Source organism: Sciurus carolinensis, chromosome 1, assembly GCF_902686445.1.
Source record: "Sciurus carolinensis chromosome 1, mSciCar1.2, whole genome shotgun sequence".
NCBI classification, from domain to species: Eukaryota; Metazoa; Chordata; class Mammalia; order Rodentia; family Sciuridae; genus Sciurus; species Sciurus carolinensis.
Window position 1 is genome coordinate 86,398,660 of NC_062213.1, and position 576,716 is coordinate 86,975,375.

At 37.3% G+C, this 576,716-nt stretch overlaps 3 protein-coding genes, 1 long non-coding RNA gene and 3 pseudogenes across 12 annotated transcripts; 4 read left to right on the forward strand and 3 right to left on the reverse strand.

The window, feature by feature from the left end:
* Positions 1-12,574: 12,574 nt before the first annotated feature.
* On the reverse strand, positions 12,575-16,790 carry LOC124978913 (uncharacterized). The gene is made up of 3 exons (XR_007107579.1): positions 16,681-16,790; positions 13,527-13,692; positions 12,575-12,792 (listed from the first exon to the last, which is right to left on the reverse strand). It is a non-coding gene; the product is annotated as an uncharacterized LOC124978913 (long non-coding RNA).
* A 10,199-nt stretch (positions 16,791-26,989) lies between these two features.
* Positions 26,990-28,316, forward strand: Cebpd (CCAAT enhancer binding protein delta). The gene has a single exon (XM_047547048.1). The coding sequence runs from the start codon at positions 27,125-27,127 to the stop codon at positions 27,941-27,943; it is 819 nt and encodes a 272-aa protein (XP_047403004.1). The 5' UTR covers positions 26,990-27,124; the 3' UTR covers positions 27,944-28,316.
* A 1,087-nt stretch (positions 28,317-29,403) lies between these two features.
* Spidr (scaffold protein involved in DNA repair) lies at positions 29,404-463,640 on the reverse strand. 9 transcript variants are annotated; one of them, XM_047546929.1, is made up of 20 exons: positions 463,547-463,640; positions 432,646-432,798; positions 431,322-431,388; positions 423,552-423,665; positions 411,984-412,138; positions 323,569-323,819; positions 307,886-307,986; positions 279,397-279,616; positions 168,993-169,188; positions 166,617-166,867; positions 92,595-92,735; positions 58,952-59,039; positions 57,643-57,786; positions 57,490-57,549; positions 48,436-48,646; positions 47,543-47,695; positions 36,588-36,681; positions 35,562-35,676; positions 35,161-35,214; positions 29,406-29,990 (listed from the first exon to the last, which is right to left on the reverse strand). In XM_047546929.1, exons 1-20 carry the CDS (start codon positions 463,577-463,579, stop codon positions 29,826-29,828), a joined length of 2,766 nt encoding a protein of 921 aa, XP_047402885.1. In that variant the 5' UTR covers positions 463,580-463,640; the 3' UTR covers positions 29,406-29,825. The 9 variants fall into 9 exon arrangements, with proteins under 9 accessions (XP_047402411.1, XP_047402885.1, XP_047402241.1 ...); XM_047546285.1 differs by lacking the exon at positions 411,984-412,138 and having other exon boundaries at positions 47,543-47,698; positions 423,487-423,665; XM_047546761.1 differs by lacking the exon at positions 411,984-412,138 and having other exon boundaries at positions 47,543-47,698; positions 423,487-423,665; positions 463,540-463,577.
* Positions 339,375-339,814, forward strand: LOC124980994 (ubiquitin-conjugating enzyme E2 D3-like; annotated as a pseudogene).
* A 7,837-nt stretch (positions 463,641-471,477) lies between the features above and the next one.
* Positions 471,478-490,402, reverse strand: LOC124985164 (ubiquitin thioesterase ZRANB1-like; annotated as a pseudogene).
* An 8,247-nt stretch (positions 490,403-498,649) lies between these two features.
* LOC124964774 (ubiquitin-fold modifier 1-like) lies at positions 498,650-498,871 on the forward strand. The gene has a single exon (XM_047525440.1). The coding sequence runs from the start codon at positions 498,650-498,652 to the stop codon at positions 498,869-498,871; it is 222 nt and encodes a 73-aa protein (XP_047381396.1).
* Positions 498,872-567,460: 68,589 nt separating this feature from the next.
* The window catches only part of LOC124985270 (NADH dehydrogenase [ubiquinone] 1 alpha subcomplex assembly factor 2-like), a 21,173-nt pseudogene continuing 11,917 nt past the window's right edge, over positions 567,461-576,716 (forward strand).

The window sequence follows — 576,716 nt, forward strand, 5'->3', positions numbered from 1 at the left end:
ATTTCTTGTGCTTTGGGAGTCTTACTAAGAAAGTCTGCTTCCAAGCTGACATGATGAAGATTTCATCCTACTTTTTCTTCTATTTGGTGCAGGATCTCTGCTTTAAAGGCAGCATACTACAGTGTCACAGTCACATCCATGTTCATAGCAGCTCAGTTCACAATAGCTAGATTGTGGAACCAACCTTGATGCCCTTCAATAGATGAATGGATAAAGAAACTATGGTATATATACACCGTGGAATATTACTCAACCATAAAGAAGAATGAAATTGTGGCATTTGCAGGTAAATGGATGGAGCTGAAAAATATCATGCTAAGTGAATAAGCCAGTCCCCAAAATTCAAAGGCCAAATGTTTTCTCTGATAAGTGGATGATGATACATAACAGGGGGAGGACATAAGGGAAGAATGGAGGAACATTGGTTTGAGTAGAGGGAAATGAGGGGTGGGGAGGGGGCAAAGGGAGAAAAGATAATGCAGTGAGACAAACATCATTACCCTATGTACATGTATGATTACACAAATGGTATGAGTCTGCACCATGTACAGCCAGAGAAATGAAAAGTTGTATGCCATTTTTTTACAATGAATCAAAAAAAATAAAATAAAAAACTCTTAAAAATAAAATAAAATATATAGTGAAGTTTCCCCCTCCAAAGGGAGTGCATGATCCTTTAGGCAATTTTAAAAGAAAAATATTCATCTTAGGAAATTATTCATTATATTACTTACTAAGCTTATTCTGATAGTACATGTTGAAAAATAAAATGTTTATGTTCTTAATAAATGGCATCTCTTCAGCCAATGGAATTCCATCTTTAAGAATGGAAAAATGGATTATACATGTGAAAATTCAGTGCACATAACTGAGGAAATATGTTTTGCTACAGCACAAAAGTGATTAACACAAGCCTACTTTGGAGCCAAGATGATTATCCTGTGTTTTCCTACCTACTCCCGCAACAACTAATTAATTGTAATTTGTACTTGAGACCTGATAATAGGAGCTGCATTCATTAATATAGCTCAAGAATATTTTGTATGTATGTAATCTATTTTATTTTTTAGTGTCTGCTTTTCATAGCAATAAAAGTTGGATCCAGTCTCAAAGCCATCTTCTGAAATGTTCATTATAGCTCAGAAAAGCAAATAAAAAGAAACTTATTGCACACAGCATTTAAAAGACATTTGTTCAATTAAATCTAACTCAGTTGCCCTCATTATACACTGATGGACCACACATCTGACCTATAACTGGTACCCAAACTTTACCTGTGATTCTTGCCAAATAAGGATATTTGGTTTAGAAACCAAAAGTAAAAGACTTCTACAGATTAAGAGGAAAAATGAATGATATTAAAAACGTATTTTATTAAGTATTTCACTAAATTTTAAGTATGTTAATTTTTTTGAAGGTAGAAGCCACATTCATTTTTCAAATTGTTCAAAAACAAGCAGAGTATTTGTTTCCAAAAACAGGGCAGATTGAGCCATTTCCTTCACCTGCACAGTGTGGGAGGCACAGCAGTGGCTCCAGCTTGTGCCCATCACACCTGCGTAAGGAAGGCAGGAATCAGGGTGAGGCTTAGTGAGACATGTGTCAGTTCAGATCACACTAGGTACTGTGGGACGTGTGTATATTTGTACTTACTTTTAAAATTTAGTAAACCCGTTTTCTTAAGTTTTGTAAATATATGAATGGTATTTTTAAAAATTTTTTCATACATGTATATAGGGTGATAATGCCTATCTCAGTCATCCCCGCACCCCATGCTTCCTTTCACTCCCTTCTGTACAATCCAGAATTCCTTCAATGAATGTTATTTTTTGTAAATGGATTCTGGCATTGTTCTCAGGTTGCATATGAGAAAGACAATTCTTTCAATCTCAATTCTTCCAGTTTCATCTCATTGAAAAAGACTAGAATGAATCAGATCCGTGCTCATGAATATTAATTTGAGTATTTTAACTGGAAAATAAGCATATTATGGGCTCATTTAGAGCAAGCACTGCATCTTCCTTACCACATCTCATGGGAACAACTGTTAAGACTTAAGCCTTTAAAAATTGTTCTTAAAAGAAAATCAACCTACAAAAAATTTAAAGGACTCTTTATAAGCTAATGATCAGTCACTTTAGCCAAAATATGTTTTTTGAGCTTCAGAACATTGTTAAAATAAAAACACAGCTGGTTGCTGTGGTGCACGCCTGTAATGCCAGTGGCTCAGGGGACTGAGGCAGGAGGATGGGAAATTCTAGGCCAGCTTCAGCAACTTAGCAAGGTCCCCAAGCAATTTATTGAATATTATTATTATTATTATTATTATTAAAATAATATTTATTGAGACCATGTCTCAATAAAATAAAAAAAGGACTGGGATTGTCACTCAGTGGTAAAGTGCCCCTGGGTTAAATCCCTAGTACCCCAAGGATAACAAATTACAGCAATAGAGGGTTGCACTTACTCCCTTTTGAATGTTAAGAAGTTTAAGAATTAAATGATTGACTTTTCAAAAAAACAAAAGGCCTTCGGACTTTTGATAGGGATTTCATTGGATCTATAAATTTCTATGGATACGATTGTCATCTTAAGAATCCAGGAGTCATCTTTAAATCCAGGAGTGTAGAATGTCTTTCCATTTATTTAGGTGTTAATGTTTCCTTAATCAACGTGTTATAATGTTCAGTGTTTCTAATTTTTCACATTTCCTGGATTAAATTTATTTCTAAGTATTTTATTCTTTTGGATAGTAGATGGAAGTGGTTTTCCCAATTTCCTTTTTTACTTGTTGGCTACTGTAAAACACAACTGACCATTTGTGTTATCTTTCCTCTTACATTCTGCACAATGTGGCAGTGTTCATATGTTGAACAGTCCCTTGGACATAGTGAATGATCCTTTTAATATGTTGTTGATTTCAGATTGTGGTATTTGTGGATGTGTATCAATATTTGGAGAAGATGTTAGTACCTAGTTTTCTTTCCTGATAGTGGCTTTGGCTTGCCTTGGTACAAAGGTAATGTGGCCCTTGAATGAATATGCGATAATATCCCTCCTAATATTTTATGGAAGAGTTTGAGAAGAATTGATGTTAATTATTTTAAATGTTTTCTAGAATTCATTAGTGAATCCATCTGGAATAGGCATTTCTTGTGGGAGTTTTGCTTACTGATTCAGTCTCTGTTTATTACAGATCTACACAGATTGATTCTTCTAGTTGGTTTTGGAAATTTGCATTTTTTAAAATTTTTTATTTTATTGCAGATTACAAGCTAATGTTTGGGCTTTTTTTTCACTAGAAGTTTTCTTTTATTAAAAAGGAATATTTTCAATTTTTTTAAATATTATACTATTCTCCAGGGATTATGCCAAGTTTGTACTTCAATGCCTGTTTCTCTTTGATGTAGCAGGAGGCAACTCATAATCTAATTGTCAAGACTTCTTGGAATTCATCCCCAACTTTTTCAATAATCCACTAAAAACATTTATTAAATGACTACTATGAACCAGGCACAGTGGTTGTGATATTATAATGAAAAAATGTATCCCTCTCTCATTCTCCACATCTAAGGCTTTCTCCTTGAACACTGGAGCACTGAATCTCCACCATCCTTCACTCTTTTTTTAAATTTTTTAAATTTGTTCTAATTAGTTATACATGATAGTTGAATGTATTTTGACATGTTATACATATATGGAATATAACTTCTTATTCTTCTGGTTTTACATGATGTAGAATTACATTGGTTGTGTAATCATATGCACATAGGCTAGTAATGTCCAATTCATTCTACTATCTTTCCTATTCCTGTTCCTTCTCCCTTCCCTTCATTCCCCTTTGTCTAATCCACAGTACTTCTATTCTTCCCTAACCTCACCCATTATTGTGAATTACCATCTGCATATCAGAGAAAACATTTGGCCTTTGGTATTTTGGGATTGGCTTATTCCACTTAGCATAATGTTCTCTAGTTCCATCCATTTACCAGCAAATGCCATAATTTCATTCTTTATGGCTGAGTAATATTCCATTGTGTATATGCACCACATTTTCTTTATCCATTCATCTGTCGAAGGGCACCTAGGTTGGTTCCACTGTTTAGCTATTGTGAATTGAGCTGCTATAAACACTGATGCGATTGGGTCACTGTAGTATGCTGATTTTGGGTCTTTGGGTTATAAATCGAGGTGTGGCATAGCTGGGTCAAATGGTGGGTCCATTCCAAGTTTTCTAAGGAATCTCCACACTGCTTTCCATAGTAGTTCCACCAGTTTGCAGTCCTACCAGCAATGTATGTGTACCTTTTTCCCCACATCCTCACCATTTATTGTTGCTTGTGTTTTTGATAAATTGCCAATTGATTGGGTTATTTGGTTTTTTTGGTATTAAGTTTTGTGAGTTCTTTATATATCATGGAGATTAATGCTCTATCTGAGGTGCATGTGGTAAAGGTTTGCTCCCATTCTGTAGGCTTTGTCTTCACATTCTTAGATTGTTTCTTTTGCTATGAAAAAGCTTTTTAGTTTGATGCCATCTGATTTATTGATTCTCGATTTTACTACTTATGCTTTAGGAGTCTTGTTAAGGACGTTGATATCTAAGCTGACATGATATAGTTTTGGGCCTACTTTTTCTTCTATTAGATTCAGGGTCTCTGTTGTAATGCCTAAGTCCTTGATCCACTTTGGCGTTTTTATTTCTCAAGTTTGGCAGTAATGTCCCCACACTGTCATTTCTAATGTTATTTGTATTTCCTACCCTCCACCCCACCTTAACCTGGTGTAAGCTTTTTTTCACTTAATCTAGTTAAAGCTGTGTCCATTTTTTTACTTCATCAGAGAACCAAATTTGATATAATTTATTCTCTCTGTGATTTTTCTATACTCCATTTCATGTGTGCCATAATCTTTTTTATTTCCTTAGTTTGTTTCCCCTAGCTTGTCTGGACTTTATTTCCTTAAGGTGTAAAGTTAGCTTATTCACTTGAAGTCTTTTTTTTAAAAATTGGTTCCTTTTAGTTATATGTGACAACAGAATTCCTTTAATATAATTATAAAAGTATGGCTGTTTCAGTCCCCAATACTTCCCTTTGCCCTCCCTTTCTTCCTCCCTGTTCCCTGTCCCCTTCCCTCTGATTACTGATCTTTCTGAGATTTACTTAAAGTTTTGTTTTTTAAATCAGTGTCTTTTTTTTAAAATCAATGGTGGTGAGATCCCCTGTGGTATATTCATATATGTGCCTAGGAAAGTTATATCAGCTTATTCCAATGTCTCACCCTATCACATTCCTCCTCCCTTTTCTTTATTCCCTTATGTCTACTCCACTGAACTTTATTCTTTTTTTTTTTAACCCCCCTCCTTATTTTGGATTAGGTTCTGCATATCAGAGAAAATATTTGACCTTTAACTTTTGGGGAGTGACATTTCACTTAGCATCATTGTCCTTAGTTCAAATACAAATGCCATTATATCAGTCAGGGTTCTCTAGAGGATTAGAATCAACAGGATATATGATTATAAAAAGGGGATTTATTAGATTGGCTTACATGACCAGAAGCTGGCTAGTCCACAATGGCTATCTGCAGACTGGAGAGCTAGAGGAACCAGTAGCTGCGCAGTCCAAGAGGCTGAAGCCTCAGAACAAGAGGGATCAATGGTGCCACCCTACTTCAAGACCAAAGCCTTGTAGAAACTCCCTGAATAATCACTAGCAGAGTTCACTTTGGAAGAGCGAAGCAGTAAGTCTGATATCCTCAGGCAATCATAGCAGCAATCAAGAACATGTTCAAGAAGAATCGAGCTTACATCTGCTGCTGCTTCCTTGTTATTCTTTTATTCCATCCAAGCCACCATCCTATTGGTTGGTGATACCCATGCTTAGGGAGGGTCTCCATTTCAGTTCACTATCACACATGCCAGTCATTCCTAGACACACCCTTATTGACACACCCAAAAACTTCTTAATCATCATCTCTTAATCAAATCAAGTTGACAATTCAAATTAACTATTACAACCATATGGTCATTTTTCTTTATGACTGAATAATACTCCATTAAGTATATATCCACATTTTCTTTATCCATCTGTTGAAGGGCACCTAGGTTGGCTCCATAACTTAGCTATTGTGAATTCTGCTGCTATAAACATTGATGTGACTGTAGTATGCTGATTTTTAAATCTTTTTGGTATATGCTGAGGAGTGGGATAGCTGGATCAAAGGGTGGTTCCATTCCTCTATTCCTAGCAATCTCCATACTGCTTTCGAGAGTGGCTGCACCAGTATGCAGTCCCAGCAACAGAGTATGAGTGTACCCTTTTTCCCACATCCTCACCAACAATTATAGTTACTTGTATTCTCCATAATTGCCATTCTGACCAGAGTGAGGTGAAATCTCAGTGTTGTGTTAATTTGCATTTCTCTAATTGCTAGAGATGTTGAACATTTTTTCATGTATTTGTTGACCATATTTCTTTTAAGAAGTGTCTCAAAAGGAGATTTTGTTTGTTTGCCCATTTATTGTTGGGTTTTGTTTTTGGTTTTGGGGTGTGTGAAGTTGTTGAGTTCTTTGTATACCTTGAAAATTAATGCCCTGAGAGCAGGTGGCAATGATTTTCTCCCATTCTGTAGGCTCTCTCTTTATGCTCTTGATTGTTTCCTTTGCTCTAAATAAACTCTGTAACTTGATGCCATCCCATTTATTGTTTTTTTTATTTTACTGCTTGGGCTTTAGGAGTCTTGTTAAGAGAGTCTGTTCCTGGGCCATCATGTTGGAGTATTGGTCCTACTTTTCATTTGGCAGGTGTAGGGTTTCTTTGATCCACTTTGAGTTGAATTTTGTGCAGATAGGGGTTAAATTTCATTCTACATATGGATTTCCACTTTTTCCAGCACCATTTGTTAAAAAGACTCTTTTCTCCAATATATGTTTTTGGCACCTTTGTCTACTATGAGATAACTGTATTTATGTGAGTTTGTCTCTGTGTCTTCTATTCCATTGGCTTCTTGTCTTTTTTGGTGCCAATACCATGCTGTTTTTGTTGCTGTAGCTCTGTAGTATAATTTGAGATCCAGTATTATAATGCCTTCTGCTTTGCTTTTCTCACCAAGGACTGCTTTGGCTATTCTTGGACTCTTATTTTTCCAAATGAATTTCATGACTCCTTTTTTTGTGATTTCTATGAAGAATGTCATTGGAATTTTGATGGGAATTACATGGAATCTGTATAGCCCTTTTAGTAGCCCTTTAGTAGTATGGCCATTTTGACAATGTTAATTCTGCCCATCCAAGAGCATGGGAAGTCTTTACATCTTCTAAAGTCTTCTTCAATTTCTTTAGCATTCTGTAGATTTCATTCTAGAGGTCCTTCACCTCTTTGTTATATTGATTCCCAAGTATTTTATATATTTTTGAGGCTATTGTAATTGTTTGAGGCTAATTTCTCTTTGAGCTGATTCATCATTGGAGTACAGGAATGCAATTGATTTATGGGTATTGATTTTTTTTTTTTTTTTTTTTTTGCGGTACCGGGGATCAAACTCAGGGCCTTGTGCTTGCGAGACAAGCACTCTACCAGCTGAGCTATCTCCCCAGCCCTGGGTATTGATTTTCTATCCTGCTACTTTACTGAATTCATTTATGAGTTCTAGAAGTTTTCTGGTGGATTTTTTTCTGGTCTTCTAAAAGTAGGATCATATTTTAGCAAATAGATAATTTTAGTACTTCTTTTCCTATTCGTATACCTTTAATTTCTTTCTCTTGCCTAATTGCTCTGGCTAGAGTTTCAAGAACTGTGTTCAATAGGAGTGGTAAGAGTGAGCATCCTTGTCCTCTTCCTGTTTTTAGAGGAATGCTTTCAGTTTTTCTCCAGTTAAAGCGATGTTGGCCTTGAGTTTGTAATATATAGCTTTTACAATGTTGAGGTATGTTCCTTTTATCCCTGTTTTTTTTTTTTAGTGTTTTAAACATGAATGAATGTGGGATTTTTTTTAGATACTTTTTCTGCATCTATTGAGATAATCATGTGATTATTATCATTAAATCTATTTATGTGATGAATTACAGTTATTGATTTCTGTATGTTTTTTATAATTAACACTTTAATATTTTCTTAAATTTTTATTTTTACAGACTGCATTTTGATTCATTGTACACAAATGGGGTACAACTTTTCATTTCTATGGTTGTACACAATGTAGATCCACACCATTCATGTAATCATACATATTCAAAAAGTAATACTGTCTCAGTCTACTATCTTTCCTTCCTCCACCCCCTCCTGCCTCATTTTCCTCTATACCATCCAAAATTCCTCCATTCTTCTCTTGCCCCCCCACCCGTCACCTCCCCTCCCATTATGTATCATCATCCACTTATCAGCAAAAACAAATGGCATTTGGTTTTGAGGACTTGACTTATTTCACTTAGCATGATATTCTCCAATTCCATCTATTTACCAGCAAATGTCATAACTTTATTCTTCTTTATGGCTCAGTAATATTTCATTGTGTATATATACCACAGTTTCTTTATCCATTTATCAATTGAAGGGCATTGGTTCCACAATCTAGCTATTGTGAATTGAGCAGCTATGAACATCGATGTGGCCACATCACTTTAGTATGCTGATTTTAAGTCCTTTGGGTATCAACTGGGTCAAATGGTGGGTCCATTCCAAGTGTTTTGAGGAATCTCCATACTTCTTTCCAGAGTGGCTGCACCAATTTACAACTCCACCAGCAATGTACAAGTGTGCCTTTTTCCCCACATCCACATCAACACTTATTATTGCTTGTGTTCTTGATAATAGCCATTCTAATTGGAGTTAGATGAAATCTTAGGGTGGTTTTAATTTGCATTTCTCTAATTACTAGGGATGATGAGCACTTTTTCATATATTTGTTGATCACCTGTATATCTTCTTCTGTGAAGTGTCTGCCCATTTCCTTAGCCCATTTATTGATTGGGTTCTTTGTATTTTGGGTGTAAAGTTTTAAAAATTCTTTATAAATTTCAGAGATTTAGTGCTCTGTCTGAAGTGTGTGTGGAAAAGATTTTCTCCCACTCTATAGGCTCTCTTTTCACATTATTGATTATCTACTTTGCTGAGAAAAAGCTTTTTAGTTTGAATTCATCCCATTTATTGATTCTTGCTTTTTCTTCTTGCTCTCTGGGAGTCTTGTTAAGGACATCTGGTCCTAAGCCAACATGATGAAGATTTGGGCCTACTTTTTCTTCTATTTGGTGAAGGGTCTCAGATCTAATTCCTAGATCCTTGATCCATTTTGAGTAGAGTTTTGTACAGAGTGAGAGATAGGGGTTTAATTTCATTTTACTGCATATGAATTTCCAGTTTTGCCAGTACCATTTGTTGAAGAGGCTATCTTTTCTCCATTGTAAGTTTTTGGCACCATTGTCTAGTATGAGATAACTGTACTTATGTGGGGATGCCCCTGTGTCCCTCCTACCCTCTTTTTCTCCCTCTCTCTCCCTCCCTTCCTCCATCCCACTCTATCTCTCTTATTTATTTATTTATAGAATAATTATATGTAATTTATACTTTGGATTATACTCTACTACTAGGTTGTTAATTTTATTGCTCAAATTCACTGTCTTACTTTCCAAGACTTTCCTGACTGCATTTAGTATTTTCACAATACATTTTCTATGCCCAAGCTCTAGAATCAGCAGTAAATCCAAGATCACAGAATGGTATTTAGAAGCCAAGATCTGGATAATGGGTGTGCTTGCTATTAACTGGTTGGCACTGGGAAACACTAATTTTAATTGGACGTGGAATCAAACCAGTGTTTTCCAGCAGCATGTGTAATGTGAGGAAACATCCCTAAAGTGGTTTGGGCACAGGATTCCCTGACCTCCTTCCTAGAGGAGATTTGGGTAAGAGGCAGAGCTGAAGGTAGAGAACTCCTGACTGTGATATACAGCTGGACCTGAGTGCTCTACCTCCGGACTTCTTTTACATGAGAAAGGGAAAGCATTTAAGAATTGTTAAGTCAGTTATGATGGACTTCCTGTTGCCTGTGACCAAAATGAAACTGAATACACAGCACAGGGCATGACTTCTTAGCAGGGCCATATCCCAATAAACCACAATCCCACAGCAACCGCATCAGAAACTATAATAGAACAAAATACAATCAGTAAATGAGATACTACATTTTACCTCATTTAAAAGCAACTAAGGTACTTGGCATTGACGGCTAAGCTGGTCTGTGTTGAGTGCCCGAGCAGCTGCTTGAATAAACTGGCTCTTTCTGCAGTTGCATACGGCTTGGTCTCCCTCGTGATCTCTTTGGTGGTGGTTCGGGGCTTGAGCACAACACCTACCCAGAGGTCCGGGCACAACATTTGGGGGCTTGTCCTGGATGACCTCCCAATTGTCCCCAAAGAGACCCCAGGAACCCCAACCATGGACCATGAACACTGATCAGTAAGTCGAAAGGATCCTGACTTTGTGTGACCGGTCAATTTGTAGGAGGGCCCAATTTGTGTGCCTGTGTGATCTAGGTGGACTCACCGAAGGATCCTAGGCTGGGGAGGTAAGAGAGATGTCTCTGCCCCGTCTGGTTGCGGAAAGCGGCATCTGGGACGCTTGGAGCATCATTTGGTCGCCAGTATTTGGTTGTGTGAGCGTGAGTCTGAATGTCTGCGCAATGGTTAACATGTGGATTGTGAAAGTCTTAGTCTGTCTGTTGGTATTGTGTTCACTGTAGGTCTGTATAGTGTGTACCCTGAGCATCCTTGTGTGGAACGTTTTATTGTCTCTCTGTTGTACTGTTTTGTGTGTGAATTATTCTTCTCCATTTACTTTTCTGAGCATGCTTTGAATTTCAACCATGGGTCACTATGATGATTTTAAGAGTCCTGCTCACCATCTAGATGTAGAAGCAAGAAAAACTAAGTTGGTTACCTGCTGCCAGAGTGAATGGACAGCCTTTGACCTGGGCTGGCCAGCAGAAGGAACCTTTGATCTTAAAATAATTAAGCAGGTAAAGGACTGAGTTTTTAAGCAACTGGGAAGCCACCCTGATGAGGCACTTTATATTTAACTTAGAAGGACCCCAATTAGAATGGCGATTATCAAGAGTACTAGCAACAGTAGGTGTTGGCGAGGATGTGGGGAAAAAGGTACACTCATACATTGCTGGTGGGGCTGCAAATTAGAGCAGCCACTCTGGAAAGCAGTGTGGAGATTCCTTAGAAAACTTAGAATGGATCCACCATTTGACCCAGCTATCCCACTCCTTGGCCTATACCCAAAGGACTTAAAATCAGCATACTACAGAGATACAGCCACATCAATGTTCATAGCTGCTCAATTCACAAGAGCCAGATTGTGGAACCAACCTAGATGCCCTTCGCCCTTCAATGGATGAGTGGATAAAGAAACTGTGATAAATACACACACACACACACACACACAATAGAATATTACTCAGCCATAAAGAATAATAAAATTATGGCATTTGGAGGCAACTGGATGAAATTGGAGAATATCATGCTAAGTGAGATAAGCCAATCTCAAAAAAGTAAAGGACAAATGATCTCGCTGATAAGCAGATGATGGCACATAATGGGGAGTGGGAGGGGGCAAGAATGGAGGAAGGAGGGATAAGAGGGGTGGGAGGGGTGGGGGGGGAGAAAAAAATAACAGAATGAATCAAAAACTATTACCCTAGGTAAATGTATGATTACAAAAACAGTATGCCTCTACTTCATGTACAGAGAAACAAGATGTATCCCATTTGTTTACAATAAAAATGAATCCAAAAAATTTTAAATAAGAAGGAGTAGAATTAAAGGTAAACATCTATATATAAAAAAAAAAAAAGCAGCTAAGGGCTAGGGCTGTGTAGTTCAGTGGTAGAGCACTCTACCTAGCAGCCTCCTCCCGCTTCCTTCTCGTTTCTTCTTGGGTGCCGTGAGCTGAAGAGCTTTCCACTACTGGGTCCCTCTGCCATAATGTTCCTCCTCACCTTGGGCCCAGGAGCAATGATGTCTGTTGACCATAGACTAAATGTCTGAAAATGTGAACCAGAATAAGCTTTGCCCCTCCTCTAAGTTGTTTTTGTCAGTTATTTTGATCAGAACAATGCGAAAGTTGATTAAAACAAACCAGTAGAGGAATTTGTGGGTTATATGGTAATTCCATGTTTAATTTTTTTCTTTTGAGAGTGGGTCTTGCTCTAGTGCCCAAGGAGCTGGGGTTACAGGTGTGTGACACCAGGCTTGGCTCTTCAATGTTTTGAGAAACTTCCAATTTTTATTTATTTATTTATTTATTTTTTGTACCAGGGACAGAAGTGAGGTGCACTTACCCACTCAACCACATTCTCAGTCCTTTTCTTTTTTCTTTTTAGATAGTGGCTTGCTAAGTTGCTGAGGTTGGCTTTGAACTTGTGATCCTCCTGCCTCAGCCTCCCGAGCCACTGGGATTACAGCAGTGTACCAACAAGCCTGGCTGAGAAACTTCTAAATTTTTTCCCTTTTGGCAGAGCAGCAAGGACTATATTCAAAGCATAAAGTGGACCTCTGTTACATTTCCCCACTGTCAATTTCTACATCCCATTTCTATGGAATAAGGGGTGATGACATCTCCAAACTTTTTCCTGCTGAAAGGGGGCAAAGTTGGGGGAAATAACCCAAAGTCCTTGTTCTCTATCAGGTGGGGCCTGGACAGTGAATGGTGTTCAGCATCCGAGCAGGCCAGAGGTCCACAGTGGCAGAGGCAGGTGACTGGACAAGGCACACATGGGGCAGGGATCATGCTAAGACAACAATCAACAAGACAGCAAAGCATTACTTTTTTGTAAACAATTAGTACGAAAGCAATTAGTATTTCAGCCAGTCTCTGAAAATGATGAGGACAATAACTCAATCTTATCAGTGAAAAACAGATCAAGTTTATCAATGTAGGAGGTTAGAAGATCTGTAGATCTATGAGATCAGACTCAAATTAACCCAGGACAAATCTGAGACTCTAGAGTTCTTTGTGATCATTACACATAAGAACACTTCTGTTAGAGCCTCTAACTTGACTTACTTTTGGTAGGGCTGACACAACTGTACATCTTTTTTTTTTTTTTTTTTTTTTTTTTTTTTTTACAACTGTACATCTTAAGATTCACTTAAGTAAACCATCTTTATTCCTTTTAAATGTCCCTGTAGGACTGTGCTCAGGCTATACTCTCCTGCCAAGTGTTTAAGACCAAGTTGGTCAAAACTGACCTTGTTCCTATCTATTCTTAAGAGTCTGCTGAGATTCCTCAGAGATCACTCTTGGGGACATGTGCAGAGCCTCCTGGCTCCCTTAGCCTTCCCCTACCAGTGGTGACGCCTGCAATAATGGATCAGGATCTAATTGACCATATGTGGCTTCTCTTGGAAGCATCAGGGACATTTCCAACTCTAATGACCATCCTTTTTGCAGAACGTGCACTGGTTGACTTTCTATTTTCTAGGGTCATCTTGATCTCCCTGATCAGCAGATCCAGTGACTCACCAGAGTTGCAGGATGCAGAGAGGGGTCCCATCATTCTCTGGGTTGTGGCTGAACTTAGGGGGCAAGGGCCAAAATGTTGGCTGCTTTTTCCTTGAACACTTTACTCCCTTGACTTTGATCTCCCATGTTTTTGGTTTTAAACACCCAGTAAGCAGTTTCACTAGTCCTAAAGAGGGAGTAACAGGTTATAACTTCAATATCTATAATTTTACAGCTACTTCTTTCATTAATTGGGGTTAGGATTAGTACTGGAAGTCAGCATTATATACTATCTGTCCTGTGGGTGATGGCTTATTATCTCAAATTAACCCATTTTTTTTTAAGCAGTGCCTCTGCAAAACACTAACAGGCAACAGTTATAAAGTTTACAAGGAAAATACAAAATGAAATTACTGAGCAAAAACATTCTGTTTGTGTAATAGCTGTGAACCAAGAAAAATGATTTTTATAATCTTGAACCTTTACTTAGTTATATTATATTATATTCCCTGTTTGAGATCACAGTAATCTTTTCAAAAAAAATCAATCTTCTGAACAGCCCTTTAATGGATGAGTGGATAAAGAAACTGTGATAAATACACACACACACACACACACACACACACACACACACACACAATGGAATATTACTCAGCCATAAAGAATAATAAAATTATGGCATTTGGAGGCAACTGGATGAAATTGGAGAATATCATGCTAAGTGAGATAAGCCAATCTCAAAAAACTAAAGCATGAATGATCTCGCTGATAAGCGGATGATGACACATAATGGGGGATGGGAGGGGGGCAAGAATGGAGGAAGGCGGGAGTGCATAGAGGGATAAGAGGGATGGGAGGGGTGGGGGGAAGAAAAAAAATAACAGAATGAATCAAAAACCTTCTGCAAACCTTCTGTGACTTAGACACAACTTTACATCCTTAGTTTTGTCCTCTTTTTTCTTAGACTTTAGCCCAAGAATATTGTTTCACCAGACAAAATACATTCTCATCTGAAAACATTTCTTTTACCTTCTAATTTTCTGTACAAAAATATTTCCATACTTATAACTTCTCCTATCTTTTCTAGTTTTGGATGCTTTCTTAAATTTATATTTTGAAACAGTCCTTATGAATGCTATCTGTGCATTTTATTTACACAACAAATTTCATCCCAAGAAAGGATGAACATATAAAAAACTGTGCCTTAATCTTTTTTCTCCCAGGTTGCATTCAAAGGGTTGGAACACAGGATATTTTTGAGCCTGACCTATCTCCATTATCATTATCACAATGCCATCAACTTTAAGTGAGATCCCCACTGTCAATTGTACTCAAAGGCCCCTTTGGGTTTTTTGTTTTGTTTTGTTGTAGTAGGCAAATTGATATGGATGGAAGCCCTTTCCATCCTTTTCTTTAGGCTTCCTTGAAGATCCCTTTGCTGAGGCTGCCTACAAAATGCAGGTTGGCCTTAGCTTCTGTCTTTTTCTTTCCTGGCTACACTTATTTATTTTGCCAGTCTCCCTAGGCATTTAGTTTTTTTTTTTTTTTTTTTTTTTTGCGGTGCTAGGGATCGAACCCAGAACTTTGTGCTTGCAAGGCAAGCGCTCTACTGACTGAGCTATCTCCCCAGCCCTCCCCAGGCATTTAGTTTGATGGGATACTGTTATAGCAAGAACTTCTTTGCCCCAGTGATAGATATCCCCTGGCCAAATGGGGTGTCCTGTCAGATCTTAAAAGGGGAGACTATTCCTATCCCCAAGTCATAAACTAACAGTGCTGGAACCTACTGCCACATCCTTTGTGGCCAGCAGCATCCACCCCCCAGGGACAAAATGGGCTGGAAGGCAGGGCAGAGCCAGGTTCACTTTGGCCATTTTTTTACAACCCAGGTAGTTTTTCTGGGATTCCCACCCACCCCCATCCCAGTTTAGGGCTGGTGACCTTGACCCAGTCAGATGACTAGTGGCTGCCTGGGGCCAGGCCAAGAAACAGTGCTGGGACTATCCACACTGAGTTTAAAAGAGTTAAATCTTTAACCCTTTCTTCTGGTGTCCTGCTAAACTTGCACACCAGAGACAGTGCCTTTTGACACCTTCAACTTACTTCCTGATGGTTCAGACCCCTTATCAAGCAATTGCATAAATGCCTATACATACAAATCTTTCATGTACTTTATCTCTGAGTGACCGACTTCAATGTCAAGATTGTATAATAATCCAGAAAAACTATTCAAGGCTAGATTTTTACAGTAAACTGTCTTTCCCTTAGACAGGCTTATACCTAGAGTTGGCCCATTCAGCCAAGATCTCTCTGCTCAAGAGACTACTGGTAAGATCAATGCAGCATGGTCCATGTCTTAAAGTGCCAATAACAGATACAAAAAAACAGATGAGAGAGGATTACTGAAACCACAGTTGACGGATGGGAACCTTTAAAACAGACCCACGCATACAAACTTCTTTCACTTACTTTACATTTGACAGACCGACTCCAACTGTAAGATTGTACAATAATTCAGAAAGCTATTTAAAAGTCATATCATTGCAGTAAATCATTGTCTTAGACTTATACCTATAGGTGGCTCGCTCTTTAACTTACGTTACCTCTGACAGACAAACTCCAATTCTGAGATTGTACAATAAAGAAACACAGAGAGACAACCAGCTAGGAGCCCCAAAACCATGGCTGACAGACAGGAACCTTTAAATTGACAAATAAAGATCTTTCCCAAGAGACTACCTATAGCATCAGTGTAGTACTGGCCATGTCTTAAAAGGGGCAGTGAGAGATACAAACAGGACAACCAGAGGGAATTCCCAAGCCCAAGACCAGCAAACAAATGAGAACACAGAACAGATACAAAGGGAATACATATCCCTTGGTTCTTGAGTCCCACTTAACTGTGACTCCTACAGCAGTGGCACCACAGATGTCCCCAGAAAAGAGGGACCAGAAATACCCCCAAAGAGGATCCAGATGTGTGAAATTAAGAGTCTCGGCCTGCACACCAGGGGACTTACCAAATGGCCAAAGTTGTCATGACTTTCCTGAGTTCAGGTTCCTTTTTTTTCAAAGTTGACCAAAATGGAACAACCTGTACCGCTCAGGAAGAGAAGGTGGGAGTTCCCTGAAGCAAAAGGAGGTTCGGCAACTGCTAGTCCTTCCCTTTACTTACAGGAATAGCTCTTCTGGTTCAACCTGAGGCAAATCCACCCATCTCCTGACTCTCCAGAAGTTGGTTCTCAACATATTTGCCAGCACCATGAATCCTCAGCATAGAAGTGGGGTTCCTTGGAATGCAGGAGGAGGGCTGATCTTGGGTCCCATCTGGGTTGCCAAATTTATTGCTGAGATGAAATAGAAGACACCATCAAAAGTCTACCAAACAAGAAAAGCCCAGGACCAGACTAATTCTCAAATTCTATAAGACCTTCAAAGACGAATAACACCAATACTCCTCAAATTATTCCATGAATTAGAAAAGGAGAGAACCCTTCCAAGCCCTTTCTATGAGGTTAGTATCACTCTGATACCAAAACCAGACAAAGACACATCAAGGAAAGAAAACTTTAAACCAATATCCCTGATGAACATAGATGCAAAAATTCTCAATAAAATTCTGGCAAATCCAAACAAAAACATTAAAAAGATAGTACAAAATGATCAAGTGGGGTTTATTCCTGGGATGCAAGTTTGGTTCAACATACGGAAATCAATAAATGTAATATATCACATCAATAGACTTAAAGACAAGAATCTTATGATTATCTCAATAGATGCAGAAAAAAATACAGCACCTCTTCATGTTCAGAACACTAGAAAAACTAGGGATAGTAGGAACATACCTCAATATTGAAAAAACTATCTATGTTAAGCCCAAGACCAACATCATTCTAAATGGAGAAAAATTGAAAGCATTCTCCCTAAAAACTGGAACAAGCAGGGATGCCCTCTTTCACCATTTCCATTCAACATTGTACTTGAACTCTAGCCAGAGCAATCAGACATATGAAAGAAATTAAAGGGATACAAATAGGAAAAGAAGAACTCAAACTATCACTATTTGCCCACAACATGATTCTATATTTAGAAGATCCAAAAAAAATTCCACCAGAAAACTTCTAGAACTCATAAGTAAATTCAGCGAAATAGCAGGATATAAGATCAACACCCATAAATCAAATGTGTTCCTATACATAAGTGATGAATACACTGCAAGAGAAATTAGGAAAACCACCCCATACACAATTGCCTCAAAAAATAAAACAAAATACTTGGGAATCAATCTAGCAAAAGAGGTAAAAGACCTCTACAATGAAAACTAAAGAAAGAAGTTGAAGAAGACCTTAGAAGATGAAAGGATCCTGTTCTTGGATAGGCAGAATTAATATTGTCAAAATGATCATATGCAACACCAAAAGTGTTGTACAGATTTAATGCAATTCCTATTAAAATCTCAATGACATTCTTCATAGAACTAGAAAAAGCAACCATGAAAATCATTTGGAAAAATAAGCCAAAGCAATCCTTAGCAAGAAAAGTGAAGCAGGAGGCATCACAATACCAGAGCTTAAACTATACTACAGAGCAATAGTAACAAAAATGGCATGGTACTGGCACCAAAATAGACATGAAGACCAATGGTACAAAATAGAAGACACAGAGGAAAACCCACATAAATATGGTTATCTCATACTAGACAAAGGCTCCAAAAACATACATTGGAGAAAAGATAGCCTATTCAACAAATGGTGCTGGGAAAACTGGAAATCTATATGTAACAAAATGGAATTAAACCTCTGTCTTTCACCCTGCACAAAAATCAACTCAAAGTGGATCAAAGACTTAGGCACTAGAATAGACACCCTGTGCCTAATAGAAGAAAAAAGAGGCCCAAATCTTCATCTTAGGACCTGACTTCCTTAACAAGACTCCTAAAACACAAGAAGTAAAATCAAGAATCAACAAATGGAATGGATTCAAACTAAAAAGCTTCTTCTCGGCAAAGGAAACAATCAATAATGTGAAGAGAGAGCCTACAGATTGGGAGAAAATTTTTATCACACATACCTCAGAGTACTAATCTCCAGGATATGTACAGAACTCAAAAAACTTAACACCAAAAAAAAAATCAATAAATGGGTTAAGGAATTGAACAGACACTTCACAGAAGAAATACAATCAATCAACAAACATATGAAAAAATGTTCATCATATCTTGCAATTAGAGAGATGCAAATAAAAACTACTCTAAGATTTCATCTCACTCCAGTCAGAATGACAATTATCAAGAATACAAGCAACAATAAGTGTTGGTGAGGATGTGGGGAAAAAGGTACACTCATACATTGCTGGTGGGACTGCAGATTGATATAATCACTATGGAAAGAAGTATGGAGATTCTTTGGAAAACTTGGAATGGAACCACTGTTTGACCCAGTGATCCTACTCTTTGGTTTATACCCAGAGGACTTAAAGTCAGTATACTACAGTGACACAGCCACATCAATGCTTACTAAAGCAGCTAAACTCACAGCAGATAAGCTATTTAACCAACCTAGGTGTCCTTCAACAGATGAATAGATAAAGAAAATATGGTACATATACACATTTGGAATATTACTCAGCCTTAAAGAAGAAAGAAATTATGGCATTTGCCAGTAAGTGGATAGAACTAGAGCATATCATGCTAGTGAAATAAGCAAATCTCCAAAAAACCAAAGGCCAGATGTTTTCTCTAATAAGTGGATGCTGATCCAAAGTGGGGGGTGGATAGGGAAAAATGAAGGAATTCTGGATTATGCAGAGGGGAGTGAGGGGAGGGATGGGGTGGCGGGGTAGGGAAAAATAAATTAATTAATTAAAAAAAGGAAATGGTAAGTTAAAACTATAGTGAAGGCTGGGAGTATAGCTCAGTGACAGACAACTTACCTAGTACACTTGAGTCTCTGATTTTGATCACCAGCACTGGAGAAAAATAAAAACAAAATATACAAAGCAAATAAAGTATAGAACATATTTTAAAGAATGCAATAATTAGATACCGCTACATACCTTCTAGGATGACCAAAATCCAAAGCATCCAGTGTTAATGAGGATGTGGAGAAGCAGTACTGCCTGTTCGTTTCTGACAGAAATGGAAAATGGTGCAAACACTTTGCAAGACAGTTTCACAAAACTACAAATATTCTTGTCACATGAACCAGCAACCATACTCCTTGATTTGTACCCAAATAAATTAAAACTTATGCCCATGAAAAAAAAAAGAAAGGAAAAAGAAGCATGAATATTTGTGGCAATTTTATTCACAAACTTAGAAGCAACCAAAATGTACTTCAGTAGGTAAGTGGATAAATAAGCCATGATACATCTAGACAAAGGAATACTATTCGGCACTAAAAAAAGAAAAGAGCCGTTATCTCCTGCAAAGACATGGAGGAATCTTAAATGTTTATTGCTAGGTGAAAAAAGCCAATCTTGAGGAACTACATACTGTACCACCCCACTATATGACATTTTGGAAAAGGTGAAACTGTGGAAACAGTAAAAGGATTAGTGGTTGCCAGGGATCAGGGAAGGAGACATGAACCGGCAGAACACAGGATTTTAGGGCAGTGAAACTATTCTGCATGATACTGAAATGGTATGTTACATGTTAGCATGTGTTTATTAAAACCCATAGAATGAGACTGAGCATGGTGGCACACTCCTGAAATCCCAGCATCTCGAGAAGCAGGAGGATTGCAAGTTCAAAGCCAGCCTCAGAAATTTAGTGAGGACCTAAGCAACTTAGCAAGACCCTGTCTTCCACAAAAAAACTCTAAAAAGGTCTAGGGATATGATTGAGTGGTGAATTGTTTCTGGGTTCAATCCCTGGTACAAAAAAAAAAAAAAAAAAGAAAAAGAAAAAGAAAGAAAGAAAGAAAGAAAGAAAGAAAGAAAGAAAGAAAGAAAGAAAGAAAGAAAGAAAGAAAGAAAGAAAGAAAGAAAGAAAGAAAGAAAGAAAGAAAGAAAGAAAGAAAGAAAGAAAGAAAGAAAGAAAGAAAAGAAAGAAAGAAAGAAAGAAAGAAAGAAAGGAAAGAAAGAAAGAAAGAAAGAAAGAAAGAAAGAAAGAAAGGAAAGAAAGAAAGAAAGAAAGAAAGAAAGAAAGAAAGAAAGAAAGAAAGAAAGAAAGAAAGAAAGAAAACAACTACAGAATTAGCAACAGCAAGAGTGACTCCTGACAAAAATTATAGACTTGGGTGATGACATGACCCCATCGATTTACCACTTAAGGTGCTGATGGGAATTTGTGTGCATGTGGTGAAAGGGCATTTGGGAACTCTATTTTCTGTTCAATGTGTCTATCAACCCAAAAGACCTGTATAAAATAATCTATTTGTTTAAAAAAAATTTCATTGCTGAAAGCTCAGTCCTTGTCCCTGATGCCAATGCAACAAAGTAGAACACAGTTTTGAGAAAAAGGAAAAAGAAGGTTTATTGCTTTGCTAGCAAAGGAGAAACATACCATTTTACATTCCTACCGGCAAGATGGACCACATCCAAGAAAATCATTTTCTTTTTCTTCCATTTTTAACAGTCTAAAGTTCTGTTTCATTGTGATTTTGCATTTCACCAATGACTACTGGTGTTGAACACCTTTTGATGTGAGTTTTGGCTGTTTACATATCCTTTTTGGAGAAATGTCTAGTCAAAACCTTTATCTTATAATTGAATTGTCTTTTTGTTGTTGAGTTCTGGGTATTTTTAAAATATATTCTTCATACTAGACCTTTATCAATAAAATATGATTTGTAAATACTTTCTCCCATTCAGTGGCTTCACTTTTTAGCAGCTCAATGGTGTCCTTTGCGCGCCTAAAAGTTTTAATTTTGATGATGTCCAACTTATTTTTTTCTTTTGCTGGTTATGATTTTGGTGTCATATCTAAGAATCTTTTCCCAAACTGAGGTTCATGAAGAATTCTTTTCCCTTGAGTTCAAATGTAAGTTTTAACTCTTACATTTATATCTTTGATCCATTTTGAATTAAATTTTTGTAGGTGGTGTGATTTAGGAGTGCAAATTAAATCTTTTGCAAGTGGATATTAGCTGACCCAGTTGCATTTGACAAAAAAGACTATTCTTTCCTTGTTAGAATATCAATCAGCCATTGAAGTATGGATTTATTTATTGAGCCTCAATTCTATAATTCTATCACATTGACCTGTATGTTTATCTTCATGTCGTTTACCAGGAAGTGTGGGTCCTCCAATTTTTCAATTATTTTTCAAGATTATTTCAATATTCAGGCCCATTATAATTATGCAAGTATTTGTGGATCAACTTTTCTACTTTTATAAGAAGGGTCATTGGGATTTTGAGAAGGATTGTACTGGCTCTGTAGATCACTTTTTGGGCAGTATTGTCATTTTTAAAATACTCAGCCTTCCAAACCTTGAACACTGAACTTCCTTTCAATTAATTAGAACCTCTTTATTACTTTCAGTCATATTTCCTGAACTTTTTTTTTTTTTTTAATAGTGCTGTGGATTGAACCCAGGGTTTCATGCATGCTAGGCAAGTGCTCTACCACTGAACTATACTCCCCAAGCTCCTGTTTTGTACTTTTTGGTGTACAAATCTTGAATGTCTTTGGATAAATTTGTCCCTAAATATTTTATTTTTCTTGATGGTTTTGTAAGTGAAATTTATTTTAAATTTCCCTTTCAAATGGTTTATTGCCTAGTGTACAGAAATACAAATGATTTCGTATGTTGAACTTTTTTCTATTCCTTTTTGCTGATTTAATTTACTTAGTTCAATAGATTTCTAATAATTTTTCCTATAATTTCCTCTGAAATAGATGTAATTTTACTTTTGTCTTTCCATTTGTTTGCCATTTCTTTTTCTTGCCTAATTGTTTTGGCTTGAATTTCTAGTGTACTTTCTGTAGGCATTTTTGTCTTTTTCCTGATCTTAGAGGAACCACTTTTCTTTTTCACCATTGAGTAATGATGTTAGTTGCTAGTTATAGATTTTTTTCTTTTATTTATTCATTTGTGTGTGTGTGTGTGTGTGTGTGTGTGTGTGTGTTAATGGGGATTAAACCCAGAGGGGTCTGTGTCAGTGACCTACATCCTCAGATTTTTATTTATTTATTTATTTATTTATTTTTTTTTTTTTTGAGACAGAGTATAGCTAAGTTGCTGAGGCTGGTCTTGAACTTGTGATCTTCCTGCCTCAACCTTCCAAACTGCTGATATTATAAGGATGCATCACCCTGTACCTGGCTAGTTATGGTTTTTTCATATGTGTTGATGAATAAGTTCCCTTCTATTGCTATTTTGTTGAGAGCTTCTTTTTTCAATCAAGAAAGTGTGTTAGATTTTGTCAAATTATTTTCTTTATCAATTGCGATAATACTCGTGTGGTTTTCCCCCTTCATTTTGTGAACGTGTTGTATTAATTTTTTTTCTAGTACTGGGGATTGAACCCAGGCATACTCTACCACTGAGTTACATCTCCATCCTTTTTGTTTTTTATTTTGAGACAGGGTCTTGCTAAGTTGCTGAGGCTGGCCTCAAATGTGTGATCCTCCTCAGCCTCAGCCTGAGTTGCTGGGATTACAGATGTGCTCCACTGTACCCAATAACTTGATTGATTTTTGCAGGCAGCACTACCCTTGCATTCCTAGGATAAATCCCACTTGGTCAATATGTATAATCTGTACAAAAGGTGGTTGGCCTTCCTTTCCTAGAGGTTTTAAAATTCCTGTCTCTATATTTATAAAGATATTAGTCTGAAAATTTTCCTTCTTATTGAATAGAATGTCCTGTAAACGTCTGTTTAGTTACTGTGTTCTTCCAGTTTTTTATTTTGTTATCTGGCTTTGGTATCAGGGTAATATTGGCTTCAAAGAGTGTGTTAGGAAGTGTACCCTCCTCTTCTTTTTGGAAAAAAAACAAATCTTTCTATTTTTTAAAATTTTGAGACAGGGTCACTAAGTTGCTTAGGGCTTCCCTAAATTGCTGAGGCTGGATTCAACTTGCTATCCTATTGCCATGGCCTCCTGAGTCGCTGGGATTACAAGTGTGCACCACCATGCCCAGTTTCATATAGTTTTTCTGTCCCTTCTCTCTCTTCTCTGTCTAGTGTCTAGTGTTTGTGGATTTTCCTGATGGTGTACACAGGTACTTTGGGGTCATTCCTTTCTTTTTGTGTCCCCTTGACTGCATGATTCTAATCATCTTACATTCAAGTTTGCTGATTCTTTCTCATTCTTTTTCAAACCTGTGGTTATAACACCTTAGTGAATTTTCCATCTTGTTTTAGCTCCAGAATTTCTACTTGCTTCTTTTGAGAATTAATTAATTAATCCCCGCCCCCCTTTTTTTTCTTTCCAGTACTGGGAATTGAACCCAGAGCCTTTCACATGCTAAGCAATTGCTCTACCATTGAACTAATCCCCAGTCCTTTACATTTTGAGACAGGGTCTCCCTAAGTTGCTCAGGCTGGACTCGAACTTTCTATCCTCCTACCTCAGGATCCTGAGTTGTTGGGATTACAGGCATGCATCACTGAACCTGGCCATCGCAGTAAGCTTTTAATAAAACACAGGCTTTAACAGCATGAGGGCGTGACCCCTTTTATTTTTCTGGCTCTTGTTCTCTCTTTTTCTAACTCAGATATTGGAAATAATATTTTCTTAAAAAATCCATGTTATGGGTATAAAAATTTAATATATATAAACCTCATATTGTGACACAAAACACAGGAGAGTAAACCACACAATTAAAATTAGCCCTAGTAGAGAAAGTAAACAAAAGTGTCTCATATGGTAGTTCAAAATAATCTGAAGAGGGCACTGAAGTCAACAAAGTTTCCCAACCTCTTGAAATTTCATTTCATATTTAAGTTCTGCTACATCTGCTCCAAAACATTTCACATTTTCTGTTTTAGTGGAGAGCTGTTTTTGTGTAGTGTGAAGAATTCAAACAGGATTCCCAAGAAGAGAGCTGGTCACTCTGTGTCATGAATGAGCAGGGAGACTGCACTTACTTTCTAATCCTGACAACCCTTAATGACACCAGAGTACATTCTCAGCATCTTCAGTCTTTTGAATATCTAAACAGAGGTGTGTAAAAAGTCCACAGGGAGTGGACTTCCTTGGAACAGCTCTACTGTATCTCTTGTGAGACTATTCTAGCAGACATGGGAGAAGAATGCTTCCTGACTGGATTCTTTTGACATGTGTACTGAGGTCACCAGAGACGTCGGAAGTCTCGGGAGATTGCTTGAAATGGATCCCTAGCAAGGAGAAATGACTAGAAAACTTTTCATTTATTTTGAATGCATTAAGAGTAGAATTAAGATGGGGCCTTGAGGTATAGGAAGTAAGTAGAGACAGTCTCAAAGGGACTGCAAATAATGATTACAAAAAAGAAGAAAAATCCTTAAATCTAAAAGTGATCATGAAGTACTGGTGAACAGGTTCCTAAAATGTAGAGCTTTATCCTTTCCAAGAAGAGCACCATCAGCCAAGAGCTGTGTAACCTCTTCCAAGGCATTACAATATACATCATTGTCTTGTAAACTCAACCGAGTTTTAATAAACATATTATTATATAGAGTCTCTGGTATCAGAATTAGTAGATCATACCAATGAAAAAGTTTACAAATTCTTTATGAGAATATGGTTATTCTGTATAAACATTTATTATGCATTCCCTAATAGATTACAGACAGGGTCTTAATGATGTTTCTATGTTCCCTAAATAAATAGAGCCACGAAATTTGTTCCAGCCTTTTTCTCAGGGTGCACGAGCCCACATTATATGCATCCTTACCCTAAATAGGTAATTAATAAAGTGTAACATAAACGTCAGGTACCCTCAGTACTTCTAAAGCAATATTTGTACTTTTTCAGAAAACTCATTAAACATCCCATAATACATTTTTAGGAATTAGCATTTAGTGTTCTGACACAAAACCTGGTGAAAAAAATTAAGCGAAAGGATGCAAAATGGAGGCCAGGTCTCCATCAGAACAATGATTTAATAAATAGGCTTGACCAGAATTATTTGCCCCAATTTGCAGGAAAAATAAGGTACAAAAATCCATCCTGTTTTTTGAGATGGTGTGTGTGTCTCACTAAGCTGCAGGTTATTTTAGGATTCCTGGGCTCAAGGAATCTTTTCACCTCAGCTTAAAGAGTAGTTGGGGGGTTGGGGTTGTGGCTCAGTGATAGAGCGCTCACCTAGCATGCATGAGGCCCTGGGTTCGATCCTCAGCACCACATAAAAATAAAATAAAGGTACTGTGTCTACCTACAACTAAAACAAAATATTTTTCTTAAAAAAAAAGGAGTAGTTGGGACTACAAGTGCATATCACCTCGCCCTGCTTTTCCTTCATCTTTTTCATGCATTCATGTTACAATATGAAGCGCTAACAACTTAATATCCCATTACAACTACTGGCATAGATTTTATCTTTCTCCTCAAAGGGACCCACTACTTCAGATTCAAGAGCACCTCTTGAATTTAATAGGGAGATGAATCTGGAACTGGAAGGAGGGCTAAAGCTAGAGACTAGCACAAGGTGGCACTGTTTTAGTAGACCAGCAAGAAATGACAGCGCGCAGGGAGCTCCTGGGGAGAGCTAGTGCTTTTGGGACTCCGGAACTGCGGCAGATACCCTGCTCCAAGAGAGGACTACACTTAGGATGGTCGGTGGTCTAGACGCAGCGTTGTGATTACACTCTTCCATTGCTATTATCAATGGTTTCGAGAAGGTCCTGTCGGCCCCTCCGCCAGGACGCATCGGTTGCACTGCCGAAACTCTATTCTCAGGGCCAGCTGGGCCCCAGGATCCCGAGAAAGGCGGCTAGGGCGGGCCCCCAATTCCCTGAAACATCCGAGACTGGCTGAGGACAAACGGGTGGGAAGAGAGGCAGGCTCCTTCCGCGCCCTGGCGGCCGGAACCCCACTACCAGGCTGTGGCTAAAAATAAGTTCCCGCGCCTCATTACCCAGGGCGGTTTTCTGCATTTGGGTCCTCCACGTAGGCGCCTGGGTGAGGGTCGCTTGGGTCAGTTGAACGCCCGAGGCCCTGGAGACCCTTGGTCGCCCGACTCCCGACTCCCCGATTCTCTCTTCGCTGGCGAGGAGAGGAGGCCCAGGACGAACATACTCCGGGGCCAAGTCCTGGTTTTAATTTTACTCCCAGTACCGAGGAACAAGGAGGCTCCAAACCCCACAAACAGGAAGGAGGGAAGGCCCTGGAGTGCGGGCAGAAGGAGGGTTATTCCCAGCAGCGCGACTCGGGATGGGCCAGGGGCGGGGACAGAAACGCGCACCCCTCCCCCATGCGCGGGTCTGAGGGTCGGGGGGACAGCGGCACGGTTGCTTGGAATAGCCTGGAGAGGGTCACGCCAGTGGAAAGTTTAGGGGCGGCATCGGGGGCAGGGGGCGGAGGCTCCCCAGGCGCCCCCGCCTACCGCCCCCGCGACCCCGGGGCGCCCCCACTGTGCCGTAGCCGGGGCGGGGCGTGCGCGTCAACCGGGGCTAGAAAAGGCGGCCGGGTCGGGACTTTGAGAGGTGACAGCAGCACTTGGACGCGAAGTCTGGCCCGACGCCGCCATGAGCGCCGCGCTCTTCAGCCTGGACGGCCCGGCGCGCGGCGCGCCCTGGCCTGCGGAATCCGCGCCCTTCTATGAGCCAGGCCGGGCCGGCAAGCCAGGACGTGGGGCCGAGCCAGGGAGCCTGGGGGAGCCGGGCGCCCCGGCCCCAGCCATGTACGACGACGAGAGCGCCATCGACTTCAGTGCCTACATCGACTCCATGGCCGCCGTGCCCACCTTGGAGCTGTGCCACGACGAGCTCTTCGCGGACCTCTTCAACAGCAACCATAAGGCGGGAGGTGCTGGCGGCGCGGGCGGCCTGGAGCTGCTGCCCGGCGGCCCCGCGCGGCCTCCCGGCCCAGGCCCCACTGTCCCGCGCCCACTCAAGCGGGAACCTGACTGGGGCGACAGCGACGCGCCGGGTTCGTTGCTGCCTGCGCAGGTGGCCGCGTGCGCGCAGACGGTAGTAAGCCTGGCGACTGCCACGCAACCCACACCGCCCACGTCTCCGGAGCCACTGCGAGGCAGCCCGGGTCCGAGCCCTGCTCCGGGCCCTGCCCGTGAGAAAGGCTCCGGCAAGAGGGGCCCTGACCGCGGCAGCCCAGAGTACCGGCAGCGACGTGAGCGCAACAACATCGCGGTGCGCAAGAGCCGAGACAAGGCCAAGCGGCGCAACCAGGAGATGCAGCAGAAGCTGGTGGAGTTGTCGGCGGAGAACGAGAAACTGCACCAGCGCGTGGAGCAGCTCACTCGGGACCTGGCTGGCCTCCGGCAGTTCTTCAAACAGCTGCCCAGCCCGCCCTTCCTGCCGCCCGCCGGGGCCGCCGACTGCCGGTAACGCGCGGCCCGGGCCGGGAGAGACTCACCAACGATCGATACCTCAGACCCGACGGGCCCGGGAGCCGCAAGAGTCGCCCGGCGCCTGCTGCAGTTTCTTTGGGACATGTGAGTGAAAGGAAGCTACAGCCTGGACTTACATTATTCACTGAACTGCGAGAGAAGCTATACGTGTTTATTTTCCCTTAAATTATTTTTATAATGGTAGCTTTTTCTACATCTTACTCCTATTGAAGCAGCTAAGGTACATTTGTATAAAAAAAACTTTTCAAACAAAACCTTTGTATTGTAGATAAGAGGAAGACTGAGCATGATCACTTTTTATATATTAATTTTTACAGCATTTGTAAGAATAAAGAAGCATTTAAAATCGCCCCTGCTTCGTATATTCGCAGTGATTACAGCACATCGGCGCGCCAGGACCGTAAAGGGTGCGTGCCAGGACCTAGCCTGTGGTGAGCACCTGGGAGCCAAGGGGGCCAGGTGTGTTTTCCTCTTGGGGGAACCGAGTTTAGGGTTAGCCTGCTTTTGAAACACGCCAGAGACTACTTCCACATGTTTTCTTTAGCTTGCCTAAAATACATAAGGCATGACTAAGCGCGCCTAAGGCTAGCAGCTTTCCAGTGGGAGATGCTACACCAAAGGACCCAGAGCGGGGTTGGGGCCAGCTGATTTGGGGGCCCTGCTGAGAATATCCCTAATTTTATATTGCGCAGGGGGTCGGGGGGGAAGGACAGAGTAGGTCTCTAGTGATCCAGAAAATTGTCTGGTTCATCCTCGGCTTTCATGGGACTTTGCTTTCACTTTTCCTTAGTCTTCGCGATCTCAGTGGAGTAGATTTTCAGTGTGCATAAGGACAAGATAGCCATGCAGTAGATAAAAAGGCAGTCCTCAAGCTATTTTGCTAGTAATTGTAATGTTTCAAGACTTAATCCAAACAAAGCCATCTGCTTTTTATCCTAAGAAAACTGGTTATTAGGCACCTTTTCTTGTCTAAGCGTATATTGTATAATTAATTAACCACGGCCTGTCATGTTGAGGAAGAAAACAAAATCTTCAGTATCCAAAGATAATTCATGGCTTTATGTATAATTAAATCTCTGTCTCTGAATAATGATAAGCGACTGCTCTAAATCTGCTTAAACTTTGCTTGTGTCACAGTGCAGTTACCCAGCTTGATCAAACAGGCATATGGTGGAGTGAGCTTCCCATATCTCTATTCAGCATAGCTAGCATCATACTGGTTAACTTACTTATTTTTATATTTTTTTAAATTATAGATGGATACCTTTATTTTATTTATTTGTTTTTATATGGTGCTGAGGATCGAACCCAGTGCCTCACACGTGCTAGGCATGGGCTCTACCACTAAGCCACAACCCCAGCCCCTTATTTATATTTCATGGACAACAGTTTAACTTCTGACATAATTTTGCAGAACTTTTTTTCCCAAAAATACTGAACTGCAGAATGCTTAGATTGGACATTTATTGTATCAGAACAGTAATACCACAATGTGGGACAAAGGTTTTAAGCTTTGCAGGGTATTTTTCTTTGGGGAAATGAAAATACACAAGGAAAAGATGATGGATCATGATAAAAATTTGAATACTGCAAAGCTATAATTGAACAAAATAATTATTTCCAATATTATTGCCTCACATAAACATAAAGCTTTAGAAACATATTCCTAAATTTGTGGAAAGGTAATAAAGCCATAGAAAAGATCTTTTTATTTATAGTTTACAAAAACATCTTACATTTGTCCCAGAAAAATGGAAGTTTCATTTTAAGATCATAAAATACATTCACTCTATCCATAGTTAACAAATAACTACCATACCCGGCCCCCCACCCTGACCCTTGCAGTCACATTGCAAAGTTCACAGATCCAGTTGCAATCGCTGGCCTTCAGCAGAGGTTCCTCCTGCACTCAGAATCTCAATTTCCTCCAATCCAATGAAGTTAGTCGGGTGGGTGGTTATGGAATGGACAAAACAACTTAACAACCCCACCTCCTTTCCGAGTACACTCTTCACTTCATAAGTCTGCAGTGATAAAGGCATGCTGGTTAGAGAAAATAGAGCCAGCCCTGCATGTTGTGTTCCCAGCAACACAGAACAGAACAGGCTCTTTCCCCAGTCCAGGACCTTCTGTCCTCAAATGGTGAGAAGGGTTTTGGGGGTGATGGTGCAGCTGCTGTAAAAGCCCCCTTTATTATGGCAAGTGAAGGAACTATTTTATTATGATAAGTGAATTGTTTTTACACCAGGAACATTTAACACATCTCACTGATGTTTTTAGTGTATGCCGTGATAAGCAGGCTTAGGGGAGGAACCAGGGACAAGACTTGTAGAGGATCTGCCTATGCTTTGGCTGGGCAGGCAGGCTGGGGCTGTGTGGTTCAGAATCCCACTTCCTTTGGGTCACGTCCCCATCTAGCAACACTTCCAGTCAAAGGATTTCCTGGAACTTTGTCCCAAGCTTCCCTTAATAGGATCCCATTTTTTTCTCAAGTTACACTGTACTAAACACCTCCCCCTATGTTCTAGTAATGAGACTAAGCTTTTTCCTTCACATGCTTAATAATCTCAGGCAAATGTCATTTTGACAAGAATTCTGCATGGGGTAACCAGGGTCCCCAACCCTGATAAGGCTAGGCCCTGGCGTGACCTTCAGAGATCAAACTGCAGATCATTTATGGTAGAGAGTGGAGCTGAAAATTAAAAGCCCCAAAGTCTTGGGATAAATGATGTCTCTGGACTTCTGGGAGACACTTGCACAGGAATGTCATGGGCAACTCCTTCCTCTCCAAGGCACCTGATAAATTTCCACAACTTTCTGTTTGGTATGTATTAACTCAGCTCTTCCTTCTTTAAGCAGTCACAACCAAGGAAAACAAGGCTGGAGAGGGCAGACAATGTAGCCAAAGCAGACTCTGTGGCTACTTGTGCCTTCCTATCAAAGGGGGTCTCACTACCCTCACTCTGAGGCTGAGTTGGCTTCACTAACTTCTGAACAGCATACAGTGGAGAGGACATTAAGTAACATTCCAACGGAAAAAGTACCCACCCTCTGCCTGTCTTTGTTAGGGCCCAGACACATGCTGTGAGAGAGTTTGGTCAGAACCCTGGCTGGAGACTGAAGGAGGCTCCAGCTACCCTAGCCCTGCTTGAGGTGGCTATTCAGTAGATATCCAGGTGATATTCAGTGGAGCAGAAAAAGTCTGTCCTATCTGAACTGCAAGTGTGTGTGCAAAATAAATGTTGAAGCCAGTAAGCTTGAACATTTAAGATGGTTTATTTTGTAGCAATAAGTATCAGGATCAGTCTGGGAAGTGAATACCACCATTGTGATTTTATCATTTTCCCACCTGTAAGACATGCTTGATGAAAAACACCTAGCCTACTACTTAAATGTGCTTCGTTCCTTTGCTTTTTGTTTTTTTGAGGGGAGGAGTACTGAGGTTTGAACCTAGGAGCACTCTACCACTGAGCTACATCCCCAACCCTTTTATTTTGTGACAGGGTCTCACCAAGTTGTTGGGGCTGGCTTTGAACTTAGAAACCTCCTGCCTCAGCTTCCTGAGTAGCTGAGATTTTAGGCATGCACCACTGTACCCAGTCTTAAAGTGCTTTGTAAAGAGTTTTGGCTTCTTTAGCAAAAAATGTTAGAATAAGTTCTCAACTGGTGGCTTTATTGGAGTGATGGGGAGAGTAAAAGTTGCCGGTCAAGGCTGGAAGAGAAGAAATTAATAATGGAGGTTCTGGCTTTCCCACAGACTCACCTGTAGCATGGACAGTAAGTTCATGACCCACTCATTCTTTCATTCATTTTGGTTTATTATGAGCCCATGAAGCCTCATGATAGTAAACAAGACAGAGCTTCAAAGTTTTTGGTCTCGAGGGTGGGCACCAACCAGTAGAGAAAGAGGGTCACCAAACAGCACTGGGAGGAGGGCAGCAGGACAGTTGGATACTTCTCTGGTATCTCTTATAATTTTAGCCTTGCTTGTTGGTGTGAGCGGGAAGGAGATAGCCTAGGCATTCCTATGCTCCTCTAGCGCAAATATACAAAATTTGACTTCAAAAAAGTCAACAAAAAATCCTTTCTATTTAAAGTGTTAGGTTTGTCTATATCACCCATAAATGAAGCTTAAATTATAAATCTTTTATATTTGGGGAAAGTTAACATGGTGAGGTTAAAATATCCATAACAGCCAACTCACTATTCATATGAGTGTGGATCCGTATATGTATCTATTTTTAAATGGCAAAATGCATGTGTTCCCTAAATTTTTCCTTTTCTGAAACTTAAGGGAATGAACTCCAAATTCCACATAAATATATATAATGTTACCTTTGAGAAATGACATGTACAGTGACAGCCAATCCTATCGTTTTCACATTTGTAACTTGACCACATTAAAGTGAAGGCATAAAATCTAACGCTCATGTAACCTAACCAGAAACAGTACATTTGCTCCAGGGAATGGAGTTATGGTTCTTATGGAAAGCCCTAATTTGATTCTTTGGATTTTGGTGAATGTGTATTCTCACCCAGGAAACTGACAGAATCCAGATTGGGTAATTTGCAGCTCCTGTCCTTGCACAGAACTTTTGATAGTCATCTTCAATTAGCTCCTTTCCAGGACAGATGTAATGGCCCAAATAGCCACTGAGAGCAAAGCTGGGGGTAGGGTGAAGAGCTTCCTAAAATGTGTACCTCCAGGCTTGGAATGTTCCCTTGCTCTGATGGTGTGAACTCTGAAGTCAGAGCATTCACAAAAGTAACACCTGGTGCTGTGACCACACTGTACCCCTTCACACACATATGCACACACATGCCCATAGCACTCAAGCAAACATGTACACAAGTACTTGTACATATATGCTCACATGTGCACGAATGCATGCCTGTCCCCTTGAACTCTTTTTAAGTAGGGTTTTAAGTACAGGAACATTTTAGTTAAGAAGTTAAATGTGTGGTAGGGTCAAGGTGCCTCAGCCAGTAGGAAATCAAGTGAAGGAGGGAGGAACTGCCAGGGCTTCCGGACCTTTTGGTCCCTAAAGAGGGGTAGCGATTACCAGGCAGCATAAAGTGCTGTACATTGCTGGAGACTTCCTGGAGGAAGCACCAAGCTGCTTCCTATGGAGCCCATGGAGGCCCAGTGGGTGACCAACCTGCAGCACCCAGTCAGGGAATGGGAGTTGTGGAGCCACAGGGCAAAACATTAGCTACCGGGCAGCATGGATCAGTGGGTGAGCTCTATGCCACACTCAGGTGTTAACCAGTTTCAGTTTTTTAGGTTGTGGGTTTATGCAGGAGCATTTTCAATGTTTTCCCCCATCATTCTCCATGGGTGGACATTCATTCTCTGAAACCCCTTATCTGCCATCTTTAGCACCTGCCAAACCCCCAGTCCCCCATCTTGGAAACCTCTAACCTATCAGCCTTGGGCAGACCCCTCTGACCCAGTACGGCCTCTTCTTTCTTCTTCCCTCTCCGAAAGACAGGAGACAAGGAATCAGCCAACGGGCCCTGCTAAATGCTGAAACTTCCATATGTTCCTGTCACATGCCCCCTATCTGAGCTGGCTACCAACACTGCTAGTTAGTCACTTCTTCAGGGATAACACTGACTAGATGTATCTGGGTGAGGTCGTACACTTCCTAGCAGTAAAAGGTGTATTCTGTCTTACTGGGATGATGAGGAGATTGGAGAGAACACATGTGACAATGGCAGTGAACTCAGTTCTTGGCCCATGGTGATTACTGACTTTTACACAATCAGGAAACACTTGCACATGTACCCTCTTACAGCCTTGTCTGATCATCAACCCCTATTTGGATCCCAGGAGCAGCAGCTCAGATGGAGGGTCTAAGCTGGAGCATGGGGTTGCCCACGAGCTTTGAAGCCAGTGGGCTTTATCTCAAGGGGAATAGATACTCTTCTCAGAACTCCATAGGAGATGCTCCTGTGAAAGCAGGTCTCAGAAGTTAAGGCTCAGACCAGTGATCTTAGGATATTCACAGATTTACCCACATGGCAATTTAATCCAAACTCTAATAGCCCTGGTTTAGCTGAAAGAGGATCAACTGCTCTCCACAGCATGTCCTGAATACTGGGCCAGGAGAGGAACTGGTGGGCTGAGGAAAGGGGTCTTTCCACACGGTGGATCAAGACAGCACACATTCTGGCTCAAATCAGAGCTGGAATTTGGTCACATGGACCAAGAGGAAAAGACCCCTGTTCAATGGGCCAAAGTTGATCTGGGAATGATCAGTCTTCTCTGTCCCTCCATCCCATGAGGCTGGCCCAAGTCAGCTCCTGAACCCTTCTCTAGGTTTGATAATTCCAAGAATCACTTGTGGTTCTTTTAAATGGGTTTGATAATACAAGTAGTAACTCAAGGACAGAATTCCCATTTATAAGGCCAAAATTTCATGATGTAGAAATTGTCTTTGGCCTATAAATTATATACTTTGGTGATACTTCTCTTAGAGGAGTACATTGTGCTCTACTAAACCTCACCTCAGTAATTTTCAAGGCAGGCAAATCAGTTTTGAGGAATAATGGTAACATTTTCAGCTACACAAAGTCTGGAATATCCATCACTAAAAAACTAAAGAGTATCTTAGGCAATTCTGTTTTACAGCTGTAAAGCTATGGCAGCAGGACACTAACCTCCAGCTCACGTTACTAAAATCGAAGCCAGTGGGACAGATTCCCACTGTATTTTCTTCATGGTTGATCTGGAAATAACCTCATTTCCAAAGAGGAAAGGATCTCATCAGCCTACATAGGCACTTGTTAGAGAATGACAGTGGCAGGATATATTCATTTTTCAATATGTAAACAGACAGGTTGTTTTTTTTTTTTTTTTCTTGCAGTTCTGGGAATAAAACCCAGGGTACTTTACCACTGGGCTACATCTCCAGCCCTTTTCATGTTTTAAAAATTTTGAGACAGGGTCTCATAAATTGCTGAGGTTGGCCTCGAACTTGTGATCCTCCTCCCTCAGCCTCCCCAGTAGCTGGAATTACAGGCATGCACCACTGTGGCTGGTTTGTTAGAGCACTTAATTCTCAAGGCGGGCAAATCAGTGGGATTTGTTGTAACTGAACAGACATGACAGAGGGCTCTTTCTCTGCAAATGATTGCTCACTCAGGATCAAGAGTGTTGGGCACACCTAGGCTGGGCCTCCCTGAACTTACCCCATCCTCACAGGCGGCAAACCTCAGCAGTGAAGAAATACTGCCCTGCAACAGCTGCAATGACAGGGGAACAGGGCTGGGTTAAAACTAGTAAGTACTCATGCAAAAATAACTCTTGTTCTCAAAATTAACAGGCTAAGGCTAAACTGCCTATCTCTTCTTCAAAGCTCCAGTGGGAGCCTAAGTCAAACATGACTTAAAGTTACAATATGGAGACTGTGAAGGGGTAATCTGAGGACTGGAGAGAGCTCTGGGTATAGTTCCCTCCCAGTCATGAGTCACATACATCAACATCACAAGGTGGACAAAAGAATATACAAGTGCCTCAGCTCCCTCCTGTACATGAGTTCCACAAGATAGATGTGGAGAATGAGCATGTGCTCTAGGTACTAGGCTCCTACCTTGACCTTCACGTTGCACTGGGGCCTTGAGGGGCAGTCCAGAAAGACCTGTAGGTGCCTCTTGAGAACAGGAGATGTGATCAACTTGGAACAGTCCCCACAGAAAAAGGTACCTCTGTTGTGTGAAAATGCACAGGAAAAACAAACAAGCAGAGAGGGCCCATCAGACAAGATCTAGCTATAGATACACATTTCTCTAAAAATAAATGTTTGCTGAGGGAGAAAAGAGGGGTATGCTATCAGACTCAACTTCCTGAGACTGGCCAGAGTCTGGTCCTATTCTGATGGATGAAGGTTGGCTTTGGTGACAGTGGCTGAATGCTGCTGAGGGGACCCTTGGACAGGCAGAGTTATCATTTACATGGAGCAGAGGGGAGGCACCACTATCTTTGCTCCCCTACTGGTTCCACTTGAATCCACGTTCTCTAGCCTCTTCCATGTGACCTGGAGATGTCTTGTATACACACAAGGCCACCAACCCAGCAGGTATCAAGGTCACATTTGCTCTTTGTTTCATTAAGAGAGGCCAAGTACTGAGCACACCCCTTTCTGCCTGTTACACTACAAAGTCCATTTGGGAGGCTGGGGAACTGACTCCAAAGGGACAAAATGCACAGACAACAAGTCCTCACCATGGCCCATGGGGAGGTGCAGAAAAGGTGAGCAGGGAAGGAATAACTGTTCAGTGCTGCTCACTGGTGTCTGGAAAAGTCTGAACCACTTGCATAGTCACCACATTTGTCTCACTTATTCATATTTATCTTGTCTTTCTTTTTTTTCCTGACTAACAATAAAGGAGCTAAGGACAAAAGCCAGCTCTTTTATGAGACAGGAGTATCTGCAAAGGCAACAGGAAAATACTAGTTAGAGAAACCCACAGGCATAGTGGCCTCTTTCTTGGAGCTCAGCAGAGTGGGTTCCCCTCAGAGCTCTCGGGGATGCTGCTGAAGGCAGCAAGGCTGTGTGACCTTGGGGATAAGTTGCTGTCATGCTCTTTGGGCCCTGGGGATTTCAGGTCAGGCTTACCCATCTTCTGGCCTTTGTTCCAATCTCCCATTGCCACACCAGTCACATGTAGGCCATGAGAAAGCAGTGTTCTCATCCACTCCAACCACAGTGCCTAGGCCCACGTGAGAGAAAAGTCAGACTTTCAGAGATGGTTTCTGCTCTGATCACCCAGAGATGGTTTTTGCTCTGATCACCTAGATGACATGTGAACACTCAGATTGTTTTCTCACTGATAAATTTATATAAATCTTTCTGGTTTTTTTTTTATTTATAATTTCCACTTATTACACATATGAAATTAAAACAATTTAAAACAACTTTTTAAACTTGCCTACAATATCACCACCTAACCAAACATCTTTGTTTTTGGCTTGATTTTTTTCCCCCCAGAAGCATACATATTTAAATTGTTAAGGTCAAACCACCCATGGATGTTGCCTGTGCTAATGGGTTTGCTACACAGCTGCTGGAAGAACTGTTATCTTACTGATGCCCAGTGAGCTGATAGATTCCATTCCACCCTTCCCCATGTTGGACATTAGGTCTCTAGAATAATTAATTAGTTAATTAATTTGTAGTACTGGGGATTGAACCCAGGGGCACTCTACTACTGAGCTTCCCCAGTCCCTTTTTAAAAATTGTTTTGAGACAGGGTCTTGTTAAGTTGCTAAGATTAGTCTCCAACTTGCGATCACCCTGCCTTAATTTTCTGAATTGCTGGGATCACAGGCTTCTTACTGGATTACTTTATGACAATGACTATGTCCGAAAATAGGCCTTTTCTATATCAAGGCCCTTACTGAAGACAGATTCCTGGAAGTAGAATTACTCCTTCCCAGAGTATGAGTAGTAGAGATATAGAAAAAAGCCTTTCAGAAAGTACTTCCTAAAAGGATTCTTTGACTTATATTGCCCCAATTCACAGAGTACCAATTTCACTATATTGCACATTCATCATCTTAAGAATTTGCCTTCTCAACAGGTACAATGGAATTGCTTATTTTAGTTCCACTTCTTCCATAAGAAAAGTTAAATATTCTTAGTGGTTTGTTAGTATCTTCTCAAATAAGATTTCTCTGGTTTCCTTATTGTTATTATGATTATGAATGCAGGCATTTCTTTTCTACTACAACATTTATGGTTTATTTATTCAACTAACAATTAAGCATATAATGTTAATTTTTGGGGGGTGTTGGGGATCTAACCCAGGACCTCATGCATGCCAAGTAAGCACTCTATCACTGAGCTACATTCCATCCCCCCATTTTATTGCAGTACTAGGGATTGAACCCACAGTCTTCCTACCACTGAGTTATATCCCCAGTCCTTTTTAATTTAATTTTGAGATAGAATCTTGCCAAGTTGCTGAGGTTAGCCTCAAATTTGTGATCCTTCTGTCTGAGCCTCCCAAATCACTGGAATTACAGGTGTGCACCACCACATACAACTACATGATGCTATTATATTTTTGACAGATGTGGGCCCTGAAACACAAGATAAATGGAACATTATCTACTTCCATGCAATCAGTCTTGCTGGGGAAGCAGATAAACAAATAATGAATAAAATTATCATGAAGTAAATGCTAAATAGAGAAATGGAAAAGTTCTCTGAAAAGTGCAGTAGAGATGCCTTGTGGTCCTGCCTGAGGGTCAGGGAAGTTCTCAGAGAAGTCAGTGAGGGGATTGGCGAAGTCAAACTTGTACCTCTGATAAACCTGCATAACCCAGTAGGGCTGTAGGCTGGGCCAGTATTGAGGGAGGGCAGGCAATACAGCTGTGGAGTTGGCAACACCACAGCTGGGATCAAGATGGTCAGATTTCCTTGGATGTGAAGCATGAAAGATAATATCAAGACATACTGGCAAATTGCAGGTCATCCTTGAAATGTGATGAATTAGATGCTTAAAGAAAAAGTAAGAGTGACCTGAGTTTCCAGATAAATAGATGAGTTTCCATTCTCATTACTGAAGCAAAATATTTCATTTCCCACTGTAACAAGCATTAGAAGAAAATATATCTACAGAGGCTAAAACAGAGTTATGGGAAATAGCAGGCTTGGTTTATTAAAATACATTCATGCAATGCAGACTTGAATGACTTCTTAAAAATGAGAATAATAGGTCTTGATTTTTTAAAAGGCTGTCCTAGCTAATGACATTTTCCTTGCAAATCTAATCAGAAGTATGTCGAAAGGATGAAAAGTAAAGTCAACAAATACAGCCAGAAAGGAATGTCAGCTCATCCATAATAGTTGGATGCACAGGAGGTCCAAAGGAGAGAAATGTATGGCTGTGTCCCCAAACACCAGACCACATCATGCACTGTGATCAGGTTCCCATTCGGGCCTGTGTGGCCAACACGGAGCTAGTTCACAGCAGTGCTTGGTAAACAACTGTTAAACTAATTAATTAAAGTAGGCTGCTAGTAAGTAAAGTTCCTTTTTACCCTAGGATATGCATGGTTGTTAACAGCATTTACATTTATATTGGATTAAGTAATTTCCTTCCAATTAGAAAATAAGGCAAGAGTTGATGAAATGTATTTCATCTACAAACCACTAGAAATCCTTTTGGGCAAACTTAAATGAATTTAAGGGTGGCTTGGAAGTATATTATTAAATAGTTAGTGTTTAGAACATTCACTTAAATGAGCACCAGAAGGAAAAAAATAAACAGTTTTTGTCAGCGTTAAGGGGTGTGATGCCACCTTCATTGGCTTGCCTGCAGTTTGCTACTAAAAGCTTCATCCTTTGCTTATCTTCTGTACAGAAATCTCTCATAATTAGGTTTGGGAAAGGCATACGTCACTTAGTTATTAAAACTTTTTAAAAAAAGGTCTTTCTAAGAGTGTTAAGGAAAGTGCCTCTACTACAAGCTATATGGGGTCCTTCTGAGCTGAGACTCAATGCCAGTTTGATGTACACATTTCTTCAATTACTCTGCGTTCTCCACTACACCCTTTTCCCTGCAATTTCCTGGAAGAAGGACATTTATTTCTTCTACCTAAAAGCTGAGAACTGGTTTGAGGATGGTCCTTTACCACCTCGGAGGCATGCTAGACCCATTCACAGACTGGTATGGAAGGTTCCTCAGCCTTGGTGAGCTATGAATAAAGAAGAATAAATGGTGCAAGGGAGAAAAAAAAATTGGTGCTGCAAGACTATTTCACCGCATAAAATAAAGTGGAAAGAAGTCTTTGCATACTCTGGGAACTGACATTCAGAGATGAGAAGGCCTGGTGTGCTCAGTGAGGAATGAGTGCCTGCCTCTCAGGGGGGCTCCATTTCCTATGAATGATAAACACCTTCACATGCATTCTGTTCTGGAATGTGTTCAGGGTTCTTTTAAGCCCTGCTCTGAGAAAATGCTCAATATTTAACTATCTGAGACACAGAAGCTCAGCTGGTTTAGCAGTTGCTGAGAGCTGCCCAATCCCCAGTACAGACTTCCTGCAGATGTAGAGTCAGGCTAGGGACAAGTCATCACTGAATCCTGGGCCACTGAATGCAGGATGAAGTAAGGATGAAAGCCTGAGAAGGGAGTACCTACTACTGTTGTAGAGAAGTGAAGACCCCAGCCCCACAGGGATTTGAGGGAGCTGGAGCTAGGCGGTTCAGGGCTGGCTAGTATACAGGGTGGGAACACCTGGTAGGAACAGTGCACCCATCTGTTGCTTTACTATGGGCACTCCTGGTGGAGTAAGTTTGCCAATCTTTCCTACTTTGCAGCTGGGCTTTGTTTTTCTCTTAATGCCCGGCTGATTGGTTCTTATCAGAGGATCTGGCAACACTAAGTGCTGCTGTGATAAGAGTCTATTTACACATCCCCCTTACCCACCCACAGGCCTGCAGGGCAGTTTCAGGGGAGGCCTGGAAGCAGAGGAGACCTGCAGGGAATGCAGATGAAAATGGGAAATGGGAAGAAGATATGTAAGAAACTTGGGTCAACATGAAAAAAGGAACAGCATTACAGAAGCAATATGAGAAAGTAAAATAAAACTTTTATATTTCTTCTAGTTGCATATCTATAGTCCCAGTTATTCTGGAGGCCTAGGCAGGAAGATCTCTTGAGACCTGAAGTCCATATCAAGATCCTGCCTTGTTTTCATTTTTTTAAAATCTTTTATACTTCTTAGTCTAAATTGAACAGTAAGTTATTATTGATCTAATAGTTCATTTAAATAATAACAATAATATATTCAGGGATTATACCTTACAGGCAAGTGACACGAATGACAATGATGTCATAAGAGATAGAGGAAGGAACTGGAAACACTCTAAGGTACCTGCTTTACCTGAGAAGTAGGAGAGTACTATTTGAAAGTGGATTCGAGTGGTTGTAAATGTACTTTTCAAACTCTTGGGCAACCACAAGAAAATATTTAAAAATAAGTATAATGGATATGCAGAGATTAAAGAAAAAAATGGATTCATAGAGGATGCCCAATTAAAATGAGAAAAGGTAGAAGTCAAATAAAAAGAATCAGTGACAATGGATAGAAAACAGTTGTAAATACGATTGGTATCAATTCAATTATAATGTTAATCACCGTGAATGTGAATAGTTCCAATACATAAGTTACAAGACAGAGACTAATTAAATATACAAATATACAAATTAAGAGACTTGTTCAAAATACAAGGGCCTACTACATGTTGTCTATAAGAAAGTTCCATTAAATATAAAGACACAGATTAAAAGTGAAGGTATAGAGAAAGATACAGGGTGCTAATGCTTGTAAGAGAAAGCTGGGGCAGTTATAGTAATTTCAGACAAAACAGGCTTGAAAACATGGAAAACTATTGGTCACTGAATAATAATGGTATCATTTCACTAGAATGACATAACAATCCTTAATGTGTATTTTCCTAACAACAGAGCTTCAAAATACATGCAGCAAACTCATGGAAGAGAGAGAAACAAATTCACTACTATAGTTGGAGACCTCAATACCCCTCTATTAATGATTGACAGATCTAGCAGGCAGAAAATCAGTAAGGGTAGAGTTGAATTGATAGTACCATCAATCAATAGGATTAATTGACATTACTGAACTCTTCATCCAACAACAGCAGAAACCATATTCTCAAACTTATGTGGAACACTCCAAGAAAGACCACACCCTTGGGCAAGAAACACACCTTAACAAATTAAAAAGTACATAAGTCATATCAACTATGTTCTTAGAACACAAAGGAATTAAACTAGAAATCAATAACAGAATGAGATGGCTGGAAAGCCCCAAAATATTTGGAGATTAAATGGCACACAAGTCGAAGAAAAAGTCGCACAAGAAATTAAAAAATATTTTGAATCAAGTGAAAATTAAAAAAATCAAATTTGTGAATGCAACAAAAGAAGTGTATGGGGGAACTTTATGCATGGAATGCACATATCAGAAAAGAAGATCTAAAGTTAATAATCTAAGCTTTCATTTAGGAAATAAGGAAAAGAGCAAATTAAAAGCAAGTAAGGAGGATAAAAATAACAAAGCAGAAATCAATGAAACTGAAAACAAAATCAATAGAAAAAATCAAAATCAAGACTCAAAATTTCTTTGAAAAGATTGATAAAAACAGATAAACTTCTAGGAAGGCTTACCCAAGAATGAAAAAAAGAAGCCATAAAGTAGTAATAGCAGAAATGAAAGGGGTCATGATTACTTATCCCACAGACATTAAAAGGATTTTAAAAAGGGATAATAATAGTATAAAAGCTCTGTGTCTCAAATTTGATAGGTGAAATGGATCAATTTCTTGAAGTATATAATCTACCAAAACTCCATATAAGAAATAGCATTAATAGGTCTGTATATATTAAATAAGTGAAATAAATAATTAAAAACCTTCCAAAACAGAAACCACTGGTTCATGGTTAAAGTCTACCAAACATTAAGGGAAGAAATTATATTAAACCTCTACATTCTCTTCCAGAAAAGAGAAGCAGAGGGAATACAGTACTTATTTGTATTTTATAAGGAAAGCATTACCCTAATATCAAAATCAGACAGAGAGATTACATAAAGGAAAAACTACAAACATCTTTTGTGAAATCGATGCAAACATCCTCAACAAAACAGTTGCAACTATATGTAAAAATGATTATATATCACAATCAATTGAGATTTATTCCAAGTATGCAAGGATGATTCAACCACTCAAAGATCAATGTAATCCATTATATCAACAGGCTAAAGAAGAAAAATTATACAATCAGATTAATAGACACAGAAAGGACATTTGAAAAAATCCAACATTTAATCATGATAACAACTCTCAGCAGGGCTGGGGATACAGCTCAGTTGGTAGAGTGCTTGCCTTGTAAGCACAAGGCCCTGGGTTAAATCCCCAGCACTGCAAAAACAAAAAACAAAACAAAACACAAAACTCTTAGCAAACTAGGAAAAAAGGAGTTTAGTTTCCTCAACTTGGTGAGGAACATCTACAGAAACCTATAGTTTGAACAAATCTAAAGTATTACTTCCTGGGGTACCAAGACAATATCTGAGAGTAGAGCAACCAGGCAAAGTTAGAACAGAGAGATATCAAGAAGGAGATTACAGAGGAAAAGGATAACTTCAGTGATTTAATATCATTTTTGAGAACTCATAAAGTCAGGTTGCAAATGAAGGTCAATTTAAAACTGGCCGGGGGAGTGCAGGGAAGTTCCTTCAGTGTGCCAACAGCTAAGCCCTACTGCTGCAGGTGTGAGAGTGGATGACCTGATTCTTTCTTGCATCTCTGTGGCACTTGCTGGATGCAGTTAGAAATGGATTAAGTTCTAAGTCCTCCTTTGGCCAACAGTGCTTTTGTTTTCTCATAAAACAGTGTGCTAGGTGGTGGTGATTCTTATGGTCACAGAATAAGAAGAGTTCAGTACAACAGAATTGGTTTGAAGCATTGTAGTGACTTTCTGATACAGGGCCAAGAATTACACAAAGGTGGGGGTGGAAGGGATATTCTGCCATCCTTTTCTCTCCTTAAGCCCTTGATCAATCCTGAGCTCTGGGAGAGGTGAGAGAGTAGAGTGGGAGGAGAATGTTACCAATGAGAAGGAAGGTGGAAGGAAGAAGTCCTCAGAGGTGACTGATTGGAGACCCCAAGTTTGGGAAATGGCTGTGGGCCATGAGTAACAGCACCTAAGGGAACCTGGGGGAGGGGAAAAGAAGAGGGGTGAGGGGGTGGGAGAGGGAGATGGGATGGGCACAGGTCTGCATTGTGGATTTCTCCTCATAGCTTGTCAGTTTAGGGAACCCAGGCTATGCCACTCTGTACAATGTGCTTGGTCTTCATAGTCTGTCCACTCATGGGACTCAATCTGTGCCCATCTTCATGGTGTACTCTGTCTCCATAGCCTGTTTGCTCAGGGGAATGAAGCAGTACTTGTGTACACTTTGTAATCTGTCCCCCACAGCCTGTTTGCTCAGGAGTGCTGAGCAGCTGGACATCAAGAAGCAGCTTTGTATTGGGGCTTCTGGATGCCACTGTAGTCTATTGGACCACCCAAACCCCTTGCCTTCCATACTTCTTCCTGTTGATACCCTTTCTTTGCTTTGCATCATCATTTGTATATGAGGCTCCAGAATAGCATCATTTAAAAATCTGATCAGTTATGGCCACGGAAAGCAGAACAAGACATAACCAATCCAATCCCACCCTGGTCTAGACTGGTTTCCCCTTTCTAAATCCTGCCTTTCCCCCAGGACTTGGGAGGGTTTACAATGGCACCTAGTACCTCCGTGGGTTTCCCATATACCCTTCTAACTGCCTGAGAAATCAAAATCCACTGGGATCTGATCACTGGTTTCAGTCAGCCATCCCCTCCCTTTGTGGTTCCTAGTAGCATTAAGTTGTCTATTATTTTCTGTACTAGACGGAGTGCTTCTTGCCTTCCACACATGATCTCATTTAATCCTCAACAATGCTTTGAGGCTAATTCTCATATCCCTATTTTATAGATGAGAAAATGTAGATCTTAAGGTGGAGTCTGTTGTCTGTAGGATCTGTGTTCCACTGTGCTCACATTACCCTTTCTATTCATAACCATAGTTGTGATCAAGCACTAGACATAAAAGGAGATTCACAGAAGAGAAAATCTCAAATGGCCTCTACTATGAACAAGTGCTCAATTTCGCAACTAACACATGATTTAAAGCAATACACACAGGGATCACAGGCTTTTCGCTGTTGTTCATAAAAATTATTAAAAGGATCAGAAACTAATGGTGGGTGAGGGTAGGGAAAAACACCTCTAGAAGGTTTCTTTTGGAAATCTGACTTTCTGTATACTTTCTTGAAAGTAGTTTAGCAATAACTGCATAAACACTGGGTGTGGTGGCCACATACCTGTAATCCCAGCTACTCAGGAGACTGAGACAGGAGGATAGCAAGTCCCAGGCCAGCTTGGGCAACTTAGTGAGGCCTTGTCCCAAAATAAAATAAAAAGAGCTGGGGGTATAGCAGTTCAGTGCTTGAGGTCCTGGGTTTAATTCCTACTACTTCAAAACAAAAAAATTAAAAGAACAAAAATATATATTAGCTGTCATTTTGGAAAATACCCTGGGATTCTTCAAAAAGGTTAAATGCAAGGCTACCTATATGACCCAACAATTCCATTCTTGGATACATATCTAAAATTTGGAAACAGATGTTCAAACAAACTTCTCCATGAATATTCACAGCAGTTCTATTCACAATAGTCAAAAAGTGGAAATAACTCAACTGTTCACCAACTAATGAAAGGATAAATAAAATGTGGCATAGATATACAATGAAATATTACTCTTCCATAAAAGGAAAAAAAATTCTGAAATGTTACATTGTGGATAAATCTTACAAACATGCTCAGTTAAAGATGCCAATCAAAGGCTGGAGTTGTGGCTCAGTGGAAGAGCACTTGCCTAGCATGTGTGAGGCCCTGGGTTTGATCTTTAGCACCACATAAAAATAAAATAAAGGTACTGTGTTCACCTACAACTAAAACAAAAATATTTTTAAAAATGCCAATCAAGAAAAACCACATATTGTATGATTCCATTTATATGAAAGGTTCAGAACAAGCAAACTCAGAGGAGCATAATGTACACTGGCGGTTTCCTAAGACTGGGGAGTGACTGATAATAGGTGCAGGGTTTCTTTTTGTTTCAAAGTTAGACTGTAGTAATGGTTGCACAATTTTGTGAATGTACTAAAACACCTAACAGATGTATTAATACAAGTATTTTTTGAGACAAGCTCTTGCTATATTGCTGAGGTTGGCCTCACACTTGTGATGCTCCTGCCTCAGTCTCCTGAGTTGCTGGGATTATAAGCATGCACCACTGCACCTGGCTAAAAACACGCTAAATGAATGAGTTGTAAATGTAAATTGAATTTATATCTCAAAAAAAAAAAAACTGTTTAAAAACATGTGAACCATTTGGGTGTGGCTGAAGTGGGAAGATTGCAAGTTCAAGCCAGCCTCAGCAACTTAGTGAGACATGGTCTCAAAATAAAAAATAAAAAGAGTTGGGGATATAGCTCAGTGGTGGAGCATCCCTGGGTTCACACTCTAGTACCAAAAAATACCTGAACTATAAATTCCTGAAATCCTCCTTTATAGTACGATAATATTATATAATAGTATATAATAGTAGGACAATAGTATACAGTCAGTAGGGAATGATGTCCAATAATGATTTTATCACAGCCTTGTTTATAATTTCAAAAGCACAGGAAGATTTTGGATGTCCATCACTGATGGAATAGTTTGTTCATAAGTGACTCCTATGTGACTGTGAAACTCTTACAATAGATCTCTATTTCCTTGTGCAGACATTCTGGATAGAATATTAAGTGAGGAAAGCAAGTGACAGAACAACATGTAGCAAACCAACCCAACCTGCACACACACACGTACTCCCTCTAAAGCAGGGAGTCATGTGCTTCATGTGACATTTGCAGCTCCAGACCCATATATCCAATCAGTTTTGAAACATCTTACATGTAATGAAAACACCCAAACTCTCCAGACAGAATGAGACAGTTCTGCCTTATTCAACATGTTCTGCTTTGACAAACAGCATTACCATCACTTCCTCGCTCAAGCCTGAAGCTTAGAGGTAGCTGCATAATCCTCTCCATCTATCTATGCCCTCCATTCAACCCAATTCATCAATTTCCCTCCTAATTAAACCTACTCCTGGATTTACTTTTATATGGCTGCTACAACTGCCATCCTTGTCCCTCCATCTGCTTTGCAGGGATGGATGGACCATGTACTTTCTCTGTGGATGACAGAGCATACTCTCTCTTTTTTTTTTTGGTACCAGGAATTGAACCCAGGGAACTTTACCACTGAGCCAGATCCCCAGAGCCCCAGAGCTTTCTTATATTTTATTTGGAGACAGGGTTTCACTGAGTTGCTTAGGGCCTCACTAAGTTGCTGAGGCTGGCTTTGAACTTCTGATTCTCCTGCCTCAGCCTCCGGAGCTGCTGGGATTACAGGTGTGTGCCACCATGCCTGGCCAGAGCATACTCTTAATTGGTTTTTCTGGTCTGCTCTTAGTCCCTCCATCTAGTTGCCTATCCTGCCTGCTCCAGGGCATCCCTGGCTTACCAGCTCTCTCCTGTCCGTTACCTTTATTTATAAGTCCTGTTTCTTGCTCCTATCCCTGCCATAATTTGTCCCACCCACTCTTCAGATCTCAGTTCAAGCTTTTTATCTTAAGGGAGCTTTCCCTGACCTCCCCAATAAGGCTAGTTACTGGAAAATGGAGCACTTGAAATGATGCAGTCCTATGTTTATTTAAGTGTGAGAGTTAAGAACCTCTTCTTATTTTGTTCCTTGTACATCCCAAGTAGACTCAACAAAAACTTATTAAATAAATGAGTAAATGAATACAAAAATTATACAATATTTAAGACAATATATGAATACAAAATGATACAACATTAAGACAATAAATACTATTTCTGATGAGATGGCTGCCCACCTTGAACACTGCAAATGGAATTAACAGGTGTGAGGGAGTCCAGTTCATCCAGTATCACTGGGCCAGTCAGCTCACAGGAGCCAGCACCAGAGGCCACACACCCAAAGGGTTTTTGAAGCAACAGGACAGTCCGTTCAACACAAACAATCTGACCTGCTAACAAAGAAACTTCAGATTATTGAAGTGTTGAAAAAAAAATGTGACTTCTCCTGCCAGTAAAGATAGTGTGATTTCCATCCTCCCAAAAGTGATGCAAGTGTAAGGGAGCAGTTGTGGGGACAGTCTGTACATAATGCCAGGTCACAGCTGGGAGGTCGATTATATACAAGAAACTGCATTAAGTAATATCGAGGAAAATGGACCCAGTTTTCTCTCTTTTGGAAAGGGATTTATACATATAGAAGTAGCCTCCAGTGAGAGAATCTGGAAATACTAATTTCAAATTTAATTTGGAAAGGGTAAATTGTGTGGTATATAAAATTTACTATGTAAAAAATACAGTTCAGGCAGGATTTTAGTTTGACCTCTAGGTAAAAATGGTTAAAAAGTATATACATTTCTAATGTTGTAGGTTTTGGTTTGTTTTAAAAAGTTATCATCCAAATCATGACTTCAAGTGGCTTCCATACCACTACAATCATGGAGTGACTAATGGGATCTCTACAGGCATACTAAAACCTTGGGAGTGTTGGTTGTCCAGGTAGTTACGACAGGGATCAGCAAAAGCCTAAACTGGCCTCTCCATGTTATCACAGGGCACAGGTCATGTCTGTTCTGGGCTATGTGATGGTGCCAGCAGTGCTGAGTAAAATGCATTTGGAAGCCATACGGAGATATCCTATGGGCACTGATCAGTCACCCCCGTCAAATCTGTGTAGAAGAGGCAAGCACACCCTGATCTCGGAGAGCATCCCTGAAGAGGATGCTATGAGGTGCAGCCACAGAGAGTGCTTCTAGAATTTCCAGGCCCAGGACACATGAGGGGGTCACACAAACTGGCAGAATTTTGGGGAGGTGGTGGTCATTCCCATCCTTTGTTTGCAGGGTGATGTCAGTCACCAACAGCCAAATCTCCCTTTGCGCCAAAAGAAGCAGACTCTTCAGCTACAAATTCAAAGTAAAGACTATTAATTATTCTTATATTCATAATTAATTTTTAAAAGCTATAATCTTAGGTGATCATTAATAGTAACAATTTGAGATATTATTTCAAAAACAATTTAAAAAATACAACAGGAGTTTGGGCATAGTAGCAAATGTCTATAATCACAGTGACTCAGGAGGCTGAGACAGGAAGATTCCAAGTTTGAGTTCAGCCCCAGCAACTTAGTGAGATCCTGTCTCAAAATAAATAAAATAAAATAAATAAATAAATAAATAAATAAATAAATAAATAAAGGACCGGGGACACAGCTTAGTGCTGAAGTGCCCTTTGGGTCAATCCCCAGTACAAAAACCAAACCAAACCAAACCCCCAAAACATACCACAGACTTAGCCCACTTTATCACTAGCCCCATTAACATACTGTATGCCCAACTGTGCACCTGTTTAATGGATTCCTTTGCTGGGATACAACCCACACTTTGCAGGTAGTGCTTTACTTATCCTCTGACCTCCTCAGGTAATTTATTGTTCTTTCTCTCTTATTCTAAGTTTGTATACCTAAAATATTATCTTCTATCAAGAGCATACACATTCTTCTCTTAGAGTAGCTGCCAAGTTTCCTGAGGGTTAGGAATAGAGCTCACTCACCATCGGCATTTCTGTACAGGACCTTGGTATAAAGTAGGGGTCATAATTTTTTTAAATCTGTAATAGCTTTTATTTTTTCTTCTTTTTGTCTTCTTTCCCTTTATTATAATTTTTTTCTTTTTCGTTTTTTTCTTTATCTGCAAAAGTTGTAAGATCCTTCCAAGTTCCATTGAACTGGCAGTCTTCACCTGCCTATTGGCCAGGGCCTAGGACCTAATAGATGCAAATGGACCAAAGATAGCCAATAGGGCTAGGGCCTGAGGGCATGGTTAGCTGGAAGTTCAGCTGGTTTTGCTGGTATAGACTATGTAGTGAGACTGAGAATTACACGTGGTTGGTTAACAGGACTTAACAAAGGTGAACCTCATGGTCTAGAGCTGTGGATTGGGGTGGAGAAGGTAGCCTATATGGTTGGAAGGTTGATTATATACAGGAAACGGCATTAAGTAATACTGAGGACAATGAAGCCAGTTTTCTCTCTGTTGGACAGGGATTTATACATATAGAAGTGGGGAAGACAGGAGTAAATTCTGTGGTAATGGTCGGTGATTAGAGGTGTTGGTGTGAAACTACAACTCTAAATAGATAGGAAATAAAGAAGTAGATATGGATATGAGCGTGCATGCATGCATCAATATACACAGATCTGTTTCCTTGCTTTATTCAATGAGAGGACCCACAAGCAATGACATCCCAATAGCAGCAAACCTACCTAGAACCTAAACATTGGCTTCTAAATACCATTTTCCATTGAAATCAAACAGGGCTCCTTGAAATGAGGGCTGGTTCTAAGGCATAAAAAGGCAAGATGACTCTGAAACATCTTATTGTGTCAGCAATAAGGAAGGACTCAAAGAATGATGGGAACATGTCTAAAGGGCATAGAAGCCAACCTAAATCTGGTAAAATTTGAGCATCAAAATGAACAATCGTAACGGATTATAACTTATTGAAAAACTAATCCATTGATCCGTACTGACATAAATGACTACAGAAATAAATCAGTGAAATGAAAAGCTCCTAATCACAGCAGAATGCCAGTTAATAAATGTAGAAGAAATTCTAGAATTAGAAATTAATATTTGACCAACATCAGATTATAATAATTAATTCAGGTAAGAATCGCATTGGATGTTAAAATAAGGATAAAATTTGATAAGACATTTACATAGTCTCAAAGTATCTCTCCACAAAATACTTATTAATTAATAAGTAAAATATTTATTTTTTAACTTGAAAGTGGAAAACCATGGAAAATACCATCTTGATCAATTGATAAAATATCACAGTTCTTTCTAGGACAAAACAACTAAATAGTCTCTTGATAGGAACACAGTATTTTTATATAGTATTTCTGTAAAGGATGTGTAATTCTGAATCTGTTCAAGAGACAGGATCAAAGACAGGATCAGCTTAAACTGCGAGACATTCTACTAAGAAACTAGTTTATTATATTTTTTAAAAAATGTCAAGGTTGGGCTGACAATGTGGCTCAGTGGTAGAGCACTTGCTTGCATGTGCAAGATCCCCAGCATCACTAAAACAAAAACAAAGAAGTCAAAACATAAACAAAGACAAAGAATTATTCCATTTAAGAAAGATGAAAGAGATATCACCTAAGCACACTGCATGACCCTATATCAGAATCTGGAGTTATAAATGTTATTTTTACAACAATTAGCAAAATCAAAATTTAAAAAATTGGAAGGTATCTCAGGAAGGGTAAAGATTTCTACAAAATTATTAAAGGATGGGAGTTCTGACACTCTTCAAGGATTTTAAATACTCTATAAATACTTGGGATTTGGCCTATGGTCTATCTTTCCAGATATTTATGTACCCAAACCTTCTAACTATCAAATTATCTCTATTATGGGAGTATGAACAAAGTCAGTAACAATAAATCTTTTTATCTTCTAAAAAAGATACTAATAGCCAATTATTTAAAGCAGAGCTATTACCAAATTCTTGCTAAAATTGCCAAAACTCAGAAGCAAACAAGATGTCCTTCAGTAGGTGAATGGGCAAATACACTTTGATATACCTAGACAATGGACTGTTATTCAGTATTAATAAGAAATAAGCTATCAAGTCATGAAAAGATACAGAAACTTAAGTGCCTACTATGAAGTGAAAAAAAGGTAGTCTAAGAAGGCTACACACTGTGATTTCAATAATATAACATTCTGGAATAGGCAAAACTATGGAAAGAGTGAAAAGTTTAGTAGTTGCCAAGGGTTTGGGGGAGGAAGAGATAAATAGAACACGGATGACTTTTAGGATAATGAAAATACCCTGTATGATATTATAATGGTGCATACAGGTCTTTATACACTTGTGCGGTGCAAACCCACAGAATGTACATTAAGAGTTAACCCTAGCAGGTGCAGTGGCACATGTGACTTGGGAGGTTGAGGCAGGAGTTTGCAAGTTCAAAGCCATCCTCAGCAACTGAGCAAGGTCCTAAGCAGCTTAGTGAGATCCTGTCTCTAAATAAAAATAAAAAGGTCTGGGAATGTTGGCTCAGTGGTTAAGCACCACAGGGTTCAATCCCTGGTACAAAAAAAAAAAAAAAAAAAAAAAAAAGTTAACCCTAATATAAACTATGTACAATTCTGGTGGGGAATAATGATAAGATGGGAGGCTATATTTCTGTAGGGTAGAGCATACAGGGAAATCTTTCTGTACTTTCCTTTTGATTTTGCTGTGAAATCAAAACTGCTCTAAAAAACAGTCCATTAAAAAATTCATGTAGACCTATGTAACCCAGAAAAATGTATACAGAAATCTATCATGTTAATAATTAGGTGAAAATATCATCAATGTTATACAGATTTATCAAAAAAAGAGATCTCTTCCACACAATTATACACAATTAATTTTTGAGAAAGGTGTAAAAGTAATTGAAAGCAGGAAGGACAGTTGCCATATTAGCAAATATGTTGAAACAACTGAACACCCTTAGGTGAGAAAAGGAACCTTGACCTAAACCACACATGTTGTAAAAAATCCAAATGAAAATGTATCATGGACTCAAAAGTAAAACAAACAATTAAGGGGTAGGGTTGTGGCTTAATAGCAAAGGACTTGCTTCACTTATGTGAAGTCCTGGGTTTGATCCCTAGGACCATGAATAGAATAGAAATAGAAATAGAAATAGAAATAGAATAGAATAGAATAGAATAAAATAATAAAATAAAATAAATGACTTTGAATCTTCTAGAAAAGAACACAAGAGACAAACTTCTGTACTTTTGCCTAGGCAAAGAGACTTGGCATCTCAGACTTGACAACAGAAGCCATTTTGGTAAATTTAATCATATTGAAATTAAAAACTCATGCTCTACAAAGGTTGTAGCTCAGTGGTAGAGTGCTTGCCTCATATGTGTGAGGTACTGGGTTTGATCCTCAGCACCACATAAATAAATAAAATAAAGGTACTGTGTCCATCTACAACTAAAAACAAAAATTAAAAAAAAAAAAAGCTGTTAAGAATGAAAAGACAATTTATAGTTCCTAAGAAAATATTTGCAAATCACATATCTGACAAAAGCTTTGTATTTAGAATACATGAAGAACTTTAAAATTCAACAGTATACTAAAAAGTAATCTAATTAGAAAATGGGCAAAAGATATGAAGAGATATTTCACCAAAGAGGATAGAATAAGAATGGCAAATAAACACATGAAAAGATAGAATGAATCTGACTTATTACCCTATGTACATATATGACTACACGACCAGTGTAATTTTATATCATGTACAACTAGAAGAATGAGAAATTATACTCCATATGTGTATGATATGTCAAAGTGCATTCTACTGTCATGTATAACTAATTACAACAACAACAACAGGGCTGGAGAGATAGCTCAGTCGGTAGAGTGCTTGCCTTGCAAACACAAAGCCCTGGGTTCGGTCCCTAGCACCGCAAAAAAACAACAACAACAACAACAACAAAACATGTTCAACATCATTAGTCCTCTGGATGAATCTCCAGAGAATTATGTTAATTGAAAAAAGTCAATCTCCAAAAGAATCTGTTATTGGTTGAACTGTGTCCACCAAAAAAGATTTGTTGAAGTCCTAAACCAAGTACCTCTAAATGTGACCAATTTAGAAATAGTTTTTGCAGATTTAACTAAGTTCAGATGAAGTCATTAGGGTGGATCTAATCTAACATGACTGGTGTTCTAAAATAGGAAATCTGGACAGAGACATGGAGAGGGAAGATAGCACAAAGACAAACAGGAAGAAGATGGCTGTGTGACTAGAGTGATGTGTCTATAATTCAGAAAATGCCTAGTACTTTCAGGAAGCAGCAGGAGCTAAAAGGGCAAGGAAGATCCTTCCCAGGACCGTCAAAAGGACCATGGTCCCGCTAACACCTTGATTTTAGATCTCTGTGTTGTTTTACGCTATCTGGTTTTTGGAACTTTATATGTCAGTCCCAGGAAACTAATATAGATACATAGTACACAGTTCTATTCATAAAATAATGACAATGATGGAGAACACAGTGGTTACCAAAGTTAGGGGTAGAGAAGGGAATGGGAGTGGCTATAAAGGGATCATAAGGAAATCTGTGATAATGGCACAGCATTTGTGGCTTGGGGATGATTATCTAAGGCAGTATAACAAAACTGCACAGAAGGGTATGTGCGTGCACACACACACACACACACACACACACACACACACTCTTATGTATGACTAGAAAAATCATTTTGAATCAGCTCTATGGATGTGTCAGTGTCAGTTTCTTGGCTTTGTATTGTGTTTATTGTGGGTGTGGAATATTGGTGGGGAGGGTACATGGGCCTTCCCCATACATTTCTTGCTATCTACTGTGAATCTACAATTACTTCAAAAGTAAAGAAATCTTCAACTTTCATGGTTTAGTCATTAGTATAATGGAAATATGACTGGACATTATTTAATGACTCAGGTTCTGCTAGTGACTCATGATGCCATTTAAGACATCAATTCTCACCATAGAGGGTATAAGGAATTGGTTTAACCATGGGCAGACCCAGGACAGCTTCTTTCAATTGCTCCCTGGGGAAGTTGGTTTCTGGTGATTCTCTGTACAATAAAACCAAAATATAGGAGCTATAAAGAATTTTAATATATTAAGGAATCTATTTTTTTGGGTTCTATGTTCTTGACTAGTTCTTGACCACAGTACCACCAATTCTGAGACACACACACTCATTGAAAGTCAAATCTGCCACACCTGCATAATAAAAGTCCATTTCTTTTTTTTTAATTTGTTCTTTTTAATTATACATGACAGTAAAATCTATTTTTATATATTTATACACACACAGAATATATCTTATTCTAATTAGAATATCAGTCTTGTGGATATACACAATGTTCAGATTCACTGTGGTGTGCTCACAGTCACACCAATGTTTATAGCAGCACAATTCACAATAGTTAATTTATGGAACCATCCTAGGTGTCATTCAAAAGATGAATGGATAAAGAAATTGTGGTATATATACACACTGGAATATTACTCACCCAAAAGGAAGAATGACTTCATGACATTCACTGGTAAATGGATGGGTCATGCTAAGTGAAATATAGGAGTCAATCAGTGTATCTTCTCCAGTCCCCTGAGGCAGGGCCCTTTTATCCAGCAGGATGGATGATGCATAGTTTGTCTTTATCTGCCCTTGCACTCCACCTGGCTTGAGTAAGCCTTCAATACTTATTTTCCTTACTTTCAGCCTCTGGTCTCATCTGGAGGGCCTCAGGCAGGAGAACATGCCATCACAGCCTCTGAATGCTGCTGATGCCTCTGAATACCATATTCAAACTCCAGTGTAAATGGTGCCTGCATAGTGAACCTCACCTAGCCTTATAGTCTGGAATGTGCTTTGGAATAACAGGAATGTGCCAAATGCTGGGCATGTCTTTACATACTGAGCATTCTGCAGACACATGGAGGACTATAAAATCTGCCTTCAGTTTGCTTCAGATTTGGAAAGAAAATGGTCAAATCATGTGGTCAAATGTCATCCCCATTCGCCCTTTACCCCTGCCTGCTGAGCTGGATGCTGGGACAGTTCTCAAGGAGCCCAATGTATAATTTGTAGAACTGGGGTCAGGAAACTATGCCTCTTGGGATAATTTGGCCTCTACTTGCTTATGTGGGGCCTGCAAGCAAAGTATGGTTTTTACATTTATTGAAGAGTTTTACACTTTTAAAATTGACAACAAATCATGAGAATATTTTGTGACCCATTAAAACTACATGAAATTCAAATTTCATTGTAAATAAATGTTTTTGGAACACAATACTGCTCATTCACTTACGAATGACAATATGGCTACTTTTGTACTGCAAGGTAGAGCTAATTGTTACAGAAACCACATGACCCAAGAAGCCTAAAATATTGATCTGACCCATTATAGGAGCAGTCTGCACACTCCTGAAGTAGAAGAGGAATAAACTGATATATCACACTTATGATAACCCAATTTTCATGATTTTTTATATATCCAACTCATCAATAACGCAATTAGAAGTTAAGAAGCATATTCTTTCAGTCATCATATAGCTCTTCCATTGCCTATTGCCTATAAATGATTAGAGACAAAAAAAAACATTGTTTAAAATAGATATCCCTCTGGGCACGTTGGTGCACACCTGTAATCCCAGCCACTCGGGAGGCTGAGACAGGAGGATTGCAAGTTTAAAGCCAGCCTCAGTAATGGCAAGGGGCTAAGCAACTCAGTGAGACCCTGTCTCTAAATAAAATACAAAATAGGGCTGGGGATGTGGCTCAGTGGTTGAGTGCCCCTGAGTTCAATCCCCAGCATATCCCCACAAAAAAAAAAAAAAAAAAAAAAAAAAAGAAAGATATCCCACAGAAAACATCTCCAGGTACCTTATTGTATAAAAGAAAGGTCCCAACCCAGGCAGCTGAGCTGCAGCCATTGTGGCCATATACAAAGCATGCATGATTCTTAGGGATTTTTTAATTTTTATTTTTCTGTGGTACTGGGAATTGATCCCAGGGGTGCTATACTACTGAGTTCATCCCCAGTACTTTTCATTTTTAAATTTTGATATAGGGTCTTGGGAAGTTGCTGAGGCTGGACTTCAACTTGAGATCATCCATCTCAGACTCCCAAAATGCTGTGATTATAGGCACGCACCACCACTCTTGGTTAGATTCATATAAAGAGTGCAGGATGCCATGAGATCTGGCATTTGCTTTGGAATACTTCCACAACAAAAAGAAAAGCCAGGGTGGTGAGTATCAAACCTTTATGACCAAGTATAGTTTTGTTAAAAGATAGTCCCTGGGGCCAGTTCTGCACTGTGCCACTTCTGTCCTGGGTGGTGTTGGGTGCCTGGCTGGTCCAGTTCAGACTATCTACCCAGGCTTCAGCTTCCTCCATAGGCAATTTCCTGGCATTCCAACCTGCCTGGTTACGGAGCAGTGGTCTTAGCCCCAGGGCCCTGTTGGCTTCCCTTGCACACCCTAGGAGCAGTTCTTAGGGTGTCTCTTATTCTCTCCCACAATGCAGCAGAGGCACTGGAGCATATAACTCATGAGTGGACAAGAGCTTAACAGATAGGATCATCTCTGTGTCCCTCAGACGAGTAGACTTATGGGAGTGTTCCTTTGTAATCCAAGGCCCAGGGTGATGTCTTGGAGAACTTAGTTCATATATTCAGATTGCAACTTTTTACCTTGTCCACTCCTAGCAAATTCTTCTAGGCTGCCATTTCCTAGAACTTCCCAAGGCCTTGAAGGGACCATAGGAAAGGGGACTCTTCCACCATAGAGGAGTCCCAGAAGTGTTCCCAGAAGTGGCTGAACACAATCTTAAGATTCCCAATTCTACCACATAATTGAGGTTTCAACTTCTCTTTCCTTTTTTCAACCTGCCTACATGTCAGAAAAGAACAAATAATATAGGGCTAAAAAGCTTCAGGGGCAGGATTACATCTGGGTTGTTTTATACTCTAGTACTTGGTATGATAGCTAGTAGTTCACATATCTGTGCTGGAATGAATGTACTACACTACTTCAGCTGGGTCATACTTACCTGGCTTTTAAATGTGCTTTTGTATTTTGACACTCCATTAGTTTCTAAAAGATTATTCTTTTAATAAATGTATAGCACCTTATGAGAGAGGGAGAGGGTTAGGGAGAATGAGAGAGTTACCTGTGGTCTTTGATAAATCACTCTGGCATAGAAACTGCAGCGGGCACCCAGATTGTCAGTCTGCAAAAGCATTGAGAAAGACCGGGTAACATTATCCAAAGCACATAACCATGGCAAAAGTACTAAAGAACTTGTTAGAAACAAAGATGTTACCTGGAGAATATCTCTTAGGCAAAGGAGAACTGGAGGCTGGTAAAGCTTAGAAATGGGGTCTCCTTCAATCATATCAATTTGTCCAAGATTGGGATGAGCTGAGAGGATGTAACAGAAGGAAGGAGGAGGCAGATGAGTTTTTACCTGTTTAAAATGAAGGCAAAAGCAGAACATGAATGTATGGTTAAAAGACTCAAATACATCATTCAAATATATTCGTATATATATATATATATATATGCTTATAAATGTGTACTCTCTCTGTAAGGTTGTACAAGAAGTGAGTTACATTCTTACTTTTGGGACCAAGCATAAGAACTTCTGTATTTCTTAATTTCTTACCAATTTAAGATTTCATTTTAGAAATCTATTCTTCAGAGTATACTGAAAATACCATTTGGAAATCACTTGCTGTTAAATGGGCTTTTTTGGGGGAGGGCGGGGACCGGCGACTGAACTCAGGGGCACTCAACAACTGAGCCACATCCCCAGCCCTATTTTGTATGTTATTAAGAGACCGGGTCTCACTGAGTTTCTTAGCGCCTCGAAATTGCTGAGGCTGATTTTGAACTTGAGATCCTCCTGTCTCAGCCTCCTGAGTGGCTGGGATTACAGGTGTAAACCACTGTGCCCTGCTTAAATGGGCATTTTTGACACCTACTATTAGACTGACAGGAGAGGTTCATCAATGTAGCACTCCACTAAAGTCAGCTACACAAAGATGGATTCCTTTTTTCAGCTTAGGGAGTTATGACCCAAAGCAACCACTGTCTAGACCACTGGGCAAGGCCCAGGAGGAAGAGAAGGAAGAACTTTTTAACCCATTTTCTGCCTTTCAGCTACTATCATAAATAATTTGATAGGGCAGGAAAATGGACATTCCCAGCTACCCTCATGGTTGCAGGAATATTTATAGATTCCATTGTATTCCTACTGTAAATTGGTAACTGAGTGCTGGTTTCATTAGTGATTACAAAGGGTGGGAAAATATTGCCTGGTTTAGTATGAGGCTAAGACCCTGACTGTTTTAATAGTGTGTGAGAACTACTGTTTAAAAATTCGTCATAATTTAACCCGAGAAGCATACTGTATAGCATGAAATGGAAAGCAGCCAGAGATTAGGCTCCAGAAAGAGATAAGAGAATCCCAATTCCAGTCCTAGCTTGTATTCATATGTCACCACAAAGGGCCTAGGTGCAAAGGGATCTTGTTGCCACTGTGGGGTCATGCAGGTATAGTGAGGGCACCTGGCTTGGTGGCTGGCAGGAGGCAGCCTGAGGATGGGGGAGCTCCCCCACGCTGTGCCTACCTCTTCACAGGGCTGGCCATGTCCAGGTGATTTCAGGGGTATTGCTGGACGCCATATGGTGTCAATCAAACTGAAGAGCCCTGGTGTCCTGAAACAAGAAAACGTTGTAAAAATTATTCATCATTAGCTGGAGTGCAATGACACAAGCCTATCATCTTTGCTGTTAGGGAGGCTGAGGCAGGAGGATCAAAAGTCTGAAGTTAGCTTAGGCAACTTAGAGAGATCAAATTTCAAAATAAAAAGGGCAGGGGATGTAGTTCAGTGGTAGGTAGAGTGCTTGCCCAGCATGTGTGAGGCCCTGAGTTCAACATCCAATACCACCACCACCAAACAAAAATACCAACAAAACAAAACAAAAACAAAAACAACAAAAAAGTATGACAGATGAATGCAAGAATATTCTTTTTTGTGTGTGTACAATAGAAAAAAATATTAACAGGGGGCTGGGGATATAGTCCCTAAGTTTGATTCCCACCTCTACAAAATGAAAACAAACAAACAAAAAACCTCAAGAAACGCCAAAGCAACAATTTCAAGATAGTGACAGATTGTTCATCAATCTCCCTAAATTTTTGTAGTTTCTCACAAAGTGCTCTGTGAAATTCACTCCACGAAAACAGGACTCTGCTCAGTGAGGGTTGCTGTGTGTAGTATGTTTGAGGCGTGACTGTGGGCTCTCATCCATTGTTGATGGAACTTTAAAATGCTATAGGTCCTGGGAAACTGAAAAAAAGACATCTGTGATGTCCTGTAAAAACAAAGATTCTTTAGGTTATAATCAAGAAACATTTTTTGGTATAATCACTAATAATATCTCTTGGAATTTGCTTTAAGAAATGCTGTTCTATGACAGTCTTAGAAGAGTTCGATTTGAATTCAAGGATGCTTATTTAGAAGATGCGAAGTGGCTAATTTTTTAAGGTTTGGACAGTTGACCCTTATTATTTTTTAAAATGCAGAGCCTAGATAAGAATGAGTATATGTTAAATAAAAATCTCTTAAAAATTAGTTTCTTTACTATTTTTTAAAAGTAGAGATGGTTCAGATGGCTGTTGTTGCTTTGTGAACTTGAGTCTTCAGCTTGGGTAGCTCAAACATTCATTCATGTACCTCTGCTGAGGACAAACTTGGTGCTGAAGTTAACTTTTGGCACAAAGTGTATGTTCTCCTCACTACATTTCATTCCTTATTATTCGTTTCTGCATAAGGTTTCATTTTGTTATAGAAGAAACATTCTTTTAAAAAGCCATTCCTTTATTTTTTTTTATTTGTTTGATTTTTGCAGTGCTGGGGATAGAACCCAGAGCCTCTCATATGCTAAGCAAGTGCTCTATCACTGAGCTATATCTCCAGGTCCCCTTTGACATATTTTTAGACAGCAAACAGGCTGTCTGATAGGGACAGTCCACCTTATCTTTTAAAAAGTTAATAGAAGTTTTAATTTAAAAAGTTAGTAAAATGAATGTTTAAACAGAGAAAAAGGACATACAAATGAAGTCCATATGACTACAAAATGATTAAAAAATTAGGTTGGAGGCTGGGGGTGTAGCTTAGTGGTGGAGTATGTGATTAGTATATGCAAGGATTTGGGTTCACTCCCTAGCTATGCAAGAAAAAAAGATGTAACAGCATTATGCCAGAATGAATTTCTTGGGATATACCTTTATTTGTAGACTGCATGATAAATCTGCAAGATTTGGAACTTTAAATTGTGACAAAAATAGTTTACAGGTATATGATAGAATTCTGTCATTCTTATCTCTGCATTTGAAAACTGAAGCAGACAGGATGAGAATCTGGTTCCCCAACTGCTCCCATTTACAGGCTTCGCAATGGTCGCAGCTCTCTGACAGCAGTTCCTGGGCAGATTCCCTTCCAGATGGCAAAGGTGGAATAGGTCAATATTGCTGATCATTATGCAGGGAAAAGCACCACAGGTTCGCCTCACCCTCTCGGCTGTCTCCTTAAAGTGAGTTGCATGTGATAAGCCAGAAAAAAAGAGGAGGACCTGGAAGCAGGTAGGACACATGGAGGAGGATGGCACAGGCATTTTGTACAGACTGGGAGCCTCATTCATGTCCTCACTTGAGGCTTGGGCAGAAGGCACAGGCTGAAGGAAGTGGCTGCTTCAGGAAGTAAGAGGCACAAGAAGGGGCAGGAGCAGGCTAAACCCACACAAGCTTCCCTAAGCACCAACTGGGAAAACCGAAAGCTTCTAAAGTCATAATTGTATTTATAGTAACCAATATACATTTTAAAGGGAAAGAAAAAACTATCTGAACACAGTAAAATTTTATTTACCAAATTATACACTTCAAATAGTTAAAATGGTAAATTTTATTGTGCTACAAAATTAAATTTACTGTGAAAAGTCAATGCCAAGTGTTTTGATTAGTTTTCTGTCTAGAGACTGCTGATAGTTCATTTATAAAGCACTTCTCCCTTCTGTGTGAAGTATGATGCAAAAGGAATATCCCAAGTTCTTTATTGTATCACAGGAATATATAGAAATATAACAAGTACAAATCTAATTTTGAAATCTGAGATAATTCACATATCAAAAATTTCACCTATTTAATCATACATTGCTGGTGGGAATGCAAAATGGTACAACCATTATGGAGAGCAGTATGGAGATTCATCAGAAGACTTGAGTGGAACCACCATTTGATCCAGTTATCCCACTCTTAAGTTTATACCCAAAGGACTTAAAATCAACATACTACAGAGACACAACCACATCAGTGTTTACAGCAGCTCAATTCACCATAGCTAAAGTATGGAACCAACCTAGATGCCCTACAACAAATAAATGAATAAAGAAAATGTTGTGTAACTATACACACACACACACACACACACACACGTGCGCGCACATACACACACACACATATATGAATATTATTCAAGTTTAAAGAAGAATAAAATTATGGCATTTGTTGGTAAATGGATAGAGTTAGAGAATATCATGCTAAGTGAAATAAGCCAAATTCAAAAAACCACAGGCTGAATGTTCTCTCTGATATGCAGATGCTAATTCATAATAAGGGGGGGGGTGGTAGGGAAGAATAGAATTACTTTATATTAGGTAGAGGGAAGTGAAGGGAGGGAGAAGGGGTATGGGGGTAGGAATGACAGTAGAGTGAAACAGACATTATTACCTCATGTACATATGTGACTGCATGACAGATGTTATCCTGCAATATGTACAATCTAAAAAATGAGAGATTACACTCCACTTAGGTGTGATCTATCAAAATGTATATATGCATTCTACTGTCATGTACAACAAAACATAACAAATAAAAATTTTTTTAAAAATTCACCCATTTAAAAAGTGTGTAGTAAACTGGTTATTAGTGTGGTCTTAGAGTTGTGCAACCATCATTATTAGTATCCATTAAGCAGTTACTCGTTCTTTTTTTTTTTTTTTTGATGCTAGGGATTGAATTTGGGGGCACTCAGTCACACTGAAACACATCCTCAGCCCTTTTTTGTATTTTATTTAGCAACAGGGTCTTTCCTTGAGTTACTTTGTGCTTTGCTAAATTGCTAATGCTGGCTTGTAAGCCTTAATCCTCCTGTCTCAGCCTCCTGAGCTGCTGGGATTAACAGGTGTGTGCCACTGTGCCCAGCTTGCTCTTTCTTTCCAGTTCCTGGCAATCACTACTTTACTTTCTGTCTTTATAAATTTGCCTACTCTGGACATTTTTTATGAATGGAATCATACCATACGTGGCTTTGTTTGTGTGTGTGTATGTGCATGTGTGTGTGAGAAAGATGGCCTCTTTCCTTTAGCATAGTTTTTGAGGTACATCTGTGCAGCAAGTAACAATACTTTGTTCCTTTTTTGCGGGGTACTGGGGATTAAACCGAAGGGCACTCTATTACTTAGCTACTTTTTACTTTTTTAAAATTGTTTTATTTTATTCCAAGACAGGGTCCTGCAAAGTTTCCCAGGCTGGCTTTGAACTTGTGATCCTCCTGCCTCAGCCTCCCATCACTGGATTACAGGAATGCACCATTATGCCTGGTTACTTTGTTGCTTTTAATGGCTGAATAACATTCCATGGTTTGGGTTAAAGGACATTTTATTCATACAGTCATCAGTTGGTGGACATTTGGGATGTTTTCATGTTTAGCTACTCTAAAAACTGGTGCCATGAACAAATTATATACATTTTTTTTTTTAAACTGGGAATTGAACTCAGGGAACCTTTATCACTAAGCTACATCTCCATACCCACCGCTCCTTTTTTTGTTCCTTTTAAATTTTGAGGCAGGGTCTCACTAAGTTGCTTAGGGCCTCCCTAAATTGCTGAGGTTGGCTCTAAACTGACGATTCTCCTGCCTCAGCCTCCCAAATTGCTAGGATATAGGTGTGTGCCAGCACGTCCGGTTGTACACAAATTTTTATTTGAGCATAAATCTTTATTTCTTTGGGTAAACACCCAAAAGTATAATTATTGGATTACTGGGTAATTGTGCATTTAATTCTTTTAAGAAACCACCAAAGTATTTTCCCATTTCACCATTTTATAGACAATCAGCAATATACAAAAGACCAAGTTTCTTTGCATTCTCACTAGAGTTTGGTGTTATCATATTTATACTTTAATAGTCTTAACAGAACTGTACAGACATCTTATCAAGGTATTGATTTGCTTTTTCCTAAAGGCACATTTTTGAGCTGGGGAGATAGCTCAGCTGGTAGAGTGCTTGCCTTGCAAGCACAAGGCCCTGAGTTCGATCCCCAGTACCGCAAAATAAATAAATAAATAAATAAATAAATAAATAAAGGTACATTTTTTACTTGCTTATCTGCCATTACGTATATCCTCTATGTTCTTTGCCTATTTTCTAATCGGATTCCTTGTTTCTGTGAATGTATTTATTGTTCAGTTTTGAGAATTCTTTACATATTCTGGATATAAAAATACTCAGTTCCATTTTGAGTTAATTTTTTTTTTATACTGGGAATTGAACCCAGGGGCTCTTTTTAAAAAAAAAAATTATTGTAAACAAATGGGATACATGTTGTTTTTGTATATACATGAAGTAAAGGCATACCATTTGTGTAATCATACGTCTACATAGGGTAATGGTGTTTGATTCATTCTGTTATCCCCCCCCCCTCCCCATTATGTGTCATCATCCACTTATCAGCGAGATCATTCGTCCTTTAGTTTTTTGAGATTGGCTTATCTCACTTAGCATATTTTCCAATTTCATCCATTTGCCTGCAAATGCCATAATTTTATTATTCTTTATAGCTGAGTAATATTCCATTGTATATATATACCACAGTTTCTTTATCCATTCATCAATTGAAGGGCATCTAGGTAGGTTCTACAATCTGGCTATTGTGAATTGAACAGCTATAAGTATTGATGTGGCTGTATCTCTGTAGTATGCTGATTTTAAGTCCTTTGGGTATAGGCCGAGGAGTGGGATAGCTGGGTCAAATGGTATTTCCATTTCAAGCTTTCTGAGGAATCTCCATACTGCTTTCCAGAGTGGCTGCACTAATTTGCAACCCCACCAGCAATGTATGAGTGTACCTTTTCCCTCACATCCTCTGCAACACCTGTTGTTGCTTGTATTCTTGATAATCGCCATTCTAATTGGGGTGAGATGGAATCTTAGTGTAGTTTTGATTTGCATTTCTCTTATTACTAGAGATGTTAAACATTTTTTCACATATCTGTTGATTGCTTGTACATCTTCTTTTGTGAAGTGTCTGTTCATTTCCTTAGCCCATTTGTTAATTGGGTTATTTGTATTCTTGGTGTAGAGTTTTTTGAGTTCTTTATATATTCTGGAAATTAGCGCTCTATCTGAAAGTATGAGTGGCAAAGATATTCTCCCACTCCGTAGGCTCTCTCTTCACATTACTGATAGTTTCCTTTGCTGAGACAAAGCTTTTTAGTTTGAATCTATCCCAGTTATTGATTCTTTCTTGTGCTATGGGAGTCCTGTTGAGGAAGTCTGATCTAACGCCAACATGTTGCAGACTTAGACCTACTTTTTCTTCTATAAGATGAAGGGTCTCTGGTCTGATTCCGAGGTCCTTGATCCATTTTGAGTTGATTTTTGTGCAGGGTGAAAGAGAGGTTTAGTTTCATTCTGCTGCATATGGATTTCCTGTTTTCCCAACACCATTTGTTGAAGAGGCTATCTTTTCTCCATTGCATATTTTTGGCACCTTTGTCTAGTATGAGAAAATTGTATTTATTTGGGTTTGTGTCCATGTGCTCTATTCTGTACCATTGATCTATCTGTCTATTTTGGTGCCAATACCATGTTGTTTTTGTTACTATTGCTTTGGAGTATAGTTGAAGTTCTGGTATTGTGATACCCCCTGCTTCACTCTTCCTGCTAAGGATTGCTTTATCTCTTCTGGGTTTCTTATTGTTCCAGATGAATTTCATGATTGCTTGCTCTATTTCTGTAAGGTACATCACTGGGATTTTAATTGGAAGTGCATTGAATCTTACAGAACTTTTGGTAGTATGGCCATTTTGACAATATTAATTCTGCCTATTCAAGAACATGGGACATCTTTCCATCTTCTAAGGTTTTCTTTAATTTCTTTCTTTAGTGTTCTGTAGTTCTCATTGTAGAGGTCTTTCACCTCTTTTGTGAGATTGATTCCCAAGTATTTTATTTTTCTCGGGGCTATTGTGAATGGGGTATTTTTCCTAACTTCTCTTGCTGAAGATTCATCACTTATGTATAAAAATGCATTAGATTTATGAGCATTGATCTTATATCCTGCTACTTTACTGAATTCACTTATGAGTTCTAAAAAATTTCTGGTGGAATTTCCTGGTTTCTCCAAATATGTAATCATGTCATCAGCAAAGAGGGATAGTTTGAGTTCATCTTTTCCTATTCGTATTCCATTAATTTCTTTGGTCTCTCTAATTGCTCTGGCTAGAGTTTCAAGGACAATGTTGAACAGAAGTGGTAAAAGTTCCAGGTTTTAGGGGGAATGCTTTCAGTTTTTCACCATTTAGAATGATATTGGTCATGGGTTTAGCATAGATGGCCTTTACAATGTTGAGGAATGTTCCCACTATCCCTTTTTTTTCTATTGTTTTGAGCATGAAGGGATGCTGTATTTTATCAAATGTTTTTTCTGTATCTTTTGAAATAATCGTGAGATTCTTGACTTTAAGTCTGTTGATATGGTGAATTACATTTATTGATTTCCAGATGTTGAACCAACCTTGCATCCCTGGGATAAAATCCACTTGATCGTGGTGCACTATCTTTTTAATATATTTTTGTACGTGATTTGCTAAAATTTTGTTGAGAATTTTTGCATCAAGGTTCATTAAGAATATTGGTCTGAAATTTTCTTTCCTCGATGTATTCTCTGTCTGGTTTAGGTATCAGGGTAATATTGGCCTCATAGTATGAGTTTGGGAGGGTTCCCTCATCTTCTATTTCATGGAATACTTTGAGTAGTACTGGAATGAGCTCTTCTTTAAAGGTTTTATAGAACTCGGCTGAGAACCCATCTGGTCCTGGACTTTTCTTTGTTAGTAGGCTTTTGATGACTTCTTCCACTTCATTACTTGAAATTGGTCTATTTAAATTGTGTATGTCCTCCTCATTCAGTTTAGGTAATTCATATGTCTCTAGAAACCTGTTGATATCTTTGAGATTTTCTATTTTGTTGGAGTATAGATTTTCAAAATAGCTTGTAATTATGTTTTGTATTTCACTCGTGTCTGTTGTGATATTTCCTTGTTCATTCCGAATTTTAGTAATTTGAGTTTTCTCTCTCCTTCTCTTTGTTAGTGTGACTAAGGGTTTATTAATTTTGTTTATTTTTTCAAAGACCAACTATTTATTTTGTCAATTTTTTCTATTGTCTCTTTTGTTTCAATTTCATTGATTTCAGCTCTGATTTTAACTGTTTCCTGTCTTCTACTGCTTTTGGTGTTGCTCTGTTCTTTTTTCTAGGGTTTTGAGTTGTAGTGTTAGGTTGTTTATTTGTTGATTTTTTCTTCTTTTATTGAATGTGCTCCATGAAATAAATTTTCCTCTAAGTACTGCTTTCATAGTGTCCCAGAGATTTTGATCTTTGTTCTCATTTACCTCTAAGAATTTTTTTATTTCCCTCCTGATGTCTTCTGTTATCCACTCATCACACAATAGTGTATTATTTAATCTCCAGGTGTTGGCGTATTTTCTGTTTTTTATTCTTTCATTTATTTCTAATTTCAATTCATTATGATCTGATAGAATACAAGGTAGTATCTTTATCTTCTTGTATTTGCTAACATTAGCTTTGTGGCATAGAATATGGTCTATTTAGAGAAGGATCCATGTGCTGCTGAGAAGAAAGTGTATTCGCTCTTTGTTGGATGGTATATTCTATAAATATCTGTTAAGTCTAAATTATTGATTGTGTTATTGAGATCTATGGTTTCTTTGTTCAGTTTTTGTTTGGAAGATCTGTCCAGTGGTGAGAGAGGTGTGTTAAAATCACCTAGTATTATTGTGTTGTGGTCTATTTGATTTCTAGAATTGAGAAGGATTTGTCTGACGTACATGGATGGGCCAATGTTTGGGGCGTAGATATTTATGATTGTTACGTCTTACTGGTTTATGCTTCCCTTAAGCAGTATGAAATGTCCTTCTTTATCCCTTCTAAGTTTGGCTTGAAGTTCACATTGTCTGATATGAGGATTGATACTCTGGATTGTTTTGCTGAGTCCATGTGCATGGTATGTTTTTTCCCATCTTTTCACCTTTAGTCTGTGTGTATCTCTTTCTATGAGATGAGTCTCTTACAGGCAGCATATTGCTGGATCTTTCTTTTTAATCCAATGTGCCAGTCTATGTCTTTTGAGTGATGAGTTCAGGCCATTAACATTCAGGGTTATTATTGAGATAAGATTTGTATTGCCAGTTATTTGGCTCACTTTTGTTTTTTGACAAAACTTGGTTTCTCCTTTATTTGACTATTCCTTTAGGCTAGTTCCTCCCCTTGCTGATTTTCATCGTTGTTTTTCATCTCTTCCTCATGAAATATTTTGCTGAGAATGTTCTGTAATGCCAGCTTTGTTTTTGTAAACTCTTTTAGCTTTTGTTTATCATGGAAGGATTTTATTTCGTCTTCAAATCTGAAGGTAAGTTTTGCTGGGTATAAGATTCTTGGTTGGCATCTGTTTTCTTTCAGGGCTTGGTAAATGTTGTTCCAGGCCCTTCTAGTTTTTAGGGTCTGGATTGAAAAATCTGCTGATTTTGGTTTTCCCCTAAATGTAATTTGATTCTTTTCTCTCGCAGCCTTTAAAATTCTGTCTTTAATTTGTATGTTAGGTATTTTCATTATAATGTGCCTTGGTGCGGGTCTGTTGTAATTTTTTGTATTTGGAGTCCTATAAGCCTCTTGTACTTGATTTTTCCATTTCATTCTTCAGATTTGGGAAATTTTCTGATATTATTTCATTGAATAGATTATTCATTCCTTTGGTTTGTTTTTCTAAGCCTTCCTCAATCCCAATAATTCTTAAATTTGGCCTTTTCATGATATCCCATAATTCTTATAGATTCTGTTCATCATTTCTTACCATCTTCTCTGTTTGGTCAACTTTGTTTTAAAGATTAAATATTTTGTCTTCAGTGTCTGAGTTTCTGTCTTCCAGGTGTTCTATCCTATTGGTTATGCTTTCTATGGAGTTTTTAATTTGGTTTATTGTTTCCTTCATTTCAAGAATTTCTGTTTGTTTTTTTTTTTTCAATATCTCTAACTCTTTATTGAAATTATCTTTTGCTTCCTGTATTTGCTCTTTTAGCTGTTGATTTGTGCAATCCTTCAATGCCTGCATTTGTTCTTTCATCTCATTGTTTGCTTCTGTGACCATTTTAATTATGTACATTCTGAACTCCCTTTCTGACATTTCTTCTGCCATGCTGTCATTGGATTTTATTGATGTAGCATCTAGGTTTGTTTGGGACATTTTTTCCCCTTGTTTTCTCATGTTGGTCAGGTATTGGTGGAATGCTGATATTGCAGATTTCCTCTATTGACTTATAGTGTCCCTGTAGATTTCCAATAACTCATCTCCTAGCCTTCAGTAGGCTGACGTCTTGGAGGAACTTGATAATGCAGTGCTCCACTAGGAAGCTGCCTCTCTAGGGGGGGGCCTTCAGGTGGGGTATATTTCCTACTGGTGGGCAGAGGCACCTCCACTTGTTGACCAATGGTCATCCAAAGGGGAACTATACTGTGGGTTGAGGCAAGACTTGTTTTGGCCTGTCTCTGGTTCTACTGCCCTTGTGGGAAAGCTTCGCCTGGCAGGGAAGTCTCACCCAGTGGAGACATCTTGCTGGTCAGCTCCCCTCTTAGAAGTTCCCCTTGATCCAGAACTACCGCCTGGGCTGTGCTGCCCTCCTCTGCAACGTTCCCAGGGGCCCCAACCTACCTCCTGGGCCCGGAAGCCTTGCCCTGCGCCAAAGCGTCTTGTTGGGCGGCCCCTCCTCAGAGAAGCTGCCCGCAGTCCTGGAACTTTTGCTTCTCCCCTAAGCATCTCTCTGTGCAGCTCCTCCTCCGAGAAGCCTCCTAGGGTCCTGGGATTGTGCTCAGTGCCTAATCATCTGGCTGTGTGGCCACTCCTCCGAGTAGCCACCTACGGTCCTGGGGCAGTCGCTCCGAGTCCAAGTGATGGGATTATAGGTGTGCACCGCAGTGCTCAGGTCTTTCCTTTTTTTTAAGTAGTGGTAGTTATTTATCCTAAGTTATGCCTTTCTGCAAAGGTAATGTTTTATATTAAGTATCCTTTCCTGAGCCACTCATCACCAAAAGAAACCTTTGCTGGCCATTTGGTATCACTGCAGTGTCACATCAGTCTCTGAATTTAAAGAACATCACTTTCATCTATATCATGTAGACTTCTTCCACCACTTCCCTTTTCTGTGACATGTGTTTCCATCTCTCATTTAGTTATATCAGCAATGAAAATTCAATAGAGTTTGAAGCTTTGATCTTATTTATTTGTTACCATTAAAAATTCTTATTTTTTACTAGACTCAGAGTAGAAGCTCTTAGAAAATACAATCTGAGTCTCTTAGCGATCTGTTCCTGGCATTTTTCTTTGGCCTCTTGCATTCTCTTGGCCAAAAGTTTGGCATATTTTGCAGTTTCTTCCTTATTCTTCTTAGTATACTGTTTCTTCAGAGCAATATGCTGGCACTTGTGCTGCGAGACATGTGGAGTAATGAGATGCTGAATCTTCGGTGCTTTGGTTCCGGGTTTTTTAACTTCCTTGTTTTCAATATATTGACGGATATCATCTTCCTTAGATTGAAAAGTTTGCAGATTCTACTAGCTCTTTTGGGTCCCATTTGATGAAGCACAGTAGTATCTGTTAAGTCCAGGAGTATACTTCTCTTCTTGTTTTACAATAACCAAGCTGAGAATGCTCAGAATGACATCCACAATGAAACCTCGAACAGATTTGTGTTTTCTCTCGCTAGTTTGCCTTGGTCTAGAACAGGAATGCCCCTTTCTCAGTAGGAGGCGAACATGGTCATGGGTCAAGGCACCCTGCTTCATGGGAAACCTTTGTCATTCTTGCCACTGATTTGGACCACATAATCCTTCCATTCTTCACCCAGAGTGTCAGCAGCAATTTCCATGGCTGATCATGTCTCATAAAAAGTACAAAGTTTGCATTCATTGTCCACATCAGTGAGTTTCTGGCAGACCATGGCTTGGAAGGAAATATTTAGCTTCATCTTGATGCCTCTTTCTTACTTTCTTTTTAAAGATTCCTTGAGACTTTTTACATAGATCATAATATCATCTGTAAAAAGATGTGTCTTTTGGTCTATATGTCTTTTCTTTCCTTATTGTGCCGTCTGGCCAATTTGCTTTAAAAGAACTGTCAGAACTTAACATTTGACTTTCACTGTAAGTCAGGTCTAATAAAGGAAACAAGCTCTAAGAGGTCATCAAGGCCAGTGAACATAATAGAGAGCATATAGAGGATACAATGGAAGTGATGATGAAAATAGGATATTGAAAAAGCAGGATGAAGAAAACAAGGATGACTTTTAAAGGTCAGTTTCAAATTGTAATCTCCCCTCAAATTCCTCCAAAATGATTTCTTTCATTTTTTTTCCTCTTATACACACACACATACACACACACACGCACACAAACACCCCTAATGATGAAACTATACTTAAGGAGAGGCTAAGTCACTACTGACAGAAACTATAAACTTATTTGGGCTTCTAGAGAAAAACAAAGAACTGATTTACCACTCATCATTCCATGTGTGTTTGCTTGAAATTAAAGACTGGTTTTAACAAGTGAACTGTTTTGGTGAATGAAAAAGGTGGTAAAACACTACTGAGAGATTCAGACTTTATTGTCTATTTGCTAAGACTAACTGTGAAATTTCAAATAGTTCAGTTTTTTTACATCATTTTGTGAATGAATAATGAAAAAAGATATCTTAATTTCCCTAAGAAATAGGATAGCTTATTGCTGCCATAATTTGTTAGCCAACAGGTCCCCTCATTAAATACTGGGCTGTTGGAGAGATTACTTAGAGATAAACTTTCCTAATGGGAAAGATGAATAAACTCGAAAATTACTTTTCCAAGGAAAAGTAAATAATAACCAGTAACCAGTCCGGGTAAAACAGAACAAACTGTGTATAGGTACTCAGGGGTGCAAAGTACTACTGTCATCAGGTATATACTCCTGTGGCCAGCAGCATCTGCAGGATGTGGGATAAGAGATCTTTTTTAAGATTGTACAAGTTGTCCACAGTCTCTATATGTAGTCTACTTCTACCTCATGTTATTATGGTGTAAAAGGCTCTTCTAAGAACACATTCTTATTACCAAAAAGCCTTTGAAGAGACTCCTTAGAAGAGATATAGTATGAGGGGGAAGTACCTATCACACAATTTGAATTTAAGTTTCGATGAGACGTAGGACTATAATAGATATGAGGGTCACTCAGAAGGAAATCCTAGGGAGTCATGTCCTTCAAAGTTTAGTGGGTACGTTCCCACCCTCACCAACTAGACATTTACTCTGAGGAGTGCAGGAGGGCATAATAGGGTGTAGAGAGAACACCTTTCATCTGTAATGTTAAAGTCTTGAGATCTTTCTTGGTCTTATTTTCCTCTTTTGTAGGATTCTCCAATTTATAATGCTATTGCCACCACTCACTGCCCAGTGTCGCTGCTTGAGGAGGAAATATGGTTTCAAAATCTCCAGTCTTGGTGAAGAATGGTGAAGCTTGCACCAGTTGAAGGAGAGGGGTGGCAAGGACATATATGGTTTTTCTCTGAGAGTGTAGTACCATGTAGTGCTACAAATAGCGAAGCATCTGTAATAAACACCTCTGCAGGCTTATCTATAAGCTGAGCTGATCAAAGGCTTTTAATGCTGCAGAGGCTTTTAAATATTTATTAAAACAGAACCAAAAGGGAATCTGAACATTTCCAATTCATTTGTAATAAAAATTAGAAACTATTTTGATTTTTTAATTAATTGCCAGATTTTCAAGAAAAAAAAATACTCCCAAGATTATAAAGGGTTAGGAATAAGCAAATAGGATGCATTTATATGTAGTAAAGTTAACTTCTTTCTTAGAATGAAAAAGTCCATTTTCTTGTTTGCAAGACATTCTGGAAATTCTCAAAATCTAAGCAGAAAATACAGAAAGGAGCCACACGGAGAGGACCAACTAAAGATCATTTCTGGAAAAAGTTTCACAAACTTAGTTTAGGAGTCTGAAATGATGTCAACACAACACAGGTTTCTTCTGGAATTAATGAGAGCCAAGGTTTCCCTTGTGACAAGAAAGGTGCATGGAACTGAAGGAAACCACAAGTGAGCAGAGAATCTCAACTGAGTACACCCACTGCCTGAATTTCCAACTTAGAAAAGCAGTTCTCCAGGTGCTATATATTGCCAGTGTGTTCCTCACTGGGACAGGCAGAGGGGGATGGGGCTAATCCTGGAAAGAAGAGTAGAATTCTGCTGGTGACTGAAGAGGAGACCACAAGAATGAATGTGACCAAGTACAAGAATGAAAGGAATTTTAGAAACATATTCAAATAAATGAGTAAATGGGGTTCCTGCTTCACTGCTACTTGAAACAATGCTAAATTTACAGACTTTAACACAAATTTTATAGTTTTTTTTTTTTTTTCTTCAGAGCAGCAATTATCTTCCATGGATTTCACAGTATCTGGTATTACTTATCTTGACTGGTAGATGACAAATGTCATTTGGAAAACCAACCACTCAAAGTAAGGGCAGCCATGATTTCCACAAATCCCAGCCCACTGGAAAAAAAGTAAATATGGAATGTGTCCCCCTTGGCATACTAGACCATTAGCTGATATCATCTGCTGGCTTGCCTATTGTCTTAGTTATTTTAGGGATCATTTTTCCATCTGATACTGCTTCATCTAACTACTCCCAAATCTTCTAAGTACTTTCTTTTGGGTGTGGATAGAGTGGAATTTGCCCTAGGAAATTTAAACCACAATGGTGACATCAACAACAGAAAGTAGGAAGATAAGCAAGGAAACCGCCTGGTCCCCTGACATAATTTATCCTCTGAGAGTTCAGATGTTTTGTTTTCTTAAAATGTCACGTAGTTGCTAATTTCTCTGTACCAAGTATTACGGTAGAACAGCTGAGTAGTCCACAAGGAGTGTAGATTCAGACCAGTGCTTCTCCAAGTGGGGTCTGAAGACCCTGGAGGTAATGGGAGGCTTTCAGGTGGCCTGTAAGGCCTGAACTATTTTCTACTAAGATCTTCTTTTTCCTCTCTTATTTTCATTCTCTCATGTATGTACAGTAGAGTCTTCTAGAGAACCATGATGCAATAATTACATAGCAATGAATTCAGAACCCAGTTAATCCATTATTTTCTATTAAACCAGACATTAAAAAGATTGGCAAAAACAATGCCAGTCCTCAAACCAAATGGTTTTTGTATTTTTCATTAACAATATTATTTATATTATCATGAAATGGGTTTACACTTGAGACTTTTAGATGAACTAACAAATTTGAAAATTTTTTCATTTGTTAATTTCTAATACGGTAAATAATGACCAATATAGTCCAATGCTAACAACAACAACAACACCCCCAAAAAACTCTTTGTGACCTAATAAACTTTTAAGAGCATACGGGCATCCTGAGTTGAGAAAGTTGAAAGTTTGGAAGTGTTCTTTAGTTGCTTATATTATCTCTCCTCTGTTCCTCTCTATTTCTTTCCCTCTCCTGCTAGTGAGGCTACATCCTACGCATCTTCTCTCACACAGCAATAGCTCTGTACCCAACTGCCACCCAGCCCTAGACTGTATTAATATGTAATCTCAATGTCATCTAAGAAATAATTTCCTCCTTATAGCTGAATTGCTATTAATGGTACCCAATAAACTTAGACTTGAATCCTATTTTTAGTTGCATAAATAACTTCCCATTCTTAGAAAAATTAGGTCAATGCATGTGGGTTATTTATAAATAATGTAATACTTCCTATAACTCCACTCTTTTCTATGGCTCAATACCCAACAAGAAAAAGTAATTTTAGGAGATGGTCAACTTGCTTTGTTGAGAAAGTTCTATGGAGGTTCTAAGGAGTCTTGTGGATGGGTAGGGAGTTCTTCAATACCTCGTATCTAGGCTACAAGGTCACATCCAGGTTAGGGTCAGGCAGTCTGCTCACCTGGCTCAAAGGTGGCTCCTGGCACTGCCTAGGATTCCACTGCAAATGCTGCATCAGTGCCAAATACAGCAACAAAGGCCAAGCAGTCTTGAGGAGACTAGGCCTATAAGAACCATTGTTAGCTTTTGTGTGAGGATACAGGTGAGAAGAGGCAGAGAGGACTTCTCTGACATTAGTATGTAGTAGTTAAGCCTTACCTCATCCTCTCTTCCTAGGACCAGCTGCAATATGAAATCCTCTTGCTTGACTAGTTCTTGTTTTTTCATGTCCTCCCAAGAACCTTATGTGACTTTCTGCATCCCACTGGCATGCAGGAGTGAAGACACCAGGACTGGTGGCTGTGCTGGAGGGACAGCAGTCATCTCCAAGCCCCACCTGTTACTATACACAGTGAAGACACATGGTACTTCAATGATGCTGTCGTACATTGCCATTTCAAGCATCCTCCAGTGCTTCTGTTTGATAACTTTTCATAAGTCCTGATTTCTCCTTTAAGAAACTCATAGCTTCTAATATATTTTATTTCACTTAATCTCACTTGTTCATTTAATTAATCTATTAATAAACAGTAGGATAGCTGCAGATACAGTTTAGATATAATTAAGAAGAAAGAATGCCTTCCAGAAGGTAGCATATCTCCTTTTTTGTTATATTTAAACAAACCAAAGACAAGCTTGAATGAACTACACAAACTTTTGCCTGAGATACTGAGATGCAGGGCAGACATGATCAAATAGTTAAGGAGATCATTAACAAGTTGGTAGGAGCTGTGGAAGCCTTGAGGCCCTAATGAGATTAGATTAGAAAGATTAACCTATGTTCCTTAGCTGCTGGGACAATGAAATGGGGTCAGCTTTGGGAACAATCTGTGACCTAGTAATCCAACTCTGCCCAGGAGCACTGAGAACTAATGCCTACACAGAGACTTGTATGTGAATGTTAATAGGGGGATTATTCATAAAAGGTATTACCCAAATGCCAATCAAAGAATGAATAGATAAATAAATCCAATATATCAACACAATGAAATATTATGCATCCATAAAAAGCTAAAACATATTATATCAAGAGTGAAAGTTGAAAATATTCTGCTAATGTGAAAGACACCAGACATATAAGGTTTGGTTATGTATGGTTCCAATCATATGAAATGTCCAGAATAGGCAAATCCATACAGAGGGACAGTAGGAAGTTGTTGCCAGGGCCTGGAAGAATGGGAAGTTACTGCTAATGGGTATAAAGTTTCTTTTGGTAATGATTAAAGTGTTCTGGAGTTAGGTAGTGGTGATGATTGCCTAACTTTGCGAATATGATAAAAATCAATGTTTTGTACACTTTAAGATGGTAAATTTTGTGGTATTTAAATGATATTTAAATGATTAAGGTATCGTTTAAGAAGTATCATTGGGTTGGGGATGCAGCTCAGTGGTAGAATGCTATCTGAGCATTTGGAAGGCCCTGAGTTTATTACCTTGTAGAGTCACAAAGAAAAAAAAATTAACTTCAGACAGATTTTTAGCAAGGAGACTTCCAACCTTGAATTGAAATACTTCCCACGGTTACTTCTTTAGCTCTGCTTAATGATTTTACTACAAACATATCTTTTTTCTCTTTCCTAACAGCCCCCCCTGCCTGAACTAATCTCAAATCTTCCATGACATGAAGGGTGGGGCTTCTGCAATAAAAGAGTAATGCTGCTATCTTCACTGGAAAGCTGACACAGGATCATAGGCAGTATGAGACCTGAGAGTATGAGAGAGGTCTGAGAACATCAAGATGATTACCAAGGCCTTTTGTTTGGAATGACTGCACTTTTTCTCAGTCAAAACAGGCATGTTCTGGGATACTGGTTCCATGTGACCCTCAGTGCATGACCACAAGGGACCCCTCTACAAGGATGCCCTGGTGAGCCATGCGTGTTGCTGCTGGCACCAGCTCCACACAGGATCCAGTCTTTGGTACTGGACAGGATGGCCCTGTACCAGGGTTCCTCAAAGGACAGAGATTGTACTTGTGTTCTCCCCAGTGCTCGCAGGTGCTAAGGACAACATGGTTTAGAATATGGATAATAAAACATCATATCACATTGCGTTTCCATGAACATCTATATAAAGATGTGACCAGCTTTCAGAATAGACTGTTATAATGGATGTGAATTTATTTAAACCTCCTACTTGCCACAGTGAATCCTTTATTCTGTATAATTAGTATGCACCAATTAAAAAAAAAGTAAAACAAACCTTCTATATAATAGTATATGAATTACAAAAGGTTGAGATGCACAATATAAACTAGTATTTTAATAATAATGCTGGGATGCCTGGCATAGTGGCATATGCCTGTAATCTCAGCAACTGGGGAAGGTGAGGCAGGAGGATTACAAGTTTGAGCTTAGTCTGAACAACTGAGTGAAACCCTGTCTCAAAAAAATAAAGAAAGAGATGGGGGTGAGCTTGGTGATAGAGCACTCCTCAGTTCAATCACTAGTACAGTGAAGAATAAAAAAACAAAACAAAAACAATTTGCACACCCACATAAAAAAAATGATGATGGTGATAGTGACAGTTAACAAATATATTTACTGAGAACACCATTGGCTGGTCCCTCACCTGAGCATCTGCATGTCTAGAGAAGAGCCCTCTGACCTCTTGCGGGGATTGTACCTTCTTTAAGAGGGAGCAGCTAATAAGGGCATCAGATCAGTGTTTTCATTCCAGAATATCTTACAAATATCATATAGATGTGGGGAATCACTATACGTATCCCAAAGCTAGTTCACTGAGTTTCAGGAAGATACTTTTCAAATTGAAATTAGTTGGAGAAATGGCAGGGGGCAGTGGGGAGGGAGGAAATTAAACCACATATCTGAAATTTTCCCTTTTGCACTGTTCCTTTCAATCAAGTGCTTATGTTGATACAGTTATGTAAGAAAAATTTGTAACTCTGGAATGCCTCACATTTTACAGGACATCTGCTTGTTATGTGAAAAAATGTTCTTTTGAGTATCAATTCTTGCCTTATCCAAACTTCCACATAAAATCTGTCAGCTCCTATCTCTGAAAAGATGTGTTTTTTTTTTAAATTAAACATTACTATAAATGTATTCTGATTCTTGGAAAAAATATTGCCTCCTTATAAGTCATATATTATCATGAATTCACATATCAATTAGCCCTCCTATCTTATATTCTTTCAAAGACTGAAATTGCAAGTCCTATTAATTTACACGGGTATGTCAAATAATGAACAGGAAAATAATGAAACACCCTTTACCAAGTGACGGGGCTCCAACTGATTTCTTTTCTTTTCTTTTCTTTTTTTTTGGGCTGGGGATTGAACTCATGGTCTCAAACATGCTGAACACATGCTCTATACCACTGAGCTACACTCCAGACCCAATCTATTTAACAACCAATCTGCATAGTTCTTTGCATGGCCTCAGGGAGATTGGAAGACACAGCCTAGGACCTTTGCCACCCACTATGTGAGTTCCCACCCTGAAATTGGTGTTTCTGAGCATCTTATCAGAGCTCTCATACCTCCCTCATCATAGAGAGTAACAGGAGGGAAGGGGTAATGGCTTATCTCACAGTCAGGCATTTTGCCTGCACTCCCTGACCCCTCATTCATCTGCAACCCCAATGTACTCCATGTAATCAAGCTGGACTATGCTTCAGGCAGCCATAATGAAAACAGAGTTTGCTTTGGTAGATTTTAACAAACGTCTCACTTTCCAGTTGTATATTATAGGGTGAAATATTTATTATTATTATTTTTGTGGTGGTGCTGGGGATTGAACTCAGGGCTTTGTATGCAAGGCAAGCATTCTACCAACTGAGTTACATCCCTAGCCCAAAATATTTATTCTTTTTTTTTTTTTTTTTTTTGGGTGTTGGGGATCGAACCCAGGGCCTTGTGCTTACAAGGCAAGCACTCTACCGACTGAGCTATCTCCCCAGCCCCCAAATATTTATTCTTGATAAGCTTTAAGGTCCTCATCTGTGAAAAGGATAAAATAATACCTGTTTGAGAGGTTATTTTAAGAATTATACATAAAACATACAGTATATGGTATGTCATGTTATTATAAACACCCACTTGACTTCCTGTGCACTTCAATGTTTCCCTGATGCTAGAGTGAACTCATCTGATCTGTAAGCAGATTTCTGGGTGTAGGGGAAAAAGATATAGCTTCCTCTCATGCTAGAAATGGCTTGGCTGAACATAAGGACAGGTAAGAGTCAGCAGTCATTTCTTTCTTCTTTTAAAAAAATAAAAATATAGTGGAATTCATCATGATATAGTTGTACATGAATATAAAATAATTTGGTCAATTTAGTTTCCCATACCTTAATTTCCTTCCTTATCTTCCACCCTCTGGTCCCCTTCCTGTACTCAACTAGTCACCCTTCTATTTTCATGAAATCCTTTAAAAATTTTTTTCCCTTTCCATTTTCCTCTAGCTTCTGCATGTGAGATAAAACATACAACCCTTGATTTTCTGAATCTGGCTTTTTTCACTTAACAGAATGTTCTCTAGTTTCATCCATTTTCCTGTAAATGACATAATTTCATTCTTCTTTATGTTCAGCCAGTCATTTCAAAAACATTCATGGAACTTTATGAGGCCCTGCCCGTGGGTCATGAAAACATGTCCAGTTATATCGATATAACCCTGGTCAAGCAGTCCCACTTTGGGAATGCTATCCCAAAGAAAAACACTATTCATGATCTCAGGGTATGCAAAGATTTCTTAAGCAAATATAAAAAGAAAGTACTAGGGCTGGGGATGTAGCTCAGTTGGTATAGTGCTTGCCTTGCAAGCACAGGGCCCTGGGTTCAATCCCCAGCACCACAAAAAAAAAAAAAAAAAGTACTAACCTTACAGGAAAAGATTGATGAATTTGATAAATCAGTACTTCTGCTAGTAGAAAGGACAAAAAGAAAAGCCCCTTATAACATATAAGCCATATACAAGAATTGAGGGATTCATATTCTGAATATGAAAAGCTTATTACCCCAAAAGAAAAAATGAGAAAAAGACTTGTATAGCACTTTATCAAAGAGGAAATATAGACGGTCAATACAGAGCAAAATGTTCTTGACCTCTGTAGTGATAAAGAGCTATAATTTATACCACAGTGAGATTCAACCAGAACCTATTTGGCTGGAAACACAAAACAAAAAACGAAGTCTGGAAAAATATAAAGAAAAAAAAAATCTAAACATACCAAAAAATGAAAGGAAAGTAGAGCAGTGGGAACACTCTGCAATGCCAATGGGCATAGCAACTTGATTCCCATTTTGAGAGGAGAGTTTAGCATTACTTTAGGAACCCTACCCACTGTATGCATACTTGTACCCTAGGGGAAACACAATGTGGGCTCATGTATTGCCAGTTATGGCCAGAAGTACCTAAAACAATTACATAGAAAAACAGACTGTGGTCAGTGCAGAAAATGGAAGGAAAATGAGCTAAAGCTACTACAATAAATGGATGAATTTCACAAAGTTTATACATTTAACAGACACATCCAAGGAGTGGCAAGACCCAATATCTGGGGTTCTCTTGTGTGCAGCCAGCCAAAAGTATTACTGGTGGTTGAAAGAAGAAAAACATGAAGACAGTAAAACCACGATGCCATCTCTATAAAGTTCAAAACCAGGCAAACTTAAACATATGTTTAAGGACATATACAAAGTAGTAAAACTGTACAGAAATATGTAGAAAAAAATACCAGGATTGCAAAGATTGTTAGGATGGTGTAGGGGGTGGGAGAAGTACTGGGAGGGACAGGCAGAGGGTGGCTTCTGGACACTGGTCAGGTTTTGTTTCTTGAATTTGGTGGTGGCTTAAAGAATATGCTTTACTCACTCATTACACACTATAATTACATATATATAATTACACACACATATATATTGTTACACATATATCATGTTTGCTATAGTTGATAGTGAAAAAGATTAAAATATAACCTAAATTAGTAAAGGAAACATAGACACATGAGATGTGTGCTGCAACATTGCTCTGGAATGGCAAAAGCTGTAAACAACCTAAATGCTTACTGGTAGAGGGACAACTCATGAGAGAAGGATATCCTCCTAAGATTAAGTGGAAAAAGCAAATCTTTTTGTTTATAGACAGGGTTACACTAATGGACAAAGGTATGGAAGATTACTTATTGTGGTGAATATCCAGTGGGTAAAGGGTGAAAGGGAGATTATTAAATTTCCTTTATAATTTTTGTTAATAATTTCAATAGCAATAATCGACAAAAGCAGTGGCTATGTTATTATCTCATTTGCAGATAATGTTGAAAGACCCAGTTTGAGGCTTTTTACAAATGTATGGCTCAGGTGCAAGGGCATCATGACAACCCACTGGGTGGTAGAAGTTCTGGGGAGAGACGTAAGTTCCTTCTTCCCCCTCTCCCCTCTCCTTTCTTTCTAATGGTAATAAAAGTTACATTTCTTAATTCATATTTTCATCAATAAGGGTCTAAGTGAACTGAAAAAAAAATCTTAATTAAACTCAAAGCATACAATGTAATTACTATGTAATTTACTATGAACCTGATCGTCTTCCTGGTAATTCAGGATAATTCTAGTACAGAGAGCTTTTTGCTGTTGGAAACAATGGAAAACACCAAGAGTCTAAATTAATATCAACACTGACAAGAAATAATCAAATTTCTGCTTTGAGGGCCAGGGATTATTACTATAAAACAAATTGGAAATTTACAGAAGTGAGTTCTCCTAAAATTGGAAGTAATTAAATGTCAGTTGTAGTACCAGAAATGCAGGCTTTGGAATTTGACGGATTTGGCTTGAGGCCCAGCTCACAAACATAGAGTCAAATTACTTAACCTCAGTGAGCTTCAGGGCTTTATCTAAAATATGAACACCATTACCCAATTTGCCAGCTAGTTTGAGGATTAAATGAAACAGTGACTAGTGACATTCAAACTCTTTTCTTTCCAATTTCAGCATCCCATTAACAGATATTTTGTCAGCAAATTATAAAAAGATTTGAGTATTCTATTTAAAAGTTAAAATCTATAACTTCTCCAAATTTGAGAACAGAGCTAATAAAATCATATTTAAAATAAGTATTTGGATTTCATACTTGAGATTAACAGAGGAATCTTTCAATGCTGCTTTGGAATCACATGGCTAGCCAGTGTTCCCATTATAATAACCTTAGGTTATTGACTAAGAGGAAAAACAAATCTACACTGAATATGTGAAATATTTATATAAGCAATTAAGTCTAAACAGTTACTTTCAAACTGTGATGCTGGAGTTCTAAGGACTGGGTGGGAAGGCTATAGTGGCCTAACCCATCTACCTCCCAGTTTCTAACAGAACAAACAACTCTATATGCTTTTACTTTAACAGTGAACTTCCTCTTTAGAGTTTTATTAAAAGAAAGGAAGTCTGAAAGTTTTACAACTATTGATCTCATACTGGTAGATAATTAGGATTTTTTTTGGTGAAGAGTAGATTTTTAAGAGAAAGAATGAATAAAAAAAATTAAAAAGCTGCCAATATACTGAATTTTAGATTTATTGTGCTACAAGGTGAATTAACTAGCTAAATTACTAATCTGGAGGGAAAAATGGCATTTATTTTTAATGTCTTGCATCAACTGATCTTCTTTCTGGTTTCTTTTATCCCTGTTTTAAGTGAATTACTCTGCACTTTTAATTCCATCAACTTCATTATCAGGTAAATTACAAGTCCTAATGATTTTCAACTGGATTTATTTTCTCCCTTGGAAAACAAGGTACCATTCCAGACTTCATTATTCTTCTAAATTATTATTTTTAATTTTTAATTAATTAATTAGTTAATTTATGAACTTTTTATGATACTAGAGATTAAACCCAGGGACACTCCATGTTTGAGCTATATCCTAGCATTTTTTTTTTTTTTTTTTTTTTGGTACCAGGGATTGAACTCAGGGTCACTCGACCACTGAGCCACATCCACAGTCCTATTTTTTATTTAGAGACAGGGTCTCACTGAGTTGCTTAGCACCTCACTTTTGCTGAGGCTGGTTTTGAACTTGTGATCCTTCTGCCTCAGCCTCCCGAGCCATTGGGATTACAGGCATGTACCACCATGCTCGGCACCCTAGTACTTCTTATTTTTATTTTGAGACTGGAGGGTCTATTAAGTTGCTGAGGCTGGCCTTGAACTTCCAATCCTCCTGCTTCAGCTTCCCAAGTATCTGGGGTCATAGGCAAGCTCTATCATGCCTGGATCTAAATTATTCATTTTTTAAAAAAATATTCATATATATATATTATTTTTAGTTGTGGATGAACCTTTATTTTAATTTATTTACTTATATGCAGTGTTGAGAATGGAACCCAGTTCCTCACGCGTGCCAGGCAAGTGCTCTGCCACTGAGTCACAACCACAGCCCCTAAATTATTCTTGATCATCTTTCTTTTTCCATTTTGTTTATAGTGAAGCACAGCTGCCTCCTTTCAGTAACCAGGAATATACTTTTTTTTTTTTTTTTTTTTGGTGCTGGGGATTGAACCAAGGCCTGCTCTACTACTGAACTATATTCCCACCCCTTTGTATATTTTGAGAAAGGGTCAGGGTTGTCCTGGATAGCCCTGAACTTGTGACCCTCTTGCCTCAGCTTCCTGAGTAGTTGGAATTATAGGTTTACACCACCATGCTGGGCTCCTGGAAGTTTTTGCTGTTTAACCAGTGAGTCTCCTTCATAAGCTTGGCCCACATATGCAAATAATTCAGAGATAACTAAGTTCCACTTTGTTCTTTGGTTATGTGAGTATAGGTAGAAGAGTGAGAGAGGAAGAGTAAAGCCATTTAGAATACAATAAGCCATAATAGAATACTATTAAGAAAATTTGTTCTTTATGCCTAGGAAAAAGATTCTTTTTTACAGTTTGTTTTGGTTTAGATTTCATCATTTATAAACTAGATTTATATTGAGCACTAGCTAACTGCTATAGAAGACGCATAGTAAAAACAACATTTGAGCCCTTCAATCTATTTTTCTTTTTTTTTGGCAGTGCTGGGGATTGAACCCAGGGTCTTGTGCTTGCAAGGCAGGCACTCTACCAACTGAGTTATCTCCCCATCCCTTCAATCTATTTTTGTTCAAAAGACATTGGGGAAATAAGCTGACTGGGAGAAAGAGTAAGCTTATTCTACCCTGATGCTCTTCCATGAGCCTCTGCCTAGAAACTCTAAGAACCCATGTGTCCCACCCAAAGGCCTCCTCCTTGGTAAAGCCTCTCCTACTGACGAAAGCAGATGAGGGGACACGCTCTCTCTCCCTGCAGCAAAAATCTAAAAAAACCTGCCACTCTCTAGAATAGGAATGCCTTGTGGACTAAAACTGACTTCATTCCAGTGTCCCTGATAAGTGAATGAACAAGTGAAATAGCAACAAATAAAAGACTGTAGTCAAAGCAGAACTTCTTTGTCTAATTGGCAATAATGTGAATTTATTTTTGTTGAATAGCATTAAGTATAGTTGAAAAGTTTTGAAAAAGTTACATATCAGTAGCTGAAGGGAAGGTGGTTGGCTCAGTACTGTTGGCAATGGTTACCCTACATTTTTCAAATAGTCTTTTAGGTGGTTTGTGGTTCTCATTCATCTTGCTTCCTGTGATCAACAGGGTGGGTATTCCAAGCCTTGTTGTAGTCTGTTGTTTTCCCTTTGTATATGGTTAATCAATGTTTTGATTTTTACTCTCACTGATAATGAAAGCAGATTAGATAGATGTAAAATCAGTTGTCTTATCTTAAAGAGCTTTCATTGAAAGATAAAGGTGATAGATTGCTTTAGAGGGTCCCTGCTTTAGTAAACAAATTCTTGTCTTTACTTTACCCAAATAGCCTTAATGGCTAATAATGATTGACATTTGCTTTTTGAGTTTCTACTTCCTACATTGTCTTTTTGAAATATGTGGTATACACCCAGAAGTTCCACTTAGAAACTATTCTCCAAATGTTTCTTATGAATCCTTGATAGTCATATTAATAATTCAGTGTAAGCACTTTCTAGACAATTAGTTCATTTTACTTCTTTTAAAAGTGTGGTAATATTCATATAACATGAAATTAACCACTTTAAAATGTACAATGCAATGTGTATATATCACATTGAATTTCAGAATACTGCCATTACTCCCAAAGTAATGACATCCACTTCCCCTCCCCACAGCTCCTGGCAACCACTGATCTGCTGGGGAGATCTTTGTAGATTTGCCTCTTCTGTACATTTATATAAATGGAATCAGACAATATGTGATCTTTTGTGTCTGGCTTCTTCCACTTCTTTTCAAGGTTCAACCACGTTCGTTTTTAGTTACTTCAATTTAGACTTAATAAAAATCTCTTTTATGGCTACTTCATGTCTTCTTTTGAGGATGCTGCCTTTCTTTTGATTCTATTTCTGTATTTGCTCAGGGGTGAGGTTTTGGGGACAATGACCAGTTTGATTTAATTTTATTCCTTTGAATTTTATTACCAGTAGTATATTCCCTATTTGTCTGGCCTGGGCATGTAAATTCCTCCTCCCTTTTTTCTTAATCCATTGAGAGTTCATTTAGCAGTTAATGAAAATGAAGAAATTAAAGCTTGGCTCTATACAGGTTACTGTATTTTGAGACATTTCTTTCTTATCCCAATGAGAAAAATAGATCTTTGCAAATTAAACTTTTCAACTTTTCCTGATTATCTTCATTGTTCTTATTGTAATATATACAGTATCAAAACTGTTTTAATCAGATTTTTATTAAGTTATATAAAGGCCTCTCTGTATCGGAATTAATTTATAGAAGTTAAGCAAAGAAACCAAATATATATATATTAAGGCAACAGATGGAGCTTTAAATAGAGGCTAACCATGATTTTTGTGACATGGGAATAGAAACTCGGAATAAAAAATATAAATTCTACAAAATAAAATAAAAGTCATGATCCCTATTAATTTTTGGTTAGAATCACTAATAAAAATAATTGTCAATTCATTTTAATGAGATTTGAAGTTATTAAGCAAACAGTTATTAGGAAAATAGACTTCATCTTCCCAAAATGTAGTTATTCCAAAGAAAATACATTACAGAGCTTAATTTACCCTTCAAAATATTCTACATTAAAAAAACACAGTCTAGATATCAGAAACTTGTATTTTAGTAGAAGATCTCCCAAAGAGATATTTCAATTACATTTTTATGCCTAACCTAAGACGCACCTGGCAACTAGAGTTAGTAAACTGGCCAGTTTATTTGTTTCATTTTGTTTTTTTGCGGTGCTGAGGATTGAACCCAGGGCCTTGTGCTTGCAAGGCAAGCACTTTAATGACTGAGCTATGTTCCCAGCCCTGGCCAGTTTATTTGTAAAACAAAACAAAACAAAAAAAACAAACAAACAAACAAACAAAAAACCCAAAGGTTCAATCTTTCCATTAAGGAAAAGATGGTTAAATGGAAAAAGGTATCTATTTGTACAAAGCTAAAAAGAAGTCCACTCTACTAGTCCTGAAAGGTAAAAGAACAGACTCAAACTCTACAGAGGCTTAAAGGTCATTTTGGTTAGTTCTTTCATTTTCAGACAAATTAGGAGCCACATCAAATTGGGAGCAGAGTCACAATCCAGGTCTCCTTATTGCAAGTTTAAAACCCTTTCTGCTGTACACAGTGTGTGTATGTCCCCATATCAGAGAACACCATGGCAGCAAAATAAGGGGTTTTAGATGGTACAAATACACAAAAAAGTCCATAAGAAATAAAAGAAGTATATCAGACCATGAAATAGCATATATACAATATTAACAGTCAAGAAAAGTGAATGCCCAAGTATTGATTATCAGAAGGGATACTTCTTGTAAACAACTGCTTATGTGACCTATTCCTATGTACTGTTTTAATGGTTTACTGCATAATTGTTGGTAATTTTTGGTAATGGGGACTGAACCTGGGATGCTTTCCCACTGAGCACATTCCCAGTCCTAAGTATTTTTTATTTTGAGATGGGATCTTGCTAAGTTGCTCAGGCTGGGCTTGAACTTGCAATCCTCCTACCTTAGCCTCCTGAGATGCTAGGATTACAGGGTGTGTCACTATGTCAGGCTCAAAATATCCAAATTCTAAAAGATAATAAAAAAATTTAATTTGACTTGAAATACTTACTGGTAGGCAACATTTGACAAAGAAAAAAAAATAAAACTCATAGGGAAAATTAAAAAACACACTTCTAAATTGATGATGGGTTTTGCATAGCAGAATGCTGCTTTGGGAGGAAGTACCTACTTTTGCTTCTTTGAGCACTAGGTCTCATGGTTTAGTTCTCTGTCTTATGTGACATTTTACCCTTCTTCCAAAAACTTGGGTGAACCCACCAGGGCATCATTTTAATTTCAAAATCATGAAAGAGTTCTTAAGAATGTGCTTTAAAGTAAGTTTTCTAAATAGGGCAATTAGGAAAGAGATTCTGGCCCTCAAATCCCAGGGGAAGTATGTGGCTTTTTAAACAGATGACTTTATTGAAGAGGGAAAAATCAAAAAAAGGAAATTACTACTGAAGTTTCTTATCCAAGCAGAGTTCTTACCACTACATAGTTCCTGAAAAGAGCATCTGAAACAATTCCCTGATTAGTATGCATCTCAGAAGATTTGCTGTGAATGAGTCCTAAGGACTTCCTCTGCAGCACTTTTGTGCATTCAGATCACACTCAGCTGGAGTGAAGGTGATGGGTTCCTCATCATCCTGAACACCTGGCACCCCTGTCCAGAGCCACTCAGGTTGACTGTGAGACCCAGGACAGTTACCCACTTTCTGTCTCAGGTCCTTCTTTATAAGATGGGTGAAGACACAGTGCCTCTTCCTACTTCACTGATTCTCGTATGACCAAAAGGGAAAAATAAACGAAAGTTCAATGCATGCAAACTATCTTTATGCAAACAACTAATAGTTCATACTTCCACTCCCACCATTCTTGATAAATAGCTTCAAAATGCATCCTCTGTCACTCCCCTTGGACCAAGTGAGGAGACTAGGCATCTGTGACCAGAGGTGAACAGCTGGCATGATTGACAACTGTGAGGGACACAGGTCTGGTGATTAACCTGATCTCTATTACTGTGGCTAAAACTGAGTTCCAACAACTATGCTTGTGAAGTATAAACATACATATTCAAATCTTGTTGAAGAAAATTCTCAGATGAACTGAAAATAAACCCTCATGTCTACCCCATCAATATTTATTATGTGCCAGATATTCTGCCACATACAGGAAACAAAAACAGTGAACAAGTTAGGGCCCTGTGGTATTCAGTTGATGCCATCTTTACTGATTCTCTAAATGTTAGGTATTGTGCAAGAAAGAGGGTGTGATAGTGACCAAGCTAGGGCCATTGACAGGCCATGAGATATACGGCCTGGCAGTCTGGAACATGGTATAGAACATGGTACAGAACAGCACTGGGGAACCATTCTATGATGTATCAGAAGGCTCCTCATAAGAATGTGGATGTGTGCGTATTAGTTAACTAAAAACCAGGTACATTCAGACCTATTTGTGATAGCACTCTCATTTACATTAAAATATGTCTCTTCGGTGGGACTCAGGTCAGTGGGTATCTCACACAGTTCTAGGTATAGGCACTGATACACTTCACTATGAACAGTGTGGCCCTGGTAGAGAAGAGGATGGGATAGCCCAGTAGTAACTACTGCAAGAGACCAAGGAGGCAGAGTCCAGGGAAGGAGCCAGAACATGAGATGAGGGAGTATGTAGGAGTGGTTGGTGAGGGGAAAAGGGGGATTAAACGAGGCCCAGAAAACAGGTGCAGAGGCCACAAGTAAAGTGCACTGGGATTGGACTGGAAGTTTGAGGGACTTTCATATCCTGCTCATGAGACTGGTTAGTTCTGTAGCATGCCGACTAATTTTGCTTTTTTGTTTAAGAATTATCAGCACTTACTGTGTTATATTAAAAGAAAAGCTGGTATTTACACAATAACTTATGAATTGGTTCATTCTTTGAGATATACCTTGTCCCCTCCAGAATGTATTGCCTCCCCATCCCTACCATTATAGTTGACCAAGGCAACAAACTCTCCCTATCTTCTGTGGCTCTAATGCAGGGTGGAAGGGATAAAATGGTTGTTTAGACTATGGAGCTGTCCTCTTTCCCTTCTTCGTTCTTTTTTTTTTTGCAGTGCTAGGAATTGAACCAAGGCCTTTGATGCTTACAAGGCAAGCACTCTACCAACTGAGTTATGTCCCTAGCCCACCCTTCTTCATTCTAATCCTTGGCTCCAAACCTTTCCAATTTTCTCCAGGGTTCCAAAGCCTTACTCCCTTTCTCTTGAGTTGCCCTTGGAGGTTGCCGCCCTCAGGCCCTGGCTCTCTTCTATACTTGCCAGTTGGTCCCTTGAGTCATCATCTCTCTCTGTGAGTCTCTTCCTGGTTTCATGTTACTCTGTGAGTGCCCTGAGGAAGTGGGCTGTTTTGGTGTCTGCCATAACTCCTAATGGACCTTTGTACACAATACCAAAAATTTAAAATCACTTAGTAACTGGTTCTTTGGTTTTCCCTTAGCAGTGGTTTCTGAACAAGTTCTAACTAACTGAAACTGCTCCTATCCCTCTATCTCTGATCTATTATAGTTATAATAGTAAGATAAAATCTTACTCCATTGTAATTTTTATCACCTCTTTCCTTCTCTTGAAGACACATAAAGACACTTTCTCCCGGTTAATGCAAAATTCCTAATATTCAGATTTAAAGCTTTATCTAACTAACTTAATACCTTAGTATATTCTGGTTTTGGGGGTAAATCCTCTAAATCTAGCATCATATGTAGCTCAGTGCCCCAGCAACTACCCAGGGGCACAGAACACAAACGTACTAAATGATATTTACTGAATGAGTGAATTACCTTTTCAAAAAATTCCTCTTACTTCTTTCACATATCTTTCTTAATCCTACTTTTATATGTTTGCAGACATCTCATAACATGTTACCAATTTAAAGAGGCTTTTCTTTCTGCCAGATCAAGATGTTTAAAGCATTTGTTCTCACTTCTACTATAAAATCTTCTGAGATAAGTTAGCTAAGACCTATTTAGTTACCTGAATCATCAACTGCTCTGGTACTTGTGTCTGTCCTGTTTTCCATTCAAAGGGATGCAATACAAGGTCAAACACTCTGTCAGTTGCCTCCTTTGTCACTCTCAGTTCTGAGGCAGAGCCTTCTGTATGTACTGAGTACTAACTAAAATCTCTCTAATAAAATCTTCTCCAGTACATTATTTTAAAAGGAACCATCAAGAGGTCTACAAAAAACAGTGCCTATAAATTAATAATATACATTATATTCAGAGACCAGTTGTCTTTGTTTTAACAGGTTGGGAAATAAATAAAATAAATCTATAGGATTTTTTTTCCCCTAGCACTAGGATTATGCATGTTAGACAACTGCTGTGCCACTCAGCTACACCTGCTTTCCCCACTTTTTTAAAATTTGAGACAAGTTCTTGTTAAATTGCCCAGCTGGCCTCGAATTTGCAATCCTCCTGCCTCAGCCTGCCCACTAGCTGGAATTATAGATGTGTACCACCATACATGGTAATTTGTAGGATTTTTTTTAAACTGAAAGAGGTCCTTTTACCCCTTTGTCAAATAATTGAATTTGCTAATATTGTTTCCATATCTATTTTAGGTTAATGTTATTTCATGAAAATTTTTCTTTTTCTCATTATTGTCCTGTCATTTAAAAATAAAACCATGTAATAACCAACAATAAGAAGGATAAAGTTCATACACATGACACCAAAACAATCCTATCTCTCAGCTTGTTTGACCTACTAAACTGCTGCACAGGCCACTGGGGAGAACAAAGGTCAGGGGTGCGCCTTGGATGAAGGGTACTAAATAAATAGCAGTGAGAGTTCTGTAGAGGAAGGACACATAGGCAGGACCTGCATTATGCCAGTGAGAATGAGTAGCCAGTGTTGCTTTGAAAATTTTATAGTTTTTAAACTTCAATTGGGGCTATTTTTCTGACTTTTACTAGGACCAATCAGTCAGTATAGACATCAAATCCAAAATATGTTAGAGAAGCCGTATTTGGGAGTGTACGCCTGAATCTAAGTGACTTTGGGGGACTGAGACAGGAAGATTACAAATTTGAGGCCAGCCTGGGCAGCCTGGGCAAATTACTGAGATTCTCAAAATTAAAAAGATAAAAAGGGCTGAGGATGTACCCCAGTGGTAGAGTACCCCTGGGTTTGATCCTCCAAGTGACAAAGAAAAACAGAGTCAGGCTGGCTATCTTTGAGCAAGACTTCTGGACTGGGGGAGGGAGCCTAGTGATGCTCCCTGCATAGTGCTCCAGCAGCACATCTGTCTTCCAGGACCATTCTGTGGCCTTCAGTCTCCACATGTACATCAAATAGCAAGTAGAGAAGAGTGATGTACCATCACCAGAAATATGAAACAGATGAAATCTGGTGGACTTTATGACTTAGCCCAAACATGCAACTATCTTTCAATTCTAAAAAAATGTTTTCTATTTCCTTTGGTTTTTTTGAGACAAGGTCTTTCAATGCTGCACAGGCTGGCCCTGAACTCCTGGGTTCAAGTGATCTCCCTTCTAAGTAGCAGAGATTATAAGCATATACAAAAAAGTTATTTTCTACATTAGGTATTATAATTATAAAATTCATCATTTAACTTGAATTTTTGAAAGCAAGCATATTTTATTAAGGTTTATAAAAATGTATTTTTAGTTTTTGAGAGTTGCTATGAAACACAATACTTTGGGAAAAAAAGAGAGACAATAATGTGTTTACTGGGCCATGGGTGGATGACTGACAATGGATGATGTCACTAATAGGCAATTATAACGTCCAGCATTCCAAAACTATTTAATAATTTGTTTTGAAGAAATATAACTTCCAAAAGAACAAAAGGACAATATAAATATGTATTTGGATGGCTACATATCAAAATAAAGTTAAATGTATAAAATAAAGAGAGTAATTCCACCCTAACAAAGCAGCAAATATTTTGTCAGCAATTTAAATATAGAAAGAGATTCAAAAGTTTACACAATGCTGGGGAGATAGCTCAGCTGGTAGAGTGCTTGCCTCACAAGCACAAGGCCCTGAGTTCGATGCCCAGTACTGCCAAAAAAAAAAAAAAAGTTTACACAACATTTTTTATCTTCTTATTTTCTTTTTCCCCTTGTCCTTTCATTATGAACTAAGTGTCAGAGGTCATCAGCTGGCTGCAGGATGCTAAGCATTCTGGTCAGCTCATGAGGTAGATGTAGAGGACCATTTGGAAAGGTACACAAAGGATGGTTGAGACTAGATAACTGATCACAGAATGTGACTGACAGGATCACTGAGTAAACAGATATGCCCGGGCATGTTGCTGTCCTCAAAACATTCTAATTTGAAACAATATTTGAAGAAGTATAAATAATACTATTGTCTCCTAAAGTATATTAATTTAGGAAAGAAGGAATTAAGAAAAATGGAAATAAGATCTAAATGATAGTACATTTTTGATGCAAATAAAATGCAAATAATAGCTAATGTGTTTTGTATCAACGACACTTCATTTCATTTAGTCATCATGAGTCTGGAAGATAGATTGTTTTTACATCCATTTTAATCTTCTTAATTTTAATAAAATTATGAACTACTAAACTGCATAATTATCTTTATTATTCAATTGTAGTTTGGTCCTAGAGGTATTTTATGGGTTCCACTCAATTCCTGGTCTTGTTTTATAGGCAAAATATAGGACAACCCTGGCTTATTGCTTTAAAAACAATATTAGAGATAAAAGACTAATGAAAGAACCACTCACTGTAGCAAACTGGATGACCTGTCATTGACCTTACCTTCCTCTGGTGGTCTTCTGTAGAACCTTCATTCCTGCCAACTGGCAGGACTTCCCTTCCAACTGTTTGCCCTTCAACATGGCAACCTCCAAGTACACTTCACCAAACATCCCGTAGGCATCTTGCACCAAAAGGCAGATTCTGTTAAAAAAGAACACATTTGTTCTTCAAAGAAACAGTTTGGATCCATATAGAGATCAAGATTTGGGCTAGGTATGTAGCTCAGTTGGTAGAGGCCCTGGGTTCAATCCCTGGAACAATGAGAGAAAAAAAAAAAAGATCAAGATTTGCCTTTCTTTCACTGGAAATCCACTGTACTCATCTTCCTAAATGGCTGAGTCACAGCAAATAAACTTAGAATCAAGGACATACTTTTTTTGGATTTGTTCAAGCAGGTGTTTAGATTTATAGCCACAAATATAGGAGACAGAATTTTTTCTTGGCAGAAAACAAAACCCTAAGTTAAATGTGGTTGAAAACATAAAGATGACCATCTTCTCAAACCAAATATATTACTGCGGCCTAGAAACAGTCCTCTTTTGCCATTTTTACCCTGTTCTCCACGAGAGGAGGCATTTCTATTTTACATGAGAACTTAATACTAAGAAAAGCTTTTGTAACATTATGATAAGAACAATAAAAAGAAGCATTTTTTGAGAAAGTACATATTTACAGACATGCATATCCCAGCAAGGTATAAACCAGTGTCCCAGCTGGCAGTTACTTGAACATGATAGATACTCAGTGACAAGAAAGAACTGCCTCAATTTTAAGCTCATATGTTGGTCTTCATCAAAGTCTATCTACGACTGAATTTCCTCACTTCAAAGTTCAGGTAAATGAAGTCTTATTTATTACAAAATGATACATTTCATGGAGCTTAATAATATTTATTCAGAAAATAGAATTACAAAATAGACTGTGGGACACTATTAAAAACTATTTTACACTTTAAAAACTATTTTAAAGATAAAAGTATAATGGAAGGGCTGGGGATATAGCTCAGCTGGTAGAGTGCTTGACTTGCAAGGCAAAAAAGAAAAGAAAAAAAAGGAAAAGAACAGATGACAAGCAAGCAATGAGCAAAAGAAAGCTAAATCTGAAGCCATGATTCTCAACTTCTGCCTTGGAAAAGGGACAAGAATTCTAGACTCCCTGATGAAGTCTCCCAGGTCCACAGAGCACCCTGGTTTGCAAGAGAAACAACGAAATCTTGCCTAAAAGAAAGCACCTTTAATTGGATCTCTAGTTTGCTATGGAGTGAGATTAAAAAAATGTGCTCTCATAAAAATTACCAAACAAGGAAATAAACCATTGTGTGGGAAGAGTCTGAAGAAATAGCAGATCTATAGAGGACTTACGATAATATAATTAACAGGAAATTCAGAATAATTTTTCCTCAGTATTGGGGATTGAACACAGCAGCAATCTACCTCTGAGCTACATCCCAGCCCCCCATTTTAAAATTCTTAAAACAGCATCTCACTAAATTGTTGAGGCTAGCCTTGAACTTCTGAGCCTCTTGCCTCAGCCTCCTGAGTAGCTGGGATTACAGGCACGTGCCACTGTAGTAACTCAGAATAACTACTTCTTCTTCTTCTTCTTCTTCTTTTTTTTTTTTTTCTTTTTGGTGGTATGGGGCACTCTAAGTGTAAGGTATATTCCCAGCAATTCTTTTAACTTTTTATTTTGAGTCAGAGTCTTACTAAGTTGCTTAGGCTGACTTCAAACTTCCAATTCTCCTCCTTCAGCCTCCCAAGCAGAATAACTATTTTAAAAAGGTAACTTTTTCCCCCAGAACACAGATGAAAATTATATTGTTGAAAATGGGCTAAGAGAATCCATTAAAAATAAAGATCTAATTACGAATGATCAAAAATTACAGGGCTGGGGATTTGGCTCAGTGGCATAGTGCTTACCTAGAAAGTGCTAAGGCCCTGGGTTCAGTTCCCAGCACCATACACATACACACACACACACACACACACACACACAACTACAAAAGTCAGAGGATCTTATTAAACTACAGCATAGTTATACAATAAGCTATATATATATATATATATATATATATATTTTTTTTTTTTTTTTTTTTGGCGGTACTGGGGATTGAACTCAGGGCCTTGCACTTGCGAGGCAAGCACTCTACCAGCTGAGCTATCTCCGAAGTCCAATCAGCTATATTTTAAAAAACTTTTTTACCTTTATTATTTTTTTATGTGGTGCTGAGAATTGAACCCAGTGCCTCACACGTGTGAGGCAAGGGCTCTGCCACTGAACTACAACCCAGTCCCAATCTCAATATCTTGACCATGGGTAACTACAGAAAAACATATCCGGTTTCTTGGATAGGTTGTAAGCTATAAAATTAAATAGATGGGAAGGAGAACACATAGATTGAAAGAAACAAAGTTAGTCTGTATGATGATAAATATTTAAAGAAAATTAAAATTGAGATTACTATGAGAACCACAGTATGATTGGGTGGGGGCTGGTGGATGGTATATGGGTAATTTTTAAAAATTTCTTGTTTTTACATATACATGACAGTAGAGTGTATTTTGACAAATTATATATACATAAGAGAATAACCCAAGATCCAAGATGGAGGACTAGAGGGAGGCTGCGTTCCTTGTCGCTCCATAACTCGGGTTTCAAGCAAAGGATATCTGTTTCTCAGTGAGGCAGTTTTTGCTGCTTATCGATCCCCTGCTGTTTACCCCATTTGTCTGCTGTGGTGACCTGCAGTCTGTCAGCATATCGACGTCTTTTTTGAGTGCAGAATGCTCACTGTCAGGTGTCTATCATCCGCCATTTGTCTGCCTCTCGCCTGTCCATCGCCTGACTTACACCTATCCATCACCCATCGCACGAGTTTCACCTCCCGATCATCCAACAACAGTCAGCAAACTGATCACCGACCGCCAGTGGAGCACCAGCTGCCTGGTGTCGCCTGGAAGTTCACTGTTACAGTACCTGCAGGTTTGATTCACGTGGCTGCCGCCATTTTGAGACAAGAGCCAGGCCCCGTAGGACCCCTGGCCGGACTGACTAAGCCCGGTCTCCAGGATCCCTCAGCCCAACCGATCACTCCCTGCCTCTGGGGCCCTCACATCGACTGACTGCTCCCTGCCACCAGGACCCCCAGACCAACTGACTGTACCCTATCACCGGGACCCCAGACCAACTGATTGCATCTGGCCTCCAGGATCCCATAACCACACCAAACACACCGGACCTCCAGGACCCTTGCTGGACCAACCGCATCCCGTCTCAGGACCTCCAGCTGACCACGTCCACACCTGAGCTGCAGCTCCCCATTTGCCAACACATTTGGAAGCCAGAGTGGTCATCTTGGATAATCCTGGAAGCTGGAGCTCTGATCTTTGGGTGGGGCAAATCCGCCTGCTAGAGGCTTGAAGCTCATTGTCAGGTACCTCTCATGCATCAGGCTACTGAACACTGGGAGGTTTCAATACTATATGACTGTTATAGAGTAGATTTTCTTTTTTCTCCTTTTTAAAAAATTTAAGTTTTTATTTCTTTACTTTTCTTGCTCTCTTCTCCTTTTGTTTACCTGTTCCCTCAGAGTCTCTTTCTCCCTTTTTTGCATGCTAACATCCAATTTCTTTTGATTACACTCTCACCCTTTCTATTACCTAGAACTTCTGTATATTCTTTTCTTATCCCATTAACAGCCACATTCTACATCCCTCTGCATCCTCTTTGTCCTCCATTAGAAACTGCAGACCATATTGCAAACCTGTTTGTTTTATTGAATATAATATTTGAACTCATTTTGTTTACTATGACAATTTTGTTATTGTCCCCATAGGGGCTATTTGGTCTAGGATTGCATAGAGTCTGAATTGGGCACTGCTAATATTGATCTCCCCTTAAAGAAAGGGATTTGGAAACCTATAGGGCCACTATAACCCTATAGGGGGAAATCTGCAATACCCCAGATCTGCACTGCCAGAGGGGAAGATACGTGAACAACATGAAAAAACAAGGGAAGAAAATGATCCAAACAAATCTAGATTCTATATTAATAGAATCCAATGACAGTATGTTAGAAGAAATGTCAGAAAAGGACTTCAGACTATATATGATTAAGATGATTCATGAAGCAAAGGATGAGATAAGAGAGCAAATGCAGGCAATGAATGATAATACCAATAAACTGAAAGAGCACCTGCAGGAAGCAAAAGATCATTTCAACAAAGAGATAGAGATTCTCAAGAAAAACCAAACAGAAATCCTTGAAATGAAGGAGATAATAAACCAAATAAAAAACTCAATGGAAAGCATCACCAAAAGACTAGACTACTTGGAAGACAGAACCTCAGACAATGAAGACAAAATATTTAATTTTGAAAATAAAGTGGCCCACACAGAGAAGATGGTAAGAAATCATGAACAGAATCTCCAAGAACTATGGGACATCATGAAAAGACCAAATTTAAGAATTATTGGAATTGAGGAAAGCACAGAGATACAAACCAAAGGAATGAACAACCTATTCAATGAAATGATAGCAGAAAATTTCCCAAAACTGAAGAATGAAATGGAAACTCAAATAGAAGAGGCTTACAGAACACCAAATGCACAGAATCACAACAGATCCACACTAAGGCACATTATAATGAAAATGCCTAACATTCAAAATAAAGATAGGATTTTGAAGGCCGCGAGAGAAAAGCATCAGATTACATATAGGGGGAGATCAATACGGATAACAGCCGACTTCTCAACCCAGACTCTAAAAGCTAGAAGGGCCTGGAACAACGCATTTCAAGTTCTGAAAGAACATGGTTGCCAACCAAGAATCCTATACCCAGCAAAACTTACCTTCAGATTTGAAGATGAAATAAAATCCTTCCATGATAAACAAAAGCTAAAAGAATTTACAAATAGAAACCCTGTGCTACAGAATGTTCTCAACAAAATATTCCATGAGGAGGAAATGAAAAACAACAATGTAGGTCAGCAAAGGGAGGAACTACCTTAGAGAAAAACCACTCAAAGGAAAAACCAAGCCAACTTAAAAACCAAAAATAAGCCAAATGACTGGGAATACAAATCATATCTTCAATAATAACCCTGAACATTAATGGCCTAAACTCATCAATCAAAAGACACAGACTGGCAGAATGGATTGAAAAGAAAGACCCAACAATATACCGCCTGCAAGAGACGCATCTCATAGAAAAACACATCCACAGACTAAAGGTGAAAGGATGGGAAAAAACCTACCACGCTCATGGACTCAGTAAAAAAGCGGGGGTTCCAACCTTATATCAGATAAAGAGGACTTCAAGCCAAAGTTAGTCAGAAGGGATAAAGAAGGACATTTCATACTGCTTAAGGGAACCATAAATCAGGAAGACATAACGATAGTAAATATTTATGCCCCAAACAATGGTGCATCCCTGTACATCAAACAAATCCTTCTCAATTTCAGGAATCACACAGACCACAACACAATAATTCTGGGTGACATTAATGCACCACTGTCACCACTAGATAGATCTTCCAAACAAAATCCAACCACAGAAACCATAGAACTCAATAACACAATCAATAACCTAGACTTAATAGACATATATAGAATATTCCATCCATCAACGAGTGGATTCACTTTCTTCTCAGCAGCACATGGAACCTTCTCAAAAATAGACCAAATGTTATGCCAAAAAGCAGCCCTTAGGAAATGCAAAAAAATAGAGATACTGCCTTGTGTTCTATCAGATCATAATGGACTGAGAGTAGAAATCAATGACAAAATAAAAAACAGAAATTACTCCAACACCTGGAGACTAAATAATATGCTATTGAATGAAACATGGATAACAGAAAACATAAGGGAGGAGATTAAAAAATTCTTAGAGGTCAATGAGAATGACGAAACAACATATCAAAATCTCTGGGACACTATGAAAGTGGTACTAAGAGGAAAATTCATTGCATAGAGCACATTCCAGAAAAGAATGAAAAGTCAACAACTAAATCACCTAACATTACAGCTCAAAGCCCTAGAAAAAGAAGAACAGAATAAGAGCAAAAGTAGTAGCAGACAGGAAATGATTAAAATCAGAGCTGAAATCAATGAAATTGAAACAAAAGAAACAATTCAAAAAATTGACAAACAAAAAGTTGGTTCTTTGAGAAAGTAAACAAAACAGACAAAACCTTAGCCACACTAACAAAGAGAAGGAGAGAGAAGACTCAAATTACTAAAATACATGATGCAAAAGGAAATATCACGACAGACACCACTGAGATACAGAACATAATGAGAAGCTACTTTGAAAATCTGTATTCCAACAAAATAGAAACTCCCGAAGACATTGACAAATTTCTAGAGACATATGCTCCTCCCAAACTGAACCAGGAGGACATACACAATTTAAACAGATCAATATCAAGCAATGAAATAGAAGAAGCCATTAAAAATCTACCATCCAAGAAAAGCCCAGGACCAGACAAATTCTCAGCCGAGTTCTACAAGACCTTCAAAGAAGAACGCATTTCAATATTTCTCAAAGTATTCCAGGAAATAGAAAAGGAGGGTACCCTACCAAACTCATTCTATGAAACTAATATCACCCTCATACCCAAACCAGGAAAAGACACATCAAGGAAAGAAAATTTTAGACCAATATCCTTGATGAATATAGATGCAAAGATCCTTAACAAAATATTGGCAAACCATATCCAAAAACATATTAAGAAAATTGTGCACCACAATCAAGTGGGGTTCATCCCTGGAATGCAAGGATGGTTCAACATTTGTAAATCAATAAACATAATCCATCATGTCAACAGACTTAAGGATAAGAATCATATGGTTATTTCAATTGACGCAGAAAAAGTGTTCGACATAATTCAACACCCCTTCATGCTCAAAACACTAGAAAAAATAGGGATAGTAGGAACATATCTGAACATTGTAAAGGCTATTTATGCTAAGCCCATGGCCAACATCATTCTTAATGGAGAAGAACTGAAATCATTCCCTTTAAAAACGGGAACAAGACAGGGATGTCCTCTTTCACCACTTCCATTCAACATTGTCCTCGAAACTCTAGCCAGAGCAATTAGGCAGACTAAAGAAATTAAAGGGATACGAATAGGAAAAGAGGCACTTAAGCTGTCACTATTTGCTGATGACATGATTCTATATTTAGAGGATCCAAAAACTTCCTCCAGAAAACTTCTAGACCTCATCAATGAATTCAGCAAAATAGCAGGCTATAAAATCAACACGAATAAATCTACAGCATTTTTATACACAAGCAATGAAACAGCTGAAAGGGAAATGAGGAAAACAACCCCATTTGCAATAACCTCAAAAAAATAAAATACTTGGGAATCAATCTCACAAAAGAGGTAAAAGATCTCTACAATGAAAACTACAAAACATTGAAGAAAGAAATTAAGGAAGAACTTAGAAGATGGAAAGATCTCCCATGTTCTTGGATAGGAAGAATTAATATTGTCAAAATGGCCATACTACCAAAAGTGCTATACAGATTCAATGCAATTCCAATTAAAATCCCAATGACGTACCTTACAGAAATAGAGCAAGCAATCATGAAATTCATCTTGAAGAATAAGAAACCCAGAATAGCTAAAGCAATCCTTAGCAGGAAGAATGAAACAGGGGGTATCGCAATATCAGAACTTCAACTATACTCCAAAGCAATAGTACCAAAAACAGCATGGTATTGGCACCAAAATAGACAGGTAGATCAGTGGTACAGAATAGAGCACATGGACACAAACCCAAATAAATACAATTTTCTCATACTAGACAAAGGGGCCAAAAATATGCAATGGAGAAAAGATAGCCTCTTCAACAAATGCTGCTGGGAAAACTGGAAATCCATACACAACAGAATGAAACTAAACCCCTATCTCTCACCCTGCACAAAACTCAACTCAAAATGGATCAAGGACCTTGGAATCAGACCAGAGACCCTGCATCTTATAGAAGAAAAAGTAGGTCCAAATCTTCAACTTGTTGGTTTAGGATCAGACTTCCTTAACAGGACTCCCATAGCACAAGAAATAAAAGCAAGAATCAATAACTGGGATAGATTCAAACTAAATAGTTTTCTCTCAGCAAAGGAAACTATCAGCAATGTGAAGAGAGAGCCTACAAAGTGGGAGAATATCTTTGCCACTCATACTTCAGATAGAGTACTAATTTCCAGAATATATAAAGAACTCAAAAAACTCTACACCAAGAATACAAATAACCCAATCAACAAATGGGCTAAAGAAATGAACAGACACTTTACAGAAGATCTACAAGCATTCAACAAACATATGAAAAAATGTTCACCATCTTTAGTAATAAGAGAAATGCAAATCAAAACTACACTAAGATTCCATCTCACCCCAATTAGAATGGCGATTATCAAGAATACAAGCAACAATAGGTGTTAGAGAGGATGTGGGGAAAAAGGTACACTCATACATTGCTGGTGGGGCTCCAAATTAGTGCAGCCACTCTGGAAAACAGTGTGGAGATTCCTTAGAAAACTTGGAATGGACCTACTATTTGACCCAGTTATCCCACTCCTTGGCCTATACCCAAAGGACTTAAAATCAGCATACTACAGAGATACAACCACATTGATGTTCATAGCTGCTCAATTCACAATAGCCAGACTGTGGAACCAACCTAGATGTCCTTCAATTGATGAATGGATAAAGAAACTGTGGTATATATATATACAATGGAATATTATTCCGCCATAAAGAATGATAAAATTATGGCATTTGCAGGTAAATGGATGAAATTGGAGAATATCATGTTAAGTGAGATAAGCCAATCTCAAAAATCCAAACGACGAATGATCTCTCTGATAAGCGGATGATGACACATAGTGGGGGTTGGGAGGGGGGCAAGAATGGAGGAAGGAGGGACTGTGCAGAGGGAAACGAAAGGTGGGAGGGGTGGGAGGGGCGGGGGGAAGGAAAAAATAATGGAATGAATCAAACATCATTACTCTATGTAAATGTATAAGAATACAAATGGTATGCTATTACTCCATGCACAAACAGAAACAACATGTATGCCATTTGTTTACAATAAAAATAAATTTAAAAAAAAAGAGTACAACCCATTCCAATTAGGATTCCATTCTTGTGGGTATATATAATGTTGAGCTATACTGGTTATGTATTTATACATGAACAAAGGATAGTTATGTCTCATTCATTCTACTGTCTTTTCTCTTCCCATTCCCTTCATTCCCCTTTGTCTAATCCAATTAACTTCTATTCTTCCCTTTCCTACTCTCCCTTGTTGTGGCTTAGCATCACATATCAGAGAGAACATTCAGCCTTTGGTTTTGGGGATTGGTTTGTTTCACTTAGCATGATATTCTCTAATTGCATCTATTTATCAGCAAATGCCATAATTTCATTCTTCTTCATGGCTGAATAATATTCCATTGTGTATATATACATTTTCTTCATCCATTCATCTGTTGAAGGGCACCAAGGTTGATTCCATAGCTTGGCTATTGTGAATTGAGCTGTTATAAATATTGATGTGGCTGTGTCACTGTCAAATATGCTGGTTTTAAGTCCTTTGGGTATAAACTGAGAAGGGAGATAACTGAGTTAAATGGTGGTTCCATTCCAAGTTCTCTGAGAAATCTCCATACTGCTTTCCATAGAGGTTGCACCAATTTTCAGTCCTGCCAGCAACGTATGAGAAGGTCTAATCTATGCCTACTAAGAACCAGAAGAAAAAAAAGAAGGAAGGAGAAGCAATAACTTAAAATCTACTGACTGCATTTTTCTGAACTAATGTAGCATATAGGAAGAAAAGCAAATATCAAACAGGACAGCCAAAAGGAAAACCATTCGAACACTAGAGAACACCAAAAACAAAGAGAAGATTTTAAAAGCAAGAAGCACACAAATAAGATTTGTTTATTTTTTTATTTACCTGAATTGGTTGGCATCTTTTAGCAAGATGTGCACAATGAGAAGATTTTCAAAAAAATCTTTAAAGAAATGAACATTTACTTTCCATCAACTTACTCAATAGCCATGAATAAAATCAGAAGCCAGTGTAATATTTTCAGAACTCTGAAAGGCTTCTCAGAACTGTGTATCAGCACAACTATAGTTCAAATATTATGATAAAAAAAGACATTTTCAGGTAAAGAAAAACTAGGAACATTTTCTACCTGGGACCTGAGATTTGCTAATTTTTAAGGCAATTACAAAAATCATTTTAATTATGTACTTTAGGAAAAGGAAATTATCATAGACAAAGGGTCTTAGATGTAAGAAGGACTAGTAATGAATAATATAAATAATTGAAAATGATAAGATAGAATTAGAGCACAATAAATAATATTAACTAATAAGGAGAGCTGAAAAATGGAATGGATAATAGCATGAAAGTCAAATTGGGTGGGGGGGTGATAAGTTTAAATGTTCCCACATTCTCATATTACTTTATGCCTAAAGATATTAAGTATAGTTGGTGGTAAAATTTCAAGGATAACCACTTAAAAGTAAGAGAAATAGGGAATATCACCAAATTACTGGGTGTGGGGAAAAGGAATGAGAATGGAAAATAAACGAAAATAAGAAAATGGGAAAAAAGCATAAAAAGGCAAGAAAAATTTAGGTAATAAATTAGATGTTAGGTATGTCTTTGTATATTAGAAATAAAATTAAGATGACAAACTTGACAGTTAAAAGAATTTATGATATTGTCTGAAGGAAGAAAATATGTTTTATAATAAACAATTGACAGAAATCTCCTAAAACACAAAGGTACAAAATATAAGGAACAACAACAACAAAAGAATTTCTAATAAATATTAAGCAAAAGAAAGCTCAGAAGACTTTTAAATAAGAAGTTTTAAGAGAAAAGGCATTATTAATAGCAGATAAGTCACTGTTGATAATAGTGATAATTGATAATAGCTTTATTTACCAAGAAGACATACCATGCTAAACCTTTATGCTCTAGTTTTTATATAGAATATAAAATCAAAAACCTACACAGAGAAATTAACTAATCTATCATCATTGTGGGAGATTTTAATATACATCAGTCAACTATTGATAAAGCAACAGAAGAAAAAGTAAAGATTTAGAAAACACACATATACCTAATGAGTTTGATTTTCTGGATAAACGTAAGAAAAATGTCTCCAATTAGAAAAACTGCACTTACCAGGCATGGTAGTACACTTACAATACCACTAACTCTGAAAGACTACAAGTTTGAGACCAGCCTCAGTAACTGGGGGAGATCCTGTCTCAAAATAAAAAATAAAAAAGACTGGGGATGTAGCTCAGTTTCCCTTGGTTCAACATCCAATACTAAAAGAAAAAAGAAAAGAAAAGAAAAGAAAAGAAAAGAAAAGAAAAGAAAAGGAAAGAAAGGAAGGAAGGAAGGAAGGGAGGGAGGGAGGGAGGGAAAGAAAGAAAGAAGGAAGGAAAAAGGAAGGAAGGAAGGAAGGAAGGAAGGAAGGAATAAATAAAGAAAGAAAAAAATAAAGAAAGAAAAGAAAGAAAGAAAGAAAAGAAAGAAAGAAAGAAAGAAAGAAAGAGAAAGAAAGGAAGGAAGGAAGAAAGGAAGGAAGGAAGGAAGAAAGGAAGGAAGGAAGAAAGGAAGGAAGGAAGGAAGGAAGAAAGAAAAGAAGTGCATTCTCAAGCATGCAGAACATATACAAAAGGTGGGCTTGGGTTTGCTCATAAAGTAAGTTTTAATGAATTCCAAAGAATTCATATTATATGACCCATTCTTTGTCCATAATAAAACTAAAAAAGAAATCAACCAAAAACATGTTAAAAAAATCCTCTTATATTTGGAAATTTTACAACATATTTTTCAACTCTTAGGTCAAATAGGAAATCACAATGGGAAAGAAACTATACTTTGAACTGTTGATAATAAAAATATGACATCAGAATTTATAGATCATGATATATTAGGAAACTATCTTCCATATAATAAAAAATACTTTTCCTATTTACATTTTAAAATTAGTTATCTACATACTACCAAGAATTCTACACCAAATCCCTGTTAATACCTTTCTCAGGATGCTGATCCTGCCAGATATTTGGTACTGAGGAGCTTCTGCTCTACCTCATTCTGGATGTGTTAGTATTCACACACGAGGCACAGAAATCCTGGGATTTGGAGGTGACCTTTGTTGCTCTGCTTTGCTGGTTTTCCTATTTCCTACACCTCATATCTTTCCTCCTTAATTGACTTTTCTGTTCAGTAGCTCAGTTTCTAGCTTCCTCAAAAGGGAAGAATGAAAGTAAAAAAATCTAAAACCATGCATCAAATCATTGATTCTTTATCCTCAAACATTATGGTCAGTCGAGCAGGTGGAGATTTTTAGATTGGAACTGATTTTTAATTCAAAGTCCAATCATACTTTGTTTCCCTTCCTTCTGACTGGCAGATGAGGTCTGTTTTAATTTCCAGAATGCTATGTGATGGCAGAAATCAAAGTATGTGTGTGTCTGTGAGTGTGTGTGGGCGTGATTGGGGATTGAATCCCTCGATGCTCTACCACTGACCTCCATTCCCAGTCCTTTTTATTTTTTATTTTAAGATAGTTTCTCGCAAGTTGCTAGGGCTAGTCTTGCCATACCCCTGCCTCAGCCTACTGAGTCACTGCGATTGCAGGTTTGTGCTACTGCGTCTGGCTGAAAGCATACACTTTTACGTTGAACTTTTATCTTTGTCTATAGATGCTTTGAAGGATTCATAATCCCCTAGCTACCTACTCAACTGCCTTACTTCTCTATTCCATGTCTGCATAAGGGAAGATGAGACAGAGCCTTGGGGACCAGGACACAGAGAGGAAACCAGGTTGCATTTCCTGAGGAGGAGGTCACAGGGTTTACTGTAGGAAGAACCAAAGTGGCCCTATGCCTGCCTCACACAGTTTTGAGTGAAGCCAGCATGTTCACTACTGATATACTCTAGACTTGGCTTTAAGTGATTACCATTTGTTAATATTTACTAAAGTTAAGATGAAAACAAAAATCCACACTGAACCAAATGCAAGATTCCTCTCTTTTTGTGCTAAGTGAGAGGTAGGGAATTGGCTATATTTTGCCTGAAGTTTGTAATTTGCCTTTATCTCAGATAAACCTAGGAAGAGTCCTTTTGTTTATTCTTTTGCCCTAGAGAAGAGTTATCACTTCTTCTCTTCCTTTTGTTCACTCCTAGTCACACATGATCTCCACCTGAGTTGTGGCTTAGGGACAGGCTGGCTCAGGCCAAAGGTGGAGTAATCATTCCCACTGGTTCAACTGGATTGAAACTGGCATTCAACAGACAGCCCAAACCAGAGTTAGCTTATCAGCAGCCACAAGGAATCCCACCCACTTGTCAATGGTTCCTGCTCAGTGAAATACTATCTCTTAAAATCAGTGCTGGTATGACACATCTGAGCAGAAATGGCTCCATGATTAACTTGTTTTTCCTGAACCACCAGAAATTTACCATTAATTGTATCATTCAATAGAACCCAAATAACTTTCCAGGGAGGCATCGTCATGTTGTAACGCTGGACCTTGCAAAAGTTACTTACCTGTCTGAGACTGAATTTACTCATTTTAACATGGGAATAAAAGAACCTAGCTTAGAGGGCTGTACCAAGCACTGAAGTGATTCATTATATAGGGTTAGGTACAGTGAATGGCACCAGTAGAAAATCTTCCCTTGGCAGGGTTAATTACTTTTCCCTTTTTAAAAAAAATTTTATAGACTGCATTTTGATTCGTTGTACACAAATGGGGTACAACTTTTCATTTCTATGGTTGTACACAATGTAGAATCACATCATTCATGTAATCATACATATACATAGGGTAATACTGTCTGTTTCATTCTACTGTCTTTCCATCCCTCATCCCCTCCCACCCCATTTTCCTCTACACCTTCCAAAGTTCCTTCATTCTTTCTTCTCCCCACCATCCCCCCTTGTTATATATTGTCATGCACTTACCAGAGAAAACATTTGGTCTTTGGTTTTTTGGGCTTCACCTATTTCATTTAGCATGATATTTTCCAACTTCATTCATTTACCAGCAAATGCCATAATTTTATGCTTTATGGCTGAGTAATATTCCATTCTGTGTATATATATCACAGTTTCTTTATCCATTTGTCAATTTAAGGGCATCTAGGTTGGTTCCACAATCTAGCTATTGTGAATTGAGCTGCTATGAACATTGATGTGGCTGCATCACTGTAGTATGCTGATTTTAAGTCCTTTGGGTATAGACCAAGGAGTGGGATAGCTGGGTCAAATGGTGGATCCATTCCAAGCTTTCTGAGGAATCTCCATACTGCTTTCCAGAGTGGCTGCACCAATTTGCAACTCTACCAGCAATGTATGAGTGTGCCTTTTCCCCCACATCCATGCCAACATTTAATTATTGCTTGTGTTCTTGATAATAACCATTCTAATTGGAGTTAGATGAAATCTTAGGGTGGTTTTAATTTGCATTTCTCTAATTACTAGGGATGATGAGCACTGTTTCATATATTTGTTGATCACCTGTATATCTTCTTCTGTGAAGTGTCTGCCCATTTCCTTAGCCCATTTATTTATTGGGTTCTTGGTATTTTGGGTGTAAAGTTTAAGTTCTTTATAAACTTTGGAGATAAGTGCTCTGTCTGAAGCATGTGTGGAAAAGATTTTCTCCCACTCTGTAGGCTCTCTTTCACATTATTGATTGTTTCCTTTGCTGAGAAAAAGCTTTTTAGTTTGAATCTATCCCATTTATTGAGTCTTGCTTTTATTTCTTGCATTAATGGGGGTCTAGTTCTTATTTATCTTTTGTTAGATATATGCATAGATTATGTTTTTTCTATTTTCTTTTTTTTTTAAATTTGTTCTAATTAATTATACATGACAGCAGAATGCATTTTGACACATTGTACACAAATGGAGCACAACTTCTCATTCCTCTGGCTGTACACAATGCAGAATCACTCTGGTCATGCAATGGTACATGTACAAAGGAAATAATGTCTGACTCATTCCACCATCCTTCCTTTTTTTCTATTTTAAATTGCAGTTGGGTTTGTTGTTGTATGCTGCTGGTGTACAGAATTACAATTGACTTGAATATTGAACTTTGGTAATCTATAAATTTTATTAAACTTCTTTATTTGTAATCCTTTCTATGTAGTTTTATTTAACCATTTCATAATGTTAGTTTTTGAAATCTTTTTTTTATTAGAGCACTATATTTATACATAGTATTTGGGTTCCTTTTGACATAATTATATATACAAGGAATTTGTAGCAATCCCTATCCCCCCATCACTTTCTTTCTCTTCTCCTTCCCTCTTTTCTCTTTCCTCTACTCTACGGATCTTCCTTTCACTCCTTTATTTATTTATTTATGATTGGTAATTTCTACATATACATAAAGGTGAGATTCCCTCTAGTATGTTTATATATGTACATAAATGATTTTGTTAGATATCCTTCCATTTCTTTTCCTTTCCCTTCCTTCTTTCCTTTCATTTTCCTTTTTTTTTTTTTTTTTTTTTGGTTCCAGGAATTGAACCCAGTGTGCTTAACTACTGAGCCATCTTCTCCGCCTTTTTTATGTGTTCTTTTGAGACAGCGTCTCCCTAAGTTGCTTAGGGCATTGCTAAGCTGTTGAGGCTGGCTTTGAACTTGTGATCCTCCTCTGAGTCTTTTGAATCACTGGGATTACAGGTGTATGCCACGGTGTCCGGCACATTCTCCTACTTCTATTCTACTGATCTTTCCTAAATCTTTATGATATCCAATCCTCTCCCCTACTGCCTTCTTTAGTTTCCACATGAAAGAAAATATTTGACCTTTGATTTTCTGAGTCTAGCTTATTTCATGCAGCATGATTTTCTACATTTCCATCCATTTACTAACAAATGCTATTATTTCATTCTTTGTGGATGAGTAAAAAACTCCATTGTGTATACATACCACATTTTCTTGATACATTCATCTACTGATAGGCATCTGGACTGATTTTGTAATTTGGCTATAGTGAATTGTGCCTCTATAAACACTGAAGTGGCTGTATTATTATAATTCACTGATTTTAGTTCTTTTGAATAAAAACTGAGGACTGGTATAGCTGGGTCATGTGGTGGTTCCATTTCTAGTCTTCTGAGGAATCTCTATACTGCTTTCTAGAGTGGCTGTAATAATTTGCAGATCCACCAACATTGTATGAGTGTAACTTTTGCCACATCCTCACTAGCATTTATCATTTGTGTCTTGATAATTCCTATTCTGATGAGCTGAAATCTTAGTATAGTTTTGATTTGCATTTTCCTGATTTCTAGAGATGTTGAACAGTTATTAACATATTTGTTGGTCCTTTGTGTTTCTTCTTTTTCAAAATGTTTGTTTAGTTCTTTTGCCCATTTATTGATTGGGTATTTGGATTTTGGACACTGAGTTTTTTTGAGTTCTGTATATATTCTCTCAATCATTTCATTTACTGTGCAGAAGCTTTTTAATTTGATGGCATTCCACTTATTGATTCCTCATTTTATTTATTGCACTCTGGGGATCTTGTTGAGGAAATCAGTGACTGCACCTATATGATGGAGTGTTGATCCTATGTTTTCTTCTAGCAGTTGCAAGATTTCAGGGCTAATTTCTAAGTCTTTGATTCATTTTGATTTGACTTTTGTGCAGGGTGAAGGATAGGGATTTAATTTCATTTTACATATAGATATTCAGTTTTTCTACTGCCATTTGTCAAAAAGGATTTCTTTTTTCCAACATATAATTTTGGCTCCGTTGTCAAGTATCAGATGGCTGTAAGTATGTGTCATAATGCTAATTTTGCTTCATTTTCAATCCTTTGCTTTTCTTTTTTCCTTTTTTTTTGAGGGATTGAACTCAGAGGTACTCAACCCCTAAGCCACATCCCCAGTCCTATTTTGTATTTTATTTAGAGACAGGGTCTCACTGAGTTGCTTAGCATCTTGCTTTTGCTGAGGTTGGCTTTGAACTTGTGAACCTCCTGTCTCAGTCTTCCGAGCTGCTGCAATTACAAGTACATGCTACCATGCTGTATATTTCCTTCTTAGTATTATTTTTTTCTTTTCTTTTTCTCAGTTTTACCCTAGGATTGTTACTAATCATTTTAAACAACCACCTTTTGGCTTTGTTTATGTCATTAATTTCTACTCATATTTCTAATTTCTTTCTAAGCCTTTCTTTTCTTTAAATTATGAGCTATTTAGACTATAAAATTTATTCTAAATATTAATGACACCATATAAATTTTGATAATTAGTATTTTATTACTTATCATCTGAATTAAAAATACATTCTTCTTCTTCTTCGATTGATGAGTTATTTGTAAGTATTTACATTTTTCCTTTTTAAATTTTTTTGGAAAATCCCAATGATGTACCTTACAGAAATAGAGCAAGCAATTATGAAATTCATCTGGAAGAATAAAAAACCCAGAATAGCTAAAGCAATCCTTGGCAGAAAGAGTGAAGCAGGGGGTATCGCAATACCAGATCTTCAACTCTACTACAAAGCAATAGTAACAAAAGCAGCATGGTATTGGTACCAAAATAGAAAGGTGGATCAATGGTACAGAATAGAGGACACAGACACAAACCCAAATAAATACAATTTTCTCATACTAGACAAAGGGGCCAAAAATATGCAATGGAGAAAAGATAGCCTCTTCAACAAATGGTGCTGGGAGAATTGGAAATCCATATGCAACAGAATGAAACTAAACCCATATCTCTCACCATGCACGAAACTAAACTCAAAATGGATTAAGGATCTCGGAATCAGACCAGAGACCTTGCATCTTATAGAAGAAAAAGTAGGTCCAGAGCTTCAACATGTCGGCTTAGGACCAGACTTCCTCAACAGGACTCCCATAGCACAAGAAATAAAAGCAAGAATTAATAACTGGGATAGATTCAAACTAAAAAGCTTTCTCTCAGCAAAGGAAACTATCAGCAATGCAAAGAAAGAGCCTACAGAGTGGGAGAAAATCTTTGCCAATCATACTTCAGATAGAGCGCTAATCTCCAGAATCTATAAAGAACTCAAAAAACTCTACACCAAGAATGTAAATAATCCAACTGACAAATGGGCTAAGGAAATGAATAGACACTTCACAGAAGAAGATATACAAGCAATCAACAAACATATGCAAAAATGTTCAACATCTCTAGTAATAAGAGAAATGCAAATCAAAACCACCCTAAGATTCCATCTCACCCCAATTAGAATGGCAATTATCAAGAATACAAGCAACAACAGGTGTTGGCGAGGATGTGGGGAGAAAGGTACACTCTTACATTGCTGGTGGGGCTGCAAATTAGTGCAGCCACTCTGGAAAGCAGTGTGGAGATTCCTTAGAAAACTTGGAATGGAACCACCATTTGACCCAGCTATCCCACTCCTTGGCCTATACCCAAAGGACTTAAAATCAGCATATTACAGAGATACAGCCACATCAATGTTCATAGCTGCTCAGTTCACAATAGCCAGATTGTGGAACCAACCTAGATGTCCTTCAATGATGAATGGATAAAGAAAATGTGGTATATATATACAATGGAATATTACTCAGCCATAAAGAACGATAAAATTATGGCATTTGCAGGCAAATGGATGAAACTGGAGAATATCATGCTAAGTGAGATAAGCCAATCTCAAAAAACCAAAGGAAGAATGATATCGCTAATAAGTGGATGATGACACATAATGGGGGGTGGGAAGGGTTAGTGTTGGGGTTGGAGTTGGGTTTAGGGAGGGGGGCAGGAATGGAGGAAGGAAGGACTGTATAGATGGAGCGGAAGGGTGGGAGGGGAGGGGGGGAAGGGAAAAAATGGCAGAATGAATCAAACAACATTACCCTATGTAAATTTATGATTACACAAATGGTATGCCTTTACGCCATGTACAAACAGAGAAACAACATGTATCCCATTTGTTTACAATAAAAAAAAAAAAATTTTTTTTGGTGCTGGAGATCCAACCTATGGCACTCAGTTAATAAGCCACATCCCCACCCCTTTTTAATACTTTATTTTGGGGCATGATTTGCTAAGTTGTTTTGGGCCTCACTAAGTTGCTGAAGATGACCTTGAATTTCTGATCCTACTGCCTCAGTCTCCCAAGTTGCTGTGATTACAGGCATGCACCACTGCACCTACCTGAATTTTTTTCTATAAGAACTTAAAACACATATACTTTTGTTATTCACTAATTGAATTGCACTAAGGTGAAATAATGTATTCTTTAATAATGATTCTTTTTAATTAAAATATTTTTATTTTTACAGACATTTTGATTCATTGTACACAAATGGGGTACAATTTTTCATTTCTTTGGTTGTACACAATGTAGATTCACACCATTCATGTAATCATACATATATATGGGGTAATACTGTCTGTTTCATTCTACTATTTTCCCATCCCCAACCCTCCCATCCCCTCCCACCCCTTTTTCCTTTACAACATCCAAAGTTCCTTCATTCTTCTCTTTCCCCCGCCACCCCCCCTAGTTATATATTGTCATGCACTTATCAGAGAAAACATTTGGTCTTTGGTTTTTTGGGCTTCACCTATTTCACTTAGCATGATATTTTCCAACTTCATCCATTTACCAGCAAATGCCATAATTTTATTCTTCTTTATGGCTGAGTAATAGTCCATTGTGTATGCATACCAGTTTCTTTATCCATTCATCAATTGAAGGGCATCTAGGTTGGTTCCACAATCTAGCTATTGTGAACTGAGCTGCTATGAACACTGATGTAGCTGCATCACTGTAGTTTGCTGATTTTAAGTCCTGAGGAGTGGGATAGCTGGGTCAAATGGTGGATCCATTCCAAGTTTTCTGAGGAATTTCCATACTGCTTCCAGAGTGGCTGCACCAATTTGCAACTCCACAAGCAATGTATGAGTGTGCCTTTTTCCCCACATCCACGCCAACACTTATTATTGCATGTGTTCTTGATAATAGCCATTCTAATTGGAGGTAGATGAAATCTTAGGTTTTAATTTGCATTTGACTCTTTAGTATTTATAGAGACTTGTTATGGCCTAGTATTTTTGTGAAAGTTTCATGTACCTTCGGTTTCTTCCCTCTCTCTCTCTCTCCTTCCCTTGGTGGTACTGTGGAATGAACCCAGGGCCTTGGGCATGCAAGATGAGTGCTACATTCCAATCTAATGGCCTTTGGTTTCTACAAAAATGAGGAAGTGAGTTGGCTAAGATGAAACAATTAATGTTCAATCCTACTGATCTAACCTTAGGAAATAAGGGCCAAAAATAAAGGTTGATGTAAGTAATTGGTTTCTTTATAGCATTTTGAATATGTTGTCCCACTGTCTTCTGGGCCTCACTGTTTCTGATGAGAAGTAGCCTTGTTTCTTGTTGGGATTGTTTGTCTAGGATGAGTCATTTTCCTCTCGCTGCTTTTAAGATTTTATCTTCATTTCTGGGTTTCAACATTTTGACTACAAGGTTCTGGGCATGAATTTCTTTGAATTTATCCTTCTTTGATTCCATTGAACTTCTTGGATCTGTAGATTAAAGTTTTTCATCAAATCTGAGAAGGTTTCAGTCATTATTTCTTCAAATATTTCATCTTAACCATTCTCCCTCCTCTGGCACTCCCATTACGTGTACTAACGCACTTAGTTGTGTCCCATGTTTCCACAAAGTTCTGTTTAATTTTCTTTGTTTTTTTTTCCCCCACTTTCTTCAGATTATATAACCTTTTTTTTTTCCCTACCCGTGTTACTAGGGATTGAACCTAGGGCATCATACATACTAGGCAAGTACTCTACCTCTGAGCTATATCCCTAAGCTTTAAAAAAAAAAAAAAAAATTATTTTATTTTATTTTTTTAAGACATAGTCTCTCTAAATTACCCAGTCTGGCCTTGAAATTGAAGATCCTTCTGCCATAATTCGACAGTAGCTGGGATTACTGGCTTGCTCTACCATACCTAGCTTGAATTACATAGTCTTGATTACCAGCTTCAAGTTCACTAATTCTTCCTTCTGCCATGTTGAGATCCTCTGCTGAATTTTCATTTTGATTACTGACCTTTTTAATTCCAGCATTTCCCTTATTGACAGTCTCTATTTTATTAGATATCATTAAATTATTCTTTAATTCTTTTTTAATATATTTTTTTAGTCATAGGTGGACACAATACCCTTATTTTTTATATATTTTTTTAGATGTTGGTGGACTTTTATTTTATTCCTTTATTTATATTCAGCGCCGAGAATCAAACCCAGTGCCTCACACGTGCTAGGCAAGGGCTTTACCACTGAGCCACAAGCCCAACCCCTATTTATTTATCTTTATTTGGTGCTGAGGATTGAACCCAAGGCCTCGCACATGTTAGGCAAGCACTCTACTACTGAGCTACAACCCCAGGCCTGTTCTTTAAATTCTTTAGATACGGTTTCCTTCAGTTCTTTAAACATAAACTTTTAATGGCTGCCTTAAAATCTTTGTCTACTAAGTCCAATACCTGGGCTTCTCCAAAAGCAGTTGCTTTCTTTCTGTCTCTGTCTCAGGCAGAGTTTCGCTACCTTGCCCAGGCTAGTCTTCAACTCCATCCTCCTGCCTTGGCTTCTTCAGTAACTGGAACTAAAGGCATGTGTTACTATGCTTGACTCTAAAAGAACGTTCTATTGTCGGCATTTTCCCCCCATCTACTACCTGGGTATGAATCACATGTTTCTATTTCTTTTTATGTCCTTTAATTTTTTTTGTTGTTGTTGTCGTTGTTATGACAACTGGGCATTTCTGATAAGATACTGTAGCAATGCTGGAACTGATTCCTCCCCTACCCTGGGGGTTGATGATATTGTTGTTTGCATGGTTGTGTAGTGACTTGTCTGAATTAACTCTGTAAAGTTTCTTTCCCCCACAGGGTACAGATTCTGATGTTCCTGCTTAGATTTCTTTTTTTGTTTTCATCTTCTTATAGGGTTACATAAGGGTTGCTCCAGTTCATCATGAGCCTTGAATGGGTAATGGGTGAAAGGTTGTGCTTCAGTCCCCTCAGCCAGTTTGATTTTGACTCTTTACCACTGAATGTGCAATCCCAGCTCAAGGACTATAGGTTTTGCCTTTCTCCTTCCTTTCAGCAGAGCTCCAATTTTCCTTCTTCAGTCATTCCTGTGAGGGTGAGGCCTAGGGTGTGCCAGGCTGCCAGGGATGTGTGTGGTTTTATTTTAAATGCTGGCTTCCTAGGGGGTGACTCTAAGTTGGAGTAGCCTATTGTTCCTCCAGTATGGTTAGAGGTGCCCTGAAGTCACAGAGCTAGGGGAGGCCTTTTTACCCAGTACTGACTGATCTCTTTCAACTACTCTCTGTGGGCTGTTCTGACTGCTCCTAAGTTGTGCAGTTGAGCCTTTGTGCAGTCTTCATGACCCCAAAGTTTGACTGTAACCCCAGAAGGGCTCTTTGTGTCTCTCTCTTTTCTCTGATTCTCTCTGAAAACTTATTTCTTTGCCACGTGCTGGTTGCTACAGTAATATGAAGCTACATGCATTTTCTGAGTACTTCCCACCAAGAATCCCATTATTTTCAACTGTACTCTTGAACATGGACTTCTTCCACCCAGTTCTAAATAAAGTCAGCTCCCTTAGGCGATGCTGTACTTCTTACAACCTGCTGTACTTGCTTAGCAAAAGCTATGGGATTTTAAAAATGTAACTTTGATTTTAAGTTAAGAACAATGCTTTGGAATTACCAAATAATAAATATTCTCCTTATCTCTGCTATCACCTATTGCTGTGGTCTGAGGGTTTATGTCCTCCGAAACTTTAATGTTGAAATCCTTACCACCAAAATGATGTTATAAGGGCAGAGACTTCATGAATAGGATTAGCACCCTTACAAGAGAGATGCCAGAGAAAATCTGCTGCTGTCTTGCTCTGGGACTTCTGATCCTCTAGAACTATGAGAAATAAATTTCAGTTGTTTATGAACTTCCTAGTCCATGGTATTTTTTTGCTTTAGTAGCTTGTTCCAACACTTATCTTCTTTTTCTCCCATTATCTTCTGGCCTTATTTCAATTTCTTAAACATGGAAAAGTTCTTTCCCATTCTAGGGTTTCACACACACTGTGATCTGTTGTGAATGCTCTTTTCTCATCCATTTGCAGAGCTGGCTGCTGCTTCAAGTTCAGCTTAGAGATCACTTCCTTTAAGAAGCCTTCCCTGACAACATTGGTAGAGTAGTTCACCCCATCCCCAGGTTCTATCTCTTGGCACTATGTTCAATTTCCTTCCTAACTCACAGAGTTTTTATTGCATACTTGTCTGTGCTTTAGGTCTCTCTTGCAGGGAGGCACAGAGGGTAGAGACTGCTTAGCTTCACAGAGGGCCTAGCCAAGAGGCAACTCTGCCATACATATGTACGCATGTCTGTATTGTGGTACTAGAGATTGAACTTGGGGGCTTTACCACTGAGTTATACCCCCAATTCTTTTTAAAAAAGTATTTATTTTGAGATGGGATATTGCTAAGGTGCCGAGCCTGGCTTTGAACTTGCAATCATCCTGTCTTAAAGCTTCCCAAGTCATTGGAATTATAGGCATATATCATCATGCCCAGCTAATCTTGCTGTATTTAGCATATAAATGGGTGGATACAGATTTATGAGACACCCCCAAAAGTCAGTGTACCTTTTGAGCCCAATGACAAACCCCTAAGTGCTTTAGTTATTAAGGATGATGTGACACTTGTTTCATGGCTCTACTGCTCTCTGTGCCTCACTCGATTTGTTGTACTTCCATTTTCTGACTTCATAGATTTGTACTTAGTTTATTGTGTTTAAGCAAATCAAGATGTCTCTTAGGAAAAAAAGTACAACTAACAATTAGGTGTACAAATTCAGAATACACGGTTTCTAACTTTTCTCAAAACTTATAAAACAAGGGCTAAACAGTCATTCTGTTTTCTCACTGACACATAACGAGAATCCAAAAGATCTTTATTTCCAGTGGAAGTAAATCAAAGAAACAAATAGAAGACCAACTTCCAGAAAGCAGGATGAAGATGCAGTGGTTTCTCTCTTCAGCAAACAAACATTTAACTGGAGAAAACAATAAAAAAACAATCATTTACAGTCTCTGGAAATTGCCCCAAGGTCATACAGCAAATAGAGAAACATTCCATCAATGGAATCAAGAAAATCTAACATTCTGTAAGAACACCAAGTCTGTGGCCCTAGAGTCATAACTTACCCCCCACCAACAAATTCATCTTGCAAGGTTATTCTGGGGCTCTACTACAGGGGGTGCAATTAAGATGATGACTCCCTCTGCCCAGCCCCTAGTCTAGGGAACACTTCACACCAGAAAGGATGGCCACCAGCATCTCTATCAAGCATGGCAGGCCAAGAATACTGACCCAATTGTTCCTCTACAGCTTATAGGTTAGAAGCAAGCTGAGAAGAGCAGTGTTCCCTGTGCCCCCGCCATAGTATCTAATATAGCTTGGGGGTGCCATGCATGCATGCAGAAGAGGTCAATGTCCCTATTCCCAGTTTCTATGAAGTGAAAATTTCTATTAGCGTCTGGAAAGAAGAAAGTAAATGGGGGGTGGTGAGGGAGATTACTGTGGTAGGAAGAGGTATGGGGAGGTACCATTTCCTGATTAAGCACAGCTGGCATCTAGCTATGCCAGGGTGCGAGTGGTGAAGGCCTGTGGAAGAAAGCTTAAAAGACATAGCCACTGGGGTGGTGAATAATGGGCACATGTGTCAGCTCCACCGTCCCCTACAATTCACTGTACAAATGTGGAGGCAGGCAAATGGTGGATGATAGGCACCTGACAGTGAGCGATCTGCACTCAAAAAGGTGTTGATATGCTGGCAGACTGCAGATGATTGCAGTAGACAAATGGGGTAAACATCAGGGGATCGATAAGCAGCAAAAACTGCCTCACCAAGAAACAGATATCCTCTGCTTGAAACCCGAGTTATGGAGCAAGAAGGAATGCAGCCTCCCTCTAGTCCGCCATCTTGGATCTCCCCTGAACAAATGTTGAGATGTCACTAAAAGGTGTCACGTAAAATAATATTCTAATAATAATTTTGTTTTGGAAATATAACTATTTGGGCAGGGTGGAGGATGGCTTGAATAGGGAACACTTGAAGAAAATCTTCTTGGTCCTGGTGGGCATTCACTGACCTAATCAAACTATAAAGTGGTGCTCATGGTTTATACAATGTTAAAATTTTAAAAAATTGGTAACATATTAAAAATTCAAATTTCCTGGTGGGAGGGGTGGGGGGAAGGAAAAAATAACAGAATGAATCAAACACCATTACCCTATGTAAATGTATGATTACACAAATAGTATGCCTTTATTCCATGTATAAATAGAGAAACAACATGTATCCCATTTGTTTACAATAAAAATAAATTTAAAAAAAATTCAAATTTCCTATTATCCTGAGAAACTTGCATCTCTGGTGCCACTGGGTCCACACCCTAGAAGCCTGAAGTGGCTGCCCCTCAGGTGAGGCCTGAACTTGTCAGTTTACCTTGTGCCCTTCCCTCTATGCTTGGTCTCCAATCCTCACATAACCACCATATTCTTTGCCTCCTTGGTCTCTGCCAGCACATGAGAACATTTGGAAAAACATTTCAAGATAGAAACAGGAAAGCATGGTTATGAAAGACAAGCAGAGCCTACACTAGATGAGGTATCTAAGGACGTAAATGGTTATGAAGAATAGAGCAGCTACAATTCACAATAGGTAGATTGTGGAACCAAACTTGATGCCCTTCAATTGATGAGTGGACAAAGAAACTGTGGTATATATACACAGCCATAAAGAAGAATACAATTATGGCATTTGCTGGTAAATGGATGGAGTTAGAGAATATCATGCTAAATGAAATAAGCCAATCCCAAAAAAACCAAAGGCCGAATGTTTTCTCTGATAAGTGGATGATGATACATAACGGGGCGGCGGGGGAGAGGGGTAGCAGGAGGCGGGCAAGAGAAGAATGGAGGAACTTTGGATTGTATAGAGGGAAATGGGGTGGGAGGGGGTGGGGGAAGGACAGATAGTGGACTGAGACAAACATTATTACCCTACATACATGTATAATTACGTGAATGGTGTGAATCTACATTGTGTACAACCATAGAAATGAAAAGTTGTACCCCATTTGTGTACAATGTATCAAAATGCAGTCTGTAAAAAAAAAAAGAAAAAAAAATAGAGCAGCTGAATGTGAGTTTCATTTTAAAGAATAGAGAAGATGCAAAATTAAGTGATTTTAGTGCAAGTGTAGGCAATGACTGAGCTGATTAACATAGTACCTAGAAGTCCTAAATGCCCGGTGAAGGATATAACTCAAAACTGGGTGACAGAGGGAACAGAGGCAAGAGGTGCTTGGGGTACTGACTCTGGGTTGACATTCCTTTCATAAGATAAGAGGTACATCTATGGAAACTTTTTCAATTATTTTAGTCTAAGTAAGATTAGATAGACATATATCTTTGCTAGAGGCTTCAGTTCAGGCATCAGAACTCAGTTGGGGAGGAGATGCTTAACAGTACGTGGCCATGCCCTGAAGGAAAACTAGCAAATATAAGCACCATCCTCAGTTTGCTCTGAACTACTGGGACCTAGTAGCTAACAATGGGGGTTGGAGAAGTTAGGTGATTTGACATTTTAAAGTTATGTGAAGGATTAGTGTTTATAAAATTGAGCTTCCCCTTTGGGAAGCTGATTGAGCACATCCTTCTCCTGACCTGCCACTGGGCAAGGCAAATATACACATTACTTACACCAAACTTTTCACTGCTTAGTGACAGATGAGCTTATGCCACAGGTGACTTTTTAAAAATAATTGTATTTGTTGATTTATTATATTGGGAATTGAACCCAGGGTCTTGTACAGACTAGGCAAGTGCTCCACCACTGAGTCACATATCCAGCCCAACAAGTGACTTTTCATGCCCTACCTGGCACTAAGCACTGTTGGTGGGTACCCTGAGAGGGACACTGCTATTTTTAGGAGTGATTAACTTAGATAAATACGTAAAAAGCAAAGAAAAGTATCTCACAGGGAGGTAAGTAAAATGTTATTGGCTAAAATAAAAGTCCCAGAAACACATTCATTCCATGACAGAGAGCTCCCCACTCAACAGTTCTTGGAATAATACTCTCATGAGTGATTTCCACTTATTTACTATTAAGATCAATGCTCCTCTCATGCCTAAAACAACGACACTCATCCAAACTCCCCCTATTCCTTTTTTATTTTTGGTACCAGGGATTGAACTAAGGGGCACTTGACCACTGAGCCACATCCCCAGCCCTATTTTGTATTTTATTTACTCAGGGTCTCACTGAGTTGCTTAATGCATTGCTGAGACTGGTTTTGAACTCGCCATCCTCCTGCTTCAGCCTCCTGAGCCGCTGGGATTACAGGCATGTGCCATTGGTGCCTGGAATCCTCACTCCATTTTCATGACTATAAACAGGTGGTACAGAGGATGCACAGTATGGAGACAGGATTCAATTCTGAGCGGAGAGCTGATGGACATGGGTCCCCAGCTGGCCTTTGTGTAATCCCAGTAATTTTCATTTGTTTCACATCTAGCTAAGTGCCTCAAAACCTTAGTTTCCTTCACCCATTAGGAAAATTTACATTGTCAGAAGAACATCATGTCTATGTCTTTATAAAAGGGCTATCCCTCAGTAAGCAAAGGGGTTCAGCAGGGGTAGAGTCTGAAAGCCAGGGATGTAAGGTCCCATTTAGATATTAGCTCCTTGCAGAGGACACCAGCTTGTGATGAGCCCTATGCCACTACCTCATAGTTCAGCTTTGCTTTGTAAGGTAAAGCTCCATCCTGAGTAAGCAATAAATAAGCATTAAAATGCCCAGTGTCTACAGCTTGCTCCTGTCCCCAGCCAGTCATCCCTCTCAGGAGAGAAGAAATTGCAGCAGCCGGAAAATGGATTCACGGAACAGCACCCCAATGATACAGCAGAGTTATGTTTTCAGAAGTCATTTGTAGGACTTTGATTCTGTGCATTTCTGAGCCATGAGGGTGAGGCCTGGACCATGTTGGAAGAACTGACTAAAATTAGTGCCAAATGAAACCACATTCCAAAGTGCATTCCCAGCAACATAAAATCATACAGATAAGAGGTTTTTTGTTCAGTAACAGCCATATCATTGGCAAGAAGTTTAAAAGTCCACTATGAAGGTAATGCTTGTCTTTGAGGAGTTTTTCTTCCTGTTCTTACCAGCTTAAAGTCACATTGTATACACTGGAGAATATTTCAAAACTTATAAAAATACATGTCTCATTCATCTGTAAAGGCAACAGACCAAATCACAAGGGTAACAAAACTGTAGATTTATAGAGGGAGATTCCTTTTTGAAAACCTCAGTGCCCTTCCCCCACTTTTCAAAATTACGCAACTTCCCTTTCTTTCATTCAATGGCTCAATTTCATAGTTATACAAGTGAGAAGGGACAGCGAGGGAAACAGCAGATGTGTGTGTCCGCGCATGCATGTGTGCTGAGCTAGAGATTAAGTGACCGTGTGGGATGTTTACGTGAGCGATGGCGGCAGTTCTTAGCAGTCCACCAAGAATTCCGGGAATCGGAGTCAGGCACGGCTGTTTTATTCTAGGTCACTGTCAACTGCGGCAGCCCCTAAAGATCAACAAGGATATTCCTCTCCAATTCATAATCTCTTACTAAGCCTCAACCCAAAGAAGAGAAAGACGAAACTGAAGGATGAAGTGAGAAAATAAACCGAGAGACAAAGGGAAAGGGAGCTGGGGAGCAAGGAATGGAGGAAAGAGAAGAGAGGAGAGGGTTTGTGCCCAAGTGGGAGGAGAGATCCCTGAAAAAAGGGGGTGCCAGCACCCAGGGTGGAAGGGGTGGAGGGCAACAGCTCCACAGTGTCTGCGAATGGAGGATGGACAGGAAACCAGAGACAGCAGGACATTGTGTTCTCCTCTTCAAAACAACCAGCTTCTGGTCCCAAAGTAAACAGTTAATCCTGTTGTTTATCTTTTTTAACATGAGATGTTAACAGCACGAGTTCTGTTGCGCTGAAATGTGTTTTGATTCATTTAAAAATTATATTTTCTCTGCTGAAATGTGACATGTAAACTTTCTAATATCAGTGACCAGGAAATAATAACAACATTCTTTCTTTACTGAATGTGACTTAAAAAAAGAAAGAGAAAAGGCGTCCCAGGCTTAGGCCTTTTCTATACTCAACACCTTCTTTATTTACTCAAAACCTTTATTTTGGAAAAATACTGCATTGCTGAAGTTAGAACCACTCACCTGCTGCAGCTTGGTCTTTAAGGAAGGCACAAGTAAAACCACTGACACAATGGGTGCCAGGCTGGACTGTGATTTTGGTTACTGCTTGAAGATAAAATGTTATATACTTTGTTGGAATTACTTTCAGAAAAAAATTCCAATGATACTCATCTTTTTTTTTTTTTTTTTTTGGTTCTGGGGATTGAACTCAGGGGTACTGGACCACTGAGCAACATCCCTAGTCCTGTTTTGTAATTTATTTAGAGACAGGGTCTCACTGAGTGGCTTAGCACCTTGATTTTGTTGAGGCTGGCTTTGAACTTGCCATCCTCCTGCCTCAGCTTCCAGAGCCGCTGGGACTACAGGTCTGCCACCAGGCCCAGTATCTCATGACTTTTTAATAACATAAATTTTAATTGGGATAATTATAGAATCACATGCAGTTAGTTGTAAGAACTACTACTGAGAGATCCCATGTAGTATCTGCCCAGTTGCCCTAGTAGTGTTCTATACATCAGTAAACAGTAGTACAATATAATAGCCAGGATACTTTCTTCACCAAGTTATCTGTATGCATGTATATTTAATTTGATGTGGTTTTATCATCTGTGTAGGATCCAGTCAAGATTCTAAACATTTTCATCATGATAAGTGTCCCTCAAGTTGTCCTTTTATAACCTCCCTTCTTCCACCCCATCCCTAACATCTGAAAACCACAAATCTGTTCTCCTCTCTAAAAGTTTACCCCTTGAAAAATGTTATAAAAATGGAATCATTCAGTATATATAGTCTTTGGAATTGAATTCCCCCTGCACCTCAGCACAATCCTCTGGTTAGAATATAAGCTATTATGCCTTTTATTTTTCTAACAGCTTTACTGAGAAGTTATATACCATAAAATTCACCCATTTTTATTGTGGCAAAATACACATAAAATCTACCATCCATTTTAATTGTTTTAAAGTGTTCCACAGTGACATTTAACACATTTGCAATATTCTGCAGCCATCAGCACCATTTCTAGAATATCTTAATTATCTTAAAAGGAAACCTCAATCCATTAAGCAGATATTCCCATTCTCTCCTCCCCTGAATTCCTGACAAAAATCTGTACTCCGTCTCTATGGATTTGCCTAGTCTGGATGTTTCACATAGATGGAATCATGTAACATGTGGCCTTTTGTGTCTGGCTTCTTTTCTCACTTACTATACTGCTTTTTGTGTTCATTCATATTGTATCATAGATCAATGTTTCATTCCTTTTAGTGACTGAATAATATTCAGTTACATGAATATAACACATTTATTTATCTCTTCATATGGTAGACACTGGGGTTGCACATACTCTTTCATTTATTTACTTAAACTTTTTACTTCCTCAATTTTTACTGGAGCATTACTTTTTCATTTATGAATAATGCTGCTATGAAGATCTGTGGAGTTATGTAGAAATATGTTTTTAATTTCTAATGGGTATATATACCTAGTAGTGGAATTGCTGTTATATTTTATGTGTTTAACTTTTTGAGGAACTGCCAGACTATTTTTCAAAGTGACTGCATTATTTTACTTTCCCACCAACAAGAGAAGGGTCTACCTTCTCCATGTCCTCATCAATACTTGGTATTCTTTTTATTATTACCTTTATAATGAGCATGAAGTAGTATTTCATTCTGGTTTTGATTTGCATTTCTCTAATGACAAATGATGTTGATCATTATGTGCTTATTGGTCATTTGTCCAACTTCTTTGGAGAAATACTGTTCAAATCTTTTGAACATTTTAAAATTAGGGCTATCTTTTTATTGTTGAGTTGTAACTATTCTTTATATATTCTGGATACGTTCTCTGTCAGATATATGATTTGATTTGTAAAAAAATTTTCCGTGGGTTGTCTTTTTACTCTCACATCAGTCTTTTTAGGCAATTAAAGTTTTTAGTTTGGACAAAATCCCATTTATGTATTTTTTCTTTTGTTGTTTATGCTTTTTATGTCACATCCAAGAAGGTGCTGCCTGTCATATAAGGTTATGGAAGATATTGTCCTGTTTTTTTTCCTGAGAATTTTAGTCCTTACATTAAGGTCTATGATCTGCTTTGGGTTAATTATTTTGTATGTTATGAGACAGGGGCCCAAATTTGTTAGAATGACTAGTCTTTCTCCATTAAATTATCTGGTACTCTTGTAAAAAAATCTACTGACAAAAAAAGGGAAGGTATTATGCTTTTTAAGGAATACATAAGCATGCATGAAATATTTAATGTGTTATGAGTACAGGTCTTTTAAAGAGTTTGAAGCCTCTAGAAAGTATTTAATCAGAGTTTTAGTTTATTACTGGCAAGGAGTTATATGAGTGTATCTATACTCCCTATAGTACACAAACTAAAACTGGCTAGTATTTAATTTTCTCTGATTTGTTACTTTACCATCATTATGCAGTGAACTCCAATGCTCTGTCTTCTGGTCTAAACACACACTTTCTCTTGCATGTTCCCTCTAAGTAAATGTGGCGCTACATCATTTTAGAATCTCTGAATCAAAATCTAAGAGTACTTTTTATTTCATTTTTTTCATGTCCAGTTGCCACTGCTGGACCATTTTACCTCATTATTATTATTATTACTTTTTTGTGTGTGTGTGTATGGTGCTGCGGAATGAAACCTGGGTCTTGTCCATGCTAAGTATGTACTTTACTAATAAGCTATAGCCATAGACCCATATTATCTTTTTAATATCCTCCCTCCTTTTCATTCCTATTCTCAGTACCTCATTTTGCATGAGGTCCATTTTGCCAACTACGTAGATTAGGTGTTTCCCAACTGGTCTCCTAACCTTTGTTCTTTACTTTCTTCCATCTCCTCCTGCAAGGTTACTGTGAAAGTACTCTCTCTAAAGAAATGGAGTTAATTATTAGTTACACACCTTACAGGATATTCCAATGACCCCTTCATGTTTCTACATCTATAAGTGCTCAAGTATCAGAAGATCAAGATGCTGCCTCTACCTTCTGTCTCAGCTTCCATCACTTCCTATAATAGAATCTGACAGTCTTAGCCATCTCCACTGACTTATGAACACTCACTTTTCAAAGTCAAATTCAAATGCCAAGTCTCTCACGAAGACTTCTCTGATTATCATGGTGTAAACAATTCACCCTTTTCCTTTGTATTCAAAGTGGGTTATTTTTTGTCTTTAGTTATAACATTCTACTCTGTATTATAACAATTTGAGCAGATCACTCTCCTTTTAGTCTGGAAGTTGCTTGACAGCAGAAAGCACATCACTTATTCTCTAAGTACCTATCAGAGTCCTTTGCTCAGAGACTTACACATTATAGATGATAATATATGCTTGTTTACTAAGTCAAATTAATCAAAGGCATTTACTCAGACTTTGTGGGGAAAGAAGGTAGAGAATATAGTTCCAGCTCCTGGAGACTAATAATAGGGATTAAAATGCTTTATGCAGGTAGTGCATAAAGAGAGACCCTATGTTGTTACACAGTACAGGAATAGGAAGGGAAGTATTAGTGTCTTAGTGACATTCTAAATTAGGACAAGAATAATGAAGGAAATGATGAAGGAGTGGAGGATGGGTCTACTCTAAGAAAGTTTATTGCTCAAAATATGTCAGTCAACTCAGTAGCCCTGGACAGGCTGTGTTCTTGTTTTTCTCTCATTTACTCCTCAATCATCTCTCAAATAAGGGATCATTTGGTATTAAAATTTCCCATGCCTACTCATCTTTAAAACCCCAAGGGACAACAAAGTGAGGAACAGGGCACCAACCATGGGGTTTACGTTTTGGTAGCATGATAAGCAAGTTATAGAGTCACGTGGTTCCCTCTGGACTACCAAATGGTATGCAGGCCAAAATGAGAATCATTAGACTTTCTCAATCAGAGTCCTGCAAAGGAATGAAGCCTGAAAATCTAAGGCCCCACTACTTGTAATGGACCAACAGGCCCCCTGTTATGAACATTCTTTTGTTTCAATTTCATTGATTTCAGCTCTGATTTTAATCATTTCCTGTCTCCTACTACTTTTGCTGTTATTCTGTTCTTCTTTTTCTAGGGCTTTGAGCTGTAATGTTAGGTGATTTAGTTGTTGACTTTTCATTCTTTTCTGGAATGCGCTCCATGCAATGACTTTTCCTCTTAGTACCGCTTTCATAGTGTCCCAGAGATTTTGATATGTTGTATCATTGTTCTCATTGACCTCTACGAATTTTTTTTATCTCCTCCCTTATGTTTTCTGTTATCCATGTTTCATTCAATAGCATATTATTTAGTCTCCATGTGTTGGAGTAATTTCTGTTTTTTATTTTGTCATTGATTTCTACTCTCAGTCCATTATGATCTGATAGAACACAAGGCAGTATCTCTATTTTTTTGCATTTCCTAAGGGCTGCTTTGTGGCATAACCTATGGTCTATTTTCGAGAAGGTTCCATGTGCTGCTGAGAAGAAAGTGAATCCACTCGTTGATGGATGGAATATTCTATATATGTCTATTAAGTCTAGGTTATTGATTGTGTTATTGAGTTCTATGGTTTCTGTGGTTGGATTTTGTTTGGAAGATCTATCTAGTGGTGACAGCGGTGCATTAAAGTCACCCAAAATTACTGTGTTGTGGTCTATGTGATTCCTGAAATTGAGAAGGATTTGTTTGATGTACAGAGGGATGCACCATTGTTTGGAGCATAAATATTTACTATCGTTATGTCTTCCTGATTTATGGTTCCCTTAAGCAGTATGAAATGTCCTTCTTTATCCCTTCTGACTAACTTTGGCTTGAAGTCCACTTTATCTGATATAAGGATGGAAACCCCTGCTTTTTTACTGAGTCCATGTGCATGGTAGGTTTTTTCCCATCCTTTCACCTTTAGTCTTCAGAGCTCTGTAGCTCCAATGGGGGAGGTGGATAACAGTCTATATGAACTGGGTGAGGTGGGGGTAAACTGCACTACTATAGAGGGAGGGCCTATTGGCACAACAGGGAACACTGTATTAAATCTGTCATAGGTGATCTGATTCTGAATCAGGGTCTCACACTCTAAGTGCCCTAGAAACCAGTCCTGTCTAATGTAATGGCTTATAAATCATCTTCACAAATATCTTTGTAAAGTAAAGTACAGATGCCAAGGCTTTTCTTCTTTTTTCCAGTATCAATGGTAATTTTATAAATTCTACAATCCTAAGAAAACCTGTTCTAGAAACAGCATCACTGAGAAATATTAAATTGTTTTAATATATTTTACAATGAAATAATTTCAGTTTCAAAGACTTAACCACATTCAGTTTACTGTGCTTAACAGAGCAGACAAGTAGTCACTTTCAGAAGACGGTTCTATTTGCCTCTCAGAGAGAAGGCAGGTTCTTAGGTATGGATTTGCTCTAGCCCACCACCTCAGTTTACACCATGCCTGCCAAAATTCATCCCAGCTTCCTACCCTGCTGGCCTGTGTGCTCAGGACACCCAGTGCCTCCAGGTCTGTTTTGCAATGATCACCATTTATCCTACAGTAGTTTGTTCTTCACATATGGGATCTTCTGTGTATGTGACTGGCATACCCTGCAAGCTCAGGGAAGTCTCCTCTCCCCTGTTGGTCTGTGTCATCCTCTTTCCTGCCAACCTTCTAGAAAGTGTAGGTCTTGCTTATTTCTATCTACTCACCTCCTAATCACTTTTGTGATAATTAAAAAAATTTTAAAAATAATTTCAAATTTATAAAAAGTTCTAAATATACTCTTTCCCCTAAATTATTTCAGAGTGTTTCTGACATGGTTGCCCTTCATTTCCAAGTACATTTGGGTATATTTCTTAAAAATAAGGATTCTCTTGTATAACCATTCTATAGTCTTCAAGGGGAGGAAATTTCAAACACTGATACTCCCTCCACCTAATCCTCACACTCCATTTGTGCTTCACCCATTATTCTAATAATGTCCTCTATAGCAGAAGGAGCTAATTTGGAATCCTGGGCTGCATTTAGTTGCCATATCCTTTTAATCCCTGCCATCTAGAGTGGTTCCTCAGTCTTTCCTTCACTTTCACGATCCTGGCATTTTTAAAGAATACAGGCTAGTTATTATGTAACTGGTCAGTGATTATTGAGTTTGTTTGATATAATCTCATTAGATTTAGCTGATGTATCATTGGTAGGAATAACACAGAATTGATGCTGAACACTTCTAATTACATTTTATGAGTTGGCATTCTAAATTGATATTTCCTATTACAGATGATATTATTATTGATTAATGTGATGTTTGCTAGGTTTCTCAACAGTAAGTTATTTTCCTTTCGAAATTAAAAGTATCATGTGAGAGATAGTGTGGTTTGTCCTACTAGGGGAATTAGATTCTTTTGCTGCTCACATAGACATTTACAACCAATTTCTCTAGTGTTCCAAAAGGTTTGATGGCTTTGTATCACCCGTAGAATAAAATCTAAAGTGTTTACCATGGTGTTCCAGACCTACTTGTGACCAGAATCTTAATCCTACCTACTCTTTCTACAGAACAGACACATTGGCCTCCTTGACATTCCACAGACACAGCAAGGACATCCCTGCCTCACAACCTCTCAGCTATGTTCTCTCTGCTGGGATGCTCTCCCTATACACCTGCATGGCTTGCTTTCTTATCTCATTTGGGATTTTTACTCAAATATTATCCTCTCAGCAAGGCTGTGTTTGATTCTCATGTAAACACAGCAACCCGCCACCTTCACTCTTTCATCCTGCTTTATTTATAGATTGTATCTATTTGTCTGTCCCCCCCCCCCCACCAAATAAGTCAAGTTCCAATGGAATAAGGATTTTTTTCTTAATTACTGCTGTATCCCTAGTACCTAGGACAAAACTTTGCATATTGGAGGCACATATAAAATAATTACTGTATCAAGGTTTCAGCAAATTAATTTTAAGTGCTTAACATTATATAATGTAGTATATCATAATCAATTAAATAATTCCCCTTATACTGATAGGTTTTTTCTACCTTTTTTCTCCTTATAGACATTACTGCCAGGAAGAGGAATGATATGCCTGTGCATGTGTGTGTTTGTCTCATAAATTAAATTTGTTGGGACCACTGACTCATAGAGTATATCTTCATTGCTGTATGTTATTGAGTGCTTTCCAAAATAGTTATAGTGTTTACAAATCCCAAGAGCACCAAATGTGTGCATAAAGTAATTTAATTTATCTGAGTTATATATAAAATTTAACATTTAAAGGTATGGAGGCATATGGTAAGATTTTCTTCCATCCCACTTCTGTCTCTCTTTCTCCTAGTTCCCACCTGTTAACAGATAATCACCATGACTTATTTACTGCATATCATTCTAGAGTTTCTTTATATATATATATATAAAGAATAATAATAATAAATATAATGTATAATAAATATACATGAATTTATATATGTACTATGTAATATAAATAAATATAAATATATTTATATAAATATGGGATATATAATATATACATGTCCAAGGAACATCCTTGCTCCTTGCTTTCTCTATTTTAATTCACAAAGTGCTTCTCCTTTTTTGCAGCTGCACAGAGGCTGCATAGTATTCCATTGCACACATTGCCATGATTTAATTTAATCTAATGCTGACCATATTCACTTATTGTCACAAATATTGGGGCACAGAATAACTTGTAAGCCATATGTATGCAAGTGTGTCTGTAGGATAAATTCCAAGAAGTGGAGATGCTAAAGAGTCAAAGAGTTAATGTGTTTACATTTTACACACACACACACATTTGTATGTACAGGGTACTGACAGGCTCTCTATCAGGTTGTGACAACTTATTTTCCCTCCACTGAAGTGTGTTTCCCCTCAGCTTGATTTCTGAAAAATTGATAGGGGAGAAATAAGTGTTACTTTCATTTTTGTTCATCATGAGACATTAAACATCTTTTCATATGTTTCTTTTTTCTATAGATTGTGTGTTCATACCCTTTGCTCATTTTTACACTGGGTGGTTGGTCTTTCCTTTATGATTTCTATGAGCTTTTCATGTATTAGAGGGTGGCTCTTGGTAATATGAATTAAAATACACATTCCCAATTTGCCATTTAACTTTTGACTTTACCATGCAAGTTTAATAGCATTTATCAATATTTTCTTTTGAAATTTATGGGTGTTGAATCACTTTAAAAATTTCCACCTCAAGGTATTTTTTTTTTTTTTTTTTTTTTTTTTGGCGGCGCTAAGGATATGAACCCAAGGGCTTGTGCTTGCAAGACAAGCACTCTACCAACTGAGCTATATCCCCAGTCCCTCAAGGTAATTTTTTTTCATGATTTCTTCTAGAACTTTCATGTTTTTTTTTTCAGGTTTAAATCTTTGATCCATTTGGAATTTATCCTGGTATATGAAGTATAGAGCCAATTTGTCTCTTTCCCAATGGCTATTTTACTTACACAATTTATTAAATGATTCACTTCTCCCATTGATTTGAAATGTATATATATACATATATATTTACATATATATATAAATAAATTCCTACATATATTTGGTAGTCTCTGTTCTACTAATCTACCCATTACATTTAAGGGTGTTGGGGGCTATGCCATACGGACTATGCCAAGATGGCACCTGGCAGCCAGCCAGAAGTTGTTTTGATCACATCGGCAGTGAGGAAGTCGGTTAACATAAGCACACCCGGGTGTTTTATCATTGGCTATACTCAATTAAGTCCACACACACAATGCATGCACATGTGTTCCAGAGCGCTCCTGCTTGTGCCTGCTCGTTTTTTGACCTTTACCGTGATTGGACAGCTAGCTCCTCACCTGATCTTCGCTTAACTAGCGTTGGCCCTACCCTTCGCCTCCTGGAGAGGATATAAGCCGGCTCTCCCTGAGCGCCGGTGTTTCTGGGTTTCTGAATCATCATAAAGGGAAATCATTTTAATCTAAAAATTAAAAAGTGGCTTTCATTAGTTTCTGCTTCCAATAGCTAGATGTTACCTATCTCCTGGTGTTTTTGTTTACAATAAAGAAGATAATTCAAGTCTTATGCCTAGGCACAGTGCCTGGCCTTCATATCTTGACCTTTGCTCCACTGAAGGCTCACATCCAATTTGGTTTCTTCAGCTAAGTATCTCATAGGTGCTTCCATCTCAACAGGGCCCTCCCTAGAACTCTGGTTCCCATGCTAGATCTCTCCTAGACTCCTCCCACAATAACCACAACTAGTAGTTCACCAATTTCAGTCATCCTTGAGTTTTGTTTTCCTGTCATCCCACATCTAACCTTCAGCAAGACCCTCCAAAATAGACCCCAAATCTCTTTTTTCCTTCCACTTCCCCATTAGCTTTCTGGTCTAGGTCACCAGTCTGATGGGTTCAAATTCCTGAAATAGCCTGCCTTGTTTCCTGGTCTCAGTCTTGTACTTCCACATTCCATTTGATCTGCAGCAGCCAGAGCAAACTTCTCAAAGCACAGATCATATGCCATCCATCTCATGATGAAAACTTTGAAGGCACCTCATCATCCTTGGAACATAGTTTAAACTCCCGGCCACCTGCCTCTTCTCCATCCCAGGCTCTGGGCCCACAAAGTCCCAGATGCACCAGCCTCCCTTAACTCCTTAAACACACCAACCTCATTTTTGTCTTTGCTGTTGTTAAGCCCTTTGCCTAGAAAGTGTGCCTTCCAGAGCTTCTCATGGCTGCCTCTATCTTGTCATTTTGGTCCTACCTCAAAAGTTTCTTTCCTTGGTTTTCCTGATTGCTCACTTAAGGTTATTCCAAATGTGGCACAGTATTATTGCTCATAATAACAGCAAAGGTTCTTTGAGTTCTTAACATTTACTACATGCCAGGTCCTCTTCTAAGGGTTTTGTGGGGTTTATCTCATCAATGTATCAGTCACATAATGGGGTGTCATCATAATCTCCACTTTATAGATGAGAAAACTGAGACACATAGATATAAACCACCTGAAATTATCTGTTTATTACATGTCTGTGCCTCACTGGAAAAAGAACTTCTTGAGAGCTGGCTCTCTTGTATTTTTTTCATTGCTCTATACCTCCCTAAGTCAAGAATACAATCTGTACAAAGGTGGCAATTTGTAATATTTTAGATGCCTACAAAGCTCACAGTAAGTGGAAGGTAATGTGATCATCTCCGTTATCATGGGAATGCTTTCTATGAAATACCTTGGGTGATGGTGGGCAATGTGAATGTTAAGAGACAGCCAACTTCAATGTCTTTTTGGATTTATGCAGTGTTCAGCAGGCCTACTTAAGCCTCCCTGCTAGGCATGTAAGTTAAGGGCATGGAGTCTGTAATCCCTAGGGCCTTTCTTCATTGCTAACCTTTACAGGACTAGCTTAGTGAAGTGGGTAAGTTTGGGTATGAGCTAGAGTCACTGCTAGGAACCAGCTACCAGTTCTCTGTCTTTATGGCAGCCAGGACAAAATGAGGGTGGTGTCTACAAGTTCCAGAAATGTGGACACCACACCTTAAGCCTCTGTTGATAATGCACTTACAAGTTTAAAACACTGTAATTTAAGTGTCTACATGTCACTAACTATAATGAATGCTCTAAAAATTTTATATAGTTGAACAAGATGTGTCATGGAAAATAAAAACAGTACAAGGAAAGGATGTGTTATGTACTGTCTTACAAGGTCAAGACAGTATATAGCTAATTTCTATTTCACCGGTATGGGAAGATATTTCTATTTTGGATAATATTATACATGTTAAAGCTTCTGAATACACAGTTCAAAGGTTTTTCATGGCAAATGTTTTCTTTAGGTATACTATATACATAGAAAATATCCAGTAATTATTGAATTGTGCCTTCCTCTAAAATACAAGTTCACAGTTATAGAAGTGTGGAGAAGAATACCACATAATGCAGAAAAGAAAAGAATCTTTTACCTATAAATCATCCCAACATTTGTATTTGCCATGATAAATAAGTAGTTACGGGCTGAGTTTGGCATCAAATACAGTCCATTTGTAAAGAGAGGCAACTTACAGTTGTGTATGTATTAGTCACATTTTTAGACCGATAAATGTCAGTTGTTACCTATATGTGAGATGTTGGCTATGAAGATTTAACACAGTAGCAATGGTTTTCAACACAGTAGAAAAATTAGAATATTCCAGATTTAGTTTACAAGATTCCACATGCTAAAATCCTTATGTAGGAAATAAAGATCCACTCTAGGACTTTCATACTTCCCAAATTTGAAAAAAAATTGCAGTATTCGTATCTGTTTTTCCTCTCCACAAAACTATACTTTGGTTGAGAGTCTTCCTACATAGACTCAGTATAAGTTGGAACTGCTTTTTTAACTCTTGCTAAAGCTTCCTTTCTTATTAATGATCTTTCTTGAATAAAAACAATGTTAACACTTTACAATAGCCACTATTCATGACAGGACACTATGGGGCTGCCTTGTCTTGTAAATGTTGAGATGTGGGGTGTGGGTTTACTTGCTGGTATCACACAGCAAGTGCAAGTCAAGTTCTTGCTCTGGTAAAGTTACTGCTGCCCACACATTATGTACACCTTCAGGGTCTTCTCAGTCAAGGCCATGAATATGAATCCTTGCATGCCAGGGCCACCGCAGATTATGTATGGAGAAAGCTCAGGCTGTAAGCCCACACCAGGCCTGTGGTTCCACATAGACCTGTTGTGCTGTCAGTCTCTAGCAGGCTGTGGTCAGGTTGGATCCTGTCTCCCATAGCAATGTCTTTCTGACCTCTACTCCTTCTGACAGGTATTCCATTTCTGTTCCCCTCTGGAGCAGCTCTTATGTGTCCTGGGCTGGGAATAACCGCAATAGTCAAGGGGGGGCTTGTACACTGGGCAGTCAGTGGTCAAGTGCCCAGACGTCATTCTCTGTTAAGGTTCCTTTTATTTCCCTTGGCATGTGAATGCCAGGTAGCAGTCCTGACACACATGGCATGCATCCATACTTTCATACCTCTGCCTTTTGAGTTTCAGGAACTAGCAGGCCCTTAGCACCATTATCCTTACTTCTTAATCCCAATGTCATTATGCAAGCTTATAATGGTCATACTCTTAAAAATGTCTCATCTATAGTAAATGCATGAGTAAATTTGTTGAATTCTGCTTTGGATATAAAGCAGAAATGAATATATGCCAAATTTTACAACATCTTAAAAGATGTTCATGAGTAGCAAGTAGCACAGAGTAAAATAAAAATGGATTAGTCTTATTTAATTTCTTAATCATTGGAATATCTGAAAAAATTTAGAAGGCACTCCAGATATGTATAACCACTTCCAACATCTGCTAATTAAAATTTCCTTTAAAATCACTTCTCCATGGTATAGTCCACAGCATAAAATTTTATAGTCTTAATATTATTACCAAACAACGCATGCAGAAAAGTTCAGACTTTGACTTTTTTAATAAGATAAAACATTAAGTAAAAGACTGGCTACAGTTAATGGCAAGTCTAATGGCATTTTAAAATGAAATTTTAGTACTGTGCTTTTTTTTTTGTTATCTGCTTCCTCTTTCATACATTTTTACATCTTCTCCTGGTAAAGTTCTTTCTATTTTGGTGAATATGAAGAAGTTCAGTTGGCTTCCATGGACCTTCCTAAGATCCAAAGGATGAGCAGCAAACTGTACTCATTTGGGGTTCCCTTGTGACTGGGGGGCAGATTGTGCTGCTTATGCTACCAAGCATAATGTTAACAAAGACCGCAGGGTCTAGCACTGTCAAAAGGCAGGAATGAGGCATCTAGTCTACAAATTCAGCTGGTATCCCACACCGAGTGGTTCTAAAGCCAGAGACAGCACCTGCTTCAGCTACCTGTTGTTAGCTCTGGCTCAGGGGGTGCTGGAAGAAACACTGCAGATTTATCATTGTGGTAGTGGCTCCCATAGTGGTCTGGTTCTTCAGTGTTGCTCAAAAGTTCAACCTAGATTCTGTTTCTTCAGTTTTCCTAATGATTTTATAAGTCATTTAAAATCTTTTTAAAAAAATTGAGAGCTGAAGAAATAGCTCGCGTTGGAGAGCACTCGCCTAGCATGCACAAGGACCCCGGTTCGAATCCCTGGCACCTCAGAGGGGAGGAAAAAAATTATTTATATATTTATATATATATCTAAATAAATATATTTATATATATATAAATAATATATTTATATATTATACATTTATTTATTTATTTTAGTTGTTGATGGACCTTTATTCGTTTACTTATAATGTGGTGCTGAGAATCGAATCCAGTGCCTCACGTTAGGCAAGCACTCTACCACTTAGCCACAACCCCAGCCCTGTTCATTTAAAATCTTTTAAATCTATTTCTATGTAAGTTGGATGGAGTAGACTTCTTTGTCACTGAGTCTAACTAATTCTTAAGTAGTCACTTAATGAAAAGTGGAGTTATAGGGTAAGGGAACTCTATATACACCTTAGTTGGATATATAAAAAACTACAATTAAAAGGAAAAAGCAAAATCATGAATAGATCAAACAATTTGGGGTCCACTTTTGTAGAAACAGTGTATCTTTCTAAGACACAGATGAAATAAGGAATGAAGCAGTTCACTCAAACAGCCTAGAAACCACTGGAGGTGGACCTAATTAATTTGTTGAACCAGGCCTTTTATTTAATAATAACCATTGTTATAAATTATAGTAAAGTTAGCAACAAAACATAATCTAAAAATGTCATTACAGAACTTCTACATGGGAATGACACACACAGCAAAGGAAGAGTACAGCCATTTACTCCCATTTACTGCTTAGTACAATTTCACCAAAGACAACTGTCGGGGTTCCCGGGACCCCCAGCCTTGGGCACGGTCATGATGGCGCCTGGCACTGAGCCAAAAGCGGCCAGCTATACAGTAAACAACCAGCGAATTCCAATGATTGGCTAGTTAACGATGTGATTAGAGCATGCCCCCCTCGTGTACCTATTCTATGCCTGCAGCTGTCCGCGCATTTACCTCGTGTGCTCTCCCCTGATTGGTTGAAGTGTATATAAGCTTGGTGGGTGGGGGAGTAAGGGGCGGAAGCTGGGAGTAAGAAGAAGCTGGGAAGCTGAGAGTAGGAGTAGAAGCGAGGAAGAAGAGTGCGAGCGAGGACGTGAGCCGAGCGGGAGAAGCGGAGCGGCCGAAGTAGGCGTGAGCCGAGCGGGAGAAGCGGAGCGGCTGAAGCAGGCGAGAGTTAAGCAGAGGGAAAGAGAGCGAGAGAAAGAAAAGAGAGAAAGGGATTAGAAAAGAGGGAAAGAAAGGAAGACTGTGCACAATAAACTTCCAAAGCTTCAGACGTTTGTCGTGTCTCTCTCTGCGGCCAGAGGGAACGCGATAGACAACTATGACTAAAATACTCCTGAGCAAGGATGCCAAATCTTTATAATACTAGACTTTTTCATGCTGAAAGAAAACCTCTACTATTTGACAACCAACAGTTAAAACACCTAGTTCCTATGTAGCTCAAAAATATTTTAAACAGTATTTGAGAATGCACATTTTCTTAAGACCTCCAACACAGATCATAGAAACCATGCATGTAAGCACCAGAGACTCACAAAAAGAATGGCCAATCATTCAAAGGAGGCTTACTTTGAATAGTGTCCTTACATGCAGATGATATCCTAAGATGATTTAGAGTATGAGATAATGCTGGCATGTAGTTAAGAAGCTCAGCAATGGAGATAAAGGACAGAGACGCAACCTGGGATCTGAAGCAGCAAGAGAATTACCAAGGCTGACAGACAGAAGTAGTTCTCATGATAGCCAGCTCCTCCACAAAAGTTTCTCCATGACACGGTAAACAATAAAAGTATTGTCTATATATAGAGTAAGGTTGCCAGTGACTGTGAAAACTATCTGAATGACAGGAAAGAAAAAGTATATGAGTTAACAACTAAAGAGCATTCTATCTATAGAACAGTTTAGAGAAAAGGACCTTTTCCTGGGGCTAGAAGATAATCTCCCCCACTGGTCAGAGCTACATATCAAACATTCCAAAACAGGGCATTTCTACGTCTCAAGTCTGTGAGTAAAGCATGCACTTTATTTAATTAAAAAATATATCTACATGCTTTCTAAAAGTGAAGATATATTTTGGTCTACACGGACAATGATAAATGTCATGCTGATTTCAGGACACTTTACCTCACAGCCGAGGCCCCTGGTTGCAATCTGGGGTGAATATGCTGGGAATATCCTTGCTAATTTCAGGGTACAGAAAGAAGGGAGGTTTTCCTCTGGAGGAAGGCAGTAGGTCAAAATATGAAGAGTTTTCTCTCTTACTTTGTAATGTTCCTTTTCTTTGTTTCTAGAGTTATATCTAGAATTCATCAGAAAATCAAGACAGGACTAGTTTATTTTTAACTGAAGTTCACTATGCTTTTTTTCAGGCCATAACACTGCCATGTACTCTTAATATGTCTTATAAATATTAATTTATGGCAATGAGGAATGAGATCAGTAGAAAGTATTCTTTACCCCTCAATTTTCTTCTATGCCAGACTCAACATCCTGGGCTATAGATGCAAACCTGAATGAAATAAATTTCTTATATTAATGAATTCTATAGTCCAGTGGTATCCACAGAAAGACACACACAGATGATTCTTAAAAGTAGCTCATGGTTGGGCATGGTGGCACTCACCTATAATCCCAGTAGCTCGGGGGGCTGAGGTAGGAGAATATGAGTTCAAAGCCAGCCTCAGCAAAAGTGAGATGCTAAGCAACTTGATGAGACTCTGTCTAATAAAATACAAAATAGGGCTGGGATGTGGTTCAGCGGCCGAGTGCCCCTGAATTCAATCCCTGGTACCCTCCAAAAAAGTAGCTCATGAAATATGTTCCAAAGTGGGAAAAGTAAAGATACTAAAAATCTAAAACTTTTACTTGAAAAAAATCAATGCATATACATCATTCAGAATAGCTAAATAAAAAATACTGAAGATAGCAAATGCTGGATGTGGGGCCACTGGGTCATTCATACAATGCTGGTAGGATTGTAGAATTATACAGTCACTCTGGAGAATAGCTTGGTAGTTTCTTATAAAAGTAAACATTACTTTAGTCATGGTAAGTATAATCCCACTAACTGTGCTCTTGGATATTTATCCAGAGAAATGAAAATTTATGTTCACACAAAAACCTATATACAAATGTTCACAGTAACTTCATTCATAATAGTTCAAAACTGGAATCAGCAGGTGAGTGGCAAAACAAACTGTATGGCCATACCAGGAATACTACTCAACAATAAAAAGGAAAAAACCGCAAAACACATACAGCAACTTGGATGAATCTATAGGGAATTATGTTGAAAACAAAAAGCCAAAAAGTTACATCCCGAGCCCTTTTTCATATTTTATTTAGAAACAGGGTCTTGCTGAGTTGCTAAGTGCCTTGATAAGTTGCTGAGGCTGGCTTTGAACTCTTGAACCTCATAACATTCTTGAAATGGGAAAACCAGAGAAATGGAAAACAGATTAAAGGATTGGAATTGGGGATGTGTTGAAAGGGAAGTGGGAAAGGGAGAAAGTGGGTGTAGCTAGAAAGGCAACAGGAGGAATCTTCGTGGGTATTGAAACTATTCAGTGTCTTCTATGAGGTGGTGCATGCATGAATATACATGTGTGATAAAACTACATGGAAATAAATATGCCCCCCTCCACGTACAAGTAAAATGGCAAATACGAATGAGATGCATCAATGTAATATCTTGGCTGTGATATTACAGTATTATTTTGTAAAATGTTACCCTTAGGGGGAATGGAGTAAAGGATACATGAACCATCTCCATTATTTTTTATAATTACATGTGAATCTATAGTTATTTTAATAAAATTTCTAATAAAAAAGACAAATTAAAAGGAAAAAATCCATCAAAACAACACCTGGCATTAAAACATTAGTGAGCACTATTATAGCATTCACTATCCAAATATTCCTATGAGCCCTGTATTGGAAAATAACTAAAATTATTTCTATTTCCACCATAAATTCACCTACCAACAGAACACAAGAAACTTTGGGATTCAGTATCTTTTAAATTAGCATCTTCTCATCACAACCTTGGCTTGCTGGTAGAGCTGGTTAAACTGATGGAGGTTCTTGCCAGGATGTGCTTGCTCACAAAGGACAGATGATGGGATATCCCAGGTCATGTCCCTCCAAAGACCTTGTGGGCTACTTGTACTCACTGCTCAGTAAAGAAAGAAGATGCTTCTACATGTCTGAGGTAGAAATGGACAGACACAATGGCCTCAACTCCAGGGCTGCTGCTTCTGGGTTTGGTCTAAGTGGTAACACCAACATGTATGAACAGAAGTTCTACATCTGGCAGGAAGTGATCCTTCTCCCTTATTTCATGTTGATATCTATTATTTACATATTTATATCTGCTTTTATTTTTTATCATTGCCATGTCTGATTTAAAAATGAAAAAAAAAAAAATCTTTCCACATCTTCTTATCTATACCAGGTAGCAGGCATGGAGACCAAACAGCAGCATGGAATAGCATTCTGCTTGTGTTCAAGCCCCTACAGTTCTGTTACTATTCCATTCAAAAGAAAAAGCACTGGAGTTCCTTCTTCACTGCCCAGATAGTCAAAAAATGAAGAGGCAACAACGAAATGCTCATACTGACTTCCTTATTTCATCAGAGTTGAAAATGTCAGAGTTGTCTCATAATATTAAAAAAAAATTTTATAGTTGTATGTGGACACAATACCTTCATTTTATTTATTTTTATGTGGTACTGAGGATCAAACCCAGAGCCTCATGCGTGCTAGGCAAGAGCTCTACCACTGGGCCACAATTGCAGCCCCTCATGTTTTTCACTCATCAAGAAACAATATACTGCCAGGCGTAGTGGCACATGACTATAATCCCAGGGGCTTGGGAGGCTGAGGCAGGAGGATCGGGAATTCAGGGTGAGGCACTTAACAACTCTGTGAGACTCTGTCTCTAAATACAAAATACAAAATTGGGCTAGAAATGTGGCTCTGGGGCTGAGTGCCCCTGAGTTCAATCCCTGTACACTGCCCCCCTCCCCAAAAGAAACAATATACTAACAATGTTAATTTGCCTACTTCTGATTATAGACACCTATTTTGACTGCTAGGTAGTTTCCAAGTAAAGCTAATAGATGACTGCTCAAGCCTCAAATTAAAACATTATTTATACTTAAAAAAAATTATCTGTACCAGTGTGATTCCCACTACAGTGAATGACTGAAAATAACTGCTTTTCTGCTATAACTGGTAGTTCTAATTGGCTGCTGTTCTCCTCAGCATAGAATGTGAAATAACTTGGCTGCTACATTTATAAAGGCAATTTGCCTCCTGCCCTTGTTGCCTTTAAAGCTGAGTCACACAGACCTGTTTCAAGTTTCAGCTCAGTTCTGGGACTGGTCTTGGGCATCTGGCCCCTTCACCGGATTCCTCTGGAAAATGGGGACATTGTATCTACTCTTCAGAAGGGCAGGCCTTTCCAGGACTTTTGTGCAGAGTGCCCCTGAAAGGCCAGGTCCTGCATGGGATATTTTGAGTGCTTTATTACATTAGTTTCAATAAACAAACAAAAGTAAGGGAAAACAAAAAACAAGCAGTTGGAATAACCTGGATTCTCTGCTAAGCTCCTTCTCTTCCGAGTAAATGGTCAAAGTGAAATATTACACAGTGGAAATAAATAGTATTATAGTTTGCTGAAATTCTTTGGGGTAAAAACAAAATGTTTCATAATTTAAATTTAAAATAAAGATAAAAAAGACTAGAAGATAACATAAAATAATTGTGCAAAAATAGAATTGGAATAGTTGTTCTAATTTTGCAAAATTTGAGGCCTATGTCACTATATTGCCTTTATCATTTAAAATTACAGTAAAAATTTAGGATCAGGCTTTCACTTCCATCGTTACATTTTTCTATGTACAAGATAAGATGAGCATAAATAGCCATGAACATAAAGAGTGTCATTTTGAACAATGCTGCTTGTGTTATGAGTTTTGTCAAGTCGAGCCCAGGCCTGGGTACCATGTGTTAACTCTCAAATTTTGGAAGAGGTAAAACTTTGTGCATTGTTTGAAAAAGAAGGGCTATTAGTTCAACTTGTTATTTTGCTATCAGTAGGGTAAATCACAGAACAGAATATGTCACAATTATTTTAAAATGTAAATATTTTTTAAAGTATGTAATAAAAAAGGTTGTGAAGAACATCCCCGCCCCCATTTCCAAAAAATAGTCCATTCCAAAAGGTTTTACTCAAAATATGTTCCATTTGGGTGCTGGGGAGGGGAATGTGTGTGCAGATTTCTTTTTTACATCTGTGGCTCCTACAAAAATATCTGGCAGTACATTCAGTTCTGTGTCTTGAAAATCTCACAGGGCCATTTCTAAAATAATATTATAAATGCTCATGGTTATCATCACCTAACTAATCTAAAGCAATAAAAACAGTTGGCTCTTCAGTCTCCTCAGATCATTTCAAGGTAACGTCTTTTCTGGACTCTGGTCTCATTAAAAAGACTTAGTCTGAGATGGAGTAAATTTCATTATAAATCAAAGAGTTGTATTTCATTGGCTTTCCAGAAAATAAACCATAATTATAAATGAGAAAATTGATTCTCTGAATTTTTTTCCTATTGTGTGTATTCAGTATGCATAAGGTTGGGTTCAATCTCCAGCTTGTATGTATGTAAATAAATACAAATAAAAAAGAATTATTTATCAACTCATTCCTTTTTTTTTTTTTTTTTTTTTTCCCTTTTTTCTTTTTGATGCCAGGGATTTAACCAGGAGTACTTCACCACTGGGTCATATCCCTGGCCCTTTTATTTTTTTTAAATTTCAGACTGGGTCTCACTAAGTTGTTTAGGGCTTTGCTAAATTGCTGAGGTTGGCTTTGAAATTGCAATCCTCCTGCCTCAGCTTCCTGAGTCACCGGGAATATAGGTGTGCACCACCATGCCCAGCTTTCATTCCTTTTATATATATCCCAAACAAATAAAATCTAAATTTTTTTTGAGACACAAATTTCCTTTTTTTCACCATCTTCCCTGAAAGGTTCCTTGTGATGATTCAAAACTCTGGTACTTTTCTGTTATTCCCCCCACTTTCCAAACACATCAATATTGAGGACTGAACCTACAGGTGCTCCACCACTGAGCTATATCACCAGTGCTTTTTGTATTTTATTTTGAGAAAGGGTCTTGCTAAGTTGCCAAGGCTGGCCTGGAACATGCCATGTCCTCTGCCTCAGTCTACCAAGAACAGGTCACAGTATAGGCATGTGTCCCTGAATATGGTACAATGTTAGTTTTTAGTTAAAAACATACAGTAATGCTAATGTAGTTTTTATAAACCTTTAATGCATGAAATATGCAACAATCAGGAAGTAAGAGTCTATGACTATAAAAAAGGGCTAAATTTTTATTTTCAAGAACTATTTGTAATTTGACAATACCAATTTTTCTTAAAATCTGCTGGGCAGGGGTTGGGGATATAGCTCAGTTGGAAGAATCCTTGCTTTGCATGCACAAGGTCCTGGGTTTAATCCTCAGCATCACACACACACACACACACACACACACACAAACACACACACATCTGCTGTGCACAGAGAATTCAAATCCATAATGCTATGAGTGGTGGTGCACATCTATATATATCCCAGTATACATCCCAGCTACCTGGGAGGCTGAGGCAAGAGGATCACAAGCTTGAGGCTAGCCTGCGTAAGTTGATGACACTTTGTTTCAAAATAAAATATAAAGGGTTAGAACTGCAGCTCAGAGGTAGAGTGCTTGCCTACCATGTGTGAGGCCCTGGGTTCAATCTCTAGTACCACAACTAAAGACTATGTTCTTTCTTCTTCCCATTGTTATAAGACCTTGGGGGCAGTCACATGTCAGGCTTCAGGAGCCCAATCAGTCTATGTCAGAATCCGTGAACCTGAGGGCTTCCCAGGGCAGGACAGAGACTTGGATAAGCAGGCATACATCCTATCTTTATTATCCTGTGTGATCTTTGGGAGTGGTTAGAAACGTGGGTACCCCACATTGGGGTACACCTCAGCCTCTTCACTGCTGTCTCCTCTTCTCTGAGTTCCTTAACCCTTCCTCTCCCTACTTCTTCCCCTTAGGGGCTTGGGACTGCTGGTTACCTTCTTGTTCTAATAATCTATAGATATGATAATATATATAATAATCTTGTTCTAATAATCTAATAATCTATGAGTCTCCCTGTATGAATTCAGTATAATGGTGGCACTGGGACTTGTGCCCCATGGATGTGGACTTTTTATTTTCTTAGTCAACAAAACAATAAATAATTTAATCTGCAGCTCATATGATAAAAAAATAGGTAAGTCAGATAAGCCACACAGGTGTACCTGAAATGCTTAGGGGGCTATAGGTTAGGTGACATTTGCTGAGTAATTAGTAATTTCTTTTCTACAACATTTAGCCCATATGTACCTGTAAAGGTTGGGTGTGACAGCTGAGATGAATGTGTGGGTAATTAAAGTCCTCTTGAGTCCTGTTGCTTTAGATTGGCTACACTCCTTAGAAGGCAGCTCCAGATTGCCCCAGACCAATGTAAGTATATCTGTCACAAGGACAGCCAATATTGGTGTTTATAACAAACTAAAGTTTGCAAAGAACTTCACACATCTTTTTAACACTATAAATTGATGTGTATTCTTTCTGCTTAATACTGAGGAAACTAAAGCCAAGAACAATTAAATAAGTTGCCCAAAGGTCACATGGAGAGCTGGCACTGGAATTTAGTCTTTGTTTATAAATCCTGAATTTCTTCTCATTCTCTTCTACTGCTTTTCTTAGAATTTACATTGAATGTTGCTTTCATCCATATTTTTATTTTTATGCTATTTATGTTTTCTTATTCTGGGTTTCTTCTCTTTTCCCCTATGTTCTTTCTCTCAAGTATGAATCATAAATCCTGGTGCAAAGTATTTCATTTTGATTTTACATTGGTTCAAAAATCTTATATGATACCTAATGATTCAACATATTTGAGAGACAACAAAGTATGAAGGGAAAATCTGACATTTCAAAATGTCACATCACTTTACCTTATATGATAGAAGCTATTTTATCTGAAAATTAATGTATTAATACATCCGGCATTATAATTTTACAGTTTTCTGCATATAGTTAAAAAATACATAAGCATCCACTTATACCTTCAAGTGGTATTTTGATGTGCAGTATGGGGGTTAAAACAATAGTGAAATATTGACTGAAAATTTCCTTTTATCATTTGTGAAAGTACAAGAGAAGTTCTACACATAAATAAATTTACCTGTTTATATAGATCAGAGTTAGCAAACTATGGTCTATGGGCCAAATTCTGCGTACCACCTGTTTTTGCAAAGAAAGTTCTATTGGTACACAGCCACCCATTTATTTATATATTATTGACTATTCCTTAAGCACTACTGAGTATAACAGAAACTGTGGTACTATCTGCCAAGCTAAAAATCTGTTTTTGCCAAACCTCACTATGTATAAATGAAAAGATTAAAAAAAAAAAAAAAAAAGTCAAGACCAACTATATGTGTCAGGCATCTCGTCTTTATTACCTCAATCTTCTCAATGTTCCTGTGAGGTGAATACCAACTGAGTCCCTACCAACATCTTAATACATTTAATTGCTAAACCTTTATACTACTATACCATTTTCTGATGGAAAACAAAGTATCAGGAAGAATCAAATAAAAATTTCCTTAAAGTGAGCCAGTTGAAATGGGATCCTATCAAAGATGCCTGCATCCTTTCACCTAGCTGCCGTGACTCTTAGAGGAAGAACTTTAGCCATTCTAATGAGTTAATTAAATGAATTAATCATTTAGTACTTTTCAAAGGCCTAAATTCATTTTTGCAAATAAGTTCAAAAAGAGATATTTTCTACTTTGCAATGAGACTGATTTAGGAAGTACCTGACTACTTGAGAATATTGGCTAAATTGGTTTTATCCTTTAATGTCGAAATAAGCCATACAAGAAACCAATGAATATTCTTCATTTAAAATGTTTTGCATTTCCCATTTTCATTTTGTTAGAAAGAGATGCATATAGGCATATTCATGACACATATGAATGTACCCTAAATTAATGATTCTTAAAAGTTAATTTTTGCTTTTAGGCAGAGTTTTCCCATGAAAAGATAAAACAACATGAACAGTTTACCTGTTTATCTGTTTAGCTTAGTCAGAACTGGTTGGGTAGATTACTTTCTGTTCCCTATAAGATGATTCCTTACTGTTGACTAGAGAGAGAAAAATGACTTTCTCCACCCAATTTTCAAAACACTGAGGGAAAACATCTTGGGTAGCCAAAGTCTAGCTCTTTTTTTAAAAGCATTCTCCAAGAATGGTTTAATAGGGAAGGCTATCTATATTTTTGATTTTCTGGTTTGTTTTTTAGGATCAATCTGAATAGCATCCAGGGAGTTCTTGTATTTTAACAGGGCATTCTAAATCACATCCCACTGTATGAGCGAGTTCATGTAAACAGTGGTATCATGAGTAACAAAATCTGTTTCCATCAGAAGTTCTTTATGCTTCGTAAGAGACTTGCACATTAACAGGCAGTTCAGGCTAGTGTTAACCAGCTACAGCTGGTTCACTGCTATAAAAAGAACTAATGAAAACACAAACGCGTACTTCTCCATTCCACTCTGGCCACTATGTCAAAGCTGCACAAAGACAGCCCTTTCCAAAAGCTCACTGAATGAACTGGCTGGGTCTGGTTCTCTGAAGTTGTTTACTGAACAGTGTGTGCAGGGGACTCGCTGGATGGGTGGGGGTGGGGTATCACATGATCTACTAGCTCACACAGCCAATTCTTCTGGATGATCTTGGATTTAGTTCTGTAACAAATAGGAGGCAGAGAAAAATTTCAAAAGGAGAGGTAAAGTACCATGAGCATTCTCTTACACATCTACACTCTGAGTACTTTGAAAATGTACCATTAAGTCTGAGATAATTAATGCCTTATCAAATATTCTAAACTCTTAAGTAAGGATAAATAATTTCTTATTTATTTTCCATGAGGAAACAGTTTTAGGATAAAGAGATAATCATTTTTAAAATTCTTTATATGGCTAAAAAACTCTAGTCTGTTAGTGCTAGGAGGAGTGTGGAGATTTTCTCCCATCTTTTCATCTCATGGATGAACTATATGGGGCTCAGAGGATCCCTACCTTGCTGCACATTACATTGTTTGGTGGCAAAACAGAATGTGGGTGTCCTGCCACTCATGACTGTTTCCATCTTGTGTTTGACGCAGCTATGTGAACATGGTCAAAAATCAAAGGAAGAGAGTGCCTGGATTATTTTGTATTATCATGGGGTCTGACCTAATTTAGTCTTTTGATATATAAGATTCCTTGCCATGTCAAATGAAAATTTAGGGAGTGGCCCTGGTATTTCTTCATTTTCTTAAATAGGCTGAAAGTGTTATTCTATGAGTTACTGTGCTGGTTGAAAGGATTTCTGCCTTTGTCTATGCAGGGCCGTCCCTTGGTGCCTGAGACATTAATCTGCAGTGCACATGCTAATTTATGAGTCATCGCCCCACCCCCCAGATTCCAGTCCCATACTTCAGTCTTCTGTGCAACATCCTACCAGGGCACCTTGTCATCACCACCATCTCCACCTTCTATGAACAGTCAGGGGGCTGTGAGGACATGGCAGGCAGAAGAATAGCACTGAGGGAGAGATGTGCCTGTCAGCGTTCAGTAGTTGCCGCCATTTGCTTCACCCGGGCACACGCTCATCTTAAAACAGCCTTCTGGTTTGTTACCTCTCACAGTTAGGAGTTCCAGCAGTTTGGTAAATTTCTCAGTGGCACCAAATGGCTGGTCTCTAACTTCAAATCTAATGTTTCTTTTACCCTCTCCCTAGGCCCTATATCTCAAAGTCATTTTCCAAGTTATTGAACTTAAAAACTCTGAAGTCATTTTTAGATCTTATTTGCCTTCCTTACTTCTTGAACCCAGACCATCACCAAAACCATGATTTTTAATTCATGTAAGAAATCCTTCTGCTGTTTGCCATTTCTTCCACTGTATGCTCCTGGCAGACCCTGAGTACCTCACACTTAACATTCAGGCTTTCAACTCTTGTTTTCTGCCTCACCACTAAGATACTGCTTTGACTATGTTGAATGTGGCCAGAAATTTTTGCTTGAATTGTAAACTCTAAGCCCTCTGCAACATAGTCTCAATTTACCTTTTCATCTCATTTTATAAGTCTTCAGTACTTGAACTTTTAAAGCGATTTATCTTATAAACATTTATGGAGGTCCTACCATTCACCTGGCTATTTAAGACAGTATGGCAAGGTCTGGGAGAAAGGGAGATGTGCATACACAGACAAAAAGGGAACAGTCCCTTTCCCTAACGATTGTCAAGTCACCATGGGAAGACAGACATAATTGAGTAAGACAAGGGCATGAAAAGAAATGAGAGAAAGAAACTTTAAAACAGGTCTTAGAGATCATGTAGCCCCAAATCTATAACTGACAGATGATAGTCAAGGCAGGGAGAGATGGTATGAGGTTCCCAGTTCATCCATTTGCTATTTTCTCCCACTATCACAATAAGTCATGTAAGGAATATTTTAAAACCCAATGATCCAGACATAAAAGGCAACATTTTATTTGAGTTCACTGACAGAAAATATGTAGAATAGGTAGATACCTAGAGACAGGAAGTATATTATTGGTAGGTGCTAGGGGTTGGGGGTGGAGGCAGGAGGGGAAAAGGGTGTAACTGCTAGTGGGTCTTTTATGGTTTGGATATGAGGTATCCCCCAAAGGCTCATGTGTGAGACAATGCAAGAACATTCACAGATGAAATGGATTGAATTCTGAGAGCCTTAACCAAATCAGTGAATTAATCCTCTGATAGGAATTAACTGAATGTTAACTGAAGATGGATAGGGTGTGGCTAGAAAACGTGGGTCACAAGGGGTGTGCCTTTGGGGTATATATTTGGTAAGCTGAGCTAAATCTCTCTCTCTCTCTCTGTTTCCTGCATCATGTGAGCTGATTGCATCTGCCACACTCTTTCACCATGGAGTTCTACCTCACCTTAAGCGCCGAGGAATAGAGCTGGCTGTCTATGAACTGAGATCTATGAAACTGTGAGTTCCTAATTAAACCATTCCTTCCCTAAAATTGTTCTTGTCAGGTCTTTTAGTCATAGCACCAAAAAAGCTGTCTAAAACGGAGTCCAGAGTCTCCTTCTGGGGTAATGAAGTCATTCTGGAATTAAATACTGGTGATGGTTGTACAACATGGTGAACAACAGTAAAAACTGGGCTGGGGTTGTGGCTCAGTGGTAGAGCACTTGCCTAATGTGTGAGGCACTACACACATAAAAATAAATCAATAACATAAAGGTATTGTGTTCATCTACAACTAAAAAAATAAAAATAAAAAAACAGTAAAAATCAAGGAATCATACTCTTTGAAATGAGTTAAATGGTCAAGTTTATCACACAACCAAAACAAAGCTGAAAGATGCCATGTTACCATTACACAGAGATCTACGATATCTTCCTCAAAACCTTGCTGCACTTTCTTCTTCAAAACATCTTCCCTGGGTTGAGGTTGTGGCTCAGTGGTAGAGTGCTTGCCTAGCATGTGTGAGGTGCTGAGTTCGATTCTCAGCACCACATAAAATAAAGGACCATCAACGTCTAAAAAGTATATTAAAAAAAAGTATTCCCTAGCTACTGTGGCAGTTGCTGTAATTCCTTACTTCTTATCCTACCACTGTACTTTCCAAGTTGTATTCTATTACAGTAGAGGCATGTCTCTGTGTGTGAAATATCCTCTCTCATATGAAATATCTGCACCTGCTCAGTTGGTTCAACCTCAAATCTAGGCAGAGGTGCTCATACCTGCCTACCCATGTGGACTTGTGGCACAGCAGTATCTCTTCCAGTTCTTCACTCCAGAGTAATGAATAAATTGGGAAGAGATGGTGACTGGATTCAATTTGCTTTGATAACAATTTATACAACACACAGCTTTTTAAATAATTTTAAATCAAAAGTACTGTCACAAGAGAAGAAATCTTGGTGTAAAATGTTAATAGTCATCCAAATTAACATTATTTTCATGAGTACTGAATATTGCACTAATGGTTTCACACACACCAAATCACTCCATGCTTCCAACATGACCATGGCAGACATCCCTTATCTTCCCATTTTACAAGTGGCAGAAACAACATTCAAATACCTTGCCCAAGGTCCAAAAGCAAGAGGAGGTAGAGCCAAAATGCAGACCTGAGTCCAGCTGTCCAGAGAGCCCAAGTGCCCCACTGAACTACTATCAAGGTAGTTCTGTAGCTGGAAAGGACAGAAGAAAGTACAGAGATAAAGGCAGGTCTGCCTGGAGATGAGAGGCATGGTGAAGGATGTGGCTGGAAATGCCACTGAAAGGATGGGACCACTCATGTCCAGGGTTGGGAGAGTACAGCCAATCTGAATCTGAAGATGGCAGGAAAACTACAGGGACTCTAGCTTCAGGTAGGGCAAATGAAGCAGAGCATAAGATCCTTTATTCCCCATCTTTCCATCACCATGGTAAGCTCAAGGGGGCAAAAGACCTAAAGAGAGCAGTCATCTGCTCCAGTTTCATTCAGCAAATATTTGCAGAGTAGAGTGCTTACCATGTACCAGGTATGGGACTTGGCCTTGGGAAATGCAAGAAGAGCAACAGCAAACATGATTACTACTAGCTTAGAGGTTAGGAAGAAGGACAGAGAAACAGAAGGAGATTCAAGGGCCACTTTGTGTATTAGAAACTGAGACACAGGAGCCACTTTGCATATTAGAAACTGATCTAGTTGAGTGACTGTACTTCTACCCTCTGACAGAAGCAAAGCAAAACAAAACAAAACAAAACAAAAAACCCCATAAATTTCTAAGTTAATTCTAGCTGTGGTGGGTTATTGCAGGGTTAATTTCCAGGGTTACTTTCCAGGGCTGGCAATCCTCCCCCTAGCACAGCACATGTAGGGTGGAGTTATGTCTGGACTGTGATGCAGCCCAAATAGGGACTGCTATATGGTATACCTTGAGCAAAGAGTGGCTGAATAAAAATCTTTAGATTTTAAAGAAAAGAGGGAATAAAATAATTTTTAGATGACAGAATGAATTTTAAAGTACTGATCAATGGGCTAAATCTACTAAAATGAAATTGAACAGGGAAACTATAAAGTGTTACATTTGGGTTCAAATAAAAATCAGCTCCACAAATAAGGATAGAGAAGATAGTTTACCAGGATGCAATCCCATGGTAAGTCAAGGAGTGAGTACCTGTAGCTCCATATCCTGATGACACAAAGAAATTATTTTAGTAATTTGGTTATAACCATTCTCTACTAAGAATTGTCACATATAAATAAAATTCTGATTCTTACATAGCGTATAAGACAAAAAAGTTTGATAACGCTTTCCAGAAAAAGGATTTGCAAAATTCAACTCTCTTATTATAAAAATATTCAACAAAGTAGGAAAAAAGGTAACTTCCTCAGCATAATACTGAGCATTTATGAAAAATCCATATGTAACATTGACAATGGAGGAAGATTGAAAGCTTTCCTCTTAATATCAGGAACAAAACGAGGATCTGCTTTTGCTACGTCCTCAATATTGTGGTGGAAATTTTAGGTAGAACAATTTGGTAAGTAAAAGAAATAAATGACAAATTGGAAAAGAAGAAGTAAACTGTGTACACAAATGGCATGATCTAATGTGTAGAAAATTCACAAAAATCTATTTCAGCTAATAAGAAATTCGGCAATGATCCCTGACTAGCCAGATTAACTAAAAATGTATCAAATACCTGAATATAAAGGCTAAAACTATAATACTCTTGAATAAAACCATAGGAGTAAATCTTCATGATCTTGAATTTGACAAAAGATTCTTAGAAAAGACATCAAAAATACAAGCAACAACAAAAAAAAAAAAGAAAGAAAAAGATAAAATAGATACCTTGAATGTCAACAGGATTAAAACTTTTGTGTATTAAAGGATACTTTCAAGAAGAACTTTAAAGAAGTTCAACATCATTAGGGAAATGAGAATCAAAATCATAGTGAGATACCACTTTACACTCATTAGGATAGTTTTTTTAAAATAAGGAAAAAGAAAAGAAAGTCGCAAGTTTTAGAGAGAATCGGGAGAAATTCAAACTTTTGTGTATTACTGGTGGAAATTTAAAATGGTGCTGCCACTGTGGAAAACAGTATGGTGGTTCCTCAAAAAGTTAAACATAGAATTACCATATGACTCAGCAATTCTATTTCTGAGAAATAAAAACATATGTCAGCAGAAAAATTTGTACAAAGTTGTTCATAACAGCATTATTCATTTGTAGATCCAAAATGGAAAAAACATAAATGTCTACAAACTGATAAATGGATAAACAAAATTTGGTACATCCATACAATGGAATATTATTCAGACATAAAAAGGATCAAAATATTGGAATATACTATGATGCGTATGAACCTTGAAAACATCATGTTAAATGAAAAATACATAAAAAATCATGTATTTTAGGGTTCTATTTTTATGAAACATATAGAATAGAGATAGGAAGCAGATTAGTGGTTACCATGCACTAGGGTAGAGGTTAATAAACACAGGATTTCCTTTGGTGTAAGAAGAATGTTTTAGACCTAAATAGAGTTGGAGATTGCACAACATTATGAATATACTACCACTAAATGAATTGTTAATTTTATGTTTTATAAATTTCACCTCAGTAAAACAAATGAACAATGAAATAAAAGGTAATGTGTGTGTACACACAAAATTGTTATGGGTTCTACCAGGTATTCAGGGAGACTGTCCCATAGTATGTAGCTTCCCCTCAGAGGTCATCACTGCAAACAGTCTCTTCTCAGATATACTTCCAGGTGGTCTATAAAGAGGGGACATATCTGCATGTATATATGTGTATATGAATATTTGGTGTTGCTTCTGCCAAAATGTTTGCTGAGTGTGCTCTCTCCAAGCAGAAGCAACAAATGAGACAGCTGCAAGGTTTGAAAGGCAAAGCACTTCCAAGTATGTGGCTTCATTGCTGTGTCTCACCTCATTAGGTTACATAACTTTGCATCTACCAATAAAACAGAGACCAGATATTCTTCATTAGAAAGCACCTGGGAAAAATTCAAAATTTTAACAGAAAGGAAAATTGCCACACAACACTCCCATAGACTGCCAAGATGAATATTTCTTGCCTCTGAGTATGCAGTAACCCTTATACAAAGTATATCACTTTAGGAAATCTCATTTTAGTCTTTTCTGGAGAAAGAATGATGTACCACTGAGCAGAATAAAAATTGGAATTGGTTACATTCAACATTTTTAAAGATTAGACTTCTTGGTATTCTTGTTGCCACTGTATTCTCCCATTTTTTGATTGCTCACGGAGGGATGGGCCCTCAGAAAACTTTAGCTTTTCCCTGTCCAAATGTCTGTGGGTTTCCTGAATAGAAGTGGTTCAATTATAACTTAGCCAGTGCAAAGACTTGGGATAAAGAGTTCAATAAGCTATTTCTGAAGTTTTCCAAAAGCCTATTGAAGTGACACACACATAACATGTCTAATTATGGACTTCTTCTCAGGTAATTTGATTTAATTCAGTGTTAAATGTTACATTTTAATACTTAAATCATTTACCTGTGGTTACTTAATTTTTTATTTGATCATTCTCAGTTCTATGTTAATTGTAATAAATGTCTTAAAACCCCTAAATCATTATCAGTTTAATTCTTTTTTATTTTTTTAAATTTTTTTTTATTATTGTAAACAAATGGGATACATGTTGTTTCTCTGTTTGTACATGGCATAAAGGCATACCATTTGTGTAATCATAAATTTACATAGGGTAATGTTGTTTGATTCATTCTGCCATTTTTTTCCCCTTCCCCCCCACCCCTCCCACCCCTCTTTTCCCTCTATACAGTCCTTCCTTCCTCCATTCTTGCCCCCCTCCCTAACCCTAACTCTAACCCTAACTCTAACCCCTCCCACCCCCCATTATGTGTCATCATCCACTTATTAGCGATATCATTCGTCCATTGGTTTTTTGAGATTGGCTTATCTCACTTAGCATGATATTCTCCAGTTTCATCCATTTGCCTGCAAATGCCATAATTTTATCATTCTTTATGGTAGAGTAATATTCCATTGTATATATATACCACATTTTCCTTATCCATTCATCAATTGAAGGACATCTAGGTTGGTTCCATAATCTAGCTATTGTGAACTGAGCAGCTATGAACATTGATGTGGCTGTATCTCTGTAATATGCTGATTTTAAGTCCTTTGGGTATAGGCCAAGGAGTGGGATAGCTGGGTCAAATGGTGGTTCCATTCCAAGTTTTCTAAGGAGTCTCCACACTGCTTTCCAGAGTGGCTATTCTTTTATAAACATCCTCACTCAAGATTAGATCCTTGGGATGTGGTTGTGGCTCAGCGGTAGAGCACTTGCCTCTGCATGTGTGAGGCACTGGATTTGATTCTTAGCACTGAATATAAATAAATGAATAAAAGGTCTGTCAATAAATAAAAAAAATTAAAAAAGATCAGATCCTTATCTTCCAACTCAAAATGGATCAGAGATCTAGGAATTACCAGAAACTATGAAACTCCTTGAAGAAAAGGTAGGGGCAACACTTTCACATAAAGGTACAGGCAATGACTTTCTCAATAGGAATTCCACCTGCCTAAAGTGTAGGAAATAATGCCAAGAATTAATAAATGGGATGACATTCAATTAAAAAAGCTTCTGTGCAGCAAAGGGAACAATTAAGAATGTGAAGAAAGAACCTTAAAGAATGGGATAAAATCATTGCTAGCTACTCTTCTGACAGGATTAAAATCCAGAGACTATAAAGAACTCAAAGACTTAACACTAAAAAAATTATTAACATCCAGTTAATAAATGGATAAATGAATTAAACATTCTTCTCAAAAGAAATACAAATGACTAACAAATATATGAAAAAGTGTTCAACATCTTTAGCAATTATGCATGTATATATGTAAATTATGCAATCAGGGAAATGAAAATCAAATCTACACTGAGATTTCATCTCACTCCAGTCAAAATGGCAACCAATGAGAATACAAACAATAATAAGAACTAGAGAGGATGTGGAGAAAGGAGCACTTTTATACTGTTGGTAGTAGTGCAAATTAGTACAACCACCTTGGGAGTATGGAGATTCCTCAAGACTAGGAATGGAAACACTATATGATCTAGCTATATGATTCCGTATTTATCCTAAAGAATTAAAGTCAGCATACTAAAGTGATACATGCATACCCATGATTACAGCAGCACAATTCACAATAGTCAAATCATGGAACCAGCCTAGGTATCCATCAGTGGATAAATGAATAAAGAAAATGTGGTATATATACACAATGTATTTGTATTAATCCATAAAGAGGAATGAAATTATATCATTTGCAGGAAAGTGGATGGAGTTTGAGGGCATTATGTTAAGCAAAACAAGCAAAACTCAGAAAGTCAAGGGTTGTATGCTTTCTTTCCTGCTAGAGAGGAAAAAGGAAAAGAAAGGTGGGGGAGCTCATGAAAATCAAAGGGAGATCAGTAACTGAGTAGAGGAAAAGGACCTAAGGGAGGGAGGAGGGGAAGGAAAGGGGAAATACTGAGGAATGATACTGGTCAAATTATATTGTTATATTGTGTGCATGTATGAATATATAATAACAAATCCCACTTTATGTATAATTATATTGCACCAATAAGATAATATGGAAAAAATTCTCCACTGAAGAGCTACCCTGTTCCTCCCCTGTCACTTATCTAAGGGTTCTTCCTTGTTGCTCCCTTCCCTACTCCTTTACATTGACTGAACACTCTTCAGGAACCCTGGTACCAAGGATTTCACTCACTGACTGGAGTGCACTAGACTTTACTTTGGTCTTAAAGCAGAGTATTCCTGGCAATTTCCACCTCATCGGCTTCCCTGATGACAGCATTTGTAGCACAACTCCATGGTGTGATTAGTTCCGAAGAAAGAAGGGAACACACACATACACACACACACACACACACACCACATTTCCTCAGCTGCTCATTCAGCCACTATTTATTTTTCCCATTGGCATGTACTTTTGTAAATGTCTACTGTCTTGTACCAAAACCAGATGAGTCATGGTCCCTGATCTCAGAGGGTTTATTTATTGTTAAATGGGAAAAGGGAAATAAAGAAGACTTACACAGGATTATTCTGAAGGCTCTCACAAGTTATCAGAACTATATACAATATCTGGTCATTAGTCTCACTCTAAAACTAAGCACCTATGTAGATGTCCTTGTATCTGTTACCTTCTTTTGTTATTTATTCAAATAAATGTGAAGATACAGAATATTTATAATATCACTGCCAGGCAAACAGATCAGGAAGAAACAAAAGTATGTCTTCATTTACCACTGTCTCTCTCAGGAAGAAGGGTGTTCATCTAAAGACTTGCTTGGGAGGATCTGCTTACTTCAGTTTTCTGTGGAGAAGAAGCTGATCTGACTCAAGCCACTTAGAACTGGAGAACCAAGAAATCAGTACAAGGGTGAGACTACCAAGACTACAAACTGGCTACATCAAGTGCTCTGGATCTAGCAGAAGCTGAGAGGCAGGGCAGAGTAGGTCACTTGATACGATGCAAACAGGGAAGAGAAGAATAGCAAGGTATAGCAGCTTAGTGGGTGGAGGGGGCAAGAAGTCAAGTTAGGTCAGACTTGATCTTCCCCTATCTGTGTTTCTTGGCCACAGAGGCATGTGTCACTGTGGGCTTGCATTTGGCCACCCCCACAAACTCTGCCAGGCTGTGTGCTGTCTCCCATGGCTCTTCTCCCTGCTGTCATCTCAGCAAAGCACATTCCAGAGCTGCAATCTGGTTCATAGGAAAGTTCTAATGTGACCACAATGCTGCTCCAGGGTGCAGCTGCAGGCTTAAGAGTAGGGACACAGACAGTTCCAGATCTGTAGCCTCTTTGAAGAGCAAAAGTTTCTAGGGAAAAAAGGGCAGGAACTGGGAGGGAAAAATTCCATGCCTTTATATAGGGTCACCTTGAAATCACTCTTGATCTTGACAGAGAACAGGTGCTGGAAAATCACCACGGCCAGGTTAAGATGCAACTTAGAATTATGGTTGCATACATTAGGTCTGGATATGATTCTGGAAAATTACTCTTGCCATCTTCATTCTATTATCAAAACTTAACTTTCATAACTGCCTATACGCATATTACTAAGCTGTTGCCATTCCTTTTCATTGTTTCATTCAAGTCTACCATTGGTATAATATATTGGAAAAGAATATGGAAAATTTCATTGCTGTTTTCATGTTATCCATAAGTTCATTCAGGATGTTATTCAAGGTATGTAGCTATAACTGAGAACATCATCAAATGATATAGGTTGGTATCATGAGAATTTAAAGAATGTGAACATACTGCTTTGAAATGATCTACACCTTTGATTCTGCTATGAAACACTTGAAATTTCAATCAGTTGTAACCTCACATTAGACTAATAAAATAATAAAAGTGGTAAAAAAGGTGTAAGGGGTAGATTAATGGGATCTATTTTCTGCCATCTAGAAGGAAACACATGACATGCACAAAAGGATATAATACAGTGCACATTGTAGTAAATGCCCAAAATGATACGTTTAACTGAGACATGTTTGGGAACATAGTATTTGCAGAAAATGCAGTAATGGATACACTTCTACTATTATTAAATATAATCCTCACCCATTGGTAGGGTCCAACCCACAATGTTGGGCCATACATACAAATTAATTCAAAATGTATCGCAGACCTAAATGTAGGGTACAGACTATAAAACTCAGAAGAAAAAACAGAATTTTTCATAACCTCGAATTAGGCAACATTCAATATCAAAAGCATAAGCAGCAATAACAACAATAGAGATGTTGGACATCATCAACTTTATAAATCTTTGTGTTTCAAAGGACACTATCAAAAGTGAAAAAAATACACTGTAGAAAAAATATTTACAAATCATATTTGATGAGCACCTTGTATTCAGAATATATAAAGGATTCTTACAACTCAGTAATAAAAAGACAAATAACCAAATTAAAAACAACAAAATAAAAAACAGGCAAAGGACTCGAAAGACTTTCCTTCAAAGAAGATATACAAATAGCCAATAAACAAGAAAAGATGTCTAACATCACTAATCATCAGGGAAATATAAATCAAAACCACGATGACATAGCACGTCAAACCCACTGGATGATTATAAATTTTATTGTGGACATGGAGAAACCGGAACACTCATACATTGCTAGCAGGAATGTAAAATGGTGCAGCCACCTTGGAAAATGGACAGTTTTTCAAAGGTTTAAACACTGAGTTACCATATGACCCAGCAATTCTACTCTTAATTATGTACCCAAGAGAGCTGAAAACATATGTCTACACAAAAAACTTGTATAAATGTTTACAATAGCACTATTCATATTAGTCAAAAAGTGGAAACAACCCATATGTACATCAACTAATAGAAAATGTATGGTATATTCATAAAATGTTGTTATTAGGCCCCAAATGATGTACTACTATATTTTACAATAGGAATAAACCTTGAAAACATGCTAAATCAAAGAAGTCAGTCATCAAAGAACACATACGATATGATTCTACTTAAATGCAATGCCCAGAATAGGCAAATCTGTAGGAATAAAAAACATTATATCAGTGGTGTCAGGAATTGAGAAGAATGGGGACTTGGTAGTGAATTGGTATGGGGTTTCTTTTTTTTGGGGGGGTGTCACAAAAATGTTCCCATATTAGATAATAGTTATGACTGTACAGTTCAGTAAATATAATAAAAACCATTAAGTTGCACACTTTCAATAGATCATATTTATGTGATAGGAGTTTTACATAAGTAAAGCTCTTTTAAAAACAGGGAAAGGGGGCTGGGGTTGTGGTTCTGTGGCAGAGTGCTTGCCTAGCATGTGTGAGGCACTGGATTCAATTCTCAGCACTGCATATAAATAAAGGTTCACTGACAACTAAAAAAGTAATTAAAAAATAAATAAATAAAAATAGGGAAGGGTAAGATAGTCTTAGCTTCCTTTTAGTCAATTTCTAGATATCTCTGTGTATACAGTAAAGAACAATAAGCATTAGCTATGTAATTCCATGGGCCCCGATAGTATCTTACTCTTCGCATTAAGTCAGAATGGGAACAGGAAGACTCAGAAAGAACATAAAAGGACAGGATGTCAATTAGAATTAGCAATAGAGAGAAGAGACTGAGAAGAAATTGAATCAAATGACCTTGGAGAGTATCAGGACCACCAAGAATTGTTTTACAGAAGAAATAAGAAAAGTTAAGAGGTGGACAACTAAGAACCACAACGTTTACTTAAAACCTATGAATATGGAGCTAATGATTTAGAAATGATTCAAATTTATTTAGTGAGCACAGATAAAAACCAACTGGGCTAGTATATCAATTATGAGGATATACATAAAAAGGGTACTCTATTTTACAATAGCTTTTGTATCACAATGAAAGTACTCAAATCATTGAAAAGGAGTATTCCTACCTTTTCTACAACATGAAGCACCAAAGAAACTTCGGAAATCAAGTATAAGTGACAACAACCACCTTATGAAAATGTGATGCTGAACGGATCAATCAATAAAATCATTCCACAGACACTGGAAGTTTGTGGGGACAAACAGAAGAGCAGGTGAGATGACCTATGTATTGTAAATGAGGGAGCGGTCTTCCCTCCTTGGTCTTTAACCATGGGCAGGAATGTGCTACTATTTCACAGAAGGAGTAATATGCCACCCTACCTAAATATACAGAAAAGAAGTTGCAAGTTCAGTATATCACTCAACTATTTAATAAAAAAGAAAGTAAGACTCATATGCAGGGAAAGAGCTGTGGCCACCCAGAGGACCTGGCTGTGAGCACACAGGGGGACTCAATGTCAACCACCTTCTCTTCGAAAGGAATCAAACAAGCTTGACACGTGATTTTTTTCTCCACAGTCAATGCACATACCAAGACCAATGCCTCAGCCATCACACCCACTTTCTATTACTTCATGTTCCTTATTCTGCTTTAATACTGGGCATTTTCACTATTAGGAATCTTGGATGTCTTTAGTTTTTAATGCTCTGAACAAAGACAAAAATATACCAACATAGTTACCAGCACCACCCAATACTAGACACAGCATTAGGAAAGTTTTCTATACTATGTTTACGACAAAAGTGGTCACATTTCACATATTTGCTCAAATGTTTGTTTTCTAAAGTAAATGGACATCGAATCCTCGTTGATGGGAGTGGTAGGGATAGGGCAGGAGTTGAGGTGAGCATGAGGTGACCAAAAGCATACAAGGAAAAACCAACTTCAAACAAGCTTCCCCAGCAGGTGAATAACAGATTCAATACTAACACTGAAGGCTGATTTATAATGTGATGTATGATTATTTTAGGTTTCTATTAGTGTAACAATAGTGTTTATCAGTGTTTTACAATTTTAAGTATGTGTGCTTACTTTTTTTAAAGAGTTACTGAGTTACTCTTTACTGAGCACTTATTACACGGAAGTATCATGTTAAATACTTTACATATACAACCCCAGTGATAAGCATTATAATTTTAGTGTTGCAAAGAAAGAAACATACTTTGTTCCAAGTTTCCCTGCTAAGTAAGTCAGCTCTATACTCAGACCAGTCTAATTCCAGAACTTCTGTTTTTACATGAAATAACCTGCCTCTGTTTCAGTGCTTTTTTTAAATAAAATGATACCAGATATTGAACAGGAGTGTTCTCCATACCCCCAGTACTTTTTATTTTTCATTATGAGACAGGGTCTTGCTAAACGGCCTAGGTTAGCCTTGAACTTGTGATTTTCCTGCCTCAGTCTCTCAAGCTAAAAGGTGTGTACCACTGTGCCAAGGTTAATGCATTTTTAAAGAAAAATGGTACCTACATATACCATTTGGAAGTGAGACAAAATGCCCTCATTGTGGTTCTGGATCCCCTTATGCATCAACAAAACATTCACTGTCAAAGCCTTTTTCTTACCTCTGTGTTGAGCTGGTTTCTACCTTCATTATCCCCTTCACCTCCTGTTCATAAAGTTGCTCAGGAATTCCTCACCAAGGGCATGACACAGGTTGTTAACGTTCACTTTATTAGGCTTTTTTGTAGCACTGTAGCTGTGTGCTTCCATACATTGAATGCCCATCCTGAGCATTCCATGGGCCTGGGGACGTTCTTCTTGCATCACTGGTCCTGCATCCTTAGTTTTTGTCACTGGACCCTTTTCTATCCATTCTCTGACATAAGAGGCCCTTAGAGCTTAAAGTTAGCATTTCTTCTTTTCTTCATCTGGTATTTCTCTAAAGTGATCTTTCTCCATTGCCCTGACTTTGGACACTAGTAATGACAGAATACCTCTGGAAGGATGTGCAGGCAGCAGGGGTGGGAGACATGGCCTGGGATGGTAAGGGTTGGATACTGGTCAAAGGGGTGCTCTGCCTTCCACCGCATGCCCACTAGTGCCACTGGAACTTGGCACCATGAATAAATAGAATCTGAAAACCAGCAAATAAATCAATATCCATACAAATATATATACTGACCAGTTATAGGCTAAGAACCCCCAAACATTTATCTCCAATCTAAAATCCTCTGAATATAAGATTCATATATACAACTTTCCCACTTGACATTTCTTCTTGGTTTCTTCTTGGTCTTACAGGATTCTTAAACTACACATGCCCCAAAGTGAATTCTCAATTTTCCCCCAAACCTATTCTCACTCCAGTATTTCTCATTTCAGTAAACATCCCACCATTCCTCCAAGGAACTAAAGCTGAGGATCATTCTTCTATTTCCTTCTACATAACTCCCTACACATAATCCAGACCATTACCAGGTAACCTCACACATCTAGAACATGAACCTTTGCTCCAACTCCAGTGGGGCCATCTGAGATTCAGGGCCCTGACAAGTCAACCTGCACTTGAACTGCTACAGTGGCTGCTTCCTAGGTCTCTGCTTCCAAAAGAAACCTGCTCCACTTGATTTTCTTCCATTTCCAACTGGCAACTGAAGTTATTTTTCAAACAGAAAAACCTTACTACTGGATCAGTGGGAAGTCACAATAAATGATGCAGCTCCTGCTTTTGGACTGTGAGGCTGTGGCTGGACTGTGTCTGGGCTCTCCTGCTGGCATAAGTGGGTGTCCTGGACACCCTGGTTCTTCCCTCCTATAGGACAATGTTTACAAGTAGTCTCTCTTCTGCATGTAATGTTCTTTCCTCTGCCTTTTATTTTTGTTGGTGGTACTGGAGATAGAACCCAAAGGTACTTTATCATTGAGCTACATCCCCAGCCCTTTTTATTTTATTTTGAAACACAGTCTTGCCCAGGCTGGCCTCCAACTTATGATTCTCCTGCCTGAGACTCCCAGGTTGCTGGAATTTCAGGAAAGCACCACCATGCTTGGCTTTCCTCTGCTCTCATCTTTAAATCCTCTATATTATATTGTGTTCCTGTGCCACTGAATCCATTTTTTTTTTTTTCTCACCAGAGTACTTACTGCAACTTGTAATTATAAGCATATTTGTTTATTATTATTTTGGGAGGAACTGCCCACAAGATAATGCTCCATGAACACAAGATTTTGTTAAGTACTGTGAGAACTGGCCTGGGACATGGTGGATTTCTTTTCTTTAGTGAAAAAAAGGAAGAAACATAGGAGGAGAATAAAGGAAGGCCAAAAGATTAAAAGTAAGAATAAAACAAGGAGAGTGAAAAATGAGCTTTTTTTCTGAATTCTGCTCCATGAACTTTCATAAAACTACAACGCAAGATGACTATTAAATGTTAGACAGGAAGGTACCTCTTCAACTTTTTATCTGAATACATAACTATTTAGCAACTTCTGTAAATTAAATGCTCCTGCAAGAGACTAACTCTCTTTCAAATATTTCTACAATGAGAGACAAGATAAGACTGGTTTCTAAGTTAAATATTTCAAGAAGAGAAAAGGACATTTTAGGGTGGGAGGATGGAAGGTGATGTCTAATGGAAATCACCTTTAGTTGTGAACAAGTTAGTATGTCTAGACCTGCTATGACATAGGGAGTAATTGGGGAATTATTCTTTTTTTTTTTGCCTCAGTTTCCACTAAAAATTAGGAGAAGAATACTAATTTCTAGTGTTCTTGGGAACATTCCAAGACCAGAATTCCCTTTCTGTTTAAAAAAAAAAAAAAAAAAAAAGAAGTGTCTTTGGTTAGGGATAGGGGTATAGCTCTGTGGTAGAATACTTTCCTACTATGCATAAAGCCCTGGGTTCCATTCTCAATAAAACAATAATGATGATGACGACAACATCACCACCACCTATGGTTTTATTAGTCATGCATTTATTTAATAATCATCCAATAAGCAGTGGATCCTAAAAAGCTTTGTTTGGGTTCTAAACAAATTGTCTAATTTGGTAGCTTTGGGAGTATACTCTACACTGGCTTTTTAATTTTAGTGATTTATAATACTTAAATTTGTGTTGGTTATTCTGACCTCCATACCTTGGGCAACCTCACAGAAATGCTTTCATGAATAACTTAAGTTAAATGCATTCATCCAGAAGAACAATGAATGGGAGGCTCTTACCCATTATATTTCTGAAATTCAATGTATATTTTTGATCATTTTTTACAGCCCAGAGGACATGAGCCTTTTGGCTGAAACTATCTGAACATGAACAGTACTGGTTTGCTTTAAATAAATTTCCTTTTATTTCAAAGTTGGCACCAATTGGGCTGATAGTCATTAAGAGACAAGCTCTTACTAATCTGAGAAAAGTAATACTGCCAGAGTGCTAGGAACAGATTGAGATGACATCTAAGCTCAAGGTGCTAAGTAAATGTAGATGGAACCTCCTGCAGAGTTCCATCAAGAACTAGCAGACCTGGTCTGGGTAAGGGATAATGGGAATGACTGTGGCAAGAGTAACCAGGACAAATAGTTGTTTTCTTTTCCACAGGCCTTAATTTCTTCTGATATAGCAATTTCTGGCACTTTATAGAAAAACATATAGTGATCAAGCTTGTCTTAGTTCACTCATTGAAGACATTTGGGGCCTGGTGTGGTGGTGTATGCCTGTAATCCCAGCGACTCAGGAGACTGAGGCAGGAGGATCACAACTTCAAGGGCAGCCTCAGCAACTTAGGAAGAACATGTCTGGGAACGAAAAAATGCTAAGGATGTAGCTCAGTGGTAGAGCATCTCTGCCCATGAGTGACATCATTTCCTGTGAACATCATGGGAGATCATGCCAGATCTCTACTTTTATAGAGATCCTGAAGAGATTGAAAAGGAAGAGCAGGCTGCTACTGAAAAAGCTGTGACTAAGGAGGAATTTCAGGGTGAATAGACTGATCCAGCTCCCAAGTTCACTGCTACTCAACCTCAGGTTGCAGACTAGTCTGAAGGTGTATAGGTGTCCTCTGCGCCTATCAGCAATTCCCTATTGAAGACTAGAGTGCCCAACCAGACACTGAAGACTAGTCTGCAGCTCCTACTGCTCAAGCCTCTGAGTGGACAGGAACAACCACTGAGTGGTCTTGAGTTGTTCTGCAGATACTTTAAGCAAGATGGAAATAAGGTTACAGAAAACAAACACCAGTTTCTTCAAAAAAAAGCTTTTTTAACATTACAAAGTATATCGCTGAATGGGTCTCCAAGGCAGATAAATTAATATGTTCATACGCATACAAACACACATGTATACACACACACATACGTATTAAGAATTAGTAGTGGGTAAAGCACGATTCTTCTTCTATATTAATATGATTTGTAAATTTCAGAGCCTGATCATTATCATTGCACATGAATCTAGAAAATATTAATGATCAGATCTCCTTGTACCCAAAAGACATCTTAGCAGCCCTGTCTTCAAACCAAAAGTTCACTTTCCTACACAGTCCAATCAAATCTTTTAGGGTGAAGCACTTTTACTTCTCCTATTGATCCAGGACCACTGACCAAATATATCCTGGTTCTAACTTAATTTTCTCCCTTTTCTTTTGACTTCCATATGACCTACCTGCCATTTTGGGACTTTGTATTCCATTACATTTTGTTTTTTGTCCATGTACATAACTGTCAGCAAGTGAAAACTTCTCAGGCTGTTTTCTCATCTTTGAAATGGGAATGATGTCCATTAGCTGCAATGCTATACAATATCACATATACTACAAGAAATGTACTGCATAGAATACATATTCATTACATTTAAATAACTGTTGGGCTTGGAATGTAGTTTGGTGGCAGAGATCTTGCCTAGCATGCATGAGGCTCACATTCACACACAGAGAATAAGTGAATGTTGTATTCTTGTTTTGAAATTTATGAGTGGTCTTCTTTCCATCCACCATAAATATATTTCCATTTGATGTGTCTCAGCCTGTGTTCCAAGGTACAAATTAAGGCATTAAAAATGCTTTAACCATTGGTAAAAATTCGCTAGACTTTAGCTTTGAACCTTCTCTGTTCAACAATAAAACAAGTATAACTGAGGAACCTGGAAGAACAGTCTTCAAGATGTGTGTTGTTTGTGATTACTTATCAAGAAGCAACTTCACTGTCAAGTTTGATTGTGCCTTCTCCTGGTGACTCAGCCCTGCTGTCTCCCTGTCCTGGAAACGTGTGGTTTGTCTGCTGGGCCAGGAAAGCTTTACCAGGATCCTCACAGCCAAGCTGACTACTATTCCCTTCTCTAAAGTCTAACATTAGATATGTGTCATAAAAAAGTCAAGAAAAGAAACAACAACAACACATAAACCTATATCTTCTCTATAATTGTCTTGAATATCTGTTTAAATTTACCACAAATTTAAGTACAAGGGTCTACAGCTATAAGCCATAGTACAGACCTTACCATAGTAAAGCTGATTGAATGTATTTCACAACATTCATATTCCAAACAAAAAATATTTTCCTATAATTACAAGAGAAATATTCTTTAACTCTAGACCTTAAATGGACTTTTTGAAATCATAGTGTTTTCAAATAAAGTACCATCCACTCGAAGACAATTCGTAATTTATACAAGTACTTCCTGTTGCTCTTTATTTTTGGTGGTACTGAGCATTGAACTCAGGGGCACTTAACAATAGAGCTATATCCCCAGTTCTTTATGTTTTATTTTGAGACAGGGTCTCACTAAGTTGATGACGACCTTGTTAAGTTTCTGAGGCTGGTTTGAACTTGTAATCCTCTTGCCTCTGCCTCCCTAGCCACTGGGATTACAGGTGTGAGCCACCATGCCTGGTTCCTGTTGCTCTTTTGACTAGCATTAGAAGTTACCATAAGAATAGGATAACTCAATATTGTTTCTTTAGAATGTGTCTTAAGAGTAGTTAGAAAATATGACTGCTCTGATAAAGTGGCATATGTACTTTTAATTTCTATTTTATCCATTTTATTATCTTGACACCACTAGAAAGATAGCTTCAAAAAGTTATGAGAAGGCTCTGACATAAATAAGCTCCTCAGTCAATGATATGTCTATGGCTATTTGGAAAAAGCACAAAACCTGGAAGGGCCTAAATCTGATTAGAGAGGAGATATACCTTTCATAGTTTAAGGAAAGTACTTCTTTGATCACGTAATATTTAGCTGTACCACCATCACAGAAGCCACAAGCCATGTTGGGTGGTGGTGGACGTGGTACTTCGAGTTAATTAAAATTAAATAAAATTTTAAATTTAGTTCTTTACTTTCAGTAGTCATGTTACATTTCTTTTCTTTTTATTTTTTTTTTTATGGTACTAGGGATTGAACCCAGAGGCATACTACCACTGAGCTACATCCCCAGTCCTTTTTATTTTTTATTTTGAGACAGGTTCTTGCTAAGTTACCTAGGCTGTCCTCAAACTTGTGACCCTCTTGCTTTAGCCTTCTGAGTAATTGGGATTGTAGGGCATGTACCATCACCTCCAGCCAGTAGCCACATTTCATGTGCACAATTCATGTGCATGACATATGGTAAGAGGCTCCTGCAAATCCAGTCAAAACAAAACATTTACATCATAGCAGAAAGTTCTATTAGGCATTGTTGGTGTTCACTGTTTGATATAGCAATCTCTGAAAGCCACAGATTTTTCTAACTGCCATCATTTACTCAAGTTTCAAGACTTATAAAACGATGTAGTTAAATGTTATTTTTAGGTATGGTGGCTATATGTCTTAGCTTTTCTAGAACAGTATCAATATATCTTATGTTTATATTATTTTCAATAATATGAGTCATTCAAAGTAAAATTAAAGGTAACAACCATGATTTTTAGTTTTTAACATAAATAAATAAGCAGATAAAATTCTTTATCATACCATGTGTCCCAAATTTTGATAATAGAAAAATATACACAAAAATAACCCATACAGCCTAGAAAGTGCTCCAGGCAGAGTCTCCAATTCTTGAACCCTTTGTCTGGTTGACTTTGCCCACCCATGCTTGTATTTTGCCACACAACTACTCACCTTGGCTCAGGTGGATCTGCATGCCCTGAGCTACTCTCCTGCTGGCTTCCAGTGCCATCTCTGCCAGGTAGTGAGTAAACTCTCTGCACCACGACTTGGACCCCCACTCCTGACCACGGGGAAGCTCCTTGGCTTTCTACCACATCCAGGAGAGAATCACTAAAGGGGGATTCAGCTGTGAAGTGCTGCTTTGCCTTTTTGGGCCCATTGGTCCAGTCTTTGCCTGTGGTAGCCAGGTCTCTATACACAACCTGGCCAAGACATACAAAGGGAGTTATTTCAGTTTACAACATCATTCTTCCCACCAAATAATGACATTGTTAAGCAATTTCCTAATGGATCTGCACTACAGGGAAGGAATGATGAAGATAAAAGAAACATGGTATGTGCCTCCACATCCTGTTGAGGAGGGGAAGGTGGACAAGAGCAGCGTGGATGATTGAGTGTTTCCTATCAACATGATCACAGCATGGATAGTTCTGCTACTGAACAACTCAAAGTCATTTTAAAAATTTGTCTTTTCAAAAGAAGTAATAAATTCAACACGACAAACTAAAATACAAAATAAGCGAATGACTAAGGTTTGAAAAAAAATGAACTATTTTGTTAAGTGCTTAATAAGGCTAAAAATTTTGCATGCCCACATATCCTCCAAAAAACTCTATGTGATAATATAAACTAGCATAAGATAATGATACTTCTAAAGTGCTTCCTATTTTCCAGGATCTGTTCTTTTCATATTAATATGCTTATCCTCACAATGATCCAATGTGGAAGACAATATCATTATCACCATTCTATAAGGAAAATTGAGACTACTCAAGGTCACCTAGCATAAAGTGGTTGGGGGAGGATTTGAATCAGAGCATCTGGTTACAAAGTCCATATTCTTAACCAATATGCTACATAGCCACCTCACTGACACTGTTATAAGTCTATCATGCTAAAAGAAATAAGACAGACCCAGAAAGTTAAAGATTGAATGTTTTCTCTGTTATGTGGAGGCTTGTCCAAAATAAGGAAGAATAAAAAAAGATAAGGAAAGGTAGAAAGAATTCCAACAAAATAGAAGAAAGATCAGTGGAGTTGAGGAAGGGAATTAAGGGGGAGGAAGGAGGGATGGAATAAGGGAAGAAAAGTAGGATGAATCTGATCTTTCACCACAGTGAATCTCACTTTTATGTATATACATAAGGCAGTAATTAAAAAAAATATGAGTAAATAGCAGAGAGATTAGTAGAGTAGCTAGAAGGGAGCAGGGGAAGAAAGGAGGGAAGGGACAGGAAATTATTGGGGACAGAATTAAAGCAATTATATTCTATGCTTTTATGATTATGCCAAAATGAATCCTAAGGTTAAATATAACTAAAATGAATTAATAAAAAAATGGAAGTACAAAAAATGTATTTCAAATCATATTTTAATGTAATGTACATCTATTTTGTTTATTTTATATATTTATTATTTGTAGTATCTATTTATAATATATATTTGTCAGAGTAAATATATGTAAAATATATTTATTTTATGTGTGTATATATATATTATCATTCTTCTTATTATTATTGTTTTTCTTTTTGTAGTGCTGGAGATAGAAGCCAGGGCCTTATGCATGCTAGCTAGACCCCAACCCCATTTAAGCCATATTTAAAATGTTATGATTAAATTGATTTGAGTGATCTTTTCACACAACCACCCCAGATACTTGTTTCAATAGTCAATGGGAGATTTTTGCTTGATTATATGGTACAAAACAGGCAGAAAGTTAGTCTACCTTTCTTTCTTATTTTCCTTTACTTGGTCAGTCTCAGCATTTTGTTCTGTGGTGCTTCCCTAATCCAGTGAGTTTGAGGCCAGGGCACTGGGAGCAACACTGACTCCCGGAGCTGAAAGAGTCCCTGGGGCACATATCATGCCCACTTTCAGTGAATTTTAGTGGTTCCCCAAATTCATCTTGGCAGAGGATCAGGGCTCAGGGCCAAAAAAATTCCCAAAATCAATTTCGAGCATATAATCTCAAACTTATACAGCTCTTTCTATCTTAAGGAACTCAAGGGATATGGCGCTTATGAAAAAAAAAAATTTAAATCAATAAATAAGGGCTTAAATAATATTTTTAATTATAAGATATGAACAGAGAAAATACTGTCATAAATTTTAATATACTAGAATAAAGGTTATAAATACATAATTAGAAAGATAAAAAAAAAAAAACTACTAAGTGCCGACCTGAACTATACTATCTTCATGCATAACAATAATATATTCTAACTTTATCTGTGTGGAAGAGGGTAAAAAGTGAACATCCTAAGTCCTTTCAAATCTAGTGATCAATGTTATTACAAGCATAAAACCTCTGGGCCAATGAGAGTTTACCTGGCTTTCAGGTGAATTATTGGATAGATCCTTAATTTTAAACATCTGGGCCAAAGTGATGTTTCTTCTTGGAAGGAGTACGTCATGACAGTACAGTTTGTGAGTTGTTTCTGAATCTTCTTTGGTAAAAACTTTCTGACAGAAATAAGTATTCAGAATAATAGGGCAACCTCCATTTGGGATAATAAGTTTTTGCCTGGAAAAGAGAAAGAAATTTCACAGTTTATTTGCAATGTTGAATTCTTACATTTTGCTAAATCAGAAATGCAACAATCAATGACATACCAGTTACTGATAACTAAAACCAGGCCAATCCATGGAGTACTAGCTGCCCCTAATGATAGGCAGCTACAACCAGGTCAGAGATGAAGTAACAGTCATCCCTAAAAACAGAGTTAGGACTAGGTCAGCCAGCAGAGTGAGTGTTGCCTCTATTCTTGAGGGTAACTATCAACGAATCTGGCTTTACTTTCACAGTGAATGCCCTGTGTCAGGAATGGAGAACAAACATTTAAGTCCTCAGGTTTGAGCTCCCTCAGGATAGGCCTCAAGATTCTTAGGGAAAAACAGAATGAGCAAAGACCATAAATAAACTCAAAAACTGCCAAACAAATTGCTATTTACAAATAAAGTCTTCAGACATTTCAAAATCTCCGATCTCAAAGAACATGGCATTAAATGCTGAAGGAACTTCTACTTTTTCTATCAAACTGATCATAGTCATTGAAATTGTTTACACTGAAGTCGAAAAGGAGTGTGGGAATGCTCCAGAGACAATTCTGTTTCTTCTCAGTCCTCTGAAGCAATGAAACATTTCAATGTAATGCCCATTCCTCAAAGTGGGAAGAACTGTTAATAAGAAAACTTTAGGACTGGAATCTGGAAGGAAGGAAGGAGTAGGTATATTTTTCCCTATTCTGCCTCACACTGTATATAAAGTAAACATAAGAAGACACTAAAAGGCTAGAACCTAGAGACCTCAGTACCTGAGAAACTACATAGCAAGAAGTTCCTGGAATTTCTTTGGGTCACTCTCTTATGTCCCCAACTTGATGTTGAAGAAGCTGACAACCTGGAAATAGCAATGGGGTGTGTATGTGTGGGGAAGCTCCAACAAAAACCTGTTTTCTCTAATTAAGGGTCAAAGGAAAGGCCAAGCTTAGCAAGGCAGAAAACTCTTTCATAATATTTTCTCCACTCTAGGCAAACACAAAAGAAAAACTATAACCTGTTCCCATGCATGCCAGCAAAGGCCAAGTGGGGAGCCTGGACTTCCATACTCATAATGAGGGGTTTCCAAAAGCTAGGTCAAGATGGTGTTTTCAGATACTAGCTGGACTTCACCCCCCAGTAATAACCTCTGGGATGGTGCCAGAGGAAGTCTTGAGAAAGGTTAGGACTACCACCACTGTCCAGTGATACTGACACTACCCTGTACCCTCCCACACTCACAGTGTTGTCAGTGGAAGCCACCTGAGGGATAGCAACCAGCCAGATTAGTGTTAGCAGAGGCCTAGGAGCTGGAATTCATACCCCTGTCCAGCAGGAATGAGTCTTTCTTTGTCTCAGGTGTCAAGTGACAGTAACAACCTTTGTCTTCTGCTACCACAGTAGCAGCAGATGAAGCCACTTAAAAAGGATAAATAAGGTCCAGAATCTCATAACACATTACCTCAAATATCCAGGTTTCTACCTAAAAATCACTTGCTTACTAAGAATGAAGAAAAATCTCTACTTGAATGAAAAAGCTAATAAATAGATGCCATTGATGAAATGACACATGATAGAATTATCTAAAAAGGTTCTAAAGCAGCCATTATAAAAATGTTTCAATGAGTAATTAAAATGCACTTGAGACAAATGAAAAGATAAAGGCCCAGCAAAGAAATAGAAACAAGTATAATACTTGTTAAAAACAAGTTTCAGAACTAAAACATAAAATGATAGAAATATATAATCCAAAGGATATCTTCAACAGCAGAATGGAGGAGAAAGAGAAAATAATCAGTGAATGTTCACATAAAATAACAGAAATTATACAATATGAACAAAAGGGAAAACTGGAAAATCAAAATAAGACAAAACCAACCAACAACACAGCCTCAGGAACTGTGGGAAGGAAGAAATAAAAATGGGACAATAAAGGTAAAATAGTATAAATAAATAGGATAGGTTTTCAGACTCTTCTTACATTTTCTAAATTATGATTCCAACAAAACTTATTACACTGTTTAATGTGGTTCTAAAAGTATGTAGAGGAAATATTGAAGAATCATTTTACAAAATGAATAAAAAATACAAAGGGAGGTATCATTTCACACTTCACTCCAACTGGCAAAATGTGGAGGCACTTGACTGTGACAAATTATGTATATATAATGTAATTTACAGAGCAATCATTAAAATAACTTTAAAAATTATAAGTAAGTGTGGCATGGTGGTACATTCCTGGAATCCCAGCTACTCAGGAGGCTGAGACAGGATTATTCCAAGTTCAAGGCCAGACTCAGAAACTTAGCAAGACTTTGTCTCAAAACAAAAATAAAAAGGACTATGGATGTGGATATATAGCTCAGTGGTAAAGTTCTCTCTGGGTTCAACCTTCTGTACAAAAAAATAATACAATTTATCTATATGCTACCTATAAGCAACTTACTTCAAATATAAAGAGGATGAAAGTAAAAGAATGGGAAATGATATATAAACATTAATCAGAAGATGAGGGGGCTGGGGATATAGCTCAGTTGGCAGAGTGCTTGCCTCACAAGCACAAGGTCCTGGGTTCTAATCCCCAGTACCAGAAAAAAAAAAGATGAGGGGGCAACACAAATATTAGATGAAGTAGGCTTCAGAGTAAAGAAAATGCCTCATTACACAGAGTAGTATAACATAATGATAAAAAGGTCAATCCACCAAGAACACATAGCAACCCTACATATGTATTTACCAACAACACAGATTCAAAATACATGAAGCAAAAACTATAAAACTGAAAGTAAAAATCATCAAATCCACAATTAGAGTTGGAGATTTTAACATCTCTGTCAACACCTGATATAGAACAACTAGAGAAAACAGGAGCAAGGATAAAGACCACCACAACACATCATTAATCAACAGGATCTAATTGACACTAGAGAACACTTTATCCAATGATAGTGAAAACACGTTCTTTCTAGGGGCCCACACAACATATGTGAAGAGAGAGCATATTATGCACTATAAAATACATCAACAAATTTTTTTTACTAAAATCTTTTTTATTTTTACAGACTGCATTTTGATTCATTGTACACAAATGGGGTATAACTTTTCATTTCTATGGCTATACACAATATAGATTCACACTATTCAGGTAATCAAACATATTCATAGGGTAATACTGTCTGTTGTCTCAGACTACTATCTTTCCTTCTTCCATCCCCTTCCACACCATTTTCCTCTATACCATCCAAAGTTCTTTCAATCTTCTCCTTCCCCTACCACCTTCCCTAGTTATATATTGTCATGCACTTATCAGAGAAAACATTCAGCCTTTGGTTTTTTGGGGCTTCACCTATTTCACTCAGCATATTTTCCAACTTCATCCGTTTACCAGCAAATGTCATAATTTTATTCTTCTTTATGGCTGAGTAATATTTCATTGTGTATATACACCACAGCTTCTTTATCCATTCATCAATTGAAGGGCATTTGGTTTGGTTCCACAATCTAGCTATTGTGAACTGAGCTGCTATGAACACTGATATTGTAGTATGCTATTTGATATTGAGCTGCAATATTGTAGTATGCTGATTTTAAGTCCTTTGGGTATAAACTGAGGAGTAGGATAGCTGGGTCAAATGGTGGGTCCATTCCAAGTTTTCTGAGGAATCTCCATACTGCTTTCCAGAGTGGCTGCACCAATTTGCAACTCCACCAGCAACGTACGAGTGTGCCTTTTTCCCCACATCCATGCCAACACTTATTATTGCTTGTGTTCTTGATAATAGCCATTCTAATTGGAGTTAGATGAAATCCTAGGGTGATATAATTTGCATTTCTCTAATTATCAGGGATAAAGAGCACTTTTTCATGTATTTGTTGATCAGCTGTATATCTTCTTCTGTGAAGTGTCTGCCCATTTCCTTAGCCCATTTATTGATTGGGTTCTTGGTATTTTGGGTGTAAAGTTTTTTAAGTTTTTTATAAATGTTGGAGATGAGTGCTCTTTGCTAGGATTTTGTTAAGGATTTTTGTGTCTATATTCATCAAGGATATTGGTCTAAAATTTTCTTTCCTTGATGTGTCTTTTTCTTGTTTGGGTATGAGAGTGATATTAGCTTCATAGAATGAGTTCGGTAGGGTACTCTCCTTTTCTATTGCCTGGAATACTTTGAGAAGTATTGCAATGATTTCTTCTTTGAAGGTCTTGTAGAACTCAGCTGAGAATCCGTCTGGTCTTGGGCTTTTCATGGTTGGTAGGCTTTTGATGGCTTCTTCTATTTCATTGAATGATATTGATCTGTTTAAATTGTGTTATGTCCTCCTGGTTAAGTTTGGGAGGAGGATATGTCTCTAGAAATTTGTTGATGTCTTCTGTATTTTCTATTTTGTTGGAATATAGATTTTCAAAGTATTTTCTCATTATGTTATGTATTTCAGTGGTGTCTGTCATGATATTTCCTTTATTCATCACAAATTTTAGTAATTTGAGTATTCTCTCTCCTCTTTGTTAGTGTGGCTAAGGGTTTGTCTATTTATTTTACTTTTTCAAAGAACCAACTTTTTGTTTTGTCAATTTTTTTAATTGTTTCTTTTGTTTCAATTTCATTGATTGCAGCTCTGATTTTAATTATTTCCTGCCTTTTACTACTTTTGGTGTTTTTCTAGTACTTTGAGCTGTAATGTTAGGTCATTTAGTTGTTGATTTTTTATTCTTTTCTTGAATGCTCTCCATGCAATGAATTTTCCTCTTCGTACTGCTTTTATAGTGTCCCAGAGATTTTGATAGGTTGTGTCATCATTCTCATTTACCTCCAAGAATTTTTTTTCTCCTCCCTAATGTTTTCTGTTATTCATGCTTCATTCAATAGCATATTACTTTGTCTGTTTTTTATTTTGTCATTGATTTCTAATTTTATTCCATTATGATCTGATAGAATACAAGGTAGTATCTCTATTTTTTTTGCATTTATTAAGGGCTGTTTTGTGGCATAACATAAGCTCTACTTTCAAGAAGGTTCCATGTGCTGCTGAGAAGAAAGTAAATTTACTCATTGATGAATGGAATATTCTATATATGTCTGTTAAGTCTAAGTTATTGATTGTGTTATTGAGTTCTATGGTTTCTTTGTTTAGTTTTTTTTTGGAAGATCTATCCAGTGCTAACAGTGGTGTGTTAAAGTCACCCAGCATTATTGTGTTGTAGTCTATTTGATTCCTGGAATTGAGGAGGATTTGTTTGGTGTACGTGGATGCACTGTTGTTTGGAGCATAAATATTTACTATTGTTATGTCTTCCTGGTTTATGTTTCCCGTAAGCAGTATGAAATGTGCTTCTTTATCCCTTCTGGCTAATTTTGGCTTAAAGTCCACTTTTTCTGAAATAAGGATGGAAACCCCCGCTTTTTTACTGAATCCGTGTGCATGGTAGGTTTTTTCCATCCTTTCACCTTTAGTCTGTGGATATCTATTTTTATGAGATGAATCTCGTGCAGGCAGCACATTGTTGGGTATTTCTTTTTAATCCAATCTGCCAGTCTGTGTATTTTGATTGATGAGTTTAGGCCATAAATGTTCAGGGTTATTATTGAGATATAATTTGTATTCCCAGTCCTTCGGGCTTATTTTTGTTTTTAAACTTGACTTGGTTTCTCCTTTAAATGGTTTTTCCTTTAAGGTAGTTCCTCCCTTTGCTGACCTACATTGTTGTTTTTCATTTCCTCCTCATGGAATACTTTGTTGAGAATATTCCGTAGCGCAGGCTTTCTATTTGTAAATTCTTTTAGCTTTTGTTTATAATGGAAGGCTTTTATGTCATCTTCAAATCTGAAGGTTAGTTTTGCTGGGTATAGGATTCTTGGTTGGCAACCATGTTCTTTTTTTTTTTTTTTTTTTTTTTTAAGGTGTACACTTTCATTGAACTGGTCTCAAGTCAGTGTACAGGTAAGCCCTGGCTGTCTCCACACCTCAGCCCTGTGAAATCTGCTGATATCCGTAGTGGTTTCCCCCCATATGTAATCTGCTGCTTCTCTCTCATAGCCTTCAAAATCCTATCTTTATTTTGAATGTTAGGTATTTTCACTGTAATGTGCCTTGGTGTGGATCTGTTGTGATTTTGTGCATTTGGTGTTCTGTAAGCCTCTTGTATTTGATTTTCCATTTCATTCTTCAGGTTTGGGAAGTTTTCTGCTATTATTTTATTGAATAGGTTGTTCATTCCTTTGGTTTGTATCTCTGTGCCTTCCTCAATCCCGATAATTCTTAAATTTGGTCTTTTCATGATGTCCCATAGTTCTTGGAGGTTCTGTTCATGATTTCTTATCATCTTCTCTGTTTGGGCAACTTTATTTTTAACATTAAATATTTTGTCTTCATTGTCTGAGGTTCTGTCTTCCAAGTGATCTACTGTATTGGTGATGCTTTCCATTGAGTTTTTTATTTAGTTTATAGTTTCCTTCAAGAATTTGTTTTTTTGTTTTTTTTTTTTTTGAGAATCTCTTTGTTGAAATGATCTTTTGCCTCCCAAATTGCTCTTTCAACTGCTTATTGGTGTACTCATTCATGGACTGCACTTGTTCTCTTATCTCATCCATTGCTTCACAAATCATTTTAATTATGTATAATCTGAACTTCTTCTTTTTCTTCTTCTACCATACTGTCACTGGATTCTATTAATATAGAATCTAGGTTTGTTTGGATCATTTTCTTCCCTTGTTTTTTCATGTTGTTCATGTATTTTCCCCTCTAGCAGTACAGAGCTGGGGTATTGCAATTTCCCCCCATAGGCTTACAGTGACCCTATAAGTTTGCAAAACCTTTTCTTTAAGGGGGAGATCAATATTAGCAGTGCCCAGTTCAGACAATATGCCACCCTAAACCAAACAGCCCCTATGAGTACATTAACAATATTGTCATAATAAACAGAATGAGTTCAATTTTTGTCTACAGTATAACAAATAGATTTGCAATAAGGACAAAGAGGATGGGGAGGGGTGTAGGATGTAGCTATTAATGGGATAAGAAAAGAGTGTACAGAAGTTCTAGATCATAGAAAGCTTGAGAGTAAAATCAAAAGAAGTTGGTTGTTAGCAAGCAAAAAGGTAGAAAGAGACTGAAGGAACAGGTAAACAAAAGGAAAAGACAGCAAGAAAAATAAAGAAATAAAATTTAAAATTTTTCAATAAGGAGGAAAAAGAAATCTACACTGTAACAGTCATATAGTTTTCAAACCTCCCAGTCTTCAGTAGCCTGGTGTTGAGAGGTACCTGACAATGAGCTTCAAGTCTCCAGCAGGCAGCTCAGGATGAGATGTGCCCCACCTAAAGATGGGAGATACAGCTTCCGGGATTATCCAGGATGGTTGCTCTGGCTTTCAAATGTGCTAGCAAATGAGGAGCTGCAGCACAGGGTGTGGGCATGGTCAGACAGGGGTCCTAGAAGCGGGGTGTGGTGGGTCTGCTTGCGGGATCCTGGAGGTGGAGCACAGTCTGTTGGTCTGGGGGTCCTGGTGGTAAGTGCATGCAACTGGTCAGGGAGTCCTTGCGGCGGGGAGCAGTCAGTCATTCTGAGGACCCTGGAGGCAGGGAATGGTCTGTTGAGTTGAGGTATCCTGGAGACGGGACTCAGTCAGTCTGACCAGGGGTCCTACAGGTCCTGGCTGTTGTCTCAAAACGCAGCAGCCACATGTAACCAAACCTGCAGGTACTGTGACAGTGAACTTCCAGGCAACAGCAGGCAGCTGGCACTCCATTGGCGGTCTGCAGTCAGTCTGCTGGCTGCTGTCGGACGACAGGCAGGTGAAACTCAGGCAGTGGGTGATGGATAGGTGAAAAGCAGGCGATGGGCAGGCAAGAGGCAGGCAAATGGCGGATGGTAGGCGCCGGACAGTGAGCAATCTGCACTCAAAAAGTATTTGATATGCTGGCAGACTGTAGGTGATTGCAGTAGACAAATTGGGTAAACAGCAGGGAACTGATAAGCAGCAAAAACTGCCTCACCAAGAAACAGATATCCTTTGCTTGAAACCCGAGCTATGGAGCAACAAGGAAAGCAGCCTCCCTCTAGTCCTATCTTGGATCTCACATCAACAGATTTAAAAGAATTAAATCATATACAATATTTTCTCTAGTCACAGTGGAATCAAGCTGGAAATCAATAGCACAAGATAATATGAAAATTTTCAAACACTTGGAAATAAGACAACACACTTCTAAGTAATCAATGGGTCAAAAAGGAAGTAAAATTTAAAAAATTGAAAGAAATGAGAATGAAAAATTAACATTAAAATTTGTGAAAAACATTTAACTTTAACATGATACCAACAGGGAATTTTATACCACTTAAAACTTACATTAGAAAAGAAGAAAAACCAAGTCAATAATCTAAGCTCTTAAATAAAAAAAAAATTTTTTTAAAAAACTAGAAAAAAGTAGAGCAAAGTAAACCCTGAGAAGGTGGAAGGAAATAAATAATAAAGAGCAAAAAAAAAAAAAAAAAAAAGTAACTGAAAACAGGAACACAGCAGAAGAAAAAAAATGTAATAAAGAGTTGATTCTTCAAAGTGATCAATGAATTGACTGACAAAGGAAAAAGAAATTTCCAATATCAAGAATGAAATATCAGTACAGACCCTGTAGACATCACAAGGTTAGTAATGGATTACTATGAACACTCTATACACAAATATTCTAAAAATTTAGATAAAGCAATAATTTCTTAAGAACAAACTACCACAACTTACCTAATACAGAATAGATTATTTGAATAGCCATGTGCTATATTTTGGATGGTGAATGTCCTTCAAAGGACCATGTGTTAAATACTTGAACCCATGGTGGTGCTACAGGAAGGTGATAAAACATTGAAGAGGTAGGGACTAGCAGGGGTCTTTAGGTACCTGGGGTGTCCCCTTGAAGGAGATTGTGAGAACCTGGTTTGTTCCACCTTGCTCTTTTTACTCTGCAACTCCTAATTTAAGTGGTTTTGCTTTACCAGATATTCCTACCATGATGTACTGCCCAAGCAACAGGTCCAAAACAATGGAGTCCATTTATTATTGACCAGAACCTCCAAATCTTCAAGTCAAAAGAAACCCTTTCTTTTTATAAATTTATTATTTCACATATTTCATTAAAGACATGAAAAATTAACAAATACATCTTATAACTCTCAAGGAAAATGAATTTGTAATCTTAAAACTCCCCAAAGGGGTATTATCCAAGTTCAGACACTTTCACTGGAGAATTATACCATATGTGAAAAGAAGAATTAAAAATAATTAGAAGTAGAGAGTAGAACAGGAGGAAATCACTTCCAAATTCATTTTATAATGCCAGTATTACTCTTATAATACCACCAAGGATAATGCACAAAAACCCCCAAACACTGCAGAACATAGCTCAAGAATAGATACACAAATATTTTACAAAATATTAGCAAACAGAATTTAGCAATATGTAAAAACAATATATTATATGTAAGGCATTATAAAATATGACCAAGTAGAAATATCAGTTCAGATCCAAGAATGCAAGTTATTTAATATTTGAAAAACATCTTTGCAGATCCAGGGTTAAAAAAGAAAAATCATATAATTTTATCAACTGATCCAAAAAAAAAAAAAATCTGACAAAATTCAACACCCATCTAGACTGAAAAACTCAGAACACTAGAAAGAGAAAAACACACTTTTCAACTTAATAAAGAAGAACTACAAAAATTTCACAGCTTAGGTGGAATGAATTCTTTCCACCTAAGATGGAAAAAGACAAGATTTTCTCTCTCCACTTTTACTCAGTACAGTAGTTTTACTTAGTATAGTTCTAGCCAGTACAGAAAGGAAAGAAAAGACATACAAATCAAAAAAGAGGAAATAAAATGACATAATTGCTTATGTAAAAAACAAAAAAACAAAACCAGAAAACCAAAACAAAAAACACTGAAGGAGTCTGCAAATAACTCTTAGAACTAATAAGTGAGTTCAGCAAGTTTTCAGGACACAACACATAATAAATCAGGTGTACTTCTATATATAATCAATGAACACATGGACACCAATATTTAAAATATAATACCATTTAAAATAAGAATAATAAAACTGGTGTGGGAAATGCAGGCCTATAACCCCAGTGACTCTGGAAACAGAGGTAGAAAGATCTCAAGTTAGAGGTAGGCCTGGGCAACTTAGTGAGGCCTTGTCTCAAAATAAAATACAATAAGCTCTGGGGATAAAATACTCAGAGGTAAAATACTCTGAGGTTCAATCTCAGAACCAAAACAAAACAAACAAATAGTTTAGTGTAAGTGAACAAGACTTACATTCTGAAACTATAAAACATTAAGGAAGTAAGTCAAAGAAGATCATAACAAATGGAAAGACATACCATATTACAGATTAAAAGAATCAATATCATAATGACACCAGTTTTCCCCAAATGAATATGCAGACTTAAAGCAATCCCAGAAAAAAAAAAAAAAAAAAAAGTAGATACACATTAGTGAAACCCCAAATATGTTCAAGCTGATTTCTGACAAAAGTGCCAAAGCAATTCACAAAGGAAAATAGACTTTGGACAACCATACAGAGAAAAACAAAAATGAGCTTCAACCTAATTCTCCCATCTCATGCAAAACTTAACTGAGAATGGATCATAATCATGAACATAAATTAAACAACAGTTAAAAAACAAAAAGGAAAAAATCTTTAGGACTCAAGACTAGATAAAGAGTACTTAAGTTTGAGAAAAAACAAAAACAAAAACAAAAAATCCCTTAATCCATAAAAGAAAAACCTGACAAACCAGAATTCATCAAAATTAAAAGTTTTGTTCTGAGAAAGACCCTGTTAGAAGGATGTAAAGACGACCTAGAAAGAGGAAAAATACTTTCAATTCACATATCCAAGAAAGGAACAGTATCTACAACATATAAAGAACTCTGAAAAGCTGATCTAAGTAGAAAAACACCTGTATTTCCAGCTACTTAGGGGGCGGAGGCAGGAGAATTGCAAGTTAGAGACTAAGGCAACTTAGAGCCTGCCTCAAAATAAAATGAATAAAAGAGCTGGGATGCAGTTTAGAGGCAGTGTACCACACTGGGGGCGGGGGTGGGAAGAACTCTGAAAACCAGAGTAAAATATGTGAGCAATCCAATTAGGACACAGGCAATAGGCATGAATAGACAATTCATTAAAGAGATTTACAAATGGCAAATTAGAGCATTAAAGATGTTCAGTATCATTGGCCTTTAAGAAAATACACATTTGGGTTGTGAAAAAAACTGACCCAAATGTGTATTTGCTTTCTTTTTTTTCAGTTGTTTTTTCTTATTCTATTTAATTTGTTCTAATTAGTTATACATGACAATAGAACACATTTTGTCATATCATACATATATGGAGTATAACTTCTCATTCTTACTGGTTGTATATGACGTAGAATCACACCAGTCTTGTAATCATATATGTATAAGGTAATGATATCAGATTCATTCTACTATCCTTCTTATCCCATATCCCTCCCCTATGTTCACTCCCTTCTGCCTAATCCAAAGTACCTCTATTCTTCCCTAGTGTCCCCCACCCCATTATGAATTAGCATCCGCTTTTCAGAGAAAACATTTCAGCCTTTGGTTTTTTGGGATTGGCTTATTTCACTTAGCATGCTATTCTTCAGTTCCACCTATTTACCTGCAAATACCATAATCTCATTCTTCTTTAAGGCTAGGTAATATTCCATTGTGTATATATAGCACATTTTCTTTATCCATTCATCTGTTAAAGGGCATCTAGGTTGGTTCCATGGTTTAGTTTTGTGAACTGAGCTCTTATAAAAGCAATGATGTGACTGTGTCACTCACTATAGTATGTTGGTTTTAAGTTCTTTGGGTATAAACCAAGGAGTGGGATAACTGGGTCAAACTGTGCTCCCATTCCATGTTTTCTGAGGAATCTTCATACTGCTTTCCATAATGGTTGCACCAATTTTGCAGTCCCACCCAACAATGTATGAGTGGACCTTTTTCTCCACATCCTCACGAACATTTTTTGTTGCTTATATTCTTGACAACTGCCATTCTGACCGGAGTGAAATGAAATCTTAGTTTTGATTTGTTTTTCTCTAATTGTTAGAGATGATGGAACATTTCTTCATATGTTTGTTGATCGATTGTATTTCTTCTTCTGTGAAGTGTCTGTTCAGTTCCTTAGCCCATTTACTGATTGTGTGTGTGTGTGTGTGTATGTGTGTATGTGTGTGTGTGTGTGTGTGTGTGTGTTACATGCTGTGAGTTCTTCATATATCCTCGAGTCCTGGAGATTAGTGCTCTGAGGGCGTGTGGTAAAGATTTTCTCCCATTCTGTAGGCACTCTTTTCAAGTTACTGATTGTTTGCTGAGAAGAAGCTTTTTAGTTTGAATCCATTCCATTTATTGATTCTTGATTTTATTTCTTGCACTTTAGGAGTCTGGTTAAGGAAGTCAGGTCCTACACCAACATGGTGAAGATTTTAGGCCTACTTTTTCCTTCTCTTTGGCACAGGGTCTCTGTCCTAGTGCCCAAGTCTTTGATACACTTTGAGTTTTGTGCATGGTGAGAGAGAGGGTTTTAACTTCATTTTGCTACATACGGATTTCCAATTTCCCCAGCACCATTTGAAGAGGCTACCTTTTCTCCACTGAATGTTTTTTGTGCCTTTGTCTAGTATGAGATAACAGTATTTTTGTGGGTTTGTCTCTGTGTCTTCTATTCTGTACCATTGGTTTACATGTCTGTTTTGGTGCCACTACCATGCCATCTTTGCTACTAAGACTCTGTAGTATAGTTTAATGTCTGATATTGTGATGCCTCCTGCTTAACTCTTCATGCTAAGGATAGCTTTGGCTATCCTGGGTCTCTTATTTTTCCAAATGAATTTTATGATTGCTTTTTCTAGTTCTATGAAGAATGTCATTAGGATTTTAATAGGAATTGCATTAAATCCTTTAACTTAATTGCATCAAATTAACACTTTTGGTAGTATGGCCATTTTGACAATGTTAATTCTGCCTATCCAAGAATAGGGGAGATCTTTTCATCTTCTAAGTTCTTCTTCAACTTCTTTCTTTAGTGTACTGGAGTTTTCTAGTTTTTTAATATATATATTTTAGTTGTAGATGGACATAATACCTTTATTTATTTATTTTTATGGAGTGCTGAGGATCTAACCTAGTGCCTCACACATAATAGGCAAGTGCTCTACCACTGAGCCACAACCACAGCCCAGTGTTCTGTTGTTTTCATTGTAGAGGTCTTTCACCTCTTCTGTTAGATTGATTCCCAAGTATTTAATTTTTTTTGAGACTATTACGAATGGGGTAGTTTTCCTAATTTCTCTTGCAGTGGGTTCATCACAGATGTATAGGAACACATTTGATTTATGGGTGTTGATTTTATATCCTGTTACTTTGCTGAATTCATTTATGAGTTCTAGAAGTTTTCTGGTGGAATTTTTTGGATCTTCTAAATATAGAATCATGGCATGGGCAAATAGTGATAGTTTGAGTTCTTTTCGTATTGGTATCCCTTCAATCTCTTTCGTCTGTTTGATTGCTCTGCCTAGTTTCAAGGACGATGTTGAATAGAAGTGGTGAAAGAGGGCATCCCTGTCTTGTTCCAGTTTTAAAAGGGAATGCTTTCAATTTTTCTCCTTTTAGAATGATGTTGGCCTTGGGTTTAGTATAGATAGCTTTTACAATGTTGAGGTGTGTTCCTACTATCCCTAGTTTTTCTAGTGTTCTGAACATGAAGAGGTGCTATATTTTGTCAAATGCTTTTTCTGCATCTATTGAGATAATCATAAGATTCTTGTCTATAAGTCTTATTGATGTGATGAATTATGTTTATTGAATTCCAGGTCATGTTTTGGAACAGAGAACTGGATTTTATCCCCCAAATTAATTAACTAGTTGAAAAATAGAGTCTTATAGCTTCCACAACATGATCACTACAGTATCCCCTCCTCATGCAATATGCCTAAAACATAATGACCTGAACTGACTGGCAAGAGATGTGTACAGTCCCTGGGATGAGCCCCACTTGACCATGTTGCATTACATTTTTAATATATTTTTGTATGCAATTTGCCAGAATCTTATTGAGAATTTTTGCATCTACGTTCATCAGGGATATTGGTCTGAAGTTCTCTTTCCTTGATGTTTCTTTGTCTAGTTTTGGTATCAGGGTGATACTAGCCTTACAGAATGAGTTTGGAAGCATTCCCTCCTTTTCTATTGTATGGAATAATTTGAGGAGTATTGGTGTTAATTCTTCTTTGAGGGTCTTGTAGAATTCAGCTGAGAACTCTGGTCCTGCCTTTTCTTTTCTACTCTCAGCTCCTGCCAGATCAACTTCTTCACATAGGAATGAGATCATTTAGGTGTTTGTTGCTTGACTTATTTCACTTGGCATAACATCCTCCAGGTCTACCGCTGTTGTTGCAAATGACAGGATTGTTTTTATGGCTCAATAACATTTCATTGTGAATTACAATTAATTTTTGGTAAGTATATCACTTGTTTCTGTACTGTTACTCAGATTTGAAAATACTTGATTCTGTAATTTGAGGTAAACAGTTTTGAAATCTTGCTCAGTCTTCTCATGTAACACAAGTCCCCTTCCCCCCCAAAATAACTACAAAGGTTAAGCATTAGTCTTGGCAGATATAAATGATCACAATTTCTGAATTACAGAACCTGAATGAGGTTTAAAGTATGATTCTGAATAATGTGTGAAGTTTGAAATTTTAGTCACAGATATAATTTGTTATACCCATATGGTCTGGGAAATTAATTCACACAATAGCACATCTACATAAAATAGACCTGCAACGCCAGTGGACAGAGAAAAATTTTAAATCCCAAACATAAGACTACTGGGGGACTGCCTGGGGCAAGAACCTCATTTTGAAGTCAATGGAATGAGCTAGCATGCCATACTACCACATTACTGAGTTCCATGGAAAAAATTCACACATTCAGTTTCCATTATTGGCAAAGAGAGGAAGTTTTAGCTTTTAAACATTCATATACATAGTACCAGTGTTATTTTTCTAGATAGCATGAAATTTCCGTTTATTTTTATCCTGCAGGTCAATGCTAATTGTGTGACCTTTGTAATTATTTATCTCATTGCCATAAATGTTGTGACAATCAAAAAGCATGTTTACATTGCATGAGATTAAATATTATAGCACATTTAGTTTTTCTGAAGGTCAAATTAAAAAAATACAGACAAAACAACAACACCCCCACAAAAAAAGTCTAAGGTGTTAAGTCTCATTTGGAGAATGCACAAATACAGCAGACATCATCAATGAATGTTATGGTGTCTTAGACCTCCACTGACTCTTTCTTATAAGAAAATTTAAGGATGTGCAATTGCTTTCTAGTAAACTCTCAAAGAATTCTTGGAAAATACATAGCTATGGTGGCAGAATAGGCTAAAATAAAATTTTACTCGAGCAAAATAAAAAAAAAAAGTGACTGTTTTCGGTGGAGACTAGATGCTATTGTTTCTGTTGAAAGCTTTTTTTTTTTTTTTTTTTTTTTTAAAACAGAGAATACTCTGTGGTCAATAATAAAAATGACAATTCATCAAAATGTTTTCTGTTACATTTCAGAAATGGCTACCTAAACACAAATGCTGGGCATTAAGAAGCATTCCTACTTCTTACCTGCAAATGTTATATACATGTATATTAGACCTCAAGTAAACAGGAAACAATTTAATAAACCTTTCTAAATGTCACTGACCAGAGAAGAAAATTCATGTGAAATCTCTCTTCATTTTCTGTCACTGTCAATGTGTGAAAAAAATCTGTTAGCAACTTGCTTCAGGAAGTCCCAGGCTTGAGAGAAAAGTTTACTTTTATTTTCCTACTAGCTTTCTTTCCTTGTCTAGCAACTAAATAAATCAAGAATATACTTTTTACTGAATACGTAAATAGGGACAATGAGATCAACATGTAAATTACCATAAGCACCATAAAAAAGCAAAATATATTTATTTGAAATCATAAAATAGGACAGATTTGCTTGTTTACCGTCTAGAAAGAATGTGTGCAAGCTTGAGATAAGTGGTAAAGAGGATTAATGAATAAATGGGGATTAATGCAGTGACCTAAAGACACTGCAGGCAAATAGAAACAAAATTTTCTTTTCTTTCTTTTAGCGTATCCCTTTACTCCTTCCCTTTTATAAATGGCTGGCTAGCTAAAGGAGGTGAGATTAAGAATTGCAGTTGTCAGAGGAACATAATCCAGTTTATGTTTTTCTTTTCATTGAAGACAAGCTCGGGATAAACCATTCGATTTCATTTACAATTTAGTCTCAACTAAGACTTATCAGTCCAGGACTGAAGCTGGACACTGTACACATCTCTTGCCAGTCAGTTCAGGTCATTATGTTTTAGGCATATTGCATGAGGAGGGGATACTGTAGTGATCATGTTGTGGAAGCTATAAGACTCTATTTTTCAACTAGTTAATTAATTTGGGGGATAAAATCCAGTTCTCTGTTCCAAAACATGACCTCTCTTATTAATGTGTTATTGAAGTATGACCTCATCCCTAATTCTGGCTTTTCCGACACACTAACATCTACTCAGGAAAACACTGATTTTCAACCTGACTTGAGTTAAAAATCACCCTGAAAATGAAGATGCTTAGATTTCCCTCAAGACTTCCTGAAAATAAGTTAGAATTTTTAAGTTGGGGCTAATGGAGAGGGTGGAAAGTCCACAGAGAACCATACACTAGGGATCAACTAAATGCAGTATAGCATTATTGGCACTTCAATAGGACTATGGACTTCCATATGGGAGACAAAATGGACTTCATGCTCATTAAGTCCTTCTAGGCTGCTGCCTCTGATTACCATCCTTGGCTAGATGGTTCACCAGTTCCTGGAAAATCAATATTTTTGGAACAAGTCTCACTCTTCTTGCAGCTATCCTGGGAAAAATTGTTTTTTTTTTTTTTTTTCTCAGTCCTGATAATGACATGTTCTCACATTGACATGTTCAAGTGTCTGTCTACACAACCAATTCCTGACCCTCTAGAATACATCAGCTGTTTCTTGTGTTTTTTTGGGTGCTTAACGTACATGATATTTGAAAGAGATTCAATAAATGTATGCTGAATAAATGAGTATATAGTTGGCCCTTCTCTGTGGGTTCCAAATTCACAAGTTCATCTAACAGACTGAAAACATTTGAAAAAAAATTGGCTGTATTACATTTTTATTGTTATTATTCCCTAAACAATACAGTATAAGAACTCCTTGCATAACATTTACATTGTATAAGGTATTGTAAGTAATCTAGAGATAAGTTAGAGTACAGGAAGATACACATAGGTTCTATGCAAATAGTATATCATTCTCAAATAGTATATCAAAAAATTTGAGTATCCTTGGATTTTGGTATCTGTAGCAGGTCCTGGAAACAATCTTCCATGGATATATGTCCATGGATACTGAGGGACAACTAAATGCACAACTGTACACATATTCCTATTTATAGGGAATATGTAAAGAAAACTTACAACCTTTTAAACACATAAACCAGATTTTGTACACCTGAGTCCCATATGATTTAAAGTAGGCATCTGGGAATGACATGAATTTAAAACAGGGCTTGAAAGAATGAAAGCTCTGGGCAGGAAGTATCCAGGCACATGATAATCTAATGCACAGTACATAACAACATGAGAGGGAGAAGAGATGAAACATGTTTTGGATATAAAGTCTAGATTTTAATCCTGGCTTAGTTACTTACTAGATATGACAATGGACAAATTTTAGTATCTCTGACAGTTTTTATAAAATGGGAATATTAACAGTAGTTATAAGTACTTCACAGATTTCTTGTGTGAATGAAATGAATGCACTGATGAAGAGTTCTTAGAAGAGCTTCCCACTTGCAAGGGCTCAGTAGGTGAGAGGTCAGTATTGCTGTCACTGTTCTATTATGAGTTATAATTTTATTCACTTAAAATTAGTTATTGTCTGTAGCTTAGCAAAAACTGGAGTTATTTAATATTATTTCTTCTAGGTTTATTACCTTTTCACCCTAAATATTAATAATTACAGGCTATTAGCAGTAAATACTACTTTTCTATTACCTGCTCACATATTCATTTGCATCAAACCTTCTTTGATAGACACAGATTTTGCTGGGTTTTATTTACTGCATTGCCTACATCTTTTTTCTTTTCTTTTTGTGGTATTGGAGATTGAGCCCAGAGACATTCTACCACTGAGCTACATCCCCAGCCCATTTTGTTTCTTGAGACATGGTCTTTCTAAGGTGTCCTGGTAGGTATTGCATTTGTGATCCTCCTGCCTCAGTTTTCCAAGAAGCTGGCATTTTAAGAGTGTGCCACTGTGTCCAGTCTTACATACTTATTGACTTTTCTTCACAACTACCTCATGGGTTAAATATGACTATCCTAGTCTTCATATGAGGTTAAATACTAAACAATTCCATACCACTGTTCCATCACAGAGTTGTAATACAAATCAATTGGTTTTAAAATTTGTCTGTTCCATGGTAGTGGGGGAAAGAATAGAAGTTCAGTGGATTAGACAAAGGGGAATGAAGGGAAGGGAGGGGGCATGGGAATAGGAAAGACAGTAGAATGAATCAGAAATGACTTTCCTATGCTCACATATGAACACACAACCAGTTAAACTCCACATCATGTAAACCACGAGCAGGATCCTAATTAGAACATTATACTCCATGTATGTATAGTATGTCAAAACACACTCTACTGTCATGTATATCTAAGAAGAACAAATAAAAAATTACTCCTTTCTGAAGGTGGGACTCATCACTTGCATATTGGCTTTAAGATCCTGCCATTAATCCTGGAGGAACTCAGGCACTACAAAGGGAAGTGAAACAAACTGAAAGGAGGTGGTTGGCTGTCAGTCATATAGAATAAAATGGAACTAACAAGGAGCCATAAAATTTGGGGGCGGGAGGAAATTATGTTTCTCTATCATTCATAGCTGTCATGGTAGACAATTTGACAAATTGAAGTGGAGTGACAATTTAATTGCATAAGGGTCCCTGTGATGAAAGAACATTTAAAGTTATCTTTTTTTACACCTGATCTGTCAAAGAAAGTTGCTGCAAGTCCCTGCAATTAATCAAATTTTAATGAAATAAAGTAAATTAATTTAAAAATGAAGTCTATAAATTGCATGAACCATATTTCTAGTATTCAATGTGGCTATGACTACCATACTAGAGAGTGCAGAAATAGAATATTCCTATCACTGTAGTGAGTTCTATGGGGCTATCTGAGAATTTTGGTCCTCAGAATGGAAAAAAAAAAAAAAAAATCACATCTTATTTACTAAATAAATGTTTTTTTGATTGAATGGACTTGTGAAAGGTTACTAATCCCCAGGAACTTACAGGGCTAACTTTGTAGGCTTGGACATCACCCATGTTCTCTACTTTGCAAACCTATATGTTTACCTTCACAGAATCTAAGTTAATGATAAGACAATGACAACTGAGCTGGTTCCTAAAAAGCTAGTTAAAATAGCAAAATATCCTGCCTATCTCCTCGATCATTTAACGGGTGAATGGGCACCCCTACCCCACTAAAAGTTAGGTTTAATCTAAAAAACAAACAAACTCTAGAAACACAAGTCTGTGGCAATGTCTCTGAACTAAAGTATGAGAAAAGTTCAGAAATAAGGGGTTTAAAATGTATGCATTCTTTATTTTCAACTTGTTATTTGATAAGATTTATCTGTATATTCAAATGTGTCTTCTACCTTTCTACTTAAGTCAGACCCAGATATCTAAGAAACTATTAAAAACACTAACGCAGAAAACTGACCCTTGTGTAGCTAAGCTATGGAACCAGCAGCCCTTCAACAGATGAATGGAAATCAAAAATGGTATATATACATGATGGAATATTACTCAGTCATTAAGAAGAATGAAATTATAGCATTTGTTGGTTAAATGGATAGAACTGGAGACTATTGTATTAAGTGAAATAAGCCAATTGCAAAAAACTAAAGGCAGAATGTTCTTTCTGATATGTGAATGCTAACACAGAATAAAGGGGGTGTGGACAGAAGAATAGAAGTTCAGTGGATTAGACAAAGGGAAATGAAGGGAAGGGAAGGGGGATAGGAATAGGACAGACAGCAGAATGAATCAGACATAACTTTCCTTTGGTCACACATGAATACACAACCAGTGAAACTCCACATCATGTTACAACCACAAGAATGGGAAGTTGTACTTCATATATGTATAATATATCAAAATGAATTCTATGATCATGTATAACTAAAAAGAACAAATAAAAAATTTTAAAAAGATGAATGACCCTTGTGACTGTGTGTGCTATTTTTAAATTCTAAGCGTATAGTTTGTCTAATTCCCTTTTTATCAAAAAAAATCAGCAAAATACAACACTGAGGTTTTATATGGTTTATTTCTATATGAAAGTGAATAGTACAACAAGTAAACTAAAATACTAGAAAGCTACTATATGTTAAGCTTTTTTTTTAATACATTAGAAGTTCAATTCTTTAGACAACCCTAAGTCTCAGTCTGATCATTTCCTTTTTGAGGCATATGATCACTACAAATGGTAATTTGAAGAAAGAACCATAATATTCCTGGTGGTAGGTACAAATTTTGTTTTTGAGGCTCAAATCTTATACTTTCATTTAGTCATGAAAATTATATCAGAACTTAATAGAAATACAAAGGGAAGGATGAATCAGGAGAAAAAACAGCCTGAAGGTAGAATGTGGGTTTAAATTCCAGCTTTGCCATCTATTGCTTATTTCATCTTGACCAAATTATTGCAATTTTCTGAAACTTTTTCTTATCTAAAGGGAGGATAGGGGGTTTCAAGATGGCAAACTAGAGGGTGGCTGCATTTCATGTTGCTCCAGGACTCAGGATTCAAGAAGAGGAGATATTGAGAGACTTGGGACCAACTCAAAGCCACCGGGTGAGTCTCTCCAGTTGGGGAGGCGTCCCGGATGGGGCGGTAGTCCCGGAACGCAGGGAACTTTGTGAAGTAGAATTGCCCAATGAGACACCCCTCCCCCCGCTGGAGCAGTGAACATGGACAACTGGGAGCATCGTAGAGGAGGCCGCCCAGCACAATGCTTGGACTCAGAGCAACCCACTGGGGCTCGGGCAGATGCCCAAAGGAGGAGGTGCGCGGCGAGCTGTTTGGACTCAGAGCAACTGCTCCTAAACACCAGGGTGCTGCCCGGAGACGAGGAGTGTGGTGGGTTGCTTGGACTCAGAATGAGGTACCAGGGCTACGGGCGGCGGCCCAGAGGAGGAGGCGTTCAGTGAGTTGTTTGGACTCAGAGCAACCGCTCCTGAACACCAGGGGAGCTGCCCGGCGAGGAGGAGGAGCGTGGCGAGTCGCTTGGTCTCCGAGCGGCTGCACCAGAGCTCCAGGCAGCTGCCCAGAGAAGGAGGTTTGCGGCGGGTCTCTTGGACTCAGAGCAACTGCTCCAGAACACCCGGGGGGCTGCCCGGAAGAGGAGTAGGAGTGCGGTGGGTCACTTGGACTCGGAGTGACTGTACCAGGGCTACGGGCGGTTGACGGGAGGAGGAGGTGAGCAGTGAGTTGCTTGGACTCCTAGAGACTGCACTGGAACACCGGGTGGTTGCCCAGAGGAAGAGAAGTGCGGCGGGTCGCTGGGACTTGGAGTGACTGTACGGGGCTCCAGGTGGCTGCTCAGAGGAGGGGCCACATAGCCAGGCGATGAGGTGCAGAGCAGGATCCCAGGACCTAGGTGGCTTCTTGGTGGAACAGCCGCACAGAGACAATCTGAGGGGCGGAGCGAAGTTTCCAGGACTGCGGGCAGCTTCTCTGAGGAGAGGCAGCCTAAGGAGACTCATCTGTGAAGGGTGAGGCTCCCAGACCCAGGAGGTAGGTCCAGGCCCCTGGGAACGCTGCAGAGGAAGGCAGCCCAGCCTAGGCAGTAGTTGTGGATTGAGGGAAATCTCTAGGACGGAAACTGACCAGCAAGACCTCCCCACTGGGTGAGTATTTCCTACTAGGTGAGGTTTTCCCACAAGGACGATAAAAACACAGACACAAAATCGAACAGGCCTTGCCTCAGCCCGCAGCCTAGTTCCCCTTTGGATGAGCACTGGTCAACAAGTGGGGGCACCTCTGCCCACTAGCAGGGAATATACCGCACCTGAAGGCCACCACCCCTAGAGAGGCAGCTTCCTTGTGGAGCACCGCATTATCAACTTCCTCCAAGACTTCAGGCTACTGAAGGCTAAGAGGGGATATATTAGAAATCTTCAGGGACCTTGTAAGTCAATAGAGGAAATCTGCAATATCTCAGCGCTCCACTGATACCTGAACAATATGAGAAAACAAGGGAAGAAAATGCCCCAAACAATCTAGATGTTACATCGATAAAATCCAATGACAGCATGGCAGAAGAAATGACAGAAAGGGAGTTCAGAATGTACATAATTAAAACAATCAGGGAAGCAAATGATGAGATGAAAGAGCAAATGCAGGCATTGAATGATGAGATGAAAGAGCAAATGCAGGCATTGAATGATCGTACGAATCGACAGTTAAAAGAGCAAATACGGGAAATCATTTCAATAAAGAGAGATATTGGGGCTGGGGAGATAGCTCAGTCAGTAGAGTGCTTGCCTTGTAAGCACAAGGCCCTGGGTTCGATCCCCAGCGCCCCCCCAAAAAAACAACAACAACTACAACAACAAAAAAAAGAGTTAGAGATATTGAAAAAAACCCAAACAGAAATCCTCGAAATGAAGGAAACAATAAACCAAATTAAGAACTCCATAGAAAGCACAACCAATAGGATAGAACACCTGGAAGACAAAACCTCAGATACTGAAGAAAAAATATTTAACCTTGAAAACAAAGTTGACCAAACAGAGAAGATGGTAAGAAATCATGAACAGAATCTCCAAGAACTATGGTATATCATGAAAAGGCCAAATTTGAGAATTATTGGGATTGAGGAAGGCTTAGAGAAACAAACCAAAGGAATGAACAATCTATTCAATGACATAATATCAGAAAATTTCCCAAATCTGAAGAATGAAATGGAAAATCAAGTTCAGGAAGCTTATAGGACTCCAAATACAAAAAATTACAACAGACCCACACCAGGGCACATTATAATGAAAATACCGAACATACAAAATAAAGACAGAATTTTAAAGGCTGTGAGAGAAAAGAACCAAATTACATTCAGGGGGAAACCAATATGGATATCAGCAGATTTTTCAATCCAGACCCTAAAAGCTAGAAGGAACTGGAACAACATTTTTCAAGCCCTGAAAGAAAACGGATGCCAACCAAGAATCTTATACCCAGCAAAACTTACCTTCAAATTTGACGATGAAATAAAATCATTCCATGATAAACAAAAGCTAAAAGAAGTTACAAAAAGAAAGCCAGCATTATAGAACATTCTCAGAAAAATATTCCATGAGGAAGAGATGAAAAACAATGATGTAAATCAGCAAAGGGAGGAATTATCCTAAAGAAACTGTCAAATAAAGGAGGAACCAAGTCATGTCAAAAATAAATAAATAAATAAAATTTAAAAAAAGAACCAAATGACCGGGAATACAAATCATATCACAATAATAACCCTGAATGTTAATGGCCTGAACTCATCAATCAAAAGACACAGAGTGGCAGATTGGATTAAAAAGAAAGATCCAACAATGTGTTGCCTGCAAGAGACTCACCTCATAGAAAGAGATACCCATAGACTAAATGTGAAAAAAGGATGGGGAAAAACATACCATGCACATGGACTCAGCAAAAAAGCTGGGGTTTCCATCCTCATTTCAGATAATGTGGACTTCAAGCCAAAGTTAGTCAGGAGGGATAAAGAAGGACATTTCATACTGCTTAAGGGAAGCATAAATCAGCACGACATAACAATCATAAACATCTATGTCCCAAACAGTGGCTCATCCATGTATGTCAAACAAATCCTTCTCAATTTCAGAAACCAAATAGACCATAACACAATAATAGTAGGTGATTTTAACATACCTCTCTCACCACTGGACAGATCTTCCAAACAAAAATTGAACAAAGAAACCATAGATCTCAATAACACAATCAATAATTTAGACTTAACGGACATTTATAGAATATACCATCCAACCAAGAGCGAATACACTTTCTTTCTCAGCAGCACATGGATCCTTCTCTAAAATAGACCATATATTATGCCACAAAGCTAATGTTAGCAAATACAAGAAGACAGAGACACTAAATTGTATTCTATCAGATCATAATGGATTGAAATTAGAAATAAATGAAAGAGTAAAAAACAGAAACTACTCCAACACCTGGAGATTAAACAATATGCTATTATATGATGAATGGGTAACAGAAGATATAAGGAAGGAAATTAAAAAATTCTTAGAGGTAAATGAGAACAAAGAAACATCATATCAAAATCTCTGGGACACTATGAAAGCAGTACTTAGAGGAAAATTTATTTCATGGAGTGCATTCAATAAAAGAAGTAAAACTCAACAAATAAACGATCTAACACTACAGCTCAAAGCCCTAGAAAAAGAAGAACAGACCAACACCAAAAGTAGTAGAAGACAGGAAATAGTTAAACTCAGATCTGAAATAAATGAAATTGAAACAAAAGAAACAATACAAAAAATTGACAAAATAAATAGTTGGTTCTTCGAAAAAATAAACAAAATTGATAAACCTTTAGCCACACTAACAAAGAGAAGACGAGAGAAAACCCAAATCACTAAAATTCGGAATGAACAAAGAAATATCACAACAGACACGATTGAAATACAAAACATAATTAGAAGCTATTTTGAAAATCTATACTCCAAGAAAATAGAAAATTTCAAAGACATCAACAGATTTCTAGAGACATATGAATTGCCTAAACTGAACGAGGAGGACATACACAATAAATAGACCAATTTCAAGTAATGAAATAGAAGAAGTCATCAAAAGCCTACCAACAAAGAAAAGTCCAGGACCAGATGGGTTCTCAGCCGAGTTCTACAAAACTTTTAAAGAAGAGCTCATTCAAATACTTCTCAAAGTATTCCATAAAATAGAAGAGGAGGGAACCCTCCGAAACTCATTCGATGAAGCCAGTATTACCCTGATACCTAAACCAGACAGAGACACATCGAGGAAAGAAAATTTCAGACCAATATCCTTAATGAACATCGGCGCAAAAATTCTCAACAAAATTTTAGCAAATCGCATACAAAAACATATTAAAAAGATAGTGCACCATGATCAAGTGGGTTTCATCCCAGGGATGCAAGGTTGGTTCAACATCAGGAAATCAATAAATGTAGTTCACCATATCAATAGACTTAAAGTCAAGAATCATATGATTATTTCAATAGATGCAGAAAAAGCATTTGATAAAATACAGCATCCCTTCATGCTCAAAACACTAGAAAAAATAGGGACAGTGGGAACATTCCTTAACATTGTAAAGGCCATCTACGCTAAGCCCATGGCCAATATTATTCTAAATGGTGAAAAACTGAAAGCATTCCCTCTAAAAACTGGAACAAGGCAGGGATGCCCTCTTTCACCACTTCTATTCAATATCTTCCTTGAAACTCTAGCCAGAGCAATTAGACAGACCAAAGAAATTAAAGGGATACAAATAGGAAAAGAAGAACTCAAACTATCCCTATTTGCTGATGATATGATTGTATACTTAGAGGAACCAGGAAATTCCACCAGAAAACTGTTAGATCTCATAAGTGAATTCAGTAAAGTAGCGGGATATAAGATCAATGCACATAAATCTAAGGCATTTCTATACATAAGCGATGAATCTTCAGAAAGAGAAATTAGGAAAACTACCCCATTCACAATAGCTTCGAAAAAAATAAATACTTGGGAATCAATCTCACAAAAGAGGCGAAAGACCTCTACAATGAGAACTACAGAACACTAAAGAAAGAAATTAAAGAAAACCTTAGAAGATGGAAAGATCTCCCATGTTCTTGGATAGGAAGAATTAATATTGTCAAAATGGCCATACTACCAAAAGTGCGATACAGATTCAATGCAATTCCAATTAAAATCCCAATGATGTACCTTACAGAAATAGAGTAAGCAATTATGAAATTCATCTGGAAGAATAAAAAACCCAGAATAGCTAAAGCAATCCTTGGCAGAAAGAGTGAAGCAGGGGGTATCGCAATACCAGATCTTCAACTCTACTACAAAGCAATAGTAACAAAAAGGGCATGGTATTGGTACCAAAATAGAAAGGTGGATCAATGGTACAGAATAGAGGATACGGACACAAACCCAAATAAATACAATTTTCTCATACTAGACAAAGGTGCCAAAAATATGCAATGGAGAAAAGATAGCCTCTTCAACAAATGGTGCTGGGAGAATTGGAAATCCATATGCAACAGAATGAAACTAAACCCATATCTCTCACCATGCAAGAAACTAAACTCGAAATGGATTAAGGACCTCAGAATCAGACCAGAGACCTTGCATCTTATAGAAGAAAAAGTAGGTCCAGAGCTTCAACATGTCGGCTTAGGACCAGACTTCCTCAACAGGACTCCAATAGCACAAGAAATAAAAGCAAGAATCAATAACTTTGATAGATTCAAACTAAAAAGCTTTCTCTCAGCAAAGGAAACTATCAGCAATGCAAAGAAAGAGCCTACAGAGTGGGAGAAAATCTTTGCCAATCATACTTCAGATAGAGCACTAATCTCCAGATTCTATAAAGAACTCAAAAAACTCTACACCAAGAATGCAAGTAATCCAATCGACAAATGGGCTAAGGAAATGAATAGACACTTCACAGAAGAAGATCTACAAGCAATCAACAAACATGCAAAAATGTTCAACATCTCTAGTAATAAGAGAAATGCAAATCAAAACCATCCTAAGATTCCATCTCACCCCAATTAGAATGGCGATTATCAAGAATACAAGCAACAACAGGTGTTGGAGAGGGTGTGGGGAGAAAGGTACACTCATACATTGCTGGTGGGGCTGCAAATTAGTGCAGCCACTCTGGAAAGCAGTGTGGAGACTACTTAGAAAACTTGGAATGGAACCACCATTTGACCCAGCTATCCCACTCCTTGGCCTATACCCAAGGGACTTGGAATCAGCATACTACAGAAATACAGCCACATCAATGTTCATAGCTGCTCAGTTCACAATAGCCAGATTGTGGAACCAACCTAGATGTCCTTCAATTGATGAATGGATAAAGAAAATGTGGTATATATATACAATGGAATATTACTCTGCCATAAAGAATGATAAAATTATGGCATTTGCAGGAAAATGGATGAAATTGGAGAATATCATGCTAAGTGAGATAAGCCAATCTCAAAAAACCAAAGGACGAATGATATCGCTAATAAGTGGATGAGGACACATAATGTGGGGTGGGAAGAGTTAGTGTTAGGTTTAGAGTTAGGTTTAGGGAGGGGGGCAAGAATGGAGGAAGGAAGGACTGTATAGAGGGAAAAGAGGGGTGGGAGGGGTGGGGGGAAGGAAAAAAATAACAGAATGAATCAAACATTACCCTATGTAAATTTATGATTACACAAATGGTATGCCTTTACGCCATGTACAAATAGAGAAACAACATGTATCCCATTTGTGTACAATAATAAAAAATAAAATAAATAAATAATAAAAAAAAAAGAAGAGCTCATTCCACTACTTCTCAAAGTATTCCATGAAATAGGAGGGAACCCCCCCAAACTCATTCTATGAAGCCAATACCACCATGATACCTAAACCAGACAGAGACACATCGAGGAAAGAAAATTTCAGACCAATATCCTTAATGAACATCAACACAAAAATTCTCAACAAAATTTTAGCAAATCGCATACAAAAACATATTAAAAGAGAGTGAACCATGATCAAGTGGGTTTCAACCCAGGGATGCAAGGTTGGTTCAACATCAGGAAATCAATAAATGTAGTTCACCATACCAACAGACTTAAAGTCAAGAATCACATGATTATTTCAATAGATGCAGAAAAAGCATGTGATAAAATACAGCACCACTTCATGCTCAAAACACTAAAAAAAAAATAGGGATAGTGGGAACATTCCTCAACATCGTAAAGGCTATCTATGCTAAGCCCATGGCTAATATTATTCTAAATGGTGAAAAACTGAAAGCATTCCCTTTAAAAACTGGAACAAGGCAGGGATGCCCTCTTTTACCACTTCTATTCAATATCGTCCTTGAAAGTCTAGCCCGAGCAATTAGACCAAAGAAATTAAAGGGATATGAATAGGAAAAAAAGAACTCAAACTATCCCAATTTGCCGATGATATGATTGTATACTTAGAGGAACCAGAAAATTCCACCAGAAAACTTTTAGAACTCATAAGTGAATTCAGTAAGGTAGCAGGTTGCAAAATCAATGCTCATAAATCCAATGCATTTTTACATACATAAGTGATGAATCTTCAGAAAGAGAAGTTAGGAAAACTACCCCATTCACAATAGCCACTAAAAAAATAAAATACTTGGGAATCAATCTCACAAAAGAGGTGAAAGACCTCTACAATGAGAACTACAGAACACTAAAGAAAGAAATTAAAGAAAACCTTAGAAGATGGAAAGATCTCCCATGTTCTTGGATAGGTAGAATTAATATTGTCAAAATGGCCATACTACCAAAAGTGCGATACAGATTCAATGCAATTCCAATTAAAATCCCAATGATGTACCTTACAGAAATAGAGTAAGCAATTATGAAATTCATCTGGAAGAATAAAAAACCCAGAATAGCTAAAGCAATCCTTGGCAGAAAGAGTGAAGCAGCGGGTATCACAATACCAGATCTTCAACTCTACTACAGAGCAATAGTAACAAAAACGGCATGGTATTGGTACCAAAATAGACAGGTACATCAGTGGTACAGACATGGACACAAACCCAAATAAATACAATTTTCTCATAGTAGACAAAGGTGCCAAAAATATGCAATGGAGAAAAGATAGCCTCTTCAACAAATGGTGCTGGGAGAATTGGAAATCCATATGCAACAGAATGAAATTAAACCCATATCTCTCACCGTGCATGAAACTAAACTCAAACTGGATTAAGGACCTCGGAATCAGACCAGAGACCTTGCATCTTATAGAAGAAAAAGTAGGTCCAGAGCTTCAACATGTCGGCTTAGGACCAGACTTCCTCAACAGGACTCCCATAGCACAAGAAATAAAAGCAAGAATCAATAACTTTGATAGATTCAAACTAAAAATTTTTTCTCACCAAAGGAAACTATCAGCAATGCAAAGAAAGAGCCTACAGAGTGGGAGAAAATCTTTGCCAATCATACTTCAGATAGAGCACTAATCTCCAGATTCTATAAGAACTCAAAAAACTCTACACCAAGAATGCAAGTAATCCAATCGACAAATGGGCTAAGGAAATGAATAGACACTTCACAGAAGAAGATCTACAAGCAATCAACAAACATATGGAAAAATGTTCAACATCTCTAGTAATAAGAGAAATGCAAATCAAAACCACCCTAAGATTCCATCTCACCCCAATTAGAATGGCGATTATCAAGAATACAAGCAACAACAGGTGTTGGAGAGGGTGTGGGGAGAAAGGTACACTCATACATTGCTGGTGGGGCTGCAAATTAGTGCAGCCACTCTGGAAAGCAGTGTGGAGACTACTTAGAAAACTTGGAATGGAACCACCATTTGACCCAGCTATCCCACTCCTTGGCCTATACCCAAGGGACTTGGAATCAGCATACTACAGAGATACAGCCACATCAATGTTCATAGCTGCTCAGTTCACAATAGCCAGGTTGTGGAACCAACCTAGATGTCCTTCAGTTGATGAATGGATAAAGAAACTGTGGTATATATATACAATGGAATATTACTCAGTCATAAAGAATGATAAAATTATGGCATTTGTAGGCAAATGGATGAAATTGGAGAATATCATGCTAAGTGAGATAAGCCAATCTCAAAAAACCAAAGGATGAATGATCTCGCTGATAAGTGGATGATGACACATAATGGGGGGTGGGAGGGGTTAGTGTTAGGGTTAGAGTTAGGTTTAGGGAGGGGGGCAAGAATGGAGGAAGGACTGTATAGAGGGAGAAGAGGGGTGGTGGGGGGAAGGGAAACAATAACAGAATGAATCAAACAAATTACCCTATATAAATTTATGATTACACAAATGATATGCCTTTATTCCATGTACAAATAGAGAAACAACATGTATCCCATTTGTTTACAATAAAAAAAATAAAGGGAGGATAATATCTACCTAACAGTGTTTCACTGATATTACATAAATATATTCATATACACAAGTGACACACATATGAAAACATGCACATACAATGTCTAGCACACATACTATCTGCTGTTTAAAGCAGCTAATATTACCAGATACTGGCTATTTCTAAAATATCTATGTTAATTTCTCCCATGTAAGATGGGTTATCTTAGATAAATTCAGTTTTCTCTAGGTTCATTGTGGTATATTCCTATACACAGTTGGGCAATTGAAGGCCTTAAAATGTTTATACGTTTTTATTCAACAAAGCTACTGTAAGAATCTATATCAATGAAATCAAAAGTGTGGAGACGAACATGTGGAAAAATGCTCACCAGTTGTATTTATTGTAGTGAAATATAGCAAAAAATCTAAATTTCTAGGAAAAAGGAAAAAAATAAATTATGAAACAGCTATACAAATGATAGCATTAAAAATCCTAATTCAAAAATGTTTTTAATGACATTACAGGAGACGCTATTATTATATTATGTTTGAAAAAATTCTTAAATTTCTTTTTTGGTTATAGTTGGACACAATGCCTTTATTTCATACTTAGGTGGTACTAAGGATCAAACCCAGGGCCTCAAACATGCTAGGCAAGCGCTCTTCCACTAAGCCACAAACCCAACCCCTATTATTATATTATTGACTAAGAAAAACAGATCCTGAACTGTATGAACTATATGATCACAAGCTGGTAGTACTATATGTTATTAGTATAATATTCTTACAAAGAGTAAGTATTGGAATGATCTATACAAAAGAAAAAAGAAAAGAAATAAGCAATTTATCTCTAGATGAAAGGGTTATATATAGAATAACTTTATTTTCTTCCTCATATTTTTGTCTTTTTGACAATAAAGTGTATTATTTAATATTAGTACTCTTAAAATGAATTTATTCTTTAATGAAATGCCTCATTACTTGGATAAACAATCATTTCCTACCTGTTACTGAACGAATTAGCAAAGAGTCAACGCATTTCTCATATCTTCTTTTCCACAGCATCACAACCTCTTTACACATATATACTATATATGTATACATTTATTATCTGTATTTATGCTATGATACTATGACCTATCTACAGATTTTGGTTTATTAATCCAGTACACAAAAGTAGTATCTTTCAGATACTTTGCTTCATATTAAGGCATGTTGGCTGGGTGTGGTGGCACATGCCTGTAATTCCAGCAGCTCAGTTCAAAGTCAACCTCAGCAAAAACAAGGAGCTAAGCAACTCAGTGAGACCCTGTATCTAAATAAAATACAAAATTGGGTTGTAGATGTGGCTCAGGGGTCGAGTGCCCCTCAGTACAATACCTGGTATTTAAGGGAAAAAAAAGTCATGTTGCTACTAGGTCAATGGTAGCACAAGGTTATGGCTAGGCTTCTTATACATATGGTATAATTATACATGTTTCCTCTCTAGCTTCTGCATATGAGAGAAAGCATATGACCCTTACCTTCTGAGTTTGACTTATTTTCCTTAATATGATGGTCTCTAGTTCCATTCATTTCCTGCAAATGCCATCATTTCATTTTATTTATTTTTATATTATGGCTGAATAAAACTCAACTGTATACCACATTTTCTTTATCCATTTATCCACTGGTGGGCACCTAGGTTGGTTCCGTAGTTTAGCTATTGTGAATTGTGCTGCTATAAACTTGGGTATGCATATATCACTATAGTAAGATGACTAATTCTTCAGGGTAAATACTGAGATGGGGTATAGCTGTGTCACATGGTGTTTTCATGTCTAATCTTTTGAGAAGCCTTCATACTGATTTCCACAGCACCACCCTTAAATCTTCATCTTACAGTCTTATATAGTCCTGTATGACTGGGACAGAAATTTTCAAATTGTAGTATGAATCAGAATCATAGGCATGTTAAAACACAAATTGCTGTACCTCACTTTCGGAGTGTTTCTCTCTCTCTCTCTCTCTCTCTGTCTCCTTTGTATTAATTTATTTTGCAGGGCTGGGGATTGAACAGAGAGGCATTGGAGCATGGTAGGCAAGTGTTCTACCACTAAAGCCACATCCCCAACCACTTATTTGCATTTTTAACAAATTCTAAAGTAATGCTGATGCTGTTGCTTTTACAACCATTTTTTTGAGTATAACTGCACGCACACACACACATACACACACACACACACACTTATCTAACTTTACTCAAGAACCTAGAATTCACTTGCATTTACCTAACATATGTGACAGGAAGTCTTTCTGTAGAACCCTGCATTTCTGTAGAATTCCTGCCAAGATTCCTGCCAAGATTCTTGGCAGGAATAGATCACTGCTTGGTGGTTCATTACATCTGTTAGATCTCTGCAGCAAATATGGCAGCTACAGGATTTTAATGCAGGAATTTACTGACATGAATGGGTTGATTTTCTAGCTTCCTAATTAATAATAAAGATATCATTCACCCTACACAAAAGAAAGGTAAATATTATACCTTAAGTCTCTCTGCTCCATAGTTGCAGAGAAAATTACAATTTGAAGAACATTTTTCTTCACTTGACATAATAGAACCTCCTAATCATCTCATTAGTAGAATTGATAATATGTAATATACATTTTTTAAAAGAAACACACATTTTTCTCTAGGAGTAGATTGTTTATATAGAGAAGCAGTGTGTTACAGCTGGTAGAATACAGAACATGATGTCTAAAGACAGATTCAAGCCCAGTTGTCACTTATAAGCCAAATGATCTTGATTCTATCACCAAAACTAATAGAATGCATTTTGCCTTGTATATGGATAGGTATCACAATATTTATTTTAAGAGTATTTTAAGGCAATAATACATACGGAGGTATTTAATTCATTAGTGATATTTGGATGAGTGATATTTATTATCCTTTAGAGATCTTAGACTTACAAACATTTGTGTATTCTAAAAAATTTTCAAAATAGTATCTCCTATAACAAATAATTTAAAGCTATTATTTAGTGACAACTTAAATGTTATTTAAACAAAAAATTAAGCATTTTTTAAAAAAAACTATGGACATTAGAAAATTTTGGTATACCATTTTAATCAGAAATATATGAATTTCCAAATATATAGGTAACAAAACTAACTTCAATTCTAAGATATCAATATGTACAAATCTCAACTGTGGGGACTACCTCCAAAGAAAATGAAAACTCAGAAACAAAATGATAAATGGTGATTTCTAAGAGAAGTGAAGGTCAGAATAAGTAACTTAATTCTTACTTAAGGTTAATACTAATTAGAGCTCTAGAAGAATAATCTGGCTCAGGAGAGGGAAAGGAATCAGACCAGCAAAAAGAGATAGGGGAAAATGGTGGTTTTGTTTGTTTTGTTTTCCAGGCTTTAAGTTCTAGTTGAGATGAAAAACATTGCAAAGTTCATTAAAAATCACTTTATTCATATGAAAAATTTGATCAGCAAATAGATTCAGATCATTAAAGATCAACAAAGGTGGGCTGAGGATTTCGCTCAGTGCAGAGTGCTCGCCTAACATGTACCACCACAAAACAAACAAACGAAGGCCCAAAGGTAATAGCATATTTTAAAAGGTATAAAAAAAAAGAATTCTGGTAAGAATCACAATATAGGTTATCCTCAATAAAAGTTGAAACTGTTCATAAGTAAAACATGTCTTAATGGTTGAATGTTTAGATATCACAAAGATATAGAAGCAGAAAGAAAAATTGAGATGGCACAATATATGAGCAACAGACAACAATGTTTGATAGAAAGGGGAAAGAAATCAAACTGACTGAACAATATTTTTCTCAAAACCACAAAAATATCATAGATTGAACTTTCAGTTTAAAATTTATGAAGAAATTCAGAACAAAATGATTTACTTTGCTCACACTGAATAATATAAAACAAGTTTCATAAGACAATGATCACAAAAAAGCTGAAATTCATGTAACTAACAAAAGAATCAGTAAAATAAGACCAAGAAATATTGTCCTCAAAAATCACAAAGCAAATACTAAGCTTTATCTAGACACAAACAGAAAAAACATTAAACTGGATGAATGTAGTGAAAGGACAATGCTTAAAATTTAAAAGTAATAAGAACATTCTTGGATTAAAACTACATTTTACAGAGGAAGCATAATTTCTCTTGAATGGCACAGCTTATTTTCACAAAGAAATTAGGACAAGAAGGACAGCAAAAACCTCAGAATGTCACATAGCAACCAGAGCACAACTAAACCACAGTGGGGTGTGTCATATGCTAAAATTAAAATAATACCCCAAGGTAGGCATTCACTGCCTATGAGAAACAAGACAATATGCAGAGTTATAAACACAGGCAATATTTTGCCATTTAGAAAGTGAGACTATATACCTAAACATGAAAACTTTCTCTGAGCCTCTGGTTTTCTGAAGGTTACAGTCCTAGTGAGGATTAATCCAGAGGAAGGGATATGACTTCCTGTGCTTTGCTTCTCCTGCCATCTTGGTCTATCCTGGTGAGGGTAAAGGGCAGATTTTGTCCCTCTGAATACATGTTGCCTTGAGAAATCTGGTCTCAGACATCATGTTGTCCCTCACAAATGTGGAGGTAGGAAAGGAAAACATTTGACAGGGACTGAGGGTTGCTGAGCAGCCACCACCCTCATGAAAGACCCCTCAACATATTCTAACATTCCTGCCTTATCATAGAGAATTTCTGAGCATGCCTTTAGCCTTCCCTGAAGGGTAAATATTTGGCCTTAAGAAGTCAATGTAGCATTATACTTAAATCTTCATCCATGAAGTTTAGTAATACCAACGCGAAAAGTAAACATTTAACTACGAGGAGTGGCCTACTGGATTCACCCACACTTTCAAGCCTCCCTAGTGCAGCTGTGCCCAGTGTTTAGCTAAGTCCTCCAGGGACAATCAGGACATGCATCAGGTGGACTTTGTTCTCTAAAACTTACCATGTGGGAAATACAATTTACAATTTAGACAACTTATTTCAAAAAGAAACTCAAGTCATTCTTATATATTTGTACTAAATTAATTACTTGAATAATTAATGTAAATGATATTTTTATTTAACAAATTAAAAATGTTCTTGTTAAAATAAAGACAAGTGCATAAGCATGACTCTAAGCCTAACCTGCCTTGTTTGTGTCCTTGATCAACCATTTCCAATCTCTGAATGGGCACATTGTTCTGCCTTCATTTCTCCTCATTTGTTAAGTGGTAATCTAATAATACACTCCTTCAGAGGACCAGAATGAAAATGAAAAGTACTTAGAGCAACACTTGGCACAGAATAAATGTTCAGTAAATATTAGCTATTATTGGAGTGGCAAAGTAGAAACCTCCAGCAATCTGTATGTTCTAGTCAGCTTTTTCTTTGCTGTGACCAAAAGACAAATTTAGAAGAGGAAGAGTTTATTGGGGGTTCATGGTTTCAATTGGTTCATAGGAGGACGTCTCCATGCTTTGGGGCTTGAGGTGAGGCAGAATATCATGGTGGAAGAGTATGGTGGAGGAGGAAGGTGGCTTAGGACATAACAATCGGGGGGTTGGTGGGGCAGAGAGGAGAGAGGGCAGAGAAGAGAGAGAAAGAGAGAGAGAGAAAGAGAGAGAGAGGGGGGGGGAGGGGGGGAGTGCGAGCAAGCGCTCTCTCTCCCTAGTAGGACAAAATACAAATCCCACAGGCACACCCCCAGTGATCTACCTCCTCCAGCCATGTACTGACTGCTTACAGTTACCACCAAGTTAATCTCTACCAAGAAATCAATTCACTGTTTAGGTTAAGGTTCTTATAATGCAGTCATTTTATCTTTAAACTTTCTTACATTGTCTAACACATGAGCTTTTTGAGGCCATCTAATCTAAACCATAATACTGTGCCTCCACTGAAACAATTAAATTAACAAGAACTGTGTTAGGCAACTATTTTAGAACTCTAGGTCTAAGTAGAAAACTTGTAGCAACCAGGGGAGAAGTCTCTGGTAAAGTTCAGCACACTTGGGATCCAAGATGGTGGACTAGAGAGTGACTGCATCTCCTGTCGCTCCAGAACTCAGGATTCAAGAAGGGGAGGTATTGAGAGATTCTGACCAATACAGAGCCGCTGGGTGAGTCTCTCCCACTGGGTGAAGCTCTGCCTGGGCAACAGACCGGGACAGTGGGCAGCTTCTTGGAGCAGAGCAGGGCAGAGCAGTGAGTGAGTTCCCTGAGCAGCCCGGCTCCCTCCAGCGGCAGGCCCCTTCCACAGTCAGCTTCTTGAAGAGCTTTTCTGCCTAGAGCCAAACCCAGCCCAGGACCCAGCAGCGGGCTAGAGGCAGCTTTCTTCAGAAGAACTGCATTATCAAGTTCCTCCAAGACTTAAGGCTACTGAAGGCTGGGAGGTGATATACTGGAAATCTACAGGGACACAATAAGCCAATAGAGGAAATCTGCAATATCTCAGAGTCCCACTGATAAATGGCCAATATGAGAAAACAAGGGAAGAAAATGTCCCAAACAAACCTAGATGCTATATCAATAAAACCCAATGACAGCATGGCAGAAGAAATGACAGAAAGGGAGTTCAGAATGTACATAATTAAAACGATCAGGGAAGCAAATGAGGAGATGAAACAGCAAATGCAGGCAGTGAATGATGAGCTGAAAGAGCAAATGCAGGCATTAAATGATCACACCAATCAACAGTTAAAAGAGCAAATACGGGAAGCAAGAGATCATTTCAATAAAGAGTTAGAGATACTGAAAAAAAAACCAAACAGAAATCCTTGAAATGAAGGAAACAATAAACCAAATTAAGAACTCCATAGAAAGCACAACCAATAGGATAGAACACCTGGAAGACAGAACCTCAGATATTGAAGAAAAAATATTTAACCTTGAAAACAAAGTTGACCAAACAGAGAAGATGGTAAGAAAACATGAACAGAATCTACAAGAATTATGGGATATCGTGAAAAGGCCAAATTTAAGAATTATTGGGATTGAGGAAGGCTTAGAGAAACAAACCAAAGGAATGAACAATCTATTCAATGACATAATATCAGAAAATTTCCCAAATCTGAAGAATGAAATGGAAAATCAAGTACAAGAGGCTTATAGGACTCCAAATACACAAAATTACAACAGGCCCACACCAAGGCACATTATAATGAAAATACCGAACATACAAAATAAAGACAGAATTTTAAAGACTGTGAGAGAAAAAAATCAAATTACATTCATGGGGAAACCAAAACAAATATCAGCAGATCTTTCAACCCAGACCCTAAAAGCAGAAGGGCCTGGAACAACATTTTTCAAGCCCTGAAAGAAAATGGATGCCAACCAAAAATCTTATACCCAGCAAAACTTACTTTCAGATTTGATGACGAAATAAAATCCTTCCATGATAAACAAAAGCTAAAAGAAGTTACAAAAAGAAAGCCGACATTACAGAACATTCTCAGAAAAATATTCCATGAGGAAAGAGATGAAAAACAATGATGTAAATCAGCAAAGGGAGGAACTAGCCTAAAGGAATAGCCAAATAAAGGAAAAACCAAGTCAGGTCAAAAAACAAAAATGAGTCAAATGACTGGGAATACAAATCATATCACAATAATAACCTTGAATGTTAATGGTCTGAACTCATCAATCAAAAGACCATAGACCAGCAGATTGGATTAAAAAGAAAAAATCCAACAATATGTTGCCTGAAGAGACTCACCTCATAGAAAGAGATATCCACAGACTAAAGGTGAAAGGATGGGAAAAAATATACCATGCACACGGACACAGCAAAAAAGCTGGAGTATCCATCCTCATTTCAGATAATGTGGACTTTAAGCCAAAACTTGTCAGAAGGGATAAAGAAGGACATTACCTATTGATTAAGGGAAGCATAAATCAGCAAGACAAAAGAATCATGAATATCTATGCCCCAAACATTGGCTCATCCACGTAAGTCAAACAAATCCTTCTCAATTCTAGAAATCATTAGACCACAACACAATAATACTAGGTGATTTTAACAAGCCTCTCTCACCACTGGACAGATCTTCAAAACAAAAATTGAATAAAGAAAACATAGATCTCAACACAGTCAACAATTTAGACTTAACAGACATATGTAGAATATACCATCCAACAAAGAGTGAATACACTTTCTTCTCAGCAACACATGGATCCTTCTCTAAAATAGACCATATGTTATGCCACAAAGCTAACGTTAGCAAATACAAGAAGATAGAGATACTACCTTGTATTCTATCAGATCATAATGGATAGAAATTAGAAATAAACGATAGAATAAAAAACAAAAACTTCTCCAACACCTGGAGATTAAATAATACACTATTATATGACGAATGGACAACAGAAGACATCAGGAGGGAAAAAAATTTCTTAGAAGTAAACGAGAACAAAGACACATCATATAAAAATATCTGGGACACTATGAAAGCAGTACTTAGAGGAAGATTTATTTCATGGAGCACATCAACAAAAGAAGAAAAAAAATCAACAAATAAACGACTTAACACTACAGCTCAAAGCCCTAGAAAAAGAACAGACCAACACCAAAAGTAGTAGAAGGCAGGAAATAGTTAAAATCAGAGCTGAAATTAATGAAATTGAAACAAGAGAAACAATTCAAAAAATTGACAAAACAAAAAGTTGATTCTCTGAAAAAATAAACAAAATTGATAAACCCTTAGCCACACTAACAAAGAGAAAGACAGAGAAAACTCAAATTACTAAAATTTGGAATGAACAAGGAAATATCACAAGACATGAATGAAATGCAAAACATAATTAGAAGCTATTTTGAAAATCTATACTCCACCAAAACAAAAATCTCGAAGAAATCAACAGGTTTCTAGAGACGTATGAATTACCTAAACTGAATGAGGAGGACATACACGACTTAAATAGATCAATTTCAAGTAATGAAATAGAAGTCATCAAAAGCCTACCAACAAAGAAAAGTCCGGGACCAGATGGGTTCTCAGCCAAGCTATACAAAACCTTTAAAGAAGAGCTCATTCCACTACTTCTCAAAGTATTCCATGAAATAGGAGGGAACCCTCCAAAACTCATTCTATGAAGCCAATATTACCCTGATACCTAAACCAGACAGAGACACATCGAGGAAAGAAAATTTCAGACCAATATCCTTAATGAACATGGACGCAAAAATTCTCAACAACATTTTAGCAAATTGCATACAAAAGTATATTAAAAAGATAGTGCACCACGATCAAGTGGGTTTTATCCCACGGATGCAAGGTTGGTTCAACATCCGGAAATCAATAAATGTCATTCACCATATCAACAGACTTAAAGTCAAGAATCACATGATTATTTCAATAGATGCAGAACAAGCATTTGATAAAATACAGCATCCCTTCATGCTTAAAACAGTAGAAAAAATAGGGATGGTGGGAACATTCCTTAACATGGTAAAGGCCATCTATGCTAAGCCCATGGCTAATATCATTCTAAATGGTGAAAAACTGAAAGCATTCACCCTAAAAACTGGAATAAGGCACGGATGCCCTCTTTCATCACTTCTATTCAACACTGACCTTGAAACTCTAGTCAGAGCAATTAGAGAGACCAAAGAAATTAAAGGGATACGAATAGGAAAAGATGAACTCAAACTATCCCTATTTGTTAATGACATGACTATGTATTTAGAGGAACTGGGAAATTCCACCAGAAAACTTTTAGAATTCATAAGTGAATTCAGTAAAGCAGCAGCTTACAAGATCAATGCTCATAAATTTAATGCATTTTTATACATAAGTGATAAATCTTCAGAAAGAGAAGTTAGGAAAAATACCCCATTCACAATAGCCTTGAAAAAAATAAAATACTTGGGAATCAATCTAACAAAAGAGGTGAAAGACCTCTACAATGAGAACTACAGAACACTAAAGAAAGAAATTATATATACTTTGTACACACAGTTTGAGGTAATTTTATATACTTTTTTTAGTGTATCTGCATTTTGAATGCATTACATTAGGTCAGCTATGAATTGTATGCTTGCTGAGTCATGTTGGTGCTCAAAAAGTTTCAGATTTGGGTGGAGTTCAGATTAGAGATGTTCAATCTGTAGTATAATGGTAGGATAACTAGGTATTTTTTTCATTTGTAGAAGTTAGAATATTTTTCAGAATTGTATCTATGACAAATAACATTTATCAGAAATAAAATTTAGTTATACCTAAATTTATTAAAAATCTTCCAAAATACCTATAATTATACAACAAAGATTTTAATTTCACTTTCAAAAAGTAAAACAAACAAAAATACTCCCCAAAATTATTTTTTCCTTCATTATTCTTTTCTTTACATATATTTTATCATTGTGTTATAATTACATATAATACTGGGATTTGTTGTTATCGTCTCCTACGTGTACGCAATGTAACAATATAATTTGGTCAGTTTTGTTCCCAAGCACCTCCCTCCCCCTCTCCTTCCCATTTCACCCCTATAGAAACTAAGTCCTTAGATGTCCTCAGACTTAAAAAACAAAAATCACAACCTCTCCCACCCACCATCTGTAACACAGATGGTGTTATTTTGAGACATAATTTTGCTACTTTCTAAGTAGCCTAGGTTAGCCTTGAACTCATGATCATCCTGCCTCAGCTTCCTGAGTAATTGGTATTACAGGTAAGTGCTGCCATAACTAGCTCATCAGGCTTTCTTTATATCACCATATGATAAATATTATGTGTCAATTATTATTTATAAGCTTTCTACACTAACTCACAGAAACCCTTACAAATGGAATGTGCAGGAAAAGGACAACCACTGGGAGAGATGGCATGAGGGACCCATGGAAAGAGAGGGTTATTAAGAACCTGCTGGAGGGAGATGGAGTGAGGAACCCAAAGGAGAGGTTAGGTAAGAGGCAGGAAATAGGGAAACAGAGACAATGGTAGGGCAGGAGATGGAAGGGAAGCAACGTGTGTGGGTCAAAATAGTAGTGAGGTGAGTACTGTGGCCAGGCTGTTCAGGAACCAGTCAGTAATGGCAAAGATATGAAAAAGGAAGCAAACAGTATGCAAGTTGGAAAAAGCCAATGGATTTAAAAATTAGTTGATCAGACATATACTACTGGGTAATCGATCTCAGCAGAGAAGTGGAAACTAAAGAATCCAGTGCAATTAATGGGCTGAGAACAGAATGTAAACCACCCCCCACATGGAGAGAGGCTGCTTCTTCAAGTGGTTTAGTGAGGTGACTCTGCAGGCACAGCTAACAGTGTAACCTGAGTCTGATTTGAATGTATGCGGTACAGAGCTGTCATTAAAATAACAGCAAAGATTCTGCTTAGGCATGCTGCTGCTTTAGCTCAATGAAGCATCATGGCTACCCTACAAAGTAGGTGCTATGATTATTACAAGCTTAAAATTGAGGAAACAGAGGCAGAGATATTAATATACTGAGATGATAAATCCAGGAATGGAGAAGCTGGGTTTGAGCTACCTGTCTTAGGTAATCAAATGCAACACCTAGAAAGAGCACTCTTAGGTCACAAAAGAACTGACTTTTCGTTTCTTGGTACCACAAAGAGTTCCAAAGGGACTACTTAAAGGGAAATACTCATTTCTTTGGAGGAAAATACTTCCAAAGATACTAATTCTTTCTCTTTTTTTTTTTAAGTCCTGGAGATGGAATGCAAAGACTCATGCAGTCATGCTTGTCAAGTGCTCTATCACTGAATTATACACCAGTTCTTTTTTTATTTTGAGACATGGTCTCAAAAAGTTGTCCAGGGTAGCCTTGAACTTGTGATCCTCCTGCCTGAGCCTCCCAAGTAGCTAAGTTTCCAGGTGTGTATTACCACACCTGGCTGATATTAATTCTTGAAGTGGCAGAACATGGGAGTTGCCACAGACTTAAGAATTGCTATGTCACCCCAAGATACATATAAAAGGAGGATGGGACACTATTTAGAAAAAAAAGGAAGTATTTTCTGATTTTGAAAGTCATGAATGGCCATTATAGTTAACTCAGAAAAGTAGAAAGAAGAAAAAAAGTTATTGTCAGGCAGGTGGTCATAAAGAACATGTATTTCTCCTGTAACACATAAAAGCGATTGTACTGGACTTCATGGATATTTGTCCTTGAACAGTCAATAGATTTGGGCAAATTGCCTATACAGTAGAAATTACTTTACTCAGCAGAAACTGGGATCTTTTTCAGGGAACTGAGTATCTTGAGGGAATGGCAGATGTAGAGGACAACTGAAAGCTGGAGAGAGGAAAAAAAGGAGTGTATTTGGTTGCCCAACTTCCAAAGGAATAAGGATGGAACGGGTAAGCAATTCCCTTTGGGTTTCCAGAAAAGAGTTTGGGCCCAAGAATCTGTACAGTAGTCGAGAGAAATACTATGCGTGAAGAGGGATATTTGGAAAGGATAGCAAGACTGTAAAATATCCCATAAGGTGAAAGAAGAGCAATTCCTATCAGAAGTTGGGCAAATTTCAAGCTGCACATTGACATTTGCAACTTATACTCCAAGATAGTTAACAATAAGGAAAACTATAAAATGTTCTTTTGTTTTGTCAAGAAGAACAACCATTTTTGATAAGCTCATCTGCTGTTTCAGCAGATGTAGCTGGTCAACATAAGCAAGGAAATTTTACTATTTTAAGAATATCTATGTCTATTTTTCCCAAAGGTAAAAAGTATTTTGCTTCAATCAGATAACATTATATCAACGTTATTGTTACCAGCTGGTGGTTGTTCGTAAGTTACTTAAAAGTAAGAACAACAATCAAAGTTCCTGTTTATATATACCAAAGTCAACCTGATCTGAAAGAGAAAACTTGGACTCAGGTCATGGAAGACACGAGACCATATCAAAAGGAGTCTTTCATTCAAAAGTTATTTCATAATTTATTTCAGTGCATTTTCATCACAATAGGAAGCAAGGGGAACAAGATCCCGTGAACACAGTACTACATACTGCTGCCCCTTTTTCTCATTTTTAAACCCACTACAAGTATTGAGGGCTTTTGGGTCAAATCATTACCTCAGTCCTTTGTCTACTCAACTATTACTGTATTAAAAAAAATGAAAAGAAAGAAAAGACAGTTTTCAGTACCATCTCAGAAAAATGTATAATTGTTTCTTTATGTTATCATAGACATATTACAGACGGGGAAGTGGGGCATAGTTGACCAGGTGATTGGTTCCCAAGGATACTGGAACTTATCAAGATGTGTAAATGCATTCTACTGCCATGTATAACTAATTACAACAAATAAAAAACTTTAAAAAAAGAAAGAATGGGCTTGCATTCTTTCATCAGGTCAACTGGGCTATGGAAAATGTATGCATGGTAGAGAGTGACAGAGAGTCAGGGCACAATTGCTTTTAAAAAAATCTAATACATAGCTAAAAATAAAGTCAGCACACTGGAATATACTTATAAGTGGATAAATACAAAACTGCAACAAATTTGTTCAATATTGAATTGCTATTATTCCAACAACTGTATTACCTTAAAATGTTCACTGTTCATGCAAGTTACTTTCCTCCCCTCTGCACACCCAAGTTCCTTTTCTTTTCCTTTTGTGATACATAGTTAATTGTTGAAAGGAATACAAGAAGAACTAGTGACAAACTAGAAAAATAAAGAAGAGCAAACATACCTTAAAGACTAAAACAAACCACATCACCAGCAACCACAAAGGTTATTAAAAATCTAGATAATGGTCTTACTGCACAAGATACAACACTGCATGTTTCACTGGCTTGGTATAAGGTTAGTTCCAAATCATACTTTTCCTTATTTTTAAAAAATTGTAAAGGTTACTATTTATCTGTAACTGGGTTTGTAGAGATAATCATCACGCACAAATTCTGAGTGTAATCTTAACTTGCCCATTAACTACTGATAGGCATTTAATTGGTGCAGTGAAGGATTTTCCTCCTTGGGGAGAATAATTTGTGTTCAACTGGAGCTACACTCAAGACATACTCTCCATTTTTTATATTTTTTTGCATCATAATTGTAAATAATAGTGGGATTCGTTGGTACATATTTGTACATGCATTCAATAGCACAATACAGTTAGGTCAATTTCATTGCCCCATGCTTAGATTTTTCTTCCTCTTCATCCTCCCCTGGTCCCCTTCCTCTCTTCCTACTCTACTGGTGTCCCTTCTATTTTCGTGAGATCTTTTCCCTCCTTTTTCCTCTCTAGCTTCCACCCATGAGAGAAAACTATGACCCTTGACTTTGAGTTTTGCTTTATTCACTTAACATAATGCTCAAGTTGCATCCATTTTCCTGCAAAAGACACAATTTCATTCTTCTTTATGGTTGTGTACATAAACCACATTTTCTTTATCCATTCATCCACCAGCAAACAACTAAGCTTGTTCAATAGTTTGGTTATTGTGAATTGTACTGCTGTAAACATGGATATGCATTTATTGCTATAGTATGCTGACTTTTTAATTGTTTAGCACAAATACTGAGAAGTAGTATAGCTAGGTCATTAGTGATTCCATTCCTTGTATTTTGAGGAGCCTCCATGCTGATTTCCATAGTGGCTGGAATAATTACAATCCCACCAAAGTGTATAAGGGTTCCTTTCCCCCCACATCCTCTCCAGTGTTTATTATTGTTTGTATTCTTGATGGCTGCCATTCTAATTGAAATCTCAGTGTAGATTTGATTTGTATTTCTCTGATTGCTAAACATATTTAACATTTTTTATATATTTGTTGGCCATTTGTATTTCTTCTTTTGAGAAGTTTCTGTTTAGTTCATTTGCTTATTTATTGACTGAGCATCTGGATTTCGGGGGTAAATTCTTTATATATTCAGGATATTAATCTTCTTTGTAAGAGTAGCTAGCAAAAGGCTGAGCACAGTGGCATACTTCCCTAATCCCAGAAGTACACGAGGCTGGGACAAGAGGATCGGAGTTCAAAGGCAGCCTCAGCAAAAGCAAGGCACTAAGCAACTCAGTGAGACTGTGTCTAAACAAAAATATAAAATAGGGCTGGGGATGTGGCTCAGTGACTTGAGTTCAATTCCTGGTACCCTCCCTCCAAAAACAACAACAAAAAAGTAGCTAGCAAAGATTTTCTCTTAATCTGTAGGTTCTCTCTTCATGCTTTTTGTTTCCTTTGCTATACACAGGCTTTTTATTTTACTTTATTTTTATATTTCCAGGTTTAAAAGGACATGATATCTTTATTTATTTCTTTTTTTATGTGGTGCTGAGAATCATGTGCTAGGCAGGTGAGCCACTGAGTCATAACCCCAGCCCCTGCACAGGTTTTTAATTGGATGCCACACCATTTATTAATTCTTGGGATTTTTTCCTGGGCTTTTTTGTGTCCTACCGAGGGGGTTGTTTCCTGTGCCAATATGTCGAAGTGTATTCTTACCAGGAAGCTGTGATTTTCTTTATCTGCCTGTCTGTCACTCCAATTTTGGGAGCAGCGGTTTGCCCTCTGACCTCAATTCTCTGATGGAGCTAGGAAATGTTTACTATTGATTTGTTCATCTTTTTTCTTGTTGGGAAGAGAGGAATGATGACTTCCAAGTTCCTTATGTGCCAGATCCCTAACTAGAAATCAGAATTCCTGTTCTTGATTGCTTCATTTTGACCTCTTTAAACACTGTCTTGTTAAAGTTCCTGGATGTTTAGGTACCATCATCTTTGAAGTCTCCGATAGTTAGTTTTGGGAATCTCTTTATCTGTTTCTTCAGTTTTGTATATCTGGTTCCTTTGCTCACCAGGCAGTGGAAAGTACCATTTTCATAAAACTCCCAAGAAGAACAAAATTGATTTTTTTCTTTGTGTTCATGTTCTGCCACTTGATGTCATTAGGGTAGTTTTTAAGGATTCTAAGTCAAAAAAGGGAGAAAAAGAAGACTCCCTATGACTAAAATCCATGTCTTAAATTTTCTGACTTTATTCTTATCCTTGAGCAAAGAATAGCAAGGGAGCAGGACTCTGGTTTTTATTAACAGTTAACTCAAAATTTATTGATATTTATTAAGTTAAACATCCATATTTCTTTAAATTATATAAAACCAAGTCTAAAGAAAAAGTAATGTGGCTCTAATCCAATAGGACAAACCAGAATTAAATAACTGAATGAGATCAGCAAGAGGTGCATTTGTTGCAGTGTTATACAGCTCCATGGGTGACCAAGTCTCATGCATCATTTCAACATTTGTTATTTCAATACTACATGGCACTACCTCAGTGTGAGTAGACCCTGGGAATAGCCCCAGAATTATCCATTCCTCCTTTCTGTCCTTTCCCCAAATCAGAGGCTCTAAGGTTAGTTCCAGGGAATGACTGTCAGTGTATTGCTCCTAAAGGCATGGAGGCTGATTCATTGTATGCTTCTAGATCCATTCACACTTAGTGAAGTCACAACCTCATCAAATCCACACTCTGGTCAAGTTCTGCCACATGTCTTAATAGAGCTGGGGGAGTTACACTGTAGACTTCATCACATTTCCCATGACTCTAGGGAGATGGGGTGAGCCCCCAGATCTTCCTGAAAAATCCAGTGAGTTGTGTCCATGATATGGTGTTCCCTTCAGGGTAACTCAGTGGGCAGTCAGGTCCACCAGTTAGCAGTACCATCTCCCTCCCAGTAGTAACCAGTCTTTATAGAAGTTCTTTCTTCATACACAACACTTTGGAGAGAGGGAAGAAGAGCAAATCTTGCATATTTTCATCTATATTAGTCAATAAAACAGAAATAAGTAGGTTATTCAGGTGGTAAGGCCAAAGCCAGAACTATACAAAGAAAGCTTGCCTTTTCTTCTCGCCGCCACCCCCCAGGCTTTCTCTTATTCTGGTAAAGGGAATATCAGGATTCTCCACAGAGTTATGTGATGACATGGCAGCCAGCAGCTGCCCTCTTGCACAGTATGTAAATGAACTCAATCACCCTTTGGGTTTTCCCCTCTCCTTTCCCTCTTCTTTATGGAGAACACAGAATCATAGGGAGTAACTAGCTTAAGTTTGCTCTGTACTTTAACAGCAGGCAGGAAGCCAAACTGCAAATACAATGACTGGATTCAGTTTTACAAGCAAACACTGGAACTGAGTTCACGCTAGTCCGGGAAGAATGCCTCCGATCAGAACTAGCAGGAAATCCAATTCAAAACAGGGTGTGTCATCCACAATTCACAGTGTGGCTTTTACACCTTTCATGAAGTTCTTTGGAAATGAAACTTTCCTTTTGAAAAGGTCCCTATGAAAGACAAATTTTGCTCAAGTGATATTAGAAATACTATTGCAGGAAATGTGAGGATCGTTAGCTCTGCTCTTTCTTCTTTGGTTACTGATTGTTAAAGTCTTAGAAGCAATAATTACTTCTCCCACTTTATTTCCATTCCAACCTCTGAGCTCTCTGACATCATGTACTTCTAACTCTCCTCTTGCCTCTGGGTCACTTGAATAATTTAATATGAAAATGCTTTGAGATCCTGAAAGAATTAGGACAGTCACATACTTTGGCCTAAGCACCTCTTGAACTGTGCCAGGAGGTTTCCATGCCTGTCTTTTGTGCCTCCAGCTGGCCAAGCTGTCACATGGCCTGGAGGAGGAACATAAGCAAACACTGAGGGCCCAAGAGCATGTAGTTCCACAGGGTCTAGTCAAGAGAGGTCAGGACCTTCACCTGTCATCTATGGCTGGCACTACCAAAATAGTGATGTGATTACAAGAGTGCAGAGGGATTATGGTCAGGCACACAACACAGTGAGACAAATGCCAGTTATAAACATTTTAATCTGGATATACACAGGGAGAGAGTATAGAAGAAATGAAGAAGTACAGGCTTCCTAAACTGAAAGGTTTAAGTGAGGATGAAGGGGAGAATATTTCTAATCTATATAATGACATTATATGAATTTATAATATTTTACATAATCTAGCTTTAGATGTAGAGTTGCCAGATTTACCAAATAAAATACAAGATGCCCCGTTACACGTAAATTCAGAATAAACAATGAATGATTTTTGTAGTATATGCCTCATAGTTTATCTGAAATTCATATTTATCTGGCAATATGATTCAGGTGTCAATTCCAATGAATTCACTCCTAAAATAACTTTTGGTTCTGGGAGTTTGAAATTGTGAATTAAACGAACACCAGGCACCTGTGCCTGACACTTCAGGACATTCAGTCCAGCTTTACAGTATCCATTAATGAGGCCTGTGGAAAATGCTGCCATTTCTTCACCCAATACAAGAAAACAGAGGGACTCTTCCTAACCAGGGATCAAAAATTAAAATTTTAACAGAGAAACTTGGTTATATAATGATATATATCACATTTCTGTTTCTCCTAGCACTTTTGGTTAAGATTAAGGCCTGATCATGCTGATTTTAGCATTAAAAAAAAAAAAGTTGAGGCACCAATAGGATGCACAACACTATGTAACAAAGAGAAGAGTAGAGGATGGGGATACAATGTGACTTGGTGACACACACCACCAAATGATATGGACACAGACTAACAATGAAGAGAGTGAGGAAAAAAAGGTAGTTACTGCATCCACTAACCCTTAGATGACTTGTCCCCAGTTGAACTGTGGGATTTCTTAAAAGCTGAAGTTTTAAGTTACACCTTTTTATCCTCTGTAGTCAGCTGGTCTTTCTCTCCAAAGTATACAGTCTTCAAACCTCCCTGAACAGGTAACAATGTGTCTTTCTACCAAGCTGTGGACCCAGCTGGTCCATATTTAGCCACAGGACTAACCTCTGTGAGCACCATTCCACTAGAAATCAGCTCTGTGCCATGCTTCAATCTTGTCTATTTGGATAGTCACAAAACAGGAATTTAGGTGAAAACACACAAGAGCAGTATTGAAGTTTAAATTCCACAAAAAAAAAATCTTGCTTAAAAAATTTAAATATTTAAAAATGTTGCTTGCAAAACAAGGTAGCAGAAACATTATCTGGTTATTATAGATATCACAAATAATGCATAATAAAGAGATTTCTCAGAAAGAGACTACACCAAAACCAGGCGCACTCAATAAACAAAACACTTTTTTTATGATTAAATAATAATTAAAAATAAGAAGATAGATATTAAAACTGCATTTAAAAAACTCAACTAAATAAGCAAAACATAGGATATTGAGCACATACAACATAGTAATATTCTGTGATTTTTTTTTTTATATATTAAAATGAACACATATGTACTGCAACCAACATCTGCTACAGGGAAGTCAGGAAATCATTAGTCTAGGGTCACTGGAATAGCCAGGATGTGAAAACTTCCTCTTTCCCTTGAGTTTATAGGCCCTTTGCAGTTCTATGCTGGCACTGACCAAGCCTTCAGCAGCCCTTCCTGCTGCTGACAACCAAATGGAGAAAATAAATGAAATTTAAGTTATTTTCTTTCCAGATTTGGGGTAGGAACTATGTAAGGGGAAACATATGTGGGCAAATACAGTCACATATTACGGATGCTGGAGAAAGCAGAGAATCATTTCCTGACTTCCCTGTAGCTCCATGGAAAAGACTGAACCTGGTGGGAACGGGATGATCCTATGGTCCTACAATTCTTTTTCTCCTACCCATGCCTTCCTAAGAACTAGAAACATCCTTTGTTAACACAAAATGCTTCCCTATCTTGTTGATTAGATTAGATGGAAATCTACAAAAACTAACTGGAATGCTCCTCAATGCAAAATGGATCTCTTCTACATTAGAACAGACAACCACTACGACTGGGTATTGTTTCTGGTATCCTTCTCGTAGGTTCTTTGTTTTCTTAATTGAGAGACACACATGGTCCATGATATCCAAGACAGAAATTTCTGGTTTTAATTTTTTGTCCTTAAGAAAAAAGTAGAAAGAAAGGAAGAATGTGAAACATGGTTATTGCTAGTTTATTAGTCAAAGCCCCTCCAATTAAATCTCTGATAAAACTAACATTATCCTCAACTTTTCCTTGGAGAAAGCATCTTAGAAACAGGTCATGCTTCTAAGACATGAATGGATTCCATCCAGTCTGCCTTAGTTCTGACACTCCACATTTAAGAACCTCCCTGTTGTCCCATGACTTGGATCCAATATTCATTCTTGAAATGCTACACATGTATTTTCTTTATTTTGCTTTTTTTCTGAGCAAGGTCATGTGTACACTTACATAGAAGCTGTATGGTGTGGTAAGACATTTTGGCAGCCATAACATGGGAAAATTCTTTTTTAATTTTTTTACCCTGAGGGAAATTATTTATTTATTTATTTGCTTTTGCTTACCTACATTCAATAATGTTAAAAGCAGAATTAGTTGTAACCATCCTGGGAAAATTCTTTGAGCCTCATTCAGTTTGTTCAAATTTTCTCAGGGTCATCAACAATTCATACTCTCATCTAAAGACTCAAGAAAATTTGGCATTCCTAGTTCACAGCATGCTAAACACTAAAGCAAGCCTAAGACAAAAATGACCTTTCTTCTGAAGTCATGTCCAATGTCATACAATTTTTGTGATACACACTGGTGGGAAAGTAAACCATCTGCAAACTTACAATAACGGCTCCTTTATACGAATGTTAAGAATGAAAAGAAATAGCCTTAGTACCGCCATTATAGAAAATAGCATAGAGGTTGCTCAAAAAATTTTAAGTAGAACTCCTATATGATCTAGCAATGCAGGTACTGGATTTATATCCAAATAAAATGAAATCAGTTTGTCAAAGACACATCTGTACTCTCCTGTTCATTGCAGTATTATCTGATTCACATTTTGCCCAGAAATGGAAAATACCTAAGTGTCCATTATATAATGAATAGAAGCTGGGCACAGTGGTGCACATCTATAATCCCAAAGGCTTGGGAGGCTGAGGCAGGTGGATCTCAAGTTCAAAGTCAGCCTCAGCAATTTAGGGAGGCCCTAAGCAACTTGGCGAGATCCTGTCTCAAAATGAAAAAAAAAAAAGGGCTGGAGATGTGGCTCAGTGGTTAATTGGGTTCAATTCCTGGCACAAACAAACAAACACATAAAGAAAAAAAAGAAAGAATAAAAAATTATGAGTACATAAAGAAACTGTGGTACATACACATGATAGAATACTATTCAGTAATATAAAGAATGAAATTCAGTCATTTGCAGCAACACAGACAGAATTGGAGAGTATTATGTTAAGTGAAATAAGTCAGGCACATAAAGATAAGCACTGCATAATCTCACTCATGGCATCTAACAAAGTTGATCTTATAGATGTTGAGAGAAGAATCGTGGTTTCCAGGGGCTGAGGAGAATGGAGGTGGGGAGAAATGGGAAAAGGATGATTCAAATGGGTACTAAGTTGTAGATAAGAACAAGAAGTTCTACTATACAGCAGGGTGACTAGAGATAAAAATAATGTTCTGTATATTTCAGAAAGAAGAAAGGATTCTGAAAGTCTTCACTATGAAGAAATGATAAACATTTGATGAGATGAATATGCTTAACTTGATTTAAACATCTGTGTACACATGTGTATGTGTATACATGTATGGAACATTACATGGTATCCCATTAAAATGTACAATTTTAGTGTTTTTTTATGTAACAATTAAAGAGAAAATATAAAAATTAAATAATTAAAAAAGAAATAACCCATACGAAGCATTAAATATGTGTAGCTTCTTTTTAAAGGAGTAAGTTAGAAAATTTCATGCCAACTCTAAACACTTTGTATTGGGTTGCCAAAGGTCAGACTGGGTGGGATGGGAACTGGCTAAGGGGCTGAGAGAAAACTCAGGGTACAAAGATTCTCAAGGCTAAATGTTAAAAAGAACAAACAAAATAGTCTTTAGTCATATTTCTTGGAGTTTGCCTGATGCAAGTATAAAATGAAACGATTCAAGTTTTTTTTCAACCTGTATCAAGCAAACACTCAGAATATATACTGATTTCATTAAGAAGCAAAATGATGAACAGAACAGGTCTCTGCCATCTGTGGGGCTTACACATGTCAAATTATTAATGAGCTAGGGGATCATTAACAAGCTAGGTGATCAATATAGGAAAGTGAACAATACATATTAAAATACTTGTCTCTCCACATTAAAAGAGGCACACTGCTAAAAATCCTTCTTAGAATTTTTCAGGAAAATTGAGAAACAAAGGTAATTAACCCAAAGATAATTAACTAAGAATCAAGTAATAGATACTCCCTATTTAAAGTTCTTACAACAAGATTATTTTATTTATAGTAAAATTCAGGTTATAAAATCCTTAGTAGCTAACCCTCCTTGTTTCCATAGGACTCAGAATGAATTTGTGTTATACTTATTGGTGCAAGAATCTGATATCATAGCAAGAGGCAGTATTTTAAAATTTGTCAAGATTCTGTGCTTATGGACTAGTTCAGTTATTTTTGATGTACCTTGTTTTTAATTTTTTTGAAAGATCATGTCCCTAACCAAGCAGATTTACTTATAAGTTATTCATATACATGAAATGTAAGGGTACTAATTAGGGTGAGGCTTATTTCTTATAATCGTGGATGCAAGCCTATATTTGTAACCTCACATATTTTGTCAGTTTCCTTTCAGACATGATCAAAGTATCTTTTTTGTCCCCTAAACTTTGTTATGTAGCTTATAAGAATGTATAGCCAGTAAGAGAACTGCCAACTCTGTCACAGTCTTGATCACGTGTATTTCCAATTATTAAAATAATTTCCAACCTATACTTCTTTGATGGAATCTTAAGGCTTAGCTGTCAAAGTTTTTATGAATTATTCACATCTCTTCACCTTGCTAACAGACTTCAAAACTACTATAAGGTTTGATAATAAAATGCACTCTCATCCCATTTCCAATGAGTGACTGTCATTGATTGTGCACTTCCTACCACATCAGGCACGGTATCTGAGCACATAATGAAACCACCAGAACATCTCTTATCTGAATAGAGAGAAAAATATCATAAATTGTAAGAAAAATATTCGTTCAAGAGAGGAAATGCTAAATATTTGTGCTCTACTACCAAAGATAATTTGGAGATGTACAAGAAAAAAAATAATTACTACAAGAGAATGTCCCAGTCAAACAGATGGAACACAAGGTTCTGTAGTTGAATTGCTATTCTAAGTTCCTCAATCTAGCAGGGAGGACAATATAAGAACTTCATCTGAACCTGTAGTAAGCTTGCATGTCTAGGCTGGGGTAAAACTGGAACTAACATAGTTGCTGGCTACCTGTCAGACCAAAGTACCTATGAAGTGTTACTGATGCACTTGTCATGTCAAGTCTATCTCTGAATGGTCACTGAATAGTCTATAATTACACTTTAATAACAACTACCTTTAAAGAACAAAGTAAAAGCTCAAACTATAGAAAATTTAGGTAAAAAGATTGGAAAAAGAATAGCTATCAACATAAGAAACAGAATGTAAAGGGAAGAAACAGACTGTATGATGTATAGGGATATACTTTATTGTGAGAAGCTGTCCTTCACACTTAGCAGAATCTGACTAGGTTGAGTCATGGGATGCAGAGGCCTGGCTTCTAGAAACTGCCAGGAAGCATGTGGCACTGCGAGAGTGGTTCCCTGTCTCCTTCTGAAATTTTCCCCTAAGAGGATGGCTCCCTTAACTCCATCCTATCCTTTCTATCACAGAAGAGGCTCTTCTGGGTCCTTGCCCCCTTTACCTGTATATTGTAAATAAAGAAGAGTTGGGCAACTCCATGTTATTGTAAGAGGCTGGTATGGCCTGACCCATCACACCCCCTCTCATATGAAAAGAGTATTGGCTCTTGTGTGTTCATTGAGTAGATAAGTTTTTGGGTCATAGACAGAAAACCCACCAACATCCTCCTCTGGCAGTTAACCCTTTTTTCCTCCATGTGAGACATGGCAGAGAGGACCCCCACACTTTCTGGTAAAGGAAGCGTTTAAAATCAGTATAGTGGAGACATTATTCAGTAATGTTAATAAAATCATTTGGGAAAAGCACATTCTCCTCTAAGCACTGAGAGTAGCAGCTTCTAGAGGGGCCTGTGGTCATGGATGTATATATAACAGTAAGCCATGGGTTTGTGTGGGAAAGGGAGGGCTAGTATTTAAATAGAGAAATACTACTGATGAGGAACTCTGCATTTTTGTGGCTAATTTTCATTTTGTAGGTAACAGTGACAAAATTTTTTACTGGGGTGTTTCAGAATTTAAAAGTGACATGACTGGGCACGGTGATGCATGCTTGTAATGCCAGGGACTTGGGAGGCTGAGGCAGGAGGATCACAGTTTTGAGGCCAGCCTTAATAACTTATGTGAGACCCTAAACAACTTAGCAAAACCCTGTCTCAAAATTAAGTATAAAAAGGGCTGGGGTTGTAGCTCAATGGTAAAATGCCCTGGGCGTGCATTCCCTAGTATTCACCCTCCAAAAAGTGTATCATGTGTGCAACATCAGGGCTTATTAAATGAAATACCACTTCATGTTAATGTATTAAGATAACAATTATTAAAAACACGAAAAATAACAAATGTTGATGAGAATTTAGAGAAACTGGAACTCTTGCATTGCTGGTGGAAATATAAGCTATATTTTTGCTGCTGGGGACATAGTTCAGTCAGAGAAAGCACTTGCCTACCATGTGCAAGACCATGGTTTGATACTCAGAAATATAAAAATTTGTGTGTGTGTGTGTGTGTGTGTGTGTGTGTGTGTGTGGTGTGGTAAAGGTACAGTTTCTATGAAAAACAATATGGTGGTTCTTTAAGAAGTTAAACAGAATCATCATATAATCTAGCAATTCCATTCCCATATACATACAAATAAAAGCAGGGACTAAATAGATACTTGTACACCTATGTTCATAGAAACATTATTCATAATAGCCAGAGGTGAAAATAAATCAAATGCTCACCAACAGATGAATGAATAAGTAACTATTGGTCTATACACCATGAAATATTATTCAGCCTTAACAGGAAAGTAAATTCTAACATATCCTCTAATATGGATGAACTTTGAAAACAATACGCTAAATGGAACAAATCACAATGAAAATAACAAGTGTATGATTCCCTTTATAGACTTACATAGAATGGGTAAAGACAAAAAGCATAATAGAGGTTACCAAAGGCTGGAGGAGGGAAGAATGGGGATTTGGTGTTTAATTGGGAGTTCATGATAGGGAAATTCTGAAAAAGGATAGTGGTGAGGTTACCCCATATTATGAATGCATATTATTATATACCTCGAAGTAGTTACAATGTTAATTTTGATGTTATGTACATTTTACCACGATTTTTTAAAAAAGCATTTCATGGACTATGTGTATATATGTGAAAGCATTAAGAAGAATGTATTTCTGCTTCAAAGGAGAGCAACTTAATTTATTCAGTAAACAAACACTAAAATACTTATAAGCTTATGGGATATGCACAGAAAAACAGTTCATACCATTTAGCAGCTAAAATTTAACAGAATTGAGAACAATACGGAAAAGCAGAAACACAAGAAAGTCCTATAAAAGCTATGACAGAAACATGTATGTGATTATTCTAGTTCTGAGACCTATAAACCAACAACCTAAGGAACTTGTGACTCTACCAAAGGACCCTTTGTGACAATGCGACTGGCCCTAAGTGCCCCTTATGTCATTTTCAGTCTCTCCTATGGGGAGAGAAGTGAACACTGAAGCTAAAGGTGACCACACATCTGTACTTGCTTGATTCTCTTCCATAATATTAGGCATACATTGACATGATTATTTACTAATTGTTCAGAGAAAATACATTGAAAAAAATCTTATTTGGAAATATAATTATGAGGAAAAATAATTTCTCATAAGCATAAAAGTAGACCACTGATTTCTAATTTTTCATCTTTAGGCAGAGAAAACTGGTAGATATAAAAAGTTAAATAAATTCAACAAAGTAGCAGGATATAAAATCAACACTGATAAATCTAAGGCATTTCTATTCATAAGTGATAAATCCTTGGAAAGAGAAATTAGGAAAACTACTCCATTCACAATAGCCTCAACAAAAATAAAATACTCAGGAATTGATCTAACAAAAGAGGTGAAAGACCTCTACAATGAGGACTACGAACACTAAAGAAAGAAATTAAAGAAAACCTTAAAAGATGGAAAGATCTCCCATGTTCTTGGATAGGCAGAATTAATATTGTCAAAATGGCCATACTACTGAAAGCACTCTGCAGATTCAACGCAATTCCAATTAAGATCCCAAGGACATAACTCATAGAAATAGAGAAAGCAATCATGAAATTCATTTGGAAAAAATAAGAGACCCAGAATAGTCAAAGCAATCCTTAGCAGGAAAAGCGAAGCAAGGTGTATCACAATACCAGACATTCAACTCTATCAGAGCAATAGAAACAAAAATGGCATGGTATAGGCACCAAAATAGGTAGACCAAGATACAGAATAGAGAACACAGAGACAAACCCACATAAATACAGTTATCTCATACTAGACAAAAGTGCCAAAAACATACAATAGAGAAAAGATAGCCTCTTCAACAAATGGTGCTGGCAAAACTGAAAATCCATATGCAACAGAATGAAACTAAACCCCTCTCTCTCACCCTGTACACAACTCAACTCAAATTGGACCAAGGACCTAGGCATTAGATCAGAGATGCTCCACCAAACAGAAGAAAAAGTAGACCCAAATCTTCATCATGTTGGTTTAGGACCTGACTTCTTTAATAAGACTCCCAATACAAGAAATAAAAGCAGGAATTAATAAATGGGATAAAGTCAAACTAAAAAGCTTTTTCTCAGCAAAGGAATCAAACAACAATGAAAAGAGAGAGCCTACAGGGTGGGAGAAAATCTGTCCCACATGAACTTCAGATACAGCACTAATCTCCAGAATCTATAAAGAACTCAGAAAACTTTATACCAAGAATACAAATAACCCAATTAATAAATGGGCCAAGGAGCTAAGCAGACACTTCACAAAGGAAGATTTATAAGCAATCAACAGATATGTGAAAAAAATGTTCAACATCTCTAGTAATAAAAGAATGCAAATCAAAACTACCCTAAGATTTCATCTCACCCCAATTAAAATGGTGATTATTAAGAATACAAGCACAATAGGTGTTGGTGCAGATGTAGGGGAAAAGGTCCACTCATACATTGCTGGTGGGATTGCAAATTCGTACAGCCACTCTGGAAAGCAGTATGGAGATTCCTTGGAAAACTTGGAATGGAACCACCATTTGACCTAGCTATCCCACTTCTTGGCCTATACCCAAAGGACTTAATATCAGCATACTACAGTGATGTAGTCACATCAATGTTTACAGCAGTTCAATTCACAATAGCTAGATTGTGGAACCAACCTAGATGGCCTTCAGTAGATGAAAGCATAAACTGTGGTATATATACACAATGGAATATTACTCAGCCATAAAAAAGAGTAGAATTATGGCATTTGCAGGTAAATGGATGGAGTTGGAGAACATCATGCTAAGTGAGATAAGCCAATCTCAAAAAACCAAAGGCCAAACCTTTTCTCTTATAAGTTGATGATGACACATAATGAGGGGAGAGGGGCAAGGAAAGAATAGAGGAAGGATGTATTGTGCAGAGGAAAATGAGGGGTGGGGGGAGGGATGAAAAGATAATGGAATGAGACAAACATTGTTTACACAAATGGTGTAACTCTACTTTGTGTGCAACCAGAGAAATGAAAAGTTATACCCCATTTGTGTACAATGAATCAAAAAATAAATAAATAAAAACAAAAGTTAAATGATGGGCTTATTGTCAAGGGGCAAATAAGAATTGTAGTTTACAGCTAGTGGGTGTGTCAAATGTGCAGGTTAAAGTTCTATAACACTGTGTGGTACCCCTCTCCCCTTGGGGCCTCTGTTAAAAAGCATATGTGCTCTTCCTTTTATCAATCTTTAAGAAACAGGAAACAATTTTAAAAGTGTGTTTTATGATTCTGTGAGTCCTTGTGGTTAGCACATAACCATTCAAATTCTTTTAGCAGTCTATGAGAAAGGTAGACCTCAAAAACAGAAGGATGTGATGGCTTCTTTGAAAGCAGTCAACATTGCAAGTGGAATTGGCATGCTGTTTTGGATGTCTCAAAGCATGATATGAATATAATTTGCCTTATGCCATCTATATTTATTGATTTTTCCTTTTAAGAAGTTTATATCTGTGACATATATTTTTGTTTCCCTTACCTCATTCACTAGATTGCTTTCTATTTTGTGTCTCTCAACTCAAATTACTTTCAGTTGGCAACTTAGAATCACATCAAAAGAAACCACTCCCTCAGACTTCAACATAGATTTGAGCATACCCCTCCTTAAATTTCCAGTCAAGCAACACTGCATAGTTTTTTACTTATATCCTTCCCTGCAAACAGTGAATAAAGAGCATACCATCCTCTTTGCATCTTCAGCACTGGTGCAAAACATTTTTTAGTAGTGTTTGTGGAGCTGATGAATATGTTAACTAACTTTATGAGACCAGAGATTCATTTAGAAGGTAATTTTTTGTTGTTGAAAGTCTCCCACCTCCAATCTAGCAGTCATTTTTATACCAAATGAATAACAAAGAAATATTAATCAGTAATGTCAGGTTCAGAAAACTGAACAAATATAAAACATACAGAACAGAGCCAGACAACAAATCCAAGTTTTTTTTTTCCTCCTCACCTCTGGCCAGCTAATATATAAAGTTTTTAGTAAACTTATTTGATTCAGAGACTTCAAATAATAAACATAAAAGTTGCAATACTGGGACTTTTTTTCTGGACCAACCCCCTACATGCAAGGGCTAATGTGAGTGATATATTTTAGATCCCACTGTTAGTCAACTCTGTAGCCTAAGGAGCCATGTGGTTCACCTGTGGGGCAAGTGGCAGAAGAGAACAACAGTCAGGGAGTACAGCAAAAACAACCTGTTTTCCAAATTCTAATAACAGACTATAGAAAAACACATTTAGACACACACCTAACCTAAGAACTTTTAGTCATTTTAAAGGTATTAGCAAAGATCCCATTCCCAAGCAACAGTCTCTCCTCCCTCTAAAAATAAAAAACATTATATTCACATATTTTGCTTGTTCAGCCAAGACTCAAAAAACCCCCTCAAAAGCTAAATGTTGCTGGATTAGTCCACTGTATCCTATGAGTCAGCACTTTCCACATTTCTGGAAATTCCTTACCAGCAATGTGATTTAAAACAGGAAGCCAACTTTCCATTTTAATGTATAACAGGAAGTATTCAAATGGATTTCACCTAAACTGGGGAACTCTTGTTAGTGTAACTGCTGTTATATCAAAATAAATGAATAGCTAATGAAAGACATTGATTTTAAAGATTATTTTATTTTAAAATGTAGACACAATTGCAATTAGCTAAACCAGTATAATGAATTTGAACAAAGGTATTTTAGTGGCTAGGAGAAAAGCAAGATTAAAATTTAATTCAGTAACTTTCCCTTTTTCTGCTGCACACATTATACAACTCTGGTACCCCCAGGTATGTTTGTTATATTAAGTTTTGTTTTGAATATTTGGTTTGAGCAGTAATATAATGGGCAGGATTAACAATGGAAATGTAAATATTTGAGAAAAAACTCAGTAGCAAATGCTAAAATAGATTTTGCCTCTCTTCAAAGAATGGTTTGAATTGATTTGAACAGTAAAAAATACTATTTTTTCCCCAGGTACTAGAGATTAAATGCAGGGCCTCTAATACTGAGCTACATCCACAGCCCTTTTTATTTTAACTTTTAAATTTATTTATTTATCTTCTTTGAGACAGGGTCTTACTAAGTTGCTGAGGCTGGTCTCCAACTTGCTATCCTCTTGCCTCAGTGGCTGAGTAGCTGGGATTATAGGCATGTACCACAGCAAATGGCACAAAATACACTAATGGATCACAGAGATTTTTTTGCTTCAGAAGTGACTTTTCAGAAGATTAACAAACCTGAAAACAGTGTCTAGATTAACTACAGGGTCACTCATCAGGTTTCTGCTTTTATATTTAGAAAGCTGCTTTCATAGTTAAAATGTCATCTATAAGAAATCCCTTTTCCTAATTCTTAAAGAGTTTCAATATTTAAGTTCAGTGAAAAGTCAAACAGCTCAGCTATTACAGTCATTAATAAACATATTAGCATTTGTGCAGCATCAAAATGTAAGACATCTGGTTCTAATTTCAATTTTGGCTCAGAATAAAAGTGCCTCCCCCACAATACTTTGATTATAAACTGTTCTTTTCCTCCTCTCTCTCTTTTTTTTCTTCTCTGGAAGCTGTTGTCCTTCATTCTTGCTGGAAGCCACCTGACCACTGCCAGGAAGAGGAATGCAAAACATTCCCAGGAGCGGCCCTGACGTCAGGGCCACATTCCACCTCTCCACAGTCAGGGCTGTCGGGAAGCTCTGGCCTCCAGCAAAACCCCTAGAACAGATAGCAGCTGGGGCCTGCACTAAATCATACTAAGAACTCCTTCATATTGTACTTTAAAGATGGACAGTATCTACTGAATGCAAAGGGGTGGTGAGGGAGGGAGGGAGGGAGGACAAGAGAGAAAGCCAGAGAGGAAGAAAGAATAGGAACAAAAAAGAGCTGGCTTCGAAGGGACATTACTGTTAATCTTCACAAGTATTTTTTTGTTTGTTTTTGTGGGAAAAAAGGGAAAGAGTAAGTAACAATCTTCAGATGTCCATTCATCTTAGGCATCAGAATGTAGACTGGTTGAGAAAAACAATAAAAGAGAGGTTCAATCATCAGACTTTCTCTAGTAAACTACCCAACAGTCCAGTCTCCAAATCCTTCTTGGGAGGAAGACAAAAATCCCATTCAAGGATGCTTTAGAAACACTAAGAAAGCAGTTGGTTTATTTTCAATAATGAGACATACTGTATATAGAAAATTGCACCTATGGTTCGCATATAACATTTTGTCAAGATAGTGATTTGTATTTCTTAGATTAATAATGAAAATGTAAGGATCTAGTTCTAACTATATCACAAGGTTATAAAAAAAGAACATAAGAAAACAGATATTAAAGTACTCATGTTATTTGACTTGCCTTTCTCTCTTAGGTGTTTTAACATGGTACTAGGGAAAGAAATCCAAACTGGGAATTCATCACAGTTGTCAAAATGTGCATCTGTAAATGGCATTCTCCCAGGCCCTAAAACAAGGTAACCAAGTTTCTATCTTCTGCATAGAACAGATATCAAAAGACCCAAATGCCAAATTATTCTGGGGAAAAAAACAACAACAACAACAAAAAAAACAGACTTAGGGAGATTTATAATGTCTCCTGAACACCCACCTCCTAACTATACCCTAGGAGGTCACAGACAGGAAGGTCAACATTGCAGATGCTGCCTCAAGTGCTTCCTGACTTTCATGAGGGTCAGGAACAACTGAGGCTGCAGAGTTAATTCTCTGGAGGCAAATGAGCCACAATGAATATAATAAGCAGGAGGACCAAATGATTTAAGTTATAGGGATATTTGATGGTGGACAGTTAATGAGGGGGTTCCTAGAACCACAATAGCTGAGAAGCGTGGGAAACTGGTCTGAGCTGTCAGTCAAGTGATAGAGGCCTGATGTGATCCAGCATGACAGTACCAATAGTACCCTCTTCTTGGTCCAAATGAGTCAGTGGAGGTCTACAGACTCTAACTGAAGGAGAGGTTGCGTACTTTAAGGAAGGACTATTCAATAATCTAGTCATGTAACTTAAAATCATCCTACTACCATTTCCCAATGGATGTACAGCTACTACTAAGGAGAAATGGAAATAAACAGAGCTCTCAGGATTTATTGGATGTTGTACCTGAACTGATGTTGATCCTCAGGGCTCAATACCTCTGTGTCCTGTCAGTCAGGTGGAAGGCTTCATGGGTGTCAGACACAAACGGAGTCTGTCTTATGATTACCTGCCTAGAACCGGAGCTTACACATGGAATACATACTCACAAATAGACAGAATTTCCACATTTGTGCCTGGACCCACATATAGTGAGTCCTCCCTTAACTGTGGGGATATGTGTCAAAACTTCTAGTACTGAACCCTATCTATACTATCTATACTCTCACTTTTCCTATACATAACTATGATAAAGTTTAATTTATAAATTAGGCATAGTAAGAGATTAACAATAATGACTGATAATAAAACAGAACAATTTTAACAGTTTGCTGAAATAAAAATTATGTGAATGTAGTTTTTTCCTCTTTCTCTCAGTATCTTATTGTACTGTAGATCTTGGCAACCTCAAGTTTTGGTTTTCTTTTATTAAGTTCGAGAACTTTCATCGTTGCTTCTCTTTTGTACATCCAAATTGGCAGCACCACAACTCTGGCATTTTGGGGCCATTATTAAGTAAAATAAGGGTTATGTGAACAAAAGCACTACACTAACACAGTTGAACTGATAAGTGAAAAGGCTAAATGACTAATGGACAGGTAGTATATAATTGTGGATATGCTGGATAAACGCAATGTTTACTGGCTTCAGGTAGAATTACACTAGATTTCATCATGCTATTCAAAATGCTATGCAATTTAAAACTTATAAAGTCTTGCTGGCAGCCTGGGAGACTGAGGCAGGAGGATCACAAGTTCAAAGCCAGCCTCAACACTCTGGGAAACCCTGAGCAACTCAGGGAGCTCCTGTCTCAAAACAAAAAATAAAAAAGGGCTGGGAATGTGGCTCAGTGGTTAAGCGCCCCCTGGTTTTAACCAACCCTGGTACAACAAAACAAAACAAAACAAAACAAAACAAAACAAAACCCTCCACCCCCAAACTTACGAAGTGTTTATTTCTGGAAGTTTCCAAATAATATTTTTGGACCACAGTTGACTTAAGGTATCTATAACTGTGGAAAGCAAAACCTTGAGTAAGCGGGGGCTACTGTGATATAGACTGTTATGAATAGATGAACTAAAGAGAAGCTCTTGAACTTCTCTGCAAAATGATAATGCTGCTTCTTTTGCAGGAAGCACAAAGATTAATGCCATCATGGAGATCTGAAAGGTATGAGATAGTGACATCTATAGTATTTCTTTTTGTATGAGTTAGGCCTATGCAAAAAACAGTAAGGTCTTTGAGAATGATAGTGGTATACCTCAAACTTAATCAGTATGTATCTCCATTAGCAATTGCTGATCCAGGTGTGCTTTCCACCAGAGCAAATCAACACATTTCCTTATCTGGAGTGCAGCTACTGATTTGACAAACAATGTGTTTTTTCCTATTCTAATAAGCAGACAGAACAGAAAGCTACTTGCTTTCACCTTGGCAGGGCAGCAGGATACTTTTAGCCAACTCCAGATCTGTGCTTTAACCCAGTCCACAGGAACATTCATCATTTTATCATCCCAAAGGACAAGATGGCATCATGCTGATATGATTTGTTAGCAGAAAGTAATAGGTACCTAGGGATAGCCTAAGGATAGATAAATATGTGGCATATATTTATCTTTAAATATGTGCCATAGGGTAGTACATAAATACTGTAAAAATTCACAAGCCTACTCTCTAAGCGAAATTTCTATTTGTGCAATGAATTAGATACCTCTTCCAAAGTGAAAAAAATGTACTTTGCACCACTACTACCAAAAAAGAAAAACATAAAAAAAGAAGGGGAAAAAAAAAAAAAAAAGGAGGGGAAAGAAGTGCCTATTGGCTTTTGGAGGCAACGCATGCCACCCTTTCATGCATTTCCCTGATATATTCGTAATGTGTATAAAGCTACCAACATTAAGTGGAGTTGAAAAAAGGTCTCCTTATGGGCCAGGGCAGATTACAAGCAACTCTGTCCTTAATCTTGTGACCAATGGGAATATCTATAGCTGAATGGGATACTTGGAGATAAAACAGAAAAGTGGAAAGTTCTAAAGTTTGGGGGCCGAGTCATACTCTATTAAGCAAGTAACTGTTTTCCTTTTAATAAATAAATTTGGCTTGATGTAGGGTCCTTGTGGGGACCAAACACTTGGCCATACGTATTATTCTGAAATGGCGACCATAGCATTCTAGCTGACCACAGGACTCATGAACTGAGTATTATCTGATTAACCTTACTACAAAGATGAAAATGCCCAGGAACACTGTGTCCTCAGGTGAAAGTAGTTTATGTAGCATATTTGAGTGTGAGTAATGTATGAAACTAAGTTTCATGAATAAGAATCCTTAATATACTTACTGTTGCTACATCTGCTGTCCTTCACTCAACCCACATTTATAATCTCATGAGAAAATCTGTATGACCAGTTGTCTGAGGAGAAAAGAGGCAAGCCTTGGGTACAGATGAACCAACACAGTAAGGGCAGTGGCTGGTTATAGACTGTTACAGCTTTACAACTCCCCCATATGAAGCCTAACAGATGAGCTTTATGTGGCACATCTTAGGTCCAGTTTTCCCAGGGGAGATGACATAAGTTATGGATCACACTGATGCAGTACGGATGCTGGGACAACTGCAACTGCTTAGTTAGATCCTCGGGAACACTCTGAGGGAACAATTCATGGACCAGCCTACCCCAGAGCGAAGATAGCTTTCACTGGGAGCCACAGTGATTTACAATGAGCCAAAGTTTACAAAGACAAGCACAAATGTGGAAGAAAGAAGATTGAAGGACTGGCAACAAGGTGGTTGGGAAAACATATGTGGATAGATATCCTCAACAAAAAATGAGGGATAATATCTGTATCTTACCTGAATGCTTACTGGAAAGGAGACTCTAAAAACCAGGTAGATGTGAAAAATCACTCTATAAATACTGGCCTGATACTTTTGACAGTAGTCCAGGGCTTACCAAATGGGCTTATAAACACAATGACCACAGTGGTAAAGGCAACAGTCCAGACAATTTTTATCCTGGCTAACCTATTTACTAATACTACACAGTATCAAAATTGAGTAAGCAGCATTCAATCATGAGAGACCAGACTGCTGCAAAGTAGGAAACTAATTACATTGATCTCCTTTTATCAGGGCAACAAAAAAATGTATTCTCACTTGAACATATAGTTAGGTTTGGTTTTATCTTTCCTGTCTGCCAACAACAGTATAAGTGAAGTTGAAATACACCAGGTGGTATACTTTGGCTCTCTTAGGGCAAATGGACCATTACATGGGTAGAAAACACCTGTAGAAATGAGAGTTCTAATAGTTATTCATTTTTTTTCCTTTTTCAGGATGTCAAGTATGTATTTATACATATTAACTCATTTTCTTCTCTCTTTCCTATATTTTATTGAGGGTGTGTTGGTGATTTTAGTCACGCAATTCACTCTACAAGGCCACAGAATTCCAGAATTCCAAGACAGAATAGTGCCTAAAGGAAAGGACAACATTTTGAGAGCCTGCACTGGTAGAACTAACTTTAGGAACTGAAAGATTTAGGGTCTGCCCTGTGAGAGTAAGAAAGACCCTAGTTATTTTATAAGGGAGATCTGTATTATGACAAGTGTCAACATGATGTTGCTGCTGTCGTTTGGAAATATAAGAGGTTTATGCCAAATGTGTTGGTGGCATGCACCTGCAATGGCAAATGTGCTGGAACTATGTCTTAGCTTCCTTATTCGCTGCTTCACTTCCACGTGAGCAGCATCCAAACATATTCTTCCTGCTTATACAACCCAGATTTAACTCTGTAGTATGTAACTCTGGATATGCAGCAATACTAAAATAATCAAAGGAGATAATATAAACAGAAAAAGTTTGAACATATACATATATGGAAGGTATAAAATTACATTTTATAGGTTAAGATTGAGAAAATAATGAATCAGGAGACATTTGATGAGTTAAAAGGTAAGTAAAAACAATAATAATTATATACATTGATATCACGTATAAGCTACAGGATAGGTACACATGTGGTTGAGTAGTGAATGAACAAAAGTTAAAAGTTCAGAGAGAGTAAATACTAATACCCTTAGCTGGTATATCTGGCCAATACTTTTAGTTTTATCATTAGGCCACGGCAAATCAGTGTATTTGAAAAATTTTTGTGTCATTTAACATTTGCTATTTGTAAAAGTCATAATAGTCAGCCCTCTATTGGCAATATAAAAGTTTTAATTCATTTTTCCAGTAAGAATTTTAATTTTTCATTGACCCACCTACATTTTCTCTGTCTCTTGAGTAAGCATCAACATGTAATTGATTGATGCTGGGATTATGCCTACTGTCAAAGAACACTATTTTCTTGCCTAACTAATGCTATTTTCTTACCAAATTCTCTCAAATCAGTCAGAGATGGGCTGGAAATAAAGGCCACCTAAATACTCTGGGATTACATGCATATTTCTTCCAGTTAAAAAATAAATGCCAATAGCAGCATGATTACTTATCAAGTAGCTCAGACAGAACTAGAAGCCAACACGGTTCTGGAGCCCCCTAGGTATTTGAGTTTGCCCAGTGGTAGAGAGAGAAAGAGGCATGTGTTTGGTGGGGGGGTGTGCAAGAGAGTGTGTCAGTCTAGAGTGGAATAGATATTTAGAGATAACTCTCAAACTACAAGAGATTTTTCCGAACCAACTCTAGTGCTAACATACATCCTATTATTTGAATGCTATCAATCTATCTTCTACAAATCTGATAGTCATAGACTCTGTGAGCTTCTGTCCTTAGTTACATACCCATATATTGACCCATAAATCATGCATCAAATAAACAATGTATTACACACTCTTAATATTTTCTGTGCTTAGTTTTACCAAAGCAATTTTCCATCACTTAACAGACATTTATGGAGTACCTCCTAGGTAGACAGCAATAAAGTGTTCACTGATCCATATAAATGCTTTTTTTTGTTATATATCTTTTTTTATTGTAAACAAATGGGATACATTTTGATTCTCTGTACATGGAGTAAAGACATACCATTCGTGTAATCATAAATTTACACAGGGCAATGTTGTTTGATTCATTCTGCCATTTTCCCCCTTCCCCCCCCACCCCTCTTTTACCTCTATACAGTCCTTCCTTCCTTGCCCCCCTCCCTAACCCTAACCCTAACGCTAACCCCTGCCACCCCCTATTATATGTCATCATCCGCTTATCAGCGAGATCATTTGTCCTTTGGTTTTTTGAGATTGGCTTATCTCACTTAGCATGATATTCTCCAATTTCATCCATTTGCCTGCAAATGCCATAATTTTATCATTCTTTATGGCGGAGTAATATTCCATTGTATATATATGCCACGGTTTCTTTATCCATTCATCAATTGAAGGACATCTAGGTTGGTTCCACAATCTGGCTATGATGAATTGAGCAGTATTGAACATTCAGAAAAGGCGTACCATTCGTGTAATCATAAATTTACACAGAGCAATGTTGTTTGATTCATTCTCCCATTTTCCCCCCTTCCCCCCTCCCCACTCACCCCTCTCTTCCCTCTATACAGTCCTCCTTCCTCCATTCTTGCCCCCCTCCCTAACCCTAACCCTAAACCTAACCCTAACCCTAACGCTAACCCCTCCCACTCCCCATTATATGTCATCATCCGCTTAAATAGCTCCGTTTGGAGAGCGCTCGCCTTGCACGCGCAAGAACCGTGATTCAAATCCCCGGCCGCTCAAAGGAGAAAACAAAGAAAAATCCACATAAATGCTTTTTTAAGGTTTCTTTTGTTAAACAGCTACAATTTCTGATACTGAAAGTTACTGAAGGAAAATGGAGGTATTCTGTTCTAAATACTGATTAAAAATTAGCAGTTGTCATTGCAAATATTTTCTTTAATAAGGAACATAGGTACATAATGAGCAAGTAGTTATTCAGTACTGCATCAAAAAACTAAATAAACACTGGATTTGGAACTCAAATGCTCATAGTAAGTAAGGGCACAAATATTTAAAGATAGATACAAAAGGTCTCATTATGCTTCTCTCTTATGGAAAATACAATGGAGTAGGTTACCATGGACTACTTGGACTTATTTAATCCCAAAGTATTTGAAATAAAGCACAATACTTAAAAAGAACACTTTATTTTTGGAGTCTCATGGCATTAATTTTCTTTCTTAAATATTTTCTAGGACACAACTTTTAAAATTTGCTTAAATAGTATCTTAAAAAGTGGTATTTGTGACCTTAACTCTGGCTTTCTTATTGGTTGTAGATTTAAAGGTAAGTCTATATGGAATAAATGAATTTTTTCCACATTATAGCAAATTCTATAAGAGAAGATCTATTCTTTGTAAGGCACTGAGTCATATCCATAGTTCCTGCTCTTAAGGAGCTTGAAACCTACAAAGCAGCTATGTATAGCTCTTGCACTAAGCAGAATATGACAAGTGCTGTATGAAAAGCATTAGTTTAATAAAACAAAACAAAAACAACAACAAAACACTGCAATAGATCAAACACTGGAGAGATCCCATCCAGCTGAAAAGAATCACAAGAGACTTCATGAAGTGGAACTTGAGATGTCTTAAATGAAGAGTCAAGACATTCCAGGCAGAATGAGGGTTGAAATACCAGGAATAATGAGTTGGTTCATTAACTGGGTCAACAGAAAATGCACTTGAACAAAGAATGAACAAATGTATGAAAGAAATCTTAATGTGTACAATAAGAAGCAGGCTCTGATATTGCATGGTACAAAACCACCTGAGATTTTTGAGTGAGTTAGGAACATGACCAAAGCTATGTTTCCTAAATTTGCTTCAAGGCTGTGACAACACCAGAAGTAGGACCTAAAATGCTTTAAGAAGGGCTCAGAAAGTGGATAGGAAACCAGTTGGAGGCCACTGAAATCCTAGAGGAAAAAAATGTAGTCATGAAATGGAAGCCAAAGAATCTTTTTGGAGGGACAGACTAAAAAGGCACTTCTTTGTGACCTATAATTTGGCCTTCCATGGTAACCACTGATTTACAATCACCAAGGTGCAGGAAGTGAATTCATTAGGGCAAAATACACCATGGTTTTTATGTTTCTTGGGGTTAAAAGACCCCACAGATTTTTAAAACTAACACCTGTGTAGAGGATAAAAAGCCTCGATGACAAGCAAGATGCTGGTTTTATAGCTTAAGGAGAATAGAATTAAGGGTGAAGGAGTCCAGGCCATGTCCGTGATTGATAGAAAAGAAAATGAGAGGAGAGTCATATTGTGGGCTAAAGATATGTTTCCTAGGTTGGGGCTTTGCTGCTGAAGAGGAGCATGGGTCACTCTTGCCACATCAGGTCCTGTTTCTTCAGGTGACATGGAGAAGGGGAGAATCTGGTACATGAGAATGTAGTTGTACAGGCTTTGTTTTTGCAGACTAGGGAGGAGGAAGGGCTTTGTCTTTGTAGATTAGGGAGAAAGTACAGTCTAGGGTTGGTATCATGTGCGTTCATGGGTTCATAGGTTCATGGGTTCAAGGTGGAAGTCGTCTGTGGCCTTTCTGCAGGTTGCTGTATGATTAGAATCCCTGGTATAAAATTACTTTAAAAACAAAAGGTACAGTACTGGGCAGCTTTAAATTTCTGCATGTCCATACCCTTCTGGTATACTTTCCAATTAAACATGACATTTATGGCAAAAATAACCAAGGTTTTTTAGACCATGATTATAATTTGCCTCAATGCCTTATAGCAGTGATTGATGATTTTATTTTGGGTCAAATATACCTGTGACAATCATATATAAAGTGACCATCTCCCCAAAGAAACATACATATAAGTTTCACATCTAACCCTAAAGATAAGATCATAAATTTTCCTTCTTACCTTTGGAGCTCAACTTCAGGGATAATCTGTGCAATCACTTGTCCTAAATGGGCCATCAGTTCCTTTAGTCTATTTCTGGGATAGCAGTTACATCAGCAGAGAGAAAGAACTTGGTGCCACAGGAATGCAGAGGTTAGAGGGCTTAAGGAGCTAAGCCCACAACTCAGTATTTTCTGGCTTCTCTTCATTCTTTAGGAAGCATCTCTGAAGCCTGTACTTGTGTCCAGTGCCCCTGTGATGTCCCACAGAAACTTCTTTCATGACATTTCTCACTAGAAGTTGCCTATTCAGCTCTATCTTTCCATCACTAGGCAGTAGGCTAAGGGGGCGATCTATGCCCCACTACCTACATGCCTAGTATATAACACCTGCTCTAGTGTTTGCTGGCTCTTACCTGAGAAGGCAAAGCAGGAGATACCCTCACTGAGAGGAAAAGAAGCAATGAGAAACTGATTTGTGTATAAGAGATTGAGAAGAATATGTGTCCCAAAGAGTATAATGAAAGAAGACAGCAATGTCATTTAAAGGGTACCCTGGGTCTTGAAAAAGATATAAGTGAATAAATGTTTGGGAGAAGAGTCCAAAGGGCAGAGGTAAACAGTGAGAACAGAACTGCCGACTATAAGCTGCCCAGGTTTATCAAACAATTACCAGCAACAGAAGGGAAAGGCAAACTTTACAAATACCCATCCACTACATTCAGTTTGGTACTGGTATATTAACTACAAACTTAGTCCACACAATAAAAGTGATATGATTCTAGCCAGATGCAGAAGTGCACATCAACTGTTCCAGCTACTTGGGATGCTGAGGCAGAAGGACTACTTGAGGTCTGAGTTTAGGACTGCATGTCAAACAAACAAATAAGGACATGAACCATCACCCCAAAATGTTTATTTATTGAGTAGATAATACTTCAAGAACAAACAGGGTCTAAGAATTTTACTATTCCTAGAGCCTTCCTCCTGGCCAATTTCAATTATGCAGTGTCAATTATGTAGTAATGATCTTGTTGATCAGCTATATCACTTATATGTGCTGGTCTCCCAAAATTGTTTTCCCACCTTCACTGTTGTTTTTCCTTTGTACTCATTCTGTCTGCCACTGTTCAATAGACAAGCGCAAACACAGAAGCAGGCACTGTACTAGGAGTAGAAATACACCTATAGGCAAAATAGTGCCCTGAAGGAAATTCCTATCTATTGAGCACAGTCACTGGTGCTCCTCAGGGCTCTGTCCTCAGCAGCCCTTGGGACCTTATGGATTCTGCTTTTATTTGTACATACAACCATCTCCTAGTAGTTGCTTACAGCTAGACCCTTAGGACCAGAAAACATCTCTACATTTCCTATTTTGTGGAAACACTAAGTTAAAAATACCCCCATAAGTCTTCTTTTTGTTCTATTATTTTTATCAGGAAAAATTTCAAACATATAGCAAAAATGAAATAATTTTAAAGAAACATTCCCTAGACTCTAGCACTAGCATTGTACTATACTTACTTATCACACATACTTCTTCCTCTAGCCTCAATAAGTCTAACTTATGTTTGATGCATTTCAAAGTAAATTATAGACATCAGCTTTAGCTCAAATGCTTTAGCTTGCGTATTATTAACTGGAGTTCAAAAGTTTCGTTTTCTTAAAGATAAAATTTACATATAATGAAATGCACAACTCTGAAATGAATAGTTACTGAGTACCAGCAAATGCACACAACCTATGTAACCCAGGTAACTCTGGGGCTTTAAACTACTACTTTCACCCCAAAAACTCTCTCAAACCTCTTTAAATACTCTCTTTTTATTACTTTTGCTTTTGTAACAAAGGATGGTTGCATTTATCAATACTTCATCAGAAAAAATACGACATGATTAATAAAACTAATATTGAAGCCTCTGAAGTTTGGACATCCAACTATCTTGTCAACAATGTGGGCTATACAATTTTCATCTAACAAACCAATCTGTTCCCAATGAAGGAATTAATCATTACAAAAGAATAAAAAAGAATCATGTCAATTGTACATTTTCAGTTTATGTGAATGAAGCTGTTTAACATTCTGACATTTGATGTCATCCACCAGTTACCCACTAATACTACTTGTTACTGCAAATTGCTTGGAATTTCCTCCCTTGTAAGAGTTAGAAAGTTTCAAGTACAGACCTTATATTTTTAATAAAATAATACACACAATTACATCTAGAGGTTGAGAACATTTTCTCCCTAGATTATTGGGACATAGTCATCTAATTAAATACTTAACCCACACACTATGAGACGAACATGTTTGTATCTAAGATAGAGCCTTTAAACAATTCTATGAACACTATATAATAACATCTTAAATAAAAGAACTCCTTAAATTACCTTCTTCCAAATCTTCTATTTTGGATGCTAAAAGCATCTTTTCTTTACATTCCTCTCTGAATCTTTAGTGCCTTACAAAGTACTGAACACTAGGCAGGGTCTCATGGAGATTCACCAGGTAGATTTAAAACTGACAAATACTGGTAAAATAGGGGAAAATTTTCCTCAAGGTATAATTGACCTTTTTTCCTTTCTGAACTTCAAATAAGAATTCACCTTTTTAGGTTGGTGGTCACAATTTCTTTTTACTGGGATTCATTTTAAAGTTCAAAGCACAGTGAGATATCATACCTTAGAAACTGAAAATATCCCAAACTTTCTGCCTTTAGAGTAGAGCCAGATGATCTAACCACACATCATTTGAAAAATAAACTAAGAGAAACTGGATGGTAATCACTAAAGAAACTACCATAATCCTCATAGCACTGTTAGAATTATTAATTTTATTAATGTTGCCCACTTCTTGACTACAGTGACTCTATTAAATTTTTTTTAAATAGACTGTTTTAGTGTGGGTGAACACAATACCTTTATTTTTATTCATTCATTTATTTATTTTAATTTTTATGTGGTGCTGAGGATTGAACCTGGGGCCTCATGCATGCTAGGTGAGCACTCTACCACTGAGCCATAACCCCAGCCCCTAAAATTATTTTATATGTTTTTTTTTAGATATACATGACATTAGAGTATATTTTGACATATTATACATACATTGGGTAAGTTATTCTATTTTTTAAACTGATAAACCTTACTCCTGAGTTACTTTTTTTTTAAGTTTATGAAACTTTCATCCATGATGTGTCACGAATTCCTTTCTGGTAATCACTCTGGGCTTCTCATGCTCCTAGTCTGGGAAGAGCAGGCTACCTTGAGGCCATTTGCCAGCCATTGCTCATCACTGTAGTTTTGTTACTTGGGGGAGAAATCTCAGAGGCAACATCTATTTCAGCTCTTACCTGTGCTTTCCCCCTTCACGTGGGGAGAAGTGAAGCTTTGGACTGTTCCACGAGCTTGTAAAAGGCATCTTTTTACGATACTGTTATAGAAAGTGCACCAAAGTAGGAGGAAACTGTCTTTCAGCATATCAGATATATTTTCAGCCAAGTAAAATAGGATTGTGCGTCACATCTCGTTTTAAAATTCTGCCTCATTGACTTTGTATTACTTTTGAATGAAGTATATGCCTTCCTAACCAAAACAAAGAATAGAAAAAATTATTCAAAAGCAAACTTTATAAGCCAGGTTGTGGTGCATGCCTGTAATCCCGGAGACTCAGGTGGGAAGATTGCAAGTTTGAGGCCAGTCTGGGCAACTGAGGGAGACTCTGTCTCAAAATAAAACATTAAAAGGGCTGGGAATACGGCTCAGTGCTACAGCACCCCTGCCTGGGTTCCATCCTCAGTACCACACACACAAAAAAAGTGAATTATATATTATTACCCCTAAGCTAGGACTAAGCTAGGCATGACCTCTATGAACAATGGCTTCTGCTAGTGAAAGAGGGCTCCAGATCAATTATTCAAAAACCAACCTGTTGCCTATGGTTTGCCTGTGGTGAACATTCCCCTACCCTCAACAGGTTTAGAGCTGATAACCTTAGAACATTTGGATATACATTTTATAGGCAATTTATCTTAGAAGGCCCATCTGATGTCACATTGGGATGATACATTGAACATTTGACTGAGATTTGTTTTTAATGGAGGGATGAGTGCTTATGAACACTCAAGCTACTTTTTGAGGTAAAACCTTGAGGACTTGAATCACAGTAACCATGTGCTCAGAATTAACACCAAATGTCCTTTCTCAGATGATCGCAGTTCTGCCACTCTACTTGGGTACATGCTATTCTTAGGCCTCACTTTCAGCAACCACATTTCAGCTTTAAAATGCAGTGGATCTATTTGCACTTAACCAAGATATGAAGAATAAACCTAACTCTCCTCTTTTCCCCATCTACCGATTATATCAACCCCAAACTTTCTAGCTAAGACCTGTCACATCCTTGCACTCATCCTCATAGCCATTCTCAGGACCAACCCTTTTTCTCATGGCTCCTATCTCCTCTTACTTCCACTGTTTTCTACCTCATTCACTGCAAAAACCTCCTCAGAGGGACACTTGACATTAGGCATGATGTTTGACCTCCCCCAACCCGTTCTTCACATTATCTTTAGTGGGTTTTTGAATTCACAGACCCGAGGAATGTCCTCTGATGCACCTTCTGTTTCCCATAATGCATCTATTCCTTGCTGCTAGTACAAGCCCCTCTCACACTGAATACTGCACAAACTCTAATTTCATCCCAGGCATACCTCTTCCCCTCTACAATTAGCACCCTCCTACTCCAGAAAATTGTTTTGCTCCCAAACATTTTCCCTTGCTCCTCAATCCTGACTAGCCCCTCCAGCTCCTCTTTGCCAGCTCAGCATAGCTCTATCCTGTGAGAGGCAATCTGAGGGGCCCCTTTGCCTTCCTGTGTTCCCTGCATGTGTTCCTGCATACCCAACCCACTGCACTGTAGCTTCCTGCTCACAGAACTATTAGCTCCATCAAGATCCTGACATAAACTTCAGGGACCAGGACAGGGCAGCCAGGGACTTCCCCAAGCAGCCCTGCTCCCTCCGATGGCAGTGCCTTTCAAGGCTAGCTTCTTGGAGCAGACTGCCAGTGAGAGCCTTTCTACACAGAGCCAGCCACAAGTCCTGGAGCCAGCGGAGAGCTCCAGCCCACAGACAGCCTCTGGGACCAGGGAAGGGCAGCCAGAGACTTCTCCAGGCGGCCCTGATCTCTCCGGCCGCTGGCTCTTTCCACGGGGAGATCCAAGATGGCGGATTAGAGGGTGACTGCATCTCCTGTCGCTCCAGAACCCAGGATTCAAGAAGGGAGACATTGAGAGACTCGGACTAAAATAGAGCCATGGGGGTGAGTCTCGCCCACCAGGTGAAGCTCGGCCCGGGCAGCATGGCGGCTTCTCAGAGCAGGGCAGGGCAGCTAGAGTCTTCCCCAGATAGCCCGCCCTGCTCCCTCCAGAGGTGGGCTCCTCCCACATGGCCGGCTTCTCGGAGCATGCCCCCCACTGAGAGCCTTTCTGCACAGAACCAGCTCCGAGTCCCGGAGCCAGCAGCGAGCTCCGGCCTCTAGGCAGCTTCAGGAACCAGGACAGGGCAGCCAGGGACTTCCCCAAACATCCCTGCTCCCTCAGGCGGCAGGCTCTTTTCATGGCCAGCTTCTCGGAGCAGACTGCCCATGAGAGCCTTTCCGCACAGAGCCAGCTCCAAGCCCTGGAACCAGTAGTGGGCTAGGGGCAGCTTTCTTCAGAAGAACTGCATTATCAAGTTCCTCCAAGACTTAAGGCTACTGAAGGCTGGGAGGTGATATACTGGAAATCTACAGGGACACAATAAGCCAAAAGAGGAAATCTGCAATATCTCAGAGTCCCATTGACATCTGACCAATATGAGAAAACAAGGGAAGAAAATGTATCAAACAAACCTAGATACTATATCAATAAAACCCAATGACAGCATGGCAGAAGAAATGTCACAAAGGGAGTTCAGAATGTACATAATTAAAACAATCAGGGAAGCAAACGAGGAGATGAAAGAGCAAATGCAGGCATTGAAGGAGGAGATGAAAGAGCAAATGCAGGCATTAAATGATTGCACCAATCGACAGTTAAAAGAGCAAATACGGGAAGCAAGAGATCATTCCAATAAAGAGAGATACTGAAAAAAAAAAAAAAAACAAACAGAAATCCTTGAAATGAAGGAAACAATAAACCAAGTTAAAAACTCCATAGAAAGCATAACCAATAGGATAGAACACCTGGAAGACAGAAACTCAGACATTGAAGAAAATATATTTAATCTTGAGAACAAAGTTGACCAAACAGAGAAGATGGTAAGAAAACATGAACAGAATCTACAAGAATTATGGGATATCGTGAAAAGGCCAAATTTAAGAATTATTGGGATTGAGGAAGGCTTAGAGAAACAAACCAAAGGAATGAACAATCTATTCAATGAAATAATATCAGAAAATTTCCCAAATCTGAAGAATGAAATGGAAAATCAAGTACAAAAGGCTTATAGGACTCCAAATACAAAAAATTACAACAGACTCACACCAAGGCACATTATAATGAAAATACCGAACATACAAAATAAAGACAGAATTTTAAAGGCCGCGAGAGAAAAGAATCAAATTACATTCAGAGGGAAACCAATAAGAATATCAGCAGATTTTTCAATCTAGACCCTAAAAGCTAGAAGGGCCTGGAACGACATTTACCAAGCTCTGAAAGAAAACGGATGCCAACGAAGAATCTTATACCCAGCAAAACTTACTTTCAGACTTGACGACAAAATAAGATCCTTCCATGATAAACAAAAGCTAAAGGAATTTACAAAAAGAAAGCTGGCATTACAGAACATTCTCAGCAAAATATTCCATGAGGAAGAGATGAAAAACAACGATGAAAATCAGCAAAGGGAGGAACTAGCCTAAAGGAATAGCCAAATAAAGGAGAAACCAAATCATGTCAAAAAATAAAAATGAGTCAAATGACCAGGAATACAAATCATATATCAATAATAACCCTGAATGTTAATGGCCTGAACTCATCAATCAAAAGACATAGACTGGCAGATTGGATTAAAAAGAAAAATCCAACAATATGCTGACTGCAAGAGACTCATCTCATAGAAAGAGATATCCATAGACTAAAGGTGAAAAGATGGGAAAAAACATACCATGCACATGGACACAGCAAAAAAGCTGAAGTATCCATCCTCATTTCAGATAATGTGGACTACAAGTCAAAGTTAGTCAGAAGGGATAAAGAAGGACATTACATACTGCTTAAGGGAAGCATAAATCAGCAAGATATAACAATCATAAATATCTATGCCCCGAACATTGGCTCATCCATGTACGTCAAACAAATCCTTCTCAATTCCAGAAATCAAATAGACCACAACACAACAGAAATCAAATAGACCACAACACGCCTCTCTCACCATTGGATAGATCTTCCAAACAAAAATTGAATAAAGAAAACATAGATCTCAATAACACTTAACGGACATATATAGAATATACCATCCAACAAAGAACGAATACACTTTCTTCTCAGCAGCACATGGATCCTTCTCTAAAACAGACCATATTTTATGCCACAAAGCTACGAGAAGATAGAGATACTACCTTGTATTTGATTAGATCATAATGGACTTAAATTAGAAATAAATGATAGAATAAAAAACAGAAACTTCTCCAATACCTGGAGATTAAACAATACGCTATTATATGATGAATGGATAACAGAAGACATCGGGAGGGAAATAAAAAAATTCTTAGAAGTAAACGAGAACAAAGACACATCATATCAAAATCTCTGGGACACTATGAAAGCAGTACTTAGAGGAAAATTTATTTCATGGGGTGCATTCAACAAAAGAAGTAGAAATCATTAAGCCCTAGAAAAAGAAGAACAGACCAACACCAAAAGTAGTAGAAGACAGGAAATAGTTAAAATCAGAGCCAAAATCAATGAAATTGAAACAAAAGAAACAATCGGAAAAATTAACAAAATAAATAGTTGGTTCTTTCAAAAATAAACAAGATTGATAAACCCTTAACCACACTAACAAAGAGAAAGAGAGAGAAAACTCAAATTACTAAAATTCGGAATGAACAAGGAAATATCACAACACACACGAGTGAAATACAAAACATAATTAGAAGCTATTTTGAAAATCTATATTCCAACAACACAGAAAACCTTGAAGACATCAACAGGTTTCTAGAGACATATGAATTACCTAAACTGAACCAGGAGGACATACACAACTTAAATAAATCAATTTCAAGCAATGAAATAAAAGAGGTCATCAAAAGCCTACCAACAAAGAAAAGTCCAGGACCAGATGGGTTCTCAGCCAAGTTCTACAAAACCTTTAAAGAAGAGCTCATTCCAATACTCCTCAAAGTATTCCATGAAATAGAAGAGGAGGGAACCCTCCCAAACTCGTTCTATGAAGCCAATATCACCCTGATACCTAAACCAGACAGAGACACATCGAGGAAAGTAAATTTCAGACCAATATCCTTAATGAACATCGAGCCAAAAATTCTCAACAAAATTTTAGCAAATCGCATACAAAAATATATTAAAAAGATAGTGCACCATGATTAAGTGGGTTTCATCCCAGGGATGCAAGGTTGGTTCAACATCCGGAAATCAATAAATGTCATTCACCATATCAACAGACATAAAGTTAAGAATCACATGATTATTTCAATAGATGCAGAAAAAACATTCGATAAAATACAGCACCCCTTCATGCTCAAAACACTAGAAAAAATTGGGGTAGTGGGAACATACCTTAACATTGTAAAGGCCATCTACGCTAAGCCCATGGCCAATATCATTCTAAATGGTGAAAAACTGAAAGCATTCCCCCTAATAACTAGAACAAGGCATGGATGCCGTCTTTCACCACTTCTATTCAACATCATCCTTGAAATTCTAGCCTGAGCAATTAGACAAACCAAAGAAATTAAAGGGATACGAATTGGAAAAGAAGAACTCAAACTATCCCTGCTCGCTGATGACATGATTATATATTTAGAGGAACCAGGAAATTCCACCAGAAAACTTTTAGAACTCATAAGTGAATTCAGTAAAGTAGCAGGTTACAAAATCAATGCTCATAAATCCAATGCATTTTTATACATAAGTGATGAATCTGCATAAAGAGAAATTAGGAAAACTACCCCATTCACAATAGCCACTAAAAAAATAAAATACTTGGGAATCAATCTCACAAAAGAAGTGAAAGACTTGTACAATGAGAACTGCAGGACACTGAAGAAAGAAATTAAAGAAAACCTTAGAAGATGGAAAGATCTCCCATGTTCTTGGATAGGCAGAATTAATATTGTCAAAATGGCCATACTACCAAAGTGCTATACAGATTCAATGCAATTCCAATTAAAATCCCAATGATGTACCTTGCAGAAATAGAGCAAGCAATTATGAAATTCATCTGGAAGAATAAAAAATCCAGAATAGCTAAAGCAATCCTCAGTAGAAAGAGCGAAGCAGTGGGTATCGCAATACCAGATCTTCAACTCTATTACAAAGCAATAGTAACAAAAACGGCATGGTATTGGTACCAAAATAGACAGGTACATCAGTGGTACAGAATAGAGGACATGGACACAAACCCAAATAAATACAATTTTTTCATAGTAGACAAAGGGGCCAAAAATATGCAATGGAGAAATGATAGCCTCTTCAACAAATGTTGCTGGGAAAACTGTAAAACCATACGCAACAGAATGAAATTAAACCCCTATTTCTCACCTTGCACAAAACTCAACTCAAAATGGATTAAGGACCTCGGACTCAGATCAGAGATTTTGCATCTTATAGAAGAAAAAGTAGGTCCAAATCTTCAACTTGTTGGCTTAGGATCAGACTTCCTTAACAGGACTCCCATAGCACAAGAAATAAAAGCAAGAATCAACAACTGGGATAGATTCAAACTAAATAGCTTTTTCTCAGCAATGGAAACTATCAGTAATGTGAAGAGAGAGCCTACAGAGTGGGAGAATATCTTTGCCACTCATACTTCAGATAGAGTGCTAATTTCCAGAATATATAAAGAACTCAAAAAACTCTACACCAGGAATACAAATCAACAAATGGGCTAAGGAAATGAACTGACACTTCACAGAAGTAGATGTACAAGCAATCAACAAACATATGGAAAAATGTTCAACATCTCTAGTAATAAGAGAAATGCAAATCAAAACCACCCTAAGATTCCATCTCACCCCAATTAGAATGGCGATTATCAAGAACACAAGCAACAATAGGTGTTGGAGAGGATGTGGGGAGAAAGGTACATTCATACATTGCTGGTGGGGTTGCAAATTAGTGCAGCCACTCTGGAAAGCAGTATGGAGATTCCTCAGAAAACTTGGAATGGAACCACCATTTGACCCAGCTATCCCACTCCTTGGCCTATACCCAAAGGACTTAAAATCAGCATACTACAGAGATACAGTCACATCAATGTTCATTGCTGCTCAATTCACCATAGCCAGATTGTGGAACCAATCTACATGCCCTTCAATTGATGAATGGAAAATGAAACTGTGGCATATATATACAATGAAATATTACTCTGCCATAAAGAATGATAAAATTATGGCATTTGCAGGCAAATGGATGAAATTGGAGAATATCATGCTAAGCAAGATAAGCCAATCTCAAAAAACTAAAGGATGAATGATCTCGCTGATAAGCGGATGAGGACATATAATGGGGGTTGGGAGAGGTCAGCATTAGGGTTAGGGTTAGGTTTAGGATTAGGGTTAAGGAGGGTGGTAAGAATGGAGGAAGGAAGGACTGTATAGAGGGAAAAGAGGGGTGGGAGAGGTGGGGGGGAAGGGAAAAAATAACAGAGTGAATCAAACAAATTACCCTATGTAAATTTATGATTACACAAATGGTATGCCTTGACTCCATGTACAAATAGAGAAACAACATGTATCCCATTTGTTTACAATAAAAAAAAAATCCTGACATAATGTCAACTCCAGAACTTAGTACTCTTAAAATATTTGTTGAATGGAAGAAAGAATGTAAGTATGCCAGCAGAACTTTTAAACTCACTGCCACGCAATTTGTATCAAAAGACAGTCTGCAATAAGTGATATTCCCTGAAGAGAAGCTTAAAGGATTGACCCTAGCCTGGTGTGGTGGTACAGGCCTGTTATCCTAGTTCCTCAGGAGACTGAGGCAGGAGAATCACAAGTTCAAGGCCATTCTTGGCAATTTAGTGACACCCTGTGTCAAAATTAAAAGAAGGGTTGGGTATTGCTCAGTGGTAGCAGAGCACCCCTGTGTTCAATTACCAGGATTGAAAGAAAAAAAAAATGGTTTGACTCTTTTATTCTTTCCTCAAGATATCTTTAAAATAATTCCTGAACATACCAGTTGCCTTTTTTTATTGGTGTATATTATTTATACAGAAAAGTGGGTCTCCTTGTCTCCATTATTATATATAAATAAATATAATTTGATCAGTTTCACTCCTCGATATCTTCCCTGCTCTTTTTTTCTCCCTCTCCTGATTTCCTTCTTCTACTCTCATAGTCTCCCTCCTACTTTCATGGTATCCTTTTTTAGATTTTTAAAAACTTATCTATACTGTGGAAAACATTACCAATTACTGTGAATATAAAATAGCTAAAATTTATTTGAGCATCTACTATGTACCACATTTTCCTAGAGCTTCTGGTAAGGTCTTTATTCCATATGATCCTAAAATGTTGCTTGAATTACTACATGGATGTATAAAATAATTTTCACTTGAAATCCACTACAAATAATCCCTAACTGTTTTGTGGGACTCTGAACCTACCGCTTAGGAACTGGTAAAGTGAGACACAGATAAAGACGGTTGGGGTTTAAGAGTCTGGTCTAAAGCTATAGATACCTTTCTCAGAGAAGTCTCAGAATCTGATCCCTGGCATGTAGACTAAGTCTCCAGCTCTAAATGTAGCTCCAGAAGTGGGGAGAGTGTAGGTAATGAGAGATGATGACTTGAGATGGGGAAAGTCCCTTCTTTGTCCTTAGCCTGGGAAGACACTTACACACTATATTTCATCAAGCTTAACATTAACATTTTATTTTTATCTCCATTTTACATATTTAGAAACTATGCCCTAAGATGCTCAAAAGTACTACTGTGATAAGAGTATTAATAAGTGCTATAAAATCCACAAGCTCACTGAATGCCACTGAAGTGTTATGCTCATAGCTTACACCAACAGATATTAGGAGGAAGAATTCTCATTACATGGGTTATGTTATTTACTATATTATCATGCTATCTGTTTTATTTCTGTTATTATTTTCACTATCAGATATTGCTGTACTTTCCCTGTGTAAGGAATCTGTTTGCAGGTAGAGCCCTGAGCTTTGGTATTAACAGATTCTCCTCCATTCCACTGCCTGCTTGCTTCTCTTGAGTACAGATTTCTGCACTCTTAGAATCACAACATTTTTGTAAGTCAATTAAAATCCATTTTGGAACAAGACAGGAAGCACCGTAAACAAGCAAGTAAGTGTGATGTGCCAATTCAGGCACAGTCCATGAAGAATTAGAACTGGCTCGAAGATCGGTGTCCAGGTTGAGGCATTCCTGGTTATTAAGCTCAGTGAGAGAGGAAAGAAAGGGACCTTAAGGGAAGGGGAGACAGAAGACAGCACTGGCAACTGCATAACCCAGGATGACACTACCTGTGTCTTCCACTTTAGGAACTGTATTTCAACTTTGGCTACCATTTAGCTCCTGCTACTTAGAGGCAATGTATAGAGTGCCTTCCTCATGTTATTTTCACAATTACCTTAAGACATAATAAGGTAGGTATTTATACTCTGTGCCACAGCTGTGAAAAAGAAGATTCATGGTAACCAAGGCTCTCGTCCAATCTCTATCACAAAGCAATCATCTCAAAAACTTAAGTCCAAGATTCTCAGTCTAAACCCAGTGTTTTTGCAGTTCTTCACTCTAATTATTGGAGAAAACTTTCATTCCATGCGCCAATGCCCTGAAACTTAGATATAATAGACCTGGCTGCTATCCTATAAAGCAACACTTTTTAACTTTTAACACCTCAACTCAAAGCTCCAAGACTGCCACATGTTGACACAATATGCATAAGTAGACCTAAACATATGGAGTAAAAATAGCTTGACTGAGATTCTTCCAAGGGCCTTTACTGAAAATATACATGCTTTGTACTTTCTCAAGTTAAAACTTCTGTGTTAAAATATCCACCCTTATGCAGGTCCTGTCTGACACTCATAGATCACTGAGTGTGGAGAAAACTTCAAAGAGGTAATTCTAACAACTTACATTTTATCTCAAGATGATCTATGATGATTTTTTTAAAGGATGCTAAAATACCTGTTTATTAAAATGAAATAAATAACTAAGAAAACAGACTTTTCTTTATTTGTTTATCTCTTTTAGTCATTTTATACGTGTCTCCTTAGCTCTGGTACCAATATACTCATTATTTTCTAAAAGTAAAGTCAGCCTGAAATTCTTCAAGAGCTATCAAAGATAAGAAACTTTAGCCTTTTATATAATTATTTCACAGAAAAGAGTTATATTCAAATTCTGAGACAGAGGGTTGAATATATAATTCTGTGGTAGAGCATCTACATAGCATTCATGAAGCCCTGGGTTCAATCTCTAGCATCACCAAAACAACAAAAACAAGGAAAAAAAAAAAAAAAAAAACTCACCAAAAACAGAAAGAAAAAGATATCTGAGGTAGGGACATAAGAGGTTAACTACATAAAAATCATTAAAGCAATATTTTCCTTGAAATTAGTATTTGTTTACTTGTTAGGTCGGAATTTGGGTGACTATATGAGAGAGAGAGGAGCAACTGAGGCAAAGGGCAGCGTGCCACATAGTGACCAAACAGGCAGGAAAACCCAACTGACCCTTACGTCCACCCATCACTCAGCAGGACCCCTGCCCATTCCGGCCTATAAAGATCCTGGGCAGCCAGGGCCATGTGCAATTTTCTCTGGCTCCCTACTCTAACCTGTACCCCGGGGGGCTGGGAATTTTGCCAGAGAGCCAAATTCCAATAAAGCTTGCTTTGGCCACTTTCTGTCTGATTTTTTTTGGCCACTAGTCGTGTCCCCGAGCTTACATTAGTCAGCTTTTTGGCTGCTGTGACTCAAAGACCTAACAAGGACAATTTTAAGGAGGAATAGTTTATTTTGGGGCTTACAATTTCAGAGGTCTCGGTTCATAGAGAGCCAGCTTCATTCCTCAGGGTTTTGAGGTGAGGCAGAACATCATGGTGGAAGAGTATGACAGAGGGAAACTGCTCACATGATAATCAAGAAGCAGAGAGAGAGAGAGAGAGAGAGAGAGAGAGAGAGAGAGAGAGAGAGAGAGAGAGAGAGACTCCACTCACCAGATACAAAATATATACCCCAAAGGCCCTTCCGAATGCTTAACTCCTCCAGTCACACTCTACCCGCTTTCAGTTATATATTGACTCTCATAACCCTATCATTTCACCTCTGAAAGTTCTTGCATTGTCTCACACATGAGCTTTATCTTAACCATAATAGTTTTTTTATATATTTTTTAAAATATTTTTCAGCTGTCAAAGGATCTTTTTAAATTTTATTTTACTTATTTATACATGGTGCTGAGGATAGAACCCAGGGTCTCACACATGCCAAGCAGTGCTCCACCACTGAGCCACAACCCCAGCCCCCATAATAGTTTTTAAATCCATGTCTGGTTTTAAACATCAGTGGCGAGGGCTAGAGTTATAACTTACTGGTAAAGTGTTTGCCTAGTATGTAAAAGGTCCTGGGTTCAAGCCCCAACAATGGGGGAAAAAAAAAAAATCACTGAATTATTTTTAGTTTATTTTAATAAACATACATCTGTTCCTCAATTTTTGGTTTAATTTTTACATGAAAGGTAAAGGAGAAGTTAAAACAGAGGTGAGACAACACACTAGATGACTCTGCCATTTTCACATGTGCCTGGTACAAACAGGGAGGACTAGGTGCAGAGTTTGGCTGCCACTGTTCAGTTAGTCTTCCAAGAGGTTCTCCTAAACTATAGGGTGGGGACAAAGAAGAGAAAAATGCAGTTATTCTTGTCTTCTGAGTAGCATTTCAGATCTATATTGCTGTTTTCAAGTTATAAAATATTTCCTTTTTAAATACAGTCTCTTCTGTGCACACTGTCATTTCCATAGTAGATGAAGAGAATCTATGAAATAGTTACTTCCAGAACATAAAGTTGCTTTCTTGGAGGTCCAAAGGAACTGAAAACAGTATTAAAGAATTAGTTTTCTATGATTTAGTGTTTTTAAAGAGTTTTTAAAATAATTAGTGTCCAAATTAGTTTTACAGTAAACAACAAGAGACACAAATCATATCACTCTCAGAGTCGAAGATTTTGAATGTTGTTATGAGTTTGTTACTTAATGGTGTTCAGCAAATCAATTTACTTATGTTATGGAAACTCTGAAATGGAAATGACAAATTCTACTTATATCCCACAAAACAGAACATAATGAATTAACTCTGTTGGACTGCATTCTCATTTCTTTTTAAATTAAATTAATTCTTTCTAAAATCCTTAAGATTTTACATGACAGAATAAAGTCAAACATTTACTTTTTTTCATTGCCATGGATAAAACTCTGAAGCCAATTAAAAAAGAATAGAAATTTGGAACTCCATGTTTATATTATTGACTTAACTGAAAGATAAATATGCAAAACGACAGACAGATGGGTTTGCACATCTCCCAAGGCAAAGAGCTGCCCCTAAATCCTATCAGAAAGAGGTCTCACACTCAGAACCACCATGAAGAATGATGATGAGATTGGGGCTGGGATAATCATTTAGGTAGTTCTCACCTTTACATTAGTCTTAAAATATCCTGAAAAGAGCTAAAGATGATATTTTTAGTGAGAAAATTAAGTAAGCTCATAATAAAAACATTTGTTTTCATATCATTGCTTTTAAATTCTCCTCAGAATATATACTCATGAATTTTATATAAACATTAAAAGAAGAATTATTTTATGAAAAAATTTATAATATGCTAAGGATCTGTGATCAACTATGTAGAAAACAGGACCTCTGTTCGGCAGTCATTAATTCTTCCTTTTGGTTAGTTTAGAAAAAAAGTAGGTTAGAAAAAAATAAAGCAAGTCCTTCTTCCTTCCAATGGGAACATGTTAGGCATAGCATGTTACACATATATGATCTGAATTCACAGAACAAGAAGAATCTATTTCTAATACCTTTTAAGCAATAATAAATCAATATTCAATTGTAAAGTCTAATATTTTGTTCACATAAATTATTTAACCTGATGGGCCATAATTGTGAAGTGGACCTCTTGTGGCCAGCACACCTTCCCTGTTCAAGTGTAAACAGACTATGCTGGTGACCAGGATTCAGGGTTGTGCATGTTAGAATGTCCTCACCAGAAAGCAAGGAAATTTTAAACAGTGAAACTCTTGTTTGCTTTTCTAATCTTCACCTTTTTGATAACAAATACAAATGAACCAATCAGAAGGCGGCCTTTGATATGAAGCATTCCATTCATTTGATAATGTTTAATATTTAACTATGAGTTTACTGTTTCAACCATAACGTTCTTTACCAGACTTCGAAACTGGATCAAAACTGCCTTGTATGTCTGGCAAGTTTGTGTTATTGCCTCAAAATTACTGATTTTGAGACCTGTGGCATACAATTTCTCTGAAGTAAATAAACTTTGCTCTAAGATGGAAAAAGTCTCATCCCTATGACTTCACGTCATTTTCCCTATTGGTGTGATCTCACCAAGTAGTGATTTACTTGAACCTTTGATAACCATACTATTCTGCACAACTATGTTACAATTTTATGTGGAATTTTCACCTGAGTTTTGACAATTTTCTGTTCAATCACTGGGTGAAGTCAAAGGCACTTCAGTTATAATTATGTTTCTATAGTGTCATAGAAAAACCTGTAGGAATAGTTGGTTTACATAAGTCTAGTGTATCTATTATTTATTCTCAGTTACCCTGTGAAAAGGCACAAAGCAGCTATTATCTACCATGTTACAAAGGCACCTCATGAGGTTCAAGGAAATGACTGTAAATGTGATTCTGAGTCTTAAACTCTGATAAGTGCAAGCTCAGTATTCTTTCTACCCAGATCCTTCGAATCTACAGAATCGAATTTCTCCTTGGCCCAACTGGCCCCTCAACTCAACGATACTCTGCTGCAATGAGGTCACAACCCCTCCCTCTTGAGCTACATTGTGACTGGTCAAAATGTAGTGTGTATGCTTGAGATATGTCAGATACCAGCCCTTTACCTTGGTTTCTTGAGTCTCAAAATCAGACTGGGTAAGGTTCATCATCCTAGTCCATTTTCAGAGAAGGAAGGTAGAACAGGGGTCAAACCTATGGCAGCCCTTATATATGGTCATCTACAGTCAGCTATGACTTCGTTAGACAAGTGTGACGGTGCTACGCTGGTTACTTTCCATAAATCTCTCTGATTGGGTTTCTTGGTATAGAAAATGAGGATGATAGAGACTAAAATCCACAGGGCTACTATGATGTTAAAAGAGATTCAGGAATTGGGCAGTATACTTGGCATATGTGAACACTCATGTAAAACTTCACAATTACTGCTCTTGTACTATTTTTAAGTCCAGTGATTATTTGGGGTGTCACTGAATTTTGGAACCCTGTAAACTCAAAGATATGGACATTAAAACAAAGAAATTATTTGACCTTAATTTTATCATCAGAACTAAGTTTTACTAATACTCTAAGTTCTACGAACATTTCTACAGATATCGAATGCCACTACATTCAGGTGTTACTACACAAGTATGCATTTTTGTTAGATAATTAATTTGTGAACTGAAACAACATCAGAGAATAAGTAGCCAAGAATAACTCTTATTATTTCATGAAGTCATTGTTACGATAAACATACATAAAAGAAAGAAAATAAATTTAACTGTATGTAGGTGTGTGTGTTGGTAAGGATTCAATGTTGTGATTTGGAAATGAGTTGTACTTCAAAAACTTCTGTTATCACAGGAATTTTCAGAGGTGAAAATTGATTATTAGATCATGAAATCTGTAATGTAATCAGTCCCTAGTTTGACTGGACTAACTGGGTGGCAACTGTAGGCAGATGGGACATGGCTGGAGAATAGTCACTGGAGGTGTGCCCTGTGAGGGCTCACCTTCCCTATTGCCCCTTCTCACCCCCTGGCTTCCTGGCCACCATAAGTGGAGCAACACTTGTCTGCCATACCCTTTCATCATGCTGTTCTGTCTCAACTTAGACCCAGAGCAATACAGTTGGCCAACCATGGTGAATCTCTTGAAACCATGAACTGAAGTAAACTTTTCCTCTTCTAAGTTGTTCTCATTGGGTGTTTTGGTCACAGCGATGAAAAGCTGAGTAACACAGAAATTGGTAAGAAGTGGGGTTTTGACTATGCCTACACTGATCAAGTGGCTCAGAAGCCTTTGGAAGTGGTCTGAAGAGGACTTTGGAGATACAGGTTGGAAAAGCCTTAGAATGTTTTAAGGAGAGCTTAACTGGTAATCGTGGCAGGGGATTAGAACAACAGAATGCTAAAAAGGATGTGCACAGTCAAGACTATGGTCATGAAATGTCAGAGAGGAATGAAGACTCTATTGGGAATTGGACTACAGGCCATTTGTGTTACATTCAGGCAATGAAGATGTATACATTTTGTCCACAGAGTGATTCTTTGTGTGAGGCCAATAAAGATGGACTTATTAATCTGATAAAGGAAATTTCAAGGAAGCACAGCATTTAGTCAGTGGCATGGATACTGCAATTGGCTTTAAGCCAGGTTTACTGTCACAATCAGGAGCACAAAACACAGCAGGATTTTAAAAACTTGCAATTTGGCCAGAAAATTGCATGTAAAATTGGGGCCAAGGAAGGTGTGGTTGTTGAAGAGATAATAGTCATAAAAGAGATGTTAAGTAATTTGTACAGAGACAATAATAAAGAAGGCTTGAGGTGTTTCAGGAATTGGCAAGACCACATCCATCACAAGTGTGAGTATAAAAGTAAAAATTCCTTTAGGAAGAGACAATTGGGGCACCCTGCTCACAGGTAGACCTAGAAAGGTGTTTCACTGTGCTCAGACACCTAGCCAGACACTCAGGGGTCAGTGCAGACATGGTCCCAGGGGGGCCAGCTACTACTACTTGAGGAAGTAGCAGACCTAGTGTCATCCACAGGATGGTAGTTCTGTAAGGCTGCAGGGTGCTCAAATTAGGGAGTCAAGGAGGTTTTTCACTGAGATTTCAAGGAAGGCCTGGAAGACCTGGCAACGTGTAGCAGGGCTGGAATTTCTGAGAGTTGTCCCTGAGAAGTTGATGCATGAAGCAATGAAGGTAAAGCTGAAGCTGGAATGGAGACACTCAGGAATTAGGAGATGCCACTAATATGGGGCAATTTGCAAAAGGAAAGTAGCTGATTACCGAGAGCCAGGGAAACAGAAAAGCCATGATTGCTACAACAATGAAAGTCAAAGGGCGTGGCTGCTGAAGCCCTGCTGAGATCACATCTTTATCACCATGTACCCCAGATGCACAGTATGGAGATTGAGAACCTGTTTGACCATCTGATTTTGGTCTTCTTTTGGTCTTATCCATTCTTTCTATGCCCTTATTCCTCCCTTTAGGAATGGGAATGATTCTTCTTGTGCCATTATATAATGAATATATGTAACTTGTTTTTGTTCATTATTGAGGCTCCTAGTCAAGAGTCTGCCTTAAGTTTCAGATGAGACTTTGCTCATCTGACTTGCTTGAATTCTGGGAAATATTGCAACTGTTAAGACTACAAGGACTCTTGAAGATGGACTAAATACATTTGCATTGTGAGATGGACATGAGATTTAGGGGGTTGGAGTGAAACATTATGGTTTGGATATGAGGTGTCCAACCCCTAAAGCTCCTGTATTAATGCAGGAATATTCAGAAGTGAAGATGATCAGTTTATGAGAGATATAACCCAATCATACCATCTTAGTTTGAATGGATGAACTGGATGATAAGTGTACACAGATAGGTGTGGCTGGAAGAGGTGGTTCACTGGGACCATGCTGGAATAGGCCCCTTCACCTCTCTCTCTGCTTCCTGGCTCAATGAGCAGAGCAGTACTCCTGCACCAAATTCCTTTGTTATTAGGTGCTGCCTCAAGGTGGTACCAGAGCAATGGAGTCAGCTAACTGTGAACTGAATCTCTGAAACTGTGAACTGAAATAAACTTTCCTCCTGTGAGTTGTTATTGTCAGGTATTTCAAACATAGTGAAGAAAATCAGAACAACATGTCCATGAACTCTACAATAAAGCTGTATTTCTAGCACCATTTTAGTCATTTTTAAGAGAAAAATCAGGTAGGAGATCAAACATGGCGGACTAGAGGGAGGCTGCGTTCCTTCTTGCTCCATAACTCGGGTTTCAAGCAGAGGATATCTCTTTCTTGGTGAGGCAGTTTTTGCTGCTTATCGATCCCCTGCTGTTTACCCCATTTGTATACTGCGATCACCTGCAGTCTGCCAGCATATCAACACCTTTTTGAGTGCAGATTGCTCACTGTCTGGCACCAACCATCCACTATTTGCCTGCTCCTGCCCATCCCCTGCCTTTCACCTACCCATCACCCACTGTCCGAGTTTCACCTGCCTATCATCCAACAGCAGCCAGAAGACTGAGTGCAGACTGCCAGTGGGGCGTCAGTTGCCTGCTCTTGCCTGTAAGTTCACTGTCACAGTACCTGCAAGTTTGGTTACATGTGGCTGCCGTCATTTTGAGACAACAACCAGGAAATGAGGACCTCGAGCTGGACTGACAGAGCCCCATCTCCAGGACCCCTCATCCCAACCAACCACTCCCTGCCCCCAGGACTCCCAGACTAACTAACTGCACCCCACCTCCAAGAACCCGCAACCAGACCCACCACACCTGGCCTCTAGGACTGCTGCCCGACCAAACCCACACCCGGTGCTGCAGTTGCCAACTGCAATTGCCAACACATTTGGAAGCCAGAGGAGCCATCTTGGATAATCCTGGAAGCTGTAGCTCCCATCTTTAGGTGGAGCACATCTCATCCTGAGCTGCCTGCTGGAGACTTGAAGCTCATTGTCAGATACCTCATACATCAGGCTACTAAAGACTAGGAGGTTTGAATACTATATGACTGTTATAGTGTAGATTTCTTTTTCCTCCTTATTGAAAAATTTTAAATTTTATTTCTTTATTTTTCTTGCTGTTTTTTCCTTTTGTTTACCTGTTCCCTCAGTTTCTTTTTACCTTTTTACCTGCTAACAACTAACTTCTTTTGATGATGCTTTCAAGCTTTCTATGATCTAGAACTTCTGTACACTCTTTTCTTATCCCATTAACAGCTACATCCTATACCCCGCCCTATCCTCTTTGTCCTTATTGCAAATCTATTTGTTATACTGTAGATAATAATTGAACTCATTCTGTTTATTATGACAATATTGTTAATGAACTCATGGGGCTATTTGATTTAGGGTTGCAAATTGTCTGAACTGGGCACTGCTAATATTGATCTCCCCCTTAAAGAAAAGGTTTTACAAACCTATAGGGTCACTGTAAGCCTATAGGGGGGAAATTGTAATACCCCAGTTCTGTACTGCTAGAGGGGAAAATACATGAACAACATGATAAAACAAGGGAAGAAAATGAGCCAAACAAACTTAGATTCTATATTAACAGAATCCAGTGACAGTATGGTAGAAGAAATGTCAGAAAGAAGTTCAGATGATACATAATTAAAATGATTTATGAAGCAAAGGATGAGATAAGAGAGCAAATGCAGGCAATGAATGATCACACCAATAAGCAGCTGAAAGAGCAACTTCGGGAGACAAAAGATCATTTCCACAGAGATCCTCAAAAAAAAAAAAAAAAATCAAATGGAAATCCTTGAAACGAAGTAAAAAATAAACCAAATAAAAACCTCCATGGAAAGCATTGCCAACCCAATAGACCACTTGGAAGACAGAACCTCAGACAATGAAGACAAAATATTTAAAGTTAAAAATAAAGTTGCCCAAACAGAGAAGATGGTATGAAATCATGAACAGAACCTCCAAGAACTATGGGACATCATGAAATGACCAAATTTAAGAATGATCGGGATTGAGGAAGGTACAGAGATACAAACCAAAGGAATAAACAACCTATTCAATAAAATAATAGTAGAATATTTCCCAAACCTGAAGAATGAAATGGAAAATCAAATACAAGAGGCTTACAGAACACCGAATGAACAAAATCACAACACATCAACACCAAGGCATATTATAACGAAAATGCCTAACATACAAAAGAAAGATAGGATTTTGAAGGCTATGAGAGAGAAGCAGCAGATTACATATGGGGGGAAACCAATACAGATAGCAGCAGATTTCTCAGCCCAGACTCTAAAAGCTAGAAGGGACTGGAAAAACATATTTCAAGCTCTGAAAGAATATGGATGCCAACCAAGAATCCTATACCAGCAAAACTAATCTTCAGATTTGAAGACAAAATAAAATCTTTCCATGATAAACAAAAGCTAAAAGAATTTACAAATAGAAAGCCTGCTCTACAGAATATTCTCAACAAAGTATTCCATGAGGAAGAAATGAAAAACAACAATGTAGGTCAGCAAAGGGAGGAACTACCTTAAAGGAAAAACCATTCAAAGGAGAAACCAAGTTGAGTTAAAGAACAAAAATAAGCCTGAAGGACTGGGTATACAAATTATATCTCAATAATCACCCTAATTAATGGCCTGAACTTATCAATCAAAGGACATAGACTGGCAGATTGGATTAAAAAGAAATACCCAACAATATGCTGCCTTCAAGAGACTCATCTCATAAAAATAGATATCCACAGACTACAGGTGAAAGGATGGGAAAAAACCTACCACGCACATGGACTTAGTAAAAAAGCGGGGGTTTCCATTCTTATTTCAGATAAAGTGGATTTTAAGCCAAATATAGCCAGAAGGGATAAAGAAGGACATTTCATACTGCTTATGGGAAACATAAACCAGGAAGACATAACGATAGTAAATATTTATGCCCCAAACAATGGTGCATCCATTGTATATCAAACAAATCCTTCTTAATTTCAGGAATCAAATAGACCACAACACAGTAATGCTGGGTGACTTTAACACACCGCTGTCAGCACTGGATAGATCATCCAAAAAAAAAAAAAAACTAAACAAAGAAACCATAGAACTCAATAACACAATCAATAACCTAGACTTAACAGACACATATAGAATATTCCATCCATCAACGAGTGAATTTACTTTCTTCTCAGCAGCACATGGAACCTTTTTGAAAGTAGAGCTTATGTTATGCCACAAAACAGCCTTTAGTAAATGCAAAAAAATAGAGATACTACCTTCTATTCTATCAGATCATAATGGAATGAAATTAGAAATCAATGACAAAATAAAAAACAGAAATTACTCCAACACAGGGAGACTAAATAATATGCTACTGAATGAAGCATGGATAACAAAAAACATCAGGGAGGAGATTAAAAAATTCTTAGAGGTAAATGAGAATGACGACACAACCTATCAAAATCACTGGGACACTATGAAAGCGGTACTAAGAGGAAAATTCATTGCATGGAGAACATTCAAGAAAAGAATAAAAAGTCAACAACTAAATGACCTAACATTACAGCTCAAAGCACTAGAAAAAGAAGAACAGAATAACAGCAAAAGTAGTAGAAGACAGGAAATGATTAAAATCAGAGATGAAATCAATGAAATTGAAACAAAAGAAACAATTTCAAAAATTGACAAAACAAAAATTTGGTTCTATTCAATGAAATATCAGAAAATTTCCCAAATCTGAAGAATGAAATGGAAAATCAAGTTCAAAAGGCTTATAGGACTCCAAATACACAAAATTACAACAGATCCACACCAAGGCACATTATAATGAAAATACCGAACATACAAAATAAAGACAGAATTTTAAAGGCTGTGAGAGAAAAGAACCAAATTACATTCAGGGGGAAACCAATACGGATATCAGCAGATTTTTCAATCCAGACCCTAAAAGCTAGAAGGGCCTGGAACAACATTTGTCAAGCTCTGAAAGAAAATGATGCCAACCAAGAATCTTATACCCAGCAAAACTTACCTTCAAATTTGATGATGAAATAAAATCATTCCACGATAAACAAAAGCTAAAAGAATTTACAAAAAGAAAGCCAGCATTACAGAACATTCTCAGCAAAATATTCCATGAGGAAGAGATAAAACACAAAGAAGCAAATCAGCAAAGGGAGGAATTATCCTAAAGGAACTGTCAAATAAAGGAGGAACCAAGTTGTGTCAAAATAATAAATAAATAAATAAAATTTAAAAAATGAACCAAATGACCGGGAATACAAATCATATCTCAATAATAACCCTGAATGTTAATGGCCTGAATTCATCAATCGAAAGACATAGACTGGCAGATTGGATTAAAAAGAAAGATCCAACAATATGTTGCCTGCAAGAGACTCATCTCATAGAAAAAGACATCCACAGACTAAAGGTGAAAGGATGGGGAAAAACATACCATGCACATGGACTCAGCAAAAAAGCTGGAGTATCCATCCTCATTTCAGATAATGTGGACTTCAAGCCAATGTTAGTCAATTAGAATGGCGATTATCAAGAATACAAGCAACAACAGGTGTTGGCGAGGATGTGGGCAGAAAGGTACACTCATACATTTCTGGTGGGGCTGCAAATTAGTGCAGCCACTCTGGAAAGCAGTGTGGAGATTCCTTAGAATACTTGGAATGGACCTACCATTTGAACCAGCTATCCCACTCCTTGGCCTATACCCAAAGGACTTAAAATCAGCATACTACAGAGATACAGCCATATCAATGTTCATAGTTGCTCAGTTCACAATAGCCAGATTGTGGAACCAACCTAGATGTCCTTCAATTGATGAATGGATAAAGAAACTGTGATATATTTATATATATATATATATATATATGAATATTACTCAGCTATAAAGAATAATAAAATTATGGCATTTGCAGTCAAATGGATGATATTGGAGACTATCATGCTACGTGAGATAAGCCAATCTCAAAAATCCAAAAGACGAATGATGTCACTGATAAGTGGATGATGACACATAATGGGGGGTGGGAGGGGGGCAAGAATGGAGGAAGGAGGGACTGTATAGAGGGAAAAGAGAGGTGGGAGTGGTCAGGGGGGAGGAAAAAATAACGGAATGAATCTACATCATTACCCTATGTAAATGTATGATTATGCAAATGGTATGCTGTTACTCCATGTACAAACAGAAACAACATGTATCCCATTTGTTTACAATAAAAATGAATTAAAAAAAAAAAAAAGAACAGAAAGATACCAAAAGTGGGACCAAATTTACACCATGACAGCTTCAGAACTGACTTCCTTAACAAGACTCCTAAAGTGCACGAAGTAAAATGAAGAATTAATAAACGGGATGGCATCAAACTAAAAAGCTTCTTCTCAGCAGAGGAAACAATCAATGATGTGAAGAGAACCTATAGAATGGGAGAAAATCTTTACCACACGCACCTCAGATACAGCACTAATCTACAGGATATATATAGAACTCAAAAAACACCACCAAAAAAAAAAAACCCAGTCAATAAATGGGCTAAGGAACTGAACAGACAATTCAAGAAGAAGAAATACAATTGATCAACAAATATAAGAAAAAATGTTCAATATCTCTAGTAATTAGAGAAATGAAAATCAAAAATAAGATTTCATCTCACTCCAGTCAGAATGGCAATAATCAACAATACAAGCAACAATAAATGTTGGTGAGGATGTGGGGAAAAACGTTACACTCATATATTGGTCGTAGGACTGCAAATTGTTGCAACCACTCTGGAAAGGAGTATGGAGAGTCCTCAAAAAACTTGAAATGGAACCACCATTTGACCAAGTTATCCCACTCCTTGGTTTACACCCCAAAGGACTTAAAATCAGCATACAATAGTGACACAGGCACATCAATGTTTATGACAGCTCAATTCATAATAGCTAAACTATGTAACTAACCTAGATGCCTTCCAACAGATAAATGGATAAAGAAAATGTGGTACATATACACAATGGAATATTACTCAGCCTTAAACAAGAATGAAATTATGGCATTTGCAGATGAATGGATGGAGCTGAAGAATATCATGCTAAGTGAAATAAGCCAAACCCAAATAACTAAAGTCAAAATGTTTTCTCTGATAAGCTGATGCTGATTCACAATGGTTGGGAGTAGGGGGGGAATGAAGGGACTTTGGATTGTGCAGAGAAGAGTGAAGGAAGGGAGGGTGTGTGGGGATGGGAAGGACAGTGGAAGGAGATGGATATTATTACCCTATATATACATGTATGATTATACTACTGGTGTGACTCTGGACCATGTTTGGACAGAGGAAGGAGAAGTTGTGCTCCATTTGTGTACAATGTGTCTAAATGCATTCTACCATTATGTATAACCAATTAGAACAAAATTTTTTTAAAAAATTTTTAAAAAAAGGAATAGAAAGATACCAAATAAATTATCTAACATTATATCTCAGGACCTAGAAAAAGAACAAACCAATATCAAAATCAATAAAATATAGGAAATAACTGAAATAAGAGCTAATCACTGAAACTAAGATTTAAAAAGATAATTAAAAAAAATGAATGAAACACAAAGTTGGTTCTTTGAAAAAAATTTTAAAAAATGGTAAATGCTTAGTCAAGCTAAAGAGAAAAAACTCAAATTGTTAAAATCCATGATAAAAAATGAAATATTACCATAGATACTACTGAAATAGTGGACAATCAGAAACTATTTTGAAAATTTTTTAATATATATATATATATATATATATTTTATTTTTTTAGTTGTCAGTGGACCTTTATTTTACTTATTCATATGTAGTGCTGAGAACTGAACCTGGTGCTTCACATGGTAGGCATGTGGTCTACCACTGAGACACAATCACAGCCCTATTTTGAAAATTTGTACTATAATAAATTAGAAAATCTGGAAGACAGTGACAAATTTTTAGACATACAACCTATCCAAATTGTATCAGGAGGAGACAGAAATTTTAAAGAGATCAATTTTAAGTAATGAACTTGAAGAAGCCATCAAAAGCATACAAAGAAATGCCCAGGAAAGATGGACTTTCAGCAGAGTTCTACCTGACCTTTAAAGAACTAACACCAATCCTCCACAAATTATTCCATAAAATAGAAAAGTAGGAAATGCTTCCAAACACATAGTATGAAGCAAATATCACTATGATACCAAAATCAGACACATCAAAGAAAGAAAATTTCAGACCAATATCCTTGATTAACAATGCAAAAATTCTTAATAAAATACTGAAAAGCAGAATATAAAAATGCCTTAAAAAGATAGTGCACTATGATCAAGTAGGTTTTATCCCAGGGATATAAGTTTGCTTCAATCAATAAATATAATTCATCACAGAGACTTAAAAATAAGAATCACATGATTATGTCAATAGATACAGAAAAAGCATTTGACAAAATACAACATTCATTCATGCTTAAAACACTAGAAAAAATAGGGATAGAAGAAACATACTTAAAAATTATAAAAGTTGGTAGGTATGGTGTGTAGGCCTGTAATTCCAGTGGTTTGGGAGCTTGAGGCAGGAGGACTGTGAGTTCAAAGCTAGCCTCAGCAACCTAGTGAGGCCCTAAATGACTCAGTGAGACCTGTTTCTAAATAAAATACAAAAAAGGGCTGGGGATGTGGCTCAGTGGTTGAATGATCTTGAATTCAATCCCCAGACCCACTCCTGCCAAAAAAAAATTGTAAAAACTGTACATGACATACCAAAGGCGAAAGAAATTAAAGGGATACAAATAGGAAAAGAAGAACTCAAACTATCACTATTTGCCCAGAACATGATTCTATTATTTAGAAGATCCAAAAAATTCCACTAGAAAACCTCCAGAACTCATAAAGGAATTCAGCAATGTAGGATATAAAATCAACACCCATAAATCAAATGTGTTCCTATACATCAGTAATGAATCCACTGAAAGAGAAATTAGGAAAACTACCCCATTCACAATAGCCTCAAAAGAGGTGAAAGACCTCTACAACAAAAACTGCAGAACACTAAAGAAAGAAATTAAAAAAGACCTTAGAAGATGGAAAGACTACTCATATTTATATTATCAAAATAGAAATATAAAATGCTATACAGACTCAATGCAATTAGCATGAAAATTCCAAAGATGTTCTTTTTAGAAATAGAAAAAGCAGCCACAAAATTCATCTGGAAAAATAAGAGGCCCAGCATAGTCAAAACAATCCTTAGGAAGAAAAATGATACAATAGGCATCACAATACCAGAACTTAAATTGTACTACACAGCCACAGCAACAAAAACAGCATGGTATTAACACAGAAATAGAGGTGAAAACAGATGGATCAGAATAGGAGACACAAAGACATACCCACACAAATACAGTTATCTCATACCAGACAAAGGTGCCATAAACATACATTGGAAAAAAGCCTCTTCAACAAATGGTGCTGGGAAAATTGGAAATCCATACGTAGCAGAATAAAATTGAACTCCTATTACCTCACCCTGCACAAAACTCAACTCAAAGTGGATGAAGGACCTGGGCATTAGACCAGAGACCCTGCACCTACTAGAAGAAAATGCAGGCCCAACTCTCCATCATTTCAGCTTGGAAAACAACTTCCTCAACAAGACTCTTAAAGCACAAGAGGTAAAACTGAAAATCAATAAATGGGATGGCATCTAACTAAAAAGCTTCTCAGCAAAGGAAACAATGAAAAATGTGAAGAAAGAACCTATAGAATGGGAGAAAATATTTGCCACATGAACCTCAGAAAGAACATTTATCTCCATCCAGGATATATACAGAACTCAATAAACACCCACAAACAAATATGCCAGTAAATAAAGAGGGAGAGGAACTGAACAGACACTTCTCAGAAGAAGAAATAAGAATGCTCAACAAATACATGAAAAAATGTTCAACATCACTAGCAATTAAAAGAAATGCAAATTAAAACTACACTGAGATTCCATCTCACTCCAGTCAGAATAGCAATCATCAAGAATACAAGGAACAATAAATTTTGATGAGGATGTGGGGAAAAATGTTCACCCATACATTGCTGGTGGGACTTCAAACTGGTGAAACCACTCTGGAAAGCTGTATGGAGATTCCTCAGAAAACCTGGAATGGAACCACCATTTGACCCAGTTATTCTACTCCTCAGTATATACCCATAGGACTTAAAATCAGCATACTACAGTGATGCAGCCACATTAATGTTTATAGCTGCTCAATTCACAATAGGTAAGCTATGGACCCAATGTAGATGCCCTCCCATAGATGAATGGATGAAGAAAATTTGGTATATATACAAATGGACTATTACTGAGCCATAAAGACGAATGACTTTATGACTTTTGCTGGTAAATGGATGGACTTGGAAACTCTCATGTTACATGAAATAGGTCAGTCCCCCAAAACCAAATTTTGAATGTTTTTGCTGATATGTGGAAGTTATGCCACAATTAGTGGGGAGAGGGGAAGAAGAGATATGCAGTAGATTAGACAAAGGAGAAGGAAGGTAAGGGAGGGGGAATGGGAAAAGGAGACAGTGGAATGAATCTGACATAATTTTCCTATGTACTTATATGAATAAACCATAGTGAATCTCACCATCATGTATATGCATAAGGAGTCCTAACTAGAATAATCTATATTTTGTGTTTGTAAAATTATATCAAAATGAATTCTACTGTCATACATAACTAAAAAGAACCAATCATGATATGAAATGCCTAATAATAGTACTTTTAAAATTTAGTTATGTAACTATCTTTACAATATTCATTATTTATTATTTTGGTTTCAATTGCTATTTGCTATCTTTTAATCTCACATTAAAAGATTCTGTCTAGAAATTATTTTGTAGGGTATATCCACTGGTAATGAATACTTTCAGCTTTTATTTATCTAGAAATGTCTTAATTTTGTCTTTTCTTGAAAGATATCTTTGTGGTTGTACAATTTTGGTCAATAGTTTATTTGAAGACTCTAAGTATGTAATCCCACAGCCTTCTCACTCCCACAGTTTCTGAAGGGATCCCTTATGCATGATAAGACATTTCTCTCTTGCTATTTTCAATACTTTACCTTTTGGTTCCGGTAATTTTGCTATATAGTGTTGTAGTGTGGTTATCTTTGAGTTTATTTGCTTAGGATTCATTGTCCAACTTGGATATGTAAAATTTTTTGTAAAAGTTGAGGAGTTTTCAGCCATTATTTCTTCAAATATATTTTTTGTTGTTTCCTATCTTTCTCATCCTGGTACCACCATTATGTATGGCTTTCTACATTTGATGTTTGAGTCCCTTGGGCTCTGTAATTTTTTTTTTCTACTACGTTTTCTTTCTGCTCCTTGGACTGAATCAGTTTACTTTCTTATCTTCATGTTCACTTGTTTGTGTTCTGCCTGTTCAACTCTACTGTGATAACATCTCTACGACTTTAAGTTATTGTACTTTTTAGTTACAGAATTTCTCTTTGGTTTTTAAATAATTTCAATATTGTTATTTTCATTTTGTTCACATATCATTCCCCCAATTTCCTTTAGTTCTTTATCTGTTGTTTTCTTTAACTTATTGAACATATGTGGACAGCTGATTTCACATCTGACTAATAATTCCAATGTTTGGACTTCCTCAGGGATGGCTTATGTCAAATTATATTTTTCCTGTGTTGGGCCATACTTTACTGTTTCTTTATGTGTTTTGTGATTTTTTTTTGGGGGGGGGGTTTAGATGTCCAAGTAGAATTTTGTGGGGATTCTGGAAATCTAATTCTTCCACTTTAGGAATTGCTGAATCAGTACAGAAAAGGTATAGATTTGTGCATCATTTCCCTTAGTTGCTCTCTTCACCCCTTGCCTTAAATTAGGAAAACAATAGCCACTTGTTTGCTAACATTTTGTTCCCATGTCTCCCTGTTTCTCCTTTCCTCTACTGGAAATCACAATGCACATTGCATCAGACTTGAGCAGTCCTACAGTAGAGAAACTGGTTCACATTTGAGCAACCATTTTCTACATTATTTGAGTAGAGAACACTATGGTTGTATTCCTATGCGCGCCCTGTGGAAAAGTATCATTGACTACTTTCTTCCTTGTGGAAGGATGAATGATTACTTCCTTCTCTTCCTCCCCATTCCAGTCTTTCAGATTCTATAGATTATTCCCATGGTCTTCACTTTTTTCCTTTTCGCATTGCATTATTTTTCTTTCCTATTCATTTCCTCTCAAGATACCCAGTAATTTCAATGGAAAGAGATTGATTTCCTGGCTGTTCCAACAGGAAGATAACCCTAGCCAGTAAACAAACCTTCCATCTTTAGCTCTGCTTTGCTCCTAGCATTAAGACCCAATAATTGGGGCTGGGGATATAGCTCAGTTGGTAGAGTGCTTGCCTTGAAAAGACCCAATAATTGCATTTCAAGGAATCATAAGTAGAAAATATAAAGTAGGAACTAAAGCATATGTGAACAAATCCATGGACTCTGCCTCAGTCCTTTGGCACTTAACACATATGTGTTACACTGAAAACACAGAACAGACAGAAATTCTTTTTTGGCATAAAGATCTCTCCTATTTTTACTGAGGGATTTAAAATGCTATTGACTGTTCCCCACAAATTGTTCCTAAGCCTCCCCAGTTGAAAACATGACATTATCATTTACTTATTTGCTAAAGCCAAAATTTTAGCTGTCTTCCTTGTTTTCTGTCTTTCTGTCCCAAATCATATCAAACAGGATCAACTAATCCTGTTGCCTTGAACTTTAGAGTATATTCCAAATCGACTGCTTATTTAAATCTGAGTCTGAATCATCACTTCTTTCACATGTGGGCTTCTCCCAAAGCCTCCTATTAGTCTTTGGCCTTCCACACCCAGTCATACCCCACAGACTAAAATAAAGGGTGAATCAGACCATATTCTTCCTCTTTTGGACAGTGTTCAGCTCTAACACTGTACACAGGTACTGCAACCTCACTTTCTCCCACTCCTGCCTTGGAATTTTCACTTAGTCCATATAGCACTACATGAATCTCTGAATATATCTTACACTCATGCCAATCTGGCTTTCTGATCTTTACTCATATAGTCTCCTCTACTTCAAATGGCCTCACAGTCCCTTCCCTTGGTTCTTTCCAACTTAGCCCTTGTAACTTAGATAAGGTATCACCAACTCCAGGAAGATACCTGATACCATATCTCTCAATCTGTTCTCTGCCCAGCACTTTATCTGTGCAAATGTGTGCGCACACCCACACACACACACATAACCACTCACCCCTACTGAACTAACTACCAGTTGTGCTTACTTCCTCAGTGTTCTTACAACCTCTATACAGATCCTATTACTATATTTACCAGAATCTTTCAAAATTGTTTATAAATTACCTTGTTCTTCTATCATAATGTGAACTCAATATAAGGCAGAGAAAATTTGTCATTGGTTTGGAATACTATTCTCCCATTTTCTAGCACTAGGCCTATTATATAATAAGTAAATATTCAATAGACATTTTTAAATGCATATAACAATTATGTCTTCCTCTTCAAATAGGGAACAAATTAATGCTGGTCAATATCTTCATGATGATTTAGTTCTCAACATTAACCATACAGTTACTGATTATTTGCTATGTCCAAGTATTATGTGAATACAGTAGTAAAATTTTTTAAAAATTTTTATCTTTGCTCTTTGGATATACATAACAGTAGAGTGTTTTTTGACTTATTATATACACATGGAGTATAACATTCTAATTAGGATTCCATTCTAGCAGTTGTACATGATGAGGAGGTTCACTGGTCATGTATTCAAATATGCACATAGGAAAGTTCTGATTCATTCTACTATCTTTTCCAATACCTCCCTTCCTTTCCTTCCTTTTTGTCTACTCCAGTGAACTTCTACTCTCCCTTCCCCCCTTATTGTGTGTCAGCATCCACATATCAGAGAGAACATTCAGTCTTTGGTTTTTCTGGGACTGGCTTATTTCATTTAGCATGATAATCTCCAGTTCAATCCATTTACCAGCAAATGCCATAATTTCATTCTTCTTTATGGCTTAATAATACTCCATTGTGTTTATATACCACATTCTCTTAATCCATTCATCTGTTGAAGGGCATCTAGGTTGGTTCCACAGTTTAGCTATTGTGAACTGAGCAGCTATAAACATTGATGTGGCTGTGTCACTGTAATATGTTGATTTTAAGTCTTTTTGGGTGTATACTAAGGAGTGGGATAACTGGGTCAAATGGTGGTTCCATTCCAGCTTTTCTGAGGAATTGCCATGCTGCTTTCCACAGTGTTTGTACCAATTTGCAGTCCCACCAGCAATGTGTGAGTGAACATTTTCCCCCACATCCTCATCAAAATTTATTGTTCCTTGTATTCTTGATGATTGCCATTCTGACTGGAATGAGATGGAATCTCAATGTAGTTTTGACTTGCATTTAACTAATTGTTAGCGATGTTGAACATTTTTTCATGTATTTGTTGACCATTCTCATTTCTTCTTATGTCAGGTGCCTGTTCAGTTCTTTTTTTTTTTTTTTTTTTTTTTTTTTTTTGCGGTGCTGAGGATCAAACCCAGGGCCTTGTGCTTGCAAGGCAAGCATTCTACCGACTGAGCTATCTCCCCAGCCTGTTCAGTTCTTTTGCCCATTTATTGATTGAGTTGTTTTTTTGGTGTTAAGTTTTTTGAGTTCTTTATATATCCTGGAGATTAATGTGTTGAGATATAGGTTGTAAAGATTTTCTCCCATTCTGTAGGTCCTCTCTTCAGTAGTGAAAAATTTTTGATTTGGAAGTTTTAGCCAAAGCAATTAAACAAACCAGAAAAGGAATTTTAGGTACTGGGAAGAAAATAAAAATTATTATAAGAGATATAACTACAAACAAAATTTTCATTATCTAAAGCAAATTGATAAGAAAGTCTTTTGCATACCAAAAACAAGTTGCAAAACAGAAGCTGTTACCCAGTAAACAGAAAAAGAAAATTAAGGATTCAATTTTAACAAGGAACTATGCTGTGAGGTTTACACAAGACTTAATAACATGAAGAAGTCACAGCAACAAAACGTATACCCTCTAACCTAGTGAAACAGTACTTAATATGCAGTCTGAAAATAATTTGAAGTCTGAACAAAGCTACACATGCAACAATGTCTACAATAGTTGTGACAGTAAAACAAACCAACAACCCCTAATATGATCCACTACATGATGAAAATGTGGAAAGAATTAAAACAATTATATACTACAGATTTAATCCAGGGCCTCAGCTGTACTGGGCATATGGTTTGGATATAAGGTATTCCCCAAAGGCTCATTTGTGCAGGAATTTTCAGGGATGAAATTTTTGGATTGTGAGAGTTGTAAACTAAACAGTAGACTAATTTACTGATATGGATTAACTGGATGGTAACTGGGTACATGAAGTGTGGCTAAAGGAAGTACATCATTGGAAGTCTGACTTTGGGTTTTGTATTTAGTACATGGTGATTTGAATTCTCTCGCTGCTTCCTGGTTGCCATGTCCTGAGCTGCCTTCTTCAGCCATGCCCTTCCACTATCATGTATTCCCTCCTTTTGGGTCAAGAACTGTGGAGTCAGTGGACCATGAGCCAAAATAAACTTTTCTAGGTTGTTCTTGTCACATCTTTTGGTCACAGTGATACAAAAGATGACTAAAACAGAAATTGGAATGGAGAAATGGTGCTGCTGCTGCGACTAAATTGACCATGTGGTTTAGAAGCTTCTGGAACTCGTTTGTGGGGGGGAGGGATATTGAAAGGTTTAGAAATGCAAGATGGAAAACTTTTAAAATGTTGTAAGCAGAGTTTAATGGGTGATTCTGGTGGGAGCACAGAAGACCAGAATGTCAACAGGACTATGGAGAGTAAAGACTGGACTCATGAGGTTTCAAAGGAGGATGACTCTATTTGAAATTGGACTACAGGCCATCCATATTATGTTGTGGCAAAGAAGTTGTCGACATTTTGCCTATATCCTGAGACTTCATGTGAAGCTGAATTTAAGATGATGGACTAATTAATCTGATGGAAGAAATTTTAAGGCAGCACAGCACTCAGGTGATGACATGGATATTGCTGGCAGGTTCCAGCCAAGTTTACTGTTATAATCAGGAGCAGAAGCCAGAGCAGAAAGATCTGAAAAACTTGCAGTTGGTCAGAAAAGTTCAAGTAAAACTGGGGCTAAAGAAGATGTGTTGTTAAAGATATTACGCCCTTCTTGCATAGAGAAACCTAGGAAATTTTTAAATCAGGCACTCACAGGCTTCTATAGCCAAGGTCCCAGGAGGCTTGGCTATGACACAGATGGCAGCAGATCTTGGAATCAACCATGTGGTGTTGGTTCAGTAGGAATGCAGGATGCTGGAGTCAGGAGTTCATGAAGGCTTCCACTGAGATTTCAAAGGAAGATCTGGGAAACCAGGCAAAGTAAGGCAGGGTTGGAATTCCTGTCTGCAGCCCCTGAGATGGCAAGATGTAAAGATGTGAAAAGAAAGCTTAAGCTCCAGTGAAGAACCCCAAGGTTAAGAGCAGCCAGTATTACGGGACATATGCTGTGGAAAGCTGCATGAATCAAGCAGAGAAAAGTCAAGAGAGAGAGACCATATGGTTTGAAACCAGCAAGGCCAGAGGGGAAGAGCTATACAAGTCTTTTGGAAAGAACATCACAATGCCATGTGCCACAAATGCTGGACATGGACCTATCAGACTTGTTTATCCAGCTGAATTTTGGTTCTGCTTTGGGCCTATCCCCTCATTCTGTGCCGTAATTTCTCCCTTGTGGAACAGAAATGTTTAATCTGTGGCATTATATATTAGAAATATACGTAACTTGCTTTTAATCTTGACAGGGAAAACATCTCTGAGTTTGCCTTAAGTCTTAGAAGACATTTTGGACTTGAACTTTTGGGTAATGCCTGGAAATGTAAAGACCATGAGAACTCCTGGAAATGGACTTAATGTACTCTGCATGATAAGATGGGCCTGAGCTTTTGGGGGCCAGGGGTGGAAAAGTATGGTTTAGCTATCAAGTATCTCCCAAAAGCTCACATGTGAGACAATGCAAGAATTTTCAGAGGTGAAATCACTAGATTATGAGAGGTATAACCTAATCAGTAGATTAAACCACTGATACAGATTAACTGGGGAGTTACTGGGTAGGTGAGGTATAGCTGGAGGAGGTAGGTCACTAGGGGCATGAATTTGTAGTTTTTATTTTGTTCCTGGTGAGCAGGATTCTCTGCTTCCTGGTTGCCTTGTCCTCAGCTGCTTTCCTCTGCCATGCTCTTCCACTATGATTGTCTCCCTCATCTTGGGCCTAGAGCTATGAAGTCACATGGACTGAACCTCTGAAACTGAGCCAAAATAAACTTTTCCTCCTCTGAGTTGCTCTTGTCAGGTTTGTCATAGCAACACAAAAGCTGACTAAAGCATATCCTCAACCCCAACTAAAACCATAGGTTACTATGATAGCAACAGATAAAAAGAAACAAAACCAACTCATATTTTTTTGTCCAAGAATTTCTATTTCTAGAAATATCCTAAGAACACATCAAAAGGACATATCAGGATAATTTATTTAATAGTCCAAAATGGAAAGCAACCTTAAAACCTCTAAGTAGGAGACTGTATAAATTATGATATCCATATAGTGAAATATAAATAGTCATTTAAAAGACTACTGAGTTTACTGATATATGGGGAAAGTTAGCTTTCACTTGTCTCCCACAAAAGGATATGTATCTGATGGGGAACAAACTATCTAGGTTACCAGTAAATATTTTTGAATGAATGTCTAAGTATGTTAAAAAAGGTCCTGATTATCGCTATCACATTCTTATCTTTTTTTGGTCCTCATTATTGGCATCAGATTTGGTGGTAGAAAATAATCAACCATATGTGTTCTACCTCCCATTCCCCCCAAATACCATCATAAAAATTCCTTAATTTGCTTTTTAAAAAAATCCATATTCAATTTAGTGAGTTATTTCAAGCTTTCACTTTCCTTCAGTAGTAAAAGTTGTTTATTCATTAGTTAATGAATGTTTAAACTCTGTGATTGAACATGGGATTCATTATATTATTATATCTTTATATGCTTGAATTTTTACAGATTAATGAATTTTTTATGTTACTTATGTGATTTTATTACTATTTCATAATGCAATTAATCCTAGGCAAGGCAATTTATTCATATTCATTTTCAGATTGGTAGAGTCAAAGTAACATTATATCCAATAGGGATTTGGGGTAATTTATTAGAAATATAGACATAGGGCTCTCAGCTCCTTGAAGTCAGTAGCTATTTTACCTAAATTCACATTTACTACAAATGTGACAAATAGGAGCAAATAAAGACAAATAGGAGCATCTAAAGCCCATTGATTTTTCTTTAATTGTTCTTGTATAAAGGAAGTTTAAATGAATGTAAAAGGTTTTTAGAGGGAGAAGAGTAGACAGCCTACAAGGAAAAATGTATATACTATGACTTGCCAGGTTTCCATTTTTAAAAAAGACTATTTAGTCCTTTTAATAATTATTTTGACTTATTTCAATTAAACATAAGCTATTTTTAGTGGCATCTAGATTAACTTTAGTTACTGTTTAAAGAGTTCCTAATTAAACATCAGAAACTTCTACAGTATTATGAGCAATGCCCTAAATCACCTCTACCATCATATTCATATACTTAACTCTCAAGCACTACTCATCCATCCATCTCTATTCCTAAGTGCCTAAAAAGTACTATTATTGTTTATTTAAGTTTAAAAAGATGTTTTTTAAATACTAATTTTAAAATCTAAACTTGTATATAACAACATCTAACAGAATTCAGAAAACTATTTAGAAGTTTGTCAAATTAGCTTGACCTGACAATGTGGGAGCAGAGAACGCAAGTGATTAACCTGGTCACAGGTTAATATGAACTGAAATATTCAGCAGAAAAAAGGTTCACTGTTATAACAGTATTAGGGGCAGAACTGTGTCCCTGAAAAACTCCATTATTGAAGCTCTAAGCCCAGATCTTTTAAAGAGGCAATTAAACTAAAATGAGGCCACAGGGTGGGCCTCAATCCAATTCAACATGGTCACTGACATAGACACCAGGCAAATGTGCTCATCAGCAGAGACCCTGAAAAGACATAGCAGGGGTATAGTTTTCCAAGAGCCAAGGAGAGAGGCTTCAGAGGAAGCCAATCCTGTTAGCACAATGATTTTGGACTTCTCGACTCCAGAACTGGCAGAAAAATATTTCTGTTCTTTAAGAAGATGGGGTGCCATCTGTGGTATTTTGTTGTGCCAGAATAGGCAGATTAACAAACAGAATGTATAATTTATTTGCCCACTAATGAGAAGGTGACCAAGGAAGAAATGTTACTGCTCCTCCTAATCCAAGAAATCCCAATTACTGTCATGAGGCCCACTTTCTGTGATATAAATCTTAGTCACTGTTAAACTATCACACATTGTAAAATGTATAGGAATTTATTTAGTCTATCCCATGTTGAGCTACTTAGGCTATGTTTAGATTTTAGGAATTTCATGCAAAACATTTTAACAATACACTTTGTAGGATAATGTCCTTAAAGTAAAAGTTCTATATCAAAGTATATTCACATTGATGTTTTGACGTATTACTGAAGAAGGTACCAATTTACACTTCCAACAACATTTGTGAATGAATAGTATTTGCCAATTTTGCTTTGTATCACTGACACTTAGAAGAACAAACTTTTTTCATGTGTTTGTATTTATTAAGTATATTTATAGATTTGTTTCCTTCTTTTAAGGTGGCAATTTTGAAAATGTTAGGTCAAATTACATCTATTTCAGAGATATTCACTTCTGTCTGGTATCATCTGGCTTGGTAAGCACAAGCATTCCAGTTAGTCTTCCTAGAGAACAAAATGCATTTTCCATTGGATGGTGTGGTACATAAAAACATGAAGACCTCACAACATATCATTTTTGGGGCAAATATAGGTTTTCCTGTCACTTTTATTTTTCAGCCTATACTCCAATTATGGAACAAAAAAGGTCAAAAATGAAAACAAAGGAGTAGAAAAGAGAATGAGGAACAGGGTAGAGAGAGGGCAAGCAAACCAGAATTCAACAGTGCAATGGAGCGAGAAGTTCTCACGCAAGTAACCCCTGGAAAACCATGTGGAGGTCACTGCAGACACTAAGAAATACAGATCACTTGCTATGGATTCCCTAAAAAGATTTCTCCTTTGGAAGTATGAAGTTCTATAAGTCAATGCCAAATCTATGAGTCTAATAAGTTCTTAGATGAATGAAACTATTAAAAATTGCCAAAAATTTAATAATTGTCTCTTAAAGCAAGGCTGCTCAAACTTTCTCTCAAAAGCAATAAATTTTCCTCTTTTCATGGTGAAAATTTATATCCCATTCAAATGAAAGCAAACATGTATTACTGAAAATAATTTCTGATTCAATAATGAGCATTTCTGTTCCTGAAGTTCAAATTCTATTATGTATTAATTCATATTTTTCATCCTTCCCCCTTAAGTGGCCTGTAAAATAATACCAAATTAACATGTATTACCCTATTGTCACATAAAAGCCTCTTACTAAAATTATTTTTCTATGAGGAAAAAACCAAAAACAACCAGATCTTATGACAACACATAACTTGGGTAAGAATCCTGATGTGGTTGTTTCTCTAACTTCCTTACTCCAAATTATCAAAACAGCTGCCAGAAGGACAAACAAGCCATCACAGACAATTCTGTTACAAAAAACCCATGTCAGATCCTGGCTTTCTTTATAATAAAGTGACAAAAATGTTCCTGGTAAAAATCTTTTTTTTTTTTTGGAGAGACAGACTCGTAGTTGATAACTGCTGGATTAAATTCTTTGCACTTACCAGGGAGGAAAGATGTGGATAACATCCTGGGGACATCCCCTGAGATAACAAGCAGTCTCCTGAGTGAAGAGAACTTTCAGGTTGGTTTCAGGCCCAGTAGCCACACCCCTGGAAGGGATGGCAGCTGGTGACCCCACTAGTTGTTCACACATGGCAACTTGCATGGTGCATTCCTCATGCAGCTCTAGAATTTTCACAGTTAATACACCAGATTTTGTACCTGGAAGTTGAAGAAAAGAATGAGAGCAAAAATGAAGTCCAAAACACATGGTTCGAACATAAATAAAGTGTGAAGAAAAAAAATTCACATTCAGATAGCTTTCTTCAACTGAAGAAAATGGTCGACACACTTTGGAAAGTAAAAGATTCCATTGTACTCACTGTAACATAATTCTTTAACCCAAACAGGCCTGCATGTTGCCTTTAATATACTTGTTTTAAGCAACACAAAACAACGTTTTATATCATGAAGAAACAGTCCTGGACATGTGGAAACTGGACCCATTATTTCACAGAATGTTTTTACTCCCAAACTTGAACTTTTTTGATGACCACAACAAAGGGAATATGGATACTGTTGGTCCTTCTCTCTTACACACCCACTCATCATTACTTGCTTTGAAATTATGTATATTTCTGGCTGGCTGCAGCTGTTCAGATGATCATGAAAGTTAAAGGCTGAGGATCTACATGGGCTGGGTATGAGGACTCTGGATTTACATGGGTGAAATTCATTTTGGATTTTTTTTTTTTTTTTTTTTTTTTTGGTGCTGGGGATCGAACCCAGGGCCTTGTGCATGCAAGGCAAGCACTCTACCAACTGAGCTATCTCCCCAGCCTTCATTTTGGATTTGTATACTGGATCTCTTACAAAGCTGGCCAATAACATATCATTTCAACTTCTCAGTTTTCTCATGTGTGAAATGGAGAATAATACCTGCCCCAGTGTACACCTAAGGGATGAGATAAAGAATTCTACAAGGCACTTCCAGCGAGTGAACAAGATTGGCATGTATCAATGGAGAAATCTCAAAAATAAGAGGGTACAAACCAAATTTACCAACTATTATACCTATAATATAATTTAACAAAACCACCGAAACCAATGCAATATTGTTTATGGATGTGTATGTCATACAATATAAAAATATAGAGAAGAAGAACTCAAGAAGAGACATGCTAGTTGCTGTCTCTGAGGATAAAAAGAGAATGTGACTTAGGAAGGGAGCTGGGGATTTCAAATTTATCTGATACATTGTTTATATTGCAAAAATAGCAAAAGACAAAAGATTAGCATGTGTCACTAACTCTAGGTAGTGGGTACACTTATGGTTTTTATTACTCTCTATTCTAATTTTTTTTTTTTTTTTTTTTTTTTTTGGTATCAGGGATAGCACTGAGTTTAATCTCTGACTCACATCCCAGTCCTTTTTATTATTATTTTTTTAAATTTAGAGACAGGGTCTCACTGAGTTGCTTAGGATCTTGCTAAGTTGGTGAGGCTGACCTTGAACTCATGATCCTCCTGCCTCAGCCTCCCCAGTCACTGGCTATTTTATAAAATAAATAAATAAATAAATAAATTCAGTGAGAGTAACAAAAGTGTAATATCTAATCTATTGTCTGGTTGATAAATAGACACTCACTAAGTAAATTTCTATACCACTTAACAGTGAACAATAAAAAATAATATTTAGGTAGTGGCAATTTTTTTTTAGATTTTTCATTTAATTTCTCTTTCTCCCTCTCTCATTTGCTTCATTCATTTCCACTCAATCCCAAACCTCCCATCCTTCCTTTGTCTAAGTGAACATGCCTCTCCAAAACACTGTCCTGCATTACTGTTTCTCAAGATCTGTGCCTATCTTGGTACTCTTTCTTAAGGTAAGGAAGTAAACAGAGTGGGGAAGGATATGAACAAGCACAATGTAAAGCCATCTGTTGGTTACTAGGGGGAAGGGAATGGAGATGTAATAACAAGAATATAAGGAAAGGTACTGATTAGGAAGTAAACACACAGTTGTTCTGCCACAACATGTGTCTTTAATGAAAAGTAGCTGCTCTTTAGTTGGTAAAGAGGAAAAGAAGTTAGAATCATATGAACGTCAATTTAGTCCAAAGTTTTCCCATGCAGGGCAGGTAAAGCAGTGGGTGGAGAATTAGGGTCTTTGGAAGCAAAGGGAAAAGTCCCAGATGAAGAGTTACAGTGGCCAAAGGAACATTTTTGGACTGTTAAAACTTATGTCTATACTCTGGGTTCATTTCTAACATTGTGCAGGTTTGCTGACAGAAGCCACTACACATGATAAATGGCCACCTGCATGCTTGAGCACCTGCCGCCCTGCTCGAGTCAAAAGGTCCAGCTGAACATAGACTTTCGGTCCTGTGCATTTCAGTATTTGTTGTGCTTGTGCAGCTACCTGTCCAAGCAGCACAAGTCTTCTCTCTTCAGGTACCCATTCTTGCTTTATGTGGCACAGGTAGAAATTCAGGGATTTGCTCCAACCTTAAGAGTCCACAGAGACCCTGAGAGATTTTTATAAAAGATAAGCTCTTACAGAAACACATAAACAGTATTATAGCAGGTATATCTATGTATCCAGGATGAACCACATTTCCACTGATTAGTTTTTCTGAAGATTCTAACAATACTCCCCAAACTATGAATTCTGCTTAAGATCTGTAGCACCACATAATTTATAAAATAAGTTATTTTATGACATTGACTGTTACCATAGTTCTGTACACCACAGCTTGCTTGGTGAGTAAATAGGCTTGGGGAGCAAATAGGCTTGGGGAGCTGTGATGAGCAATGTCATCATGTTCCCACCACCAGGGAGGGGACAGCATTGAGTTCCTGTCCATTCAGACAGGGAAACCCTCCAGAGTCCTTGGGAGAAACCATTACCTGTCTTTCCAGAAAAAAATGAAGCAGTGTAAATTCCCTCTTCTCTGAGCAAGAAAAAAGCATGAGTGACTTAGCTAAATTATGTGCTTGAGGCAAGCATTTAATCCAAGAAGAAGAGATATTCATTTTACAAACAGAAGAATATTTTACAATTAGATGAATGATACATAAAAGACCATTTCTGTACCACCAGAGCAATATTTTCCATAAAAGCTGTGAGACTGAGCCAAAATATCACCTCATCCAGAAAAACGTTTCCTGAATTCCAGCCAGAAGCAATTATTTTTTCCCTTTGAAATTCTCAAATATCTTATCTATATTTATCTCACTATTAAGAGTGGCCTCAGTTTTCAAAAGAACATAGTATTACCTATCCCCCAAGAGTGCTGCAATCCAGGAAGACAATGCAAAGAGCATACAGCATAGTGCCTGGCCCAGAATACATGCAATAATGGTAACCCAACCATCTTTATCATCAGGTTTTCAAGGAATTTTCAAGTAAATTCTCTTACATAATCCACAATAACCCTCTAAAACAGGTAAGGAAGATATTATACCCTCTCTTTGAAAGGAGAAAACTGAAAATTTAAGCTGCCCACAGGATTTCTTAAGGACAGAGAAGATTACTGGCAGGCCCACTCTTAGAAATTGAGTCTCCTAAACTAAGAGTCAAAATGCCTCTTGGGTAAATGCCAGTTAGAAAATTGTAAGCAATGCTCTTCCCCATACTTCATGATGCTAAAACAAAGGGCCTGTTTAAAATGTAACAAAAGAGAGCACATCTGGTTAAATAAAGGTTCCATGAAACCTATCACTGTGGCTGATACAAAAAGCAAAGTGAAGCAGGTTAATACATGGGAAGAAAATTTGAAATCATTCTCCTATAGAGTTCAGGAACTTCTGTAAATTTTTTTCTAACAGAAATAATGTTGACATTGAAGTCAGATGCCATCGCTGAGCCTGCCCCACCACACCGAGGTCGGACCAGACACTGAGTCCCCCAGCCTGCCCCCATACCAAGGACGGAGGCCTGTAGCTGAGCCTGCCTGCCTGTCCTCCTACTACTGAGGGACACTGCGGCTGCCTCTATGCTGACTCAGCACATCCTCGCTGGGGCTCCCCATCTTCTTTGGAGGCTGGTGCAGGCATTTTGAATTATTCCTGAGGGCATGGCCATCATCATTGGAAGGGGGGCTCCCTTCCTGAGTCACCTCCAGGAGACTGGAGGCCCTTTGACAGATACTCCTATTTACTCCCACACTCTTCCCCATCCTCTTGTTCACAACTAGTAATACTGTAAATAGTAATTGAACTGATCCTGTTCGTTACAATAATGTTAAAAGTCTTTATAGGGACTATCTGGTTCAGGGCTGCATTTTCTCTGTATTGGGTGACTGGTATTGATCTCCCCTTCAAAGGAAAGGTAGTGGGAAAATGCAGGGTCATAATATGCCTGCAAGGTGGGAACTTCAGAACTTCAAGGTGGGATCTTCACTGCTAGAGGGGAATATATAGAAACAATATGAAAAAACAGGGGAAGAAAGTGTCCCTAACAAACCAAGATGCTAGTGTGACAGAATCCAGTGACAACATGGCAGTAGAAATGACAGAAAAAGAGTTTAGAATTTGCATACTTATTATCCATGAAGCAAAAGACGAGATAAGAGAGCAAATGCAGGCAATGCATGACCATTCCAGTAAACAGTTAAAAGAGCAAATGAAGGAAGCAAAAGAACACTTCAATAAAGAGATAGAGATTCTGAAAAAAAAAAAAAAAAAAAACAAATACTTGAAAAGAAAGAAGTGATGAATCAAATTAAAAACTCCATAGAAAGCATCACCAACAGAATAGATCTCATGCAAGACAGAATCTCAGACAATAAAGACAAAATATTTAATCTTAAAAATAAAGCTGAACAAACTGAGAAGATGTTAAGAAGTCATGAACAGAACCTCCAAGAATTATGGGATATTGTGAAAAGACCGAATTTAAGAATTATTGGGATTGAGGAAGGCACAGAGATACAAAGGCATGAACAACCCATTCAATAAAATAATGGCAGAAAATTCCCCAAACCTGAAGAATGAAATGGAAAATCAAATACAAGAGGCTTACAGAACACCAAATGCACAAAATCACAACAGATCCACACCAAGGCACATTATAATGAAAATGCCTCACATACAAAATAAAGATAGGATTTTGAAGGCTGCGAGAGAAAGCAGCAGATTACATATGGGGGAAACCAATAGGGACATCAGCAGATTTCTCAGCCCAGACTCTAAAAGCAAGAAGGGCCTGGAACAATATATTTCAAACTCTGAAAGAACATGATGCCAACCAAGAATCCTATACCCAGGAAAACAAATCTTCAGATTTGACAATGAAATAAAATCTTTCCATGATAAACAAAAGTTAAAAGAATTTACAAATAGAAAGCCTGCTCTACAGAACATTCTCAGCAAAATATTTCACGAGGAGGAAGTGAAAATCAACAATACAACTCAGCAAAGGGAGGAACTACCCTAAAGGAAAAGTCAATCAAAGGAGAAACCAAGTCAAGTTAAAAACCAAAAATAAGTCAAAATGACCAGGAATACAAATTATATTGCAATAATAACCCTGAATATCAATGGCCTAAACTCAATAATCAAAAGAAACAGACTGGCATATTGGATTAAAAAGAAGGACCCAAAAATATGCTGCCTTCGAGAGACTCATCTCATAGAAAAAGACATCCACAGACTAAAGGTGAAAGGATGGGGAAAAACATACCACGCACATGGACCCAGTAAAAAAAGCGGGGGTCTCCATCCTCAAATCAGATAAAGTGAACTTCAAACCTAAGTTAGTCAGAAGAGATGAAGAAGGACATTTCATACTGCTATAGGGAAGCATAAAACAGCAAGGTATAACAATTTTAAATATTTATGCCCCAAACAAAGGAGCATCTATGTTTATCAAACAAACCTTCTCAATTTTAAGAATCAAACAGACCAAAACACATTAATAGTGGGGAACTTTAACACACTGCTCTCACCACTGGATAGATCCTCCAAACAAAAACTGAACGAAGAAACTATAGAACTAAATAATACAATCAATGATATAGACTTAATGGATATTTACAGAGTATTTCATCCATCATCAAGTGAATATACTTTCTACTCAGTACCTCATGGATCCTTCTCCAAAATAGACCACATGCTATGCCACAAAGAAGCCATTAGTAAATACAAAAAAACAGAGATCCTACCCTGCATCCTATCAGACCACAATGGAATGCAATTTGAAATGAACGATAAAATAACAAACAAAAACAGCTCATACACCTGGAGACTAATATGCTACTGAATGATGCAATGATAACAGAAGACATCAGGGAAGAAATAAAAACATTCTTAGAGGTAAATGAGAACAATGACACAACATATCAAAATCTCTGGACAGTATGAAAGCAGTACTATGAGGAAAGTTCATTGCATTGAGCTCATAAGTCAACAACTAAATGCCCTAACATTACATCTCAAAGCCCTAGAAAAAGAAGAACAGATCAACACCAAAAATAGTAGAAGACAGGAAATAATTAAAATCAGAGCTGAAATCAATGAAATTGAAACAAGAGAAACAATTCAAAATACTGACAAAATAAAAAGTTGGTTCTTTGAAAAAGTAAACAAAATTGATAAACCTCTAGTCACACTAATGAAAAGGAGAGAGAAAACTCAAATTACTAGAATTTGTGATGAAAAATGAAAGATCACAAGAGACACCACTGAAATACATTACATAATTAGAAGCTACTTTGAAAAATCTATACTCCAACAAAATAGAAAATATTGAAGACATTGACAAATTGTTAGAGACATATGATCCTCCCAAACTGAATCAGGAAGATGTACACAATCTAAATAGATCAATTTCAAGCAATGAAATAGAAGAAGTCATCAAAAGCCTACCAACCAAGGAAAGCCCAGGACCAAATGGATTCTCAGTCAAATTCTACAAGACCTTTGAAGAAGAACTGATACCAATACTCCTCAAAATATTCAAAGAAATAGAAAAGGAGGGAACCCTTCCAAATTCATTCTATGAGGCTAATACCACTCTGATACCAAAACCAGACAAAGACACATCAAGGAAAGAAAATTTTAGACCAATATCCTTAATGAACATCGAGCCAAAAATTCTTAACAAAATTTTAGCAAATCGCATACAAAAACATATTAAAAAGATAGTGCACCATGATCAAGTGGGTTTCATCCCAGGGATGCAAGGTTAGTTCAACATCAGGAAATCAATAAATGTCATTCACCATATCAACAGACTTAAAGTCAAGAATCACATGATTATTTCAATAGATGCAGAAAAAGCATTTGATAAAATACAGCACCCCTTCATGCTTAAAACACTAGAAAAAATAGGGATAGTGGGAACGTTCCTTAACATTGTAAAGGCCATCTACGCTAAGCCCATGGCTAATATCATACTAAATGGTGAAAAACTGAAAGCATTCCCCCTAAAAACTGGAACAAGGCAGGGATGCCCTCTTTCACCACTTCTATTCAACATCATCCTTGAAACACTTGCCAGAGCAATGAGACACACCAAAGAAATTAAAGGGATACAAATAGGAAAAGAAGAACTAAAGCTATCACTATTTGCTGATGACATAATCCTATATTTAGAAGATCCAAAAAACTCCACTAGAAAACTTGTAGAACTCATAAATGAATTCAGCAAAGTAGCAGGATATAAAATCAATACACGTAAATCTAATGCATTTCTATTCATAAGTGATGTATCCTCTGAAAGAGAATTTAGGAAAACCACTCCATTCGCAATAGCCTCAAAAAAATACTTGGGAATTAATGTAACAAAAGAGGTGAAAGACTTCTACAATGAAAACTACAGAACATTAAAGAAAGAAATTGAAAAAAACCTTCGAAGATAGAAAGATCTCCCATGTTCTTGGATAGGCAGAAGTAACATTGTCAAAATGGCCATTCTACCAAAGGCACTATACAGATTCAATGCAATTCCAATTAAAATCCCAATGACATTCCTCATGGAATAGAGAAAGCAATCATGAACTTCATCTGGAAGAACTAGAGACCTCGAATAGCCAAAACAATCCTGAATAGAAAAAGTGAAACAGGAGGTATCACAATGCCAGACATTAGACTATAATATAGAGCAATAGTAACAGAAACAGCATGGTACTGGCACCAAAATAAACAGGCAGACCAATGGTACAGAATAGAAGACACAGAGACAAAACCACATAAATACAGTCACCTCATACTAGACAAAGGAGCCAAAAACATACAATGGAGAAAATATAGCCTGCTGCACAACTGAAAATCCATATGCAGTAAAATAAAATTAAATCTCTATCTCTCACCCTGCACAAAACTCAACTCAAAATGGATCAAAGACATAGGAATTAGACCAGAGACCTTGCACCTAATAGAAGACAAAGTAGGCCCGAATCTTCATCATGTTGGCTTAGGATCAGACTTCCTCAACAAGACTCCCAAAGCACAAGAAATCAAAGCAAGAATCAATAAATGGGATGGACTCAAACTAAACAGCTTTTTCTCAGCAAAGGATACAATCAAGAATGTGAAGAGAGAGCCTACAGAGTGGGAGAAAATCTTTTCCACATGCACTTCAGATAGAGCACTTATCTCCAACATTTATAAAGAACTTACAAAACTTTACACCAAAAATACAAAGAACCCAATCAATAAATGGGCCAAGGAACTGGATGGACACTTTACAAAAGAAGATATACAGGTAATTAATAAATATATGAAAAAGTGTTCAACATCTCTAGTAATTTAGAGAAATGCAAATTAAAAAACTCTAAGATTTCATCGTACTCCAATTAGAATGGCTATTATCAAGAACAAAAACAATAATAGATGTTGGCATGAATGTGGGGAAAAAGGCACACTTTTACATTGCTGGTGGAGTTGCATATTGGTGCAGCCACTCTGGAAAGCAGTGTGGAGAATCCTCAGAAAACTTGGAATGGATTCACCTTTTGACCCAGTTATCCCACTCCTCAGTTTATACCCAAAGGACTTAAAATCAGCAAACTACAGTAACACAGCCACATCAATGTTTATAGCAGCTCAGTTCAAAATAGCCAGATTGTGAAACCAACCTAGATGTCCTTCAACAGATGAATGGATAAAGAAACTGCAGTATATATACATAATAGAATATTATTCAGTCATAAAGAATAATAATATGGCATTTGCAAATAAATGGATGGAATTAGAGAATATCATGCTAAGTGAAATAAGCCAATCCGCAAAGGCCAAATGTTTTCTTTGGTAAGTGGAGAATGATATATAATGGGGGTGGGGATTGGGAGGGAGAGAAGAATGGGGAAAGTTTAGATTATGTAGAAGGAAATGAGAGGGAGGGGGGTATAAAAAAATGGTGGAATGAGACAGACATCATTATCCTATGTACACGTATGATTACACGAATGGTACGAATCTACATCGTGTACGACCATAGAAATGAAATGATGTACCCCATTTGTATACAATGAATCAAAATGCAGTCTGTAGAAAATTAAAAGGTAAATAAAAAAAGAAAGAAATAATATTCATGATAGTTGTTGCTACTAACATTAAATTGCCCATTTAATTTTCAAAACATTGACCACATGGTAATTTAGAAACTTCTCCTATATTATTACTCTTAATCTTTTTATTTTCACAGATATCCCAATATGCTCACCTATCCAGTATTCTACTTTAAAACATGTGTCCTACTATTCCTGAAATTGGCATATTTTTCCCTTCTTCAGGTCAATTCATTAACAGGTGCCCACTGTTCCTTCTCCCTCTTCACCCAGCATGCACATGCACGTAAGTATATAGTCACATACACACATACACACAGCTTGCATAAGAATAGGAGGTCAGGGATAGACATCAGGGGACTTTAAAATTCACCTTCTTCCTCTGTAGGCAGGATCTCTGTCCTTAACCAGCATTCTGAAACTGGTCACCACCAGCTGTTACTACTCTGTTATAATTCTCCTTGTACTCATGCAGAACTACCATGCTATCTATAATAATTAATCACTTCATATTTTACTTTTTAAAACAGTATTTTAAGGGTCCCCTCACAAAATAAATAGTACCAAAAAATGTTTTTTAAAATACTAGGGATTGAACCCACTTGTGCTTAATCACTGAGGCACATCCCAGCCTTTTTTATATTTTATTTAAAGACAGAGTCTTGCTAAGTTTCTTAGGGCCTCATTAAGTTGCTGAGGCTGGTTTTGAACTCCTCCTCCTGCCTCAGCCTCATGAACCACTGGGATTACAGGTGTGCGCCACTGTGCTTAGTCCAAAATGGTTACATTTGGGGGTGGTTCTATGAGTTACTTGTGCAATCTTAAATAAAATGCTTAACCAATTGTTTCCTGTTCAATTAACTTCTAATAGTTATCTAGGGATTCTTAATGTTGTCAAGTGAAGAAGACTTATAATTCTTTCTAAGTTTTCCTTCTCAAACCACCACACAATTTTAATTCCACTTTCATTGTGAAGGTTAAGGTTCACAGTGTGTCCTTTATCTATGCCAAAATCTCTGTGCTTTGGACATAATCCGCCACTAAAAGTAAAAAACAATCAACAAATTTACATTGGCACCATTATATAAACAAAATTCAATGCCTGTCTAGATTCTCAAGGTTGTATCTGAATTAGACTATCTCAGTCTCAAGTCATATGATTTGACTGTAATCATTCTTATGACCAATTAGGCCCTTTAAATGCCAAAAGAAAAAGAACTATATTCTCATGGCCCCAACATCCTCATTAGATGTCTCAGCTTTCCCCCAAATCCATTCCATCTTTCTAGAGAAGAGTGTGCTTGTTTTCTCCCTGGAATTAAACTGAGCTTGAGCAGCAGGGAAAGAAAATCAGATCAGAATGATCAAGATGGAAGGAGACAGGTTATTTATACCATTGAATGTGGAGTTGGATATTTCCTGAGTGTAATGGGACGTCAATAGGGAAGGCAAATGATGAGCTCTGCTGAGAACAAATCCTATCATTTGTTCTATCATTTCCTATCATTGTCTCCCTGGGTAAATATCTCTCTGAGCACAACTCTCATTTACTTTCTCACTGTACATCTTATTTATACCTTTGATTTTTACACACAAAATGAATCAGTACCAATAAAGAGCTGAATGAACCCGAATACAAACCGATGTAAGGAATTTGGGGGATTGTATCACCGCAAACCAGTGTGCTTCTGATCTCACTTCTCCTTACCTCAATTGCATATTGTATATACCCTGAGAATGGGTTCAAGTGATGCTCCAAAGAGAAAAATACATTCCAAAACCAAATCCAAATGCTGTTTTATCTATTCATTGTTTACATTGTCAGTGTTTTTTCATAAACGTTCACTAAAAGCTGAACTACATTTATTTGTAACTAACTATACTTTCTTTTTTGAGAAGTTATAGATACACCTGAGTTTACCAGTGATCCCAAAATACCTAGCAGTGATATTCAACAAGTGGGCCTTTATTCAATCATTGATTGCATTAATAAGCTCTGGTACACCAAAATTTTAGTTTCTGAATAAATGTTTTAAGTTGCCATCAGATTCATTTCATAGATATTTTCAGGATAAAATAATAAGGCTTTACACAGATCTAGATTAATACCCATGAAACAAATTCTAGAAAAATTCATATCTTCACCCTGTCAACAGTTATAATTACTTTTTTTTTTTCAAGAATTTATGCTCCCTATAAAATGTTAAGTCATCTGGCAATGATGAACAGACAAATTTCTTAACCACAACCACTTACTGAACTGTAAACAACAGTGCTTTCACTTCTTGATTTCACTTTTTTTTTTTTTTTTGGCCTGTTCACTCAGTTTAAAATATTCTTCTCCAAAAGCCACAATAATTCTAAGCATGAAACAGAAATCTGAAACCCAACTCTTCAGGGAAAAAACAAAAACACACAAACAAACAAACTAGACAAGACTGACCAAGAGATCAGAATGTTTATCACAATCTGTATGGATGAGAGCAACTGAAACAGCTGGGCACCTCAGCTTCTTGGGATCAGTGGAAACAACACTGTATCCTGTTCTGTGGGTGTAGCCTCTACAGTTCCTTAATGGGCAGTGGAAGTTCCATTTTTAAAGAAATAAAAGTAAGAAAAATTCATAAATAACTATAGGAAAGCAAAAGATCCATCAGAAAAAGTTAAGACCCCCAAGTGGGGAGTATTTATGTTTTCCCAAAACTCTTATGTTGAAGCCCTAACCCTCAGTGTGGCCATATTTGGAAACGGAGCTTCTAAAGAAGTTATGCAGTAATGAGGTCATAAAGGGAGACCCCAATCTGCAGGAATTAGTGCCCTTTGAAGAATAGACATCAGAACAGGGTGCAGTGGCACACTCCTGTAATCCCTGTGACTTAAGAATTGTAAGTTCAAGGCCAGTCTTTACAGGACCCTCAGCAACTAAGCAAGACCCTGTCGCAAAATAAAAAATAAGAAGGCTCAGTGGTAAAGCATCCCTAGATTCAATCCCCAAAACCAAGAGAAGAGATACCAGAGAGTCTGCTCTTTCCGAATGAGCACAAAGAAAGAAGCAGCTGCTTACAAACCAGAAAGACCTTACTGGAGCCTGACCATACTGACACCTGACTTCAGGCCTCTAGCACATTGAGAAATTCCTGTCTGCTGCTTATCTCTAATAATCTGTTATGGTAGACAAGTTCAATGAGACAGGGTTGATGTGATGCAGACAGTGCCAACCGGCATGCCCTCCACTCTTCAGTATCCAGAAAGCAAGTTCTTCTTTGTTGAAAAATGTCCTCATTCAAAACACCTAGTATTTTATGCTACTGTATTGTATGCTATTTTTGGCTTAGAAAACAGGTTTTAAAACATCACAAAATCACACTGAAAACAAGTTTTAAAAGTCTTAAGATTAAAGAGAAAGTATAGAAATAGCTATTTAAATACCTCTATTTTTTAAAATGAAGCATCGATGGAGAAATAAATAAGTATGTTGGAAACAATTTCAGGAACCCAATTTCAAAATAGCAAGTTACTAATTATAGATGCTCTAGAGTTTAGAGGCTTATACATTCACCCTCCTCCACATAATCCTATGAATGCCAGAAGGGCACAAGCATCCATATAAAACAGCACCTGTACTATGTGGCCAACCCACAGCACCTGCAAGGTATGAAGAGTTAAAACGCATTTACTGATGAACTGACAGATTCCAGGGCACCTCTACTGCCATTTTATCCTTGATACTTACTCCAACTCTCAAACCCTCCCCACTCTATAATGACTACCAGTAAAGGATAAAGTAATGAACAACTTCTAATTCATTAGTTAAGTCCCCTTATTTGGGTAGAAACAGGAAAAATCTACAGAGCCAGAGCAGTGCAGGTCCAAATAAGAGCATAGCAAATTCACTACTACTAGAAACAAGAAGGTATTATAGTCTTAGTGTTCCCTTCTTCCCATGGCATCATAAAAACCCCATAGGAGAGAGAAGGAAAATGAGACATGAAATTAGTTTAAGGATTAAAATGAGAAGATGTGATTAAAAAGACAGAGTGACCACTACCACAAAAGAACCTCTCTTAAATGGCAAATAAGAGAGTGATCTCCAGTGTTAGAAAAGTGTAAGGGAAATTGAACACAGGAACCCAAAGTTAAAATAACACTTTGAGAACAACTTTCACAGAGAAAATGCATGTAAACAGCAACACAAAATTTTAGAAGCAGAAATAACTTAAGGTCTACTAAAGTCACTCTTTTAAATAAAGAAACTGAGGCATAGATGAACTTTCCATATAGGCCTTCAGCCCTGGCAGAGTTGGAATGGGAACCAACCTCTTCTGACTAGAACATTTTTATGCTAGGTAAGTTCTATACATCTTTTAAGCTTTTTTTCACATTTATTATTTGCTTGACACTTTGTATAATACTGTAGGATATTAGAAGTATAATAACAAATAAAGCATTGAGACAGAAAAGTATATTAGGTCTGGTGGTCAACCTCATACCATGAAAACCAAAGCTGGATCCTGAAAGGAAGTATTTAGTGTTGGGAGCATGTATGGGGAGAACAGAAAGGGAACAGTGGAAGCTGGGACTAATTTAGCTGGGCTGGGAGAATGATAAAATGCTATACCAGAGAGTTCAAACATTATTCAAGGACACTAGGTAGTCAATGGAAAATTTAAAAGTAGGGGAGTAATATTATCAAACATGCCTCTTAGAATAATGACCCTGATAGGTTATAAGTAAGGAAAGGTTAGTAGTAGTAAGATCAGATGGAAACTGACACAATAATCCAGGCATGAGGCAATTGGGGCCTACAGAGGTAGTGGCAGATGGGATAAATGAAGTTATCTAACTTCAGAGACAATTCTGAGGTACAATCATCATCAGGATCTGGAGGCCATCTGGACTGGAAAATGCAAGAGAAAGCCTAATCAGCGACTGCTGGATTAACAGGCCAGGAAAAGTCAGAGTGGGGATACTCAGATGCAGGTCGAAATGGGGTGCACTGGAGACCCAACAAGATAAGAGAGAGGTCTGGAAGAGGGGCAGGGGTTATTACCTAGGAAGGACACATCAAACAAAAAGTGAAGAGGCCCAGAGCAGAAGCTTTAAGAATCCATGTTGAAGCAGCAAACAGAGGAGAAATGAATGAAGAATGACAAAGGAAAATGAACACAGGAGGTGGCAAACCAAGGAACATTGTCCTTCAAGAGGAGGTGGAAGGGTGAATAGCCATGGGAGTGCTGCAAGGAGACAAAAACCAGGAAAGGTGGCAATTTCCACAGGCTACTCAGGTGGAAAGGAAGCCAATTCACATCGGATGGAAGGGGAGAGAATATGGGTTATGGGGTGGTCTTTCAAATCTCTAGCACAATTCAAAAGCACAGTTTGTAATACTTTGCAACTTTACCAAACATTTTAATAACTCAAGAATTTGTTTATTCCATCTGCCAGCTAGAAAGTTTTCTATATTTTCACAGAAAAAATAAATTTACCACCACATTTGTTCAGAAAAATAAGCAAATGATGATAAGCAAATCACCTTCTTTCTGGAATATTCCAGCTACACAGGCTGGTGAGAGCTGGGCCACCTGGCCTGCCAACGCCTTCCTCTTTGGCAATCTCCCCTGAAAGATGAGGAGAAATCAAGTATGGGCTTCTCCATTCAAACAGGCCTCTCTAGGTAGGCATCAGGAACCCAAGTGGAAAACACATCCATTTGGAAAATAAACATGAACAGAAGACATTTGGCAAAGTAGATTGATGGAAAAGTTATGATGATGTTCACAAGATTTCAGAGTATGGAGAGATGCCAATGTGATACCAAACTAGGCTGGAGGGAAAAAGAGCGACAAATTGTCGAGAAAGCGGAAAAAAAAAAAAAAAAAAAACAACTGCCTCAGAAATATTACTACTTTTCAGAATAAAAAATTTAAAAAATGGCTTTTGAAATATAAATAATTTTCAACAATAATGAGGTCCCAATTTAACTCTGAATTATTATTTATCAAGACATATGAAATTCAACAGGAATCATATTTTACCTAATATATATAATACATTTAGAATGAGCTAACTTTGCAGTCTTATTTTTGGATTATTTACAACAGAGTAAATAAACATTCTCTTGAACAAAATTTAAAAAAAAAAATTTTTTTAAATTACAAAATTAAATTAATTACAAAATTAAAAAAAAAAACTTTTCATGGAAAAAGAAATGGAGAAAGCACAGGTTAAATAAATCCATAGCGATTCTAAAAGAATCATTTAATTCCACAATATAACTAAATGTCACTTCACAGATTTTATTTCCAGGAATAAAGGTAAATGGATATGGCAGAAGCTGCCATGTGACAGTTAATGTGACAGGCATACTGGTTAGAGGTGAGTTTGATGCTAAGTATTTCTTCCTCTTTATTAGATGCTTTCACCTAAAAAATATGAAATAATGACATTATGAAAGTCAAATATGAACTCCTTATTCTGCTAGTTCACACTTAAATGATCTATGGAAATTATAGTCACAACTCTAATAGTGGACAAACTAATATCATAGCTTGTTTCTTGACTGGAATTGTTCAACCAAGAGTATCCATATGAATTATTCTGGTCTATGACTATAAAGAACCAAATTAAATACCACTGCAGCACTGAAATGTGGGTAAGGATATAAAAGAGGGGAAAAAATAAAAATTAAAAACTGTAATTGGCTTTCTGGTTTTACAGGTCCATGGGAAGTTGGAGATAATCCAGAGTCAGCTCCCTTAACCCTGGAGGAAAGAGGAAGTAAGAAAAGGAACCAAAGCAAAACTTCTCCAGTCAAATCTGAGCTGATCCACACTGAGGTCACAAGGAGAATCTCTTCAATTAAAACAAAGGGTGGTAGATAATAAGGTAGTAAATAACTTTAGAAAAAATTTAAAGACTGTTTAAATATTGTGAACTACAAAACTAAAAAGACTTCTTCAAGCTGTGTCATTTTCATTTAAGTCTAAATAAACATAAATGTTTTTTAAACTTGTCATATATTAAGAATTCTCTATGATTTGAAAAGCCCAAAATGTTGCCAGAGATTAGCCAAATTAAATGATGGCTTACTATACATTTCTCTTTCCTGAGATTAAATATACAATGTTAGGAGACTTGAGTAAATCACATCAAGTTAGTCTTGGGGTAGGAAAAACACTGCATCAAGGAAATTAAATCATTTAGACACACATCCATTTATACAAAATTCTTTTTCTTCCTGCTCACACTGCTGTTTCTGTATATAAATGCTAGCCCTGACATTCCTTCTTCCTCAAGTGAGGCTGGACAAAAAGCCCATTTCAGGTGTAGCCCAGCCCAGAAAGTAGTAGTAACAGGTATTGCTGTATCACTGGTAGTATGTTCCCAAGAAGGTCCAGGGGACTATACTCCATGGGCTACTCTATCAGAGGCACCACAGCTGTTGCATTTGAGGGAATGGCTATGGGAAGACACAGGGTCTCCCAGCCTTACTCTGCCTTTTCCTCTGGAGCACAGAATGGTCATTTAGTAACAAGAAAGGATCTATGACACTGGAAGAACTACATTCATTTGGAAAAAACCCACCTCATTGGAAAAACCAGTTCTGTTGAATTTTTCACTTTCTCAAAGATGATTTTTTAGTTCTTCATAAGTAAAAGTCAGGGTGGTAATAGCTATCATTTCACATTTATCTCCCTCCTTTAAATGTGAGAACAACATTTGATTTTGATACATTTCTTCTTTTCCAAAATGAATATTTAAAAAGAAACTTTGCCCAAAACCTTTCCAATGAAAACCTTTGTTCATTTATTTTATAATATTTACCAATAGTTCCAAACTATTATATAATTTGAAGGTTTAAAAGCATTAGAATTATCTAGGAAGTGCTATGCGTTGTCCTGTCCAAGTGTTTTATTATAATCCTTAGGACAAGAATAGTGTGTGATTTCTTTCAATCTCTCATGAAATTGTGTAAAGTACTCTTTAAGGAGCAACTCATTAGTCATTCTCCTTTTTGATTCTTAAGAAATAGTACTTTAATCCCTTTAGTTTTGTTTTTCTTATGATTTTCTAAAATATTCTTCAATAAAGAAAACTTTATAGATATTATTAACTAAGTGTAAAACACTTGTTTCTAAAAAATAAAACTTTAATATTGTAAGGAATAAAGGAAAAATTAGTGTTATGATGCATTCAGTTGTCAGTGATAGATACAGACTTGGTGCTCAATAAATGTCTGACTGAGTGAAAATGATAAACAGGAAGTGAAGCTAAAAAAAAAAAACAAAAAACCCCACCCACATGGCAGGAGTATAGCTACTTGCCATGAAAAAGTAAAAAGACATGAGATACCAATTTACTATAGTTCTCTATTAAGTACAAAATACTAAATAGAAAACTCTTCTGCAGCACTGTGGTTCAAAACCAGGGCCTTATACATACTGGATAAGCAGTCTATCACTGGGCTACATTTAAATTGGGCTCATGAGATCCTCACACTTCAGCCTCCTGAGTAGCTGGGACTACATGCTTATGACATTTTGCCCTGTGAATTTGGGGACTTGGCACCTCAACTAGGTTAGCTGGATGAACTGTCACCAACTATATGGGCAGAGGCACCCATGGGTTGGCTAGTGGTATAAGCTGAAAGCAAGTTTTCCAGGTAGCAACACCAAGATGCTGTTGTGCAGAGGTGGAAAAAAGGCACTGATATTTTCATAGTATCCTGTGGCCTATACTTCATGAAGTTTCAGCTGAACATAACCCAGCAGCAAAAAGGTTAAAAACATAAATCCTAACACAAAAGCTATCATTTTTAACACCAATAAAAATGGCTAAGTTCATTCTTTCCTTCTTATACTAGTGATTTAAATTCAGTATGGTCCATTTATTATTTTGAAAACACATGCACATCTCTCCCCAACCACATACAGAAAATTTATAGCATTGCTTCCTTCAGACTTGCAGACCAATCTTGACTTTATTTCATCAGCAAGTTAAGGAAGAAAATTCAGAAAGAATTCTGGCTTTGGGTAACAGTAAAAATTACTGAAATTCAATGATTTGTTGTTGTTGTTGTTGTTTTCACATTTTCCCCCACAATTGTTTTTCTTTAGGGAACAAAAACCTAACAGTGGAAAATAATGTATCTGAAGCCCACCAACTTCTTTGGCTTCACATTTTGTTTCCCAGGAAGTTTTTTTTTTTTTAATTTAAAAACATCTGTAACTATTTTTAGCTTTAAAAACTTCGATATTAAACATATTGTGAAAATATCTGTCACACTGTTCCTCATCAGAGAGTCGGAAGGAATTAGGGCACAGCAGCTGCTGTACACCCATCTGTGAAACTGGTCACATGGTGAGCTCACGCTTTCTGTGTCTGCCACCATCTAGCCCATGTAATGTGGTTCCACTGCCACTAACTAGCCAGGCATACAGGACTGTGCCCATTCACATTCTCCATCTCATGCTGTCCCCACCTCTACAATGAGAGTTGTTGTGAGGATCGAATGAATTAATACAAGATGCAAAATGCTTTGAACATAACAATAAACACTGGCCATAGTCATCCCAATAAACAGTAAAGTGGTGCTAGAAAATCGTTTCCCTTTGAAACAGAAGAAAAATTAAACAAAATGGCTCCTGAAGAGAAATCTGGAAAATATTTCCCCCTCACCTCTGTAATAATCTGTTTTCTACTCCACAGTCACATTTTTAAGTACAATTTTCTAAGGTTTTACTTGGAGGTAAAACCCTTCCAAGGCCTCCAGGTCCTGTGATATCTGGCTTCTGCCACCCACATATTCTACTCTCTGAGGGTCATCTAACATATCCACTGCATGGCTTTTCCTGGTGCAGCACATATGCTTCTTCCTGCTCTTTAAACAGTCAAGCTCAATCTTTTCTCTTTCTTTACAAAGCAAGTCAAGGAAATGGGCATCACAATTAAGGCTTAATCCAGTCTGAGGAACCTTAAGATGTAAGTCTTTTACATGGAAATATATTAGAAGGCATCGAGAAGGAAAACACTGCTTATTATTCAAAGGTATAAGTAGGAGTTATAACCCAGAAGTCAGCTATCCATGATGAAGAAAAGAAAAAATGGACAAACACATTAACAAAGGTGTAAAAAAAAATCTTAAGCCTTGGGAGGCTGAGGCAGGAGGATCACAAGATCAAAGTCAGCCCCAGCAAAAGTTAGCAACTAACTAAGCAACTCAGCGAAACCCTGTCTCTACATAAGATACAAAATAGGGTTGGGGATGTGGCTCAATGGTCAAGTGCCCTGAGTACTGCCCACCCATCCCCCAATATTTTTAAGCCCAGAAAGACATGTTAGACATTCACTAAAGTATATGTTACTGTTAACACGCAACTTTCTTCACAAAACTACATAGACTTTAATAGTACACCTGGCAACTGCATTTGACCATTTATCTCAGAAAAATTAAACTGTGTTCACTCAAAAACCTATATACAAATGTTCAGAGTATATTTATAAAAATCTAGACTTGGAAACAGTCCAAATGTCCTTTAGCCAAAGAACAGTTTAATGAACTGTAGTATATCCATATCTTAAAACTGGTTGTGGGGCTAGGGATACAGCTCAGTTGGTAAAGTGCTTGCCTCACAGGCACAACGCCCTGGGTTCAAATCCCTAGCACCACAAAAAAACAAAAACAAAAACAAAAACAAAACTGGTTGTGATGAATGTGAATCTGCAATTATCTCAAGAAGTTTGTAAAAGGTAGAAAGGTGCATTAGAGGGATTCATTCCATTTCAAATCAACATGTAGGCAAAAGATACCTCTCAAGTATGAAGTAATTAAATAATTCTCCCCAAATGAAAGAAACATGAAAAGGAAGGTTTCCAAGCTAAATAATTAGAGCCTATAGGTTAATTTTATAGACCATAATTTCTTATCCCTGAAGGTCATAAATAAGGAGAGTCTCGGTTTAATATCTAAAACAAACAATAAAATGCAGTTCGTAAAATTACTACTGATTAATGGATTTCTCAGTAAACCCAATAGAAGGTAAAATCAAGCTGGATTTATTATTAAGTTTCTTCCAATTTGAAGACGGAACATGTCTATAATTTTAGCAACTCAGGAGGATGAGGCAGGAGGATCACATGTTTGAGGTCTGTCTGGACAACTTTATAAGACCCTGTCTCAAAAAATACTAAAAAGAGCTGGGGATGTGGCTCAGTGGTAGAGAACCCCAGGGTTCAATCCCCAATATTGAAGTGGAGGGGTGTGGGGAAGGGGAATAAAGCCTGAGGTACTTACTTACTCAGTCAAATTTAACCTAAAATGAAGAATCTACTTGAATGCATAAGGCAGGATTTCTGACTGTGGGGCCTGGAAAACCCAAAGCTACATCGAAGCTCCAAGGGAAGGAAGAGATCCAATTTTGGCTGATTCTGAATACCAGGTCTGGTAACAAAGGGGCCTTAGGAAAATTAAGGCCATAGTTATTGTGGCTCCCTCTTCAGCCTCCTGATTTTTTGGGATCACAGGTGTTCCATTATGCCCAGCTTGATTTTTCCTTCTTTTGGGTTTACTAAGAAATTCAGGAATCTCTAGTAATTTTATGACCCACATGTTTTTGTTTGTTCTAGATATTAAGTATAGCATATTAAACCAAGACTCTCCTAATTTATTACCTTCAGAGATGAGAAATGGTCATTTTTACCATCTACTGATTCTGATTTTATATTAGGTCCCTACATGCTTCATATGCTGTTTCAAATTTATTGTTATTATAAGTCTACACATAAAGGAAGGTACAACCATTAATTAATTTTTAGTAGGGAAACTGAGACTTACAGATTAAGAAACGTCTTAGCTCACTCCTTGGCCTATACCCAAAGGACTTAAAATCAGCATACTACAGGGATACAGCCACAACAACAGCTGCTCAATTCATAATAGCCAGATTGTGGAACCAACTTACATGCCCTTCAATTGACGAATGGATAAAGAAACCGTGGTATATATACACAATGGAATACTAGCCACAAAGAATAATAAAATTATGGCATTTGCAGGCAAATGGATGAAACTGGATAATATCATGCTAAGTGGGATAAACCAATCTCAAAAAACCAAAGGATGAATGATCTTGCTGTTAAGCGGATGATGAAACATAATGGGGGTCGGAGGGGGGCAAGAATGGAGGAAGGAGGGACTGTATAGAGGGATAAGAGGGGTGGGGGGAAAGAAAAAAAATAACAATGAATCAAAAACTATTACCCTAGGTAAATGTATGATTACACAAATGGTATGCCTCTACTTCATGTACAAACAGAGAAACAAGATGTAACCCATTTGTTTACAATAAAAATTAATTAAAAAAAAGAGAAACGTCTTAGCATTTTCTGTTGCTAAAACAGAATTCCACAAACTTAGTAACTTACAAAGGAAAGTTTATTTGGCTCATTGTTCTGGATGCTGGAAAGTATGGTACGGTACCAGTGTCTGGTGAGGGCCTTCTGGCCGTGTCATAACATGGCAGAAGGCATGGCAGAATAAGAGAGAGAGAGAGCATGCAAAAGAGAAAGAAAAAGTAGCATATTCCCTTTTCTAATAATCAACTGTCATTAATATCTAACTCACTCCTGCCATAATAGGAATCCATTCAAGAGGGCAGAGCCCTCTTATCAGGCTTCCTTCTCGACACCACTATATTTGGAACTAAGTTTCCAACACATGAATTTAGAAGACACACTCAAACCACTGGAGCAATATAGGTATTTTAATAAATTCTAGTTGTTTACTAAACCTAAGTTCTTGATATTCAGAGCAGAGGGAGTAACCTGTACTAATAAGCTGTTCTCTAACCCAGTTGGTACACATAAATAGAAATGAAAAAAAAAAAAGTTTTATATTGATACAAGAAATTCTTCTGCCAAGTCAGAAAATAATCAAAGCACCAAACAACAAAATGCTCACTCCAATACATATCTGTAACGTTATTTAAAAGGTAAAGAAAAAAATATGCAATTTATTAAAAGACATAAAGGAGAGGATCCAAAAGAACTGCAAAATAAGAAATTTATCTAAAAGAAGGAATAAAAAATAAAATCCAGGACTGGATATATCGCCCAGTTGGTAGAGTGCCTGCCTCACATGCACAAGGCCCTGGGTTCAATCCCCAACACCACAAAAATAAATAAATAAATAAAATAGAATAGAATAAAATCTGCATTCCAAAGATGCTTAGACTTCTACAAGAAAAAATCTTCCAGGATAGTCACATTCATACATCAAATTAATAGATGAATTTCTGGATCTGGCTTTTTGTTTTATTTTTGTCTTTTATTTATGATACAATTAAATATCTTACATCCCCAAATTTAAGAGGGGAAATTGTAAGGAGTATACTAAATGAGCTATTTGGTGCTCATGAGCCAAACCAAAGATGCTTTTTTTCTTCCTTCCCTCTGAGAAGTCAAGTACACACATTTGACTTTTTATTTTTTCCCCTATTCAAACTCTAGAAGATGCTCTCCCAACTATATTCTTAACAGTTTGGTCAATTCACTGTAAGGAAAAGCCAGGATGAGAATGTATATTAAAATCAGTATTTGAAAAGATAACCTGTCATCTCCTTATCAAAATAATAAGGTTTAGGACATCCTATATAGAGCCACAAATTTGCAGTTTCTGTAACCTTTAAACATATTCTGCGTTCCTCCAATTAGGGATATTTCAAGAATGTGATACAAAAGTACACTTTTACAAACCTTTTTCTAGAGAAAAATAACTTTTTTACTAATATTTTTATTTCTGCTGAATCCTTAATCAGTTTTCTTCTTAACCCTACCTTTCTCCAGCCCAAACAGATCAACTAATCAAGGTCATTAGTGAATAAGGACATGTAATTGAGAGAGTGCAGATCAGGGCATACTCATCTGTGGCATACATTCAACCTAAAATATCCTCATGTGGAAAATAAAGAAAAGCAAACATTGTCTTAGAGGATTATTTTGCACACTAAATTATTTAATTTATGCAGTAAGTCCTGAACATAATGTCTCTGGAACATAACGCTAGAAATGGCAAACCTCCAAAAGTATACAACAATGAAGGTAATACTGAAAGAAGAAAGAGGACAGGCAGAAGCTTTCTTCCTCAACTATAAAGTTTGCCACAGTTTTGCTGTGATCTTGAAGATATTTACAATATACCAAGTCTATAAAGTAAAAAAACATTCAGGATAGATGTCCTACGCAAAGTCCAATCTGGTTATTCCTCAATGGCAATATAAAGAGGGAATTGGTAGAGGAGTAAAAATGTATTTCCACTTAACAAAGTGTGGCAGCATTGAAAGTGCCTGGTATCAGGGACCAGGAGGTCTGTTCCAGTCCTGTCTTTTCCTTCAAAGGGCTGCATAATCAAGCAAGTCTCATATCTCTTATAGACCACATGTTCCCAGTAACCTAAACAGGATCACAGACCAGATGATTTCTAAGAGCACACTGAATTCTACTTTTCCATGAGGGAAAAGGAACAAGGGCACTGCATGAACACTCTTATAGTATTTAAAAATGACCTCTGGTATCCCTGCCTAGTAAGTCTGCTTACTAGAAAACTTACAATCTTATGAACTCCAGATTTGTGTACCAGTTTGCTGTGCTCCTCTCGTCCCATAATTTCCAGCCCTCCTCTCTAACCTACACCTCTCCTAGACTCACCCCTCAATACAAGCCTGGTTTGCACAACTTAGATTTAAAAGTGGCCTCCATGAAACACAAAAGTGCAAATATTCATATCCAGTAACAAAGATATACAAATTTATCATTCTCTTCTGTAATTACTTCTAAAGATAGGAGGCAAAAGCAAAGCAGAAACAGAACAAGTTTAAGAATTTTAGTAGTAAGGCAATTTTTCTGGTTTAAGCAGAGCAAAAGAAATTTATAATGCATAGGACCCCAGGCTGAATTCAAAACAATAAGTAATACAAAGAATAAACAGAAAGTCTTTGGAGTTAGAGGTGGGTAGAGAATGGGAAAAAATGATCATTCCAGTCCAAGGTTATTCACATTTGAAAAGTTAAGCTAGCACACACCAATAGAGAACATGAAAGATCACTAAAGATTATTGAGATATTACAGAATCACAAATAATTCCTGCTGATTCTTATTAAGTAAGTCTGATAAGACTGTTATGGGCTGTGTTCCACCCTGTCCACAGTGATTAGTTCAAGAAGCGACTACTATTTCAGACAGATCAATGAAAATCATTTCACACATTTCTGATAAAATAGTCAATGCCAGAACCGTGAAAATTAGTTCAGGCATTTCTGGTAAAATATTGGAAAAGAAAGTATTCTTTTTATTGAACTTGAAACTGGAGTTACCACGTAAGAGAAATATTGCCAACCTTTTTCAAAATGAGTTATCACTGGGCTGGGGTTGTGGCTCAATGGAAAACACTTTGCCAAGCATGTGTGAGGCACTGGGTTCGATTCTCAGGACCAAATATAAATAAATGAATAAAATAAAGGTCTATCAACATCTAAAAAACATTTAAAAAAATGAATATCACTGAAGCATGAAAACTTTACCTATGGTTTTCAATTAGGAGTACCATTAAATTATTTTTGTGTGTGTGCTCTGTATCACTAAAAACTTCCTGAATGATATGACTACGAAACCTTTATATATGCCTGATTTTCTGATGGATCATAGGAGTTGAAAAGATGATAATTTACTCTCATAATCCTTCAAACAAAAAATAGGCCAAAAAAAAAAAAAAAAAGCCATAGTATAAGAATAGACTGACCCATTAATTCAATAAAAGGAGAAGTATTCTTGGGGCACAGGTATCAGGTCATCTTTATACATGTATGCATATTTTATATTATAGTACTCAAATACTAGGATGTGAAAAAGAGAAGACAATTGCTAAGATAGCTGGGAGAGGATTTTAAAAGGAATAAATGAGGTAAGAATTAAAAGTCTTCTGTAGGAATGTTTTAATAGTTGAAAACATAATGATTTGAGTGTTCTCTATAGTAGGATATATTTCTGGGAATAGGGAGGTGAGATGAGGATTCAACTCCAAAAACAATGCTTCTCAAGCTCTATCATGGGCACCTGGGAACCTGTTAAAAAACATATTCCAAGGATTCCTCTGAAGAGACAATAGTACCTGTGGGGGGTTTTCACATCCTGAGTGAATGAGGGGAAGAGTTTCTGTTGGAGGTCGACAATGGCAGTGACAATTAATTACTAATAAACTTATCTAATCAATAAACACAAGAGTCAATACTCTTTTCAAATGGAAGAAGGTGTGGCGAATTGGGCCATAAAAGATCTGGCCTCCAACAAGATGGAGAAACCCACCTTCCTTTATTTATAGTTGCAGAGGTAAAGGGGCCCAGACCAGGAATGCTTCTTCTGTGAGGACAGGATGGGGTGGTGTTAGGGAAGTCATTTGCTTAGGGAATTAGCATTTCCTCAGGGGTGAGCCACTCTGTACAGGGCCACTTAATCCCTGGCAGTCTGAAACAGTCTCCCATGACTGCCAGTTCCTAGGAGTCAAACCTCTGTATCCCATGGCTCAGCTAAGCCTGAATTTTGCTAAACATGGATGGCTCCCCACAAGTACCTTTGGAAAAGATAACCATGCCTACTCATTCCTTCCTTAACTCTGATGGGAAGACCATGCAGGAAAAGAGCATTGTTTCAGAGAAGGGGGGGAGGGCTTTTCCAGATGTGTGAAATATTTTTAATATTCAACACTCCATTATGAAAAAAGAGATAATTTTTGTTCTCTCTCTCCCTCTTCCCCCCTTTTTCTCTTCCTTCCTTTCTATCAGTATTAGAGATTACATCTAGGAGTGCTCTACTGATGATATCCTCAGCCCTTTTTTAAATTTTTATTTTGAGAAAATGTCTTGCTAAGTTGCCTAGGTTGGTCTGGACCTTGAAATCCTTCTGTCACAGCCTCCAGAGTAGCTAGGATATATAGGTTTATGCCACTGTGCACAGCTGAAAGAGTTTTGAGTCACTTGTCTATAGAGGCAGCTTTCAGATTGCATGATGCAATTCATTGGAAGGGTCTCAAATTTAATTTAGTGAGAACAGGATTATGGTATAAATAAAAAGAGAATGCATAAGTCTTTTGGCTAGAACTGCCAACTTCCAGCAATCTGCCAAAATGACAAACATAAAGGGAAACAGAAGAGGCAAATTAATGCATGTTCTGCAGGCATTTGTTTTTTCTTTTCTTTCCTTTCTTCTTTTTTTTTTTTTTTTTAGGTGTTGGAGATTGAATCTGGGGCACTCTACCACTAAACTACATTCTCAGCACTTTATTTTGTCAGGAGCTAAATTGTGTAGGCTGGCCTTGAACTTTCAATCCTTCTGCCTCAGCCTCTCAAATTGTTAGGATTATAGGTGTGTGCAACTGCAAATGGCTCTATATGCCATTCAAGAAACAAGGAGTTTTTCCTTTGGCCACATATATGTGAATCTACAGAAAAGGTAATACTTTAGACATTGAGGAAATGGGCATTATTCAAAAAGAAATGCCTCACAAATATTATTGGCACAAAACTGGAAGAGCTTGCAATGTTACCCAGCATGCTGTCTGCACTGTTGTAAATAAACAAGGGCAAGATTCTTGCCAAGAGAATTAATGTGTGCATTGAGCATATTAAGCACTCTAAGAGCCAAGATAGTTCTGAAACTTGTGAAGGAAAATAATCAAAAAAAGAAGGAAACCAAAAAGAAAGGCACCAGGGTTCAACTGAAGCCACAGCCTGCTCCACACAGAAAAGCACACTTTGGGAAAACCAGTGGAAAGGAGTCTGTGCTGCTGAAACTTATATCCTACAAATTCATGACAAAACAGATATTAACTGAATTGAACTGTGGTGTCTTCCCAACCAAAGAAACATTTAAAGCAAATTTTGAGTCCTAAAAAAAAAAAAAGAGAAGGAATGTATCAAATTGGTTAATGTTGTTCATGATATGTTTGTTTCAGTTGTTTGTGAATGTCATGTGTATGTTGGGGGATGATGTAAAATCTATGTCTTACTCCCACTGATAGTCACAAAACTCTGAAAGCCATTGGCTTAGATTTAGCAAGAAAACAGTCTACTATAGAACTCTCCAAATCATCATACAATAATAAACTTGAATGACCTATGAGCAGCTTATGGACAGAAATACTCTCTTGGAACAATTTTTGAGACTTCCATGACACACACACACACACACACACACAAAAAGTAGCAGCATTCACAGTACAAGTCTTTCACATCCATTAAATTTATTCCTATTTTATTCTTTTTGATGCTATTGTAAATGAGATTGTTTTCTTAATTTCCTTTTTGAATAATTTGATGTTTCTATAAATGCAAGTAAGTTTTATAGGCTGATTTTGAAAACTGAGATTTTGCTGAATTTATTTATTCTTTCTTTTTTTGGTGGTGTCTTAAAAGAGTTTTTTAGATATTTAAATCATATCATCTATAAACAGATAATTTTACTAATTCCTTTAAAATTTAGATGCCTTCTGCTTCTTTTTATTGATGGAAGTGCTCTGGCTACAGAAGCAGAAAGTGAAATGGTAGTGGGGGAAGTAGAAATGGAGAAATATTAGTCAAAGGGTGCAAAGTTTTAGTACACAAGGTAAGTAACTATAGCATACTGCCTATAGTTACTCATGCTATATTGCATTATTAAATTTTTGCTGAGAGGGTAGATCCAATGTTAATTATTCTTATCATAAAATTATGATAGTAATGATAAGAGAGCACAATGAAATTTTTGGAGATAATGGATAGGTTTATGTCATAAATTGCGCTAACAGTTTCGTGGGTATGTACTTAGCCTTCAAACTCTAAGTTGTAAACATTATGTACCACTTCCAGCATGTCAAAAAAACATTTTTAAAAACAATGTTGAAGAAAATGAATTATTTTCTACACCAACTATGTTGCTATGTAAGCCTTACCTGAAATTGTCTTTTGGTAAGAAACATGTTGATGTCTCCACAGAGAAATGGCAGATCTCTCTCGGTTTTGCAATCTGGTTAGTCTTTCTGCTAGCCCGCCTCTGTTTAATAAATTATAAGGCATTAAGTTTAGTTTTAAAAAAAGATTCAGAGTAATTGGAACATATATATTTTATCTACCCCAATTGAGAACAGACAAAATGTGCAAGAATTTTAACCAATTTTTTATATTATATTTTCTTCCTGGAGGCTCTACCTTCCTTGTTCAGTTTTTACTTTTATGGAAGTTCCTTCTCTTGATTCTTAAAAATATGAACTAATATGTGAATATTCCTTCTAACATTCTTAGAAAAATGACAGTTAAATATCAGTTTAATTCCCTTTGTATTTTTTCTTAATTCACATACTCATTCCATAAATAAATACTGCTTACTTGTAACCTGCTATATGATAGGTACCAAGGATACAAATATAGTTACGCATCATGCAATGGGGGTGAGGGGGGGAAATCTTAAATTGATCGGCAAATAAGGACAAACAGATAAATGCAAAGTGAGTTCAGAGTTCAAGAAAAGAATAACCTTGCCAAACTGTTGATAGGTAGAACACTCAATTCAAAGTATCTAGGTAGAGACCCATTATTTGAAATTCAGAGATAACTGAGAGTCAAACACACAGCAAGAGAACACCAACAAAGGAAAACATTCACGAATGGTAGGAAGACAATATGGAACAACTGACATACAAACACTTCACAAGAGCCCTTAGTTATCAATGAAAATACTAACTGATATATATGTTTATAAATATATAGAATCATAAATATATACGTATAGCACACACACAAACACACATACATAGAGGTCAGCAGTTACTAATACATTTATTTATTTATAAATATTTTTTCATTATAGAAGGATGCAATACCTTTATTTTTATTTATTTATTTTTATGTGATGCTAAGGATCAAATCCAATGCATCACATGTGCTACGCAAGTGCTCTACCACTGAGCTAAAACCCCAGCCCATATTAACACATTTATAACCTCAAGAGAAATCAGGATCAACTGTTTAATCACTATGGTGATCACATAATTTATCAATGTACTATATAACAGATTATAAAGTGTGGGGGTCCTCTCTGCCACATCCTGCGTGGAGGAGGAAAGGGTTAACTATTGGAGGAGGATGCTGGTGATTTTTCTATCTATTACCAAAAAACTTATCTACTCAATGAACACACAAGAGCCAATATTCATATTTTATGAGGGGGCATGACAGGTCTTACCATACCATTGTTGGCCTCTTATAACAACATGGACTTGCCCAGCTCTCCTCTATTTATAATATAAAGGTAACGGGGGCAAGGACCAGGAGGAGCTTCTTCTGTGATGGACAGTATAGGGTGGAGTTAGGGAAGCTATTCTCTTAGGGGGAAAGTTCCAGATGGAGATAGGGAACCACTCCCACATAGCACCACACGCTTCCTGGCAGTTCCTAGAAGCCAGGCCTCTGTGTTCCATGGCTCAACCTAGTCTGATTCTGCTAAATAAGGAAGGCTTCCCACGATGTAGCCTTTCATTAATCAGTTCACTATATTATCTCATTGTTATTCAAATAATGTCCTCTTTAGGTAGAAAAAATGGATATCAATACATACATCACAGATGATAAAATTAGAACACAGAAGTTAAAGAACTACCCTTTATTATATAACTACTTTAAATGAGGAACCAGCAATTAAATCCTGAAAGAAGTTAGTACCTGGTACTTATTAAACATTTAAGAAATGGCCATGATTGGTGATACTATTTTGGTTATGTCTTTAACAAGCACACTATGCTCTTTCCACTACTATTCAAAGATCTTATCTTAATACATACCATATAATCTCTACCACCTGCTGTTTTGCTACATGCATCAGTTATTTTGAATGTGTTTGTCTATGTGAAATATATATATATATATGACTAAAAACGAACCCCCAAATCCCTCCAACTCAGAAATATACTGAAGAACTTCTTTGTGTACTTTATATTCCACTTAACGTGCAAATTCCCCTTCATATCATTCTGTTCATATGAAGAAACTCATTTCACTGGGCAGATGAATGTACACCTAGGTAATCTTGCTCCAGAGTTCATGCTCTCAGTCTTAATAGTATGCCTACCATCTCTTGAGAAACACTATTTAAAATTAAATTCATAAAGAAGATAAGATATATTACTCAGCTTTTCATCACTGTGACCAAATATCCAACATGAACAACTTAGAGGAGGAAAAGTTTATTTTGGGCTCATGATTTCAGAGATTCTGTCCACGGTTGGCCAACTCCATTGCTTTGGGTCTGAAGTGAGGCAGAACGCTATGGTGGAAAGGCAGCAGTGGAGAAAAACTGCTCACCCTACAGCAGCCAGGAAGGAGAGAGAGGAAGGAGCCAAGGGGACAAGATATAATCTCCAAGGATATTCCTTCAGTGACCTAAATTCCTCCAACCATACCCTATATGCCTATAGTTACCACCTCATTAAGCCATTCAAATTAGAATGGACTGATTAGGTCCAACTCTAATAAAATATTTAATTGTTTCAGCACCTGCATTAATTAACACAGGAGCTTTAAGGAATACCTCATATTCAGACTGGAGTATTCCACCCCTAGCCCCCAGAAAGCTCATAACCATCTCACAATGCAAAATGCATTCAGTTCATCTCCAAAAGTCTCCATAGTCTTAACGGTCCCAGCATTACTCAAAAGGCTGAAGTATCCTCTAAGACTCAAGGAAAACTCTGTTGTGAGTTCCTGTAAAAATTATAAGCAAGTTTCATACATCCAAAACATAATGGCACAGATTAAACATTCCTATTCCAAAAGGGAGGAATAGGGGCACAGAAAGGAGGGATGGGACCAGAACAAGACCAAAACCCAGGCAAAATTTCCTATAGTTCTACCTCTGGCATTTGGGATACATGGTGTTGATTTCCAGATGGCTTGATAGCCCTGTCCCTTTGGCACTGTTGGTTGCAGCACTGAGGGCATCTCTCCACAGTCAACAGCTTTCCTCAGCAGACAGACCACATTACTGGAATCTCTTAATTTCTGGGGTCTCCATTCCAACTTTGGCTTCACCTTCACAGCTTCACACATTGCCCTGGCAGGGTCAACTTGCGGCAACTCCAACTCTGTTATGACACTTTGCTTGGCCTCCCAGGGTTTCCTTTGAACTCTTGGTGAGAGCCTCCATAACCTCTTATCTCCAGTATCCTACATTCCTGAAGAACCAGCATAATAAGGATAACTCCAAGATATGCTACCAGTTCAAGCAGTACCTGGGTCCCCTGGGACTATGGCTGCAGAGGCCTGAATGCCTGGGTAGCTGAACATGATAAAACAACATTCCTAGCTCCTGTATATGAGACTGTTCCCCACCTAGTCTCTTATCAAAGGAAGTTTTATTTTTATATGCTTAACATATGATGGATGTGGCCTTGCCAATTTCTGAGATTCCCACAAGCCATCTTTACTATTGTCTGTGTGCACTGTACTTAACTTCTCCTTAGTGGCCATAATTTCTTCATCAACCACACATTCTTTGGTTCCAATTTTGCACTCACTTCTCTGGCCAAACAGCAGGTTTTCAAAATCCTTCTGTTATGCTTGCTGCTCCCAAGTAGATACCAATACACATGCCACCACCTGAATGCTTTGTTACCTTGAAATTTCCTTTGTCCAACTATTTAGTCTATCACCTTTAAATTCAGCCTTATAGTCTTGGGACATGAGTAAAATGTAGCCAGATTATTTGCCAGAATGGATCATAAATGGCCTCTAGTTCGGTTTCCAATAGAATTCCCATTTCCCCCTCTGAAACCTCATGAGCACAGTCTTTACTGTCCATATTCCTTTTAACATTCTGGTCTTCTGAGCTCCCACCAGAATCCTCATTAAGCTCCACTTACACATTCTAAGTACATTCCAGTCTGTACTCCAAATTTTTCCAAATTCCTTCTGCAAACCAGTTCCAAAGATTTCTGTAACTACATGGTCAGTTGAGTCACAGAAATGGACCCACTCTGGTATTAATTTCTGTGTTAGTCAGTTTTTTATTGTGATCAAAATACCTGACAAGAACAATTTAGAGGAAGAAAAGCTTATTTTGGCTCATGGTTTCAGAGGTTCAGTCCACGGTAGACCAACTCCACTGCCCTGAACCCAAGGTGAGGCAAAACATCATGGTGAAAGGGTGGTGGTGGAGAAAACCGTTCACCTCATGGTAACATGCTTACCATCTCTTAAGAAACACTATTTAAAATTAAATTCATAATTATATAAATTATTCAGCTTTTCATCACTGTGACCAAATATCCAACATGAACAACTTTGAGGAAGAAAAGCAAAAAAGGCAAAAAGAGAGGCAGGAACCAAGAAGACAAGATACAATCCCCAGTCCTCCAGTGACCAAACTCCTTCAGTTATGCTGAACCACCTATGTTAGTTACTATTCAGTCCATTCATATTAGGATGAATAGGTATGGCTCTCATAATCTAATCATCTCACATCCTGTATTAACACAGAAGCTTTTGGGGGATACCTCATATCCAAACCATAACACAAGAAAAAAGCAAAAAAGCATTGTATTCTTTACATAACTATCTAGATAATTCTTTCCTGAATACTGGTTCTCAATGCTATGACTTTACGGAGGTTAAAAAAAAAGAAAGAAAAAGAAAAAATAGAAAAATACAAAAGTAGTATCTAGTTGAGACCCACAAGAAAACTATAGGAATTATAGGGTGAAAATTAAAAGCATAAATAAACATGTATACAGAAATTGCATACAATAGGGAAAAATTCAAATTCTCAGATAAAATCTGTGTCTCCTGTAGAGTTTAGGCCTAGGTGGAAATGGGAGGGGACTGTGCTGATGCTTCACAAGTCACTGGCTCTCTGCTCTGAATCGGCCAACAGAATTCCTGCATGAAATTTTGGTCCGACAGAGCTGGACTGAATAATGGAAAAAACATGCCTCTAATCAACAATCCTATTTCAAGTAAGAACTTATCCCCACATAAAACAACAAAAAAAGTCAAAACAGAAGTTAATGAAGGCCCTGCCATCTAAATCCAAATTAACCTTTCAAAGTAGTTAGTCAGGTTATAATCACATAAAATCCAAAACTCTAAATAAAAATATAATGAATATAAAAATATAATGAATCTATCAAACAAGTTAAGATACCCTGATTATTTTTTCTGTAAAATTGGTGACCTATCTGAAAAGATTGTCAACACCAATTCAACAGTCTAAAATTTCTATAAAATCAATATGAAGACATGAGAAAGAATAAAGATTAAAATATTTAAATCAAAACACTAATTAAGATATTTAAATAAAGTATACAATTAGGCAAAGAAAAAATAATGAAAATAATATTTTTAATTTTTGCTTTCTGTCAGATATAATAAACACTATGAAAAATAACCCGATCATAAAGCTGGGGAGAATCAGTTTTATTATTAACAAAATATTTAAATATCTACCTAGATAATTTTGCATGGGTTATTAGTTATACCTCAAATAGTATCCTCTATAAAAAACCAAAGAGGGGCGGGGGGAGCAAGCAAGCCCAAAAAGAGATCGAGTATTACTCCCATGGAGGAACACTCCAGACTTGGAATGCCAACAACCACCTCCCTTGAACCTCCCTAGCTACCTCTTATCAGGTTAAAAAAATTTTTCTTTTAATTTCAGCTTTGTTCATGGTAGATAAGGAAAGTCTATTTCTAATACTTCTTTTGTCTTTAGCAATAGTTATTTCTCAGACCCCTGCTCCTCTGTGAAAAAAGTTGCTTATCTTTTACTGGGAGCAGTTTCAGGGTATCTGTATTAACAAATATTTTAATTAAAAAAAAAAAGTACACTTCAACAAATCATATATTTTATGCAGGAGTTTTTAAATCATTATTAGGTGAGACAGAGGTTTTCTTAATTTAGAAGCTAATTCTACAGGGTCTTCATTACAAAACAGCCCATGTTACCTTTTTTCCTGCTTCAGAAGGAGTCAGTCAACTGTCATCCCTTCACCAAAGGGAGACAGTGATCACTGCCCTTTCTAATCAACTCATTAGAACAGCAAGGCTCATTAGAACAGTATATCTTCCATGCCTGGGGCTGACAATCCTAATCACACCAAAGTACCTCATTTTAAAATACGTAAATAGTAACTTTAAAGGGATGAATGCAAAATAGTCCTCTCACTTGGTTTTTCTTAGAAATCACTAGAAGAAAGCAATCATTTGCATATTGCTGAATCTACTTTAGTCACCTCCATTGACCTTCTTGCTTCCCCCAGTACAACCCAGTAGTGAGTACAAACAATGCTATCTTCTGTCCTCAACTTTTCTTATCAATGGAACTGGAAGGTCAGTTAAGTGTCTTGTTCTTCACTGCTGATTCCAGATCATCTTGAACCGTCCCTAGATTCCAGCTCTGGCCCAGCCTGCCTGCACTGCACTCAGGGAAGGCACCTTCTGTGCTACCCTACCACCTTCAGAGGCCTTCCCTGGCTGCTGGCTACCATTCCTGTTGATTTCAGTGCCTGCTAGGTTTTGGTGCCTCTTTTTTGAGGCCACATCTTCTTCGCTTAGGGCATCGTTGGGATTCAGAGTCACATAACTGTGACCATCTTGAGTTATAACAACCATAAATGTCCCTGAGTAACCCTGATCAGTTTTCCCTGCATTTATTCTCAGCATACCATAAATAAAACAAAACCATTAGAATAGTATGTGCAGCTATATGACTGAACTGTGGTACCATCAGTGACAGGAATGTGCCTGATATCTCTGAGATAAACCAAGTCTATCTGTACTTGGATGAAGTTGCTTTTGTTCTGAGAATGTTACAAGTCCCCTTCCTCCAACCCAAATTGCAGGGATCCGCTGTCTTACTGTAACCCATGATCACACTTCTGTTGGTAAGCCATCAATAAATGGAACTCTGAGTAATCTGGATCTGTTTGCCTCTTTCATGGCTCCTTGGGACTGGTTCTTATAATAGGAACCAGGTTTTCTAGAACAGGTATACAATTTGTATCTTATTTTATGAAAACAAAATATGGGGAACAGTTAAGAACTTTCTCACTAAGCTTGCTACACCCGTCCCGCTGGACTCTGCCACATCCTTAGTTCTTTCCTTCACTGTCATGCACAGGACAGGCCTCTGCTCTCCTACCTTCCCTCCCCCACTTCCTCTCCAGGACATTAACAGAGCTCTTATTCTACTTTCTGTCTTCACTGACCCTCCCCAGCACCTCAAGTACTGTCTCTCCTATTTCATTCAACCTATCTAGAGCAAGGTAACCCTGAACTTCAAAATAGGAGTCAGGGTACCATCCCCATCCCTGTGCCACACTCCTTCAACCCAGGCTCTCCTTAGTATGCATCTCCTCCTTAGTTTATATCCACTTGACCTTTTTTAAAATTAGTTCATTATAGCTATACATCATAGTGGGGTTCACTTTGACATAATTACACATGCAATGGAATATAATTTGCTCTATGTTATCCCTGGTACCTCCTCTCTCCCTCCTTTTCCCCCACCCCCTGTCTAATACACTAGTTTTCCCTCCATCTATGTATTGTTTTTATAAATTAATGCTCTATAGGTATACATAAAGGTGGAATTCACTGTGATACATTCACATGTGCACACAGCATAATTTGGTTAACCTCATTCTGTAGTTTCTCTTCTTTCTTGTCTCTTCTAGAACACAACTCCGGACAACTCCCCTCCTCCACTCCACTGATCTCCCTTGCATTTTCATAATGTCCCTCCCTTTACCCCTGCTTATTTTGGTCTAGCTTCTCCATATGAGAAAAAAATCCTGCAACCTTTGATTTTCTGTGTCTGGTTTACTTCCCATAATAAGATTTTCTCTAGTTCCCTTCACTTACCAGCAAATGACGTAATTTCATTCTTCTTTATGACTGAGGAATACTCCATTGTATATTTATATACCATATTTTCTCTATCCATTCATCTGTTGAAGGTGGGTACCTAGGTTGGTTCTGTAATCTGACTGGTGAATTGTCCTGCTATAAACATTAATGTGTCTGTGCTTCTCTATAGTATGCTGATTTTAGATCTTCTGGATATATACCAAGGAGTGGGGTAGGATAGTTGAGTCATATGGTGGTTCTATTCCTACTATTTTGAGGCATCTCCATGCTGCCTTCCAGAGTGGTTGCACTAATTTACAATCCCACCACTAATATAAGAAGGTACCTTTCCCCTACATCCTTGCCAGCATTTATTATTACTTGTATTCTTGATGATTGTCATTCTAACAAGAGTGAGATGAAATCTCAGTGCAGTTTTAGGTTTGCATTTCCTTGACTGCAGTGGATGTTGAACATTTTTTCATATATTTGTTGGCCATTTTTATTTCTTCTTTTGAGAAGTGTGTGTTTACTTCTTTTATACATTTAATGGGTTATTTTCTTTTTTGGTATTAAGTTTCTTGAGTTTGTTTTATAATTGGGATATTAACCTCCTATCAGTGGAGTAGCTGGCAAAGATTTATTCCCATTCTGTAGGCTCTCTTCACACTTTTGTTTCCTTTGCTGTTCAGAAGTTTTTTCATTTGAGGCATCCCACTTATTGATTCTTGTTCTTTTTCTTAAGCTTTAGGGGTCTTGCCCTATTGTGATGTGGAGATAATAACATCTATGGATACAACTGTGCTCTTCATGGTCACGTTAATGTTCTATAGAAACTCCTTTTCTGTGGAACTACTACCTTTGCTTTTGTCATTTGGTATTGTTGTATTCTTATTTGACAAACAAAGAGACACAGAGATGGGGCAGGTCCCTGCAGGCTCTTCCATGCAGCCTACCTGGCCGGGTTAGCCTCTGACTAATATGCTAGTGACAGGTATGTTCTTCCACTGTGGCTCTCTACAGCCTTACTAGCTGTTTCCTGCCTTTAAGTCTTGGCTCTTTCATACTTCCTTTCATTTTCCTTTCATACTGACCTGGCTAATCTCTCTCATCATACCCATAAAAGTAATCTGATACAGTCTATATGTGGTTTTTTCCTCTCTTTACAATAAGTTACTCAAGAACAGCACCTAAAGCACTGATCCACAATAAAATTTGATAAGCCACACAATTCTCCATTCAGGAAACCAATCATGAAGCCAGTTGTAATTAAATTCAGGAATACTCAACTTGGACGAACAATTCCATACATCAGCTCTAGAATTTAGGACATCAATAACTACTTACCTACCCGACCACCACGCGGAGTTTGGTTGCCATGGCGGAGTGGGCCAACGGGTGAGCCAGCCTGCCCGACCCCCACACCAAGGTCGGACACCATCACTAAGCCTGCCTGCCTGCCCCCCTACTGCTGAGGGACACTGCCATTGCCTTTGTGCTGACTCAACACACCCTCACTGGGGCTCCTCAGCTTCTTTATAGGCTGGTACAGGCATTATGAATTATTCCTGACAGCGTGGACATCATCATTGGAAGGACAGCTCCCTTCCTGAGACACCTACAGGAGACTGGAGAACCTTTGACAGGACCCAGGAGTCAAGAACAGCAGGGATTGAGCGACTCGGGACCAACTCAGAGCCACCAGGTGAGTCTCACCCACTGGACGGCCTCCCCAGATGGGGAAGTAGTCCCGGAATGCAGGGAACTTCCTGGAGTAGTGAGAACTTCCTGGCCCAGTGAGACTCCCCTGCTGGAGCCATGAACCCGGCCGACGGGGAGCATTGCAGAGGAGGGCCGCAAACCGAGAGGCTTCGGCTCAGGGAAAAGCTCCCTGGTTCAGGTGGTAGGTAGCTTCAGTCTCCAGGGAATGTAGCAGAGGGGGTCTGCTCAGCAAGGGAGTCCCTTGCAGGGCCAGGCTTCCCCAGCCCAGCAGTAGGTCCGGACCCCTGGGAATGTCACAGAGGAGGGTTTCCAGTGCAGGTGGTAGTACTGGATGAAAGGGAAGTTCTCAAAGGAGAGTTGCTCAGTAAAATTTCCCCACCGGGCGAGGCTTTCCCGCCAGGGCAGTAGAACCAGAGAGACAGGCCTAGATCAGATGTACCCCAGTCCGCAGTCTAGACCCCCTTTGGCTGACCATCAGTCAACCAGTGGAGGCACCTTTGCCCACTGATAGGGATTATACCCCACCTGAAGACAACTACCACTAGAGGGACAGTTTCCTTGTGGAGCACTGCATTTTCAAGTTCCTCCAAGACTTCAGGGTACTAAAGGCTAGGACGTGAGTTATTGGAAATCTACAAGGACACTATTGGTCAATAGAGGAAATCTGCAATATCTCAGAGCTTCACTACTAGAGGGGTAGATAGCTGGCAATATGAGAAAGCAAAGAAAGAAACTGTCCCAAACAAATCTAGGTGCTACATCAATAAAATCCAATGACAGCATGGCAGAAGAAACGTCAGAAAGGGAGTTCAGAATGTACATAATTAAAATGATCAGAGAAGCAAACGATGAGACGAAGGAACAGAGGCAGGCTTTGAATGATCACACCACTCAACAGTTAAAACAGCAAATGAGGGAAGCAAAAGATCACTTCAATAAAGAGTTACAGATACTGAAAAAAAAAAAAAAAAACCAAACGGAAATCCTTGAAATGATGGAAATAATAAACCAAATAAAAAACTCCATAGAAAGCATAACCAATAGGATAGAACACCTGGAAGATAGAACCTCAGACACTGAAGAAAAAATATTTAATCTTGAGAACAAAGTTGACCAATCAGAGAAGATGGTAAGATATCATGAAAAGAATCTACAAAAATTATGGGATATCCTTAAAAAGCCAAATTTAAGAATTATTGGGATTGAGGAAGGCACAGAGAAACAAACCAAAGGTATGAACAATCTATTCAATGAAATAATAGCAGAAAATTTCCCAAATTTGAAGAATGAAATGGAAAACCAGGTACAAGAGGCTTATAGGACTCCAAATATACAAAATTCCAATAGACCCACACCAAGGCACATTATAATGAAAATACCTAACATACAAAATAAAGACAGAATTTTAAAGGATGTGAGAGAAAAGAATCAAATTACATTCAGGGGGAAAGCAATACGGATATCAGCAGATTTTTCAATCCAGACCCTAAAAGCTAGAAGGGCCTGGAAAAACATTTTTCAAGCTCTGAAAGAAAGCAGATGCCAACCAAGAATCTTATACCCAGCAAAACTTACTTTCAGATTTGACGACGAAATAAAATCCTTCCATGATAAACAAAAGCTAAAAGAATTTACAAAATGAAAGCTGGCACTACAGAACATTCTCAGCAAAATATTCCATGAGGAAGAGATGAAAAACAATATGTAAATCAGCAAAGGGAGGAACTACCCTAAAGGAATAGCCAAATAAAGGAGAAACCAAGTTGTGTCAAAAAAACAAAAATGAGCCAAATAACTGGGAATACAAATCATATCTCAATAATAACTCTGAATGTTAATGGCCTGAACTCATCAATCAAAAGACATAGACTGGCATGTTGGATTAAAAAGAAAGATCCAACAATATGTTGCCTGCAAGAGACTCATCTCATAGAAAGAGATACCCACAGACTAAAGGTGAAAGGATGGGAAAAAACATACTATGTACATGGACTCAGCAAAAAAAGTTGGATTATCCATCCTCATATCAGACAATGTGTACTTCAAGTCAAAGTTAGTCAGAAGGGATAAAGAAGGACATTTCATACTGCTTAACGGAAACAAATCAGCAAGACATAACAATCATAAATATCTATGCCCCAAACAGTGGCTCATCCATGTACATCAAACAAATCCTTCTCAATTCCTGAAATCAAATAGACCACAACAAAATAATGCTAGGTGATTTTAACACGCTTCTCTCACCACGGGACAGATCCTCCAAACAAAAATTGAACCAAGAAACCATATATCTCAATAACACAATCAATAATTTAGACTTAACAGACATATATAGAATATACCATCCAACAAAGAGCAAATACACTTTCTTCTCAGCAGCACATGGATTCATCCCTAAAATAGACCACATTCTATGCAACAAAGCTAAATGTTAGCAAATACAAGAAGACAGAGATACTACCTTGTATTCTATCAGATCATAACAGATTGAAATTAGAAATAAAAGACAGAATAAAAAAAAGAAACTACTCCAACACCTGGAGATTAAATAATACACTATTGTATGATGAAAGGATAAGAGAAGACATCAGGAGGGAAAAAAAAAATTCTTAGAGGTAAACGAGAAATAGATCATTACATCAAAATCTCTGGGACAGCGGACTAGAGGGCGGCTGCATTTCATGTTGCTCCAAGGACGCAGGATTCAAAAGAGGAGATAGTGAGAGACTTGGGACCAACTCAAAGCCGCTGGGTGAGTCTCTCCCGTTGGGATGGGAAGGCGTCCCGGATGGGGGGGGTAGTCCCGGAACGCAGGGAACTTTGTGAAGTAGAGTCGCCTGGCAAGACGCCCCTGCTCCCCGCTGGAGCAGTGAACACGCACAACTGGGAACATCGTAGAGGAGGTTGCTCAGCACAGTGCTTGGACTCAGAGCAACCACTGGGGCTCCGGGCGGCTGCCTGAGGAGGAGCTGCGTGGCGAGCTGTTTGGACTCAGAGCGACTGCTTCTGAACACCGGGGGGCTGCCCAGAGGAAGAGGAGGAAGAGCGCAGTGGGTCGCTTGGTCTAGGAGTGACTGCATCAGAGCTACAGGCGGTTGCCAGAGGAGGAGGCAAGTGGTGAGTTGTTTGGACTCAAAGCGACCGCTCCTGAACACCGGTGGCCTACCTGGAGGAGGAGCGCGGTGGGTCGCTTGGTCTCCGAGCAACCGCTCCTGAACACCCGGGGGGCTACCCCAAGGAGGAAGAGGAACAGGGCGGGTCACTTGGACTTGGAGTGACTGCCTAGGGCTACGGGCAGTGGGCGGGAGGAGGAGACGAGAAGTGAGTTGCTTGGACTCCTAGTGACTGCGTTGGAACACTGAGCAGCTGTCCGGAGGAAGAGGTGTGTGGCGGATCTCTGGGACTTGGAGCTATTGTAAGGGGCTCCAGGTGGCGGCTCAGAGGAGGGGCCGCATAGCCAGGCGATTAGGTGCAGAGCAGGGTCCCAGGACCTAGGCAGCTTCTTGCTGGAAGAGCCTCACACAGACACGCCTAGGGGCGAAGTGAAGTTTCCAGGACTGCGGGCAGATTCTCTGAGGAGAGGCAGCCTAAGGAGACTCATCTGCGAAGGGTGAGGCTCCCAGGCCCAGGAGGTAGGTCCGGGCCCCTGGGAATGTTGCAGAGGAAGGCAGCCCAGCCCAGGCGGTAGTTGTAGATTGAGGGGAACCTCCAGGAGGGGAACTGACCAGCGAGACCTCCCCACTGGGTGAGTCTTCCCTGCCGGGTGAGGTTTTCCCACAAGGACGGTAAAACCAGAGACACAGTCACAAACAGGCCTTGCCTCACCCCGCAGCCTAGTTCCCCTTTGGATGACCATTGGTCAACAAGTGGAGGCACCTCTGCCCACTACCTGGGAATATACCCCACCTGAGGGTCATCAACCCTAGAGAGGCAGCTTCCTTGTGGAGCACCGCATTATCAAATTTCTTCCAAGACTTCAGGCTACTGAAGGATAAGAGGGGATATACTAGCAATCTTCAGGGACATTATATGTCAATAGAGGAAATCTGCAATATCCTAATGATCCACTGATTCCTGAACAATATGAGAAAACAAGGGAAGAAAATGCCCCAAACAAATCTAGATGTTACATCAATAAAATCCAACGACAGCATGGCAGAAGAAATGACAGAAAGGGAGTTCAGAATGTACATAATTAAAATGATCAGGGAAGCAAATGATGAGATGAAAGAGCAAATGCAGGCATTGAATGATGAGATGAAAGAGCAAACGCAGGCATTGAATGATCGCACCAATCGACAGTTAAAAGAGCAAATACAAGAAGCAAAAGATCATTTCAATAAAGAGTTAGAGATATTGAAAAAAAACCAAACAGAAATCCTTGAAATACAAGCAACAACATGTGTTGGCGAGGATGTGGGGAGAAAGGTACACTCATACATTGCTGGTGGGGCTGCAAATTAGTGCAGCCACTCTGGAAAGCAGTGTGGAGACTCCTTAGAAAACTTGGAATGGAACCACCATTTGACCCAGCTATCTCACTCCTTGGCCTATACCCAAAGGACTTAAAATCAGCATATTACAGAGATACAGCCACATCAATGTTCATAGCTGCTCAGTTCACAATAGCCAGATTGTGGAACCAACCTAGATGTCCTTCAATTGATGAATGGATAAAGAAACTGTGGTATATATATACAATGGAATATTACTCCACCATAAAGAATGATAAAATTATGGCATTTGCAGGCAAATGGATGAAATTGGAGAATATCATGCTAAGTGAGATAAGCCAATCTCAAAAAACCAAAGGATGAATGATATCGCTAATAAGTGGATGATGACACATAATGGGGGGTGGGGGGGTTAGTGTTAGGGTTAGAGTTAGGTTATGGAGCGGGGCAAGAATGGAGGAAGGAAGAACTGTATAGAGGGAAAAGAGGGGTGGGAGGGGTGGGGGGGAAGGGAAAAAATAACAGAATGAATCAAACAACATAACCCTATGTAAATTTATGATAACACAAATGGTATGCCTTTACGCCATGTACAAACAGAGAAACAACATGTATCCCATTTGTTTACAATAAAAACAAAAATCTCTGGGACACTATGAAAGCAGTACTTAGAGGAAAATTTATTTCATGGAGCGCATTCAATAAAAGAAGAAAAAAATCAACAAATAAATTACCTAACACTATAGCTGAAAGCCCTAGAAAAAGGTACACTCATACATTGCTGGTGGGGTTGCAAATTAGTGCAGCCACTCTGGAAAGCAGTGTGGAGATTCCTTAGAAAACTTGGAATGGACCTACCATTTGGCCCAGCTAACCCACTCCTTGGCCTATACCCAAAGGACTTAAAATCAGCATACTACAGAGATACAGTCACATCAATGTTCACAGCTGCTCAATTCACAATAGCCAGATTGTAGAACCAACCTACATGCCCTTCAATTGATGAATGGATAAAGAAACTATTATATATATACATATCATATATATATATATATATGAATATTACTCAGCCATAAGTAATAATAAAATTATGGCATTTGTGGGCAAATGGATGAAACTGGAGAATATCATGCTAAGTGAGATAAGCCAATCTCAAAAAACCAAAGGACAAATGATCTTGCTGATAAGCGGATGATGACACATAATGGGGGGTGGGAGTGGGGGCAAGAATGGAGGAAGGAGGGACTGTATAGAGGGAAAAGAGGGTGGGAGGGGTGTGGGGGAAAGGAAAAAACAACAGAATGAATCAAAAACTATTACCCTAGGTAACTGTATGATTACACAAATGGTATGCCTCTACTTCATGTACAGAGAAACAAGATGTATCCCATTTGTTTACAATAAAAATAAATTTTAAAATAAATAAAAATAACTGCTTATCAGTTTCTATTCTGCCAATTTTACTTCTCAAGGAAACAAACATTTAAAAATTAACATTTGAGATTTGGGGGGTTTTAAGAAAGAGAAAAGTTGAGAATAAAGTATTTAAAAAGATGTAATTTAACCTTAAAAGTTTCTTCTTCTTTGCTGAATTTTCTGGAGTCCTGGGAAACTTAGCTGTCTGTTTCTGGGGTGTACCCAAGACAGTCTCTGATTTCAGCCTTGGGTTGCTCAGTCTATCCATAACTTGTCTTGCATCAGAACCATATTCCATGTGGTATTTGTGAGGGGATTCTGAATCAATGAATAGGACATTTTCTGAGTCATCTTCTTTGTGGCTATCTGATGAATACTCCAAAATTTCTGCAAAAATTGGCTGGGAAAATTAAGAGAAATGCAATTAAGTATTATTTAGTCAAGGCCACATGTAAACATACCTATAATTCTTATTCTTTTATGATTATTTTCCTTAAAAGAGCTTTTTAAGTACAATATCTATAGTTCAGACTCTTTTGACACAAAATCCAACAGTAACTAATAAAAAACAAATTGGATTAGGTCAACTGTAAGACAGACATTATCTCACAGAGGCCTCCAAAATCAATATAAATATATTTCTATCTTCTTTTAGGAAACTAATTGACATGTAAACATATACACCATCTCCGAAACTGAACAAATAGAACTATATGTGAGGGTGATGCTAGTCATTATAATGTAAACACTAGAAAAAAAATTTCTCGAGGTATAGGATAGTCAAAGCAATCCTTAGGGAGAAAAGTGAAGTTCACAATAACAGAACTTAAATTTTACTGCAGAGCCACAGTAACAAAAACAGTATGGTACTGGCATCAAAACAGGCAAGAAGACCAATAGAATGAAACAGAAACCCACATAAATACAGCTATTTCATAATAGACAAAGTCACCATAAACATAAATTGGAGAAAAGATAGCCTCTTCAACAAATGGTGCTGGGAAAACTGGAAATCCAAATGTAGTAGAATGAAATTGAACCCCATTTCTCATCCTGCACAAAACTCAACTCAAAGTGGATCAAGGATGTAGGCATTAGAACAGATACCCTACAGCTACTAGAAGAAAAAGCAGGCATGACTTTCCATCATGTTGACTTAGGAAGTGATTTCCTCAAGAAGACTCCTAAAGACCAAGAAGTAAAATCAAGAATCTATAAATGGGAGAGCATCCAGCTAAAAAGCTTCTTCACTGCAAAGGAAACAATCAAGAATGTGAAAAGACAGCCTACAGAATGGGAGAAAATCTTTGCAACCTGTACCTCAGAGAGCGCATTAATCTCCAGAATATACACAGAACTCAAAAAACTTAGCACCAAAAAAACAAATACCCAACCAATAAATGGGCAAAGGACCTGAACAGGCACTTCACAGAAGTAAGACATACAATCAACAAAAACATGAAAAAAAATGTTCAACATTGCTATTAGAGAAAAGGAAATTAAAACTGCATTGTTGCAGTTGTAGTTCAGTGATAGAGTGCTTACCTAGCATATGGGAGGCACTGGGTTCAATTCTCAGCATTGAATATAAATAAATAAAATAAAGGTCTATTCATAACTTTAAAAATATTTAAAAAGAAACTACACTGAGATTCCATCTCATTCCAGTCAGAAAGGCAATTAGCAAGAATACAAGGAAAAATACATGTTGGTGAGGATGTGGGGGAAAATGTTCACTCATATGTTGGTGGTGGAACTTCAAATTGGTGCAACCACGCAGGAAAGCAGTGATGGGACTCCTCAGAAAACCTGGAAGGGAACCACATTTGACCCAGTTATCCCACTCCTCAGTTTATACCCACAGAACTTAAAAACAGTCACTACAGTGATGCAGCCACATCAATGTTTATAGCAGCTCAATTCACAACAGCTAAGCTATGGAACCAGTGTAGGTACCCTAAAACAGATGAATGGATAAGGAAAATGGGGTATATATACACAATGGAATAATAATCTGTAATAAAAAAGAATGAAATGATGGCATTTACCAGTAAATGGTTGATACTGGAGACTATCATGCTAAGTGAAATAAGCCAATCCTAAAACTCCAAAGGTTGAATGTTCTGATATGGGGAAAGTATACACAATAAGTGGGGGTGAAGGGGAAAAGAGAAGTTCATTAGATTACACAAAGGAGAATGAAGAGAAGGGGGGGAAGATGGGAATAGGAAAGACAGTATAATGAATCAGATATAACTTTCCTATGTTTATATATGAATATAAAACAAGTGTAACTCCACATCATGTACAACCACAGGAATGGGATCCTAATTAGAACAAGTTATATTCTATGTATGTATAATATGTCAAAATATACTCTACAGTCATGTATATCTAAAAAGAATTTTTAAAAAATAAAAAAGTCTTAGATTTTAAAAGTCAATGTGGAGCTAAATAGCATTTATTATTTTTTAAAAATCAAATACAAAAAATATTGCCTCTTAACTTTTTTACCACTTTATTTCACAAAGGAGTCCCATAGGGTAAAGATGAAAACTTCACTTTTCTAGCATAGTACCAGTATTTTCCAGAGACTAATGAGAAATTGCTAATATCAACAGAAACTTTTCTTTTCTTTTTTCCCCCTATTCTGAGGATTGAGTCTGTTAGTATTATATCTCTGAGGTACATCTCTGGACCTTTATATTTTATTTTGACATAGGGTATCACTAAGTTACCCAGGCTGTCCTTGAACCTGTGATCCTTCAGCCTCTTGAAAAGCTAGGATAACAGTTGTAGGTTGCCACAACTGGCTGAATAAATAGTCTTTAAAAATGAGTCACTGTATCCATTATCTAAAATGTTTCTTCTTTCTCCTACTCAAATTTCTAACCTTCCAAAATAACCACCTGTTAGAAAACTGGATTATAAAATTGAATTGTTAAAAAATTACATCACATACCAATTCTGCAGGAGAATCAAAACCTCAGTTCTGACGTTTAATGTCTTTGTCCAGGCAAGCACTAAAATTTGTGTGATAAAACTGTATTTCCTATTACTTGCTTTTGCATAGTCTCAAATCAGCAATAATTTATACTTCCATATTCTAACTGTCCAGTGGACTAGCCCCACCTATTTTAGTACTATACCAAATTATATATTAAAAGTGATCTGCACACTAAGTTGAATGGGTCTTCTGAACCCTATCAACTGGTAATGCAGGTATGAGCTTCCTGGTAAGGAGCCCCATTCACTTTGATGGATTAATATGGACTATGTCCCTGGCAATGTAGCAGGCACTTGGGAAAAGGGTTGTAAAGAGGACAAGTTTGTAGGTACATGTGTACACATGGACACTGGTTTTAGGGTAGCTCTAGAGTTTTCATAATTTAAGTTACATAAAGGCTTATCAGGTTTGACCTTTTCTGGGGATTATATAGTTAAGCCCTTTTTAAGAGTCTTAAAAAAGACATTGTCCGTCTGTACACTTCATCAAAAATACTGCTTGGATAGTTACCTGCTATTAGGCATGTTAATAATTTTTAAAAAGGAAAAAATTTCGAAAGCAAATGAAGAACTTAATTCCATTACCTTTTTACCCTTTGGGTTTTGTTTTTAAATCACTACAGCTACTGGCTCACCCATTAATTAAGCACCAGGGCACATGTTTTCTCCAGAAGATGGCTTCTGAATAAATATTAACTATGACCCACCAAAAGAACCAGAGCAGTTTAGACTGCAAATGATGCTCCTTGCCACTGAGATCTTTATATATTACTTCAGAATTCCATGTTTAAATAATTTCATCTTTTTGTTTAATCTTTTCATTAGGATAAAGTTTTGTGCTTCACTCTAGAAGTCTCTGAGCCTCAACACTATTGCCATTTAAGGCTGGACATGGTAGCAGGGGCCACACTGTGCACTCTAGGGTTCTGCATCCCTAGCTAGATGGCTCACCCACTAGGTGACAGTAGCATCTGACCCATCAGTCATGACAATCAAAAATGTGTCCAGACACTTTTGCCAAATTTTCCTTGGGGGACAAAAAACACCCCCACTTAAGAACCACTATTCTGGAAATAAGTCAACAAATAATAATCAACCACAGGCAGCTTGTGTTGGGGACTTACATGCACATGTGAAGAGGATTCACAGCACTCCATGGGGATGAGGGAAGCTGCACACAAACACTTATAAAATACTGTGGTAGGAGTATTGCCATAGAGATATGATTTGAACTCCAAAAACACAGAAGAGAAACAAAGTCAGGTAGGGCACAAGGATAAGGGAAGTAAAGAAAGGAGTTAAAGTACCAGAAAATTTTTGTTTCCCAGGATCTGCCATCTGAAGTGGAATGCTAATAAGACAGAGAATGGAGGAAGTACAACCCCTGGAGAAAAAATAGTGTGAACAGGGAGAACAGAAGACATGCAGAAAAATCTGCAAGAACTGTTTAAGAGATAAGGCTGTAGAATGGTCTTGGGAAACACAAAACAGTATCTGCTTTATTCTGAAGCACAGAGGTGCCAATAGCAAGGTTAAAAAAGGAACTAACAACATCAGATGCTAATGTGGAAAACGATTATTGGACAACCGTCTGAAGAACAGACTATAATGTAGGATAGGGAAGGCAGAGTAGGAACCATGCCAGCAGGTTGGGAATGCAGAAAGCTAAAAGGCTCTTCCATAATCAGAGCCAAACATAAAAAGGATCGGAGTGGTAGGAGAAAGCGAAAGAGACAGATTTGAAGGAAAACAATACAACCACACTTGACTCTCAGATGTTAGGAATGAAAGTGAGTGTTAAGTCAAGGAAGACTCCAGGCATCCAGTTTGGGCAATAATTAAGGGAGATGTATCCACCTAAAAAGAAAATTTGGGAAATATATGTGGAGGGTGAGATGCTAAAACAGAATTTGGTTTTCATATGTTAATGTTGTGATGCCTGTGGAATGGTTGGAGCAAAATGACCAATAGGGAGGTGCTCTGGGTGTCTAAAGTTTTAAGAATTATTTGGTATGGAGATACAGTTCTAAAAATCATAAGAACAAAAACAAAATGTGAAGGCAGGAAAGTTGGAGAAGGTTGTCCATGGAAGTAAGAAGAGAAAGGCCAGGTTGGAACCTTGGGAATACCATCAATATTTAAGTTCTCTTCCAGTAGGGACAGAGAAATGTGGTTTTGATTTGACAAAAGGGAATTATACAGATATAAGAAATCTATGAATCTTGAATCCTGGTAAGAATATGCTTTGGAGGACAAATGGGACATGATGTGAAAATGGTAGACCTAATGCTTCTTTTAAGAAGTTTAGATCTACACATTTTATTTTCTTTCCTAGAAAGGATGGCATAAAAAGAAATATTTGCTCAGTTATGCATAACTGATATGACAATATTGAAGTTAAAATCGTGAAAACCATGAAATCCAAGTGAATTTCCTCAGAATAGAATTTAATAGCAATGTACTGAAAGGTACCAGGAGTGTTTGAAATCTGCAAAACATGGTCAGCATCACTGAGTATTTTTAGATGTATACATTTTTATCAATCTTGTGGGTATGAAATGGTATTTCTCCTGTTTAAATTTGCATGTTCCTAATCATTAATAGGGTTGAAAATCTTTGCATTTGTTTACTGCTTTATATTTCTTCAGTGAACTGCTTGTTCATATCCTTTACCCATTTATCTCTTAGGAGAATCAATGAACTTTTTAATCACCAGGATCTGTGTGCTACACAGAGAATTGTTATTAAAATTTAACCATGACAGAAGAAGGACATAGTACACAACACTGTCATTCTTTCTAGTACTTTAAGAAAATTCTTTCCACCAATATACTGTTATTCCTGATAGGTTACCTACTGCTATATAAAGCAACCCAAAGCACTTGAATAAAATTTTGGCTGAAAATTTTATTCTTTACAAAATAATTATTACTAAGAAATGAATTACCTTGTGTAAATTATGAATTTCAAGTACCAAAGATTTAAAATTTCATCTTTTAAAGCTATTAACATTTTCCATTTTTTCCTGCTACCTTTGAAAGGTTAACCAACTCTTAAAAATTTCATAAAGGATTATCTTTATTTCATCTACCTACCTACCTACCTAATGATTAAACTCAGAAGTACTTTTTACCACTGAGCTACATCTCCAGCCCTTTTTATGTTTCATTTTGAGACAGGGTCTTACTAAATTTCCCAGGCTTGTTCTTCAATTTGTGATCTTCCTGTCTTAGCCTCTCAAGCAGCCAGGACTACCGGCATATCCCACTGCTCCTGGCTTATTTTCTTCATTTTTAAAGTCCAGTTGTAGCACTAATACAGAAGTATACATAAGGATCTTTTATAACTGAAAAATAACTGCAGTGTTCACCAAGCAAAAGGTCACTACGTAGCTCTTGTCATAATTTGCTAATGTTTAAAATATAATAAAATTATTACTATCAGTTTGTTTTCCTGATACAAGAAACATTGGAATGATGAATGTTAATGAATTAACATTAAAATTACTTAATATTAATAATTAGTATTAACACTAATATCAATTAGCATTAATATTAATAATTAATAGTAGCTCTAAATTAATATCGATGGTTAATATTAATTTTAAGTAGCATAAATGACAAGGTAAAAATATGAGCAAGAAACAGTTCCTGTGAAACCTGTCACCAAAGGCATGCCAACATATCTGTCTTTGGTGCAAGTCACAATTTACCAAAACCATAAAGTGTTCAATAATGACCTAGTTTCCAGTTGGCTGTGATAGACATCTAGTGTAACTTACTTCTGACTCCTCTTTTCAGACAACCAGTCAACCTATTCACAAAGGGGCAGCCTGTGAACCTCCAGGTGGCCACAGGGCCCTCTCAATCTCAGTAACTGTGTGCCTACTCTCAGATCACTTTCAGGGATCAGGGTTACATCCCTTCATGTAGACAACAGACCAAACCTGAGCCAAACAGATTCTTTTTTTTCCTGATTTAATTCAAAACAGAGTATGGGAAGTGGAAGCTAAACAACATTAATGATGACTCACTGGATGAAAAGATTATAAGCTACTGGTGGAATGGTTCATAGGGCTGCCTTAAGGCTTACTTTATTGGATTCAGGACAGAGAACATTGTTCCAGTAAGTTTTTTTAAAACAAGCAGGCTAACTGTCTGTTACATATCACCAAATAGAGAAAATACTCCCTTAAACAAATATTTATTTGGTACATACCATGTGTAAGGTGTTATGTAAGATAAAAAAGACACAGTTCCATAAAAAGCTTTAAGAAAAATAAAGAATATATGCATGGCCCATATGAAATATTCCAAAGTGATAAAGAATGGAGCCCTTATTCTGACTGATCTGAAACTAGCAGACACACTAGAAGAGGTAAAACATACATTAGGCCTCAAAGACAAAATGGACAAAAGAACTAAACACACACTTCTCAAAAGAAGAAATAAAAATGGCCAACAAATATATGAAAAAATGTTCAACATCCACTGCAGTCAAGGAAATGCAAACCTAAAACTGCACTGAGATTTCATCTCACTCTTGTTAGAATGACAATCATCAAGAATACAAGTAATAATAAATGCTGGCAAGGATGTAGGGGAAAAGGTACATTCATATATTGCTGGTGGGATTGTAAATTAGTGCAACCACTCTGGAAGGTAGCATGGAGATGCCTCAAAACAGAAGGAATAGAACCACCACATGATCCAACTATCCCACCCCACTCCTTGGTATATATCCAGAAGATCTAAAATCAGCATACCATAGGGACCACATCAATGTTTACAGCAGCACAGTTCACAATAGTCAGATTATGGAACCAACCTAGGTGCCTACCTTCAACAGATGAATGGATAGAGAAAATGTGGTATACATACACAATGGAGTATTCCTCAGTCATAAAGAAGAATGAAATTATGTCATTTGCTGGTAAGTGGATGGAACTGGATACTATAATGCTAAGAGAAAAAAACCAGATGCAGAAAGTCAAGGGTGGAATGTGTTCTCTGATATATAGAAGCTAGTGTAAAACTGGTGGGAGGAACAAGAGAGAGAAAAGAAATGGGGTGGAATGTCATCAAAATAAAAGATTGATCAGCGGAACAGAAAAATGGGAATGAAGAGGAAGAAGAGGGACAGGATAAGGGAAAAACAGTGGAATTAATCTAACCCAACATTCTAATGTACACGTATGAATACACTACAGTGAATCTCACCATCAGGTGTATTCACAAGACACTAATTTTTTAAAAATGTGGATAAATAGATGAATGGAGGAAAGGGGAAAGGGGGAGGATAAAGCAGAAAGGTAAAGGTAAGTACTGAGGATTAATTGAAGCAAACTACACTTCTGTGAATTCATAATTATGTCAAAGTTAATCCTAAATTTTTGTATAAGTATTATGAGCCAATAAAAAAATTTAAAAAGTAGACAATAATACAAACGACATAATCTTACAAATTGAGTAAGGACAGGTTGTGGATCATCTTGAGTGTCAAGTTTAAGAGTTTAGAAATCCTCTGCAGAAACCAGAGGATTATTATTTTTTTTAATAATGATTTTGGATGATTTCTGAACAGGCAAGGAAGATGAATTAGGAGGTACATTGAGAAGATTGTTCTGGAGGCTGCACTGTTCAGGATGGATTTGACTAAGGAAAATGTTAATGTAGAGAGAACTCATAGGAAGTTATTGCAAATATCTGTGCAGACTCCTCCTCTACATTGCAAAGTTGTTCATCTGCTTTCAGATGATTTAATCCACATATTCACAAATACCTCTATTTGAAAAGCTCAAAATTAAATTTTAATACAGTCCTTAAAATTAGTTGATGACCCCAGTATCCCCATTATCAGTATGTAATACCACATTCAACTCAGGTACTCAACTCAGAAATACACAAATTCTTAATTCATCAGTAAGTTCTACTTCTAAAACTAACTCTCTGCATCCTGTCCACCCACAGTTATTTATACTTCTATGTTGGACTCTGCTTCCACTCCTGTCCATTCACCCATTTGATCCATCATCCTCATCACAATCAAAATAATCTTCACTGTAAATAAATCATTACACTCTCCCCTTCAGATTCCATAAATGACTGTCAGGGACACTTAGAATACTATTCAAATCTCTGACCATGGTTTACAAGGCCTTGCACGGCTCCCTCCAGACTCCACTTGTGGGACTGTCAACCTTGAGAGCTGTTCTCTAGCTCCTCTGACCTGCTATCAGGTTTCACACCATATTCTTCACTGCTTTATGGATATCATGTCTCTTCTTGCACAGCAATATGCCTCCTCACTCCCACCACAAGTTTCTTCTCATGTTCCAAGGATTCAACCTATATATTCCCTCATCAGATAGAATGCAGCAAAAATTGGCGAGTGAGTGGTCTGGGCAGCAGCAGCAAACCCAAACACACCATTCTCTTCTACTTCCTCCTTATTTTCTGGAACAAGAAGGCTTCCTTCAACTAAAGTAAAACAAAATAATAATAAGAACAATATCATCATCATCATCATCATCATCATCATCATTCTTCTCCTCCTTGTCTTACCAGTTTTAAAGTTCTTCTCCTTGTCCTACCAGTTTTAAAGGACTTATGAATGTATTATTCACTTGTTCCTCACAACAGCTCAGTGAAAAATAGTAACGGAAGACTACTTTTGATGTCTAAATGTCAATAAATGTTCTAGGAAATGCCATCCTATAGAAAGGAGGAAACATGGGAGACAGTTCCATGACCTGCTCAAGTTTCCACAAAAATCACATAATGCAGCAGGGACAAGCCCACTTCACTCCAGGCCCAATTCCAGCCTTCCAAAATAGCATCCCACCTCTTCATGCTGCACATGGCTGACATCCTCACTGAACTTCATGATAACTAAGTAATTATGAGTCACAGGTGCAGAAAAAAATTAATATATAGGTATATATAAAGTAATGAATACTTGCTTAAGCCAAGTAAAATAATCCACTGTGTTTAAAGGATTTCCCTCAAGCTTTTTTTTATTAAAGCAAGTACATTTTCAAAAAAGAAAATAAGTAAAAGGAAGCTACTTCTATGAGAAAATACATGGTAAAACTACAGCATTAAAAGCATTGTACTAACCCAGAAATAGACAAACCAATCAAACAGCACTGAGATTCCAAAGATTGATACAAACACAAATAAGATATTTGAAAATTAATATAAATGAAGAGTAGGCCAAAAAAATCTACTTGGAAAATAATTGGCTATCTACCTAGAGAAAGACAAAACAAACAAATAAACAAAAACACTGGTGGGTCCCTCTATTTACACCAAAATAACCTCCTAAAACAGTTTTACAAAGACATAAAATATGAATGTATTTAAAAATTATTCTAAAATAGAAAAAGATCTTTCTAGTATGACATAAAACTCAAAGTCCATAAAAGAAATGAATTACTACATAAAAATTTAAAACTTGTACACAAAACCTTACCCAACTGGAAACAAATCAAAAGACAAGCAAACTGGTTTAAAAACACTATACACACTGGGTGCAGTGGCGCATGCCTACAATCCCAGCGGCTCAGGAGGCTGAGGTAGGAGGGTTGTGAGTTTGAAGCCAGTCTCCGCAACAGAGCAAGGCCCTAAACAACTTAGTTAGATCCTGTTTCAAACTAAAAAATAAAAAGGGACTGGGAATGTGGCTCAGTGGTTAAGCTCCTCTGAGTTCAATCCCTGGTACCAAAAAACAAAATCCAGACAAACAAACAAACAAAAAGCAAAACAAAATGAGGGGAAGAAAAATAACAACAAAAATAGAGTGAGTCTGGCAAAAAGCAAGACTAATATGAGAGGACACAGTATTCCAAGCTAAGTAACTAGGGATATTTGTTCTTATCACAAAATCAACAGAACAAGAAATATTGAAATTTTTTGGTACTATGGATGGAATCCAGGTGTGATTTACACTGAGATACATCTCCAGTCCTTTTTGTTCCCCCCCAAGATTCTCCTGTCTTAACCACTCTAGTCTCTGGGATTATAGGCAAGTGACATTGCACCTGGCCAGAAACATTTCTTAAATCTTCTAGATAAACATAAATATATTAACATTCATGACTTGAGTCACCAATGGAATATTTTAGCAAACAGTCTAAACTGAATGGGCTTCAGTTCCAGGGAGGTGAGAGGAAGGAAGGGACTGCAGGCGCTTTGAGGACAGATCAGCACCTATCTCAAGCTTTCACTCAGAGGTGGCTGACCCTAGTGACATCATGGTGAATCTGCCAATAACTACATTTTTAAAAAACATTTTGAGAAAAAGTAAAGAAATTGAAATTTTCAATGAACTTTTCTAATTTTAAAATGATTCCCAGTGATTGAAAGAATAATGTTTATAATGGCCTGTGAATATCAGTTTCAGTCCAAATCATATCGAAATGTTAAAAAAACTCAAGTGATTTTGAATAACATATTCAACTTTTCTTAATGTTAGATTTGTTTCATTAGTCTTAATAATATAGAACCTTTTTTAAAGAAGTTTGGTTTCAGTGTCTTGAAATTATAGAAAATGAAAGAGCAATAAAGCTATATTCCTTCTCAAAGGCTAAAAAAAGGTATAAAACTGTTTAAGAACAAAGATTTGTGAGTAATTTCACTAGAATTACAAATGATATTGCTATATAATGGGGTAAAGTGGGACTTAAAATTCATCTTAAACTCTCATTCACTGATTCACTCAACAAACCAATACATCCCAAAGTAGTCATAAGTGTTCAGTGGGGGAAAATGGAATCCTGAATAGAATGCTGTCATTCTATTCAGCATTCATGTCATTTTGTATTGTACTTCTACATTTCCAGTTTGGGGTTTAGTAGATGTCTTACCAAATACTAATTTGGGAAAATTAAATGACACATATTAAAACATGAACATTTTATACAAACACTTTTTGTTATATAGGGATACTGAATTCATTGCAACAGCATCACAAAAGATGAACGGACTATCTGGAATTTCTTACAATCAAAAAGATGAAAGTAAAGGGTCAAAACAGCAAGCCCAAATTTCCTATCAATTATAAAACATAACCATTATAATCATTAAAAAACACAGTTTTACTTGCAAAAACTATTATCTAAAGTTTTCTTATAACTTAACCCAAGGATATATGTATACAGTACATGTGTTTATGTAGACAACACATCAACAGACCTATGAGTAGTGGGCAATATGCTTTGAATATATATTCTTGGAATAACGATGCATTTGGGGAAAATCACCTACACCCATTCAGTGTGGCTCCTTGGTGCCAGGGTTCTATAAGTGTGCATTCTGACTTGTTACCATTGCCAAACCCACTGATGAAATGCTACAGAAAATTATTAATAATAGCAAATTAATATAGCATTTTAACATACTGAAAGTAATTTAGTATTCTGGCAAAAGTTAATCTATTTCTGGTTCATGCTTTAATAATTATTATTCTAAAACACTTCAGTAACCAAACAATACTAATAAAAAGACTTCAGAGAAAGAGTTTAAGAGAGGTACTAAAAGAGGTCAAAGTTCATCACGGCTGGGACAGTGGTGCTACTGATTGAAATAGAGAACATATTTAGGAGCAAAGAAAGGGGAAGGAAGATACTACTTGGCATTTTACATGACCAGCAGAGATAGAGCTCCTGGCCAGGAGATGGAAACAGCTTCTTGGTAGAGGCCACTAAAGAAGTAGGATCCTTTCCTGCTGTGCCAGAGTGAGGAACCATCCCAACCCACTAAGCAGTGGGGCCTAACTCATGGATCCCCTGTTTAGGTGCATTTCTATGACTGTGGTCTCATCACAGCCTTCCATTAGATATGACCCTGTTAAGAGTCACGAGAACTCTGTGACTTCCATTCCTTTTTGGGATCCTTTAATATTCTATAATTCTGTGCTGTCAAGTTGATAAAAAAAATTCTCATCTTGGGGGTGATGTATGGGAAGGGGGCAAGGACAAAACAAGTAATACGTGCATAAACTTATGTGAACTGACAGGAAAGCCAGTAAACAAAAATCCTACAATTTTCTAAACAGATGGATAGTCAGCAATATAACTATTTTTTTGAAACTAAAATATAAAATTTTCAAAATAATTACCATAAACTTTCAATTTAAAAGTTAGCAAATCAATATAATGCTCCATACAATTCATCTGATACTCTTTAAGCTATCTACTGTTATGGATAATGGTATTTACAATTTTTTTTCATAAAATGTTTTTTCATAAGAAAAGCTTATGGTAAGTGATTTCCCTAAATATCTAAAATACCCAAAGTGAAGTGTCCCAATTCCTGTAAAGCACATCTTCATGTACATACATGTACGAAAGTCTACATGTTTCCTAGATGAATAAAATTAGGAAGACTGATGTCTAACTGCAAGATCAAAGAGTGCCTCAGTGGTAAAGCTGCCTCAGTGAGAAATGAAACAAATGAGCCAGATAAAACATTGCTTTTACACTCAGAAATTGAAGGTTTTAATTCTAAACTTTACAGAGATGTCACACCAGGAGCAACAGTGGAATATCACCAATAAGTAATCATCTCTTTATTTTTAAAGGACACGTTTGTGGCCTCTTTTCTAGCAGCAGAAATAAGAAAGGGAAGATAGCAACTAAACTAACATCATTCCTCGATACAGCCAATTATAATGCAGAAAACTGCTCCCTTGACTGTTTCATGCAAAAAAACAAAGTCTCAAGTCTTTGTTTTCAGTCAGTACAAGAAGGTATGCTAAGATGGCTCTATGAAGACCCCTTGTCAAGTGCCTAGTGTTGTGTGGGCAGGTGCTGGCTGTGCCCTGACTTGCAGGCTAGGTGTGGTTCCCCATGCCATATCCTGTCAGGTGCTAGTTTCTGCTCTCTGAGACCTTGCATCCAATTACTAACCAGGCCCAGACCTGCCCTTATAGGATCTTATGAGATCATGCAGCAGTGCTGCTAAGTTCATCCCAACTATCCTGGGTTCAGCTTCCCTTTCTTAAAGACACACTACAAATGAGAACAGTCAGTAGCGTCAGAAGGGAAGAACAGAGAATTATTAAGGTCCGGACTCCTCCTTAGAAGCTTTTCAATACCATACAAACCACTAACTGTTTTTTAGAGATTGGAAAGTAGGTAACAACAAAAATGCTGCTGAATGCATGCCATGGCAATTAAATCACGAAAACCATGACTGTCTTAAAACTTGAGGGGAATGAAAGAGAACTGGTAGCTCATATGCCACAAAATGTAGTTATCAAATTCCACCCAATTCTAAAATGGGATTTATTCATTTAACAAATTAATTAAGTGCCTACTGTGTATCAAGAACCATTCAAGACCCAACAGCTATGGCAAGTGGGACCAAAGTCCTTATTCATATGGTCTTTATGTTCTAGTAGAATCACAAAAAACACCCCCCTTTAATGAGGGCTGTTCTCTTGCTATTTATCAAGAACTTCAGTGCCTGTGTAAAAAAAGGAAAGCAAATAAAACTGAAGAGTATACCAGATTCCCAGCTGCTAACAGAATTATATGTTCTACTGGGATTAAAATTAATAAAAGCAACACTATGTCACAATAGAAAGGCTTAAACTACTGATAAGAGATGTATTTTCATTGTTTACCTGGTGTGCTTTTTGTGACTGAAACTTTATCCATGAAAATCAGAACCAGTGAGAGGGAAAACAAAAGCTATAGATTTTCTCACACATTCAAGAAAAAAAAAAAAAAAAAAACTTTTCTGAGGTAAACAGGTTTAACAAGCTACACCCAGTTACGCCTCTGTAAGCCACTTGGCTCACCTTCCCCAAACCAAATATGTGTTTCCAACCTCAAATCACAGTCCAATGGGAACAAGAAGTCAAGTCTGTTAAGAGACTTACAAATGTACCCTTCCATCTCATCCTCACACCCAAGGCACTAGCTCTGAGAACCCCAAAGGGAAAATAAGAAATACTGGACAAATGTACACATGAAGAGAAAAGAAGGGAGAGAAAAATTATAATGCTCAAGGAAGGAATATGCTAGGTCAGTCAAAGTTCATTAGGCTGAGGAGAGAAAAGGGTAGAGAGTGCCCAAGGCTGCTAGGCCTCCTCAGCACACACAGCAGGTAACCTGCCTGGCAGTATAGTCCCACAGCCTTTGATATCCTGGCATGTCCAGTCTGTAGTGATCACAGATGAAAAGAAAGAAAAGCAACCCGTTCTCCAAGGAAAATAGAATACAACTATGGAATTTTGATAGAACCATGATATAACTGAAGTAGCCCCATACTTTATGTTTCAAAATATACTCAGTGAGATATGGCCATAAGTCTTTCTTAAAGGCCACCTCCTCCCAACCTCAGGCAGAGGCAGCAGTTGCCCTCAGTCTGGTAGTGGTTGAAGATCTCTTAACTCAAGACTTTCACTCAATGACTGGGTAGAGAAGCAAACATGAAAGCATGTTTTAAAAATAAATCTGTTCATTTATGTATATAAACCAGAGGCAAGACATAAGCTCTTTCTGTTATGACCTAGGCACTGTTCATATTCAAGGCAAAGAATTAAAATCCTATACAATTGAGGATTGAAGAAGGAGAAAAAAAATGATAGAATAGAGACAGGACCCCTGGAAATGTATAAGTCTTTGGAGGTATGAGCCAGGTAGGTGCCTTGAGAGAACAAAGGCTGTATCAAAAGCAAAATCGGTGAAAAGCTAGTACATGGCCTGTGGGTCCTAAGGGTGTTCCTCCATACACCAGACAAGTTAGCATGTATTCTGAGTAAATTTCAAGAGGGAAGCCGAGGCTGCAGCTTGAGGGAAGTCCCAGCCCCTCTAGGCCTGTTTCTGACACAGCTGGTGTGAGACAAGAGACAACACTTCCCTGCTGCCTGAATAATCAAGAATTTTGGTTGGACCTTTGAGCACACACCAAGATAGTAAGGAAACAGACAAGAACAGACTATGGAGCTGAAATGGATTAATGAGGAACTTAGTGATTTGGCCTATGACCCCCAGCACAATGTTCTGCAGGTCCAATTGGGGATGATATGTTTCATTGGCAAGTCACAATTATGGGACCTAATGACAACCCATAGCAAGGTGGTATATTCTTTTTGACAATTCATTTTCCTACAGACTATACCTTCTAACCACCTAAGGTTTCATTTACAAAAAGAATTCATTATCCCCATATTAACAGCAATGGCAACATTTGTCTTATTCTAAGATCATGATGGTCTCCTGCTTTAACTATATCTAAAGTTCTTTTTCCCATTTATTCACTGCTATCTGATCCAAAACCAGATGACCCTCTAGTGGCAGACATTGCACGGATCTATAAAACAAACAAAGATAAGTACAACAGAATATATTGGGAAAGGACTTGGAAATATGCCATGTGATGCTACCTTAAAGTCAGAATAACTTGCACTCTGGATGGAATAAGCTTCAAATTACTGTTTTTTTTTTAAAGGAGCAAATCAGTTTGAATAAACTCAGCTGAATAAACTTACATAGGTTTTCATATTGTAAAATTTCTCAGGAATCAATAATATGCTTGTGTGTATTGAGACCTCTAGAGTTTTGTATTACTTTGTTTTTCTAAACTCATCTGACAAGTTAACCAATATTTCACTAAGCTTCTTGTGGAATAGAATCTTCTAAAAATGTTCCTATTTTAATCATTTGAATGAAAAATCCCTTGGAAACAATTTTCCATTGTTTCTTCTCTTCTTAACTAGCATCTGCTGAATACAGTTGATTACCTTGAAAGCTCAGTTATCTTGTAGAGAACTATTGCTTTGGACTCTGAGATAATGCAATTCTGCACATGCCAGATGGATTTCCTTTCCCATCTGCAAGGCTGCTGGTTGCTCCACTGCTATGATGCCCCACTTCTACTCCTAACAGCTTTTCTGACTGCCACAGTCAGAAACCTTCTTGTTTGCCTTGGGTTTACAAACCAGAAAATAGCAAGGCTCAATGTGGGATATCAAAAGAATAATGAAGATTGATAAAATATAGATTCTGATCTTCAGAGATGGACATATGGCTTCTTGGCCATAAGTAAGTCAAGTCACCAAGAGCCCAAAGCACTCAACTGTAAAGCAAATCTAACAACAGTCATTTCAGGGGCCCAGGGAATCCTTCCAGATCCCCGGTAAGCTCCAAGGCCCTGACTAGATTTCTGATAAGAGATATCTCATCATATTTTATATGTCCATAAAGGTGCATGTATGAAATAACCTAACTTTATCAAAATAATCCTCATAAGATTACTCTGAGGTGAAAACAGGCAGATAAAACAAACAAGATTAAATGATTGGTATGCAGTTGTCCAGAATCACATAGCAAATTAAGAGAATAAATGCGGGAATTCCCATTATCCACATGCTTCCTACACACATTATACCCAATTCTGTCTACAAAATAAAGGGAGCCAAAAGACTAGAGGGAAATATGTATATATATTTATGTGTGTGTGTGCCTGCATGCACTTAGCTTTAATAGTTACGAATATGAGAAAAGGCAAAATGAATTGTCTCTTAAAAAAAAAAAAAACAAACCTGACCTATGTATTTTTCCATAATCTTCAGGTTCAATAAAGGTGATACACGAAGGGCTTTAATATCAAGGAATTTAAAAGGTGTAATATTTCATAATGCTTGTTTCATCATTATATAGCTAAAAGATAATGTTTAATATACTGCTGGGAATTTTATTGGCCACAATGAGCTAAAACAATATTATGGAGATAAGTCATCATGGAAAATGATTACTCTTTGATATTCATGCAAGAACATGAACTATGGAAAAAACTGGCAAATACTTTCAGTCCCTACAAAATCTTGAAATGGCAAAGATAGTCCTGGATACTTGGTCCAAATTAACAATGTTTATCAGCTTTATTATGTTCACTAATTTTAAAGACCCATGATACTATAAACTTATCCTGGGTTTGATTTAATAAAGTCATATAGGTATTTCTTATGGGAAAATAAGAATGCTGACTAAAAGTAACCAAGTCATTTAAAGAATATATTTGAAACCTAATTCCAACTAGCAAAACATTTTGTTTATGAAGTATATGACACTGGAGACTTATGTAGGAAAGCATCAACTTAGCAGGTTGAGTTGCTCCAATTTCACATAATCTGTACCACTTTGTCTAGATTATAGTTTGTTCAAGCAATATAATTTATAATAAACACCTACTTTCCTTCTGAAGGACTGGAATTTCAATAACTGCAGTCTGTCAGCAAGCACTGACCTGTTAGGTCTCCCACAACAGATAAAACTTTGCGTGGGTTGCCACAATTCATTGCTATAGGAACTAAACATGTTCTTTGCAGTTCTGCTGGAAAAGGAATCTTGGAAGCTCTAGAATGCTCCTGCTGCACCTTTACCTTTTGCTATAATTAACCATAGCCATGGGTATACCTATTCTTGATTTCTTATGATTACTTCTAGCAAATTACTAAAATTTGCCTTGGGGGCTCCAGACACATAATTTATGGAATTTTATTATTTTAACACATTTTCATTCAGTAGAATGAAACGTAAAATCTAGTCTATACAATCTTGGTAATCAGTCATAACTAGATATATTTTAAAAATAACATATTTAGAACTTAAAGAAATTTCAATCCCAATTCATGGAAGCCGTGACAGTGAAATGAGTTATGACTAGAAAGTAAATCACAATCTCCAAAAGGGGTAAACAAATTTTCCTATAAAGGACCATACAATAACCATTTTTAGCTTTGCAAACCATACAGTGAGTCACAAACAATCAAATCAGCCAATTTAATGTGAGAGCAGTCATACATAAAGCAAAAGTTCATTTAAGAAGATAGGTAGTGGGCCAAATTTGGCCTGCAAACCAAAAAAATTATTTTTCTTGATTAACAAGTTAATCAAGTTAAACAAGACAGAAATATACATGTATATATATTTTTTTGTTCAAAAAAATTGCCATCTTTTTTCTATATATATATAGAAAATAAATTTTAAAATATATGTAATTTTTTAAGGAAAGCCTCAAGATTCTCCATTTTCAAAGCCACCCAGCAATAGACCATCTTTAAGTTATTCAATTCTGTACAAAATTTGTAACTAATCCTGCAACTGATTTCTAAAGAGTTTAAAACACTTAATTTACCCAATAACTGTATTCAGTATTGTACAAAGAAGATCTCAAAATTTGCCTAACATAATCAAAGTCCCTTTTTAAAAGACACCACTGCCATGAAGAAGATTTTGAAATGATCTTTTACTTAGAAAGGATCCTATCTTAAATCATAATGATGATAGATTTGCTAAGACTGATACAAACTTCTGGGAACACTGGTCCAGCATTAATATGAAACTTAAATGTTTAGAAGTCAGTGTACATGAAGCTGAACTGAAAAATCTTTTCAATCATGCTAGGTACCTCATACTTGTAAGATCCCCAAATCTATTCAAATTCCTTTCTTTGTCATTCACAAATCGTTCATTTAATGACAACTATCTCAAAAGAAATAAGAAATTTCTAATAGCTTGAAAATATGGAACATTTAGAACTACTGCATTGAAGACCCTGCTGTAAGAGAAAAGAGTGCTTTTTTGCTCTTAATTATAGCTATTTGATCTATTTTAATCAAAAACAAGGAATAAAAAATAATACTCCTAAACTAGACAAAGCAAAATAAGAGAATCACATTCCTATAAACTGTCTACTAGTCTTGGCTGTAAATTTACCTAGCCCCATCTGTTAAAATTAAATGCCTATTTTTAAATAGCTTTGCCTCCTTGATTAGGTATAACTGAAAGCCAAGTCATCTAGAGCAAATCAGAGCATTAAAACTAAACGAAAAACAAGGACATCTAAAACTAAACCATCATGAAGAGGCTTTGGATGGAAACAAGCAGGAAGATACCCTCTTTTCTTGGGCAGACATTAAAAAAAAGAAGAAAAACAAAGGTTAATCTCCACAGATGTGTAGACTCCAAAATTACACATATAAGACAAAATAAATAAGTCCAAAAATTTAGAATATCCAGAATGGGATAATTTATATTTTTGTTGTTATTTCTAGGCAACAAAGTTTAATTGCTTTTGAATAGATACAGTCTTTATTTTAAAAGTTTAAATGGGCAACTAAGAGAAACATAAAGCAAATAAGGTTTTATTAGACCTGGTTTCTAATTATATGGTTTTAACTTACAGAGAAATGCCAGGTTTATTTATTTTATTTCCTTCTATAGTTCTTTCTTCTTTTGTTTTTGTAGTGCTGGGGATCAAACTCAGGGCCCTATACATGTTGTAAGTGTTCTTCTACCTTGCTATATCCCCAGGCCCTTCTATATTCCCTTTTGACTGACTTTCACCACATCTGTCTGTAATTCTATATTGAAAATTTTGCAGATGAACAAGGGAGGAAAAAAAATGATGGCTCAGTAGAAACCATCACCACACCTAGAATGAGTAAAAAGAAATTAACCTAAAACAGCATATACGAACAGGTCAAGAACAGTTCAACATTTATTTAAAGAATAAAACAAAACAATAATACATGATTATCAGTGCTGACAAGAGGACTATGAAAAGAAAACAGGGGTAAGCACTTACTAGGACTTATTTCTCATAGGCTTGTTCCCCTTGACATTTTATTAATATCTGAAAATCATTCTCTTCCACATTTATCTTATTAATTTGAAATGTTTCAAATGGATTTAAAGTCAGAAACATATCGAGACAATCAAATATCAATGTAAGTCTTACAAATACTCTAAACAAAGAGTAATTTCGGTCTACCACTAAGATCCTCCTTGATTTGCAAGTCACGGGAGTATAAACTCTAGAAACTTTCATAATGAAGGTTGACATTTTTCTTAAACCTTGAAATTGCAAATGCTTTGAATGAACGTCTGCTTCAAATTGCCAATAGGTTAATTACCTACCATATGCCCAAATTTCTTCACAGGATCAAGTGAAAGTGCTTGAACCAGAAATGTTTAATGTCCTCTAAGCAAAAGTTATACAATGATAGTATCTACTTCTTTTCAAATAAAGCCTAACAATTTAGAAGAGATCAGTTATGAATTTTTTAACAAATGTGATTTTTTAAAATGTTTTTCCATTAAGCAAAGGTTGGGATCTTTGTTTCTAAAAGTATTAGTGCTATCTGAAATATTACTTGAAATACGGCTTTTCTGATGAACTTGAGATTTTTAATTTTGTTAAAAAGCGTTTTATAAGGCCATTTCAGGAATACCTTCCACAGCAGTGTACTGAATATGATCATGTTTACCTCCATTTTCTATAGCAAGGTCACAAATTTGAGAATTAAAGAATAAGCTTTTAAATACTAATTCGAGACCTCTTATCTCTTTTTCATTTCCTTACTGACAAGAACAGTACCTAAGTCCTGCTAAGAATTTTATGCACTGTGTTCTTCCAATGGGGTGACCTAGCCAATTTTTTTACCCTCTCTGAATCTCAATTATAAAAAGAAAGAAAGAAAAGGACAGAAAGGAGGGAAAGTGGGTAGGTAGCAATTCTGTTTCACAAAGTTGTCATAAGGATTAAATGAAAAAGAATATACTATAAAGTTCTCAAAACAGGGGATGGCAGCTTGTCTTACTTATTACCAATGCCCAGCACTGGCTATGCAAATAGTAAGCCTTCCTATCCTTTTCTACTCATCAAACATTAATCACATGTTTACTATGTGCCAGGCATTGTTCTAACCTGAGGACAAAAGATAAATAAGGCCTTTTTCTTGACCTCAAGAAACTTACAATACAGAAGAAAGAACAGAAAAACAAATACATTAGTAACTTTAGATCACAGGGGCTCTGGTAGGCATAGGGCATGGGAGGGTTCACAGGGAAGAGTTTATGAGGAAGTCTTTCCAGAAGAGATAGCTTGTAAATGAATAGATGTTTCACAGTTGAAGCAGAGGTTGGGAAGAGGAAGGTACTCTAAACAAAGCAATAAGGATGGAGGAATGAGAAGCCACCATGTCGGGAGAGTTCTGATGTGGTACCTTGCAGGAAGAGGACAAACAACATGAGCAGTTAGGTTCAAAATGGTGATCAATGCATCCAAGAAAGTTCGAAGCAAAGGATTTTTATTTCACCTGGTAGAACCTAGCTATTTTAGCTATTTATTTATGAGCTTTCCTCCAACCTTTTTTTTTTTTTTTTAAGAATAATTTTCTTAAAAGATTACTTTAAAAGTAATCTACTGGTTCCAGAGGTTTTCTTTTCATGATCTCTTTTGATCCTTACTACAGTACTATCATACCCATTTTCCCCCCCTCAGGTTCTGGGGATCGAACCCAGGGCCTTGTGCTTACAAGGCAAGCACTCTACCGAGAAAGCTATCTCCCCAGTCCCTATCATACCCATTTTAAAGAGAAAGAAACTATTAAGGACTGAATGTGTCTTCCTAAAATTCATCTAATCCCCAATGTGATGGTATTTGTGGTGGTACTCAGAGAGGTAATCAGGTCATCTGGGAAGAACTCTCGTGAATGGGATCAGTACCATTACCAGACAACCAGTTTACCCTCCATCAGGTATGTGAGGATACAAAAAGTCAACAGGCTGCAACCCAGAAAAGGGTTCTGACCAGAACAGACTATATTGGCATCCTGATCTCTGACATCCAGCCTTTAGAACTATGAGAAATCAAGTTCTATTATTTATAAACTACCCAGTCTATAGATTGTCATAGCAGCCCAAATTAGGAAAGAAGCCAAGGTTTAGAAAAACTGAGCAGTTTGCTCCAGGTACAGAGTAAATAACCAGTGAGCTCTGATCCATCCGAGCCACAGTCTCTCCATCCTTTTAACCCAGTGATCTATGTCAATATCTACAAGTACACACTCCACCACTGAGCTATACCCCCAGCCCTAGTGTTAAAGATGTCTTCACGCATCCTTCATCTGTGAAGTCTTTCTGCCATCCCACCATACTGAGTGAATTTTGTACCCAGATAGGAACCACCAAAGTTCTACCACTATAGTGTTTCTCCGTTCTTTGAGACTGTGAGCTCCATGACTTGGTTTTTGTATGCCTGACTCCAATAGAGAGTATGAAAGAAAAAAATCTTAATCACATCACTTACTGAAAACTTCTCTATATCTGATCTCTAAATAACAATGACAGGGAAAAACATTCTTTCACAATGTACCTTTCCCTTATGTGTTGGGAAGTCCTAGAGGCAACTGTTCTAAGCAGCAATAAAGGGGAAATACACTTTGCACCACTTCTGCAGTTGATAGAGAAGGAAACTCAAGCGGTTCCTTCTGCCTTGCAAGGACAGGAGTCAGATTCTTTTACATTAGGTACTACATATAGAAAAAGACCACCAGAAACCATGACCAAATTTACAGATACTATTTACTTCATCAGTTAACCACATCTGACCCAATCTTGTGCCTACAAACTCATCTTTTCAGGAGATAATCGTGAAACAAGCTCCTGCACAGAAAAGATGAGATGAGCAGTAACCAAAAGATTTGCAGTACAGAAAAAAAAAAGAACGAAGATGAAACAAGTGCTGTTAAGAAAAAGAATCTCCTTCAGTATGGGTAAGGGGCTTAAAAAATAGACAAATCAGAAAAGTCACTGTTGAAAATTAATGAACTTATCATGAACTTAAGGGAAAACAGCACTGGATCATATGATCTTTTCAGACTATGGTGAAAATATTTTCTTTCCACATGTATTTGGCTTCCCAGATGATTAGACTCATAAATACATCCCTAGAAAAGAAGTCCTTTCTACAAAAGTGTCTTCTTCATAACTGCCATTCAGAACACCAACTGCCTATCATGACACAGCAACTGAGAAACACAGGCTTGTATTAGGGACAATCAACTTGTGATTTCCTGTAGACTTTCTCAATTCTCATCATGATGAAATGGTTAATGTTGCAATGTACTCATGGCTTTAGATAAAAACATAGACCACCCAACACAGAAGTGGCTGAAGAGAGTAGCACCCAGCAGGAAGTTGTCGCTGCAAAGGAAATTGCAGTTTCTAAGATGAAGAGGAAGTCAAGAGGGAGAATTAAGTCTTAAGCCCTTGAGAAAATATTGAAGAAACTACTTGTGGTCTTGAATACAGTTAAAACACTAAGTAGTTCAAGTAATCATTAATTATAAATTCAAGATTTTAACAATGCACTTTGGGATAAAATTAGCATGTAATAATCAAATCACATTATGTAACCACTGTCCTGTTAAGAGCTGCCTCTCTCCTTCTCTATTCCTTACAGAATTTTCTAGAAAAATAGCTGACAGTGATACAAACTGAAAGGAACAGAGGGGGAAAACACTTGTCACCTACTCCTACCCACTCTAACAATCTTGGTCAGGTTTCCCTTCATTTTAAGATGACCTACAATATCCTCTTCAGATATAAACCAACCCTCCAAATAAACTTCCAGTCTCTACATCATAAATTGGTTAACTTCTCTGAAAGGATATTTCCACATGCCCAGGAAATGTATCCTAATCACAGAGAACACATTACCAGTCATTTCTCTGGCATTATAGCTATAATGTTTAGTTGAATACAACTTTCATAATAATGTCTGAGGAACCTCTGATAGAAGTCGGTTCTAGTCCTTTCATTTATAGACATTTGATCAGAACTTCATATTCCAGCTACTTATGTACCATTTTTATCATGCCCAGAATTCTATTCCTAATGCTATACTCATAGAACAGATCTTTTCTGTCATTAAATAGGAATGACTGCATGTATATTTTACAGTCAGTAACAGACTTTATAAATAGTCAATAATGGTAATAGACACTTCTGACATTATTTTCTAAAAGGATACCTCATGTGACTTTCTTTGCCATAGTTTATCATATGTTAACCACTTTTGCCCAGAAGAGATGTGCATATGAAAGGGAAGTATGTACAAGATGTTGTTCTCTATTTACATCATGTCCACGACACATGACCTCAATAACACAATATGAAACTTCAAAATCTCTTTATTCTAACTGACAAATTCTTGTTTCACTGAAACCATCCACATTCAGCTATAGGAACCCCCTAGCAAAATCATCTTTTTGAATTATCAATTCCTGCTGACTGTTTAACAACCACTGATATTTTCTGTATTTAAATATTTAGGTCTCCACAACATTCTTATGTTGAAATCCTAACCCCTAATAGGATGTTATCAGGAGTGGAGCTTTTGGAAGGTGACTAGGTCATGGGGTGGAACCCTCATGAATGGGATTTGTGCCCTGATATATGAAGCCCCAAAGAGCTGACACACCCATTTCACCATGTCTTTTATGGCAAAAGACAGCTAGCAGAAGTGTGCCTTTATCAGATAATGAATCAGCTGGTTCCCTGATCTTGAACTTCCGTACTTCCAGAACTGGGAGAAATAAACTTGTTGTTTATAAGCTACCTACCCTTTTGTTACAACAGCCTGAACAGACTAGTACTATCTCTGTCATTCTACAGTTCCTAATTGGCCTTTTCAATCACTGCGTTCTTAGGATCTTGATCTTCCTTTTCTTCCTCTAGCTGCTTCCTCCCATCACCGAGCAGCTTAAGATTCTTTCCTTACCTTCATTTGACAAGTACTTGATGAATACCAAGCATAGAATAGATGCTGCTTCTACCACACCAAGACTGAGGCTGCTTATGATCCTAGTACACTAAGTGCTATGAAAGGAGTGCAGAGGGCCAGGGGGAAGGAGAGAGAACTTTCCAACAATTTATCATCTTTATATGTTTGTATTTCAAGCATACATGTACAGTTATATAACAGCCTATATATAATAGCCTATATTACTATGTTCAACTGTTGTTCACAAAATTCTATTAGTTTTCTATCAATGTATAATAAATTACCATAAACTTAGCGGCTTAAAGCAACACCCATTTATCAGCTCACTGTTATTAGCAATCCAGTGCATTTTAGCTGAGCCCTGCTCAGAGTACTACAAAGCTCAAATCAAATTGTTGGTAGGGCTTAGTTCTCAGAGGTTTTGAAGAAAAGCTCAATTCCAAGCTCATTCTTGTCATTGGCAGAGTTTAGGCTATAGGACTGAGCTCCCTGTTTCTTTGCGGGATGACAACAGGGTCTGCTCTGAGCTCTGAAATGCTGCCATATTCCTTGCCTCTTTCATTTTCAAATCAGCAACAGTATATAACCCTTCTCCTGATTCAAGTCTCTGATTTCCTCAGCCTCTGACTGTTCAGCCCAAATTTAAGGACTCAGAGGATTAGGTCAAGCCCGCTGAGGAAAAAGTTCCTTCTTGAAGCCAAATAACAAAATTTAACAACAGTAGTAAAATCCATCCTATTCAGAGTCCAAATAATTATGTATGCCATGTATAATCAGGAGTGTGCATACTGAGTGTTATTTAGAATTCCACCTGCCATAGTAAATTAAAAAAAAAGAAACATTAAAAATTGGCACCAAAACAATTAGCATCAAGAAAAATGTTATGGCATTGATTAGAAAAAGGTACTCAGGTTCTCCTGTTATGGTATTTTATTTTTCAATCCTGACACTGTAATAACCAAAATATCCAAACTCTCAAATCTGTGCTTTTAGTCCTTTTGGCCTTATCCACTTATCTTCACAAATGCTTAAAAGATATTATATCTGAATATCTCATGAGACTTCACCTGATAATAATCTTCTACTTTCTCAGGTTTCTATTTTACCAACAGGTGGTCAGTATTCCAGGATCTCAGCCTTCAAATGTGTATTTTATTTATCATTTATTTACTCTGTTCTCTTTTACATCAAAACTGATTCAAAACTAATTCAGTGATAAAAATTAACAACTCGCCCTTCCTCTCCATTTTCAAACACTACATGTTTGGAACAGGATCATCAGAAACACTGATTTCCTAACCTGACCTTCAGTTACTTTCTTTTCTTTCTGTTGGTGTACACACTTGCTCCATCCTACACATTCCTCCTGAGAAAGTCCCTAACACTGTGCTCCAATTCTCCTCTTCAGGAACTGCATTAGGCTCTCTTCCAGGGACATCTGTCAAAGTTCCTTCTTCCAGCACAGAGCCAAAACTCAGTATCTCCCAAGCCCCAGACACACACCTCAGACCCTATTGTTCAATTCCACGCCACACCCTCAGCCTCTGGAACACCTCATCTTTCTGGTCTTACCTAAAGCCTCTGCTCAGCTGTGCTCCCAGGTGACACACCCTAGCCTGGAAGAACCAGTTTCACAAAGACTTCTCACTGCCCTCATTCACAGTCTGCTTTGCTCCCTCTGACTTAAACCACTTAGTATCATCTTTATCTTGCTCTGGCTTCCCATAATTTTTTAATAGGTATACTTTACTTTTCCCAGTATAACAGAACACTCTGTGTGTGTGTGTGTGTGTGTGCGCGCACGCGTGTGTGTGTGCGTGTGTGTACCAAACATATATCTCATAGCATCTTAGGCACACACAAGAAACTAAACAATTCTTTTTTCCCCACAATTCAAAATATACCTCCAGTCCTAACCTTCCACCTATTATAATCTTTCTTTCCTTACCTGGAAGAACAGTCTTTAGAAGAAAGGTTAACAAATACACCATCCACCCTGGTATCCACATTATACATACAAGTCAATCTGTTTAACATTTAAATTAAGTTATATTTTAAAAGTTTAATATGCGAATAAATGGAAAAGAAATTCTGGAAAATCTCTTCTTTCAGACATTGAGAACACATAACAAAAGATGTTTAATGCAGGAGAAAGAACAGAACTTGGAAAAGTGCATTTTCATGCATATAAAATAGGAAATAATCTAAAAGTCTGCCCACAGGAGACAGTTAAATTGATGAAATGCTACACCATGGTGGTAAGAAATGTACTTTTCATGTCACTATGAGACTTGGGGCCCACAATATACCTTCAAGTGCAGAGCAGCTGTGGAATGTGTAGTCATTTGTCTATAAAGGACAAGCAACAGATCCTCATATTCATTTATTTAAATTTCTGTAAGAGCTCAATAATAGTATTTGCCTACCAGGGGGAAAGGTACTCTGGTTAAATGGGGGAAATGAGATGTCTACCCTTTCCTAGGCCACAAGGACTGTGAGAACATGGTACCTATGAGGTAACAATAAAATAACAGGACTAGGAAGAGCAACCTCTGTTGAATGCAGAAAGAGGGCAGATTCACCCATGGTTTATTATAAAACTCAATACTCAGGAAGGAGCTTGATGCTTTTAGAGGAAAAAACGCATTTGTCTAGAAAACCTAGATCAGAAACAGAAAGAAACCAGTTATGATGGAATTATACCCCCAAACACTTGAGGACTCTTCCTCTTGCAATACATGCTGTGCTAGCACAAGGTGAAAAAGCCACAGGCCTGCTTTGAGACTGACAAAGAGCAGAAGGGGATTTGCTATGGCACCTCCACCTAAGTAGGTGCACATTCCATGGGAAAAACTGTCCAGCCTATGTGCACACAAGGAAAGTTAAAAACTCACCTGAGCTCTGACTCAGAAAAAATGTGGTTATAGATAAATCTGCTTTTTAGTAGTTTTTTCTTTTTTTAATTGTAAGAAATGCATTACCAGAAATGCCACTAAAAACTTCTTGAGAAACATGGTATTTGAGAAACTCAAATCGTAGTCTATCAGATCTGCTGCAACTAAAGAAACCAAATAAACACTGGATCTACTGCAAATCAGAATTTTATCTGTGAATTAAAGAGAAACTGGAGCTTATCAAGTGCTATTGAAATACATGAGCAGACCTAACCAATGTGAGGAGTAATCCCTCATACAGGGATAAGTTCTGTATCTTACACATACAAAACAAAAACAAAAGGAATAAAAAGAAAACCTTGTACCAAATTTATAAGATCAAAAACACTGCTTTGAAAAACGTCCCTCTGATTTGGGGCAGCATGATGGCAATGACTCCTGAGGTGAACCTCAACTGAGAACTACCTGGAGGTTCAAGTTCCAGAGTCTAAGACAAGGATGCAGAGACACAGATAGGAATACCTGGCTCACAATAACCCTTGACTTGATGACCAAGAGGGCAGAAGTCCTAAGAATTTGGAAGAGGTCGAGGTAAGTTTCAAGTCTACACAGGAATAAATGTGATCAGTTACAGTTCTGGGCAAAATGCATAAAATACTTTTATAAAGAACCAAATGTTTGATTTCCTAATTTACTGAAGAATAGCACTTTTAAAAGAACAGTAACTGAGTAGAGAGCGTGTACTCCCCTTTCTCCATGTTTTCCTTTGAAACAACTATGTATGTGTTTTTAGGACATAGATTCCTACCTTTCCTTCATGTCCCCAAAATATCCTTAACCACTACCTCTATGCAGGGGGTAGGGAGGGAGAAAGAGAGAGAAAAAGAGATAGAGAGATAGAGAGATAGATAGATAGAGAGAGAGAGAGAGAGAGAGAGAGAGAGAGAGAGAGAGAGAGACAGAAAAACTACCTAGATACCATGATGGAAGCAAATTATCACACTTCCCTGACTGTCAGTTCAGAGCTCCCCATACCAAACTGTAGCATTGAGTATGATTCTGCTCCTTTAGAAAGGCAAAATCAGAAAATGATTGTTTTTAAAAAGTACCATTTCAATAACACAAGTGATTGTCCATTAAGATTCCAAGAATAAATATTATGGAATGTCACCATCCAACAGGATTCCTTCCTCAGGTATCCCTGCCAGGAAACTGGGGCAGGAAGAAAGAAAACAAAGGAATTGAAGAGTTCAAAATAATTCTTCTACATAAAAAAAAAAAAAAAAAAAAAAAGTTTTACCTTTTTGCTTCTTAATTCTCTCATACATGTTTTTGCCTCATGAATTTGCCTCACACACTCCATGGAGACCCCACAAACTTACTATAATGCCAGCTCATTAGATGTCCGACAGGGACATCTGGGATGGTCACCTGAGAGTGAAACAAGATTTGGTACAGATTTGCTCCATATAGGGTGATTGTTATGGTTTGAGTGTGTCCCTAAGGGTTCATGTGTTGGAAGCTAAGTCCTCAGTGTGACAAGGTTGGGAAGTAGTGGAACCTTTGAAAAGTAAGGCCCATTTGAAGGTGATTAGGGCACTGGGGATATAGTCCTCAGAAAGCATTAAAGCTGGTGTCATGGAGTGAGTTCTCCTAAGAATGGGTTGTTATAAATGAGCAAGACTGGACCCTCTTCCCCACCTCAAGCAATGAGTGGATAAATTTTTTGCTCCACAGAGCTTTTTATTTTTCTTTCATTTGAACTAATTTCCAACAAATAGAGGTCGGGAGGTCTCACACACAGAGCCGAATGACTAGCTCTCTTTAAATTGAGGAATCTGGCAATGCTGGAATCTCAATCTTGAAAGGCCACAGCTGGCTGGAGCTGGTCACTGGGCCTCCTGGTCTGCCTGGGTCCACAGGCTTTCACAGGCTTCCTAATCTGGAGTTTGTGCATATATAGCTAAAATGGATCAGTAACGGACAGATTGAGCAGAAAAAAAATTTTCTCCATGCTCATAGAATTATAATTTAAAAGTGATAGAAAGGCTGGTGAGGAACTGAGAAATAATAAACAAATCACTAGCCGCAGAGCAGACACCGAGAGCCTAAATCTTAGTTCCTCTCTTCTGGGAAAGTCAGTCCCCTCCATTTCTGTAACAGACAGTGATATATTGTTCTAGATTCTTAAAACAATTTTATATATGTGCATACATATACATGATATGGTATGGAAGTCAATTCTTATCACATCATTATAAACTTGTTACTGAGGATCTGTGTTTTGGATGAGAAGGTTAGTGGCACATCCTCAAATGAAAATCACCATTCATGATATATTCTTGAAATGCAAACAAAATACATACAAAACCCATAAATAATGACTATACTTTCTTCAGAGATGGGATGCTCTCTACACCAAATTACTCAACAATTATAAACTTTGTAGGTCATAATGTTGAGTGGTCAAAATTCCACTTAGGTTATCTGCAGTAGTTATATTGATTTTCCAGAATTATGGGGAAAAGTGTTCAAACAAATTCATTCCATATCCTGTCACCTGAAAAAAAAAAAAGTGAGATATAAAATCACTATACTATATTCATAAGCTGTTTTTTTCCAGTTTGCCCATTTCGGGAGAGCCAAAAAGAAAGGATTTCTCTGACTCCTTCACGTACTCTGATGCACACACATAGGATCTGAGACTCCTAAACTAGCAGAGGCCCTGACCCGGGGTATTTTGCTAAAAGGAAATTCTCTCTAAGTCAGAAACTCAGGATTTTGTCTCAAGACAATGGAAACAGAGGTGAGGTAAATTTGACACAGAATGTGTCCCGATGAGTAATATAAAAATGGACTACCCCCAAGATTTGTAAAAGTAAAAAGGACTGAGGTCTCTGCTCATTCCCATTACCAGATGTCTATGAAATCTCAGTTACACTAGACTACTGAGTCTTAACATGAAAACAAAATTTACAAAAATGCTTATTCCAATCACCTCCAGCTACAGACTAGGAAATTTACTGTGATTAGGTATTATTTTTATAATGGGGAGAAAACTCAGTAAGATGTGTGTATGGATGGATGTGTGTGTGTGTGTGTGTGTGTGTGTGTGTGCATGCATCCTATATTCCAAATTCAAAAATGTAAATATTAGCTGAAGTAAAGCCATTAAAAAAAGGAAGAGAAAGAAAGAAAAGAAACACATTTTATGAAAATGAAAATAAATAAAATCTTTGAAATTTTTCCATTGAAGTAATATAAAGATCTGGCAATACTCTTGAACTGAAAAACAAATTCTTAATTAGATGACCTAAACCAATGCCATGCCACACATACAGAGAACTACAGGGAGGAATGACATGGCTTTATTTCATCATTTTCTCCTCACTAAACTGTCTGGGGCAAGTACGGGGAGGATACTGGCCTTAAAAGAATCTTGTGTTAGATCCTGCCACTTCAGGAAAATGAGCTAATTCAAAAGTGAGTGAACACTGCAAATCCATCATAGGTAACATGAGGCTATTTAGAGGAAAACTGAGATGATTTCTTAATATTTATTTCTCTAAAAATTAAAAACAAAATAAAATGGCCTGCCAGATAGTCAATTTGGTAAATAAGGATTCTAACTCTCCCCAGGTTGGAGAGCAAAAATTGCCAGAGTGAACACAAATCATACATACTTTAGTGACTAATTACCCACAAACCTGCTGACACTACAGATAACACATCTTAATATTTAATGCTCCCTAATATCAGATTGAGTTTCATAAGACTACATGATCAACTATACGAAATCTCTGGTTCTTTATTCCTTTTTATTTTCTTCCCTATTTTTTTTCAGAATTTTAAATTCTAGACTTTAAATTTTCTTGTGAAAAACAAAACAAAAGCACATATTTATGAGAATGAAAATGAGGTTTGTCATGTTTTCCTTCTTAGAAATTCAGTTAAAACAAAGGAACTAAAAATTCTATGCACAGGAAAATAAATGCTATCTTGCTCCATCATACCACAAAAAAAATGTAACCCATGACTAAAGTAAAACGATGAAAGTAAAAATAAATGAAATATGTTTGACTTGAGCAAATTTTCCCCTTCTCTGGCCATCCTAAAGCCCCCCCCCACTCAGTTTTCTTTGGGCAGATAGCCTAGAATTTGGCAGATATCTCAAATAACCACAATATAGATGCCAAGCAGAGCAGAGTGCTGATAAGTCTCCCACACAGGCCAGATAAGCACAACGAGTTCTGACAGGTACCTAGAGAGTAGGTGTTGGGACATGGGAATCTGATGGAATGATTTTCCCTTCCTCAGATCCAAACAGCGAAGTGTGCCAAGGCCTGGAAATTAATAAGAAACTAGTGTAGAAAGTTAACTGCTCCCTTATAAACCTAGCTTGTAAATTTATACTCTTTTACTTTATTCCTTAATTTCCTACAAATTTAAGAAAATGATTTATATGTGTGCTCAACTTAAATGGAAAAGTAGAACACAAGGGGATACTTTTCTTTATGATTTAATTCAAAGATACCTATGGTTCTCCTCATTCTGTCCCTTACCCAGTAGGTAATCCTGGGCAAGTTTTTTAATTATCTGAAACATAGCCAAGTTATCTCATATACAAAATGAAGACAGTAAAGCACCATTTCAATAAGGGCACTGTGGAAACAATAAAAAAAATGTGTAAAATAGATTCTGTAGCACCCCACATATTAGGTAGATGCTCACAAAACAGCAGCTGTCATTACCATACAAGTTTTAAAAACTGAAGTTCAGTATATAAAATTTTCTAGGACTTTATGTTCATACTGCTTTGCTTTAGGCAACAGATGGAAAGCCCCCTCCCTGCCACCACCCACTACAAATATGCTATCCATTATGTTTTCCATTAAAATTTCTTTTGGAAATACAAGTGATACAAATCATGGCCACACAGTCAGTCTATGTTAGCTTTGTTAATGAGCAATCTACTTAATGTTTAATTATCATATAAAATCCTGGTAAGAGGTTTCCAAATGACCAAGTCATGTGATTATCTGTGTTTATTAAACAATCATTTAACTATTTTTCCTAATTAAGTGCAGAATCTTTCTTCACCTAATTTTTCTCGTTTGAATATTTTGATTATACCAGGAGACATTTTGCTAAGTATTCTCAAATGATATGGAAGCTTTGGTAATAATAAACACTCTGAAAGAGACTTTATTGAATGAAAAATTATGTTCCCAAGATAGCAACTCCAATCCCTTAACTTGATCTTATCACCTTCTTCCATGAGTAAAACTACCTGAAAAAGTACAGAAATTTAAGGAAATAAATTAAATAAAAAGTATATTATCACTGGGTACGGTGGTGCACACCTGTAATTTCAGTGGCTTGGGAAGCTGAGGCAGGGTGACCACAAGTTCAAAGCCAGCCTCAGCAAAAGTGAGGTGCTAAGCAACTCAGTGAGACCCTGTCTCTAAATAAAATACAAAACAGGATTGGAATGTAGAGCAGAGACCCTGAGTTCAATCTCTGGCATACCTCCCCATCTCAAAAAAATATATATTGTCATCAGTTTTAATTCAGAAATGACTGTATGGTTTTACCATAGATACTTAAATCATATTAACTCATGAATATATGAATCTTTGATACCAGTGTTTTAAAAAAATCCCTCATTACCTGTCTGCCTGTCTTCTCTCTACTACACGCATTCACTCACTTTTTCATGATGATCCTGGCCCTGAAGGAACTAGAAGTTTAATTAGGGAAAGAAGAAAGTAAGGCAATGATTACCAGGCACTATGATGAAGATCACTATGGAAGCTGGTATTGTGTTAACATGATGCAATACCCAAACTCAACCTTTTAACAAACTGCATATTTAGGGGATACGGTGTAATAATTTGACATATATACACAATGTGTAATTATCAAATCAGGGTAATTAGCATTTCATCTCCTTCAATATTTAGCATACCTTTAGGCTGGGTGTCTTTGATTCTCTTCCAGATTTTACCAAACTCAACTTTTAATTAAAACTGCAACAGATTAAGGTAGAGATGAAGGAAGCATAAACTTGTTCTAGCATTTAACATTCAAAGGTCTTCTAAGAAATTTACACATAATCAATCTACATTAAAAATATTTAATACTGTTCACAGGTTCTTGCATATTATGGTTTGGATCTGAGGAGTCCCCCCAAAGCTCCTGTTAAGGCAAGAATATTCAGAGGTGAAGTGATTAGATTATGAGAACTAACCTCATCTGCCCACCCTAGTTTAAATGGACAGACAGGGTGGTAATTGTAGACATGTGGGGCATGGCTGGAGGAGACGTGTCACTGGGGGAAAGCCCTGGTAGGGTGCATTTGCCTTGCAGCTGCTTCCCCTTGCCTCTCTTTGCTTCCTGATCCTGTCATGAGCTGAGCAATTTTCCTCTTCTGGGCCCGTCCCCCATGATGAACTTGGGTCCAAAGCAAAGGAGTCCACCATTTGTGGACAAAGACCTCTGAAACCATGATCAACAAATAGATTTTTCCTCCTTTAGGTTGTTCTTGTTGGGAATTTTGATCATAGTGGGAAAAAAAAAAAAAAGTAAAACAGAAGAGTAATGAATGAGGTTTTCGTTTTGTTCTGTTTTGGGGTATCAGGGATAGAACCTGATGAAACCTGTTTTTTGTTTGTTTGTTTGTTTTGGTGTTGTTATTGGTTGGTTGGTTTTGTTTTGTTTTGTTTTTGGAGTATCGGAGCTTCCTGCAAGCAATGGTAGGCAAGAACTCTACTATTGTGCTATGTCCCCTGCTCTAAAGAAGCATTTTTGCCAAAGGAAGATTTAATGGGGGTGGGGTGAGGATTTAATGATAAAGTTTCTTCCATTCAAACATAACTGAACTCTGATTTTAAAAAGCATAGTCAATATAACCCATAGAGGAAAAAAAACCCAAAAGGAAGGGTTATTTTATAGCCTTTTTATATTGTTTGGTTTTATATACTTAATATCTAAGCCTGTAAAAGCACATATTTGGTATTTATTTGCTTCACTTATGTATTTGTGATATAAAATAGGTTTCCAGACATAAGCACTCCATTATTGTTTGACCTATTCCTGTTACCCATTCACTGGGTAGGTTTTAACTACCTGGGGAGCAAGGCCTTAATGCCTGTCAGAAAGGCTTTAATGAATAAGAAAAACCATAGTAACCAATCACAAACAAGCACATTACTAGACATTAGCCAAAAATACACACACACACTCCAACTGAAACAAAGGCAAGACTTCTTAGAAAATTTTCATCAGTATCAACACAAACTTATTACCTTGATTCACTACCGCAGTGAATAGAAAAAAAAAAGTTTTCTTCTAAGGGTCTGGGGAACTAGCAATAAAGCATGATATGTTTGTTAACTCACTCACACATATGCAAATTAATTTTTTTCAGAGGACAGTTGTTTCAATCAGTACAATTACTAGGTAACAGTGCTAAATACAAAAGGAGTGGTATATTTTGCTCTAATCCTTAGCTTTTTGTGTACTCATTGCATTGTGTGTGTGTGTGTGTGTGTCTGTGTGTGTACTCATTGCATTTTTAATACAAAAGAGTCAATGCAAACTGGGCACAATGGAGTATACCTACAATCCCAACAACTTGGGAGGCAGGAGAATCCCAAATTTGAGTCCAGCTTCAGTAACTTAGCAATACCCTGACTCAAAATAAAAAATAAAAAGGGCTCAGGATGTAGTTCAGTGATAAAACACCCCTTGGTTCAATCCCTAGCCCCCTCAATCCCACCAAGGTCGGGGGGAGAAGAAGAGTCAATGCATTTCTGTGGTTGGAAAACAAAGATGGTACATTAAAAAAAAAAAAAAAAAAAAGGAAAGAAAAGAAACTGAGGAAGAACCATTCATTACAATGAATAAATGAATAAAATACTAAAATATGGCATTGTGATTTTCTTGCTTCTAGCCTGTATTTTTCCAATTGTTTAAATCGCAGACATGACTGGAAAAAAAAACACCTTCTGAATGTGTTTTCTTTAAAGATATAAAGTAATACCTTAAATGACACAGCACAGTCAATAGGGTATATAAAAGATTATAATCTAGCATGGTTAAGAGAGCTGTTACTTTACCAGTTCAAGCATGGAAAATCAATAAGTAGACAAGAATGTGATACCAGTATCAAAACACTGCTTGTATAATGAAGACTTAACAGAGAAAAGGAAAAAATAATAGTAACTTTGAAAAACAAAAGTATTAATAAGCTTGTTTTAAAACAACTAACTCCCCAGACCCATCTATTAACATGCAAAGACAAGAGGAACATTCCTCACTCCCTCAGAATCTACACTGAAACTTATTTGAATGAACTTGACCCTGGTTGGCAGCAAGCCAGCAATCTTTGTCACTGAATGACTTAACAGAACACTGTGTTCTTGGCATAAGCACAAAAAAAAAAAAAAAAAGTGTTGAAATTCATGCTAAACAGAATCTTAGAATATAACTTACAACAAAATTTAACTACAATGGTAAAAAGATATTAAATATAATAATTATTTTTGGTATTTGGTACATATTTATTTCAGGTAATTTTTTATTCTCATTCCATTTTGGTCACTTGAAATGTTTCCCTGAACAATCATTTCAACCTTCTCCAAAGCACTCTAAACCCATGCTCTCTCTGGTCTTCCTCTGTGCTAGGACTCTTCCAACACTACCTGGAAAATTCCAAAGCACTCTAAGTTGGTCTATTAGGGAGGGATGGGAGTAAAGTCAGAAACAATGTGTTGACTCACTTCCGTGGAAAGCCCTAGAGAAAAATATGGGCTGTACTTCAGCTCTGTCACGCGATGCAATTCCAACAGGTAAGAAGTAATAAAGTTATGTCATTGCCACACAGGTTATGTTAACTAAGCCACAAAAGTAAAATGCAAATAAGAAGGCAAGGAAAACATTATTTGGCATATATAAAGTACATAAGAAGTTTACAAATTTTCTTTACAAAAAATACATATACATATAAAAAATACAAATACATATAAATAATGATTTTGTATAAAATTAATATAGCAAACAAGGTGTTTTTTGTTTATTGATTAGATGGTTATAGCATAGAAATAGATTAGTTTTAATAATCATCTGAGCAAACTATATTTGGAAAGATAAATCTACTTTAAAAAAAGAAGTATTTGAGGGTAAACTATATACAGTTTAGTTTAATTCTTTCTCTTTAACTTTTGCTTGTTAAACCCTGCCTTTGAACATAAGTTGAACAAAATTATCTCACAGTGTTGAAGGAATAATTGTCCCAAATCCTTTAAACATTTTACTCTGATTAAAAAATAATTCAACGACATACTTCTTGTCTTACCTACAGTCCAGACCATTACAATATCAATATCAAAGTTAAAGGCTCTGTATACTTATTTGGTTTGGCCTAGACATTGGATATGTATTGCTGTAGGATGAAAGATTTGGTATCTTTTAACCACTAACAGTAAAAGTGGTAAAGAATTAAGACTGAAAACTACAGAGTTGAAGAGTGAAAAGAAGACATAAACATTTGTTATTTCAGTAGTGATTTCTGCCAGTGTGGACTGCTGAATGTTTGTGGTTTGGATGTTGTTTGCTTTAAATACTATAGAACTCAGGTAGTTTTTCCCAGAGTATAAGGAGATTGTGAACTCCTTTTGCTAAGGGTTAGGGATTGTACTATTCTGTTATATATCAAGGATAACATTTTAGGAGATCTGAAATTTGGAATAGGGAAAAAGGAGGATGGTAAAACAAATGGAAAAGATTAGTGGTTTTTTTTTTTTTTTTGGAGAGTCCAGCCAGCCAGCATCCTCTAACTACATTTTCATTTTTTTTTATTTATTTATTTTTAACGTTTACATAGGGTAATGTTTATTTTTCCCATCCCCCCCACCCCTCCCACCCCTCTTACCCCTCTTTTCCCTATATACAGTCCTTCTTTCCTTCATTCTTACCGCTCTCCTTAGCCTAACTCTAAACCTAACCCTAAACCTAATGCTAACCCCTCCCAACCCCCATTATATGTCCTCATCCGCTTATCAGCGAGATCATTCGTCCTTTAGTTTTTTGAGATTGGCTTATCTCACTTAGCATGATATTCTCCAATTTCGTCCATTTACCTACAAATGCCATAATTTTATCATTCTTCATTGCGGAGTAATATTCCATTGTATAAATATGCCACAGTTTCTTTATCCATTCATCAACTGAAGGGCATCTAGGTTGGTTCCACAATCTGGCTATGGTGAATTGAGCAGCAATGAACATTGATGTGGCTGTATCTCTGTAGTATGCTGATTTTAAGTCCTTTGGGTATAGGCCAAGGAGTGGGATAGCTGGGTCAAATGGTGTTTCCATTCCAAGCTTTCTGAGGAATCTCCACAGTGTTTTCCAGAGTGGCTGCACTAATTTGCAACCCCACCAGCAATGTAAGAGTGTTTCTTTTTCACCACATCCTCGCCAACACCTATTGTTGCTTGTGTTCTTGATAATCGCCATTCTAATTGGGGTGAGATGAAATCTTAGGGTAGTTTTGATTTGCATTTCCCTTATTACTAGGGATGTTGAACATTTTTTCATATATCTGTTGATTACTTGTACATCTTCTTCTGTGAAGTGTCCATTTCCTTAGCCCATTTGTTGATTGGATTATTTGTATTCTTCGTGTAGAGTTTTTTGAGTTCTTTATAGATTCTGGAAATTAGCGCTCTATCTGAGGTATGGTTGGCAAAAATATTCTCCCACTCTGTAGGCTCTCTCTTCACATTTCTGATAGTTTCCTTTGCTGAGAGAAAGCTTTTTAGTTTGAATCTATCCCAGTTGTTGATTCTTGCTTTTATTTCTTGTGCTATGGGAGTCCTGTTAAGGAAGTCTGATCCTAAGCCAACAAGTTGAAGATTTGGACCTACTTTTTCTTCTATAAGATGCAGGGTCTCTGGTCTGATTCCGAGGTCCTTGATCCATTTTGAGTTGAGTTTTGTGTAGGGTGAGAGATAGGGGTTTAATTTCATTCTAATGCATATGGTTTTCCAGTTTTCCCAGCAGCATTTGTTGAAGAGGCTATCTTTTCTCCATTGCATATTTTTGGCACCTTTGTCTAGTATGAGAAAATTGTATTTATTTGGGTTTGTGTCCATGTCCTCTATTCTGTACCATTGATCTACCTGTCTATTTTGGTACCAATACCATGCCGTTTTTGTTACTATTGCTTTGTAGTAGAGTTGAAGATCTGGTATTGCAATACCCCCTGCTTCGCTCTTGCTACTGAGGATTGCTTTAGCTATTCTAGGTTTTTTATTCTTCCAGATGAATTTCATAATTGCTTGCTCTATTTCTGCAAGGTACATCATTGGGATTTTAATTGGAATTGCATTGAATCTGTATAGCACTTTAGGTAGTATAGCCATTTTGACAATATTAATTCTGCCTATCCAGGAACATGGGAGATCTTTCCATCTTCTAAGGTTTTCTTTTAATTTCTTTCTTTAGTGTTCTGTAGTTCTCATTATAGAGGTCTTTCACCTCTTTTGTGAGATTGATTCCCAAGTATTTTATTTTTTTCGATGCTATTGTGAATGGGGTAGTTTTCCTAATTTCTCTTTCTGAAGATTCATCACTTATGTATAAAAATGCATTGGATTTATGAGCATTGATCTTGTAACCTGCTACTTTACTGAATTCACTTATGAGTTCTTATGAGTGGTTTTTTATTTTATATTCTGAGATTCTGTTTAGCATGAATTTCCAAATATAGTTTGCTCAGATGATTATTAAAACTAATCTATTTCTATGCTATAACCATCTAATCAATAAACAAAAAACACCTTTTTGCTATATTAATTTTATACAAAATCATTATTTATATTATACATTTGCTGGGATATTTTTTCTTACAGCATTCCACAGTATTGAACAGTAGAACTTCAACAATTTTGACAGCCTTGGCACTAGAATTATAAGAATTCTAGGTAAAGACTATCTGGTAATCTTTACAGAAACTATTCCACCTACACTGAATGACAGAGCAATGAGACTGTCTGCTTTTGTATATATTCCTATATGAATACATACACAGGCAGTGCCCATTTAACATACATGAACACATGGAGATATTGGCAACTTCAATTAATTAAAAGAGTTTACAATAGCAGTTATTTTTTAACTATTTGTTCTGATAGAATTTTAGACAGAAGTTACAGACACTTATCCTAATGTCGACCTCTTACAGGACAATGGTACAATGAGGAGAAAGAAAAAATTTAACACCAGTGTGATAATACTAGTTAAACTACAGGCTTCAATCAATTGTTTCCAACTTTTCTCTCAGGGTCTAATTCAGGTTCTCATAATGCATTTAGCTGTTATGCCTCCTGAGTCTCCTCCCATCTTCTGTTAGTCCTTATCTTTCATGAAATTGGTGTATTTTGAGAGTAGTAGGTATTTTGAAGAATTTGAGTTTGTCTATTATTTTCTCACAATTAGACTGGGGTTATGGATATTGTACTGTTGTGCTCTCACTTCATGACATTAGGAAATATATAAATCAATACCTCATTATTTTTAACTTTCATCATTTGGTTAAGGGGATGTCTACCAGGGTTCAATATATAAAGTTACTGTTCTTCCTGTGGAATTAATAAATATTGGGTGGAAATAATTTGAAAATCATACAAATACTGTTTCTCATTAAGACTGCCCACTAATTTTAAGGTTTAATGATGGACACTGCCTATAGAAATTATTACTATTATAGTCTAAGAGGTACTTTTTCTATTTCCCTCATTCATTCAACATTTTTAAATTAAAGATATTCTTTCTCCACTATTTAAGAATTCAATCATATATAAATACCATATATATATATATATATATACACACACACACACACATATATATATCAATATAGACTCAGGGATATTTATTTTATTATTTATAATCCAATGTTATTGGCTTTTTTATTCCTTTGCTCAAGTTGTTTCAGTTTTGGCCATTCAGAACACTTTTTTTTAGATTGGTTTTGTCCACTGGACATTTCCCATCGCTTCTGTTCTAAACTCCTCCTTATTTTCTGAAAGTAGATAATGCTCCAGGCTTATCATATACTTTCTCTGCCCTGGTCGTAGAGTCCTCCTGCCTCAGTCTACTAAATACTGAATAGCAGAGACTACTGCACCAGCTTTTTTAAAAAATAAAATACACACACACCTCAAAATAAGAATCAATATATTACATAAAAGTTGTTTCTCTCGCTGGGTGTGGTAGTGCACGCCTCTAATCCCATGCCTTGGGAGGCTGAGACTGGAGAATCACAAGTTCAAAGCCAGCCTCAGCAAAAGTGAGACCTAAGGAACTCAGTGAGACCCTATCTCTAAATAAAATACAAAATAAGGCTGGGGATGTGGCTCAGTGGTCGAGTGCCCCCGATTTCAATCCCCAGTACCAAAAAAAAAAGTTGTTTCTCCAAACTTACAGTACTGTTTTCAAATTTAAACTATCATTTTCAGTCCATTTTCTTTAACTATAACACGTAAGCTGTGACCCCCAGTTGTGAAAAGATACACAGTATGGTCATTAATTATAAAGCATCATGGTTAAATTTGCCCCCTTACTTTAAAAATAAGACCATATTCACATAATATTTACTCACATACATTCCAACAATGTATGTTGTTTGTTTGTTGTTTGGATTTTTTTTGGGGGGGGGTTACGAGTAATAGTTTGAACTCAGCGGCACTCTACCACTGAGTTACATCCCTAGCCCTTTTCATTTTTTATTTTGAGACAAGAATCTCAAAGAGGTTGTCCTCAAACTTGGAATCCTCCTGCCTCAGTCTCCAAAGAAGTTGGAATTACATTCATGCACCACCGTGACCAGTCCCAACAAGTTTTCTTGAGTAAGAAAGGCAAGAATGACATTATTAGGGTACCAGAAATTTATTTAACTTTGAAAGTATGGCATATAAATGATATTAAATGTCTTCTTTCAAATTGTGAAGGGAAAAAATTTTAGAAACACCAATCTTAGTCATCATACTATGAAATATCCCTTTCCTGTTCAGAGTTTCTTTTTAGGAATTTGCTAGTTCTCTTTGTTATGATTAATCTCCCTTCCCAAAAATTTCATAGATGGGGATTACTATAACAGAAAAATTATTTTATTGTTATTAAGAAAAAAACATGAAATGGCCTACTAGACTGATAAAGAAAAGTTATATATCTTAAGAATGTCCTACAAGCATTTTATTTTGCCTTTCTGCAAGAGAGTTCTCTGTATAGCTTTGGACCAATCAAGTTCTCCCTCTGTTCTCACTTGAGTTCTCAAGAATGATTGTTAAATTGTGTGAGGAGTGTAGCATCTTAAGATAGGAAAGAACTGGCTGGAACAGGTCAGGCTCTGTTCCAGTCCCACCCAGAAACAGGATTCCTTCAACAACTGAAATCCAACCTCAGCTGCAGTGCAAGTGGGACGAGTGCAGATGAGATTCCATCTGTCCTGGGTAGCTTTCTTACCTTGGGGGACTACAATGAACCCTAGGCTATTGTCCTTGCTTCCTGTCTGTAAGTGATAAATCCATTTCATATGACTTGTGTGTGGGTGTTACACTTCGCCAGACTTAGACAAGTTGGTAACCAGTGCACAATAAACCTGTTTCACACTCAGCTTCTTTAATTATTTGAAATAAACATTTGGTGAGTATCTATCACATGCCAACCTCTGTGTTAGGGACTGGGAATTCAAACCTTAGACTAAAGAAGGGACTCAAAGTCTCTTTTAAATACAAGAAACTCTAATTCTCAGACACCTCAAGACGAAAATGTTATTTATAATAAAGCGCCATTTGTTTTTCAGTTTTGCTTCTCAATTTTAATGCCGTCATAAGATTCTTATATCCAAATAATTTTTTAAGAACTATCTCAGTAAAGGAAGACTATAGGTTCAAAACTAAGATGTGTATTTTGTAAACGACAAAAAAAGAAAAGCTCTATGAATGCTATATAAAGCTATAATCTTCAAAACTTCTCTTTGGTAAAAAGGTAAAATGGACAATATAGCATACACTTAATTAAGTATATTTAATAGAATACTATAGGATGTTGGGGATACAGCTCAGAGGTGGAGCGCTTGCCTAGCAAGTGTGAGGTCCTGGGTTCAATTTGAAGTACTAAAGAGAGAAGAAGAGAGGAAGAAGAAGGGAGGGAGGGAGAGATAGAAGGGGGGGGGGAGAAATTGAATAGTATAATAAAGTTAGGGTGGCTAGATGATGAGCTTGGGGAATGTGTATCTTAACAATTTCCAATCCAGTAGAAGTCTAGATGTAACTGGGAGAGTTGTTTTACAAATTAGCTATATATTCTGAAATGTCTGCTCATAAATAGACCAGTCAGATTTTAAGAATATGCTGGGAAAATGCCCACAATTACTGTAAGTTTAGTGTAGCCTAAAAGCAAAAATAACGGGCAGCCAAGAGAGGTAACTGCACTAAAGTAAGTAAATATTTAAGTACCAGAGCTCATAAGAATGGATATTTTAAAAGTACTCCAAGAGCTACCTTTAAATTTATAAATTTACAACTAAGTATAATAGAGGATAAGCAATTATGAGGAAGAAAATTCTGTGTGTTCCCATAACAACTAGATAATACATGGCAGAAATGTGGCTGTGAGGACAGCCCTGAAAGAGCCTTGGGCAGGCAGCAGAAGACTCTACCCTGTGCCTTTGACTGGTAAGCCCTCCATTTACCAATCAGGGTTCCTTAGGTTTTCACTTCTCTAAGATTCAAATGGTTCTATGTGAATATAAGCATATAGAAATGTCTACCAAAGTAGGCAAAAGTCCTTTCCTTCTGCTAAATTTTAGTACAAAGGAACTCCTCTAACAGTTTCCTTAAATACAGAATTTCACAGAAAATATTCTTTTTAAGATAAATAGAAATAGTAATGGAAGGTGAGGAATAGAAAAAAAAACTAAGATAGAAGGTATAACTGCAACAAATTTTTTAATAATACTCTATAGGCAATGACAGAGGGAAGATAAATCATGGCTCTGAGGAACCTGTTCTTGTATGGTTGTCAGGAAAGCAGGCAGACCAAGAATGGGGAACAGGGATATGTAGAGGGCAGGATTCCTGTAGGAGCTGGTGATAAATCCAAGACAGACAATTTTCTTTTGCTGTATGATTAGAAGATATAGCTAGGCATGGTGGTGCACACCTGTAATCCCAGCAACTCAAGAGGCTGAGGCAGAAGGATCAAAAGTTCAATGCCAGTCTTGGCAACTTTGCAAGTCCCTAAGCAATGTAGCCAGATCCTGCCTCAAAATAAAATAAATAAGGGCTGGGGATGTAGCTCGGTGGTAAAGTACACCTGAGTTCAATTCCCAGTAAACCCCACCAAAAAAAAGTTATCACAGATGTCAATAAAGCTTCAGAAAAGGAATTTGAAATATACCAAGTATTAATACAGAGAAATGCTCTTTCAGTTATTCCCATATGAGGGGCAAAAGTTATCAGTGACACTGGAAATTATGAAACTTAGGATGTAGGTAGCAACAATTTAAAACTTAGAAAATAGCAAGCACAGGGATGAAGATCCAGATGTATAAAGTTGTGCTTTGCACACAACAAAATCAAACATTTTATTAAACCAAGAAAAGAACTTTAGAAAATGGCATGGCAAATGGAATGACAAATGGCATTAAGCATTTAATAACCTAGTAGTATTAATTTAAATATACAAAATATTTCATTTAGTTTCAAGGGATTCTTTTTAAGGAACAACAATAACAAAAAATTTATATATCTTAAAAGTCCTAACCTGCAACCTACATCTCTTGTTTAATTATAAGCTCCCTAACAGTATAGACCATTTTCATATCTAAATGCCAATGCTTGTCAGCATAGTTAAGATTTCAAATTATATGTGAGACAGAGATGATGAAAAATATCTTATACTTTCACTCCTTAATGTTTTACTTCTATTTTCTCCTCCTTCTTTATAACCATCACATCCTACACCTCTTCTGCATTCTCTGTTCACTTCTTGAAATTCTAAACTCTTTTCTATCTTACTATCACATTTTCCTTTCTCTTAACTATATTCTTACCATTTCTTAGCACTAATTGATTCATATAATGCCTGCCCCTAACATTAATGCTGTTGCATTTATGACTGCTGTAGGTGCCATAGTTGACAGCTGTTGTTTGATTTAATGCCATATATAATACATGGCTACTAATTGTCTTTGCTGATGGCAACTGTTTACCCTACCATTTCTGTTTCTTTGTAACAATTAACACTGTAGATGTCATAGTAGGTCCAAGTATTTAGTTTAATGTTGTATATGTTGCATTATTTATTTATTGTTATTATTTGTTTCCCCCTAATCTGTGAGGTACTGGAAACCTACAAGGATACTTTAAGTTCACAGGGTAGAAAGTTTGCTCCTGAACTCAACTAACCAAAAAACAGCACACCTTGTTCCACACACAAATTAATGATACTCCATCTTCAGCTATACTTTAATTCAAAGACTGGAAGAGACAAAACCCCAAAATAACAAGGTTCCAAGTAGAAACAGTTAGGGGTGGGACCCCCAGGTACCACATACAGATATTGACTGCTATAGCAGAAACAGAGTGAAATAACACAAAAGCTTTGGATACCAAACCTATGAGGGGATCTCAATCCAGATCACTCTAGGGCACTTTAGCAAAGTCTTCTGGTCATGGCAGTGAAAAAGTTGGCTAAATATCTTCAAATATTTTTCCCTGACTATAATAATAGAAACATTGCAAAACAGTTCTCAACAGGAGCATATTAAATTCGTTTTCATAAGAAAATAGTAAGCTAATTCTCAACAGGATCATGGGAAATTAAAACACAAGGGACAATCTTATCAAAGCAAAATCTTTTAACATTTTCAGTTTACTTTCTCTAAAAAAGGTACGAAATTTCTGAGGTTCCAAAACTTTAATTCTATGATTTTGTGTCACCTTAATTCTCAAATTATGAATCATTTCTTAAAGATAATGCTTAAAATATAAATGAAAAGCAAACACACCATTGAAATTATGTTCACTTGCATTAAATCTGCAATTCCTAAGTTGTAATTATTAATACCCTAAAATCATTGTTCTTCTCCTATGAAAATCAAATCCCTTCATAAGCAATTGTACTAAGACAAGTTTCACAGATCTAGATAAGGAAAAAATGTCACTTCTCCATAGTGACCCATGAAAACTAGTTCTAAATACTACTTTTACAATAGAACAATTCAAGGTCACTTGATTTTACTCACTTTGTCCTTTATTCTTGAAATATTCTCTAATTTCACCTACGCTAAACCATGTAGACTGAAAAAAAATGCCATGGCAGACCTCCCAATAACAGGTGGGACCATATCTATTAGTGTAAATTTGAGCAAGGCTACCCTAGGAATATGTGGAAGCAATGAGCAAAGAATTTTTATGAAGCCCCTTTCTGTACAAATACCTTGCTTGTAAAAAGTAGTTTGAAATCCACTGGCATGAGTATAGAATGATTTATCAATAAAATTTCAAAATAATGGATCAAAAAAGAAGTATTCTAAGTATTTATTTATTGCCAATCACCACACATGAACATTCTTTATTGTGTCCAAGTACCATCTCTGAATTCTTCACTGTTACACATGTAGTTTCTGGATAATTTCATAACTTTTACCCAAAGGAAAGGGCAACAATATCATCACTCACTGCCACGGGGCTCTCAGGACATGTCAGTTTTGAAACAAAGTATCTGCTGCAGTGCATTTAATGCTAGTTAAATCATTACTAATGATGTTGCATCTTCCACTGAAATATGCGTATGAATACAAACCTCCAGTGACTGAATCCCTCAAATGTTGTTATTGTGCTTCAATTGACAATCACAAGTCTTACCCAGAGTATGCAGGAATGTGTGAATGATAATTTATTTGCTGGGCTTTTAAAATTTACTGCTAGAATTTCATAGCATAAAAGAACACCACCACCTCTTTTAACCAGATCCCATCTTGAAATCTTCCAACCACAATCATCACTAGTTCATTACTAGAATGAAATCTCTTTCAATGTAGAATGCATTCTTGTCTCCAACACAACACTAGCAGGAAAAGCACAGATCCCATGAGCAGGGTCAAGAGTAAAGAAATGACAAAAGCTCATTCTAAAGTTCATAATGGAGATGTGAAGGACCCAGAAAAGTCAAAGTATTTCAAAAAAGCAAAAACAGTTAAAGAACTCTCACTTCAGAATTTTGTAACCTACTACAAAATTATATTTATCAAGATAAGGTAAAACTGACATCAGAAAAGACATAGATCAGTGGAAAAGAACAGTGAATCCAGAAATAAACATATACATCTAAGATCAACTGATTTTTTTGACAAAGGCGCTATGATTTTTAAATAATTAAGAATAGTCTTCTCAACACAACTGTCTGCAGTAACTGGATATCCACATGCAAAAGAATAAATTTTAACACCTCAACTAAAAAATTAGCCCTAAATATAAATTAACAAGCTAATACCAAAAAATCTTAAAAGAAGATACATAAATCTTTGTGACCTTCTATTACACAATGGTGTTTTACATACAACACAAAAATACAAGCAAACAAAAGAAAAAAATACATAAGAAGGACTTGTTAAAAATTTTTACGTGACAGTAAAATACAACTTGCTGATGGGAAGAAATATTTGCAAATCATGTATCTGATATTTTAAAATGCAGAATACAGAACACATACTCTTTCTTACAACTCAACAATAAAAACACAAATAAACCAATTGAAAAATGAACAAAGAATTTGAACAGACATTCACCAAAGGTACACAAATGGCCAGTAAGTACTAGGAAAGATCATTAAACATTAGAAAAATGCAACCCAAACCAAAGTGAAATACCATTTCACATACACTAGAATGCCCATAACAAAAAGGGAGGTGAAAAAATGTGTTGAAGGATGTATGGAAACTGGGACCCCCATACCTTGTTGGTGGGAATGTAAAATGGTGCAGCGGGTCTGAGCCTAGCTAACCTGTGGAAAGTTAGAAACTGGGAGCATTTCACCCAGGGGAATATAGGTTAGGGTGGCTAAAGAGAGCAAGGCATCCTCAGCACCGTGAGTCCTGCAGCTCCCCGGGACTGATGAAGCTAGCTATAGCAGGTTGGCGGTTGAAAGGGTGGGTGTGTGGGCATTTGGCTCACGGCTCAACCAGTCAGCCTGTTCAGCACCCACCTGGTTCCTGGGGAGTTGGGGATGTGGGGTGTGGTACATCAGGTCCGTCTCCAGTCTGGAAACTGCCTACTGCTCCGCCTACTAGGCCCTCAGTTTAGCCTCAGGTCCATAGCCCTAACCAGGTCATTGCTTTGCCTGGCAAACTGCCCGGTCCAGTACACAGGTTGGCTGCAGGCCTGCAGGTCCCAGTGCCCAGTCCTAATCTACCTGGCCCAGGCCAGGTGGGGCCCCAGCATGTAGCCAGCTGCTCTGCCACCCACCTATAAGCCAGTTTTCCCAGAACACCACTTCACCTCCGGGCCCACAGACTGGCCCACCCACACCAATCTCCGAAGAAGGGAAATTGGGAAGTCTTAAACCATAACCTTCAACTCAATGAGAAACAAAGTAAAACGGAAGCACGGGACAACCCAAGGCACATATTCCCACACATAGTTCAAACCTCAAGAAGAAGCAAAAAGAAAATTAGGTGGGCACAGGCAGTGAACATATGCTCATGGTCTTTTTGTCCACCAGAGTGGATGCAACTCCTTAATTTCTTAACATTTCACCAACATTTTTTTTGTTTGTTGTTGTCATCTTTATTTTGCTCTTTGTTTTCTTATTAGGTTTTTGTTTTATTTGAGTGTGTACTGATTGAGTCAAGAACTCCTATACATATTTGTGTCTCTCTCCTCATTTCTAGTTTTTTCTTTTTTTGAAAATGTTATTTTCCCACACTCTGTATTTTGAGTGTTAGGATCTTTGATAGACATATTTCGATTTTGTTTTGTATCATCTTTGCCACTACTCTATCTCCTTTGTTTCCCTTCTCTCTTTTTTCTGTTTCAGATACTCAAATTCCATTCTCTCTCCTCCTTTATATTCCTCTATTTTTTCTTCCCCTTTCACATTAACAAACTATCTTAAGTTACTATTGCCCTGTTCACCTTCTGAAATTTCAAACACCTTTCTACCCTCCCATCTCTTCTTTCCTCATACTCAACTCTATCTCTAACACTTCTTAATACTAATTGAGATATATAATGTCTACCCCTACCACCAATGTCACGGCAGTAATTATTATGGCAGAAGTCTTGGATGATACCTATTGTAGGATTTAAAGTCAAACATAATCATAGTTACTGTTTTTACTGACAGAAACTGCTGATCCTACTATCTATACATATTGTACCAATTAAACTAGATGTCAAAATAGGACCTAAGTACCTAGTCTACTGCTATAGATTGTTGCTATCATTGGTGCCCCGCCTCCACCACTGCCTATGAAATACTAGTAACATAGAGAGACACTATAAACTCATAAAGAATAAACTCTACAGCATTAGATCCATCTAGATAGATAGGTAGACACAAAAACAATATGAACAAGCAAGGGATCGAATACTTCAAAAATAGATTCCACTGACACCAAAGTAGAAGAAATAGCAGAGATGAAATTCATAAAGTTCAGAATTAAACTGATTTGAGATAAAGATTACAAAAGAAATTAAATAAGGGCTGGGGAGATAGCTCAGTTGGTAGAGTGCTTGCCTTGCCTTGGTTCAATCCCCAGCACTGCAAAAAAAAAAAAAAAAAGACATGAAATAAGAGAGAAAATACAGGAAGTAAAAGATCATTTCACTAAGGAGATAGAGATCCTGAATAAGAATCAGTTGGAAATCCTTGAAGAGACAAATAAACCAAAATAAAAATTCAATGGAAAGCATCACCAACAGACTAGACCACTTGGAAGACAGAGTTTCACGCAATGAAGAAAAAATATATTATCTAGAAAATAAAGTTGAACATGGAGAAGAGATGGAAAGAGACCATGAATAGAACTTCTAAGAAATATGTATTAACATGAAAAGACCAAACTTAAGATTTATCGGGATAGATGAAGGTTCAGATACAAAACAAAGGAATGTCCAATCTTTTCAATGAAATAATATCAGAAAATTTCCCAAACCTAAAGAATGAAATGGAAAATCAAATACAGAAGGCTTACGGATCCCAAATATACAAAAATTAAAAGAGACCCACACCAAGGTACATTATTATGAAAATGCCCAACATATAGAATAAGAACAGAATTTTAAAGGCTGCCAGAGAAAGAAACAGGTAACATTTAGAGGGAAACCAATCAAGATCTCAGCTGATTTCTCAACCCAGACCCTTAAAGCTAGGAAGTCTTGAAATAATATTCCACACTGAATAAAAATGGATGCCAGCCAAGAATAAAATACCCAAAAAAATTAAGCTTCAGATTTGACAATGAAATAAAAACCTTCCATGATAAACAAAAGTTAAAAGAATTCACAACTAGAAAGTCTGCTCTAAAAAAACAATTTTAATAAGATATTTCATCATGAAGAAATGAAAAATAAAAGTGAAAACCAGCAGAGGAACTACATTAGAATAACAGTCAATTGAAGGCTAAACTAATTCAAATTAAAAAACAGAAATAAACCAAAATGACAAGGAATAGAAATCCTACCTTGATAATAACACTGAACATAAATGGCCTAAACTCATCAATGAAAAGACACAGACTGGCAGATTGGATTAAAAACCAAGACCCAATAATATGCTGTCTCTAGGAGACTCAACTCATAGGAAAATACATCCACAGACTATAGGTAAAAGAATGGGAAAAAACATATCATTCACAGGGATGTTGTGAACAAGCAGGGTTTCTAATCTCCTATCAGATAAAGTGAACTTCAAGCCAAGGTTAATCAGAAAGAACAAAGAAGGTCATTTCATACCCTCAGGTAAGCACACATTGAGATATAGCAATCATAAATATTTATGCCCCAAACAGTGGAGCACCTACAAACATCAAACAAACCCTTCTCAATTTCAAGAATCAAACAGACCACAACATAAAACTACTGGGTGACTTTAACATGCCTCTCTTATCATTAGATAGAACCTTCAAACAAAACACATAAAAATAAATAATTTTTTGCCCAAAAATAAATGTGTCCATCAACAACTTAAAAAAAATTTGAAAAAAAGCTACAGAACTAAAAAATACAATTAGTAATTTAGACTTACAGACATACATAGAATATTTCATCCATCAAGGACTAAATACACTTTCTTCTCAGTGGCACGTGGAACCTTCTCTAAAACAGACCAAATCTTAGGCCACAAAGCAACTCTTAGCAAATACAAAAAAAATAGAAATAGTACCTTGCATTGTGATCTATCAGATCACAATTGAATGAAATTAGAAATAATAAAATAAAAAGTGGAAGCTACTCTAACACATGAAGACTAAAAACTATGTTATCAAATGGCCAAAGGATAGTAGAAGAAATCAGGAATGAAATTAAAAAATACTTAGAGACAAATGAGAATAGCAACACAGCTTACCAAATTTTTTGGGACACTATGAAGGCAGTTCTAAGAGGAAAGTTCACTGTACTGAATACATTCTTTAAAAGAATAGGAAGTCACCAAATAACCTAAAATTACCTCTCGAGGCTAGAAAAAGAAGAACAAATCAATACCAAAAGCAGAAGACAAGAAATAATTAAAATCAGAGCCAAAATCAATGAAATTGAAACAAAAAATACAATTCAAAAATTCAACAAAAGTTGGTTCTTTGAAAAAAAATACATAAAATTGAAGAAACTGTTAGCCAAGCTAACAGAGAGAAAACTCATGATAAAAAAAGACTATCACCATAGACACTATTGAAATATAGATGAAAATCAGAAACTACTTTGAAAATCTATACTCCAATAAAATATAAAATCATGAAGATTTCTAGAGACATAGGACCTACTCAAATTCAACAGGAGGACATGGAAAATTTAAACAATTTCATTTGAAATTTAATCAATTTCAAGCAATGAAATGGAAGATACCTCAGAAGTCTACCAACAAAGAAAAGTCCAGGACCAGCTGGATTCTCAGCCAAGTTCTACCAAACCTTCAACGAAGATTTCATACCAATAATGCTGCAATTATTCCATGAAATAGAAAAGGAGAGAACCTTTCCAAACTCATTTATGAAACTAGTATCACCCTTATACCAAAACCAGACAAAAACACATAAAAGAAAGAAAACTGCAGACCAATATCCCTGAAAGATGCAAAAATTCATAATAAAATACTGTCAAATCACATATAAAAACATTAAAAAGACAGTACATGATGATCAAGGATATTCATTCCAGGGACACATGGTTGGTTCAACATAACAGAAATCAATAAACATAATTCATCACATAATAGTCTTAAAGACAAGAACCACATGATTATTTCAATAGATGCATAAAAAGCATTGGACAAAATTCAGCATTCATTCATGTTCAAAACACTAGAAAAACTAGGGATAGTAGGAACATACCTCAAAATTGTAAAGGTTATATATGCTAAACCCAAGGCCAGCATCATTTTAAATGGAAAAAAAAATTGAAAGCATTACCTCTAAAAATTGGAACAAGACAGAGATGCCCTCTCTCACCACTTCTATTCAACAGTCCTTCTATGTTAGAATTCTATTCAAAATCTATCCAGAGCAATTAGACAGAAGAAAGAAATTAAAGGGATAAGAATAGGAAAAGAAGAACTCAAACTATGCCTACCTACTGACAACATGATTCTTAGAAGATTCAAAACACTCCAACAGAAAAGCTTCTTGAAATCATAAACTAATTTAGCAAAGTAGCAGGATATAAAATAAAACCTGTAAATAAATTGTGTTCCTATATACCAATGACAAATGAACTAAAAGAAGCATCGGGAAAACTATCCTATTTACAGTAACCTCAAAAATAATAAAATACTTAGGAATCAATCTAACAAAAGAGGTGAAAGACCCCAACAATGCAAACTATAGAACACTAAAGAAAGAAATTGAAGAAGACATGAAGATGGAAAGCTCTTCTAAGTTCTTGAATAGGCAGAATTAATATTGTCAAAATGACCACAGTACCAAAAGCATTATACAGATTCAATGCAATTGCCGTCAAAATATCAATAACGTTCTTCATAGAAATAAAAAAAAAAAAAAGAAGCCACAAAATTCATGTGGGAAAAATAAGAGGCCCAGAATAGCCAAAACAATCCTTAGGAAGAAAAATGATACAAGAAGCATCACAATACCAGATCTTAAATTGTACTACAGAGCCACAGTAACAAAAACGGCATGGTATTGACACAGCAACAGGTATGAAAACTTATGGATGAGAATAGAAGACACAAAGACATACCCACACAAATATACTTATCTCATACTAGACAAAGGTGCCATAAACATACACTGGGAAAAAAACAGCCTCTTCCACAAATGGTGCTGGGAAAACTGGAAATTCATATGTAGTAGATTGAAATTGAACTCATATCTCACCCTGCACAAAACTCAACTCAAAGTGGATGAAGGACCTAGGCATTAGACCACAGATCTTGCACCTACTACAGGAAAAAGAAGGCCCAACTCTTCATCATGTCCGCTCAGGAACAGACTTCCTCAATAAGACTCCTAAAGCCTAAAGAGTAAACTCAAGAATCTATAAATGGGATGCCATTCAACTAAAAAGCTTCTTTGCAGCAAAAGAAACAATGAAGAACATGAAGAGAGAGTCTACAGAATGGGAGAAAATCTTTGCTACCTGCACTTCAGACAGCACATTAATCTCCAAGATATGCAAAAAACTCAAAAAACTTGATGCAAAAAAAAAAAAATCAATAAATGATAAATGAGCAAAGGAATGGAACAGGCACTTCTCAGAAGAAGACATACAAATGGTCAACAAATATATGAAAAAAATGTTCAGCATTGCTAGCAAATGGAGAAATGAAAATTAAAACCACTGAGATTCCATCTTACTTTAGTCCCAAAGGCAATTATCAAGAATACAAGCAACAATAAATGTTGGTGAGGATGTGAGGGAAAATGTTCACTCATACATTGCTGGTAGGACTTCAAATTGGTACAACCACTCTGAAAATCAATAATGGAGACTCCTCAGAAAACTTGGAATGGAACCACCATTTGACCCAGTTATCCCACTCCTTGGTTTATACCTAAAGGACTTTTAAAAAGTACACTACAGTGACACATCCACATCAATGTTTATAGCAGCTCAATTCACAATAGCTAAGCTATGGAACAAACGTAGGTACCCTTCAACAGTTGAATGGATAAGGAAAATGGAATATAGCCATAAAGAAGAATGAAATTATGGCCTTTCTGGAGACTATCATGCTAAGTGAAATAAACCAGTCCTAAAAAACATGGATGCTAACACATAATTAGGGTGGGGAGGGAAGAACAGAAGTTCATTGTTTTAGACAAAGGGAAGGGGGAGGGGAGGGGAACAGGAAAGACAATAGAATGAATCATAACTTTCCTATGTTCATATATGAATACACAACCAGTGAAACTCTACATCTTGTACAACCACAAAAATGGAATCCTAATTAGAATAAGTTATACTCCATGAATGTATGATATGTATTTTGACATATATATGTATGTCAGAATACACTCTCTACTATCATGTATATCGAAAAAGAAGAAAAAAAAGAAAAGAATAAAATGATACAAAAATACTGCTTTAAAGTAAAGGAATATTGGGAATCAATCTTACAAAAGAGGTGAAAGACCTCTACAATGAGAACTACAGAACACTAAAGAATGAAATTAAAGAAAACCTTAGAAGATGGAAAGATCTCCCATGTTCTTGGATAGGAAGAATGAATATTGTCAAAATGGCCATACTACCAAAAGTGCTATACAGATTCAATGCAACTCCAATTAAAATCCCAATGACGTACCTTACAGAAATAGAGCAAGCAATCATGAAATTCATCTGGAAGAATAAGAAACCCAGAATAGCTAAAGCAATCCTTAGCAGAAAGAGCGAAGCAGGGGGTATCGCAATACCAGATCTTCAACTCTACTACAAAGCAATAATAACAAAAACGGCATGGTATTGGTACCAAAATAGAAAGGTAGATCAATGGTACAGAATAGAGGACACAGACACAAACCCAAATAAATACAATTTTCTCATACTAGACAAAGGGGCCAAAAATATGCAATGGAGAAAAAATAGTCTCTTCAACAAATGCTGCTGGGAAAACTGGAAATCCATATGTAACAGAATGAAACTAAACCCATATCTCTCACCGTGCATGAAACTAAACTCAAAATGGATTAAGGACCTCGGAATCAGACCAGAGACCCTGCATCTTATAGAAGAAAAAGTAGGTCCAGATCTTCAACATGTCGGCTTAGGACCAGACTTCCTCAACAGGACTCCCATAGTACAAGAAATAAAAGCAAGAATCAACAACTGGGATAGATTCAAACTAAAAAGCTTTCTCTCAGCAAAGGAAACTATCAGCAATGCGAAGAAAGAGCCTACAGAGTGGGAGAAAATCTTTGCCAATCATACTTCAGATAGAGCACTAATCTCCAGAATCTATAAAGAACTAAAAAACTCTACACCAAGAATGCAAATAACCCAATCGACAAATGGTCTAAGGAAATGAACAGACACTTCACAGAAGAAGATCTACAAGCAATCAACAAACATATGGAAAAATGTTCAACATCTCTAGTAATAAGAGAAATGCAAATCAAAACCACCCTAAGATTCCATCTCACCCCAATTAAAATGGCGATTATCAAGAATACAAGCAACAACAGGTGTTGGCGAGGATGTGGGCAGAAACGTACACTCATACATTGCTGGTGGGGCTGCAAATTAGTGCAGTCACTCTGGAAAGCAGTGTGGAGATTCCTTAGAAAACTTGGAATGGAACCACCATTTGACCCAGCTATCCCACTCCTTGGCCTATACCCAAAGGACTTAAAATCAGCATACTACAAAGATACAGCCACATCAATGTTCATAGCTGCTCAATTCAGAATAGCCAGATTGTAGAACCAACCTAGATGCCCTTCAATTGATGAATGGATAAAGAAACTGTGGTGTGTGTGTGTGTGTGTGTGTGTGTGTGTGTGTGTGTGTATATATATATATATACACACACACACATATATATACACATATATATACACATACACATATATATATATACACATACACATATATATACACATACACATATATATATATACACATACACATATATATACACATACACATATATATATATACACACACACACACACACACACTGAAATATTACTCAGCCATAAAGAATGATAAAATTATGGCATTTGCAAGCAAATGGATGAAATTGGAGAATATCATGCTAAGTGAGATAAGCCAATCTCAAAAAACCAAAGGACAAATGATCTTGCTGATAAGTGGATGATGACACATAATGGGGGGTGGGAAGGGTTAGTGTTAGGGTTAGAGTTAGGGTTAGGGAGGGGGGCAAGAATGGAGGAAGGACTGTATAGAGGGAAAAGAGGGGTGGAAGGGTGGGAGGAAGGGAAAAAAAACAGAATAAATCAAACAACATTACCCTATGTAAATTTATGATTACACAAATGGTACGCCTTTACTCCATGTACAAACAGAGAAACAACATGTATTCCATTTGTTTACAATTTAAAAAAAATGTAAAAGGGTAGAGCATGCAAATAGCAATCCCAAGTAATCTTGAGTAACTATGGTAATATCAGTCAAAAAGACTTTAAAATATTACTAAAATTAGAGATGTTTTATCAAGATAAAAGTGTTAATTCATCAGCAAGTATAACAATTGTAAACATACATCTAATGACAAAGATTCAAAATATAACAATTGTAAACATACATCTAATGACAAAGATTCAAAATATATGAAGCAAAAACTGATAAATAAGAAGGGAAAATAAGACAACAGTTGGAGACTTTAATAATCTACTGTCAATATGAACAAGAAAACTAAGCAAAAGATGTACAAGGAAACAAGATTTAATGGCATTATGAACCAATTAGACCAAATGAACACCATCTATAAAATGCTTTACCCAAAAATGGCAAAACATGATTTATTCTCAACTACACAAAGGACATTCTCCAGGGCAATCCATATGTTAGACCATAAAACAAGACTCAACAAAATTAAAAGGAGTAAAATATAGATATCTATTCCACTAGAATGTAATGAAATTAGTATAGAAAATAAGTTAAATATTTGGTAAAGTTGAAACATATGAAAATAAGTTTTAAATAACCAATGAGTCAAAGAAAAGATCCTAAGACAAAGTACAAAATACTGTGAAATGACTGAAAATTAATCCATAGCACACCAAAACTTACAGAAATGCATCTAAAGTTCTGTTTACAGGAATTAACCTACCCCTAACCTAGTTCTAGCCAGTAGGGATTACAACTTCTACCTATAAACACATACATTCAAAAAGAAGAAAATTCTCAAATAAATAACCTAATCTTTGGCCTCACAACAATGGCAAAATAAGAGAGCATAAAAGGAAACTCAAGATTAGAATAGAAATGAATCAAACAGAGAAAACAAATACAAAAAGTCAACAAAATCAAAGTCTGATTCTTGAAAATATCAATAGAATTAATAAACCCTTATCTAGACTAAGCAAGAAAAAAAGAGAAGGCTCAATTTGTTAAAATCAGAAATGAAAGATGAACTATTACTACTGGTCTTACAGAAATAAAAAGATCATAAAAGAATACCATGAACAAATATATGCTAACAAATCAGATAATTGAGAATAAAATCATAAATTACTAGCGAGACACAAACTACTAAAATTGTCTCGAATGTAAGTAGAAAATGAGAATCACACCATAACACACAAGGAGACTGAATTAATAAGTTTAAATCCTACCCTAAACAAAGCCCCAACACATCTGCCTTTATGAGTGAATTCTACCAAACTTTGACAGAAAATTAATACCAATTATTCACAAATTCATAAAATTTAGAAGAGAAAGGAACATTTCTTGTTATGTACTGAATTTTGTCCTGCATATATAAATACATTTACAGGGCTCAATAGGTCATTCCTGCAATACCAGAAATTCAAGAGGCTGAGCTGGGTAGATTCCAAGTTTCAGGCTAGCCTCAGCAACTTTGCAAGACCTCAGCAACTTGGCAAGACACTGTCTTAAACAATAAAAAGGACTGGGGATGTAGCTCAGTGGTAAAGTTCCCTAGTACTGATAAAAATAAATAAATAAATAAATAAATAAATAAATAAATAAATAAGGTCACATGTGTAAGTCAAAATGAAATCTTAAATATAGAGATTATAGATATAATTAATCAATTTATAAGATCAAATTAGATTAGGATAAGCCCCTAATCCAGGAAAACTGGTGCCATTATTTTTTAAAATGGGGAATTTGGAGATAAACTCATAGGGAGAATATATGTGAACACTAGAGTTTTGCTACCACAAGTCAAGGAACTATCAAGGTTGAAGAAAGGCCTGAAATGAAGTTTTCTACGGTGCCTTCAAAGGCACCCTAGCTAGGCCAACACCTTGTTCTTGGAATAACACAATATGTCATACCATAAAACAAGCCTCTATAATTTAAAAAAAGATTGAAATCATACCAAGTATCTTGTTGGAACCTAATGGAGTTAAATAAGAAATTAGTAAGAGATGGAAAACCAAAAATTCACAAATATGTAGAAATGGATCAAAGTAAAAATACTTTGAAACAAATGAAACAACAAAAGATACCACAACTTATCAAATTCATCAAAAACTGTGCTCAAAGGGAAATTTGGTGCTGCAATGTCTGTATGGGAAAAGAAGCATAAATTTTTCAAATCATAACCTAACTTTGCACCTTACTGAATTACAACAAGAATATAATAAACATAAGGTTAGCAGAAAGATGAATAGTAATAAAGATTAGATAAGAAACAAAAGAGAGAAGAAAAAAAAGAGAAACTCAAAGAAACCAAAAGTTGGTTCTCTGAAAATATCAACAATATTGACAATTGCTAGAGTAACAAAAAAAATGAATCATTAATGAAAATTATTATAATTCTTACAGAAATGAGTTATAAGAAAACACTACTCACAACTGTATGCCAACAAATTAAACAACTTAGATGAGATGAATACATTTTTAGAAATGTACAAATGACAAAAACTGACTCAAGAAGAAATAAAAAATATGAATAGTCCTAGAAGTAGAGATTAAACTGGGAGTCAGATGCCTTCCAACAAAGCAAATCACAATTACCAAATGGTTATACTGGTTATTTTTACTGAACATTTTAAGAATTAGCACCAATCATTCTGAAGCTCTTTTAAAAATGAAAAAGAGGAAACACTTCCTAACTCATTCTGTGAAACCAGCATAACCCTAATAACAAGGCTATAAAGGGTATCACAAGAAAACTGCAGATTTATAACTCATATGAATATAGATTTTTTAAATCCCCAACAAAATAACAGAAAACTGAATCTAGCAACATAATGAAATGCTACATACAATAATCAAATGAGGTTTATCCCAGCAATCAAAGGATGTTTCAAAATATGAAAAATCAATCTAATATACAACATCAATAGAATGAAGGAGAAAAAAGATATGACCATCCCAAATGATGAAGGAAAAGCATTTCATAAAATTCACCACATTTTATGATTAAAAACACTCAACAATCTGGGACTAGGAGGAAAATTTCTCTATCAAATATATGACAATTATGAAAAACCCAAAGGTAACATTCAACAGAGAAAAACTGGAAAGTTTTCCCTAACAATCAGGGAAAATATAAGGATCCCAACTTTTGATATTTCTGTTCAATATTGTATTGGAAGTTACAGCTAAAGCATTTAGGAAAAAAAAAAAAGGCAAACAAATTGTAAAGGATAATGAAAACTATATCTATTTGCATATGATATGACCATATGTATAATAAATCCTAAATCATCCCCAACCACACACATGAAATTATGAAGGGCTACAAATGCAGCTCAGTGGTAGAGCACACGCCTTCCACATAGAAGGGTTTGGGTTTGATCCTTAGAACTGGGAGAGAAAAATTATTAAAGCTAATAACCCAATTCAGCAAAGTTCCAAGATACGGCATATAAAAATCTGTTATATTTCTATACACTATAAAAGTAGGAAAACAACTCATTTACAGAATTAAAAAGAATAAAATAGGAATAAATTTAGCAAAAGAAGTAAAAGACATTACTGAAAACTATTTTAAAAATATTGTTGAAAATTTTAAATAAATAAATAGACCTAAATAAATGCTAAACTCCATATTCATGATTGGAAGAACTAATATGTTAAGATCTACAAATTCAAGGTAAACCCTAAAAATGCCAATGCCTCTTTTGTAGAAATGGAAAAGCCAGTCCTTAAATTTATACAAAATTCTGAGGGGCCCTGAATAGTCAAAACGATAATGAAAGAAGAGCAAACCTGAAGGACTCCTCATTTCAGAACTTACTACACAGGCACAACAATTAAGAGAGTATGATAATGGCAAACCACAGATGCAAAAATGAAGAGTTCACAAATAAAGCAGTACATCTATGGCCAATTGATTTTCAACAAGGGATCAAGACTTTTCAGTGGGGAAAGAATAGTCTCTTCAACAATGGTGCTAGGACAAACGGGTTCCACATGCAAAAAATGAAGTTGGATTAACCTGCCTCATAGCATATACATAAATTACCTCAAAATGGACCAATGATCTAAATACAAAAGCTACAAGTAGAAAACTCTAAAATGAAAATATAAATATAAATCTCCATGACTATGAATTTAGCAACTGAGTCTTAGATACAACAAGAAAAGCATATGCAAACGAAGAAAAAAAAACCAATTTTCTCAAAACTTTAGTGTATGCAAGAACATTATCAAGAAAGTGAAAAGATAACTACTATATGGGAAAAAACATTTACCAATTACTATTTGGCAAGAATTTAATATTCAGCATATATATATAAATCTCTTACAACTGAGCAAGCAAAAGACAGACAACCCCATCAAAACTTAGCAAAGTCTTGAACAGACCTTTCTCCAAAGAAGACATTCAGACTGCCAATTGGCAAGCACATGAAAAGATGTTCATCACCATTAGCCATTTGGGAATTGGATATCTTCCATACCCACTGGGATGGTTACTGAGAAAAAAAGGTGGCAGGGTGAAGTGCTGTCAAAGATGTGGAGAAACTGAAATCCTTATACACTACTGATACGAATGCAAAATGGTCCAGTCACTGTGGAAATAGTTTAGTAGTTTCTTGAAAAGTTAAAAATAGAATTACTATACAATCTGGTAATTCTACTTCTTGGGATATACACAAGAGAATTGAAAACAAGTACTCAAGCAGATATGTGTATGCCAATATTCATAACGGCACTGTTCACAGTAACAAAGGAGTGAAAGTAACCCAAATATGAATCAATAAATGAATGCAGAAACAATTCGTGATATACACATACAATGGAATATCATTTGACCATTGAAATAAATGAAGTACTAATAACTGCTCCAATGTAGATAAACCTCAAAACCTTGTGAAGAAACAAAACAGACACAATGGATAACATATTGAATGAATTCGAGTTATGTGAAATATGCAGAACAGTTAAAATCCACGGAGACATACTGATGTTGCTAGGGTCTTAGAATGAGCACAGGGGAAGGAGTTACCACTGATTAGATGCTAAATAGTATGCTGCTTCCTTCTAAGAAGATGAAAATATTTTAGAATGAGATAGAGATTTCAGTTGTTCAATACTGTGATATATTAAATGCCACTGAATTACTCACTTTAGAAATTCTGTGCTATGTGATTTCATGTCAACAAAATAAAAATTTTAAAAAGTAAACTGAGATATTTGGTGACAAATCAGATGTTTTAAGGAACTATATGTGTTGAAAGGTTGAAAGTAAATGAACTGAAAAGCAAACAGCTGTACTTTCTGCTTCTATATAAAAGAAATTGTGTGAATATAAGTTTGATTCTTCTGTAAAAAGGTAGATGGTCAAAAAAAGCATACTAAAATTGTTTGACCATTATCCTGTCAAACTTTCTTTCTTCTCCTTGGACAACCCATGAAATAGTACTGAAGACCAGGAAAAGTGGAACAACCTAGATTTCTCAGAGGCGTTTTTTCCCCTTCTTCTTCTTCTTCTAAAAGAAAACAGAAAGAGAAAGCAATGTTTCCACATGAGGACGTTAGGGGACCAAAATCTGGAAAAGTTCTCCGTTCTTAAGGAAGAGCACTAGCTTCAGATGCCTCTCAGTTGTTGTAGCTACAACAGCCAGGAAAGGGGAAAAGGGACAGATTTTCTGTAGCATCATAAGATATTTCTATGGCTTTGAAAGTAAAAAAGTTGATTGAATTACAGCATGTTTTAGATAAATCCATCCCAAAGTTTTTGTCATCAGAAAAACACTCATTTCAACTGTGTTTTTTTTAAAACGGTTCACATTTAAAAAAGGAAAAGGAAACCAACCAAACTACTAAAGAAAGTTCATGAGAAACAAATCTTAATTCTTCAAATTTCTTTTGTGGGCTCCTTTCTTCATACTTTCTAAGAATTTTCACAACTATTTATCCTACCATTTTTTTTTCTTTCTGCTCTAGAAATGTAGATTCAGAGTAAAGAGAAAGATTAATTACATATATTGCTTTAATTTTAACATGGTGCCTCTAAGCAAATGTTCTCCAAATCAGTACCCAATCCTGTGTTCTCTTCCAAATTCAAATGATAAATCAACTATTTATTGTATATCTCCAATTTAAGACTCTAAAAGCAAACTCATTTTCTTCTTTAATAAATAAGTTCGTCAACTTAATTTTAAAATTTCTCTATAGATCTGTTATGGGATGAATTATGTCCCCCCAAAATTCATATGGTGAAGTCCCATCTTCTCAAATACAACCATATTTGTAGATAAAAATCTTTAAATATGTGATTAAGTTAAAATAAGGCCATGAAGGCAGACCTTAATCTGACTGATTGTCCTTATAACAAGTGAAAGGGATGCCAAGAATGTATACGCACAGAGAAAAGACCCATATGAGGGCTCAGCAAGAAGGCAGCCATCTGCAAGACAAGAAGAGAGGCCCCAGGAGAAACCAACTCTGACAATACCTTCATCTTGGACTTCCAGCCTCCAGGAATATGAGAAAATAAATTTCTGTTCTTTAAGTCATCCTGTCTATGTTATTCTGTCACAGCAACCCTAGCAAGTAAATACACAGACCATTTTCTATCAGGTTTTAATTTAATGAAGTATAATCTGCTTAGAGTTGTTCCTCTCCCAATTAGAAAACTGGCTATAAAAGCTCATTAAAAGGGAGTTTTCTCATTTATAAATATTAGTATGATTAACAATTACCAGAGCTGGAGGGGGGTTTCAGGGGTAAAGTGCTCATGTGGCATTTACATATGTTCAATCCCTACCACTGCAAAAAAGAAAAAGATTATTAAAAGGGAGTGGTGGTGTACTTTAGTAATAGAGCACTTGCCTGGTATGCAAATAATCTAAAGGGGGTGGTGGTATAGTTTAGTGTAAGAGCACTTGCCTAGCATGCAAATAACCTGGCTTCAATTGCAGCACTGCATAAATGATAAATACATAATATTTACCAAAGGATCCACACAGCCAGAAAGATCGTTAGTAATACAGATGTTAGTCACTAAAACTCATGATTAATGAAAGATAAAACATCATATATGGTTTCTGATGTTTAAATAAAAATGGAGGCATAGAAGAGAACTTGACTTCACAGCACAGATGACCAATTTGTCTTGAGTATGGGAAAAGAAAGGTTAAAGAACTTATTTGCTTAAATTTGGAGCCATCTGGAAGAGTTGTATAGGAGGATAAAAAGCAAGTAGAGAATGATAACATGTACACACAAGAAAATGGAGGCTGAAAATGAAAGGAAAGAATGTCTGGCAAATGGCAAAGATAACCTTGTTTAGAGTCAAGATAGTCAGAGGACAACATCCCACGTTCTAGTCAGATCATTTCAGACAAGGCACTGAATAAGGACAATGTTTAAAATGTTTTAGAATCATGTGTACAAAATAATAAGATTTATAAAAAGCTTCATTTAATAAGTTAGTAATGTACTTTTATATGGATGTATACAATTAAGTATATAGAGACAAGTATATTTTTTCTGCTAAAGCCAACAGAGCACAGTTGAATCACAACTTTTTGGCATTGTAAAGATTATAATATTAACTAAGGCCAATAAAGCAAAAGTTACAATGTTATTTCCTATATATTTTTAAGTACTAGTTTCCAATCAAGAGGCAATGGGATCTTGGAGACCAGAAACCCAGCATTAAATACTACAGGCCAGTGTCTGTGGATTCTGTAATCATTTACTTTAAAAGAGCTCTGATGACTTTAAAGAAGAATGAAATTACGGCATTTGCCAATAAGTGGATGGAGCTGAAGAATATGCTAAGTGAAATAAGCCAATCCCAAAAAACCAAAGGCCAAATGTTTTCTGATATGCAAATGCTAATTCACAATGGGTGGGTGGAGGGGGTAGGGAAGAAGAGACATACTTTGGACTAGGCAGAGGGGAGTGAAAGGAGGAGAGGGAGTATGGGGTAGGAAGGACAGTAGAATGAATCAGACATTATTACCCTATGTGCATATATGACTGCACAACTGGTGTGATTCTACATCATGTACAGCCAGAAGAATGAGAAGTTATACTCCATTTATGTATGCTGTGTCAGAATGCATTCTACTGCCATGTACAACTAATTAGAACAATGACAAAAAAGAGATCTGAGGAAGTAACAGATTAATTCTGCTTCTGAACCTATTTTAAGTTAAAGAATGTCTATTTGTAAACTAAAAGGAAACTGGCACAAATTGAAATCTTTGTGTTAGGTGATTTCTCTGTCATGATTCACCAATTTTTCACAGTAACCTTGCAAGGAACATATTATTAAAATCATTTGACAAGCAAACTGAATTCAAGAAAAACTAAATACTCTCTATACAAGGTCAAGCACTGTGTGAGATATACAGCAGAGATCTGAGTTTCAGGATAGTATTGCACAACAACAGTGCCCAGGACCTTTCTGTCTCCCAAAGAGTGAAAACTGGAGCATTATACATCCCATGTCTAGGCCAGAACCAGAAAATCTTCTGATATCAATTGCACTAATTTAAAACAAATGAAAATGAACTCAGATAGTGACAGAGACACCATATCCACAAAAGCAATTTAGACTCTAATACCAAAGACATCTATGATTACTAACCACAAGAACAAGAAAACACAGTTCTCTATGTTCCCTGAGACTTTTGAAATTTATTTTTTTTCATTTTATGCAAAATTAAAACAAAATTTTTGAAGACAATAAACACCAATATATGTACCACCTAGACTTTACAACAGTTAATATTCAGTTGTGATTACTTTATCACATCCCTCTATCCATCAGTCCAGCATACTTTTTGATGCATTTCAAAACTGTAAACCTCAATTCACTTTATCCCATAACACTTTAGCATAGATATCAATAAGAACAATTCAATGTGCATGTTATAACCTGGATGTTAAATGTCTCCCAAAGGCACAGCCCATGTCTGGAAGGCTTGGTCCCCAGCCATAGGCACACTTGTGAGGTGGTGGAACATTTAAAAGGTCGGGTCTATGGGAAGGAAGTTAGGAGATTGGGGGTATACTCCTGAAGAAGATATTGGGACTCTGGCCCCTTCTATTTCTCTCTTTGCTTTCCAACTGTCAATCAGTTGAACAGGCCTCCTCTCTCATATCCTTCTGCCATAATACACTGTGCCATTACAAGCCAAAAGCAACAGGGTCAAGAGATCATAAACCAAAACCTCTGAAACCATGAGCCAAAATAACCCTTTCTTCCTTAAAAGTTGATTTCCCACTCCCTCAGGAATTTATAGTGGTGGAATATTGATTAATAGTATATTTGTATGAACTTAACTTTTTTTTTGGTAAATTTTACATACAATAAGAGACACAAATCTTAAGCATATGACTTGGTAAATTTTAATAAATGTTTATGCCATTTAACACAAATAAAATATTCCTATCATCCCAACAAGTTCCACCAAGACTGTTCCCACTCAATTCTCACCCTACCAGAAGATGCAACACTGATTATTCTTAGCACATATCGATTTTGCCTATTCTAGAACTTAATGTTAAAGGAATAAGACAGAATGTATTGTTTTATATAGTGTTTCTTTCACCCAGCAGCTTTTTGAAATTCATGTTGTTGATATATCAAGATTTCATCCTTTTCGTTGCTAAGTTGTATTCCATTTATGACTACACCAAAATGTCTTTATTCTCTGACTGATAGACATACAATTCACTTCCGGTTTCTGTGAATTATGAACACTTCGTACAAATCTTTGTAGTACCTTTTCATTTTCTCATGGGTAATTAACCCAAGAAAAAAATAATAGAAATAAAAGTTATAAGTCACTCATAGAGTACAAAAAGTCATATTTTGTTGCACATGTGGTATTTGTTAGTCTTTAAGTGGGTGTGCAGCAGTATTTCGTTGCAGTTTTATTTAATTACTGATGTTATTGATAATGTTTTCATGTGCTCACTGATCATTCACATAGCATCATTTAAGAAGTGTTATGTTGTAATTTCTCTCCAATTGAGTTGTCTTTTTATTAGTTTGGTTCTAAAGATTTCTTAGAGAGTTTTGATATATGTTCTTTACAGATATATTTTGCTATTATTTTCTCCATCCTTACTGGTGTCTTTTGACAAGCAGAAAATCTTTATTGTGATAAAATTTAACTTACAGTGTTGCTTTGTGTGTACATGTGTGTCTAATAGCTGCTGCTTTCTATCGCCTATCAAAGAATACTTGACCTATTCCCTGCTTTGTTTTTCTAGAAGTTTTGTTTTCAGCTTTTACATTTAGATCTATGATCCATCTTGATTTATGTTTGGTGTACAGTGTAAGGTACAAGGTAAAGGTGAACTTTTATACATACAGATATTTAGTTATTCCAGCACTATTAAAAGCTTTTCTTTACCCCACTGGATAACTTTCTTCATTTAAAAAAAATTGTTCTACTTATGCATCTTCATATCCTTATGTGGGCATCATACTCTTAATTACTGTAATATTAAGAGTAAATCTTGAAATTAGGTAGATAGAAGTTTTCCACTTTGTAATTCTTCAATATTGCTTTGAATAGCCTACATACTATTTCCATATGATTTTATAATTAGCTTATCCATTTCTACCAAAAGGAAAAAAGTCTACTTAGATAATGAATCCTGCCATTAAAATGTATAGATTAACTAGGAAAGAACTATGTTGTTTAATTTCCAAGTACCTGGAGTTTTCCTGGATATACTATGGTCATTGATTTCTACTTCAAATTCTATTGTGGTTAGAGAATATTCAGGATTTCAACCTTTTGAAATGTACTGAGACACGTTTTATGGCCCAACATAAGATTTATCTTGGTAAGCACATTATGCACACTTAAACAAAATGTGCACTTTATTATTCTCTAGTTGTATATGAAGTTCTACAAATGTCAATTAGGTCAAGGGGGTTGATAACGTTTTCAAATCTTCTGTGCCCTAATTTTTTTTTTCTCTAGATCTATAAATTACAGCATGGTGTCAAAATTTCCACCTGTGATGACAAATCTTATTAGGTACATGAAAATTTATGATTGATATTTCTTCCTGATGAGTTTTAACACTAATAATAAAACTTTTATCACCAATAAAAATTAGTCTTGAAGAATAAATGTAAATACTTCACATTTCTTATGTTACTTACATGCTACATACTTTTCCATAAATTTACTTTCAATCTGGGTAATTATATTGAAAATGTACCTCTAATTAACAACATAAAGGAGGTCGTGTTTGCTATCCCATTTTCAATCTCTATCTTAAAAAAAATACTTAATCTATTTTCATTAATACAATTAACACGACTGACCTAGTTTTATAATCTTGCCATTTTTTTCAGCATCTATTTTATATTTCCCTTGTTCCTCCCTTTAAAATTTATTTTGGATGCTCTAAATATATTTTAGAATTGAATTTTGATTTTTCCTTCGTTTTTTGACTATACTTCTTTTCTTTCTCCCTCCTCCCCCTTCTCCCCCTTCCCCCTCCTTCCTTCCTTCTTTCTCTATGTGTGTGTGTATGTGTGTGTGTGTGTGTGTCTCTCTCTCTCTCCTGCCTCCCTTTCCCTCCCTCCCCCTCTCTCTCTTTCTTGTATTTGTTCCAGGAACTATAATATAGGTCTTTACCATTTCATAATGAACATAATAGTTAACCCTCCTACTTTACTTAAAATAAGAACCCACTTAGTACATAGTTCCATCAATATACAATAGCTGTCATTATCTATATATGTCATAAATGACATTTCATAGTGTTATATAAATCTTGCTTTAAACTGTCAGGTTTATGTATTATTTTAATTGGGAAGGGGGAAAGACATATATACCAGTTACAGTGGTCTTCATTCTTAAAATCTCAGTTTTCATCTTGTATCACTTTCCTTCAGCTTAAAAAAATTTATACTGCAGATTTGCTGCAATGAAATGTTTTAACTTTTGTTTACCTGAAAATGTATTTATTTTGCCTTCATTCTTGATAAATTTTCTTAGTTACAAATTAACTTTTATTTTGTTAGAAAACTCTGAATTGACTTTTATCCATAGTTTAAAGGTGCTTATAGCCTGTTGGGCTATATTATATCTGATAGGAAGTCAGCTATTATTTATTATTCCTATGTTTCTCAGGATACTTTCAAGATTTTTTCTTTGTCTATCATTTTAAACAGCATCACTATAATGTGCTTAAGTGTTATTTTATTGTATTTATCCTATTTGAAATTCATTGTGCTTCTTGAATATGTACATTCATGTTTTTCAGTAGTTTAAAGAATTTTTGAGTCCATTATTGCTCCAAAATTTTTTGCCCCCATTTCCACTCTGTTTTATTACTGAGACTCTAATAATGTGTGTTAAACCTTTTGTTTTACTGGATTACCAGTCAGTGAAGCTAGTTTCATTTTTTTGAAATCTTTTTTACTTGTCAAGATTAAATAATTTCTTCTAATCTACCAAGTTTGCAGACTCTTCTACCTTTCCCCAAATCTTCTGTAATCCCATCTAATAATTATATAATTTTCATTTTGATTCTTTTATCTAGTTTCTATTTCACCTGAAATTTCTCATCTGTTCAATCATGACATTCATGTTGCCCATTATGTACCTGAACACAGTTACAAGAGCTGCCAATTCTAACATATGAATTACCTCAGGGCCAGTCTCAATTAATTGACTTTTCACTTAAGAATGATCACATTTTCCAGTTTTTTTTTTTTTTTTTTTTTTTTTGTGTGTGTGTGTGTGTGTGTGTGTGTGTGTATGTGTGTGTCTAATAAGTGTGGGTTGTATCCTGGACACTATGAATGATATATTTTTAGAAACTTTGGGCTTTATTATGTTATTTTGAAGGTATTTACTTTTCTCTCTTATGGTGGACAGCAAATAAAATCTTAACTTTTAAACTAAAAATTCCATGCAGAATTTGGGGTACTCTCCTAATATTCTACTTTATACTCTCTAACTTTCCTCCTGCTATAATCACCTCCAAATATGTCCTCTGATTTCTTTCTTTAAAAGTACTGGAGATTGAATGCAGGGGGACTCATGCATGTGAGGCAAGCACTCTACCACCGAGCTACATTCTCAGTTCTGTCGTGTGATTTCTACCCAAGTTTCAGAAATACTACATAACACTGACTGGTTCTTGTCCTCAGGCAAACAGCAGTAAAAAACCTACTTTATGCCATTCCTTCTTCCAAATGTCACATCCTCAATTTTTGTCTGTTTTTCCACTGTGCCTTTACATATGGATTTTCTTTGTTCTGTAAAAAAACTATAATTGTTGTTTGTCTACTTGCAGAAAATATAGTCTAACACATGCTATTCTGTCCTAACAGAAAGTAGAACTCCTAAGCATTGTTTCTGATGTTAGAAAACTAGAGTCTATAAAAGTCACACCTAACCATTAATTTGCAACATTGTTTCTCACACAAATTCTTTTTCTATTCTAGAACATCAGAAAATAGAAGCATTTGAGAAATTAAAGGAAAGAAAAGGGAATAAAGAGAAATGGGATGATAGGATGATAGTAAAGAAGGATGCTAAAAAAACAAATTAACCAAGTCCTTGTCCTGGTATCTCATAAGCTAAAGTTCAGGCAAGCAAAAAAGGAGAGATTAGAAAGACAAAAAAAATTCTGGCACTGATGTTACAAGTGATATTGGTACACACAATTTGTCACTTTGAAAAAGAGAATAAAAGTAAAAAAAATGCTATAATGTTATCAGGTCATAAATAGCATAGGAGTTATAAAAAGCAATAACACAAACACAGATTGCTCAATATGCTCTTCATTCCTTTTTGTAGCATGAGAATACAATGGAATTTGGATTTTTTTTCTTAAGTATAATGTTTCTGTAATTTAATATTCAAAATAGTCCTACAAAAAAGCATGACTAAAACTTCCCACACTCCCTTTACAAGCACTAAATTATGTCAGTCTTTCTATCAACATAATTATATAAGAGATGATTTTTAAAATGTATACTTTTTTTTTTTTTAACGGTGCTGGGGATTGAACCCAGGGCCTCGTGCTTACAAAGCAAGCGCTCTACCAACTGAGCTATCTCCCCAGCCCTAAAATGTACACTTTTTATCATGTTAATTAATTCCTTCAACTTATACATAAGATGGATACAGCCAAGGGATTCTAGGGTCCTGGTGGAGTAGGAAGCACCAGAAATCTGTGCTCTAGCACAGAAAACTATTGCAGTGGCAAAATCTGTTAACTATGTAACTACTTTGAAACTCTGGGTTCTGTTGAAGTCTTGCAACTTCCAGGTAAGGCTTGAAATGGCAGTTAATTGTTGTCAATATCGGGTGTTAGCACAGTAGTAGCTATCTATCAGCTACCTTTAGCTCCATCACAATCAGTTGTTCATGCATTGCAGGGAGCAGCACGCAGGAGTTTATGGCAAGCAGAGTAGGTCCCCCCACCAAAAAAAAAAAGCCCTTTACCTCCAAATATCTAATTACAAGTGTGGACAGAGAGGTGGGCAGTCACCATTATACTTCCATCCACTATAACAAAGCCATTTCCTCCTGCTGAAGTCACTGCCAAGAGATTCAAAAGGTTGTAGCCCCTTTTTAACCTAAATTTTTCTTGTGAACCCCTTTGGAGAGCTGTACATTAAAGATTAGGACATTCAAAAGCAATTGTAAACTGGGCATAGTGGTGCAAACTTTTAAACCCAGATGCCTAGGGGGCTGACACAGGAAGATGGCAAGTTTAAGGCCAGCCTTAGCAACTGAGCAAGACCTTATCTTAAAATTAAAAATAAAAACTAAAGATGTAGCTCCATGGTGGTACAAACCCAGTACCAAAAAAGAAACAAAAACAAACAAACAAAAATATGTGGAAAAAGCAAGAAATGGCATATGAAAAAAAGAGAATAAAAATAATGCCTTAATATCAATACCAATAAATAGAAAAGCAGATTTGAGAAGGAGGAAAAAAGAATCTGTGAACCTGAAGCTAGAACAATGAAAATTATTGAGTCTGAGGAACACAAAGATAGAAGAGTGGCAATAAGAGATCATACAATAAGGGATCCGTGGGACATCATCAAATGAACTAAGATATATGCATTGTGAGAATGCCAAAGGAGACGAGAGAGAGAGAGAGAGAAGCAGAAAGAACTAGCTGAAAACTTCCCAAACTAATGAAAGATATGAATGAAAACATCCAAGAAAGACAGGCATGATGGTATGCCCTTGTAATCCTAGATATGAGGGAGGCTGAGGTAAGAAAATCTCAAGTTCAAGTCCAGTCTGGGCAACACAGGGAGACTCCATCTCAAAAAAATAAATAAATAAAACAAAAACAACATTCAAGAAGATCAAAAAATGAGCATATAAACTCAGATTCACACTAAGATACATTATAATCAAACCTTCCTGAAAGGAGTGAAAGAAAAGCAACTTGTTATACGTAAAAGATTCTCAATAAGACTATCATCAGATTTCTCAGAAACTCTGGAGACCAAAGACAGTAGGTCAACATTTTAAAGTCTTACAGAAAAGAACAACAACAACAAAAATCCTATATCTTGCAAAACTGTCTTTGAAAAGTAATGGAAAAATTAAGATAGTCCCAGATTAATAAAAACTGAGGAAGTTCATTACTACCAGACTTGTCACAAAAATATGCTCTAGGAAGTTCTAGACAATACCTAAAAGCTATATACAGAAATAAAGAGCTGAACAAAAGCAAATATATGGGCAATTATAAAAGTTAATATTATATATGATAATAATAATGTATATATTATATGATTTAAAAGACTAATACAGTTTTTAAATTATTAGTCTAAAAAACAGTCCTACTGTAATTTTTATATGTAACTCTACATTTTGTTTTCTAATTTAAGAGAATGGATTTAAAATAATTATTAGAGTATGTTTTGGGTCACACAATGTAAAAAGATTCAATTCTGTGAAATCAACAAATTAAAGGAGTGAGAATGGAGTTATAAAAAAAGCAGTGTTTTTGTACGCTTTGGAGTTAAGATGATATATATTAAATCAGAAAATTAAAACTTCCTTATTTAAACACAATTCCCATAGTAACACAAAGAAGAGTTATAGAATATATAAGAGAGGACAATCAACTAAACACAAAAAAAGATAGTAATGAAGAAAATGAGGGTCAAAATAAACAAAGCAGCACATGAAAAAACAAACAGCAAAATGACAGAAGTCCCTCTGTACCAATAATTACTTTAGATGAATTAAGTTCTCCAAACAAAGATTGGTAAATTGGACAGAGATTGGTAAATTGGACAGAGAGTGGTAAATTGGATTAAAAAAATAAAAGGGGATTCAACTATATGTTGTTTATGCGAGAATCACTTTAGATCCAAGAAACTAAAAGACTGAAAGCAAAAGAATAGAAAAAGATACTCCATACAAATAGTAATTATAAAGAGAAGAGGGGTTCATACTAATACCAGAAAAAAAAGCCTTGAGACCGAGGACAGGCACCATCACTGGTCAGTCCCAGGCGCGGAGCAAGCTGGTGGGTGAGTTAGGCCACCTGCATGGCGGAGGTAGCCGGAGGCTTCTTTATAGGCTGGTGTAGGCATTTTGAATTATTCCTGAGGGTGTGGCCATCATCATCATGGCTCCCTTTCTGAGACACGTACAAAAGAGGCTAGAGGACCTCTGACAAGACCCAGGACCCAAGAAGAGTAGGTATTAAGAGACTCAGGACCAACTCAGAGGTACCGGGTGAGTCTCTCCCACTGGTCGGGCTCCCCAGATGGGGAAGTAGTCCCGAAACGCAGGGAATTTCCTGGAGTAGAGTGGCCCAGTGAGACTCCCCAGCTAGAGCCGAGAACCCAGTCAACCTGGAGCATTGCACAGGAGGGCCGCACAGGAAGAGGCTTTGAGACAGAGTGAGGGTCCAAGGTCCCGCGGTAGCTCCAGTACCCAGGGAGCATAGCAGAGGAGGGCCGCTCAGCGAGGGAGTCACTCGCAGGGCCAGGCTCCCCAGCCCAAGCGGTAGGTCAGGAGCCCTGGAAACATCCCAGAGGAGGGCTTCCCAGTCCAGGTGGTAGTTCTGGATGAAAGGGAACTTCTCAGAGGAGAGCTGCCCAGCAAAACTTCCCCATTGGGTGAGTCTTCCCCGCTGGATGAGGCTTTCCCACCAGAGCAGTAGAACCAGAGACACAGACCAAGATCAGACGTGCCCCAGTCTGCAGTCTAGACCCCCTTTGGCTGACCATCAGTCAACCAGTGGACGCGCCTCATCCACTAACAGGGAATATACCCCACCTGAAGGCCACCCCCAGAGGGGCAGCTTCCTAGTGGAGCACTGCATTATCAAGTTCCTCCAAGACTTCAGGCTACTGAAGGCTAAGAGGTGAGTTATTGGGAATCTACAAGACAATATTAGTCATTAGAGCAAATCTGCAATATCCCAGAGTTCCACTATTAGAGGGGTAGATACCTGAGCAATATGAGAAAACAAGGGAAGAAAATGTCCCAAACAAACCTAGATGTTATAGCAATAAAATCCAATGAGGGCATGGCAGAAGAAATGTCAGAAAGGGAGTTCAGAAGGTACATAATTAAAACGATCAGGGAAGCAAACGAGGAGATGAAAAAGCAAATGCAGTCATTAAATGATGAGATGAAGAGCAAATGCAGGCATTGAGTGATCGCACCAATCGACAGTTAAAAAAGCAAATGCAGGAAGCAAAAGATCATTTCAATAAAGAGTTAGAGATACTGAAATAAAACTAGAAAAGTCCAGGACCAGATGGGTTCTCAGCCAAGTTCTACAAAACATTTAAAGAAGAGTTCATTCCAATACTTCTCAAAGTATTCCACGATATAGAAGAGGAGGGAACCCTCCCAAACTCATTCTACGAAGTCAACATTACCCTGATACTTAAACCAGACAGAGACACATCGAGGAAAGAAAATTTCAGACCAATATGCTTAATGAACATTGATGAAAAAATTCTCAAGAAAATCTTAGCAAATCACATATAAAAATATATTAAAAAGATAGTGCACCACGATCAAGTGGGTTTTATCCCAGGGATGCAAGGTTGGTTCAACATCCAGAAATCAACAAATGTAATTCACCATATCAACAGACTTAAAGTCAAGAATCACATGATTATTGCGATAGATGCAGAAAAAGCATTTGATAAAATACAGCATCCCTTCATGCTCAAAACACTAAAAAAAAATAGGGATAGTGGGAACATTCCTTAACATTGTAAAGGCCATCTATGCTAAGCCCATAGCCAATATCATTCTACATTGTGAAAAACTGAAAGCATTCCCTTTAAAAACTGGAATAAGACAGGGATGCTCTCTTTCACCAATTCTATTCAACATTGTCCTTGAAACTCTAGCCAGAGCAATTAGACAGACCAAGAAAATTAAAGGGATACAAATAGGAAAAGAAGAAATCAAACTATCCCTATTTGCTGATGACATAATTATATATTTAGAGGAACCTGAAAATTCCACCAGAAAACTTTTAGAACTCATAAGTGAATTCAGTAAAGTAGCAGGATATAAAATCAATGCTCATAAATCTAATGCATTTTTATACATAAGTGATGAATCTTCAGAAAGAGAAGTTAGGAAAACTACCCCATTCAAAATAGCCTCAAAAAAAATAAAATACTTGGGAATCAATCTAACCAAAGAGGTGAAAGATCTCTACAATGAGAACTACAGAACACTAAAGAAAGAAATTCAAGAAAACCTTAGAAGAGGGAAAGATCTCCCATGTTCTTGGATAGGCAGAATTAATATTGTCAAAATGGCCATACTACCAAAAGTGCTATATAGATTCAATGCAATTCCAATTAAAATCCCAATGACGTACCTTACAGAAATAAAGCAAAAAACCATGAAATTCATCTGGAAGAATAAGAAACCCAGAATAGCTAAAGCAATTCTTAGCAGGAAGAGTGAAGCAGGGGAAATCTCAATACCAGAACTTCAACTATTCTACAAAGCAATAGTAACAAAAACAGCATGGTATTGGTACCAAAATAGACAGGTAGATCAATGGACAGAATAAAGGACACGTACACAAACTCAAATAAATACAATTTTCTCATAGTAGACAAAGGTGCCAAAAATATGCAATGGAGAAAAGATAGCCTCTTCAACAAATGCTGCTGGGAAAACTGGAAATCCATATGCAACAGAATGAAACTAAACCCCTATCTCTCACTCTGCACAAAAATCAACTCACAATGGATCAAGGACCTTGAAATCAGACCAAAGACCCTGCATCTTACAGAAGAAAAAGTGGGTCCAAATCTTCAACATGTCGGTTTAGGATCAGACTTCCTTAACAGGACTCCCATAGCACAAGAAATAAAAGCAAGAATCAATAACTGGGAGAGATTCAAACTAAAAAGCTTTCTCTCAGCAAAGGAAACTATCAGCAATGTAAAGAGAGAACCTTACAGAGAGGGAGAATATCTTTGCCACTCATACTTCAGATAGAGCACTAATTTCCAGAATATATAAAGAACTCAAAAAACTCTACACCAAGAATACAAATAACCCAATCAACAAATGGGCTAAGGAAATGAACAGACACTTCACAGAAGATCTATAAGCAATCAACAGATACATGAAAAAATGTTCAACATCTCTAGTAATAAGAGAAATGCGAATCAAAACTACACTAAGATTCCATCTCACCCCAATTAGAATGGTGATTATCAAGAATACAAGCAACAATAGGTGTTGGAGAGGATGTGGGGAAAAAGGTACACTTATACATTGCTGGTGGGGTTGCAAATTAGTGCAGCCACTCTGGAAAGCAGTGTGGAGATTCCTTAGAAAACTTGGAATGGAATCACCATTTGACCCAGCTATCCCACTTCTTGGCCTATACCCAAAGGACTTAAAATCAGTATACTACAGAGATACAGCCACAACAATGTTCATAGCTGCTCAATTCGCAATAGCCAGATTGTGGAACCAACCTAGAGGCCCTTCAATTGATGAATGGATAAAGAAACTGTGATGTGTGTGTGTGTGTGTGTGTGTGTGTGTGTGTGTATATATATATATATATATATATATATATAATGGAATATTACTAAGCCATAAAGAATAATAAAATTATGGCATTTGTGGGCAAATGGATGAAACTGGACAATATCATGCTAAGTGAGATAAGCCAATCTCAAAAAGCCAAAGGACGAATGATCTTGCTGATAAGTGGATGATGACACATAATGGAGGGTGGGAGGGGGGCAAGAACGGAGGAAGGAGGGATTGTACAGAGGGAAAAGAGAGGTGGGAGGGGTGGGGGGAAGAAAAAAAATAACAATGAATCGAAAACTATTGCCTTAGGTAAACGTGTGATTACACAAATGGTATGCCTCTACTTCATGTACAGAGAAACAAGATGTATCCCATTTGTTTACAATAAAAAATAAATTATAAAAAAAAAGAAAAAAGAGATTTGAATCATAAAAGGTATAAGAGATAAGGAAGTACATATATAGTAATAAGAAGATATAAAAATTACAAACATTTATGCATCTAATGAGACCTTAAAATATATGAAGTCAAAACTGACAGAATTAAAGGGAGAAATACAGTTCATAATAGTAGTTGATGGAATCGATACTCTACTCAGTAACAGAATAACTAGAGAGAAGTAAGGAAATAGAGGACTTAACATAATAAACTGACTAGATCTAACACATATATACAACTTTGTACCCAACAACAGTATACACATTCTTCTCAAGGGTATGTAGGACAAGTTCCAGTTAGACTAGTTATTAAGCCACAAATAAAGTCAAAATGTGGCATAAACATATAACAGAATAACATTTAGTCTTAGAAAGGAAGGACATTCTGACAACACAGATTAGCCATGAGGACGTTATACTAAGTGAAATAAGACAGTCACACAAAAAGACAAATAACAAGATTCCACTCATATAAGGTAATTAAAGGAGTCACACAATGACAGAAAGTAGAATGGTGGTTGCCAGGAATTGGGGGCAAGGGGAAAATCAGGAGTTATTGGTTAATGGATATAGAGTTTCCATTTTATAAGATGAAAAGAGTTCTGGAGATGGAAGATGATGGTTCCATAGCATTACACAAATATTTAATACCATACACTTTGAAATAGTCAGATATAAGGTTTATGTTAGGAGTACTGTGCAATTAAAAATACTAGGAAACAATTCTAAATACTTAGATTTAGAAATACTTAAAATTTTTGTCAGATGACTTTCTAAAGGATTACAAAACCCTTTAAAAATTTTTTGTTTATTCCTACTTTGTTAAAACTTTTCCACAATTCCTTCTTCTATGAGTTATTAAATAATTTTTCTACCCCTACTGGTAAGAATACAAAGAAAACATCTATTTCATAATAGTGAATCCAAACCTCAAATTTAAAAACCACCTTTGCTCTCTGTTTCAAACTGTAGCATGAACTACTACTTCTAGGTCTTTTATCTGGGCCAGCCAGCTTCTGCTCACCTTCTTACCAAAAAGCTTGAACCTCATTCAGGTTATCTGATATGTATTATGTCTTTTAGCTTGTATTTTCATAGGGATCACTATATAAAGTGCACGGGAATTACATAACAAAGTTCACCTAAATCCAATTTCCTTCAGACTTCCTCAAAAATGTAGGTCATTAAGACAACTCTGTGCTATGTCTCTGCTGCCCTCTACAGGAACGAGTCTTAGATGACAATGTAAAATAAATTGTGAAAATCCAGGCAGCAATACCGTCAACTGAACAACATGGAAAGTCACACCAGTAATCAACTACATTTCTTAAGTGTCCTAAAAGACTACACTACAGAGAAGTTACTGCCACGAACTTTAGTTCTTTCCATGCTTTCCTTTGAGTAATTCAGCATGTTATATTCCAAGGAATACAACATACATTGTTAAAAGAATTTTGATACCAATCACATTTACTAGCTGTGCCTCCATTCCCTCTAAAAAGAGCTCAAAAGTAACATCCACCTGTTAGTAATGTTATTATTGCCATTAGTATTTCACTTCACTATGGCAAAATGGTTTAGAACCACAGTTCAGAAGCTAGAAAGCCGGAATTAGAATCCTGTATTACTTACTACTTTAAAACAAAATGAAAATTATTTAATTACCCTCCGTCAGAATTCTCATCTGGAAAGTAGGGAAGATAAAAATGGCTCCGACCTCACAGAGTTATTGTAAAGTTTAAATAAGCTAATGCACGTTAGGTACAAGAGACAAATAAGTACATATGCAGTAATAAGAAGATATGAAAATTACATGCACTTAGTGCCCAAAAAAGAAAGTACTCACATTAGCTGCTGTTTTTATGAGTTCAGTCAACTTTACATAAGCACTAAACAGAATTCTGCTCCAGACGACTGATATAATCATGCTCACAGGTAAGACTTTCCTTAAATCAATAACAATTCTGACTCCACTCCATTCAGACAAGGGATTCAAGACAAGCCGGAATACTAATCAATGCTTTCCACTGATGAAGTACAGCGGAAGGGTATATCTTCAACTACCACATCGTTCCATTTCTACAAATATACACAAAGGGCAGAAAGTAATAGCCTTGATGCATTACATAAACAAGCTTGTTTCTAACAGTTAAAAAATTCCGGAGAGCAAAGATGGCAGATTAGAGGGAGGCTGCGTTCCTTGTCGCTCTGTAACTCCAGTTTCAAGCAGAGGATATCTGTTTCTCGATGAGGCAGTTTTTCCTGCTTATCGATCCCCTGCTGTTTACCCCATTTGTCTGCTGTGATCACCTTCAGTCTGCCAGCATATCGACGCCTTTTTTGAGTGCAGATTACTCACTGTCAGGCATCTATCATTCGCCATTTGCCTGCCTCTCACATGTCCACCGCCTGCCTTACATCTATCCATCACCCAACGCACGAGGTCACCTCCAGATAGTCTGACAACAGTCAACAAACTGATTGCCGACCACCAGTGGAGCACCAGCTGCCTGCTGTTGCCTGGAAGTTCACTGTTACAGTACCTGCAGATTTGATTACACGTGGCTGCAGCCATTTTGAGACAACAGCCAGGCCCCATAGGACCCCTGGCAGGACTGACTAAGCCCGGTCTCCAGGATACCTCAGCCCAACCAATCACTCCTTGCCTCTTGGGCCCTCACATCGACTGACTGCTCCCTGCCGCCAGGAACCACAGACCAACTGACCCCAGACCGACTGATTGCACCCGGCCTCCGAGATCCCACAACCACAACAAACACACCCGACCTCCAGGACCCCTTCCAGACCAATGCATCCCGTCTCCAGGACCTCCAGCTAACCATGTCCACCACTGAGCTGCAGCTCCCCATTTGCCAACACATTTCGAAGCCAGAGCGGCCATCTTGGATAATCCTGGAAGTCACAGCTCCAATCTTTGGGTGGGGCAAATCCCATCCTACGACACATGCTGGAGGCTTGAAGCTCATTGTCAGGTACCTCTCATGCATCAGGCTACTGAACACTGGGAGGTTTCATTACTATATGACTGTTATACTGTAGATTTTCTTTTTTCTCCTTTTTAAAAATTTTAACTTTTATTTCTTTACTTTTCTTCGTCTCTTTTCCTTTTGTTTACCTGTTCCCTCAGAGTCTCTTTCTCCCTTTTTTGCATGCTAACATCCGATTTCTTGTGATTACATTCTCACCCTTTCTATTTTCTAGAACTTCTGTATATTCATTTCTTATCCCATTAACAGTTACATTCTACATCCCTCTGCATCCTCTTTGTCCTCCATTAGAAACTGCAGACCTTATTGCAAACCTGTTTGTTTTACTGAAGATAATATTTGAACTCATTTTGTTTACTATGACAAATTTTGCTATTGTCCCCATAGGGGCTATTTGGTCTAGGATTCCACAGTGTCTGATTTGGGCACTGCTAATACTGATCTCCCCTTAAAGAAAGGGTTTTGGAAACCTATAGGGCCACTATAAGCCTATAGGGGGAAATCTGCAATACCCCAGATCTGCACTGCTAGAGCAAAAGATACATGAACAACATGAAAAACAAGGGAAGAAAATGATCCAAATTTAGATTCTATATTAATAGAATTCAATGACAGTATGTTAGAAGAAATGTCAGAAAAGGACTTCAGATTATACATGATTAAGATGATTCACGAAGCAAAGGATGAGATAAGAGAGCAAATGCAGGCAATGAATGATAATACCAATAAGCTGAAAAAGCACCTGCAGGAAGCAAAAGATCATTTCAACAAAGAGATAGAGATTCTCAGAAAAAACCAAACGGAAATCCTTGAAATGAAAGAGACAATAAACCAAATAAAAAACTCAATGGAAAGCATCACCAAAAGACTAGACCACTTGGAAGACAGAACATCAGACAATGAAGACAAAATATTTAATCTTGAAAATAAAGTTGCCCAAACAGAGAAGATGGTAAGAAATCATGAACAGAATCTCCAAGAACTATGGGACATCATGAAAAGACCAAATGTAAGAATTATTGGGATTGAGGAAGGCACAGAGATACAAACCAAAGGAATGAACAACCTATTCAATGAAATAATAGCAGAAAATTTCCCAAACCTGAAGAATGAAATGGAAAATCAAATACAAGAGGCTTACAGAACACCAAATGCACAGAATCACAACAGATGCACACCAAGGCACATTATAATGAAAATGCCTAACATTCAAAATAAAGAGAGGATTTTGAAGGCCATGAGAGAAAAGCATCAGATTACATATAGGGGGAGACCAATACGGTTAACAGCCGATTTTTCAACCCAGACTCTAAAAGCTAGAAGGGCCTGCCCAAAATATTTCAACCTCTGAAAGAACATGGTTGCCAACCAAGAATCCTTTACCCAGCAAAACTAACCTTCAGATTTGAAGATGAAATAAAATCCTTCCATGATAAACAAAAGCTACAAGAATTTACAAATAGAAAGTCTGCACTACAGAATGTTCCCAACAAAATATTCCATGAGGAGGAAATGAAAAATAACAATGGAGGTCAGCAAAGGGAGGAACTGCCTTAGAGAAAAACCACTCAAAGGAGAAACCAAGCCAACTTAAAAACCAAAAATAAGCCAAATGACTGGGAATAAAAATCATATCTCAATAATAACCCTGAACGTTAATGGCCTAAACTCATCAATCAAAAGACATAGACTGGCAGAATGGATTAAAAAGAAAGACCCAACAATATGCTGCTTGCAAGAGACGCATCTCATAGAAAGAGATACCAATAGACTAAAGGTGAAAGGATGGGAAAAAACCTACCAGGAACATGGACTCAGGAAAAAAGCTGGGGTTTCCATCCTTATATCAGATAAAGTGGGCTTCAAGTCAAAGTTAGTCAGAAGGGATAAAGAAGGACATTTCATACTGCTTAAGGGAACCATAAATCAGGAAGACATAACGATAGTAAATATTTATGCCCCAAACAATGGTGCATCCCTGTACATCAAACAAATCCTTCTCAATTTCAGGAATCACATAGACCACAACACAATAATTCTGGGTGACTTTAATGCACCACTGTCACCACTAGATAGATCTTCCAAACAAAATCCAACACAGAAACCATAGAACTCAATAACACAATCAATAACCTAGACTTAATAGACATATATAGAATATTCCATCCATCAACGAGCGGATTCACTTTCTTCTCAGCAGCACATGGAACCTTCTCAAAAACAGATCATATTTTATGCCACAAAGCAGCCCTTAGGAAATGCAAAAAAATAGAGATACTGCCTTGTGTTCTATCAGATCATAATGGACTGAGAGTAGAAATTAATGACAAAATAAGAAAGAGAAATTATTCCAACACCTGGAGTCTAAATAATATGCTATTGAATGAAACATGGTTAACAAAAAACATCAGGGAGGAGATTAAAAAATTCTTAGAGGTCAATGAGAACGATGATACAACATATCAAAATCTCTGGGACACTATGAAAGTGGTACTAAGAGGAAAATTCATTGCATGGAGCGCATTCCAGAAAAGAATGAAAAGTCAACAACTAAATCACCTAACATTACAGCTCAAAGCCCTAGAAAAAGAAGAACAGAATAACAGCAAAAGTAGTAGAAGACAGGAAATAATTAAAATCAGAGCTGAAATCAATGAAATTGAAACAAAAGAAACTACTCAAAAAATTGACAAAACAAAAAGTTGGTTCTTTCAGAAAGTAAACAAAATAGACAAACCCTTAGCCACACTAACAAAGAGAAGGAGAGAGAAAACTCAAATTACTAAAATACATGATGCAAAAGGAAATACCATGACAGACACCACTGAGATACAGAACATAATGAGAAGCTACTTTGAAAATCTGTATTCCAACAAAATAGAAACTACCGAAGACATGGACAAATTTCTAGAGGTATATGCTCCTCCCAAACTGAACCAGGAGGACATACACAATTTAAACAGATCAATATCAAGCAATGAAATAGAAGAAGCCATTAAAAATCTACCATCCAAGAAAAGCCCAGGACCAAACGAATTCTCAGCCTAGTTCTACAAAACCTTCAAAGAAGAACTCATTCCAATACTTCTCAAAGTATTCCAGGAAATAGAAAAGGAGGGTACCCTACCAAACTCATTCTATGAAGCTAATATCACCCTCATACCCAAACCAGGAAAAGACACATCAAGGAAGGAAAATTTTAGAGCAATATCCTTGATGAATATAGATGCAAAGATCCTTCACAAAATATTGGCAAACCATATCCAAAAACATATTAAGAAAATTGTACACCATGATCAACTGGGGTTCATTCCTGGAATGCAAGGATGGTTCAACATTCGTAAATCAATAAATGTAATCCATCATGTCAATAGACTTAAGGATAAGAATCATATGGTTATTTCAACTGACGCAGAAAAAGCGTTCGACAAAATACAACACCCTTTCATGCTCAAAACACTAGAAAAAATAGGAATAGTAGGAACATATCTGAACATGGTAAAGGCTATTTATGCTAAGCCCATGGCCAACATCATTCTTAATGGAGAAAAACTGAAACCATTCCCTTTAAAAACGGGAACAAGACAGGGATGTCCTCTTTCACCACTTCTATTCAACATTGTCCTCGAAACTCTAGCCAAGGCAATTAGGCAGACTAAAGAAATTAAAGGGATATGAATAGGAAAAGAGGAAGTTAAGTTGTCACTATTTGCAGATGACATGATTCTATATTTAGAGGATCCAAAAACCTCCAGAAAACTTATAGACCTCCTCAATGAATTCAGCAAAATAGCAGGCTATAAAATCAACACGCATAAATCTAAAGCATTTTTATATGCAAGCGACAAAACAGCTGAAAGGGAAATGAGGAAAACAACTCCATTTGCAATAGCCTCAAAAAAAAATAAAATAAAATACTTGGGAATCAATCTACCCAAAGAGGTAAAAGATCTCTACAATGAAAACTACAAAACACTGAAGAAAGAAATTAAGGAAGACCTTAGAAGAGGGAAAGATCTCCCATGTTCTTGGATAGGCAGAATTAATATTGTCAAAATGGCCATACTACCAAAAGTGCTATATAGATTCAATGCAATTCCAATTAAAATCCCAATGACGTACCTTACAGAAATAGAGCAAGCAGTCATGAAATTCATCTGGAAGAATAAGAAACCCAGAACATCTAAAGCAATCCTTAACAGGAAGAATGAAACAGGGGGTATTGCAATACCAGATCTTCAACTATACTCCAAAGCAATAGTAACAAAAACAGCATGGTACTGACACCAAAATAGACAGGTAGATCAATGGTACAGAATAGAGGACATGGACACAAATCCAAATAAATACAATTTTCTCATAGTAGACAAAGGTGCCAAAAATAAGCAATGGAGAAAAGATAGCCTCTTCAACAAATGCTGCTGGGAAAACTGGAAATCCATATGCAACAGAATGAAACTAAACCCCTATTCTCTCACCCTGAACAAAAATCAACTCACAATGGATCAAGGACCTTGAAATCAGACCAGAGACCCTGCATCTTATAGAAGAAAAAGTAGATCCAAATCTTCAACTTGTTGGCTTAGGATCAGACTTCCTTAACAGGACTCCCATAGCACAAGAAATAAAAGCAAGAATCAACAACTGGGATAGATTCAAACTAAAAAACTTTCTCTCAGGAAAGGAAACTATCAGCAATGTAAAGAGAGAACCTTACAGAGAGGGAGAATATCTTTGCCACTCATACTTCAGATAGAGCACTAATTTCCAGAATATATAAAGAACTCAAAAAACTCTACACCAAGAATACAAATAACCCAATCAACAAATGGGCTAAGGATATGAACAGACACTTCATAGAAGAAGATCTACAAGCAATCAACAAACATATGAAAAAATGTTCACCATCTTTAGTAATAAGAGAAATGCAAATCAAAACTACACTAAGATTCCATCTCACCCTAATTAGAATGGCAATTATCAAGAATACAAGCAACAATAGGTGTTGGTGAGGATGTGGGGAAAAAGGAACACTCATACATTGCTGGTGGGGTTGCAAATTAGTGCGGCCACTCTGGAAAGCAGTGTGGAGATTCCTTAGAAAACTTGGAATGGACCTACCATTTGACCCAGCTATCCCACTCCTTGGTCTATACCCAAAGGACTTAAAATTAGCATACTACAGAGATACAGCCACATCAATATTCATAGCTGCTCAATTCACAATAGCCAGACAGTGGAACCAACCTAGATGCCCTTTGATTGATGAATGGATAAAGAAACTGTGGTATATATACAGAATGGAATATTACTCAGCTATAAAGAACAATAAAATTATGGCATTTGCAGGCAAAAGGATGAAATTGGAGAATATCATGTTAAGTGAGATAAGCCAATCTCAAAAATCTAAAAGGCAAATGATCTCACTGATAAGCGGATGATGACACATAATGGGGGTGGGAGGGGGGCAAGAATGGAGGAAGGAGGGACTGTATAGAGGGGAAAGAGAGGTGGGAAGGGTGGGGGGAAAGGAAAATAAATAACGTAATGAATCAAACATCATTACTCTATGTAAATGTATGAATATGTAAATGGTATGTTGTTACTCCATGTACAAACAGGAACAACATGTATCCCATTTGTTTACAATAACAATAAATTTAAAAAAAAAAATTCAGACCACAAAGTGGACACCTGTTAAAAAAAAAAAAAAATTCCTAATTATGGTATAATGTTTCATCTTCCAGAGCATTAACTTTTTTGAGATGGGGGTCTACGTTGCCTTGAACTAGCAATCATCTTGCCTCAATCTCCCAAGTAGCTGGAATTTATAGGTGTGTATCCCTAGAATGGTTCAACTTACAATTTTATTTTAATTTGGGGATAATATGAAAGTGATATGCATTTAGTAAAAACTGTGCTTTGAATTTTGGTGCTTTCCCAGGCTAGTGATATGTGGTATATTCTCACAATGCTGGGCAGTAGAAGTGAACTATAGTTCCCAGTCAGTTGTACAATCACAATGGTGAATATCTGATACTTAACAGTGTACTGTGCTGCTAGGCTATGATGTCTGATCTAGTAGGTATATTAAATTCACTTCTAACTTATATTTCCAACTTACTGTGGATTTATCAGGATTTTACTGATCATCTTCATCAGTTGAGGAGTATCGATACATTAAACAATGTAGCTGACTCTGTAAATGTTCTACTCATATCCCTTTTTCCATGTCTTCAGTGATACCGGCCCTATTTCTAACCTCTAGCATCTTAATTTCTTTACCTCAAGACAGGAACCTAACTTTACTAAATGCTTTATTACTTCATCACTATAGAACCTGCTTATAAAATACTGGATGAAAGTGAAAATTAAAAAAAGTTAACTTGCAATATAAAGATATCCACATGAAGCCCATCTCAACAGAAATTAGGTGATATAAAAAGCTAAGAATATGAGGTAACAAGTAGTCAATCATTGAAGCAATAACTGTAACAAATGAATATTGAGAAAAAAATTAAGAAGCATGTTCTTAATATAATGTGACAATAATGAGGCAAAACACACTATCTACCAAAAAGACTTTACTTCCACCCTGAAGAAGTTCTTGGAGGTAAAGGTTTGCTAAGTCTAGTGTACATATTGAAAGATCAATAGAAAATTTAGATCATGGCATGCTTCTTGGTCTGATTACAGATAATTAATTCCAGTACAGACAAGAATGCATGGCTACAAAGATAACATCAAGGAAACACCACCAAAGGGACAAAACAAAGCATCGATAATGGCCCTAAAGACAATGAGCAATGTTTTCAAAACTTTAAAGAAAAACCTAAAATTCTGTGTAAGTTTTCAATCACATACTAATGTATGATAAAAACATCTTCAGCTATGAACTCTCAAAAATATTATCTTTTGTAAATCACCTCTCAAAGCCACTGGAAGATGTGTTCAACCAAAGCAAGGATGAAAACCAAGAAAGATAGAAATATAAAATACAGGATAAAATGGAGCTCTACACAGGAGAGAAGCAAATAAATTTCTTAAACAGTGGTGAAAGGAGACACCAGGGTGACAATGTCCACAAAACAGAGAGGACAATGAGTTCAAATTAGAGCACATAGGAGGTTGTGGATGGGGGTTCTTCAAGAAAATGAATTGATAGAATGTCTGTTATTTCTGAAGTGCTTAACAACAATGGTGACAAATAAGGACTTTATTAATGATAATTAAAAGTAGATAAAATAAATAAATAAATAATTGCCAAGTCCAAGGAAAACAAAAAGTTGTGAAAGAAAAATAATTAATATTCACCTTTTTAATATTGTTTAACAATATTACTGATTCACAATTATGTAAATGCTGAATAGAGCAGTATCTAACCAAACTTTGATATATATTTATACTAGGAAAAGGAAAGGACAGAAAATTTTCAGTGTACTTTAGTTGGGAGTAAGTTGGGGGTGACAAGAGAGCTCAGTTCTTTTTTTTTTTTTTTTTTTTGCAGTGCTGGGGATCAAACCCAGGGCCTTGAGCTTGCAAGACAAGCACTCTACCAACTGAGCTATCTCCCCAGCCCGAGAGCTCAGTTCTTTATCCATGTTTAGAAGAGTAGTACAAGCATATTATTTGGAGATAAAGTGGCTAAGACAAAAAAAATCCAGTAGGGTCAAAAGTGGTTGTCCCTGAGAAGACATTCTAATTAGCAAATGTTGTAAACAGAATAAAAGTTTTTGAAATACTTTCCTCTTACCTTAGGAAGCTCAGATAATCTCTCATCATTTGTCACAGAATGACTACTTGCACAAGAGGCACAATCTGAGATTTCTACAGCACTTTTGCCATCTTCCCATTCATTATATTCACTAGCATCTTCCCTGTCACTGTCGATCTCCCAGTCAATGAACTGTAATTTATCTAAAAGATACAATTAAAAAAATTCTATTTTACATTCTCAGTATTTAATATATCCATGTTACTGGGTGATTTTTAAAAAATATATTGACAGTAAAAAGTACACTTCTATTCTCATCTCTAGTTATTGTGCCTCATACTCTCAAGTGGCTGGGATTACAGACGTGTACCACCATGCACAGCTTTTTATTGTTTTTCAATACTTGTAATTTCTTTAGCATGTTCAAGAAAAATATGATATATATGTTTTTCAGCTTTCTCATATATCTTAATTGTTCTCACTTAACATAATTAAGAGTTTTTATCTTTCTAGTAAGAAGTGAATAACCTCATTCTTTTCTACAATTTAGTATTCCATTGTATAACTGAACATAATTTATTTAAATCATCTATTAGAAATGAATTTTCAGGGCTGGGTTTGTAGCTCAGTGGTAGAGTGCTTGCCTAGCATGTGTGAAGCACTGGGTTTGATTCTCAACACCACATATAAATAAAGTAAAGGTCCATTGACAACTAAAATAATATTTAAAAAAAAGAAATGACTTTTCAAATGTCTTCAGCCAATAATTTTCTCTTGCAGATTTGTTAAGTCTTTAGGTCAAAGTAACTCCATTTTGAAAAACAGCAACTGCCTACCCAGGCATAACCTTCCCAGTAGGCCCACCCCAAAAGAGTCCCAATAACCAAAACCACAGCAAAGATGTCAAGTAACGGTCACAGGGTCAAACTGGTTGTTTTTTAATTACTCCATTGTACATGACTATATAGTTTAGAAGTTTTCCCTGCAGGTTGCTGCTCCTTGCAGAGGGGCAGCCTGGCAGATTCTGTCAATAAACCTTTGCTTGAACTCAGAGCTGTCTCTCTCATGGATATTTGTGCCAGTTACCCTAACATTCTGGTGCCGAAACCCGGGAGGGGATCCACGATCAGGGATCCACGATCACTGCCTAATGGTTCTCCCCTGTGAGTCGTGCCTGTCTCTGCCTCCCCCCGCCACCCCCCAAAAATCCCAATGCTGGGTCAGGGTCTCCCTCAGCTCTGGCCACAGATCTGTCAGGGATAGGTGATGACTCTCACTGATGGTCTGCTCCTACGTGGGAAATCAGAGAGGTTGTGAGGACGCCCCTTCCTCTCCTGTTTCCCTTCTCAGGTCTCCTGAGAACTCTTAGCCATGGGCTCAGCCCAAACTATAATTCTCTGTGGCCCTCATGACTGTCCTCTCAAAAACCTTTGGCCTCTCCATTTGACTACAGATCTCAGACCTCGCAAGCTCATTTTCAACTGCAACAGTCTGGCCCCAATATGAATTAGATAATGACTTCTCTTGGTTGGAGAATGGGAATCTAACTTCAATCATTATACAGGATTTATATAACTTCTGTCACTGCAGCAGCAAGCAGGTAGAGATTTCTTATGTTCAAGCCTTCTCTTCATTCTCTCCGCTTTGTGTCAACCCTGCTCCCCAGCACAGGACCTCCTTTCTCGATCTACCTTAATCCTTTTACCTCCCAATCCTAATGATTTTCCCTCTTTTGACCCACAGATCACTCTTCACTTTCTCAACCTCCACCCTATGCTTCTTCGTCCGCTCGCCCAGTCACACCTTCATCTCCTCACTCAGACACACCTTCACTAAATAGGGACCCATTGTCCCTGCCTAGTCCCATCCTTCACCCCACTTCCCCTTCTCTTGACCTCAACGCCACATTCCCCACTCCTGCCTCTCCTCCTTCTTTCTCTCCTCCTCATACCTGCTCTCATGGGCACTACCCGGTTGCTGCAGCAGCGACCCCTCTTACCATTGCGGGAGGTAGCTGGAGCCAAAGGCATTGTGTGTGTTCTCGTTCCCTTCTCGCTCAATGACCTCTCCCAGATTGAGAAAGGTTTAGGTTCCTACTCTACTGATCCTGATTCCCATACTAAAGAATTCCAATACCTTACCCAGTCCTACAATCTGATATGGTATGATATCTATATCATTCTCTCTTCTACCTTCCTGGAGAGGGACGGAGGATTTGGGCCGCCGCCCAAGCACATGTAGATGAGACACATAGAACCAATCCCGCTCATTCTGTAGGAGCTACCACAGTTCCCTCAGAGGAGCCTAACTGGGATTACCAAACCAATGGCTACACACTAGGAGATCAGATGGTTATTTGCCTCCTGGCTGGTCTTTACAAGACCGCTCAGAAGGTGGTTAATATTGATAAACTCAGGGAAATTACCCAAGAACCTAATGAGAATCCAGCCCAATTTCCCTCCCATCTTACAGAGGCTCTTCAATGCTATACCAAAGTTGACCCACAATCCCCAGACAGCACTATCATCCTAATGACCCATTTTATCTCCCAACTGCCCCAGATATTTGAAAAAAAGAGGTTAGAGGAAGGCCCCCGAATGCCCCAATCAACCATCCTTAATGCTGCCTTTAAGGTTTGTAATTATAGAGAAGAACAACAAAAAATAGATAAAGAGAAAAGAGATAAAGCCAAATTTCAACTTTTGGCACAAGCCTTACATGGCAAATCCAAGGGTACAGCTTCCAACAAAGGGCACTACAAGGCACCGCCCGGATGTTGTTTCAAGTGCAAACAGGAAGAACACTGGGCCTGTACATTCCCTAATCCAAAACCACCACCCAGCCCATGCAATAAATGCAAAAGGGACAGACACTGGGGAGTCGATTGTCCCTCCACCCAATGAGGTGAGGGGTCAAACCTTCCCTCTTCCTCCTCCCTAACTAACCTATTAGGACTTGCTTTTGAAGATTAAAGGTGCCCAGGACTCTCTGCCCTGAAGACCATTACCCACCAGGAGCCCAGGATAACTGCCACTGTTGAAGGTAGGCCAATTTCTTTCCTCAATGATATGGGAGCAACTTATTCAGCTTTGTCAGAATTCTGGGTACCAACTCAGCCTTCCAAAACCTCTATAGTCAGGGTAGAGGGAATAATTTCCAACCCATACATAACAAACCCACTCAGCATTGAGGGAACTCCTTTCACCCATTCCTTTTTAATTATACTTCATTGCCCTACTCCATTAAAGGGAAGAGACCTCCTCTCAAAGTTTCAAGCCTCCTTCACCCTTCATTTCCCTTCTATAAGTCCAAATATGGAACCTCTGATCAAGAAATTCTCAAAAAATTAAAAATCATTTATTGCAAAATGGCAAATGGAGTAAGGTCCCAGCCCAAAGTCATGTAAAAAGCCTTATTTCAAGCCCCTACCCTCAACTTACGTATGGAGAAAAAATTTAACCTGCTTATCACTGAGAGAGAAAAAAATCTGCTTATCACTGAGAGAGAAAAAAATAACCTCAACCAGTCCAACAGTCAACGGCATGTCTCAGTAAAGAATATGATATATCAGCCCCATTCCTCAAAAGTAGTGGGCAATAATGTTTCATAATTTTCTATATCCAAACCTGACCGGAATACCAAATAGCCTAACTGAAGCCTGCATTAGAATGTAAACTGCAGCAGCTCAGTGAGGGACCAACCTAAGACTGAAGAAAAGGGGAAAAAAAAAAAAAAAAAAAGTGCCCATTTTAAAGTTCTCCTGGGCTGCAACACAGAAAAATGGTTTTAAGATGGTCTCTCTCTCCTTCTCTCCCTCCCCCCACTCCCCTTTCCCCCTTTCCTCCCTCTTTCTGCATTTCTTTCTCGCTCTCATGTTACTTTATTTTTCTTCAACAAGGAAGAGGTAAATGCTGTCCAACACACTTGTCTGATACCTTAATTCTTATAGTTAATAAGTAAATTAGATTTGACATATATAGGATTAATCTTCACAAATGTGTTTGTTAAAAAACACCTGATTAATTTACAAAGTTAAAATGCTGTTAAATATAACAAAGTACTCTTAACTTCATAAATTCCATGGGGTAATATACTTGGATATTGTTTGTGTTTTCATAAATTGGTGACATGAGGGTCTAAATGTGTGCTAACAAAGTCTGTAAGTAAAGGGCATTTTTCAACAAGTGTGTGTGTAACTAAGTTGGTTATATATATGTGAGGCAATCAGTTAAAGCTATTTAAGGTTTTTCCCTAAGGTCAAATACTAATGTACTGATAAAAAACAAGGCTTAATCCATATGTTAAACTAACAAGGATTTCTTAAAAACATTAATTTACTCTTAACATTGTGTCTATCAAGTTTTATTCTTTAGAGCAACTAGTCTTAAAAATTAGGGTTTATACAATTATGGTTAACAACTGTTAGGATATTATGCTACATTACAGAGGCTAAATTTTCCTTTAAAAGTTAAACTTGGTCAATATAAAAACATCAGTATTGCATATTAAATGTGTTCATATCTTCCAGATACACAAGTCTTTAATGCAGAAAATTTAAAAGAACATTTTATTAAGCTACTGTTCTCCAAACTAAACTTGTCTATAATGGTAATTTTAAACTTATAAGAATAGTGAATTTTATTAAGGATTTACTTATATCATTATCATTAATGTTCTATAACTGGACCTGAACCTTGTGTTACCTTCTACACTGGGATGAAATATAAATGTATTTCTAAAAGATAATGAGAGCCTGAACTGTTAAAAGATTTACATCATGAAACAGGAAAATACTTTGCCACTTTGCCACAAAAGAGGGAAGTTAAAGCTCTCTCAGCCTTTCTCTGATTCATGTTTTAGATACATTTATTGTGTTAATGTTCATATAGACTCAGGAAACAATATATGTAAACTTTGTAAAATGACATTTAAGAAAGAAGCAAAGATCAGCTTCAGAATTAGAATACTTTACGTAAGATTTGTTAAGAACCTCACCTTACCTGAGATAAGGCTCTGCCTCCCACCTCACTGCATGCTAGAATGACTCCATAGCAGGCCAGACTCCAGCTCATTTAAAGTAGTATTCAAAAGATTTATTTTTGTTGTGATCTCAAATAGGGGATCACTTATATATCAAATATATATAAGTTAATATATAACTTAGTCAAAATTCAAGATAACTATTATACAAGCTGGAATATATTTTTACAATTGCTAATTTCATTTTGTAAAACTGTTACCTGTTAAAGTTTTGCAGAAGTACTACTTCAGTAACACACAACCTAGGTTAACTTGAGATAATAAGCCAAAACCTACAGGACATATAGTATATAATGGTAACTTCCAATACTAACACAGATCCGAGTTAAATAAAAGTGCAAATGACTGTAAGGTTATAGATATTAAAGTTAAAGCCCAGTACTCTTACTTTAAGATTGGTGAGTGAGACTGCCTTTCTGGATGTTTAAGATCAAGTATAAGATCAAGATTAACACAAAAGGGCCAAGAAAATCAGTATTTGGCTCTTGCCCTCTGACTCAACCTGAACACAGGATATGGGAGAGTTTCTCTAAGGAGCTTAGCAACTCTGGGCCCCGATCAGGGAGATTAATGAGACCACCGGAGAACAGAAAGCTAATCAGTGCACCTGCTACAAAGAGGAGGGTCATTGGAAAAGGAAGATATTCCTGATGCTTCCAAGGGAAGTCACCTCATCAAGGAGACCCTACCTAGCAGATGGCACTAAAAGAGCTAAGAAGCTGCTCTTAAGTTCCCCAAGACTGACCCCTGTGGGAACTCAGCTGGCTCTTAACAGCAGATAGGAACAAGGTCAATTTGACCGCTTGATCTTGAATACCTAGCAAAAACAGTTATAAACCAAACACAGCCATAACTGGGTTTAAAAGGAAAAACAATAATTCCTTTATTGGAACTTAAGACCTACACTTGTGTCAGTCCCACAGCCCTGATGTTCCCAAATTCTGAGGTTTCTTCCTTTGGGAGACTCATATTTATCCCTGCCTACCAAAATTACTCCTCAAACTGACACTTTACCCCACAATCAAAGCCTACCCATTCCAATGACAGCACACACCAGATGCAGTAGCCCCCCACCCCTCACCCAATTATTCCCTTACTCACAGGGCTAAAAACATCCACCAGGATTAACACAGGAGCAGCAGGGTTAGGAACCTCTATTCACTATAAAAACAGCACAGGTTATTGCAGATATCCAATGGGTCACTGATTTGGTAATGACTTTATAAACTCAGTTGGACTCCCTGACATCTGTCTTTCTACAACCAATCAGGTAAGAATGCTGTTTTTATGTAAACCAATCAGAGGAGTGATGAGAGAAAAGGTTAAAGAGCTCTAGGACCACCTGGAATATGGAAAATAAGTCTGACTCAGAAGCCTTCTCAAACAGTAATTTGTAATACAATAAGTTTAAAAATGCTACCCATCTTAATATTTCCTTTCATAAGGAACTTTATCTCACAGCATGTGTATAAAGTACCTATGTTTTATTGTCTAGACAACAATATATAATGTGTTAAAATTACAATCTCAGGTTCTGGCCATGGCCAATACAAAAACACCTACTCTTAATGATGAAGAAGTTTGGGACAGTTTAGCTAAAGGAATTTCTTCTCTGAACCCTTTTAAATACTTTTCTACACATACAGCTGGGTTACTAGTTACAACTATACTATTAATTTTATTTCTGTTCTTATTTTGCATAATTTGTCAAGCAGGATGGAAACGATTAAAGCAATAGTAAACTATGATTCCAAGGCTAATCATGCTTGCTATGCTCTGAAGGAGAGTACTCCCTAAATCTGAGTGAGGCCCATGACTAAGGACAATAGGGTCCCAACTGTATTACCTGCTGAAAATTATTCCCTTAGTATTAGCAAATCAATTAATTGTCACCTTTCTTATAACTGCCTGATTTCACTGTACTTATAATAACCTTTGCCATGCCTATTCTTAATTCTGTATAGGAACAATTTCTTAATAAGCTAACTTGGCCCCAGCTGCCTCCTGGAACACGCGATGCCATTCTCCTGCTCACCTCCTGACCCACTGAGACCACAAAGGGGAACTCCACCTACGATGACCTCAAGACTCCTCCCCACACACCCCTCCCCACAGGGATCTCCATGCTCTACTCCAGAACTCTGAAAGGAGGGTCCCCCTCACTTCACCCCTTCTCAGCTTGAAGCAGACAGATCTGCTCAGCGCCCTGATTCCCCCCTTCCCTTTCAGAGTCTGGAATGAAGGGTTATGGAAAATAATATTCCTAAAAGACAGATCCCCAAGAAAAATGGACGGACAATGTGGCTTGGGAGAAGGGAGGACAAATTGGTCAAACATTAAACCTCTCTGAGTGCACCCTTTCCTAACAACAATGGACCCTAAACTTAGACCTTCCCCTATCAAAATTAGCCCTAAATGGAGGCACAGTTTCCACTGAAACTGGGAAACAATGGACCCCAGAATAAGAACAATGAGTTTCAACCTTTTTACACCCTCCTAAGTTAAAGTTTTAACCTGTACAATAAGTATCTGATGGTCAAAACTGCACATACCCTCCTTTGCCCCGTGACATATTCCCTAGAGTCTCTTCAAATCCAAGTCACCTCCTCAGCCAATGTAGTTCTCCAAAATAGGGGAGCCACTGATTTACTAACAGCAGAGAAGGGAGGCACTTGTGTCTTTTTAGGAAAGGAATGCTGCTACTTCACCAACAAATCTGGAATAGTGCAAAGAAAAATAACTGAACTTCAGGAGAACATCGAGAAACACCACCAGGAACAGCAACAGTCACCTCCCTGGAACCTTTTGCAACAGACTGTCCCATGGCTGCTCCTGTTGATGGGCCCTCTTCTTACATACTCTTTAATAGGATCTTGTCTGGTATCAAGTAAAGGAACTCACTAATGAGACTATAAACCAGCTCTTTATGAACCAATACAGCCCCCTCCCCAAAGTTCAGGCCTAAACCCCTATTTGTCCCCCATTCAGCTCCAAGAAGCCAGAACTAACAATGCCCCTTATCATTATAAGACAAAAAGTCGGGAATGTTAGGTCTTTAGGCCAAAGTAACTCCATTTTGAAAAACAGCACCTACCTACCCAGGCATAACCTTCCCAGTAGGCCTACCCCAAAAGAGTTCTAATAACCAAAACTACAGCAAAGAAGTCAAGTAACAGTCACAGGGCCAAACCAGTTGTTTCTGAATTACTCCACTGTACATGACTATATAGTTTAGAAGTTTTTCCTGCAAGCTGCTGCTCCTTGCAGAGGGGCAGCCTGGCAGATTCTGTCAATAAACCTTTGCTTGAACTCAGAGCTGTGTCTCTCATGGATATTTGCGCCAGCTACCCTAACAATTTCCTTTATCAATTTGGAAAAAAACTAAATTCAGCATTCAGTTACCTTATAAGCATTAACTACATGCTACTTTTGCAAAATTTTAAGTCAGGAAGCTAAATTATATTCATATATTAAACAACCAAATGCGCTGACTCTAATTTGCTATGCTTAAATACATGAAAGCAGGGGCCGGGGTTGTAGCTCAGTAGTAGAGCACCTGCCTGGCATGTATGAGGCACTGGGTTCGATTCTCAGCACTACATAAAAATAAATGAATAAAATAAAGGTCTATCAACTTCTAAAAAAAAAATTTAAAGAAAAAAAAAGCAAGATGAATTAGTTTTTCAGGTATAAATGTAACATAAACCTTTCCTACAATATGAAGTATGACTACTCCTTAACAGTTACTTCAGCAACTTAGAAGTAATAAAATATCATGCTCCTATTTCGCAGGTTTGACAGTAATGATCACATTTCCAGTAAAATGAAATAATATTAAAAAGAAAAAAATGTGCTATCTTTAATACCTGAATGGAATTTAAAATTTAAAAAAGAAAAAATTTAAGCTAAAGTTAAAATATAGAATAAACAAAACAAAGTCTTTAATATGATAGTTATTCTAGAAGACACACTGAAAGTCCATTATAAGCATTACAAAATACTAGAGATGGGGCTGGCGGTGTATGTAACTCAGTGGTAAAATGCCTGCCTACCTGCAGGGGGCCCTAAATTTGATCCCTAATACTGCAGGAAGTCAGGAAGGCAGGAAGACAACAAAACAGACACTGGAGGTCAAACCACCACTGAGAAAAGCACATGCGTAATGGCATTTATTTCCTCATGACATTTAGTCACAGAAGCCACAGACAGACACAGACAGACAGACACACGCACACACATACACACACACAGGAAAAACCCTCCAAGTTGCTGAACCAGAATAACAGGAAGTTATAGAGTCAAAGGAGGAGCATAATGCTTTCAGAGCTGCTGTTGACATGGCACACTTGCATAGCACTGATTCACTCGCTTACTCATTCAACAAAGTGCCTACTAAGGGCCCATCAAGCCAATCTAGACATGCACATTGCAAAATAAATAAATACAACAACGATTTCTATTTTGAAGTAACCCACAGATCTCTGCAGAGATGCATGCCATAAAATGCTATACCATAAACAATATGGTTATTTCACTGGGTCACAATTTTATGAAGCAAAACAGCTACTACTAGATTAAAATGTACATTTTACAGATGAGTTGTGTCTGTAGTAAATTAAGAAATTTTGCCAAAGTCACGTAAAATTCAAATAGAGAAGGAAAATTTCTTAAGAGAAAAATATTCTGACAATTTTAACTTAGGGTTCTTCCTTCTTAACCCCAATTCTGGACTGTACAGTCAATAGACTTTTCTCTTGACTATAGGGCTAAAAGAAGGTCTAGGAATACTAAAGGTTATGAAGCCACTACACAGCAAAGAAGCTAGACATATCTGGGTCTGAATATCAACTGGCACACTTATTTTGGGACTGGGGCAGGGACTTGACTTTTCTAAGTCTGAAATTTTTTCTATTAAATGAGGGTACTTCTTAGCTTTGAGAACATAATAAATAGAAAAAGAAAATAATATACATAATGCCCAGGCAAGTGTCTGGAACAACATAATACCTTGACAAATGGAATAGCTGTCATTCGCTAAAGATAAAAAGGAAGGAAGGATTGGGGAATATGAGAAGAGAGGAGAGTAGCAGGGAAAGACAGAAATGTCCAGCAGCTGCAAACATGACTGCATATACTCCAAGGATTATTTACTTGTTATCTACAATTCAACTTTGTATGAAACGTCAAAAATATTTGAACTTGGCTGGGGAGATAGCTCAGTTGGTAAAGTGCTCGCCTTGCAAGCACAAGGCCCTGGGTTCAATCCCCAGCACCACAAAAATAAATAAATAAATAAATAAATAAATAAACAAACAAAAATATTTGAACTCATTTTGAAGTAATTAGCCCAAAGAATTTCTCAATTTATAAACCGTTTTGGAAACTACTAAATATTTCTTTTAATAGAAGAAGACAACATTATTTTTTTATTTTTTAATGCCAGTTTTGAGATAAAATTCATAAACCATTACTATTCATCCATGAAAGTCACAATTTTAAAATTGAAACTGTTCTGAAATGTGTGAAGAAAAAGTTACATCATAATTTCAGTTACTATGCTTGAATTAATAACATACACGATATCAGCTTATGTATAAACTTAAAATACCACTTCAACTGGTCACTACTAAATGTTAATGGTAGTTACCTAAATCCCTACAAACGTTCGTAGGAATTTAACAACCTGCCTGAGAGGCTATCCACCCAAACTTAACCTTAACTAAGTACTAACATAAACTATCAAGAGTTAAGAGTCACAAGTTATTTTTAAAGCATTAAGATTTTTAAATACTCCAGATGGGCTATAAATTTTTAAATTTGCAAAGACATGATTTCCACAATAACACATCTATGGTTATTAACTGGAGGTGATTTTATACTTCAGAAGACCTCTGACAATTAGAAATATTTTTGGTTGTCAAAACTAGGGCTGGGGGTTACTACTGTGATCTAGTATGTAGAGGCCAGGGATACTGTGATATACATAGTATGCATAGGAAAGATCTCCTCACAACAGAATTATCTATCTCCAAATGGCAATGGTATCAAGGTTTAGAAACCTTGCTTTTAAATCGTCTAAAACATGATATAATATAAAATGCCATGGGAACAGAAATTTGATAAGTTATATTTCTAACACATTGGTTGTTGTAATATTTATTCAATAATAACAAGTGAGCAAGAAGGTAGCATAGGTTGTAGCATTATGTGGGAATTGAGAGAATTGGCTTTGGTATCAAAGAGACTGAAAATGGAACCCCAACAATTCTGACAAGTCCAAGCCTAAGTTGTGAACCGTAAAAATAATATATCAGTAATACCTATCTCTTAGACTTGATGTAAGAAATATTAAAAGAAACAATGTTTCTAAAGAGGTTAACAAAGAGGCTAGGGCTCAGTAAAATCATAATCCATAATAAATATAAAAAAGAAAGTAAATTTTTTCTAATATTGAACCCAGTATTAAACAGAGACTGAATTTCTTACAAAATTAGCAATTTACCTTCACTGGCCCCACCTTCTGGACACAAAATAGTTCTGTTATGAATCTATCTATTCTAGAGCCATGTTCATTATCTCTCTGTGATTTAGAAAGTGTTTTGTCTTCATCTGACAGATCACTTCCACTGGAACTCCATGTTATATCTGTAGGCTCACTGGTATTCTTAGATGTAGTAGTTTCTGTTAAAGAAAAGAAAATACATAAATATAATCAACTGATGTGGTTATTCATTAGCATGAGATTTTGAGCTTCTTACTTTGCCAAGGTCTCAACATACAAAACTCTGATGAAAATGAAAACAACGGCTTATGTCAAATCTTGCTGCTTAAAGCTCCATGTACAACCTCAAAAGACTGAATTAAATCCAAATTACAAGAAAAAAATAGAACTATTGAGGTAAGTTATAAAGACAAGTTATGACAGGGAGCACAAAAGAAAACTGGAAAAAATAAGAGTAAAAGTAACAATTATAGAACTATAACTTCATAGACTAGTTTATGAAACTAAAAGAAAAAAGCACAAAGACCAAACCACAAAACTGGTGTGTATGAATAATTTTCTGTTTCTATATGCTTCCCATGACATGCTAAGAACCCTGGTAGCATGAGAGTGCTTAAAAACTTTTGTATGTAATTAAACTTTGAGATAATAGTAGATTCATAGCTTAAAGAAACAATATAGAGACCCTTTATATCCTCCAATGGCAATATCTTGCAACACTATAGTACAATATCACATCCAGGATATTGACACAGATCTGGTCAAAATTAGATAAGATGCCAAATGGTTAATTTGGATTGTCAACTTGATTGGATTAAGAGGATGCCAATGATTAAGAGGCTTCTGGGTGTATTAATGAGGGTGTGTCTAGGAATGACTGGAATGTGGCATATTGAACTGAAGTGGAGACCCTCCCTAAGTGTGGTCAGCACTTCCCAACAGGATGGTGACTTAGATGGAATAAAAGATGGAAGAACAAGGAAGCAGATGCAGATGCAAGCTTGATTCTTTTTGAACAGATTCTTGATTGCTACTTCGATCATCTGCGAATATTAAGACTCTCGATTCTTCATTCTTCCAAATCAGGCTCTGCCAGTGATTGTCCACATAGTTTCCAGAAGCTCTGGTCTTGGACTAGGGTAGCACTGTTGCTTCTTCTTGTTCTGGAGCTTTTGCCTCTTGGACTGCACAGCTGCTGGTTCTTTCAGCTCTCCAGGCTGCAGACGGTCATCGTGGACTATCCAGCTTCTGGATGTTTAAGCCAATCTAATAAATCCCCTTTTTATAATCATACCTCCTGTTGCTTTTGTTCCTCTAGAGAACCCTGGCTAATACAGATATTCTGTGTTAATTTTCTATAGCCACAACAACCCCACCTCACTCACATCAATCCTGACCCCTGGCAACCATTCATCAGTTTTGCATTTCTATAATGCTGGCATTTAAGAATGTTATACAAATGAAATCATATGTAACCTCTTAGGACTGTATTTTTTTTTTCCCAACTCAGCATAGCATTCAAGACATTCATCAAAATTACTGTATGTACCAATAGTTACTTTCTTTTTTATTACTAAATAGAATTCCACAGTATGGATATACCACAGTTTGTTTAATCATTTACCAACTGAGGATATGTGTGCTTCCAGTTTGAAGTTATGATGAATAAAGCAGCTTATAAACATCTGTGCATAATATTTTATATGAACGTAATTTTCATCTTCTGGGATAAATGCCTAAGAGTACAATGCCTGGGTTGTATAATGTTTACTCTTATAAGAAACTGCCAAGTGTTTTCCAGAGTAGCTATACAATTTTTTAGTTCACTAACAATTAGTGATCCAGTCTCTCCACATGAGACTTCATTAGCAGCTTGTGTTTTTACACCTTTTTATTTTAGCCATTGTGATAGACGGAATACCTAGAAAGAATGGGGCTACTGTATCTTGACAGAATCACAAGTCAACAGGAAACTTCTGATATTGATCAGAAAAGAAATATAACTAATAAAAACCATTCTTCCTGTTATATTCATAACTGTAGCTATAATGTTAAAACTTTTATCCTGTCTTTTCCCACATTGTATGGAATTCACAAATTTCAAAGTTCAGTTTCAAAGCTCATTTCGATATTCTATAAATATATAAAGACATTATATTCAAGTTTTACAGGAAAGAAAACATAGGCTGAGATGTTAAGTGGCTTCATTTAATGTACATTTACAGGACCCATCTGATAAAGTAAACCATGAGCAAGAAAAAAATAGCATGATACTACCCTAAAAGAACACATGATCTGAAAAAATTAAATATTATGCTAGAGGTATGGTATGACATAATCGTGCCATACACACATAAAAATGTTCTAATCCTATTGATCAGGATAGGAAGACTCATTGAAAAGTTGATGTCTAGAAAAATAGCACTTTACAAACTCACAAAAACAAAATAATCAACATTTACTAAACATTTACTTTGTGCCATAAAAATCTAGAATTACTGAAGTGGCCAAACCTTCAAAATATAAAAAGAAAAATAAACATTCAGAATCACCCAAGACTCCATACCTATTTAAATAGCTAATAAAACTAAACTATGTACTTGTGTGCAAAAGATATTTTCAATTGCATTATTCATCTGAAAACTAAACAAAAAGTAAAATTATGATAATTTGCATATTATAAATAAACTATTAGAAAAAATAAGAAACCAACTGAAAATTAAGGAAATGCAATAAAGGTAGCAAAGTACAAAATATTATATAGAACCAAATTTAAAACAGTAGCTAATTAATATCAAATATGTAAAAGAAAATTAAAAGGCATATAAAATCTAAATGAAGGAAATTTTCGCGAGGCAGGTACTCTACAAACTGAGCTATATTCCCAGCCCTTCAAAGACTTCTGAAGAACATAAAAGAAGACTACACCACCTGAAGGACTCTTAAAATTAGTCTACTACAGTAATGCCAGCGCATCAATGTTTATAGCAGCTCAATTCACAATAGCTAGATTGTCGAACCAATGTAGATGCCCTTCATCAGATGAAGGATAAGAAACTGTGGAATGGAATATTATTCATGTCATAAAGAATAAAAAAGTTATGGCATTTGCAGGTAAATGGATGGAGTTGGAAAATATCATTTTAAGTCAAATAAGCCAGTCCCAAAAAACCAAAGGCCAAATGTTTTCCCTGGTAAGGGGATGATGATGATATATAATGGGGGTGGGGTGAGTGGGGGGTAAGAGAAGAATGGAGGAACTTTAGATTATGTAGAGGGAAGTGAGGGGGGAGGGGGAGGGGGTATGAAAGATGGTAGAATGAAACAGACATCATTACCCTAAGTACATATATGATTACAAGAATGTGTGAATCTATATCGTGTACAACCATAGAAACAAAAGCTGTACTCCATTTGTGTACAATGAATCAAATGCACTCTGTTAAAAAAAAAAAAAAAAAAAGAGAAGACTAGAACCACTGGAAAGATATTTACTTAGATTTGATATCTAATCACAGAAAAAATGGTTCTCCCAGTGCCTTTTCATTGTGCATTTCTCCTATTACAGATGAAACTGCGCATCTTTTTGTATGTTTGGATATCTGCTTTTCCAGGAAGCAGCTCACTTCATAATCTTCATTTTTCTAATAGTTCTTCCCACGCTGGATTAATTTCTAATTTTTTTTTTTCAACAAAGATGAGTCTTTGGGCTAGAAAATACAAGTATCCCCCCCTTATGTTTTTCTTTATCTTATACTGTGTATATCTAATTTGTTAATTTTTGCCACACAGTTTTCCCCTTTTTATTTAGATAAATTTATCAACTTAATGATTACTAGGTTGTAAACAGTTAGAAAGTGCTCTCCCAAGGGCTGGGGATATAGCTCAATGATAGAGTGCTTGCCTTGCAAGCACAAGGCCCTGGGTTCAATCCCCAGCACCGCAAAAAAAAAAAAAAAAAAAAAAAAAAACGAAAGGGCTTCCCAAATGCAAATGCAATGCTTCCTTTGTCACCTGGTAGTTGTGGCTTAGATTCACACTCAGGCAGTCTAGCTTCTGAGTCCACATTCTTAACCATTATACAAATCTCCCAAGTTAGTTGGAGCCTTTCACCATTAGCTTAGTGTGAGACTCCTAGAAAATATGTAATGTCTGGTCCTTTGGAACATCTATTAAAAGAGATAGTGTAATTAATAGCTATGTCATTCAAATTCTTAGTGACCAGGACTCTAGACTTATAAACCCAAGAATTAAAGAAACTTAACAGTATAAGTTACAGAGTTAAAACCACTACCAGGAATTTATTAGTCAGTAATTCATTTTACTTGCTAAAAAGGGGTAAGCCTATTAAGAAGACTAACAGGCAGATTTACTCATTTTCTTTGTTTCTTCATGGTTTGCTGTAGCAGAGGGGTTCCTTCCTCATGGTTTGCTGTATTGCAGGGATTCTGTAAAAATGTATCAAATGAACAGAAATTACATTTACAAACATTTCTGAGTATCTACTATGTGCTAGCCTACCTAATGCGTGTATACTGACTTGTGTCGCCCACAAATTCACCTGTTAAAGTGCTAACCTCCTATCTAAAAGTGACTTTATTTGGAGGTCAGGGTCTTTACAGAGGTAATCACGTTTAAAGTGAGAACATGAAGAATAGGCCTTAATCCAAGATGTCCATATAAGAAGGGGAAATTTAGAGTCAGAGACAGACATGTACAGATGGAGACAATGTGAAGAAACACAGGATGACAATAACCACTGACAAGCCGAAAGGACAGAGGTCTGGAACCGATCCTTCCCTCACAATCCTCAAAAGAAACCAATTCTGTCAATATCTTCATTATACACTTTGGCCTCTGGAACTATGAGATAGTAAGTTTATATTGATTAAACATCTAATTTGTGATTCTTTATTATGGCAGTCCTGGGAACCTAATACATCTGGGATATAAAGATGAGTTACAAAAGGATATGTCTTTAAGAAACTAATGATCTAACAGAGAAAGAAGGTCAACAAATGATTAATAAAACTTCGTAATGTCTTCAAGGGACAAGAAATCTCTGAGCAGCACCAACAAAATTCTGAGGAAACTACCATGCAGGGAATTTCAGGGGAAAAAAATAATTAAACAAACTCAAAATTCTTCCCTCTATGTCATTTTGCTTGTGAAATATATTTCTTTCTTTCTTCCTACCTATCTTTTTAGGAAAGGTCTTTCTTCCTACTGGTCTTTTTTAGGAAAGTAACTACCTACAAAGGGCACAACTCTTTAGTATTTTCTTCTTTCTTTAAGCAAGATCCTTTGCCGACACTCATTTGCTTATTTCTATGACCTCTTTCCATCTTTATTTCCTCCCCTTTTCAGTTTTCTCTGTCAGTGCCTTATAGATGAGGAAACGGCCTTAAGCATTTATTACAAAACATATATTCCATGTTTCTGCTGCTCAACTCTCATTAAAATATTACTTACCCTAAATGTGGTAAAGAATTTTTATCTTGGAATTATTATTAGTGGGCTGTCTTAAAATATATATTTAAGGACTGGGCACAGAAGCACACAACTGTAATCACAGTGACTCAAGTAGCTAAGGCACGCGGATTCCAAGTTCAAGGCCAACCTCAGAAACTTACCTCAGAGACCCCAAGCAACTTAACAAGACCCTGTCTCAAATAAAAACAAAAAGGACTGAGGATGTAGCTCGTGATAAAGTACACCTAGGTTCAATCCCTAGTACCAAAACAAACAAAAAACCTGCTGTTTCAAAATGAAGCATAGTTTTAGGAAATACCTTGCATCCCCTCTATAATCTACTTATAAGCCTTTATTAAATTATGATACTTTCTTGCCTTAACAAGCTTCATGTATATAAGTAATTATATCTTGTCACAAGTAATTTCAGTCTTTGAGAATACACTGATCTTTCTTACAGAAGAAAGTACAGCAGAGGAGTCAAATATATATTGGCATGGGAAAATCATACTCAAAGATCTTTTTATAATTAAATACAAGGGACCAATGTATTTAGTATTTCTTTCCCTCTTTTATTACACTTAAAAAAAAAAACAAAACAGAAAAAGATATAAGCCACATCTGTTTAAAGATAAACATTACTTTCTCCATGTAACATATTATGTTTTCAAACCAGGGTTAAATTGATCTTTGAATAACACAACATTTGGCACTAATAGGAAGAGAAGTAAAATTCTGCAATTTTATCAGGTTATTATATTACAAGAAGATATATGACAGTTATTCTATAAAACAGTGTTTTATGAATTCTAAAGAAACATTTTTGTATATTCTCTTTCTTTTTCATGTATCTGTTACTGGAGATGGAACCCTGGGCCTTACACATGTTAGGGGAGTACTCTACCACTGAACTACATTCCCAGCCCTTATTTTGATTTTATTTTAAATAGGGTATCACTAAATCAACCAGGTTGGCCTCAAATGTGCAATCCTCCTGGCTTAGCACCCAGAACAGCTGGGATTAAAGTCTTGCCCCTTCATGCCTGGCCTTATTTTTCATATATATAAAAAAGAACTCTTAAGTGTTAGTGAAATAATAATATGGCTTAGAATGCTCAGTGTTCTTAACCATATAAAGTTATTCCATTCCCAGGAACAGACTCTCACATAACTCTGCCATCAGATGTAACACCAATTGCTGCCATTAATTACCTGCTAAGTATAAGCCTCTGAGCTAGGCATTCATTCTATCTATTGTTTCTTAGTTCACTTACTACTCACAATAATCAATGAGGGGTGGGGGGGAAGGGAAAAAAAAATAACAGAATGAATCAAACAACATTACCCTATGTAAATTTATGATTACACAAATGGTATGCCTTGAATCCATGTACAAACAGAGAAACAACATGTATCCCATTTGTTTACAATAAAAAAATAAATAAAAAATAATCAATGAGGCACAATATTATGCCCATTTTTCAGATGCAGAAACTGAGGGTCAGAGCATTGAGCTTATTTTCCCAGATTACAGCCAGGACACAGCAAGATTACTAAAGTCACAAGTCCACCTTCTTTGTGCCCACCCCCAGGGTAACTAACTGACTATGATAGCAAAGTCAGCAGTCTACCTCATATATGCTCCCTCTTCTCCATTACCACACACCTTAATTTCATTGGCAGCAACATACCTCTAATTTCATTAACACATCCTTGAGAGATTCCTTCCCAAAGAAAGGCAAAGTTCACTCAAGTAAAAATCCTTAGTACCCACTCTTCCCAAACATTCAGCCTTGAGAATTTGCAGAGGGTAGAATTAGTTTGCAGAGGGTAGAATTAGTTGGGCCCTCTGGATGTCCTGTTGCAGGAGATAAGGTCAAGTCCTAGAATTTGAACAGTTTCCTAATATCTATAGCTGGAAAGCTTCCCCCAACTGATTGACCAAGTAACAATTTCATAGCCTAAAGCAGTACAGTTCATATAGCATAGGTCATAAGTTTATTTCCCACAGGATTTTTTAGGGATCAAACCCAGGTCATTTCTTTTCTTTTCTTTCTTTTTTCTTTTCTTTGGCTAAATCCTGGAGTTATGAGCCTGAGCTAACCTACTGGGCTCTATGATAAACATGAACCGAGCAAGGACACATAATGTTTAGAATTACGTATAGGGGGCAAAAAGAATAGGATAAACGGTGACAGAAATGAGAGACAAGAATTTTCCAAAATACCTTTTTACATTGTTTTGATGTTTTTTAACCACAACTATAGACTACCAAACTATGTAAGTAATAGAAACAAAAGAATCACCAAAGGATATATTAGCCTTATACCTTCTCTGTCAAGAAATCAACAAAGTAATATTACCTTTCTTTGGTCTTGTAGCTAATTCAAGGTCCTTTTCTGTAAGAGTCACCCTTCCAGTTGTTAATGACTGCAGGCAAAATATCAATAAAGTAATTTATATGATAAGGGATTAAAAACCAACAATATTTTAGAAAACATTCAAAGTTTTTAACTATACCTTCCTTAACATATTCCTGTTTTCTTTTACTTGCATTTGCCAGTGTAAGTATTCTCAAAGCACATACTACTTATATTCTTTTTTTCTTAAATATTTTTTAGTTACTTTATTTATTTATATGTGGTGCTGAGAATCAAACCCAGTGCCTTACATGTGCTAGGCAAGAGCTCTGCCACTGAGGCACAACCCCAGCCCACTAATATTCTTATAAATTTATTTTTATATTTTTCCAGAATCAAAACAGTTGATTCATCAAAACTTTTCAAGTGCCGAGTGGTTTTGTTGAAGGGTGGTGTGGGTGGATTGATGTGACTGGTGATTCACAGCCTCTTCACATTTGATAACACGGCAAAAATGCAAATCTTTGTGAAGACCCTGAATGGCAAGACCATCACCCTGAAAGGAGAGCCCAGTGTCACCATGGAGAATGTAAAGGCCATCTAGGATAAGAAGGCACTACCCTGACCAGCAGAGGCTCGCTCATCTTTATAGGCAAACAGCTAGAAGATGGCTGTACTTTTTGACTATAACATCCAGAAAGAGTTGACCTGCCCCTGATCCTTCATTTGAGGGGTGGCTATTCATTCTTCTGTCTGTAGTCACAGTACACAGTGATGGTATTATGCTGCACTAATAGCCATTTTCCCCAACTTAGGTTTAGAAATGATCACTTTCAATAATAGCTGAACTGTCCTAAATGTTAATAAATTTTTGTTGCATTATGAAGAAAACAAAACAAAACAAAAATTTCACATTAACAATCAACGTTAATGTTCATGTATATGACTCTTGACACTTGAGGTCCTCATTACTAATGATAACATTCCTCTATATTATAAGATACAACTTGTATACAATTAACCAAATCTCATAGACAAAAGATTCTGAATTTATGAACATTTCATAAATACACTTCATGGAAAGTAGTGTGTTCAACAGTTTCACTTCTGAGAACATTCTCAGTATATATCCTTCATTTACAAACAAGTACAAAGGCTCTGCATGGTCTAACAAGGTGATACTAACTTGCCACAATTATTAAAGGAATTCAAGGAATGAAAGTAAGAAAGGGAATTTCAAAGAAGTGTAATTAAAGTGGCATGAACACTCAGGAATCTTGTCATTTACCCTTCTACATTAGGGAAAACAATTTTGAGGTTACTTTACCTGAGTCCCAGGAGTGTCCTGAAATCCTTCTCCACACTTAAGCCATGCTTCAGAGAGGGAGGCAGCTGTTCCCACTGTCCTGAGACCTGTTCTGCACTGTAGTGGCTTCTCTTCTGGAAAGGATGAATACTCTATACTCCCACTCCTTTTTCTCTGTGGAGATGATTTTTAAAAGAAGAAAAAAAAAATTCAACTTCATTAAATATACATTAAGTTGACAACTAGCAATTTAGAAAACCAGGAGTAGTAGTAATAAAGGAATGGTTTTGTAATGTCTCCAAATCTTCACATAAAGATAGAACAACTAAATAGCAAAACCAAAATGAACATTCCACACTTACCAGTAATCAACAAAGTCCAAAATACAAGTGGGTGAGGACAAACTATCAACCTTCGAGTCCCATATGATATCACTACTGGAGGGGAAAGAAGCAGAAGCAGCAAGGGGCCAAAGTAGGCCCTGGGAACTTGGTTATTCAGAGTTTACCATGAAGCAGACCTGGCCTACTTCACTGTTCACTAGGAAGCAGAGTGCCTTGGACCACAAGATGTGAATGAGCCACATCTTCCCTGCTGAATAAGGCCCAAAGCTGAAGAGAAAAGAGGAGTAGAATATACTCAGCTACACAGGAATGACAGAAACTAAGAAAAGGTCCAGGTACAGCAGTACATCTAGCAGAGCCAGGTAGCAGCTACATAACAAGTGAAAGTGGCCATATTTTTTCGAGCTACCTGAAAACAACATGAAATAGAAAAGATATCCTGAATCCTGATTCCTAAATTTTCAAAAAAACTATTACATAAAAATAAACAATAAGTATCAAAACCAAATCCCATAGTTGTTATTAGGAGAAAAAAAAAAAGGAACACAATAATATCCTAACACCAAGAAAGCACACCAAAACAGGTAATATGCTAACCTATTATTTCAAAATAAGACAAAATATTCAAAGTTATAAAAACTCAGAAATGAAGTGACAAAGCTTATGAAAAAAGAAAAAAATTAAAATTCACTTGAGGAAAAAAGAAGGACTAAATTTAAGAGCAAACAAACACCATAGATAATGTCTTGAAAAATACAGAATGAAAAGGAATAAATTTTAAAGTTCTACTACCCACCCTGCTATGGTTTAGATGTGGGTGACACTCCAAGGTTTCATATTCTAAAAGTTTGGTCTTCAGTGTGATGAAATAAGTAGTGGAACCTTTAAAAGGGGTGTCCTAATGGAAGGTCACTGGGGGAGGGGAGCTACCTTTGGAAGGGTTTAAGCCATTCTCATAGGACCCTGGTTAGTTCCATGAGAGTGAATGATTATAAAAGAGACTCCCCTTCCCCACTCTCTGATTTCCTGTCTCACCAAGTGATTTCTCCCTCTCTTGTGTGTTCCTGTATGTACTCCTGCCATCCTCGAAAAGGTCCTAACCATAGTCAAACTGATGCCAGTGCCATGATACTGCACCTCCTGAACACTGAGTTAAATCTTTTCCTCACATATTTCTCAGCTTCAGAAATTTTATAAAAGAATCAGAAAATGGGTTAATACTCCCAAAAAAGAAAGAGAAAAAGAAGTGAAGAGAAATCAAAGATTGATTAGGTCTTTGTTGGGATCCAACATACAGATAATAGGAATCATTGCAGAAAAAAAAAAAAAATCCAAAGCAATACAAAAAAACAAATATTAAAATCTATAATTTCAAAAATTTTCCTTTACTCACAGCTTGTTTTCTGTCAGAGTTGTCTTTTAAAGTCTTTTTTATCAGTTTTTATTTTCTTATCTCCTTATTTTTTAAATTTTTAAAAATTGTATTGGATTCAAGCATTTAAGAAAATTTTGTCAAAACACCAGCTGGCCACAATGATAAAGGACTGCAGACTTCAGTGACTACATCAAGACAAAAAAAAAAAAAAAAAAAAAAAAAAATGCAGACTTCAAAATAAAGTGTAGAAAAATCAACCTACAACAAATAGCAACAACAAACCTTGTGAAACAGAGATTATCATTTCCAGGGTTGCCACATTTTAATATTCATATTCAGTTGTCATGTAATTTTAAGAAGCATGCAAAGAAATAAAAGTACAGTCCATATACAGGAAGATGACAAAGATGTTATATCAACTGTCTAAAACATATTCAAAGAGCTAAACAAAACCATGGGCAAAACTCTAAAGGAAATTAAGAGCAGGTAATATCAATGTAACAAGTAAGGTATTAATAGAAATTACAAAATGAGCCAAATGTAATGTAAATTCAAGAGCTAAAAAGTTTACTAAAGGGATTCGCCAGCAAATTTAAAGAAAGAACAATCAGTGAATCTGAAGAAAGGTAAATAGACTGCCCTACCTCAGAGAGCAAAAAAGGAAAAGAATGAAGAGAAAAAAAACAGACATCAAAGATCTACAGAATACAAAGTATACCATAATAAATATGAGGAAAGTCCTAGAGGAAAAAGATAAAGAAGCAGAAAGAATATCTGATGAAGAAATGGCCCAAAACTTCCCAATCTTGATGAAAGACATGTATCTACACAGTCAATAAGCTTAACTAATTGTGAGGAGGACAAAGGTGACAAGATCCATATTAAAATCAAATTGTCCAGAGTCTAGGACATAAGACAAAGAGAAAATCTTGAAATCAGCAAGAACGAAGTGATACAAAAGGGATCCTCAATGATATTAATAGCAAATTTCTCATCCAGAAACTTGTGGAGGTCAACAGGCAAGGAGACAGTATGTTTAGCATGCTGATGAAGGGGGGAAGCATCAAACAAGATTATTTACTAGACAAAACTATCTTTCAAAAATGAAGCACACCAGGCTCAATGGCACACACCTGTAATCCCATCTATTCTGGAGGTTGAGGCAAAAGAATCACTTGAGCCTAAGAGTTTGAGACCAGACTGAGCAACACACACACACACACACACACACACACACACACGCTAACAAAATGAAGCAGAAATTAAGACACTCTCCAACTTGAAAGAAAGAAAGAAACAAAGAAACAAAGAAAGAAACAAAGAGAAAGAAATAAAGAAAGTAGAATTTCCCTATAAGGAGGAAATCTTTTCTACACACGCTTCAGACAGAGCACTAACTCTCCAAAGTTTATAAGCAACTTTAAAAACTACAACCAAAATACAAAGAACCCAATCAATAAATGGGCTAAGAAGCTGGGCAGATACTTCACAGAAGAAGATATTTTAAAATACAGAAATCATATGAAGTGTCTATTTGACCACAGTGAAAGTAGAAATTAACACCAAAATAAAACTGGAAACACCATTTAATAACTAAAAGGTTCAAAGAGGAACTAAAAATAAATTAGAAAACAAATAAGGAGGATCCAAGATGGCAGACTAGAGGGAGGCTGCGTTCCCTGTCACTCCATAACTCCGGTTTCAAGCAGAGGATATCTGTTTCTTGGTGAGGCAGTTTTTTTCTGCTTATTGATCTCCTGCTGTTTACCCCATTTGTCTGCTGTGATCACCTGCAGTCTGCCAGCATATCGACGCCTTTTTGAGTGCAGATTGCTCACTGTCAGGCACCTATCATCCGCCATTTGCCTGCTCTCGCCTGTCCATCACCTGCCTTAACCCTATCCATCACCCACCGCACGAGATTCACCTCCCGATCAGCCGACAACAGTCAGCAAACTGATTGCTGACCACCAGTGGAGTGCCAGCTACCTGCTGTTGCCTGGAAGTTCACTGTTACAGAATCTGCAGGTTTGATTACATGAGGCTGCCGCAATTTGAGACAACAGCCAGGCCCCATAGGACCCCTGGCCAGACTGACTGAACACCGTCTCCAGGATACCTCAGCCCGACCCATCACTCCCTGCCTCTGGGGCCCTCACATTGACTGACTGCTCCCTGCCGCCAGGAACCCCAGACCAACTGACTGCGCCCTAGCACTAGGACCCCAGACTGACTGCACCCAGGTTCCAGGATCCCGCAACCACATCAAACAGCCGACCTCCAGGACCCCTGCCTGACCAACCGCATCCCGTCTCCAGTACCTCCAGCTGACCACGTCCACACCCTGAGCTACAGCTCCCTATTTGCCAAACATTTGGAAGTCAGAGCAGCCATCGTGGATAATCCTGGAAGCCGGAGCTCTGATCTGTAGGTGGGGCAAAACCCATCCTGAGATACCTGCTAGAGACTTGAAGTTCATTGTCAGGTGCCTCTCATGCATCAGGCTACTGAACACTGGGAGGTTTCATTACTATATGACTGTTATACTGTAGATTTTATTTTTCTCCTTATTGAAAAATTTTAAGTTTTTATTTCTTTACTTTTCTTCCTCTCTTTTCCTTTTGTTTACCTGTTCCCTCAGAGTCTCTTTCTCCCTTTTTTGCATGCTAACATCCAATTTCTTTTGATTACAATCTCACCCTTTCTATTATCTAGAACTTTTATATATTATTTTCTTATCCCATTAACAGCCACATTCTACATCCCTCTACATCCTCTTTGTCCTCCATTAGAAACTGCAGACCTTATTGCAAACCTGTTTGTTTTACTGAATATAATATTTGAACTCATTCGGTTTATTATAACAATATTGTTATTGTCCTCATAGGGGCTATTTGGTCTAGGATTGCATAGTGTCTGAACTGGGCACTGCTAATATTGATCTTCCCTTAAAGAAAAGGTTTTGGAAACCTATACAGCCACTATAACCCTATAGGGGGAAATCTGCAATACCCCAGATCTGCACTGCTAGAGCAAAAGATACATAAACAACATGAAAAAACAAGGGAAGAAAACGACCCAAACAAATCTAGATTCTATATTAATAGAATCCAATGACAGCATGTTAGAAGAAATATCAGAAAAGGACTTCAGATTATACATGATTAAGATGATTCGCAAAGCAAAGAATGAGATAAGAGAGCAAATGCAGGCAATGAATGATATTACCAATAAGCTGAAAGAGCAACTGCAGGAAGCGAAGGATCATTACAACAAAGAGATAGAGATTCTCAAAAAAAAAAAAAAAAAAAACTAATGGAAATCCTTGAAATGAAGGAAACTATAAACCAAATAAAAAACTCAATGGAAAGCATCACCAACAGACTAGACCACTTGGAAGACAGAACCTCAGACAATGAAGACAAAATATTTAATCTTGAAAATGAAGTTGCCCAGAGAAGATGGTAAGAAATCATGAATAGAATCTGCAAGAACTATGGGACATCATGAAAAGACCAAATTTAAGAATTATTGGATTGAGGAAGGCACAGAGATACAAACCAAAGGAATGAACAACCTATTCAATGAAATAATAGCAGAAATTTTCCCAAACCTGAAGAATGAAATGGAAAATCAAATACAAGAGCCTACAGAACACTAAATGCACAAAATCACAACAGATCACACCAAGGCACATTATAATGAAAATACCTAACATTCAAAATAAAGATAGGATTTTGAAGGCCATGAGAGAAAAGCATCAGATTACATATAGGGGGAGACCAATTCAGATTGCCCCAGACTCGAAAAGCTAGAAGGGCCTGGAACAACATATTTCAAGCTCTGAAAGAATCTGGTTGCCAACCAAGAATCCTATACCAGCTAGAAGATGAAATAAAATCCTTCCATGATAAACAAAAGCTAAAAGAATTTACAAATAGAAAACCTGCGCTACAGAACATTCTCAACAAAATATTCCATGAGGAGGAAATGAAAAATAACAATGGAGGTCAGCAAAGGGAGGAACTACCTTAGAGAAAAACCACTCAAAGGAGAAACCAAGCCAACTTAAAAACCAAAAATAAGTCAAGTGACTGGGAATACAAATCATATCTCAATAATAACCCTGAATGTTAGTGGCCTAAACTCATCAATCAAAAGACATACACTGGAAGAATGGATTAAAAAGAAAGACCCACAATATGTTGCCTGCGAGACTCACCTCATAGAAAAAGACATCCACAGACTAAAGGTGAAAGGATGGGAAAAAATATACCAGGAACATGGACTCAGGAAAAAAGCAGGGGGTTTCCATCCTTATATCAGATAAAGTGGACTTCAAGCCAAAGTTAGTCAGAAGGGATAAAGAGGACATTTAATATTGCTTAAGAGAAACATAAATCAGGAAGTCATAACGATAGTAAATATTTATGCCCCAAACAATGGTGCATCCCTGTACATCAAACAAATCCTTCTCAATTTCAGGAATCACATAGACCACAACACAATAATTCTGGGTGACTTTAATGCACCGCTGTCACCACTAGATAGACCTTCCAAACAAAAACCAAAGAAAGAAACCATAGAACTCAATAACACAATCAATAACCTAGACTTAATAGACATATATAGAATATTCCATCCATCAACAAGCGGATTCACTTTCTTCTCAGAAGCACATGGAACCTTTTCAAAAATAGACCATATGTTATGCCACAAAGCAGCCCTTAGGAAATGCCTTGTGTTCTATCAGATCATAATGGACTGAGAGTAGAAATCAATGACAAAATAAAGAACAGAAATTACTCCAACACCTGGAGACTAATAATATGCTATTGAATGAAACATGGATAACAAAAATATCAGGGAGGAGATAAAAAAAATTCTTAGAGGTCATGAGAATGATGATACAACATATCAAAATCTCTGGGACACTATGAAAGTGGTAGAAGAGGAAAATTCATTCCATGGAGCGCATTCCAGAAAAGAATGAAAAGTCAACAACTAAATCACCTAACATTACAGCTCAAAGTCCTAGAAAAGAAGAACAGAATAACGGCAAAAGAAGTAGAAGACAGGAAATAATTAAAATCAGAGCTGAAATCAATGAAATTGAAACAAAAGAAACTACTCAAAAATTGACAAAACAAAAAGTTGGTCCTTTGAAAAGGTAAACAAATAGACAAACCCTTAGCCACACTAACAAAGAGAAGGAGAGAGAAAACTCAATTACTAAAATTTGTGATGAAAAAGGAATATCATGACAGACACCACTGAGATACAGAACATAATGAGAAGCTACTTTGAAAATCTATATTCAACAAACAGAAAATACCGAAGACATTGACCAAATTTCTAGAGGTATATGCTCCTCCCAAACTGAACCAGGAGGACATACACAATTTAAACAGATCATATCAAGTAATGAAATAGAAGAAGCCATTAAAAACCTACCATCCAGAAAAGCCCAGGACCAGACGAATTTTCAGCCGAGTTCTACAAGACCTTCAACGAAGAACTTATTCCATATTTCTCAAAGTATTCCAGGAAATAGAAAAGGAGGGTACCCTACCAAACTCATTCTATGAAGCTAATATCACCCTCATACCCAAACCAGGAAAAGACGCATCAAGGAATGAAAATTTCAGGCCAATATCCTTGATGAATATTGATGCAAAGATCCTTCACAAAATATTGCCAAACTAAATCCAAAAACATATTAAGAAAATCGTGCACCACAATCACGTGGGGTTCATCCCTGGAATGCAAGGATAATTCAACACCTGTAAATCAATAAATGTAATCCATCATGTCAATAGACTTAAGGATAAGAATCATATGGTTATTTCAACTGACGCAGAAAAAGCATTCAACAAAATACAACACCCCTTCATGCTCAGAACACTAGAAAAAATAGTGATAGTAAGAACATACCTGAACACTGTAAAGGCTATTTATGCTAAGCCCATGGCCAACATCATTCTTAATGGAGAAAAACTGAAACCATTCCCTTTAAAAATGGGGAAAAAACAGGGATGTCCTCTTTCACCACTTCTATTCAACACTGTCATCGAAACTCTAGCCAGAGCAATTAGACAGACCAAAGAAATTAAAGGGATATGAATAGGAAAAGAGGAACTTAAGCTGTCACTATTTGCTGATGACATGATTCTATACTTAGAGGATCCAAAAAACTCCTCCAGAAAACTTCTAGACCTCATCAATGAATTCAGCAAAATACCAGGCTATAAAATCAACACACATAAATCTAAAGCATTTTTATATGCAACGATGAAACATCTGAAAGGGAAATGAGGAAAACAACTCCATTTGCAATAGCCTCAAAAAAAAAATAAAATACTTGGGAATCAATCTACCCAAAGAGGTAAAAGATCTCTACAATGAAAACTACAAAACATTGAAGAAAGAAATTAAGGAAGACCTTAGAAGATGGAAAGATCTCCCATGTTCTTGGATAGGCAGAATTAATATTATCAAAATGGTCATACATCCAAAAGCACTATACAGGTTTAACGCAATTCCAATTAAAATCCCTATGACATTTCTCATAGAAACAGAAAAAGCAATCATGAAATTCATATGGAAGAACAAAAGACCCAGAATAGCCAAAGCAATCCTGGGCAGGAAGAGTGACGCAGGAGGTATCACTATACCAGACCTTAAACTCTACCATAGAGCAATAGTAACAAAAATGGCATGGTATTGGCACCAAAATAGACAGGTAGACCATCGGTACAATATAGAAGGCACAGAGACATACCCACAAAAGTACAGTAACCTCATACTAGACAAGGGTGCCAAAAACTTACAATAGAGAAAAGATAGCCTCTTCAACAAATGGTGATGGCAAAACAGGAAATCCATATGCAGTAAAATGAAATTAAACCCCTATCTCTCACCCTGTAGAAAACAACTCAAATGGATCAAGGATCTAGGAATTAGACCTGAGACCCTTCACCAAATAGAAGAAAAAGTTGGCCCAAATCTCCATCACATTGACTTAGGACCAGATTTCCTTAACAAGACCCCCATAGCTCAAGAAATAAAAGCAAGAATCAATAAATGGGATAGATTCAAACTAAAAAGTTTTTTCTCAGCACAGGAAACAATCATGTGAAAAGAGAGCCTACAGAGTGGGAGAAAATCTTTCCACACACACTTCAGACAGAGCACTCATCTCCAAAGTTTATAAAGAACTTAAAAAAACTTTACACCTAAAATACAAAAACCCAATCAATAAATGGGATATGGAAATGGGCAGACATTTCACAGAAGAAGATAAACAGGTGATCAACAAATATATGAAAAAGTGCTCATCATCCCTAGTAATAAGAGAAATGCAAATTAAAATCACCCTAAGATTTCATCTAACTCCAAAGAGAATGGCTATTATCAAGAACACAAGGAATAATAAGTGTTGGCGTGGATGTGGGGGAAAAAGGCGCACTCATACATTGCTGGTGGAGTTCCAAATTGGTATCCCTGCCACTCTGGAAAGCAGTATGGAGATTTCTCAGAAAGCTTGGAATGGATCCACCATTTGACCCAGCTATCCCACTCCTTGGTTTATACCCAAAGGACTTAAAATCAGCATACTACAGTGATGCAGCCACATCAATGTTCATAGCAGCTCAAGTCACAATAGCTAGACTGTGGAACCAACATAGATGCCCTTCAATTGACGTATGGATAAAGAAACTGGTATGTATACACAATGGAATATTACTCAGTCATAAAGAAGAGTAAAATCATAGCATTTGCTGGTTAAATGAATGAAGTTGGAAAATATCATGCTAAATGAAATAGGCCAATCCCAAAAAAACAAAGGCTGAATGTTTTCTCTGATAAGTGCATGACAATGCACTTATAATGATGGGTGTGGCGGGGGGAAGAGAAGAATGAAGAACTTTGGATGGTGTAGAGGAAAAAGGGGTGGGAGCAGGTGGGGAGGGAAAAACAGTAGAATTAAACAGACAGTATTACCCTATATATATGTATGATTACATGAATGGTGTGAATCTACAATTGTGTACAACCACAGAAATGAAAAGTTGTACCCCATTTGTGTACAATGAATCAAAATGTGTCTGTAAAAATGAAAAATATTTTAATAAAAAAAGTGACAAAGTGACAAAAGTGACAAAATATTTTAATAAAAAAAAGTGACAAAGGAAAAAAAAAAAGAAACCATGGAGTTCAAAAGGAAGCAGAGTTAAATATTTTCAGTTCTTAAAGAACTGTCAACCAAGAATTCTATATTCGGAAATATAATTATTCAGGAATCTAGGCAAAATTAAAGACATTTTCAGATTTTAAAAAACTGAATATCTGTCATCTAATAAGATGCACCCTTAGGTTAAAATGCTGGACACCATGGTACTTAGGAGGCTAAGGCAGGAGGATGGCAAGGAGGCCAGACTTTGACAACTTTGATCTTTGTCCCAGGTTCCTCTCAGAGAACTCCTAAAACCTGAAAAAATTTCCTGATAGAAAGATCTTTTGTTACTCCTAACAAGCCCCTTTGAACTACCCAGTTAAAGCAAATGAGGTTACCTACATAGGGCTTGTAGACAGTATTAGTATGGCACCAATCAACAAAAATATCCAGTAACCATGTCAAGTGGATTGAACATTCAGCTCCACCAGTCAACATCTGGGAAGGGGACAGGGTGGCTGGAGAGCTAGCTCTATAAAAATTCTTAAAACAAGGTGTGGTGCTACATGCCTGCAATCCCAGCAACTCACTTGTAAACTCAGGAGAGTGACGAAGGATAATGGCAAGTTGTTTTTTTCCCCCATTTTTTTATTGATGCATATAATTATACATAATGGTAGAATTCACTGTTACATATTCTTATATGCAAAAGATAATAACAATGTAATATGGCCAATATGGCAAGACAAGTTTAAGGTCAGTCTGGGCAACTTAGAGAGATCCTATTGCAAAATAAAATAAAAAGGGCTGGAATGTAGTTCAGTAGTAGAATATCCCTGGGAGAAAAAACAAAACAAGATTTGATGAACTCCTGAACACAAGAAGTGCTAGGTGCTTGAGAAGGCAAGCAAGCTCCAAGTGCAACTTCTCCCATACCTCACCTTATCCATATCTTCATCTGGCTGTTTATTTGTATCCTTTGCAATATCCTTTATAATAAGCCAGTAAACCTAAGTAAATTGTTTCCCTGACTTCTATGAGCCACCTTACCAAACTAATTGCACCTAATGAGGACATCATGGGAACCCTGGTTTTCAGTCAGTTCTTAAGTGGTATAAATGGCAACGTACTACTTGCTACTGGTGTCTGAGGTAAGGGCAGTGTTATGAGACTGAGCACTCGAATTGTGCGATCCTGAGATAGGATTCGGGAATAAAAGGAAGGGTACTGAGTCTGAAATAAAGTGCCCATAAACCAATGAAATGCAGAAAACCTCCATGAACCATCGAAATGAAAAACGTACCCACAAACTACTGTACCCTTAGCCCATTCCCCTTATAATATGAAGACAAGACACAAAGCTCAGGGAAAACTGACATAAAACTGTGTAGCTCCACCTGGCTCCACCTCTAGTGCAGTCCTAGCAACCGTCACTCTATAAATACTCACACCCACACCAACATGCTGCTGTCTTTCCCTTGAACACATATTCCTTACTTTTCCCCAAAGGAAATTCCTGAGCTCACCAGGTGTTCTCCCTTGAATATTTATTTACTTTCCTAAATAAACCTCTGTCTATGTCTTTGATGCTGAAATTCTTTTCCATCACATATGCCAAGAGCCCTGCTAGTCCTGAGTCAAGTTTCCCCTTCTCTCTTGGAATTCTTGGCCCCTGCTTCAGAGACATCTCTTCTTCTGCTATAATCTGACACTATCTCTAATTAGATTATAGGACAACCAGTTAACAGTTCACGGGAGGTCCTCGGACGCCACTGCAGAATGAGCCAGCCTGCCTGACCCCCAAACCGAGGTAGGATGTCATCACGCAGAGCTAGCCAGCCCACCGACCCACAGGCTAAGGTCAGACGCCATTGCGAGGAACGAGCCAGCTTGCCTGACCCCCAAACCCAGGTTGGACGTCATCACACGGAGTGAGCCAGACTGCTGACCCCCACACCAAGGTAGGATGCCATTGCACAGAGCTAGAAAGCCCGCCGACCACCACACCAAGGTCGGATGCCACAGCTGAGCCTGCATGCCTGCCCCCCTACTGCTGAGGGACCCTGCACTTGTCTCTGTGCTGACTCAGCACACCCTCAGTGGGGCTCCCTAGCTTCTTTGGAGGCTGGTGCAGGCATTTTGAATTATTCCTGAGGGTGTGGCCATCATCATTGGAAGGGCCGCTCCCTTCCTGAGACACCTACAGGAGACTGGAGGCCGTTTGACAGGACTCAGGATTCAAGAACAGGAGGTATTGAGAGACTTGGAACCAATACAAAGCCGCCGGTGAGTCTCTCCCACTGGGTGGGCTCCCTGGACAGGGCAGTAGTCCCAGAACGCGGAAACTTTGTCGAGTAGAGTGGCCCAGTGAGACTTCTCTTAAGACGTGAACCTGGTCAACCAGGAGCATTGCAGAGGAGGGCCACACACAAGAGGCTTCAACACAGAGTGAGGGTCCCAGACCCAGGTGGTAGTTCCAGGCCCCAGAGAACATCGCAGAGGAGGGCTGCCCAGCGAGAGTCTCAATCACAGGGCAAGGCTCCCTGGTCCAGGAGGTAGGTCCAGACCCCTGGGAACATCCCAGAGGAGGGCTTCCCAGCCCAGGTGGTAGTTCTGGACTGAAGGGAACTTCTCGGAGGAGAACTGCCCAGCGAGACATCCCCACCAGGTGAGGCTTCCCCACCGGGCAAGGCTTTCTCACCAGGGCAGTAGAACCAGAGACACAGGCCCAGACCAGCCATGCCCCAACCCACAGTCTAGTCCCTCTTTGACTAACCATTGGTCAACAAGTGGAGGCGCCTCTGCCCACCAGCAGGAAATATACCCCACCTGACCAATATGAGAAAACAGGGAAGAAAATGTCCCAAACAAAACTAGATGCTACATCAATAAAATCCAAAGACAGCATGGCAGAAGAAATGTCAGAAAGGGAGTTCAGAATGTACATAATTAAAATGATCAGGGAAGAAAACAATGAGATGAAAGAGCAAATGCAGGCATTGAAGGATTGCACCAATCAACAGTTAAAAGAGCAAATACAGGAAGCAAAAGATCATTTGAATAAAAAGTTACAAATATTGAAAAAAAAAAAAAAAAACAAATTCTTGAAATGAAGGAAACAATAAACCAAATTAAAACTCCATAGAAAGCATAACCAATAGGATAGAACACCTGGAAGACAGAACTCAGACATTGAAGACAAAATATTTAATCTTGAAAACAAAGTTGAACAAACAGAGAAGATGGTAACAAATCATGAACAGAATCTACAAGAATTATAGGATATCATGAAAAGGCCAATTTTAAGAATTATTGGGATTGAGGAAGGCTTAGAAAAACAAACCAAAGAAATGAATAATCTATTCATGAAATAATAGCAGAAAATTTCCCAAATCTGAAGAATGAAATGGAAAATCAAGTACAAGAGGCTTATAGGACTCCAAATACACAAAATTACAACAGATGCACACCAAGGCACATTATAATGAAAATACCTAACATACAAAATAAAGACAGAATTTTAAAGGTTGCGAGAGAAAAGAATCAAATTACATTCAGGGGAAACCAATACAGATATCAGCAGATTTTTGAACCCAGACCCTACAAGCTAGAAGGGCCTGGAACAACATTTTTCAAGCTCTGAAAGAAAATAGATGCCAACCAAGAATCTTATATCCAGCAAACCTTACCTTCAGATTTGACGATGAAATAAAATCCTTCCATGATAAACAAAAGCTAAAAGAATTTACAAAATGAAAGCTGGAACTACAGAACATTCTCAGCAAAATATTCCATGAGGAAGAGATGAAATACACGATGTAAATCAGCAACGGGAGGAACTACCCTAAAGTAATAGACAAAGGAGAAACCAAGTTGTGTCAAAAAGCAAAAATGAGCCAAATGACTGAGAATACAAATCATATTTCAGTAATAACTCTGAATGTTAATGGCCTGAACTCATCAATCAAAAGACATAGACTGACAGATTGGATTAAAAAGAAAGATTCAATAATGTGGTGCCTGCAAGAGACTCATCTCATAGAAAGAGATTCCCACAGATTAAAGATGAAAGGATGGGAAAAAACATACCATGCACATGAACTCAGCAAAAAAGCCGGAGTATCCATCCTCATATCAGATAATGTGGACGTCAAGCCAAAATTAGAAGGGATAAAGAAGGATATTTCATACTGCTTAAGGGAAACATAAATCAGCAAGACATAACAATCATAAATATCTATGCCCTAAACAGTGGCACATCCATGTATGTCAAACAAATCCTTCTCAATTCCAGAAATCAAATAGACCACAACACAATAATACTAGGTGATTTTAACACACCTCTCTCACCACTGGACAGATCTTCAAAACAAAAATTGAACAAAGAAACCACAGATCTCAATAACACAATCAATAATTTAACTTAACAGACATATGTAGAATATACCATCCAACAAAGAGCAAATACACTTTCTTCTCAGCAGCACATGGATCCTTCTCTAAAGTAGACCATATTCTATGCCGCAAAGCTAATGTTAGCAAATACAAGAAGATAGAGATACTACCTTGTATTCTATCAGATCATAATGGATTGAAATTAGAAATAAGTGACAGAATAAAAGGCAGAAACTACTCCAACACCTGGAGATTAAATAATACGCTATAGTTATGATGAATTTATAACAGAAGACATCAGGAAGGAAATTAAAAACTTCTTAGAGGTAAATAAGAACAAAGATACATCATATCAAAATCACTGGGACACTATGAAAGCAGTACTTAGAGGAAAATTTATCTCATGGAGCGCATTCAATAAAAGAAGAAAAAAATCTACAAATAAATGACCTAACACTACAGTTCAAAGCCCTAGAAAAAGAAAAACAAAGCAACACCAAAAGTAGTAGAAGATACGGAATAGTTAAAATCAGAGCTGAAATCAATGAAATCGAAACAAAAGAAACAATCGAAAAAATAGACAAAATAAATAGTTGGTTCTTTGAAAAAATAAACAAAATTGATAAACCCTTAGCCACACTAACAAAGAGGAGAGAGAAAACTCAAATTACTAAAATTCAGAATGAACCAAGAAATATCACAACAGACATGAGTGAAATACAAAACATAATTAGAAGCTATTTTGAAAATCTATACTCCAACAAAATAGAAAATCTTGAGGACATCAACAGGTTTCTAGAGACATATGAATTACCTAAACTGAATGAGGAGGACATACACAATTTAAATAGATCAATTTCAAGTAATGAAATAAGCCTACCAACAAAGAAAAGTCCGAGGAAAGAAAATTTCAGACCAATATCCTTAATGAACATTGATGCAAAAATTCTCAAGAAAATTTCAGCAAATCGCATACAAAAGTATATTAAAAAGATAGTGTACCACAATCTAGTGGGTTTTATCCCAGGAATGCAAGGTTGGTTCAACATCCAGAAATCAATAAATGTAATTCACCATATCAACAGACTTAAAGTCAAGAATCACATGATTATTTCGATAGATGCAGAACAAGCATTTGATAAAATACAGCATCCCTTCATGCTCAAACACTAGAAAAAATAGGGATAGTGGGAACATTCCTTAACATTGTAAAGGCCATCTACGCTAAACCCATGGCCAATATCATCCTAAATGGTGAAAAACTGAAAGCATTCTCCCTAAAAACTGCAACGAGACAGGGATGCCCTCTTTCACCACTTCTATTCAACATTTTCTTTGAAACTCTAGCCAGAGCAATTAGACAGACCAAAGGAATTAAAGGGATATGAATAGGAAAAGAAGAACTCAAACTATCCTATTTGCTGATGACATGATTACATATTTAGAGGAAACAGGAAATTCCACCAGAAAACTTTTACAACTCATAAGTGAATTCAGTAAAGTAGCAGGATATAAGATCAATGCTCATAAATCTAATGCATTTTCATACATAAGTAATGAATCTTCAGAAAGAGAAGTTAGGAAAACTACCCCATTCACAATAGCCTCGAAAAAAAATAAATACGTGGGAATCATCTAACAAAAGAGGTGAAAGACCTCTACAATGAGAACTACGGAAAAATAAAAAAAGAAATTAAAGAAAACCTTAGAAGATGGAAAGATCTCCCATGTTCTTGGATAGGCAGAATTAATATTGTCAAAATGGCCATACTACCAAAAGTGCTATACAGATTCAATGCAATTCCAATTAAAATCCCAATGACGTACCTTACAGAAATAAAGCAAAAAATCATGAAATTCGTCTGGAAGAATAAGAAACCCAGAATAGCTAAAGCAATCCTTAGAAGGAAGAGTGAAGCATGGGAAAATCTCAATACCAGAACCTCAACTATACTACAAAGCAATAGTAACAAAAACGGCATGGTATTGGTACCAAAATAGACAGGTAGATCAATGGTACAGAATAGAGGACACAGACACAAACCCAAATAAATACAATTTTCTCATAGTAGACAAAGGTGCCAAAAATATGCAATGGAGAAAAGATAGCCTCTTCAACAAATGCTGCTGGGAAAACTGGAAATCCGTATGTATTCGAATGAAACTAAACTCCTATCTCTCACCCTGCATAAAACTCAACTCAAAATCGATCAGGGACCTTGGAATCAGACCAGAGACGCTGCATCTTCCAGAAGAAAAAGTAGGTCGAAATCTTCAACATGTCAGCATAGGATCATACTTCCTTAACAGAACTCCCACAGCACAAGAAATAAAAGCAAGAATCAATAACTGGTTTAGATTCAAACTAAAAAGCTTTCTCTCAGCAAAGGAACTATAAGCAATGTGAAGAGAGAGCCTACAGAGGGGAAGAAAATCTTTGCCACTCATACTTCAGATAGAGTACTAATTTCTAGATATATAAAGAACATAAAAAGCTCTACACCAAGAATACAAATAACCCAATCAACAAATGGGCTAAGGAAATGAACAGACACTTCACAGAAGATCTACAAGCAATCAACAGATATAAGAAAAAATGCTCAACATCTCTAGTAATAAGAGAAATGCAAATCAAAACTACCCTGAGATTCCATCTCACCCCAATTAGAATGGCGATTATCAAGAATACAAGCAACAACAGGTGCTGGCGAGGATGTGGGGAGAAAGGTACACTCATACATTGCTGGTGGGGTTGCAAATTAGTGCAGCCACTCTGGAAAGCAGTGTGGAAAGTGCTTAGAAAACTTGGAATGGAACCACCATTTGACCCAGCTATCCTTGGCCTATACCCAAAGGACTTAAAATCAGCATACTACAGAGATACAGCCACATCAATGTTCATAGCTGCTCAATTCACAATAGCCGGATTGTGGAACCAACCTAGATGTCCTTCAATTGATGAATGGATAAAGAAACTGTGGTATATATATACCATGGAATATTATTCCACCATAAAGAATGATAAAATTATGGCATTTGCAGGCAAATGTATGAAATTGGAGAATAGCATGCTAAGTGAGATAAGCCAATCTCAAAATACCAAAGGATGAATGATCTTGCTGATAAGCGGATGATGACCCATAATGGGGGGGGGGAGGGGGGCAAGAATGGAGGAAGGAGGGACTGTATAGAGGGAAAAGAGGGGTGGGAGGGAAGGAAAAAAATAACAGAATGAATCAAAAACTATACCCTACTTAAATGTATGATTACACAAATGGTATGCCTCTACTTCATGTAAAGGCATGTAAAGAGAAACAAGATGTATCCCATTTTCTTACAATAAAAATAAATTTTAAAAAAAGAGTCCACTGGATAATTGCTTAGTTTGTGGAGATAAAAGCCTTCACACATCTGGTCACATATGTATTCTGGTGTAAGAGTAAGTACATTTTTATATGTAACTAAATGAAAAGTGAAGTTTCCTCATTTCACCTGATGTGATCAAATTTTGCATATGTAGACTATAAGTTACATATGCATATTGTATTATCTAGGGAAACTATTAAGAGAACTATTAAAATATATAAAAACAAAAACAAAAAACTATGAATAAGTCAAAATGGAATCCTAAACTGGTTTAAGTCACCCCTAGGAAGGCTAGAAATGAGAAAGAGGAAAGAAATCAGAGGTTGGGCAAAATTATAAGATGACAGCACTAACAATATCAATATTTATTTTAATTGATCTAAATACATCCATTAAAAGAGATTGTAGTTCCAGTTCTCCCACCACCCAGGCTACTTCTGGTGTTGCTGGTAATACCCACCCTTCTTTTTCAGTACTCTCCCCAACCTCTACCTATATGGTGGGACAGGGAACCATAGACAGAATGCCAATTTGCTCTTTATCTTCTGTTGAATGTGGTGTTTCCCCCATTTAAAGAGGAAGAAACACTGTTTCTGCTTGACCTCTGTTTTTGTTTTTTGTTTAGTTTTTATTTTTTGCTTTTGAAAACTGGAATTTTGTAATTTAAGACGTCCAATTTTGTCAGCATATGAATGGGCCACTTCCCTGCTTGCCTTACTTACACATCACTGGCCTAAGGAGAGTACCTGTTTATCCATCTTCTGCTCACTTGCTTCATAAATATTTTGGTCCCAGGTTTTGAGAAAACTGCTGTATAAAACAGGAAGAAACAATCCTTACAGTTGTTATTTGTGAAAAGAATGTGCTAATAAGTGCCTTCACCAGAAGCTATGAAACCTGCAGTTGAATTATTCTCACTGATGAATGACAATTTTGCACTGCAAAGATGTTATGGTACTTCTCTACAATTATAGTTAAGTGATTCCTTGAACATATCATTGAACTCCAAAATGAATTCTGCCTCTATATGGTCTTAACAAAATTTCTACTCTTGCTGAAATTTGCATATTAATGTGTTTCCTTTCCAAAGAAAGATCTGCTGGTGAGAGGAAATGACTGGTTTTATTATGGTTTACAAATCAATAAATAGGATGTTTAATTAAGTAAAAAAAAAATTGTCTACAAGTGAATCATCTGTGTACTGACCTCAATATAATGAACAAAATCTCAATTATGGCCAGATGCAGAGGCATACCCATAATTCCATCAGGGGCTATGGCAGGAGAATCTCAAGTTGGAAGCTAGCCTCAGCAATTTAGTGAGAAACTAAGCAACTTAGCAAGACCTTGTCTCAAAATAAAAAACAAGGGCTGGGATATAACTCAGTGGTAAAGTGCCCCTGGGTTTAATTCCCAGTACCAAAGCAAACAAAAACTCAATTATGAAAGAAAAAGAAGATTGTAGAATAATAATTTAAAAAACCAAAACATACAATGTTTAGAAGAAACTTCAAATTCAACACTATAAGAAGGCTAAAAGTAAAAGAATGGAAAAAAGAAACACCAAGCAAACATTGATCAAAAACAAAAAAAACTACCACTATGGAAAGCAGTATAGAGATTCCTCAGAAAACTTGGAATGGACAACCATTCAACCCAGCTATCTCACTCCTAGGTTTATACCCAAAGGACTTACAATCAGTATACTACAGTGACGTAGCCACATCAATGTTTATAGCAGCTCATTCACAATAACTAGATTGTGGACCAACCCAGATGCTCTTCAACAGATAAATGGATAAAGACAATTTGGCATGTACACACAATGGAATATTACTCAACCTTAAAGAAGAATGAAATTATGGCATTTGCAGGTACATGAATGGAACTAGAGAAATAAAATAAGCCAATCCCCCAAAACCAAACCCCCCCCATTTTCTCTGATAAGCAGATGCTAATCCATTGTGTAGGGGGTGGGGTGGGGGGGAGAATGAAGGAACTTTGGGTAGGGCAGAGGGGAGTGAGGGGAGGGATGGGGCAGCAGGGATGGGAAGGATGGTATAATGAACCAAACATTACCCTATATACATGTGTGATAACACTACTGCTTGACTCAGCACCATGTACAGCCAGAGGAATGAGAAGTTATGCTCCAGTTGTGTACACTGTGTCAAAATGCATTCTACTGTCATGTATAACTAATTAGAACAAATTTTTTAAAAATGGGCAATAAAGTAGACTTCAGAGCAAAAATGATTACTAGAAACAAAAGGGACATTACATAATGAGGAATTCACCAGGAAGACCTAACAATATTGTACAAATACCAAACACTCTCAAAACATAAAACAAAACTGACAAGAGTTGAAATTTAAAAAAAATTCATAATTAAATTATAGTTGGGAATTTCAACCTCTCGCCACTGTTAGCAACTGAAAGAACTACTAGGCAAGGTTACTACTATAGGCAATTACGTAAAATCTGAGCAAAATTACTTGGTCAGAAGTATCTTATTGACACAGAATACCCTACCCAACAACAAAATACGTACTACTTTTACAAACACAAATGGAACATTAACCCAGCTAAAGCACACTCTGAGTGATAAAACAGATCTAAACAACTAGACAAGTAAAATCTGAACATATTGTTGGATCATAAAGAAATTAAACTAAAAATCCATAGCAGGAAGACAAATGTTAAACAGGTAAATGTTAAACAGGAATGAAGACAAATGTTAGACAGGAATATGAAAGAACAAACTTCAAAGAGAAAGTCTCAAAGGAAAATTTTAATATACATAAAACTAAATATAAAAGAAAAACACCACTTATCAATATTCATGCAACAAAAGCAGAACTGAGAAATTCACAGCAGTAAATACTTATAATTGAAGCCAAGTTGCAATAAATAATCAAGAAGCCAGAAGTACAAAAAAATTCATAAATCAAGCAGAAGGAAAGAAATAAAAAAGCAAAGAAATCAAGTACATTAACAACAGGAAAATAATTTTAAAATGAATAAAACCAAAGCACGGTCTTTAAAAAGTAAAGTACAACCAGTAAACTTTTAGGAAGACTGACAAAAACAGAAACAGAGAAAATATAAATCATCTACATGAGTTTGAAAAAAGGATTTCTCATTATAAATCTCTGCAGCCGGGAAAAAAACTGAAATTTAAAAGCCCCCTGAAAATAAACCTCCAGGTCCAAAATAATTTCATATAGATCCTACCAAATTTTAGCAAGAATTAACATAAATTTTATACAATATCTTCCATAAAATAGGGAAGAAATACTTTCCAACTCATTTGAGGAGACTAGTGTTACTCTGATACTATAGGTAAACAAAAACAGCTACAAAACAAACAACAAAAAAACCCCATAACCAAACCAAAACCAAACACACAATCACAAAGGCCAAATATCTCTCAATGAACATAAATGTACAGATCTCAACAAAAAAAAAAATCAGCAAAAGGAATTCAACAATATCTAAAATATACTACACATCAAGACTAAGGAGGACTTATTCCAGGTGTTCAAGGCTGGTTCAGCACTCAAAAATCAACCAGTGCAATTCCAACATGCCTAAAAGGAAAAGTTTAATCAATTAAAACAGAAGTGATGTAACAAAATCCAATAACCACTTATGATAAACTTAAGCAAACTCCAAATAAAGGTAAACATCATCCAACTTAATAAAGAGTTGTAAATATACCGTGAATGCTTGTGTTGGTATTAAAACCTAATCTCTAATGTGATGCTATATGAAGGTGGAACTGATCAAGTCATAAGGATGGAGCCATCACGGATGGATTAGTGCCCTTATCAAATGGTCCCAGAGAGCTCACTCACCTCTTCTGGTACATGAGGACTCGAGAAGGCAGTCCTCCAGTCCTCTATGAACAAAAAAGTGGGTCCTCACCAAACCTCAAGTTGCTAGGACCCTGATTTTGAACTTCTCATCCTCCAGAACTGAAAAATAAATTCTGTTGTTATTAAGTTACTCCATTTATTTTTTGTTTAAAGCTGCCCCAATATTAAGACAAGTGTCTTATGTTTATTTATATTGCTATAATAAAATGTCAAGTAAGAAGGTTTTTTGACTTATGATTTCTAGTGGCTGAAAGATCCAAACATGACATCAATATGATACTCCTTGGCTGTTATCACCGCATGGCAGAGAAGCAGAAAGGAAATGATCACAAGCAGAAGACAGCAAGTATGTGTGGGCAGCCTTACTATGACAACCCACTTTTTTTTTTTCAGTTTTGAAAGTATTTATTATTTAATAACTTTATCCTCTCAGCCCCACCCAGCCACTCTTGATCTGTTTTTCTGAATATCCTAAAAGCTGAATCCATTCTCCTACTCTATGAAGGATAAGAAGCAATGCTAAAACCCAATACACTTGACTGGCTTTATTAGGCACTATGTCACTAAAGGTGGAGTGCTGGTTTGCAACAAGTGAGGTTTTCATAGGGCTCCACACAGCAGTCTTTTCTCAAGCTCACAGGGACATCATGGAGCTGAAATGCCGCTGCCCCATCTAAATACTACATGGACTCTCCATATGTTTTAGGATAAACCAAAGGCACTTCTTTTCCGACATGAATGTAAAATGAGGAAAGACACTGGTGGTCATATGCTCTTTATTCTGAGAGAAGCCACTTCCACTATGTACTCTGACTTGAATGTAATTGTTCTGAGTAAAGCACACCTGTGAAGAAAGAAAGAGCAATGAGCCAATATCAACAGGTTTTTGAACATGATATCATCACTGCTACCACAAATGGTCGGGAACCTACCAAAGCTACAAGCTGTTAGCCCATGCAAGTTCATATGCTTTCCTCATAAGGAAACCACCAAAGATCCGATTGAAATGTTCCGCTCCTGAGGGTGGCAAATTTCCAAGCTCTTCAGTTTTGTATTCTCCATCCACACTGCATTCGGAAAGCAAAACTCGACTCTGAAAACTTATAGTCTTTGGATCCAGTGTGCTAAGAAACATTCCATGTATGGTGGTCCTCTCCTTAGCACTGGGAGCCATTTTGAGTAATGAAGTGGAACTGAAAGCAATCCTTCTCCCCTTATCAATTCTCCTTGTTTAAAGAGCTCTTCCTCATCCATGCTTTCAGGGATTAGCGGATTTACAAATGCTGGCCCTTATTTCAGAATCACAAGCCAACATTACAATGTTGCATCCAAAACAGGCCAAAATTCATCACCATGCATCTTCACTTCCATGGATGACTTTCCAACCCAGCTAACATGGCCACTGAATTAATATCCTGCTCTAGGCTTAAGCCTCTTCTTACACATATCAATCTTGTCCACCAAGGCTGTAACCACAGATAAAGGAGACATCTTAGATGAATCATTTTTGGTGTTGCGTGTTGTAGCAACAAGAACTCCTAAGCTGTCAAGATCCTCAAAAATTCTCCAAATCTTACAGTGTTTTGAACAGTCAAATATTTCTCTCATAATTCAGGCTCACTACCCAAGGTAGAGGAACTTCAATATAACTGTCCTTTATTCTCCTAGGTGGTAGTTCTTCCTGCAACTTAGCCCAAAAACTATGAAGTAACTTTCTCTCCTCCATAGCTCTCACATGGTCTCTCCAATTTGTAGATGCTCCTACTATCTCCCACAGCTTATCCCAAACTTCATGAATGGGAAAATTCCCTGTTTCCCAGGGTCCTGGGATCCCTTGAGTCAGTCCTCTGCCAGGAATAAGCAGCCCTTTGCTCAAGGCACAAAGCTGCAGTGCTGCCACCTCATCATGCTGGCCACTTTGCAATCGGAGGGAGAACCACGCCCCACGTAATGATCGGCAAGGAGCAAATGAAGCAACACAAGTGCAAGAGTGTGGGTGCGCGAGACAACCCACTCTTCTGAGAAGCATTAATCCATTCACGAGGGTCAGCACTCAAGACCAAATTACCTTTCACTAAAGCTCCACCTCTTAAAAAGATTCCACCACCTCAGTACCTACACAGGGAACCAGGTTTCTAGCAGGTGAAACTCTGGATGACAAACTCCAGTCATATTAAACCTTAGCAACAACCTACCTATCAAAATCCTACAGGCAACCATACTTAAATACAAAAGAATAAATCCCCCTCCTCCTAGGACCAGTTCAATAGACAAGGCCTTTTGCTCTCACCATTAAATTTGACATATATTGTACTGTTCTAGCCACTGCAGAGGGTGAAGTGAGTGCAAAGACATTCAGATTGAAAATATAAAATAAAACTAACTCTATTTACAGATGACCTAACAGTTACATAGAAAATCCCAAGAAATCTATTAAAAAATGCCTAGTACTAAGAAATGAGTTCAACAATATCACAGATAAAACATCAGTGCACAATAAACCAATTCACTTCTAAATTACTATACATGTAGAGACCAAATTAAAAACAATACAATTTGGAATCACTCCACAGGAAAGGAAATACTTAGGTATAAACCTACTAAAGTTACCAAAGCATGTAGAGGATCTGTGTTAAATTTTTTAATGTTGACAAAGGAATTCAAAGTTCTAACCAAAGAGACATGCCTATGATCATGGATTGGAAACTCAATACTCAAGATTTCTATTTGCCTCAAACTGATCTAAAGCTTTATTAAATTCCTATCAAAATTCCAGCAGTTTTTCTAGACACAGAAAAGGAATGGGAAGGCCCAGACCCTAGAAGAGCCTAAACTATCTTAAACAACAACAACAATGGCTTACTATACAGTGACAGTGATCATCCAAGTAAATCTGGTAAAACAGACTTATACATCACCAGAACAAATCAGAAACCCAGAATAAACTCAGACATATTGTTCAACTGGGTTTTAGAAAAACACACCTAAGCAACTCAACAGAAGAGACTTTCAATAACCAGTAATGTATAATTAGATTTTGAGAGCCCTTAAAAAAGGAACCTCAATCCAACCATTACACGTGGTATATAAATTAATAAGAAATATGTCAAAGATGTAAATGTAAAACATTGAACAAGAAATATTTTTAAAAATAGGAGAAAATGTTTGTTTCCTAAGGGTTAGACAAAAAGTTCTTAATGTGATACTGAAAGCACAAATTATAAAATGGTTAATCATAAAAATTAAAACTTTTTGTTCTGTGAGAAGATACTTTTGAGGAAAAAGGACAAACTACGAACTAGGAAAAAATATTTGCAATGAAATACTATTTGCAAACCAAAGAACCAGTATTTAAAATATATCCCTCCCCCAAAAAATAGGCTCAAAGAAAAATAAAACAAAAACTCTCAAAATTCAATAGTAACAAAGAATAGAGTCCAGCTTACAAAGGAGTAAAAGATATGAACAGATAGTTCACCAAAGAGGATAGAGATATGTCAAATAAACACATAAAAAATGATGTTCAACATCATTAACCATCATGGAAATGTAAAATTAAAACCATACTGACTTATCAGTTCACACCTATCAGAGTAGCTAAATTAAAAAAAAAAAAAAAAAAAAAGTGACAGGGTGTACTTCGAAAATAGGAGAATAAAGCCCTCTTTATTGAGAACATTGACAGAAATAGTCGAATTCTTTTTCAAAACTATGGAAATTAACCATAATCTGAAAACTATTTATTCCAGAAAAACAGATGAATCTTGATAACAACAGCAAACATAGACTCAAGTCTCTCTCTCTAGCTGTACTGTAGCTCTAAAAGACAGTATGCTCACATCAAAAAAAGGAGGAAAATTATAAAAATGGCCAAATAAAGGACGTTGATAAACACAAAAATTATTAAGAACCCAAAAGAGAAAAAGAGGCAGAAATTTTTTTGAAGAAATAAGAAAAAAATAATCCCTAAATTTCCTAAAACATATACAACCACAAGCTCTAAAACAAAGTTCCAAGAGATAATTTCAAAGAGATCCTACCTAGAACCATCATTTTTACTGATGAAAGACAAGGAAAAAATTGTGAAGACAGTTAAGAGAAAAATGACTCATCATGTACAAGGAATTCTCAATAAAAGTAATAGCTGGAATCTAGTAACCATGAGATCTGCTCTAAGAACAACAGAATACACATTCTGAAACATTCTCCAGAACAGACCATATGCTAATCTACAAAGCAAGTCTCAGTAAATCTGGGAGTGAATCATATTGTACTGTTTTGGTTCAGTAATAGAATGAAAATAAAAATATTCAAGAGAAGTGAACTGGAAAATTCACAAATATGTGAAATAAACAACCACCTCTTATGTACCAATAGATCAAACACAAAAAGAATTAGAAAATAAGAGGAATGAAACAAAACATATCAAAACTTATGAATGCAATTAAGCAGTACTTTAGCTATAAATGTCTATATTTACAAGGAAGAAAGATCTCAAAACAACCTTTCATTTGGCAGAAATGAACTCAAGAACACAAAATTGAGAATATTAACAAAACCAAAAGTTAGTTCTTGAAAAGATCAATGAACTTGACAAACTTTTTGCTAGACCAACCAAGAAAAGAGAGAAAAAGACCTTAAATCGCAAAAAATGGGACTGAACAGTGAGGGAACCATAAACCAGCAAAACTTAATGATTGTAAATATTTATGTCCCAAACAATGGTGCATCCATGTATGTCAAACAAATCCTTCTCAATTCCAGGGAAAAAATTGACTACAACACAATAATACTGGGTGATTTTAACACACCACTGGATAGATCCTCCAAACAAAAACTGAACAAAGAAACTATAGAATTAAATAATACAATTAGTGATTTAGACTTAAACGACATATGTAGAGTATTTAATTCAACATGGAGCGAATACTTTCTTCTCAGCAGTTCATGGATCCTTCTCCAAAACAGACCATACGCTATGCCACAAAGAAGCCATTAGTAAATACAAAAAAATGGAGATACTCCTTGCATTCTATCAGATCACAATGGAATGCAATTAGAAATCAATGATAAAATAAAAATAAAAACTACTCCAACACCTGGAGACTAAATAGTATGCTATAGAATGATGCAATGATAACAGAAGACATCAGGGAGGAATTAAAAAAAAAATTCTTAGAGGTAAAGGAGAACAATGATACAACATATCAAAAATCTCTGGGACACTCTGAAAGCAGTACTAAGAGCAACATTCATTGCATTGAGCTCATACATTAAAAGAATAAAAAGTCAACAACTAAAAGACCTAACATTGTAATGTCTATTAACTGATGCGTGGATTTTTAAAATGTGTTATGTCCATACAATGGAATATTATTTGGCCATAAAGAACAAAGTACTAATAGATGCATAGCATGGGTAAACCTTGAAACATTATTCTAAATGACAGAGCCAATCACCTCATATTAGACCTCAAAAAGACCTCATATTAGATGATTCACTTTTCTATGAAATATCCAGAAAGGCAAATACATACAGAGAGGAAGTAATTCAAAGGCTGCTGAAGACGAGGGAAAAACCAATGTGGAGTGACTGCTAATACCTATGAGGTATTTATTTTGGGGGTAATAAAAATGTCCTATAATTTGATATTCATATAATTGAATATATTAAAACACTGGATTATACATTTTAAAAGAGTAAATTCTATTATTAAACTTAATCATAAGCCAGTGGGACTATAAAATTGTATAGCCATTGTGGAAAAGCTTGAAAGTTTCTTATAAAACTAACTATCTGGGCTGGGATTGTAGCTCAGTGGTAGAGCACTTGCCTAAGCACCACATTAAAAAATAAATAAAGGTATTGTGTCCATCTACAACTAAAAATATTTTTAAAAAACTAAACACCTAATTACTATATGACTCAGTAATGAGTGATATTGGGCATTTACCTAAGAGAAATTACATAAAAAACTTCAAAAAATTCATATAAAAACCTGTACAAATGTTCAGAGCAACTTTATTTGCAATACTCAAAAACTGGAAACAATGCAGATATTCTTCAATATAGAAAATGTTAAGCCAAATTTGGTATATCCACTCCACAGAATTATACTCAGTAATAAAAAGAAACTACTGACATGCACAACTTGGATAAGTCTCTAGGGTTTTTAATGCTGAGTGGAAAAAGAAATCTCAAGACATACGATTTCATTTATGTAATACTTTTGAAATAACAAATTTTTAAAATGGTGAACAGATTAGTGTTTGCCAGAGATGAGGGAGAGTTACTGGGAAGTGAAGGCTGTGATTATAAAAGGATCCTCATGATCTTCGAGCTGTTATTATCTTAAATGTGGTGGTAGAAATAAGAACTTGCCCACGTAATACAAGTGTTTAGAACTGCTATGGTCTGAATGCTTTCTTCCCACTCTCAATCCTTATGTTGAAACTCTAACCCCTGAAGTGATGATATAAGGAGGTAGGGACTTTGGTAGGTGGTCAGATGGTATGGGATTAGTGCCCCTATAAAAGAGACCCTGAAGAATTCTCACCTTTTCCACCACATAAGAACACTAGGGGGCAGAAGGGGATATAGCTGTCTATCAACCAGGAAGTGGGCCCTAACCACAAGAGAAAAGGGTTATTGTTTCCATCTAGCATTGCCCAGTACCCATAAACTAAGATAAACTCCTGTTATTTGTAAGTCACCCCATCTATGGTAGTTTGTTATAGCAGCCCAAACACACTAAGACAGAACTAAACATACATACATATGAACATAAATCTGGTGAAACCTAGATAACTGGACTGAATTATGAATATACTGATGGCTGTAGTGTACAAGGTTTTGCAAAATGCCAACATCAGGGAAAAGTGGGAAAGGGTACCTAAGATCTCTCTGTATTATTTCTTAATAGCTGTATGTAAGTCTGTATCTCAATAAAGATAAAATTTCATACGATTTTATCTTATCTGTGAACATATATTATTTTGATTAAAAGGACAATATAGTTTTCCTTTAAGTGGGGTATTTTGTGTGAAGTACATAATAGAAAGTCTGCAACAAAGTTCTCTCTTTTCCTTCCATTTGAAGGATAAGACATCAAAACTAAAATATCAATACTAAATAGTCTAAATTATGAAAAGCAGAGCCACTAGTTAAGTAAATCATCCAATAAGATTACCAAACCCTAAACTGGAACCATAACATACTCCTACCAAATTAACTATGAGAAAATTTCCTTATATCAGTGAAAAATTTTAAAACTAAATACTCTTCCTATTCCTTGTTCACAAGCTGAAAGAAGTGAATTCTGGGAAAATCTAGAGGCAAAGTAATAGAGGATGTACAATATCATTGTCCTCATATTAATAATTTTGTCAAAATCAGGTGTTTTATTAATTGCTTTCATTTCACTAACACGTATGGAGTATATGTATGTTCAGCACATCACCCCATACATTCTTATTATTTAATTCTCATACCAACCCTACAGCACAGGTATCATGTCCACTTTATAAAGACACTACAACTTAGAAATGGTAAGTTACGAAATTGGTAAGCAATGAGTCAGGACTTTCTTCCATGAATGCCTAATTCCAGAAATGAGGGTTCCAGTCATTGATTTGCCATTCTCTCACTTTAACAAAAGTACCTATCAAAATTATCAAGGGCTGGGGATATAGCTCAGTTGGTAGAGTGCTTGCCTCACATGCACAAGGCCCTGGGTTCAATCACTAGCACCACAAAAAAAAAAAAAAAAAAAAAAAAAAAAATTAAGAGCTCTTCCCACACAAGTGAGTTTTTGATTGGGCTCTAGTACTTGGGAATTCACTGGGACTTTTTAGTCTCAAACCCACTCACTATCGGAATCATTAGCCCCTTCCTAAACATTGCACCTCTCCTGCCATTCTGTACTCCATGGGCAACTGCTTCAGTGTTGCCTTTTGAGCAGTAAGACGCCTATCCTTCAAGAACTTACTTTACCAATCACCAACCCCTGGGGCTACTGTAATAAGACCCAAAACTAAGTGCAGATCTCTCCATACTTTTATCACACGTCCTTGGTCACTAGCCCTCTCCTCTCACACTACTTACAGACATACATGTAAATACCTACACACAATCACACACTTCCATACCCATACTTCTCTTCAGATCTCCATGTTAGTCTCATAGCTCAGGTTGTCACCTCTTCCTAAAGGGAAAATATCAACTACTATAAAAATCAGCCAATCTCCCAACTCCCGAGCTCTCCTTCCTATATAGTCTTAGAGCGAAAATGTTCCTATTCTCTAAAACCAAACCCATCAAGTTTTATAAGTCTTGCACACCTGAATAAATAATAACAATTAGAAAAGCTTTGGCTTTCAGAGACTACTGTTTCAGTGATGCCTAACAGAACTTCCTGCAATGATGTCAATGTTATGTATTGCACAGGATATGCAAGAGCTTCTGACAACATGTAGTTACTGTGCACTTGAAATGTGGCTACGGGTTGGGTGTATCAGTGCATGCCTATAATACCAGGTACTCTGGAGGTTGAGGCAAATTAAAGATACCCACCTGGGCAACTAAGCAAGTCCCTATCTCAAAATAAAAAAATAAAAAGGGTTGGGGATGTAGCTCTTCAATCCCCAGTATAGCAAAAAAAAATTAAATAAAACACAGAATATGGCAGGAAAACAGCAAGGGGACACTCCAAAAGAAATATAAATAGGTAGTAAGTGTGTGAAATGCTGCCATGATCAAGTAAAATTATTTATATTGGACTTAGCAACATCATGTTTCCTTAATTTTTTTCCCATTTGAATATTTCTGAAATTAGAATATGTGTCTTACAAGCTAATAGGTGTGCGTGTCAGTTTTCTTCTATTCCCTAAAATCAGTTACAAGTTGATAGTGTGGTCTGGTAATAATGGTATTTGAGAAGCAAAGAAAACGTAGCAGTGATAAGTTGATTCACTTTACACGGACTATTTGAAAGTTTTTGGGTAAAAGGAAGAATAATTAAGAAGGCACTGTTTCCGGTTTTAAACTTGAGTATGATGAGACACAACTATTTGTAAACAAGGGGAAGGGGAAGGGGAGGGGCTTCAAAACACCAGCAAGGGAGAATATATCTCATTCACTAGTTCCCAACTCAAGTTCCGTCACCCCTACCGCTGCCACCCTCGCCTTTCCCAGATCAGGAGTTGGGCACACAATCTGGGCAGAAGACTGACCATTCAGGGCCTCGCCTGGGCTCCCACAACGCCCATCCTCTCGCCCTACCAACCCGCGTTCCCGCCCGCTGAGGAACAGACCGAGTTAGACCCGAAGGCCAGCGGTTCCCCCAGCCACGCAGGAAACCTCTTGGCCTCAACTCCCGCCCCACCTCGAACCTTGTGACTGTGAAAGCGGCCGCCGCGAGGCATCTCCACGCGCGCTGCCTCCCTCCTCTCGCTCGCAACGCCCCCTCTGGAAGGCGCGCGCTTAATTTCCATTTCGGCACGCCCCACCGCGCGCCGCGATTGGCGGGCGTTGGCGCGCAAGGCGGGGCTTCCCTGCGTCAGGGCGGTCTCCGGCGCTGCTGGACGTCCTGGGCGGAGAGACGTTTGCGGCGCTGCTGCTAATGCTTCCTCTGCTTCTCTGGTTCCGGAGCCGGTGGGACGCGCTCTTGGCTAGCTATAGCGCTCACTCCCGGGCTCCTCCGAGTGGAGCTTCTGGACAGCATCCTGGAGTGGGCCGGCCTCTGCTGTTGTCTTTCAAATTGTGTTGTCTGGCTAGAACTGACCTTAAGTGAAAATAAAATGAAAACCCGAAGTAGGTTTTGACTTCGATAATCCATTCTTAAGGAGCTGCTGTAGCTCCTTAAGGTAAATTGGAAAAAGAAGTGGTGTTATTTCCCCACCTGTTGGGGTGAGAGAAAGAAGCGACTTTAAAATATTGACAGTAAATAGTCTCAAATTTAAGAGAGGTCAAAATAAGAGGATTTGTTAAAACACAGACCGCTGGATTTCGGGTTCTGTAGGTATGAGATATGGCCATAGAACTTGAATTTCTAACGAGTTCCCAGATACTGTTTCAGGGATCCTTGTAGTAACTTGAGGCAGCCCTTACTTAGATTTCTAGTGAATATACTTCAAACCACAATGGGAAGGAGGCCCGAGACTGAGTAAAAACTAGATTAGGTTTTAAAATTTGACTAGGAAGATTTTCTGTAAAGAAGGTTTTTTTGTAGAAAAAACAAAAGGGCGGACTGGGGTTGTGCCTCAGTGGTAGAGTACTTGCCTGGCATGTGTAAGGCCCTGGGTTCTATCCTCGGCACCAAATATAAATAAATAGATATCCATTGTCAACTAAGAAAGTATTTTAAGAAAAAAACTAAATGGATAATTTAAACAAGTTAAGAAAGTGTCTGCCTGGGGAGGAGGAAAGGATTCTTAGTTGTTATCTCGAATGGGACTTAATTTTCCTATGTTCATACATGAATACACCACCAGTGAAACTGAACATCATGCACAACCATAAGAATGGGATCCTAATAAGAATGTTATATTCCATGTATGTATAATAAGTCAAAATACACTGTTACTGTCATGTGTATCTAAAGAGTACAAATAAAAATTTTATGTTGTATTTTCAAAATATGCAGAAATGGAGTTTAGTCTGCTTTAAAAGCACTTTTTCATATGCCTCAAAGAACGCATTCCTTTGAGATGTTCCCCACTCGTCATCTTTTATCTGGTTCCCTGCTTTTGGGGGGGGGGGGGTCCTAGGTGGATGGGGGAGGTGTAGGTGGGTGGAGAAACAGCACACAGAGACACCAAGTGTTCTGAGGCTGAATCTGTCTTTATTTTTCTGCCAGCTTTTTTATACATATTTTTCTTTACTAATGATTATATCATTTTATGGTTAGTTTAAAATAAGAAAAACCTTCAAAAGTACTGTCTATGCTTCATCTCAAAGTACACATTCTCTCTGTATGACAATCCAGAGGAAAACCACCTTATTTCCCAGCTAGATTAAAACAATCTTGTCTCCCAGCTAAACTGAAACAAACTTGTCTTCCAGCTGAGGGCACCATGATCTGCCAGCCTTTAACCTACAGAACAAACACATCACTAGATTTTCTGAGAAACCACCCCCACCATGAACTCTAGTGTTTAACAGTGAAAAGTTTTTACTGTTATTAAAGGGCAAAGAAATCAACTTATAGTTAATATTTAGTCTATTCTATTTAATATAATGGTGGACTACAATTTTATTCTGATTCTCAAAGAATTAGACTAAACATAGGAAAAGCACAAATTATATTTATGACTAACCTAAATATTTTTATTATGTAAAGTATTTCTAGAATAAACTATTAAAACTAGGAAAACAACAAAGGCTAGACACCACATCCAAACTCAAAGGAATGCCTCTTTATCCATCTATTATTATACTAAAGCAATCACGGTCTCCTTTTAACTCGAGCACAGCTACAATTGTTTATTTTCATATATTCTATCTATGTATTACTGCTAAATTTTTATTGTATACTATTTTGTGTCCCAATACAGTAAAACTTTCCCAGTGTTTTTCCAATAAGTTTCTAATTATATATTGATTATTAATATTAAAAGCAACTACACATGGAGACATGCCATGCCTATGGCCCCCAAGGGGGCGGACGATCAACAGAATCATGTCAAGTGTTGAGTCCTGTATTCCAAAAGAGCCGTGTCAAATGTTGGAGTGGCAGGAAATAGACTGGGCAGTTCCCATTGTTCCATTATCTCCGATTTGAATTCCATAGCATAGAGCCACAAATCCTTTTTTATAGTAGTTACTCATTCTGAAATAGTTGAAAAAAAAATGAAAGAAAAAAGTGTTAACTTAAGGATTACATTATTGCTTTACTGTCAGCACTTCACAATATAAACCAGATACTAAACTATTTTAGAATTGAGACTACTGGGACTCAACCAAGAAAAGAGAGTTACCATTGCTGTCTCAACTAGACTTTTTCATCTTACTGATCATCTTACTGTGTGTAGGCCTTGGCTCTCAATTTCATATCTCTGTGCTGTTCCAGCTGTGGTCTAATGACACTGTCTGTTTATCTATCTCCACTTGGAGATGGTCTCCACTTAAATGTTCCTGTTCCCAAACTTGTGCTTATTCAGAATTTATCACAGTAGTGTCAGTGAACCCACCAGATAGTAGCTTATGCATAATCCTTAGAATTTTCATGAACATTTTGTGTCTCTTACCAAAGTCCTGTCTGCCCCACCTCTCATGTATGAATCTTGAATCTATCCACTCTCTCTACTGCCACCACCATTTCCCAGGCCACTAATATCTTTTTCACAGACTACTAGTAGCCTAACCCAAGTCCCTAATCTACTCTCACTTCTCCATCCACCCACACATATAATCCATTCTCCACATAGACATTCCAGTGATGTTTATGCATCTCCATTTGGCCTTACCTTCCTTTGTCAAATTTACCCAGCCTGTGGATCCTCAAGTCCTAACCCTTTACTCTTCATTTTTCCTGAAAGTCTCCAGCCTCCCACTTCCCTTGTCAGTTTCTATGTACCTATCAAATCTGAACCAGATTGACTTAGTTTCTCTGAACTACCATGCCTTAACTGCCCTGCTTTTTATTTTCACAGAAACCTATGTTCCTTTGACAATGTTAATCATAACAAAATATAGTAATTATTTTAATTATTTGTTTACCCCGACTCCACCTCTGTAATGTTTAAGGTACTATCATTTCTGTCATCTTCACCTTTGTTTTCCTAGAAGTTAACACAGTGTCTTCCACATACAAAGCACTCAAAAATTTCCTATGAATGAATAATTTTTTGCTATAGTTTAGATAGGGTTGGAATGTATCCCCCAAGGGTTCATGTGTTGGAAGCTTGGTCCTTGGTGTGGTGATGTTAAAAGTTGATATGGACCTTTAAGAGGCAGGCCCTACTGGAGGATCCTTATGGTCATTGAGGGCTCTGCCCTTGGAAAAGATAAAGGTAGTTTATTAAGAAAGTGAGTTGTTTTAACAAGAGTGAACCTAACCCCTGAACTTCACTCTGGCTTCCTGCTTGGTGTTGTCTTTTCTCTCTCTTCCATGTGCTTGGGCCATCTGCCATGAGGTCCTCACCAGAAATGAGCTGATGCCAACACCATGCCTTTGAATTCCTAGACCTATGAGTTACATAAATCCACTTCAGGTATTTCATTACAGTAATGAAAAACAAACTAATACAGAAAACTAGTACTGAGGAGTGGGGGTTTGTATAACTATACTATAATGTGGAAACAGGTTTGAAGTTGGATTCCAGGTAGAGGTTGGAAGAGCTTGGAGAAGCAGGCAAGAAAAAGCTGGGAATGCTATAATTGCACTGTTATGTGCAATTCTGGTGAGAGCACAGAAGATAAGTGACAGGGATCTAATCCTAGATGGAAATGGGGACTCTGTTGGAAATTAGAAAGGTCATTTTTGGTACACTCTGGCAAAGAGACTGTGCGCATTGTGTCCATGCCCTAAGATTTTGTGACAGATCAAAATTAAGAGTGGTGGACTAGTTTATTTGGCAGAAGAGATTTCAAAATAACAAAGCATTCAGGGTGCAGCATGAGTATTATTGACCACTTTTAGTGAGATTTATAGTTTTACACTTTTAGTGAGATTTACACTTTTAGTGAGACTTGGGTACAAGAGCAAACTGAGTGCAAAGATTTGGAGCCAGGTGGAAAAGTGTGTTTGGGAGAGGAAGGTGCACCTAAGCAACCACTTACTGAAAGGATTAGCAGGGAGGCTGAGGGTGTAGCTCAGAGGAACAGCACTTGCCCAGCATGTGCATGGCCCTGGGTTTGCTCCCCAGCACCACAAAAATTTAAATGATATAAAAATAAATATAAAAAAAAAGATTATCTGGAATTCTAATAGGACAATTGGAAAAAGGCCTTGAGGGCATCTCAAAATCTTTGAATCTACTCCTTGGAATCTTCCAGGGAAGAATTGTTCCAGGGACCAAATCTTACATACTCTCCATTTGCTTGGGATTTGTTTCCCTGCATTTTGCCAATAAAGAACTTTATAGCTGCAGCATTTGCTCAAGTACATCCAGGTGCAGTTTGCACCACTAGCAGATTTGGTGTCCATGTGGAACTGTTTTTGCCTGCATACAGAATGCAAGAGTTATGAGCTCCTGATAGCATACAGAGAAATTTTAAAGGAAACACATGGGAGGCCAGCAGAAGTTTAATGCAGGGGCAGATTCCCTGCAGAGAGGCCCCAATGAGGGAATGCCTAATGGAGCTCAGGGAGGACCCTAGAATAATAGAGAAAATAGTAATGGACAATGCCTGCCAGGGGAAGCTGTAGGCATTGTGCAAGACTAACCCAAGAGAATAGCCAGCCAAGACTTAAGGGTTCAACCCTCACCACAATGTGTACAATGTGCCAGACCTGAAACTTTAAAATTAATTATCTGCCATGATGAGTTTCAGTATTGCTTTGGGCCAATTACTCCTTTCTCTATTCTGATTTATCCCTTTTGGAATAGAAATGTTTTTATCAATCCTATCTTGCCATTGTATCTTGGAAATATATAATTTTTTAAAAATTTTATTTTATGAGGGTCTCATAGTTGAGAGTTTTCTTGAGTCTCAAAGGAAATTATGGTCTTGGATTTTTTAGTGATGCTGGAACAGTTAAGACTTTGGGCCTATTTAGGATGGAATGAATGCATATTTCATTTGTGAGATGAACATGATCCTTGGGTAAGAGAGGTAAAATGCCATAGTTTTGATATAGTTTGGGTGTGTCCTCCAAGAGTTCATGTTTGGGAAGCATAGTTCCCAAGGTAGAGTGATACTGGCAGGTGGTGTGGAACCCTTAAAAGGTAGGGCCTAGGGGAAGTCCATAGGTCCATTGGGATTATGCCCTTGGGAAAAGACTGTGGAACTCCAGTCACTTTCTTCCTTTTTCAAGATGTGATCTCTTCTTCCCACCCCCCCACACACACCTACTGCTGTGATGTCATCTACCTTAGGCCCTCACCAGAGGATAAAGTAATGAGGCAGCCCAATCTTGGACTTTCAACCTCTAGAACTATAAGCATTTAAACTTCCTTTTTTTATAAAGTTAGTTTGTCTAAGATATCTTCTTATAGTAATGCAAACTGACTAATACATTATTAAACAGAAACGACTTACCTCAGTTCTCACAGCTAATAAGTGTTCAAGATTAGAATCTATGTGTGACACAAAGGCCCATGCATTCCCCACTACACCAATTAGAATATTGTATAATTGTGAGGAATTATCAACTATGAAATAGTAATAAAAGAAATATCTATAAGAAAGAAGATCCTGATAACTATCCTGATAAAGGACTATTGAGTCCTTTCCAATCTTGTCATCTCCTTCTCAAATAAACATGCAATGCTGACTGACAAACTCTTTTCCAAAATAATTGCAACATTTTACATTCCCAATGGAAATGTATGTGAGTTCTAGTTGTTCCAAGTTTTTTCCAGTACTTGATATTGTCAGTCTTTTAAAACTGTTGCCATTATAGCAGCTTATAGTAATAACTTGGTATGTTTTTAATTTGCTCTTCCCTGATGATATGATGATAGACAATGTGTTTCTGTCTTGCTTTTTTCCTACTCTTATTGACTTCAGTGCATGTGTGTGTGTGTGTGTGTGTGTGTATACATACATATTAAAAAGAAGCTCTTCTACAGACCACCCAATGTAGTTATACTCTTGTCTATGTGTATATGTATGTGTATGTATGTATGTGAAGTGCTTGTTCAAATCTTTCATCCAATTTTTTATTATCATTTGTTTCATTTTGAGTTGTGAGAATAACGTAGTTATTTTGGATCTAAATTCTTTGTCAAGTATGTATACACTACAAATATTTTCTTCTATTGTATGGCTTGTTTTTTTTTTCATTTTGTTAGTGCTATCATTGGAGAAGCATAACTTTTTTTATCAATAAATAGAAATAAGTGGAGTTAAGACATAACAATATGAATGCTTTGGGGCAGGCAAAGAAAATCTATCAGCAACCTATCATATCTTTTGTTAGCTGAGTGTATTTTTTACCTTCTCCATAGTCTCAGATTTCTTGCTATGAATAGAATGTTTCATTATTTATGTCCTAGAGTCTCCTACCATAAACCATTAAGCCTTTAAAAATTGTCATTTTGAGGAATCAGGCTTTTGGAATATCTCCCTTGGAATGGTACACAAAAATTAATGACAGTCATAACTGGATGATGCACTTCTTTTTTTTCTTTTTCTTTTTTTTTTTTTTTGGGGGGGTGTTGGGGATCGAACCCAGGCACTCTATCGACTCTGATCTATCTCCCCAGCCTCTGGATGATGCACTTCTATGAGTAAAGATGTTTCTAAGTTTTGTAAAAATAGTCCTCAAGACAAGGAAAAATGGTAAAGACAGAGGTGTATGTTTTCTGGTGGATTCAACAAGTAGACTTTGGAATTCAACATTAAAAAAAATCTCTTGCTTATTAATTATTTAGTTATGAAACCTTATTTTTAAAGATGTTTGAAACCATGTTTGCCTCCATTTTATAATCATGTACAATGATATACAGGAGAAAAAGAACATTTTCTTTCCTAACATTTTCCTTTTATACGTAGAATACATTGTAGAAACGATGTTAAAAGTGGTTATAGAAAGTTTCAATAGTCTTAGATAAATTTATCTTCTCAATTTAGTGATTAAATGCCTACCATAAGCACCATGAGAGTAAGGATTGTGCCTGTTTTTTTTTTCTTTTTTTTATTGTAAACAAATGGGATACATGTTGTTTCTGTTTGTACATGGAGTAAAGGCATACCATTTGTGTAATCATAAATTTACATAGGGTAATGTTGTTTGATTCATTCTGTTATTTTTTCCCTTCCCCCCACTCTTCCCCCCCCTCTTTTCCCTCTCTACAGTCCTTCCTTCCTTCATTCTTAAAAAAGCATAACTTTTTATTTTTTATTTTTTTGGGGGTCTCGGGATTGAACTCAGGGCCTTGTGCATGCAAGGCAAGCAGTCTACCAACTGAACTATATCCCCAGCCCACTTTTTAATTTTAATAAAGTAAATCTGTCAAATTTAAAAAAACCAATGCCAAACACACAAATGGGAAAGTTCTTCGTTTAACCTTTTCTGCACCATCTGCAGATAACTTTTCACTCAACTTGCAATAATCCTTAGGATGCCATGCAGAGTTATGGAGTCTCTGGGGAGCATGAGAATCACAAGGAGGGGTCTTTGCTTTGCCACAAGAGCAGGTCTCCTTTCACCATTTCATATACAGGGTCCAGGCTGAGAACTTTTCTGCATAGCAACCAGAATTCCTCCTTGGGTCATGCAGCAGTCCAGGTACTCCCTGAGCAGTTTCTCCTGGTGTTCCTCAATACTTCCTAAGAAGGAAAATACATGTGGTATGGCTTCCTTTCACTGTTGACCAGAGGTAAAAACATGATGGTGGTATCTTTGGTGTTCAAGAAAGAACATCCTCAATTGCCATAGCCATCATTTTGCATGGCAGCCAAAGCAGAACAGTGACTCCTAGTATAGCTCAGAACAATTGGGCTTTAAAAACAAAAAAACAAAACAAAACAAAACAAATTGTTCCAACAACAAAAGCAGATAAAACCCTTGAAACTAAGTATATCCTAAGGTTTCTCCCTAGAATATTTTACTCCATTAACTATAATTGGTGATGGAAGAATACATGAAAGTGTGAAAAAAAAATGTGTGTCTATTCCAAACTTGCTCTGGGCTTACTAGCAAGAGAGAGGATAAATGCCCAGTTTTCTTGCCGTTGTTCTCTCAAGGAAAAATAAAAACTGAGAATGCCAGGATTCCCAGTCTTTCCATTGTGTGTAAAACCAGTGTGAATCATAACCACAAACATGTAGTTCACTTTGACTACATGTTTTTCTTTTTCCCAACCTAATTTTTTCCTAACCTTCTCCCTGATCTTTTCCCCTAAACTTCTTTCTGACCTTCTTTTCCCTAAACTTATCCTCCCTGATCTTCTTTTCCCTGATCTTCTTCCCTGATTTCTCCTCCCTAATCTTATTTTCCTATGAATCACCTCTTTAAAAAAAAAACAAAACCCTGTTCCCCATGATGGGTTGTTGGGAGAGGTGATGGAGGATGGAAGAGCAGTTACTGTGATCAGGGGTCTCTGATGCCCTCATGACTGTGACATGCCCGGTTCCTGTGCAAAGGCATAGAATGCCTAGCTGCTATAGCAATGCCCTGCATGAGGAGGCACTGTGCAAGAGCCCTGTCAGTTCTAACCTTGATCTCAGGCACACAGCTCCTGGGAAGAAAGGAATTCTTATGCTAGACAACCACAATGTTTCACTAACTCTGCTTCTGGGGTTCCTGTCCACCTTATAGCAACTTTTAACAATGGACTTTCTTGAGAGCTACACAAAGCTCCTAACATTGCACTTTGCAACCATGGATTGCTACTGCAGAAAAGCTACATAGATGTCCTAGTTTCTGTAATGTTCCTGAAAACAAAGAATAATGCTTGCATAATCTGTAACCTGATAAAAAGACACATATAAGTAAAGATTGCTGGCATAATTCTTCAGACCTGCATCTCCATCAGAGAGCAGGCTCTACCTGATCCCAGCCTTATCTTCAAGATCTGTGCTTGTCAATCTTTATTTTCCAATCCCCCTTCGACACTCACTGGACCCCAGAGTTTGCCCCCTGGTAGCAACAATGGGCAGAATCACAGCTTTTGGGACAGGAATCCCCTGTGTTTCTCCTTTGCTAGCAAAGCAATAAACTTTCTTTTTTCCTTTTTCTTAAGACCTTGTCTTCATTATTGGATTGGTGTCAAGAACCAGAACTCAGTTTTGGTTACAAATTTGGTGATGTTGGCAGGACCAGAGAGCAGCTCCCACTCCAGTTTTCTTGGGAAGGTCTGGCACTCCAAGTGACTCCCACTTCCATGCTGAGGATACAAGGTGGCTAGTGAATTTGTTGAGAGTTGACTGCTGGAGAAATTGGGAGATGGTGAGAGTTTGCCTCCACCAAACAAGAGGAGCTAATCCTGTGAGTAAAGGGAGGGAGAGAGGGACCATCCCAGCACCTGCCAAAGGTCTTTTTGCTTCAGGGAACTCCTGCCTTCTTTCTCTGAACAGCAGAAGTTGCTCCATCAGTTGCTCTACTTTGAGAAAAAGGAAACTGACATCCTTGGCCATCCCCCAGTGTGGATGCCAAGGCCCTTGACTCCATACACTTAGATACTCTTTGTGGGAACATCTAGTGCTTCTTTCTGGGGACATCTGTGGCACCAGTGGTGAAGGAGTCATGACTTGTGACTTGAGACACAAGTGGGACTTGAGAACCTAGGGATATTTACTTCCTTCTGATCTGGTCTAGGTTTTCATGTTTGTTGGACTTGTGTTTGGGAATTCCCTCTGATTGTCTGGGTTGTTGTTTTCTTCCATTCCTGGTCCCTATAAAGCATGGGCGATGTTAGGTCGGAAATTAGGCGACTGTAGGGGGCAGAGCTGAGCAGCTAGAACAAAGACCAGCTCGCCAAAGGTGACCAGAAAGTTCGCAGCAAGGTGGATGGAAAGTTACACTGACCCTTCACACCCACCTGTCACTCAACAAGACCCCCTCCCATCCTAGTCTATAAAAACCCTGGGCAGCCAGGGCCACTTGTGATTTTCTCTGGGTCCCTATACCCTGGGGGTCTGGGAATTTTACCCGAGAGCCAAATTCCAATAAAGCTTGCTTTGGCCAATTTTCTGTCCCATTTTCTTTGGCTGCTAACTGTGCCCGCCAAGCCTGCCGAGTTTACATTTGGTCCCGCAGCTGAGCCCGCCGAGCTTACATTTGGTGCTGAAACCTGGGAGGGGGTTTTTCGGGCTCCCCCACCTAGGGGTTGAGATCCACCCCCTTCTCAGAAGAAGCAGGAGATTCCAATCTGTCCCGCTCAGCTCTACTCCATTTGATCCATCCCACTTAAAAGCGTGGTAAGTTCCCTGGGTTTTTCCCATATGCCGGTCCAATTTATACCCTCCGTTCTGCAGGAGGTCTGTCCGTGGGCACCCCACAGGCCTCTGCTCCGTTTGGGCTCTGGTTGTTGTGAAGATGTTCCAGCCTCCAGCCAGCCCCCCATTTTTCTGTTTTTGGGCCCCTGAAAGTCGAGAGATGTCTTGATTTTCAGCCCGCCCACCGTTCTCTGGTGTGCAGGAGTCAGAACTGGGACACCTTTTCTGATTCCAGCATACCTGTCTGGGTGAAATTGGACGGCTAATGGGAAATACCAGGAGCTCACTAGACCCCAAAATTCCTTTGGGGTGTATCCACCGTAATTTTACTAAACTGGGACTTTCCAAAAACTTAAGCCGTAAGCAGCTTGTTTTAGATCTCAAGTATGTTTTAGATCTCAAGATGGCCACCAAAAGGCACTCGCAACCATTCGCAAGCTTTCTTTTTGGAATTTGGCGCTTGCCCCACTCCTCCTTCTACCTGCTCCACCACCCACATTCTCCTCCCATGAGCTGTCCCAAACCCCGTCTGCCTCCATGCTCTGGCCAGGACTCCACCTCCTCTTCCTGTCCTCCTCCGGCCAAAAACTCGCCCCCTCCTCCCGTGGATGCAGCTCTTCCCCCTTCCTCCTCGGAGACCTCCTACTTCCCCTCCCACCTCTTCCGTCAGAATGTCTCTCTGCCTAGTCTGTTCCCTCCTCCCGTCAGCACTAACACGCAACTTTATCAGACTCTCCCACTGCCTAACCCAGAGCTTCTTTATCCTCTCCGGGAAATAGTTAGTGCAAAAGGGTTATGTGAATCTAAGTTCCATTCTCATTTAGGGTCTTTCTCTGCTGATTCCTCTACTTATATTAAGGAATTTGAGTATCTTTCCCAAACTTATAGTCTTAATATTCTTTCTTCTACTCCCAGTATCCAACAGGCAGCACAGGACCACGTTGACCAAGCCCATTGAATGGACATAACTTTACCCACAGGAGCAGGATCCAATAACTGAACCAAGCTGGAACTATCAGGAAGGCCAGCAGGGCCATCGTCACTCTGCTTGCATGGTCCAATACCTCACAGCAGGCATGCAAGCAGTCTCCAATAAGGTGGTAAACTTTGATAAACTGAGGAAAATTACCCAGAATCCAGAGGAGAATCCAGCTCTGTTTCTTAACCGCCTTACAGAGGCCCTTACTAGATATACTAAAGTGGACCCTAAATTTCCCTCTGGTGCTACAGTGCTAGCAACCCACTTCATTTTTCAATCAGCCTCTGATATAAGAAAAAAGCTCAAGCAAGCTGAGGAAGGCCCTCAAACCCCTATCCGAGATCTGGTGACAATGGCCTTCAAAGTCTGTAATGCCCCCAAAATCAGCTGAATTGGCCAGGCAAGCTTATTTACAGAAAAAGGTGACACTCCAATCCCAAGCCTTGGTAACTACCCTAAGGCCTGAGGCTCCAAGGAGCGCTTCAAAGGGGACCAGCAATCGTCTCCTCCAGGGGCTTGCTTCAAGTGCAAATGGGAAGGTCACTGGGCTCTATGTCCAAACCCACGACCCCCCACCAGGCCGTGTCCCACCTGCAAACAAGCAGGCCACTGGAAGAGTGACTGCCCTATGGCCAGTCCCTCCCCAGCATCTCTACGCAGAGGTGTGGTCAGCCAGGCGGTCCCTTCCCATGAGCTTTTGGGATTCACAGAAGACTGAAGGAGCCCAGACTCGAGGACCCCTATAACCCTAGCCAGGCCCAGGGTAAAAGCTCCAGGTAACGAATAAGTCCATAATTTTCTTTGTGGATATGGGGGCCACCTATTCTGTCTTGCCTGCCCACTCTAAGCCTTTATTTCTTTCCCAGGTTTTGGTTATGGGAATTGACAGAAAACCCTCCTTCCCAAGCAGAATAGCTAAATTAGCCTGTGCCCTAGAGGGATATCCTTTTACACACTCACTCCTAGTTATTCCCTCCTGTCCAGTCCCCCTCCTAGGAAGAGATGTTCTCCAACCCCTAGGATCCACCCTACAGCTTCTTCCCAGGCACAATGCTAGTGCTCACCTTCTTCTACCTCTGTTTCATACATTTACTAGTGCTCCCACACCACCTACCCTACCGTTGCCCCAGACCTGGTCAACCCCCAAGTCTGGAACACGTCCAAGCCAGTCATAGCCTCCCACCATAAGCCAGTCCTTATCCAACTAAAACCTCAAGCTAAGTTTCCCTCACTTCCCCAGTTTCCAATTTCCCGTACTCACAGGGAAGGACTTAAATCCATTATAGACCAGTTTCTTACTCAGGGACTCCTTTTCCCTACTGACTCCCCTGTAACACCCCCATACTGCCAGTACGTAAACCCTCAGGAACCTATTGCTTGGTCCAGGACCTCCATCTAATTAATGAGGCAGTTATTCCCATCCACCCCATGGTTCCTAACCCTTACACCTTCCTTCTCACATCCCCCCTTCTACCACCCACTTCACAGTCCTGAATCTCAAAGATGCGTTCTTTACAGTTCCCCTTCACTCTGACTCCTATTACCTCCTTACCTTCACAAAGGAGGATCCTACATCCTTTAGGTCTCAACAACTGACATGGACAGTTTTACCCCAAAGCTTCTAGGACAGTCCTCACCTATTTGGGCAAGTCTTAGCTCAGGATTTGGCTACTTGTGATTTGGAAAGTAGCACACTCCTACAATATGTGGATAACCTCTTTCTATGTAGCCCATCCCTCAAGGCTTCCCGGACCCACACTGCCCAGCTCCTTAATTTCCTGGGGTCTCAAGGCCATCAAGTCTCCAGCCAAAGCCCAGCTCACCACCCCTTCAGTCACATATTTGGGCATACTCCTCACTCCTACCTCTAAGAATCTCACAACAGACAGAATCCAAGCCCTGCGTGACTTACAGCTGCCAGAAACAGCAGAAGACATTCTCTTCTTCCTGGGTTTAACTGGTTTTTTCAGACACTGGGTCCCTAATTTTGCACTCCTTGTCAAACCCCTATATCAGGCAGCAAAGGAGACTCCACATGGGCTCCTTACCTCCCCTGAGATGATAGCTAACTCTTTTTACAAGCTCAGGGATGCTCTTATATCCTCCCCTGCTCTCTCTTCCCAACCCTAACTGTCCTTTCCATCTCTTCATGGATGAAAAACAGGGTGTTGCCACTGGCCTCCTTGCACAACCAACTGGACCTTCTTACAGACTGGTGGCATATCTCTCCAAGCACTGGCGACAGCAGCTGAATTAACTAATGAAGCTCTAAAACTTATCCTACTTCAACCAGTAACTGTATTTTCCACCCATCAACTGCAGGACCTCTTAAACCATAAATCCCTTCCACTCCCACAGGTGCTAGAGATGCTATGTTCACCTCATGAAGACCTCTTCAATTACCCACTCCCCTCACCTGACCTAACCATTTTTGTACACGGCAGTTCTGTGCTGGGTCCTGATGGATGCTGTAGAGCCGCTTTATGCAGTCACCACCGCCTCAGTTCTGGAAGCCAACTGCCTTCCAGAAGGGACCACTTCCCAAAAGGCTGAACTTTTTGCTCTGATCAGGGCTCTAATTTTATCCAAAGATAAAGAGATCAACATCTACACAGATTCCAAATATGCCTTCTTGATTGCTCACTCACTTTGGGCTATATGGAAGGAGTGTGAATTTTTCACCACAAAGTGCTCACCAGATAGGAAAGAAAAACAGAAGGTTCTAAGTATGGGAATGTATTCAGTAGAAAGTAAAAGAATGTTTCTAAGGCAGAAAGTTCTTGTGTTATGGAATATATGAGGGTCAAAGTAAGTGCTAAGAAAGTCTGTGTAAGTAAAAGGCAAATTTCAACAAGTTTGCATACAACTAAGTTGGTTATATGTACGTGAGACAGGCTGTGGCTTGGTACCTGGGAATGTTCCTGTGCAGGGGCACAAGATGCCTGACTGCTGTGGCAGTACCCTCGCTGGGATCCTATCAGCTCTGACATTGATCTCAGGCAGGAAGGAATTCCTTTGCCAGAAAACCAGTGTTTTCTCAGTTCCCTTCTCTGGTTCCTGCCTGCCTTACAGTAACTTTGGACAGTGGACTTCCATGAAAGCAACACAAAGCCGCTAACATTGCACTTTGCAGCTGTGAAAAGTTCCATAGATGTCCTAGTCTCTGTAACTTTCCTGAAAACAAAGAATAATGCTTACATAATCTTTAACCTGATAATAAGACATATATAATGATTGCTGATGTAACTCTTTAGAACTGCATTTCCAACAGAGAACAGAGTTCCATCTGATCTCTGCTTAATCTTCAAAATCTGTGTTTTGTGAAAAGCCCCGCCTTATCTGAAATAAGGCTCTGCCTCACCTGGCTGCATGTTAGAATGGCTTCAAAATAAGCCAGACTTTAATTCATTTAAAGTTGTGTTCAAAAGTTTGATGTTTGTTGTAAAGATTACTGTGATCTCAAACAGGGGATATAATGAATAACTCAGCCAGCATTCAGGATACCTACTGCACAAACTGAATGTTTTACTGTTGGTGATTCCATTTTGTATTTTCCTTGTAAACTGTTGCCTGATTAATTTTGGCAGAAGTATTGTTCAAGAGCAAACACTATAAATTAACTTGAAATGGTAAGGCATCACCGATAGGACAAATAATGTAAACCCCAATTAGATAAAAAAGGATAAATAACTGTAAAGTCATAGACATTGAAGTTAAAGCCTAGCACTCTTACTTTCTTACTGGTGAGACTAATTTGCTGGATGGTTAAGATCAGATTCAGAAATTGAGATTAAATACAGAGGCCAAGAAAAGTCAGTAACAGGCCAATTTGACCAACTTAATCTTAGACACCTAACAAAACAGTTAAAACCTAAATATAGCCATTCTTTGACATTTAAGAGAAACAATAGTTAAATGCAACCTAAGATGTACACTTGTGTTAACCTCCCTAAAATAATTAAAGACTGAAAACTACAAGAGAGAAATTCTTAGGCAGGTGTACCTGCTAACTATCAAGAGAAACTGCCAGAATCAGGAGTTTTTAGTCAGTTTAAGGCCTACAGATCCTCCTAAACTACATAGGTAGGCTTAATCTATGCTTGCTAGTTACAGGAATATAGAGATCTCTACTGAACACAGGTTATACCAACAAGAGGACTTAATTATGCAATCACTGCTAACCAAAAGCTAGAAGAGCAACACTAGAAGGTATTAGAGGCATCTGCTGCCCCCCTGACATCCCTGCAAAGATGAATAACATTTATTGCTCAAGTTTCCTTGCAGAACCGTCGAGCACTAGATCTGACAGCAGACAAAAGGGAATTGCGCCTCTTCCTAAAAAAGAGTATTGTTGCTGCATCAATTAAACCGGTCTAATGAAAGCAACATTGAAACTCTCAGACGTTTAAATAAAAGGCTGAAGCAAGAAGAATCAAATGACCCCTGACCAGGATGGCTGAACTCCACTCTTATCACCTGGCTGACCTCTACCCTTACTCCCTTATTTGTGACAGAATTTCTGCTAATGATTGTTCCCTGTCTTCTCAGGTTTGCCCGGAACCGCATAAGTGAGGTTGCCAGGGTGACCTACAACCAGATGCTCCTACACTCTTATAGTCGCTTCCCCACCAACCTAGAACCCGAACCTTTTTCTCCCCACGATGCCCCCTAACATGCAGGGAGTAGCCAGACAGACTCCGGCGCCCTATAGCACCAAAAAGGTCCGGATGTTAGGTCGGAAATTAGGCGACTGTAGGGGGCAGAGCTGAGCAGCTAGAACAAAGACCAGCTCGCCAAAGGTGACCAGAAAGTTCGCAGCAAGGTGGATGGAAAGTTACACTGACCCTTCATACCCACCTGTCACTCAACAAGACCCCCTCCCATCCTAGTCTATAAAAACCCTGGGCAGCTAGGGTCACTTGTGATTTTCTCTGGGTCCCTATACCCTGGGGGTCTGGGAATTTTGCCCGAGAGCCAAATTCCAATAAAGCTTGCTTTAGCCAATTTTCTGTCCCATTTTCTTTGGCTGCTAACTGTGCCTGCCAAGCCTGCCGAGTTTACATTTGGTCCCGCAGCTGAGCCCGCCGAGCTTACAGGCAACACTGCATCAATTTCTGCTGATGGTCCCTTGAGAAAGATCCTGGCTGACTGGGCCATGTATAGCTATAAATGTATGACTAAGAAAAGATGGTGTTTTACTGTAACAAAATCTGGCTAATGTATGTTCTGGAGGGGGAGGAAAGGTGGCCATTGTTTGTTACTCTGAATTACCATACGGTCTTGCAGCTGGAGCTGTTCTGCCAGAGGTCAAGAAAATAGGAAGAGATTCCATATGTACAAGCTTTTATGTTGCTATATAAAAGGAGTCTGAACATCCAGGGACTCAGTTGAAGGTGCAGAGAAAGGCACAGTTTCTAATGTGTGAGGATAGTAGAAATTCAGTAGAGAAGGTTGAGGATTTGATAAATATAATAAACCCCTTAAATTCGAATTCTAACCTGGTGCTTAACTAACTGCTGGCTGGCCTGGCACCACTGATGACTCCTACTAACTCTCATAGATCCATAGGGAGCCATTCACATAAAGGGAAGATTATACTGTCTGTCACCATATTTAGGTTCCAATTGGGCTCCCTCTTAGGAATAGCTTATGCTGGCAAAATAATTTGATTAGGACCCCAATGTGGTGGCAAACAGTGCAATGATTAATCTTTATTAGAAATGTCTTTTGGTGGGATTCAGGAGGGGAGGACCCCAAGCAGAAAAGTTTAAATAACATTCAGCAATTGCAGCAAAGGATCAATGATGAATTTTTAGCATGAGTTTATCAGGCATACAGGAAATACACAGATGCAGATCCAGAAGCCTCTGAAAACCCTTGTATGGTCAATATGACTTTCATTGAGCAAAGTGCCCCAGACATAAGGAGGAAACTTCAGCAGGTGGAAGGGGCAATTGGTATGAATCCCTCACAGCTGGTTGATATTGCCTTTAAGGTATACAATTCCCTGTAATGTACAAAGCTGCTCTCCCCGTCCTTTCCGTTGCAGCCATTTCCCTGCCTCCCAACTACTGTCAGTCTGTGAACATCCTAGCTAGCTATTGGTTCATCAGTCAGCTTGCAAGTATCCTTCTCCATTATTGGTCCCCTGTTAGCCCAGCAGAATTCAACTGCCTCAGGGTAGCTACCCTGCCATCTTTTTTTCTCTTGTTTTTCTCTCCCCCTGACTCACTTTCTTTCTCCTCCTCGCTTTTCCACGCTCTCTAGCACACACCCTTTCTTTTTCCCTTTCTTTTTCTCTCATTTTCTCTCTTACCCTGCAGAGAGACACTTTGTTTGCTTAATAAACTCCCTTATGTGATTTCCCATATCTGGCGTGGTTTTCATGGGATTCCTTACACTCCCAAGAGGAACAGAAATCAGCATGTGTTTTATTGGCAACTCCTGCAAAGGGAGTCTTAAGAAACTCCAAAGGAAAGGGACAGGAATGAATGCTGTCCATTAAAGCAAAACCAGTGTGTCTAGTGTAAGGAGGAAGGACATTGGAAAAGAACTGTCCAAGGAAGTGAAAATCCCCAAGACCAGATCACTCCCCTGAAAAAGAAACAGTTTTCTGAATCCAAGACTCAGATGATGAGTGACAGGGCCCTGGACTCCAGACCTTATTCTATACCAATAGCCCCAGAGGAGCCTCTGGTACAATTGACAGTGGGGACCTAACTGATTGACTTTCTGGTAATACTAGTGCCAGTTATTCTGTTGTAAGTTCTAAATTAACCCCCTTAAGCACTAACAAGATGGCAGTAGTTGGAGTGACAGGTCACACTGGGCATCATCCATTGCTCCATTCCCTTTATGTAAACTGGGAGAAAAAAATTAAGGCAGTTTATGGTGTATGCCAGATTGACCTATCCCTCTCCTGGGATGAGATTTGTTATGTAAATTAAATGCACAGATAACATTCTCACCCAAATAGTAACAGCTTTATCTGCAAGTACTTCCTGAAAGTACACTCCAGGTCTAGCTTTTGCTCTCTAACCAGGAAAAGGAAACCAAACCCATCCAATTGGAGGTAAGTGAAAAAGTGAGTAAAACTGCATGGGCTGATGAGACCCCAGGGAGGACCATTCCTATTACTTCCGTTAAGATCTTGCTTAAAGAGGGGGTAAACTACTAAAAAAAAAAAAAAAAAAAAAAGTACCCCCTTAGAAGAAAGGTACTAATAGGAATTCAGCCACTTGTAGATAAGTTTTTGAAATAGGAGTCAATTCAACCTTGTCAGTTACCCTACAATACGCCTATCCTGCCGATTAAGAAACCTCAACGATGAGTACCAATCTGTGAAAGACTTGAGAGCTAAAAATTATATTGCTCAGGACATTCATCCCACAGTACCAAATCCATACACCCTTTGACTACAATGCCAGGTAACTATAACTGGCTCACAGTGCTGGATTTAAAGGATGCATTCTTTTGCATCTCTCTGGAAAGTAAGGCCCAATTACTATTTGCTTTTGAATGGTAAGACCCAAATACCAATGTAACTACACAGTATTGCTGGACTGTCTTACCTCAGGGATTTAAAACGCCCCCTACTCTGTTTAATGAATGCCTGGCAAGAGACCTGTTAGGGCTGCAGCTGGATCAGGAAATCCTCTTGCAATACGTGGATGACATGCTTATAGCTAGCTCAAACTATGAACATGGTCTTTAAGTACTACTACTGCTCTAAACCATCTGGCCTCATGTGTATATAAGGTGTCCACCAAAAAGGCCCAAATTTGCAAACAAGTCACTCAACTGGAATTTCAGATTAGTGAAGGACCCAAAGTCTGATGCCAGACTGAACGTGGACAATCTTAAGCCTTAGGGAACCCAGAAACCAGAGGAAATTATGGGACTTCCTGGGAATGGCAGGATTCTGCTGGATCTGGATCCCTAACTTAGGACTGATAGTAAAGCCCTTGTATGAGACATTAAAAGGAACAGAAATAGAATTTTGATTTGGACCCCAGAATGCCACACTGCTTTTGAGAAGTTAAAACACAGCTTCATGACTGCCCCTACCCTGGGACTTCCTGATTTATAAAAGGAATTCAGATTATACACGCATGAGAAACAAGATATAACCCTTGGGGTTCTCTTACAGACACTGGCAGATATACCACAACCAGTGGCCTATTTATCAAAACAGCTTGACCACACCACAAAAGAATGGCTTCCTGCCTGCAGGCAGTAGCTGCCAATTGTGATTTGCTACGGAAGCTGAAAATTTCATGCTAGGACAGCCCATCATGGTGTTTGTCTCTCACCAAATCTTGGTCCTACTAGAACAGAAGGGTGGCTACTGGCTGACTGCTGACCGGATAGGAGGTATCAGGCTATCTTACTAGACAACCCTAATATCAACCTTAAAGTCGTGTCTACATTAAATCCAGTAACACTGTTACCATTAGATGATAATGGGACCATAAATATAATTGCCTAGAAATTTTAGAAACTGTTTACTTTAGCATATTGGATTTGTCTGATCAGCCTATCACAGACCTTTTCACAGATGGGAGCAGCTTCATGGACAATAGCCAGCAAGTAGCTGGATACACTGTGGTCACAGAACAATGGGTACTGGAAGCTAAGACTTTACCACCAGGAACATCAGCCCAGAAGGCAGAGCTAATCACTCTGACAAGAGCTTTCAGGCTGTCAAAAGGAAAGAAGGTAAATATTTATGCTAATTCCAAATATGCTTTCATGATAGTACATGTACACGGGGCTATTTGGAAAGAAAAAGGGCTCCTCACTGCAGAAAACAAGGACATTAAACATAGACCTGAAACACTAGCATTATTACAGGCAGTGACTGAATCAAAACAGGTGGCAATCATGCACTGTCCCAGTCACCAGAAGGTAGACATTCATGTAACTAGGGGAAATTGAACTGCCGATCTGGCAGCCGAAAGTGCTGCAAAGAGTTAAGCCATTTATTGGGGCTCTGATACCTCAGCTTAAATTGGACCAATACAAGCTTGTTTATACTGAGGAAGATGAAAAATGGGCCAAAGAATGGGGTTTTGATTCCTTGGATAGTACTGCCAGGTGGAGACAAAATTCCCATGGACTTATATTCCCACCTGAAACACTGGTCTTGCCCTTGGTTGAAGCACCTGTGAGAATATGCACTTTGGGAGGGATGCCTTGGTGAATTTTATCAAGCCCCATTTGTGGGGACCACACTTCTAAAAAAACATTCAGCAGGTGACTGCATGTTATGTGCCCATAACAATCCCAATAGTGAAAGGCAGCCTATTTTAAGAGGAACACAAGGGAGAACACAGCCTGGCAAATAGATTTAACCCAAATTCACTGTACCACAGGATACTTCAGATATTTACTTGTACTGCTGAACACCTTCTCTGGGTGGGTATAGATTTATCCTACCAGAACAGAGAAGGCTTTGGAAATAAATAAGAGTTATCTTAAAGGAGTTGATCCCAAGATATGGGCTCCATGCATCTAACACAATTTCTTGGTCCATAGAGGAGTATGAATTCCAGAATATCTCAAAATGAGACCTTTGTATATACAAAATATTGTCCAATTTCCTGCAGAAAAGGTTACAGCAGTAACTGACTACTCCTTCCTAGATCATTCTTGGATGGAATGCACAGGATTTAAAGTCAAGGATTATTTCCTCATTGCAGGACATGTGTTTGTCTGTAAAATTAATAACAATCCTTGGGCTACTGAATACCTCAGAAATTTCACAACTCCCACCCAATATTTTCTAGGGAATTTACTGACAGCATTTTCAATTCTTTCCTTAATCAGTTCACAGGGCAAGCTCCATAAAACTTTTTACTCTACTGACCCAGGACCTCCCTAGTGGAATTCCTGATGGTGATGAATACTTTTTTGGTTGTACCTTATTACCCTTGTGGGGAATTGTGGCATACCATTGGGTCCTCCGAAATCTGTCAAAAACTCTGATCGCCTTAGTCAATCATACGGCTTTGTCCATCCCAAATTGACAGACTTCTCTGGACTCCTTGGCCAAGGTAGTTCTAGACAACCACACGACATTAGACTATCTGTTAGCTGAGCAAGGGGGAGTTTTTGCTATAGCTAATACCTCTTGCTGCATTTATAGTAACACCTCCAAGGTGGAGACCAGTATTGAAAAGATCAGGCAATGAGCAATCTGGCTAAAACTGACACTTGAACACATCCCTTTTGGATGGGATGGGGGTAAGCCTAACTGACTGTTTCTCTAGGCTCTTCTCTTAGATACCGAGAGATGTTGTTTATTTAACTAGGTCTTCTCTACCTCATCCTAACTGTTCATCATTGCCCTTGTGTATGTGTTTTTCCATTTGCTGCTCTGTTGCTGTTCCTCCCTTTGCAACTATGCAACAAAAATTCAGAAGAAAAAATGGCAACATCAAGTAAAAAACTTCCATTCTAAAGACCCCCTTCATTGCCCCTTTTCAGCAGTAAATTCCTTGGAGATGTCATCACCCAGTTTCCATAGAAATGGAAGCTAGAAATTGACAGTGGGGAGATGTAACAGGTTCACTTGGTGCTTTGACTACATGTTTTTCTTTTTCCCAATCTTCTTTTCCCTAACCTTCTCCCTTATATTTTCCCTAAACTTCTCCCTGATCTTCTTTTCCCTAAACTTCTCCTCCCTGATCTTCTTTTCCCTGATCTCCCTAATCTCATTTTCTCTGAATCACCTCTTTAAAAACCCCCTGTTCCCCATGATGGGCAGAATCCCCTGTGTTTCTCCTTTGCTAGCAAAGTAAAAAAAACTTCTTTTTCCCTTTTCTCAAGACCTTGTCTCCATTATTGGATTGGCATCATAAACAAGTACTAAGCTTTTGGTTACAATCATGCAGGTTGTCATATAGAGCTTTCTGAAGCACTGAGTTCTTATCATAAATGCCCCAGGTAACTTGTATTACTGTAGGTTATAGTAAGCTGTCTCCCACAATCCAGTTCCAAAATGCATACAGTAAACTGTCCAAATGGGTAGTCAACTCCAAGGACCAGTTTATAATTAGAGATTCATTTTCTACCTCTTCTTAAACATCTCTATCAAGCACCTCGTCAAATAATTTTTCTTGAACTACTGTTGGCAAATCTTTAATATCTGCTGGCAACAATAAATGTTATAAGATCAATTAGAAAACTGTAAGGAAATTCCCCTTTTCCTGTTGAAGAGAGGCAATTATTTCTTTCTGGTTTTGTTTCTTCAGTTCAGGATGTAACATTGCTGAAGTCCACTTTACTGTTTATTGAAGTACCTCTGAAAGCAATATTGCTAGCATATCCTGCCTTTGTAAACGTAGAGTTACATGTACCAGGTTGCAGCCATAATCAAAAGCAGAAGGACTTTTATAGTTGCTAAGTCACCTTCTACAACTCCCTATAGCTGAAGTCTCTGGCTCACATCCTGTGTGGGCAAGGGAAAGTGTTCCCATCAGTGGGATAGGCTGACTGCAAAATAAAAGGTTAAAAAAAAAAAAAAAATATATATATATATATATATATATATATATATATATATATATCAGAAATAAAGACAAAAGGGCAAAATATTTTTGAAGAAGGGCGTGAGGGATTGAGCCATCTAGTTGGGTCTGGCTCTAACAAAGAAGCAGGCCCCACTTGCTTTGTTTATAGTGGTACAGATAAAAGGGGACCAGTAGGAGCTTCTTGTGAAAAACAGGATGGTGGGTGGAGGTAAATAGGCCATTTGGTTCCTGCAGACCTCTCCCATCTCTGGTGCCTGTACGGTGAGCTAAGGTTCATGACTCAGACATTCTCGAACAGTGAATATCTGACTGTGAGTTCCTGAGGCCAGGAATTCCTGGTTAATGGATCAAACTTTGTCCAGTTCTCATATGAGTCATTGATGGCTCCCCACAGAAGTCTAGAAGAATCTCATCTTAGAAATTCTTAAGAATTAATTTCCTCTCAAATGTTTCTGAGGAATTTCTGAGCTCACCTGGGCCTGCTCAACACTACCCTGGAGTTTTGTGTGGTTTTGACATCACAGCATGGCTTATGTTATGGGGTCAATGTGGACCAAGCACTGTACAATTTAGAGAATGCTCCCAACTGCAGTCCTCCTCCTTGTCTAATACTTGGAGCCTGGTGGCAGCAATTCCACATAGCCAGTGGGACCAGAGGAACCCGCAGATATCCATCTCCCTCTGCTGCCACTTCTACCCTCCAGCTTCAGTCCAGTCAAAGTTGAGTGGCTCCCAGTTGCTGAAGGTTGGGGAGAGCAGAGAAAAAGAGGGAGGGGAAGAGCCCCTGTTGGGGTGGGGACCTGGAGAGAAGGGTGGCCTTGGTCTCTGCAGATTTATAATGGTGGTGGTAAGGGACCTGCAGCCAAATGGATGGTACATTTTAAAGATGATCTTTGGCATTTTACTTATATATCAATAAGTCAGTTATACTTTGGTCAAGGACTGACTCTATCAGTATCATCTAGGAAATTGTCAAAAATGTAGTTTTCTTTCCCCCAGACCTGGATGACCTGAATCAGAAATTTGGTGGGTGGGGCCTAGTGATCTATTTTAACATGCTTCTCAAGGGATTCTGATGACATTCTTAACTTTGAGAACCACTGTAACTAGGACTGGGATGTAGCTCAGTGCTTGCACAGCATGCTTGATACCCCACTGTGTTAGATACAGTCATATGAGTAGGGGGAGATAACAGATTCTTGCATGGTGATATCTGCAAAACATTTGACTAAGACATCTTTGCACTCAAGGTAGGAAGAGAGTTTTTTCAGGCTTTCACAATACAATCATTAATTACAATAATGCCAATAATAATAGTTACAATTTTAGCACCAAAGGACTGAACCAGGTGCAAACTTCATGGATCAGCAAAGCCTTTATTCAGTGGTGGAGTCATGCCTCTGATGAACCCATTTTCCTGGTGGAAAATGGGCCACTGGCCAAAGTAGGAGTCTGCTTATATATGTTACATTGAGATGTGTCTTAATTAATAACAGAGCATGTCAGTTTGGGCACTCAGGAATTTGGGATTTGTATTTACTGGGTCAGATGGAGGGTCTGGGGTCAGTGGTCAGTATCTGGGAAAGGCTTTATTTTGGGAAGGATCAATGCTTTGGCCTTCTCCCAGAGACTGTCATTCTAGGCTTGATGTTATATCCTGCCCAGGGCTTGTCTTATCACTGGGAAAGAATGTACTGGGAAAGGATCAATGTTACCAGTGTGTTGCCTTCTTCCTCACTTCCTCTTCCTGGGCCACACTATTTTGGGGTTTGTCATTTTCCACATCTGTCAACAATAACATCAAATAATGCATCTCCCTGATACCAAAACCAGAAAAATACAGAAAAAATGAAAATACAGATTAATATCTATGATAAATACATATGCAAAAGTTCTCAACAAAATGCTAGCAAACCAAAGCAAATTTAAAAGATTGTTTACCATAATCAGGTGGAATTCATCCCAGGAGTGCAAGGATGGTTCAACATATGCCAAAACACGATACATCACATTAACAGAATGAAAGTAAAAACCATATGAGCACCTCAATAGATGCAGAAAAAGGATCTATAAAATTCAATACCCATTTATGATAAAAACAAATAAATTAGGCATAGGAGGAATGTATCTGTGCACAATAAAGGCTATATAAGACAAACAACTAATATCATACTGAATTAGGAAAATCTCAAGTTTTTTTCTGTAAAACAGGGAACAAGATCTAATGTTTACTTCACTTTTATTCACATGATACAGGAATCATAGAACAATTAAGCAAGAGAAAAAAATAAAGGTCATTCCAGTTGGAAAGGAGGAAGTAAATTGTCCCTGTTTATGGATGGCAAAGTTACAGACTATAAAATCAACATATAAAAATAAGTGCCACTTGATATGCCAACAGTAAACTAATGAAAAAAAAAAATCAAGACTGCAATACTATTTAGAATAGCTACCCAAAACCAAACCAAACAAAAAATGAGTTCAGGGACGCACACCTGTAATTGCAGTGACTTTAGAGGCCTGGTAGGAGGACTGCAAGTTTGAGGCCTGCCTCAGCAGTTTTTGGAGATTCCCTCTCAAAAAAGAAAAAAGAAAATTAAAAGAATGAGTATTGCAGTACCTCTGGGTAGAAGACTAAAACCAATCAAGAACCCCTAGCAGCAGATTTAGCAAATGAAGTGAAAGACCTCTACAATGGAAATAAGACATTCATGAAATAAGTTGAAACAAATAAAGGGAAAGATATCCTTTGTTCTTGGGTCGGGATAATTAATGTTAAAATCTTCACACCACCCAAAGAAATCAACACATTCAATCAATCTCCAGCAAAAGGACCAATGACATTCTTCACAGAACTAGAAAAAAAACCTAAAATTCATATGGAACCACGAAATGCCTAGAACAGCCTAAGCAAACTTAAGCAAAAAGAACAAGGTTAAAAGCATTATAATATCTGATTTCAAAACATGCTACAAAGTAATAATAACTCAAACCAGCATTGAAGTATCATAAAAAATATATGGACCAATGAAACAGAATATATATAACTGTGTGGGCCACACAGCATAAACTCAATGTTTCTTATGAGAAGTAAACCCACATATTTACAGTCAACTGATTTTAATTTTAAATTAGTTTTACAATTTAAATTTATTTTTAACAGATATATGACAAGAATTTTACATATTAATGGAGTATCATTAATATTGATATTTAAATGCATATATATAGTATGATATTTAAATCAGACTAAAACATTTATCTTTTATTTATGGTGTAAACGTTCAAAATCCTCTCCTCTCACTTTTTGAAAGTAGACAATGGGGATAAAGTGAAGGGAATGGGGATAGGAATAGAAAAGACACTGGAATGAATCTGACATAACTTTCCTATGTACATATCTGATTATACCACAGTGAATTTCCACATCATGTACAACCACAAGACTGGGATCCTAATTAGAATAAGATGCACTCCATGTTTGTATAAAAATGTCAAAATATACTTTACTGTCATGTATAACTAAAAAGAACAAATTAAAACAGTAAAAAAAGAGAAATGTACTTTGCATTTTATTAATCTGCTTCTCATAATGACAGAGCATCTGACATTTGCCATAACCAGGACTCTCATCCTTAACCTGACACTTACCTCACCCTGGTCCCAATTCTGATACTAGCACTCATTCAGAGCTGGATCTTTATCTTGGCCCTCACTCTGACTGTGAAACTGATCCTGAGCCTGATATTTACTATTATCTTGAACATTCTTTGTCCCTCCTCCTGACACTCTGCTGATCCTGACCATTACATTCACCTTGAGCTATGATACTTGATCATCTTCCTGTCCCTGATAATCATGGCATATAACCCTCATCCTAACTGTGACACTCCTTGACCTTTATGTTGAGATGAACCTTGACATGAATTCTGGAATTTGCTGCCACTATAACCTTGACTCTAGCCACGAAGAGCTTAATGACCCTGAAGCACATACTGAATGTCTTATGACCCTAACACTCATCCTAACCTATCCTCACTATGATCCTAAACCTGTCCTGGCCCCGATATGCCTACATCCTGACTCTGATTATGAGCCTGATCACAACCTGCAACCTGATCCTTTCCCTAACTTTGTCTCTGACCCTAAAATTAACATTGCCCTCACGCTGACTCTGAACATCACCCTCATTCTCACAACACAACTGATCCTGAACACTACTACTACCCTGAACCAAACCTTGACCTTCAATCTGATCTGGACCTGGAAACTGGGTCTCACTCTGACCCTAACTTTCTAATATATGATGAAACAGTGTGTTTAACAGTGTGTTACTCTATGGCAAAATGTGTTTAAAATACTGTTTTTATATGTGTGTGTACTACTTTGATAAATATATGACATGATATACTATATTTAAAAGTGACAGGTATGTTACTATGTGTGGGATCATATATTTGAAACAGTGGTTAGCAGCATATGGTAAATGTACTATTATCTGATATATGTTAAAACATTGTTTTTATAAAACCTGATGTTACTTAGTGATACCCATGAGAAACATTGAGTTTATACTGTGTGGGCCACACAGTTAGTTATATATGTTGAAATTTTGTGTTTAACAAAAGAGGGTGATGTGTTCCTGTATATAGTGATATGTGTAAAGGACATTGTGCTAGCAGAGTGAGGTTCATGTACTACTTCGTTTAATTGTATCTTGAAACTGTTTAGGAGAGGAAGGTGCATATGTTACCTGTGTACAGTACATATGGGATAAGCACTGCAGTTAGCACTGTGCAGTACATGTGCTGCCATTTTTTTCCCTTTTATGGATATTGTGTGGTGCAGGCACTTGTTTATTTAGGGAAATGTTGAAATGCTGTGCTTACCAGGATTAGGTGCACACCATCCTGAAGACTGCAATATAAATGGGGAACACCATGTTTAGTGGTGTAGAGTGCTTGTACTACTTTTTTGAAGGCTATACATTGAAACAGTCTATTACAGTTAAGTGCTTTTTTTTAAAAAAACAAACAAATAAAACTTTGTTTTTATTGAACAGAAACCCATTTCACATTTTAAACATGTTCTTCATTAGATTCTCAGGAGAAATGGAAAATAATATTAATTTTGCTTCATGAAGAAGAAAGATAAAGTAGAAATTCATGCTAATCCAAATTACCTGAAACCATTCAACTTTTTCTTGTTGAATCCACTGTCTGTAAAACTTTTAAATTTCTGAATTAAGTTAGATCCTGAATACTAAAATCCTAAATACAAAATACTAAAGTACCAAATACACTTAAATGATTTTTATAATAACAAATGACTTGGGAAAGAAAAACATTAGTACATGTGCAATAAAAAAGACCCTGGGAAATGTCTTTAAGGTCATCAATGCTCCACTAAGACCTGTATGGTGGCCTCATCCACAAAAATAGCCCTCCGATAAATACCTATCTACACACATATGCAAAAGCGAAGGGAAAGGAGGGGACATTGGGGTAGAAAGGACAGTAGAATGAATCAGACATTATTACCCTATGTACAAAGATAACTTGTGGTGTTGGGGTTTCAACCATGTCCAGTGTGGATGAGAAGAGGGTTAACTGCTGGAGGACAATGCTGGCTATCAATCAATCAATCACCTATAAACTTATCTAATCAATAAATACAAAAGCCAATACTCTTTTCAAATTAGAGGGGGCATGACAAAATGGGCCATACCAGATCTGGCCTCTAACAAGATGAAGTAGCCCACCACTCCTTTATTTTATATTCACACAGGTAAAAGGGGCCAAGACTGGGAGGGGCTTCTTCTGTGAGCAACAGAATGTGGTGGAGTTAGGGGAGCCATTTGCTCAGAGAAACTATCATATAACCAGACAGTGAACCACTCCCACACAGGGCCCTCCTACTCCCTGTTGATCTGTAACAGCCCCCATGGCTGCCAGTTCCTGGGAGTCAAGCCTCAGTGTCCCATGGCTCAACCACATCTGATTCTGCAAATAAGTATGACTTCCCACATTGTGTTACAAATACTATTTTGTTGGGTAGTATATTTTGAAATTCTTATTAACATAACTTGGTGTGTGTGGCATGGTGTGTAGCAATGTATTTGAAATCTGTGCTAGAAGTGTGTGGTGTGCAGACTAAACTCTTTACTGAAATTCTCTGTTAAAGAGAGCTAATCGCATGTGTTACTAATTCTAGATAACACAGAAAAATCTTCATGACTTTAAATTTGATAATAATTATTTTGCTTATGACATTAAAGCACACACAGTAAAAATTGATATGTTAGACCATATCAAAATTAACAAATTCTGCACATCAAAGGATACTCTCAACAGATTAAAATTGCATGCATGAAACATGAGAAAAATATTTTCAAATCATCTACCTGTAAAAGGAGTAAAGAACACTTACAACTTAACAACAACAACAACAAAGAAAACAACTTGTTTTTAAAATGTCAGACAGCAAAGGAAATGATTAAGAGTGAAGAGAGAATCTACAGAATGGGGAAAACAAACTTTTTCAACTATTGCTCTGATAGGGTATGAATATGAAGAATATATAAAGATACATAAGTATATCAAAAAACTCAATGCCAAAAAATCCCAATTAATAAGTGGGCAAAATAATTAAAAAGACATTTCTCTAAAAAGAAACACAAATGACCAAAAAATACATGAAAAAATGTTCAACATCTCTAGTAATCAGGGAATACAAATCAAAACTATGATAAGATTTCTTCTCACTCCAGTCAGTATAGCAATTGTCAAGAACACAAATAATAATAAATGCTGGTGAAGATATGGGGAAAAGGTACACTCATGCAATGTTGGTGGGTCTGCAAATTAGTACAACCACTCTGGAAAGTAGTAGGGAGATTCTTCAAAACACTAGGAATGGAACCACTGTGTGACCCAGCTATCCCAGTCCTTGATATTTATTCAAAATAACAAAAATTAGTGTATTATAACAATTCGGTCACTTCAATGTTTATAGAGGCACAAATCACAATAGTCAAATTACAAAATCAGTCCAGAGGTCCTTCAATAGATGCGTGGATCAAGACAATGTGGTATATATACACAATGGAGTTTTACTCAGCCATAAAGAAGAATGAAATAATAGCATTTGCTGGTTAATGGATGGAACTAGATAACATTTTGCTGAGTAAAATAAGCTGGACTCAAAAAATATCAAGGTTTGACACTCTCTGGAGAGCAGTATGGAGATTCCTCAACAAACTGGGAATGGAACCACCATTTGACCCAACTATCCCACTCCTCAGTGTATACCCAAAGGACTTAAAACCAGCATATGATAGTAATGCTGCCATGTCAATGTTTATAGCAGCTCAATTCACAATAGCTGAACTATTGTGTTTGGTGTTCCTCAACAGATGAACTGATAAAGAAAATGTGGTGTATATGCACAATGGACAATTATTCAATAAGGGGTGGGTAGTGAAGAATAGAGTACTTTGGATTACTCAAAGGGCAATGAAGGGAAGGAAGGGAGAATGGAAATAGGAAAGATAGTAGAACAAATTGGACATTACTTCCTGTGTTCATATATGAATATAAGACCAATATAACTCTACATCATGGACAACCAGAAGAACAGAAAGTTGTACTCCATGTATGTATAATATGTCAAAATGCATTCTACTGTCATGCAGAACTAAAAAGAACATATAAAATCAGCACACTACAGTGACACAACCACATAAATGTTTATAGCAGTTCAATTCACAATAGTTAAACTATAAAACTAATCTACATGCCCTTCAACAGATGAATGGACAAAGAAAATGTGATATATATACATATACATATGTATATATATATATATATATATATATATATATAATGAAATAATACTCAGTGTTAAGAAGGATGAAATTATGGCATTTGCCAGTAAATGGATGGAGTTGGAGAATATCATGCTAAGGGAAAGCCAAACCCAAAAGAACAAAGGCCAAATGTTTTCTCTGATATGGGACACTAATTCACAATAAGGTGGTGGGGGGCACTAGGGAAGAATGGAAGAACTTTGGATTCGGCAGAGGGTAATGAAGGGAGGGGAAGAGGTTTTGAAAGATAGTAGAGTGAAGCAGACATTATTACCTCATGTACATAAATGGCTGCATGACTGATGTGATCCTACAATGTGTACACTCAGAAAAATGAGAAATTACACTTCATTTATGTATGATTTATCAAATGTATAAATGCATTGTACTGTCATATACAACTAATTAGAACAAATAAAAAAATAATTAAAAAAGGAAGAAATTGAAGGCAATGAAATGGAAAAAAATCAAGGGTTGAATGTTTTATATGTGGAAGCTAAAACAAAAGTAGGGAAAGAAGATAGTGGGGGAAGGAATTGGATATAATAAAGAATGGGAAAAGGGATGGGAAAGGAAAGGAAATATGGAATTAATTAAACAAAATCATGTTATACATAATATATAAATATACCAAAGGGGATTCTTTACACATATGTAGAAAGTGCCAATCAAAAATAAATAAATAGGAATTGAAAGGAAGATCAACAGAGTAGAGGATGGAGAAAAGGGGGAGAAAAAGGGGAGGAAAAAGGGGGAATGGGGATTGATGCATATGCATAATTTTTTCAAAAGGAATCCTAATACTATATATAATTATAATGCTCTAATAAAAATTACAAAAGTCAAAGTAAATTGAGACAATTAAATTTTAATTTCCCAAATATTTATTTATTAAGATCTGTATATTAGTTAAGATTTTCTCTAAGAATAAAAGGATGAATAAGAAAAAAATATGCAGAGGGTTGGGGGTGTGATTCAGTGGTAGATCACTTGCCTGGCATACATGAGGCCTAGGTTCAATACCCCAGCACACCACACAAATAGAGGAAAGATTTACAAAAGTCAATAAAAACATGAAAAAGTACACACTATCACTAATCATTAAGGAAATGCAATCAAAATCACAATGAGATATCACCTCTCATCTACTACAATGTCTACTATGAAAAAAAATAAAAAATGTTGGTGAGGATATGGAGGAACTGAAGCTCTTGTACACTTTTTGTAGAAATGTAAAATGGTGCAGCCATGATGGAAAATAGCATAACTATTCCTCCAACTTAAATGTAGAATTATTATATGATCCAGTAATCCTACTTCTAGGTACATATCCCAAACAATTGGAATCAGGATCTTGAAGAGATAATAGCCAAAAGATGAAAGATATCCAACTGTCAACCAATAGATAGAGCATCAAAATGTACTCACGCAAAGGAGTATTATTTAACATTTGAAAGGAAAAAATTCTAAAATAGGAAGGATAAACTTTGAGGACACTATGCCAAGTGAAATAAGTCAATTGCAGAATAACTATATGATTTCACTTAGATGAGGTGCCTAGAGTAGCCAAATTCATAGAAACAAGGAGTACAATGGTAGCCATCAGGGCTTGAGAAGAAGCTGAGATATTGAGTTGGAATTTAATGGGTACAGTATCAATTTTGAAAGATGTTCTGGAGATCTGTTGCACAGCAATGTGAATGTACTTAACGCTACTGAACTGTACACTTAAAATGGTTAAGATGGCAAATTTGACGGTGAGTTTATTTTACCTTTTTTTTTTTTTTTTAAATACAGCAGTTTTCTCTGACTGGAAACCAAAGGAAGAGTAGAGGAGATTCCAAATGTGAGAAATTAAACCCTTAGGTGGAATATTAAACCAGAAGGTACAACAGAGAGTGAAAATGTTTTCGGAAGTAGTGGAAACATTTCTAGTTTTTGAAAGATTGAGGAAGGACTCCAGGAGGGCTATGTGTTTTTATATCAATAGCGAAAAGAAAAAAAACTATAAGCGAATAGCAGAAAGATTGTAAAGAACAGGGAAGAGAATGGGATGGGAGAAATGTAGGGAAAGGGGAAATACTGGACTGAATGAGAACAAATTATATTTCATGTTTTTATACTTATACCATATAGTATATTATATTGTCATATATAACTAAAAAGAAGAAATAAAAATATTTTAAAAAATAAGAGGGGAAAGACCTCTACAATGAAAACTACAGAACATTAAAGAAAGAAATTGAAGAAAACCTTTGAAGATGGAAATAGCTCCCATGTTCTTGGATAGGCAGAATTAACATTGTCAAAATGGCCATTCTACCAAAGGCACTATACAGATTCAATGCAATTCCAATTAAAATCCCAATGACATTCCTCATGGAATAGAGAAAGCAATCATGAACTTCATCTGGAAGAGTAAGAGACCTTGAATAACCAAAACAATACTGAATAGAAAGAGTGAAACAGGAGGTATCACAATACCAGACATTAAACTATGCTACAGAGCAATAATAACAAAAACAGCATGGTATTGGCACCAAAATAGACAGGCAGACCAATGGTACAGAATAGAAGACACAGAGACAAAACCACACAAATACATTCACCTCATACTAGACAAAGGAGCCAAAAACATACAATGGAGAAAATATAGCCTGCTGCACAACTGAAAATCCATATGCAGTAAAATAAAATTAAATCTCTATCTCTTACCCTGCACAAAACTCAACTCAAAATGGATCAAAGACATAGGAATTAGACCAGAGACCTTGCACCTAATAGAAGACAAAGTAGGCCCGAATCTTCATCATGTTGGCTTAGGATCAGACTTCCTCAACAAGACTCCCAAAGCACAAGAAATCAAAGCAAGAATCAATAAATGGGATGGACTCAAACTAAACAGCTTTTTCTCAGCAAAGGATACAATCAAGAATGTGAAGAGAGAGCCTACAGAGTGGGAGAAAATCTTTTCCACGTGCACTTCAGATAGAGCACTTATCTCCAACATTTATAAAGAACTTAAAAACTTTACACCAAAAATAAAAAGAACCCAATCAATAAATGGGCCAAGGAACTGGACAGACACTTCACAGAAGAAGACATATAGGCAATTAATAAATATACGAAAAAGAGTTCAACATCTCTAGTAATTAGAGAAATGCAAATTAAAACAACTCTAAGATTTCATCTTACTCCAATTAGAATGGCTATTATCAAGAACAAAAACAATAATAGATGTTGGCATGGATGTGGGGAAAAAGGCACACTTTACATTGCTGGTGGAGTTGCAAATTGGTGCAGCCACTCTGGAAAGCAGTGTGAAGAATCCTCAGAGAAATTGGAATGGACCCACCTTTTGACCCAGTTATCCCACTCCTCAGTTTATACCCAAAGGACTTAAAATCAGCAAACTACAGTAACACAGTCACATCAATGTTTATAGAAGCTCAGTTCACAATAGCTAGATTGGTTCCACCATCAACATATGAATGGATAAAGAAACTGTGGTATATATACATAATGGAATATTATTCAGCCATAAAGAAGAATAATATTATGGTATTTGCAAATAAATGGATGTAATTGGAGAACATCATGGTAAGTGAAATAAGCCAATCCCAAAAAACCAAAGGTCAAATGTTTTCCCTGATAAGTGGAGAATGATATATAATGAGGGTGGGGAGGGAGAGAATAATGGGGACTCTTTAGATTATGTAGAAGGAAATGAGAGGGAGAGGGTATAAAAAATGATGGAATGAGACAGACATCATTACCCTATGTACATGTATGATTACATAAGTAGTATGAATCTATATCGTGTACAACCATAGAAATGAAATGCTGTACCCCATTTGTGTACAATGAATCAAAATTCAATTAAAAGATAAATTAAAAAATAATAAAAATATTATGACAACAAAAAAACAAATAAATAAAATAAAAACTTTTAAAAAGGAAAGAGTAAAAGGAGTTGGGCTGCAAACTTTTATTGTGTTATTAATATTTACCAAAGAGGGCTATTCAGCCAAATTGGTTAGAGGTGTCTTACCAGACCCGCTCCACCATGTTGAAAGTTTCCTCGAAGGTAATGCTGATGTTGGATCTGAGGCTGCTGTACAAAGGACTTAGTTTTCCTGAGAGTACATCTTTCACAGCAGTATTAAAATTTGCAGGAGAATTTAAAGTTCCTGCAGCAATGAATACAATTATTACCAGTGATGGAATAGGAATAAATCCTGCACAGATTGCTGAAAATGTTTTTCCAAAGCACTGTTCAGAACTTTGAATTATTCCTAGAGATCATGTAAGAAATTGTTACTTCAGAACAAATACTGGTATTTTTTGTTGTAAAATCGAAATCAGGCATTTAACATACTACAAAAATACCAGGAGTCAATGAAACAATGAAAGGTGGACTCTTTTTGTCCCTTCTTTGTTCATGCTCTTCATATGAAAAGAGAATGGTTGTGAGTAGGGGGTACTGCCACACAGAAGGTCATAGAACTATGGATTGCTACCTCAAAACAAAAGGAGAGAGTTCGTTTGGGGAAAATTGATTATCCAACTGTTTTTTTTTTTAAATCAGGAATATGATTCTGATAATTCTTTGTGAGAACTTTTGGAAAATTAAAATTTACTGAATCTAACATATTTGTCTCTGAGTTAAAATATAAAAGAATTATGGATCATAGATGGCATGTGACTAAATAGCATGTGACTTAAAGACATAAATAATTTGATTCTGAAGTGTATAGTTTTGGTGACAGTAATACACATATCAATGATAGTTAAATATCTTGACTTTTTATCATTTACATTTTTAAGTTTCAAACTTCACATGTCATATAAATTTTAATTTAGTATCAAAGAACCATAAACAAAAATTTTTTTTTTAAATTGAATTTCAGGTTTTTTTTTTTATTGTAAACAAATGGGATACATGTTGTTTCTTAGTCTGTACATGGCGTAAAGGCATGCCATTTGTGTAATCATAAATTTACATAGGGTAATGTTGTTTGATTCATTCTGCCATTTTTTCCCTTACCCCCACCCCTCCCACCCCTCCCCTCCATCTATACAGTCCTTCCTTCCTCCATTCCTGCCCCCCTCCCTAAACCCAACTCCAACCCCAACACTAACCCTTCCCACCCCCCATTATGTGTCATCATCCACTTATTAGCGATATCATTCTTCCTTTGGTTTTTTGAGATTGGCTTATCTCACTTAGCATGATATTCTCCAGTTTCATCCATTTGCCTGCAAATGCCATAATTTTATCATTCTTTATGGCTGAGTAATATTCCATTGTATATATATACCACATTTTCTTTATCCATTCATCAATTGAAGGACATCTAGGTTGGTTCCACAATCTGGCTATTGTGAATTGAGCAGCTATGAACATTGATGTGGCTGTATCTCTGTAATATGCTGATTTTAAGTCCTTTGGGTATAGGCCAAGGAGTGGGATAGCTGGGTCAAATGGTGGTTCCATTCCAAGTTTTCTAAGGAATCTCCACACTGCTTTCCAGAGTGACTGCACTAATTTGCAGCCCCACCAGCAATGTAAGAGTGTACCTTTCTCCCCACATCCTCGCCAACACCTGTTGTTGCTTGTATTCTTGATAATCGCCATTCTAATTGGGGTGAGATGGAATCTTAGGGTGGTTTTGATTTGCATTTCTCTTATTACTAGAGATGTTGAACATTTTTCCATATGTTTGTTGATTGCTTGTATATCTTCTTCTGTGAAGTGTCTATTCATTTCTTTAGCCCATTTGTCAATTGGATTATTTACATTCTTGGTGTAGAGTTTTTTGAGTTCTTTATAGATTCTGGAGATTAGCGCTCTATCTGAAGTATGATTGGCAAAGATTTTCTCCCACTCTGTAGGCTCTTTCTTCGCATTGCTGATAGTTTCCTTTGCTGAGAGAAAGCTTTTTAGTTTGAATCTATCCCAGTTATTGATTCTTGCTTTTATTTCTTGTGCTATGGGAGTCCTGTTGAGGAAGTCTGGTCCTAAGCCGACATGTTGAAGCTCTGGACCTACTTTTTCTTCTATAAGATGCAAGGTCTCTGGTCTGATTCCGAGGTCCTTGATCCATTTTGAGTTTAGTTTCGTGCATGGTGAGAGATATGGGTTTAGTTTCATTCTGTTGCATATGGATTTCCAATTCTCCCAGCAGCATTTGTTGAAGAGGCTATCTTTTCTCCATTGCATATTTTTGGCCCCTTTGTCTAGTATGAGAAAATTGTATTTATTTGGGTTTGTGTCCGTGTCCTCTATTCTGTACCATTGATCCACCTTTCTATTTTGGTACCAATACCATGCCGTTTTTGTTACTATTGCTTTGTAGTAGCGTTGAAGATCTGGTATTGCGATACCCCCTGCTTCACTATTTCTGCCAAGGATTGCTTTAGCTATTCTGGGTTTTTTATTCTTCCAGATGAATTTCATAATTGCTTGCTCTATTTCTGTAAGGTACATCATTGGGATTTTCATTGGAATTGCATTGAATCTGTATAGCACTTTTGGTAGTATGGCCATTTTGACAATATTCATTCTTCCTATCCAAGAACATGGGAGATCTTTCCATCTTCTAAGGTGTTCTATAATTTCTTTCTTTAGTGTTCTGTAGTTCTCATTGTAGAGGTCTTTCACCTCTTTTGTGAGATTGATTCCCAAATACTTTATTTTTTTCGAAGCTATTGTGAATGGTGTAGTTTTCCTAATTTCTCTTTCTGAAGATTCATCGCTTATGTATAAAAATGCCTTAGATTTATGTGCATTGATCTTATATCCCGCTACTTTACTGAATTCACTTATGAGATCTAAAAGTTTTCTGGTGGAATTTCCTGGTTCCTCTAAGTATACAATCATATCATCAGCAAATAGGGATAGTTTGAGTTCTTCTTTTCCTATTCGTATCCCTTTAATTTCTTTGGTCTGTCTAATTGCTCTGGCTAGAGTTTCAAGGACGATATTGAATAGAAGTGGTGAAAGAGGGCATCCCTGCCTTGTTCCAGTTTTTAGAGGGAATGCTTTCAGTTTTTCACCATTTAGAATGATATTAGCCATGGGTTTAGCGTAGATGGCCTTTACAATGTTAAGGAATGTTCCCACTATCCCTATTTTTTCTAGTGTTTTGAGCATGAAGGGGTGCTGTATTTTATCAAATGCTTGTTCTGCATCTATCGAAATAATCATGTGATTCTTGACTTTAAGTCTATTGATATGGTGAATGACATTTATTGATTTCCTGATGTTGAACCAACCTTGCATCCCTGGGATGAAACCCACTTAATCATGGTGCACTATCTTTTTAATATGTTTTTGTATGTGATTTGCTAAAATTTTGTTTAGAATTTTTGCGTCGATGTTCATTAAGGATATTGGTCTGAAATTTTCTTTCCTTGATGTGTCTCTGTCTGGTTTAGGAATCAGGGTAATATTGGCTTCATAGAATGAGTTTCGGAGAGTTCCCTCCTCTTCTATTTTCTGGAATACTTTGAGAAGTATTGGAATGAGCTCTTCTTTAAAAGTTTTGTAGAACTCGGTTGAGAACCCATCTGGTCCTGGACTTTTCTTTGCTGGAAGGCTTTTGATGACTTCTTCTATTTCATTACTTGAAATTGGTCTATTTAAATTGTGTATGTCCTCCTCGTTCAGTTTAGGCAGTTCATATATCTCTAGAAACCTGTTGATGTCTTTGAAATTTTCTATTTTGTTGGAGTATAGATTTTCAAAATAGCTTCTAATTATGTTTTGTATTTCAGTCGTGTCTGTTGTGATATTTCCTTGTTCATTCCGAATTTTAGTGATTTGGGTTTTCTCTCGTCTTCTCTTTGTTAGTGTGGCTAAAGGTTTATCAATTTTGTTTATTTTTTCGAAGAACCAACTATTTATTTTGTCAATTTTTTGTATTGTTTCTTTCGTTTCAATTTCGTTGATTTCAGCTCTGAGTTTAACTATTTCCTGTCTTCTACTACTTTTGGTGTTGGTCTGTTCTTCTTTTTCTAGGGCTTTGAGTTGTAGTGTTAGGTCATTTATTTTTTGAGTTTTACTTCTTTTATTAAATGCGTTCCATGAAATAAATCTTCCTCTAAGTACTGCTTTCATAGTGTCCCAGAGATTTTGATATGATATTTCTTTGTTCTTGTTTACCTCTAAGAATTTTTTAATTTCCTTCCTAATATCTTCTGTTATCCATTCATCATATAGTAGCATATTGTTTAATCTCCAGGTGTTGGAGTAGTTTCTGTTTTTTACTCTTTCATTAATTTGTAACTTCAATCCATTATGATTTGATAGAATATAAGGTAGTGTCTCTATCTTCTTGTATTTGCTGACATTAGCTTTGTGGCATAATATATGGTCTATTTTAGAGAAGGATCCATGTGCTGCTGAGAAGAAAGTGTATTTGCTCTTGGTTGGATGGTATATTCTATAAATGTCTGTTAAGTCTAAATTATTGATTGTGTTATTGAGATCTATGGTTTCTTTGTTCAATTTTTGTTTGGAAGATCTGTCCAGTGGTGAAAGAGGCGTGTTAAAATCACCTAGTATTATTGTGTTATGGTCTATTTGGTTTCTAAAATTGAGAAGGATTTGTTTAACATACATGGATGAGCCACTGTTTGGGGCATAGATGTTTATGATTATTATATCTTGCTGATTTATGCTTCCCTTAAGCAGTATGAAATGTCCTTCTTTATCCCTTCTGACTAACATTGGCTTGAAGTCCACATTATCTGAAATGAGGATGGATACTCCAGCTTTTTTGCTGAGTCCATGTGCATGGTATGTTTTTCCCCATCCTTTCACCTTGAGTCTATGGGTATCTCTTTCTATGAGGTGAGTCTCTTGCAGGCAACATATTGTTGGATCTTTCTTTTTAATCCAATCTGCCAGTCTATGTCTTTTGATTGATGAATTCAGGTCATTAACATTCAGGGTTATTATTGAGATATGATTTGTATTCCCAGTCATTTGGTTTATATTTAAAATTTTTGACACATCTTGGTTCCTCCTTTATTTGACAGTTCCTTTAGGATATTTCCTCCCTTTGCTGATTTGCTTCTTTGTTTTTTATCTCTTCCTCATGAAATATTTTGCTGAGAATGTTCTGTAATGCTGGCTTTCTTTTTGTAAATTCTTTTAGTTTTTGTTTATCATGGAATGATTTTATTTCATCGTCAAATTTGAAGGTAAGTTTTGCTGGGTATAAGATTCTTGATTGGCATCCATTTTCTTTCAGAGCTTGAAAAATGTTGTTCCAGGCCCTTCTAGCTTTTAGGGTCTGGATTGAAAAATCTGCTGATATCCGTATTGGCTTCCCCCTGAATGTAATTTGGTTCTTTTCTCTCACAGCCTTTAAAATTCTGTCTTTATTTTGTACGTTAGGTATTTTCATTATAATGTGCCTTGGTGTGGGTCTGTTGTAATTTTGTGTATTTGGAGTCCTATAAGCCTCTTGGACTTGATTTTCCATTTCATTCTTCAGATTTGGGAAATTTTCTGATATTATTTCTTCAAATAGATTGTTCATTCCTTTGGTTTGTTTCTCTAAGCCTTCCTCAATCCCAATAATTCTCAAATTTGGCCTTTTCAGGATATCCCATAGTTCTTGGAGATTCTGTTCATGATTTCTCACCATCTTCTCTGTTTGTTCAACTTTGTTTTCGAGGTTAAATATTTTGTCTTCAATGTCTGAGTTCTGTCTTCCAGTTGTTCTATCCTATTGGTTATGCTTTCTTGGAGTTCTTAATTTGGTTTATTGTTTCCTTCATTTCAAGGATTTCTGTTTGGTTTTTTTTCAATATCTCTAACTCTTTATTGAAATGATCTTTTGCTTCCTGAATTTGCTCTGTTAACTGTCGATTGGTGCGATCGTTCAATGCCTGCATTTGCTCTTTCATCTCATCGTTTGCTTCCCTAATCATTTTAATTATGTACATTCTGAACTCCCTTTCTGTCATTTCTTCTGCCATGATGTCGTTGGATTTTATTGATGTAACCTTTAGATTTGTTTGGGGCATTTTCTTCCCTTGTTTTCTCATATTGTTCAGGAGTCAGTGGGTCATTAAGATATTGCAGATTTCCTCTATCAACTTATAATGTCCCTGAAGATTGCTAGTATATCCCCTCTTATCCTTCAGTAGCCTGAAGTCTTGGAGGAGGTCGATAATGCAGAGCTCCACGAAGAAGCTGCCTCTCTAGGGGTGGTGACCCTCAGGTGGCGTATATTCCCCACTAGTGGGCAGAGGTGCCTCCACTTGTTGACCAATGGTCATCCAATGGGGAACTAGACTGCGGGCTGAGGCAAGGCCTGTTTGTGCCTGTGTCTCTGGTTTTACTGTCCCTGTGGGAAAACCTTCCCCGGCCGGGAAGACTCACTCGGTGGGGACGTCTCGCTGGTCAGTTGCCCTCCTAGAGGTTCCCCTCAATCTACAACTACCACCTGGGCTGGGCTGTCTTCCTCTGTAACGTTCCCAGGGGCCCGGACCTATGTCCTGGGCCTGGGAGCCTCACCCTTCGCAGGCGAGTCTCCTTAGGCTGCCTCTCCCAGAGAATCTGCCCGCCGCCCTGGAAACTTCGCTCCGCCCCTAGGCGTGTCTGTGAGGCTCTTCCAGCAAGAAGCCACCTAGCTCCTGGGACCCTGCTCCGCACCAATCGCCTGGCTATGCAGCCCCTCCCCCGAGCCACCACCTGGAGCCCTGCACAATAGCTCCGAGACCCAGAGACCCACCACACACCTCCTCCTCCGGATAGCTGCCCGGCCTCTGACACAGTCAGTAGGAGTCCAAACAACTCACTTCGGGTCTCCTCCTCCCGCCAACCACCCGTAGCCCTAGGCAGTCACTCCAAGTCCAAGTGACCCGCCCTGTTCCTCCTCCTCCTCCTTGGGGTAGCCCCCCGGGTGTTCAGGCGCGGTGGCTCCGAGACCAAGTGACTCACCACGCTCCTCCACCAGGCAGGCCACCGGTGTTCAGGAGAGGTCGCTTTTAGTCCAATCAACTCACCACTCGCCTCCTCCTCTGGCAACCACCTGTGGCTGTGATACAGTCACTCCTAGACCAAGCATCCCACTGCTCTCCTCCTCCAGGCAGGCCACCAGTGTTCTGGAGCAGTTGTTCTGAGATCAAACAGCTTGCCACGCAGCTCCTCCTCTGGCAACTGCCTGTGGCTCTGATGCAGTCACTCCTAGGTCAAGCAACCCGCTGCGCTCCTCCTCTTCCTCCAGGCAACCTCCCTGTGTTCAGGAGCGCTGGCTCTGAGTTCAAACAGTTCACCACGCAGCTCCTCCTCTGGCAACTGCCTGTGTCTCTGATGCAGTCACTCCTAGGTCAAGCAACCCGCTGCACTCCTCCTCTTCCTCCGGGCAACCTCCCTGTGTTCAGGAGCGCTCGCTCTGAGTTCAAACAGCTCACCACGCAGCTCCTCCTCTGGCAACTGCCTGTGGCTCTGATGCAGTCACTCCTAGGTCAAGCAACCCGCTGCACTCCTCCTCTTCCTCCGGGCAACCTCCCTGTGTTCAGGAGCGCTCGCTCTGAGTTCAAACAGCTCACCACGCAGCTCCTCCTCTGGCAACTGCCTGTGGCTCTGATGCAGTCACTCCTAGACCAAGTGACCCGCCGAGCTTCTCCTTTTCCTTCGGGCAACCCCCCGGTGTTCAGAAGCGGTCGTTCCAGGTCTAAACAGCTCGCCACGCAGCTCCTCCCCAGGCAGCCACCCGGAGCCCCAGTGGCTGCTGGAGTTCAAGCGCTGTGCTGAGCCGCCTCCTCCACGATGATCCCAGTTGTCCGCGCCTACCGCTCCAGTGGGGGGAGGGGCGTCTCGCCGAGCAACTCCACTTCACAAATTCCCTGCGTTCTGGGGCCACTGCCCCATCCGGGACGCCTCCCCAATGGGAGAGACTCACCCGGCGGCTTTGAGTTGGTCCCAAGTCTCTCACTATCTCCTCTTTTGAATCCTGCGTCCTGGAGCAACGTGAAATGCAGCCGCCCTCTAGTCCGCCATCTTGCAACAAAATTTTTTGATCTCACTTTCTTATGTATAAATTCACATCCCACAACAAATAGTTTTAACAGTGATCTTGCAGAATCCAATATCTGTAATGATGAAACTTGAAAATGCAGATGTAGCTTTTGCTAAATTCCTTTATCAATCTCTTTTAATACAATTTTTTGAAACAGAAATCCTCTAGAAAACTTTGTCTTATAGGGGATAGTATTTCTAAATAGTTTTCAGAAAGAGAGTATTGTTGCAGAGAAAATCTGAAGATTGCAATGAAGTTTAAAGAAATACAGTTATTTTAAAAATTGCTTTCTTGTGGATATACATTATGGTGAGATTCACTGTGGTGTATTCAGATATGTACATAGGAAAGTTATGTCAGATTAATTCCACTGGTCTTTCCTTTTCCTAACAATTCCCTTCATTCCCCTTTTATCCACCCTCCCTCCCCATTGTGGGTCAGTTTCCAGATATCAGAGAAAACATTTGACCCTTGATTTTTGAGGATTGGTTTATTTCACTTAACATGATAGTCTCCAGATTCATATATTTACTGGCAAATGTCAAAGTTCTTCTTCTTAAAGGCTGAGTAATACTACATTAGTATATATACCACATTTTCTTTATCCATTTATCTGTTGAAGGGCATCTAGGTTCCACAGCTTACTTATTGTAAATTTTGTTGCTATAAACATTGATGTGGCTGCATCACCTTAGTATTCTAATTTTAAGACCTTTGGGTATATACCAAGGAGTAGGATAGTTGGGTCAAATGATGGTTTCATTCCCAGTGTTTTAAGGAAACTCCATACTACTTTCCACAGTGGTTTTTTGGTGTTATTTTTTTTTGAGTTCTGTATATTCTGGAAATTAATACCCTATCTGAGGTCCTGGAGGCAAAGATTTTATCCCATTCTGTAAACTCTCTCTTCATGCCCTTGATTATTTCCTTCACTGTGAAGAAGTTTTTGCATTTGAGTTCATCCCATTTATTGATTTATTTTATTTTATTTTTTATTCATTGTACACCAATGGGTTACAACTTTTCATTTCTCTTGTACACAATGTAGAGTCACAGGGGAAAGGAATAGGGGGTGGGGAATGGGAAGGGAAAGGAGAGACTGAGGTCTGAATTAGAATAAGATATATTCCATGTTTGTATGTTTATGTCAAAAAGGATTCTACTGAGATCCAAGATGGCAGACTAGAGGGAGGCTGTGTTCCTTGTCACTCCATAACTCAGGTTTCAAGCAGAGGAAAACCTATTTCTCTGTGAGGCAGTCTTTGCTGCTTATCGATCCCCTGCTGTTTACTCCATTTGTCCACTGCAATCACCTGCAGTCTGCCAGCATATTGACTACTCTTTGAATGCAGATCACTCTCTGACTGCTGCCTATCATCTACCATTTGCCCATTTGCCTGCCTCTTGCCTGTCCATCACCTGCCTTTCACCTACACATTACCCACCGCCTGTGGTCCACCTCCTGATCATCTGCCAGTAGCCTGCAGACTGCCTGCAGACTGCCAGAGGATCACCAGCAGCCTGCTGTTGCCTGGAAGTTCACTGTCACAGTATCTGCAGATTTGGTTACGCATGGCTGCTGCCATTTTGGGACAACAGCCAGGACCTGCAGGATCCTTGGTCTGACTGACCTCACCTGACCTCCAGGACCCCTCAGCCTGACTGCCCTGCCCTGCCTCAAGGACCCCCAGCTTGACCAACCACACCCCACATGAACTTGGTGCCCATGCCTCATGCTGCAGCTCTCCATTTGCCAACACATTTGGAAGCCAGGGTGGCCATCTTGGATTATCCTGGAAGCAGAAGCTGCCATCTTTAGGTTGGGCCAATCCCATTCTGAAATGCCTGCTAGAGACTGGAAGCTCATTGTCAGGTACCTCATGCATCAAGCTACTGAAGACTGGGAGGTTTGAATAGGCTATGACTGTTATAGTGTAGATTTTTTTCTCCTTTTTGAAAATATTTAGGTTTTTATTTCTTTATTTTTCTCACTCTATTTTCCTTTTGTTTCCTGTTTCCTCAGAGTCTCTTTCTCCCTTTTCTCATGCTAACAGCCAACTTCTTTTGATTCTGCTTCCACTCTTCCCCTGATCTAGTACTTCTAAATTCTCTTTTCTTATTCAGTTAACAGTTACATTCTACACCCCTCCCTATCCTCTTTGCCCACCATTAGAAATTGGAGACCTTGTAAATCTACCTGTTATACTGTAGACAATAATTGAGCTCATTCTCTCTGTTTATTATGACAATATTCTTAACATCTTCATAGGGGCTATTTGGTTTATGGCTGCATATTGTCTGTACTGGTGCTGCTAATATTAATCTCCCTCTTAAAGAAGAGGTTTTGGAAACCTGCAGAGTCACTATAAGCCTATAGGGAGTAGACTGCAATACCCCAGATCTGCACAACTAGAGGGGAAGATACAGAAACAACTTGAAAAACAAGGGAAGAAAGGGTACCAAACAAACCAAGATTCTATATTAATAGAATCTAATGACAGCATCAAAGAAGAAATGTCAGAAAAGGAGTTCAGAATATACTTAAATAAAATGATTCATGAAGCAAAGGATGAGATAAGAAAGCAAAGGCAGGCAATGAATGATCACTCCAGTAAGCAGTTGAAAGAGCAACTGCAATAAGCAAAAGATCACTTCAATAAAGAAATAGAGTCTCAAAAAAATCCCCAAATTCTTGAAATGAAGGAAACAATAAACCAAATAAAAAATTCAATGGAAAGCATTACCAACAGTCTAGATCACTTGGAAGACAGAACCTCAGACAATAAAGACAAAATATTTAATATTGAAAATAAAGTTGATCAAATGGAGAAGATGGTAAGAAATCATGAACAGAACCTCCAAGAACTATGGGACATCATGAAAGGACCGAATTTAAGAATTATTGGGATTGAGGAAGGCACAGAGATACAAACCAAAAGAATGAACAACCTACACAATGAAATAACATCAGAAAATTTCTCAAACCTGAAGAATGAAATGGCAAATCAAGAGGCTTACAGAACACCAAATGCATAAAATTACAACAGATCCACACCAAGGCACATTATAATGAAAATGCCTAACATACAAAATAAGACAGAATTTTACAGGTTTTGAGAGAAAAGCATCAGATTACATATAAGGGGAAACCAATACAGATATCAGCAGATTTCTCAGTCCAGACTCTAAAAGCTAGAAGGGCCTGGAGCAACATATTTCAAGTTCTGAAAGAACATGGTTGCCAACCAAGAATCCTATACTCAGTAAAACTAAAATTCAGATTTGAAGACAAAAATAAAATCCTTCCATGATAAACAAAAGTTAAAAGAATTTACAAATAGAAAGTCTGTGCTACAGAACATTCTCAGCAAAATATTCCATGAGGAGGAAATGAAAAACAACAATGTAAGTCAGTAAAGGGAGGAATTACTCTAAAGCAAAAGCCAATCAAAGGAGAAACCAAGTCAAGTTAGAAAGCAAAAATAAGCCCAAATTACTGGAAATACAAATCATTTCTCAATAATAATCCTGAATGTTAATGGCCTAAACTCATTAATCAAAAATTTTCTGTTCGGAAACGGTTATGATTTTGTCAATCTACATGTTAGGAAGGATAGCTCTTTGTGATATAAGTTATAAATATCTCCCTTAGTTTTTTTTTTAAAGTTTGTTTATGATGCTTCTTTCCATAAAACACTGATTTTTATGTAATAAAAAAGTACCAGTGAAATAATTTATGACTTGGGAATTTTGAGTCATGAAAAGTTAGATAGTTCTTGTTAACTCCAGATTTATAAAGAAAAAAATTCAAGTTTTCTTCTTATTATTTAGTGGTTGTGTTATTTAAAAAATATCTTTGGTACATATGGAATTTCTTATGGTATATGAGGTAAGGCAGGGATATTACTTTACTTATCCCTATAACATTTGACTACTTTTTCCCAGTGATTTGAGATGATGTCCTCTTTATACACTCAATTTCTATATGTATCTGAGTGTACTTACTTCTGGGCATTCTGTTTTGCTAATAGACCAGTATGATACTCTTGAATTATTTAGGCTTTTAAAAATGCCTATGTTTTAGTGCTGGTCCCACTTCTATGTTTATTTTTTTCACTAAATTTAGTATCAGGTGATATAGCTTAAAACTGTTAAGTTTTCATTAAGGTTTTGTTAAATTTACAAATTAATTTACACAATAATATGGTCCTTCTATTTGTGGAAAGGCTACTGTTTTTGCCTTCAGTGGTATTTTAATTTTAATTTTTAATAGGGCTCACATTGTTGACATACATATTAATATATTTTTTGTTACTGTTATTATTATGAAATGTTTTCTTCCATTAAATGTTTCTAAAGATTGTTTGAATATATGTAAATTACTGATTTTTGTATGTTGACTTTGTACTTGGTAATCTAATTGAGCTATCTTACTGTCTGTAGTAGCTGTTAATAAAATATCTTGAAACTTCAAAAGAAAAAAAGAAGTAATTATAGTTGCACATAAGTCAGTTCAAGAATATTTAGTGCACCATATTTATATAATAAATTGGAAACCCAAATAGAACAATAGGTGTCTGGCCAAATATTATTATAACACCACTACACAGTGTTTTACTATGGAATCATTCAAGTTATATAGTGTAAGAATACTTAATATAAAAAATGAAACATTGTTGAAATGGAAAAGCAAGGTACAAAATATGGTAATAGTGTGATCCTATGTATATAAAAGAGAAAAATTGTATGTGTGTGTTTGTATGCATTTCTGTAACTTGTAAATTGAATAAAGATGACACATTTTGAAAAAAATAGATTCTACTATCATGTATAACTAAAATGAACCAACAAAATAAAATTAAAAATGGATAATCATTGCAAGAAAATAAAGAAATACTGATGGTAAATTCTAATGAGTTACACTTATTGAAAACTTGACTTTTAAGGAAGTGCTAGCCTTCATCACCCAAGTGGATAAGAAGCCAAATAAGGTACAGTGAGAAAGCCTGGATGATCAGGTTCCTGCAAGGAGAAAAGCAAGAAAAAACACAGTGAGGAGAAAGAGAAAACTGTCATAGAGTGTCACAGAAAGAGCAGTTGGTTGGACAGAGCTGCAAAGTGTATGTTGGAGAAAACTGAAATTCTTGTCATAGTCTTACACAGCAGAAGGTAGTTTAAAGAAAGCAAAATATAGACCTTTAACATTCAGATTTTGAAATATCCCTTATGACAATACAAAGAATGATGTGCATAATGAAAGATTTCATTTCACCTTACAGAGGAAATCAGTATCTGTGCACATCTCAAGAGATTAAAATATGGCTTATAGTGATTCCGAATCAGTGCTTGACCTATTGTATTTCAATGGTGAACTCTTTGGAGGCAAGGCTTGTTGTCTTATCAGGTTCTTTTGAGAACTGGAACTGTAGTAAATAAATACTTTATAAGTCATTCATAAATAAAGTCTAAGACTAGTTTTTAATCTTAGTATGTTTCAGTGTCTTCCCTATTGTAGTTCCTAGGTTTAGTGGGGAAGAAATAAACTATGAGAAAATGCAACTGAATCTCCTTCTTAAGGGTTACCTCAGTAGTTTAAGAAATTACCAGATATTATTCATAGATGTAATAAATTAACAGCAAGATTCTGAAATATCAAAGGAAAAAATTTTGTTGAGGTTAAAAAATATACTACTAATGTTTGGAATTTTTTTATTTTTATGAAAAAAATGATTTGATGCAATAACCCAATCAACAAATGGGCTAAGGAACTGAATATACACTTCACAAAAGAAGAAATACAATTGATCAACAAATATATGAAAATATGTTCAACATCTCTAGCAATTAGAGAAATGCTAATCAAAACTAGTTTAAGATATCATCTCACTCCAGTCAGAATGGCAATTACCAAGAATACAAGCAACAATAAGTGTTAGTGAGGATGTGGGGAAAAATGTATACTCATACACTGCTGGTGGGACTGAAAATTGGTGCAAACATTATGGAAAGTGGTATGGAGATTGCTCAGAAAACTTGGAAAGGAACCACCATTTGACCTAGGGATCCTACTCTTTGGTTTAAACCCAGAGGACTTAAAATCAGTATACTACAGTGACACGGCCACATCAATGCTTATAGCAGCTCAACTCACAATACATAAACTATGGAACCAACCTAGGTGTCCTTCAACAGATGAATGGATAAAGAAAATATGTTACATATACACATTTGGAATATTACTCAGCCTTAAAGAAAAATGAAATTATGGAATTTGCCAGTAAATGGATGGAGCTGGAGAAAATCATGCTAAGAAAAAATAAGCCAATCTCGAAAATCAAAGGTTGAATGTTTTCTCTGATATGCAGATGCTGATCCATAATTGGGGGAGGGGGGCTAGGAATAATGGAGGAACTTTGGATTTGGCAGAGGGAAGTGAAGGGAGGGGAGGGGGTATAGGGGTAGGAAGGATAGTAGAATGTATTGAACATTATTACCCTATGTGCATATATGACTATACGATTGATGTGATTCTACATCAGGTACAATCAGAAGAATGAGAAGTTATATTCCATTTATGTTTGATATGTCAAAATGCATTCTACTGTCATGTATAATGAATTAGAACAAATTAAAAAAATGGAAAAAAATGATTTGGTGCTTAAAGATCCCTGTTCTCTATAAAGTTAAGCCAAAGTTAACCAGAAACTTACCTGAATTTTGGGCTTATTTAAAATTTTCCTCCATTTGGCTTCTAACACAAAAATCTGCTAAACCTGCTGTTTGTATATAAGGTTTATAGTGTCTTGTGCCACAGAGTGATTTAACACTTTTGTTCTTTGGTTTTGAAAATTATATTGTAGTACCCTAAAACCTGTAATGAAACAATGAGACATTTTGTTGTCAAATAAATGTGATCTGTAAGCTCTTTATGCAAAGTTTTTGAAATATTATTTTTAGATTAAATTTATTACTTGTCCATAATTAATATCTTATGAGAATATATTTTGTAGTACTGTTAAAGTTCCAAGCAGCTAGTTTTTGTTTTCCTGGTGGAGGTGGATTAAGTATGTCTGTGGAGAAGGTGGGTTATTAGTGGAAGAAGTATGGTGAAGTAGAAAATATTTGAAATACCTGTTTTGAGAGAGAAAGTTGATTATGGAAATAATGATGTTAGGTGGGGATCCTGAAACTACAAGTTAAATCAAAGTAAGAGGAGTATTTACATTATTCAATTGTATTTACATTGTATCAATAAATCACATTTATATAGTTTAATGATAAAAAGATATCAAAAGTAATATATTTCATGACACATAAAAATTATATAGAATTCCAATTCCCTTGCCCTTTGGGATACAACCACATTCATTTGTACAAGAAATGTCATTTAATTTTTCTAAATAAAGTTGAATCTATCATTTATTAAGGAGGGGAGGGTAAAAAAATCAATCATTGGTAGGGGATCTCTTCCTTCTTTAGCAAAGGGTACTCTGTAAAAAATATTCAGGAAAGATCCTTTGGTTTTTGATTCGACCTGTGGCCCCTGTGATGTGCAGAGTACAGGGTTACAGCCCACCAAAGGCAGAGAGCTCTACAGCCTCTGCTATGGAAGGACACTGACATCTTTTCTTCAGGGTTAAAGTCAATTTTGCTTGAGGAGTAGTCCTTAGCAATCACATCTTCTAGCCCCATCACAATTCCTGCTTTTTTTCTAGAAAAATTCTTCATGGAACTCTGATGCTACTGGATATATCACCACATCTCTTTGCTTAATACTTTGGAGACATTGTTACCCCAGGCAACTCTGACTCTTTTAACCCAGAAGAAGCAAACTACTACCCAGACTTGATCTTTAAGTACACAGCTCTCCTACGTAATAACCTGGGCCAGCAAACACAAAAACTATTTAGAAAACATTAGAGCACACGACAGGAATGCAATAAAGAGAGGAGGGCACAATTTTTTTTTTTTTAATCTTTGGAGAATCTACTTAGGAAGACGACTTAAAAAAAATCAACTAGGCATATTATCTTGTCCAAATATAAACTACTTTGTAGAGAGTCAGCAGATAGAGCAAGAATCTCTCAAGATAGAAATGAATTCTTATTGCCATGGTCATCTCCAACCTCCCCTAAACTTGACTGTTAACTGAGGAGAATCCTGGGGTGTACCAGGCATGGGTCCAAGGTATGGACTGGGCTGGAGCACAGAACACTGGGCTCTCTTCATGTCACATGAGAACACTCTGTGATGACCCAATGTCTCTTGGACCTTCCTGGTTCCCAGTAGAAGTCTGCTCTTCCCTTTAGTATGGTATTGTAAACATGTAACCTGAGCAGTGGCCTGGCTGTCTCATTAAAATGATTGGTTCTCACTCCATATATAAACTATTACACTTCCTGAATAAATTGAGTCTGCGTCACAGAACCTGGCTCCCGGTGTCTGAGTTAAGGGGCACCGTTGCACTCACTCCCTTCCCGAGAGGCCAACCCACATCTGACAACAGTTAACTATTTCCCTCCTACCAAGGAGAAGAAGCAGATTCTGAATCTTAGAAAGAAGCAGATGCCACAAGTCTAAACTCCCAGTGGACTTTCTAACTGAACCCAAATCTGCTCCTGAGACTCACTCTGGATAATGTGGATTCTGGAACACAGAATAAATGAAATTAGTAGGTGAAAGCTATGAATCAATAGAGCCCATCTCCAAGCCTTGATTGGCCCTGTTCTAAACCTACTATTTGGGTTCATTTCTCAATATTCATTTCCTATATGTTTGTTGCCTCCAGGAATCTAAGCCCCTTAAGTGGCAGTTGGTTCTAAATATTTTTTGCATGCACTGATGCCCTCTGGAGATTTTGTGACACAGTAAGGTGCCAGTCCTTCCATGCATTTGATTTTCTAACACTGGCGTGGAGTGGAAGACTTGGTGATGGATAACTTCAGAGAGTTAAGTTCCTGTTGTGTGCTATATGCATGATTTTTCCTAGAAGAGAACTCCACACTGTGTGATATCCCCATTGTTGTGCAATTTTGAAAAACTTGAGAGAAGAAACAGAGCACTGGAAACCTTTCTTGTGATATAAGGTCTCATTTCCGTACCATTCTTCTAACTGGTTTCTCTACTTTTGGTACCCATCTTTTTTTCTATATGTGTAAACATTAAGGGAAAGAGAAGGTAACCATGACAAGAAGTAGATCTAGAGTAATGGATCCTTTCAATACTGTGCCCCACTTCACATTGGACACATTCTGTGGCAGTGTGTACACATTCTGATTCCTCGTCTCTGTGTATCTCTGAAGAGAAGCACAGATCTGGGAACCAGTGTTGCCTGCACTGGGTCATTTATTACCTCTAGGCTGCCATCTGTTTCCTGATGAGTGTTTTTGGTAATGGGAGTGTCGGGAAGCAGCTGGTCTGTGAAACACCCACTTTGAGCTCCCTATGCATGAGTTATCCACCTACTGGTTGAGTCAATTGAAGTCTCTGGGCTTCAATTTGTGAAAATTTAATGAAAAACTAGAAGCATATTATTAAATATGTAATAAATAGACATTAATATTCTTAGCTCTGCTTGCTTTGTAAGTCTAAATCTCTCCATAAAGGCTCTGTCTAGGCCTTGGGTCTGAGAGCAAAGGCAGGGTGAAGGGATGGGAGTAGAGCCCAGATGAGACATGCTGCTTCTATGTTCTCCTCCATGTGTACTACATAGTGTACATCATGTGGCTTCAGAGGTTCTTCTATCATTGTTTCATGGGTACTCAAGTTACTTGTACCTCCTTTTCTTGTGGATGCACTGCTTCATGGCTCTTTTGTGCAGCTTCTCTACTCATCATTTCAATCCATAAGGATGTGGAAAAATCTGTGTACTAACTGGCAACTTGGCTCACATTGTCTTCTATGTACTGAGTATGGATCCAAAGTGGGCCCCAGAAACACTGCATCTTGTCAAAAGTTGCAGACCCCTCTTTGTTGCATGAACTCTACCAAGCATGTAAAGGTCACCTAGTCACCTCAACCATCATGGACCAACTCAGGACAAGATCCTGAGTGTCATAAAAATGGCTAGGAGGAGAGCAAAAGAGTCATTTCACCAGAAAAGGTGGTGACAGGCATGAAAACTTCCATGCAGACCTTGTCTTTTGTTCCCAAAGACATGTCCCTCCCCACACTTATAGCACCATTTTGTTCTAGAGAGTTCTCCTTAGTCACAGGCAGGAGCGGCTTGTGACAAGTGGTGATTGTGTATGTGTGTGTTTGATGGGGGTGCAGTTAATGATTAACAGCAACAGTAACAATTCATTCCTTCCCTCTTCATTGATTTCCCTCCTTTCCCAACATTCAATCTTCACATTTTCCTTGACTTATTTTTATCCAGGCACTGTATGGCTACCACATTAGACATCTTGTCATTGAAAACTGTGGGATCCCTTTGCCCTGCAATTATGTCATCCATTCCCAGGTATCACAGAGAGTCTCTGTGGAGAGGGCCCTCCCTGTTCCAAGGTCCCTACACAGGAGGAAGAATTCTTCTTGACCTCAAGACTTGTCTTGAGACAGGTAAACTCCACAGAAACAAAATATCCTTAAGTAGCTATTACATTGTTCCTTGACTTTGCCATGCTTACCTGATGATTTACCTTAACAACAATTCCCCAAACACTAGCACTCCTAAAGCTCTGTTTTCACTGGACAGTGTCTTAATTTTCTAATACAAGAGTCAATATTTCTTGAAAAATGTGCTATCTCTGAACGCTTTCAGAACTGGGTTGTTGGTGTGAATGAAGGGTGGGCAGAGTGACCCAGGTCATAGATTAATTTTCACATCCCTATCTTGGAATCCAGCTCCCTTTCAAGGACTGCAGAATATGCTGAGTGCAACTTGAAATATTACTTTCTTCATCCAGACTGATAATATATTCTTCCATTTCAGGTGTGGTAAGACCTCATCCCTCCTCTGCCTGCCCCTCGAATTTTATCAGATATTATGAGACTGTGAATGTTTGCAGATTTTTTTTAAAGACAATATTAAGGAAACTGAAGATGGTAGTGTGTGTGCAACCCCACTGTAGAACCCTGCCTAACCCTTGGAAACTTCAAGAAGTCAAAGGCTCCATAAAAGTTGGAGATGACCTATTCATTTCTCTTAGACCCAGATGGTCATTACAACAACTCTGTGACATGGGCAAGCCTAGTGATTTTTCCAACAGGAGTTTGGAAATCTGAGATTTAACTTTTACAAATTGAAGATCCAAAAAACTTTGCCTCCAAGAAATCCGGTATTTCTTCCACTATACCTCATACCATCATCAGTGGATAAGATCCATTGCTCATCTCCATCTTGTTTAATTTTCATGAAGGGTCAGAGAAAGGATGAAGAGAAGTATCTCAGAGTCTGATTCTTTTCCTGTGAGCCTCTCCTCTGGAAATGATCTTTTCTGGAGACAGGCTCCAGGAAGAGACATCCTCAGCTCTTGTGTTCTTGGGACTCATAGAGAAGGTTGATATCGAGGTTACACCTGAGAAAACCCATCTTTTAATAATAGAGCTTTCTCTCTTTATTTAGTCCTGGGGATTGAATCTAGGGCCTCAAACATGGTATACAAGCACTCCACCACTGAGTTATACCTCCAACCCTTTTATTGGTTTCATTTTGAGACAGGATCTTGCTAAATTGCCAAAGCTAGTCTTGAATTTACAATTCTCTTGCTTCAGACTCATAATTAGCTGGGATTACTGGTGTGTGCAATTGCATCTGCATAGAGCCTACCCTACCTCTTAAAGCTCCTTCTTCCTGACTCCATGTTGCTAGGTTAAAGAAATAAAAATGAGAATTGAAATTCATTTATAGTTCTTCTCATCCTAAAAAGTAGTGAGTCCTTCATTATTATGTGACTTCCTAAGTTTACTTGAGATCTGCATTGTTTTCATGTAATTCTTCTTTAATTTTTATTTTTTGTGGGGCTGAACTAAGGATTTAAACCAGAGGCCCTCAACCACTGAGCCACACTCGCTGTCCTTTTCCCTTTATTTTGAGACAGCGCCTCACTAAGTTGAATAGGCTGGTCTGGTACTTGTGATTCTTCTGCCTCAGCCTCCTGAGTAGTTGGGATTATAGGTGTGCACTACCATGCCCAGGTTTCATGTTATTCATTTTAAAATTGATAATATTTTTTCAGGTTTTTTTGAAATCTCAAGTAATTGTTTTCCACTTGAGATTCTAAATATATATCTCATACAGTAGCCCTCTACAGAGAAGGGGTATAGAATCTCAGTTCTTCAGGAACAGGTATGCTCCATTCTATAGGATTCTGCCTTCTGAGGACAAATGGAGGAAGCAGTATATGATTAGAATCTGTCATAGATCAGTTTTGCTCCCCAGATCAGCCCTAACTCTGTAGAGAGATTTAATCAGAGACTCCTGTGATAGGAAAGCAGCTGGTGAATAACTGATGAGAAACTCTTCTGGTCAGGTATCTCAAATTCTTTAACTAGTCTATGGGTTTGAATCCCATGGTGTTCGGGACTTTTCTAAAACTTTTCTACCACACCTTGGTAAATGGTGTGTAAGTTTTGGATAAAAGTCTGTGTTACCACTATACCTTATTCCCTGACTAAGCTGTTCTAAACTGATGATATTCTCATCTCCCCTGAGAGTTACCATTCCTGAGGTCTTCCCATCTGAAGAATAGATTTATAAAGGAAGAAATAGGAAAATTAAAGCAAGTCATTCTCTTATGTGGATAGCAGAGCTGAGATCCCACCCAGAGACTGAAGTACATCCTTTAATCACTGAGCTGTGTGCTGTGTTAAACATCATGGTAGTTGGAACAACAGCTCAAAGTCCCATGATGAGATGTGTGAAAGAATAAGCACTAACCTTCACTTAGCACTTTTGACAGTATAGACACTGTTTCTCAATTTATATCCTTTCGCTTGATGCAAGAGTACACTATGACAAGTTGTGAGGCTACAAGAGGTGTAAAGACGTTAAGAATCACAGCTGTTGAGGCAGTCAGATTTGAGCCAAGAACAGATTAGAATTCATGATTTCTTTGCTATTTCACAGAGGACAGAAGGAAACTAATACTAGAAGAGTTTAATGAGCAATAGTTCCCTGTGTCCACTGGATCCAGTGTTCTGCTTGTGGCAGTTACTAAACTTATCTGAAGTCAATTCTTGTTTCTGGACTGAAGTGCTCAGGTGAAATAAGATCTTCCATACATCCAGGAAACACTAGTTTCCTGACTATACTAATGTAGGTCACAGAATGTCTGCATTCTGTGGTGAGGGGCTGTAGGAGGTTTAGGGGAGAAGAGAAATAAATGAGGATCAGAATGAGTAGGTCAGAGTTCAGGATCCAGTAGGGAGTGAATTGTGTCCTGACAGCCCTCAACAACCTTGTGAAGGGAATTGTGGCAATTTGTACTGCTTGTGCTGCTTAAGGGGCCCAAAGGTTTCTCTCAGCACACCTGGGGCCAAATTCTAGCTCTGCCACTCACTAGCTGTGAACCCTGGATGGTTGGCTTCATCTTTTAGGATATTGCTTTCTTCATTTATAAAATGAGGTTGGTTGTATCACTATTAATATTAGCCCTTTTTTGTTATTATAGTAAAATACCCATAGCAGACTAACTTTATAAAGAAAGGATTATTTAACTCACAGTTCTGGAGATTGAAGGGCATGGCATTAGCATCAAATCTGCTCTGATGAAAACCTCATGGTGTATGCAGGAACATATGTGAAAGGGAGAAATCATATTACCAAACAGGAAGGAGTGATTCAAGGGTCAGATTCATCAATAACTTGCTCCTGTGAGAATTCAGAGATCCCATGACCTAATGACCTTCTATTAGACCTTATCTATTGGAAAGAGGTTCACACCATCTTCTAACACTACCACACTGGCAACCTAGATTCCAACACATGCATCTTTGGAGGACACTTAAATCATTTTCACTACTCAAATTGAATAGCACCACTCACATCAAATTGACATGAGATAATAAGGTCTGTTTTACTCTACTGTCATTCCTTCCCCCATCCTCCATACCCCTTCCCCCCTTCACTCCCCTCTATCTAATATAAAGTAACTCTCTTCTTTTCTATCCCCCCACCTTATTGTGAATTAGCTTCCACATATAAGAGAAAACATTTTGCCTTTGGTTTTTTCAGGTTGTCTTATTTCACTTAGAATGATATTCTCTAACTCCATCCATTTACCAGCAAATGCCAGAATTTCATTCTTCCTTAAAGCTGAGTAATATTCCACCATATATATATATGACATATATATATATATATATATATATATATATATATATATCACATTTTCTTTATCTATTCATCTGTTGAAGGACATCTAGGTTGGTTCTATAGTTTGGCTATTGTGAATTCAGCTTCTGTAAACGTTGATGTGGATGTGTCACTGAAGTATGTTGATTTTAAGTAAGACCTTTGGTTATAAACCAAGGAGTGGGATAACTGGGTCAAATGGTGGTTCCATTCCAAGTTTTCTGAGGAATCACAATCTATTTATGTATGAACTATCAAAATGTATAAATGCATTCTACTGTCATGTATAACTAATTAGAATAAATAAAATTTAAAAATTTTAAAAATCGACATGAAAATTAAAGTAATATTTTATTTACCTTGTAGGTGGTACATCATGGTCATTTAGACATTTTGGTTTATTTTCCCTGTGCTTTGTCTTTGTCCAACTTCCTTTCCTTTAATACTAGTTTAGGGTAAGTATTGATGAGATCTTAATCTCTTGAAAAAGAAAAAGAAATTAAAAAACAATGTTTTCTTTTAATAATTTTTTAGTGCTATGTGTTTCCAGTGATACTCTATGATTAACAAGGCCTTACTTAGATAATCTCATTCAATATGGAGAAAGGTCCCGGCAGAACCAACTCCAACTGTGGAGTGTATCAGCCAAGTTTCTCCAGAGAAAGAGAACCAAAATTATAAATTTTATATAAACACACACACATGCACACAACACTATGTATTTACTATGTATGCATTATATAATATATAATGTATATATAATATACTTATATAATTTATGTGATATAAATACAGAATGATATATAACGTAGGTTAATGTAGGTTAATGTACACAGATCTCAGGATTGCAGCTGAAGAACTGATGGTGTGGATCAATTAGTTTATGATACTTATTTTATAATCCTAGCCACCGATTGTGTAATTTTCTTGTTGTTGAGCTGGGTGATATGGTGCATGCCTGTTATCCCAGCAACTTGGGAGGTTGAGGCAGAAGGATTTTAAGTTCAAGGCTAGCTTGGAACTTAGTGAGGCCTTGTCTCAAAGTAAAAATTAAAAAAAGTCTGGGAATGTAACTCAGTGGTAAAACTCCCCTGGGTTCAATCCCTAGTATCAAAAAAAAAAAAAAAAAAAAAAAAAAAAAAGCTGAATTTTGGCTAAGAATTTTTATTATTTTTCTATGACAGACAAATTGTCATTCAGTTAAGTGGATAATAAATATTGCTTTTTTGTTTTTAAAAGTTTATTGAAAAAACTCAATTAGGAGATTTTAAAAAATGGTTAGAAAATTAATTGTTTCTTTTTACTATGAGAGCTTTATTGGTGATATTCATCATTTGTATTGACAAATTCACATATGATGGATGTATTTCCAAATGCCTAAAACTTTCTCTATAGCAGAGGATTCTTTTGAGAAACAACTTTCACTTCACTTCTTGTTAAAACATCCATTTTAAATTGAGATAGTGATTTGTGCTTATTTTGTATTTTGCAGCCAGGGTCAGTGTTATAGCTTGGATCTAGAATGTTCTCCAAAATCCCATGTGTTAAAAGGTTTGGTTTGTACTGCATGGAGTTATTAGGAGGTGGTGGAACTTTTAGTAGGTGGGGCATAGAGAAAGGAAGTTAGGTCATTGGGTGTGTGCTCTTGAAGGGGATATTGGGACCTCAACTTTTTTTTTGTTTGTTTGTTTCCTGGCTTCCATGAGGTGAACAGGTCTCCTCTGCCACATCTACAGCTGGAATGTACTGCTGCCTCACCACAGGCACAAAGGCAAGGTAGCCAAGTGATGATGGGCCTTTGAAACTAAAACTGCTGAAACAGTGAACCAAATTAAGCCTTTACTATTTTTAAGCTGATTCTCTTGGTTATTTTGTCACAGTGACAGAAAGATTCTTAACACAGTCAGCAAACATTTGAAACTTTGTATTTGAACCATACTTCACTCATTTTTGGGTTGGGAAAATCTTATTTTGTAATTAAAAATGCATATAGTTAAGAAAATTTATACATTTCACTCTATAAATAACTATTTTTTCATTCTTTTAGCCTATGTCTTGTTAGTACTAATTGGATAGTTGTGGCAATATCCAGCATGTGGTTGGAAAAGAGTTCTTATTAATAGCATTACTATCACTTAGATAATTTTCTTTTTTACCTGGTGGTTGCATAATTAGAATTAACTAGTCATTGTTCCTTGGTAGCAATGGTTTTCAGTTGCTTCTTCATTTTGTAAGAACTGATTTATTTGAAACTAGATGACTTAATCTGTATGTTCACTTAACTGATGATGCATAAGATACAGAACAGTGCAGTGCACTGAAAGCATGTGAAGGTATGAGTTTTTTGCCTTTCTCTAGGCATACTGAGTGAAGAACAATAGAGACCACACTGTATATGTGTCTTTTATAGTGACAAAGTGTTGGTGCCAGTGTCAGTTCATGTGTAACTATTACTGAATTAATTACTTTCTCATGTTTTGGGTAAAAATAATTGGATACTTTCCTATTTTTAGCCTCTTTCTTGTTAGTACTGATTGGATAGTTGTGTCAATATCCAGCATGTCCTTGGGAATCATGAATTCCCCTTTCCAATGATGCTGCAATGCTAATGAATTTTATTAATTGATATATTTGCTAATTTCTCTCAAGTGCATCTCATGGGTTTAAGTTGTGAAATTAGGTTTTGAGTTATACTTTCCTGTACACTTTTTTTTAACTTTGTGTTCAAGCAACAAAATTGCCTATTTATCCCCTAAAAACACTATTATTGTACATGGGGTAAAAATCAACAAACATATCACTTCTTTCCACTAATTAAACAATTAACTCCTTTTCTCAGCCTCTTTGCTTCTAGGTAAAGCCATCCAAGTGAATTGTGGCCAAGTACATTTTTACAGAAATAATGATTGCTCTGTGAAGGCATGGCCTATGAAAACATCAATGGTGAGTTGCTAGAAATTTTACTCCTTATATTTTAAAGGAATAAGCCCAGTAACATAGCTAGATTCAATGCCACATGTTCATGATGGCAAATATATAAGTTGAAGTTAACTGGTCCCTGTATTTTTTTTGGGAGGAAAATTAATAAGCAGAGTCACTTGGTATTTGAAAGTCTTCTGTGAGGTGTTATATAAAATAAAGATAAATTTGTATGATGTTCAAACAATGAACCTATTGAGAGTTATCTGTGACAACAGCTAATTTTACCTTACAAAATCTGTAACAAAACAATGCACCAAAGAATGTTTTCCATAATAAGATGTTTCAAGTTTTGGAAACAGCAAATACTTCCTACATATTCCAAAAGACAAGGAAAAATATAAGTCATAAAGCTATTTATTTAAGAAACATAGATCATGTTTTCTACTCTAAACACTTTTTGAAAATTAAAGATATACAATATACTTAAATGCATTTTATGATTTTGATTTCAAATACCTTATGGAAGGTATAAAGTACAAATGTAAATTGCTTCTTAGTGTTTAATAATATAATTAATTAGAAAGTGTCATGCGTATCTCCTTCTTTATTTACTGATTTTTCTTGGGGACTTGCTTAATGATTAAAAAGCATTCTTTATCTCTCCTATTGAACAGCTTCGTGGAATGCCAGCTATACTCCACTGCCATGGATAGCTACTGGTTCTTTGGATAACAATTCTTAAATATAGAGATAAACCAAAGGATGCTCCATGCCCATCTTATGCTTCAGTTGTTTGTGGTAGTGCTCAAAGTTAGATTATATTTCATGCATCTCTATGGTCTTCTGTGTGGACAATCAGGTGGCTGTCTTCTGAATTTTCACATTCTCTATTTTGATGACATTTGAGGCCAGATTTGTCTTTCAAACATGATTGAAATCTTTTTTGAGCTGTCCCTATGACTCTAAGATATGTACTAGCCAAGAGAACAGAAAGACCAGGACATTGAGACTTTCAGTGGTACAGCAAAAGGCAGGCAGGTGTCATTGACAACCACTAAAACTATGAGCTCTTACTAGTCAGGGAGCACACCATTGTAATGCAAAGCTATTCTGGAGATTGAGGCAGGATGATTGCAAGTTCAAGGCCTGCCTGGGCAACTTAGCAAGACCCAGTCTCAAAGAAAGAAAAGGACTGGGAATGTAGTTCAGTGGTAAAGGGTCCCCAATAGAGCCAACACTACCACAACAAATAAGCAAAATAAAACTCAGAGCACCCTGTGCTGTGTTTTGATTGCTAGCAGCAGGCACATGAACCTGCCTTTCTGCTTAATCTGAAGTGCCTGCACATTCTGCCCATGGACCTCAGTGCCAGGTTCACAGTGAAAACAAGCACTTCCTTTTCCTCTGGACTGACCACTTTGTGAAGGTACAGAGAGGAAAATGGTCTTCCACAGTCTTGGTATCTGAGATGGAAGCTTTGTTGTAACTACTCCTGGACATTTTTCTAAAACAACAGCATAGAACCTCTCATTTTCTGGACTGTTTTGTGGAAATAAAGACTGCCCAAATTAGAAATGTAAAGCCTGTCTTTGTCGAGCTCTCTAGGGTAAGGGAGCCAGTCACCCACACTTGTTCAAGTAGAGACTCACAGGCAGACAGAGCAGTGAGATAACTTAATAGGAGGAAAGAGAATGGCCTCTGGTGTGCTGTGATGGGTGCTATTGGCATAGGAAGCAGCTGGAGGCTGCTAATTCAAAGAGGTGCTCATTGTGTTTGGTTAGGGTAGTGTATTTGACTTTCTTTGGTTGAAAGAAAGGACAGAATTTAGGGAAGCTGCCAGTTATTAATAAAGTCCTGGACATTTGAGGTGGATTGTTATATGAGTTATTGTTAAGCTTCCTGGATTGTCACTAGAGATGGCAGTCTGACTTGCCAGGTTGTTTATTGGAGATGAGGGGTTTATTTTCTAGGCTGGATGCTGCAAGTTGTGGGTCAGAGTTATATTTTTATATATGACTTGGTCATTGTCCCTTTGCTTATTCAGTTTCTCAGTCCTCTCTTTTGATCATTCTTTGGCTTCTGAGAGCTTGACCAATTAAGGAAAGGAAAACTAGTGTTCAAGATATTCATCACTTGAAGACTATCAAGTGAACTCCATTTTAAATTGCATTGTAAGTTTTTCCTGGCCTTTTGTTGTATCATCATGGTGATCATCTGGGGACAGAGTGTCTGCATAGAAACATCTAAGAGAATGCAGTGGATCAACATCATGATTATTATGATGAAAACAAGAACAATTAATAGTCCCTGTAAGATGCTTAGGAACCAGGAAAACTAATTGTCCAATTAAGGCCAGAAGAACAGTTCCTGGGGCTGTGGCTGTGGCTCAGTGGTAGAGCACTTGCCTCATATGTGTGAGGCACTGAGTTTGATTCTCAGCACTGCATATAAATAAGTAAATAAAATAAAGGTCCATCAACAACTAATAAAAATATTAAAAAAAAGAACTAGTTCCTTAGTCATGGGGAATTGACCTTCAAGAGTTAAATAGCTTTTCTCTTGAGGCAATAGATAGATTTTCCGTCTCATCTGTTCCATTGATTCAAGTACAAGAATTATTAACAATCATAGATACCATAATTAGTGTATTAGTTCATTTTCTTTTGCTATAACAAAATACCCAAAGATGGATACTTTAAAAAGAAAAGAGGTTTATTTAGCTTGAGGTTCTAGAGATTCAAGAACCTGGCTCTAGCCTGTGCTTGGCGCTGGTGAGGATCTCCTAGGCAGTATCATGACATGTTAGATGATATTATGGAAGGAACACTTGTGAGAAGGAGAGGCATTTGGTGAGACAGAAAATCATAGATCAGGGAGAGGCCCATCTTGCTTTATTTTTAAAATAAAACTCACTCTTACAAAACTAACTTATGCCAAGTGAACAGCATTAATTTCTTCTGAATTCAGATGATTTAATAGGCATCCCTCTTAAATGTTCTACCACCTGTTAATACTTCCATAAACCTCTAATACATGAACCCTTGGGGGACAAATACATCCAAACTACAACAACTAGACAACAGGAAATCTCATGCAATGTTATTGTCCATTAATACTTGTGTGAACAAATTGAGAGTGACCTATTTTCCATCAATAACTTCAACTATAGTTAGTGATAGGTATCTTACAGTCTCTTTTATTTGTATGCTTTCCAATCATAGGAACAGTACCTTAATTATTCATGTAAACAATGAATCAGTAATTTCCCCAGGTAGTATGCCTGAATAATCAAAAGTGGCCTCATTTTGGAGTTCAAGCTTGAGTTGAATTTCCATCCTTTGTGTTTATATAATCAAGGTCTCTGTATACAGACAATTAGCAAAATATTATTTCTACTAAAGTACATGAGGTGCTAATGTGAAGCAAACAGGAACACATGTCCTGGCCACAAGAGGAGTAGCATTCGTAGGCAGAGAGTTAGTTCAGGGAGAAAAGGAGATATTCACAACATGAGACCAAAATCAAGGACTTAACATTAATTGGATTGCATATTTAGTGGCATTTGATTCATTGTCCTGTGAAGGTTTTTGAATTTGAGTTTATAGTAATGAAGCATCTGATCAACAGATTATAATAATTGGTAAAAGAACCAATTACTAGATCCAAGATGGTGAAATAGAGGTCATATTCCGGCTGTTCCAGGTGTAAAACTAAGGAAGAAATCAGGCAGCTTCTCCATAAGGTGAATGAACAACAAAAAAAAGGAATTGGGCAATTTACTGGAACCTAAAACTGAACATTCAAAGCAGATTGGGGACACAGGAGGTTGGATATAATAAAAAAAAAAGAAGAAATCCCTATAGCACAGCTGCTGCCACAATCAGGCTGGAAGCTCCAGTCAGAAGGGTCCCTCCATGAACATAGTAGAGGGATAAGGGAATTAAAGGAACCCACATTTTTGGGAGGCCTGAGGCATGTCTGGGTACAGAGTGTATAGAGATCAAGAGCTTTGCCCAACAAACCTGAAGGACATGCCGCATGATATCTGAGTTTGGAGAAAGAAGCCACCATCTCTCCAGGTGGCAAGTGGAAGAAAAAGGAAGGAACCATTTTGCAGTTGCAGCATGGGGTCCAGCAACTAAAAGAGCGATTCCTGGAAAACCCAAGTTAGGCCCAAAATATAGGCCTAGTAAACAAATGCTGCATGACGTAGAGTGTGCTTAAGTGAGCAGAAGAAAATCAGACATGGAGAGAGGTTTACACAAGGGATGACTGCTCATGGAAACCTACCTAACTCTACCCTTTCCCCTCTAATCCAATTGCTTGTAGGAACAGCTGGGAGCGATGCATCTGGACCAGAATTTGGAAGGATCAGATGGGAGAAATTGTTTGGAGACTGAACCTGAGACCAGGAAATGTGGGGTCTGCAGGTGATGTAGGGTCCTAAGAATTGGTTCCCTGACCACATGAGTGGAATCCAGGGCATCCCTGGGGTAAAGTCCTCCAGCATGAACCAGCAAGTACTGGACACTGGAGGTGGGCTGATGTAAAATCTCCCCACAAACTGGCATTCAGTGAAGAGCCTGGAGCCCACCTAAGCCTAAGCTCTGCCTCCAGAAACTCTACCTATAGGATTACCTCTGTCACTCCAGCAATCCAGAGGGCGGAGCATCACAGTCCAGAAGACCCCACCAAAAATTGCTGAGAAGAGAAGCTGAGAATATTTGAATGTCAATGGAAAGAATTCTTTAACTTATCATCAAGTTTTTAAAAATTATTTTTCACTGATTAATTGTAACCTTCATGGTACATGGACATTTATACAGTTTCCTATCTTTTTCTCTTCTCATGTCTAACATTTTTGAGGCCAATTGTTTTACAAGGATTAGTTCTTGTGAACTAGGATGTTTGATTAGTATATTTTAATTTTGTATTTTTAATTTTTAATTTGTTTATTTCAATTTTTCTTTATGTATATTTTCTGTTTCCTTTGATTCTATTCTTCTGCTAACAGCCAATCTCTATTCTTCTCTTTCACACTTATTTAATCTTTTACTTCTGTCTCTCCTCCTCTCTCATAATCATGACATTCTATATCACTTCTGTTCTTTCTCTTTCCACCATTTGAAAAATGTAAATGCTTTTGCAAACTTGTTATTATAGGCATAAATGATCTTATCATTCCTGTTTATTGTGATAATTAACATTGTAGACATCATAGTAGGAACTATTTGGTTTAGTGCTGTAATTTCTTTTTTGGTTATTGTTATTTGTTTCTCCCTAAACAGTGAGGTACTGGAAACCTTCAGGGATATTGTAAGTCCACAGAGTAGAAACTCTACTGTCTCAGAACCTTATTGTTAGGTGGGTAGACAAAAACAACATGAAGAAATAAGGGAAAAAAATCACCCCAAACAAACCAAGGTACAAAAGAATCATTGATACCACAGTGGAAGAAATGTCAGAGAAAGAGTTTAGAATGTACATAGTCAAACTGATCTGTGAAGTAAATTAATACCTATAATACAGGTATCAATAACTGTAATGCAGTTAGCAAAAGATCACTCCAATAAAAAGATAGAGATTCTGAAAAAGAAAACAAACAAACAGAAATCCTTGAAATGAAGGAAATAATAAACCAAATTAAAAATTTAATAGAAGGAATCACAAATGGACTAGACCACTTGGAAGGCAGAACCTCAGGCAATGAAGACAAAATATGTAACCATGAAAATAGAGTTTCCCACAGAGAAAAGATGTTAAAAGAACATGAATAGAACTTCCAAGAATTAAGGGATAACATGAAAAGATCAAATTTAAGATTTATCAGGCCAGATAAAGGTATAGAGATACAAACTGAAGGAATGCACAATATAGTCAATGAAATAATACCAGAAAATTCTCCAAAATCTAATGAATAAAATGGAAAATCAAATACAAGAGGCTTCCAGGACCCCAAATGTGCGAAATTACAAGAGACCCACATCAAGGCACATTATAATGAAAATGCCTAGCATACAGGATAAGAATAAAATTTTAAAGGCTGTGAGAGAAACATATCAGTTTACATATAGGGGGAAACCAATTTGGATATGAGCTGATTTCTGAACCCATACCCTCAAAGCTGGGAGGACCTGGAATAACATACACTAAGCTCTGAAAGAAAATAGACTCCAACCAAGAATCCTATATCCAGCAAAATCAAGCTTCAGATTTGAAGATTAAATAAAAACTTTTCATGATAAACAAAAATTAAAGGAATTTGCATCCAGAAAGCCTGCAGTTCAGAATATTCTCAACAAAATATCCCATGAAGATGAAGTGAAAGATGAAATCTTAGAGTTGTTTTAATTTGCATTTCTCTAATTACTAGAGATGTTGAACACTTTTTCGTGTATTTATTAATTGCCTATATGTCTTCTTCTGTAAAGTGTCTGTTCAGTTCCTTGGCCCATTTATTGATTGGGTTCTTTGTATTTTTGGTGTAAAGTTTTGTAAGTTCTTTATAAATGTTGGAGATAAGTGCTCTATCTGAAGTGCATGTGGAAAAGATTTTCTCCCACTCTGTAGGCTCTCTCTTCACATTCTTGATTGTATCCTTTGCTGAGAAAAAGCTGTTTAGTTTGAGTCCATCCCATTTATTGATTCTTGCTTTGATTTCTTGTGCTTTGGGAGTCTTGTTGAGGAAGTCTGATCCTAAGCCAACATGATGAAGATTCGGGCCTACTTTGTCTTCTGTTAGGTACAGGGTCTCTGGTCTAATTCTTATGTCTTTGATCCACTTTGAGTTGAATTTTGTGCAGGGTGAGAGATAGAGGTTCAATTTCATTTTGCTGCATATGGATTTCCAATTTTGCCAGCACCATTTGTTGAACAGGCTATCTTTTCTCCATTGTATGTTTTTGGCTTCTTTGTCTAGTATGAGGTGACTGTATTTGTGTGGTTTTGTCTCTGTGTCTTCTATTCTGTACCATTGGTCTGCCTGTCTATTTTGGTGCCAATACCATGCTGTTTTTGTTATTATTGCTCTGTAGCATAGTTTAATGTCTGGTATTGTGATACCTCCTGTTTCACTTTTCCTATTCAGTATTGTTTTGGTTATTTGAGGTCTCTTGCTCTTCCAGATGAAGTTCATGATTGCTTTCTCTATTCCATGAGGAATGTCATTGGGATTTTAATTGGAATTGCATTGAATCTGTACAGTACCTTTGATAGAATGGCCATTTTGACAATGTTAATTCTGCCTATCCAAGAACATGGGAGATATTTCCATCTTCAAAGGTTTTCTTCAATTTCTTTCTTTAATGTTCTGTAGTTTTCATTGAAAAGGCACACTTTTACATTGCTGGTGGAGTTGAAAATTGGAGCAACCACTCTGGAAAGCAGTATGGAGAATCCTAAGAAAACTTGAAATGGACCCATCTTTTGACCCAGTTGTCCCACTCCTCAGTTTATACCCAAAGAACCTAAAATCAGCAAACTACAGTAACCACAGTTGTGGCGAGCCACCTCACCACCATGATAAGATGGCGCTGGTTTCCTGAAGTGCTTTCTAGGTAAACAAGCCCATATTTGGTTGAGCTAACTGTTGCAAATGGGAGCACCTATGAACACAGGCCAAGTGGCAGGAGTAGATTGGCTATTGCAAGAGTATAAAAGTGTATGAATTTGGCTCAAGAGAGAAGAAGAAAAAAAACCATGGTTTTATAATAATAAGGTCCTTATTAAATTGCTGAAGGAAGATTCCTGTGTCGTGCTTTCTTGCGGGCAAGGGACACGACACACAGTCACGACAATGTTTATAGCAGCTCAGTTCACAATAACTAGATTGTGGAACCAACCTAGATGCCCTTCAACAGATGAATGAATAAAGAAACTCTGGTATATATACACAATGGAATATTATTCAGTCATAAAGAAGAATACTATTATGACATTTGCAAATAAATGGATGTAATTGGGGAACATCATGCTAAGTGAAATAAGCCAAACCCCCAAAAACCAAAGGCCAAATGTTTTCCCTGATAAGTGGAGAATGATATATAATGGGAGTTGGGGGTTTGGGGAATGAGAGAATAAAGGGGGAACTTTAGAATATGTAGATGAGAGGGAGGGGGATATGAAAAATGGTGGAATGAGACAGACATCATTACCCTATGTACATGTATGATTACAGGAATGGTATGAATCTACATTGTGTACAATCATAGAAATGAAATGACGTACCCCATTTGTGTAAAATGTATCAAAGTGTAGTCTGTAAAAAATTAAAAGCTAAATAAAAAATAATAAAAAAGATAAAAATAATACTACAAAATGAAAAACAAAAAAAGATAAATTGAAAAAAAAAGTGAAACCCAGCAAATGGAGGTACTACACTAAAGGAATAATTAATCAAAGGAGAAACTAATTCAAATTAAAAACTAGAAATAAACCAAAATGACCAGGTACACAAATCAAATCTCAATAATAACCTTGAACATTAATGACCTAAACTCATCAATCAAAAGACATAGCCTGGCAGATTGGATTAAAAAAAGCAAGAACCAACAATATGCTGTCTCCAAAAGACTCACCTCATAGGCAAAGATTCACAGACTGAAGGTGAAAGGATGGGAAAAAAACATCAATCACATGGATAGAGTGAACAAGCAGGGGTTTCTATCCTCTAAAGTAGACCAAGTTATGTAAGGTACATAATTGTAATTTTACGATTGTAACATTATCTGAATACATTTTAGCATCTGTAGTGTTATTTTGATAGCTCCCTTTCCATTGATATTTTTCTTTTTTCTTGATTAGATTTGTTAGATTTGTATCAACTTTCAACTGTATTTTTTCTTTTCTATTTCACATATTTCTGCTCCTACTATTATTTTTTCCTTCCTACCACCTAATTAGAAAAGAATTTGATTGCTAATGTACATTCTTTATGATACAAATCTTTAAGTTGTAAATGTTCATCTGGGTACTTTTTTTGTCCCAGAGATTTTGATATTTTAAGCTTTTATTTTCACTTAGTAGTTCAAACTTTTTATTTACTTTTCTTGTGCTTTCTTTTTTGATCTGTGAGATATTTATAAGTGTGCTGTTTAATTTTGAAGTAGTTGAAATGTGGGGGTGGGGTCCTATATATCTTAAGGTCACTGATTTTTAATATAATAAATCATGCAGTAAATAATCTGCATGATTTCAAATTTTTAAAAATTTCTCAAAGCTTATTTTATGACAGAATATAGTTTATCTTTATTTTCTACTTGCCATTTTTGTGTATAGTTCTCTATAAATAACAAATAGGTCAAGGTGGTTGAATTCTTAAGCACCTTCTATATCATTACTCCTTCCAGCAAAATGGGGGACTTAAAATCTCCAAACATGATTGTAGATTTGTTTTTCTAGTTTTATTAATTTTCACTTCATGTATTTTGAACTTTTGTTATTATGTACATGCACATTTAGGATTATTATGCTTTCTTGAGGAAGTTACACTATTGTGGTTATGAAATGTTCCCCTTTATCTCTGAAAATACTTTTCCTTGAAATTTATTTTAATTAATAGCTCTACTTCAGATTGCTCATGTTTTTGCCCCTTATTTTGCTTTTAACCTATTTGTGTATAGGTATTTAAAGTGTGACATATGTATAAAGCATAGTTATTGTTATATATATATATATATATACCTTTTAATTATAATATCTAGATCATTTATATTTAAATTAATTATTGATATTATTTTAAAAAGAACACCTGGAATGAAGGTCAGTGGAAAATTGGATAAATGATAGGTTTGATGTAATATTTTGGAAAATGTGTTGAATAGTCCTGCTGTCAGGCTCAGAGAGAAGATTGTTGGCATGCTTTTGTTGCAAATGTTCATTCTCTCATTTATCATATGGTACATAGCAACAGATTTATTTTATTTGTTTAACAATTTTTATTTTGCCAATATATATGGATATATATGGTACCATAGGCTATCTCAGATATCCCATCATGGTGTTTTTTTTTTTTTTCTTTCTTTTTTTTTTTATTAGAATTGCATTGAATCTGTATAGCATTTTTGGTAGTATGGCCATTTTGACAATATTAATTCTGCCTATCCAAGAACATGGGAGATCTTTCCATCTTCTAAGGTTTTCTTGAATTTCTTTCTTTAGTGTTCTGTAGTTCTCATTGTAGAGGTCTTTCACCTCTTTTGTTAGATCGATTCCCAAGTATTTTATTTTTTTCGAAGCTTTTATGAATGGGGTAGTTTTCCTAACTTCTCTTTCTGAAGAATCATCACTTATGTATAAAAATGCAGTGGATTTATGAACATTGATTGTATATCCTGCTACTTTACTGAATTCACTCATAAGTTCTAAAAGTTTTCTGGTGGAATTTTCTGGTTCCTCTAAATATATAATCATGTCATCAGCAAATAGGGATAGTTTGAGATCTTCTTTTCCTATTCGTATCCCTTTAATTTCCTTGGTCTGTCTAATTGCTCTGGCTAGAGTTTCGAGGACAATGTCCTAGAAGTGGTGAAAGAGGGCATCCCTGCCTTGTTCCAGATTTTAGGGGGAATGTTTTCAGTTTCTCACCATTTAGAATGATATTGGCTATGGGCTTAGCATAAATGGCCTTTACAATGTTAAGGAATGTTCCCACTATCCCTATTTATTCTAGTGTTTTGAGCATGAAGGGATGCTGTATTTTATCGAATGCTTTTTCTACATCTATCAAAAAAATCATGTGATTCTTGACTTTAAGTCTGTTGATATGGTGAATTACATTTATTGATTTCCGGATGTTGAACCAATGTTGCATCCCTGGGATAAAACCCACTTGATCATGGTGCACTTTTTTTTTATTGTAAACAAATGGGATACATTTTGATTCTCTGTACATGGAGTAAAGGCATACCATTCGTGTAATCATAAATTTACACAAGGCAATGTTGTTTGATTCATTCTGCCGTTTTTCCCCCATCCACCCCAGCCCACCAACCCCTCTTTTCCCTCTATACAGTCCTTCCTTCCTCCATTCTTACCCCCCTCCCTAAACCTAACCCTAAAACTAACCCTAACCAAAACGCTAACCCCTCCCACCCCTCATTGTATGTCAACATCCACTTATCAGCAAGATCATTCGTTGTTTGGTTTTTGTAATTTTTAATTTTTTATTTTTTTTATTGTAAACAACTGGGATACATGTTGTTTCTCTGTTTGTACATAGAGAAAAGGCATACCATTTGTGTAATCATAAATTTACATAGGGGATGTTGGTTGATTCATTCTGTTATTTTTCCCCTTCCCCCCATCCCTCCCATCCCTCTTTTCCCCCTATATAGTCCTTCCTTCCCCCATTCTTGCCCCCTCCCTAACCCTCACTCTAACCCTAACCCTAACCCTTCCACGCCCCATTATGTGTCATCATCCACTTATCAGCGAGATCATTCTTCCTTTGGTTTTTTGAGATTGGCTTATCTCACTTAGCATGATATTCTCCAATTTCGTCCATTTGCCTGCAAATGACATAATTTTATCATTCTTTATGGCTGAGTAATATTCCATTGTATATATATGCCACAGTTTCTTTATCCATTCATCAACTGAACGGCATCTAGGTTGATTCCACAATCTGGCTATTGTGAATTGAGCAGCAATGAACATTGATATGGCTGTATCTCTGTAATATGCTGATTTTAAGTCCTTTGGGTATAGGCCAAGGAGTGGGATAGCTGGGTCAAATGGTGGTTCCATTCCAAGTTTTCTAAGGAATCTCCATACTGCCTTCCAGAGTGGCTGCACTAATTTGCAACCCCACCAGCAATGTATGAGTGTACCTTTTTCCCCACATCCTCGCCAACACCTGTTGTTGCTTGTATTCTTGATAATCGCCATTCTGATTGGGGTGAGATGGAATCTTAGGGTGGTTTTGATTTGCATTTCTCTTATTACTAGAGATGTTGAACATTTTTCCATATGTTTGTTGATTGTTTGTAGGTCTTCTTCTGTGAAGTGTCTGTTCATTTCCTTAGACCATTTGTCGATTGGGTTATTTGTAGTCTTGGTGTTGAGTTTTTTGAGTTCTTTATAGATTCTGGAGATTAGTGCTCTATCTGAAGTATGATTGGCAAAGATTTTCTCCCACTCTGCAGGCTCTTTCTTTGCATTGCTGATAGTTTCCTTTGCTGAGAGAAAGCTTTTTAGTTTGAATCTATCCCAGTTGTTGATTCTTGCTTTTATTTCTTGTGCTATGGGAGTCCTGTTGAGGAAGTCTGGTCCTAAGCTGACATGTTGAAGATCTGGACCTACTTTTTCTTCTATAAGATACAGGGTCTCTGGTCTGATTCCAAGGTCCTTAATCCATTTTGAGTTTAGTTTCGTGCATGGTGAGAGATATGGGTTTAGTTTCAATCTGTTGCATATGGATTTCCAATTGTCCCAGCACCATTTGTTGAAGAGGCTATCTTTTCTCCATTGCATATTTTTGGCCCCTTTGTCTAGTATGAGAAAATTATATTTATTTGGGTTTCTGTCTGTGTCCTCTATTCTGTACATTGATCTACCTGTCTATTTTGGTACCAATACCATGCCATTTTTTTTACTATTGTTTGTAGTATAGTTGAAGTTCTGGTATTGCTTCACTCTTTCTGCCAAGGATTGCTTTAGCAATTCTGGGTTTCTTATTCTTCCAGATGAATTTCATGATTGCTTGTTCTATTTCTGTAAGGTATGTCATTGGGATTTTAATTGGAATTGCATTGAATCTGTATAGAACTTTTGGTAGTATGGCCATTTTGACAATATTAATTCTGCCTATCCAGGAACATGGGAGATCTTTCCATCTTCTAAGGTTATCTTGAATTTCTTTCTTTAGTGTTCTGTAGTTCTCATTGTAGAGGTCTTTCACCTCTTTTGTTAGATCGATTCCCAAGTATTTTATTTTTTTCGAAGCTACTGTGAATGGGGTAGTTTTCCTAACTTCTCTTTCTGAAGATTCATCACTTATGTATAAAAATGCCTTAGATTTATGAGCATTGATCTTATATCCCGCTACTTTACTAAATTCACTTATGAGTTCTAAGAGTTTTCTGGTGGAATTTCCTGGTTCCTCTAAGTATATAATCATATCATCAGCAAATAGGGATAGTTTGAGTTCTTCTTTTCCTATTCGTATCCCTTTAATTTCTTTGGTCTGTCTAATTGCTCTGGCTAGAGTTTCAAGGACGATATTGAATAGGAGTGGTGAGAGAGGGCATCCCTGCTTTGTTCCAGATTTTAGGGGGAATGCTTTCAGTTTTTCACCATTAAGAATGATATTAGCCATGGGCTTAGCGTAGATGGCCTTTACAATGTTAAGGAACGTTCCCACTATACCTATTTTTTCTAGTGTTTTAAGCATGAAGGGATGCTGTATTTTATCAAATGTTTTTTCTGCATCTATTGAAATAATCACGTGATTCTTGACTTTAAGTCTGTTGATATGGCGAATTACATTTATTGATTTCCTGATGTTGAACCAACCTTGCATCCCTGGGATGAAACCCACTTGATCATGGTGCACTATCTTTTCAATGTGTTTTTGTATGCAATTTGCTAAAATTTTGTTCAGAATTTTTGCGTCGATGTTCATTAAGGATATTGGTCTAAAATTTTCTTTCCTCAATGTGTCTCTGTCTAGTTTAGGTATCAGGGTGATATTGGCTTCGTAGAATGAGTTTGGGAGAGTTCCCTCCTCTTCTATTTCATGGAATACTTTGAAAAGTATTGGAATGAGCTCTTCTTTAAAAGTTTTGTAGAACTCGGCTGAGAAACCATCAGATCCTGGGCTTTTCTTTGTTGGTAGGCTTTTGATGACTTCTTCTCTTTCATTACTTGAAATTGGTCTATTTAAATTGTGTATGTCCTCCTCGTTTAGTTGAGGCAATTCGTACGTCTCTAGGAACTTGTTGATATCTTCGAAATTTTCTATTTTGTTAGAGTATAGATTTTCAAAATAACTTCTAATTATGTTTTGTATTTCAATCATGTCTGTTGTGGTATTTCCTTGTTCATTCTGAATTTTGGTGATTTGGGTTTTCTCTTGTCTTCTCTTTGTTAGTGTGGCTAAAGGTTTATCAATTTTGTTTATTTTTTCGAAGAACCAACTATTTATTTTGTCAATTTTTTGTATTGTTTCTTTTGTTTCAATTTCATTGATTTCAGATCTGAGTTTAACTATTTCCTGTCTTCTACTACTTTTGGTGTTGGTCTGTTCTTCTTTTTCTAGGGCTTTGAGCTGTAGTGTTAGGTTGTTTATTTGTTGAGTTTTACTTCTTTTATTGAATGCACTGCATGAAATAAATTTTCCTCTAAGTACTGCTTTCATAGTGTCCCAGAGATTTTGATATGATGTTTCTTTGTTCTCATTTACCTCTAAGAATTTTTTAATTTCCTTCCTAGTATCTTCTGTTATCCATTCATCATATAATAGCATATTGTTTAATCTCCAGGTGTTGGAGTAATTTCTGTTTTTGACTCTTTCATTTATTTCTAATTTCAATCCATTATGATCTGATAGAATACAAGGAAGTGTCTCTATCTTCTTGTATTTCTAACATTAGCTTTGTGGCATAATATATGGTCTATTTAGGAGAAGGATCCATGTGCTGCCGAGAAGAAAGTGTATTCACTCTTTGTTGGGTGGTATATTCTATAAATGTCTGTTAAATCTAAATTATTGATTGTGTTATTGAGTTCTATTGTTTCTTTGTTCAATTTTTGTTTGGAAGATCTGTCCAGTGGTGAGAGAGGTGTGTTAAAATCACCTAGTATTATTGTGTTATGGTCTATTTGGTTTCTAAAATTGAGAAGGATTTGTTTGACATACATGGGTGAGCCACTGTTTGGGGCATAGATATTTATGATTGTTATGTCTTGCTGATTTATGGTTCCCTTAAGCAGTATGAAATGTTCTTCTTTATCCCTTCTGACTAACTTTGGCTTGAAGTCCACTTTATCTGATATGAAGATTGATACCCCAGCTTTTTTGCTGGGTCCATGTGCATGGTATGTTTTTTCCCATCCTTTCACCTTTAGTCTATGGGTATCTTTTTCTATGAGATGAGTCTCTTGCAGGCAACATATTGTTGGATTTTTCTTTTTAATCCAATCTGCCAGTCTATGTCTTTTGATTGATGAATTCAGGCCATTAATATTCAGGGTTATTATTGTGATATGATTTGTATTCCTGGTCATTTGACTCATTTTATTCATTTATTTGTTTATTTTTGACACGACTTGGTTCCTCTTTATTTGAGAGTTCCTTTAGGATAGCTCCTCCCTTTGCTGATTTGCTTCTTTGTTTTTCATCTCTTCTTCATGGAATATTTTGCTGAGAATGTTCTGTAATGCTGGTTTTCTTTTTGTATATTCTTTTAGCTTTAGTTTATCACAGAAGGATTTTATTTCATCGTCAAATCTGAAGGTAATTTTTGCTGAGTATAAGATTCTTGGTTGGCATCCATTTTCTTTTAGGGCTAGAAAAATGTTGTTCCAGGCCCTTCTAGCTTTTAAGGTCTGGATTGAAAAATCTGCTGATATCCGTATTGGTTTCCCCAAGAATGTAATTTGGTTCTTTTCTCTCACAGCCTTTAAGATTCTGTCTTTATTTTGTATGTTAGGTATTTTTATTATAATGTGCCTTGGTGTGGGTCTGTTGTAATTTTGTGTATTTGGAGTCCTATAAGCCTCTTGAACTTGATTTTCCATTTCATTCTTCCGATTTGGGAAATTTTCTGAAATTATCTCATTGAATAGATTGTTCATTCCTTTGGTTTGTTTCTCTAAGCCTTCCTCAATCTCAATAATTCTCAAATTTGGCCTTTTCATGATATCCCATAGTTCTTGGAGATTCTGTTCATGATTTCTTACCATCTTCTCTGTTTGGTCAACTTCATTTTGAAGATTAAATATTTTGTCTTCAATATCTGAGGTTCTGTCTTCCAGGTGTTCTATCCTATTGGTTGTGCTTTCTATGGAGTTCTTAATTTGGTTTATTGTTTCCTTCATTTCAAGGATTTCTGTTTGGTTTTTTTTTCAATATCTCTAACTCTTTATTAAAATGATCTTTTGCTTCCTGTATTTGCTCTTTTAACTGTCGATTGGTGCGTTCATTCAATGCCTGCATTTGCTCTTTCATCTCATCGTTTGCTTCCCTTATCATGTTAATTATGTACATTCTGAACTCCCTTTCTGACATTTCTTCTGCCATGCTGTCATTGGATTTTATTGATGTAACATCCAGATTTGTTTGAGGCATTTTCTTCCCTTGTTTTCTCATGTCGTTCAGGTATCAGTGGACTGCTGAGATGTTGCAGATTTCCTCTATTGACTTATAATGTCCCTGAAGATTGCTAGTGTATCCCCTCTTATCCTTCAGTAGCCTGAAGTCTTAGAGGAAGGTGACACTGTGGTGCTCCCCAAGGAAGCTGCCTCTCTAGGGATGGTGGTCTTCAGGTGGGATATAGTCCCTGCTAGTGGGCAGAGGTGCCTCTACTTGTTGACCAATGGTCATCCAAAGGGGAACTAGGCTGCGGGCTGAGGCAAGGCCTCTTTGGGCCTGTGTCTCTGGTTTTACCATCCTTGTGGGAAAACCTCACCCGGCAGGGAAGACTCACCCGATGGGGAGGTCTCGCTGGTCAGTTCCCCTCCTTCAGGTTCCCCTCAGTCCACAACTACCGCCTGGGCAGGGCATCCTTCCCAGGCAACGTTCCCAGGGGCCCGGACCTACCTCCTGGGCCTGGGAGCCTCACCCTTCACAGATGAGTCTCCTTAGGTTGTCCGTACTCAGAGAAGCTGCCTGCAGTCCTGGAACCTTGGCTCCGCTCCTCAGCTTGTCTCTGTGTAGCTCTTTCAACAAAAGGTGCCTAGTTCCCCGGACCGGACCGTGCTTTGCACCTAATCACCTGGCTATGCGACCCCCTCCTCTGAGCAGCCACCTGGAGCCTCGTATATATGTTCCGAGCCCCAGTGACCCGCCGCTGGCCTCTTCCTCCAGGCAGCTACCCGGTGTTCTGTGTGGGCGCTTGGAGACCAAGCAACTCACTGCGCACCTCCACCTCCTCAGGACAGCTCCCCCCACCGTTGTTCAGGAGGTTGCCGTGTCCAAATTGCTCGCCGCCCAGCTCTTCCTCTGGCAGCTGCCGGAGCCCCGGCAGGTTGCTCCGAAACCAAGCGCTCTGCTGTGCAGCCTCCTCTGCAAAGTTCCCTGCTTTCCGTGTTCACTGCTCCAGCGGGGAGAAGGGTATCTTGCCGCCTGGGCAAGGCAGCCTTCCCAGGCAACGTTCCCAGGGGACCGGACCTACCTCCTGGGCCTGGGAGCCTCAACCTTCACAGACGAGTCTCCTTAGGTTGTCCCTACTCAGAGAAGCTGCCCGCAGTCCTGGAACCTTGGCTCCGCTCCTCAGCTTGTCTCTGTGTAACTCTTTCAACAAAAGGTGCCTAGTTCCCCGGACCGGACCGTGCTTTGCACCTAATCACCTGGCTATGCGACCCCCTCCTCTGAGCAGCCACCTGGAGCCTCGTATATATGTTCCGAGCCCCAGTGACCCGCCGCTGGCCTCTTCCTCCAGGCAGCTACCCGGTGTTCTGTGTGGGCGCTTGGAGACCAAGCAACTCACTGCGCACCTCCACTTCCTCAGGACAGCCCCCTCCCATTGCTCAGGAGGTTGCTGAGTCCATATAGCTCGCCGCCCAGCTCTTCCTCTGGCAACCGCTGGACCCCCGGCAGATTGCTCCGAAACCAAGCGCTGTGCTGCGTGGCCTCCTCTGCAAAGTTCCCCACTGTCTGTGTTTACCCCTCCAGCAGGGGGAGGGGTGTCTCGCCAGGCAACTCTACTTCACAAAGTTCCCTGCATTCTGGGGCTACCGCCCCATCCAGGACGCCTCCCCAATGGGAGAGACTCACCCGGTGGCTTTGAGTTGGTCGCAAGTCACTCAGTATCTCCTCTTTTGAGTCCTGAGTCCTGGAGCAACATGAAATGCAGCCGCCCTCTAGTCCGCCATCTTGAAACCCCTCCCGTCCTTTGGTTTTTGAGATTGGCTTATCTCACTTAGCATGATATTCTCCAATTTCATCCATTTGCCTGCAAATGACATAATTTTATCATTCTTTATGGCTGAGTAATATTCCATTGTATATATATGCCACAGTTTCTTTATCCATTCATCAATTGAAGGACATCTAGGTTAGTTCCACAATCTTGCTATGGTGAATTGAGCAGCAATGAACATTGATGTGGCTGTATCTCTGTAGTATGTTGATTTTAAGTCCTTTGGGTATAGGCCAAGGAGTGGGATAGCTGGGTCAAATGGTGGTTCCATTCCAAGCTTTCTGAGGAATCTCCATACTGTTTTCCAGAGTGGTTGCACTAATTTGCAACCCCACCAGCAATGTATGAGTGTACCTTTTTCCCCACATCCTCTCCAACACCTATTGTTGCTTGTGTTCTTGATTATCGCCATTCTAATTGGGGTGAGATGGAATCTTAGGGTGGTTTTGATTTGCATTTCTCTTATTACTAGAGATGTTGAACACTTTTTCATATATCTGTTGATTGCTTGTACATCATCTTCTGTGAAGTGTCTGTTCATTTCCTTAGCCCATTTGTTGATTGGATTATTTGTATTCTTGTAGAGTTTTTTGAGTTCTTTATAGATTCTGGAGATTAGTGCTCTATCTGAAGTATGAATGGCCAAGATTTTCTCCCACTCTGTAGGCTCTTTCTTCGTATTGCTGATAGTTTCCTTTGCTGAGAGAAAGCTTTTTTTTTTTTTTGACTCTATCCAAGTCATTGATTCTTGCTTTTATTTCTTGTGCTATGAAAGTCCTGTTAAGGAAGTCTGATCCTAAGCTGACATGTTGAAGATTTGGACCTACTTTTTCTTCTATAAGATGCAAGGTCTCTGGTCTGATTCCAAGGTCCTTAATCCATTTTGAGTTTAGTTTCGTGCATGGTGAGAGATATGGGTTTAGTTTCATTCTATTGCATATGGATTTCCAATTGTCCCAGCACCATTTGTTGAAGAGGCTATCTTTTCTCCATTGCATATTTTTGGCCCCTTTGTCTCGTATGAGAAAATTGTATTTATTTGGATTTGTGTCCATGTCCTCTCTTCTGTACCATTGATCTACCTTTTTATTTTGGTACCAATACCATGCCGTTTTTGTTACTATTGCTTTGTAGTAGAGTTGAAGATCTGGTATTGTGATACCCCCTGCTTCACTCTTTCTGCTAAAGATTGCTTTAGCTATTCTGGGTTTCTTATTCTTCCAGATGAATTTCATAATTGCTTGCTCTATTTCTGTAAGGTACATCATTGGGATTTTCATTGGAATTGCATTGAATCTGTATAGCACTTTTGGTAGTATGGCCATTTTGACAATATTAATTCTACCTATCCAAGAACATGGGAGATCTTTTCATCTTCTATGGTTTTCCTTAATTTCTTTCTTTAGTGTTCTGTAGTTCTCATTGTAGAGGTCTTTCACATCTTTTGTGAGATTGATTCCCAAGTATTTTATTTTTTTTTGGGCTATTGTGAATGGGGTAGTTTTCCTAACTTCTCTTTCTGAAGAATCATCACTTATGTATAAAAGTGCAATGGATTTATGAGCATTGATCTTGTAACCTGCTACTTTACTGAATTCACTTATGAGTTCCAAAAGTTTCCTGGTGGAATTTCCAGGTTCCTCTAAATATATAATCATGTCATCAGCGAACAGGGATAGTTTGAGTTCTTTTCCTCTTCATATCCCTTTAATTTCTTTGGTTTGTCTAATTGCTCTGGCTAGAGTTTCAAGGACGATGTTGAATAGAAGTGGTGAAAGAGGGCATCCCTGCCTTGTTCCAGATTTTAGGGGGAATGCTCTCAGTTTTTCACCATTTAGAATAATATTGGCTATGTGCTTAGTGTAGATGGCCTTTACAATGTTAAGGAATGTTCCCACTATCCCTATTTTTTCTAGTGTTTTGAGCATGAAGGGATGCTGTATTTTATTGAATGCTTTTTCTGCATCTATTGAAATAGTCATGTGATTCTTGACTTTAAGTCTGTTGATATGGTGAATGACATTTATTGATTTCCGGATGTTGAACCAACGTTGCATCACTGGGATAAAACCCACTTGATTGTGGTGCACTATCTTTTTAATATATTTTTAGATGTGATTTGCTAAGATTTTCTTGAGAATTTTTGCATTGATGTTCATTAAGGTTATTGGTCTGAAATTTTCTTTCTGTGATGTGTCTGTGTCTGTTTTAGGTATCAGGGTGATATTGGCTTCGTAGAATGAGTTTGGGAGAGTTCCCTCCTCTTCTATGTCATGAAATACTTTGAGAAGTATTGGAATGAACTCTTCTTTAAAGGTTTTGTAGAACTCAGCTGAGAACCCATCTGGTCCCAGAATTTCCTTTGTTGGTAGAATTTTGATGACTTCTTCCATTTCATTTCTTGAAATTGGTCTATTTAAATTGTGTATGTCCTCCTGATTCAGTTTAGGTAATTCATATGTGTCTAGAAAGCTGTTGATGTCTTCGAGGTTTTCTGTTTTGTTGGAGTATAGATTTTCAAAATAGCTTCTAATTATGTTTTGTATTTCCATCGTGCCTGTTGTGATATTTTCTTGTTCATTCCATATTTTAGTAATTTGGGTTTTCTCTCTCCGTCTCTTTGTTAGTGTGGCTAAGGGTTTATCAATTTTGTTTATTTTTTCGAAGAACCAACTATTTATTTTGTCAATTTTTTTGATTGTTTCTTTGTTTCAATTTTGTTGATTTCAGCTCTGATTTTAACTATTTCCTGTCTTCTACTACTTTTGGTGTTGGTCTGTTCTTCTTTTTCTAGGGCTTTGAGCTGTAGTGTTAGGTTGTTTATTTGTTGATTTTTTCTTCTTTTATTGAATGTGCTCCATGAAATAAATTTTCCTTTAAGAACTGCTTTCATCATGTCCCAGAGATTTTGATATGTTTTTCTTTGTTCTCTTTTACATCTAGAATTTTTAAATTTCCCCCCTGATGTCCTCTGTTATCCCTTCATCACACAAAAGCATATTATTTAATCTCCAGGTGTTGGATTAGTTTCTGGTTTTTACTCTGTCATTTATTTCTAATTTCAATCCATTTTGATCTGATAGAATACAACATATTATCTCTATTTTCTTGTATTTGCTAACCTTAGCTTTGTCGCATAATATATGGTCTATTTTAGAGAAGGATCCATGTGCTGCTGAGAATAAAGTGTATTCGGTCTTTGATGGATGGTATATTCTATAAATGTCTGTTAAGTCTAAATTATTGATTGTGTTATTGAGATCTATGGGTTCTATGTTCAATTTTTGTTTTGAGAGTCTGTTCAGTGGTGAGAGAGGTGTGTTAAAATCACCTAGTATTATTATGTTGTGGTCTATTCGATTCCTGGAATTGAGAAGGATTTGTTTGACGTATATGGATGAGTCAATGTTTGGGGCATAGATGTTTATGATTGTTATGTCTTGCTGATTTATGCTTCCCTTAAGCAGTATGATATGTCCTTCTTTATCCCTTCTGACTAACATTGGCTTGAAGTCCACATTATCTGATATGAGGATGGATTCTCCCGCTTTTTTGCTGTGTCCATATGCATGGTATGTTTTTCCCCATCCTTTCACCTTTAGTCTTTGGGTATCTCTTTCTATGAGGTGAGTCTCTTGCAGGCAACGTATTGTTGGATCTTTCTTTTTAATCCAATCTGCCAGTCTATGTCTTTTGATTGATGAGTTCAGGCCATTAACAGTCAGGGTTATTATTGAGATGTGATTTGTATTCCCAGTCATTTGGCTCATTTTTTTTTTTTTTTTTTTTTTGCATGACTGGATTTCTCCTTTATTTGATTGTTCCTTTAGGGTATTTCCTTCCTTTGTGGATTTGCATCATTATTTTTCATCTCTTCCTCATGGAATGTTCTGTAATGCCGGCTTTCTTTTTGTAAATTCTTTTAGCTTTTGTTTATCATGGAAGGATTTTATTCCATCGTCAAATTTGAAGGTAAGGTTTGCTGGGTATAAGATTCTTGGTTGGCATCTGTTTTCTTTCAGAGCTTGAAAAATGTTGTTCCAGGCCCTTCTAGCTTTTAGGGTCTGGATTGAAAAATCTGCTGATATCCATATTTGTTTTCCCCTGAATGTAATTTGATTCTTTTCTCTTGCAGCCTATACAATTCTGTCTTTATTTTGTATGTTAGGTATTTTCATTATAATGTGCCTTGGTGTGGGTCTGTTGTAATTTTGTGTATTTGGAGTCCTATAAGCCTCTTGCACTTGATTTTCCATTTTATTCTTTAGATTTGGGAAATTTTCTGATATTATTTCATTGAATAGATTGTTCATTCCTTTGGTTTGTTTCTCTAAGCCTTCCTCAATCCCAATAGTTCTTAAATTTGGCCTTTTCATGATATCCCATAGTTCTTGTAGATTCTGTTCATGTTTTCTTACCATCTTCTCTGGTCAACTTCATTTTGAAGATTAAATATTTTGTCTTCAATATCTGAGGTTCTGTCTTCCAGGTGTTCTATCCTATTGGTTATGCTTTCTATGGAGTTTTTAATTTGGTTTATTGTTTCCTTCATTTCAAGGATTTCTGTTTGATTTTTTTCAGTATCTTTAACTCTTTATTGAAATGATCTTTTTCTTCCTGTATTTACTCTTTTAACTGTCGATTGGTTCAATCATTCAGTGCCTGCATTTGCTCTTTTTCTCCTCGTTTACTTCCCTGATCATTTTGATTATGTACATTCTGAACTCCCTTTCTGACATTTCTTCTGCCATGCTGTCATTGGATTTTATTGCTGTACCATCTCGGTTTGTTTGGGACATTTTCTTCTCTTGTTTTCTCATACTGTTCATTATATATCCCTCTAGTAGTGAAAATTTGGGATATTGCAGATTTCCTCTATTGACTAATATTGTCTCTGTAGATATCCAATAACTCACCTCTTAGCCTTCAGTATCCTTAATTCTTGGAGGAACTTGATAATGCGGTGCTCCACTAGGAAGCTGACCTTCTAGGGGTGGTGGCCTTCAGGTGGGATATATTCCCCGGTGGCTCTGAGTTGTTCCTGAGTCTCTATACCTCTTCTTCTTGGCTCTTGATCAAAGGTCCTCTAGCCTCCTGTAGGTGTCTCAGGAAGGGAGTTGCCCTTCCAATGATGATGGCCATGCCCTTCGGGAGTAATTCAAAATGCCTGCACCAGCCTATAAAGAAGCCTCTGGCTAACTCCGTGATGGCAACACACATGGTGTGGTGGTCGGGTGGGGTTGTTCAGTGATGGTGTCTGTCTTTGGCCTAGTGGTTGGGTGGGTTGGTTACCCACTTCCCAGCTCTGCATGGAAGGTGGGTTAGGTGCCCATCTGCTACCTCCTCGATGCAAGCGGTCTATCTCGCCCACCAGCTCGCTCCTCAACTATGACCAACCAGTGATGGCACCAACCTACGTGCAGGGGTCAGGTGGGGTCACTGAGTTATATGACCTGGGTTCATTTCTTATCTATATACTTTGGTAGGTGATGCCCTAATTGTGTCACAAACTAGAATTATGGGTTTGAGGTTAAACGCACAGCTTTTGGAGTCCATTGACCTTGGTCAAATCTTACTTCAGTGGGCCTGTAGCTTGAGCAAGTTCTCAAAGTCATTGAACATCCTTTTGTCCATGTAACAGGAAAGGAAAACAAAACTCCCCAGTTTACAGAGTTGATATAAGGATAATATGAGATATTCACATGTATACAGTATTCACATGTATACAGCTCTCTGTATGGCACTCTGAAAGCATGTATTACACATTATTATTCTATGTGGAATAGAAAACTCTATAGATGTACTGACTATGTCAGTTTTCTGTTACTATAATGAAATATCTGAAGCTAGATATTTATATCAAAAAAAGGTTTATTTAGCTAAGAGTTTTGAAGGCTAAAAGTATAAACATCATGACACCAGTCCTGGTGAGGGCTCCCCTGGATGCATTACCTCATGGAGGATGGCATCATAATGGAAGTATGTACTACAAAGAATGATCACATGACTAGACAAGAAGTCAGAGAAATATTGGAGTCTCATAGGACCTTGTTCATGGTGAGACAATTATTAGTAAGGGTCAAGAAAACTACCTCCTTTCATAACAAGGTCCTCTTCACCTGACCTCTGAGGCTACTGCTAACTCTCAGTCTTTCTTCTGTTTCCTTTTATGCCGGGGTCCAGCCCTAGCAGGAGTCCATGGGTTCCACACTGGTAAACGGGGTACAGGGAGACAGCATCAGCGATGGATGGAGAATGAAAGACACAGACTCTAGTTCTGGTGCAATCAATCCCACTTTATTCTGGGGAAGGCTGGGTTTATATACATTTTTCTTTAGGCTATAATGGCAGTCTTGTGGTTAATATTAAAGAAGTTTTCAAAGCATAGGCAGAAATTGTTTTTAACAAGGAACAGAAAATTATGAGAAAATAGTAACCTTACAGATTATCCTTACCTAATCACAATTGTTTTAAGAATATCTAACTACGTCGGTGAACTAATACAATATTTACTTCCTTAATATCTAAACTCTATGTGACCTAAGACTATTATTATTCTCGCAGTTAAAACAATAGACAAGTAATCTCATGTGACTATCTCTACTAGGTCCATCTGGTTAATATCTAAATTGCTGAGTTAAGGGGTACAGGAGGGCAGCGGTCCCAATGGTTATTGTGTGCCAACATTTATTATAGGGGTGACATATTCTTTGTAGGAAGGAAGGAATGTTATGAAACCTTATTCTTTTACCTCACCACCACACATGAACAAAACCATCGTTAAAATTTAACCAGCCTGTCGGAGACAAAGGCAGATCTACAACTATTTTCTCCAGAGGCTTTCAGGGACTCATTGTATGGTTGCAAAATTATTTTTAATTTTGTTAGTGGTAAAGACCCATTGTTTTTCAGATTGTAGGTAATATTTTCTGGAATTTTTGTTGTATTCCCTTCATCCCTTTAAGCAATCCGACCAGACTGAAATGAGTAATATATTATCAGAGAAAACACCATGCTTTGGAGCAAAACATCCGGCAATTCCTTTTAGGATGAGCCTTTGCAATCATCCTCCAGAGGATATTTGTCAAGCACTGGATGGAATTCTGGATGCCCCCGCAGCTTCCCCTCTCTTATTTTGTAAAGTGAAGAGGCCTTCTTGAATTTTTATTTTCTTGACTAGTCTGAGGATTACTCGGAGGATGACTGGAAGACAAAGAATTAAAATTAAAATACATACTCCAATCAAGCCATATTATAATATTGTGTTTAGGAATGTACTATTAAATATAGTTGTTTTTATATTATGAAACATTTGGGAGGCCAAATTATCTGCTGGAACAACTGAGAGATAAGCCTGACTTAACATTCTTATTTGTAGTTGTAAAGCATTGATATCTGGTGCTATATTAGTATTATTCCAAACTCCTCTAAGGTGAGTTTTAACTTGTTCCCAATTAGTATTATTATCAACCTTTAAAGGAGTAATACAAATCCATTTATAGTTAGCATGACATCTAGTGGTCATTCTAGTTTGAATATTTTGAATCTCATTTCCCATAAAGAGAATAGCTTCTTCAAGAGCATTAATTCTAGTTTCTAATTTTTTATCAATTTGCTCTTGTGCCACTAAAGCCACAGAGATATTATGAGATAAATCATTTACATGTGAAGCGGTATGAATTTCCTGTACAAGCGCTATGATCGAAAGAGCTAAGGAAGTGATTATACTGATTAAAGCTGTTATTCCTAGGATCAAAGCTGCAACAAATCTTTTTGGTCTTAAAAGTTCATTAACTGTTTTTAAAATTTCAATACCTGGGTCATCATACCAAGATTCTGTAAGATTAACTGGCAATATGACATAATTAGACTGATGTACAATTAAAAACACCTTTAAATCTTTAGACATGGTTGAATTAATACAATTAGTAAGGACACAATCATGGCAATAAATGTTATAAGCTTCCTTATTTTTAGTAATACTGAAATTATTTATGGTAAACATAAGAATAGCATGAGGAGCATTTATACAAGCATGTACTGCAAAGTCATTAGGTTTACTTAACTTAGGTCTTTGTAATAATACTATATTAGTAGTTGCTAATAGTTTATACAAGTCAGGAAAGTAAGAGAATTTACCATTTATAAGGTTACTCCGATAGATGGGTGTTACCCATCCAGGAGTAAACCATCTATGAATAGGCTCATTGGTAAGAAAAGGGTTAAAATTAAAATGTACTGTTTTATTTTGTCTTATCTTTAACCAAAGTTTATAATCAAAATCAGGAGAAGACACAGAATAATCTGTAATGGTAGTAGCAGAACCTTGTGGCTTAAACTGTAATGCAGTATGATGAAAACCACATTCAAACCATTTTGGGAAATCTGTTTCTAAATTGAGTAGATTCCAAGAGCTGTCTTTACGACTATTAAAGTTGTCACACGGTTTAAAAGGAAGCAGTAAAGCCACTGAAATATTTGTATCATTATAATTAGCATATCCAAGTGAGGTTATCTCTAGGGACCATATATCTCTTTTGTGGTCTTCTTCTCCTGGATAATCAGTAATGTAAGTCCTATAACATAAAGGGAGACATCCCAATGGCACATGTAGATTATCTGTACTAAAGCACATTGGTGTCTCTTCAGGAATTCCATGAAATGTAATTGTAAATGCTATTTATGTGGTATTAAAGAATCTGAAATCCCTCCAAGTAGTTGAGGCTCATTAGTAAATACTTTAATATTAGATCTGCTCCAAGTAGTTGGATGCAGTAAGGGAGGATTTGGAAAATAGGTCCAGTAAGCTTTCCCTTCATTATCATAAGCATGAATAGGCAGTACCTGAGTTGAAATAAGAGCAATCAATGCAAAAAACAAAGCCTCTGGAGTTTTCCAACCATAGAAACAGCAATGCTCTCCTTTTCCTCTAAATTTATATATAGGTTACAAGAACTTCAATATCTAATTCATAACAGAACTTCACATTTCTTTATAGGTCATATTCAGGGACATTCTGGATTACCTGGTCCCCTTGCTCAGGGGAATACCCATGCTGATTACTTAACTAAAAAATTTATTTTAACAGCTATAGAAGAAGCTATTATATCACACAAAAGTCATCATCAAAATTCATCTGCCTTACAAAAACAATTTCATATTTCTAGAGAAGAAGTTAGAACTACTGTTAAAAATTGTCAAGTTTGTCCTAAATTTATTCCTTCTCCACAGATGGGAGTTAATCCTTGAGGACTTTTACCAAATGTCTTATGGCAAATGGATGTAACTCATATATCAGAATTTGGAAAATTGTCTTACATTCATGTTACAGTCGATACCTTTTCTCACGTTATTGTGGCCTCAGCCAGAACTGGGGAAGCCTACAAGGATGTGATTCAACATTTATTCCTTTGTTTTTCTGTTTTAGGAATGCCTAAAAAATTAAAAACTGATAATGCTCCTGCTTATACATCAAAACCATTTAAAGATTTCTGTTCCAGGTTTAGTATTTCTCATTCTACAGGAATTCCTTATAACCCACAAGGACAAGCAATAGTAGAAAGGAGCCACCAAAGATTAAAAATACAAATAAATAAACTAAAAGAGGGAGAGCTTAAATACTCTTCCCCACATCATATTTTACAACATGCTTTATTTGTTTTAAATCATCTAAATACTGACAAGGAGGGAAATACTGCAATGATGAGACATTGGGAAAGTAAAAGGTCAAAACAAAGTTTAGTAAAATGGAAAGATTTATTATCTGGTAAATGGAGAGAACCTGATGTCTTGCTAACCTCTGGTCGAGGCTATGCTTGTGTATTTCCACAGAATGCAGAAACACCATTGTGGATTCCAGACAGATTGATACGTCACCACAGTGAGCCCTATTAGAAGTAGGAAGAACAAAAAGTATTGGATCCCTTACCAACCCAATCAGACGGACGAAAACGGGCTAGTATTTAAGATGAGACGGTTGCGTCTTGCACAATCATCCGCAACTCGCAACTCAGACCTGCCGACTTGGGGACAAGTGAAACGCCTGACTGCTGCTGCTGAACACATGGTGAACAGCTCCAGAAAACCTATGTATAGTGAGTCTGTGTACAAATTAAAGGGTTGAGCAACAGTTTTGAAAGCATAAATGACTGCTTCTAATTCAGTTCTTTGTGCAGAAATTTCTTGTGTCCATAGAACTGTAGGTTGAGAATTAATTATTGTAACTGCTTTTCCATTTGATGACCCATCTGTAAATATTAACATAGCATTGTTAATTGGAGTTGAGGAGCACCATTTAGGAAATATTATTTCTGTTTGAAGTAAAAAATGTAGTAAAGGATTATTGGGCAAGTGGAAAGAAATTTTTCCTGTAAAATTTAGAAATGCAATAGCCCATTGATCATCAATTTGTAATAATTGGTCAAATTGTTCTCTTGTTTAAGGAATAATTATTTCATGCATTTCACAAGCAAACAATTCTTTACTTCTAAATCTGGCCTTTAATACCAAAGAAGCTACCATAGTAGGATAAGACATTAATATTTTCTTTCCTGATACTGGTAAGTGTATCCATTCAAGTGGATCATTTTGCCATAAACAACCTGTTGGAGTATGTTTCATTTTTAGCACAATAAAAACCCAAGGCAAGTTATAATTAACTTGTTGTAAGTAATGTTTTTGAATTGCAGTTTCAACAACTTGCAAGACTTGTTCTACTTCTTTAGTTAATACTCTACTTGAGTTAGGATCTGAATCACCCTTTAGTATTTCAAACAAAGGTTTTAAATCATTAGTTGAGAGTTTTAAATAAGGTCTAATCCAATTTATATCTCCCAATAATTTTTGAAAATCATTTAACGTTAATAGTTTGTCTTTTCGAATTTGTAACTTTTGAGAGCTGACACAATCTGTTTTTATAGTTCTTCCTAGATAATTATAAGGAGGTTCCTGTTGAATTTTTTCAGGAGCCACTATCAGACCCCACCTCTGTAAATCTTTAATCAAATCCTGTAATATTATTTGTAACAAATGGCTTTGAGAATGTACAATCAATATATCATCCATATAAGGAATCATATAGCAGTCTGGATACTTTTGTCTATAATTAATTAAGGCTTGATCTACAAATTTTTGACATAATGTAGGACTATTTTTTATTCCTTGAGGTAATACTTTCCATTGAAATCTTTGATAAGGCCTTTGTAAGTTAGGCGATGGTAAGCTAAAAGCAAAACGCTATCTATCTAGTTTAGCTAAAGGAATAGTAAAGAAGCAATCTTGCAAATCAATGACTATAATATGAAAGCCTTTAGGGACAGCCACAGGAGAAGGACATTCTCCACTAGCTGCAGAGTAAAAGGGGAAGTAGGTCCTAAATCTTTTACAGCTGCTTTTAGTTCTTTTAACATTTTAAAAGAGAGAGAGGCTCCCAATGAGGCTCTCCTCCCTCATCTATAGCCCATATTACAGGGCAACAAATACTAACATATCCCTGTTTTTGTGCCTCACTAACAGCCCCTAGAAATCCTACCTTTTGGACTTTCCTTTTTATTTTATCTGGAGGTTTAGGAAGGGCCGGCACAACAGGAGCCACCAAAGGTGGATCCTCATTATGATATCTGAAAGCGGCTTCTTCCAAGTCCTCCTCATCAGACGGGGAGAGCTGATCAGGTAGACCTTTCTCCTTTTTGCCATCTTCATCATCATCTGATTCACTTTCACTTTCACCCTGAGTTTCCTCTGTATGTTTTTTAACCGAGGCTGTCAGCAAAGGCTCCTTTTCTGACATTTCGTCTGGTGATCTTACCCTTTTACTTAGCTGCTCACTTTTATATCTAGGGTCTAAACAGTCCCTAAAAAGATTCCACAATGCAAAAGCATCAGCGGGGACTCTTTCATTGCCATATAATCTATGATGTGCATGCATAGCATTGCCTACCTTTTTCCAGGTTTTAACATCTAAGGTTCCCTGTTCAGGAAACGAAGAGGCACATTCTTGCACAAAATGAAAAAATCTTTTTGATTGAGCTGTTCCTACATGAGTTCCTCTTTTAGTTAGTAAGTGCTTAGCAATATCAATAAATAATGCTCTTTCTTTGCTTTCACTACCTCCCATGGTAGCTGTTCTGTCTATCCCTGCCTATCCTTTCTCGGCCTTCTCTACCGAGGGGTCCGCGGCACCCCAGGCAGGATCCTAGCTGTCTCAAAAAGGAAAGTAATTAATAATAAATGGGGGGTTTACCAGAGTGCCCCACATTGGGCGCCACTTGCCGGGGTCCAGCCCTAGCAGGAGTCCATGGGTTCCACACCGGTAAACAGGGTGCAGGGAGACAGCATCGGCGATGGATGGAGAATGAAAGACACAGACTCTAGTTCTGGTGCAATCAATCCCACTTTATTCTGGGGAAGGCTGGGTTTATATACATTTTTCTTCAGGCTATAATGGCAGTCTTGTGGTTAATATTAAAGAAGTTTTCAAAGCATAGGCAGAAATTGTTTTTAACAAGGAACAGAAAATTATGAGAAAACAGTAACCTTACAGATTATCCTTACCTAATCACAATTGTTTTAAGAATATCTAACTACGTCGGTGAACTAATACAATATTTACTTCCTTAATATCTAAACTCTATGTGACCTAAGACTATTCTTATTATTCTCGCAGTTAAAACAATAGACAAGTAATCTCATGTGACTATCTCTACTAGGTCCATCTGGTTAATATCTAAATTGCTGAGTTAAGGGGTACAGGAGGGCAGCGGTCCCAATGGTTATTGTGTGCCAACATTTATTATAGGGGTGACATATTCTTTGTAGGAAGGAAGGAATGTTATGAAACCTTATTCTTTTACCTCACCACCACACATGAACAAAACCATCATTAAAATTTAACCAGCCTGTCGGAGACAAAGGCAGATCTACAACTATTTTCTCCAGAGGCTTTCAGGGACTCATTGTATGGTTGCAAAATTATTTTTAATTTTGTTAGTGGTAAAGACCCATTGTTTTTCAGATTGTAGGTAATATTTTCTGGAATTTTTGTTGTATTCCCTTCATCCCTTTAAGCAATCCGACCAGACTGAAATGAGTAATATATTATCAGAGAAAACACCATGCTTCAGAGCAAAACATTCGGCAATTCCTTTTAGGATGAGCCTTTGCAATCATCCTCCAGAGGATCTTTGTCAAGCACTGGATGGAATTCCAGATGCCTCCGCACTTTTATTCAAATATTATAATATACTGTGATGTTCATAATTTGTGAAATACCCAGTTCCATTTCCTGGTCAGGTGGTGATTCCACCCCTGATTGGAACACAGACTCTCTGTCCTTTCAAATTTACTAGATACTATTTTTCATTTCTTTCTAGTTTGCATTCAGTCTTAATGGAAAAGTGCCAGACTATATACTGGTAGCCATCCTAGAAAAAGGAGAACCATTTTCAGAAATATCTGGAGATATAGGACCAGAGTTCCTCAACAGGACTCCCATAGCACAAGAAATAAAAGCAAGAATCAATAACTGGGATAGATTCAAACTAAAAAGCTTTCTCTCAGCAAAGGAAACTATCAGCAATGAGAAGAAAGAACCTACAGAGTGGGAGAAAATCTTTGCCAATCATACTTCAGATAGAGCACTAATCTCCAGAATCTATAAAGAACTCAAAAAACTCTACACCAAGAATGCAAATCATCCAATCGACAAATGGGCTAAGGAAATGAATAGACACTTCACAGAAGAAGATCTACAAGCAATCAACAAACACATGAAAAAATGTTCAACATCTCTAGTAGTAAGAGAAATGCAAATCAAAACCACCCTAAGATTCCATCTCACCCCAATCAGAATGGTGATTATCAAGAATACAAGCAAAAACAGGTGTTGGCGAGGATGTGGGGAGAAAGGTACACTCATACATTGCTGGTGGGGCTGCAAATTAGTGCAGCCACTCTGGAAAGCAGTGTGGAGACTCCTTAGAAAACTTGGAATGGAACCACCATTTGACCCAGCTATCCCACTCCTTGGCCTATACCCAAAGGACTTAAAATCAGCATATTACAGAGATACAGCCACATCAATGTTCATAGCTGATCAGTTCACAATAACCAGATTGTGGAACCAACCTAGATGCCGTTCAGTTGATGAACTGTAGTATATATATACAATGAAATATTACTCAGTCATAAAGAATGATAAAATTATGGCATTTGCAGGCAAATGGATGAAATTGGAGAATATCATGCTAAGTGAGATAAACCAATCTCAAAAAACCAAAGGACGAATGATATCGCTAATAAGTGGATGATGACACATAATGTGGGGTGGGAGGGGTTAGTGTTAGGGTTAGAGTTAGGGTTATGGAGGGGGGCAAGAATGGAGGAAGGAAGGACTGTACAGAGGGAAAAGAGGGGTGGGAGGGGTGGGGGGAAGGGAAAAATAACAGAATGAATCAAACAACATTACCCTATGTAAATTTATGATTACACAAATGGTATGCCTTTACACCATGTACAAACAGAGAAACAACATGTATCCCATTTGTTTACAATAAAAAAAAAAAGAAATATCTGGAGATAACAGAGTAGGAAAAAAATATTAAGGGTTTGATGTTTATTAAACAAATTCCATCAGTGAATTATGCATAGTCAAGACTTGTTATGTTCTGAAGTGAGTTTTTTGAGGAAAATATAGAGTGGGATAAAATTCATTTTAATTATCTTCATAGCTACTAGGAGCACAGAATCTTTCCTGACAACCAGTTTAGAATCTTATCCCTTGCACTTATTCTCTGTATGACATTGAACAATTTATTTAACTTCTTTCTTTGTTCACCCATAAAAATATGTCTAATAGTAGTGTTGTTATAAGTATTATAGAGGATGCTGGTGCCCCAGCCTCCCCAACCCTTCTTTCCATGAATAACAATGTCTTTCTTTTTCAATTAATTTTTATTGGCAAATTATAGTTGCTTATATTTATGGATAATAATCTAGTGTTATCATTTATTAATACAATGTGAATAATTAAATCAAGTTCATTAGCATATTCATCATTTCAAATATTTTACTTTTTTGTAATCAGAGCATTTAAAATTTACTCAGAGAAATTTATATGTACAGTACTCAGTTATTAGTCATATTTGTCATACTGCAAAACTGATTGCAAATAAAGGAAAGAGAAAAATTCAAACTTTCTAACTTAGGCTTTGTGCCCTTTGACTATCATCTTCCTATTTCCCCCACCCATAGTCTCTGGTAACTTCCTTTCTACTCTCTACTTCTCTAGGTTCAATTGTTTTAGCTTCCTAAAAATGGTGAGAGCATAAGGTCCTGGTACTTGTCTTTTTATGCCTTTGGCTCATTTCACTTAATGTTCTGCAGTCTCCGGTGCCTGTCTTTTTGCAGGGACTTCCTGGACACCAAATCACATTTCAACTCATGGGTGAGTCAGGCCAGAGTGCCAGGAAGTTCATGGTTAGGGGAGCAGGCTTTCTTGATAATGAAGGAATAGGTGAATAAGTAAATGTTCCAGCTTCCCTGACCCTGTAGAGAAAGAGGGACAGTACTGTGACTCTACATCCTCTCCCAGAGGTCACCAACTGAATGGAACCCTGGCCTTCTCTCAACCTCATTTCTCCAACCTGACTATACTCCTTGGAATCTCCTCCCAAACAAACCACTTCCTGAAAACTCTAGTCACAGGGAAATGGAGTAATTTAATATTGTAAAATGTTTACAACCATTTTTTACTTATATTAGGCACCAGGTAGGTATCAGTTAAATTTTAAAAATTATAATAAAGCAAATATGCAAGTTGTTTTTACCAACCTGAGATAATTTTACTATAGGATAGTATGGTTTACTGCAATAGGTAAGGAACCCAGGACCAGGAAGAAGGAATTTTTCAGAAAGAGAGCATCTGATGACCTGTGATTACTTCTAAGAGCCATTTTCTGAGTATCTACTGTGTACAGACAAAAAATATTTAGCAAGCAAATATAAAACAGAAGTCTTACCATTTTATCTCCAGGCCCATAACTTTCCTGACATATATGTATACATGTAAAATTACATATACATGTATACATCTATATTTACACACACAGCACACACTCATACCACATATACAGGCATGTATTTATGTCTGTTCAGGAATGGGCAATGTTTGAAAGGTTATGGCCAAGGGCAGGACAAATTTCTTTAAAAGGAAGGGCTGCTATTGACTGGTATGGTGTAGCCATAATCATGTGTTAAAAATATTAAAATACCTCAGACCAGTTGATAAACAGCCACTGGCATCTACATTCAAATACTTAAGTCATTTTGTTAGTGAAAGGGTGATGGTAAATGTTAAATAGAAAAGTGTTCTAGTCCTGAGTGCAGAAATAGTGTATACACCCATTTAGAGCAGATTTGCTAATACTACCATATTAAGATTTACCTTCAGAGTTGGGGATATAGCTCAGTTGGTAGAGTGCTAACCTCACATGCACAAGGTCCTGGGTTCAAACCCCCAACACCGCAAGACAAAATTATCTTCAAACAAACAGTACAATTGTATAAAGTGATCAAGAAATTCATCATCGAAAGTGGAAATTTTTGTTAAGCATCTAATAACCCTGAACTAGAAACAGAATAAAAATAAAGTAAAAAATAGCTTGGAGTTATTAATACCATTTTATATATATGCTCATGTGTTCAGGAATTACCCACACATCATAATTATAGTCAAATTTTGGAAATATTTGAGTAAAACAAGCCCTAGGAGTATGTTTTTCCACACTTAAATTCAATGTTAATTAAATTCAAATTGAGTTAACGACTTAATTTGAACAAAATGCCATCATTGTTGCTAACTTGAGTTTAACTCGTTTGTAGTTTCATTTGTATCTAATGTGAGAACTTATTTTGATTTTATAGTTGCGCATGGTCTACAAATCTGAAAAAGTAATACTTAGGTTTATGTTCTCCACATTTCAGTGACATTATAATAAAGTTTAGTTAGAACCAGGGTTCAGGACATGTTTGTATATTTGCAAGGATTCAGTTCCCAAGTGTGAGGAATAAGATGTCCACTGACCTCAGCTTGCAAGATGACTCTGTGGCGGACACTGGTTCCATGTCCTGTATGAACCAATCCATTTTAGAGTCTCTATTCCTCTACCTCTAGAGCAAAGCCAATCTCTGCCCAGCATTCCATGCCATTATGGTTTTAACGTGAAATTCTCTGACAAAAAATAATGCTGGGTATTTCTTCTTATGCTTATTTGACATTCGATTATTATCTTCAGAGAAATACCTGTTTATTTGTTTTGTTAATATTTATTTGCATTATTTGCTTATTGTTGAGTTTTCTGGTCTGTATATTTTGTAAACAAGTATTGTTGGGGGCTGCAGACCCCATCCTAGCCTGGCTTTCAGGATTTCAGTGTGGCCCTAATGCCGAGACAGTGGATTGCAACATCAAGGACTTCAGTGCGGAACCTGGCACTAAGCCGGGGCAACCTGGTTTGCAACAAACAGCTGACAAGGACTTCCACACTGGCACTAAGCCGGGGCAACCTGGTTTGCAACAAACAGCTGACAAGGACTTCCACACTGGCACTAAACCGGGGCAACCTGGTTTGCAACAAACAGCTGACAAGGACTTCCACACTGGCACTGAGCCAGGGCAACCTGGTTTGCAACAAACTGCTAACACTGCTTAAGGAAGTTGCCCCGGCACTAAGCCAGTACCAAAAAGAATTACTCTGATTGGACGAGGTGACCCATGCCCATCATGAACTCTCTTGATACATTAAATTGAAATCTTGTTCTTCCGTGATATCTTGTTCTTCCGTGTACCCTCTTTTTACCCCGTTGTATACTACATTATAATCTTGCTCTCCCCACATCCTCTGTAACCTGATTGGCTCATGATTCATATAAATATGACTGTAACTGCCTTGTAAGATCATCAGAGGATGATCAGAGGAGGAAGAGAGAAGAATAAAGAGCTCTGATGAACAACTGATGTGTCGTGTCTCTCTCTGCGGGCAGAAGGAACGCGACATTTGGTGCCGAAACCCGGGAACGAACCAGGGACCTCTAGATCAGCAGCAACTACCTAGGTAAGTTTTTAAGATTAAAGTTATAATAAGTTTTTAAGATTAAATTTTTAAGATTAATGTTATAATAAGTTTTATAGATTAATGTTATAAATAATAAAATAGTAATAAAGGCAGCCTTAATATTACATCACAATAAAGCGATTAAAAGGGTGGTCCAGGGACATTACATTACAATTATCAGGACATACGAAAAGTAGTCCAATTAAAGTGAAAGTTCGCGATAAAGCGACTATCAGGACTCACGGAAGGTGGTCTGGGGACAAGCAAAAAAAAAAAAAAAAAAACGGTCCACATTAAAAATATTAAAGTGAAAGTAGGCACGCAGAAGGTGGCCACTATAGCTAAAGCATGAGTTCAGAAATGTCTAGAGCCCGTATGGAGGGGCCTTTAAATGCTCTTTTAAAAATCAATGGAACGCCTTTGAAGGCCTCCTCAGCGAGGAGATTCTTACATACAGTAGAGACCACAGCTCCTTGGTTTCTGGATGAAGGGTTATTAAATGTCCCACAATGGGAACACTTGGGTGAAGACTTACTTAAAGCTAATCAACAGGGAATATTACCTGCTGGCACTCTGGCTATATGGTCTCTTATAAAAGATTATTTAAATTCACAAAAAGAAAAATTTCAATCCCCTCTAAATAAAGGAAATAACATTTTAGAGGAAGCGAAAGAACAAAGATCGTTATGTTCCTTTCCTCCCCTTAAATCTGACCAAAGCGAGTCAGAAAAGGAACTATCAGATGAGGAACCTGAACCAAGGGTCAATGATATACAGTTGACGCCACCTGGTAGTAAGAAAATATATCCTTCGCTTAAAAACTTTAGTTTTAACATACAAAAATCCTCTAATAGCCCATTACCACAATCAATTCCACCATCCTATGGCTCCAATATACAGTTTGATTTCCCGGAGCCCAAGGGACCTCCTAAAGTGCCTCTTCCTGAATATAATTACCCAGAGAACCCCCTAAAACAATCCTGGAAGGAATATGAGCCCAATACTAGTTCTTGTTTTCCCGTATTTGAAAATCCACAAAATCAGAGATATCACCAACCGCTGGATTTTAAATTAATAAAACAATTAAAAGAAGCAGCTGGTACTTATGGCCCTCAAGCTGCATTCACCATGTCACTTGTAGAGACTATTTCATCTTTAAATTTGATCCCTAGAGATTGGGAAAATTTAGCTAGGGCTACTTTGACTGGTGGACAATATTTAATGTGGAAAACAACTCACCATGAGATCTGTTTAGATACAGCTAGAAGAAATACAGCAGTGGGCAATCCTGATTGGAACATAGATATGCTCACAGGGCAAGGGCAATATGATAATATTCAAGCTCAAATTCAATATCCTCCTGCAGTATACCAACAAATTGCTACTGCCACCATAAAGGCTTGGAGAACTCTTCAAGGCTCAGGGGATCTACAAGGTCAATTGTCAAAGTAATACAAGGTTCTAATGAACCATATGCAGATTTTGTAGACAGACTAATACAAACAGCTAGTCGAATCTTTGGGGAAGCTGATCAAGCTATGCCTTTGGTCAAACAACTAGCATATGAACAAGCTAATAAATGGTGTAAAGAGGCCATTAGACCCTGAAAAAATAAAGATTTATCTGCATATTTAAAAATTTGCAGGGATATAAATGATTCTACTATCCAGGGACAAGTGTTAGCTTCAGCCATTGTACAAGGGTTACAAAAACCTTATAATACCAACCCATCATATAAAATAACCTCCAGGACTTGCTTTCTTTGTGGACAATTTGGACATTACAAAGCCAATTGTCCAAATAAAACTCCAAATAAAACTCAAAAACCACATAATCCAGGGCTATGTCCTAGATGTAAAAAGGGTAATCATTGGGCAAATATGTGCCAATCAGTTAGGGACAACAATGGTAATTATTTAGGACCTAACCCAAGACTGACAAAAAATGGGAAGCAGGGCCTACCCTGGGGCCCACAACAAATTTGCGGGGTAATTCAACAGGTTCCAAGGCAATGGTACCCCCCTACGGAGAAAGGAGGGAATCCAGAGCTACTAAAGGGAACGCAGGACTGGACATCTGTGCCACCCTCAGACTGGTCTTAACTCCTGATATGGGAGTTCAAATGATAGATTCGGATTGGAATGACAAAAGACCACAAAATTCGGTAGGACTATTATTAGGAAGAAGCTCAACTATTTTAAAGGGACTTATAGTTCATCCAGGGGTTATTAATTCTAACTTTGAGGGAAAAGTAAAAATTATGGTTTCATCTCCAAGAGGAATTACAGTAATATCTCCGGGAGATAAAATTGCTCACATGTTAATTCTACCAAGTAATCATACCCTATGGTCCAGAAGCAAAAACATTAGGGGATCTCAAGAATTTGGATCTGCTGGGGATCCTTTTGCTTGCTTCACTATGAATCTTTGGGACCATCCATTATTAAAACTTACCATAGGGGGAAAAAAAATTACAGGGTTATTAGATACAGGAGCAGATAAAAGCATTATCTCTTCCAATGACTGGCCAAAAGGCTGGCCACTTGTTACAGCCAACCAGACCCTAAGAGGACTGGGTGTAGCTTCCAGTCCTGACCAGAGTGCAGCTTCCTTACAATGGAAAAATAATGAAGGTCATTCTGGAATATTTCAGCCATATGTATGTAATTTACCCATCTCCCTATGGGGAAGAAATATTTTACAACAAATGGATGTTAAACTAACTACTGATCAAATCTATAAAGGTACTCCAATTAAAAATATGTTACAACATATGGGGTATAAAAAAGGAAAAGGTTTAAGCAAACACAATCAAGGTAATACTTCCCCTCCAAGTATACCTATTCCAAAAGCTAATACCACAGGGCTGGGTTTTTCCTAGGGGCCACTGAAACAGATAAAATTCCAATAATTTGGAAAGATGATAAGCCTTGATGGATACCTCAGTGGCCCCTAACCAAAGAAAAATTAGAGGCTGCCCAAAATCTAGTCAGGGAACAGTTTGATGCTGGTCATATTCAACCTTCTACCTCTCCCTGGAATACACCTATTTTTGTTATTAAAAAGAAGTCGGGGAAATGGAGACTGCTTCATGATCTCAGGGCAATTAATGATCAAATGTACCCTATGGGACCCATTCAATGTGGCCTGCCTTTAGTTTCAGCTCTGCCCAAAGGGTGGCCTACTATTATAATTGATATAAAAGATTGTTTCTTCTCCATACCTTTACATAAAAGTGATTGCTGGAGATTTGCTTTCACCTTACCCTCTATCAATCATGCTCAACCTGATCAAAGATTTGAATGGGTTGTATTGCCCCAAGGTATGGCTAATAGTCCTACCTTGTGTCAAATTTATGTGGATAAAGCTTTAAAATCTACTCGAGAAAGATTTAAACAGCTTTTAATTTATCATTACATGGATGATATCCTCTTATGCCATAAAGAAAAAGCCCTTTTAAAGGAATCTTTAATATTTATAACCAAAGAATTGGCATCGTGGAGTCTAATTATTGCCCCAGACAAAATACAAACAGGAAATCTACAAGACTATTTGGGAACTAAATTATCAGCTACTACAGTACAACCTTTAAAACTTACCATAAGAATAGATCACTTAAAAACGCTTAATGATTTTCAAAAGTTATTGGGAGACATCAATTGGATTAGGCCTTATCTGAAACTATCTACAGGAGAGCTGAAGCCTCTCTTTAATTTGCTCAAGGGAAATCCTAACTTAAATTCTATAAGAGTTCTCACACCTGAAGCTAGACAGGCTATTCAGCTAGTTCAGGAACGTCTAAAATCTTGTCAGGTTATCTCGCTGTGATTTAACTCAACCCCTGTCATTTATTGTCATCCCGGAAGCACACAGTCCATCAGGTATTATCTGGCAGGGGGGTCCCTTATGTAACCTTAATTTGCCTAGTTCTCCCTCTAAGGTGCTTCAATCCTACCCCAATGCTGTGTCCCAGCTAATATTCAAAGGCATAGAAAGCTGCATATCTACATTTGGGACACATCCAAGGTTTATTATTACTCCCTATACTGTTAAACAATTACAATGGTTGATTAATCATGATACAGATTGGGCTATACTTCGATGTTCTACAAATGCAGAATTTGATAATCATTATCCTAAACATCCCTGGATTCAATTTTGCTTAAACACTCCTGTTATTTTCCCTAAAACAACGAAGGCTAATCCCATACTAGAAGGTGTTATAGTGTTTACTGATGGATCCAAAAATGGATCTGGAGTTGTAATAATTAATAAAGAAGTACATACTACTATTATTCCAGCCTCTTCTGCCCAAATTGCTGAATTAGCTGCAGTTATACTAGCCTTTAAATTATTAAAAGATAAACCATTTAATTTACTTACTGATAGCTGTTATGTTAAAAATTCATTAGCTGTGTTAGAAACAGTGCCTTACATTTCTCAACACTCTACCATTACCTCCTATTTTAACAGCTTACAACAGTTGATCCATGAGCGATCCCATCCCTTTTATGTAGGTCATATTAGAGCTTATACCAAACTACCTGGACCTTTAACGGAAGGCAATAATTTAGCCGACATAGCTACCAAAGTAACCTATGTTTTTTCAGTTACAGAGCAGGCCAAACTTTTCCATGATAAATTTCATGTAAACTCCACTACCCTACGCAGAAAATTTCCTATTACAAAAGATATTGCCAGACAAATAGTCAAAGATTGTCAAAACTGTGCACCTCTTATTCCAGTCCAATCACTTGGAGTAAATCCACGTGGCCTTTTGCCTAATCATATTTGGCAAATGGATGTCACTCATATCCCTGAATTTGGAAATCTAAAGTATGTCCATGTGTCTATTGACACATATTCAGGAGTTATTATGGCCTCTCCTTTAACCGGAGAGAAAGTAAACAATGTTATTCAACATTGTTTACAAACATTTGCTTGTTGGGGCATTCCAAAAATTATTAAGACAGATAATGGACCTGCTTATACCTCTAAAAGTTTTAAACATTTTGCTGATACATTTGACATACAATTGGTGACTGGAATTCCCTACAACCCTCAAGGCCAAGGTGTCATTGAACGCACTCACCTTACTCTCAAAAATCATTTATTAAAACAAAAAGGGGGAATTGGGGTCTCCTATAGATCCCCCAGGGATAAACTTAACGTAATTCTTTTTATTTTAAATTTTTTAACTTCGGATGACAATGGGCGTTCATAGTTCTCCGAATTCCACCCCTCAACTATGGGTCAAGTGGAAAGATGTCCTCACTGGACAATGGAAGGGTCCAGACCCTGTCCTCCGTTGGGTCCGAGGGTCTGTTTGTGTTTTTCCACAGGGTCAACAGGTTCCAGTGTGGGTCCCAGAACGACTGACACAAATCACCACAATACCTCCACAAGACTCTGCCCCTACACCCCAAGAATCAACATGAAGCTTACAACATACCCAAAATCCGCTAAAGACAAAACTTTCACGTTATTAATTATCTTAGTTTTTCCTGTGATGTCCTATGGCAGTCCACATGTATCCAGAAATTTAGTTTGGTCTATTCATAATATTGAAACTAGTAAGAAACTAGTCCTGGCTCAAGGGCATCATGCCCTGAACACCTGGTGGCCAGACTTAACTTTCGATCTTTGTAAGTTAGCTGAAGGGTCTTGGGAACACACCCAGAAAACCAAAGGAGACTCTTATCCACCCTGCAGATTTCGATCTTGGTATTTTTGCCCTGGGCACACCCATACCTACCGATGTGGGGGGCCAGAAGCCTACTATTGTGCTTCATGGGGTTGTGAAACCAGTTCAAATGGATATTGGCTCAAAGGAAAACCTAGAAATGACTACGTACAATTTTCTGAAACTACCCCAGGTGAGTCCAATATAACTATTAGATTTACCCAAAAAGGAAAACAACAAATGGCATGGCTCCAAGGATACTTATGGGGAGTTCGCCTATATACTCGGCAAGGAGATCCAGGGTTCCTATTCCGACTTCAAATAGATATTATAGAATCTGAAACCCCAATTGGCCCCAATTTCATTCTTAAAAACCAACGGGTACCCTCAGTTTCCAGACCAAAAGTACCCACCAAGACCGTACCTCCTCCTATTAGCCCTGCGACCATACTATCTGTTAACATCCTTTCTAATGACCCCTATGTTAAAACTCCTCCTCTTGAAACCAGAGATCGGCTATTCAATTTAGTTCAGGGAGCCTATCAGGCCCTCAACGCTACCAATCCAAATAAAACCCTAGAATGCTGGCTGTGTCTTTCTTCCAGTCCTCCTTATTATGAAGGAATTGCCCTAATTACCTATTGGAATTATAGTAGTAATCCTGATCCTAAATGTGCCACTCTACCTAGCTCCAAATTTACCATCACAGTGATCTCTGGACAAGGAATTTGTATAGGGAATATACCCCCTTCTCACTCACATTTGTGCGGTGTCAATTTTACTTTAGGTAATAACAAAGATGACCATTATCTTTGGGGCCCAAGTGGAACTTATTGGGCTTGTCTACCACAGTTTTAAACTCCAGTTCCAATTTTTGTATTTTAATTCAATTGTGGCCTAGAATTTTCTATTTTCCATCTAACTATATATTAAGCTCATTTGAAGGACAAAACCGTTATCCTAGGGAACCTATAAGTATGACCATAGCCCTCCTTCTGGGCATAGGTGGTATAACTGCAGGAATAGGGACTGGGACTGCTGCCTTTGTAAAAGGGAACCAATTATTACATCTTCAAATAGCCATGAATGAAGACTTAGCAGCCATGGCAAAATCTATTTCTGCACTAGAAAAATCTCTGACCTCCCTATCAGAGGTTGTTTTACAAAACAGGAGAGGCTTAGATTTACTCTTCTTGCGTGAAGGGGGCCTTTGTGTAGCAATAAAAGAACAATGTTGCTTCTATGCAGACCATACTGGAGTAGTCAGAGAAACCATGGAAAAGGTCACTGAGAGATTAGCTAAGAGACAAAGAGAATTTGAATCCCAACAAGGATGGTTTGAACATTGGTTTTATAAATCTCCCTGGCTCACCACCCTCCTATCCACTATAACTGGCCCTCTTGTCATCCTACTCTTAATTCTGATTTTCGGGCCATGTATTTTTAATAAACTAATCCATTTCATAAGACTTAGACTTGACACTATTCAAGCCATGATGATTATTCACCAGCACCAAGTTTAAACTTCTTTTGATAACTAACTTCCAGCTTCAGTCTCTCCTGCAGATACGGCCTTGCCTCTTCTTTTTTCCAGCCACAGAAAAAGCTCCAACCGTGCCTTCAACAACGTTTTCCTGCACCATCACCTTGTCTGGCATCTTACATCTATTTTCTTCCTGGTCCTGACTGCCTTTAAGGCTAGAGGCCTCCCCCTATTTATGGCTATAATGCTAGGCCGGTAGTCAATGACGGGTAATGTAGGAGGTGGCCATGTACCAACCTAAGACAGAAGCTGTAGCATGATCTACAGTCTTCAATGACGGGTAAGGACATGTGCTGGACCCCTCAACCTAAGACAGGCACGGTCTCAAGCCTTTTCTTTTTTAACAAAAGAAAGGGGGAAATGTTGGGGGCTGCAGACCCCATCCTAGCCTGGCTTTCAGGATTTCAGTGTGGCCCTAATGCCGAGACAGTGGATTGCAACATCAAGGACTTCAGTGCAGAACCTGGCACTAAGCCGGGGCAACCTGGTTTGCAACAAACAGCTGACAAGGACTTCCACACTGGCACTAAGCCGGGGCAACCTGGTTTGCAACAAACAGCTGACAAGGACTTCCACACTGGCACTGAGCCAGGGCAACCTGGTTTGCAACAAACTGCTAACACTGCTTAAGGAAGTTGCCCCGGCACTAAGCCAGTACCAAAAAGAATTGCTCTGATTGGACGAGGTGACCCATGCCCATCATGAACTCTCTTGATACATTAAATTGAAATCTTGTTCTTCCGTGATATCTTGTTCTTCCGTGTACCCTCTTTTTACCCCGTTGTATACTACATTATAATCTTGCTCTCCCCACATCCTCTGTAACCTGATTGGCTCATGATTCATATAAATATGACTGTAACTGCCTTGTAAGATCATCAGAGGATGATCAGAGGAGGAAGAGAGAAGAATAAAGAGCTCTGATGAACAACTGATGTGTCGTGTCTCTCTCTGCGGGCAGAAGGAACGCGACAAAGTATGTGTGTTGCAAATGTTAAAACAAAGAACCAATTACTGTTATTTGTTAAATAACCTATTATTACTGTTGTTGTTAATTAACTTTCTGAGAGAGAAGAATACTAGTAACTTACAGGTTAACTTGTTAAGGGTCCATTGTCTATTTAGATGCAAATGGGAATACTATCACCTCTGATTGGACACATTTAAGGAAACCAGAGTTGTCCAGAAGTTTTTGTGATAGTGATTTGGTGAGGAATAGCATTTCCAGCAGTTAGTATGATTGAGGGCAGTGGCTACTGTTTCTGATAATCTAAGAATGTCTTGGCAAGGATGGAAGAGAAGAGTAAAGTTATTACTATGGATGGATGACAAGAAGTGGTCTATAGAAAACAAAATGAATGATTATAAACAAGCAGATAAAAAAAGAAATTAGGGATCTTTGTCTGCCATCTTGTGCAGAAGCTGTTCATCATACATCATTGTCAAATTATTTTGAAAGACTTGGATCAGTTGTCAAGTTCTGAAGATCAGATTCTGGAAGATCTCTGAAAACCCACAGGTTGATGTTCCCTATTTGACCTGTTAATTGTGCCAAATCCTGAAATTCTTCTTTCATTGTGAAACATGAACTCAAGGATGGACTTCTTGGAGTTTCACTGCTTCATGTTTTGCTACTATTACCTGATAGGGTCCCTTCCAATGAGGTTCAAGAATGTTTTTCTCTGATGTCTTCTCATGAGTCTATTTAGTTGGTGTAAGAATTAGGTATAGTATATGAATCCTTTGCAATGTTTTTCCATATTAGCCATAGAGCAGTCTAGTATTAGAAATGAAATTTTCAAAACATGGATGGGCCTTCCAACCAAAAAGTCATAGAGGAAAAACTGATGTGTTCCTGAGGGAATGGATCATTGGTCATATCATCTAGTGGGATTTCTGATTTTTTTTCTAATTTAGTTTTCCTATCTTTCCAGAAGATCATGAGTGCTGAGGATACTCATGAGAGGTCACTTGTGAGGACACTTATTATTATTATTATTATTAATTATTATTATTTTTGGATATTAGGCATTGAACCCAGAGGCACTTTATACTCATCTGGGTTTTCAGTAAAGATTAAAACTTACAAGGATCTTTTATTATAGTTGCTAAAAGTTGTGCTTTGATCACTTGTTATTAAAGTTGGGCACCCTGGTTGAAACCACAAAATCAAGCAGTAATTTTAGCCACCATTAGAGCTATTGCTTTTTGACATGGAGATGCTTCAACTGGCTCTGAAAGAAGACAAACAATAACCAGAACATATCAAAATCCCAAGAAGTGTGGAAACTAAATTAAATCTCTCTGAATATCTTCAAAGGGACATTGAAACTTTGGTTTCTAAATGAATTTCACTTTATACTGTTTTCTGAATTATGTTGTTGACAGGTGACACATTACCCCCAAATACTCTCATCTGTCTTTTAAATATACTTTAACAATGTTAACTCAAGATACTTACCCATTTGTCTTCTATGATGAGTAGTTTAAAGGTGAAACTTAGTTAATAACCACTTGGAATGATCTGGTGCTCCCACAGATAAGATTAGTAGAGATTATCAATGAAAAGTAAAGTCAGATATTTCTATTCTTTCTCTTAAAGATCAGGAGCTAAACATTGATATTTTATAATGGTTTCTTTTAATCCCTTCAGAGACTTATCCTTTGAAGATTTAGATAAAATCATAACTTTGGTTAAAAGTGACTTTTTATATATATATTTTTAGTTGTAGGTGGACCCAATACCTTTATTTTTATGTGGTACTGAGGATCGAACCCAGAACCTCACACATGCTAGGCACACACACTGAGCCACATCCCCAGTCCAAAAGTGACTTGTTTGATAAAATTATTTCCTAAAGCTTTGCTTTAGCTCCCTTATTATCTTTTTTTAAAACATGGGCCTCTCAACTTTTACAATCACTGTATTAGTTCCCTTTCTATTATCATATCAAGTACTAACCCAAACCAAAATTTAATACAAAACATAACCTTACTGCTATACTTCAACTTAATCTTACATAAAAGAATGTATAGTAATATAAACATTTATGTGTATTTTGACATATATATTCAATTTTCAATGGTATATTTGCATATATATTATCATATATTCATTTATATGCTATATCCATGAATCCCCGAGTTAAAAAAAAATGTATTCCTATGACTCAAATATATCTCACCTGTATTTCAGAACATAAATGTTTCTACATATTTTCATACACTTTTTTACCTGTACATTCTTATGAATATTTGTGTTTCCTGATATACTTATTATTTCCTATCAGTCCCTACCAATCTCTACCCAACCCAAAATTTAATGCTAAGCTTAAATCCTCCTATATCTATACCAAAATTTACCTAAAAGCATATATAGTAATATATATATTTATGTCTAGTTTGACATGCATATTCAATTATTAAAAGAATATTTGCATATATATTATTATATATTCACTTATACATCCATGCATTCTCGGGTTAAAAAATGTATTCTTATGACTCATACCATTCAGAACAATATATGTTTATGTATGTTTTCATACATATTTTCACATTCTTATGAATATTCACCTTTTCAGGTAAACATATTAATTTCCTAATCCTAAACTTAACCAAACCAAAATTAAATAGCAAATCTAATGTTACACTGATAGCTAGACCTAAATTTACATAAAAGCATTTATATTTATATTAATATTTATGTGTATTTTGACTTAAATGTTCAATTATCAATGGTATACTTCCACATATATTATCGTATATTCATTTATATGATATGTCTATGCATTCCCAGGTTAAAAGAATGGGTATTTATATATCTCACCTAATACTTTTTCTGTTTCAGAACATTTATGTTTATGAATGTTTTCATATACATTCTTATGAATATTCATGTTTCCTGATAGATATATTAACTTGAAGCCTAACACCCTCAAATGTTTATTAAGCCTGACTTACCCCATAACTAACCCTAATTTTACATGAAAGCATGTATAGTAATATGATTATTTATGTGTATTTTGACTTATATATTATATATTCATTTATATGACATGTCCATGAATCCTTAAAGGAATACATAGTCATATGATTCATATACCTTTCCCTGTTTCAGAACATATATGTTTATGAATGTTTTCATACATATTTTTATGCCTACATTTTTATGAATAATCATGTTTCTAGACATGCATATTAATTCCATAACCTTAACCCTAACTCAATCCAAAATTTAATATTAAGCCTACCCTTAACCTTATACCTAAACTAATTTTACATAAAAGCATGTAGAGTAATATTTGTGTGCATTTTGAATTATACATTTAATCATCAATGTATAGTTGCATATATAATTACATTACTATGAATATTCATTTTTTCCAGATATACATATTTGATTTCTAATCCTAAAACTCACCCCTCCAAAAATTTAATACTAAACCTAACCTTATTTCTATAGCTAAACCTAATTTTACATTAAAGCATGTGTAGCAATAATATATATGTATTTTGACATATGTACTCAATTATCAATGGTATTTATACATACATGTTATTATATATTTATTTATGATATATTCTTGCATCCCCAAGTTCAAAAAATGTTTATTGTTTGACTAATATTTTACCTGACTCTGTTTCAGAAAATACATTTTTATATATATTTCAAATATATTTTTGAGTGTACATTCTTATGTTTCCAGATATACATATCAATTACCTAACTCTAACCATACTCAAAATTAAATACTAATCTTATATAGTACCCCATACTTAAATCTAAATTTACATAAAGAATATGTAGAAATACATATAGTTATGTGTATTTTGCCTTACAGATTCAATTATCCTTGGTATATTTGCATATATGCTATTATATAATCAGTTTGAAGCAATATCCACTCATCCCAAGTTAAAAAATGTGTCCTTATGATTCACATTTTATCCTTCAGTGTTTAGAATATATATGTTTAAATAGTTTTTCATGCATATATTCTCATGTACATTCTTGTGAATATTCATGTTTCCTAATAGACATATTAATTCCCTAACCCTAACCCAACCCAAATTTAATATGAAGACTAACTTACTTCCATACCTAAATAAAACTTGGATGAAAGCATGTATGGAAATATGAATACTTATGGATTTTTTGAATTATATATTTGATTATCAATTTTATATTTTCATATATGGTGTTACACATTTATATGGAGAATCTTTGCATCTACCTGTTAAAAATCATGTGTGGTCATATGACTAATATTATACTCTTCCTGCCTCAGAAGATATTGTTGTGCCCAAAGGCTCGAGACCCCACAAGGACCACCAGAGACCACAATCAATGCAAGCAGCAAAGAGTCATTTATTAGCAAGTTCAAACCTGGTCCTCTGCGTCCTTAACCAGTGACGCTAAGAGAGGCCCCGAGCCCTCGTTAGCAGGGTTTTTATAATGAAAGGCAAGCAGTTTTACAGTGTTCTTTTAATTGGTTAACATTTGAACAGCTAAACATTAGTCCTCCTCTGGTTGGGTTCGGCCAATCTATTTGATTCTCATTGGGTCCTGCCAGAACTGAACAGTCCTAGTGGAAGAAGGGAGGAGGGAAGGGGTGAACTATGCAGGAGATGAGTCGGGGCTAAGCCCCGCTCCCGTCCTTGACGGATAAGGTCTCCAGGCAACCGCACATTCCTCGGACAAATATCTCTTAACAACCTTGGTAAGCACAGGGGCCCAGCAGTCCTGTTTGTCCTTGAGACAGTTAGCAGCACAGATACCACCCTGCTCTCAACATCCCCCCTTTCCAAGAGCATTTAGAGAGCCAATCTTGGGTCTCTACTGTTCTAATTCTTGCTGCTTAATGGGCTGATATTGGGCCTTTAGCACCATTAGCTGTACTGTATTTATTCTATCTTTAACAAAAGCAATTAACTTATTGACTATACAAGGTCCTATAGTTAAAGCTAGTAACAGCAATATTAGGGGTCCCACTGTAGTGGACACCAGAGTAGTTAACCAAGGGGAAAAATTGAACCAGGATTCAAACCAGTTCTGACTAGCTTCCCATTCTTTCTTTCTGTTTGTTAGTCCTTCTCTGACTTTTGCCATGGATTCCCTCACTACTCCAGAATGATTAGCATAAAACCAACATTTTTCTCCCAGAGCTGCACATAGACCTCCTTGCTTACAGTCTTTAAAGTCAGGTAAATTTGGTAATTAATGAACTCCGAAGATCCTTGACATTTCATTCTTCCAGGGGCAGTCTCCAACTTCCAAAGGCAGATGGCTTCATGGCTTCATTTCCTCAAATTGACCCGATTCCCTATTTCTACACTAACTACCTGTCCTTAATTCTGACTTCATTTACCCCTCTAATACTAGGAACTCCTTCACTGCTGTAGGGAAAATGGGCGATGACCAATTTGACTTCTTCCAGCTGGAAGTGGGCAGCGTGGGGGAAGCAGTTTGGAGTTCCCTTTTTAGAAATTGGGTCAACTGAGGGGTCCAAGGTAGAAGTCTGGTTGGGGAAGAGCAGGCTGTAAACTCATCTGGGGGTGGGTTCTTCTATGATAGAAGAACAAAAAGACATGAGTACTGAAATGAGATTAGTACAAAGTAAATGTTGCAGCATTTGAAACATGCCAATGAGTATCATGAAAATGACAGAAGTCAATCTCTCACCAGGAGGTGGAAGAACTGAGAAATTGTTCCCATAACTAGGCCTAGCAAAGGCTGGAGAGGACAAGGCCATTATTTGGGGACTTTAACATTGTCCAGGTTATCAGGAATGTAAACACAATATTTAACTCTTAATGTCATTGAGGTCCCCAGAAAATATAGTTAAGCAGTTAATGTCATCTGATTTTTGTAAAATATCCCTTTATTGGTATAACCTGTGTTTAGTAGAGATCTCTATACTTCTGTTACTTAGGGATAGATAATCATACGAGCAAACATAGATAAAGCCTACCTGTGACTGTAGGCCTTAAACTGACTAAAATCTTCTGACTCTGGCAGTTTCCCTTGATAGTTATCAGGCACATTTGCCTAAGAATCTTTCTTTTGTAGCTTCCACTCTTAATTTTAGTGGGTTAACACAAGCGTACATCTTAAGTTACTTTTAACTATTATTTCTTTTAAATGCCCAAGAATGGCTATATTTTGGTTTTAACTGTTTTGCTGGGTGTCCAAGACCAAGCTGGTCAAATTGACCTGGTTCCTGTCTTGTTAAAGAGTCAGCTGAGTTTCCACAGGGGCCACTCATAGAGAACTTAAGAGCAGCTTCTTAGCTCCATTAGTGCCATTGGTTAGGCAGGGTCTTCTCGATGAGGTGGCTTTCCTTGAAAGCATTAGGGGTGTCTCCCTTTTTCCATGACCCTCCTCTGCAGCAGATGCACTGAGTGATTCTCATCTTCTAGTCTCAACAATCTCCTTGATCAGGAGGTTGTGTGACCTAGAGTTGCAGTGCTCCTTAGAGAAGTTCTCTTATTCCCTGGGTTCAGGCTGACTTTGAGGGCAAGATACTGTTTTTTTTTCTTGACCTCTGTATTTAATTCCAATTTCTAAGTTTGATCTTAATCATCCAGCAAGCCAGTCTCACCAGTCATACAGTAAGAGTACTGGGCTTTAACTTTAATGTCCATAACTTTACAGTCATTTACCCTTTTATTAAAGTACTACCACATACTATCTGTTTTGAAGGTGATGGCCTATTATTACAAGTTACCTAGGTTGTATGTTCTGGAAGTAGCTACTTCTGCAAAATAGTAACAGGCAACAGTTTTACAAAATGAAATTAGCAAGAGTAAAAACATATTTAGCTTGTATAATAGTTATCTTGAATTTTGGCTGAGTTCTACATTATATATCCTGTTTGAGATCACAGTAATCTTTACAACAAACATCAAACTTTTGAGCACAACTTTAAATGAGTTAAAGTCTGGCTTACTTTGGAATCATTCTAACATGTAGCAGGGTGAGACAGAGCCTTATCTCAGGTAAGGCAGGGCTCTTCACAAGTCTTAAGTAAAATGTTCTAATCCTAAAACTAATTTTTGCCCCTTTTGCAATGACCAGCATGACCAAATTTTCAAGTTCAGTGAAGGTCAAAGGAGTATTAGAAAATAAAGGTTTATAAACACAGATTTTGAAGATTAAGCTGAGATCAGATGGAGCTCTGTTCTCTGATGGAAATGCAGATCTAAAGAGTTATGTTAGCAACATTTATACATGTCTTATTATCAGGTTAAAGACTATGTAAGCATTATTCTTTGTTTTCAGGAGAGTTACAGAGACTAGACCATCTACATAACTTTTTCCCACAACTGCAAAGTACAATGTTAGGAACTCCGTGTAGCTCTCAAAGAAGTCCACTGTCCAAAGTTACTGTAAGGTGGGCAGGAAATAGAGAAGGGAACTGATGAAACACTGGTTATCTAGCAAAACAATTTCTTTCTGCCCAAGAGCTGTGTGCCTGATATCAATGTAAGAGCTGATAGGACTCCTGTACAGAGCCTCCCCAGGGAGGCTACTGCCACAGCAGTTAGGCATCTTGCGCTCCTACACAGGAACACTCCCAGGCACCAGGCATGCTACAGTCATGAAGTCAGGGACTCCAATCTCAGTCATTGTTGTCCCATTTTTGCTATAGTGCATTATACTCTTTCTTAAATGTCATTTTAAGAAGTTTACATATATTGATTTCTGAGTCCATATGAACATTAGTTAACACAGTCTAACATTATATCCAAAACAGGAATCAATCAAAGAAAGGCTGAGAGAGCTTTTAACTTTTGTGTAGCAAAATGCTTTCACCTTCTACAATATGAACCTTTAAACAAATCAGGCTGTCACTAACTCTTAGATATACATTTACATTTAAATTTTTATCTCAGTGAAATAAGTAACCAATTTTACATATACCTTACTTATAATATGTCCCATAATAGAAAATTAAATGATAGAAATAAATCCCCAATAAAGTGTACTCTTTAAGTTTAATATTACCAGTACAGACAAGTTTATTCTGGAGAATAGCAGCTTAACAAATTTCTTGCTTTAAAAACTTGTATACCTGGAAAATATGAATACATTTAATATACAAGGAGTGACCATTTTACAATTACCTTGACACTTTAATCTTACTAAATTCAGTTTTTAAAGAAAAATTTAGACTCTGTAACATAGTACAATACTCTTAACAGTTGTTTAACCATAATTGTATAAACCCCAAATTTTAAGACTAATTGTTTTAAAGAATAAAACTTAATAGACACAAAGTCAAGAGTAAATTAGTGTTTCTAAGAAATCCTTATTATTTTACCATGTCATTTTATCATATAGATTAAAATTTGGCTTATATCAGAACATTAGTATTTCACCTTAGGAAAAACCTTAAATAGCTTTAGCTGTCTCACATACACACAACCAACTTAGTTACACAGAGACTTGTTGA

Bases quoted from the DNA above. Each gene is read 5' to 3' on its own strand.
- Cebpd (XM_047547048.1), top strand. From the start codon at position 27,125: ATGAGCGCCGCGCTCTTCAGCCTGGACGGCCCGGCGCGCGGCGCGCCC.
- Spidr (XM_047546929.1), bottom strand. From the start codon at position 463,579: ATGCCTCGCGGCGGCCGCTTTCACAGTCACAAG. The intron at 323,820-411,983 runs GTAAGAGGAAAG...TAATTTTCCCAG, and splicing joins GATTATCTGAGCTTCCTAAG to CCAATTTTTGCAGAAATTTT. The intron at 279,617-307,885 runs GTAAGGCTTACA...TTCAACTTCCAG, and splicing joins TTACCAAAAGACAATTTCAG to GTACAAAATCTGGTGTATTA.
- LOC124964774 (XM_047525440.1), top strand. From the start codon at position 498,650: ATGTTGAAAGTTTCCTCGAAGGTAATGCTGATGTTGGATCTGAGGCTG.